This window comes from Abramis brama (genome assembly GCF_963993115.1).
Source record: "Abramis brama genome assembly, chromosome: 9".
Taxonomy (NCBI): domain Eukaryota; kingdom Metazoa; phylum Chordata; class Actinopteri; order Cypriniformes; family Leuciscidae; genus Abramis; species Abramis brama.
In genome coordinates, this window is record NC_139971.1 from 12,158,104 (window position 1) to 12,734,819 (window position 576,716).

Here is a 576,716-nt window from a genome sequence, read left to right on the forward strand (position 1 = left end):
AGGAGAATGTCTGATGCAATACTATATATATATATATAAAAGAAATATATATTACAAAAGAAATATATATTATAAAATAAATACTGTTATCCACAGGGCTTTATAATTCCACTAAATTGAATGAAGGACTGAATTCATTTATTAATTCTCAATCACCACAGGTACGCTAGATGAGACGGCGGATTACATCCAAGACTTGGAAGCCAAGCTGAAGAAAGCCTTACCACCCTCGGACCTCTTCAGCCGGTATTGTGCGTCAGATGACCAGATGATATTTTACACCAAATTTCCATCTGAGCGCGTGTTTAAGATCTTCTGGGAGTCCATTGCACCATCTGCCTCTCAACTGGTCTACTGGAGTAAAGCAAAGAGGATAAGTGAAGGCACCATTGAGAACATCAGTCCCAGTCCTCCTCGCAGCATGCCATTAATTGATGAGTTTCTTATTTACTGTATGCGAGTAGCTGTTGGCATGAAGGAGCAGGTAATTGCTGACATGTTCCAGATAAGTGTAACCACTGTGAGCCGTGTGACCATCACCTGGGCCAATTACCTCTTCTTCATTCTGGGGACGCTTCCTCGTTGGGTGAGTAGGGAGAAGGTGAAGTCTGTCATGCCAGGAAAATTCAAGAAGTACTGTCCCAATGTCTGTGTAATACTGGACTGCACTGAGATTGCTGTGGCGGCACCCTCTTCACTGACCCTGCAATCAGAAACGTTCTCCCACTACAAAAACAGGACAACCTTGAAGGGACTGATCGGAGTCGCCCCCCATGGTTTAGTGACATTCTTCTCGCCGCTGTACACTGGAAGCATCTCTGACAAGGAGATAACAAAGATCAGCGGAATCCTTCCCTTACTTGAGTCAGGTGATGAAGTGATGGCCGACAAAGGATTTATCATTGAAGACCTCCTTTCTGGTGTTGGGGCAAAACTCATCATTCCACCCTTCAAGCATTCAGCACAATTTACAAGAGAGGATACTGAGAAGACACAAGCCATAGCACGTCTCAGAATAGTGGTCAAAAGGGTAATAGGCAGAATTAAGTCCAATCACATCTGGGACTCACCTGTACCTCTCACTCTGATGGGCACTGTCAGCCAGATCTGGCACAACTGTTGTGTTATGGTGAATTTTCAAGGACCTTTGTCTTTTGAAGAAGACTGAGATCTGGAGAGTATATTGCATGTGCTGTTGCATACTTATACTCGTTTTGGGTTTGCTCTCTTTTTGTCATTGTTGTGTATATATATGTAAATAACTGCCTCTTTGTCAATTGTCTCTTCTGTAAGTGGAACAGTATAATTTTGGGCCTTGTGTGCCAGGAGCAATTGATTAATTTGACATTAAAAGCCATTAAATGAATAAATAACCGATTTATTGCAATTCATTTTACAGTACCAGTAAGGCAAGTATGAGCATTAGCAGGGCAATGTGATAATTATTAATTAACTGATTAATAAATTAACTATACAGATTAATTCATGAACATGTAAAATAATGAATGAGTAAATGCAACTGATTAATAAAAAATAGCAAATAAGCAAATATTTTAAAAGACATATAGTGTAAGTGTAGTTGTCTAACTGATTGATTGATGTCTCTAGACATTTACTGAGAGTCCAGGACAGTTCAGTGTGATTTCAAGTACACATCCATGTATGTGTTGTAGTAGAAAAGGTCTAATTTGTCCTTCATTTTGAGTATGAATGAAACATCTCGCCAAATTCTTTCAACATATAAATTTGCCTGAGTGTCCGTGACAAAGTCACACCACTCAAGGCCGGTTACTGCTAATTGTCCCTGAACCTGCCAGTAGTATCGGTGTGACTGCCTCAGCCTGACATAGCCATTTTCCCTCTTAAGGTGCGCAACCTGCGAAGCATCATGTTTTGTGGTGCTCTTCACTTCAACAAGTCCAAACGGCGGTGACTCTGAAGGGTCATAGATCCTACCGTCTGGACTAGCCCCAAGATGTGGTGCTTCTGGGGGAATGACAAAACTAACTGACAGCACATTAACTACCATTAATTTAGCATAATTGGTCAGGACTTCTGATTCCATTTGCAGACCTCGTACCATTGCAGCAGTTTGCTTTCTGGAGCCCCTTATCATTTGGCCAGCAAGGGCCTTTGCTGCAGCCTCTGGATCTGCATTTCCCTCCCACGAAGAGCAGGCATCTCGAAAGCGACTGGCAGTTAACCGTGGTTGACGTAACTGCGCCCACGCAGGACATTTGGACTGCTGCCTGGTTCCCTTCTCAATTTCACTGGCCATTTGTGGTGACACTTGTAATGACTGTAGGTGCAGTTGCTGGTGCAGTGTTGGAACAAAGTCCAGGTTATAGAAGGTATGCTGATCCAGAGGAAGAGCTGCGCCCTCACACGTCACAGCCCGCCAGAATGGGGGTGGCTTAGCGTATAAAGGACGGGCTTGGAGGCTGCTTACCTGGTTTTCATCGACTGAAGCGAGATCAGCTCGTGGCGCGAGCACGGCAGGTTACGCAATACTCGTTCCCTCTTCTAGAGAGAACCGAGGTTACGTTAGTAACCGAGTACGTTCTCTTATGAGAGGTTCTCTCGTATTGCGTAAGTTGCTTACGCTAAGGGAACCCCTTGTCAACGCCGTGCACGCCAAGAATTCACCACATAAAGTCCCAGGGGGTGCGCCCCGGGGAACATATATTAGTGGGAATAGATGGCCAACTAAGTGGGCCAGTACATGTACATAAGCACACAGTGTCATGTGGCAGGGAATACGGAGCGGCACAGCCGGTCCATACTGAGAAGAGAATATCAATCCTTTTAGTGCAGCTCAACTAGGGGAGCTGGGATTAATGTGAGAGTAGCCTGCGCATGAACGAATCTGAACAGCACATACTCATAAGTTAGACTGACAAAAGTCTAGCCTGCAGGGCAGGGACTTCTAGGTTATAAAACCTAACAAATGTAGAGGGGGAGGCCCAGCCTGCCGCCATACAAATGTCATGAATAGAAATCCCGCTGGACCAAGCCCACGAAGAGCACTGCAGGTCTTTAGACGCATATGCTGCCGCGATAGCGTCCACTATCCATCTGGACAGACTCTGTTTCGAGGTGGCGAGGCCCTTGGCGCGCCCACCGAACGAAACGAAGAGCTGCTCTGAGCGCCTGAAGGTGGCGGAGCGCGTGACGTAAACCCTTAACGATCTAACAGGGCAGAGGAGGTTAACATCGACCTCGCTACCGGATTCCGGTAGAGCCGACAATGTAATAACCTGCGCTCTGAATGGAGTGCCAAGCACTTTGGGGACATAGCCGTGTCTCGGCTTGAGGATGACTTTGGAGTCATTAGGTCCAAACTCGAGACATGCGGCGTTAACAGATAACGCATGTAAGTCACCCACACGCTTGACTGATGACAGGGCTATCAGAAAAGCAGTTTTGAGCAAAAGGTATTTCAGATCCACAGTCTGCAAGGGTTCGAAGGCCTCCAGGACTATAGAAAGATCCCAAATAGGAACCAACGGGGGCCGCGGGGGATTCATCCTCCTGGCTCCTCTAAGGATGCGGATGACAAGCTCGTTCCTTCCTATTGACTGGCCGCGCGTCGACTCTGTGAACGCCGCAATGGCCGCAACATATACTTTGAGCGTGGAAGGGGTTCTACCCATATCCAACAGCTCTTGAAGGAAACAAAGCACCCCCGAGACTCCACAGGTTTGTAGGTCTAGGTTTTTGTCGGCACACCAGCTAGTAAACACAGACCATTTAGACGCGTAGAGCTTTCTCGTAGAGGGAGCTCTAGACTGCGTGATCGTGTTCACAACCCCTTCTGGCAGAACAACGGGTATCCGTTGACTATCCATGCATGCAGAGACCAGCGCTCTGGATGAGGATGCCAAATTGAGCCGCCGGCTTGAGAGAGGAGATCCCTTCTCACCGGAATCGGCCATGGGGCTAAGTCCATCAGCCGCATCAGCTCCGGGAACCAAATTTGGTTCTCCCATCGCTGGGCTACTAGGAGCACTGAGTGGCCAGTCTCCCTGATTCTCCTGATTACCTGTGGTAACAGTGAGATCGGGGGAAAAGCATACAGAGGGCAGCTGGGCTATGTCTGGGCCAGCGCATCCTCGTTCTTCGAGAAGAACATTGGGCAATGAGCGTTGTCTTTTGAAGCAAATAGGTCGACGTTCGCTTTGCCGAAACGGCGCCACAGCAGCTGGACTGTTTGGGAATGCAGGGACCATTCCCCTGGGGGGACGTCCCTGGACAGTCTGTCTGGACCATCGTCCAGGTGACCAGGCACATGCGCAGCTCTCAGCGAGAGCAGGGAGTGCTGAGCCCAAATGAGGAGGCGTTCCGCCAGAGCATTTCGATTTCTGGATCTGACACCGCCCTGGCGGTTCACGTAGGCCACCACAGACATATTGTCCGTGCGAACCAGTACATGGTGGCCCCGCAGGAATGCTTCAGGGCATTCTCGACCGCTAACATCTCCAGACAGTTTATGTGAAGTCATTTTTCCCGGTCTGACCATTGGCCAAAGACCGGTCTGCCCTCGAAGAGGGCGCCCCAACCTAGGCTGGAGGCGTCTGTCGAGATAACCTTCCGGTACGAGATAGCACCCATTGTCACTCCCGACTGGTACCATTCGGCCGCTATCCAAGGCTTCAGAGCTGAAACGCTCTGAGTCACCCTGATACGCAGACCACCGGAAGCCCAAGCTCAGTGTGGTACCCGTGCGTTCAGCCAGCGTTGTAGCAACCGCATACGCAGCAAGCCCAGCTGAAGCACAGCTGCAGCTGAGGCCATGCAGCCCAACATTTTCTGAAAAGTTTTCAGGGGAGCAAGGCTGCCCGTCTGGAATGAAGCAGCCAGGTGTCGAACACGGCGCTCATGCTGTGTCGACAAGCGGGCCGTCATAGACACAGAGTCCAGTTCTATCCCCAGAAAAGAGGCTGTCTGACTGGGCAGTAATGAGCTCTTGGTCCAGTTGACCGTGAGACCCAAGTTCTCCAGATGGCTGAGAAGCAACGTTCTGTGAGATATTAATTCCATCTCTGACTGTGCTAGAATCAACCAATTGTCCAAATAGTTCAATATTCGCATGCCCTGACTTCTGAGGGGAGCGAGAGCCGCATCCATGCACTTCGTGAATGTACGGGGTGCTAAAGACAGGCCGAACCGAAGGATGGTGTATTGATATACCTGACCGTCGAAGGCGGATCTCAAGAATGGCCTGTGATGGAATCTGAAAGTAAGCATCTTTCAGATCGAGAGAGATAAACCAGTCCCTCGGGCGAATTTGCGCGAGGATTTGTCTGGTCGTGAGCATTTTGAACGGTCGCCTCATGAGAGCTTTGTTCAAAACGCGTGTGTAGCGTGTTTGTCAGTAAGCGTGAGCGCTTGCGAGCGGGCACTGGACTTACATTTATACCATAGCCGGTGTGTGTCGGCTTTATGTGTTTTGTTCCCTGTGATAACTGTGTAGCAGAGCGGGCAGTGAGTAGGTGTGGGCACTGTACCATGGGCACATTTCCTACATCTAACACTCGAGCGGCACATGCCAGCTTTATGAGAGTGGGCTCTGCGAGAGTGAGTGACACAGGGGGAACCGTGCTTGTGTGTAGGGGTGAACACTGGGAAGCGGGCACATTTTCTACACTCAAAACACCATCGGCGTGAGCCGGATAACCAGAAATTACACTCTTTATGACATATCTCTGGGTCGCCGTAAAAATGTCGTTTGGGTGCAGGCGAGCGGGCTGTACAGCGCGCTCGTTGGCTGCAAAATACACATCTGCAGTCACCTCTTTTAAGGGAACTGACAGAGCGAGAAGCTTCGTGCAGGAGGTTGTTTTTGAGAGCGGCCTGCGGCGGAACTCGAGCGTCGAGGCAGGAAAAGCTTCATGGCCTGTGTGGTTTTCTGCACTTCAGAAAAACGGTCGACAATCCCGCTCACAGCTGGGCCGAAGAGGCCGGAAGGAGAGAGCGAGGCGTTGAGGAAAACAGCTCACTCGGCCTCCCTCATGTCTGTGAGCGTCAACCAAGGTGCCTCTCCGTAACGGTGAGCGAGGCCATGCACCTCCCGACAGCCTGGGCCGCGGATTTAGTGGCACGAAGGGAAAGGTCCGTCGCGCTCCTTAAATCCGTAATGGCAGACTGGTCCGAGCCTTTCTCATCCCACTCACGGAGGAGATCGGCTTGGAGAATTTGGAGAACTGCCATTGAATGCAGGGCGGAAGCAGCCTGTCCAGCGGTGGTGAAAGCGTGGCCGACAAGAGCTGACGTGGCCCGGCAGGCTTTGGACGGGAGGGCAGCCTTTGCACGCAGGGATTAAAGTTCTCCGTCGCTACGACGGATTTCCGTTAATTGCAGCAAGTCTATGACGGATTTCCGTCAATATGGTTCCAGTCTGTCCTTAATGTCTTAAATTCACTTTTCATAATTTGAAGGCCGTAAATAGGCTTTCATTTCTCAAATAGTGTAATAAATGTCTTAACTTTAGTTTGAATAGTCTTAAATTAAGGAAAGACGAGGTGTACCCTGCTGAGTGGGATGTGATCAAAGCCTGGAGTGGAGCAAAAGCACGTTCCTCTCTCCACTCTAAGCACTCTGTAATCACTTCGCTTTGGTCCACTCCGGGTTTTCAATTACCGCTCACGGAAAGTGCATGTCAGGCTACAGCTGAGCGCTGAGGTAGAACTATATTTCAGTTACCATGGACACACTTATAATGCAGGTAGGGCTGGGCGATATATCGATATAAAAAATATATCGATATATTTTTGAAATGCGATATGGAATTAGACCATATCGCATATCGATATAGTTCAAATTTGCGCTGTGATCCTTGCTCCCCCGCTCCTCCTTTTCCACTCTGCGTGCGTGTTGAGAGCATGTTATGTTATGAGAGGCGAATCATGACTACTTCAGAAAACCCAGCACAATAGGAACTACCAGGCAGTGACATAAGTGTACGCTGAAATAACGTTTTTCACCAAAGAAAAACGGACTTTCTTGTCCTGTCAGCCGTTATACTGTTCTCGTAGCGCACACTCAATTGCATGCGCAAATGCGGCGGCGCGCGCTGTATCGCCTCACTGATCAAGCTAGTGCAAAAGAAACTACGAGCATGCATGCCGTTACGTTGTAAATTACCCGAAATAAAAGTAATGCAGGGATGATTTTCATTCTATTCACCAGGAGCAGTTTCCATGTTTCATTAACAGTTATTGTTAATATTGTGTATTCACCATCGTAACTGTCGTTTCCATATTAACCCCAAAATGCCACTATTTTTCTTTGTATTATTTTTTATATTTTTAAATGACTGTAGTGACTCATACCAACATTGTATTAACAAAAACTAGTTTGGGACTGCTATTTAATAGCTTTAGCATAGGCCTAATGTTTATTTATTAGTACTAGTCTTTACTATTAGTCATATTCTTACAATTTATGTTAAGTAAAGGGGAAAAGTACTTGTGTTTGTTAACAAATTTTGTGTAAACATGTGTTATAATTTGCCTATATATAATATTTTCCCCTTTACTTAACGAAAGTTTAAGTAAAGGGGAAGGCTTAGCGAAATGGGGGGAGAATGGCAAGCCTTTTAGTTCGTGGACTAAAAAAATCAAACAGCCAGGTACGTCTTTGCACAGTATGTCACAGGAGACTTCAATATGGCAATAATGGTAAAAAAGTGCTAGGTCGCCATCAATCAGAAGCTAGTCACAAACAGTGGTGGTTCTAGACCACAGTAACTGGGGGGGCCAGGCAGGGGCCACTTGTGTTTTTAGGGGGCACACCTTTAACATTCATCTTAACATATTTTCAGTATTATTTCAAGTCATTTTTCACCATGTCATGCATGACTGCAATCTCTAGAAAAAGCTAATAAATTATATTAGCTAAGCTAATAAAACAATTTCAATTCAAATTAATGTTTCATTATGTTTAATTGTAGTGTGATATAATGATCAATTTTTAGCATCTAAGCACATCTAGGCACTTTTTTACACCTGGGGTGGGCAATATGGCAATAATATCATATCACAATTTTTTTTCAGGAAAATCACGATTTTATCACAATTCTTTTTTCATGTTGGTTTTACTATTTTGCAAGTGACTGAGCATTACAGCCAAACTAATGTCCCTATTTTAAAAACAAAGCCTTATAGGTAACAAAATATAAAATAAAAAAGAATGGCAGACATTTAGGCCAAAGTGGTGAAGATAAAAAATCTTTGTCATTATTTTCTTTGTTATTAAAAATTATTAAAATTTATGAACAGAGATACATATTACACATACACAACTTAATATACAAATGAAATAAACAGTGCTTTATTTTTTCAGCTATAGGTGTATTTAACAGTAGAATTGAAGAAAGTAATTAAATAAACAAATATGAAAATAAAACACAACAGACTTAAAGTTCTCAGTCAAGAGCAGTGAATGATTTCCTCTGTGTGTTTTGTTGTTTTATTAACATTAAAGGGATAGTTCTCCCCCAAAAAAGTCATAATTTACTCTCTTAAGTTGTTTTAAACCCGAATAAGTTTCTTTCTTCTGTTGAAAATAAACGTTATTTGAAAGAATGTGAGTAACCAAACAGTTGATGTACCCCTGTGACTTCCATAGTATATTTTTTTCCTACTATGTATGGAAGTCAATGGGGACCAGCAACTGTTTGGTTTTGAGTGAACTATCTCTTTAAGGACAAGCGGCAGCATGTTTATTATTAGGGCTACTGTCTCTTTAAGAACTGCACGCGACGCGTCTAATATACACGCATATGACAAGCAGATTTTAATTAATTTTCTCTGTTTGCTTTCACTTTAGACATAACCAACTTTGTTTATGTAAACATTGTCTGTATTTGACAGTATTAGCGCAATATAAGACTCAAAATATAACTTAGTCCAGTAACAGGCTTTTAGTGCATGTGCGCGTCGAATGTACGCGCTCAGTAAAGCGCATGTTTGAACAGCGCATCAGCAGCGAATGACATGTTTAACCGGCAAGGCTTTAAAGCACATGCAAATAATGAACTTTTGTGAACTGCAGTGTCCCGTTCCTCTGCGTTAACATTTGATGTGAATATACGTCGTGCTGCAGTGTAGCCTATATATGAAGGCGCCGCAACTGATAAAATGCGCAGTTGTTTGGTGTGATTTTACGATTCCAAATTTAGGGGGGCAGCATTGTGTGGCGGTTCTGGGGGGGGGGGCAGGGGGGCCAGGGGGGGCCAGTGCCCCTGTGTCAACAAGCTTGGCCCCCCCTGGCCCCCCCCAGAACCGCCACACAATGCTGCCTTTCGTGCTCTACAGTAGCCTACACATGCTCCCTGCCTGGTTTTCATAGATTAAAATAGCTTTTAAAATACCCCTACTGGCAATATTAAAGCGGTTTAAAACGTCTCCCCTTAAAACGCTATTGGTCTCGACTATGTAAAAAGTTAAAGGAATATGACTTGGCCTAAAAAAAAATTTCAGTCAGAATAATTTTTTTCACTTTAATCCCTGTGCACGCCATCCCACAGAGGGCGGACAAAGGTGCGCTGCTACCGCCTCTTCCACAGGGGGGATAGACTTGTATCCCTTGTCACTGGCGCCGTCCACTTGGGAGAGCGTCGAGGAGACGGAAGAGTGAAGTCTCGCGGAGAATGGAGCGTTCCACGACTTTGAGAGCTCGTTGTGGAGCTCTGGCAGGAAGGGTGCTGACCTAGAGGCGGGCGCGTGGCGGCTTGTTGGGTGCGGGCTCCTCAGGCAGGGACCACTCGAGGCCGAGGTGGTCGACGGCCTTGGTGAGGAGGCGAATCAGTTCAGCGTCCACACTGGCCCGAGTCCTCCCGGGCTCCTGGAGCGAAGGGGCGGGGTCCATACGGTTAGATCCAGACCATTCCTCACTTCCTGAAGCCAGGAGGGAACAGCTGTCATCGATGGCGTCTCCTTCTGCTTCATCTCCCGAGGCGGCGACAGTGAGGGCGGCGGCCGGCATCTGTGCGTCTGTAAGGGAGAGCGGAGAAGGAGATAACGAGGCTCGAGGGGAAAGTTCCGGCGAGCACTTGAAAGCCATGGCAGGCTCCGATGGTCTCTGGGAGCGACGCTTCTTTCTGCGCGGTCCGGTAGAGGCCGGCGGAGGTGCAGCTTCAGCGTCGAACATGTCAAGTCGAGCCCGCAGGGTCGACACTGTCATGTCGTCGTAGTGGATGCAGCCGCCTGAAGACAGGGCGAGGGCTGCGTGGTCTCGGCCCAGGCAGAGAGCGCAGATCACGTGGTGGTCTCCGTCGCTGAGCGGGGCTCTGCAAGAGCCACAGGAATTACGAGGCATTTTGATAAAAACGCCTGTGCTCTTTTAGGAGAGTGTGTGTCGCAGCGGCGAACACACACAGAGAGTAGTAAAAGGATACGACGGCGGATAGCGTGGCAGGCACAGGTGGCTGAAGGCGGCGAGAATCGTCCGGCTTCCTCAGGCACAGTCCTCTGCTTGCACTGTCGCTTGCTTCGACAGCGGCGGCTTCTCTCAAGATCCAGCGATGCGGAGAGCTTCGCTGAAGAGATGAAAATCAGGTAAGCAGCCTCCGAGCCTGTCCTTTATACGCTAAGCCACCCCCATTCTGGCGGGCTGTGACGCGTGAGGGCGCGACGTCACGCAGGGCTCAGTGGTAGGCTGCTGCAGTTGCCACAGGGCAGCCAATGAGCGCGCTAGTTAGCCCGCTCTAGGTCTGCTAGCTGCTGCAACGCGTTGACAATAAATACAAAATTAAGGATAATTTTTTGGCTTCATATCTCGAGCAAAGATGACTTTACCCGTAGTGTAAGCAACTTACGCAATACGAGAGAACCTCTCGTAAGTGAACGGCGTTTTTAAATGTATCCACTTTGGAGTGCGTTTTCAAAAAAGCTTTGTTTTCATTAATAAAAACGCCGTCTCAGTGTGGACGGAAGGCCAAAACGGAGAGAAAAATATATGTTTTCAAATGAAAACGTATTAGTGTGGACATGGCCTATAAGGTAAGTAGGCATATTCAAGCGCACTATAAGTATACGCACGTCCGAATCTCGCGAGAAATAGTACAGGTAATTCTCGCCTACTCTTTTATGAATACTAAGGATCTGTACATACTTTTTCGCTCGCCTACTGTTTTTCCCCTACTATATAGTAGGGAAGTATGTGGTTTCGAACGCAGCCAATGTTGGAGAAAGGAGCCCAAGAGCAAAGAAGTAGGTCCCAGCTGGGAAAAATCATTAATTATGAGCCCTTCAAACATGGAACCACTCACAGCTGTAGCCAATAATGGCCCAATGGAGGTCACTATAAATCTGGGATCTGTGGTTTAGCTGACACAGTTAACCTTGCAACCTCTGCTTTACCAACTTTGCCCTTCGTTTGTTCTGTCGTCCCCCTTCAAGGAGGCCTAGTGTTCAAGCGGACGGTGGGAACACAGTTGTCACGAGTACCCCAGACCGGGAAGAACCCAAGTTCTAGTTTGGATCCCTCTTGGCCATCCGATATATTTTTGATCAAATAAAATACATTTTCTGTTAACGCTGCCCCCGTCTCTCTTGTGGTTGTGTTTTGTGGCAGCTGAAACCTCTCCTTGCTTTGGGGACGTGTCAAATGTTAAATTCTCAAATACTACTTTTTGTCAAGGTTTATAAAAAAATAAAAAAATAAAAAAAAAAAATAATAATAATAATAATTTTGATTTGAAGTGTACAAGTTTTTGCATTATTATAGCTACAGTCAAACCTGAATGCAGAGAAAGCATTTTGTTACACATAACATTAAAATTTAATAAAAATGTTCAAAAAAATTAAGGAACGCTTTATCACAGCTTAATCCATCTAGATCTGATCTAAATTTCAACCTCTTATTTCAGTCTTCTGACTCATTTTTGCTGTATGGTAATAGCCCTACCAATTAATTTGTGTGTGTGTGTGTGTGTCTGTTTTGCACTCTTGATGTTTTAGTGTAACCCCTTCCTTACGCTCCACTTTTTTTATTGCATTGTGGTTGAATTATTGATTTTATTTTACATATTTGTTCTGTTCCAGTCACACCAGTTCATAGGTGTTTGTGTGCATGTGGGTGTGTCCTTTTTGCACTCTTGATGTTTTCGAGTTTCACCCCTTCATTGCTGTGCTCTGTGTATCGTGGCTTATTTGTAGATTGTACACACAAATGTTCTGTGTTTCCATATTTTTTGCCCATTTCCCATTCATTTCCTATGGCGGTCATTATTGACAGCGAAGACCTTTTCCTAGCCTTTTCAAATTATGCCCTCATTTTTTTTTTGTGTGTGTGTGTGTTCAAATACCAAGTGCAATAAATGTCACCAAGTTTTGTACCTTTCCAATGAAACTACGATTTGTACAATTTCAAAATGTAATTTTTTTTGGTCAAAAGTGACGAAGAGCACCAGAGGGTTCTAAGTCCTGTTTGTGAAACCAGGCTAAAATGTATTAATATTACCATGAACTGCAGACGAACAAGTATAAAATACTGTCTATCAAGAATTATACTGTATAGTCATTATATAGTCATTTTCATGCAGTCTAAGTGGTCTGCTTTACTTGAATCGTTCTCATTATTTTGACTGATATATTATTTTGACTGACATATGTCCAGTGAAATGTCTGAGTCACGGCAGGACATTTAACCTCAATTAGCCACAGAGGACAGTTCACCGTGAATCTGTCCAATCAGCAACCTTCTGACCTTTCAAACACCCACCCTCCTCCTTCTGTCTCTCTCCATCCACTCCATTCACTTACTCAACTGACTTAAATTCACAGTCAGCAAAAAAAATAAAATAATTCTATTTATGTGGAAATGATTAACAGTTATTATTCGTGTTTATGATGTGTATGACACCAACATGTCAATCTTGTCATATGTTAATAAATAATAAATCTTTCATATGTTCAATATTTTGTAAATTAGTATATTTTATACTTCTCATTTGTTTAAAATGTTTCACATTTTACAGAAAATTGTCTAAAATGTTATTTTTATCAATTAAAATGATGTGCCATTTCAGTCAGTATACAATGGACTAAAGGCCTGATATACTCACTGTTCTTTTTCATTCTTCACTCGGGGTAAAATCAGAGGTGTCACGATATACCAGTATTGGCGATTATCGTAATAAAAAAATATATATTTATATATATATAAATTATATATATAAATATATATAAATATATTTATATATATATATATATATATATATATATATATATATATATATATATATATATATATATATATTATCATGTTAATAAGGGGTGTTATAATATACCGGTATTGGTGATAACCATGATGTTTAAATAATTCAGCGCAAGTAACTGGATCTGGTTGACATATCAACGTAAGTGGCAGTATTGCACCTTGCCAACTGACATACAAGCTACTACTGCCGCGTGTCAAAAGCATGTCATCAGATATGACAGACAAGACACTCTACCCACACTCCAAAAAAGTTAGCTCGCCAGTGTGGGAGTTTTTTGGATTATGTGAAAATGGTTCATTAGGCATCCTATTCTGCAGGACTTGTAGATAAACAGTGAGCGCAAAATTGGGAAATACCAATACCACCGACCTGTTCACCCACCTCCGCCTTCATCATCCTGCAGATATCGCCCCTGTACATAGGCTGTAAAAAAAGATGGACAACTACTTCCTTCCATGTCTCTACTTCCTTCCACAGTAGAGAAATGAAGCCAAAATATCCCAAAAATCACTGATGACATCTACAACGATCCACCTGCTTAAGGTCTGTTTAGTAGCTGGGCAGCCTTTCTTAAGGGGCCCAAAGCATACCAAAAGCTGGTCAGATTTTCTCCACTGGTATGTTTTTCTCACATACATCTCAAGAGCCCTGACCGGGCAAAGCAACCTAAGCTTCTCTAATTCCGCCGACTCCTGAGGAGGATGGAAAGCCTGGAGGACAACTGGCCTGGCCACATTAGAGGGCACTTTAGGAACATACCCTGGTCTTGGGTAGATAATTACTTTCAATTGTAATTCGCTCCACCCCCGGAGGGGGCACCCTCAGAGGCCTGACCTGCCCGTCAGGACCTCTTCCCTGAAGCCCGTTTGGTCAGAATAACGGTCCTCAAATCCGTTTTCTGATTAACAGGCTTCGACTGAGAGTATTGCCTCGAGCCCTGATGACATTGAGGCGGGGCTCGGTGGGCAACACTCTCCTTCTGAGTCTGTACGAGGAGCTAGATGTAGATGGCTGAGGCTGTTTTTCTTTGCCTGTAGCCCCATAAGATTTCTGGCGACGGGGAATAAATTTTTGAAAGGCTGCTGCCTGCTTCTTTGCCTCCTGAAATCTCTCGACGACCGAACTGACAGCGTCGCCGAAGAGACCAGGAGGCGAAAGAGGAGCATCAAGAAGAAAAGCTCTATCTGCGTCTTTTATACCAGATAAATTCAACCATAAATGCCTCTCCGTCGCTGCCAGGGCTGCCATAGAGCGGCCGATTGCACGAGCCGTCTCTTTGGTAGCGCAGAGAGATAGATCAGTTGCTCTTCTTATTTTCCCTTTTATCTAATTCGTCCAGCAAATCCGCCTGATAAGCCTGCAAAATAGCCATTGTATGCAGACAGGCACCTGCCTGACCTGATACTGCATAAGCTTTACCCACTAAAGAAGATGTTTGACGGCAGGGTTTAGAGGGTAATAATGGGGCTTTAAATGAGGATGCAGCGGAGGGTGAAAGATAAGCTGCCAAAGTATCCTCTATTTTAGGCATGTCGCCATAACCGTTTTGTTTCCGTCCTAAAATAGATGCATAATGATGTACATTAGGACTAGAAAGCCTAGATGAATATGGCTTATTCCAGGATCTCGACACCTCAGTGTGGAGATCCGGAAAAAACTGTAAACCCCTGCGTGGTGGTTGTGGTGCAGACTGTAAGAATCGTTCGTCTAATTAGCTTTTTGACTTTGATTCATGCTTCTCGTCCGGCCATTCAATATTCAATCTAGCAACGGCACGAGTTAAAACATCTAACAGCTCCTCATACTGTGGAGACTGGGCTGGCGAATCACCCATATCACCACCTTCAACGCTGAGCACATCAACTTCCTCGGAAGAAGATAAACTCAGCGCGAAGCTCTCGTTCGGGGCGGAAGAAGCCGCGGAGCGGGCTTCCGGATCCCGAGCGGGAGAATTAGAACTAGGGGATGAGGGCTGAGAAGGGGCCGCAGCCGTCTCAACCCCCTCCCCTAGATCCATCTGTGATCCCCACGTGTGAAGGCGCCGGGTTGCCTCGGCAACCGCGGGACCCGCACCGCGTGGGGCGCAGAGCTGGCCGCTTTGATCAAATAAAGACAGCCGGGAGCGAAGCGTTCTAAGGGGCAAACGCTCGCAATGCTCACACTCAACCCCCTCGAGGGCTGAGCGAGCATGCTCTGCTCCCAAACAACTGACACACAGATCGTGAGAATCCCCATCCGGAATGTAACGAGGACAGGGAGGAGCACACTTTCTGTAATCACGTTGCTTAGTCGCCATTTCTTTATATATATGGAGGGATTCCCCAAAGGTCGTCATAGTGACGCAGCGGTAGTTCCCTCGAAAGGGAACCGGACTTAATGGAAAAAACTAACACTTGAACATATGTTAGCTTGATAAGAACGGCCTAAAATTTTTTTTATTTTTATTTATTTTATTAAGTGTAATTTTATATTTCAGTTATTGCGCTGCACCCCATTCAATTACATGGCAAGGATGGGGTTTATGACCTATACTGCAGCCAACCACCAGGGGGCGATCAAAATGTTTTGTTTTCACTTTTAAAATGACATCACACCCAATCGTTCTTCGATTTTGCTTGAAGTATATCTGGATCTTAAGATTTTAAAATGTGACAAAATATTGATTGAATTTAAAAGGACATTTTTATCAAAAGACTAAATAAATAAATTGCAAATAAATCAAATAAATAAATAAACAAATAAATCATTGTAAAAAAGAAAAAAAGTGTGCAGTGTGAGATGAAACATCCAAAGTTAATGGTGCTTCGTCATCGCTGCTTTTAATTGAGCCTCCCCACAAGACATCAGCGTCATCTTCATGCATGTACAGTGGTGTCCTCACAGGTTCAGGGAAGGAATGGCTAGGGATGCCACATTCCTTTGAGATAAGCGTATTTCCGAAACCTGGTAACACACTCACTGTGTTACAACAACTAATGCAGACTTTTAGGAAGTCTTTTGGGATGTATGTTTTTGAGTTCAACATTACAGAAGATTATATTTTTGGAAATTTTGATTAAGTCTTCTGTTTAATTGCTCAAAGTCTCAGCTGATGGTTTTCTTGCTTGCTCACAGGCTTCACCTTGAGAGATGATGCCTGACTAAGCAGCTGAAATCAGCATCCAATATATGCAGGTACATATTCATTTACTCATCCAGAACCGTCCTCACTAGAGACCTGGTGAATGATCAGAATTCATTGTCAGAGTTGGGAAATTAATATATTAACACACTCTTTTGCAAAATGAAACTCGCTTACCCATCACTGCAACCATTGAGTAATATTTATAGGGACTGTAGCACCACTTACCCATGCACATGTTCATTGGAGAGGCTAACTGCAATGATAGGCCAATGATACCAACTTTAATTTCCCCCATTTAAAATCTTTTTTTTAATTATTATTAGTATTGTTATTATAATCTCTCACATGTATTACCACTCAGAGTTTGACTAATCCTTGGTTAAGTCATAATGAGACTCATAAAGTGATGCTTGTCGCTTGGAAAAAAAATATGAATTAAACAGCTCATAAACATAAACACTAGAATAACCAATAACCAGAAATAACCACTTAAAATGTAAGTATTGTGCAGGCATTTAAGACATTTGTCCTTATATCTAACCTTTTTGGCATAACGGTTTCTTTAAAATTGAGTCAATAACTCTAGAGTTCTAAATAGAGCCACATTGGACATTTTTTTTAAGAGTGTACTTGTCACAGCCATGTCTTGTTTAGTTTAATTGGCTGTATCCAAAAGCTGAAAATTAATTAATGCGTTACTGCATGCAATACATTTTTTTTTGTTTAACACTTTAAGCCCTGAAGGCATTTTTAGCATACACAAAAGTAAAGACACAAAACTATTGCATGGAGTGAATCGTTTGATGGAAAACCTTTTACATTTTTAGAAAACAGATTTGCATTACATTTGGATATTCTTTTTGACATATTACAGTACATGATACAAAATGTTGTTTTAAAGCCCCACTAGGTAGGAATTCCGTTTTGGTCAAACAACGACCCCTAGAGTCGCTGTGGACTACTTGTATTTAACGTTACTGTCGTAAATACCACTCACGCAGAGCAGTCTCTTCACTCACGCCTGATATACCGGTCCCTGTTCAGTCGGATGGAAGCTGTAACGAGTGGAAATAAGGTGTGTCCCCTTTAAGAGCTGCGCGCGCCCTGTTTAACTGTCGGCAGTCTGTATTGTATGTGCGCCTCGAACACCCCGTAAGCGGGTTGTTTCTGTTTGATGCTCATTCTTGTCCTATTTTTGTCTATCAAGTAATGCTGTGGATGGTAGAACGTGTGACAGACAGTTACATGAGTTCGATTGGGGAATAAACACAACGCGTTACAAATCGTCGGACATCGAACAAGCACAGCTAGCCTCCGAAGATGTCTAAGTTACTAATCCATCAACAAGAACGCCAGGTGCTTTTTAGCTCACTCCAACGAATGAAAGCTTGTCCGAGTGATATATAATATAAGCAATATACTTACAAGTCCAACAGCATGTGAGGACGTGTTGGGGGAAGTGAGGTAGCCTATACCGTAAAGCAGTCGAATTTTGTAGTTCTTTTTGTGCTCGGGTTACTACCCGAACCCCGAAGTTTAAAAGTACGATTAAAAACGATACAGACACCGTCAGGCTATGGCAGACGTGTCATTCAACCTATTGTAAGTCGATGTACCATCACAAGAGTCTTGGAAATATATTATGAAGGTTGAAAAGTTACCTGGTGCTGCTTTAATAAATTATGAATTTTTTTTTTTTGTATTTATCAGCAAATAACTCTGGACTACTTAGGAGTTAATCAAATTGGCTACATGCATTGTACAGTTCAGACTCTAATCTGTCAAATTACTCATATTTTGTTTTGATCAAGGCAGTAGTTTTGAAAATGATGATCAATGATTTTTTCGTCGCTGGTGGTACCTGCTGGCGGAACACTCCAGTTTACAGGGATGACTCAGCACTCCTTAAAGGCACACTATGCAGTTTCCGTTTTTCTCAAACAGCGACAGCTAGAGTCACTGTAGAGTACTTGTATTTAATGTTACTTTTGTAAATACCTCTCACGCAGAGCTGTCTCTGCACTCTTTTCCGACCGCGCTTTCTTCATTTTCTTCGTCGACTCTGCCAAGATTCACGTCTGAAATGCGTGCTAGTGTCTTCCATAGAGGCTGCTTCATATGTTGTTGATGTGACGTTGTGCCGTAAAGCAAGCCGTGATTCTCACGTGATTCTCACGAGATTTGGCGGGGTGCCACTCTCAAACTTGCATTGCTGATTTTGCCAGTGGCATCACCCCCCAAATTAGTAATTTGATTGTTTGTTTTTTCGCAGGGAGTGGGGGATGGGGAGGGGATGGCTCCTGACAGGTCCGAGGTGGTGTCATGCTACTGAGAGGAGGCTGAGGTGGTACAGAGGGACTGAATGGAGACGGTGATAACTGGGTGACACAGATGGGTGGAGACTGGGGAAGAGACTGAATATCAATGCAAAAAACAAAAAATAATAAAACAGAGCGTTCAAAATAGTCTGGAAAGGTGGTGGAAGAGGAGGGCTGGGCAGGGCCAGGGAAAGGCAGAAGACAGACTGGTTTGGGTAATAGTACTGGGGCTAGAAAAATGTCCTCTCCAAACTCAAAATAATCCAGTTTCCTGGCCAACAACTCACTCTGACCCCTCGAAGTCCACCAACACTCCCTCGGCGATGGATGTTTAAATCTAATTTAAAAACACATCACTTTAACCTGGCATACACATAGAACATTATACATTTCTATTATTCAAATCAGCTAAATGATTGTTATGCTGCATAAATTAGGTTGGCTGGAACCGGGAACACTTCCTATGACGTGACTTCCAGATGTACTCGTTACATCATAAAAAGAATGGCATCTATGCTAATATTAGTCTCTCTGTTTATCCCAAGGTTTACTATAGTCAGCCGGATCCGGGCCGGATCCAGATCAGATGGTGGACTGCAGGTGTCAGCAGAGATTGTGTCAAATAGACTCTCCCCTGTGAAGGCCTCATCGACATCCTTGACATCCTTCTGATCCTCAACAAACCTGTCTCAATACCGGCGTGATGACTCTTCAACCAGATGGAACTGGATAAATATTCTGAATGTTTCGATCCAGTCAATCTGACTTCTGACTTGTATCATTAGCATACACTGTTCATTCATTGGCCAGAGGAGAACTGGCTCCCCGACTGAGCCTGGTTTCTCCCAAGGTTTTTTTCTCTATACTGTCAACTGATGGAGTTTTAGTTCCTTGACACTGTCGTCTTTTTTGCCATTGGCTTTTGGCTTGCTTAGTTGGGGAGACTTAATATTCAACAATATTATTGATCTGCCTACATTGACACCATTATATGAGAACTGAGCTGGACGATGACATCACTGTTTTCTCCAGAGAGGCTGTATAGATAAATGAACTGAATTAATTACTTTTTTACAACAGAAATAAACCTGTTGTCTTTTTAAAAAATCTCTGAACTTACTTAAGCTGGAATATTACACTATTTTCTTCTAGATCTGCTGTAAAGCCAAAACAAACTTTGTTGCATTATTTATTTTCCTGTTATCATTGTAAAGCTACTTTGAAACAATCTGTATTGTAAAAAGCGCCATATAAATAAAGGTGACTTGACTTAACGCCAGGTCTAGTACTTGTGTGTATGCCTGGTTGCTCAGCCCCTGTACTAGACTAGATGCTCATGTGTTGTGATTCCCCTTTGGGTGATCCCATATGTGGATTCTTCCATGGTATGGTTTTCCTGTTGGCAAGCCTGTGTCTTTCCCAGGGTAGGTTCCCCTCTACCCATCTCTGTAATGGTACTGATTCCATCCCTGAAAAGGCAGGGTATACCACAGAGATCTTCCATATGTAGCACTGCCCTAAAGGTCAGTCCATTAGTTACCTTGTTACCAGCAGGATGTGGACTCTGTAGCGTCCCTTTCCGTTTGGAATAGGCACGCTTCCGCGGTGTTATCCAACTCGTGGCTATATAGAGTATAAGAAAGGAACAGCAACAATTGACATGCCCCTTGAAATGTCCTGTCATTTTCTGCCCCACCAGGTGTGGAGGACTAAGTGACTTACACGGGGCGCTGGGAAGGCACAGCGGTTGTGGCGTTTTTCTTAGGGATGCCAATTCCTCAGTCTGTTCTGATGTAACATCGAACATGAATGGCTGATAGGAAATTTCTAGGTCTAATTTAACCCCTGTTCCCTAAAGGAGGGAATGGAGATGTTATGTCCCGTCGCCACAAACCCTGTGCCACTGCTGAACGGCCAGGACACCATCTTGGCTCCTGAGCATAAAACTTAATGTGTGAGTGTAGCACGCTGCCATATATACTCATATGTACCAGGAGTGCCTTGCGATGCAAATCTCACTTGCCAATGTCCATTGGTTTGTTTTGTTACCACTTGAAGGTGATTGGGCTCTCAGGTAAATCCCAATTCGTAACATCTCCGTCCCATCCTTCAGTGAGCGGGGGTTACATTAGTAAGCTAGACATTATGTTAGTAACTCAAGACGTTTCATTAGTTATGTGGTATGGGAATATGCACATTTGCGTTGTTATAAATGTCAGGCATAGGACATGCTGCTGCTGTCTGCAAGGGACAATTTGAATGTGTCTATGGTTACAAAGGGTCATTTGGAGTCTCCAAGTGGCCTTTTTTTGGGAAGCGCCTAGACATAACCTTAGATAAACGTGTAAAACACATTAAAAGAATTAGAGAATAGAAATGTACCGCGCACATTAGATTTACATTAGTTAATTGGAAAATAACTCAAATATTTGAGCTGATATTCTATTATATCTATTGTCTGTTACATTGCTAAAGCGTTATACTTGGCATTTCATTTCTGTCCCATGCAATGGTTATGTCAACAACACAATTTGAGAGTGAATCCCACATATATCACTCCTGAACTTCGCAGCCTGCAACCGACTGTCTGTCCTCACTACAGCATGAACACTTATTCAATGAATGACATAGCCGTTAGTGCGTGCAAACTGCAAATGAGCAATGTATGATTATGACAAGTGCACATTCATTACAATTAAGTGCCCTTCTTTCTCAGAAGGGTAGCTACAGTGAGGAACCAGCAAGAGTGTCAGGTTTATCACTGCCAGCTTGAAGACAACAATTTTATTGTTTAATGTTATTTTTTAGTATTATTTTTTTTTCATTCATTTTCATAATTTCAAATGTATTTGTATGTTGTACATGTGTGCTGAGCAGAAATCTGGGATGAGCTATATTTTTCTTAGAGGTATGTGTACTATGTAACGTTCACTGAGCAGAGATTCCACTAATGATGATACTTCAGTTGGTATGTTATTTACAAGGAAAGGAATGTTTCAACTGATGCAAATGTACCACAAATGTATACACCGAAGTATAGTTTCTTTATATGGAAAGTGGATTGTACCATGTGTAAGCATGAGGTATACGTTCCATTTTTAAACATAAGCTACATGTTTTTCTACCTTACAAGGAAGTTGTAAGTCCCAGAGTGGTGTATATAAGCTCAATCTTACTGTACCACCTCAGAGAAACATAAAGACATGATGGGGTGAGAGGAAGGAGAAACTGAGGCATGGGAGGGTGAGGAAGGAGAAACATAGAGAAACCATTACAGCTGGCATTATGGGGTGAGGGAATAGAGAAATGGGGAACACAGAAATCTGGAATGAAGACCTCCTCACCTATAGCCTTATTCTCCTATGCCTGCTTCTCTCTGTCTGATACATGTATAAAATAAATATAAATCTCTTGGCAAAATAGCTGGTGTAGCTTCCGTGATTCAACAATAACAGGGGAAAGCATGTATAAGAAATTATGTTCTGTTCCCAACAACTTCCACTCCAATATATATATATATATATATATATATATATATATATATATATATATCAAAATGTTCCTTCACTTAAAAGAGTTTAATTATCATATAGAGAAAATTACATTCAATCTCAGTAATAAGTAAATAGTACCACAAAGGGCAACCAACAACCATCTTGATGACAGGGACTTCAAATAGCTTGTCACCTTAAACATTTGACCGTTTTGTTTTAACAGAAGATCCACTTCAGATAAATTTTATCACCTTAACCTTTTGCTGTTCTGACTTCACAGAACATCAAAGATGTGGGCACAGATGAAAGATCCTCAATTTACATTTAAGACAGAGTTTCAGCCTCATGTTGAGAGGGAAGGTGAATCTGTTATTCTTAAATTACACTTAAAAACAGAGCTTAATTTACATGTAGAGGGGGAAGACAAACGAAATAGAGGATAAATGTTTGAGCTGAGAGGATGAGATTCATTCTGTATGACTCCGCTGAATCCGAAGTGCTGTCTGTACTTTGTTACTACTTTGCTGTAATAAACTTCATTTTTGAGATCTTCGACGTCCACATCATTTTTTCTTACAGTGCCGAGCCAGACCCAGTCGACGGATTTCCAACAAAAAAAGGGAAAAGGTAAGAAAAAGCTGTTTTCTTTCATTTATGCTGTTTCTGTCATAATTCAGAAGCGGAAGCAGTAATGCAAGTATTCTCTTTTATTAAGGGTCAGAAGACACAGAATAAACACACGGGTGGGCTGGTGGCGCAGGGACTTGATGGTCAGCGTGGTGGTGAAGACAGGTGACGGTGCATCCAGTGAAGTGAACATCCAACACGACGAACACCACGAAAACACCGAACAGGACACGATCAGGAACTGGAACAGGAACTGGAATGGCTGACGACGACAAAACACTGAGGACACCAAAACCAACGATCTGACAGGGAAAGGAGAGTGCGATGAGTCTTTATAGCAGAAACAATTGACAGCAGCTGGTGAGGGGAATGAGATCAGGTGGAGTGCTGATCAGCTGAACGAGCAGCCACGCCCACTCACACACACCCACACACACAGAACAACAAATACACGAGACACGAAGAAACCAGTGAATTCATGAACCGTGACAGTACCCCCTCTCCTAGGAACGCCTCCTGGCGTCCCCAGACTCCCTTACCTGTCGATTGTAATCATCGATAAGAGAGTGATCCAGGATGTCTCTGGCAGGAACCCAACTCCTCTCCTCCGGACCGTAACCCTCCCAGTCCACCAAGTACTGGAATCCACGTCCCCTCCGCCTTGAGTCCAGAATACGATTAACCGAATACGTAGGTTCCCCTTCTACGAGACGCGGCGGAGGAGGAACCGGGACAGGCGGATTAAACTGAGAACGAAACACGGGCTTGATTTTGGAAACATGGAAGACGGAATGAATCCTCCTGTACACTGGAGGGAGTTTGAGGCGGACTGCCACCGGGCTAATAATCTTAGTGACAGTGAATGGGCCAATAAATTTGGGAGCTAGCTTATTAGAGACGGAACGGAGAGGAATGTTCTTAGTAGAAAGCCACACTTTTTGACCAACGACGTATACGGGAGGCCTAGACCGGTGGCGATCGGCTTTAGCCTTGGTGCGCGCTCCCGCTTGGAGTAGAGTCTCACGGGCTCTAGTCCAAGTGCGACGACACCTCTGGACAAAGGCGTGAGCGGAGGGGACCGCGACTTCGGATTCCAGACTAGGAAAAATTGGTGGCTGGTAACCTAGACTACACTTAAACGGTGATAGGCCCGTAGATGATACTGGTAACGAATTGTGGGCGTACTCCACCATGACAGTCGTTGGCTCCATGAGGAAGGATTCTTGGAGACCAAACATCGCAACGTTCTCTCCAAATCCTGGTTGGCTCTCTCAGTTTGGCCATTGCTCTGGGGATGGAACCCTGAGGACAGACTAACCGTCGCACCCAGTAATCTACAAAATTCTTGCCAAAATTTGGACACAAATTGGGGTCCTCTGTCGGAGACCACGTCTGTCGGGAGGCCATGTAGCCGAAAGACGTGGTCAACGACTGTTAACGCTGTCTCCTTGGCTGAGGGTAATTTGGGCAAGGGAATGAAATGGACCGCCTTCCAGAATCGGTCCACCACGGTCAAAACTACCGTGTTACCCTGAGAGGGTGGGAGGGCGGTGATAAAATCTAGAGCGATGTGGGACCAGGGTCTCGAAGGGATCGGCAGCGGTTGAAGGAGCCCATCTGGGGGTCGATTGGAAGTCTTACCAGTGGCACAAACTGAGCAAGCCAAAACAAAACTGTGAACGTCACGAGCCATACGTGGCCACCAAAATCGTTGCTTAACTAAAGACGTGGTACGACTGACTCCTGGATGACAAGCCACATTGGAACAATGACCCCACTGAATGACGTTGGACCGTAATTGCTCTGGCACAAATAAACAGTTCGGTGGACAACCGGGCGGAGGCGTTACCCCTTCTAAGGCCGTTCTGACCTTCGATTCGACCTCCCATGAGAGTGTGGAGACAATTAGGGTCTCCGGAAAAATGCACTCGGGAGTAGACGGGCGATCGGAATGGTCAAAAATACGTGACAAAGAATCGGGCTTGATGTTCTTGGAGCCCGGGCGGTACGAGAGAGTAAAGTCAAAACGTCCGAAAAAAAGTGCCCACCGAGCCTGCCTAGAGTTCAATCTTTTAGCGGTTCTAATGTATTCCAGATTCTTATGATCGGTCCACACGATAAAAGGTACCCCCGACCCTTCTAACCAGTGACGCCACTCTTCCAATGCTAACTTGACTGCCAACAACTCTCTGTTACCAATATCATAATTACGTTCGGCAGGGGACAAACGATGAGACAAAAACGCGCACGGATGCATTCTGTCGTCTGTAGGAGAACGTTGGGATAACACTGCACCTACCCCCACCTCTGACGCGTCGACCTCCACCATGAACTGACGTGATAACTAAGTAACTAAGATGGGGGCTGAAACAAAGCGGCCTTTCAGTTTGGCAAACGCAGCCTCGGCTGCGTCTGACCACCTGAACGTAGTTCTGGGGGAGGTCAAGGCGGTCAGAGGTGAGGCTAGTTGGCTGAAATTGCGAATGAACCGCCGGTAGAAATTGGCGAACCCCAGAAACCTCTGTAGGGCCTTACGGGAATCTGGACTTGGCCAATCCACCACAGCCTTAACCTTCTCAGGATCCATACGCATCCCCTCAGACGACACAATGTACCCTAAGAAAGGAACAGACTGTGCATGAAAAGCGCATTTCTCCGCCTTGACAAAAAGACCATTCTCTAGCAACCTCTGAAGCACTCGTCTGACGTGCTGAACATGTTCCTGGAGAGACGAAGAAAAAATCAATATGTCATCCAGGTAGACATAAATGAACTGATCGACCATGTCTCTCAGCACGTCATTGACGAGTGCCTGGAAGACCGCTGGACTATTGGACAGCCCGAAAGGCATAACCAAATATTCAAAGTGCCCCCTGGGGGTGTTAAAAGCAGTCTTCCATTCATCCCCCTTCCTGATGCGGACCAAATGATAAGCGTTACGTAAGTCCAGTTTTGTGAAGACCGACGCTCCCTGCAACCTCTCGAAGGCTGAAGACATCAACGGCAAAGGATAAGTATTCTTTACCGTGATGTTATTCAACCCTCGGTAATCAATGCAAGGTCGCAGAGAACCGTCCTTCTTCCCCACAAAAAAGAACCCCGCCCCCGCAGGAGAAGAGGAAGGTCGGATGAATTTGGATGCCAGAGAATCAGAAATATATTTCTCCATGGCCTCCCTCTCGGGAATGGATAGAGAGTAAAGCTTGCCCTTAGGCGGAGACGTACCTGGCAGTAGATCTATTGCACAGTCATAGGGACGATGCGGAGGGAGAGAAGCAGCCCGAGACTTACTGAACACTTCCTTCAGGTCCAGATACTCCGTGGGCACGTTTGACAAATCCACTGCCTCCTCCTGAAAAGCAGAAACAATAACAGACGGACAAGCAGACACAAGACAGGACTCATGACAAAAACTGCTCCACTCCAACACTGATCTCTGCTGCCAGTCAATCTTGGGGTTATGCTTGATTAGCCAGGGGTGACCGAGAACAACAGGTGCAAGGGGGGAGTCCAGGATGTAAAATGAGGTAGTCTCTGTGTGATTTCCGGATACTGTAAGTGTAATGGGTCCAGTGGTGAATGCAATGGTGGGAAGGGCTTGACCATTGAGGGCGTGAACAGCAATGGAACGGGTGAGTGGTAACAGGGGAACGTGAATCTTGTGAGCGAATGTGTAGTCCATGAAGTTACCTTCTGCCCCGGAATCCAAAAGTGCAAGACAGTCGTGAGTGTTGGCTGACCATCTAAGTCTTACCGGGAGGAGAGTTGATGTTGATGAGGTCTTCTCAGCGGAGATCCCACCCGACAGTAGCCTCAGATTTACTGCCGGGCTTGCCCTTTTACCGGGCAGTTGTAAGCGAAGTGACCAGCAGTTCCACAGTACAGGCAAAGGCCCTGGGATCTCCGCCTTTCCTTCTCCTCCCGGGAAAGCCGAGCTCGCCCGACCTGCATGGGCTCGTGATCGTAGACGGGGCTGACCGCGTCCCCGCCGCTGGCTTGCGTGGTCTCAACGGTAGTAGAAGCCCGAACCGGTAACTTCATCCGCTCCACACGAGAGAGACGAGAATCCACGCGAAGCGCCAGGTCGATGAGTCCGTTGAGTGTAGCGGGTAAATCCAAGGCGTAGATTTCTCTTAGGACGCGGTCAGCCAGCCCATGCAGGAACATGTCCCACTGCGCTTCCTCGTTCCATTGACACTCAGCCGCCAAGGTCCGGAACTCTATGGCATAATCTGATACGGATCTGCCTCCCTGCTTGAGATCCGCCAGGGTTCGTGCTGCTTCTCTCCCGCGACCGCGCGGTCAAACACCATCTTCATCTCGGCGGCGAGTGTCTGGAACGAGGCACAACACGGATCTTGATTCTCCCACACCGCCGTCCCCCACAGAGCTGCCCTCCCAGTCAGCAGTGTGAGTACGAATGCCACTTTGCTTTGTTCGGTGGCAAATGTTCTGGGCTGCAGAGAAAAATGCATAGTACAGCGTGTGAGAAATGCTCTGCAAAAATTCGGCTCACCACTGTAGGGCTCAGGGACCGGTAGACGGGGTTCTGACTGGGAGACGCTTGGTGGTGGAACTGGGGGAGCGGACGGTGTGGGTGGTGGCGCAGTGGGAGCTCGTAGATGTTGCAGCTGCTGGGTGAGCTCGGACACCTGCGCCACGAGAGCTTGAATGGCCCGACCCGACTCATTAGAAGTCCTCTCCTGAGCCTCTATCCGAGAAATGGTTACCCTGATGAAGTCTTCCAGAGAGGAGGATCCACTTGCTGCTCCCATCGTTTGGTCAGATCGTTCTGTCATAATTCAGAAGCGGAAGCAGTAATGCAAGTATTCTCTTTTATTAAGGGTCAGAAGACACAGAATAAACACACGGGTGGGCTGGTGGCGCAGGGACTTGATGGTCAGCGTGGTGGTGAAGACAGGTGACGGTGCATCCAGTGAAGTGAACATCCAACACGACGAACACCACGAAAACACCGAACAGGACACGATCAGGAACTGGAATGGCTGACGACGACAAAACACTGAGGACACCAAAACCAACGATCTGACAGGGAAAGGAGAGTGCGATGAGTCTTTATAGCAGAAACAATTGACAGCAGCTGGTGAGGGGAATGAGATCAGGTGGAGTGCTGATCAGCTGAACGAGCAGCCACGCCCACTCACACACACCCACACACACAGAACAACAAATACACGAGACACGAAGAAACCAGTGAATTCATGAACCGCGACAGTTTTTGTCAAGGAATTCCTCGTTTTAAAAAAAATCTAGAAAAGAAAAATTAAGGACAGAAGAGATCGAATTTGGTTTATTCAGTATTAGCAGGAGGAGTTTTAAGCCTATTCCGTACAATTTTGTTTAAGATTCTAACGGAACTGAATAAGCCCGAAGCAGTGTGGTGGCAGACTTGTATTGGAATTGTTGTTTCTAAAGTAATTGAAACAAAGTGCTTAAGTCTAAAGTTTCTAAAGTAACTGAAATTTGGTGTTGGTCTCTTAATTGAATAAACCCGAAGTACTGTGGTGGCAGAGTTATTTCAGATTGGTTGTTTCTAAAGTAACTGAAACAAATGTATATGTTTCTAACGTACTTGAAACCGATTGGGAAGTGGTAATGATTCTGAGGAAATTCTAAAGTAATTGAATAGACCCGACGCAGTGTGGTCACAGAATTATTTCACAGCGATTGTGTGTTAAAGTGTAGGCTAGTGAGTCCGACGCGCCGTGACTCTGTGAAGTTTAAAACAAGAACCCGAAGCAGTGTGGTTTTGCCCGACATACTGTGGCAGTGTTTTAAATTGGATAAATATTGTTTAAGCCCGAAATACTGTGGCTAAGTAAATTATTTTAAGAAAATAACATAAAACCCGACGTAGTGTGGTTTTGTCCGACGTACTGTGACTGTTACATTTCTTAACTGTTTTGCGTAATGAAATTTAAGGTCCAATGGATTGTGGCTGTGGTTAAGTTTAGAAGCCTCAGGTAGTGTGGCTATTTTGATCATTTGTGTCCGAAGTACTGGAGCTGTGAATAATTAGACTAACGGATATCTTAAAGGAACTAGATAACGTGTAGTTATTTAAATCAGACTTTGTGAATAACTTTTAGATCACGAGATATTTTAAAGCTTGATAAGACTTTTGAAAATGGAAGAAATGATTGTTAAATACATCGCTAAACACGGTTCTCACTGAATGTTTGATGGAATAGAGAATATTGTTGATAAACCGTACAAGTGGGCTATCTCTAAATTTGAAAATGATCCCAAAATGCCTAAGAACAAAAATGGGAAAATTGCTAATGCGCTTCAAGCACTTTTTGCTTCATACAAAGTAACTAGGAGGAGAATAGATGAGTTAGAGGCTGAAAATGAGCGACTCAGTGTTGGGGTAATTTCTAAAAAAAATTACCTGGCTAGTGAAACGATATGGAAAGAAGAAAAGGCCAAGATGCAGAATGAGATCGCACTTCTTAGAACTAACAATAGTATGCTTAAATCATCTGTGGAAACATTGTCCAAAAATTTGGAGGAGATGAAGGCGGCTTGTCAGTTTATGATAAAGAATGGCACAACTGAGAAAAACCCTAGTAAGACTTTGTTAGGTGTCACATTATGTAACCTAGTTCCAGAAATGCCAGATTTACAGGAAGACAGGACTGAGGGTTTGGAAAAAGTTTCTCAGTCATTCAATAGCCAATACTCTGACTGTAGAGTCAGATTTCCCATGGCACCAGTCCATGCTACTGAGACTATGCGTGCAAGTGAAGGAAGGGAAGAACCAATGACTTCTACCATAGTCCGAGGATTTAATCCAACTGAACTAGAAACTGTGATCAAGAATATTGGTAAATTTGATCCTGCCAAACAAGATCCATTAGATTTTCTGAAAAACTTGGAGGAATATGCTGAAGTTTACAATTTAACAGATGGTGATGCATGCGTTTTGTTAAGAATGTGCCTGCCTGAGACTTTGTCTGGAGCCTTAACTCAGAAAGTAAAGGACAGAAATGCTAATAAGTCAGAGAGGAAAAAGGCACTGCTTGATGTCTTAGGTGTGATGTCAGTTAATTGGGATAAAATATCTGAGATGCACATGCACATGAGGAAAGGGGAGCATCCAGCAGCATTTTCAGAACGATTATTGGAGACATTTAAGACTTTCAGTGGCAATCCTGATATTACTAAGAATGTCAATTTCAAGACGGCCTTGATAAACAAATGTGACCCACTCACCCGGTCTGCTGTGACAATGCTAGTGACACCACTCTCTGAATATAATGACATTATTGCTAAAATGACAGTTTTACAACAAAAATGCTAATGAAAATAGTCAAATGAAAGCTGCCAAATCTAGACATCCAGTTGCTGCCTTTGGCGAGAGAGAATGTTCAACGACATTGTCTAATGGTTTCCATCATAGACAAAGGAGATTTGCAAGAATAAATTCAGAAGGTATTATTCTTTGCTATGCATGTGGAAAAGCTGGTCACATTGCTAGACATTGTCAAGACAATGAGAGACCTCTTCAAAACTGTGTCTGTCATGCATGTGGAAAGGATGGTCACATTGCAAGGCACTGTTTGGAGAAAAGAAAGGAAGATCAGGAAGTTGTTTGTTTTGCTTGTGGAAAGATGGGACACAAGGCAAGACAGTGTCACTTTTCACACAAAAGAAAGATGGACTATCATGGTTTACTTAAGAAAATAGGCAATTTAGAAACTCAGTTGGCACTGTTGGAAGGAAATAAAGAAGTCATTCACACCTTGTCAAACATATCACTACACGAGCAACATGACTGTAGCTCAGTCACAAGCAAATGCTGATGCAAATTAGAATTAGTTTTATGATAGTAACACATTGTAGAAAAAGGTTTACTATCAAAAGGGGGGTGATTCTTTATGATTTATGAAACATGTTTTATTAGCATTGATATGTAGTTGTAATTTATAATAAATGTATTAATGACATTATGTTTAGAAATAAAAATATAAAAAAAACATTACCAAGAGATGTTTTGAGATGAAACTTCTGTGACTTTGATGTTTGAATGTGAAAAGATGCTTGTGGGGGAAAGGGGGGCAACCTCTTCTTTTGATTATAGTTTCAGATATAAGCATCGAGATGTTTGCCTGAAATTTGTAACCTCCTGGAGAAAGGTGATCTGGTCGTTTGAAGGACGAGAAAGAAGTGGAGCCAGGGGGATTTGCTCAAGGAAAAGAAAAGAATACAGATATCCAGACCTGCAAGATCCAGAACTCCAGGCCTAAAATACCTACAAACCCTGAGACCCACCATAGGATGGATGGAACTGATGAAGAGGCACAGACTCAAACAACACCAGTGACTGCTTCTTCTAGAAGGACTTGCGCTCCAAGTGAAAATAAAAAATAAAAAATGGACAATGAGAAGTGAAACAAGAGGAGATTTCAGAGACTACAGACAGTAGTTTTTCCACATAGAGGGAAAACAAGTGGATAAAGGATGTCCGCACTGAGAAATTGGAGACAAAATGATACACAAACACACACACACACACACACACACTATATTGTCTATTGATTGTTGATTATTTGAGTTATCAAAACTAATCAATATGCTAACATCACTGATGTGAACACCACTGAACATTTGACATTGTGAGAGCCCAACAAGGCCTTGAAGAAAGACAAGATTTTTGCAAAACAAATGCATGATGGAGATGGCCTATTCTGGTTTAATTTGGAATGTAACCTTTAAAACGGCTGTATGTGTATGTATCTTTCTTATTATTTGCCAATGCATTATGTTATGCGTTATGTTTAAACATTAGATTATAGATTGATGTATACATTCTATGTTTAAACATTAGATTATAGTTAGATTATAGATAATTCCATGATCAATATTGAATGTTCCAAGTGGATATGATGGTTCTTGGTTACCTCGTATAAAAAATAATAATAATACATTTCATTATCACAAACTATGATAATTTTGCTCAAGTGAAGTAGAGCCATAACTCAGTGTGCAGGAGGCGTAGATCCCGAAGACGGGTAAGATTCTCTGATGGCCATAAGGGAACAACCTAAGCCAGGGCTACGCCGCCACTGGGGCACCTGCCCACCAGGTTTCGGGAGGTGTTATCTACGAAAAGGGAGTGGTTGTGATGCTACTTTGGGCCAAGAGCATCAAAGGGGGGTCTATAAGAAATTATGTTCTGTTCCCAACAACTTCCACTCCAATATATATATATATATATATATATATATATATATATATATATATCAAAATGTTCATTCACTTAAAAGAGTTTAATTATCATATAGAGAAAATTACATTCAATCTCAGTAATAAGTAAATAGTATCACAAAGGGCAACCAACAACCATCTTGATTACAGGGACTTCAAATAGCTTGTCACCTTAAACATTTGACCGTTTTATTTTAACAGAAGATCCACTTCAGATAAATTTTATCACCTTAACCTTTTGCTGTTCTGACTTCACAGAACATCAAAGATGTGGGCACAGAGGAAAGATCCTCAATTTACATTTAAGACAGAGTTTCAGCCTCATGTTGAGAGGGAAGGTGAATCTGTTATTCTTAAATTACACTTAAAAACAGAGCTTCATTTACATGTGGAGGGGGAAGACAAACGAAATAGAGGATAAATGTTTGAGCTGAGAGGATGAGATTCATTCTGTATGACTCCGCTGAATCCGAAGTGCTGTCTGTACTTTGTTTCTACTTTGCTGTAATAAACTTCATTTTTGAGATCTTCGACGTCCACATAATTTTTTCTTACACATGCTTTTCAAATCTACACAGCTATTACAGAATATCTTCTCAATTGTAATACAGGTTGTGAAAAAAAAATATTGATAAAATAATTATAGGCTGTGAAAAGACAGACCTTTAGACCTGTATTCACAATAACATGAGGTTGACAAAATGATGACAGAATTTATTTTTTTGGGTGAACTAACCCTTTAAGATTGTAATCTATCTCATATGTCAGAGTCTTAAGCATTAGTATGCTGTAGGAGAGCACTAGAGAACATTTCTGTGTTGACACACATAGTGTTAACAGCTAGCCAGCCCTGCAGTTGTTTACAAGGACCCACATTAGGCTTTCAACATACAACCAGCATATCTGACCTTTTCTTAAGAGTCAGTCTTCCACGTGGCTGGGTGACCTTTTACAGTGTAGGAGAATGTTTGGGCCACAGTGTTTCTATTCAGTTGTTAATGTCTTCATACTGGAATCTTTAGAGAATTCCAAACTATACTGCAATTTTTTAAACTAAGAAAAACACAAATAAAAGACAAACACTCTACAATTACTTGCAAGCAGAAAATAAAAATATGGACATTTTAACCAGGAGTGGTTCTAGGTGACCATTATTATAATTATAATAATTCGCCAAGCAGCATTTTAAACTTCACTGGGTTCACTGCTGCATTTAAATGCAAGTTGTCACTCCTGAAAACTTACGTATGTACGTTTGGCCTTTGGTCCTCTTAGCAGCATGACAAATAAATAAAGCATTTATTCAAATTGTGAATATATTCACAATTGTGAATATATTCACAATTTTGAATATATTCAGAAAGTTATTGGTCAGTGTAATCTGAAGCTGTCAATAATTTCAGCGCAAGCTCATGGGTTCTGCATTTGCACAAAAACTGACAAACAAGGAAGCTGACAACACAGTGTCAGCTTCCTCACAGTGAATCTCTTATTTGCATCACAGTGAATCTCTTATTTGCATCTACAATTCTTTACCTATATAGGCAAAGACTTTTAGATGCAAATAAGAGATTCACTGCAATGTAGTCAGCTTCCTTGTTTGTCATTAGATTAGGATTGCCATTCCATTAGGACAGCCATTCCATAGAACAAGTAGCTATAAAGGTGACCATTATTATAATTATAACAGTTTGCCAAGCAGCATTTTAAATGGATAGTCTGCCCAAAAATGAAAATTTGCTGTTATTTTACGCAATTTTCTTAATTTGAACAGTAAAGAAGATTTTTAGCTGAAACCATGGTCCTTGGTGATTTGTATAATTCAAATCAATGGCTAAAGTAACTTTGAGAGTAAAAAAAAAAAAAAAAAAACATATTACAGGCAAAACAAAATTAATACCTGTGACTCCTGATGATGCATTGAGGTCTGATGAAGCGAAACAATCGGTCTGTGCAAGAAACTGAAGATTATTTACAAAATTATTACCTATAATCCACAGCCTCGGCAAATGGTCCTGAGTGCGTACACAACAGTCTGCAGTGCAAGTTTCGAGAAAGAGTGAGCACCCAATACAGTGGTGTGACATGCTGTTACAGCAGTTTTCCAAGGGGACTTGCCCTCAGGCCGCTGACCATCATAGCATCAGGGCTTAAGATAATTGCTCTGTTTGGCACCCTGAACAGCTCACTGGCAGGGAACAGCCAAACTTTGCAACCATGGGACTGATTGAAAAATGGGGAAAACTGCTGTAACAACCTCAAGTGTCCCGAAACCCTCTGAAAAGGGTGGAGGATACCACACTCTGGCTGCTGAGTGGAAATAGGCAGAAACCTTAACTCACCAGAGATTGCTTTTCCCCGAAAAACCATAGGAGGCAGGGTTTACAGACAATCTCCTAAAGGTGTACTGAAGTGAGGAACTCAATGTTGGTACACTTCGTCCCCGAATGCAAACCTAAGATACTTCAAGATACAACCCCTGTGCTCTTTTCAATGCCCTAAAAAAATCTTGCTGACAGGAAACAACTTAACTTAAAAAAGAGAGGACTAGTTGAAAGGATATGCCTGGTATTTCCTAGAGGGGAAGATAGCCCTAACAACCTACTTGTGGCCAAATACCCTCTGAAGAGGGGGCAGGTGCCACACTCCTCTAGCGGCGCTTGGCATAATCACGCTGGAGGCTGCTTCTTTCCAATACATGGAACATGGCGGGTTAGCAAGACAGCTCCTTGAGGGCATTGAGGAAGGGTAAGCACCCATTTTATTGTGGTGTGACACACATCTCTCCAGAGGGGGTTTGTCCTGAGGCCATTGAATGTTGTAGCGTCATGGCTTGAGATATGAAAGGTGAATTGCTCTGTCCGGTGCCCTGAAACAGCTCACTTGCAGGGAACAGCCTGAACTTCGTAACCAAATCTCTTTCTTCTTTTTTCTTTTGCCTCATTTTTTGTCTCGCATCCGTAATGGATATTGAATATTTACCATCACAACTAAGGGCCTTGAACTGCCACCCGCGTCTTGATCCAATGACATATGAATACTGTCAGAGTCTAGGGATTCTCCTTCGCCCACGATACATACACTGCTCGTGGCGTGCACTCAAGAGTACCTTTTGCTCTAAGCCTGATGCTCTTCCATGCATCTGGACCAACTACAGACTATCGTCCATACCTAGACAATTGCCTTGCCTTGCCTTGCCTTGAATGTCTTGCATCATCACTTTGCACTTTTGAACTGTCGATCAATCTCGGACAAAGCCCCTTATCTCAATGAAATGATCACTGACAGTAAGCTTGATATTTTTCTTCTCATTTTTCTTCTGAAACGTGGCAAGTTCCTGAGGATTTTCTGCAGTTAAATTTACTATACACCAGATGGATATAAGCAGGGATGCACATAAGTGGTGCGCAGGTGCGCATGCGCTACCCAATTAAACAATGCGTACCAGATGAATTGCCGCAACCCTCATTTGCGTACCTAAGATTTGGGGATAGATAGGTGCGCAATCTGTGGTGTTGGATAGGCCTCAGAACTAGAGATGCGCGGATGGGCTATTTCATCCGCAACCGCATCGCAAAACTCATCATCCGTCCGCCATACATCCGCACCAACGTTTTTGACCAATTTTCAAAACCGCACCCGCCCGCCATCCGCTGATTGTGCAATGCAAGGCGCTGCTGATGACAGCCGCAAGACTAGAAAACTCTCTTACCTCAGAATATCAGCAGTGAACTCCGTCTCCGATCGGCGCACATGGACAAAAATAAATAAATTATTTAAATAAATAAATAGGCTAAATTAAACGAACTTCGGCAAACCTGACCGTACAATATTTTCATTGTAGCCTAATAGAAAACGCATTTTGGCACATCATTTAGGATTTTTCGTTGTTGCGCCATCAGCTAGCCTATGCCTACAAAAGACAGATGAAATTTAATATTAATAATTGATCCATGTCGGTATACACAGCCTAATATTTTACACTTAGGCTATAATTAAAAAATAGCCTAAACAATCAAGATAGCCTATTTACTTTTTTATTTATTAAAAACAGGAAATTGGTTAATGAAACATGGATTAAAATTAAGATACAATTAATACAAAACGAAATTCGCTTTAAAGAAAGGCTTTGTGCTTTCTGTTTGAGGTCTCTGTGAAAGTTTGAAAGTCTTTTAGTGCCGCGGCGCTTTCAGAGTGGTCGCGTCCGTAATGGAGAACTGTCACTCACGTAAGATTGTTTTTTCCTCATAAATTACAAAATACTTTTTTAAAAAAAGACAAACCATCAATTTAAAAAAAATATATATATAAAAAAAGGATGGATTTATAGCGTTTTGGGGGGAAAAATGGATGGATGACCTTCTATTGCCTTTGTTTTTAATTCTCCTTTTTTGAGTTTGTCACGTAAAGTTACCTCCTTCGCCGGCATTGCCATCTCTGATAATAACAAGCAGTTATAGGCCATATTAGCCTACTGCCTGATAAAAATTTGACTATTTTAAAGTGTGCTCGATTTTTTTTTTTTTTTGGATGTAGGTATAGTCAGATAACAATATTTAACAATATATTATGCATCCCTCTAATTTGTTCCTCCCGTGAGGTGTGTCACGGCCGGCTCGCAAGCCGCGACAAAGAAGGAGATGACACGTTGAAATGATATGCAAAAAGGAATAACATTTATTAAAGTAAAAGTAATAAAGTAATAGAATAGACCAACACAGGAACAAAACAACAACTAAGACGACAACAAAATGGCATGAGAGGAGAGCCCCCCGTCACGACTGAAGGGAGCTGCATTTGTTTGCCGGCATCAGCTCTAGCACAGGTGTAAACCATCAGTCATCATGACGTCACTCACTCCAACCTACAAAACAAATAACAAAAGACAACCAAACCCACACAATATGACCCACACTGAGGTCGTAACACCCCCCCCCCCATAGAAAAAAGGGTGGACATTTATGAAACCCGTCACCCGACAACTCCAAAAACTGGAAAGACCCACCACTCTGTAATACTCTCCAATATCCTCAGCAACCACGGGCCCTGTGGAAGCAATTTAAGAAAGACAAGTAGAGCAAAACAAAACATAGTTAGTCAATCAGTTAAAAGGAATAAGGAGCTCTAGACAATGCGTCAGCTACCACATTGTCAGTCCCCCTAATATGCCGGATGTCAAGTGCATACGATTGCAAAAAAAGACACCAACGAGTCAATCGTTGGTTTGGGCAACGCAAAGAATGTAAATAGACAAGCGGATTGTGGTCCGTGTACACAACCAATGGGTCTGACACGGATCCCACATACACCTCAAAGTGTTGCAAAGCCCAAATCAAAGCTAATGTCTCCTTTTCAACCACAGAGTAATTCAACTGATAAGAATTAAACTTTTTTGAGAAGTAGCTAACTGGACGGTGAATTCCTCCCTCATCAGCCTGTAACAACACTGCTCCAGCACCCACATTGCTAGCATCCACACATACTTGAAAAGAACGATCAAAACGAGGCGCTGCCAATACAGGAGTAGAAGTAAGAAGTGATTTAGCGGCCTCAAAAGCAACCTGACAGGCAGCTGTCCAAACAAAAGCTACTTTTGCTTTCAACAGATCAGTAAGGGGGGCTACCACCGCAGAAAAATTCCTGCAAAATCCCCGATAGTACCCTACTAACCCCAAGAACCGCATCAACTCCTTCTTAGTAGTAGGAGAAGGAAATTGATCAATGGCCTCAACCTTGGCCCGAACTGGTCGCACACATCCCTGTCCAACTACCTTACCTAAGTAAGTCACAGTGGCCTTGGCAAACTCGCATTTAGCCAGATTGACGGTCAAGCCAGCCTCTTCAAAATGAGAGAACAGGTCTGCGATATGCTTCAAGTGCTGCTCCCATGAATCACTGAAAACTACTACATCGTCCAGATAGACGGCCACTCCCTCTAACCCAGAAACAACTCTATTCATAAGTCGCTGAAAGGTTGCAGGCGCATTTCTAAGGCCAAAACTCATAACGTTATAAGAGAATAACCCCTCCGATGTAATAAAAGTGGAAATCTCTTGAGCTCTTTTGGTCAACGGAACTTGCCAATAGCCTTTAAGCAGATCGAACTTGCTTACAAATTTTGCCACCCCAACCCGATCAACGCAATCCTCAATACGAGGCAATGGAAATGAGTCTGGTTTTGTTACTCTATTTATTTTACGATAGTCGGTGCAAAACCGATAAGTACCATCGGATTTATTTACAAGCAAGCAGGGAGATGACCAACTGGAAAATGAAGGTCGTGCAATATCATGATCCAGCATATACTGAACTTCAGCGTTAAGATGCAGGAGTTTATTTGGGGACACCCGATAAAAATTCTGGCGAATGGGCTCCGAATCCCCAACATCAATATCATGCTCCAACCAATGTGTACGCGAAGGTACATCACCAAATAAAGAAACATGATGATTAATAATATCAATCAAATCACCACATTTATCATCAGGCAAATGAGCCAACATGTTATACAGATCTTTAAGAGTCTCTGAATTGTTTAGACGTCCCAGTAGTACCGTATCCTCTGGAAAAGAAACTCCCTCATCTATTCCCTCCCCCACAAGAGAAATTCTCTCAACTACTAATGCAGGTTTCACCTCATCCTCCGAGATCTTGTGAGAACGGCAATAATAGGGCTTCAATAAATTAACATGACACAACTGGGTGGACTTTCTTCTCTCTGGAGTGGCAATCAGATAGTTTAAGTCAGTAACTTGTTTTTCTACTACATACGGACCTGTAAACTGAGCTTGAAATGGTGAGCCTTCCACAGGTAACAGAGCCAACACCTGATCGCCAGGCATGAATTTCCGTTCCTCAGTTCGTCGATCGAAAATCGTTTTCATACGCTTTTGCGAAGAATGCAATTGTTCTTTTGCCACTTTACCTGCTTCATATAATCTACGCTTAAAGTCATTCACATAACTTATCAAGTTTTTTGGTGGTGCACTTTCAACCCACTGGTCTCTGAGTACAGCCAGCGGTCCCCGAACTGTGTGCCCAAACACCAAATCATTGGGACTGAACCCAGTACTTTCTTGACATGCCTCACGTGCTGATAGCATCAACCACGGCAATCCTTGTTCCCAATCTCCTTCCATCTCTGTACAATAAGAACGCAGTAAAGACTTCAGCGTCTGATGGAAACGCTCCAAAGCCCCTTGGCTTTGGGCGTGATAAGCACTGGCTTTATTGTGTTTAATGTGCAGCAGTTTCAAAACCTGAGAAAATAAATGAGAAGTGAAATTGGAACCTTGATCACTTTGCACAATCTTTGGAATGCCAAAAATGGAAATGAACTGAGTCAAGGCTTTCACTACTGATTTGGAAGTGATCGTACGAAGAGGATATGCTGCAGGATATCGAGTAGAGGCACACATCACCGTGAGCAAATAAATGCTACCCGACTTTGATCTAGGCAGTGGGCCTACACAATCAATAATCAGGTGCTCAAATGGCGGACTGACAGCAGGAATGGGAAACAATGGAGCAGGCTTGATCTTCTGATTTGGTTTGCCTGTTAGTTGACAAGTATGACATGTCTTGATATACTGTGACACATCCTTCTTCAATTTTGGCCAAAAGAAATTACAGAGAATCCGGTGATAGGTCTTTTTTACCCCTAAATGACCTGCAAGTTTATCATGGGAAATCTGTAATACCAGTGAGTGATACTTTTCTGGAACTACCACCTGCATGATAGGATCCCCAGCAAAATCACTACCATGAGGAATCCACTTTCTCACCAACATTCCATCCTGCAAAAAATAACCATGAGCAACATTTCTAATTTCACCAGAAGACATCACACTCTCAAACAATTGATGGAGAGAAGAATCAAGTCGCTGCTCCTGGAGCAACTCAGAAGGTGAAACAGAAAAGTCATCAGGCAAGGAGAATGGTTTGACTACAGCAGAATCAGGGGTTACCCTTGGCTGAGCAGAGGTCATGGAACGAGTTACCGCACATGCAGTAAACACTTCCGGATAATTCTTGTGACTCTCGTCAGAATCTGGAAGAGGAACAGATAAAACCACAGGAGGTGAAAAAGTATCAGGCCACACCCTACCCCCTGCCAAATTATTCCCCATGATTATATCCACCCCATCCAAGGGCAATGATGGACGCACTCCAATCACCACTTCACCATTCACAAGCTCAGATGACAACATTACTCTATGTAAAGGAACAGACATCACATCCAACCCAATTCCTCTAACAAGAACACTAGTACCAGTGTCACTCAACACTGAAAATGGCAACACATCCTCCAATATAAAAGATTCAGAGGCTCCTGTATCTCTTAATATTGTTACTGGAATCTTTATCTCTGTACCAATCATCGACACATGACCATAGGTGATAAAAGGCGCATAATCACCATTTTCCAAAAGATTACCCAATTTAGGAAATCCTTCACACAATGTACTAACAGGACTTAACACGGGTGCCACAAGAGCAGCTGGTTTAACGCGAGGAGCCTTTCCCCCTTTACTCTTGGCCTTAAGCACAGGGCACTCATTTTTCCAGTGGCCTTTACCATGGCAGTAATTACAGATAAGAGACGAGTTTTTGGACATACGATCTCCCTTATCTTCAAAAAATTCGTCCCTTCTCCGAAACTCAAAACTCTTGTGTGTTAACACATAATCATCAGCTAATTCAGCAGCTTTAGCAGCTGTGTCCGCTTTCTGCTCATTTATATATGTGGCAATACGAGCGGGTACAGAATTCTTAAACTGTTCCAACACGATTAAGTCGGTCAACTCCTCAAACGTGGTTACCTCAGATGCCATACACCAGCGACTAAATGCAGTACTGAGCTCTCTAGCAAACTCAACATGAGCAACATTAACACCTCTAGACAAAGTTCTAAATTTTTGTCTGTACGCTTCTGGTACTAACTCGTATGATTTTAATACGGCTGCTTTTACGATGTCATAATCGTTACAGTCTGAGACTGAAAGAGAAGAATAGACTTCTTGAGCCCTGCCAGTAAACACGCACTGTAAAAGTAGTGTACGTTCCCTACTAGGCCAACCTCTCGCTTCCGCAATCCGTTCAAACAAGGTAAAAAATGTATCCGGATCTCGTTCACTAAATTTAGGCATCAAACGCAAGTTTCCCGCAGTGTCAAACATTTTAGAAGCACCCTGAAAAGCATCATCTGAACCGTCATCGATTCTGCCTTCTCTAATCATATCCAAGCGATATTTTTGCAGCTCTATATCTGTCTGTTTAGTTCTATTTCGCTCACGCTCCATTTCCAACTTTACACGCTCTTGTTCAAGCTGTAAGAGCAATAACCTTTCTTGCTGTTCAAAAGTTAAAAGGCCAACTGGTGGTTTAATTTGACTAGCAGTAGCTGTATCAGACATTTCAATCAATATAGCTTGTTCTATCAATTTTGTTTTAATTGTTTCTCTAATTGTACTCTCTTTTAATCTCTTATCTTCAAGTTCGATTTCATAATGATCCGCAATCTTAAATAACTGATCTTTTGTAAACAACTCAATTAACGCTTCAGAGGGCGAAACAATAAAATCTTCTACGAGATTAGACATACTTCCTCTAAAAAATATACGTTACAATTAATATAGTGTGATTCACAAACCTCACGTGGTAGGAATAAAAAGTTCCCTTTCCCTATCTATAGGAAAAAACAACTAACTAACTCACCCCTAATCTTCGTGTGGTTACTGGCGAGGGGTATTTAAGCACCAACTCCCGCTGGTACAAGAAAAGCAACCAGCACGCTGGCGACTCTCTCATACCACGGCCATGCTCCCGAGACAACTGCTCTACTCACGGTCGCCACACAAAAATAACAAAAATTACATTAACCTACTTGTTCCAAAAGGGACCAAGCAGCTACACCTAACAAGGGAACATCAACAATATTCTCACCACGATATGATTTGCAAAATCACTTACCTCTTAGAAACAGCATAGAACAGCTAACCGATGATACAGCAACATATGTCCTCAAAACAAATAAATTCAACGCGTATTCCCTTCCAAACGATGAATAAACTCCCAACAATAGCGTTTACCCCAAACAACATTCTTCCGGTTTTACGTTCAGTTAATGGACGTGCCAAGTTCATTACAAAATAACCGAACGCAACAAAAACGCTTCCAAATCATGTCGACAAATAGCAGGAATTTTCAAAAGTTAACAAACAAGCGGACGAGCCCCCATTTGTCACGGCCGGCTCGCAAGCCGCGACAAAGAAGGAGATGACACGTTGAAATGATATGCAAAAAGGAATAACATTTATTAAAGTAAAAGTAATAAAGTAATAGAATAGACCAACACAGGAACAAAACAACAACTAAGACGACAACAAAATGGCATGAGAGGAGAGCCCCCCGTCACGACTGAAGGGAGCTGCATTTGTTTGCCGGCATCAGCTCTAGCACAGGTGTAAACCATCAGTCATCATGACGTCACTCCTTTTTTCTATGGGGGGGGGGTGTTACGACCTCAGTGTGGGTCATATTGTGTGGGTTTGGTTGTCTTTTGTTATTTGTTTTGTAGGTTGGAGTGAGTGACGTCATGATGACTGATGGTTTACACCTGTGCTAGAGCTGATGCCGGCAAACAAATGCAGCTCCCTTCAGTCGTGACGGGGGGCTCTCCTCTCATGCCATTTTGTTGTCGTCTTAGTTGTTGTTTTGTTCCTGTGTTGGTCTATTCTATTACTTTATTACTTTTACTTTAATAAATGTTATTCCTTTTTGCATATCATTTCAACGTGTCATCTCCTTCTTTGTCGCGGCTTGCGAGCCGGCCGTGACAGGTGGGTTAAGGAAAAAATGAATTTGAAAATGTGAGGACCAAGCAACAACCCCAGGTTCTCCCCTGAGAACAAGACCAAAAATGTTATGTGCACCCCTGGATATAAGTATCTGTCTAGACCTCGACTACACGGTAAAGGGGGTGGTCTCGCTATGATCCATCGTGATAACCTCCGACTCAAGCAACTTGACTTTCACGACACCAATACATTTGAATACATGGTATTAAAGGCTGACTCTCTTATAATTATCTTGCTCTATCGTCCTCCTAAGGTCCTGTCCAACTTCTTTCTCTGAACTCAGTGAACTGTTGACCCTTCCCTGCTCATTGTAATTTCCCATTTTACTGCTCGGTGATGTTAATATTCATCTTGATGCTGTTTGCTCTAACACTAATCAGTTACTTCCTACTCATATGCATGGTCATACCCTTGATTTGATCCGTACATCGAGGGCTAATATCTCTTCCATCTCTTCTTCTGACACTGGTATCTCTGATCATAAACTTCTTGATTTTAGTTTAAGCTTGCCTATGCATAAAAAATGTTCAACGACTGTTGTATCCTACCGCAATCTCAAAGCTGTTGATACTGCGTTATTTTGTACCTCCATTGCTTCTGATCTAATCTCTCTGATGTCTTTGAGATCTCTTCTCCCTCCCTGATATTATCAAACTATCACTCCATAATTTCTGAAATCTTACAAAGGCATGCTCCTGTTAAGACTAGAATCGTCCCTTCTGCCCATCAGTTTCAGTTCAGTTTCGTATCCTAAAGGCCACAGGTAGACGGCTTGAGCGTCTCTACATGAAAACTGGCCTGACTGTTCACTATTTAGCTTTTATTGAACATTTCAATAATTACAAATCGGCCCTGAACTTGGCTCATTCTAGTTTTGTATTTGTCACAATTAACAAATCAAACAACAGGCTAAAAGCATTATTTAACACAGTAAATAAACTTACCAAACCTCCATCTCAGGTTGCTTTAGCTTCAGATGAACTTTGCTGTTCATTCCTGAATCACTTGCTAGAAAAGACAGATGCCGTCCACCAGTGCTTCTCTAATGATGCTACAAATATTAGATATATTCGGTCAGTCCCTGAATTTCTTTTCTCTGACTACTCCATCTTCTGTCTCTGAGTTTATTTTGAAATCCAACCCTTCATCTTGTCGTCTTGACCCTGTGTTACATTGTCAGTCTGTTTTGATTTCTGTCTTTGTCTGTGTTCTGTCTCAATGACGTGCACAGGGGGGTTGCTCAGGTTGCCCGGGCAACTGCCTATATGCCCTTCTCGACTCACGTTGCCCTTCCGAGGGGGAAAATAAATAAATAAATAAATCGTACAATGGATGCAGAATTTCACGTAGGCCTAGATAAAAAAAATAAAAAAATAAAAAAAATCGCAAAGCCTCATTCACTTCCATTCGGGCACCGAAAGTGAAAGTCAGTAGGGGAAGGGCAAACTCTGTTTACGTGGCTGCAGCGCTGCATGCGACTGGCACCTGAGCTGAGCCTGCATAAGCGGCCCTAGAAGGAGATTGTCATGGTTGTCGGGTGAGACGACTCAACGTTGTCGGAAAAGGTGAGTTTGTGATGTATAACAAACGAACGATCATCATCATCAAGTTTTATGAAATTAATTAAAATCTTCATAAATCCAGGCTGAGTTTGCCACGTTTAGCCTAAATAATCAGACAGATAGCTTGCAGACAAGCTGTCAGGATTCCATCACCATCTCCTTCCACTCATTCCCTCACTCCGCCCACTCAGTCATTCACACGCTCATTGTCACCTGATTACTAATCACCGTCACCTGGACCTCATCATCAGTTCACCCATATATACCTGCTACAAACATTCAGTCATTGTCTGATCTCGTCTACACATGACACAGACTCTCTGCCATACTTACCTGTATACCTACCTTCGATCCTTATCTTCTCAGCCAGTCACCATTCCGTCTTCTAAGGAACTCCTTCATCATCATCTGCAAGAGAAAGAGAGAGAGAGACTTGGTTACACTTCAGTTAAGCTATCATCTGAAATTCAACTTACTGTTTACTCACCTGTTTCGCTGTACCGATCCATTCTGCAAATTAAAGCATTTAACTTACTAAATACTTACTCTGCTTCGTCTATGCCAAACCTGACAGAAGATCAGACCACCATGCAGAATCCTTCGGAATCCACAGCGAATTCACCTGTCAATCCGATCGCCATTCATCAACACACCTCTTCAGCTTCACTTCCTCAAGCGCCCGTTGCTTCGTTCACTGCCTCAGCGTGTCCCATGGCCCGACCAGCGACATTCTCCGGTGAGGTGGAGGACTGCAGTGGGTTTCTACTTCAGGTATCTTTGTATTTTTCCATGCAAGAACATCAATTCATCAATGATTCAGCTTGTGTTGCTTTCATCATTTCACTTCTGTCTGGGCAAGCACTTCAGTGGGCACAGTCTCTTTGGAATTCGGATTCGGAAGTCGTCAACTCCCTCTCCGGTTTCATACAACACTTCAAAGAAGTTTTCGGTCAAACAGCTGCCGATCTATCAGTACATGATCAACTCTACAATATTCGTCAAGGCCAATCTTCTGTGAGTACTTTCTCTTTACGATTCCGCACTTTAGCGGCATCCAGTGGTTGGAATGAGGCAGCATTGATCACAGCTTTTCGTCATGGTTTGAACCCTAACATTCGTCAGTTGATGGTGGTTTACGACGACAGTCTGGGAATTGAGAAATTAATTCAAAAATCCATTCGAGTTTCGCAAAGATTATCAGCCTGTGATTCTCCGACTCCCACTGTATGTCCTCCGCCCACGGTTCCATCAGTCACTCCTCCAGCACCAGAGCCTATAGATCTCGGCTCCGCCCATCTTCCAGCTTCAGAGCGTCAACGACGAATTCTTCATAAACTCTGTCTCTATTGTGCATCTGATAATCATCTTCTCAGCTCTTGCCCTGTTCGACCTCCATGCCCAGCGGTAAGCACAATTCAAGTCTCACCTAAAATTGAAGCTTTAAATCGCACCACTGTGCATGTATTAACTTCTCATATTTGTGTCTCAGCGCAAGCCCTTATTGACTCTGGTTTGGCGGGGAATTTCATCTCCACACAGCTTCTCCAAAAATTTAACATCCGCAAACATCGCAATTCTCAAGACCTCCATGTACAAACCATCCAGGGAAAACCGCTGGGTCGAGGTCGAATTCGTCACTGTTCACCTACTCTGACGCTGCGTGTTGGTTGTCTTCATTCAGAGGAGATTTCTTTTATGGTGCTGGAGGAGTCCACCGCTGAGCTCATCCTGGGACGCCCCTGGTTAGTTCAACATCAGCCGACGCTCCACTGGAAATCTGGTGAAGTATTACGTTGGGGTGAGTCCTGCCATTTGTCCTGTCTGTCATCCATCAAGAAAATCCCTTCTTCATCATCGACGCCTAAGAGAAGAGGTCCAAAGTTCCTGTTTGTTCCACCTTGGTTGAGAGCCCTGAAGTAGAGCATCAAGTAGAGATTCCAGTGGAGTACCAGGCGTACCAGGATGTGTTCAGCAAGAAACTGGCTACTAAACTACCACCTCATCGGCCATGGGACTGCGTAATCGACTTGCTACCTGGAGCCACTCTACCTAAAGGTTGTATCTATCCACTGTCCATCCCGGAGCAGAAGGCCATGGAGGAGTATGTGGAGGAGGCTTTACAACAACAGTTCATCCTCACATCGACCTCCCCTGCCGCTTCAAGTTTCTTCTTTGTTGGGTAAGAAGGACGGAGGCTTGAGGCCCTGCATCGATTATCGTCATCTCAACTCTCAAACCGTCAAATACAGTTATCCCCTTCCTCTGGTCCCAGCTGCCTTGGAGCAGGTGCGTGGGGCTCGCATATTTTCGAAACTGGACTTTCGGAGTGCATACAACTTGATCCGTATACAGCATGGAGATGAGTGGAAGACAGCGTTCGTCACCCCATCTGGCCATTATGAATATCAGGTTATGCCCTTCGGGCTGTCCAACGCTCCAGCGGTCTTCCAAGGGTACATGAACAAAGTGTTCCGTGAGTACCTCAACCGCTTTGTGATTGTCTACATTGACGATATCCTCATCTATTCATCTTCAATTGCTGAACACCATCGTCATGTCATTCAAGTACTAGAGAAACTGAGAGAACACAAGCTTTACCTGAAATTGGAGAAGTGTGAGTTCCATATCACCTCTGTTCAGTTCCTGGGTTACATCATAGATCAGCATGGTATCCAGTTGGACCAGAGGAAGGTGGAAACAATCCAAGACTGGCCATTACCCACATCTGTCAAAGAACTTCTAAGATTCCTCGGTTTTGCAAACTTCTACAGAAGATTCATCAAGAACTACAGTCTCATCAGTGCTCCTCTCACATCTTCATTAAAGAATCGACCCAAGTCTCTGTCCTTGAATCCCACAGCTATCCAAGCCTTCCATCGCCTCAAAGAAGTCTTCACGACAGCACCAATCCTCATCCGTCCCAATCCAGAACTTCCTTTCATCGTTGAGGTCGATGCATCTTCCACTGGGGTTGGAGCGGTGCTGTCACAGCGGCAGGGTGAGCCTCCCAGACTCCATCCATGTGCCTTTTCCAAAAAGCTGTCCCCGGCGGAGCAAAACTACGACATCGGCAACCGGGAACTGCTAGCCATAAAACTGGCTTTAGAAGAATGGAGACATTGGCTGGAGGGAGCAAATCACCAGTTCGAAGTAATTACAGATCATCGCAACTTGGAATATCTTCGTGAGGCAAGAAGATTGAATCCTCGCCAGGCCCGCTGGGCACTCTTCTTCACTCGATTCAACTTTGTTGTTACTTACCGTCCAGGAAGTAAGAATTGCAAGGCAGACGCTCTTTCCAGACTCCATCATTCATCTTCAGAGGACCTCAGTACTGAAACCATCCTCCCTCCAGCCTTAATCCTCAGTCCCATTCTCTGGGACATCGACCAGCAAATCTCTCAGGAAAATTCTCGCCATCCTGCTCTGCCGGGAGGTCCAGAAGGGCGTACTTTCGTACCTCAACATCTTCGTACTCCCCTTCTGGACTCTGCTCACACAGTTCCGGGCTCTGGACATCCAGGTAGCAAGCGTACCCTCTCGCTCCTCAGTCAGCGGTACTGGTGGCCGTCCATCTCCGAAGATGTCTCCAGGTTCGTCCGTGGCTGCTCAGTCTGCGCCATCACCAACACTCCCAGGAAACTACCTGAGGGTAAACTTGTGCCACTACCTATATCCAGACGCCCTTGGTCACACATCGGAGTGGACTTCATGACTGACCTTCCTAGATCCGGTGGATTTACCTGTGTGCTCGTCGTTGTGGATAGACTTTCCAAAGGATGCAAGCTGATACCTTTTACCTGGTTTACCCACGGCTTTAGAAACAGCTGAAGCATTGTTTCATGTATTCAGAAATTTCGGCATTCCAGAAGACATCGTTTCGGACAGGGGACCCCAATTCATCTCCCGGGTATGGCACGCCTTCAAGCTCCTCGGGGTCACTGTCAGCCTCTCTTCAGGATATCATCCGCAGACCAACGGCCAGACTGAGCGGAAGATTCAGGAGATAGGACGTTATCTGCAAACTTATTGCCACCAGTACCAAGACAGCTGGAACCGATACCTCCCCTGGGCGGAATACGCTCAGAATTCCCTCACTCAGCGTACTACCGGGCTCACCCCCTTTCAGTGCTTCCTCAGATATCAGCCACCTCTCTTCCCTTGGTCGGGTGAGCCCTCGGAGGTTCCAGCTGTCGACTTTTGGTTCCATCAAAGCGAGGGGGTATGGGACTCAGCTCATGTGCATCTACAACAGGCAGTGCGGAGGCACAAGGATCAAGCGGATCGTCTACGAGCCGATACACCCCAATACCAACCTGGTCAGAAGGTGTGATTATCGACGAGGGACATTCGCCTCCGCCTGCCTTGCCGTAAGCTGAGTCCTCGATTCATTGGACCTTTCACCATCCAGAGGCAGTTGAACGAAGTCAGGATTCCATCACCATCTCCTTCCACTCATTCCCTCACTCCGCCCACTCAGTCATTCATACGCTCATTGTCGCCTGATTACTAATCACCGTCACCTGGACCTCATCATCAGTTCACCCATATATACCTGCTACAAACATTCAGTCATTGTCTGATCTCATCTACGCATGACACAGACTCTCTGCCATACTTACCTGTATACCTACCTTCGATCCCGATCTTCTCAGCCAGTCACCATTCCGTCTTCTAAGGAACTCCTTCATCATCATCTGCAAGAGAAAGAGAGAGAGAGACTTGGTTACACTTCAGTTAAGCTATCATCTGAAATTCAACTTACTGTTTACTCACCTGTTTCGCTGTACCGATCCATTCTGCAAATTAAAGCATTTAACTTACCATTCTGTCTGCTTCGTCTATGCCAAACCTGACACAAGCAGCCTAGGCTACTATTTTTTTGGTAGGCATTAGGCAAACTAAGCTACATGTCTGCTGATAGTTAGTTTCTCACATTTCGTTTTAGCAAGAAGAATGGATGATGGAAGTAATGCATCGCATTAATTATTTTATTCAAAATGGTTAAATGCCTAAATCCTATCACTATTTTGGGTACTGTTTGAAGCCAAGATGCCCACTGAAAAGAGGCGGGTGCCCTTTTTCAGGTCAGAGCAACTGCCCCTCAAAATTCCTGCGCACGTCCCTGTTCTGTCTATTAGTTCAGTTTAGTCTTCCTCCGCCCCTGCCTGTTTGTTTCTATAGTTAATTTGCCTCTTTAGTTCTGTCTATTTATACCCAGTGCTCTGTCTTGTTCCTTATCAGTTATTTTACATGGCAAGTGTAGGTTGTTCTGGTTTTTGTTCTGTGTTTATTTTGTTTAGTCTGTAACTGTTTATTAAGTGTTACTGCTGCACTTAGATCCTGCTTCTGCCTCTGCTTCAACCGAAACTGTAACACCCTGCTCCTACTCCTCTTCTGAAACTCTGCCATTCAGTTATCTCTGCACCTATCTCTCACTTCATCAATGCATCTCTTACCTCTGCTTCATTCCCTCTGCCACTCAAATCTGCTGCTGTTAACCCTGTTCTCAAGAAACCCAACCTTGATCCCTCAGTTTTATCTAATTATCGTCCTATTTCAAATCTACCCTTCATAGCAAAATTACTGGAAAGTACTGTTGCCTCCCAGCTTCAGTCTTTTCTAGTCGAAAATAAGCTCTTTGATCCCTTTCAATCTGCTAATCTGCTTAACCCTAACATGGACAAAACTAAGATTATTTTTCCTGGACCTCCCTCACTCACTAGCAAAATTCCAACCAATTTCACCTGTGAGATTGCTGTCTCTCACATCAAACCATCTAGTAATGTTACAAATCTTGGTGTAATCTTTGACTCCTCTGTCTCTTTCCAGACTCATATTAATTCTATCACCAAATCAGCATTCTTTCATCTATGTCACATCGCCCAGCTCCGTCCCTTCATCAGTATCAAAGACACTGAAACTGTCATCCATACATTTGTCACATCACATCTTGATTACTGTAATGCCCTTTTCATTGGTCTATCTGCTAGCTCCATTTCCAGATTGCAATAAATTCAAAACTCTGCTGCTAGAATACTTACCTACACTAAGCGTTCTGCCCATATCACCCCATTTTTGTATGATCTTCACTGGCTTCCAGTGGCTTATCGTATTAAATTCAAAATCCTCCTGCTCACTTTTAAATCTCTGCACAGCTTGGCTCCCCCCATCTTTGTAACCTGCTCCACCCCTACACCCCGACTCGCACTCTACGATCCTCTGACTCTAGCCTTCTCGTTGTCCCTCGGTATCGCCTAGCTTCAATAGGGGGCAAATCATTCAGTGTTGTTGCACCCAAACTATGGAACTCTCACCCCCAATCACTCTGTTGTGTTAATACTATTTCTGAATTTAAAACTATGCTCAAAACTCACTTATTTTCTGAATGTTACCATTCTTAAGTTGTATTATTTTGTTGTCTAATTGTTTTCTGCTGTATGCTGCCCCATCTACATAATTCTCCTTTACTGTACTTTTACTCTCATCTACCTACTGTTGTTTGGTTTGTTATCATTGTCCATTGCCACTATTATTGCTTGTTCATTGTAAAGCGTCCTTGAGCCCTGGAAAGGTGCTATATAAATAAAAAGTCTCGGTTGTTACGTATGTAACCCTCATTCCCTGAAAGAGGGAACGGAGACGTGGTCGACGTGTCGACTGATTGGGATCACGCTTAAGGAGCCTGTCATCTTCGAGTATTGTAAAAACAAGCCAATGCACATTGGCGTGATTGAATTGCATCACACGCTCCACCCCGCAGTGCGGGTATAAATACGGAAGTGGATGCACGCACCAGTTTTTTTTTTTTGCTGAGGAGCCGAGCGGAGCCCGGAGTCAGCGGTGGTTCAGCACTAGTGGCGACGGGACTACGTCTCTGTTCCCTCCTTCAGGGAACGAGGGTTACATACATAAACCTAGATGTTCCCTTTCAGTCGCCCACGTTGGACATAGTCATGAAAACGCCACTAGTGCTGCCACCTTCTAGTGCCTAGACAAAAGCCTCCTGATCCTCCCGCATATTGAGGCGGAGATAGGACAGGGCTTAGGCCAGGAAGGTCACTGCTGTTCTGCAAGACCCACTCAGTTAGACTTGAATAACACTGGGAAAGTGTGCCCTTTCGATGGAAGGAGGGACGCTACAGAAGCCACATCCAGTCCGCAGGGAGGTAACATGTGGAGGATACACATATGGACTGGGCAAATTTACCGGGCAGTACATCATATGGAATGTCACTGAGGTGGCTCCAGCCTATAGCAGGGGGGGGACTCAACCGACAGCGATGGCAGAGCAAGCTCTGCCAAGGGAAAGAAAAGGGCTCGCTTCAGGGAGCCGTACTGTGGAATTACAAATATTGGATAGCCGTAGGGATCACAACATATGGACCCAGCCTAGCCAGTGGTGGAAAGAGTACTGAAAAAACATACTCAAGTAAAAGTACCATTACATTCCAAAAAATGTAGTGTGAGTAGAGTAAAAAGTACTTGTCCAAAAAACTATTTGAGTAAGAGTAAAAAAGTAGCTTATTTAAAAGTACTCATGAGTAGTGAGTAGTGAGTACTGAGCTGCGGATTCTACCCCCTTATAATTAACACTGTGCACTACAATTTATAAATTTTAAAAAAAATTGCACATACTGTAATTCACATTATATTTTGTTCTTTGACAGAAAGATTGAAGAATATCTATCATCCATCTTTTTAAAATGCATCAAATCAGTACACTCATCAACATTTAAATCATATTATTTGATATAAAAAAGGATTTAAAATTAGGCGAAAGGCCATTGAGCCTGAGCATGCTATTGTTGCACATAAAATATCAATATTCATGACTGTGCAAAGAATTCAATAACCTTTAGAAACTCATATGATAGTTCAGCATCACACACAATGACGGGTTAAATAGAGAGATTAAAAAATGCTCAATTTCTCTCCAAAACTCTCCATAAAGAGTTTTGATAAATGAGAATCACTAATATTATCAGATTACCTCACCTAATGCACTGAAAAAGGCTAAGATAGTAACACTAATTACACTGTAATTCCATGCTATTAAATATGTTACAATTTAAACGTAAATGCACATTGTTCTAGAAGGGTGGCATCATCCCTTACATTTTACATGGCTACATTTACTCACATTGTAATGCTGATAGTATAATTTGTAAGGAAAATTGTGTATTAAATAGGGAAGTTATATCCGGGAAACTTTTACAAAAGAAACAAACACACACACACACACACACACACAAATGCATGTCTCTTTGTAGTCTCGTCGAAGCTGTTTTATCAGCAGCATCCACACACAAAAAAGCAAAGGTTGAACATGAAAAATGTTTTTGCTCAAGTGCACTTGCCAAATGAAGACGGATTGTATAAATGGGTCAATCAAAAAACGTTGTTTATTAACGAGCTGTAGTCACGCACTGACAAAAATGCAGTTCAAGTTAACGCCATGGTTCATAACTGCATACTGAATCTGGCGCCATGGCGAGCGCGAGACGCGGCAGTGCACAGATCGTGACGCGTGTCTCTCTATGTGATTGTAAATGGGAGCGGGAATTCACCGCATTATGAGCTCGTCACGCAAAAACCCTAACCTCACACCAAATGTTAGGCCCTGTAGATAGCCCAGCCTATATAAATATCATATTAAGCAGAAATGTGAAATGTACCTGAGCATATTAGAGGAAGACGCTGATATCTGGATTGAATTGATGCTTAAAGAATGCACTTCCACAGCTGTCCCGAGTAACAGCAGGAATAGGCGGTTAAAGTTTTCTATGCTTAATTTGATTTGATGACAGTCATGTTGATGGATAAAAATAACAAGCATATAACGAGTAACGACCACAAACGGTGAAAAAAACTACTTAATTACAGTAACGTGAGTATTTGTAATTCGTTACTTCACACCCCTGAGCCTAGCACAAGTTTTACCAGTGCATACGAGTGGTAGGCCTAGCATCGGACGCTCTGCCACATCCAATGCCGGAGGGGTGGGGAGGAGCTCAACAGGGTTCGGCTAAGGGGAACTCAACTGGAGCAAGAATGGCGCACGTATCCAGTCCATAGGAGGGGAATGGCGCAGCAAGCCGACATATCGAGCAGGGCTTACGGTGTAAATTGGCTTCTATGTGGAGAGCACACGGGAAGCAACCGGCTCGACGCGTAGGCTATAGAATCCAGCGAACGTGTTAGGTGTCGCCCAGCCCGCAGCTCTACAAACATCTGTTAGTGAGGCACCCTGTGCCAAAGCCCAGGAAACGGCTACACTCCGAGTAGAGTGAGCTCGCAGTCCCGGGGGACAAGGTGCATCTTGGGACTCATACGCCAAGATGATGGCATCCACTATCCAGTGGGCCAACCTCTGCTTGGAGACAGCCTTTCCCCTCTGCTGGCGTCCGTAACAGACGAAGAGCTGATCTGAGGTCCTGAGGCTTTGCGTTCTGTCCACATATAACCGCAAGGAGCGAACGGGACAGAGAAAAGCCAGGGCTGGGTCTGCCTCCTCCAGGGCCAGCACTTACAGGTTCACCACCTGGTCCCGAAAAGGGAGTGGTAGGAACCTTGGGCACATATCCAGGTCGGGGTCTCAGGAGAGAGTGAGAGTTAGCCGGCCCGAATTCCAGGCACGATTCGTCAACTGAAAATGCATGTAGGTCCCCTTACCCTCTTGATGGAGGCCAAAGCAAGCAGAATAACTGTTTTTAAAGACAGGACTTTTAACTCAGCTGCCTGCAGTGGCTCAAAGGGAGGTCTCTGCAGTGCGGTATTCAGGATTCATAGGATTCAGTCTCCTCGCTCCCCTCAGGGACCTGACGATCAGGTCGTGCTTTCCCATAGATCTCCCATCCACTGCATCGTGATGTGCGGCAATAGAGGCAACATACACTTTGAGGGTGGAGGGAGACAGCCCTCGCTCCAACCTATCTTGCAGGAAAAAAAGCATGGCGTTGACCGAACACCTTCGGGGGTCTTCTCGGTGAGAAGAACACCACTCAACGAACAGGTTCTACTTCAGAGCGTAAGCATGCCTCGTAGAGGATGCTCTCGTAGAAGTGATGGTGTCTACGACTGATTGTGGTAGATCACCTAGAACCTCCGTGTCCCGTCCAGGGACCAGACATGGAGTTTCCAGAGGTCTGGACACGGGTGCCATACGGTGCCCCGTCCCTGAGAGAGAAGGTCCTCCCTCAGAGGAATAGACCAGGGAGGGGCTGTCGAGAGGAGCATAAGTTCGGGGAACCAGGTCCGGTTGGGCCAATAAGGGGCAACTAGCAAGGCCTGCTCCTCTTCCTCCCTGACTTTGCACAGTGTCTGTGGAAGAAGGCTCACTGGGGGAAACGTTTACTTGCGGAGGCCCCGGGGCCAGCTGTGTGCCAGCGCATCCGTGCCGAGGGTCCCCTCGGTCAGGGAGTAAAACAACTGGCAATGGGACGAGTCCGGAGAGGCAAACAGATCTATCTGTGCGGCCCCGAAGTGGTCCCAGATCTGCTGGACAACCTGGGGATGGAGTCTCCACTCTCCCTGGGCCACAGGCTGTCGTGAGAGCTCGTCGGCATGATTGAGCAGGCCGGGAATATAAGTGGCACAAAGCGACCTCTTATGCTTCTGACTCCATAGGAGGAGGTGGCGGGCGAGTTGCGACATCCGACGGGAGCATAGACCACCTTGATGGTTCATGGACGCAACGGTCGCAGTGTTGTCCATAAGAACCAGTACATGCTTGCTGAACAGTGGCGTTTTGAGGCGTCTCAAAGCAAGGTGTACTACAAACAACTCGAGGCAATTGATGTGCCAATGCAGTTGGGGGCCCGTCCAGATCTCCGCTACTGCTACTTCGCACCCAGCCGGTGTTGGAACCACAGCATTCCTTGGACACTTGTTCTAGGGGCACTCCGGCCCGGAGAAACGAAGGGTCTGACCACGGGCTGAGGTTTCGGCGGCAGGCTGGGGTGATTGTCACACGGAGCGTGCCGCTCTGCCACGCCCCCCTCGGGACTTGGCTGTGAAGCCAGTGCTGAAGCGGTCTCATATGGAGCAAGCCGAGCGGTGTTACTGCGGCTGCCATATGCCCCAGGAGCCTCTGAAAAAGTTTCAGTGGGACCACTGTTCTGCTCTTGAGTGTATTCAGGCAGTTCAGCACCAACCGGACACGATCCTCTGTGAGGCGTGCAGTCTGTTGGGCTGAGTCCAGCCTGATACCGAGAAAAGAGATCCTCTGCACGGGGGCGAGTTTGCTCTTTTCCCAGTTGACCCGAAGACTCAAATGGCTGACATGTTGGAGCAACAAATCCCTGTGTTCGCACAACTGTTCCCGAGACTGAGCAAGTATCAGCCAGTCGTCGAGATAGTTGAGGAGACGAACACCACACTCTCTCATGAGAGCAATGGCTCAAGGAGCCTTCATAAAGACGCGGGGCGACAGGGCCAGCCTGAAGGGTAGGACTTTGGACTGATACGCTCAACCCTTGAATGCGAAGCGCAGGAATGGCCTGTGTCATGGCAGGATGGAGACATGAAAGTACACGTCCTTCAGGTCGATCGCTGCAAACCAATCTCGGGGATGGATACACTGGAAAATGCGTTTCTGCTTAAGCATCCTGAACGGAAGCTTGTGAAGTGTCCGATTCAAGACTCGCAGGTCCAAGATTGCCGTAACCCACCACCTTTCTTGGGTACAATGAAGTACGGGCTGTGGAAGCCGGTCTTCATATCGGCTAGAGGAACCGGCTCTATCGCATCCTTTGCTAGTAGGACTGCGATCTCCGCATGCATGACAGGGGCACGTTCGCTAAATTTGTACTGTAATTTCAGTACTGTGATTATGAATTTGTTAAACTACAATGTTTCACTTGAATTGATCTGCTACAGCTCTCAATGAGCCACGGCAGATTACATAATAGAGAGAATAAACTGACACTTTTCAAAGTCTGTGATTATAGCACCACTTAGCGGTAAAAGGCAGCAAATACACATCAACAATTTTTTTGGTAAACAAAACGCGGAAACGGCGGTGGTAAAAGTATTATTCTGGTTGACTATCAACTGTAAGTAGCTTTACTTAAGCCTCATTAGCCCACCCCTAGCGCCGCCCCTGATTTTAACTAAGCCTTATGACAAGGGCAAAGTTTAAAGGGAAAGATGAAGCAAAAAAATACAACAATAAATCAAACTATTTCATAATTTACTCACCATCATGTTGTTCCATTCCAACACACTATGGGTTCTTTCTTCTTTAGTCAGACGGTAATTGTTTCTCATGTGGATGTCTGTAAAAACAAATTTGCATGGCACTTCAGTGATAAAACTCATGCTTTTGGATGGCGATTGAAGGTGGAGGAGCGAGTTTTGTAATCCCAAGAACCCGCAAACACATTGCTCACATGGTCAGTTGCATGATTGTCTGCTGTAAATAAAATGTCATATGCTTGTAATAATACAAATAAATTCGTATTTAATTGAATAATAGGAAAATTATGTTCTATTTATTTCATTATTTAAATCTCATTTTTGAAAATAGGAACCTAGATGCGCGTATATTTGAAATGTCATTTTAAAAATATGGAAATTAGCCGAAAACAAGTTAAAATTGTATTGCTGACACAATAACGCCCCATTTCAAATGTTTATGTGTTTTTTTTCTCTTTCTCCTTTTCGTTCGCTGAGGTGGAGCAGTGACGACATTTTGTTCTTGTAAATACTTTCCAGCATTTCAGTAATAAAAGTGTACATTTTAAAAATGCATGCAAAATACAGTGAAGCGCAACAGTTATCGTAAGGTGCTCGGCAGTGATCAAAAAGTATTTAAACAGTGAATTTTGAAGTTATCTCTTCTTGTAAACACAGAGATGTGGATTCGGACGGCAACTAAATTACCACACGACCTAGGTGTTTGTCAAACAGTAGGTAATTTGGCCGGGGATATTTACTAGGGTGGTGGGAGAAAAACACTGACATTCTGGATTCAGATGGCAATAAAATCATTGACTAACCCCTGTAAATGTTGAAAATACATTACGACCCCATGAGAAACAATTACCGTCCGAATAGGACTTTTGAAACAAAATATTTTGAAAGGTATACATTTTAAATGGTGTCTGATGTTGATTTGGACTTTCAACAAAAGCAGTTTTTTTCTAAAATCCTTTTTTTTCTTCTAAATCTTCGTTTGTGTTCTGTAGTATAACTAAATACATTAACATTTGAAAGGACATGATGGTTTTGAATTATTTCTTAAATCACTACATCATGGATGTGAAGTATTTAAATAATTTTACATAGTAATAGTAAAATATAAACCCTTTTTACTAGCTCACATAATGCATGTTTTTGGCCAGACACACATTTAACAGAGTACATTTTCAAAAAATTTCTGACCTTTTTAACTTAAAGGGATACTTCAGCATTTAGCATTAAGCTTTGTATCAGTAGAAAACCTGTAGTATTTTCGAATTACCATGTTTCCCTCCCTCATATCCCCCTGAGATGAGAGATTTATGTATTTTTTGTCTGGAAAAAATCCTCCGATGATGCAAAACTTGTCATTTTGCGTCATCGGAGGATTTTTTTGGTTAGAGGCTAGAAACTACAGCCAGTAGTAGTTCCGCATGTTCTCAACCCGCCCATAGGGGATGGGATCTCACTCACAGAATGTACAAATAGTGTCAGCCATCTTTTTTTGGAAGGTAAGCTAACAGGCTCTTGCCCTGTGGAGAAAGCTGAGTAGTAGGGGTTACATCCTCTTTTTCCCGGACAGGCCGTCGACCAAAATGTCCGGGATTCGGTTTTTGCTTTCTACAGTCACATTCATTGTTTAAATGCACACCTTTTGTTTCAATCTAACTGAATTCATTCTGATTGGTGAATCTGAATGTAGTGTTTACATGAACGCTAAACAAGTGATCGGTTGATGTGCGTTATAGCATTGCTAAGAAAATTCCTGCTCCTCCGTGAGAGATAGCCTACGAGACCGGTGCGTCTCACAGGTGTTGCTCATCAGTAATCACGCCACCGGCCTCGCACCGTTCTCCTGCGCCCCTCAGCCTCGTCCTGCTCGCCACAGTAAACATAATGAATGGCGAGTGTAGAACGCAAAAGCCGAATCCCAGACATTTTGGGCGACTTGAAATCCCGGGCAGACTCGTCATGGAGACTCACGATAAAACGGCGTCTTTTCAGTTTCGAGTCAACTAGTAGCTGCCCTCTGTAACCGGTAGGTGTGGCTTGGGAGTGGCCTCGTAGGGCAGCGAAGCAAGTGCATTCTGGGAGTTGTTGTCTTTCATCCACATGAGCCAAAAATACATTTTCTGGCTTTTCTCAGTCTAGAAGGCTCCAAATTCAAAAATAATTTCACATTTCTACTATATAAATGACCCAATTTAAATATACATTCATCTTTCCAGAGGTGAAGTATCCCTTCAAGTAAGCCTAAAGTACTTTTTATACTTCTACATTACATTGTGTCAGTTTGGAAGACTCCTTTTAGATTTTTGGCTATATTGTGGGAGTCAACAGTGCATGGCACAGAAAGAGTTGCTGTTGCTGATGCAGAAAGAGTTCATGGTTTTATGCAGAAAGAGTTAATGTCTCCTGGCAGCAATATCAAGTAAATGTATATTTGAGTCGCTGATTTGCATCTTTATCGCTATAGAAACATGCTAGGGTGTTAAAACCACTAAAGTGTGCATACATTTTGCAAGGTCATCTATTTTTTTAATGTAAGCAATCACTGAGTCTGGAACAGAGGGAAAGCAATCACATTATAAAATACATTCGATGATAAATAAGCATCTGTAATACAGTTTTTCAATTTGATGAAATACAATGTTTGTTATGGGCAATGCATGACATACATATGAAAACAGTAATACATTCTCCAGTATAGTCAGCTGACATCTGTCAGTATATAATGCCGAGAGGCAGGGCATGATTGAAATTCAGTTTATGTTGATGTGTTAGTAATTAGAACATAAGTAGCATTTCTTTATCATCAAAATATCTATGCAGTGTAGACATTATTGCCATTTGAATATACACCAAGTTAAGTGGAAAGCTTGTTTGTTTGCTTATTCATTATTATTATTATTATTATTATTATGTGGAAGATGTGTTTTTTTTTCCCCAATGGAAAAGACAAAACAACAAGGTGGTTTTAAAATGCAGAATCATATCCTGCAGCTGACAATGTCCATCTCCCTTGGAATCCTCCTTGAGTCTCCCTCTGTGATTTTTTTCACTGTGATTCTTTTCACTGAAGAATGGTGTTTTTATATACCCAGATTTCATAACAGATTAGCGTGTGTTCGCTCTTTCAAAAGACCTATTCTGACATGCGTAACACAAAAGCCCCTGGCGTATTCCAGCAGGAGGTTTCTAGTATGTCTGCTGCTACAGTAGGAATTTATGTTTAATGTTTAAAGTCAGTGTGTAACACTGATTTTTACTCTTTTTACAAAATCTGAAGTATTGCTGTGTGAAAAAGCATGTTTAATGAGAAAAAAAGTTAAGGGCAGAAGTTGGTTCTATCCTTCAGGTATTGATTGGATCATAAAAAGTTGCATACCAGAATTGAGCCAGGTGGTTCAAACAAAGTGGGATTAAAAAAAAAAGTTTCTGAGGCAGATCAAGTTCTTACACTATAGCCCTATTCATATGGTAATTGATTTTTCATGTGGACGTCTGTTGCACCTCAGTGATAAAACTAATGCATTTGGATAGCAATTTATTCATGGCGGAGGAGCGAGTTTTTGATGCTACAAACCCAGGTACGCGCTATTCACGTGGTCAGTCGCATAATTGTCTGCTGTAAATAAAATGTTTAGAATAATAATAACAAAAAAATCATATTTAATTTAATAATAGGAAAACAAAGTCCTATTTATTGTTTATTTTTTTTAATCTTCTGTGTAAATATAGGAAGCTAGACATGCTATATTTGAAATGGTTTTCTGTCTTGCATTTTATCTCAAAATGATGGATGTTGTTTTAAAAAAATATGGAAATTAGCGGAAATATGTTAATACAGTCTCTTATTTATATGAAGTAAAAAGCTGCTTGATTTACATTTTTAATGTGTATAATTATATATTATAAATATTTAAAATTGTACAATAACAGCCCATTTAAAATGTTTACATGCTTTTTTTTCTCTTTCTCCTTTTTGTTCATAACAGCTCCCACTTGCTGAGGTAGAGGGGTGATACTGTTCTTTTAAATACTTTAACCCTAGTATTTCATTAATAAAAAGTGTACATCTCTAAAATTGTTTAAAATTACAACAAAGCGCAACAGTTATCTTATGGTGCTCCGCAGTTGTCAAAAAGGATTTAAACAGTATATTTGAAGTGATCTCTTCTTGTAAACTCAGAGATGTGGATTCAGACGGCAATTCAATTACCACATGACCTTGGTGTTTGTCAAAAAACAGCTACACATTATTTCACAGTATGTGTACTGACAGTGTACTTACCCAGGGAAGTACTGGTAATATAAGGTAACTACATGGGTTATGGTTAGGTTTAGGGAAAGGTTACCTAGTTATAACCCAGTTATTGTAATTGCCATAGTATGTACACGCGGAACAGGATTGTTAAATAAAGTGCTACCCAAAAAACAGTAGGTAATTCGGCCGGGGATTTGCGGGTGGTGGGAGAAAAACCCTGACATTTTGGATTCGGACTGCAATAAAATCACAGACAAGACCCTGTAATTGTTGATAATACCTTATGCCCCCATGAGAAACAATAAACGTCCGAATAGGGCTTATGACAACAAAACTTAGTTTGGAATCAAGCACAGTGATAACCTGTACACTATCAAACCAAACATGTGCTTTAAAAAACAACTAAAAGACAATGGTTCTTGAGCAAGCTCAGTTTTATCACTGATTCTCAGTTCTGCAAAAAAAAAAAAATAATAATAATAATAATCCAATTCCATTTTGATTTGAACTGCCAAAAGTTTGAAGGGGGAGGTGTCATAAAGTGGATTGACAACCTGATCAGCAAATAAGAATGGCTCAGAGGGAGAGGAGCGTGTTTAGTGATTAGCTGATAGATAGAGTAAGACGGTATCTGTTCCGGAACAGTTCAATAAAGTTCTTAAGCAACAAAGTCATTGTAAGAGAGATTTATTTGACATGGTGTCAGAAGTAGTGGAAATATAGAAATGGCAAAATTCGCTCCACCTTTGATAGACCTTATGACAGCCCAGGTTGAAGGATAAATTGTTTGGGACATTTTGAAACAACCACTGAGTACAAAGATAAAAAGTTAAAGTTCACAATTCATGTCATGGAGGGATACACCGTGAACAATTTGCTGAGCAGAGAACAAGCGGTAGAGATGGGCTTAGTTAAGAGAATCGAGCATTCTGTGAGGACCGAAACTGTTAAAATAAACCTAAAAGAGGACAAAGCCTTACACAGTCCACACAGCTAGAAGAGTGCCTTTACCATTACTCCCGAAAGTCAAGGCAGAACTTCAACGAATGGAGGAGAATGGAGTAATTGAAAAGATAAAGCAACACACAGACTGGTGCGCGCTGATGGTATCAGTGATGAACCCGAACAGGAAAAAAACTACATGAAAATGTAAAAAGAGAACAGCACGTTACCCACGACTGATGAAATTCTTGCCAAACTTGCCGGGTCCAAAATATTTTCTTCACTGGATGCCGCAAGTGGCTTTTGGCAAATTCCCCTGCATAATGAGAGCAGTCTCCTCACTACATTTATAACACTGTTTGCAAGGTATTGTTTTAAGCGCTTGCTGATCGGCATTAGTATTGTGCCAGAAATATTTCAGTGCCAAATGAACGAACTCCTAGGAGGATTAGAGGGAGTAGGTGTCTACATGGACAATCTAATTGTTCACGGAAAACTCCAGAAGAGCACAACAAGCATCTGAGGCACGTTCTGGAGAGGATAGAGTGTGCAGGACTCAAGCTCAACAAAGAAAAATGGACCTTAAGACAGAAGGAGCTTCATTTCCTGGGGCACTTGTTTTCACATACTACGATTCGGTAAAGCCCACAGGGGTGTCAGCAGATGCTAGTAGCTTTGGGCTGGGAGGAGTCCTACTACAGCTGCATGGAGACAGCTGGAAGCCAGTGGCATATTGTTCAAGGAGGTTAAATGAGGCGGAAACCAGGTACGCGCAGATTGAAAAGGAGCGCTTGGCTGGGGTCTGGGCATGCAAGAGTTTTGAGAAGTATCTCATAGGCCTGGACCACTTTGCCTTATTACAGACCACAAACCGCTCGTACCATTGATTAATAAAAAAATATCTGGACACGATACCAATATGCTGCCAAAGACTTTTAATGAGACTAATGCGATTCGCAGTGACCACTGAATACAAACCTGGGAAGAAATTGGTAGTAGCAGATACACTGTTGAGAAGTCAAATAGGCGGTGAGGCACCGAGCAGTACAGCGAATGAGTTACGTAGATGCAGTCATAGCCAGCTTGCCCATGTCACAATCAAAGTTGAGCCTGATCGAAGCAGCGACTGAAAGAGATGAATGTATCAGAGACTTTTATTAAATGAAAGACGCGCTGTTAACCCTCTGGGGTCAGCAAACGTGCCGTCGCATTTTGCTGGATTTTCTTCACATAGTAGCACAATAAACTTAAATTACTCCGTCATTTATGGTCATACAGAAAAAAATAAAAATGAAAAAAGAATCTGTGAGATGTCTACTTTTGTATGTGTCCACTTACAATCAAAACAAAACATTGTGCTTTTGTAAAATAAAGAAAATAGACGGGGTGTGCTTTCTGCCTCTCCGTCTCGGTGAACTTTTTTTTCTTGAGCACGTCTATAAACTGAAACAAAACTCAGCGAATACTTGTCACATGTTTATGAGCCATATATCTTTATAAACATTTAAGTGTGTACTTTTAAATGATTGGATTCAAAATGAAAACAAAGATTCTCTGTTTAAGTAATTTGTATAAAACCAACAAGATGTCCAGTTTCTCAAAACCTTGTCATTATTTTTAATGTGACCACGCCAACGCGAGCAAAAAAGATTGACATGCAAATCTCCACGTTAAGGAACGCGGTAATGAGCGTGCTATACAAATAAATGCGAATTGAATTGAAAATAATGTCTGGGGAATAGGCTAGGCATGCAAATTCCACTATTCAGTTTCATTGGCTGTTTTTGTAAAATTCAGAGGTGATTCTGGCTCCCAAATAAGACCTCTATTGTCAGTATCGACATAATGTCTCCGTTTCCTCCATTATAGAACAAGGGTTACGACAGTAACCGAGACGTTTGTTGGAGTAATGTCAAGTTGATTCTGTAAAATGAAATCGTGTTTTTCACTTAAAATCAGTTGATTCGATTTCATTTTGCTCAATTAAAAATGTACACTGAAAAGAATTTACATAAAAATGTGCTAAATATGTCATCATCATCTCATCTTCTTCCGCTTATCCGGGGCCGGGTCGCGGGGGCAGCAGTCTAAGCAGAGATGCCCAGACTTCCCTCTCCCCAGACACTTCTTCCAGCACTTCCGGGGAGACACCGAGGCGTTCCCAGGCCAGCCGGGAGACATAATCCCTCAAGCGTGTCCTAGGTCTTCCCCGGGGTCTCCTCCCGGTGGGACATGCCCGGAACACCTTCCCGGGAAGGCGTCCAGGAGGCATCCGGAACAGATGCCCGAGCCACCTCAGCTGGCCCCTCTCGATGTGGAGGAGCAGCGGCTCTACTCTGAGCTTCTCCTGATTGACCAAGTTCCTCACCATATCTCTAAGGGATCGCCCAGCCACCCTGCGGAGAAAGCTCATTTCGGCCGCCTGTATCCGGGATCTTGTCCTTTCGGTCATAACCCACAGCTCATGACCATAGGTGAGAGTAGGAACGTAGATTGACCGGTAAATCGAGAGCTTCGCCTTGCAGCTCAGCTCTTTCTTCACCATGACAGACTGGTACATCAACCGCATTACTGCAGAAGCTGCACCGATCCGTCTGTAAATCTCCCGTTCCATCCTTCCCTCACTTGTGAACAAGACCCCAAGATACTTGAACTCCTCTACTTGAGGCAGGAACCCTCCACCAACCTGAAGTGGGCAAGCCATCCTTTTCTGACTGAGAACCATGGCCTCAGATTTGGAGGTGCTGATTTTCATCCCAGCCGCTTCACACTCAGCTGCAAACCGTCCCAGCGCATGCTGAAGGTCCTGGTCTGATGGGGCCAGCACGACAACATCATCCGCAAAAAGCAGAGACGAAATCGTGTGGTCCCCAAACCTGACATCCTCATAAAAATTATGAACAGAACCGGTGACAAAGGGCAGCCCTGCCGGAGTCCAACATGCACCGGGAACAAGTCTGACTTACTGCCGGCAATGCGAACCAAGCTCCTGCTCCGGTCGTGGGGGACACAGTCGAATGCCTTCTCCAAATCCACAAAGCACATGTGGATTGGTTGGGCAAACTCCCATGAACCCTCCAGCATCCTAGAGAGGGTATAGAGCTGGTCCAGTGTTCCACGACCGGGACGAAAACCGTGCTGTTCCTCCTGAATCCGGGGTTCTACTACCGACCGTATTCTCCTAGACCAAACATAATAACATTGTCATACCCATTATGAGATTGTGGGGCTTGTGTAAAGATCTTGCTGAGGGGGCAAGAGACATATCAACAAACTGGAGCTGGCATAATCTCTAGTTGCCTCGGGATGGGCATCCCGACATAAAAACAGTAAAGCAAATGGAAAATAATTAGCATAGCCGCTGTTCGTAACATTAAGCAAATAATCATGAGAATTTGATCTAATATAACTGGAGTACAAGGTTATGAGATACATTATGTGAATGCTTGGCTAAATATATGCGTCTTTAATCTAGATTTAAACTGGGAGAGTGAGTCTGAGCCCCGAACATTATCAGGAAGGCTATTCCAGAGTTTAGGAGCCAAAAATGAAAACACTCTCCCTCCTTTAGTGGACTTAGATATCCTAGGTACTACCAAAACCCCAGAGGCTTGCAACCTTAAAGAGCGTAATGGGTTGTAAGGTGAAAGAAGATTGGTTAAATACACAGGAGCTATACCGTTTAGGACCTTATAGATATAGCAATACTTTATAATTATGGAACTTATTAGGTAACCAGTGAAGAGATTATACAATTGGTGTTATATGATCATATTTTCTTGACCTAGTTAACTCTAGCAGCTGCATTTTAGACTAATTGTAATTTGTTTATTGAGGATGCAGGGCAACCAGATAGTAATGCATTACAGTAATCTAGTCTTGAGGTCATGAATGCATGAACACATTTTCCTGCATCAGAAACAGATAGCATGTGCCAGAGCTTTTCTATGTTTCTGAGGTGGAAGAATGCTGTTTTTGTAAATTTTCGAAAGACTAGTTGCTGTCTAATATAACACCCAGGTCTTTAACTGTAGAGGATAAAGTAACAGTACATCCATACTGTAAAGTAACAGTACATTCTTCTAAATGCAAATTGTATTCTTAGAGATTTTGTGTACAGGTTTTTGGTTCAATAAGTAATACCTTGGTCTTATCTGAATTTAATATAAGAAAATTACAAGTCATCCAATATTTTATATCTTTAACACACTCTGTCAACTTTGATAATTTCGAGATTTCATCTGGTCGTGATGAAATGTATAACTGTCACGGTTCATCGATCCGTGTGTTCATTTTGTGTATCTGTTGGTTGTTATGGGTGTGGGATCTGAGTGTTTAGTCTTGTTTGTTGCTTAGTAACTAGCTGATCATTTAATCAGCCCGCAGCTGCAGCTTGTTAAGTCTGTTGTTAGCTGTCTATATCTAGCAGGAGTGATTATTGCCTGGTGTCAGTTCGTCACTCTTGTTTATGCTCTCTTACCCAGTTCCAGTGCCTGAGTTTCCTTACAGAGTTATTTCCTCGATCTCGTCTGTGTTCCCAGACTTCTGGAGATCGTTTGGAGTTCTCTTCATTCCAGTTCCCATTTGGCATCCACACAGGATTATTCATATCACTCATCCTCTCCGGTGTATTTGTATCCTGGTCGCCCGCCTGCTATACGTGGTGTTTTGAGTATTATCATCTGTTCAATCTGCCTTCAATAAACTGTTTGCTTGCATTTGGATCTATGACTCTCATTCTGACAATAACTGAGTATCATTGGCATAGCAGTGGAAACTAATTCCATGTTTTCTTATAGTATTAGCAATTGGCAGCAGATATATTGAAAATAGCAGAGGGCCTAACACAGATGCTTGCGGCACTCCATAATTTAATGATGTCGTATTCGATTTTTCTCCGTTTAAATAGACTACATGGTAGCGGTCTGATACTGTAGGTATTATCTAAACCACCTTAATGCCTGTCCCTGAAAACCAGTATAATTTTGTAGTTGATCAAAGAGTGTTTTATGATCTATAGTGTCGAACGCAGCACTAAGATCGAGTAAAACTAGTATTGAGATACAGCCCTGGTCAGAATCCAGGGTTGCCAACTCTCACGCATCTCGCGTGACAGTCACGCATTCAGCCTCAATCTCACGCTCTCACGCTCAACAAAGAAATCTCACGCAAAAATAGACATTCTTCTGTGCTGTATTTTTTTTCAGTCATGTGCACTAAATTTCAGAATTACTATAAACAATTCAGGCTCTTAACTACTGGATGGACCACTAGTTATGGCGCAAATTAGTTAAAAAATCTCCCAGAATCTAGAGCGAGCACGCATGCGAGACAGAGACTGTGCTCCAAACCAACCGATAGTGCGCACGGCAGAGAGGGAAAGTCTTAGTCCTTTTTTTTGTATTTTAGAGAGAAATTTATTTTTTGAAATGGGTCTGTAATTTGCTAATTCATTTGGATCTAATTGTGGCTTAAAAGGCTTAATAACTGCCAGCTTGAACGGTTTTGGGACATGACCTAGGGATAAAGACGAGTTAATAATATTGAGAAGAGGCTTTTCTGTTACAGGTAACAACTCATTCAGTAGTTTAGTCGGTATTGGATCTAATAAACATGTTGTTGGTTTAGATGCAATGATAAGTTTATTTAGCTCTTCCTGTCCTTTTAGTTGTAAAGAACTGCAATTGTTCATGAGGGGTGATAATTAAGATTGAATCATAAAACGCTGTCAAAGGTTGGACATTTACAATTGTATTCATGATGTTCAATTTTCTCTGTGAAGAAATTCATAAAGTAATTACTACTAAACTGTAATTACATATTCAGTTCAGCTGATGTTTGTTTATTTGTTAAATAATACTGTACTAAACGAGAACCTTAGATTGTTTTGTATATTTTCTATTAGATTACAGATATGCTCGGCCTGGCTGTTTTAGAGCCTTTTTGTAACAGGAAGTGCTGTCTTTCCATGCGATTCTAAAGACCTGTAAATGAGTTTGTCTCCATTTGTGCTCTATATTACGAGAAACAGCGCAAGTAATGCTGTTGTACCATAGATTACATTTCTCTCTGACCTTTTTTAATCTGATAGGTTTCTAATGTACTAGAAGATGAATAGGTGTATCGTAAGTCCTGGGAAAAAATGTGAAATTTTGTTCATGTAGAGAAACTGAAGTACATTTTGGAAAAATGCCATTACAGATTTTAATCCAGTCTGCTGAACTTCTGACCTGAATGATACCCCCAGGTCCCGATCCCACAACGGCTTCAAAGAATCATAAACTGAAGAATCAGAATACACCAATAGGGCATAAAATTTAGAAATAATCCCTTTGAAAGATTTAGCTGAAATCATGTATTCTTGTATTCATGTATTCATGTATTCTTCCAATTCTGACAAGTTTAAGTGGTGTGTCGGCGCCGGAGTGAAGGAAGCCTGGGATGATCATGTTCTGGGTGCACGGACCCTGTGCAGAGAAACACACGGAGTAGAGGAAGTCAGAGTGATAACATTACTTACCACGGACTTGTGAGCGTCAGCCCACGATGTTTCTAGTGCTGATCGCCGTTACCATAGCTCGGCCTGCTTCTCTAGTAGGTCGTGGATCTGCTTCTCCACGGCCTCCAGCTCCAACGGCACCATGTGCAGCGGTAGACACAGATACATTCGCCATTATAACAGATAAACAGTAATTTCTTTAATGATAAGAGTGTAAACAAGACAAGTGATAGCCGAGACCATGCTAGTGATGCTAGCGGGCTAAAGCTAGTAGCAGATGTTTGGAAAATTGGATAATAGTAACGATATCAAAGCAATCCAATTGTTTTTGATTCTTCTGCTCCATCTCTCAAGATAAAAAAAGATTTTAAAAAAAAGTTTGGACAAAATGAAAATGGTTCAATTTGGAACCTGTAAGTGGGTTGCCATCACATGTTTTGGTCACCATCTGATGGAAATGTACAAAGCTAATGTACAAAGACAAAGGAAATATATTTTGGTCTATTGCTCTTTCATTTTTCACAGACAGAACTTGACTTCTTTACAGTTTGCTTGAAAAAGACCTCAGGCGCTGACTCTTGTTTGTATTTGTAAAAACACTTGTGTCTGAACAAGTCTGTAAAATTCAGCATCCTCCTTTTAATTTAATTTGTATACAGCCCTGAGCAGGAGAAGATGTCATCAATATGTTCAGGGCATTTCCCATCTCATAAATTATATTTATATGTATTTATATTATTCATAAATGTATAAATATGTATTTTGACCTGTGAGCATTGTAATTAGCTACATTTCTTGTTGTGCTACTTGGTGCACTTTCATCTTTTATTTAGGCCTTTTTGTTAAGTTTTGCCCACGTAATCGAAAAGAGAGTCCCAAGGACTTCAGTGGCCACTAGTAGCAAAATCAGGCAAAATTTACATTGGATTTCTTGACAAATTTTCAATGTGTTTCTTAATGCACACATCTATAGCATATGTGCTTACATCATATCCACATCCAGACAATAGACAGTTTTATTTTTAGTAAAAACCACAGGTCGAAAATCCATTCAAATCGGTACACAGTACACAATCAGACATGGACTAAAAGCCATAAAATTCCAATTATGTTATGTTTTTTTTTTATTTTTTTTTTTATCTCAAACAGGTAAAATCAATATGACATTACATTTTATTTTAATATTGAGACAATTGTCTCAAGTTTTCAATCCGCTCAATATTAAGAGCAGTTACTGTACATACGTACAGGGAAAACATGTAAGCCATTTGAACTTTTATGTTACTCCACTAAATGCTCTGTATCTCTACCTTTAATCAGGAAAAGCAAACAGTGAGCTTAGGTTTTCAGGGTTCCGTGGCACCTTGAAAAAAGCTAGAAAATGTGTTTGAGAAAAAGGGGTCTGTTAAAAGCCCTGTAATTGCACCTTTCTGACAGAGAGCGTCATTGATGGGTGGTTCACTGACAAGACTCAAGCCTTTACCAGGCAGCAGAAAAGTCCATTAATCATTATAAAGCAAGAAAGAAGCAAAAACTAGAGGTGTGAAAAGACAAAGAGAATGAAAGCAAGACTAAGTGACACTGTAGGAGAGAGGAAGGAACAAAAGGAGGCAGAGGATAAGAGAGAAGGAAAAAAAACTGTAATGCCAAAAGTCGCCATCCTTCAACTCTCTGATAGAAAGTGGTGCTGCGACTATTACTTCTCGAAAGTTCACCCCTCCACTTTCTCAGAAATGATCGGTAGGTCTATATTTTTGTGTCCATTTTTGCATTGTAGTATGGATTGTAAGGTATTTGATGACAATACCTGACAATACCAATACCTAAATGACAATGCATGTTTAGTCATGTAAAACATTGTAATCATTTCAAACTCAAGTTGTAATTGTTGCCTAACACGTTTCTTGTCTCTGCTTAACTGAATACATGATGTTAACTAGCCACATAACGTCTTGGGTTACGACTGTAACCCTCGTTCCCTGAGAAGGGAATGAGACGCTGCGTCGAGAATCTACACTTTGGGGACCGCCTTCAGCGTGACGCGTCTGAAGCCTGTATGGAACTAGTCCAATCTTGATTGGTGTTGTGTCATGACATCACTCGTGACGGTGATGTGGAAGCTATAAAAGGACGCCGGATCATAACAGCGTCAGCTTCTGATTGGTCGAAGCAAGTCGTTCTCAGGAGTGCGAGAAGTGTGGCCGAGGGACGCAGCGTCTCGTTCCCTTCTCAGGGAACGAGAGTTACGGTCGTAACCCGAGACATTCCCTTTCGAGGGAACTCGCGCTGCGTCGAGAATCAACACTTTGGGGAACGAAATGTCCACTACGCCACACTAAGAGATATACGCCCTGGTGTGAAGCAATCTGGCACACTCAAGATGAGAGAACTTGTGAAACCGGTGTAGAGGGCAGATCCAGACTGTAATGTTTTATGAAGGTGTGTGGGGAGGCCCAGCCTGCGGCATCACAGACCTCTTGAAGGGAAACTCCTGCTAGCAGAGCTTTAGAGGAAGCCACTCCTCTGGTTAACTGGGCTTTTATCAGAAGAGGCGAAGGCAAGCTGCGCGCCTCGTAAGCTGAAGAAACAGTTTCTACTATCCATCTGCTGATAGTTTGCTTTGAAGCAGGGGAACCCTTCTTAGGTAACCCAAAACACACGAGTAGCTGGTCCGACTTCCTCCAGCCCGAGGTTCTTTGAACATAGGCCTCCAGGGCTCGGACCGGGCATAATAAATGTAGCTTAGCTTGCTCATCCGACACATGTGGTGGAGGATGGAATGCCTGAAGAATTATAGACTGTGCCACATTTGTCGGCACCTTAGGCACATAGCCGGGTCTAGGGTGGAGAATGGCCCTTACTCTGCCAGGAGTGAACTCGAGGTAAGAGGGAGCAACGGATAGCGCTTGCAGGTCCCCGACTCTTTTTAGGGACGTAATAGCGAGCAGGAAGGCTAACTTTAAAGATACAAATTTCTCAGACACCTCATCCAAGGGTTCGAATTGTGCCAGGGATAACCCCTCAAGAACCACTGCCAGGTCCCACGTGGAGACCCTGGGCTGGATGCAGGGCTCCAGACTAACTTTTCCACTGGTTGCACTGGTGCTACCAACTTTCTCAGTTGGTCGCACCAGCATATGATTTGGTCGCACCTTTTTTTTTTTTTTTGCTACATGCCATGGGATTAATCAATGCATGCTGATGAATAGTGGTCTTTATCTGCATACCCTAGTTTTGCACTGATGTAAAAAGACTGACAGTGACACAAGACCTCATGTTAGCAAAATTTTTTAATCTTTTAACTCTCAAAAAAACTATTAAAAAAACATGTATGTTCTTTAATGTTTGATTATAATTTTACTGTCTTCACATAGGGATGGGAATTGATAAGATTTTATCAATAATAATGCCACTGACGATTCTGATTATTGATCTGATTCTTTAACGATTCTCTTATCTATTCTTGATAGCACTGTGTGGAAAAATGTAGTCATATGCTTTTCAAAAAAACAAGTGGTTTTATTTATTTTAAAGCTTAAGCTTGAGTAAGCAAACTGTACTTTTTATGTAATTTATGTAATAAATAGAACCTTATTGTAAAGTGTTACTGATTAGTTATACACTGATTCAGACGTCTCCTGAGTTCACTGTTGGAAAGATCAGTTGTTTTAACCATTCATTAAAATTAATCGGTTAAAGGAGTCATTAGTTCGCGAATTGGACATGTCATGCGCGTTGTGTGATTATCCCAGCAGAAGGACATGGACATCCAAGATTTGTGTCAACACAGAAAACATTTCATCACTGGATAGTTTTTTTCGTTTAATTAAAGTGTTGTTTTATGTCAGCTGAATATCCGGAACGCTTTTCAGAGAAGATAAGGCAACTTATTTAGCACAATTCACACCCAGCGGTAATTAAGGAAAAAAAAAATCTCCGAATGCTCTACATGAAACTTTGGTCTTCCGACCTTTTACCATCATGTCAATTTATTTTGATTAATATGTGCGAGGGAGAGAGAGCAAGACAGCGCTTAGTTTGGAGACGGTGAAGTCTTGTTTACACTTTCGCATGGCTCCGAAGAGAGAGAGCGCGCGCGCGCGCGCGACCGGCTCTCTCTCTCTGTCTCTGCTCGTTCTTTCAGTTAAACATGCGCCCTGTCACAAGCGCAGCAGTTCATCTACATTACTCACCGATCAAATAAGACTTTGGCGGGCGCTAAAACAAGTTCAATGCAGGAAAATTCATGAGTGAATTTAACTGAGTAGTACATGACCATGCACTCGCACAAATGCAACCACATAAAATTTTAACTCGCACATTCTCAAAAAATGGTCGCAGTCTGGAACCCTGGGATGACAGGCCTCATCCTCCTAGCTCCACGAAGGAAACGTGCTATAAGTGGGTGTCTCCCTAAGGTGCCCACCCTTAGAGGCATGTGGAAGGCAGCTACAGCCGCCACATAGTGTCACAGTGTCTGGTTTGAGTTCCCTGGGTCACCACTAGATGTCCTCCTTCCCCACGGTGTCTGTCACATTCTGAACTACATTCCCCACGATCCTTGTTCTTCATTGCACTCAGCTGTCCCTTGTCACTAATCATTGCACTCAGCCAATTCCCCATTAGCATTGTCATTTCCCTGTGTATATAACCCTGTCTGTTTTAGTATGTGTCACGGAGTCCTTGTTATTGTCACATCACTTCTGAGGTCTGTTTTTGCTGTTCTTGTTTGTTTATTGTTTTTGGATTGCCTTATTTGGATTTTGACCCTTGCCTGGACTAGTTGTGAGTACGGATTTTCCCTAATAAACATACTGCGATTGGATCCCCTGTTTCCTGATTGTGGTTTCGTGACAGAATGACTCCGTCACACACAAAGATCCAGCGGTATGTTCGCCAACTTCTCTGCCCCAGCCACCGAGCGGGAGAGGAGAGAGCGTTTTGAGGGAACCCGTCTGGTCATTTTTCATGGGACCTGGGGAGGTCGCAGAGGAGTGGTTGGTCAAGAGGGAATCCAACACCACTCTCCACCATGGCCCCCCTTCGACTCTGGGCTGGTGAGGGACGGGTCGGAGCCACCGTCTCACCGTCGTAGACGGAGAGGGGGTAGGAGACGCAAGTCTGCCAGTCCGGAGACTGATCTCACCCCAGAGGTCGTGCCTGTGCAGCCCGCTATCATCCCAGAGGTTGTGCCCGTGCAGCACGCTGTTGTCCCGGAGGCAGTGACCGAGCAGCCCGCTGTCGTCCTGGAGGTAGTGCCCGAGCAGCCCGTTGTCGTCCCGGAGGTCGTCCTGGAGCAGCCCACCATCAGTCCTGCCACGACCAAGAGAGCTGTCTTCCTGTTCCACGCATTGGCAGTTCTGCATGCATGGAGGAAGCATGTCGTCCCGGAGGCCGTGCCAGAGCAGGTCGCTGTCGTCCCGGAGGCAGTGCCTGAGCAGCCCACTGTCATCCCGGAGGTCGTTCTGGAGCAGCCCACCATCAGTCCTGCCACGGCCAGGAGAGCTGTCTTTGGGTTTTACGCATTGGCGGTTCTGCACGCTTGGAGGAAGCACTTGAGTTCCGCCCAGCCAGAGACTGTTCACGTTACGTCTGCCCAGCCAGAGACTGTTCCTGAGCCTGTGTCTTCGGACAAGATGGCCGCCACAGAGACTGTTCACGTCACGTCTGCCGAGCCTGTGTCTTCAGACAAGATGGCCGCCACAGAGATTGTTCACTCACGTCTGCCAAGCCTGTGTCTTCGGACAAGATGGCCGCCGCCGAGCCTGTTCACGTCGCGCCTGCCGAGCCTGGGTCTTCGGACAAGGGGGTCGTCTCGTCCCGAGGGGTCGTCTCCGCCGTGGCCGCCCGAGGGAGGGTCTCCGCCCTGGCCGCCTGAGGGAAAGTCTCCGCCCTGGTCGCCCGAGGGAGAGTCTCCGCCCTGGCCACCCGATGGAGTGTCGTTTCAGCCCTGGCCGCCTGCACGACCTGCTCCACCCTGCTCCGCCCTGCTCCGCCCTGGCCACTCGAGGGAAAGTCTGCTTTGCCCTGGCCGCCCGGTGAGTCGTCTGCTTCACCCTGGTCACCCGATGGACTGTCGTCTCCGCCCTGGCCGCCAGATGAACTGTCACTCCCTGTCCCCATTTCCCTCCATGGACCTGGCCCCCCATCCCTCCCCCTGATCCTCCACCAGTCCACCTCCCGCCTGGACTCTTGTTTTTTCTGTCATGTCTTGGAGCGTCTGGTAGCCGCTCCGTAGAGGGGGGGTTATGTCACAGTGTCTGGTTTGAGTTCCCTGGGTCACCACTAGATGTCCTCCTTCCCCACGGTGTCTGTCACATTCTGAACTACATTCCCCACGATCCTTGTTCTTCATTGCACTCAGCTGTCCCTTGTCACTAATCATTGCACTCAGCCAATTCCCCATTAGCATTGTCATTTCCCTGTGTATATAACCCTGTCTGTTTTAGTATGTGTCACGGAGTCCTTGTTATTGTCACATCACTTCTGAGGTCTGTTTTTGCTGTTCTTGTTTGTTTATTGTTTTTGGATTGCCTTATTTGGATTTTGACCCTTGCCTGGACTAGTTGTGAGTACGGATTTTCCCTAATAAACATACTGCGATTGGATCCCCTGTTTCATGTGTGTGGTTTCGTGACACATAGACCTTAAGCATGGACGGGGAGAGCCCGTCAGAGAAGCGACTCTGGAGTAACTCCAGCACTGAGGCCCCTGGGCAGTTAACTGGGTCCAACTGATGTTCTCTGCACCATAAGTTGAATACATTCAATTTTAATGCATACAGTTTCCCCGTAGAGGGGGCTCTAGAGATTAAGATGGTCTCAACAACCTCAGTTGAGAGACCAGCATTTACGAGTTGGTCCCCCTCAGGGGGCAGACCCACAGCTTCCACATTCTACTGAAATATTGTGCCCTCGGCCTGAGAAAGAAGGTCCCTCCTGATTGGGATTTGCCACGGAGGGCCTGCTAGAAGTCCGAAAACCATACTCGGGCTCGGACCCTCTCTAGAACCCCTGGGAGCAGAGCGATCGGAGGAAATGCACCATGGCATCCAGTCCCAGAGGAGCTGGATGTGTGAGGGAGAACCAGAGCGGACAGTAAGTGTTCTCGTGAGAGGTGAACAGATCCACTTCCGCCTGACCAAACTCCCTCCATATCAACTCCACCGTCTCGGGGTGGAGTCTCCATTCCCCGGGCCTCAGCCCCTGCCTCGACAGGATGTCAGCTCCCACATTCTTGTCTCCGGGAATAAACATTGCTCTGACTGAGAGAAGTTTGCCCTGGGACCACAGGAGAACCTGATGTGCCAATCTGCATTTCTCACTTGAATGACAATCTGCCTTCGGCTTGGAAGACTTCGGCTGAGGGTGTTGCCTCTGGCTCCAGGCCTTTTGTGGGGGAGCACGAGAGGCAACACTCTCCTTCTGCTGCTGCAGGTATGAGGAGCTGGCGGCTGCCTCGTGGGCCTGCCCCCTGGCAGCAGACCCATGAGACCTAGGACGACGGCGGGGGATAAGCTGTTTGAAGGTGGCTGACTGTCGTTTCGCCTCCTGAAACCTCTCGACGACGGTGTTGACTGCGTTGCCAAAGAGGCCAGAAGGCGAAATCGGGGCATCGAGGCAGAAGGCCCTGTCCTTGTCTCCAATGCCCGACAGATTCAGCCACAGATGTCTCTCCATAGCTACCAAAGCTGCCATGGAGCGGCCAATGGCGCGGGCCGTCTCCTTGGTAGCCCGGAGAGACAAGTCGACCGCTCTACGCATTTCCTTTATGTCATCGAGGGCGACCTCCCCACTGTCGTCCATCTCTTTGAGGAGGTCAGCCTGGTATGCCTGCAGAAGCCCTGTTGTGTGCAGGCATGCACCAGCCCGACCTGCTGCCAGATATGCCTTCCCAACCAAGGCTGATGTTGCACGGCAGGGCTTGGAGGGAAGCGCCGGAGCTCTCAGGGACGATGCAGCATCGGGCGAGAGATGGGATGCAAACGTCTCTTCAACCCGTGGCATTGTCCCATAGCCCTTCTCTTTCAAACCCATAATCGAAGCATAGATGTGAACATTGGGGCTCGAAAGTCGTGAAGAGAATGGCTTGTTCCGAATGCACCGAGGTGTCGAGATCGGTGAAAATGGGAGGCTCCGGCGAGAAGGCTGTGACTGGGCTTGCAGGAAGCGCTCATCGAGTTTGCTTTTTCTAGTCGTTTCCTGCTTTTCTGGTGGCCAATCGATGTTTAACTTAGCCACTGCCCTGGTCACAACCTCCAGAAGCTCCTCAAAGGCAGGAGAATGGGGTGGCGAGTACTCACATTCTCCTGCCTCAATGCTCAAAATATCCAACTCCTCGGAGCCAGATAGTTCGAGCATCGGATCCTCTTCACGGGCGGAAGAAGCCGCAGAGCGGGCTTCCGATCCGTGAGCAGGACCAATGGAGCTGGCCGCTGAATGTTGAGAAAGGGCCGAAGCCATCTCAACCTCATCAGCCATGAATTCAAGCGCCACGCTGCCTCGACAGACGCGGGACCTGATCCACAGGGAGCGCGTGCCTGGCCTGATTCATTGAACAGGCTCAGGTGGGAGCAGAGCATTTTCAGGGGCATTTGATCACAGTTAGCACAGACAGCGCCCTCGAGCGCTGGCCGTGCATGCTCCACTCCCAGACAAACAACACAAAGCGAGTGTGTATCACCCAATAAGGGGGCAAGGGGACGCATACTGCCTGTATTGTTTCGCTCTGCTCGCCATAATATAGATATATAGAGGGTGATGACAATACAACACCAAATAAGACACACAGTCACACAGAACGCTTGCTGAAGAACAGAAGCTGACGCTGTCCTTTTATACTGTAGCTTTCGCATCACCGTCACATGCGACGTCACGAGTGACGTCATGACGCAACACCAGTCAAGATTGGACTAGTTCCATATAGGCTTCAGACGCGTCACGCTGTAGGCGTTCCCCAAAGTGTCGATTCTCGACGCAGCGCAAGTTCCCTCGAAAGGGAACTTGTGTTATATTATAGCTGTGTATATCTGCCATATGGACATTTAACACACTTATAACAGAATGCTTCCTAATTGCAACACTGAAACAAGCATTTGTAAAGGTTCTTTGAAACAATGTGTTAAGGTTTATAGGGATCTCCCAGTCACGTGACCCCTAGTCTCGCGTAGCCAGACCTTCAGACTGACGGCTGAAGGTCTGGACTCTATCGCAGCTTTTCTTGGCCAAGGACCGCCCAAGAGGACGTTTGACTGACATGTAACGCAACCAATCACAGTTCGCTTTGTTCCACGTCATGTTTAGGGGCGTGGCAATATAATGTCGACGTCCCTACAATAACAGACCGGTGTGCACCTAATAAATTATTCATTCAAGAACGTTGTGCAAGTTTACTGCAACAATGGAGCCGCGAACTTCATATACTTTTTGAAAATCCAGCGTTTAATTGATCCTGGCAAGCGCTCATTGTCACAGTTGTAAACACAACGGCTTTCTTCTTCCACGAGGGGTTTTGGCATCACAGCATTTGTTTCCAGGCGGGCCGATAAAGAATGCGACACACACGTCTCCCGGACATCCTGTAGAATTCAACCAATCAGTTCGCGACTTCGAAACTCCTGAAGTGTTTCCAGAAAAGTGTGCCATATGCAACAGACGTTCAGCCAACGTTCCGTGGGCGTGACGTCTGAGGCTGAGACTACGTGACCCCTAGCCGCGTGTCAGCCATTTTGACGGAATACTTCAGCGCACCTACTTACATGAGAATGCGGATTATCACATGTTTTATGGCAGCGAATTGATTAAAATAATTAATAATGGTCACTGTATTAATTATCTTGAGCCTGCTGAAATGTTCCTATAAATATATTTTCTTTCCAACTGTGCAATCTGAATAAAAATAGGCTAAATTTATCCACTAAGCTGCAGCTCGTCTTCCCATTAACAGTTTTTTTTTCTCTTTCTGACATTTCATACCAGTTGGGTTTACATTTTTTAATTTAATTGACTATAAAAAAAGATTGCTGGTGTTTATTCCAGTCTTTTAAAATAGTTGAATGAATGAATGCTCGCGAGGTGCCTGTAACGATGTTAAATAAGCTAGGCTTATAATGTACACACAGGGTAGAGGAGAATTACAGTCAACTACTTTGAATAGTATAGCATTTTGGGCATAAACATGTAAACAGTGAAAAGATTGACATTGAAAAATGACACAGAATGATAAATTTAATATTTAATCCAAATAAATAAATGTTCGTGGTTAGCACTGATGTTATTAATTTGTTCTCACACACTTCAGCGTCGCGGTCACTGGTTTAGACGAACACTGCCACTATCTATTATATAGCGCACCGTCAGCTAACTCTTCACGTCATGTCATCACAAAAAGAAATATACAAGAGGAAGATAAAGGAATTAGGAATCATAGATCCATATGAAGCACTACAAGTTCTTTTTACAGGCATTTAATGTGTAGAAAAACTTCCTGACACTGAGTTCGGTGACATTTACAGTTACCTTATTCACTTCTCATCACGTTACACCGGAGCTTCATTAAAAGCATACAAAAGCTTAACAGGCTATCGGTATCACAGCATCGCTCGGGCATGATAGAGATGAATATTTCGCGACGAGCTGTATTATCACCAGCGGTTTAGCATTTTCTATTCCGTCAAGATGGCTGCTCCAAATGGCGTGATGTCACGCGGGACGTCCCTATAAGCAAGCTTGAATTGAAATGACACAGTCATGTGATCAATTTAAGCAAAAATAATCAAGATGATGACCCATGTTGTACCGCCACTTTAATAGTGTTGTTAAAGTTGGCATCAAGTGGGAGTTGTGATAGTCTTTTCTTCCCTATTGTGACGTATATCTGAGTGAAATGGCTTCTCGAACAAGAAAAAATGTAGGGCGGTACCTGGCCAGTACTTGACAATTTAGGATGGCACTTGATTTGGATTGAATCACTGGATTGATGTTGTTTGCTATTGCTGTGATCTCATGTGACTGACAGGTTATCTCGCCTTCACACCAGTAAACACATCATCAGAGAAGAGATGTACTTGCAAGAGGGAGGGTAAGTTATTTTGATTAAAGATTACAAAAGCATATGAAAAAATAAATAAGGGCATGGATAAATTATGATCATATATAAATACTCTTAATATTTCATAGAAAACAACAACTGTTCATTTTGATTTCTTTGTGACTTTAAAGATGATGTTACTTTGTATAATATTCATATTGAATTCTAGCAAAGATGACAAAATATTTATTTGCAATTGCTGTTCTGCAGCAAAATATGAGGTCAGTTGCATTTTAGACCATACATGCAATGGTGATTTTGTGTGCAACCAGGACACACTCGTGCAAAATTACTATGCCATAATAGTGACATGACAGCTTAATTATATGTCTGGTCTCTCTGTATCATTTCAGTGAGCTTTTTTTTGGAGGTTTGACACATGTGAAGTAAGGTGATTTAAGCATTTTTAAATGTTGCAGTGTGGAGGAGCAACATAAAAAAAAAACTAAAAAAACTAGTGTAGATAAAGAGAATTAGTAACACTTTAGTTTAGGGTCCAATTCTCATGATTAACTAGTTGCTTATTAGCATGCATATTACTAGGATATTGGCTGTTTATTAGTACTTATAAAGCTCATATTAATGCCTTATTCTGCACAACCATATTCTACAGTACATCCCTTAATCCTATCCAATACCTAAACTTACCAACTACCTTACTAAAATAATAAAATAATAATATAATAATGATGATGTGCACTTTTAATAATAAATAATTAATAACAAATATGGCAATATTAAAAAACAAACAAGAATTGTCCATTTTGATTTGATGGTTACTAAAATAAAGAAGACCCATCAAAATGTACAATGTTACATAATTTTATAGTTACATTTCTTAAAATGTATAAAGTTTACAAAAGGCAAAATCAGGGTTGATATTAACAAGAAGAGAGGAAAAACATCAATACAGCACTGTCTTGAGAGTCCATGATATAGGAAAGCATTCATTGCGCATGATGAGTGTTCCAAAAAAACAAAAACAACCTGCATTTATAATTAAGGACTACGTATAAATTCGTCGAGGAGAATCACTTGGAAAAAATTGTGACGATCTTTAAAATATCTGAACACAGATGCTCTCTCTCTGCTCGGAGCATGTGGTCTTTGTTTGAAGTTTGTGTGGCTGAATCCATTCAGCTGTCACTGAGAGACAGCAGCAGCACTTGAGTCGGTCCACTCAGAGTGTGCCACTCGGAACAGGCGGGCGATTCTTCATCTCTCTTTCTCTCTTCAGTCCAGGATGGCAAAATAACACGGTGAAGGCGGATAGATCAGCAACTGCGTATATGGGAGACTGTTATTACAGTAAGTTTACTTTCCACTAGAGTTAAACACTCTAGACACACGCTTGTAAATGCGTATTGGTAAAATTAAAGTGAATCGATCGGAGATGTGGAGAGCCGGTGTCCTGCTGCTGCTCACCGGCTGCGTGTGTGCGAGTGTGCCCGAGGAGCCAGCGGACAGAGCGGCTACATCTGACGGCTACTGCAGCTGGATAACGCGGGCTCAGCCGCACGGAGCTGGGGGCAGGAGAGAGGGCTTCAGTGAGTTCAGACTGCGAGTGGAAGGAGACCCGGAGAATTATCATCCCGGCAGCACTTATCGAGGTACATATCACTATTTCAGTTGTTGTTAGTGCCAGAGACGCCTCACAGTGCGCGCGCTGGATATTTGTTTTGTGTCTCAAAAACCAGCTTATATATTTTTTTATAGCTACAGTAGCTGTTGGATAAACAGTAATTACACCACCACATTAGCATTCAGCAAGAATGTTATTAGATTTTAATTGTTTTCAGGATAGTGGTATATTTAATCAGTGTCAGGTCAAGGCACGTTATACCTGGGCACGTTGTCAATTAGTTAATTTTAATTTAATTTATTAACTATTGTCTGTTCTCTTGTAATTAACCATTCTGTTTTTGTGGTTTTATAAATTGTTCATTTTAAGTGCTGCTGAAAGCTCTTATATAACTTTTAAATACAGATGTCATAAAAGATGGCTTGATTTAAAGGTGCAGTAGCCTAAGTGATCTCCCAGAATTGCTGTTGAACACTGTTGATATTTGAAATCAACCCAAACAAATACACCCCCTCTCTTCATTTCTCTGCCTCCAAAATTCACAAACACTTTACAGCCCGCACATAACAGCCTTGCTCCAAGCTGCTGTGTTGCCAAGTCTGCTATTTTCCCACGAAATTGGGCTACATTTAAGTTGTTGCCGCGGGTAATCTTTTTTTCTGCGGGTTTATTTCCACCCCCTTAAGTACGATTTCAGCACTCCAACACCCCCAAAACACCCCAAGATGTACAGATATAGTGGAGAATTTGGCTCCCCGATGGAGAAAATAGCATTCGGCTGTTTATGGGCTAGTTTTGAGTGGCCATTGGGCTACTTTTGATGCACAGACCTGGCAACCCTGCCGAGCTGGGCTTGAATGCGCCAACAAGGACGCTAAACACAGCATTCTCTAGTCTACTGTTACTAGCTGGCCTCTGTTACACACACAATGCAAGAGTGGATGTATTTATAATAGCAGAAGCTAAGAAAAATAGTGCTTCACGAAAAATAAAGTAAAGATGATGAACGAACAACAAGGAAGCACAAACAAATGAACATAGAGTACACAAGAGTAAATACAAGCAAAAGTTGATTGTTAGTCGCCAGCAGCACAGCAGCTCCAGACAAACAATGACACTCAAAACTGTCCTGTAACTACAACTGACATTTCTTGTTTCTGTAAAACTGCAAAACCAATGTTACTTATGTACGGAGCAGAAACAACGCAACCTCTGCGTCCGTTTTCATGACTTTCCGTGTAGGTCTCTCCAGCGCTGGAAAGCTTTTCTAATATTAAAGCGGGTCCTAAAGCTGTTGCCTGATCATAACCCTTCTTTTTCCAGTGATATTCCTCTGAGATTTTCTCTTTTGGATTGTCTATCATCTCTCTTTCAACAGTCTTTCTTTAAATCTCCCTCTTGCTCACTCTCTGTCCTCCACCATCATATGCGCCCTAATGCTGATTGGCTACACATTTGTTGTGGTGCTCGGTCCGACCAACTTTTCAACTGCATTTTTGCACCTTAAATAGGCAGTGTTGTCATATTTCTTTTAAAAAAGGCCTTGTCAGCTAGCACTGCTCTCCCATATGAGACTGTAAATTGTTGTATGCACCTGGTATCAGAATTCTGTCTAATTAGGAAGTCTAGTGTACAAGGGTTTGAGACAAGATAGGAATACTGCAGATAATGTCAGGTTTAAAAGACACTAAACTTGTGTATCTTTTTACCTACACCAAAAAAATGATTTTATTATACATTACACAAACTTTTACTAATAGGTCATTATCAAAGATTATTTAATCATAGATCAGTAGTCCATATACATAGTTTCATGTATAATTTGACTATGCAAATCAAAGTTTTATAATTTGTCTAACCATTTGTACCGCTGCATTGACCAAGGATCTGTTTATATGTATTTCAATATATGTTTGAAAGATTTTGTAGATAAGAAACATTTGAGCATAAAGTATAGAAAGAAGAAAAAGTATTGGAAATACAAGTTGTTGGAGTTGTTGTTTTTTTACTACAAAATAAGTGAAGTTCGTGAGGAGAGAACCCATCTAATCTTTCAATAAACTGCCAGAGTATATACGCAGCACACACCTTGCTCTGGCATCAGCTGTTTCAGCATCCCTTCACACCAGAGCTCAAGTTGAAACAGCTTTCTTGAGCCCCTCAGCTGCGAACAAGTCAACAAACTTTAACCTCAGTAGCTAAAGATTGTATGGGCAAACACACTTGTGAAATGCTAACGATTGTGTATCATGATACCTGATATAATTGTAAGTGTTTTATTGATTTTGATCACCTGTGAAATCAATCAGAAAGGTCATGTTGAATAATTATTGTGATTTATTTCCAGTAACCCTGTATGCAACCAACCCTGCATACTTCAGAGGCTTTACTCTTATCACTCTGAAGGAAGGGCACAATGGTGACCATGAGGAGGATTATGCTGGAAATTTCCAGGTGAGATGCATCACATGTTTCACATACACAGAATTTAATACAATATATGGCCCATGTGGTAATTAAATGTTATGTTTAATTTAATGGGATAGTTTATCCAAAAAGAAAAATTATGTCATTAATTACTCACCCTCATGTCGTTCCTAATCCTACCCCATAAGACTTTTATTCATCTTCTAAACACAAATGAAGACTTTTAAAAAGAAACCTGACAGATTTCTGTCCCTCCATTGAAAGTCCAAGCAACCAAAAGTTTGACGCTTCAAAATGTTTGTAAAGACATTGTAAACATAATCCATATGAATCAAATGTCAAGGAAATACGATTGAGCTTCCGTTTACCTTACCTAATTAGATGAATATATGTGCATTGACCAATGTATGTGAATAAAAGCTTAAATTAAATCTGTTCATAATATAAAGTTATCATATCTCTTCAGAAGACTTTAATTAAACTGTTCAATTCATATGGATTACGTTTACAATGTCTTTGTGAACTTTTTGAAGAGTCAAAGTTGCATGGACTTTCAATGAAGGGACAGAAATCTCTTAGGTTTAATTAAAAATATCTTCTTTTTTGTTTAAGATAAACAAAAGTCTGATGGTTTTGTAATGACATGAGGTTGAGTAAATGAAGACAGAATTTTTATGTTTTGGTGAACTAACCCTTTAAAGGAAAATTGTATTTAGTTTTATTATGTTGGGCCTCTACTTGATGTCCAAAGAACACTAATTAAGGATAAATCCTTATAGATTTCACAGCTGCATTAGACAGGATCTCATGAATATTATGCACCTTATAGTCCTTCTGGGACAATGAATTAGAGAAGATTCCACAAAGATAAAGCCGATGGTTTAGTTTGTATTAAGGCAGCCCTGATTGCCTGGCTGTGGGATCTTCTGTACTCCCTTTGTGTGCTGGAGCCAAGCTCAGATTCAGCCACACCTGGCAAAGCTCTTACATCAACACCATATGCTGCCTCTCCGCACGAGCTCTCATGCTATGCCAGAGAGTGGAAACGGAACAAAAAAGGCCCATTAAATGTCACATAAACCATAAATCTCAGCTCCCTGCAGAAATCCTCTGCTCAAACCTGCTCGTGCACAGAAGAGATTTCTTGTCTTTCTAGTGGGATATACGTAGAACAGTGGTTCTTAAATGGTTTTGTTTCAGGTACCAGATTAGACATTTACAGTTACAGTTACAGTTACAGTTGTGATGAACTCAATACAACACCATACCAAAATTGTTCAGCATTAAAAAGTAATCAAAAATGTCTGTTAAATCAATTGGAATTTATTAAGAACTATGTTGGACGAGCAATATGAACGATTTTGATCGTTTTATGCTTTTGAAAGAGTGTGCTTGACCCAAATCATGTTTATCCTTGTTGAAAGTAAACTCATTTTAATCTGGGCAGTATTTTCTATAACCCTGCATACTTCTGTTAATGTTTTTTTGAGGATGAGGGCATGTCACACAACCTATCCATGTTGACATTTGTCTAAATTTGTTAGATTCTAGATTCTGACATCTAATGTCAGATGAATTTGGGCCAAAATACCATAGAGTTAGATTGAATATGTGGCAGTTGACGTGAACAGTATATTTCTCTCTTTACAAGCTTTTCATGATTATATGTATCACAAGACCGAGGATGAAGACAGACGAAGGCAGATTCAAAATATAAACAAGGTTTAATCCACAAACAGGTGATAGAACGTAACTAGGGCCCGACCGTTATGGATTTTTGGGGGCCGATGCCGATACCGATATTAGGGAGTAAAAAAAAAACGCTATCGATATATCGGCCGATATTATTTATGTGTATATTGTAGTACAGTACCAGTGAAAGGTTTGGACACACTTTCCCATTTGTGTGTCCAAACTTTTGACTGGTACTGTACATAGAATACAGTATACATAAACAGAATATATATACATACATATACACACATTTTTTGCAATGATCACTCAAATGTGGAGATCAAACATTTATAATGATGTGACAAAGATATGTAATGGAGGCAGGGTGAATTATAGAATGAGAATGATACATTTGAGCTGGAACCAAACTATTTTGCATTGCATGTTCTATTCTATTATATTCTAAATAAGGTAGCATAATCTTCACTAATGACTTTTTTTCCTTTTTCCTTTCATTTTCCAGTGGTGGAAGAAGTACTCAGATCTTTAACTAAAGTAAAAGTAATAAATGTGAAAGTACTCATTATGCAAAATGGCCCTATATGAAGTGTTATAATTATATAAATTATTGGAATATTGCTTGATGTTGTAACGTAGCGTTATAGGCAGAATGGGTTAACACCGTGTCTACACCTAACGCGGCCCTTTTTGCTTGCGTTGCAACAGCTACAAACTGTTTACATTGGACGCGACAAAGCGCCCGATACAAAGCAGAACGAGACATCAGTTTACTGTCAGAGATTTGTCGCTCGCGTCGCGCCGCATCCACATAGACGGATTAACCATATGGGCAATTGGGCAAGTGCCCAGGGATGCCACGTCCAGGGGGGCACCATGCAAATATGTTTTTCTCTTTTAAAACAAGCGATTCATTCATAAGCCTAGGCCTATAAATACCCTTTCATCAGAACGTTCTAAATTCCCTGAATGTTTTGTTGAAAGCTTATTATTTTCATGACATTTTTTTTTTTGTGGACGCGTGATTCGCCAGATCACGCCAGATTCACACTACTGCGTGAGCATACGCATTTCATTTCAACACCCATATTACACAGTCCACTGGCACGGAGCAGAGCGAGTGTTTTCAAATAATTCCAATGGAAGTTGAGCTTTAAAGGGACACTTCACCCATTTGCATTAAGCTTTGCATTGTTAGAAACCCAGTCATACTATTGAATGGTCATGCAACATTTTTTCATTTTCCCCCGAGACGAGAGAAATCTGTATTTACCTCTTTACACTTCCTCCTACAATGACGCAAAAATCGTCATTTTGCGTCATTGTAGGAGGAAGTGTAAGAGGGGGGGATTTCTGTTAAGACTACAAGCACTAGATCCACCCTTTCAAACCCGCCCATAGGGGGTTGGACCTAATGCGCTAACAGACCTATCACAGATCAGTGCGAGTGCGTTTGATTTCAACGGCAGAAACCTGCAGAAAACAGGGACGAAGAAAGCTGAGTAGTAGGGGTTACCATACTCTATTTCCCGGACATGTCCGGCCGTCGAGATCGACAAAAATGTCCGGGATTCAGCTTTTGCTTTCTGCGGTCGCCATCCATTGTTTACATGCTCACCTTTTGTTTCAATCTAACTGAATTCACCCCGATTGGTGAAACTGAATGTAATGTTTACATGAATGCTAAACAAGTGATCGGTTGATTTGCGTTTTAACATTGCTAAGAAAATACCCGCACCTCCGTGAGAGATAGCCCATGAGATGAGACCGGTGCATCTCACAGGCGCGCTCATCAGTAATCACAGTAATACAGGGAGCAGGACGAGGCTAGCGCCGCGGGAGAAAGACGCGAGGCCGGTGGCGTGATCGGTTGAAAGACGCGAGGCCGGTGGCGTGATCGGTTGATGTGTGTTTTACCATTGCTAAGAAAATACCTGCTCCTCCGTGCGAGATACGAGAACAGTGCCTCACAGGTGTCGGTCGTCAGTAATCACGCCACTGGCCTCGCGCCGTTCTCCCGCGCCCCTCAGCCTCGTCCTGCTCGCCACAGTAAACATGATGAATGGCGACTGTAGAACGCAAAAGCCGAATCCCGGACATTTTGGGCAAACTCGTCACTCGTAGCCTAGCCTTGCCTTGATGTTTTTGTTTTCAACTGCCCTCTCTTACCGGTAGGCGTGGCTTGGGAGTGGCCTTGTAGGGCAGCGAAGCAAGTGCATTCTGGGAGTTGTTGTCTTTCATCCACATAAGCCAAAAATACATTTTCTGGCTTTTCTCAGTCTAGAAAGCTCCAAATTCAAAAATAATTTCACATTTCTTCTACATAAATGACCCACAGAGCATCAGCCTTGCACTTTCAAGTTGTACTTTGCAAAAAAGTTGCAGAAAGAGGTTTTAAATTTTATTTTCAGTTCAAAACCTCACAATACCATGTAGCTATAGAGATGTTACTGCAAGACCAGTCTAAAACCCTTTCACTCTCAGTACCCAGGGGCACCAATAAGTCTTAATCCGCCACTGCGCATCCAGTGTAGACCTCATCACTGATTATAATGGGTTCTACTGTCTTTTGTCGCATCGCACCGCTCGCGTCCGGTGTCTTGAAAAGCAGTCAAGTGGTGTCTTAACAGTAATTTACTAACTAGTTACCAGTGCGGTGGTGGCGGCGGTGGAGTCTGTTGAAAAGTGTTTTAATGCTACATTGTCACCTGGTGAGACACAATGCTATAAAGTAAATAAACAATGTCCCCGTCTTTTACTCTCACAACGAGCTTATCATACTCATTTGCTACATTAGCTAGCAAGCCACGTTTCACGTTAACCTGTTAAGCTGCAACCCCACTTTTGAAAAATCCCCAGAAATGACATAGTCATAGTCCCAAACTGAAACAGATACAATTCATGAACCCTTTGTACTAAAAGCACAAGTATGATCTCATTTGAAAGCTGACACCTGGCAGTTTATTGTAAATGTAGAATTAATTATTGTCATAATGAAAAAAATTGTTATAAATAGCTTCAAAGTTTTGTAAAGTTATTAGAAATTAATTTTTATGAAACATCCTTATGAAAATAAAATTGAAGTTGACACTGTAGCAATCTAGAAATGCACTACAGCTAAAGCCACATGTCTAAACATTGTATGTTTAAAATCTGAAGATAATAAGTCCAAAACTCTGTATTTAGTTAAATGTTTTTCAAGACCATGTCAAATTACTTTATTTTGATTTGACTCTAAAATGCAACTGATGTTTATTTTCATCTTCTAAGCATCTATCCAGTATATTGTCTCTATTGTTTTGTGGTGCAAACGATCCCCATTCAGTCTCAGTCTCCCCCTGCACACATTCACACCTCTCCAGCCTGGTTATGGCTCTAAATATGCATTTCTTTTGTCTGCATTATAGTTACTAACGACTGGCTATTCACAGGCTATTCATAGGGTTTCAGTCCCTAATTTCTTTTCTCAAAGTTCACCTCACATTTTAAACTGTATCAAATGCATTTCTTGAATAAAGAAACGTTTCAGTAAGCATTCAAAAAATCATAAAAGTATAACTTCTAGGTGGCAGGTGCACCTAGGGCTAGCTAGCATGTTAGCTTAGCACACCATCAATACACGACAATTTATGAGATTAAAACCATGTTTGTGCTCCAAACTTACTTTATAACGCAAGTCGAGTATTTTAAATAATCTTCTGTGATCTAATTTGGCTTCAGATAAAAAAAATCAGACAGAAAATATACTATTGGTATAGTATTCAGGACAGTGATAGTCTATATAGATTAGCATTACATTATAAATATAATCTATTATTATGGAAATACCTGGCATGGCTTGAAAAACACAGGTAACTCAAATATCATTGCAAACATGTTTATTGTCTTCAAAACGTCTGTATCTGCATGTTACAGCGCGATCTCTTGTTAGCTTTGTGTGTATCAGTGACGTCCTGGAATGTCACATGATCATGACTCTTCTTCATGTTCCATATATGGAATATTATTGTGCATATAGCGCCCTCAGGCTATTGGTATGAATTGAAAACACAGTATCAGAGTATCTAAGCGCTCATAATGATTACATCGACGCATTTGGGTATAAATTCAATAAATATTATTCCTGTCTATAGAAATCTGATGTAAACCTATGAGAATATATCAATATTTCTCCAAATCTGCACATTTTTGAGCTAAAGCCCTGAGGGACGTTGTTTTGTGAATCGCTGTCATGACGACAGCACAGAGTTTTTTTATGAATGAAAGCGGCTGACGCGCATAATTCATATCAAAGGTATCGACTCATTTTTTCATTTCATAACTCCTGACACAAATTAAGAAATAACTGTCGCTATAAGTTTCTCAGAATACAATAGTGGTCAAATACTGAAACTTGAGTCTTATATCTTTTTAATGATGTATAGTTTGTCAAGGTATAACATTAAATCTGATAGTAACTTTGAACTATATATAAAAAAACCTCTTCAGTGCGCCCGCGCACTGGCAACGGTTAACAGGTTAAGTACGATTTCGGCACTTCAACACCCCCAAAACACCCCAAGATGTACAGATATAGTGGAGAATTTGGCCTCCCTAATTCCAGGGGATTCCTCTTCTAATTCCTAACTCCCAGCCTCCCTGATGCTGACCAGGGAGGTGCTTTATTTTTACGAGACCCCAGCAGCGATGATAATATCCGACTGAAGGCACAGACCCAGAGCCCAGAGACGATAGCCAAGAGCGGAGTTGAGGGAGGGAGGAGTCAAGGTGGAGTGAAGGCTGACATCAACTGGGGGACAACCGACGAAGGCGGAGCTGATGGATCCCAGGGTGCAACAGGAGGCCTAGGCAGTGCTGCGGAGACGAGTGTCTGAGGTGTAGCCAGTGATGGAGGACCGAGGCGTACCCGAAGGGAAGGAGCCGTATGGGTGGAGGAACGGAGCATAGCGGAAGATCCGCAAGTCTGTGGCGGAGGTGGTGTGACGACTGACCAAGGAGGAGCCGATGAGACGATGGTACCTGATAGGGTCAAAAGGCAGAGGGTGTCTGGTGGAGTCGAAGGATTTCTGAACGAGAGAGAGCCCAAACGCAGAAATGAGCGTAGAAAATGTATTGACAGGACAGAAGACAAGGCACAAGAAGGTAATGGAGTAGTGACAGGCCAAACAGTAGGGCAGGATACACAATAGGATAATTGGCTGGTCGGGGTAGAGACTGCAAAGTGTGGCAGCCAATGATCTCTTTGGTTGTCCATCGAAATCCGATGATGACGTCCACGCCTTTAACAGTGAGATCTTTGATGGCTGAATAGTCCTATCCTGGACCCGCAAGCTCTATTGCAGGTGGGGCATATGTATGTGATGGTGGTGGTGGTGGTCACAGTGGCAGCTATGGCTGCATTTCTCCTGGCTCGCTTTTGCTGTCTTCTGCTTGTCCTCTCCATCTCTAGTGTACGAACCCCATCTCCACATAGCTGTCGCCAGATGGTGCGGTCAGCAGCAACATTCTCCAGATCCTCAGGTCTGATCTTACACTTTCTCAAGGCGTTCTTCATCTGATCTTTATAGCGCTTCTTCGGACCCCCAGCTGAGCGTCGACCATGATGTAACTGACCATATAGTACTCTGCGGGGCAGCCGACATGGGGGCATCCTTATCACATGCCCCAACCACCGCAGTTGGCGCTGGGTAATAATGGCCTCAATACTTCTGCAGTTAGTCTTTTTAAGTATTTGAGTGTGAGGCACATGATAACGCCAGGTAATTCCCAGAATGCGCTGAAGGCAGCTTATGTGGAAGTTCTCAAAGGACCTGATGTGACGGCAGTAGGTTACCCATGCTTCACAGCTATAGAGGAGGGTGGTGACACAGACCGCTTGGTATACGGCGACCTTTGTGGAGGGATGAAGGTTCTTATTATTAAAGGAACACTTCGACACTTCGACTCTTCAGGCTCGGTAATCAAATCAAAACTCTTTCAAAATGCAGCTTTTCCTGAAGTATTGGGAACTTTTAGTAACTCCTTACGCTCCAACTTCTCCCTGATGCTCTGCATGGTCAACTGTCACCTAATGCATTGCACGCGCGTCGCATTACTCGCGTGATCGCATATTGCGTTGCATATTTATAATATTATCAATATAACAATATTTCATACAGTAGCCTGCGCTCTGCACGTATATTATGGGCACAATGAAAGGAGAAAAGCCAGAGTCCGAGTCCGATGAAATAAATGAGCCCGAGTCCGACCAAAGCCCAATCTGTAAAAAAAAATTTTAAAATTAAAAAACTGACCCGACTGCTCCCAAAAAGTGACAAAATAACTCCAACATTTTCCTCATGTTGTGATTTGTATAGTCACAGCGTGTACAAATAACATGGTCACATATTCTCAGAAGGCAAAGCACTTGGCATGCTACTTGGGCGGAGTGATTTGCTCGCAGCGCCTGAGAAGCCCCGTGGTGAGGAGCAGAGTTCGCTCAGAATTGGAGTAAATCACTCCGCAGAAGTAACAGTGCTTCATCTTCTGAGAATATAGTTCCCAGTATGTATATGGTTAAAAGATGGTTGTGTCTCATGTGACCTTGTTATTCGTACACACTGTGACTATACAAATCACAACATGTAAATAGGAAAATGTTGGCGTTATTTTGTCACTTATTGGGAGCAGTATGCTAGCTGTAGCCGTTTACCTCCAGTCTTTGTGCTAAGCTAGGCTAGCGGTTGGTGTGTCAGACAGAGTTACAGCACACACAGAGATGAAAAATGTATGTATGGACTTATCTAACTCTGGGGGATAAGGTGAATAAGCTAAAGTCCCAAAAAGTCGAAGTGTTCCTGTCACATTCTTCACCGTCTGTCTCTGCACTACAGTTACCAGAATCCTCCTTCATCATCACCTGCACCTGCTGTTCATCATTATCATCATCTCCTTCACCTGTGTTCCAGTCATTATCATCATCTGCATCACCTGTCTTGTGTTCATCTGTCTGTGTATTTAAGTTTCGCTTCTCACCCATGTCATTGCCGGTTATTGTTTGAGCACATGCTCACTGTTTCGTGTTTTTCTGTATTAGTAATAAACCTTTGCCATTTTTGTATCTTCGCCTGACCTTCGTCTTTTTCATCAACCCGTGGACGTTACAGTTCCTTTAAAGACTCTACATCGGAGTCTCCCAAAGGCAGCTGATGCCTGTTTGATTCGGCTCTGGATTTCATTGTCGATGCCGCTATCCTCAGAGAGAAAACTCCCCAGATATTTGAAAGATGGCACTACTGACAGCTGTTCATCTCCAACAGTGAAGGCAGGAGATGTGGGTGGGACATTGGTACTCCATTGGCAGACCACTTCTGTCTTGGTGGTGTTGACAGTCAGCCCCATCCTGCTGTACGCCCTCACCGCCAAGAAAGAAACAAATTGTCCAGCAGCTCAGGAAACCAGAGGCTTGACAGTTGGTGATGAGACTTGATGTAGCACCAGGCAAGCTGCCAGGCCAGGAGAGTCAGTGACCAGGGCGGAACAGGACACAGGGCAGGGCATGAACCATCACACAAGATAAGACTCGAGATAAGACAACAAGAGATAACCAGAAACGAAAGCAAAATAAAAACTGGCAAAACTATGACTAGGGAAAATACAAACTAACTATATAACTGGAATTTGAAAAGGAAACAAAAGAAACAAATACTTTCTGAAAAATAAACCTTAACTTGCAAATGAGAGAAAAGCAAAAGAAACAAATTCTACAAATAAATGACCAGATCTAAAAAGAATCTAAATGAAACTGCAACCTTGCTGGAAACTAGAGAGAGAAATAAGAACTAAAAATCCAGAGGGAATCAAAATAAGGTTTGGGAGAATCTGAGCAAAAGCCTGGAACTTGTCTAAAGTAAAAAACACAGGAACAAGGGAAACTCAAATATCAAAAGAATAATTGAACAAGAAAAAACTAAATCTTGCACGCACTGACTGACAAGATCTGCAAGCAACGTGTATGCAAGCAACGTGTATGTAAGCAACGTATGTACACAATGAACGTGCACACAAGGCATAAAACGAACCAGCAACGACATGAGGGAAAGTAGCACAATATAAAGGGAGCAGAGCACATGAGGAACAGGTGAATACAATTCTAGGGGACGTGGTAATGGGAAACAAGGAGCACATTGCTAACACAAACAAAGACAGAGCCATGTGCAGACACACAACACAAACATAGAGACATGAAACAAAGACAACACAGACAAGGCTGCCCTGACAGTTCCCCTAAGGCCATTTTTCTGGTTGCATTTGCATCCCCGGTAGAAACTCTGAAGTGACGTAAGCCGTGCTTGTTGTTGTGACTTTTGTTTTGACAGAGCGGCGGACATTTATTTTGATGGCCTAAGATTCTCAGTCTTAATTAGTTTACAATCTGTTTAACAGTCCTGTCCAATACACTTTTAGACTGAACTGTTATACAAAAAGTAGACAGTATATGAAATAGTATTAGCATTTGCTGTGTGGTTGATGCCTTGTGTCGCTAGCTGAGCAGAAATACATAATCATGTTTCATTTGGTCTCCTCAAAGTTTCGTTTGATTTTCTCCTTAGCATAAAGGTTTAGAGGTCAATCTATCACTGTTTTCCATGTTCGTAGAGTTAGTTTGTGGAGTAAATATAGGCTATAATCTGTGTATAATCCGAATTTTCTGCTTGAACAGAAATCTATTATAAATCTGTAACAAGATCTGCCAAAATCCTTGATGTATGACATAATATAGTGGCATAGACACAATATATAAAGTAGGAGAGAGGCCGCACTATGCATAAATATACTTTTATTTGCACAGACGCGTTTCGGCGTTTCACGCGCCGAAACGCATCTGTGCAAATAAAAGTATATTTATGCATAGTGCGGCCTCTCTCCTACTTTATGCATTCTAATTATCCAGGCCAGCACTCTTAAAGTTTAATAATATATGCATTGAGTGAAGCCTGCTCCTAACCTCACTTACTTATAGACACAATATATACCATACTTGGAAATATGAAGTTGTACTCAGGGCCGCGGGAAGTGGGGGTGCTGGGGGTGCTGCAGCACTGTTTTCACAGAATTGTAAATGCAACGCATATGTTTGTTCATTAAAATTTATTAATTTTTAGCATTTAGTCATTTATTTGTAATAAACACTTTAAGTGGGCTATTTAAAAATTGTTATTTATATGTTAAATTATCTTTTTAAAACATAAGCGCAGAGTGTTATGTAATATTGTGTGTGTGTGTGTGTGTGTGTGTGTCGAAAGAATTTGTCCGCAGCTGCTAAAAACAAAAAAAAAAAAACAGTCAAAAACGTCTCAGGTTACGACTGTAACCTATGTTCCCTGAGAACAGGGAATGAGACACTACGTCAGAATGACGCTATGGGGAACGCCTCAGGTGTGACAGGTGTCTGAAATAAATATCAACTCACGTCAATCATGTTGACCGGCGACAGCCCGTGAATCATCAGCTTGATTGATTAACGCGCGACCTGGATGTATAAAGGGGAGCCTTGCACACATGACAACATCCTATCGTCTGAAGGGACTGTTGCAGGCAGGCCCCGAGGCATGGCAGGAAGACGTAGTGTCTCGTTCCCTGTTCTCAGGGAACATAGGTTACAGTCGTAACCTGAGACGTTCCCTTTCGAAAGGGAACTCTACACTACGTCAGAATGACGCTATGGGGAACGATATACCAACGCCACCATGCTAAGGGGAGTGCATGCCCTCAGGTCACACTGGGCTGTCAGTGATAGCATTCCCTACGGTCATAGCCCAAGCTAAATGATACCACAGAAAACCTCACAGTTTTAAAGGAAGGTCTACCTGGGCCAGCTCAAAGGCCTAGGACCACAATTCAAAAACTAGAAAGGGTCCCTTCTAGGGAATGTGGCTAGGGGACCCGAGGGAACCCCAGCCAGTCACTGTTCAGGGGAATGTGCCACCTGAAATACCACCAGGCAGGCCTGACCTGGTGTCACTACATAAGACACTAAAGTCTGGCCACTTCCTGTCTGTCCGAAGACAGAGCCTCTGGAACTTGCCTTAGGAAGGCATCCAACCCGAGGGACTGCGAAGCAGGCAGTGAACCACTCAGCCCGGATCTCAGAGACGGGACATCCTGGAGAGTATGACTCAGCATAGTGCTTTACAACCCTTGCCAGCGAGGGGAGTTTCTCTACTCTATCCATGGATCTACCCAGTGTTTGAGTTTCAAAACACTGAGGAGGCCTGTGAGGGCCTAAAGGGAGCTTACCTCCAGGAAGGCCTGGTAGGACCTCTAACCTGGCGACCACAACATGGGGGAGCTTGTATTCAACCACAATATGTGGGAGCTTACCTTCAGGAAGGCCGGTGAGGCCTCTGACCTGGTGACCACAGCATGTGGGAGCTCATATTCAACCACAGTATGTGGGAGCTCATATTCAGGAAGGCCTAGTGAGGCCTCTGACCTGCTAACCACAGTATGTGGGAGCTCATATCAGGAAGGCCGGTGAGGCCTGTAACCTGGCGACCACAGCATGTGGGAACTCCTATCAGGAAGGCCGGTGAGGCCTCTAACCTGGCGACCACAGCATGTGGGAGCTCAAATCAGGAAGGCCGATGAGGCCTCTAACCTAGCGACCACAGCATGTGGGAACTCCTATCAGGAAGGCCGGTGAGGCCTATAACCTGGGGACCACAACCTGTGGGAGCTCACTTTCAGAAAGGGAATAAAGCGTACAGCGCACAACCCTTACCATAAATATGGAAATAGAAAGTACATGAAAGAAAGTGCATGTACTTAGCCATTCTGAACCCAAGAAGGCCTGATGAGGCCTCTAACCTGGCGACCACAGCATGTGGGAGCTCATACTCGGGAAGGCCGGTGAGGCCTGTAACACGGTGACCACAGTGTGTGGGAGCTCATCAGAATGTGGAAGTTAGCTAGAGAAAGGCATCTGTCGTAAAAAGTGATGACAGGACGCATCTAGAGTGGGACCCGAGGTGAAAGACCAAGGTCTGAGCCACATAGGAAGGGACCGAAGTGAACAGCGCATGACCCTTACCATAGAAATGGATTTTAGAAAGTACACAGGACGTTAGTCGTGTGACTTACCATAAGCATGGGTTTAAGAAAAATAGATGAAGTAAAGGTGCATGTACTTCATCACTCTATATTCAGGAAGGCCTAGTGAGGCCTATAACCTGACGACCACAGTAAGTGGGAGCTCATTCTCAGGAAGGCCCCTGAGGCCTGTGACCTGACGACCACAGACTGTGGGAGCTCGTATCCAGGAAGGCCGGTGAGGCCTGTAACCTGGCAACCACAGCATGTGGGAACCCATGATCAGGAAGGCCAGATGAGGCCTATAACCTGATGGACACAATGCGGGAAGAGCTCACATTCAGGAAGGCCTGATGAGGCCTGCAACCTGACATGTGGAAGCTCACAACCAGTGCGGCCTAAACCCTAGCGACCACAGAGAGTGGGAGTTCACATTCAGGAAGGCCTGGATGAGGCCTGTAACCTGACATGTGAAAAACTCATAACCAGGAAGGCCTTTAGGAAGCCTGCAACCTGGCGACCACAGTATGTGGGAGCTCATACTCAGGAAGGCCTGTGAGGCCTGTAACCTGGCGACCACAGTATGTGGGAGCTCATACTCAGGAAGGCCTAAGAGGCCTGTAACCTGGCGGCCACAGTATGTGGGAGCTCACATTCAGGAAGGCCAGGTGAGGCCTGTAACCTGACATGTAGAAGCCCATCACCAGGAAGGCTGGTGAGGCCTGTAACCTGGCGACCACAGTATGTGGGAGCTCATACTCAGGAAGGCCTAGTGAGGCCTATGACCTGATAACCACATTATATGGGAGCTCATATTCAAGAAGGCCTGGTGAGGCCTATAACTCGATAACCACAGAATGTGGGAGCTCATATTCAACCACAGTATGTGGGAGCTCATTTTCAGGAAGGCCTGGAGAGGCCTATAACTTGATAACCACAGTATGTGGGAGCTCATATTCAGGAAGGCCTAGTGAGGCCTCTGACCTGCTAACCACAGTATGTGGGAACTCATTTTCAGGAAGGCCTGGAGAGGCCTATAACTTGATAACCACAGTATGTGGGAGCTCATATTCAGGAAGGCCTAGTGAGGCCTCTGACCTGATAACCACATTATATGGGAGCTATATTCAAGAAGGCCTGGAGAGGCCTATAACTTGATAACCACAGTATGTGGGAGCTCATATTCAGGAAGGCCTAGTGAGGCCTCTGACCTGCTAACCACAGTATGTGGGAGCTCATATTCAGGAAGGCCTGGTGAGGCCTCTGACCTGATAACCACAGTATGTGGGAGCTCATATTCAACCACAGTATGTGGGAGCTCATATTCAGGAAGGCCTGGTGAGGCCTATGACCTGATAACCACAGTATGTGGGAGCTCATATTCAAGAAGGCCTGGTGAGGCCTATAACCTGATTACCACAGAATGTGGGAGCTCATATTCAACCACAGTATGTGGGAGCTCATTTTCAGGAAGGCCTAGTGAGGCCTCTGACCTGATAACCACAGAATTTGGGAGCTCATATTCAACCACAGTATGTGGAAGCTCACATTCAGGAAGGCCAGGTGAGGCCTGCAACCTGACATATAGAAGCCCATCACCAGGAAGGCCGGTGAGGCCTGTAACCTGGCGCCACAGTATGTGGGAGCTCTTAACCAGGAAGGCCTGGCGAGGCCTGTAACCTGGCGACCACCGTGTATGGGAGCTCATATTCAGGAAGGCCTGGTGAGGCCTATAACTTGATAACCACAGAATGTGGGAGCTCATATTCAACCATATTATGTGGGAGCTCATTTTCAGGAAGGCCTAGTGAGCCCTATGACCTGATAACCACATTATATGGGAGCTATATTCAAGAAGGCCTGGAGAGGCCTATAACTTGATAACCACAGTATGTGGGAGCTCATATTCAGGAAGGCCTAGTGAGGCCTATGACCTGATAACCACAGTATGTGGGAGCTCATATTCAAGAAGGCCTGGTGAGGCCTATAACTTGATAACCACAGAATGTGGGAGCTCATATTCAACCACAGTATGTGGGAGCTCATTTTCAGGAAGGCCTAGTGAGGCCTATGACCTGATAACCACATTATATGGGAGCTATATTCAAGAAGGCCTGGAGAGGCCTATAACTTGATAACCACAGTATGTGGGAGCTCATATTCAGGAAGGCCTAGTGAGGCCTATGACCTGATAACCATAATATGTGGGAGCTCATTCAACCATAGTATGTGGAAGCTCATATTCAGGAAGGCCTAGTGAGGCCTATAACCTGATAACCACATTACTCCTTGACAGTCAATTCCTGGGAGCTCACCTCAGGGAGGCCCAAGCGCTGTCCGGTTGCAAAATGGGGACTGTCTAGTCAAGGAGGCCTGATAAGACCTACTACCTGACCATCGAAAAAATCTTAGATTTACTTTCTTACCCACAACATTTTGCCCCAGACTCTAAAACAGGAAACGTGGTCTGAAAAGAAACAGAAATATGTTAATTTCACATTTTACAAAAAGACCAGAATTACACCTGCTCTTTTTGTTCACTGCTCATCATTTTAATTCCTTAATTAAAATGCAGCCAAAAACACTGGATAACGCGATCTGGATGATAGGCTGAATTACTAAATATCTAACTTCATAAAAGTCAGATAATATTCCATCATTTTAATTCATAGAATTAAATGCAGCCATAATCACCAGACAATACTGTTTTAACATTTATACGTTCTCGTAGTCTACACACTGCCTCGGCAAGCGCGAGAAACGAGCCGTTAAATATATTTGGCTTTCATCCCTCGAGAAGAAAGTCAACAGGTGCGAGGTTGAAACATCCGACAGCGCACGGATTTTTTTCTTCCTCGCGCGCCGAGATATTTCTTAATGAACACTGCCAGCACCCTCAGGAACTGACTGTGAACGCCTCGTACCCAAACAGTATTGTTTCACAGATCGCCACAGGGCTCAGATGCTGAACCCTCCTCCCTCGAGAAAAGGGTCCGACGAGAGCATCTTTAAATGAAAAACGCTCACAGTATGCACAAGAGGCTCTCTCGAGAGCCTCCCGCGCGCTTCAGCGATATTCTCGAAACAGACAAACAGTCCCTGAAGACGAAAAGATGTTGTCATGTGTGCAAGGCTCCCCTTTATACATCCAGGTCGCGCGTTAATCAATCAAGCTGATGATTCACGGGCTGTCGCCGGTCAACATGATTGACGTGAGTTGATATTTATTTCAGACACCTGTCACGCCTGAGGCGTTCCCCATAGCGTCATTCTGACATAGTGTAGAGTTCCCTTTCGAAAGGGAACCCCACTGTCAGTGTTTGGAACAGGCAAATATGTAAAATGTAGCAGGATACATTTGAATTGTTTACTAATAAAAGAGTTATTTTTTATGTCAGTGTCTGTCGGCTAGACAGATGAAATTGACGAATCGCGATCTTCGCAGCGCCATCAGAGAGAAATGCACATTTCATACGAATTAGATAAGCAGTGCAGTCTGTTTTCTTTCGTTTTGAATGGTTCTGCTTAAAAGTAGACATTTCAAGCTATCTATATGTCTCAGGTCTGTGAGGCAATAGGCTACCTTATAGGCCTACGCTGAGTTTCGGTTCATTTATGAGACGAGCTCCAGGTTCGCCAGCGCCTCCGTGTCCTGATTATCTATTTTCTAATAGCCTATATTTACTTCTTTTTATTAAATCCAGACAATTTGTTGGTGAAACATCGATTAAAATTAAGATACAATTAATACAAAACGAAATTAAATGTAAAGACAGGCTTTGTGCTTTCAGTTTGAGGTGTCTGTGAAAGTTTTAAAACATTATTTTAGTGCCGCTTTAGAGCGCTCACGTCCGTAGCGGAGAACTGTCTGTAACGTTTTTTTGTTTTTTTTTGTGAAATAAATTTCTAAAAAAATGCGACTTAGTCCAGTGTATATGTTTTTTTCTTCCTCGTGGCGCATTTTTTGACTGATATGCGACTCCGGAGCGACTTATAAAATAGGCTACGGTAAGTTATTATTTTTGTGCAAATGTCCCATAAAGTCCCATTCTTTAAGGATTAATTTATGTCCCGTTGACCGGTCCATTGCATTACGAATAAAAGCAGATGTGCAGTCAGGTGGTTTGAGTGCGCGTTTTTTGACGAGTTTTATAGTCTTGATATTGTTTCTTATTCAAAAGTGGTGACTTTCAGATTAAAGCTTGCCAGTTCAAGAAAGTAAACATTTTTTGTACAGTATGCTTTAGGTGGTATGTGGGTGTGCTGAGCCTGAGACTGGAGGTTTGTCCGAATACCTAGCCTTAGGAATGAGCAATACTGATGCTGGTCCTTATGACTACTTTGTCCTGTAGTCATAAAAATAATTTATCATGCCTGAATCTTCTATGTAATTAAATAAAATAGGGTCAGCAATGACAGCTTTTTGGTGTAATTACTCAGGCTAAAACATGCCTACGTAGGCAACACTCCCAAATGGATGTGAGCCATGGAGGGCTGAAGGAAAGGTCTGCGTCTCGAGGAGACCCCCTCACTGCTCCTCTCTCTAGGGGTGTGCAATATATTGTCTACGATTATATCGTGCTTGGTGTTTTAATGATGTGCGATCTGGTATTGAGTATGTCCCTCAGTTTACAAAAACACATCTAGAGAGTGCACGCTATTAAAATGCATTTAGAATGCCCCCAATATTCACAAGGGGCAAAAATATCACTGTCTTTTAATTTATATAATTTAATATAGTTAATCAATATCACATGAAGAGTGCTGTTTTTTTCTCTAAATATCAGCATGATTATAAAAATGATTTTGATTTTATACAGCAGTTAATATTAAGTGACTTACATTTTAGACACAATATTGCCATTTCGCCTTCAAAAATAGATACAAACGTGGTAAACAAACGAATCATTTGAATGAATGATTGAATGACTCACTCATTAAGATATCAATGTTTAAAACATCAAAACATTCTTAATGCATTTGTAACTGCAGTTTAAATGCATTCATGTCCACTCTGAGCTGCATTAAACAGTCTGTGTAAATGCCACTTCATATGCAGCTTCTGTGTTTCCTCTGCATTGCAAAGATGCATTTTGTTGATAATCAAGCCTAGCGTCAGTTCTGGCAGGTCACGTTAGTCAAGCTCGCATCAGTTGACTCTCAGCTGATCCACGTCTACCTATAGAAATACGACGCCTATCACTGTATACATATGAAGAGTTTGGTTCCAAAATGCGATAAACCACATTTAAAAAAATAGGAAATGAGTTCCCTCAAAAATCAGTATTGTATAGGGTCGGTATTGAAAATTTATTTTACGTAAAATGCGATATCCGCCGTGTTATTCTGTCATGTTTTCTCCCTTTCTTTCCAAACCACGACAAACGCCTCTCCCTTCTCTGCAGAATGCGATAAATCCGCTCAACCAATCACAGTGCACCATTCCACGCATTGTATACCGTAACGTTGGCGCTTTGAATACACCCGGCAACCTAGTTTTCCTTATCTACTTTGTACTTTTTGATCAACAAACAAACAAACAAAATAATAATTTTGACGGCATTGATGAACCTGTGGTGGCTTCTGCGGTAGGGAATAAACGTAAACCATCGAAATCTAATCATTTACGTGAGGAGATTAAGAAGATGAGGCACTCGGGAGGAGGAAAAATGCTGGTGTTGTGCCGAATTTCGACCCCCGCCAAATTATTACCCCCCTAGCATTGGTAGGTTTAGGATTAGTTGTGGGGGAGGGGTTAGGATTAGGGGAGGGGTTAGGATTAGGGGTGGGGTTAGGATTAGGTAATCAGTTACTGACTTCAACGAGGGGGGTCGAAGGGGGTCTGCATAATTTTGCAGGTGGTCAAAATTCGGCACAACACCGGCTGTTGCTTGCTCTCACATGACAGCATCAAACTTCTGTCACGCTGACACGTTGACCCCAGGGGATCTTTTGAAAAACTTTCAATTGTTTTACTCAAAGTCAACGAAAACTGAGCAGGACCAAGCCATTTTACAGCTGATCGCCGTCAAAAAAGTTCAGGAGGTATTTCCAAGCGATGGCTGATTGAATGTATTTTTAGTCCAGTGCCTGTATATAAGATTAGTATTGACCGAGTTCTGAGGCTGTCATATGTGGATCAATTTACTTTGTTGTGTATTTTCAACAGTTTCAATATGAAAAATAACTTTTATATTGATTCAATGAATTGCATTTTGAAAAAAAAAAAGAAAAGTGTCATGAATGTATTTCATTTTGGGGAAAAAATAATACATTTTTATAATAAATCTTTGAAAATCAAAATCTGGATTTGAATTTTTTATGTTATTATAACCTAAAGATGCTATGTGAAAGTTTGAAACAGAAAATAGTGGTTTTCATCTTGCCACTTTCTTGGTAAAGAAAACACATTTTTACTCAAATTAATCAAAATGGATTTATCGCCTTTTAGAACAAAACTCTTCATATATAAGCTCCTTCAGTATTATCAGCAGCTATCACGTTTCTCAGGAGCTAATTAAATTGTGAAATTTGGCTGGCAAACCACATTATCTCACAAGGAATTGTGCAATCGGGAATTTAGCGTGAGGAATTCGTTCCCCTCAGATTCATTCAAGTTTGTGAACTTGAACACGAGATTCGCCGCATTGATCATAAGTTGTCTGATTTGGAAGTGAGCTCAGTCAGCATTGCTCCTCGCATCGCTGCATTATTGACACAGGACTCGATGTGATGCACTCTCCATTCGTCTCTGAAAGTCTTCACGAAGCTAAGCTAAGTTCATTTTTAATGCTCATTGCTAAAAGCTATCAGGGTAATGGCAACATGCTTGTAGCTAATGCTATCCGTTGCTTGGGCTTATCTAGTCATTTTCATTAAAATGCTCTTGCTAGGCTTATACAATCATATTGGCTATGTGCGTTACTTATCTGTTGTCATCGGCAACTGCTCGCGTTGCACATGTTGTGCTTTTAGCACTATGCAGCACAGATTCAAGCAGCTTGCGGTGATAGTTAGGAAATAACAATTCATGGTGCAAACGGAATCATTTCTGCTGTGCCAAAAGACATAGTAAACAGTCACTATTCAGATGATTCAGTTCAGCGTTGATTTTGTCGGGTATTGGACACGCTTGGTCTATCTAGTTCTTGGAAACACGGCGTTCTTAAAGCTATAGTGTATTGGAAATATGCTTGCTCTAAAGGCTATCTGTTGTTATTGAAACATGCTTGTGCTTAAGGCTATCTGGTTGCTATTGGAAACATGCTCAGATTCTTTTTTAAAGGGGAGAACCACTGCTCAAAAAGCTGTTAGTTTAGGGTGACCATACGTCCTGTTTAACCAGGACATGTCTGGCCAGGATTTTGAGATCGCTAAAAATGCCCGGGATTCGGCTTTTGCTTTCTACAGTCACCATTCATTATGTTTACATTATTACATTATTTGACACTGACACGTACGTGCCAGCTTTGCAGGTCATGCATTCTGCTTCACACGGATCCCGATCGAGACGAAAACACAGGAATTTTCTTAGCAATGCTAAAACGCACATCAACTGATCACTTGTTTAGCGTTCATGTAAACACTACATTCAGATTCACCAATCGGAATTAATTCAGTCCTATTGAATCAAAAGGTGTGCATGTAAACAAAATGAATGGCGACGAGAAAGCAAAAGCCGAATCCCAGATATTTTGGGCGATCTCGAAATCCCGGCCGGACATGTCCTGGAAAAAGAGGACGTATGGTCACCCTATGTTAGTTGCTATTTGGAAACATGGTTGTTTTAAAGTTATTTAGCCCAGTCGTTATTTGGAACATGGCTGTGTTTTAGGCCTATATCTGGAGTCATTGTCACATGCTGTGCTAAGCTTATCCAGGTATCAGCAAAATGCTTGTCGTTGTTTCAGTACTGTACTGGTTGCTAATAATAATAATAATTTTTAAACATTTATTTGTTACATTTTATATTTTCTGGGCACTCAAAGCGCTTTACATATGGAAGGGGGAATCTCCTCAACCACCACCAATGTGCAGCATCCACCATTTGCAATGCAATGCAAATGTTATCGAATATATGCTCATTAGTTGGGCTTCTAGTATTATTGAGCATACTGTACTAAGTGACATGCTGTGGTAATCAAAGCATTGTTTTAGCCATATCTGGTTGCATAGAATAAAGAATGAGCTTTTTTTTCAATCCAATTATTGCACATTCTGTGTTAAAGTTAGCACATGCTTATGGCTTAAGCTGATCTAGATTATTGGTAACATACTGTGCAAATACACATTAGGTATGTTCACCGCAGAGGTCTGTCATTCAACACTCAATATCGTAGCTTGATGATCCCGTGAATGAGTGTGGAATCATGGGAGTCGTCATCTTCACCTCCACAACAATGGAATTCAGTACAACGTGAGCAGAAATCCTGTTCATGAATGAGGAAGCACACTGTACTTCATTGCTTAGCTGTGCACTGCATATGACTTAGAGCTACAGGGTGTATGCTTCCCCGACTGCACTACACTAGTTTTAATACTAGTCCCATGGTTTTATAACATGCTTGTTGTATCAGATTTTGTTGCCACTAGTCTGAGCTGTTGCTGTAGGGTGTATGCTTCCTCTGCCAAACTACACTAGTATTAGTTACGTGATTTATACAACATGCTTGTTGTATCAGATTTTGCTGCCGCTAGGGGTATAAGCTTCCCCCAATAGATCCCATACACTGTTAAATTGGCTACAGCAACATGCTTGTTGCAATGTGTCCTTGCTCGCTCCAGCTTGGGGTGATGCTTCCCCCATTAGATTGGATTTATACTGCCGTGCAAAGGCAAAAGGCCGTAACTTCGTTTTTGGTTGAAAATGAGTTATTGATATTTTTGGCACATTCAAGACCTCCTTTATCATGTGGATAAGTATCTTGAGCCTTTGTTTAGCTGCGCATTAATAAGAAGCTACTGTGCCGGTGTTCTAACAAATAATGCTACCTATCAGATTGTACGGTGTTCTGCCTTTGTTTTACTGTCCATTGAAATTTAAATTACGGTGTAGCCTGTGTACTTTGTACAGCTGCCATCAGTCCATGTAACTTCTGATGTCCTCAGAGCTTTGACCTGCACAAACGCGGTCAGAACATTTAGTATGGTCTGAACCCTCTCCATCGACACACATGCGATATCGATCACAAAGGATATATGCAGAGTTGACAGAAAAATGTTAATCATGCCGTAGCAAATGAATACAACTAAATAAAAATAAATAAAACTAAATAAATAAAACTAATAAAGAACTAAAGCCCTGCCTCACCCAGTTCGGGTAACGGACCTGGTTGAAACACTCATGTATCTAGCTGGCAGAGTGCCAAAACTTCACCTTCATTTTCAGCACCACCCTGAACATGGTCGAGCCGACGCGGGACTAATGTCACAGGCAGTGTTAATGAATAATGAAGCAACACGGGTATATTGGTGTATACAACATAATGATGCAAAAAGTGTAGGCTACTGGTGCATGCAACATCAGACCAGCTGTTACACGCGGGTTATACACAATCACAGCATCTGGAATAAATCTGCGGCAAGAGCGAAGTGCACAATAATAGTGCAGACAGCTGAAACCACCGCATACTTAAAAGACGTAGAACACAGAAGGTTGTGCTATAAATGCATTAGTCATATAGGTAGTCCAGAATGCACTCCCCACTGAGTCTCAAAAGCACTGCGTCAACTTCGTACTTTTCGTGAACGTACGAGGAGCGCGACACCTTCGAACACGAATCTCGGGAAGTGCCTATCTGAATGTGAAAGTGTATGCATCTTTCAGATCCACCACTATAAACCAGTCCCCGGGTCGAATGTGCACAAGGATCTGTTTTATTGTGATAATTTTAAACGCGCGCTTAGCAAGTCTATGCCACTTGGTTTTGTCATGTCTAATGTATTAATAATGCCATCAGAATGCAACCAAAGCACAGGATAGCAATGAGTAGATGGCTATAAGTAATTGCAAATCATACAAAATAAATGCCATGATCACTAGATTTTATACAGGTGTTACTATAATGATTTTGTTAATGGTGATCAGCAACCAAATATTGATAATGTGGAAGTTACTGCCTTTTGCCTTGGCATGACTTCTCACTTTTTGCTGACAATACAAAGGCAGAGTACAGTGACTTTAAAATAGTTGTCAAAAGTCACATTTGAACTCAAGATTTTTTTATGTAGATAATTTCCATTACTAAACATCCAATTGCCAGATATCCTGTGTCCTACCTATAATTAATTTGGCGGGACAACTAAAAATCTTTAAAGTATTTTTTCTCAGTTCCACACTCTAGCAAGTTAAGGTCTTTTGCCTTTGTAGGGCAGTATAGTGCCACTAACCTATGCATATGCCACTAATATCAGGATGTATTAACCATTCTATCAGCATCAGTCATGTTGGGGGTAGTGTGTAAAAGACATCCAGAATTTCGCTGTCAGTTTGTTTTGGGGGATATTGGCATATGGTTTTGTTTTGGGGGGTTATTGCTGCTCTCCCTGCTCTTATCCATGCTAGGCTGCATGGATGCGCAGGGAGTTCTTTCCCAGAACAGAACCATACCGCCAATCCTAACTGTATGCTAATTTTCAATCATATTTGACGATAATGTTCCTGACAGAAATCAAGCATAGCGTCAGTTCTGGCAGGTCACGTTAGTCAAGCTCGCGTCAGCAGACTCTCAGCTGATCCACGTCGACCTATAGGAATACAACGCCTATCACTGTATACATATATACACTCCTTCAGTATTATCAGCAGCTATCACTCATTTCTCAGGAGCTAATTATCCTCCTCCATCCCCAGCTCCTCCTCTTGTTAGTCAGGATTTGGCATTCTGATTACCCCTGAATCAGACTAAAATTCTCTAATTATGTTATACATTAAAATTAATTATTAATGATATCTGCAATACATTCATGTTCGTTCTGTTATGTTTGCCCTAAGGGGGGTTGTTGTTGCCCTCCCTGCTCTTATCCATGCTAGGCTGCTTGGATGCGCAAGGAGTTCTTGCCCAGAACAGAACCATACCGCCAATCCTAACTGTATGATAATTGTCAATCGACGTATTTGACGATAATGGTCCTGACAGAACTGATTTCATTTGATTGGTAACAGCCCTATTGTGTCTTATTATTCTAATTGAATTCATCAATTAAGTGTAAGTATTTGACAAAAGATGCATACATTTAATTTGGTTAAAAAATTGCTTTATATTAAGTTAAAAATGCAGATAAAAGTTAAAAATCAATTTAAACAGATAGGAAAAGACAATTTCTGTCACTGCTGTGAACTGACCACCACACAGAATGTGAAGAATATCAAAAACTTTAGGAATCAGCTGTCCATGGCAGTCTAAAACTACCAAAGGTACCAACACATAAACACAATCAGTAAAATATTGTCTAATTATAGTTATCGAATAAATCCTTGAAAATACTGAGGGATATTTTTTTTGTCAATATCGCACATCCCCTACCTCTCTCCTTCTTCGTCTCTGTTCTTTTTGCTCGTTTCCCCAGAGAGCCCATCTTCGTGACTCTGCCCTTAATAAGTGAAAGCACTGCCATACTGACACTTCCAGTCAGAGCTGCCACACAGAGACTCACCTTTCACCCCTCTGCTGCGTTTATCACTGTATCTTGGAGAGACTGGTGTTAATGCTGGGGGTCATACGTGCTGTTGAAAAGTTTCATGAGGTGGGATCTGTTTTGAGACAAGAGGCTTAAATGTTAACTGTATTTGGCTTTTGGCTACTTGTAATCTTCTTATTTTTACACCATACTGTGTTGGGTTACTTTACACAGAAAATTAAAAACAAAAATGTACTAAAAAGTGTTATGTTATGTGGAACACTGGTACCATGACAATAAGGTACTATGTTTTTGTTTTTGTTTTTTTGCTTTTTTTTTTTGGTAATATCTTGATAATATTTGTATTACATGGTACATTAATCATGGTACATTAATTTGTTAATCTTTCAATAGAATGGTATATTTCAGTGTACCATGTTAAAACCATCTAATAACACAGTCAATGTTTTTGTAAGGGTATACTGAAGAGAGTTCCTTCAGAAACCCTGAAGATTCATGACCACAAGTACCGACCTCCCCATTAACCTACAGAACCAACCCGGAGGCAAGTCGCATTTATTATTCCGTTTCTTATTATTCTCAAGAGCTGGCAGACACCTTTTCTCTTTTTTGGGCTTTTATTTGCTCTTGAAATTGATTTTGTGCCATAGTTAATTAGTGCCAGCCTTGGGTTTCTTTGAATGGATGGTGTATGGTATGGCTCTGTGAGGGGAGACTGTCGAGGAAGTACAGGAAGCATTCAGTCAGTGATATGCTTCCTGGCTGTATTCAAATTCAAATATGATGAAGGCACTGTGAACATATTACTTCCGAATACCTGAATCCCACTGCAGTGACTGAATGACAAAAGTGAGAAAAATGAATTGTTTTTGCTCTTTGTGGTACTTTGGAGAAATGACACAACAGCAGATTTGGAGAGTTTAAACAGAAACATGCTTCATGGCTCTGTTTCAAAACATAGTGAGCTGACCTGCTGCTTACTGCCTAGGTAGCTGCCTTGTAAATTTGTTTTTCCTCAAATACGTTCAGATCTCTGAACAATTAGTTTATTATTCACAACAGATTTTAATCCTTATTCATTTCAGCAAACTGCACGTTTTGGCACATGTGTGCAAAAGATCAAGTGCAATTGTCTACAATTTGTGAAATAACTAAATACATGTAGCTTACTGATGAGTTTTTTCTCAGTGAAATTATTTTAAGCATTCTTTCATTGTGTTAGACATCCCATGCATAAAATCTGTCAGACATACATTTGTATTCCATAAATATCTATGATATGGAATGTTGGTAATGTCTGCTAAATTGGCAAATGACCTGCCTGTCGCATTTAATCCCAGGAATGAAGAAGGTGGGCAAAGTAGACTAAAATATGAATTGATTTATTAACATAAAGAAAACACAGGCAATTAAATGAAAACTAACTTAACGTGAAACTGACATTGTAATGAATTAGGAAATACAATCTTAGCAATCGACCATTGACTTTTTCCAGGAAATTAGATCTACTTTTGAAATCTGTTTCTAAATACCTCAGTGTTAGTCACAATAGCATTCAGCTAGACAAAACTGACATTCTTGTGTAATATAGTAAGCAGTCAGTAGCTGGCTTCCCTTTCGATACGGTTCACTCACATTTTGTCAGTTTTGCTGACACTTATGGGGAAAACTCCTGTTTTCTCCAAATCCTGAAGCCTGATTGGTTCACATCTGTGCAAGTGCACAGACAAATTGCATTTCAGCCTGCTAAAAGAGGCGGGTCTGCTGCCTATAATGCCATGTAGAAATGCAGATCTCGTCAAGATCCTCTCGCTGCTCCGAAGAAGACTGAAGCCGCTCTTCTTGCCTCTTCTTGCTGTGGAAAGAAGCCTTGCAGCAGAACACCGATGTTTAAACAAGCAAGCTGATTCAGCGATTTCCCTTGCGGCCATTCAGCAACCACTAAAAGAGCAAATTTAAGAACATATTTCCTGCGATGTTGTTGCAAATGTCACACCGTGAATGTGGCTCGTGCAGGGCACCCATTCACTCCTGCCTGGCCGCGCCCACATTGAGGCTGCACTAACTGAGACCAGCTGCTCGCACTGCGAGTACGAGAATGGCGCTTAAGCTCTGCAGCTGAGAACAAAGCTGACAACTCAGCAGCTGAGAATGACACTTCTCCCCTGATAGGGGAGACTAATAGAGCATATTTCTCTCTAAAAGAGCATATTTTTTTCACCGGCGTTTGTTTCAAAATGCTGCACATCTGAGCGCTGCGCTTGCCGGGGCCATGCCAAGCCATGTTCATCAAAGATGGACGCTCTCACTGTTAGAGCGTGAGTTTCGCTGCCCTGCATTTGCGGACCGCTTTGCCAGCTCATGCCGGTCCATATCCCACGTGCCTCACTCTTCCTGCAGCAAGGGGATTCCCCAGTGCTGCTCGCACTGTGAGAGCGGGAACTGTGCTGACAGCACTACAGCTGAGAACAGCGCTGACAGCTCAGTATGATGCTTCTCCCCGTGTCTATCAGGCGAGACTCATAGAGCGTATTTCACTGTACAAGACATGTACATGTTTACGCCAGCGTTTGTTTTAAAACGCAGCGCCTCTGATGGGCAGCAAACTGATGGGGTGGGCCAAGAACCGGCAACAAACGCATCATCTCCAGTGCCCTGAGCAGAAAGGGGGGCTGGAAGACTGGCACACTTTGAGGGTGATCCGGCCTCAGCGGGACTTAACCCTTTCCTCCTTAATCTTAGCGGGATTGAGCTCTAAGTGGCGCTCCAGCACTTCTAGGCTGGCCATAGTGCGGCTGATGGCTTGGGCAGTGGCTTTGGCAGCACATTGGGCCAAATCCATGGCACTGCGCAGCTCTTTGAACATGGCATGGCAGGCCATCACTGGAGTGTAAACCTATATTTTGGGGATAATAGAACAAGGCTGCTTGCTTCAATTCGCTCGCAGACCAGTGGCGTGATTTAAACATCGGTCTCAGATGGCAGTTTTCATGTCCTCAGAGCCGAAGTTCATTCTATGCTATAAAAAGGCACCGTGGAGAAATTTTCCACAGAACACAGCAGGTTAGGCTTCTACAGCCACTACTTCCTCGTCTCCAAGAAGGATGGCGGCCTCATGCCCATCCTCTATCTGAGACATCAGAACTGTGCCCTTATGAGTCTGCACTTTAAGATGTTGACTATCAAACAAATCCATGTGCAAATTCACCTGGGGATTGGTTTATATCAGTGGATCTAAAATATGTCTTCTTTTATATCTACAGTGGGGAGAACAAGTATTTGATACACTGCCGATTTTGCAGGTTTTCCCACTTAAAAAGCATGTAGAAGTCTGTAATTTTTTATCATAGGTACTCTTCAACTGTGAGTGACGGAATCTAAAACAAAAATACAGAAAATCACATTGTATGATGTTTAAGTAATTAATTAGCATTTTATTGCATGACATAAGTATTTGATACATCAGAAAAGCAGAACTTAATATTTGGTACATAAACCTTTTTTTGCAATTATAGAGATCATATGTTTCCTGTAGCTCTTGACCAGGTTTGCACACACTGCAGCAGGGATTTTGGCCCACTCCTCCATACAGACCTTCTCCAGATCCTTCAGGTTTCGGGGCTGTCGCTGGGCAATACGGACTTTCAGCTCCCTCCAAAGATTTTCTATTGGGTTCTGGTCTGGAGACTGGCTAGGCCACTCCAGGACCTTGAGATGCTTCTTACAGAGCCACTCCTTAGTTGCCCTGGCTGTGTGTTTCGGGTCGTTGTCATGCTGGAAGACCCAGCCACGACCCATCTTCAATGCTCTTACTGAGGGAAGGAGGTTGTCCATCCATCCTCCCCTCAATACGGTGCAGTCGTCCTGTCCCCATTGCAGAAAAGCATCCCCAAAGAATGTTTCCACCTCCATGCTTCATGGTTGGGATGGTGTTCTTGGGGGTTGTACTCATCCTTCTTCTTCCTCCAAACACGGCGAGTGGTGTTTAGACCAAAAAGCTCTATTTTTGTCTCATCAGACCACATAACCTTCTCCCATTCCTCCTCTGGATCATCCAGATGGTCATTGGCAAACTTCAGATGGGCCTGGACATGCACTGGCTTGAGCAGGGGGACCTTGTGTGCACTGCAGGATTTTAATCCATGACGCCGTAGTGTGTTACTAATGGTTTTCTTTGAGACTGTGGTCCCAGCTCTCTTCAGGTCATTGACCAGGTCCTGCTGTGTAGTTCTGGGCTGATCCCTCACCTTCCTCATGATCATTGATGTCCCACGAGGTGAGATCTTGCATGGTGCCCCAGACCGAGGGAGATTGACCGTCATCTTGAACTTCTTCCATTTTCTAATAATTGCGCCAACAGTTGTTGCCTTCTCACCAAGCTGCTTGCCTATTGTCCTGTAGCCCATCCCAGCCTTGTGCAGGTCTACAATTTTATCCCTGATGTCCTTACACAGCTTTCTGGTCTTGGCCATTGTGGAGAGGTTGGAGTCTGTTTGATTGAGTGTGTGGACAGGTGTCTTTTATACAGGTAACGAGTTCAAACAGGTGCAGTTAATACAGGTAATGAGTGGAGAACAGGAGGGCTTCTTAAAGAAAAAACTAACAGGTCTGTGAGAGCCGGAATTCTTATTGGTTGGTAGGTGATCAAATACTTATGTCATGCAATAAAATGCAAATTAATTATTTAAAAATCATACAATGTGATTTTCTGGAGTTTTAGATTCTGTCTCTCACAGTTGAAGTGTACCTATGATAAAAATTACAGACCTCTACATGCTTTGTAAGTAGGAAAACCTGCAAAATCGGCAGTGTATCAAATACTTGTTCTCCCCACTGTAGGTAGCCCCCCATCACAGGCCGTTCTTAAGATTCGCATTCGAGAGGGTGGCATTCCAATATACAGTCCTTCCGTTCTGACTTTCTTTAGCTCCCTGTACGTTTACAAAGTGTGTACACACCACTCTCTCCCCCCTCTGAGACAGACGGGAATCCGCATACTCAATTATCTTGACGTTTGGCCGCTTATAGCCCAATCAGAACAAGAGCTTTGTGCCCACAGGTCCCAGCTCCTAAGCCATCTGGGCTTCGGGGTCAACTTTGGCAAGAGCTCGCACCTCCCCAACCAGCACATTTTGTTCCTGGGGGCAGTCTTCGACTCAGCCCAAATGAAGGCTTGGCTCTCACAAGAATGCACCTTGAAAATCAGGAGCATGAAGGCCTTGTTTAAAGTAAGGTGTTTCCACCCCCTCAAGAGGTTTCAGAAGCTGTTGGGCATTATGGCGGCAGCTTCCTCAGTCATTCCGTGGGGCCTGCTCCATATGCGACCACTCTAGCAATGGTTGAAAGGCCTTGTCCCAGCCTAAGAGTGACGCACAGGCCAATACTCTCCCTTGGAAATCACCCCACTTTTACCAGAATAGGGTAACACTGGGGTCAGTTTCCAGGAGCAAAGTGGTCATGACAGACGCCTCCAAGACTGGTGCCCTGTGATACGACAGAGTAGCCTTTGGCACATGGGCGACCCCTATGTCAAGTTGGCACAATCAACTGCCTAGAGATGATGGCAGTGATTCTGGCCTTCAATGAGTTCCAGACAGAACTCAGGGGTCATCGTGTCCTGTTCCACTCTGATAACAGGGTGGTGGTTGCCTTTATAAACCACCAAGGAGGTCTCTGGTCTTGCCCTCTGTACAGACTGGCTAACCTTTCTCTCTTATGGGCACAGAAGAACCTCCGCTCATTTAGGGCAGTTCACTCCTTAAACGAAGAAGCAGACATGCTGTCACAAGGTGGAACTTCCACGGGGGAATGGTGACTCCACCCCCAGGTGATCAATGCGATATGACGTGCATTCGGTCAGGCGGATGTGGATCTCTTCGTGATGAAAGAACTCCCACTGCTGAATATACTTCTCAAAGGAAATGGATGCACTGGGCCTGAAATGGCCTCATCTTTGCCTTTATGTCTGCAAAACGAGCAGGCACCTCATCCATTATGTCCCGTGAGGGCCCTTAGAGTGGATACTGAGCGCTCTAGCCAATTTTGCCAATCAGAGCAGCTGTTTGTCAGCTTCTGAGGCTGCACTAAAAGGCTGCCGGTTTCCAGACTTTCCAGAAGCATATTATCCAAGCATTAATGCCAAGGAAAGCCCCTTAAACTTGGAGTGGCCACTTAAGAGGGAGTGGCCACTTAAGAGGTGTTTCTCCCTTCGAGGTCTTGATAAATTGTGGCATTTCATTGTTGTTTAGAATGAAGTATTCCCATATTATTTTATGTCTTTTATGTTTATTAAAGAACTCAGTCTCGTCTTCTGTCCAAACATGCCGCACAATCTTTAAAGAATGATCTACTTTTACGTATGCCAGGTGACCTGAAAATGCGAGAAAACTGTTTCCATTGCAGTTTTGAGAAATATTCCATTTTCGAATTGCCTGAAAAACCACCTCATGCGAGCGTAAAACCTTTTTTTTGCGATATATGATATATCTCCAGATATATTTGTGAAATTGACGTGCTTTAATTGGGTGTATTTTCAATTCACAATTTCAATTTGCGCAATTTTGACCAGTACGACTCACATGTTAACAAAAATACATTTCATTTTGGTGGCATTGGCAAGTTTACTGACACAAATAGTTTTTTCTCCAGTTTCACACTGGAGAGCTTCTTTACAGTGGAAATTGAAGTTGTAATTCTCACTAAAAGTGGTACTGACTCTGTTTTTTCATGTTTAATGTTTAGCTGCGTGCAAACATATTGCATATCGCTATGATCAGATGCTTTCTTTGCTGCTGTTTTCTCTGCACTGTTATTTTTGTTGTGTTTATTTTGCTATTGTGAAGAAAGGACATATTTACATATTCATCCAAGCGCTGTGCCCAGCAGTGTGGATGGCGTAGGTATACTCAGAAATAGTACCACTGCAAAGATATTTCAAACTTCTTTTTACTCCTAAGTGAAGAACGAAAATGTAGGGGTGTAACAATACATCGATATGGGTCGATGTATCGATCAAACGTCTAACGATACGATGCATCGATGCCACACGTAAAATGTCGATATGGGGTACCTTTATTTTGACACTCTCCACATCCTTACATAACGTCTGTCTAAGCATTTCCGCCAAAGCGCACATTTTCGTTTACTCACCATACTCTCTGCCGGTGTGTCTTTGCAACGTTAATCTCCTCATCTGAAATAGACGCCTGACAATATTTGTTAACACGTTTGTGACAACACGTTTTGTCACAAAAGCCGGTATTGTCCACTGGCAAGGCATCGTAAGTTAATGTTTTACAGCAGAAACCGACAAGCACCCTTGTTGTTTGTGAACACAACCTGATAAGTCCGTTTTAGCGAATCAGCGCACAGTATCCATGTCAGGTGACAAAGCTGCTAGTCACTTCGAAAAGACGTGCTAGCTGAGAGGAGTTCCGTCAAAGCAGACTAAAAGTGATCGAGGATGGATCATTTCAGTGAACTTGATGAACCTGTGAAATCTTCTTCGAGGCGTAAAAGGAAAATAAAAGCTGAAACTTTTTCACGGAACCTTGCTAAAGCAGCACATTACAGTGGTGAGGGAAAAGTATGGAGTTAATATTGTGCCATAATTAAACAAACAAATCCAGCATTTTGCAAACAAACTCGATCTGCTTTAAAAGGAAAACTCAAGTAACTAATATCAAGTAACTGGAGTAACTAATATGTATTGTGTTCTACAAATATAAATAAATGAGCCTAGATAATATTTCACAAATAAATACAAACCATCCTACAAATTGCATGTAACCTTTGAACAAATACCAAATCTAGTGCATACAAATGTATATCTGTCTGTTATGATTGTGAGGCACTTGGCTTTTTATGAGATTTCTCGGCTCGATTTTCTCACAAATGTGTCCAGGCAGATTTTCTCACAAATGGAGTTGAGCAACTCCCTCTTCTAAAACAGTAGATGGCGCTAAACTAGGGGATTAATTTAGCGCAGTCTCCCGGAGAAACACTGATTTGAAACTTGCCTTTGCCTACAGCTGAGGAAAATGACCAGTGAACAGGCGTGTTTCTGTCTTACTTTATCTATAATTAACCTTTTTAAGGTTTCTTTTGCAAAATGTTTATTACATATGAACCAAATGAAACAGGTTAGCACTTAGTAGCAATTCACTCTCTCTAGGATAGGGGAATCTATAAGCTGAAAGCTCTGCCATTATATGTTGCTTTTTTACATTTAAAAACGTTACATTTACTGAACGAGTCTATTTCTCTCGTTCTCCATAAATTAATGAGAACATTTCATTTAATTGAAAGGAGGGTCCCACTTATTTACAAAACAAACAATATACAATTGTTTCTTAACTTGCCTGTGATGTATGCAGTGCCCAAATTATTATTTTGGACAGACAAATGAAACCCTCCTTTTTCAATTAAATGAAATGTTCTCATTAATTTATGGAGAACGAAAGAAATACGATTCATTCAGTGTAGACATAATCACTAATTTAGTCATTTCGCACACGTCCGATGTAGAAAAAACAACAACAAAAAAAAACATATGATGGCAGAGCTTTCAGCTTATAGATTAGATAGTGCTAATGTGGATTTCTGTCTAGATATGCAATAAACATTTTACAAAAGAAAACCTTAAAAATATTAATTATAGATAAATTAAGACAGAAGCACGCCTGTTCACTGGTCATTTTCCTCAGCTGTAGGCAAAGGCAAGTTTCAAATCAGTGCTTCTCCGGGAGACTAGCGCTAAATTAATCCCCTATCTTAGCGCCATGTACTGTTTTAGAAGAGGAAGTTGCTCAACTGCATTTGTGAGAAAATCTGCCTGGACACATTTGTGAGAAAATCTGCCTGGACACATTTGTGAGAAAATCGAGCCGAGAGATCTCATAAAAAGCCAAGTGTCTCATGATCATAACAGACAGATATGCATTTGTATGCACTAGATTTGGTATTTGTTCAAAGGTAACATGCAATTTGTAGGATGGTTTTTATTTATTTGTGAAATATTATCTAGGCTCATTTATTTATATTTGTAAAACACAATACATATTTGTTACTCCACTGCATTTTCGCTCAAATTTACCTTTGTACTTGCACATTGCTTTCTGTTTGTTTGTGAGTCGAGTTTTCCTTTGCAAAGCAGATCGTGTTTGTTTGCAAAATGCTGGATTTGTTTGTTTAATTATGACACAAAATTAACTCCATAGAAAAGCTTCTTGTATTGCGTGTAGTCACAACAATAAAGTTTGTCAGGCTTCTATGTCAGCAGAGGAGATTAACATTACAAAGATTAGCCGTTTTAGTATATATCATAGCAATTACTTGGTTTTGTTTAACTCTGAAACATGAAAATTGGAATCTGCTTTTGCCAAAAACGACTGTTGGAGTTATCTGCTTTTGCTAAAAAAAAAAAAAACGTTTAATTAAAGAAACCTTTTTTTTTTTAGTAATAATTACTTAAAACAACCCAGCTGCAGTTTGATCGATTGTTATCTGTTTTTGCAAATTAACTCTTCTGTTGTAAATGTCCCAAATGGGAGATGGTGTGCAATTTTCAAACAGTTTAATGAACGTTCATGTTATATATTTTGGTTGCATCTGTGAGTTAATAAAATTGTAACTGGTTGTGTAAACTTAGCACATAATATCAAAATATCGATAAATCAATCGATATAGCCCTGAATCGAATCGTAATCGTATAGCAGATTTTTTTGAGGTATTGGCGAATATCGTATCGCTGGCTGAGAGAATCATATTGTATGGTAATGAACTGTCCTATTTACACCCCTACTTCATCGTGAGTATATATATTAGGGCCTTTATTCTGGAGACTCAGGCCTCTTTTGCTCAAGTTTTGTTACAAGTTTTGCAAAAACTCTTTTTTATTGATATGGTTGTCTCTCCAGCCAGCTGAGTGCAAAATCCAGCCACCTCAGGAACAGTCTCTCTGGACCTGGTTGCTGGTTTAGATTCAGTGCCTGGAGTGACAGTCACTTAGAGCAGCACTCTGTCTCTCTCTCACTTGTTCGTCAGCCTTCAAGGTTGATGTGGCCTAATAAGGCCAGAACTTTTTTTTTCTTCTTCTTCTTCTTTTTTTTTTTTTGCTGTGCCTCCAGAAAAACCTTTTGTAACTAGGGTTATTTGAAGTACGGCTTATATAAAATCTGCGAGCATGCGCCTTCTTAGCCATTTTTGAGACTGCTCTAAAAGCACTTTTTGTTGAGTTCTCCTGGGAGGTGAGCTGGCACTGATGCTTACTGACTGAATGCTTTCCTTTGGACTTGATAACATAAATATTCCTATAAATGTATTGCAGGTTCTGCATCTTGTTCTTATTTGGGTGAGTAATCATGCTGTGGTACCTGCTGAAACAATAGGCCAGCTAGGGTTTGAACTGTATGTATTTAACTACGAGGAGTCATAAACATTATTTAAATGGGACAGAACAACTGTGTTATTTCGTATTTGCATTATTTATATAACTATAATGTTATATAATTAAGGGAGGAATTAATTTGAAGTTGAAGATCTTACCTGGCACTACTACTACCCTAGTGAAAAATAAATATACCAAAATGTATTTCACATACATTTATTTTATGCTAAGAATATTACAAATACATTTACACACTTATGTACTTATTATAAATACCCTGCAATTGTACTTTTAGTATACTAAATTAGTATACTTAAAGTATGCTAAATTGGTACTAATTTTGTACTTAAAGGAACACTATGTATCTTTTCAACCTTCATAATATATTTCCAAGACCCTTGTGATGGTACATCGACTTACAATAGGTTGAAAGACACGTCTGCCATAGCCTGACGGGGTCTGTATCTCTTTTACTGGCACTACGTAACTTCGGGGTTCGGGTAGTAACCCAAGCACAAAAAGAACTACAAAATTTGACTGCTTTACGGCATACGTCACTTCCCCCACCACTTCCTCAAATTTGGACGTGAGCGTTTATACTGTCTATGGATGTGAGAGGCCAACCAGCGTTTGTTTTCGGCTTTCGTGCGTATGTTTTTGTCATGGGGGCTGTTTACACCTGGCCACTTCATGCGTTTTCTCAGATCGGATAGCTATCTGATCGTGAAAAGACCAGGTGTAAATGTCCTCCAAAACGCATTCGAGACGGATTTGAATCCGACCGCTCAAACCACTTCAGGAGGAGGTCTGAGACGCATTCCAGACGAAACTGGACAAGTGTGCATCTGGTTGATGAAACCACATATTATGTAAATTGTACTCCTCCCCAAAATGTTAAAAAAATAAATAAAAAAACGTGTGAGAGCGTGTTATAGTCTATATGTTATTGCCAGATATGACGACGCTACTGGAACATGCATTACCGCAGCTGAGCATCGATTCATCAAGCCAACGTGCAAACTATCGCAAATCAAAGTGAAAGTAAGTCGCAGACGCTTAACACACAATCATCATCATTAAAAGTAAAGAAACGAAATGATCTTACCAGGGCTGTTACTGCTCTCTCTTATTGCTGTCTTTGATTTTGAAATTTTAGCTTTTGATCAATAAAATGCAGCTCATATCTATTTCGGTGACGTGCACTCCATTAAATCTGCATATAGCGCGAGAATTGAAGATCGGATTTAAATCCGTTTCGCAAAAACACATTATGTGACCAGTTGTAAATGGAATCGTTTTGATAAATCAGAAATCCGATCTGAGAAAACGCATGAAGTGGCCAGTAAATAAATCTCTTATTTGTAAACTTGTTTGCATTCTATGTTGTATGTTGTTGCGCTTGCTTGTAGTATGTCATTTTTTTTACATGCTGTTCATTCATCCATTGCTGATAATTAGACCAGTCCACATATGTCTAGCTATATTTCCACATATGTCTAGCTAGCTTTCGATTATCAGAGCTGTTAACAGACTTGCTAACAAACACTCGTTTCTCTTACGTGTTTTTTGCGTTATGTTTTATTGCCTAGCTTGCCTCACGAACTAGTTTGCCAGCTGAACTCAGGTGTTGTGAGGTGTATTTATCACGTAGTCCTGAGGGATATCAGACGACGCTGTTGACGTTGATTCTTGCGATTATCATGAGAACAGTTTTCAATATCTCACATAAATATCAAGACATAAATAAGTCTAACGCAGAGGTTGGGGGGTGGAGGGGTATTTACGACAGTGCAAGTATTCCACAGCGACTCTAGGGGTCGCTGTTTGACAAAAACACAATTTCTCCACAGTGTGCCTTTAATGCACTTTAGTTATCCAGACATAGTGCTGAGGTCCAAGTATTTTTGATTGTGCTAAAGTGGACCTATTGCAAGTATACTTTAGGTACACTTGAAATATATTGCATTTAAAGACTGATGTTATACAGAGATCATAGTATGTATATATAGTATAGTATTAATATTAAGCCTAATGTGTTTTAATATCACTATTAGTAAGGAAAGTATTACTTTTCTTACTAATAGTGAGATTAAAACACATATACACATTATATATATATATATATATATATATATATATATATATATATATATATATATATATATATATATATATATATATATATATATATACACACTAAATAAAATATGTACTAAATATATTTTAAATTTATACATTTTGGTATAGGTTTTTTTTATTTTATTTTTTTATTAGGGTACAGTGGCCATTTTGACTTTGCAGTCTCCAGAATCAGACTGTCTTTATTGATGTAATGTTCTTTTTACATCATCTGGGATACCAGCAGTACTTGAATCACCATGTCATGATCACCAGCTGGAGTGCCCAGAATATCCATCAGAGGCACAGACCAGTGCCATTCCGCTGTGGACTACATTTTCCATAACCCATTGCCTGGACTCATTATTGTGTGATCTCTTCCACCTGTGTGGCATTACCCTTGTTAACTCTGTCGTAAGCTGTGTCCCAATTCAGGGGCTGCATCCTCCAAAGGCCGCATTTGAAGGCTGATTGCGTCACAGCGGCGCGACGAAGGCTGTCCCAAGTAGAAGGATTCTTCTAATGCAGCCTACCGTCAGCGTTGCCAAGTCTGAGGTTTTCCCGCTGAATTGGGCTACTTTTAAGTTGTTGCCGTGGGTGAACATTTTTTCCGTTAGTTGATTTCCATCCCCGTAAGTACGATTTTGACGCTCCAACACCCCCAAAACATCCCTCAGACATATAATCCAGTGGAGAATTCGGCCGCCCGTTGGAGAAGAGCCGATGGGATTTTTGGGCTACTTTTGTTGCAAAGACCTGGCAATCCTGCCTACCGTTCTTTTTTCCCCGGGCTGCATTTCTGAATGATAGAATGAGGAACCAGCACCAGCCAAGAGAAACGAGACCGAGATGATGAGCTGATCGATATATTTAGGGAGGACATGATGTTTCAGAGAGACAGAGCAGGGAGAGAATGGACAGATTGTTTTCTCTTCTTGACAGATTGGTAGAGAAATAAACTTTTGGTTATGTGAATTAAACAATCCATACATTATTTTATTTTTTGTAAGTTAGAATTTGTAAATGAAACAAAAAAATATTTCTGTGCATTGTTTATTTTTGTAATACAAGTTATAACTTATTTATCTATAACTATTACTATTAACTATTACTTATTTAAAATTATTCTGTACATTTATTTTTGTCTTGTCAATTAGTTTGTACATTTGATACAAAATTAATTGTTCTATACATTTTTACTTGCATTACTTTTTACAACTATTTACAATATAAGTTACGTTTAAGATAAGAAAAACAAAACAAACATTTAAATTAACAGTATACATAAAACAGATTAAAAAAAAAAAGTAGACTTTTATTGAGCTGAGGAGGAGACCCTGGTGGTGCTGCACACACAATAGAGACCCTGGTAAGGCCTCTGCCGAAGGGACATCATCTGGGATGAGTGCATATTTCCACTTTTTACCAATAGGTTTCTAGGGCTGACTCAGGCGTGGGCTGCCATGTCACTCAGATGCTCTCAGAAAGAGGGAAGAATAAAATAAATCAACTCACATACTCAAAAATCAAACCATAAAGTATTTTAACATTCAAAATCGTCCTATGAGCTAAACTCTGCAGGACCGAACGTTGCCTATCCCTGATATATAAGACATATTTTTAGTGTTTCTATTATACAGTATACTGTTCATATTTTTTAAAACAATATCTAATATCAAAATCTAATATCCATGTGTAAAGAGTCAGTTTTTCATAAAAAGTACAATATTTGCCTCTGAGATGAAGTGGAGTTGAATAACAATCTAAAGTACTTCAAATTTATACTTTAATCAAGAGTAAATGTATGTTGTTACATTCCACCACTGGTTATTTGGAAAATGAAACTAACAAAATGTATTGTCACATTAACAAATTGTTGCTAGCTGTGTCTTGGGAGTTGTTCAATGGGACAGTCTGGTTTTGTCGTCTAGCAACTGGTGACAGCCGTTGTGACGAGCGGCAGTAACATTTGTATATATAACCTAAAAACAAAACAGGGTTGAAAACCTATCTAAAAATGTTCACCATGGTCAATGTATGTACATAATAAAGTCTAAATAGTATAAACTAGCCTATGTAAAATCACATACTGGTAACATATAAGTCAGCATTTGAACCTTTATTGTATTACATATTTTTTTCTTTCATTTTTATCATTAGATGCATTAGATTACTCAAATACTTACAAACCCCTTAATTGAAACCCAATACTTACATTTAAAAGTGTAATCTGGTAATTTGTCTCCGGCGCGCAATGCATTCTGGGGTAGGCAAGGCTCCAAAGGATCCTTCTGATGTATCCTGCATTCACAGGAAAAGAAGGACGCATTTGCAGGCCGCATTTTGAAGGAGCCTTCGAAGGAGCTTCGAATTGGGACAGCCTTCGTTGCGCTGCGGTTACGCAATCGGCTATACTTTCCCCTTTAAATGAGTCTCGGTGCGTCCTTCGAAGCACGCGGCCTTCAAAGGATGCAGCCCCTGAATTGGGACACAGCTTATATATACCTGGTTTATTCAATCATTCTCTGAAAAGTCTTGTCTAGTGTTACACTACAATTCTGAACATTCTGTCTTTGGTTTCCCATATTTGGTTTGAGTCTCGTGCCTGGTTTCTTGGATTTTCCCTGTTTGCCCTGTGTTTTCTGCCCTTTGATTGTTTGGATTGTTTGCCCTGTGGTTCTGATCCTTGCCTGTATTTTGGATTATGATTCTGGATTACCCTCAAATAGAACTGCATTTTGATCCTCTACCCGTGTGCATAACACAAACACATTAACTATTATCTTACCCAGAAACCTGTAGCAAAACTCTAAATCCACAAAGAAGGTGTATGAGGCAGAAAAAACAAGAAATGTTTACTGTTAAGGTCAAAATAAATGAGAAGTGTTGCAAGAAAAAGAATATACCGCCACCAGTACATTTCCTATCTGGATGGTTATAGATTAATAAGAGGATGCCTGAGCTAGCTGAAAAAATATATATATATATATATTTGTCAATTTTTTAGCAAGGCTGTCTGAGGAAAAACACAGACTTTCATTCTGCTGGATTACATAAATAAGTTGTTGATGTGTCAGTGATTGTGCTCAGCTTTTTCTCTAATGATTTACATAACCAAAAGGAATGCTTGTATTTGTTACCTTTTTATCAAAATGTGAAAATTTGTTTTTTCTCTTGAATGGCTTTGATTCTCTGATGGCTTGGGCCGAATATCTTTTAACCACTACACTCTAACTGCTAGTCTGCTACAAGAAAGTAAAAAAAAAAAAAAAAAAGATCCAAACAAATGGTATAATAAAATCAGGCCCTGCCAACTATTTTTTTATTATTCGGTATTCCGTTTCTCTCAGAAATGTCACAATATTGAAGTAATGTCGGTCACAACTTCAGTTTCACAAAAACTTCAATGTTGCTTAAAATTAATGCCATCATGCTCTGTTGCTCTAAAAGCATTTGACCGGTTTGTTTGGCCGGAAAGTTTAGTTTGACAATATATTTCATTGGCTCAGCTGTGACAGCTTGCTCCCCAGCAGTCACCCAAATAGTGGAGGTCAGGGCAGTGGAGGTCAAAGTTCACCCAAACGCTTTTCACAGTTAAAGATACTACAGGATGCTTCTGAGGAGTCATAGAGACGGAAGCACATACGTACACAAATATGTGTTTATTTCCCACGGCTGATTTTAAGATTTTAGACAACCCTTTGGTTCTTTTCGCAATGTGAGTGAATATTTTCAGAGAATACAAGGCATGAACAACTTTATATCTGATCAGCAAATTCCTACGGGCCTAGTTGCACTGGGTTGAAATTGTTGCACTGGGATGAAAAAAGCGGGGAAAAAACCCACCTACCAATACCATAAAAAAAAAACTATTGTAACTGACAGCTGTTGATAGAGTTGGTCTCTAAACAGTCATAATGATTACAAAAAAGGAGCAACAACTGATAGATAAAGCAATTGTTGACAATGTTCACCTTATATTTACTGTTTATTGTACCCAACTAGCACAGATTTTATTTTAAGTTGTATTTCAGTCAATGAAAGGTATCCGTGTTCATTCTTTTTTGGATTTAAAATTGAAAGTAGAAAATGAGAAAACGGCTCATTTATTTGTTTTTCGTTAAAAAAAAAAAAAAAAAAAAAAAAGTTTCATTTTTAATCTTTTAATCATTTATTCGTCGGGCTCCCTCATATCGTCCGCTCCACCTGTTCCACCTGGGTCAGACATCGCCACACCTTCACTGCGGACTTGCGGGCTGTCTGCTGCTCTCCGATAATGGAACAGTTACTCTATTATGTGTGTCTTTAGTTTAGTTTTCATGGACTTTTAGTTTGAATTTCATTAGTTTCCCGTTTACTTTGTTATATAGTTTCCCACTTTAACAGACTTTTAGTTTGAATTTCATTAGTTTCCCGTTTACTTTGTTATAGTTTCCCACCACTATATGATTAATTTAACGTGGGTTGCATGGTGGCTCAGTGGGTAGAACTGTTGCCTCACAGCAAGAAGGTCCCCGGTTCGAGCCCTGACTGAGCCTGGAGGCCTTTCTATGTGGAGTTTGCATGTTTTTTTCGTGTCAGCGTTGGTTTCCTCCGGGTGCTCTGGTTTCTCCCCAAAGACATGCAGGTTAGGTGGATTGGATATGACAAATTGTTTGTATGAGTGTGTGAGTGTGAATGTGAATGTGTCCCAGTGCTGGGTTGTGACAGGAAGGGCATCTGAAGTAAAACCTGTGCCAAATCATGTGGGTGTTTCAATAAACTTGTTTCACTCGCATTTGAATCCGACTCTACTTCTAGACTAAACCTGACAGAACGATCTGACCACAAATGGATTCAGCGAGAGAGGAGACTCTGCAGGAATTTCTATCCCGCAGCAATTCATGCATTGATCGTCAAGAAAAACAGATGGCGGCCACAGGTCATGCGGTACAGGTCTTGATGGCGCAGGTGTCCGAGCTCACCTTCGTCAACTAACTGTTCCCACTGCGCCAGCCCCACCGCCAGTTCTACCAGAAAGACTCGGGAGATAGAATGATGTAACAAAGCATTCATTTATTGACAGCCCAGCAAGCAATTATTTATAAAGTTCTTTGGCGTAGGCCCCGTCCGTAGTGCATAATCCGAGGGTAGCGTATCTGCATTTCCTGCCTGAAGATGAAGGCAGGGGCACAGCCGACCCCCCCGGGAGGTATGGACAGGACCATCCTGGTGGTGATGGGGAGGGTGGAGGTAATTGTTTGCGTCAGTGTCTGCGAACTCAAACATGTGTAAGTACCGATCTTTTATACAGCAAGTATTAGGACATGATTGGATAGATGTGAAGGTAATAAGTGACATAGTAATTGAGTCTTCCTGGCAGAACTTATGCTAAAGCTTTCATTTCCCCCCTACTACCTACTACCGATCGTCAGCCTGAGCCGCGCGTACCCACACCAGAGTGTTACACGGGTGAGCCCAACTATTGCAGAGCATTTTTAACTAAATGTTCTCTGTTCTTTTCTCTCCAGCCACAGACATTTTCCACCAAAGAGTCTAAGGTGGCGTTCGTCATAACGCTGTTATCAGGGCGCGCGGCTCAATGGGGAACGGCGGTGTGGTCTAATCAACACCCTTGCTGCTCCTCATTCCATGCACTCTCTGAGGAAATGAGGCGGGTTGCAAGGTGGCCCGCGTGCTCGCCGACCTCCGTCAGAACAACAGACCCGTCTCTGATTATTCCATCGAATTCCAGACATTGGCGGCAGAGTGCAAATGGAACAAGGAGGCGCAGTGGGACATGTTCCTGCATGGGCATTTCCCGGGAGGAGAGAGAACGGCGGAGAGCGAGAGGACTTTGTTTATACTGTGGAGGAGCTGGACATTTCCTGGTGGATTGTCTAGTAAAAGATCAAGCCCAGCAGTTGCACTGAGGTTACTGTCGGGCGGATTAACCATGGAAAAAGCCTCATCGATTACTCTCCTCCCGGTAAGACTGCAATGGGCAACCAGAGGTTCATCATTGCCAGGCTCTGCTGGATTCAGGAGCTGAAGGTAATTTCATGGACTTCACCCTGGCACAACACCTTCGGATTCCCATAACTCCACTCACTCACCCGATATCCGTCAGTGCACTTAACAGACAAGAACTCCCTGCCATCACTTACACCACCAGTCTGATCACCCTCATCCCGTCTGGAAATCACACTGAAGAACTATAATTTATAGCTCCATCGGCATCCATAGTTCTGGGCCACCCTTGGTTGCTTCGGCACAATCCCTGAATTGACTAGGGCCACAGTTCCACCTCGGCCTGGAGTGATCAATGTTCTGCTTCCAGTCTTGTGTCTGCTTGTTCGTCGGTGTCTTGTTGTTTGTTGCAGGATAAGCCGGTGAATCTGTCAACCGTGCCTGAAGAGTATTTCGACTTGAAGGAAGTGTTCAGTAAGTCCCGGGCTGCTTCTCTTCCTCCACATCGTCCCTATTACTGTGCTATAGATCTACTGCCAGGTACGTCTCCACCTAAGGGCAAGTTATACTCACTTTCTGCTCCAGAAAGGGAGGCCATGGAGAAATACATTTCTGATTCTCTAACAGCTGGGTTCATCCGTCCTTCCTCTTCTCCAGCGGGGGAAGGGTTATTTTTTGTGGGGAAGAAGGATGGTTCTAGATTTTGTTATTGCCCTCCCGTCCTCCCAGGGCAATACGGTCGTTTTGACTGAAGTGGACTGGTCCTAGTAGGCGGCTCATTTCATCCCCTGGCCCAAATTACCGTCTGCCAAGGAGACAGCGGTTGCTGTCGTGGACCACATCTTTCAATTACATGGCCTCCCGATGGATGTGGCCTCTGACAGGGGTCCCCAATTTGTTTCCAAATTCTGGAGATAATTTTGTTGCTTATTGGGGGCGAGTGTCAGTCTATCTTCAGGGTTTCATCCCCAGAGCAACGCCAGGAGGCGCTCCTAGGAGGAGGGGTATTGTCACGGTTCATGGATTCAGTGACTATTCTCTGTCCTGTGTGGGTGGGTGGGTGTGTGTGTGTGATTGCTTGTGGGTGTGTCTGCTGATTGTCTGATCACTTCAGCGCCAGCTGCAGCTCATCTAGCTCAGCTATTTAATGCCTGTGATTTCCATCCTTTGTTGTCAGGTTGTTGGGTTTTTGTGGTCTAGTCCGGTCCTGTTCGTGTCCCTGGTTTTTTGTCTCTGTGTTTCCTGTTTGGAGTGTCTGTTCCTGGATCCCGGCTCGTCCCCGAGGAATTCCACGGTGGATAGTTGCCCATTGCGTCCCTGCGCCGCTCTGTACCGCAGACCAACCTTTCTTCGGACTTGAACTCTGTTTCTCACTACATTGGATATTATTTCAATAAACTTGTTTCACTCGCATTTGAATCCGACTCTACTTCTAGACTAAACCTGACAAGCGGACCCTGCAAATGAGCGGGAATAACGCTAAGAAAGAGAGAGAGATTTAAAGTCCCCGTGTGGTGAAAATCAAGCTTTTAATGTCGATTATACGTCTATGTGATGTTTTTAATATTTAAGATATACCATGTGCAAATTCATAAGTCAACACCATTGCTGAGTATTTTCTCTTTAAAACTGCAGTGAACCAAAGAGTCTCAAAAATGCGTGATTGTCAACGAGTGGATCTCTGAGCTGGTGTGAGAGAGTGGAGGCGGGGCTAATTTGCATATTCATAGAACCGCATATACTAAATGAGGCAAAGGTGTAGAGTTACATTCAAGCTATTTTTATAGGCATTAAGAAAAAAAATCAATTCAGGGAAAACACTTTTAAATATGTCATTTTGGTGATCAAAGATGAGTTTTAAGGGATACAATTATTGACTACAAGGGGAATTTAACCCTTGTGTGGTGTTCATATTTTTGTTACTCAGCCAGTGTTCGTGGGTCTGGTGGACCCGCTGCATTTTTGGGTTTTTGATTCAACACAATCAAAAATGTTATGTTAAAATACTCAACAGATGTTTACTTCATCCCAATTACAAGCAATATAAACAGCATATATGGTCAATATTTTCTCTTTACCTTTGTTAGATCACATTTAAGAATTGCAACCTCGTGTGGGAATGGCAGGAGTAGAAGCACAAAACTCACTCTTGCACTCTTTCACACTTACACACAATCTCTCTCTCACACGCACGCACACACACACTCATGCAGACACATACACACACCCACAACACACACACAGACACACACAAAACACACACCCACACACACACACACACACACATACACACGCACACACACACACACACACACACACACACACACTTGGATATGTGGTGTACGGTCACTCTCCATAGGCATAATGGTTTTTCTAATGTATAATCTGTATAATATATCCCCCTACACTAACCCTACCACTAAACCTACCAATCACAGAAAACTTTTGCCATTTTTTGAATTTCAAAAAACACCATTTAGTATGTTTTAGTATGAGGACACAGATGTCGTCATAAACCATGTTTACGTTGTAATACCCATGTCATTATACACATTTGTGTCCTCATAAACCATATACAAGAACATACACACACTAACAGCAGGCCCTGACAGAAGGAGGACAGAGTAAAGGTACACAGGACCTACAATTTCCACACTTTTATTAGCCCCGGGTCCAGTGGACCCGAACATCCTGTGTGTAATATAAATGTGTAGGGGGGGTGTACAGTGTGTTTTCATTAAAAATGTGTTCTGATATATATTCCTCACAGAAAATGAGCCAAGGCCAATGAGTCTCAGTTTGAAAAAATAATTAATTGTATCATTTTTCTTTTGATAAAAAATGAAAACGGGTCCAACAGACCCGAACACCATACAAGGGTTAAGTACCTCAGTTTGTTTCCTTCTTTGTCCGGTATTGTTTGTGTCTACGTGCTGTTTAGTTTGCCATTACCTTTGCATCTACCTGTGTTTGCTTTACTATATTAAAGACTTTTGCTTCTTAATCCTTCTTCGTCTTTATTGGAACTAAACCGTGACAATTACATTACGTCAGGGTTTTCCAAACTAGGGTTTGGGAAGGAACTGCAGGTTAGTAAATTGATGAAAAGCTAATAATTAATTTTTTTTTTTTTTTTTTTTTAACTAACAGAATTAATTTTAAAAATAAAAATTTAAAAATGAAACACCAACAGAGAAAAAAAGTATTTAATTTGTTTATTCCGCATGGCCTGTGTGCAATTCCACAAAACTGGATTTTTTTAAACATAAATAAGAAATCTTAGAAAATAAATAATTTGTACACATTTGTAATGAGTATGGGTTTGTGCACTCTACAGATAATCGACGAGGAAGACACACAGTTTATGACAAACTGCCCTCCAGCAGTGACAGAAAGTTCCCCTCGCAGGAGGACCAGGATACAGGTGTTCTGGACAGCGCCACCGTCAGGCAGTGGCTGTGTACTGCTAAAGTAAGTGACACAACTATCCTCACCTCATAACCATGGGTTAAATTAGGGGGAACCCTGGGATTCTATGGTTATCATGGTAATAGGACAAATTACTACTCTTAAAACAATTTCCAAATTGTTGGTCACTTGGTACTCTAGATGTAATAATATATGTATAAAGTACTAGTAACACAGATAGAGCTGAAATAGGTTATCTCAGTCTGACATCATTATGAATTATGCACTTGTCAGTAAGGAAGATTATACAGACACTAAATATGTATTGATCTTTAAGAAAACATACGCCAAATAGGGCAAAATGTGTTAACATTTTAAGAAGAACGCTATCCAAACATATTAGCTTTACATCACTTGAAACTGCTACAGCAGCGGGGAAGATGCACTGGCATTCATTTGTGTTATTTATGCTTAGTTTTTGCCTAAAACTTTAAAACCTACCAAGCATTTAATACAATGGGCTTAAACAGCTTGCCCTTTTGACAGCAGATTTAGTTCACAATCAGCTAACACTTGTGACCTAAATATGGTTTACATTAGTAACTTACATTCAGCGTCATCAGTCACATGCACTGAAAGGATCTCCCATTATTGACTCATTTTGAGTCAGACTTCTGAAGTCAAGTCAGGTCACCTTTATTTATATAGTGCTTTTTACAATACAGATTGTATCAAAGCAGCTTCACAGTGATAACATGAAAATAATACAACAAAGTTTGTTTCTAGAAGAAAATTGCATCATCGTCCACCTTAAGTAAGGCAGATAATAATAATGTTGAATATGAAATGTCCCCAACTAAGCAAGCCAAAAGCCAAGGCAACAGTGGCAAGGAACTAAAACTCCATCAGGTGACAGAATGCAGAAAAAAAACCTTGGGAGAACCCAGGCTCAGTCGGGGGCCAGTTCTCCTCTCGCTAACGAGCGAACAGTGGTATGATTATGATCCAGGCAGCATTACAGGTCAGAAGTCAGATTGGATCAGAACATTCAGAATATTTATCCAGTTCCATCTGGTTGAAAGTCGGAGTTATCACGCCGGTATGTAGACGAGTTTGTTGAGGATCAGTGCCAATGGCTGTCGTGTCGATGAGGCCTTAACAGGGCTGATGAGGCTGGCACTTCAGGGATGTGTCATGGATGGGTCCAGGCACAGGTCCACCATCTGATCTGGATACGGCCGGGCTCTGGCTGACTTCAGTAAACGGGGAGGGACTGGTTGACACTTCAGGATTGCGTTGTCATTGTGTCCAGGCGCAGGTCCTTCATCAGATCTGGATACGGCCTGGATCCAGCGGACTGCGGTAAACCTTGGATAAACAGAGAGACTAATATTAGCATAGACACCATCCTTCTTATGATGTAACAATTACATCAGGATTTATGGGGTGTGTTCCCGGTCCCGGCTGACCTAAACTATGTAGCCTAACATTGAATTATAGAAGTCTATAATGTGTTTTGTGTATGCTAGGCCAAAGATATGTGTTTTTTAGTCTAGATTTGAACTGACAGAATGTGTCTACTTCCCGGACAATGTTAGGAAGATTGTTCCAAAGTTTTGGTGCTAAATAGGAAAAGGATATACCGCCAGCAATCGATTTTGATATTCTAGGTATTATCAACTGGCTGGAATTTTGAGATCGCAATAGGACAATAATGCGTTAAGAGCTCGCTCAAGTACTGGGGAGCTAAACCATTTAGTGCTTTGTAAGTGATCAGCAATATTTTAAAATTGATACAATGTTTAATAGGGAGCCAATGGAGTGTTGACAGAACCGGGCTAATATGGTCATACTTCCTGGTTCTGGTAAGAACTCGAGCTGCTGCATTTTGGACCAGCTGTAGTTTGTTTATTAAGCGTGCAGTGCAACCACCCATAATAGCATTACAATAATCTAGCCTTGATGTCATGAATGCATGAACTAATTGTTCTGCATTTGTCATTGAGAGCATATGACGTAATTTAGATTAGATTAGATTTTTAAGATGAAAAAATGCGGTTTTACAGATGCTAGACACGTGACTTTCAAATGAAAGATTGGTATCAAAGAGCACACCCAGGTTCCTAACCGACGACGAGGACTTGACAGAGCAGCCATCAAGTGTTAGACAGTATACTAGATTATTACGTGAGGAAGTTTTTTGTACAATAATTAGAATCTCTGTTGTTTCAGAATTAAGTAGTAGGACGTTGCTAGTCATCCAGTTTTTTATATCAGCTATGCATTCCGTTAATTTTGTGAATTGGTAAGTTTTGTCAGGGTGTGAAGAAATATAGAGCTGCGTATCATCAGCTTAACAGTGAAAACTAATGCCATGCTTCCTAATGATATCTCCCAAGGGTAGCATGTACAGAGTTCACAGCAACGGTCCTAGTACTGAGCCTTGTGGTACACCATACTGAACTTGTGATCAATATGACATCTCTTCATTTACTGCTACAAACTGATAACGGTCAGATAAGTATGATTTAAACTATGCTAATGCAATTCCACTAATGCCAACATAATTTTCGAATCTATTTAAAATAATGTTGTGGTCAATAGTGTCAAATGCAGCACTAAGATCCAGTAACACTAATAGAGAGATACAACCACGATCGGATGATAAGAGCAAATCATTTGTGACTCAAATCTGAGTCAGAGCTGTCTCAGTACTATGGTACGGTCTAAATCCTGATTGAAAATTAAACTGATCAGGAATATTATTAATAAAGCAATCTTTAGTGGCAGAAGTGATCTGTCTAACATATTTGTAACACGGAGGTGGACTCATTTAAAGTCATGTAATCATTTGGTTTTAGCCAGGTTTCTGTCAAACACAGCACATCTAGGTTATAGTCTGTAATCACATCATTAACAATAAGTGATTTTGAAGTTAGGGATCGAATGTTCAGAAACCCAAGCTTTATCATTTGTATTATATCTGTTTTTTATTTGTTGAACATCAATTAAATTTTTACCCTTAGATGGGTTTGGAAGTTTTTTGTATGTCCTAATTCGGGGAACAGACACAGTCTCTATATGATGATATCTAGGTGAAAGATATCTAGCTCTGTGTGATGGGATTTATCTGACCTTGTTGACGTGAGACAGCTAGCAGACGGTCGGTTTAGCCAGTCTGTCTACTTCCTGACCTGAGCCTCAATTCATGTTTGAGCTCTAAGACTATGTGCCATATTACTAGAGAGAAGAGCAACACCATCCCTGGAGGGCTGAATACCATCTCTTTTCAACAGGTCAGGTCTGCCCCAAAAACTTTTCCAATTGTCTATGAATTCTATATTATTTTGCGGACACCACTTAGACAGCCAGCCATTGAGTGAGGACAGTCTACTAAGTATCTCATCACTTCTGCGAACAGGAAGGGGGCCAGAGCAAATTACAGTGCCTGACATCGTACTTGCGAGTTCACACACCTCTTTAACGTTGATTTTAGTGATCTCCGACTGGCGGAGTCGAACATCATTAGTGCCAACGTGAATAATAATCTTAGAGAATTTACGATTAGCATTAGCCAGCACTTTTAAATTTGCTTTGATGTCAGGTGCTCTGGCTCCCAGCAAACATGTGACTATGGTGGCTGGTGTCTCTATTTTCACGTTCTGTGTAATAGAATCGCCAATAACTAGGGCACATTCAACAGGATTCACAGTGGGTGTTTCACTGAGAGGGGAGAACCTGTTTAGTGTTTGTTGTTTTGTCCCGCGACTATAGCGTGCGTCTCACCATCACCAGATTGCCCTGCTGCACGGGATCTACTACAGCCGGAACCGAACAATGTACAGAGTTCACTAAGCTAGTCGCATCCAAAGCAGTATCTAAAGCCCTTTCACTCTTAAATTAACCTCGATTAAAGTTTGGATGCGTGTCTCTAGTTCTGAAATCTTCTCCGCCAGCCTGACTATCTCCCTGCATTTATCACATGTAAATTCTGTGCTGACAGAGAAGGCTATGCTATACATGTTACATGAAGTGCAAGTGACAATAAGAGGAGAATATGACATGACTCACCGTGTTCGTTGACTGGTCCTACTCACCACAGTTGTTTGATGAACTCTTTAAAACTTTAAAAAGGTGTGAGCGCGCAAGAGAAAAAATAAATAAAGAGCGCATGGTTGGCACGCTAACAGGCTAGCGAATTACTAGCGTGTTGTGCTAGCAGTAACGATTTAGATAAACAACAAGGAATGATAGTAAATAATGATTCAAAACAGAAAGATATACGAAGCTTACAGACTAGGGTGACCAACCGTCCTGTTTTCCCAGGACATGTCCTGTTTTCACGTCCTGTCCTGGCTGTCCTGTCTGTTTTTTGTAAAGTGGTTAAAATGTCCTGGTTTTCATTATTTTTCATTGGGCCATTAAGCGTGTACTTTAAATACATGCTTGCCTTTGCACACAAAACATATGAAACCGACTTCGGCTTCGCCCCGTCTTGTTATAATCAGCGCGTTCCTCAATCCGCAGCGGCAAGCAGAGCGCACGTCAGAATACAGAGGCCTGTGTGTGTGTGTGTTCACTGTTCATCTCAGCCTCATTGGTCTGTCACACTGCTCGTCAATGTCAGAATATTTGAAATGACCAATCAAATCAAAGTAGGCGGACTTTAAGTTCACAGACACAGAATTTCAATTTTAGCAGCGTGACTCGACCAGGACTCGACGGTCGACGCTTCAGTTTATATGTAAGTAGCTAACAGTGTTAAAAAAAAAGCCCAAATGTAAATTCACAGATGATTTACAGAGAAAATTACCGTGTTTTCGTTTCGGTCGGGATCCGTGTAAAGCAGAATGCTTGAACTGCAAAGCTGGCACGTAACGTTACGTGTCAGTGTCAAATAAAGGTGCTAGCGATCTAGAAGCCCACATAAAGAAATTATAGGCTACAAGAGAACATCAGGAGGATTGAATTTTTTTTTTTTTTACTGAAATAGTGTAGTAGATTTTTTATTTTAGTGGTAGTTTTTTAACCTATGGCCATGAAAAGAAATAGTGTCATGTAAAAGGTGTTAAGCTAAACTTTTTTTTTAATAGTAGGCCTATTCTATTGTTGTGGTCCAAACATTGAATGGAAAGGATGTATTACTTTATGTATTAAAGTACAATAACATAGTTGCAAGGTTGTGAATGCATTTGTCAAGTTTTTTTTTATGCATTTACCCCAACCACGCCCCCAACCCCTTAACCACGCCTCCCAGACCACGCCCCGTCCTGTTTTCTGAAAACTAAAATATGGTCACCCTATTACAGACGCAAACCAACGCAACAACAGTGGTAACAACGAGGCAGACAGGAGCAATCGATGAATTCATGATATAATTCATATCATGTGAATTCAGTGAATTGTTAACTTGAGCCTCGTTCCGACTGGATCATTTGAATTAGTGAGTTGTTGACTTGAGAACAGATGCAAACAGATTGGTCCAATCCACGAATAAATTGTTCAGTGCGATTTTTGCGAACTTAATGAACAGGTTAAGTGATAAGAATCAGCGCATTCACGAATCTGACTTCGCTATCGCATCGCGTGGGTAAAGATTTCTTCAGTTCAAAATAACGATGAATGACATGCTTTTATAAAATGTAGTGGAGTACAATATTATGTTTTGAAATGTAGTGAAGTAAAAGTTTTCCAAAATAAAAATTATCAGATAAAGTACAGATACCTGAATAATGTACTTAAGTACAGTAACAAAGTAAAAACAACAACAACAAAAAAACATTACTGTCAGTTAAAAATTACTGTCCAGCACTGTTCAGAAGCTGATGTATTATTGGCTGCAATTTGACAAAGTATTTTAAACTGATTAATTACTAATAATAGAAAAAAATATTACAGACTGAGCTTGCGTGCTCGAAAAGTCCATCAAGTTTGTGCATTTTTGGAGCCTTGGTGTGCCGACTTTTTTTTTCTTTTGTTTTTTATTATTTCCTTTGAGCACCCAACTTGAGAGCATTTTTTCCAGTGATGTGCATGCTTTTGTCTCATTTACAGACTGTTTCATGCAGTTTTGCTTGCAGACTGTTTCAAAGTAAAATTTTAGCAACACTGTAAAATCCAATTAGTAAACCTTACTAAAAAAAAAAAAAAAAAAGTACTTTAAAAGCAATCCAGTTGACTTGTTAAAACCATGCTTTTTAATTATTTGTTTACTTTTGTACAAAATCCGGTAACACTTTATAATAAGGTTAATTAGTTAACATTAGTTAATGTATTAACTAACATGAACTAACAATGAGCAATACATTTGTTACTGTATTAATTCATCTTTGTTAATGTTAGTTAATAAAAATCCAGCGGTTCATTGTTTGTTCATGTTAGTTCACAGTGCATTAACTAATGTTAACAAATACAACCTTTGATTTTAATAATGTATTAGTAAATGTTGAAATGAATATTAACTAACATTAATAAATGTTGAAGAAGTATTGTTCATTCTTAGTTCATGTTAACTAAGATGGTTAACTAATGTTAACTAATTAACCTTATTGTAAAGTGTTACCCAAAAACCTTTTACAGTACAACAATATAAATAAATGTATATACAATCTATATAAAATAAATGTATTTTGTGAGACCATACCCTGACTCTAACACATCCTCAACAAACAGCTTTAACAATTCAATAAATAACAATTACTCACTTTAATCAATAACACTTCGGAGACCAAACTTGCTATATAGAACCAACAAGCTGACAAGTGCAAAAAAGTGGCTACATTCATTAAACAATGAAAAAGCAATGTCTCTGACACACATGCACATTAGAAATGAATACACTGGCAGCCTCTTAACTTGCTCATGAACCAATGGTCTGACAATTGTAAACAAGCGCCTTAGTTTCCCTTTTATTATTCTATCAACTAATCTAATTCCACTGTCATAAACAAATGTAATCTAATGCCAAGCATCCTCACTCTTGCACATTTGATTACATCCTAACTCAACAGGAGATTTTTCAGAGATTGCAGTTTTGGTGGGAGTTTGTTCTGTCCTAAACCAAGCATCACTTTCTGAATGAAGTTAAAAGTGTTTTTCATGTCTTTTGGGTAATCCATATTTAAAGCATAAGACAGACCAAAATATTTGCAAATTGCCTGAGGCAGGTTCTGCAGATAATCCATACAATACCTCTCTCAACAATGATGGCAGTAGACACTGGGCAAAGGTAGAGTTTATTTGGAGAGAGAGGTTCTTCTTCATCAATGACAGTCAGCACCCCAACTGATACTTGTGCCCAGGCTTCATCAACATTAAATACCTGAATAAAACCAAACAATAAAAATATTACAACAGGGAAATGTAAAAAGGTTAATAACTTAATGTGTCCCATTAAGTATTTATCATTTATCATTTATTTAAATCCCAACTCTTAAAGGGATAGTTCACCTAAAAAGTTAAATTATTAAATTCAAACAAAACAGAGCTGGGCAACAAACTCAAGCTCCTCTCACATTTCTCTTTAGAAATCGTCGTTTTAGACGTCTAATTCGTGACTGGTGTTTTCTTTTGCTCTATCCTCTGCGCTTCCGCGTTTGTCATTACTTTGTGCGTCACGGTCAATGTTACTCTTTCGCCGTAAATCGATGCGTACGACCGTCTGCCGGAAGCTAGTGATTTTAGTCGATAAAGTTTTAAATATGAATATTTTTCTTACACAAATGTATTGCTTCACTTCAGAAGGCTTTTATTAACCCCTGGAGCCATGTGGAGCACTTTTATGATGGATAGATGCACTTTGATGGACTTCAAAACATAAACGACCATTCACTGCCATTATAAAGCTGGGAAGAGCCAGGACATTTTTTAATATAACTCAGATTGTATTCGTCTGAAAGAAGAAAGTCATATACACCTAGGATGGCTTGAGGGTGAGTAAATCATGAGCTAATTAATATTTTTGGGTGAACAATCCCTTTGAGTATACAAGGTATTGAATTAAAGCTACAGTAAAAATAAGTTTGTTAAAGGGTTACTTCACCCAAAGATTTAAATTCTGTCATTAATTACTCACCCTCAAGTCATTCCATATCTGTGACACTTTTGTTCATCTTCAGAACACAGATGAAGATATTTTTAACCCTCTGGGGTCTAAGGTGTTTTTGGGGTCCTTGAGATGTTCTGACATGCCCTGACATTTGTGCTTTTTTCAGTTGCTTATAAACATATTAATGGCAAAGGTGTAATTACACTCTATTTAGCACAAACAGGGCTACCATAATATGTGAGCAACATGAATGTACATGTTTGTATTTTTGAGAGAATAATGTTTATGCATGGTTATTGAAAAAAACTAAAAACTAAAGTTTCTGAAATAAGGCCACAAAACACATACTAAATATGTGTCAATAAGACTTTTGACTAATGTTGACTAGACTTTTGATGTTGTCGCCTAGAGTTTTTTCTTCAAAATGATGTGAAAATCATCCTGCCTAATCATTCACATAACACAATACATTGATTTAAATTTTGCAAAACACTTTCTGTTTGGAAAGGCAATATGCAAAGTGGGCGCCAACACTCCAACACCCCAACACCATCATGCATATTTAGTGGTTCGCACCTGAGGAGACAATGGGGCCCGCATACTTAATGAGCCATTCATTCAGGTGTGTCACAAGAAAGAATGCAAGAGCAACAGTTGGAAGCATCTAATTTTTTTTTATTTTTCCACAAATTGTGCTTGCAAAATTGGCCTATAATATCCAAGGAAAACATGTCTAGTAATTGTGCAGTTAATTATCATACTGTATTTTCAGTTTTGGGATATTTATCCTCTCCCCAAATTTGTCACTAATAAAACACAATAAAAAAAATATTTAAAGAAAAGGCTTATATTTACCTTTTAATAGTTTGTTTACATCTACCTTGTAAATATATATTTTTTATTAAAAAGGTTACAATTACAACAACAATTCAAGTGTAATCTTTCTTTGTAAAAACTAAAGTATACATTTTATCATTGTCACGGTTCATGAATTCACTGACTCTTTCTCACGCTGTGTTTGTGTATGTGTGTGTGGGTGTGGGCGTGGTCCTCAGCGCCAGCTGATTCTGATCAGCGATCTCTATTTAAGCTCATGGTCTTTCGTCTTGTGTTTGTCAGATCGTTGTGGGATTTATCCCTGTGCAGTGTTGTCTTCGTTGGTGTTCCCGGTTCCCGTTTGGAGTTCGTGTTGAGTTCTGTCTGCCTGTCTTCGTCCAAGGATCCTGTCTCGTCACTTCACTTCATGGGTTCGTGTTGTGTTCCTGTCAGCCTGCATCGTCTAAGGACATCATCTCTTCTCATCACGCCACGGAATTCGGGTTGCCCATCTGCCCCCTGCGCTACCAGGGATTATTGGACTGTGTGTTTGATTGATCTACGTGTTCATTCGATAAATCTGAGTTCTTGCAGTTGCATCTTCTGTCTTCATTGAAACGTTACAGAACGATCTGACCATCATGGATGCAGCGAGAACCCCAGACCTGGCCGAATTCCTGTCCAGAAGCGCTACGAGGATGGACCAGCAGGAGAAAAATTTAGCCCTGACTGCACGCGCTGTGCAAGCCTTGGTAGCACAGGTGTCCGAGCTCACCCAGCGGATTCAAGATCTAGCGACTCCCACTGCGCCACCCACACCGCCAACTCCATCTACAACCCCGTCGACCAACCATCCACATGAGCCGAGATTACCTGCTCCCGAGAGGTACAGCGGTGAGCCACAACTATGTAGAGCATTTCTAACCAAGTGTTCCATGTTTTTTGCTCTGCAACCTCAGACTTTTGCTTCTGAAGAAGCCAAGGTGGCTCTGGTTCTTACTCTACTGTCTGGACGTGCGGCTCAGTGGGGAACGGCGGTGTGGGAGAATCGAGATCCATGCTGTTCCTCGTTCCAGTCACTCGCGGCAGAGATGAAGAGGGTGTTCGATCGAGCGGTGGCTGGAAGAGAAGCTGCACGTCAACTAGCTGATCTTCGCCAGGGAAGCCAATCAGTCACCGACTATTCGATCGAGTTCCGCACCCTCGCCGCGGAGTGTCACTGGAACGAGGAGGCGCAGTGGGATAGGTTCCTGCATGGGCTGGCTGACCGTATCCAACGGGAGATTTATGCCTTGGATCTTCCGAAGGATCTTAATGGACTCATCGAGTTGGCCCTGCGGGTGGATGCCCGACTGCAGCGGGTGGAACAACATTCCCGCAGGACCCTGGTTCCGGAGACCTTCGCAGCCCCTCAAGCCAGTGGCGGTGATACGGTCAGCCCAACCTTCGATCACGAGCCCATGCAGGTGGGTAGAGCTCGGCTCTCCCGGGAGGAGAGAGAACAACGGAGATTGAGCTTGCGTGCTGGCCAACAACTGGCCATTACATCAACACCTGCCCTGTAAAAGATCGAGCTCGGCAGTAAGCAGGAGGCTACTGTCGGGCGGGATCTCCACCAGCAAGACCTCCTCCACTCTCCTCCTGGTGAGACTGCAATGGGCAACCCGCTTCTACAACTGTCACGCACTCCTGGATTCTGGGGCCGAGGGGAATTTTATGGATTTATCGTTGGCACGTAAGCTGCAAATCCCCATCATACCACTCACAAACCCGATTTCTGTCAACGCACTCAACGGACAAGAACTACCAGTCATTACACTCACTACTGATTATCTGACACTCATAACCTCAGGCAACCATACAGAAGAACTCTCATTCCTACTCCTTGACTGTCCTCATACTCCGGTGGTCCTCGGTCATCCCTGGCTCACCCAGCACAACCCCAGGGTTGACTGGGGCCACAATTCTGTGTCTGCTTGGAGCACTAAGTGTTATGCGTCCTGTTTAGTGTCTGCCTGTTCTTCGGTGTCCAGTTCTGTTTTGCAGGAGGAGTCGGTAAATTTGTCTAACGTGCCCGCGGAGTACCTCGACCTGAAGGAAGTGTTCAGTAAGTCTCGGGCTGCTTCTCTTCCTCCATATCGTCCCTATGACTGTGCCATAGATCTTATGCCAGGTACGTCTCCGCCTAAGGGCAAGTTATACTCTCTTTCTGTTCCAGAGAGGGAGGCCATGGAGAAATACATTTCTGATTCTCTAGCTTCCGAATTCATTCGTCCTTCCTCTTCTCCGGCGGGGGCGGGGTTCTTTTTTGTGGGTAAGAAGGACGGATCTCTGCGACCGTGTATTGATTACCGAGGGTTGAACAACATCACGGTAAAGAATACTTATCCTTTGCCGTTGATGTCTTCAGCCTTCGAGCGGTTGCAGGGAGCCTCTGTATTCACAAAATTGGACTTACGCAATGCATATCATTTGGTTCGCATCAGGAAGGGGGATGAATGGAAAACCGCTTTCAATACCCCCAGGGGCCATTTTGAATATTTGGTCATGCCCTTTGGGCTGTCCAACTCCCCAGCGGTTTTCCAGGCACTCGTCAATGACGTGCTGAGAGATATGGTAGACCAGTTCATATATGTTTACCTGGATGACATATTGATTTTTTCTTCTTCTCTCCAGGAACACATTCGGCACGTCAGACGAGTGCTTCAGAGGTTGCTAGAGAATGGGCTTTTTGTCAAGGCGGAGAAATGCGCTTTTCATGCACAGTCTGTTCCTTTCTTAGGTTACATCATCTCATCTGAGGGAATACGCATGGATCCTGACAAGGTTAAGGCTGTGATGGATTGGCCAAGTCCAGATTCCCGTAAGGCCCTACAGAGGTTTCTGGGGTTTGCCAATTTCTATCTGCGTTTTATTCGCAACTTCAGCCAACTAGCCGCACCTCTGACTGCCTTGACCTCCCCCAGAATGACGTTCAGGTGGTCCGATACAGCCGAGGCTGTATTCGCTAACCTCAAGAGCCGCTTCAGTTCAGCTCCCATTCTGATTGCCCCTGATCCATCCCGTCAGTTCGTGGTGGAGGTCGACGCGTCAGAGGTGGGGGTAGGTGCAGTTCTATCCCAGCGTTCTTCCACAGATGACAAGATGCACCCTTGCGCGTTTTTGTCCCATCGTTTATCGCCTGCCGAACGTAACTATGACATTGGTAACAGAGAGTTGTTGGCAGTCAAGTTAGCACTGGAAGAATGGCGTCATTGGTTAGAAGGGTCGGGGGTACCTTTTATCGTTTGGACCAATCATAAGAACCTGGAATATATTAGATCTGCCAAAAGACTCAACTCTAGGCAAGCTCGGTGGGCACTTTTTTTCGGTCGTTTTGATTTTTCACTCTCGTACCGCCCGGGGTCCAAGAACATCCAACCCGATTCTTTATCTCGTATTTTTGATCCATTCGAACACCCGGTTACTCCCGAGTGTATTTTGCCCGAGAAGATAGTTATCTCCACACTCACATGGGAGGTCGAATCGAAGGTCAAGACGGCCTTAGAAGGGGTAACGCCTCTGCCCGGTTGCCCACCGAGTCGTTTGTTTGTATCAGAGGGAGTTCGGTCCGACGTTATTCGATGGGGTCACTGTTCCAGTGTAGCTTGTCATCCAGGGGTAAATCACACCAGTTTTTTGGTCAAGCAACGATTCTGGTGGCCATTAATCGCTCGCGACATTCAGAGTTTTGTTTTGGCTTGCTCGTAAGACACTGGTAAGACTTCCAATCGACCTCCAGATGGGTTACTCCAACCGCTGTCTGTCCCTTCGAGACCCTGGTCCCATATAGCACTAGATTTCATAACCGCCCTCCCACCCTCCCAGGGTAAAACAGTTGTTTTGACCGTTGTGGACCGGTTCTCGAAGGCGGCTCATTTTATCCCCTTGCCCAAATTACCATCTGCCAAGGAGACAGCGGTGGCTGTCATAGATCACGTTTTTCGGTTACATGGCCTCCCGACTGATGTGGTTTCTGACAGGGGGTCCCAATTTGTGTCCAAATTTTGGCAGGAGTTTTGTAGGTTACTGGGCGCGACTGTCAGTCTGTCTTCGGGTTACCATCCCAAAAGCAATGGGCAAACCGAGAGGGCCAACCAAGATCTTGAGAGAGTGTTGCGAGGGTTACGGTCCGGAGGAGAGAAGTTGGGTTCCTGCGAGAGACATTCTGGATCACTCCCTTATTGATGATTACAATCAACAGGTAGGTCCTCCTGGGAGCGCCAGGGGGCGCTCCTAGGGGGAGGGGTAATGTCACGGTTCATGAATTCACTGACTCTTTCTCGCGCTGTGTTTGTGTATGTGTGTGTGGGTGTGGGCGTGGTCGCTGATCAGCCGATTGTCATCAGCGCCAGCTGATTCTGATCAGCGATCTCTATTTAAGCTCATGGTCTTTCGTCTTGTGTTTGTCAGATCGTTGTGGGATTTATCCCTGTGCAGTGTTGTCTTCGTTGGTGTTCCCGGTTCCCGTTTGGAGTTCGTGTTGAGTTCTGTCTGTCTGTCTTCGTCCAAGGATCCTGTCTCGTCACTTCACTTCACGGGTTCGTGTTGTGTTCCTGTCAGCCTGCATCGTCTAAGGACATCATCTCTTCTCATCACGCCACGGAATTCGGGTTGCCCATCTGCCCCCTGCGCTACCAGGGATTATTGGACTGTGTGTTTGATTGATCCTTCTACGTGTTCATTCAATAAATCTGAGTTCTTGCAGTTGCATCTTCTGTCTTCATTGAAACATTACAATCATACATATTTCAAAGTTAAGGATTCATTACTTGAATATAGCCTAGGCTACATTGGAATAAACACTATAACATATTATTTGATTACTTTATTTTTGACAAAACATACTATATTTAACTTATGAGCAAAAATTGGCAAACAAAAGCTTATTTGATGTGGCAGATATTTTACAGTAAAAATGTATAATCTATCCAAAACTAATCAACAAAATGTTGTCTTTCATATGTCTGTAACATAGGTCTTTCGTTTTTATTATAAGAAATATAAATGTTAATTTGCAGTTTAATACGTTGCTTATACAAATACATTTTATTTCAACATATTTCAGTCGATTTTTACTCAGTATAGCAATACAGTTTGCTAAAAGCGAAACATACATTCACACACAGAAACGCGATTCAAATTTAAACCGTCTTTTTGCCAGTTGTGGTAAACAGTGCATCTCTGCCGTTCATTCATTCACACACAGAAACGCGATTCACTTGAGAATGAAAAAAAAACTTACTACAGTATTTCATAGCTCAGGATCCGTTGTCCTCGAAATACCAGCACTTCTGAGGTACATTTTCCATTATTATTATTTCGATAGCATTATTCCTCACAGCGCAGCGAGACGGTGTAAACAAGTACAATGATATGAATAAGCTTGATGTGTTTTCTCGAGCTGATATGGGGGCGTTCACAGGTTTGCGTGGATTGCCTCAGTCATTTGCGTTTGAATAGCGCGCGCTCTCCGTGGGCGGGGTCACATTAAAAATAATTAGCTGAGATGAGAACGACTGACATCTCTCTCTTTTCATACAGATTGCATAAACTGAGAATATTTGTTTTTTTATAAAAATTACTTCATTTAAAAGAAGAGAATTCAAGCTTCATGCCTGTGTGCCTGTGTGACTGTTTGACCGAGTATTCGCTGAGTTATGGTTCATTTTCGGACGTGTTTCAGAATGGACTTAACTGACAGAGAGAAGGCAGAACTCGCTTCGTGTTTATTTTTCTTTATTTGGCAAAAAGCACAACACTTTGTTTTTATTGTGAGTATACACAAAAAAATACACACTTAACAGGATCGATTGATGTATGAAACTCCTATGGAAAATCAAAGTCAACAGAGTATTTATGAGTCTCTTTTACGCTGATAAAAAAAAGCGAGCAGATCCCACCGGCGTGATTGCCGACATCAGGGGGTTAATGAACTCTGAGAGCTGTCTGTCCCTCAATAGGCAGCCTAGGCATCTAGCGCTTTAAAGCCCCATAAAGGTAAGAAAGACAAAGTAATCCATGCAAGTCTAATGGTATAATCTCAGTTTTATGACGCAATGCAAGTACTTTCTTTGTGCCAATAAACAATATTCTACTTCATTTACAAAATTACTGACCTGCAATGCGTGTTCACGAGGACATCACAAAGTATGTGTGTTTTGCTAATGCATGAACAGTTGTTGTTCAGTGAACATTTGATAATATTTTGTAAATAAATACATTTAATTTGGGGTGAACTAACCCTTTAACAGTTTAATAATAAAAAAAATTAATAAAAAAAAAAAAGTCATTACCAATACCATAATGCTGCTTGACAGTGCACATTTTACTTCCCTAAGTGGAGAAGTGACTATTAAGATTACAGTCCACAGTTAAAGTGTTTATCAACACAACACTTTAGACAACAGCTAGATAGATTGTAAGCAAAACCATGATCAACTCAGAATAATAATAAAACATTAAGGCTGCAGTAAACTCACCCCTGTATTAATTTGCTGCATAAGCTCATCCAATTTCTCTCCAACGCTTCTTGAAGACTTGAAGATTGTGACAAAGCGTGGTGTGTAGCCTCTGCAGGTTACTCTGCAGTTTGCAGATCTGTGGTGACTATACTGTTAAACTCCGCAAACACCTACAACACAGGCAAAAAAAAAAAAAAACAGGGACTGAGGCATGGGACAGTGTGGACTTTTGTCAATGCATGGTCAGGCCTACAGGCCAATTCTAGAGCTCTAAACAGAATGCGGTTTCTCATGGTGGAAAAGGGGATATGAATAAGTACTTGTCTCTCTGTAAAAAGAACTGGCCACCGCTCCATCAATGTTTTCAATGGAGTTTCTGCATCCACAATCTCACGTCTTCGCATTGAGAAGGTCTGGTTCATCTTTGATGCAATGAGAGTTCCACTATCACAAGGGTTAAAATCACTTAACATCACTAAGTTTCTCATCTTGTTAAAAGATGGCTCATTATATCAGCAGTGATACAAAGCAGTTGAATTTAAAGGTGCAATGTGCAAGTCTCTGAGTTTTTGCAGAACTATGCCCCCTCTGGCGACAAGCGAAACTGCAACCAGAGGTGTGCACGCTCATGGACCACACGCACAAGCACGCTTGCACGAGCTGTTCATAACCAAAGGAGCATCAGCCGCACAAATCTTTTGTTTACAGTCATAATGTCTTCAGAGGTAATAAAGTTATAAATCTGCAAGTCATTTTAAATATGTGAAAGGAAAGGCATTTGAGTAAATTACACACTTATGTGTGAGGGGAAAACGGGGGTAGTAGAAAACTTCGGTTTTTGTTTCCATCTATCTCCATGTTGAACTGTTTTATGTGTTTACTGTATCCACTTATGATTGTATTATTATGGAAACACGTTCATGAACAATATAAGTTATTACTTTGTTATTACTTTGTAAAAGCTCAAAATAATAATCATACCATACACAGTTGGTCAACAAAGTACACTCAAATGTCTCAAGGTAATATTCATAGATTACTACATCATTTGTTGTCATAGATTTGCCGTATCAGACATTAGAGACTGGGCTATATCTTACCGTTTTATCAAGAAAAAAGCCAACTGAGATTCCAGTTGATTCCGGAGATTCCAACGAACAGTATTTATATCGTTTTTACCTTTTGTACACAGCCACGTCCATGTGATCTGAGGGCGCGGGCGCGGGCGCTTCCTAGTGTGTGCAGACCGGAGATCTCTCCATTTGTTGAAAGCCTTCCCGATGTTGACTCTCGTCATATTCCGACGCCTGTGGCACTAGACAAAAGTTTTCTTTTCTTTGTCTTACGTGGAGTTTGCGTTGGGGTTTGGAATGAACTACAAGCCGGTCTCTTTGAATCTTCTACTTTTGTCGAAAGTTGACTAAAGTTTTGTCGCTCGAGTTGTCTTCGCTGATACGGAGAATGGCGGCGAATACACAAACCTGCCAGACATAGCCAGGTGAGCGTGAACACGCATGACGTCATGCCCAGTCTCAAATTCCGTCCCGAATCCCTCTTATTTATTTTACTGTACAGGATTATAGAGGCAATCGCAGTGATCAGAGAAGGGCTCATTCAGCCCATCAGGCAATTGTTTAAGCATGTATGGGTTAGAAAAACGGGTATTTTTAAAATGAAATGTTGCGCAATGCACCTTTAAGTAAAAAAAAATAAAAAATTACAGTGCTTGCATTACATTCTGAATTTACTAAATTTAGAAATATTAATGTAATGCTGTTGTGTAATCACAAATACTGTCAAAAATCACCACAAACTTTGTCTCTGCAATGATTAAGCTGCAGGTTACCTATAACTGTAAATGTGCCCCATTTCACCAGATTTGTAACCTTAATAATTTATAAACCAATGCCAACAGAGGAGAATGCATCAGGGGAAATGGTAAAATAGAAAACCATAATTCATATTACATTTGGGACAATTAAATAACTTTTCAGGCAATCCAGGAACCATTATAGTACCTGATAGTTTTATGTGCAAAAAACAGGCCAAACCATATTCTTCAGGCACTGAAAATCACAATTATTTGGTACACATTAAGAAGATTAGCAAAAATTAGTGACAGACAGTAAAAAAACTTTCACACAAAAGTTGCATGCTTGATTACTTAACTTATTATTATTCTTCCAAAAATGTAACAAAGCTCCAGATAAAAACAGTCTGTCAACGTCTTCCCAGTTCTACTTGCACAACTATCATTATGTTTTATGGCTGCCAATTGATTAAAACAATGAATAATGATCTCTGTATTAATTATCTTTAGCCTGCTGAAATGTTCCTACAAATATATTTCTTTCCAACTGTGCATTCTGAATAATAAATAGGCTAAATATACTGTATGTATCCACTAAGCTGCAGCAGTCCTATGAAAATGATATATGCATATATGCTCATCTCCTCATTAACAGTTTTTTTTTTTTTTTTATACCTGTTGGGTTTACATTTTTAATGCGCCCTCGCCGTGGGGGCTGGGCCAGCTGAAGCGGTTCGCCAATATCCACATGAGCAGGCTTAAGATGGTCTATAGCCACCCGCTCCGGCCTGCCCCCCATATCCACAACAAAGTTCTTAGACCCTCCCACCAGGACACGGAAGGGCCCATCGTAGGGGGGCCGCAACGGGGTATGATGGCCATCGCGGTGGATGAAGACATACTTGGCTGACGGTAAATCCTTGGGCACGTAGGACTGGGGGAGGCCATGGTGAGACGTTGGAATGGGAACGAAAGCGTCGGCAATGTCCCGAGACACAGCGCGATGGGAGGCAACCGACCACGGGGCCGTGGCATCTGGAAGAAACTCCCCCGGGACGCGCAAAGGCTGGCCGTACACCAGCTCGGCCGATGAGGCTTGAAGATCTTCCTTGGGGGCGGAGCGAAGGCAAAGCATAACCCATGGGAGGCGGTCAGCCCAGTCGCTGCCCGTAAGGCTGGCCCTGAGCGCGGCCTTCATGTCCCGATGAAACCGCTCGCAAAGTCTGTTGCTCTGTGGGTTAGAGGCTGTGGTACGGTGGACCTTCACCCCCAGGACCTCCGCAACCACAGTCCAAAGCTCCGATGTGAACTGCGGACCTCGGTCTGAGGAGAGGTCGGACGGTGTGCCGAAACAGGCCACCCAAGCCATAATGAATGCCCGAGCCACTTCAGCTGATGTAGTGGAGGACAGGGGAACTACTTCTGGCCACCTGGTGGTCCTATCCACCATGGTGAGGAGGTAGGTGTAACCACGGGAGGGGGGAAGTGGGCCCACCAGGTCCACATTCACATGATCAAAACGCCTCTCTGGCACTTTGAAGGGTGCCAAAGGGGCCTTGGTATGACGAGTCACCTTTGCGCACTGGCACGCCACACAGGCAGCAGCCCAGGCCCTGACGTCCCTCCGCAGGCCCGGCCAGACGAACTTGGCCCCCACCAGCTTGGTAGAGGCCTTCATCCCCGGGTGGGAAAGGCCGTGGATGGCGTCAAAAACCTTATGCCTCCAGCCAGCTGGAACCATAGGTGCATTTGGCCAGTGGAGACGTTGCAGAGGAGTGTAGTGTTGGCCGTATCAAACACTGAAGTGGACGGAACCAGTGACCGCCCGGGAGAGGCAGTCGGCGACAAAATTGTCTTTGCTGGCCACGTGCTGAATGTCAGTGGTGTACTCAGAGATGGCAGCGAGCTGACGCTGCTGTCGACCAGACCATGGCTCCGAAGACTTGGCCATGGCGAACGTCAGCGGCTTGTGGTCAATGAAAGCCGTGAACCGCCGGCCCTCCAACAGGAAACGGAAATGACGGGTGGCGAGGAAAAGACCCAGGAGCTCCCTGTCGAAGGCACTGTATTTCCTCTCGTTGTCACGGAGCTCCCTGCTGAAAAAGGCCAGCGGCTGCCAGGCTCCACCCACCCACTGTTCACACACAGCCCCCATGGTGTAATCAGAGGCGTCCGTAGTAAGAGCAACTGGGGCGGTCGGAGATGGGTGCGCCAACAGAGCAGCGTTGGCCAGTGCGGTTTTAGCAGCATCAAAGGCACCAGTCCTCTCTGGGGACCAAACCAACACGTCCGCCGGCCTCCCACCCCGTAAGGCATCGTACAATGGTCGCATGAGTTGGGCCGCATGGGGGAGGAAACGGTTGTAGAAGTTCACCATGCCCAGGAACTCCTGCAGGGACTTCACAGTGCGTGGGCGTAGGAAACTGGCGACGGCGTCCACCTTGGCAGGGAGGGGGACGCCCCCTGTGGGGTGACGTGGTGGCCGAGGAAAGTGATGGACGACCGGCCAAACTCGCACTTGGCCGGGTTGATGATGAGACCATGCTCACTGAGCCGGCCGAACAGCTGCCGGAGATGCTTCAGGTGGTCGTCTGCGGACGCGCTGGCCACGAGAATGTCGTCCAAGTAAACAAATAGGAACGGCATGTCCCACAGCACAGAGTCCATGAGGTGTTGAAATGTCTGCGCTGCACCCTTAAGGCCGAAAGGCATCCGTAGGAATTCGAAAAGGCCAAAGGGTGTGATGACCACTGTCTTGGGTACATTCTGCGGGTGGACAGGCACCTGGTGGTAACCTCGCACCAGGTCCACCTTTGAAAAGATGGTGGCGCCGGCTAGGTGGGCGGAGAAGTCCTGTATGTGTGGCACTGGGTACCGGTCGGGGGTGGTGGCATTGTTTAGGCAACGGAAATCACCGCAGGGACGCCAACCGCCATCAGCCTTGGTCACCATGTGCAGGGGGGAAGCCCACAGGCTGTTGGAGCGGCGCACAATGCTGAGGTGCTCCATGGTGGCGAACTCCTCCCTGGCGATCGCGAGCTTGGCAGAGTCGAGGCGCCGGGCTCGTGCATAGACTGGGTGGCCAACCGTGGTGATGTAGTGCTCCACGTGGGCGTGGTGCTGTCAGGGAACTCAGCAAGCAGGCGTTGAAACAGGTCTCCGGTGGCAAGTGTGTTCGACAGACAAAGCGCTCCCATCCCTCCCAGCGTGCAGGGGTACGAAGCAAAAGAGAGGGCGTCAATCAGGCGGCAGTTTGTAACATCCACCAACAGTCTATAAGCGCAGAGGAAATCCCAGCCGAAACGCCGCCCACCGAAACACACTTCCACATACCTCGTGCCATAGGTACGAATGGGCGTGCCGTTGGCGGCGTCCATCGGGGGGCCCTGCCTGCCAGCCATGGTGTCCACAGGCTTCGCCGGCAGGATGCTGCGCTGAGCCACAGAATCCACCAGCAGCCACCGGCCGGACAAGGAGTCAGTGATGAATAACAGCTTGCAGTCACGGCCAGCGCCCATAGCTGCTAATGAGCGCCGGCCCTGGCTTTTCCCTGGGCTCCAAAACTGCAAGGCTGGCGACACTGCTTGGCCTTGGCCCTAAACCTGGAATGGTAATAACACCACCCGTCCTCACGCTGTCGGCGGGCCGTCCACAGCCAGCGCCCGGTAGTCTTTGGAGGAAGGGAGGGGGGAACTGGCCAGTGCGGTGCGCACGGGTGCTGGAAGCTGCTGCAGGAAAATGTGGGCGAAGAGGAATGCGGGATCCGCCGCGCCCAGCACAGCCAGCATCCTTTCCATTAACTCGGACGGCTTGCTGTCGCCAAGGCCGTTCAGGGACAGCAGGCGATCTGCCTTCTGTAGCTCCGACAGTTCAAAGAGGTTGAACAGGAACGTTTTGAGTGCGTCGTACTTGCCGTCGGCCGGCGGAGCCTCTAACAGCGCCATAGCCCTGGCTGTCGTCGAGGCATCTAATGCCGCTACCATGTGGAAATACTTTGTAACGTCCTGTGTTATTCCTCTCAGCTGGAACTGGGCCTCGATGTGTTGAAACCATGGCCATGGATTGTGCTGCCAAAAGTCCGGTAACTTGATAGTGGCCGCGTAGATAGCGCCGACATTAGCCGCGCCGCTATCAGCGGCAGGCGCCGCGGCAGCAGTAGCATTTTCACCACCGTCGTTGTGTGACATAATTCAGCCGTATCAAACTCGCGTCGGGGTCATCAATGTGGAGTGCAATAAGTGAGGAGACAAGAGACGGAGATGCGTCGAGTCAGCTTTACTCTCCACTTCAATATCACTAAAAACACTGTACAGCGAGTGAGGTCAAAACAGACACACAACATTAACCCGGAACCCGTATATCAAAACAACTCTCCCTTAACCTTACCTGTCACCCCCCATTTGAGAATCGAGTGCAATATGACATACCCATAATAAAATGGTTGTTGCTAATGAGTCCTTCTGACTATACACAAAACCAAGGTATCATTTAAAAGCTGACACTTGACAGTTTACTATGAACTACTCAGAAATACTCTAGCAATTACTAATAGAGAGATAAATAAGCTCAAAAACAATGAACAATCTGAGATCTGGGATCACCAGTGATCCCTGCGAGGCAAGGTACAGTCCCTTGGTGAATGTCTCTTTCAGTCTTACTTGTGGGTCACCACACTAGGCTATTTAATCAATAACGTACACAGTGTAGAAGAGAATGACAGTCAAATACTTTGAATATTATAGCATTTTGGCCATAAACATGTAAATGGTGAAAAGATTGACATTGAAAAATGACACAGAATGATTAAAATATTGAATCCAAATAAATAAATGTTCATGGTTTGTACTGATGTTATTCATCTGTTCTCATACACTTCAGTGTCATGGTCACTAGTTTAGACGAACACTGACACCCTGTGGTGAAATAATGCCGTATTTTTAACACCCGCTGCTTTCTCAGATCGGCTTGGGTTGGATAAAAACTTCATGTTCCAATAAGTTTGTAAAATTCTGCATACAGTAAACATCAGAATATACCTTATCCTGTCAATAAAAATTGCCAAATTATTTAATCTTATTGCGGACACTCATTTTAGGTGGCGTTTGTTTAACTCATTGACCACAGTACATTGAAAGTAAACATAACCGGAAATAAGTGAGACGTACTATTTTCAAACGGAAGTGCGTCACGAAACTCAGTGCAAGTGGTCCATTGGCGCCGAAATATGCACAGATTCTAGGGCTGCGTTCCAGTCCACTTTTAGACACGCACTTGCAAACTTCCCTAAGTACTTCCCCTCGGGGGAATCCCTGCCGCCATTTTGAAGTGCGTTCCACTTCGTGAAGTGGACGAGGAAAGTTTATATGGACAGACCCTTGTTCCCTCGATTTTGACCGAGGGAGCGAGTCTACTTCATATGTACACTTCAGGTACCTATATGTCCCACAATACAGTACGACTGTGACGTCACCACAGATCTCATCTAATCACCAGCACAACAAACAACTCTATGATATATTAATTATATATTTTTTAATTTAAAACAACCCAAACACGCCTATATACATTTGGATGCTGCATTAAACAAAGTCTTAAAGGAAAAACTCCATAGCTGATTCCAAGTGATCAATTAGGATGTTCCAATTCAGCCCATTGCAGTTTCCGCCAGTAGTGGGCACTCGTGCACGTAAGCAATGATGTACATCCGAGTGAACGAGACGGAGGGAAGTTAGCGAGTGAAGGGCATGTCAATTTTGGACTGGAACGCAGCATATAGCGCAAGCTCTTCTTCTTCTTTGTTTTTTTTTTCTGCACATTAGGCACGCTTTAATGCGCTGCTGCCTCTCACTGGTTTAGTAACGTCATTACATCCTTTGCTGCTACTTGCTTGTTTCAAGTAAGCGTCACTCAAACAATTGAGTAACTTGTTATTTGCACCCTGTAATTGACTATAACTCAACAAAACTTTGTAAGAAGTATGTATTTTATATTACTACAGAACTTTATATGGTTCACTGTCTGTAATAGAGGGTCTTGGGACTGAGGTCCAGCTCAAAGTTCCTACTTTGGATATAAACTATGGGGAAAAAACGTGTTTCATTGGTTGGCAAATAAAAAATACAGCACGAGAAAAGATAGGCAGAGTGTAGAGGACAAGAAAAAAGTGCAATATCAAAAAATGTAAGACATGGAAGAATCAAACCAGCATGAGCGATGGAGAGGGTGTGCTTGAGGCAGACAGGATACGGAGAGGTGGGGAGTATGGCAGAAGAGGTGGAGTGTGGGTAATGAGTAGAGATCCATGGTGAGGTTGCTGAACTCGACACTTTGCTGTGAGTGAATTCTACAGGGGATGCTGGGAGCAGAAATGCTCCATGAAATAAAAACTTTCTCTTTCTCCTATTTACTCCAAGTAAAATCAAAAGGGTGAAAAACTAGCTTGACATTGCAAAATTTAAAGAGAGCAAGAAACTTTCTGTGGTGTGTCAAATTGTTTCTTCATGCCCTCCAGACCTCCCCTGCAGCTGAGATCTCATGATTAAAAACTTGATCCAAAGAAAAGACAAATGAACTTGCAAAGCCGCTGGTTAACCCTCTGGGGTCTGAGGCGTTTTTGGGGTCCTTGAGATGTTCTGACATGCCCTGACATTTGTGCTTTTTTCAGTTGCTTATAAACATATTAATGGCAAAGGTGTAATTACACTCTATTTAGCACAAACAGGGCTACCATAATATGTGAGCAACATATATGTTCATGTTTGTATTTTTGAGAGAATAATGTTTATGCATGGTTATTGAAAAAACTAAAAACTAAAGTTTCTGAAATAAGGCCACAAAACACATACTGAATATGTGTCAATAAGACTTTTGACTAATGGATGTTGTCGCCTAGAGTTTTTTTCTTCAAAATGATCTGAAAATCATCCTGCCTAATCATTCACATAAAACAATACATTGATTTAAATTTTGCAAGACACTTTCTGTTTGGAAAGGCAATATGTGAGTGGGCATCAACGATCCAACACCATCATGCATATTGAGTAGTTCACACCTGAGGAGACAATGGGGCCCACATACTTAATGAGCCATTCATTCAGGTGTGTCACTGAGCCACAGGAAAGAATGCAAGAGCAATATATATATATATATATATATATATATATATATATATATATATATATTCTACCAAATTGGTTCACAGTTGGAAGCATCTCAATTTTTATTTTATTTTTCACAAATTGTGCTTGCAAATTGTATAATATCCAAGGAAAACATGTCTAGTAATTGTGCAGTTAATTCTCATGCTGTATTTTCAGTTTTGGAATATGTATCCTCTCCCCAAATTTGTCAATAATAAAACACAATCAAAATTATTTAAAGAAAAGGCTTATATTTACCTTTTAAAATTTGTTTAAATCTACCTTGTAAATATATATTTTTTATTAGGGTTACAATTAGAACTAAAAGGAACTAAACTAAATTACAATTAAAAGGTTACAATTACAACAACAATTCAAGTGTAATCTTTCTTTGTAAAAACTAAAGTATAAATTTTATCATACATATTTCAAAGTTAAGGATTCATTACTTTGAATATAGCCTAGGCTACATTGGAACAAACACTATAACATATTATTTGAAGACTTTTTGACAAAACATGCTATATTTAACATATGAGCAAAAACTGGGAAACAAAAGCTTATTTGAGGTGACAGATATTTTACAGTAAAAATGTATAATCTATCCAAAACTAGTCAACAAAATGTTGTCTTTCATATGTCTGTAACATAGGTCTTTCGTTTTTACTATAAGGAATATAAATGTTAATTTGCAGTTTAATACGTTGCTTATACAAATACATTTTATTTCAACATATTTCAGTCGATTTTTACTCATCTCAATATAGCAATACAGTTTGCTAAAAGCGGATCATTCATTCACAGACAGAAACGCGATTCAAATTTAAACTGTATTTTTGCGAGTTGTGGTAAACAGCGCGCATCTCTGCCGTTCATTCATTCACACAGAAACGCGATTCACTTGAGAATGAAAAAAACTTACTACAGTATTCCATCCGCTGCTCCTCGAAATACCAGCACTTCTGAGGTACATTTTCCATTATTATCATTACGATAGTATTATTCCTCACAGCGCTGCGAGACGGTGTAAACAAGTACAATGATCTGAATAAACTTGATGTGTTTTCTCAAGCTGATATGGGAGCGTTCACAGTTTGCATGGATTGCCTCATTCATTTGCGTTTGAATAGCGCGTGCTCTCCGTGGGCGGGGTCACATTAAAACATAATGAGCTGAGATGAGAACGACTGACATCTCTCTCTTTTCATACAGATTACATAAACAGAGAATATTTGTTTTTTATAAAAATTACTTCATTTAAAAGAAGAGAATTCAAGCTTCATGCCTGTGTGCCTGTATACCTGTTTGACTGAGTATTCGCTGAGTTATGGTTCATTTTCGGACGCGTTTCAGAATTGACTTCACTGACAGAGAGAAAGCAGAACTCGCATCATTTTTATTTTTCTTTATTTGGCAAAAAGCACAACACTTTGCTTTTATTGTGAGTATACACAAAAATAATACACACTTAACATGATCGATTGATGTACGAAACTTGTTTGTAAAATCAAAGTCAACAGAGTATTTTGAGTCTCGTTTCAACTGATAAGAAAAAAAGCGAGCAAATCACACCGCCGTGATTGTCGACCCCAGGGGGTTAAAGAGTCAACATTTTTCTTGTTTATGAATTGATCCTTTCACATGCAAGTTAAACATATTCTAGCTGAGTCCCTGGTGTGAGTTTAATGTTCAGTTTTATTTCATTTTTCTTGTTTTATTCAGAATATTTTATTCAAATATGTCTTTTAACTATATTGTAAAATACTGTATCTTATATTCTGATTCTTATCCGGATTTGTTTATACACCTTTACAATGATCATAATAGTTGTTCCCTTTCGAAAGGGAACTCACTGCGTCGTGGACGCTTTGGGGAACACCTCAGGCGTAACAGGTGTCTGAAATCACTATCAAATCACGGCAATCATGTTGACCGGCGACAGCCCGTGAATCATTAGCGTGAATGATTAAAGAACAGGTTTTTTATTGAAAAAAGAGCGTTATTTTAGAATGCATCACCTTAAATGCCGTGACGCGAAACCCCTTGTGGAAGAAGAACGTCGTCATGTTTACAATGAATGCTCATCAGGATCAACTGAATGCTGGATTTTCAAAAGTATGTGAAGTTCGCGACTCTATTGTTGCAGTAAACTTGCACAACGTTCTTGAATGAATCATTTATTAGATGTACGCCGGTCTGTTATTGTAGGGACGTCGACTTTACATTTTCACACTAAACATGACGCGGAACATAACGAACTGTGATTGGTTGCGTTAAATGTCAGTCAGTCCTTGGCTGATATTATTTATTCTAAAATAGGCTACATGTAAGTGAATTTGTTTTGTTATGTTAGTTGATTTATAATGCACAATGGGCACCATGTTAGTAACGTTACACACCGCAGTTCAGAGAATTGTATCTGTCAGATTTACAACACGTCAATTCATCCGCTTCTCCCGAAATACATGAAAGTAAGTGGCCAGTGAAGTGTGAGAAGAATAGAGTAAATTTTATAGTTACTACACAATGTGCATCTAAACACGTCATCAATTTATAAAGGATTGTTATTGCCGCTTCCATAATAGACATCAGTGTGTATTTTACAAACTATAAATGTATGTAGTTTGCTAGTACTTATGTCTATTTAAATGTCTGAAACCTAAAATAAACCTTATGTGGTTGAAAACACTGAATAGTTGTGATATATGACAGCGCTGAGCGCATCTGTCTCTGTGCCAGCCAATGTGGGAACGCTGATTTGAATTTAGAAGTTGATGATCGTTTATGATCACGCAATCTGAACTTTCTAATCCCACCGGTGTGATCGATTGTACGCAACAAAGGGTTAACTAGCGATCACATGCGGTGATGATGCTTCTTACATTCATTTCGGAGAACCAGAGGGCAAATATTTCAACAGACAGCTGAGGCATTTAAGTGGCACCAAGATCTGTGTTTTGATTCGTTCCGGTTACATACCAGTTACTTAGGTACCTGCTCCATATTGACACGGGTTTCAGTACCCAACCCTATTGCCGACACACATTAGGGGCTTTCGCACCGGAGGAACCTTTTCATAGTTCCTAGAACTATTGGCGAAAGTACCCGGATGTCGGCGCATTCGCACCGCAGGGACTATGAACGATTTTAGTTCTAGGAACTCTTTTGGAGGAACTAATTTAGCTCCTACTGGGGAATAGGGTCTAAACCAGCACAATAGGAACTATCAGTAACGTTAGTGTTCGCGGATTGGCCGCACGCGAAACACCAGTACCCGCCATTTTAAAAAAAAACTATGTAAACACATAGATTATAGCCTATATGTTAACTCCAGAAACTAACTACAAACATGGAAAACAGTGATAGATGGGCCTCTTAACCTTTACGCTGAGGAGAAAATCCAACACAGCTTTGAGGGGACAAAGCTAAACATGATCATGTATTTCTGCTCGGCTAGTGACACTGGACATCAACCGCACGGCATACGCTAATAACTTTTCATATACTGTTTACATTCTATGTATAACAGTTTTATCTAATAACGTATTAGACAGGACTGTTAGACAGATCGTAAACTAATTAACACAGAGAATGCAAGCACTTTTTGTTTGCTCAGGCTCTGGCGTTCTCAGCGCCATCAAAATAAAGGTCAGCCGCGCCGTCAAAATAAAAGTCACAACAACGAGTGCGGCTTACGTCACTTCAAAGGTCCTACTGGTGGTGCGAATGCAACTGGAAAACATTCCTAGGGGAACTCTTATATTAGGCACTGTGTGGAACCACTTTGGGTGCCTCCAGGAACCAAATTTATTTTATTTTTTTTATATTTAATTTCATGTTGTAACTATGGTTACCTTTGACTTCTATTATAATAAACCAAATACAAAATAAGAATTGTTTATTACATATTTTATATTCATTTTTATACATACACTTCCATGCACATGTGAAAAAAAGCTAGCTATAGATTAATATCAATGAATACACAAAAAATGTTTATAATACATAAGCAACATGAATAATCAACCATGTATATACAATAGGCTATACAAGAAAATACATTTCAACAAAATGCATGGAAACACATATGTTTCACAAAATAAATCAATGTAAAAAAAAATACATTTTGACTAATTAAAAATGTCCATCTTCACTTAACTTTAAAACATTTGTGTTTCAGTCCGATGGTAAGTCTGACATCACTGTTTCCAAGTACAAAAGCTCTATCAGATGCCAAAAACAAACAAACAGTGCTAATATACACTCATTGTGCTGTAATATTCCTGAAAATTTTGATCCTAACCTTTATCTCTATACCGAAATCTCTGATGGTTAGTTATTCAGCTATTTTGAATCATAAAATGTTGAAGTCTGGGATGCCGTTAGACTGGAGACTGTAATGTACTCTATGGCTTTTGAAAAGCTTAAATGTGTGACTTGAATCAACAGTTCATAAATGGTTGTTGAGTATTCTCACTAGAAACAAGATAGAGGAAGTAGAAGTAGAGGCTTCGACCCGGAAACAGTATTAAGGTGCAGTAAAATTATCTGTTGTTCTGTGAATGTTAACTGGTGAATTCCAGTCATTTCAATAAGAATCCACACGATCAGCAATTTTGTTTGTGGTCAAAAATGTCACTATGGGACCAAGGTGGTCACTGGAATTCGCTAGATTTGACCAACAGAAAGCTGCTTGAAAGTGACTCCTATGTGAGCTGTGCTTCATACATTACATCGCTACACTGCTGACAATGGTCAATGTACTTTTTTGTCTGTGTAATTTCACGAAATTCACAAATGTGACCGCACCTTTACTCGCTGCAACATAAAATGCAATCAATAATAAAATCTTCACAAGGGACATGTGAGGTACTTAACGAGTTAGAAAAGTGAAAAAGTACTTCGTTTTCCGTTTGTTTTTCCTCTTTTCTGGTGGATGGTCCAGGCACTTCAGTGATTTTCAGGTCTACAGGAGAATTTTTATTCTTGTTCAAACTTGTATTTCAGCTTACCGAGATCCTTGCAAAGTACAAAATTTACTGTTAGTAAGGTTATTAAAGTGATAGTTGTGAAATTTAAATGATTTCCTCAGCCTTGTGACGTTCCAAACCTGTTTGACTTTCTGTCTGTGGAACCCAAAAGCAGATCTCAGGCATAATGCAGCCCCAGTCACCGATCGCTTACCGATCACTGCATGAAACAAGCAGAAAAAAATTGTGTAAATCATTCAGGAAACCATTCTTATGTACACTTGTCTAGTTCAATTCAATGCAACAATTTATGTCCCAGAAAAGATCCAGAAAATGTTCAGATTATTTTAGAAATGTACGGGTTGTTCTGGGGAAACAAAAGAACAAAGCTGATTATTCACAACATAATATTTATTGACCAGTAAATGGCTTTAAAATGGTATTTGAGAGAATGAGGGCACCTGTAGTAAGTAAAGTTAGGCTAAACAAAAACAGACCAAACTATATTAACCTGCTTTTGTTATTCATAACAAACACCAATGACGACAGCAGGAATCTGCTAAATTAGTTAGGCTATATCATCAATTTGAAGACACAGTTGTACAGAATATGTTGAAATGAATGACTAAATCAATCTAAGACAATAAGTCAATAATTTCCATTTGTTCATTGGATCAACGTAGTTAGCATCGCGGCTAAAACCTTTATACCAGATACTGTGCAATAAACGAGTGGTAAACACTGTAAAAACGTAGTAATGTATAATAAATTTAGTTTATACACTCACCTAAAGGATTATTAGGAACACCATACTAATATTGTGTTTGACCCCCTTTCGCCTTCAGAACTGCCTTAATTCTATGTGGCATTGATTCAACAAGGTGCTGAAAGCATTCTTTAGAAATGTTGGCCCATATTGATAGGATAGCATCTTGCAGTTGATGGAGATTTGTGGGATGCACATCCAGGGCATGAAGCTCCCGTTCCACCACATCCCAAAGATGCTCTATTGGGTTGAGATCTGGTGACTGTGGGGGCCATTTTAGTACAGTGAACTGATTGTCATGTTCAAGAAACCAATTTGAAATGATTCAAGCTTTGTGACATGGTGCATTATCCTGCTGGAAGTAGCCATCAGAGGATGGGTACATGGTGGTCATAAAGGGATGGACATGGTCAGAAACAATGCTCAGGTAGGCTGTGGCATTTAAACAATGCCCAATTGGCACTAAGGGGCCTAAAGTGTCCCCCACACCATTACACCACCACCACCAGCCTGCACAGTAGTAACAAGGCATGATGGATCCATGTTCTCATTCTGTTTACGCCAAATTCTGACTCTACCATCTGAATGTCTCAACAGAAATCGAGACTCATCAGACCAGGCAACATTTTTCCAGTCTTCAACTGTCCAATTTTGGTGAGCTCGTGCAAATTGTAGCCTCTTTTTCCTATTTGTAGTGGAGATGAGTGGTACCCGGTGGGGTCTTCTGCTGTTGTAGCCCATCCGCCTCAAGGTTGTGCGTGTTGTGGCTTCACAAATGCTTTGCTGCATACCTCGGTTGTAACGAGTGGTTATTTCAGTCAAAGTTGCTCTTCTATCAGCTTGAATCAGTCGGCCCATTCTCCTCTGTCCTCTAGCATCAACAAGGCATTTTCGCCCACAGGACTGCCGCATACTGGATGTTTTTCCCTTTTCACACCATTCTTTGTAAACCCTAGAAATGGTTGTGCGTGAAAATCCCAGTAACTGAGCAGATTGTGAAATACTCAGACCGGCCCGTCTGGCACCAACAACCATGCCACGCTCAAAATTGCTTAAATCACCTTTCTTTCCCATTCTGACATTCAGTTTGGAGTTCAGGAGATTGTCTTGACCAGGACCACACCCCTAAATGCATTGAAGCAACTGCCATGTGATTGGTTGATTAGATAATTGCATTAATGAGAAATTGAACAGGTGTTCCTAATAATCCTTTAGGTGAGTGTATATATATGTGTGTTTGAATATATAGTGAGTAGACTCTGTATTTATATTTATTTGGCGAGTTTACAAACCTTGTAACGGAGAGCCGAACAAATGGCGGAAGCTTTGATGAGAGGAGCCGTTACTTTGTTGCGCGCGAGCATCACTGAAGCGATGTGACAGAATAAAACTTTTCTCCTCCTGGTTCTTCTTCTTCATATTATTAATATTATTATTATTTAGTGTTGTTGTCACCGTCCCGTATACGGGACGCCTAAGTTTACTTCACTATATTACAATTAAATCCTAATTTAATCATGACAAACTATATATCGTTGGAAAGGTCTAAGACTCCTTAATAGATATTTCAGCATTGTTTTTTGTTACAATTTATGCAGGAACAGTAATAGATTAATTTATGACAAGAGCGCATCTCAAAAAATCGACATCATAACAGGCGTTTCTGGCGTTTGTCACAAAAAGTCGACGCACACACTTTTAATAACTGAAACTTTGGTTTTCATGCTAAAAGTTCATAATAAAACATTTAATCTAGTATTTGTCAATAAAAAAAAATTATAAAATAATATTATCCTCTAAAAAGTATAATATACATATTATCCTCTAAAATATAATATTATCTTTTTTATTGCCTTTTTTATTACATCACATATTTTAGTAGTTATCATAAATTAGGTATCATTTGAAAGCTTACGATCTCATAATTCATCCTGTGAAAACTGTTTTGAAATTGGACATTGTGTTACCATAGAAACGGTACTCTAAATTATTTTATCAGGCTCCTCCCCTTTTGGGCGTCGTCATGTTTCATAATTTATGATCAAAATATTTTCTAATCTTGACAAAACACATATTGTCAGAAAGGTCTGAGTCTCAAGGTTCCATATTTTGTGACAGAAGTGATATCTGGCTGGCTAAATGTTTTGAACTCCGTTTACACTGTATTTAGTGGTTGGATCACCTGAGACAAAAAATATCAGAAGCAAGAGACGTCACCAAAAGTTGTAATTTTCTTTTCTATAAGTTGCAGGTTATGAGGAACAAATTTCACTTGTGATTTCTCTTTTTTATGGGTGCTACTTAAAATAAAAATATGACATCTGTGAAATCAGCTAATGCCCTTATTTAGGTCAGACTGTTGCACAGACAACATAAATAAAAGCAATTTATGTTCAAGCTGCTCTCAAACACTGATTTCTCCCTTATACATGTGTGAAGTAAAAGCAAGGTGAAGCACCGAATGAAATATAGGTGTTTTTGTTTTCAAGTGGAGGCTCATTACAGACCTTACGCAAAAAGCAATTTTGCTAAAAGCCAAGACGAATAATCCAGTTTAACAGCCACAAGGTTAAATAATTACATTATAATTTTATGCCACATTTTTTATTAGTTTCCAGGATCACAGTGTACAAAAACAAATGTAACCTGCATACTGTCTGTTAGTGGCACAAATCTCACTGATGGTGGTTTTCTGGGATTATGCGGGCCATTGAATTTGCATTGCATAGCCTTGAGCACTGGCCTGAGAAGATCTTTCTCACAGACACACACACTGGGAAAGAGGTGATTAGCATCAGCAGTGCAAAAGCAGGAAAGTGAGTCTGCCCTTAATAACATCTCATTGATAGAATTTAAATTGGATGTTAAATAACCATTACCACGGCTGATTGCCTGGCCTGCCCTGAAAGTGAGGAGGCTTTCTGCCAAAGCCGCTCTTCTTCAGATATGTGAAATTGGGGTGAGATTGAATTAGAGCATGGACAATTAGAGTGGTACCATCAGCACCTTAACATAAAAGGCGGTGTGGGTGGGTTTGAGTGTTTTAGAGTCCTTCCGTATCTTTCTCATTCCGACCCATGTTTGTCACCCACCATCCCTCTAAATGAATGTTTCTGATGGTGAGTAGTGATTGAGTCAGTGGTGTATGTTTCATTTGAACATCAAAAGACATGCTCTGTGGAAGGGGTAAAGTTAGAATTGGGATATGTTCCTCAACTCTCTGCTGTCTGACTCAAAAGCAAAGCAATCAAAATAAACAGATAAAGAGATTGAATCGGTAAATAGAAGATCTGTCAGTTTGCTCCACACATCATCAAAGATAATGTGGTTGAGGGAAGAGTTACTCTGGTCATGGCTACCTGTAGTACAACGCAATTAAATTAGATAACTGAAATAATCGAAGAAAACAACTTCTCTGTTTTTACTCATCTCTTTAAATTTGCCACAAAATCTAAAACTTATTTTTTTACACACTCCATTCAACAAAATGACAAAGCAAAAAAAAAAAAGAAAAAGATTTGTGATAACTTTGCAAATGTATTAAAAATAAAGAACTGAGATTTCACATCAACATAACTATTCAGACCCTTGATGTTACCAGCAGCAGCTTCACTGTTGGGATGGTATTGCACAGGTGATGAACGGTGCCTGGTTTCTTCTAGACATGACGCTAGGAATTAAGGTTCATCAGACCAGATAATATTGTTTCTTACAGTCCTTTAGGTGTTTTTTTCTGCAACTTCCGAGCGTGCTTTTATTTTCATCTGGCTACTCTGCCAAAAAGCCCATCTCCACACATCATCTCTTGAGTTCAGCCAGAGTGACCATCGGTTTGGTCTGGCCACAATGTCTAGGAAGAGTTGTGGTAGTTCCAAACGTCTTACATTTAAGAATGAAGGAGGCCATTGTGCTCTTAGGAACACAGCAGATGCAGATGCAGACTGTGGGAGAAACCAAAGCAAACCCACACCAACCCAGGGAGAACATACAAAGTCCACACAGAAAAAGCCCACTGAGCTGCCCTGTGAAATTTCCATTTTTACTTTGTAATACATTTGCAAAGTTATAACACATCTGTTTTTGAAGTTTTTATTTATTTATTTACTATAATGCTTTGTCATTGTAGTGTAGAAAAAAAGAATAATGATTTAAAGCATTCAAACATAAGGATGCAACAAAATGTGAAAAAATGAAGGGGTCTGAATTAGGGCTGTCACAATATCAGCAAAAATCGAATACGATACACAATTGGCCAGAAGCATTCAGAATCACAATATATCGCAATATCTATATAAATCTTGAAAACCAAGATAACAAGAAAAACAACGCTACCAGTCAAAATAATCTTACTTTTTTTTTTTTTTATAATCACACAATTGCATACAAAAGGAACAATTACACTTAATAACCAGTTTGAAATAACTTTCTTCTGTGAACTGATGTGGCTTCTTATCACAGAATGAGGCAGAAATTGTATTATTTTATAGTATTATATACAGTGTTAAAGGCTATATTGATTGACATTGCATTATAAAATACAGTACATTAGCCTTATGAAAATATGTGAGATGGCTCGAAGAACACAGATAAGCAATATACTGTTGCAGTGGTGTGTTAAAGGCAGGGTAGGTAGGAATGGTCTAAAAAACTTCTTTTTCAAATTTGTTTAAACTTTATGTTCATATCAATACATAATTAAAATGTAAGTACTCTGAAAAAGAAAGTATAAAAATCGAGTGTCTGTAGACCTCTCAGGACTGTTTTAAAGACAGTTCATTATTTCCATTCACTCCACCCCCTCCCTTCTGGGCTCCTTCCAAAGCCACGCCCCCAAAACACATGAACGCGCGACTCCAACCGCTGAGCTGAAGACGCATTATTTACCTGAGACAAGCAGAGAGGAAGGAGCACAGTGCATGTAGTGACATCATGTCAGAATCACATGTAATAAAAAAATCTAACGCTAATTGCTTATGAATATAAACAAATAAGATGTATTTTAGTACTCACTATCAAGCTAGCATATTGATATTGGTAAATTTAAAATATATATTTTTTGATTCGCTAACGAGCTAGTTATATAAGCTAAAAACAGGTTGCATTGATACACTTTTTTACATTACCATCAGTTATATTGTGATGAAGATGAATTTCGTGTAAGATTCATAACATATATGGTGTTCTGCATGTAGGGGTGGGAGATATTGACAAAAATGAATATCTCGATATTTTTTTCCAATATCTAGATATAGATATTCAGGCGATATTTTTGCCATCCTTCAAAGAAATGTGAGCAAACTGGCAAAGAAGGTCCAGTTGGTCTTTTGACTTGCTGCATTTGACCTATATTATTCTAGGCTATAGAAAAAACAATAAAGGAGCTAACTAAACAGAATCTGTGGCACCCCCTACTTTTTCCACTTACAAAAAAAAAAAAAAAAAAAAAACTTAACTAGGCACTTCTTGCAACAGTGATTATTAAATCAAACAACAATATTGTTGATGATCAATTCAAAGTAAAAAAAAATTAACATTTTCAAAACGGTATAAATCCATTCATTTTTCCCCCAAAACGCTATAAATCCATCTTTTTTTTTTTTTTTTTCTAAATTTATGGTTTGTCTTTTTAAAAAAGTTTTTGTCTTTTATTTTTCGTGTTTGCATTTATGAGGAAAAAACAATATTACTTGACAGTTCTCCATTATGGACGCGAGCGCTCTGAAAGCTGCACTGAGACTTTCAAACTTTAACAGAGACCTCAAAACAGAAAGCACAAAGCCTTTCTTTAAAACGAATTTCGTTTTGTATTAATTGTATCTTAATTTTAATATATTTTTTTTTCATTAATTCATTAATATTTTCATTCCTGCATTAAATACATAAAGTAAATATAGGCTATCAATCACAACATAAGGTGCTTGAACTGGAGATTATATCATCGTGAACCGAACCGTAGCCTCGCCTCACAGGCCTAAAAAATGTGGAATATATTTACAGAAATCTGGTTCTAAACAAAACCATCCAAAACAAAATAAAACTATGTAGCCTAAATGTGCATTTCTCCGGTGCATGCGTTCACTAGCCTACTGCGAAGATCGCGAGTCAAATATCGTCAACTTCATCTTTGCAGCCGACACAGAAATTAATAAACAATTAAAATGTCTTATTGCAATATTTTACACATTCATAATCATTACTTTTGCTGGTTCTTTGAGGCAGCTTTTTAGGTTTATGGCGTTTTGGAAAAGAGCTCTTCACGTACAAACACCGTTTCACCAAGGCACAGCAGCCCTTCAGCACATAAGAACAAAAAGAGAAAAAGCACGGACTTACTAATTACGAAACTTTGATGTGGTTGAACAGCTGAAACAGTCACAAATTCCTCTGCAACTCAAACATTCGAAGGAAGAGAACAGCATTACAGTTTTCAGCGCGTCCTCCTTTGATTGCTGTGTTGTGACTGGAAAAGTGCATGCAGGAGCACATGCGCAAAATGTAGGTTTGTAAAATGTCCTTTTGTAAAATAAAAATAATTTTAGGGCGAAGCAGAGGAGGTCGTGCAAGAGGCCGTGGCGTGCAACTAGGGTCCGAGGAAGTAGAGGCTGAGGACGGGGTGGTCGCTGGAAAGCTACGCTGATATTGACACGCGTTTTATTTCTTTGTTTATCCAAAGACTTTTTGTTCATTACCTTTTCTTGTACTGTCTTCTTTTTTTTGCCTTGTTTGCCTTCACTAACTGCATGCCGGTAATGTGAATTTTGATTGCTCTTTCTCTTCCATTGTTTTGCTATTCCTAGGTTCAGTGCCTCTTGAATTCCTCAAATCAAACGTGCGCGCGGCCGCGCGCAAGTGGGCAGATCCCGTGGCAAAAGGGTTGTTGCCATGGTTGCGAGAGAGAGTGACAGTCGCCTAAGCCAATCCTTTGATTCGTCCCGAATCGAAATAATGAGCTGTGTTTAATACAGATTAAACGGTCTAGAGTCACTTGATTTTTATACTCTTTTTTTCAGAGTACTTACATTTTAATTATGTATTGATATATATAGAAAGTTTTAACAAATTTGGATCTTTTTTTTTTTTTATAGTCCTACCTACCCTGCCTTTAATTATCTTCATGTTTTATCTGTCAGAATGTACAGTGGCCGAGAGAGCTCAACGCGCTGCAACTGAAGAAAACACATGCAAATAGAAAAACACCTGCAAATTAAGAAAACATCTTCATCAGTTTCACAACACATGTGTGCTCCAAATACTCACAACACAACCAAATACAGAAACGCGCTGCAAAAGTTCACAACACAAATACAGAAACGCGCTGCAAATAGAACAGAACACAACGGAAATGTTTCCGGGGAACCCAATAAGTGACGGACCCAGCTGGGACGTGCTTACGGTGCTTACAGCCATAGATATCATATATAAACGCTTACAGCTGTCTACTTTTATTATTATTTAATTTATTTTAATAACAAAACATACAGAGATGACACGTTTATGACATACAACTTTGTATACAATATACAAAATGTATTTACAATATGTTCAATGTCATAAGAATACCAAAAAGAACAATGAGTTGAAGACTAAAATAAATAAATAAAAAAATAAAAAAAGAACATGAGGGAAAGACATTAATCTATACATCAGTTACATTGTACACATTTTGTCATGTTATGTTAAAATAAGTTTCATAAGAAATGTTAGAATGCAAATATGAGACAGCAAGTTTTAAAGTTGAGACACTCACACACAGATATAACGCATATTTTACAAACTTTGTTGTATAAAATGTATATTTATTTGCAACAGTTATGTTAACAGCAATAATACATAGATACTATATTTCTGGTAAGAACAGCTATTCAGCTGATGGACACGCGCTGCGTTGTCATGGGAACATCCCAGGTGAAAATAATGAGGAAATTACGTTGTCTTTCGTTGCTCCCTTCATCAACATAATGGCACACAAGTGCCCCGCTCCCTCCAAAGTGCCCACATCAAGGGCTCTGTCGTCTGCCCTTTTAAGAGAGTAGGGCATAGGTAAAGCTCAAGAGCAATAAGCAAAGAGTATAGAAGTACCAAGAGGCGAAACTCCGTTGCAGTTTTGACAACAGCCACTAGGTGGCGCTTCGGTAGCGCGGCCGCCATTTTGGACTGAACCAACGGCTTTACCGTTAGCACAACTACTGTACAGCATTAACATTATGTCTGGAAATAATTGGAAACAAAGAAAACAGTGCTCTGCCATCAACTGCAACAACTACTAGTGTACAACCAATCAACTAACGTTACCATTTCATAGATTCCCCAAAGATCCAGAGAGGTAAAGTAGAAAAGGTTTTTATTAACTTTAGTTTAAAGTGAGCTAATGTCAACGATAACAGGTGCTGTAACGTTAATGTAAGCTATCCCATAACCGCAGTAACAGTTTGCTAATGTTATGTATTTGGTTGAAATTGTCAAGACTCGAAATGGGCTTTTTAAATTGCATACTTTCAGAGATATATGAACACCTAACCTGGCAAATGACCGCTTTATTAATTCATTGTTATCACTAAATTAACCCTTTAACTGTCACCTTTTTTTCGCATAAACATGAAAATCACTATCCAAACTTAAATGGTTGTAATTGAAGAATGCTTTGGAATATAGACCTATGGTTGGTCTTGTTTTAATTTGTCAGATTATTGTTGAAGTTAAATAAATTATGAAAGTGAAAAAAAAAAAAAAGGCAGTATAATTTATATATATATATATATATATATATATATTTATATATATTTATATATATATATATATATTTTTTTTTTTACATACATTTTACATTTTTCATTAATTTTTTCATTCCATTTGGTCTTTGTCCATATTAGGGATTTCCTGCAACACCAAGTTTTTACTCCTATGAGTCTCACTTGTGGACTTTCTGCGTGCAGGGCACTCTCTGATGTCAAGTATGAATGAAACACAAATAACATGTGATAGTTTAGCATTGCTCACATCGCCCTATTTTGGGGCAAAATACTACTCTCTAAAGATATTTGAAGTAAACATACGATAATTCATTAGTTTTTATCCGAATGAGCACACTTTTGGACTAAAAGCCCAGAGGGATGTAAATATAATAAAACACAGAAAGGCATCAGCAGTTAACATGTTAATGTAACATGTCCCGTACTTACTCTCTGTACAGTGGTGTGGAGATGGAGGTGGGTGAACAGGTTGGTGGTATTGCCCCCCTTTTGATCGGCATGTCCTGCAGACTGGGGTAATTAATAGGGCTGCTCCCTAATAGTCGACTAAACGTTAGTCGACCAAGATTTTATTAGTCGGTTAGTTGCAGAACTCCACAGGAAATGGCGCAGATTGGGTGGGCCCTTGAGATAAAGTATGTCAGGCAGGAAATCGAAACGTTCACCTATCATCCATCAACCTCAGATATGGCTTATCATTTGAAATATGTAAGTAATAGCAACTTTACATGGTCGTTCGCTCTAACATTAACCTATAAATGTGCTCTATTAGTAGGCGCATAGCTAAGTGTTCGTGCAAAGTTTGGTATAGCATGCTTACTGCATGCCATGGAAGCGCCGGCACAATCACTTGCATTTTTTTAACTTAAAATACTCCGTCATTTTTGGTCATACAGTTAAGAGTGATACATCATTCCAAACTGTAAAGTGTCTTCCTGAACTGCAGCGTGTCACATAAATGAACAGAAACTTAGTGTATAGGCTACTTGCCTCACAGATATAGATATAAATATATCTATAGAACGCTTATGTCTACTTTTAAATTAATCAATTCAAATCGCAAACAAATACACTCTGATTATGTAATCTGTATGAAAGGTGCATTCTCTCTAAAGGCGAGATCACTATGCGGAGATGACGAGTCAGCATCGTCAACTTTATCTTTGCAGCCGACATTGATTCAGAAAACACTAGTTTATTAATGAACAATTAAAATGTCACCTTGCTATTTTTCAAAACTTCCATAATCACTACTTTTGCCAGCGCTTTTTCAGCAAGCTTTATGTTTGCGCTATATATTTTGTGTAAAACCGTGTGTGTGTGTGCATAGATGATGTAACAAAAGTCACAAAATCTCATGCCAGTGAGATGAAGGTTTTTTTTAATGAGGGAAACATCAAATGGGGTCTGAACAGACCCCAAATACAATATGAGGTTTAATGTATAGTCAGTGAGTATAGGAGAGTTCATATGTTTAAATCTCATAATCATTATAGTTGAGCTGTTCATTATAGTTGAGCTGTTCATCTTTCAATGGATAATGACAAGTCCAGTGAGTGAAAACTACCGGTTCATAAATATTCCTTGTCATTTGGATGAGGACCACCTGGACTGGCCCCAGCTCTCAGTACAATAATGCCAGGCCTGTTCCTCAGATGAGAGCTTCAGTGTGTGAGGAGGAAGGGCTTTTTGTTTACTCTGAGATTTTTCCAGGCTGTATAAAGACCTCCATGGCTGCCACAAGTATCTGAGATGGCATCATGTAAACAGGCTTCACCAACTCTTTTGGAACCCAGAGTTTAAGTTATGTTCATGATCACTTATCCGATTTTAATTACAACTACTTGACCAGAGTCTCACTATTTCTCTCTTGTTTACATACTCTGTATTCTTGGACTGTGCTCGCAGGTTCACTTGCATCTTTAAATCAGCTATTCACTCTGCTAAAAAAAGACCATATTTTACCAACATTAAATTGCCATAATCCAAGCTGGTGTAATGATGTCAAATTTTGTGTTTGTTCACGTTTAGAGGTTGTTTTTTTTTTTCTTTTTTTTTTTTTTTTCTGTTCGTCTGTTTCTAGATTAGTATTCACTGTGTTCAGTTCATGTTTCCTGTGTCTGTATAATCAGTCATTAATCAGCTGTCGGTGAACATGTCCCTCAGATTTTAGCCTAGGATCAGAGGAATCTTTTAGGAATTGCATTTTGTCTCAGACGGACAAATCGTGGCCAAAATCGCACAGTGTGCACCCAGCTTGAGATTCTGTTTTGTGAAGTTTGGAGTTTATTTCTAAATAAAGACTGTTGCACTTAGATCCTGTTTCATCTCTGCTGCAACCAACGCTGACAAGTGATGGTTTAGCTTCTGGCCAGCATAGTTATCCTGTTTACTAGCAATGCTCTGGTTGACCAAAATGATAATTCTGGTGAAGATGATTCAGCAAGCTTTTCCGGTTAAATGTCTGGTGGGATGACCAGCACACCAATATCCAAAATCCAACTTGAGACCAGTTATTTGTGGCCCACATTTAGATCCATATAGACATGTTTGTTTGTTTTTTTCTCCTGTTGTACAGTACATCAGCGCATATAGTGCTAAAAGGGAAACTTGTATTGTAAATGTAATTAGAATGTAACTTTTTCTTTTGCATTATTAGTTCCAGCAGAAATGCATAAATATGCTTCACATCTGCTGGCTTGTGATATCCAGGGCACAGCTCCCTTTAGTGATGTACTGCCATTCGAATTGCATGTGCCTCTTTTTATGGATTACAATCACTCCATGGGGGTTCATGATTGCTGCCTTTTCAAAGTGCTGATTTTCTTTTCTTTTCTTTTTCTTTTCTTTTCTTGATTCCCCTTCATTACCGTGTTCTCTCTATCTCTAGGGCTAGTATTGTTCAGAGGAAGATCATCTCATTCCAGGATGAGGGCTCGCTCACAAAGCGGATGTGTGAGAAAGGTGAGTTATTCATTACTCTCAGATAGATGGTTTAGCATATTACAGGCAGTTATTCTATGATATGTTTTTTCACAGTGTATAGTGCTTTTCCTTTTTCTCTCTTCTCCCCCAGTTGTCTCCTCATATAGCTGTTATATAGCATGACCAACATTCTATCTGAGCTTTGGTTATGTCACAGGCCTGATTGTTACAGGGGATTATATTCCAGCATCATTATTCCAACTGTAAACAAACAGTACAATTCTCACAGCCACCAAATGCCTTCAACCAACATGCATCCATTGCAGGATAGAGAGTGTGTGCAGTGTGCAGTTAATAAACTTTTTGCAGCCAGACCGATAGTTGTCAGTATAAAGTCAAAAGCCTCTGATACTGGGATGAAAAATAAAGCAGCTAAAAGTAAAGTAAAGTAAAAAAATAATAAAAAAATTCAAAAGTACATTTCAGTTCAATTTGTTTAGGACAAACCAGCATCCCATACTGGGGACCAGTGTCCAAAAAAACAACAACATAGCAACAGGGACATCTTGCATGTTTCAGTTACTTCACATTCTTGACATTGTATGATGCCTATCTAGTGACACAGCAAAAGTTTGTGTGATTAAGCCTGTTGTGCAGTTTATATATAAATAATTAGATATAATTATAATTTTGTAGATATAATACTTTTATAGATAAAATAAATTATACATAAATTATACATTGTTTACAGTGCTATGCATAAGTTTAGACACCCATGCTAAAGTTGACTAAAAAGAGGAATAAAAAATCATCTTTTGGAAATTGAACTTAATGCCTTAATTAAAAAAAATAGGAAAAATCCAACCTTTAAGGACACCAATTTTCTTTGTGAATGAATAATGTATTGTAAATAAATAAATGCTCTTCCTTAAAATACAGGGTGCATAAGTCTGGACACCCCTATGTTAAATTCCCATAGAGGCAGGCAGATTTAGAGATTGGCATGGTTTTATTTCAGTTAGCCTAATAGCTGGTTTGATTTGCATTGAGAGATGATCTTATGGAAAGTACTCCATGCCAATCTCTAGGTATGGTGAAGGCTATGTGATGATGTGGGGCTATTTTAATTCCAAAGGCCAAGGGAACTTTATCAGGATGCATAGTATCCTGGATCCATGAAGTAACTGGCCTTTAAAAATAAAAATCTGCATGCCTCTATGGGAATTTAACATAGGGGTGTCCAGACTTATGCACCCTGTATTTTAAGGAAGAACATTTATTTATTCACGATACATTATTCATTCACAAAGAAAATTGGTGTCCTTAAAGGTTGACTTTTTTAATTAAGGCATTAAGTTCAATTTCCAAAAGATGATTTTTTATTCCTCTTTTTAGTCAACTTTAGCATGGGTGTCTAAACTTATGCATATCACTGTATTATTTATAATAAATAAATAATAAAATTTTACATGCTGTACATTTGGATATAAATAACAATCCAGCCACTCTCTCTTGTCCTTTAGAACCGCTGTATGGAGAAACCACAGACAAACCCCTGCTGGACTGCTGTGCCTGTGGAACTGCCAAATACAGAGTCACCTTCTACGGGAACTGGTCAGAGAAATTGCACCCAAAAGACTACCCAAGTAAGACACTATGTCCTCAATGACATGTGAGGTGTGCAATTTTTTCAATGTTAAAAAAACCTTTCTCCTATCCCAGTTTAAAGTTTAGAGACAACAAGTAAGCCATTTGAATTGTTATGCAATACTAAGGGACAAATTATACCTTACATCATGCAGGTTTTCCCATGCAGGTTTTCTGTTACTTTTTTTTATAAACAAGTTTTTAGTTTTTTAGTAGTTTTTTTTTTTTCCTGGTGGACGGTACTCACGGTACTTACATTGAAGGAGGGAGGGAATCAAGCCATGTCAAGGGAGCAGAATATCATAGAGCAGTTATTGTGGAGAACACCCAGTGGTATTCGACATGACTCTGGAAAAGTATAGTATAACATTATACATTTTATTTAAATGGGTATTTTCTCAAACCCAAAGTGCTTCACAGAGAATAAAGTACACAAAACAATAAGAAATAAAGCTGCTGGCAGCAATTATCGGGGTTCAAGCATTTTAAGGCCTTTAAGCACAAGCATAAAATGGTATTATAACCACCAAAATCATTGATGGAAAAGACCCTTTACAGCCAATACAGGCAATTTACAGACGACAATATGGTTTTAAAGCTTTTTAACAGTTATAGCCCCACCTATGGGCCGATCCCCATAAAAGTTTGTATACTTGTTTAGAATCATATTGCATGATGGATGTTGCATGTTCTCACCTATTTTTTGTGAAGTTTCGAGTTTTTGTTTAAGAATGACAGGCTTTTGGGTGGACGCAGGGGTTTTATCGAGGTTGAGCCAAAAACCTAGGACTAGTTCGTGAAATTTGTTTTTTGAAATAATCTCCAATATTTAGTAAACGATTCGATTGGCGACTGTGGTCCTAGAGGCAAAGTTAATCAGATTGAGGAGTTCTACCATGCAGTATGAATGTCTTGGGTGTGTGCCAAAAACTCAGTGGCATACAGTCCTTTACACACATGAAAAACACAAAGAAAAGTTGGCCGATTTCTTTCGAATTATTTAGTAAACGATTCGATTGGCGACTGTGGTCCTAGAGGCAAAGTTAATCAGACTGAGGAGTTCTACCATGCGGTATGAATGTCTTGGGTGTGTGCCAAAAACTCAGTGGCATACAGTCCTTTACACACATGAAAAACACAAAGAAAAGTTGGCCGATTTCTTTCGAATTTCTCACAGGCCCTAGGGCTGTGAGTCAAACAGGCCCAGCGAGTTTCGTTCCGATCGGCCTCTGTTAATCTTGTCTGATAGCTGCTCAAACTTCATGGCCGCTGTTTTTCGAGATACGAGAATGTCCTCAAAGCCAGTCTTGGCACCTTGGACATAGACACCACATGCCAACTTTCAAGTCAATCAGAATCAGGGTTGCGTAGTTATAGCCATTTTTATGTTTTTTAAATGTTATAGTGCCACCAAGTGGCCAGTTGCCACATGATTTTTCACACAACCACATAATGAGCTCTTACATGGGTGTGCCGAGTTTGGTGAGAATATATCTTTCCGTTCACGAGTTATTGCCATTTTAGCAAAAGTGGCTCCTCCCACTTTTAATATTTTAACAGCCCTTAGTTGTTAAAGGGCTACGGGTTTCGACCGTGAATCGAAATGTAAACTTTTTTTTTATAATTATTTACAATCAGACTCCAGATAATCTTGTTCCGATCGGGCCAAATACCTAGGACTAGTTCGCAAAAGTAAAAAATAAAAAAAACCCAAATACCCGAAAATTTGGAGACATGCATTTTGTCCTGCTTGAGCTAAGGATTCCAACAATATAACATACTTGACCTACGCCTAACGGTGTAGGAGTTATGAGAGATTTCACACTTTTCACCGCTGTAGCATCCCTGTCATGCCCATCGGTGCAGGTTGACATTGTAGAGTATTGTGACTGTGTGAGTACTACCAGCCCGCAAAGTTTCAAGTCTCTACGACAGGGGTGTCAAACTCATTTTCACTGAGGGCCACTTCAGCATTATGGCTGCCCTCAAAGGGCCGGTTGTAACTGTAAGACTTTTAAAATGTTAATATATTGTCTGTTTATTTGATTATTACTTATTTAAGTTACAAATAGTGTATATGCATTTGCAGGGGTGTTTCTAGGTTTTAAAAACATCAGGGGATGAGCCTGAAACATCAGGGGCTGGGTAAAATAATTTGATACAGAGAATAATGTATTATATATGCAGGGGCAAACTGCCTCAAAAATTCAGCCTTGGCACTGTAGCCACACCAGCACACATTACCACACAGTCATGCATATTCAAATGTGAGGTAGTTAGGGGGGTTCGGGGACATGCTCCCCCGAGAAAATTTGGATTTCTCAGACCTACATATGTGCATTTTAAGGTGTTTAAAGGCCAAAAATTTGGATAACAATAGCTTTAAAAGCATGTCAGTGGGCAGTAGCATAAATTATTTGTCAAGATAACAGATTCTTAAACATGAGAATGAGGATAAATGTTGCAATGAATGATCCACACTTCAAAATGGAAATGCAGAATGTTTCTGCTTATTGTTGACAATACACAATCACATATTCCAAACAGGAATGGCCTTAAATGAGAAATCTTTCAAGGATTATTTTGCATAGATGTTACATTTCAATCAAAAACCAGTGCAATCTTTTTGTGTCCAGAGGCAAATGAGCAATTTATATTACCATTAAAGATTGGTTTCAGCAACTTGTTTCTTTCCTGAGTTAATGTTTTTGGCACTAATCAGTTTAAAGTTCAATTGTTCACTCATAAAGACAGTCACTTGTCGCCACCTACTGGCTTAATGATGCAAGTGGCGCAAACACAGACAAGCGGAGTGATACAAATGGTGAATAATACTGGTACATATTATATTAAATATAATGTAATATATTTAAATAAATATATTATTTTATTAAAATAATATAAAATATCAATATATTATTATTCAATCAGTTCTATGCAGCAGAATCAGATTTAACAGATTTATTTTTTGACCAATTGTCAAAATAAACTATAGTCCTACAAAGCTATTTTTTATCAGAGCATGAGCAGAGCAGGGAGAACGAGAGGATCGTGTGATTCGTGTAATTTTATCAGTGTTGCCCAGCACGGCTATACACACCATGTTACTTACAGCACAGTAAGAAACAATGCCAGAGAAATTTCATGTCGGCACGTTTTTTTTTTGCGGACTTTGCCTTTCCGGTGAGCGTGAGCAGAGCTCGCAACACAAACACACACACACGGAGGTTGCTTGCGGAACATTGAGCAGAACGCGCTGTGAACATGGAGCGGAGAGCACAGCGCGCACACACAGCAGAACGCGCTTATAAGTTATGCATCTTCGGAAGCGGACTCGCACGCAAAGTCATTTAACACGCTGAGCCAGAGTCAAACCATCGCCGAACACGGAGGGGCGCCGGCTTTTTAGTATCTTTCTGCCAAAAAACGAAAATGTTATTTCCGTCCGAAAATTTTCGGCAGCCTAAATTTCGTTGCATCCCTAATTTAAAAAAAAAAATCCATATGCTCTCGCGGGCCATATAAAATAATGTGGCGGGCCGGATTAGGCCCGCGGGCCTTGAGTTTGACACATGTGCTCTACGACTTACGGTTTGGTCTGCCCGATCAGTTTTAGGTGAGAATGCCGATCCTTGGAAATTTTAACAATTACAATTGGGTTACTGCCCTACGCGCTTGAACCCCTTACAAAAATTTACATGAAACAGATATAACAAAAGTACAATAGTACACTCAAGAAGTTTTACAGAAAAGAAAACAGTCCAGTGTTGGGGAATTTCTAATAGCCAAGGGAAGTTTATTACACAACCATAGAGCTTAAACAGAAAAAGCCTGTCCACCCATAGACTTCAATTTAAAAGTAGGCTGCTAGTAAAGGAGTCAGAAGAGAGGAGAGAGCGAGTTGATGTGTAAGGAGAAACTAAATTACAAAGGTATGCCGGAGCTGTACCACGAAGAGCCTTATATGTTAAAATCAGCATTCTAAAAATCAATATGTACCTGTACTGGAAATCAAGGCGGTTAATAAGGAACGAAGCCTCGATGTAATAAAGGCATGTATAAGCCTTTCTGCATCAGGCAGAGAAAGAGAAGATCGTAGTCTGACAATATTTCTGAGACTGAAAAAATCAGATTTCGAGACCATTTTAATATGGATTTTGCATGCAAATCAAAAATATCACCAAGGTCAGAATCAGTAAACAAACTGAGATTATTGCATTTATGCAAAGCTGTCGGCATACCAACAAGTAGAAGTTCGGGTTTAGATTTGTTAAGTTTAAAAGGGTCATATAATGGTACATGCACTTTTACAAGTTGATTGTACTGAAATGTGTGTTGGCAGTGCCTGTACACAATCATCATAAAATGATAAAAATCCATCCAGTGTTTTTTTTTAAATCTCCTTATATGTTTGACCCTCTCGGAAATCAAGCTGTTCGATTTTGTGACGTCACAAAATCGACGCCCCTCCCACGATTGGTGATTGACAGCAGCGTTTTAACACAGACCCGTCCTCGCTCGTGAGCGAGCTGTCTGTCATCATAGTCCGCACGTCATTGTTGATACCCTCACTGGAGCGCTGTCTATGAGCAGAAGGCGTCTGTGATTGTGGTGTTCTGTTCTTCGGTGTAATAACGAACACAGCATCATGCTGATGTTCCTAAATCCGAACCGTTGAAGACGCAGTGGCTGAGTTTTGTTTTTGAAGGGAATATTCCCAAAGCATTGACGCGGGGATTCCCTCACGGGGATTCCCCCACGATCAACGTCCATGCTTTCATGTTTGCAAATCATTTCACACCAGACAGCTTTACAAACGAGAAAAAACGGATTGGTACCAACGTGTTCCTGCAGAACCTCCAGAAGAAGTGAGTGTAATGTTTTATTAACCTTTATATTAATATTTATATTAATCTTTGCAAATTTGCAAACCTTGCTGCACGCTTCAGGATGAATGCGGCTAAGGTTTAAACTCAGGGTACATTACGGCATGTTTTCTATGTACGACGTTCTCAATATAATTCATAATCCCACGTTTATAATGAACAACGCGTTATGGTTATTGTGTTACAAACAGTGTACGCACAGAACAGAGGGGCGGGGTGAGCAAAGCTCATTATCATTTAAAGACACATGCACTTAAACGGCGTGCTGAAAACAGAGCTGTTTTTGACCAGGTAAAATTAGTGTTTTCTTACAATACTAATGAGAATTTTTAATTAAAGTATATTACAAACTTTTAATTTAGACCCTAAAGAATCATATTAGCTTGTACAAAAATGACATTATATGACCCTTTTAAGATAATTGTCATTGCATCCACACCATTATTTCTTCCGGACAGGTAGTAAAAGATGTAAGTGCAAGATTAGGATCAGAGTATGTGCTGACATAGATCTGCGTATCATCAGCATAGCAATGGAACCCCAGACCATACTTTCTAATGATGTCACCAAGAGGCAACATATATATGCAAAACAAAATGGGTCCAAGTGCTGTCCCCTGTGGGACACCCTGTTGGACACCCATACAAGCAAATTTAAAACGATCAGTGAGATAGGATTTAATCCATCCAAACACAACACCAGAGATGCCCAACCAAACACGCAACCTATACAGAAGGATATTATGACATGTAGTGTCAAAAGCAGCACTAATGTCTAGCAGGACTAACATTCTGCAAGCACCCCTGTCAGCAGAAGTAAGAAGGCCATTTGTGACCCAGACTAGAGCAGTCTCCGTGCTGTGTCCAGATCTAAATCCAGACTGGAACGGTTCTAATAGATTGTTTTAATTGTGATTGTGATAGAATGGCATAAGCATGGTAGGCACTTTTATAGAACCTCAGTAGGCAGGGGGTCGAGAGAACGTGGATGAGCTCATAGACATGACCAATTTCAAAACATTATCTAGACTGACAGTGACAAAATTAGAAAAGGAAGTGGAAAGTGAGTTTTTAGAACGAGACGCAGTAGACGGCAAAGAAGAGCCAGATAAATATTATGAGCCGTAGATATTATGAACTTTCTCACTTAAGTATTTGTAGAATTTACACATCTCAACAGAAGGACATATATTTTTATTATGAGGTTTAAGACGTTTGTTGATAAATAAAGTGCAGTGCAGCACGGTTTCAGAAATTCTCTACCTTCCCCTGCTCCACCTTGTATAGATCTGCTTCGGGTAATTCATGTACGCTATATTGTACAGCAGCAGCATGTATTACTTGCTCACAGCAGTGTGTTGTTTATGTACTGGCAGTAGTAAGTCCCGTACTTACTCTGTAGCAGCAGCAATAACCTATAGCAGCAGCAGCAATAAAAACAGCAGCAGTATAGCAGATCTATTCCGCCAAGACCAAACATATCAACATTGCCAAACACTCAGAGAGTTGTCATGACAGAAATGCCAGTAATTTGTCTATTTACAAGTTTAACATGTTTGTGTGTCAAAAGGAAACACTGGACAGGATTTAAAATAGAGTGCCCTGAAATTCAAACACATTGTTTTCTAAAAGTGTATGTTCAAAATCATGCTGTACTACAGAGGGCCACTCACATAGCTTTCTAGTAAATTACCTTATATTTGTCCCAAATTTTTAATATACATTCTGACTTAACCCTTAGAAGATTGCTTATAGGCATTTTTAAGCAATACGTTTGTATTTTTTGCTTCATATAGAAAAATATAAAATATATATTTTTTTTTTTTTCTTCAAACACCAAACTCATTTTCACCAGTTCATCTGTGAAGTGAACTTTTGCATGTTTGTTGATTAGATCCATTTCCTATTTCCAAAGTCCTATTTGGACTTTTGCTTTGCAATTGGCACATCTGGTGTGCACAAACCTTTTAGTTGTCCTAGCCACGGTGTGGCGCGCTTATCATCTGCCGTGCGATAGTCTTAAGACTCTAAACCTTTGGTTACAATCTGGATTTTAATGTTTAATGTATAAAGACTCACATAGTCGTGCTGATCATTAAGCAACTACCCAGAACAACCTAGAAACTGCACAACAATGGCTGGTCCCTCGCAATCACCCTTACATTATGACAGCAAATTGTGCAGTAGCAAGCAGCACTAGTGGTTTAAATCTTTTGGCTCTATCTATTTTATGCTCATAATATGTCTATAGGATTGTTGCTCATTTTGCAACAAACATCAGTTAAGATGTGTAATATGCAATCATTTCCTCATTATTTTCTCTTATCACCTGTCCTCTCTTCTTGTCTTTTGTGGTTGGTGTGGATAACCTTGAGAGTGTCTCTTTGGGAGTAAATTAAGCCTGGGGATTAGAATCGCTCTCCACTTGAGCTTCTGCAGCTCAGATCAATACTCTGATTAGAATGTACTCTGGGAGCTAGATGAACCTCATAAAGAAAGTGTGGTGCCCTAATTTATGGGCTTAGGAAACAGTGAAAGACATACTGGAAAACAGACACACACACTTGTAAAGTAGATAACACATGGGATTTAAGATTGTCACACGTGCGGAAAACATTCCCATGTGCCGGTACAATTACATGTATCCTAAAGCATTTGTGTAAAAGAAAACACACAAGCATGCTGCTGTGGACATCTACTGTAGAATATATGCAGTCGTTATTTCAATTTGATGCATTTGCATGTATTACTTGATAAACAAATCAACTTTAATTAAACATAGACACTTTCATTTAATTATTAAGGCACATCAAGTAGTCATATTCTTGACTTTGTTGCTCAAATGAATTTTTTTTTTTTTTATAACAGGTTGTCCCACCTCAAACTCCCACTATTGGCTGATAAAGAAATTGACATGTTGGGACGCATACATGGGTGGTAATATTGCAATGTTTTCTTTGTAAATAAAGTGCATTTTTTTTATAAGCATTATTTGCATAGGAATGAGGTGTGTTTGCGCTGAAAAGAAGGACAGTGATTAGAATGCAGGTGTTTAGAGAATAAGATGAAGTATAACTTTTTTATTTTTTTATTTTTTTTGGCAAATTGATGGAAAATTCTGATAAATTTTTACATTTTGATTTGTACAAAAATGTATGTTTTTTAGAAAAAAAAAACAAAAAAAACATGAAGGTCCACTCCTAAATCTAACCACAAGTGAAGTGTAAGCAGATCATATGAAAATGTATCAATGAAATAATGCAAACTCATAAATTTGCCAGCAATTTGTAAAACTGTTACTGATTGCCATGAAAGTGTTTTAAACGTCACTGTTTATTTCGTCCCACTGTCTATACATTCTTGCGAAAATCATCTAATCAAAGTGGTTTACTTATAGATGTCATTATATACTAAACTGGAATTATAAGAAAGTATTTTAACATCAAAAACATTACACATATAGGGCCCTATCTTGCACCCAGCGCAATTGACTTCGTACACCAACGCATGTATCATTCCTATTTTGCACCCGACGCACAGCGGACTTTTCCCTCGACAGACGCACGTCGGTAAATTAGGGAATGAACTTGCGCTCCCGGGGGGCGGTTCAGCGCAAAGAGGAGGCGTGTTCCGGCGCAAACGTTCCCTGGTGCTATTTTGCAGTTCCAGAAAACAATTCCGCCACAGACCAGGAAAAACCTAGTCTAAAGTCAGTGGCGTGTGTTCAGTGGCACGTTCAGATGCTATTTTAAGGGCGCATGCTTGGCCATAATGTAGCGTGTGCACAACGCGCATACACTTTGCTCCTCTCATCTACACACAGACGTAGCAGTTGCCATTTTTGCAAACCATACATAATTACAAGGAAAAATATTCCACATGAGGGAAATCATTGTGGTGTCCATGAAGATGTGAAAAAATAGGCATAAATCTAGCTTACACATTTAACAAAATTATTAAACGCCTGTTTAACCTTAGCTTATTTGGGTGGGTTTCTCCCATCCCCATACAATGTAACTTCTCTGTCTTTTACGGCCCTGATGAGAACTTCATTCTCCTCGGCTGTGAACCGCTCCTGGCGTGCGCCTGGCAAATCCGCCGTTATAATAGCAAAAATAGGGCCCATAACCTTGAAGCTTAATTTCAAAACAACTATCATGTCAACCCAGTAGATCAAGGGCATGTCTGCAGGAAAATACATATCCATATTTTTGAAGCAGATAGAGAGGAGAAATGGAGAGATAGTGTGTTTGGCAGGATATATAAAAAATAAGCATTGGAACATAAGAGCACATCAGTAAGATTTTATACAGGCCTGACGGATTGAGCGGATTAGCGGCACAGAGAGGATGTGGTAAGCAGTTCTTCACAGAGCCAGTGTGAACACTCTGTCATTCCTGTGGAATATCTTAAATTGGTGAGTAGAAATTAGATTGAGGGCTTTAAAGGCTCAGACTGGGAGATCTGGAACTTAATACCTAATTTTCCTACAAGGTGACTATATTGTTAGTGCAGGACATTACAAAGTTGAAAGAGAAGTGTGAAATTTCTTAACTCTTTTCAGTGGTTCAGAGAAGGACTGTCTGTCATAACTCCAGCTTAATGTAGCACCATAACCTAATACAACATTGATATTAAGTGCGGTATTTGTTTGTGGTAAGGTGGAACTTGCCATTGAAGGACTTGGCTAAGGGGACAAATTGAGGACATAGACTCAAAAAAGCCCTGGGTAGAGCTATTCTAGTAGTTTTTGACCATCCCCTCTGGGAGAACCACATTTTGTGGGAGGTGGAAACCATTTATATGACATTTTTGGAAGCCATCGTGGAATAGTTGTACACAGCACACAAAGATCCTCTAAAGCTTCACACTGCTCCTGTACAATGGAGGGATGCTTCCTCTCCATCAGAAAAGCAGGATTATTATTTTAATGATTGTAGTGTTATGTAAAATGCAAACATTTTAACTTGTATGTTTACTGTAGCACAGCCTTTTAGTTACAAATATTTAGGTACAGGCGACTTGAGTTTTATTCTGTCTTGGATTTTTCCAGATTCCATTTAACTTCTTCTCCTTATTTACTATCAGTGCTCCAGGGTCTTGAATATACCATATGAATTTATGCATTATTGATTTTCTTATACTGTGGACCAGTGATAAGCTTTGTTCAATAATATGCAAATAAAACAACGAAAATATTGACTTCCAAGCCATTCTTTGTAATGCCTTGTCATGCTTTCATCTGCTACGATAATGTGAAGTGTTTGACTTACTCTATTTTTTTTCAACAAATACTGGTATGTGCAATCATTTGTGCTTAATCTACATACCGTTTAATTCAATGACAATGATGAGGAAGATGATTAGCTAAACAGGTGAATGAACTAAACTAATGAAGATGATGATCTTAATGAAAACAGAACAGAAGAAAACTAACTAAAAGTCCATGAAAACGTGACATATATAGGGTAATTTAATTAAGAACACATTTCCCATTGATTTGGCTGTTGTAGGCCATGTTCTGTGCTAGAGACTATAGTATCACATTTTGACTGACGCTGCCGCTGTGCCAATTGTTGACTTGTTACAATAAGAGTTCTTTGCAAACGGGTAATGTGAACCCAGTCACATGAGAGTCAGGAAGTGCTTTTTACATAAAGTATTAATTTGTAGAAAAATTTTGATCAATATTGCTATGGCTGCTTCTTCCTGAAATTGAATATTTATTTGACGTTATATTTGTCTTTTTTGGCAGTTTTATTGGGAGCGATAGTGGAGATAGGATAGGAAATTATGAGGAGAAGAGGAGGGAACAAAACTGGGAAATTATGCATGCCAGATTCAAAATTCATTGCATTGCACTGGGATGTTTTATTATTGCCAAGTGCTACATTAGGATATGTATAGAAACAGGATATTTTAATCTGACTGTCTTCAAATGCAACCCTTGTGACAAAGAAGTACATTTTAACATAGTTATAAAAAGAGTACTTTTTTTTAAAGAATATGCTTAAATGTGAACTGAATGCAATGTTTTTTGACACATAATTGAATGTTTATTGCAACTAAATGAAATATATTATAGTTTAAATTTAAATTATATACAATTAGTTGAACTTAAGAGTGCTTTTTGACCAACTTAACTGGGACACTTACATACATAAGTACATTTCATAACCACTTTTGTTGTCTTTTAAATATGGTGTGTACTTCTGAATGTGGCATGTGGAATGTGACTGGCATTAAATATAATTTATCAAATACATATAATCATATTATCGAATTACACAAACAGTTAAAATGATTTACATGTGCTTGTAAATATATCAAATAAGTCTACTTATTTAAAGCATTAGAGAAGATTATTAAAACAATAATTTAAAATGTTTAATTTGAATTATTATTTTTTATTTTATTTTTTTTATTTAAAAGTGTACTTTAAGGGATAGTTCACCCAAAAATGAAAATTCTTTCATTAATTACTCACCCTCATGTCGTTCCAAACCCGTAAGACCTTCATTCATCTTCGTAATACAAATTAAGATATTTTTGATGAAATCCGATGGCTCAGGGGGCTCCACTGACAGCTATTTAATTAACACTTTGAAGGCCCAGAAATGTAGTAAAGACATTATTAAAATAGTCAATGTGACTACAGTGGTTCAACATTAATTTTGTGAAGCGACGGGAATACTTTTTGTGCGCCAAAAAAACAAATTAATGATTTTGTTCAACAATTTCTTCTCTTCCGTATCAGTCTCCGACACGCGTTCATGATAGCATATTTTAGGTGTGTTAAGAAACATTAATGAAAGTGTACTCTTTAAGTACACTTAAGTGGCCTTTTATTTCATTAAAGGGTTAATTCATTACTCACCCTCATGTTGTTCCAACCCCATAAGACTTTCGTTCATCTTTAGGACACACATTAAGATATTTTTGATGAAATCTGAGAGCTAGCTCACTCCTTCATAGTCTGCTATGTAATTGCATCTGCTGGCCCAGAAAAGTTAGTAAAGACATAGTTAAAATAGTCCAAGTGACTACAGTGGCTCAATCTTAGGTTTATCAAGCGACGAGAATACTTTTTGTGAGAAAAAACAACAAAAATAACGACTTTATTCAACTATTCATTTTTTTCCGTGTGGGCCTCTGATGTGAGTTCACAAGAGCGCCACGATGCATGCGCGAGAACTGAGATGATGACGCAGATGGGTCTCGATGTAGTGTTTAAAATGGTTCTAAAATGTGCATTTCCTGGATGTCCGAATCGTGAGAAACCAACGAGAGAACGTAAAAGTGCCTTACCAATGCCACAAAATGAATGGCTTACCTTTCACCTACCACACCCTGCATGGAGCCTATGCCAGAGCACACCTCAGACAAGGGCATCAATACCATCACCCCGGAGCCCGAGCCCAACAAAGAGTCTGACCAGGTGCGTGAGCCGGCAACATCATCCGTCCCAGTGCTCGTGGAGTTCGAGGGAATGGAATGGAGCCCCGCCACTGAGGGTGAGCTGTATATGGCCTCTGGGAGATGTTATGAGGATTTGGTAAAGGATAATCTCTGTGGTCTCCTGTCCCCGCTGGTCCTGTCTAGCTCCAAGTCTCCTGTGTCTCTGCTGTTCCCACCCAGCTCCAAGAGTCCTGCGTCTCCGCTGGTTCCTCCTAGCTTTCAGTCTTATGCCTTCCTCTCCCACCTAGCTTCCATCTCCCACCTCCTCTACCAAAGACAGCCAGTCCTTCGGCCCAAAAACCCATTTGTTCGGAAGCTCTAGGAATGGAATCGATCCAGTCCGCACTAGGGGTGGGGGAAAAAATCGATACAGCATAGTATCGCGATATTTTCTGTGGCAATACTGTATCGATACACGGGCGCCAAGTATCGATCTTTTATTATTTAAATTACACATGAGAATTTAACTTTGGTAGTAGAATGCTAAAAAATCAATTGCTCATTCAGTCCACTAGATGGTGCTGTTTGTTTTCTGGTGAGGTCAGCGGGGTGACTGTCGGGTTGACTGTCAGCGTGCAGGAGGACGTAGATAAAATAAACATGGCAGCATCAGAGAAAGAAAGTCTTCTCGACGGCTGGAGACATCGTCACAGCACAAAGGAGCACTCTAATGCCTGGTTTATACTCGACACATCCGCACGAGCGCGAAGGTGCGCGCGGCAAAAATTACGTCATCGCGGTGTGGGCGGTCGCGCGCGTTGGGTGCGCAAGGGCCCATTTCGCCTGCCGGTGTGCACGGCAGATTTTGTAACAATGTGCGCAGCGCCGCATCCGAAGATGAACGACTTCGAGCCGAATCTGGCCGAGCTCGAACTTCTCACCACACCGGCACCCAGTTTGCACGTCTAAATTAGTTGCTTACATAAAAAGTATTTTTAATGAACATAATGGTCCATGTTTAATAAAAATGTTCATGAAACTTAATGAAATGTTTAGTGAAATTAGAAAATATGTAAGAGATTATTAATTTAGTTATATTGTATGCACATTCTCATATCCATATATTTTGTTTTATTGTCACGAGTAATAATCTCAGGGTTTACTGGGTTTTACACGATTCTTTTTGTAGTGTGGTATTGGTGGTGGTGTACTAAAATAAACATTGTCACGTGTGTAGCTTTCTTCTTCTCACCTCTGATTCCTGATGGTTTAGAGGACAATTACTCGAGTCGCCCCCTGTCGTTTCAAATAATAGTACAACGGCGAGCACGTCAAGTATAAACACCTCGTCCGTTTGGGGAGGTGCGCGCGCAGTCTGCGGAGACTCGCGCTGCGGAGCCAGGCGAAAGTAGAAACAAGGCTTAAGCTCAGAGCATGTGGATCAGCTCCTCTTTCTGAGCAAAAATGCTGACATTTCTTCACTGTCCAAATGTTTTTGAACTCTTTTTAGGACCAAGGTTGGCAGCAAACTGTAGCACATTTTGTTTACTTAAAGAGTACATGTTTTATTTATTTATTTAATTTAAATTTAACATTTTATTTTAAAGTTCTTATTAAGTTTTTATTTAAGTTCAACAGTTATTGCTTTACTAATTCCCTAGTGGCTGAAGGGTCTGCACACCTTTTTTTTTGTACAAGTTGCATTGTTAAAAATACCTGTAGTAACACAGCAGTGCATACCTGTTTGTATTACAGTCTAGTCCACCTTAAATGCAAACAGTTCAGTTTGCCAGGTGTATGCAACATTTATCACAGGTTCATGTAAGTGTTTGTTAGTTAGTCTGCTTGACAATCACATTTTGCAATAAAATTGATGTGACATGTACAAACAGATGTTGACAGTTTTCCTTTGCGGACATAATTTGAAGTTGGAAAAAGGTAATAAATTGCAATATATTGCAGAATATCGCAATATGTTTAAAATCGCAATAATATCGTATCGTGACCTAAGTATCGGGATAATATCGTATCGTGGTGCCTCTGGTGATTCCCACCCCTAGTCCGCACCCCACAGAGCCTCGAGTTTAATCACGTCAAACTCACTACTCCAACACAGTCCCAGGCCATCAGCATGGTTTCATCTCTCTTACCCAATTCTCAGTGCCATTTGAGTTCAGTTTAGAATAAAAAGGAGGATGCAAAATAAAATACAGTGTAATCAGTCGGACGTACAGTGGCACAGAACTCATTCAGTAAATGCACAGCTAAACAAATATGTTTTGAGTCTGGATTTGAATGTGTACTGTACTACCTACTGTAGGAGCACATCCGATCTCTTCTGGAAGGTGGTTTCAGCTGTGGCTGGCATAGTAGCTAAAAGCGGACTCACCATGCTTAGAGTGAACCCTTGGTATTTAGGCCATTGAGTGATTTATATACCAGTAATAATACTTTAAAATCAATCCTAAATGTAACTGAGAGCCAATGTAAAGACTTGAGGACTGGTGTGATATGTTCATATTTTCTGGTTCTGCTCAGAATCCTGGCAGCAGTGTTCTGTATGAGCTGCAACTGTCTTATGGTATTTTTGGGAAGGCCAGTGAGGAGTCCATTACAATAATTCACGCTGCTGGTGATGAAAGCATGGACAAGTTTTTCTAAGTCATGTCTGGAAACAAAGCATCTAATTCTTGCAATATTTTTAAGATGATAGTATGCTGATTTAGTTATTGCTTTGACATGACTACTGAAACTAAGGTCTGACTCCTGAATCACACCGCATTTATGCGTTCTTGGTCTCTTGTTCTTGGTCTCATCGGCTCTTTGGCTCCTCCTGGATCTACACCTGCATCGGCTCCATCTCAACCTGTCATCCCCTTGGGTCTGCCTGCCAAGTTTCCAGCATGGCTCCTCCCTCGACTTGTCTCCTCAGCTCCCTCCACCGTTATCACTTCCCTCGTTTCCCCTTCTGTCATCTTGTCCTGAAATGTTACATGATCACTGTGTCAGTTTTATTTTGTCATAATGACTGGTCGACTGTACATTATCCATTACACAAGTCTCTGTAGTTCAATTTAGCACAAACTATGCCAAAGGTTTGGTTCCCAGGGAACACAACAATAAATATACTCATGTGTATCGTCAATGTGCTATGCATAAAACTATCTGTGAAACACATAAATGCATGTTTATATTAAACTAATGATCAGAAACACAAGGTAATTGTTTTTAGTAAGAAATTATTTAAAGGGTTGGTTCACCCAAAAATGAAAAATCTGTCATTAATTACTCACCCGAATGTCGGATTAGTTTTACGATTTCTTTATGAACATTTTAAAGTGTCAAAGTGGTAGTTGTGTAACTGTCAATGGAGGGACAGAAAGCTCTTAGATTTCATCAAAAATATCTTAATTTGTGTTCAGAAGATGAACGAAAGTCTTACGGGTTTGGAACGACAGGAGGGTGAGCAATTAATGACAGAATTTAAATTTTTGGGTGAATTATGCCTTTTATTATGCATTATTCTAAGACATTTGGACTTTTGTACCTTAACAGGGAGAGCCAATCACTGGTCGGCCCTCATTGGAGCTTCCCATTCGAAGAACTATATATTGTGGGAGTATGGAGGTTATGCCAGTGATGGGGTCAAACAGGTCGCTGAACTGGGCTCACCAGTCAAGATGGAGGAGGAGATCCGTCAAAAGGTAAGGGTGCAGAGTTATTGCATACCCAAACTGTTAATTTATTCAGCCACCAAATGCTTAAAAATGAAGCTATAGTCCTTTTAGGTGTATGTTTTTTTTGTTGTTTTTTTTTGTTTTGTTTACGGATTTGCTGACTGTCTGTTAATGAAATGGCAATATCTTCCGTGTTTTAGGATTGTGTAGTATATCTTAAAATAATAATGGGATCTTAACACAATGGAGAGCATCAGTGGTTATATTGTGTTCTAAATTCTGCCTGGGTAGCTTTGTATGTTTTGTAATGTATTTTTTTTTTAGACAAACTCAACTTGCATACCCACAGCTGCAAACACATAATGGTTTAATCATAAATCAGCTGGGTGGGGATTATCCTGCTTGTCCTTGAAGAACTTTGATAAGAGTAAGAATTAAAAGCTGTGTCTATGGAAATACAAGGATAAAATAGAGCTGAAATGGATCAGGCTGATCATTACATTAGTTCTCCACTGGAGCATCATAATTACCTGCTGTTGAGGTTGTTTTGTGAGGAGCATTGAGAAAAGACCTTTGCAATTGACAAGCTTGCTGCCTTTTCTCTAAGTTCATTAGAGCGTGCAGATGCTCTTGGAGATCTGTGAAAGGCTCAGATGTTTGGTTCCCGGTACGGACAATGCATTTCCATTTGCAAGATCAGCTGAGAATTGACATGGAAAAGATGAGAAGATAAGAGGATGAGGGAGATGATACTTAGTTCTATTTCAATAATCATGTCTCTTACATTCCCATTTGTCATCTTTCTTACAGTAGTGCAGGTACAATAGTATAATATAATGGTTTAATAGTGATTTTGAATGTAATAAATCAGTGAAGCTTTTCATTTATTCTACACTGTTAGCAAGTTACAACATCACCAGAGTGATTCTTTTCTTATTTAAAATATGATTGATCTGGCTTTGTTGCATTTAAAAATAAAATAATTTTAATTATAAAATAATAATAATAATAATAATAATATATTTTATTATTTTTATTATATTTTATGGTCACACTTTAGATTAGGGGCCGATTTTCACTATTAACTAACTATTAATTATTACCGTTGCCTCAAACTCCTATTTACGTATTTTTAATAGTTAGTTAGGTAATTGTTAAGTTTAGTTATTGGGTAGGACTAAGGGATGTAGAATGTGGTCATGCAGAATAAGGCATTAACATGTGCTTTATAAGTATTAATAAACAGCCAATATCCTAGTAATATGCTTGCTAATGTGCAAATAGTTAATAGTGTGAATTAGGTCCTAAGCTAAAGTGTTACTGTTTGTTGTTTTTACACTAAATAAGTTTCACCAAAACAAATTACTACTTATCAAAATTATGGTCAACCTCCTGAGTCTTTCCCCATCCAATTGTTGCTTCTGGTTCACTGAGGATTGGAAGGCACCATTCTTTGTTCTAAAAGCTTTATACTAACACATTCAACTGGACTGAAATAAGTACAATTGCGTTGTCTCTTTGGACCAATGAATTTCAGGCATCCAAATGGCATTGGCTGATATGGTTGGAAATGTCACTTTGACAATTAAGACTTCAACTCAGTGCACCAAAGATACTTCAGCTCATCTGAGCAAGTGATAGAAACCCTGAAGGAGGTACTGTATCACTGTGTGGAAGCTCTCCAGTAGATCTGTTATGTGAGCCAAATCGCTATGTGTTGCATTGGCTCTTGAGTATGTTGTAAACAGGATAATTTACAGTTGGTTTGACTGATAATTATTCTCCTTGGGCTTTTACGGTCCAGATAGCAAACAAATCCTACTGGAGGCTAGAGAGCTGGAGAGATCCATGTTGTGATATGGGTATTGGCTGAAACATGTTTGGCCAGTGACTGAAAAGTAAGTTCACTCTGACATTTACACTTTTACACAGGTCAATTCAGATCAAATCAAAGACAATCACAGTTTATAGTAACAGTGGGGTCCAGGCACTATTAAAAATATTGGTTTCACATTATAATACTTATATAACACCTTTTGAAAGTACGATGCATTAAAACAAACAACAAATTTCCGATGTAACAAGGAATCTGCAAGTATTAAAATGCATTTTAACTTTGGTTATAATTATTTATGAAAATATATAATGTATTTATAACATACATTATGAATACCTATATAATGCATTATACACAAAGGCTTTAATTAAAATGTTATCAGAAAGTATTCTTCAATTCAACATGTTAATCAAATTGTTATGCTTAAATTTTGGTGTCAATTAGGTGTATTACTATTTATTTACATAATCTAATTGATTAAATGTACTACAGTTTAATCCTCTGGTGTCTGTGGTGTTTTCTGTGCCCTGGAGGTGTTCTGACATGCCCTGACATTTGTGCTTATTTCTGTTACTTTTTTACTCTGTTGCTCTGTAAACATTTTCATGGCTAAAGTCTGACTACACTGTATTCAGCACAAACTCTGCTACAATAATATGTGAGCAAACATGTATGTAAAAGTTTGTAGTTTTGCGAAAATAACGTTTATGCGTGGTTTGTGAATTAATTTTTGTAATTTTTTTTAAAGGGGTCATATGATGGTTCTAAAAAGAACATTATTTTGTGTATTTGGTTTAATGCAATGTGTTTACGTGGTTTTAGGTTAAAAAGTTCATCGTTCTGAAAAGCGTGGTCTGCTCTGATTGGCCAGCGATCCAGTGCATTGTGATTGGCCCAAAAACCTTAAGCGTGTGATGGAAATGTCACAACCCTTACCATATTTGGAACATCAGCTCTCAAATCAATAATGACAGGTGATAATGTCGGAAATACCTTATCAATTCGAGCCCAAATCTGAACTGGAAAATGCAGATGACCAAGCTGATCGATCAACTTTGCAAGCGCGACTGGACCAGATTGGTATTTCATTGGGGACATAATTACTGATTATAATGACTTTACTGTCTTTTTACATGTCACGCCGTGCTACGGGGGAGAACACTATGTAAACATAAAACCATGTCTGCATTTGTGATCGTAGAAACGACAAGCAAGCGCTACTCTATACTGCTCAAAACTCTTGTTTGAATGGTTAGTGGCAAATTCTTAAAATATGAAAACATACTTACAGGCTGTGTCTGTGAGTCAGAAGCACCAGAATGTACTTGCAAAGATGGATTTGCCCCACTGTTTTCTAATTGTGTCCTCTTTTGGAAGGCCAAACAAAGTAGTTTGGCTTTCGCAACGAAAAACACAGCGTCTCCACATGGCACAACAAACCTGGTGCTCTTTATACAGTTGTGGTCAGAATTAATGGCACCTCTGGTAAATATGATCAAAAATGGCTGTAAAAAATAAATCTGCACCAGTATCATGCGCACAGACAGCGTGCCAGAATCCAGTTCTCTTTCACGCTTGAACGAACAATAACACTCACATTAATCCCAAAATGTCTGTTTTGTCTAGTATCCTCATAAGAGCAGTCTTACATTAGTTATATAAAGTATAACATGAACGTAAAGAGTTGTGGAGAATGAGGCGCATGTGAGATCCGCATCTCTGTCGGCAGCGGCTGGTCTTAAAGTGACAGCAGCCACTAATTCAGTAAAGTATTTATGTCAGTAAAGTTAAACAAAGAACAAAGGGAACAGAGAAAATTACTCCCTGCTCTTGACTAAATAACTTTTGTAGGTTTAATAAGGATTAACTATTTAATTTATAATTTATGCAGTGCAGACTGTTTGATAACTTTATTCAATTTCTGTATATTTCCTAACTGTTAGGCAGGAAGGGCACAGGTAAATATTACATTTATTATGGGTTTATGTGAGGATTGTTTTAAGTTCACTTAAATTAAAAGTTGTTATATTTTTGAAGCCTAATAAATGAAAAAAAAAAAAAAAAAAAATATATATATATATATATATATATATATATATATATATATATATATATATAATAAAAAAAATAGGGGAGGGGGGGTCTATTTCCTTGAGATGTCAGTAGCTGTATTAATATCAGTAATACTGGAAATTATTACATTATAATATTAAAAACGTATAAAAACTTGTTTTTTTTTATTTTTATTTTGATTAATCTAGTTTTTTTTTTTACACTAATTCAAATATTCTATTCTAAACCTGTAGTGAATTTAAAAACAACCAAGCAGCTAATATGCACACTTTAATCTGCACACATGCTTTTTGATCATTACAAATAATAATGCAAAATGATTATATTAGAATAGATGGTTAACCCTTTAGGCGCCAAGGTTTTTTTGAAAAAATGCTGAATTTTGACATCAAAATTTCAAAAGCTTGTGGCTTGAAAGGGCTTAAAGATAGAGATCTACTGTAAATTAGAGTTCTCAACGGGCCTGAAAATTACAACCCGACCCGAACCGGCCCGTGGCTTTTAAAGCCCGGACCCGATGTAACTCGACACATCAACATGAATTATCTGCCCGAACCCGGCCCGCGGCCCGACCCCACGTCGGATTTTTTTTTCCTCATACACGTATTATCATGACCAGCAGACGTGAATTCAAATCAACCTTTAATGTTCACGCCTTTTAACAATACAAACAATACAAACAACTGAAACAATACACTTTAAATATATAAATAGGCTGTAGTAGAGACGGTGAATTCACCTGTGACAAGTTTACTTTTCACCAACTCCATCTTCTTCTCTCGAGGCTAAAAGCGTGCACGCAGCGGCGTCAGGTCTGCCCCCCCCCTCTCCATGATGCACGTTGCACGCAGCAGCCAGACTTTCTTTACGGTGAACAGCAGCGATGATTAATAAATGTTTTTTTTTTTTTTTTTTTTACTGAGCGGAAAAGATTAAGCCCGAGGTCCGACCCGACCCGAGTCATTTGATTATATTTTCGACCCGAACCCGCGGGTCCTGTCGGGTTTGTCGGGCCGACCCGACCCGTTGAGAACTCTACTGTAAATTAGAAAAATGTTGGGGATGACTGAAAGTTTATGTGGGGTGTAAATATATTCATCTAATTTGCATATTATGACGTCATCAGGAGGCGGCCCTCTTGAATTTCATAATATTCAGGAAATAGTAGATATTGAACAGCACGGCCACGTCTACCTCGGCCACTCCCACCTCGAGCCGCTCTGACTGGATCCAAAGAGCTATCGCTACTTCCAGCCCTATTTCTTCTACCCCTGCTGCCTTTACCTCTAGCAACAGCTCTCCTATGTACACTAAGACCACGTCCACCCCTGCCACCCCCATCCCCATTGGGCAAATGGTCAAAATGATCTGTTTGTGCTTTGTGAACACTCGCGCATTGCGCGGCAAAGTTGTACTGGGAGAGGCGCGGGCGGCACCATTGCGCTGCAAAGATGTACCGGGAGAAGCGCGTGCGGCAAAGATGTACCGGGAGAAGCGCGGGCGGCACCATTGCGCGGCAAAGATGTACCGGGAGAAGCGCGGGTGGCACCATTGCACGGCAAAGATGTACCGGGAGAAGCGCGGGTGGCACCATTGCGCGGCAAAGATGTAAGTTACCAGGAGAAGCGCGATCATTAGACGGCCGAACGTAATTTCCTAAAGGCAAATATTCCCCTTCAGAGTCAGAATCGGCGAATAACATTTGCAACACATCCTCACGGTACAAGTTTTTATTAGCCATTTGACGATTTTCTCTCACAAATCTCACAATTTACTCAGACGCTCTGAACTGAACTGCATCCGCATCAATGACACGGTCGCTCACTTTGCTCTGCTGTTTCCTCCAACACTTTGAATAGGAACATGATGTCATTTTGGTCTTGAATCGAAGTATTACATGTCTGCCATCTAGTGGTAGGGAATACAAATAAGACCATTTTGGACCATTATTTTCACTTAGCCATATTTCTAATATGCAGTCAAACGTGACACTCAACAAACCTAGCCAGTTCAGGTAGTTCATGTGTTCTAGCTCAAGCAAACCTGATGCAACTAATGAAGCCCTTGATTAGTTGCATCAGGTATGCTTGAGACAACACCTGTTTTGCAGATTTGTGTTGTTGTGAGGGGGTCGAATAATTATGAGACTACAGAAGTCATTAAAAGTTGCATTTTCAGTTGAATTTAGGGAAACCACTTGAAACATTTGCTGTGTTGATCTATTTCAATTACTTTTGTTTGATTTGTTCATTGCAAACAGCTGAAAGTCTGTAAATTTTGCCAGTAAACCTGATTTGCAATGGGGGTTGAATAATTTTGATTGCAAATGTATGTGAACAATAAGTACTTTTGATAAAGGTTTTTTTTTTTTTTTTTTACGTAAATGAATCAAAATGCACAGGAAATATAGCCCTATGCCTGTATTTAACACTGTTTGTCTAGTCTAGTCTACTCTAGCTAGTCAAGTCATGTTTATTTGAATAGTGATTTTAACATTAGGCCTAAACAATAGGATAAGGCCATATTGAATGGTCACACCTGTTGATGCTGCAGCAAAGTTTCTGCATGTTCTTATTGGTCTAATACTTCAATGTCACAGCTGATGTTGATTGTTCAGTTCACAGTAAATATTACATTTACTATTAATACAATCTACAAGGTTCATGAATGCTCAGTTATAACTTTATTTTCTACAGGAATCACTCTGACAATAGCACCGCTTAAATCGAGGAATCATTATGTGCTGTTACCACCTAGATCGAAATGAAGCAGTTGGTCGAAACCCAGAGTTAGATGAGATGAATGTGGGGGGTGTTTGGCACAGTAAGCCAACAGGTGGGAGCTCCACAATGTGACATCTTTCCTTCTCTCAAGGAGGATAGAAGCACCATCTGTCTGAGATGTCTCATTTATGTTCATATCTATCCAATGACTGTGCTTTCAACTTTCAAGTGGCTTTTAAAAGAATTTGGAATTATGAGTTGCCTCTCATTGAAATGAAACATCACCTATTGCCAGAGGAAAATTTTCTACCATCCATTCTCCAAATCGTTTGTCCTCTGTAGGGTGTGAGGAAGTTGGAGCTTATCCAATTATCTTGGGCCATAGGCAGGAAAACACCTTAGATGGATGGCCAGTCCACCACAGCATGATTAAAGATATTTTACTTTAAATTCTTTAGAATTAAAAATGAGGTCAATAACTAAAAAGATCAACACAAAAAAGTGCATCATTATGGACCACCTGCAATTTAGTTTAACCAGCTTTAAGCACTTTCTGAATTTTAGTTGAGTTAGATGCCTAAATCACAGTGCTTGTAAATTTGCCAGGTTTTGGTAGTCTTCTGAATCCATCACAACCTAGCACTCAGAACCCGCCTGCAACATGGATAATTGCATTGTGCCAGTTGCATTCAGCACAGATTTTTTGGACATGTTTCCACTGTTACCTGACTTGCATAATTGTAAATCGAGTAGTAAAGTGCATGCAAATAAACAACAATATGAGTGTTATCATTTATTAACAATTACAGAGCATTAACAAATTATAACTTTTAATTTAATTTAGAACAATATTTACATAAACCCATTATAAGAAATGTCACATTTAGCTTTGCCTCTTATGTTGTGTGTTTGGTGATGTTTCTGTGTCTGCAATACTCATTTGCTATCAATATTTTTAAGCGAGAATTAATCTTCTCAATACAATAACAGTATATACAGTATGTACAAGTATTTATACTCATTTCTGCACTCACACCTGCGTGTCTTAATCACAAAGTCAAGCATGTTCAGAGTTTGCCATTTACAGTGTCCTACACATAGTTTGCACACGACAAGCCCATCAAACCCTAAAGAGGACGACATGGGAGTGAGCACAGCCTGGTACATGCGGCCCATCCTCAGTTGGCCTCTCTCGCTTGCTTTGTGGAGCTGGTGAGCCGTGCACAGATAGCTTGAGCATATACTAGCCAAAGAATGTGGGGAAAAGATATTAGCCTAGCTACTTCTTTAATATAAAAAAAAAAGGATGCTGTTTATTGCATTATTTTTTAACATGTTAAACAGCAAATATTGTTATTATTATTATTATTATTATTATTATTATTTTCCGAAATATTTTAGTTGCTCCTTTACTGTCTTGTCCTGGCAGAGGTGACTAATCACCTATGATGAATTTGAAGTCTGAAGCAAGAAATGCTTCCTTGTGAATGCTGACATGGACAGAAACAGTCTATTTGCTGTGAAAATTCAGTCAGGGTTTAGTGTGTGTGAAAAAATAAATAAATAAATAATACACAGAGGGACTAGAGTCTTTCTTCCTCAGTATTTGTGTGGAAATTGCCTTGCTCAGCCAAACAGGTGTGGCTGTAGAGATGGCTTGTAAATGACGGCTTTATTTTGAGTAGCTTAGACCATTTCAGAAGCTTAGACAAGTTTTATATCTGTGTTCCCATCTGTTCAACCTTCTGTCTGGTTTGTATTGTTTTCTTCATTTTTGTGTTGATAAAGAGCCATATCCTGTTGATAAATAAGCAGTCTTTCTTCTCAATTTCCTGCACCGCAGATCATCATGATGTGCCTTCCCCTCTAGAGGCCGTTGCTAGTCATCGGTGTGTGCTAAAATGTTTTTTTCATAAATGTTCAGGTCATTGTTGACGCTCTGTGGGGGAGTAATTGGGGAAAAAAAAATATCCATGCTTCGGTGGATCCATCTCATTCAGCTCAGATAACACTAATGTTTTCTCCAAAACCTTTATGCTTCTAGTATTTCTAAAGAGTCTCTGCTTCCACACGGCAATGAGAGTGTGATTGTTTGTGTTCTCACCCGTGTAATTCCCTACCCAAATGCCACATGGCCATATGTTAGTGCTGTATGTTTGAATATCTTGTAAGGCCTCTCATTATGAAGTGTTCTTTTGACAACATTGGGTATATTTTGTACTTGAAACCGAAAAGATGTTCCCTTTTCACTTTTAAAGTCAGTTTGAAACATAATTAGTCATTTTATTCTTGAAATGTGAAATAGAATATTCAATCAATTTTTTTTTCATAAAGATTGTCTCTATATTACAGGGGGAAGAAAAATAGATAGTTGTGATGTCTGCCAAAAAGGGAAGTCGTTTCAGAGGCGAAGCAATTATTTTGATGAAAGGTTGCAAAGAAGAACATATTGTGTTTGGAAAAAAGCCAAAAAAAGTCATGAATCCCTTTCAACAAATATCAGTGAATATAAATCATTATAAAATTAAACGAATATCTAGAGGGACAATCGAAGGCTGTTGAAAAAACTCTGCATAAAGTCTGGTATGTGTACACTAAAAAAAATAATAAGGGTGCAAAAAAATCAAAACATTGAGAAAACTGCCTTTAAATTTCTACATTTATGTTCGCGATTGTGCTGCATTCACTCACAAAAATAAATGTTTTATATATTTACTGTAGGAAATTTACAAAATATCTTCATGGAACATGATCTTTACTTAATATCCTAATGATTTTTGGCATAAAAGAAAGAAAAATTGATAATTTTGACCCATAAAATGTATTGTTGGCTATTGCCACAAATATACCTGTGCTACTTGTGACTGGTTTTGTGATCCAGGGTCACATATTTTCTTTCTTTTTTGGGGGGCTTTACTTTTCTTTCTTTTTTTTGTCAATTCAAAATTGGACAAACACAATACATTTAATAAATATTGGTATTGCCCATCTTTAGATCAGTGGATTACCTCATTGAATATTGTTCAATTTGTTTAAATTTGGTTGCTAACCTATTAGTTATTTTGTAAACAAAGCTTTGTACTTCACTCGTGTCCATGTCAAACTAACAAGAAACTATGCTTCTAACCACTGGTCGAGAGCTATAGTTCCAGTTTCACAAGTTTGCAATGCTGTTCATAAATGTCTGTTGGAAGTATGGTTTCGGGAAATCAATATTTCGCTTTTCTTTTTTTTCTTTTTTTTGTGCATGTCTGTGACATGTCTGAATGTCTGAATGCATGCTACCTGAGCCTGACCCCGGATTTCCACCAACTGCGGAACGGCTACGGATCGGCTCCGTTGCGTGTCGGCTCCGTGGTCCGCCGTCCTTCAATACCCACCAGGTCCGGATTTGTTGCGGAACGGCTGCGGCCATGACTGACAGCTGAAGTCACGAGGACGTATGATCGCGCGATATAAGTGCTGAATTGCTGCGGAGCTCTCCAGCATCCGGCAAAAATAGAAGCTCTGCGTATCTGCTCCGGAGGGCTGCAGATCGCCGGAGTCGGAACGCAGCCGTTCCGCAGTCAGTGAAAATACACACATTGACTTTAATGGAAACCTATTGACTCCGCCGCCATTCCGAAGCGGATCCGCAGCCGTTCCACAGTTGGTGGAAATTAGGGGGAAATTAGGGGGAAATTAGACTAGATAGGCAATACCTAGACAGATTTTGTTTAGGTCATTAAAATATCCCCTTTTCCTGATGTTATCTGAGCTGTAAACTATTGGCTTGAATAAAAATATGGCCTCAGCAGCTGATGTCATTGTATTGCCACACCATTTTCCCCTCACTTCTCACCCAGTTGGTAATTTGTGTATGCAGCTGGCTGCTACCTCAGCTCAGTGTGGTGCTAATGAGAAGACTGCTGTTGTGGTGCTTTTAATGGCTGCCTTGTCTCTGACTCAGGTTCTGCTGGCACAGGCCACCAGAGGATCTCAGATGGATTGTAAAATTCTCCATTTCCTGACCGAACAACTACTGTTCTCTCCCCTCATGGACAAAAATAAGGTGCCACCTGAGATAAAGATGATAGCAGTGCTAGTCAGCTCTACTATTACGGTCTACATGAGACACTGGACATTGTGTGTCTCACTTTTTTTCTTTTCTTTTTTTACATTTAAAGCTGTAATTTTAAATGGGACCTATTATGCAAAATTCATATTTATAAGGTGTTTGAACGCAGATGTGTGTCTACAGTGTGTGTAAACAACAAGCCTATAATTATAAAAATCCACCCAATACTTTTTTTTATTTTTTTATAATCCCCATAAATAATTAACAATCTCTCCAAATGTGTGTTTTCAGATTTCCCCCTACTCTTACATAAGAGTAGGGAAGCTCCTCCCATGACTGGTGACAATATTCCCTATTAGCATCGACACAGCCCTGAGTGAGAAGCACAGGGTCCGCCATTTCTGTTTACTTACTGTAGCAGCTGTGGATATATAATGTCTGTGCCAAAAAACATTCCGTTCTGTTGTTGGATGTACCAACGAACATAAGAGTCTCCATAGACTCCCGTCATCTGAGTCACTGAGGACACCGTGGTTGAAGTTGTTACTCAAGGATGGATCAGTACCAACTGTTCGTGATCCAGCTTATAGTCTCCGGATCGATACTGGTCACGGCAATAATGAAAGGGAGAGTGCGCACATCATTACAGTTTATCAGAGTTGTTTTACGGATATAAAGTTTACCAGTTTATTAAGCACCCCCTGAAAAGGCGTAAGGTCTGTATATATATGTTTACTGTTAGTTGTAACAAAGTGTTTTTGTTTAAATTACTGTGTATGTTGATGATAATGAAAGGGAGAGAGAGAGTTTATGGATAAGACTTTAATGCACACTTTTTGTATATTATTCAGCACTTACAGTGAGTGAAAACAGACTATTCATCTTTTGTTTGATGTACAATAAACTTCATAAAACTCATCAGTACATTTTTGGCCATCATTTGGACAGGGTCAGCTACAACAAGCTTGTACTAATAGTGGATAAAAGCAAGATGACAGCATACGTTATGACCTTTTCTATACCTGTTCTAACTCCATGCAGCATATATTCTCTGGCTCTGTAAACTGAACACTGCTGACAGTTTCTGACAGTTTCAACGTGTGAGATTGTCCTGTTTTGTTGCCATAGAGCTCCTAAAGCTCCGCTGTCTTCTAGAAAGGGGGCCGGGAGCAGCAGCTCATTTGTATTAAAGGGGATACACACCAAAATGGTGCATTTTTGCTCACCCCCAAAAAGTGGCAATTTTAACTTGCTATATAAAATGATCTGTGGGGTATTTTGAGCTAAAACTTCACATACACACTCCAGTGACATCAGAGACTTATTTGTGACCCTGGATCACAAAACCAGTCACAAGTAGCACAGGTATATTTGTGGCAATAGCCAACAATACATTGTATGGGTCAAAATTATCGTTTTTTCTTTTATGCCAGAAATCATTAGGATATTAAGTAAAGATCATGTTCCATGAAGATATTTTGTAAATTTCCTATGGTAAATATATAAAACATTTATTTTTGTGAGTGAATGCAGCACAATCGCGAACATAACTTTAAAGGTGATTTTCTCAATGTTTCAATTTTTTGCACCCTCAGATTCCAGATTTTCAAATAGTTGTATATCGGCCAAATATGGTCCTATCCTTACAAACCATACATCAATGGAAAGATTATTTATTCAGCTTTCGGATTATGTATAAATATCAATTTCAAAAAAATTGACCTATATGACTTGGGTTTTGTGGTCCAGGGTCACATTTTACATATCTTAAAAATGGGAATAATAGGTCCCCTTTAAACATCCCTCTATAGTGATTATACATATGCCAAACATACAAACAAAAGCAAAACCAATCTGAAGCTCTATTTTAATATCGCTAAAGACAAAAGGGATCATTGTTACACATCTTCACCATGGTCTGAAATTAATACAAGCCAACCCAAATGCGGGTGATGTCAGAGGTGTGCTGATTCCGGTGTTTGACTGGAGCCCTATTGGAGGGCACTTTTTTATAGATGTCAATAGAGGAGAGGCTTCAATACGCTGCAATCAGTACACTGACATTTGTGAGGAAAATTGAATTTGAATTAGTGACAGTATATTTGCATAATTGACAGTATGCTAATATTCAATGTGTTTACCATTAAACAATAAGTTTGGAGTGCTATATTTGAATGTTACAACAAAATAAATGCTGTTTTGTAGAAAAAAAAAAAATATATTTTATTTTTATTGGTATCGCTTTGCCTTTTTGCTAGCAAACTCTTTTTTGTTTTGAGATTTATTTTGTGGCTTCAAGTTGCTTCCATTGCATATATTAGTAACTATTTTTTTTTAAATGTTAATTTCAAACATGAAAGTTACATACTGTAGCTTTAAATCTAAGCAGTGATTTTGATGATCTTGTTTATTTCTGATATTTTTGTTTTGGCTAAAAATTCTGAATGGCTGGTAATTTAATATAATATATATATATATATATATATATATATATATATATATATATATATATATATATATATATATATATAAACATATGTTACCGGCAAAGTGTGTAATCCGGCATTCTATAGAATGCCTAGGTAATGTATAGAATTAGGTCATGTATTTTTTGCAAAAAACATCAGGAATTTTATACATTGCCTAGGCATTCTATACAATACCGGGATTTCACACTTTGCCGGTAACATATATATATATATATAGCCAAATTGGCTGATGAGCGAAAAAGTTAATTTCATACCCTAATTATCACATCGTTACCTCAGCCCCTCTTAAAGCATTGGACAGCCATGCTGTTCTGGGATAACTTGAATTGGTTGAGAGACAGTGACATTGCTTATTGTTATCATGACAGCTTATAATTTTAGAACTGCTTAGAATTGTTATCATGACAGGAGAATTTTGAGATTTTTTTTCACTTCTTTTTTTCACTTCTGTGGAAATAACAGTGTTTAATTGTTCATTGTCATGTTTCAACACTTAGAAACTGTGGATTAGTTTATTTATAGCTAATACTGTCTTCACTCTGCCGGCAGAACTTCCCAGCTTTAGCACTTGACATCGGAGCATAAAACACCCATAGTTGTTGATAGAGTTGCGTAGGTGAGAGAGAGAGAAAAAATAATAATTTGCTCTACGGCAAAAGCGCCTTGACTAACAGACATAAAGGACTGGCTTGATGTTTGACACTGTGACAGAATTGACATGGAATAACATTCAGTCAGCACTCCGCTGGAGGTGTTTTCTTCTGCATTTGATGAGGAAGCGTTACATTCTCACTAATCTGTTTTCCTCCCCTGCCTTCACAACTCAGGGTACAATAACCAAATAATCATACTCCAAAGCTTTGGCACAGTCTGCCTTAAACAATAGCAAAAAACTTTAATTGATACAGGGTGTGAAGAGACTGTATGTCTGGATGTTCATTAAGACGACAGCAAAAAAAAAAACAAAAAAAACATGAAACAATCTGAGAGGAGGATTGTTTGTTCCTGCTGAGATAAAGAATGGGGAAGGTGGAAAATTCACACTATACAGGAATTTACAAATGTGAAACCCACGCAGGCACTTCAGCACCATATACAAAACTGCAGCACCAGGTCTGTTTTCTTTTTTAGGGGGGATGGGCAGGGGAGTGTTTGGTGTATATAACAATATTAAACAACCTTGTGGTTTGTTATTTCTTTGTATTTGTAAGAATTTGTTTTGTTTCTTACAAAAAAAATCAATATACATGCATTTAAGGAAGTCTTTTTGTAGGGCATGATTACTTACTATAAATGATAACTTACAACATCTACCTCCTGCTCTCTTGACATCGGCAGATGAAAAACCTATAACTGTCGATCACTACTTTCAATCCTGTCGGTCCTTAAAATTAATTGAACTATCACAATCCATTATGTTGATAGTTAAAGTAATTTTAAGGACTGACATGAATGAAAGTAGTGATCGACATATTGTCATGACAGAGCCTTAAACATCTCTTCTACAGTGTTCATATGCCAAACATCCAAACACAAGCGAGGCACTTTGATAGCTCTACAGACAAAAGCCATCATTCATACACATCACCAGGTTTTGAAATTAACACACGCCAACCCAAATGCGGGTGATATCAGAGGTGTGCCACTTCTTGTCCGGTGTTTGACTGGAGCCCTATTGAAGACAAAGTAGTGGGTTAAAAAAATGCTCTCTCTGAAGGAGGGAACGGAGATGTGAGTCTGACGTACCATACTGATTGGGATCGCTTTGAGAGACCAGTCTACCTCGAGTGTAACAAAACGAGCCAATGCAATGCGGTAATTGCATCAGCTGCTCTGCCTCGCATATAATGAGCATATAATGAGCAGCAGGAGCATTGCATCTTTGTTTTTCTGCTGAGGAGACGAGCGGAGATGGGACAGGTCTTAGGCCAGGGAAGTCCACTGCTGTTCCGCATGACCTGCTCAGACAGACTAGGATAACACTGGGAAAGCGTGCCCTTTCAGTGGAAAGGGAGATGCTGCGGAAGCCATATCCTGCCCGTAGGGAGGTATCATGTGGAAGTTACACATATGGACTGGGTGTTTCCGGGCAGTACAACATATGGAATAATCACTGAGGTGGCTCCAGCCTATAACAGGGGTGAGACAACAACGGTCAGAGACGGTAGAGCAGGCTCTACCAAGGGAAAGACACGGGCTCGCCGCAGGGAGCCGTACCGTGGAAGAATACACATATGGGCGGGGCTTATGGTGTTGACTGGCTTCTATGAGAAGAGAGCACACGGGAAGCTACCAGCTCGACACGAAGGCTATAGAATCTAGCAAACGTGTTTGGTGTCACCCAGCCCGTGGCTCTACAAATATCTGTCAGCGAGGCACCCTCTGCCAGCGCCCAGGAAGAAGCTACACTCCGAGTTGAGTGGGCTCGCAACCCGAGGGGGCATGGTGTGTCCTGGGATTGGTACGCCAAGACGATGGCATTCACTATCCAGTGTGTCAATTTCTGATTGGAAGACAGCCTTTCCCTTCTGCTGGCCTCCATAACAGACGAAGAGCTGGTCTGATTCAGTCTCCTCGTGCCCCTCAGGAACCTGATGATCAGGTCATGCTTCCCCACAGATTTTACATCAACTGCATCGTGATGTGCGGCAATAAGGGAAGGGCTGTCGAGAGGAGTAAGGGGCAACTAGCAATACCTGCTCCTCTTCCTTCCTGACTTTGCACAGAGTCTGTGCGAGAAGGCTCACTGGGGGAAATGCATACTTGCGTAGGCACGGACAGGGACCCGACTCGGAAGACAGGAAGACAGAGACCCGACTCGGAAGGCTCGGAAGCAGCCCGAAGTAGGGTCTGAGTGTGCGGTGCAACACTTACCTGTCTCCACAGGTCGGCAGGGGCACGGTGCGTGAGAACGCGTAGTTGGGTCCTCGAACCGCACCTGGCTGCCAGGTGGTGATACAAGAGGGGGCTGATGGTGGCAAGGCTTTGCAGGGTCGCACACCGCCAGTCTGGCCCTCTTCGGACCCAGAGATAGAAAAGCTGCTCTTACTGAGAATTTGGGTACTGCTGGCTGAAACATCAGTGGTGGAACAGAATTGATTCAACAAAAGATTCTCCGCCCGGCCCTCCTCTGGGGAAGAGCAGCTGACTCTGCTGGTGCCGTCTTCCTGCGAAGGCTCAATGTCACAGTAGAGCTGGCTGTGGCTGAGTTTTTTGGGGGGTTTTTGCTGGGGACTGACACCCTTGGTGACAAACAGACTGAGGGGCAGCCCCCAAGTGACTCAGGTAGCACATCGGGGAAAGCTCTTGGTTACCTCAGCCTGCTTCTGAACTGCGGAGAACCGCTCGGCACAATCTCCAACAGTGTCGCCGAAAAAGGCCACCTTGTGAGATGGGAGCATTGAGAAAGTGAACTTTGGCGATGTCTCGCACCTCTGCAAGGTTTAGCCAGGGAGCGCCTCCAGACCACCAGGGTGGACTTTGTCTGGCCGAGGGCCAGCGCTTTGACTTTAATTATGGTTAGTCACCATGCGCAGCTCAACCCCGACTCAGAACTACCTTCATGCATTATGAGTGTTTTGGCCTTCCACTGTACTTTCAGGGTGGCCGTCACATGCAGGTTAGAGGCGGTCTGCAGTAGCGCTGCCGCCCCATCATTGAGGATAGTGAGAGAGGAAAAACTTTTTCTGCAGATTCAGGCATGTTTGTCTTGCCAAATTGGCTCCAATATGCTTCCATACTGCCAACGTTTTTCACACACATCCGGGAAGGCATGGGGGTGGGGCAAGGCGATTACGTGTCGCACTGTACACCCAGAGTAGCCCGGGAAAGCATGGCTGTCAAGTCCATCCAATTCAGCATGAGCACACACACCAATATAGTGGAAAGCTCAGCATCATCTTCATTTCCAGAGCGTAACAGCCCTCTCTCTGATGCAGCGATCGACATCTGATCCTCCCCTGGAGCCCCGAATGAAATGCTAGGTCCCTCATGAGAAGGACCAGCAATACCATCCAGAAGCTGCCAGGCATGTGAAAGAGGCCTTATGAAAAAGGAAAGACGAACAACGTGCCGACGTGGTCATGCTCTCATGAGAGAACATGAACCACCTACAAACGCAGTCTCAGCATGTTTGCGATGCGGTAGAGGAGTGAGGGGCCACAGGGATTGGTTACCGGGCATGGAAGCCCTCACTGTAATCCTCAGGTCACCCTGTCTATTCGGTGAAGTAGCCCTTTTCTGGTGCACCAGAAGAGGAACTAGATCGGGGTCCAGATGAGGGGTCTCCACCTCGTTTGAGGCAATTGAGTCTAGACCGCGCATCTATAACGCCATACGACATGCTCTCGGTTTGCCATGACAACCCGCGCTGTCAGCCAGCAGCTCGACGGCACACGGCACGCTGAGTGGCTCAAGCCTTTACAAGAAAGATGAGACAAACAACGTACTAACGTGGTCACGCTCTCATGAGAGAACATGAACCACCCACAAACACAGTCTCAGCACGCTTTAAGCCCAGGCATGTGAAACAGTGATCGTGGCCGTCAAATGAGGATAGGAAACGATCGCATCCAGAAACACACGGTTTGAATGACATCTTAAAAAAGACGCAGTGTCAAACCGTGTATGCTCTTTCAGGAAACTGCTCTCTCTGGTGCCGAACTTACAGGGTTATGGTCATGGGTACACTAACAGGACGATAGTGCAAGCCTGATGTGAGCACTCACATTCTCATTGAAGGCGCAACGCTCGAGCTGTGAAAACAGCTGTTTTACTCTCTGTGAGATCAGAACAGATGTCTTTCACTGTAATCCAATACCAGCTTTGAAGAGGCATTCTCCCGAAGAAGCAGACTCGTTTTCTTCTTTTTTGAAGTTAAAACACTCTCAGATAAGATTGCAGAGCAGGAACCGCTCGGTTCCAAAGCAAAAAGCAAAGATGCGATGCACTTTGCTCGTTTTATGCTCGCGCTGTGCATTGGCTCGTTTTGTTACACTCAAAGCATTTCATTTTTTGAATCTGCGTTTTGAACGAATCAGATGAACCAATGATTCAGTGGACCATTCATAAAGATAACCATTTACTAAACTCCTGAATAAATCAGCCGTTTGAACAAATCGACTGAATGAATGAATGACTCAATGATTTAATCGTCAAGACATTTACCGCCACCTATACTGACAATTTTAGTTTCTTATTTAGACTATAATTTCATAAAAAAATTATTTCATATTCCCATATTAATAAAAAAAAAAAAAAAAAAAAAAAAAAAATTAAAGGTATGGTTAACTTTATCTTCTATTGTATATCTATTTATTAACACTAGAAGTGCCAGAATTCCATAACTACTAGAACTGCCACAAGCGTTCATTTTGACCGCTAGATTCAAAACAATATACAGTGAGGAAAATAAGTATGTGAACACCCTGCTATTTTGAAAGTTCTCCCACTTGGAAATCATGGAGGGGTCTGAAATTGTCATTGTAGGTGCATGTCCACTGTGAGAGACATAATCTAAAAAATATGATTTTTTAACTATTTATTTGTATGATACAGCTGCAAATAAGTATTTGAACACCTGTCTATCAGCTAGAATTCTGACCCTCAAAGACCTGTTAGTCTGCCTTTAAAATGTCCACCTCCACTCCATTTATTATCCTAAATTAGATGCACCTGTTTGAGGTCGTTATCTGCATTAAGACACCTGTCCACCCCATACAATCAGTAAGAATCCAACTAATAACATGGCCAAGACCAAAGAGCTGTCCAAAGACACTAGAGACAAAATTGTACACCTCCACAAGGCTGGAAAGGGCTACGGGGAAATTGCCAAGCAGCTTAGTGAAAAAAGGTCCACTGTTGGAGCAATCATTAGAAAATGGAAGAAGCTAAACATGACTGTCAATCTCCCTCGGACTGGGGCTCCATGCAAGATCTCACCTCGTGGGGTCTCAATGATCCTAAGAAAGGTGAGAAATCAGCCCAGAACTACACGGGAGGAGCTGGTCAATGACCTGAAAAGAGCTGGGACCACCGTTTCCAAGGTTACTGTTGGTAATACACTAAGACGTCATGGTTTGAAATCATGCATGGCACGGAAGGTTCCCCTGCTTAAACCAGCACATGTCAAGGCCCGTCTTAAGTTTGCCAGTGACCATTTGGATGATCCAGAGGAGTCATGGGAGAAAGTCATGTGGTCAGATGAGACCAAAATAGAACTTTTTGGTCATAATTCCACTAAACGTGTTTGGAGGAAGAAGAATGATGAGTACCATCCCAAGAACACCATCCCTACTGTGAAGCATGGGGGTGGTAGCATCATGCTTTGGGGGTGTTTTTCTGCACATGGGACAGGGCGACTGCACTGTATTAAGGAGAGGATGACCGGGGCCATGTATTGCGAGATTTTGGGGAACAACCTCCTTCCCTCAGTTAGAGCATTGAAGATGGGTCGAGGCTGGGTCTTCCAACATGACAATGACCCGAAGCACACAGCCAGGATAACCAAGGAGTGGCTCTGTAAGAAGCATATCAAGGTTCTGGCGTGGCCTAGCCAGTCTCCAGACCTAAACCCAATAGAGAATCTTTGAGGGAGCTCAAACTCCGTGTTTCTCAGCGACAGCCCAGAAACCTGACTGATCTAGAGAAGATCTGTGTGGAGGAGTGGGCCAAAATCCCTCCTGCAGTGTGTGCAAACCTGGTGAAAAACTACAGGAAACGTTTGACCTCTGTAATTGCAAACAAAGGCTACTGTACCAAATATTAACATTGATTTTCTCAGGTGTTCAAATACTTATTTGCAGCTGTATCATACAAATAAATAGTTAAAAAATCAATTTTGTGATTTCTGGATTTTTTTTTTTTCGATTATGTCTCTCACAGTGGACATGCACCTACGATGACAATTTCAGACCCCTCCATGATTTCCAAGTGGGAGAACTTGCAAAATAGCAGGGTGTTCAAATACTTATTTTCCTCACTCTATATCTTTAATGATAAATACCCAATTGAGAGATTAATTCATTTATTGTATTAGGATATCTTTTAAAAACAAAACAACACCAAATGGTACATTTAAACAAGTTTAATTATACATTTATAAATAATAAAATAATTAGTAGCCTACCGCAATTATCGCATATTCACAACAGATAGGCTACATTTCCATATCCATTCAACATAACTCAGAACAAGATAATAACAACTGAAAGTATCTTATTTAATTATAAAATATTTTATTTTAATATAATAACAGAGAAAATAGGCTAATAGAAAAAGCTGGAAACGAGCTGATCTAAAACAAAACAAAGAAGAACCAAGAAGGAAGCGTAGGCTACAGAAACATAAAAACACTAGCCTATATTACAAATTGTATGTCAACTATTTACATCAATATAGTGCTTGGCTATTTAAGCTTCACAGTCAAGGCAAGTGACTTCTCTTCTCCTCGCACAATTTCCACACACGGGTTTGCGGCATTTGCAGCAGGTGTCGTGGGTTTTGTTTTTACTACAGCTTTTCCAAACCTGGCACTGCCTCCGCTTTGGTGTCTGCTGCGGTGGTTGCTTCTGCTGCTGACTGGAACCTTGTGCCAACTGCAACACTGCTCCTTTCTCCTCCATGAACTGTGCTCTCAGCTCCTCTGCAAGTTGCTGCATGAACTTCCTCCGAGGTAATTTGCTGCTGGTGCACTCCTTGAAGAGGATGTGGGCATTGATCCCAGCCAGGTCGAGGATGTTATAAAACACAGCGACTGGCAATCTACGTGTACCGCCTTTCACTGAGTATGCCCTTGCCATCTGGTCTAGGACGTCCACGCCATACTTGATGTTATTATAGTACGTCACCGACTCGGGCTTTGCCTTCGGCCCATCGGTGATGCCCACGCTTGTGTGCACGGAGCTCAAAATACACACATTCTTTCGCGGCTTTCCCTGGTAGATGGTGAGCGTTGCGTCAGCACATTTCAGCACCTTTGTGCTGAACAGCTCCGCTTGTTCTTTTGCGGAAGGGGGCAACTCACGTTTCGTTTTCCCCACGGTTCCAACCAGGCTGGTCTTCTTTGCCTGTAAGGCGGTGGCCAGTTTGAGCGACGTGAAGAAGTTATCCGTGGTGATATTTCTTCCCTTCCCAAGGAATGGCTCCGCCAGCCTTAGCAACACACTCTCTCCCACAAGCTGACCTCTGCTCCTCGTCTCCTCCTTTCCCAGATACGGAGCTCCGTTCAGCATATATTTGGTTTGGACATCTGCAGCCAGCCAAAATTTGATGCTGAATTTATCAGGCTTATTCCCCATATAATGAATAAATTTGCACCGGGCCTTGGTGGGGAACAGCTGCTCATCAATTGTGATGTCGGCACCGGGCTTGTAGCAAGCTATGCTGTTCTGAATGAACTTGTTCCAAGTGGCCGACACCAGGGCAAACTTATCATCCTGCAGGCACACACGTCGGGTCTCCTTTTCATCGAACCGCAGGAATCTCATTATCTCCCTGAAGCGATTTCTGGCCATGGTTTCCTTGAAAAATGGAAAGCCCCATTTTTCTGACCACAGGCTGCCTAACTCCATGTTTTTTGCACCCTGTGCGCCACGGATATATAGCAGGGCTATGAAGGCTTTTAGTTCAGCCACTGTGAGTTTCCATGAGCTGTCACCACGATGCCGATGTGCCTCAGCCACAGTACAGTCCCTGATATGCTTCAGCATTCCATCATCAAACACACACAAGAAGGCAGTGAGCGCATCTTCGATGTTGCGCTTGTCGTGCGCTGTTGGGCCAGCAGCTTCAGTCAGGACATTTTGGCTCTGCCTTCTCCCTGGACGTTCAGTTGACTGAAGGACCGTCCACACCGTCCCATCCTTCCCCTTTTCCACAGCCATCTCTGGCTGAGATGGCTCTAAGGGCGGACAGAGCACAGTTGGCTCAAGAGCAGGTAGGACTACAACTGGTCTGTGAGGGCCTATAACAATAATAATAGCATAATAAAATAGCATAATAGGCCTATAAAATGTAGAAGTGCCGGTAGGGCTGTAACGATACACCAAACAGACGATTCGGTTCGAATAAAATAAAATAAAATAAATAAATTATATATATATACAGTGAGGAAAATAAGTATTTGAACACCCTGCTATTTTGCAAGTTCTCCCACTTGGAAATCATGGAGGAGTCTGAAATTGTCATCGTAGGTGCATGTCCACTGTGAGAGACATAATCTAAAAAAAAAAAAATCCAGAAATCACAATATATGATTTTTTAACTATTTATTTGTATGATACAGCTGCAAATAAGTATTTGAACACCTGTCTATCAACTAGAATTCTGACCCTCAAAGACCTGTTAGTCTGCCTTTAAAATGTTCACCTCCACTCCATTTATTATCCTAAATTAGATGCACCTGTTTGAGGTCGTTAGCTGCATAAAGACACCTGTCCACCTCATACAATCAGTAAGAATCCAACTACTAAAATGGCCAAGACCAAAGAGCTGTCCAAAGACACTAGAGACAAAATTGTACACCTCCACAAGGCTGGAAAGGGCTACGGGGAAATTGCCAAGCAGCTTGGTGAAAAAAGGTCCACTGTTGGAGCAATCATTAGAAAATGGAAGAAGCTAAACATGACTGTCAATCTCCCTCGGACTGGGGCTCCATGCAAGATCTCACCTCGTGGGGTCTCAATGATCCTAAGAAAGGTGAGAAATCAGCCCAGAACTACACGGGAGGAGCTGGTCAATGACCTGAAAAGAGCTGGGACCACCGTTTCCAAGGTTACTGTTGGTAATACACTAAGACGTCATGGTTTGAAATCATGCATGGCATGGAAGGTTCCCCTGCTTAAACCAGCACATGTCAAGGCCCGTCTTAAGTTTGCCAATGACCATTTGGATGATCCAGAGGAGTCATGGGAGAAAGTCATGTGGTCAGATGAGACCAAAATAGAACTTTTTGGTCATAATTCCACTAACCGTGTTTGGAGGAAGAAGAATGATGAGTACCATCCCAAGAACACCATCCCTACTGTGAAGCATGGGGGTGGTAGCATCATGCTTTGGGGGTGTTTTTCTGCACATGGGACAGGGCGACTGCACTGTATTAAGGAGAGGATGACCGGGGCCATGTATTGCGAGATTTTGGGGAACAACCTCCTTCCCTCAGTTAGAGCATTGAAGATGGGTCGAGGCTGGGTCTTCCAACATGACAATGACCCGAAGCACACAGCCAGGATAACCAAGGAGTGGCTCTGTAAGAAGCAAATCAAGGTGCTGGCGTGGCCTAGCCAGTCTCCAGACCTAAACCCAATAGAGAATCTTTGGAGGGAGCTCAAACTCCGTGTTTCTCAGCGACAGCCCAGAAACCTGACTGATCTAGAGAAGATCTGTGTGGAGGAGTGGGCCAAAATCCCTCCTGCAGTGTGTGCAAACCTGGTGAAAAACTACAGGAAACGTTTGACCTCTGTAATTGCAAACAAAGGCTACTGTACCAAATATTAACATTGATTTTCTCAGGTGTTCAAATACTTATTTGCAGCTGTATCATACAAATAAATAGTTAAAAAATCATACATTGTGATTTCTGGATTTTTTTTTTAGATTATGTCTCTCACAGTGGACATGCACCTACGATGACAATTTCAGACCCCTCCATGATTTCCAAGTGGGAGAACTTGCAAAATAGCAGGGTGTTCAAATACTTATTTTCCTCACTCTCTCTATATATATATATATATATATATATATATATATACAGTATATATATATATATATATATATATATATATATATATATATATATATATATAAATAGCCAAATATAATGGCTAAAATAAATAAATAAATAGCCAAAGCTATAACACTTCTGTTTACTTTGTAACAAAACAGACTGTTGAAAAACAAACAAGACTAAACTAAATTAACATATATATATATTGTATATATATATATATATATATATATATATATATATATATATATATATATATATATATATATATATATATATATATATATATACTGTATATATATATATATATATATATATATATATATATATATATATATATATATATAGACTGAAAGTACCAAATAAATATATATATTTGGTTGGGATGACACTGAGTATATTTGATTATAGAATATCGAATAGGTTGTGCGATTATTGTCTAAAAAAATCTCCATGTTTTCGGTGCTGATGTGGTGGTGTCGCGTTCATGTAACGTGCAGCAAAAGTAATGATTATGAATATGTAAAATATAGCAATTTTTGCTTTCTGTAGACAATAGATATATTTCTCAGGTTTGTGAGGCAAGTATGCTGAGTTTCGGTTCATTTATGAGACGAACTCCAGTTCATGCGCCGGGACCTCCGTGTCGTGATTATCTAATTGTCTGCTATATTTACTTGTTATTTATTAAATCCAGGTAATTGGTTGATGAAACATTGATTAAAATGAACATACAATTAATACAAAATGAAATTCTCTTTAAAGAAAGGCTTTGTGCTTTCTATTTGAGGTCTCTGTGAAAGTTTAAAGCAGTCTTTAGTGCCGCTTTCAGAGCGCTCATGTCCGTAACATTGTTTTTTCCTCATAAATGTGAACACGAAAAATAAAATAAAATAAATATATTATGTTCTGTGGAGAGCCAACCCTTCTTCATCCAGTGGGTAGTACCGTATATACCCGAATATAAGACGAGGTTTTTTGTCCTAAAAATAGGCTGAAAAATGGGGGGTCGTCTTATATTCGCGATATAGACAAAATCGCGGGGGGAAAGGGAGAAGGAACAACGGAATTAATATGAAATAGTGACTGAAACGCGACCCATTAAGACAAATGATTTCGGCTATACTTGCATGTAAAATTAGAGAAGCAACATAATATCTGTGTTTAACTGAATTAAAACGCTGCTCCCCTCTGCCATGCGAGACGCAGAGCGAGCGAGAGAGAGAGAGAGGTGCGCGCGCGAGATGCAGAGCGAGAGAGAGAGAGGTGCGCGAGAGAAGCAGAGCGAGCGAGAGAGGGAGAGAGAGAGAGAGAGAGAGAGGTGCGCGCGAGAGAGAGAGAGAGAGAGAGAGAGACAGAGACAGAGAGGTGCGTGCGCACGCGCTGGAAGAGAGAGAATGAATTATCACTGCAATTTTCAAATACAATTATTTTCTGTTAAATCCAGATTTTTTTCCACAAAAATCTCCTTTTGTCCCAAAAATAAGTCTGGAAAATGGGGGGGGGTCGTCTTATATTCAGGGTCGTCTTATAGTCGGGTATATACGGTATTACTTTTGGTTTGCGCAGTGTAATGCACAGAATTACTAAAAAATATTTTGCCATCTAAATTTTTCATGGTTCCAGTCATGTTCCTCTTCATTCGCTCATTCATTTTAGACATTTTATAGCCTAGCAATATAGCCTATAGATAACGTAGTCAGATATTATTAGCCTATTTCTGATCAACATGGCCGAAATAGGTAAATATGTTCAATTTTTTGTTTGCCTTATGTGTAATTTATATGAAAAACATTTTAAATGAAAATACACACACTTTTAGGAAAAGTCAGGTACCAGCAGGATTTTATTTATTTTTTCCACAAAGTTATTGCAGATATAAAATTCAAAATGGTCAAAATGACCGCCATGGCACTTCTAGTGTTAAAAAAACAAAACAAAAAAACAAAACAAAAACAAAGTGCATGTACTGCCTAAGATTAAACTGGGAAGGGTCATAGCACTTGCATATTGTTGTCCTATTGTTAGTTTAACTGCTTCTATTGTTCTCATTTGTATATCGCTTTGGATAAAAGTGTCTGCTAAATGAATAAATGTCAATGTAAATGTAACCCAAATTTATTTATTTCTTAAGCTACTTTTTGTGATGTCTAATTGATGCTTTACACAATAATGACTTTAAATAATCTTTTAGTGGTAATTTCTCTGCCAAATTTGATGTGTGATTAATTTGATTAATTTATTGCCACATCATGTAATTAATTAGATTAAATATTTTAATCGCTTGACAGCCCTAATATATACACAACAGTTCATTCTGGTTCTCAATTCTGATTGGCTGGGAGCCGTGTCCAATCATGCGATAGTCTACCAGTATCACCACAGGAACCGTTTCACCTTTTGTATCACTCCGCTTGCAGCAGTTCTCACAAAGTGTGTCATGGCGGACGAGCAAACAACCATACTTTTACAAATACTACTGTTGTTGTGTCACGGAATGTAGTTTTAAGAGTTTTGTAGATGTTAGACCTGAAATTTGTGACTTAAAACATAGCGCATATTTGACAATTTGTTTACAAGTTTTCAAAGATGTGAGCTCCAGGTTGTCAGCGGCTGTTCAACGCTCATATACCCACTAGAACAGCTTTAGCTTGACCTGTCCTTTGGGAATTTGCTGCTGGCTCTTATGTAGATATAATGTTTAAACATGAGATATAATTCATTTTGGGTATATCAAACAGGGCGTCTTTGGTCTTATTAATCTATTACTTGTTCCAGAGCAAATCGATTTGGCTATGGGCAAGGTTAAGTTTCATAACTTTTATATTTTTATATTTTATATTAAAAATACTGAATTTTAACTGAAATACTGTACTATAACTAGTGCTGATTTTTACTTTTTACTGAACTGTTTACTTTTCTATTGCCTATTGTACAAACTATTTATACTTCTATATTGTTTATTTAAATATTATATACATAACCGTATTTGGTATTGAGAAAGGGTCTGTTAGTGGTTGTGATTTCAACTTCAGTGAAAATTAGATACATTATTACACCAGTAGATGACAGCAAAGACTGTCTTTATGAGTGAGTCAGTAGCAAAGACTTTGATATTGAAAGGACGAAACAAGGTTTAAACAATAGTGCTGTAATGGGAAATCCCCTTAATTGTTAAAAGGATAAAGACAAAGATATCGCTTTCCTCAGCGGACATTCAAACTGATATTGTGATTACGAATATAAGATTGACCTGAAGAACGTCAGCTAGTTGAAGGTAATGCACTCGCGTACTCGAACTCATAATACTCTACTACTCATAAAATAAGCTTCAATGAAGCAACTCAACATTCCTTCGTTGCTAGTTCTAAAGTGATGTTTTAGAATTTGTAATGGAGGCTTGGGCTCAACTGTTTAACTGTCAACTTGTTTTTAATCCGTGGCTGAAGGAAGTATTTCTGCACAAAAGAGGGTTTTTAAAGACACTCCATTGTTGTTTATTATTTATTTACAAACTTCTGCCGTTGAACTGTTGTATAAACGCAATATCACACTCGTCAGCACAACTGCGATTGCCTATGGCCGAATCACAGCCGTGCTGATATAGAGCGATTTTGCACGGCTACTCGTGCGATATTGAAAAAAAGTGTGAGTTAATATGCTACCCAATACATTGTATCTATAAATTGAGGACATGAAAATATCTTTTTGCTGATGTGTGTATTGATCTTCTGGTTGAAGACTATGATGATCTTTGTTTCTATTTCCTGCTGTTGCCTGTGTATAATAAATTACAGAAAGCTATTCTGAATATAAATAGGACCATTAAACAGCATTCATGCCTGGGTGGGCAGACAAGCTGTGATTTTTTTTCATTTTTTTTTTTTTTTTTTCCATCTTGTAATCTCTTTGTCGCTCTTGTGAGAGAGACCCCATGATGAGTCTGTCGGAGAATCGACTGCCCAGATCTCTTCTAATGGATGACATGCTGACAATGACCAGTGTTCTACCCCGCCCCACTGTTCCTCAGATGAAGCCGTCACAGAGATCTCTATGAAATACCTCTTTATCTTTATCTCACACCTACTGTACTTCACTCATCATTACGCCAGACATAATGGTATATGACAGAATAAACACATACTTGCGTGCAAGTCTCAATGTCAGCCAAAGTTCACTGACTCTCTGATGCATTTTGCATAAATGGCAGACACTGACTCAAATCAACAGTTCGAATACTATTAGCTGGCTGCTACTAATAACTTAATTTGTCAAAGTTTGTGAAGTTCATGGCACTATATCTTTGAAAGATAGTCAGAGCTTTGCTTCCGACAGTAGTTTACAAGTGAACTAAATATCCATGAGCAGAACCAGACATCCTCTTTTTACTTACAGCTTTGACATAACCACGTAAAGATGAATGGTGTCAAACTGACATTTACTGCAAAATCCATCCTGACTGCTTCACTATTTTAAGCTTACTGTGGTGAAATGGGTTAATTCACCTAACCCGAACCCTAACCCTAACCTTAAGGCAAAGTGACCGTTTTTAACACAGAGAAAGCACCAAATAATTACTATATTTGTCTTCATGTAACAAATATAGGCAAGACAAATACTATTTCAGCAACATTAAAACATTTATTATAACAAAAATGTTCTGTGTACCTCTAAGAACATGTCATTATATGAACAACCATTCAGTAATTAATTGCACTTATCCTTGATTTATTGTTTGGATTAAAGTTTATTATTTGGATATGACCTAAATTAATGACTTGAGCTTCAATGAGCATGCATTTATCAACAGGCAATTCAGTACAATAATGTGTTGTCTGTTTGTTTATGTATTTATTTATTTATTTTATTGTATGACCACAGAAATCTTTGTCGCTCATCACATTTAATGATGTTTTAACAAAGTTCGGGAGGTACTCTGGGTTCGGGCCAAAATTCTGAGCCTGGAGCCCTCCCCCAGACAGCGCACCAAAAATGCATAAACTTTACTCTGTTTAATTTGATGTAAGTGTGAACTCGTGAAATATTATAGACAAAGGAAACACTGGCTCTTTTAGTACAATGTTCTATCCGCATCAGACGTTGAAGAACTGTTGAACTGAATATCATAAATTATTTGTAAAACTGCGGTTCTTGTACCTGGCTTTTTTTGTTTTTGCGTTCGTGAAATTCTTTGAGGATAGTGTAGTCTTGAAAGGACTGCTGCATCCTCCATCCTGGTAATTAGAACCGATTCTCAATTTGGCATGTTTTCACCATTACCGGATTCATATTACTTAATTAATCAAACGCTAAAACAATGCAGGCAGCGTGTACACATGAACAACGCTATTATGACCACAATTCCGTCTTCCCTGTGTGTACTGCTATAGCATAAAGATTTTGTCATCAAAGAACTAAGTCAATTGAGACCCATATTCTGAAAGGATCTCTCAGGACAAGAAGTGGCTTAGCAACAAGATGGATATCCAGGTTTGCACGTTCTCTTCGCGTCCCATCTATCAATTGTGTCTGTGTGAGTGGCCTCTCTGCAATGCCGTACTTCAACCCTGAAAGCATCAGACTGGAGAGATTGCAGTCTTTGAACACCTCTGATAAATGTGACCTCTGGTGTAAAATCGCTCAGGCAAGATACAAACTGTGATGCAGATTCAGATAAAAAAAATAAAAAAAGACTTAAAACTTGTAAGATCAAACATCGAACTTATGCTGTGTAAGTAGTACACAGCATATTATTAAACAAAGATGATAGATGAAATATGTTTAGATCCTGCTAATAGCATTCTCTCTTGCTGCATGGCTGTTACTGATTCCTTTTCACAGACAGTCTTAAACCATCATGACTTTGGATGACCGCCGCTGGGTTCTTTCTTGTTTTCACTTTCTCTCTCATCGTCCATGCATTACATCCCTGTGCGGGTGCCTCTCTCAGGGCCTTGTGCCAATCTCGGGCTGCTGCATTGTCTGAAAAACGCCATCCTGCATAATGCTGTTGATTGTTTAATTTCAGTCAACTGGCAGATTTTTGGGCTCTTGTCAAGTCAACTATAGTGCTGGGCAGAGCTGTTGCCTTTTAGGAAAACAAAGACCGTTTTTAAATAGAACAGCTAAAAAAGATCTGTTTTTTGGCAGGCAAAACTGTTATCATGATTCAACGTCCTGCAATACCAAGTATAGACAAGTAGGTCTTAAAACGCAGTATGAAATTATGATTGTATGTATCTGTCTGTGTGAGCATGAAAAATCTGTGATTTTATATATATATATATATATATATATATATAAGTATATTTAATATTTTATTTAAATATATAGTGACGATTCCAGTCTGGGCTATTGAAAGCTCCAAATTACAGATGAGCTCAAAATGTGATTGCGATAAAAATTAAGTTGTTAAGCTATCACACAGAAGATATAACTGTGACAACAACCAGTCCAACACACTCAACTATGTGACAAAATGATGGCTAATTTATATTAATTGACGAATCAAAAATACAAAACTGGTGTGCACATCCCAAACACCCAGATTATGCTCAGGTGCAGGACAACAAAGTTAACCAGAATACCGTTAACATTGACCGGCTGGGAATGTGATGATATTACCTCTGACTCTCTGGCATGCTGCCATTTTATTTCATGTAACCACTATCAGTCCAAAAATGAAAGGAAATGCACTTTAATAATAAATGTAATACATTATAACATGCAAAATGAGTAACAAATGTAAAGAAAATTTGTTTAGTTGGTGTGATTTTTGTAATGAATCAATCAAATGTCTATAAATAGGGAGCTAAACCCATATGTTTCGGACACATAACCATGGCGTGTCCTTTCACTGATGAGGTGGTGGATGAGGGAACAATAATCATACACAGGGCATTTCAAAGAGAACGTACTTTCAGGGATAGGGCAGACCCGTTGGCTTTTTCTGACAACTACCTGCATGAGCGGTATAGATTCTTGAGGGAAGGGATAGCATATATTTGTAGATTACTGAGCCCACACATCGCAATAAAGTGCTCACAGTCCCACAGACTGGCAATTGAAAGACAAACACTTAACTTGTGTAGCTTTCCCAAATGTTATCGGTGCTCTGGACTGCACCCACGTGCGCATAAAGCGTCCATCTGGTCCGCATGAAGCAGATTTCGTTAATAGGAAATCATTACATAGCATCAATGTACAGGTACAGTCCCACTGAGATTACATTGTAGGCTACTGTAGAACCGATTGTTCTGTACAATAATCTGGGCACTAGTGTTCTGTTCATTACAAATGCAGTAATAATCCTCATTTTATATCTATGTAATTCCAGTGACCTACATTTTTAATTATTTAGATGATCTGTGATGCAGATTGCCTCATCACAAATGTAGAGGCAAAATGGCCTGGCTCAGTGCATGATTCCAGAATCTTTCAGGCCTCTTCTCTTTCCCACCAGCTGGCACAGGTATTTAGTCACTTAACATATGGCAAAAACTACAACTTTAAAATACCTTCACCAATTTCAATGTAAAAAAAACGTTTTGCTGGGAGACAAGGGATATGCATGCCTGCCTTATCTCTTGACTCCCAATCAGGAGCCCCAGACTGAGGCACAGCACAACTACAATACTGCCCATGCACGCACAAGAGCTCGTATGGCATTTGGGCTCATCAAGTCAAGGTTCCAATGCCTGAATTACCTCAGAGTGACTCCACAAAGGGCATGTGAAATTGTAGTTGCATGTGTTGTGCTACATAACATTGCCTGTCTGAGGAGAGAGAGTCAACCAAGGATGGTTGTAGAGAAAGACTGGGGCATTGAGGCCATTTTTGAGGACAATGAAACAGGCAGGGTTACAAGAGACAGTTATCCCAATAATTATTTTGGTTAATACGGTCCAAACCATGGTAAGTTTTCACTTTCTCCTAAACTTTCCCCTTAATTTACCAGACATACAAGTCACAATTAGTTTTTTTTTTTATTCAGGTTGAAGCTGCCTGTTGGGGGTGAAAACATACAATTAAATGTTGTCAAAATACAAAAAGGTCATGTGTCATTGTTTTAAATATGGCAGTTCTACTTTTATTTTTCTCTAGCTGTTGGATTTTCAGCTCCAACTTTCTTATCTTGAGTTTTTGTATTTTGTATGTCAGTATCTATGGCTTCCATTTGTTTCAGGAGATTTGTAAACTCCCTTCATGTTCTTTGGGTTCTGTAGGAACATAAAGTGCTCTTGGCACTTATTTGTAATGTCTTAATACTCACTTGGTCACATGTGGTCCCAGACTAAGAGGGCTTTAGAAGGGTGTCAGCATCCTGCAGCCAATAATAATAATAATTGGGGAAATACACACTATTAGCACCTCACAGATAGGCTTATATATAATGTGCAAATCTGTGCCTATACCTCAGGCCTCCTTGAACATACTCCTCATCCTCCTCAACTGTGGATGGGCCTTCAACCTGAAACCATTAATTAAACTCATTAATAATCACCACTTGACAATAAATCAGTGCTTAAACTCTGTCGTACTCACAGGGTTCAGCATGATGTCTGGTGGATCCAGAATATATATATTCCTTATACTAGGATTCAGATGCTGCTAGTTATCAGGTGTTGGACTTTAATCCCCGCTTTTCTAAGCAGCCTTTATGGAACAACCCTCAGGTCTTCATCAGGCATGTGCTTTTTCTAAAACTATCATCTCTTTATATTGCACATTTCTGTACAAATCACATTGTATGGATTGATCACCACCTCGTAAAATAGTTTTGCTTTCTCGTTAGATCGAGAGAAAGTAGATAGAGAGAAAAAAAATCTCAATAGACATGGTCATAAAGAGACGTGTTGTCACGGTTTAAGTTCTGTTTTGAGTTAGTTTTCATTGTGTTCATGTTATGTTTGCCTGTGACATCCAGTTTGCCCATGCATTTCATTGATTTTATCTCTGCCACCTGTGTCTTGTTAATTATCTTGTTAACTCCCCTGTTATTTGCCCGTGTATTTAAGTGTTTAGTTCAGTCAGTTGTTTGTCATCGTTGCTATATGTTTGGTTGTTCTGTTTGATGCCACAAGTGTTTTGTCTGAGTGAAAAAGTAAATAAAGTTTAAAATAAATATGTATTTTTATTTTTAAATGAACTATCCGTTTGAGCTGCTTCATTTTGTGCAGCAGAATATAGATTGATTTTTATTAATAACAAGGTTGATATGAATTGAAACTGCTGAGTTCATGTGCTTTTTTTTTTTTTTTTTTTGAAGGGCACTGCTAAATATTTCAGGCCAGGCTAGTGTAGCTGGGAGCTGGACTATCTGTCTTTTCCGAAACAAACCTTTTAAGTCTGTCCTTGGAAAATAACCAAAGTCTTGGTTTGCTGTAATAGACTGAATGTTATTTGCTGTAGAACAAAAGTGATATAGCAGTGCTGCTTATGAAGGTATGGTTGTTGAATTTTACATTTTAATTGAATTGAAGACCCTGTCATGGACCTTGCTGTTTTTATCATGTATAACAGAATATCTACACACTGAAACTTTTTACCGTCAGTTTCTAAGGTAAAAGTGATTTTGCATGTGTTTGTTGGACTTTTGTTGGTCTTGGAACAACTTTCCTGTAAAAGAAACAAATAAATATTAACAATACCTAATTAACATTAACAAGACCTACAATTATAATCTTGTCAAAGCTCCAATTCCAGCCCTAAACCTACTGTAAACATATATACAATGTGATCCTGATCCTGGAACATGTTCTGCACCATGCTGGATTTTCATGCTGGTCCAGGTTTATGCTGATTAGTGCATATGCCTGTTAGCATAGCCATTGGATTTCATTCACTAATAATTGCACAGATTATTCGTATTTATATGCACAGGAGAACTTCTCACAGAAAAATTCCACCTAATTCACAACACATGCGTATGGACAAAGATTTGTTCACAACAGTAGGTAATGAATTTGGAGTATTCTAAATGAGTGACTGCTTGCCCGAGGTTAGATATTTGCATAAAACACGCCCAAACCATGTACATGTCAGGACTTTCCACACACCCTTTTCTTCCGACGCTTTCAGCAAACTTGATGCTCTCTGGCAGCAAGATCCTCGATCAATGCAAAGCGTGTTATCCTCCAAACAATTTTAAACATAATAACCACCTTTAATACAGACACAGATTACAGACCACTGATTTACCAGCTGTACATATGTGTATCTGCATCTTCATGCAGAGGAAACTCGCAGCTCGAGCTATAACGCACCTAATTTTTACTCTTTTACTGTATGTATACATACCCAGGCCCAGCCCTGGTCCATTGTTGAAGTTGACCTCACTTTATGTCACAAAAGTAATTTTTCTTTCTTGACATTTGATTAAGGGGAGACACCCCAGGTGAATAGGAAAAAAAAACAAAAAACTAATAGATATCAGCATGAAACTTCCCCAGTTGATTACTGACATTAAGACAAATATCTTTTTGTATTACAAGTTTTTAGAATATTTATGTTTAAATATGCAAATTAGGTATTATCTTATTAAAAATGCACTAATTTACATATATTTCTTTACATATGAAGAGAAATCTGAACATTGGATAAAGCCAGATTCAAAATTCTTATTTCATTTTGTTGACATATTAGAGTCAAAGGTTTTTACAGAGGGAATTTTGGATATCTCTTTTTATCACTCCATTAATCAGAAAAGACTGTCAACAGCCAAAAAAATCCAGTTTCGCCCCGTTTTTAGGTATAACATGTTGTATAAATCAGAATCTGAACAATATATGAACAAAGCCCTCTGTAAAAACCTTAAGAATATAGATAGGAATACAACTGGAAAGTTTGGTTTATGTAAGTGCTGCTGAAGTGGAGATTTCTGGCTCAGAGTATGAGAAAAAACCCATTTTGAGAAAACGGCCTTTAAAGATTTGTATTGTAAAAAATCATACTTTTTTAGTGGAAACAACTATTTACAGACAAAATATCTTATCAAATCATTAACAATCAACAATACAAACCACCTAAAACACATCAAAACTTATATAACATAGCATTTATGGCCTTCAACTGAACAGAACCCCAGTGAAAAACAGTCAAAAACACACTCTGGAAATGTCAGAGCACGTCACGTGATGCATCTGAACGAATCACGTTGTCAGAAATTGACATCAGCCAATGAGATTTCGCTTAGAGTTAAATGCCCCATAGTACTTTCACGATTGGTTGCTGATAAAAAAGAAATGACCATATTTGGATCCGACAGCATTGTACAGGAGAGAGAGAGAGCTTTTCAACGGTATATGTTATGACAGTGTGCAGACAGCGATCGTGGAGCAGCGGGATGATTTAGGACGCCAACTTTTGTTGAATTTAGGAGAGATCTACAGACGCAAATAGACAAAGTGTAGTAAAATAAAGACCTAAATGTGTATTTCAGACTTTTTTTCACCACAAGTCTGAAAGAAGACAAATAGTCCAAAATCTCAAAATTGACCAGTGAAAAAAAACACACAATGTTTTTGCCTGCCGTGTCTCCCCTTAAATGAAGTTCCAAATGTAGGTTCGGGAGAAGCCTACAAATTCAGTCCCATCAATCATCATTATGACTATATAAGCAGCAGACACTGCAGCACACCACTGACAAATTATTCCGGCAGGCCTCCTCCTCCCCGTCTCCTCCTCTAATTCTTTCTTTTCTCCTATGTGCAGGTTTTTTTTAACTTGGAGCTCGAGCCGAGCCTCGGGTTCAAGTCTCCTCCAAGGACAGCAAGCCAAGTTAGTTTGCTATTATCCTTTAAAGGGTCATGAAACCCTAAACCAAATTTTCTGAGATTTTAACAGAGGGTATGTGTGTTGAACATCATTGAAGACAATGTTAGCATCTGTTAGATTTAATAGTAGGGGGAAAATGGTTAAATTTTAGTTTTTTTCCGCTATTTTCATCTTCCGGGTTTAAAATCTTCATCTTCACAGAGCACTATAGTACTTTGATGACTCATCGATGTCTCATAATTATTCATGACTGAGTTTTCTTATCCAATGAGAAGACACTGCCTCTTAATTATTCATGACACCACGTGGAACTTTCCAAAGACAGACATGTCAAACTGTGATTTCGCATAGTAGATGAGAGAGCCAATAATGGGACGTGCGTTTGTTTTCGTGGTGCAAAAGTTCCAGTGCATCTTTCCCCGCGATTCTGCCAGGGCTAGACTCCGGCCATCAACCACGGACACATCTAAACTATGGGTGTGTAGCAACCATTCAACTGGAGAAAGGTGGACTTCGGCCTTGTACACCAATGCAGGTTTCGGTCTTGCGAGTGATGCGGCCCCGAGGACTTTTCCTATCGCTTCAGAGGTGTGTGTGTGTGTCTAAAATGTAACCCTGACCGTTTTACTTGCCTTTTGTTAAATAATCACTCGTTTTTAAAATTTAGATATGTCGATAATACCTCAATTGTATGGAACGTATGCTTAGTTTGTGCAAATGTTTATCTCATTATCCATCTTTATTATGTGTGTTTAGGGGGCGCGTAGATCTAGGCTAGTATGTAGCCTACGGAACGTTTTTTTTTATTATTTTCAAATATATGCATTTATAGTGTGTATATAAACAAATATATATTTTATAATGGCATAATTATACATATGCATGTACATTTATATGTTTTAAATAGAATTATGATTACTGTAGTAGGCTAATATTTGTAGCAGGGCATTCAGTTACTTTTGAAAGGACAAAAATAAGGTGTCAGTGTATTTCATTAGACTTTAACTTTGCCAGCTATAAAAAATCTAGCATTTCCTCACGTTTTACCACTGATTTTTAGTGACAGTCGATATGCATGGGCCACTTTGGGCTTTGACCACACCCACTCCCCACCCTTCTTCTCACTCCCACCACGCCCATTTAAGTTGCATTTTTCAAAAAGATTGTGAGCTAGACTTGAGCTGAAAGAGGGGGGTTTCATGACCCTTTAAGGCTGAATGGGCAGGCAAACTAGTGAAATAGTAATTAGGGGTGTAACAGTACACACATGCTTCTGGCAAATTTCCGTGTCTTATGTCTATACTACGAATAAAGCGCTGTAGCCTAACCACCATTTATCACCACTAATTGAAATAAGCTCCATGTTTTGTTACTTTTGATAAGAAACAAAGTGTAATCTTTCAAATTCTGTCCATTTTATCACGAAATTAAGAGCGCCGTTTTGGCGCTCTTTAAAGGTAGTGTAGGTAGGATTGTTATAAAAAACTTTTTTCCAAATTTGTTTAAACTTTTTATATATATCAATGCATAATTAAAATGTAAGTACTCTAATAAAAAGAGTATAAAAATCGAGTGACTCTAAACCGTTTAATCTGTATTAAACACGGCTCATTATTTCCATTCGGGACGAAACAAAGGATTGGCTTAGGCGACTGTCACTCTCTCGCAACCATGGCAACCACCCTTTTGCCACACAGGATCTGCCCATATGCGCGCACACCCGTTTGATTTGAGGAATTCAAGAGCCACGGAACCTAGGAATAGCAAAACAATGGCAGAGAAAGAGCAATCAAAAATTCACATTACCGGCATATGCAGTTAGCGAAGGCAAACAAGGCAAAAAAGGAAGACAGTACTAGAAAAGGTAATGAACAAAAAGTCTTTGAATAAAACGCGTCAATATCCTCGGACCCTAGTTGCACGGCCTCTTGCACGACCTCCTCTGCTTCGCCCTCGACCCCGGACCTGTCCTCAAGCTGACGATGCGGTACTTGTCTCTGGAGTGTAGTCCTCATCAGAGTCAACAATGCTTTCATCATGGAAACTCTTACATGCAGAACACCATGTATGTTATGAATCTTACACGAAATTCATCTTCATCACAGTGTAAATGATGGTAATGGAAAAACGTGTATCATGCAACCTGTTTTTAGCTTTGCCTTATAGATAACTAGCTCGTTAGCGAATCAAAAAATATATATTTTAAACTTTACCAATATCAATATGCTAGCTTGATAGTGAGTACTAAAATACATCTTATTTGTTTATCTTCATAATGATAAAGTTAGATTTTTTTTATTACATGTGATTCTGACATGATGTCACCACATGCACTGCGCTCCTTCCTCTCCGCTCGTCTCAGGTAAATAATGCGTCTTCAGCTCAGCGGTCGGCGTCACGCGTTCATGTGTTTTGGGGGCGTGGCTTTGGAAGGAGCCCAGAAGGGAGGGGGTGGAGTGAATGGAAATAATGAGCTGTCTTTAAAACAGTCGTGAGAGGTCTACAGACACTCAATTTTTATACTTTCTTTTTCAGAGTACTTACATTTTAATTATGTTTTGATATATAAATAAAGTTTAAACAAATTTGGAAAATAAGTTTTTTATAAAAATCCTACCTACAATACCTTTAATGTGGAGTGACAGATCATAGGTGCCTCAGTTCAAGTGGCAGAGAGGAGCTCAATCATCTCTTCCTCTTAAATACCAGTTACAGAATAAATATGAATGAACATCTGAAGGTATGTTGAAAGATACAGTACAACTAACTGAAACACATCATAAGTCGTGTAATCGCTCAATCATTGTTTCAACGGCGGAAATACATTAATAAAACACCTTGTAAACAAACAATGTCATGCATTACCTCAGGCAAGTCATTCAGTTTCCACAGCTTGTTAGTTCGCTATAAAATTAACTCTTTTGCTAAATATATGCCCTATATGAGCCTATATATTATATTTTACTTAACCAGTTTATGATGTCTTGATTATTTGATGTATGTTTAAAATATCTGTCATGAAAATGACAGCAACTGTGTAAATTATTATAGGCTATTTCAACAACAAATTTAAGTAAATTTTAAGTAAAAATCACATTAGAAGTTAATGCAAAAACCGCCTTGCAGTTTATATGTTTTGCATGTTTTTATTTGAGTGTTGATCATTATATCTAAAAATAAATAGCTACTGAATTTAGGCTAATAGTTTGGGGTTTGTGTTATAGTCATTGGGCTCTATATAGTTTACAGCATTAGCAGAGATAAAAAAACAAAAAAAAACAAAAAAAACTTTTATCCATAAGAAACTTTTAATTATAATTGAATTCATTTAAAGACAGAGACACAATTTGTTCAGAAAACCACTGTTTAATAAAAATAAAAATAAAATTATGTTTAGTTTTCTCCCCCCTGCTGTACCGAATCGAACCAGCTGTGACTTCAAAACCGTGGTACGAACCTCAGTTTTGTGTATCGTTACACCCCTACTATCTATTTTAAAATTTTAAAATTGAGATGTATGCATCATAATAAACATGTTGCAATACAAAATCACAATTCAATAGTTGTTTGCAGTTGTTGTAAATTATTTTAATGGACTTGCAGAGTCATTTTTATTTTATCACTCAGATGGAAAATTAAACATTTACCTGAACTTTACCTACACGTTTATTAAAAAATGTACATTTTAATTTTACTAGTCAGATGGACAATTAAACATTTACTTGAACTTTAAAGTTTACTAAAACTTAACATTTTAATTTTACTGTAAGATAGAACATTAAGAATTGGCACTTCCAAGGTCATGGGTTCAATTCCCAGGGAAAGCAAAAACTGATAAGAATGTAAATGTGTACCTTTAAATGCAATGTAAGTCGCTTTTGATAAAAGCGTCTGCCAAATGCATAAATGTAAATGTAAATGAATTACATCACTGAGTATCTGAAATTAGGTAGGGTTCTTTAGTACGCTAAAGTGCAGATGTAATGTGTAAGCAACGGCTCCACTATAACAAAAATAGCAATGCACAGTGAGACATTTAAGGTTATTTATGTAATTTATTTTACAAATAATTGGAATGAAATGAATCTATCAGTCTACATTTACATTGTGCACATCTATTTTGACATGCCATATTTTTATCACGTGCTAGTATCACTATGTCAATTGCAATTTCGAGAGTGAACCCTGAATTTATTTATTTGATTGTGGTCTGTGGAATGTTGGTCCACTCCTCTTCAATGGCTGTGCGAAGTTGCTGGACATTGGCAGGACCTGGAACATGCTGTCGTATACGCCGATCCAGAGCATCCTAAATATGCTCAATGGGTGACATGTCCGGTGAGTATGCTGGCCATGCAATAACTGGGATGTTTTCAGCTTCCAGGAATTGTGTACAAATGCAACATGGGGCTGTGCATTATCATGCTGCAGCATGAGGTGATGGTCGTGGATGAATGGCACAACAATGGGCCTCAGGATCTCGTCACGGTATCTCTGTGCATTCAAAATGCCATCAATAAAATGCACCTGTGTTCATTGGCCATAACATACGCCTGCCCATACCATAACCCCACCGCCACCATGGGCCACTCGATCCACAACGTTGACCTCAGCAAACTGCTCACCCACACAACGCCATACACGCTGTCTGCCATCTGCCCTGTACAGTGAAAACCGGGATTCATCCGTGAAGAGAACACCTCTCCAAGTCGGTTACAACGACGAACTGCAGTCAGGTCGTCGAGACCCCGATGAGGACGACGAGCATGCAGATGAGCTTCCTTGAGACCGTTTCTGACAGTTTGTGCAGAAATTCTTTGGTTATGCAAACAGATTGTTGCAGCAGCTGTCCGGGTGGCTGGTCTCAGATGAATTTGGAGGTGAAGATGCTGGATGTGGAGGTCCTGGGCTGTATTTACGATACAGTAAAACTGCACATTTTAAAGTGGCCTTTTATTGTGGCCAGCCTAAGGTACACCTGTGCAATAATCATGCTGTCTAATCAGCATCTTGATATGCCACACCTGTGAGGTGGATGGATTATCTCAGCAAAGGAGAAGTGCTGTGATAAGACAAAAGAAAAACAAATTAAATAATTTTATAGCCAACATTTGTTATCTACGGAAGCCCTGAACCGCAAGGTGGAAAAAAATAAAAAAATAAATAACATATCTCGTTATTTCGAGATATTAAGTCATTGTTTCGACATAATATCTCGTTATTTCGACACAAGTCGTTATTTCAACATAATATCTCGTTATTTCGACACAAGTCATTTTGACATGATATCTCGTTATTTCGACATAATATCTCGCTATTTCGACATAAGTCGTTATTTCGACATAAGTCGTTATTTCAACATAATATCTCGTTATTTCGACACAAGTCATTTTGACATGATATCTCGTTATTTCGACATAATATCTCGTTATTTCGACATAAGGGGACATTCTAAAATGCATTAAGCCACATTTAGCGTTCTTATAATGGTTTTCTATGGAAAATGCTTAACATGAAATTAAACGCGTTGCGTTCATATTCTGGACTCATCTGATTTTTTTGTAGTATAATTTATTATGATTTTAGTATCGTAATGATTAATAAATGCACGCACAATTATCCGTGAACTTGATAAATGTTGCAAATATGTTTTAGGCTACTATCCACAAACAAATTGCTTTCAACTTATGTGTGTAAAATTCTGAATTCAACGAATGTGCATCAATTGTACAAATAGAGACATTTTTGTGAATAAAATGTTTTATTTTGTATTAGTGATCATAATTTGCACATTCAACAAAGAAGATGTACAGGTGACACGCATGCATTTATTGACGTCTTTTCTGAGTCGATCTCATTTGAGTGTATTCGGCAATGCTTCACGTGTAATTAAACACATTGAGTTTATATTCTGGGCTCATCAGATTTTTTTGTACATAGTATACTTTATTAGAATGATTTTTACTGTGTTTGGTCTGTTTTATTCTGTATTATTCTGCCCTCTAGTGGCATATCGATATTAATACAAACCTTAAAATACTGTCAATCTTTATGTTAAGGTTTGTATTAATATCGATATGCCACTAGAGGGCAGAATAATACAGGGAATTAAAGAATGCATTGTAGTTATGTTGACCTACTGTTTTCATAACACTGGATATTCTACTAATTCATACTTTTCTAAAACGTTGCATAATGGCAATAAACTTATTTAGCAATTACATATAGTTTTGTGCTAGTTTTGTTGTCAGTTGCTCTTTCAGCCAGCTTTATAGTTAGATTTGGTTTATTTGTTAACTTTACACAACTCATATAATCGCCTAGATAGCCTATTTTGCTTCATGTGCTTGGCCATTATTGGCCAAATCAGAAACTCTGTTTTACTTGACTTGGCTTGCACTGCCTTACCACTACTGCGGCTTTTATTATTATTATTAATAATACTATTAATTGAACTATTATTGTTGTTGCTGCTGCTGTATGGTCCGTGCTAAGAGTAGACTATTATGAAACCTCTTAAATCATAATAGTCTACTCTTAGCACGGACCATACAGCAGCAACAACAACAATAATAGTTCAATTAATATTATTAATAACACATGAAGCAAAATAGGCTATCTAGGTTATTTAATTACATTTTAAGCATTGCCGAATATACACAAATGAGATCGACTCAGAAAAGACGTCAATAAATGCACGCGTCACCTGTACATCATCTTTGTTGCATGCGCAAATTATGATCACTAATACAAAATAAAACATTTTATTCACAAAAATGTCTCTATTTGTACAAATTGCTGCACATTCGTTGAAAGCAATTTGTTTGTGGATAGTAAAACATATCTGCAACATTTATCAAGTTCACGGATAATTGTGCGTGCATTTATTAATCATTATGATACTAAAATCATAATAAAGTATAGGCTACTACAAAAAATCAGGAGTCCAGAATATGAACGCAACACATTTAATTTCACGTTAAGCATTTTCCTCCTATATAAAACCATTATAAGAACGCTAAATGTGGCTTAATGCATATTAGAATGCCCCCTTATTATGTCAAAATAACGAGATATGTCGAAATAACGACTTCTTATGTCGAAATAACGAGATATTATGTCAAAATAATGAGATATGTCGAAATAACGACTTAATATCTCGAAATAACGAGATATGTTTTTTTTCACCTTGCAGTTCAGAGCTTCCATAGTTATCCCTAATCACTCTCTCCTTCTTTAGAGAAAATTTAAATGTGAGATTGGTGGGATTTAGCGGGATCGGTCGGGTTGGGAAGAAAATCACTCTAAGCCGATAACGCGTGAACACAGTGAATATTAAGCGGAATCAAGAGTGTGCGGAATAGAACCTAGCGGGAGCGGGACAAAAAAAAAGTCCCACGCAGACCTCTAACCCAGAGTATGTGATTTTTTTCGTATATGTGGTTTCAGTTGAACTACATTTTTCATAAATTTAGAATAAAATTTAGAAGGAAAGTTATTGATAAATCATGATTTGTTTGTGCAAATGTTCGTATGCAGATGTCACACACAAACCTGTGCGTACGCACGGTTAGTGAATGAGATGTATTGTTTTCTCAAGAAAAGCATGTTGGTGAAGTAAACCTTGGCTAGCACTGTTTGTAGTGTTAAGCTGGTTGATTAAACTTGTCAGTTAAGTTAGTTTAGCAACCTGATGCCATGTTTTTAGCCAGGCAACTCCACACCACAGTTTCATGAAAAAACATGGACCATTAAGTGACCAAACCCCTTCAGAGGGTTTCAAAATGAACAGGTGGCTAGGGGAGCTGGGAAGCAGGGCCTGCTGCTGAGCTACATATGCTAATGTTTCTTTCATTTAGCAGTCCATTACGCCTCAGCATTCAGTGCTCCTGTGTCAAGAGGGAGGGCCCTGATGACTGAACACTGATGTTTGGCAAACTGAGCTACTGTGCCTCCACATCCATGGCCACATCACAGGTGTCTGTTTGGTCATGCTGATGAGATATTTTCTCCATTTTCCTAAGCCTCCAAAGGTATTGGGACTCGACTCCTGCTTAGTTCCAGACAAAAAGTATTCAGCTCTGGGCGGAGCTTAAAAAATAAAATAAATAAATATATCAATTGGTTCCCTCTGAACAGAATCAGTATTTTAACGTTTCTGTTCATGCGTACAGTTCCAAAAACGGTTTGATTAGAAAACATACCGGTTAATAACACTATGGGCCTCATTCACCAACCGTTCTTACGAATAAATGTGTTCTTAAATCCCACTTACGCACTTTTTACAAAGATTCTGACATTCACTAATGTTTTCTTATCTTGGATTTGTTCTTAGCTAAGAAGTTCCAGCAAATAAACACTAACACTGCAATTTACATCAGCAATTAAGCTGATTAAATCAAATAGTATGCCTCGTTTGGCATTTACCTGTTGCAGTAGAATTTCTATTTCAGAATTACTGAAGTTCTTTTTTCGTTTGGTGATCGGTGGACCACCACCGTCTGTGCGTCTTTTGGACATTCTCCAACTTTTCTTGCACACGGCCCTGAAGTGTCATTTCCTTATATGGGAATTTGCGGGCGTTTTCTTATGCTAATTAGGAACAACTGACACACGCTTTCAATTACGAAGATGTGGGATTCATCAATCCTAAGAACACAGGTGTGAACAATTCTGTTGTTTAAGAGCATGTCATGAATCTGATGTAGACTTTTCTTAGGAAGTTTATTAAGTACAAAGTTAAGAAAATTCTGGAGATGAAGATATTGGTGAATGAGGTCCAATATTTGCAACTTTTTTGTACCTATACTTTATACCAGAGCTTGAATAGAACTTTATGCTAAATAGCTTAATACTAGAGCTTGTGACTAATCCCCGTAACTCCAGCGGATCCTCATTTTGTCTGCAAAACCTCATTCAGTAGCCCGTCGCTCTGCTTGTTTGCAGTGCAAGAGTAAATAAAGAACTGGTTCTTTAAATAAGCAGAGCATTTTCATTACTCAAGAAAAAAAAAATGCTTGTAAAGGGTAATGTTTTATGTCTTTGAGAAGCCAAGAATGTCATGTAAATGAGTGCCAGTGCCCTCTAATCATAGCCAATACAGCCTGTGCATAGCACTTAATCTTTTATAACACAAGACTTTGGCCAAATGTATTAAACAACAGGAAAATTGAGCATTCACATAGCTACAATTAACTTTGTAACTTGTAAGTTGATGAAAAAGTATGACCAACTGAGGTGGAGCTGATGGCAGTGGAGAGCCAGGCAGACCTGAATGACTGAAGAGACACAGAAGGTCCTGAAGACCAAGGCGGAGCCACAGAGACGAGTGGCCGATGCGAAGCCAGGCTGCTGCAGGACTGAGGTGGAGCCCTATGTAGCCAAGGGGGTGCAGGGACGAGTCGCAGATGAAGGCCTGTAAGTCCATGGAGACGGCAGAGCAATGACTGACCAAGGCAGAGCCAGAGGGATGAGGGTCCCAGGTGGAGCCGATGGGGCGAGGAGCCAAATTGGAGTCTACTGGTCAACAGGCCGAGGTGGAGTGATGGGCTTGAAGGTTCTAGGCGGAGGTGGGAGTGGGAGGCACGGCAGGAACATCAGTGACATCATTAACTCGGTGCTGGGCAACAAAACAGGCTTGGTGCAGGGCGACGAAACATGCATGGTGCTGTGTGATGAAACAGACATTTTGCAAACATTCTCCATCTCTTCAAACATAATTAGGGTTGCTGAGTTCAGCGCAATGAAGCAATCAAGAACAATAGAAGCAATCGATTCAACAAGAGGGCAACAATATATGAGAATCTATCCAGTCTGGATAGCACAATAATTTGGACAAGTTATTGTGTAGCATGCTCTGATAAGTGTTCGCCTTATCTTTCTAATGTTGTGTAAGGCAAATCTGCAGGACCGGGCCATTCTAGCAATGTGGTCTGTGAAGTTTAATTCATCTTCAGTCATAACTCTGAGGTTCTTGGATGAGTTATGGATGAGGAACCTAGCTGAGTGGAAAAGTTATGATGAAGTGTTGGGTTGGCCGAGATCACAAGCAGTTCTGTCTTTGCAAGGTTGAGTTGAAGGTGGTGGTCCTTCATCCAGTCCAAAATATCTGCCTGGCAGGCCGAGATGTGAGCAGCTACTGTTGGATCATCTGGCTGTAATGAGAGGTGTCATGAGTTGTGTGTCACCAGCATAGCGGTTATAGGAAAAGCCATGTTTCTGAATGACAGATCCTAGTGATGACATGTAGATAGAGAAGAGAAGTGGTCCAAGCACTGAACCCTGAGGCACCCCAGTAGCTAGATGTTGCAGCTTAGGCTCTGTTTACTCCTGGTATTAAGATGCGTTTTGTCCGATCGGATCACAAGTAGATGCGAGAGACACATTCCTGATTTCATCTCTATTTTGACATTTAACCGCATTTAATACTTGTAGCTACCTTAATATTACTATTTTTTAACAGTTATAGTTTATTGTATTGTTATTATTTTTGTTTGAGTTTTTTAAACATTTTATATTTAATATAAATATATTCATATATTCATAATTAATATTTCTGTAATAAATGTTTTAATAGCCCAAGCACACATACAGGCCTATAGAATGGTGCATAAAAAAATAAAAACTGAGGGAGAGTCACGTGACATGCTCCAGTAGAGCCCCGTACATTTGGCCCCTTTTTTGCTGATTTTTCGTTTTATTTTAAGTTTTATTCAATAATTGTACTTTGCCAGATGGCACACATTCGGAAACAGTAGAATTTGTCACCGTCATCTTTTCCGATTAAGAAGAGATCCAAGGCACCGACCACGAGTGATACGTTTGACAAAATGGTTAACACTGTAGCACGCTTTGAGGACATTCTAAAAACTGAGTTGATTTTTTTTACTTGCTAGCCATTATATTAGCATGGGGCCAATATTGGTGCTTCAGTAATGTGTAGGTTTCTGTTGATGCCACGGATCGTATTAAGGTTTAATCTGCCATAGTTCATGGGACTATAAAGATAAAGATAAAAATTATGTTTATATCAAATGGTGATGGGAAGGGTAGGGTGTGGTTTGATGGTAGACTAAAGTTGTATTTTGTTTTATCAAGCAGCATTTCTATTTGATACCTATGACTGAGCTTAATATTCTGAGTTGCAATATTAATGGACTGAAAAAATCCAAAAAGCTTGTGTGTTTGTGAGGGCCGTTTACCCTCACAAATGCACAAGCTTTTGGGATTTTTTCCGAAGAAAGATTGATATAGCTTTATGTCAATAATCCCATTTGAAAGAGGAGGATGTATGCAGGTGCAATAATATTTAAGTAGTGGTATCTCATTAATCTACGGATACTAAAACTAAAGGTGTCTTAATATTGGTGTAGAGGACTTTAAATATCACTATTTTGGATAAAGGTTGTGACTCAGATGGTAGAGTAAAACATAAAAACATCAGTGGAGAATAGGAATATTGTATTTCTTTCAGTTTATGCTTCATGTACTCCTTACCCTACTTTCTTCTCTTTACTCTCAGCTTATCTCTTGAAATTCTCTGACTTTAAAATTGTAATGGGTGCAGATATGAATTCTGCAATATTCCATACTTTAGATAGATCTGGACCAAAGGAATCACACTCTTAAACTCTTTGTTCTGATAAACTTTGGCAATGTGCAACTTCATCCTCATTAGTGGATATTTGGCAATTATTAAACCCTTCTGCTAGGTCATTCACTTTCTTCTCCGCCAATTCATAAAACCTATTCACAAATTGACAATATTTGTATTTCAACTTCTTTATCTTTAGCTGCTGTGGTAGATTTTTCCCTAAACCTAACTAACTGGGTCTCGTCTACAAATCGACGTCCCCTATCGAATCACTATCACTTGGTAGTAAGGTCTCTAGTGTTCTTCTATCTGGGTCTTGTCTACAAATCGACGTCCCTGTCCAATAATAGTCACCTAACTAACTTGTTCCCCTAACTAGTTTTCTTGCTGCGCAGCATAAATGACAGACAAACTTCAGCAAATGTCCTTTAAATGCTTTAATCACAGCCGGGAGAGTTCTCAAGCAATTCTCAGAGAATCTCCCTGAAGAAGAAGCAAGGCCGGAGGATCTCAGACAAATTCCATTGAGAATCCCACCAGAAAACACGGATACAAAAGTTTTTATAGAATCGAGACAACAAATAAGATTATCGTGACTAACATGTCACCTTCAATATGATTGGTTCAATTGGTTCAAAAGCCCCAACCTTTCCCTCTGTCACTGGCACAAGCAAACTCTGTTTTTGTGATTACTTATCACAAGGTTTGAGAACTAGTCATCTGTCTAGTTTCATTTACCCTAATTGTTATTTATACACACACACACACTCAAAGTCACAAGTTTTCCCCAAAGAGTTTGGAAACATTTAAAAGCATATGAATGTTGTTCCTGCAAGAAAAATAAATGTTAGTTGATTAATTAAAGTTGATTAATTAAAAAAATCCATCACACTGCTCAAGATGTGGATATTTGCTCCATATCTCTGTATGATCATGATGGTAATTTGTGCAGATTATCTTTAGTCCCTCTGTCTTCTCGGGCCTCTAGATGATGATTTAACCTAATTTGTTACAGGACGGAAGCTTTTACAGTCAGCTTTTACATGGCTACCAGCCATGTGCATGTTTTATTTTCAGATCAGGTATGGAGGATGTTTAAGCAGTCTTCAAAGAACCCCAATCATCAAATGATACACTGGAAATTACTACATAGGGTTTACTTGACTCCTATGAAACGTTTCTATATGAATCTATCCTCATCTCCTACGTGTAATCTTTGTTCTCAAGGATCTCTAGGAACGTATTTATACTTATTTTGTGACTGTCCCTCTCTCTCACTTTTCTGGACCCAGCTCTCACAGGACTTATCAAATCTGTTGAGCACTGATATATGTTTGACCCCACGCCACTTTTTTTTAATGATTTTTGAGACCTTTATCCATTCAACAAAGATATTTACTGTTAGCCGCTCTCATAGCGGCAAAATAAATATTAGTCAACTGTTGGAATCCTCCTCACACTATGAACAGACGAACATGGACTGTCTTTGCTGGACATTATATCGATGGAACTCTCAACTTTTCGTAATCATGGATCCAGTGTAAAGACTGTGAATTTGTGGCCAGCATGCCTTTGATATTGTCAACTTTTTAAAACTTTTTTTTTTTTTTTTTTTTTTAATAGTGTATACATTCTGTGTTTGTATTTTATTTCTATATTCTCAAAGTCTACCAGGGGTGGGATGATTTTGGGTGGGTTCTAGATTTGTATCATTGATTTTTGCTTTGTATTTTTGTATTTCTTTGCCTATATAAAAAAAGAAAACTCAAACAGTTGTTAAAAAAAGGGGGAAATCAGCTCCATAGCAGATTTTTTTAAACACATTTCAAGGGTTCTGCCAGTAGTGGGCACTCGTGCAATGTAAGCAATGGCGTACATCCGAGTGAACGAGACGGAGGGAAGTTAGCGAGGGAAGGGTACAACAAAAGCCCAAACACATGAACAGGGGAAGCACACGACAGGATCGCATGTGGGTAAAAGGGAATCACATGGCATGAAAAGAAAACATGACTATAACAAATTTCAAAATAAAAGACATGAAAACACTGGAAACAATAGGCACATTCAACTTCAACTGCGGCTGGATGTAACCGATCGGCGAGAGTTGCCGCTTGCAGCTGAAAACGGAGACGTGAAGTTGGACACTTTCTGCTTCCCGTAGTGACGCTCGTGTGGTGTTTGCCTACTTTATAACAGATGAAGAAAACTAAATGCAATATTTGTACAATACACAGACGGTTTCAGAGACATTTTCATCCAATACTTTATGTACTGCTTAATACAGCGTCTGTTTGCACAAGTATACAGTTTTAACATAAACCTATACAATTTAAATATCATTGAAGTGGGATCTGTTTTTTTATGAGTTTTATTTTGATAAACATGAGACGATATAACATAGCGACTACAAGAAAAGAGCTTTTACTGTTATAAAAATACAGATTTGTGAGCATTGGCGGAACTGGAGGTGTCAGAATAAACACTAAACACACATGATTGTTGTCATGCGGTGAATCCGGCCTATCGTGGAATAGCTGTGTCGTCATCAGCGCTTATGCAGCCACTATTGAGAACGATGTCGGCTGAGTCAGCAGTCTGCTCTCGAATCGCTCTCTCTGTACCTTAATGCCATACATCACAGTGACATGCCGTCTGCGCTGTATCAAGTCAGACAGTATTTCTAACCGGCATGCACTGCTTCAAGTCAACCGCCGATCGTTCTGCGCTTCGATGCATGAAGTCGAACAAGCCTAAGAACAAATTTGACAGAATGAATGGGGAAAAGTCACATGAGAGGAAGCAATGCCTCCATCAAAGTATGATTGGTATATTATGCTGTTTACATGATAATCCCACCTCTTGTTTTCGTGTGCATTCCCCATCCACAAAACAGTCTGAATGAATAAATAATGTTGTTAATGGGAAGACTAATTAAAAAGTTAGTAAACAACTCAAAATCAAACTTGAAGTGACTTGAAAATGCAATGTGTAAGGGTTTGTTGTGAGCAATCAGTTTGGTGAAATTAAAGTTTAATTTCCATGTCTATGACCATCATGACACCGATCTTTATTAAGTTGACTATTAAAAAGATCAGCTGAATATCTGTTACAAATAAAATATACTGTACATGAAATGCAAAATGGGTTACTGCATTCTTATAGTTATTATTATTTTTGTATACATTTTATTTTCGTAAAATGAACATAATGTCAAAATAGCATTCTTACAGTTTAAACCATACATTAGTAACTAAATGTATTATTTAGCTTTTTAGGAACATGCTAGTCCAATGCCCATGAACTACCCACAGCCTGCGTGATATATTTGTAGAACTAGGAACATGCGGCTCCTCATCGCATTTAATTTAGTCATCACATTTGATGAGTGTCAAAAAATGCCAAATATCCACACTTGACATTGTGTTCACCAGCATTTTAAGGCATGTTTATTTATAAGGCATGCATAAAGCATTCAGCAACACACCTGCTGTAAGCGATGGGTCTTTTCTAGCAAATTTCATAACCAGAGGAAAGCAATAAAATGCCATGTTTATAATCACAGCTGGCTGGTATAGCACACAGTGACAAGCATCCAAAGGCTCTTTAGCAGAGGCGCAGATACTGTATGCCCAGCCATCAACACACATGCAAACACACACACACACACACACACACTTGTAAGGAAGCTTGCAGAGGATGCATGCATCTCCAAAGATGTAAGTCAGAAATGCTGAAGCATGTACGAACGCAAGCAACAGAAGTGTTGTTGCTTGCATTAAATGACTTTTGATCATGGGCTGTTCGCACACACTACACTGCTCTTTCCAGCTATTTCAGGCACATGTGTAGTTTGGTTTTAACATTGGTGGGTATATTTTGAACTGATCTACAGATATACATATCTGCACAAAATGACTTAAATACTTAAGATTTAACAAAACTATATTTTTTAAATCGGCTAAATGTCAAAATTAGTACAATAATAAATACTTATTGTGTTTGAGAAGGACTCAATAATCACACCGTGTAGCTCCGTTCATGTTGCCTTTTATCAACTGACTTGCCGTCAATCAATACTATAAGCTTTAAAGGCACAGTAACATGTCACTCGCAGTGCATAACATAACATAGTACAACAGGACCCAATGCTGAACGTTTTCAGACATAACATTTTTCCCCCCACCCCCCTGGAAACTGAAACATAACATTTAGCCCACATTCCCCAGTGTCACTATCACCCTGTCACATAGTCCCCATGCCAGACAGGCGTCATTCTCTGAGGGCGTGCTGGCCGTGAAACTGCGTCAGGTGGTGCTGGTGGATTACCCCCCAGCCGGTTAGCTCTTGGCCTAGGCTGCCAACCCAGAGCCGCTGCTGGGGACAGAGGTGATGCAGGTGCTGAGGGAGCTGCGACTCTGTGCAGGCGGTTTGAGTGCTAACGAGTCCCATTCTCCAGTCTGTAAGTTGCCGGCCCCAACTGCTTAGTCACCCACAGGGGCTCTGACCAGTATGACTGCAGCTTATTTTGGCGGTGGAGGTGTTTGATCCTGACCCAAACCCCTGGAGAAAGTGAGGGGGTCTGCACTCTGTGCGTGGCATCAAACCTCTCTTTCATCCGAGCCTGTGAACCTTTTACCTGAGTTCTGGCTTTCTGGATCCCTGGGCTCCCACGTGCAGGAGCTGGCTCAGCTCTCAAGCAGTCCAGTGGTTGCTTTAGTTCGCGCCCAATCATGAGCAATGCAGGTGACTGGTACTCACCCAGAATAATACTTTTACCAGAATAATACTTTTACCAAAGTTGCGGGTGTATATTTGCAGCCTCTTACCACTAAGAGGTGCTACAATCGCAGACTTTGCAAAGTGTCAGTTTATTCTCAGTTTATTCTCTCTATTGCATAATCTGCCGCCGCGCCGTGGCTCATTGAGAGCGATTGAAAGCTGGTGACCAGACATATTTGATCGTTTAGATGTGCACACGAAGCCCAAAATATACGTTGCTTGTCTCGTTGCGGTGTGTTTCAGAGTGCGCGCCGCATTTGGAACAGCGTCTATTGCGTCAATTTTGGTACTTTTAATAGCCTTTTATTATCAAACGTGTCCCGCAGTTTAGCAACAGTATAGACTACATTTTACTTTACTTGAGTCTCATTTTTGGGGAGTACTCATGACTTTACTCAAGTACATTTGAGAGGCAAATATTGTACTCTTTAGTCCACTACATTTCTATCCATAACCGTGAGTACCCGTTACTACTTCAAAAAAAAAAAAAAAAAGGAAAAAAGAAACATCTCGGAAACCCTCAATTTGTTGTTTCCCTCTCAAACGTGATTGGATTGGGCAGGCACCACTGATTGGGACAGCCTATCAGCAATCACCTTCAGCTTTCCGCCAAATTCAACTCCATGGTCAGATTTAGATAAGAGACGAAACAATGGATGAAGACGCTTTTCTTGTCTTTACTAAAATCAAAATTAGGCTAATCAAAGGGAAGAGTGCTCTTACAAATCACGAGGGAGCGATTTGACCGCTGATTTTGGCTAACCTAATAGACTCGCTGTTTTTGCTGATGCTGAATCGTCTTTAGCATACAATACATTCATTACAAATTACAATTCACACTTAACTATACACGCTATTCTACACATTAGCAATAGGCTATTCAAGTGTCGATAATGAAGGAATTAAATAATTTAGGCTATGTAGTAATATTTCTGTCATAAATGTTTATTACTAAATATTTAATTAGGCCTATTTCAATAATTGAATAATTAAAATGCTACTTCAGTTTGGGCCAGCTTTTTCCAACAAGCAAAACTAAATACAATCTTCAAACAATGTTCATTTGTTGTCGTGAACAAAATGTTCAACTCAATATTAAATTCCACATGGGATCTTTGAATCTTTACAACCAGGGTGCGATTTGTGAAAAGGTTTTTTTTTTTTTAATAAATCTCGAACCACAGTGCTTCGTGCTGCTGTTAAACTAAATAACATTTATAGAATAATTATGAACTTAAATGAAACAATATCGCAACATTGACAAATACATTTATTTGATCTGTTTTTACAATTTAATTCAGGGCGATTTAACCTACATTTAATTAGAACGAGATTTTCACCCTTTCCTTGTCCTTTCCTTACTGGGAAGCGCTCACATGATAGCTAAACATTTTTGAGTAGATCCTCTGTACCTCGTTTCATATGGATTACATAATCAGGCTTTAGACATAGACAGGCTTTAGATAGCCGATTAATTTCGTATCGTGACCATAGACTGTAAAAAAATATTGTGACTGAGCTGAGGCAAGTGGCTTTCGGTTCATTTTTGTGACGCGCATTTCACGGAGACAGAGACAACAGACAAACTTTTGTCGTTAGCCTAATATGAATAAAGTTTACAGTTTTGAACGATGTAGGCTACTCTACTCTTATCTGTATGACCGAAAAACTACAGAGTAGCCTATTAAATTATTTTAGCTGTTAAGAGATACATAAATCCAAATGAACACGCCGCTGCGTTTGTCGAACACTAATTCAACATGCCAGAATAAAACCTGGCTTTAGAACAATGCATAGCGCCACTCGTCGTGGTGTGCCAAAACCCTTTATATATTATTATAAACTTCAATATTTCATTCAAAACAATCTCAAAACGCTTTGTGACATTTTGAAAAGCCGTGCATGCATTACTGCCACTGGAACCATAAACGTAACAGAATACTGGCTCTGATTTTATTGTTTGTCGTTTAAACGTGCCTCTTGCATATCTTTATTTTATATATTTTATGTGGTCTATTGAATTAGCATTATATATATATATTTGAACAGAACTGCTTTTGAAATTACGATTGGAATTATTATAGGCTAAAGTAAAGTCATTGTATAGCTAATATTTGTTCCTTAGTGTAAAATGGAAATGCATGGTAATTTTATAAATATAAGCAAAAAACTATGGTGTAACAGAGTTTTAGAACTAGACAAATCTCTCTGCATCAATAATAGGCTATAAATGCATTAATAGGCTAATATAAAAAATTTCAGTAGTCCAAGTTGGTTCGGGATTTGAACCCGTGTCATCTAAATGATCGCAACGCGGCCATGACATTACTACACTGTAAAAAAAATCTTTTGTTGACTTAACTCATTATTTTTTGTTATCTTTTTGCATGGATTTTTTGAGTTTTACTAACTTATTTATAAAAGTGTACCTGACAAATTTGGAAAAGTTTACCTGACAAGTTATAAAGTACAATGAACTGATTTAATTTAGTTAAGTAAACTTCGAATTTAAGTTCAGCCAACTAAAGTTAAGTTTTCTAAACTACACCCAATAAGTTCAGCAAACTAATGGCGCTTTTCCACTACACAGTACCAGCTCGCCTCGGCTCTGTTTGGTTTTCCACTGTGTAAAAGTTGTACCTGTACCTGCTTCCAGGTACTTTTTTTCGTACCACCTCCGGCGAGGTTCTAAGCGAGCTGAGGCGATACTAAAATGTGACGTGAAAACACGGCAGACTGCTGATTGGTCAGAGAGAATCGTCACTATTCACTGCGTCATCATTGCACGCGCCAGACGGAGTATCCTGAATAAAAAACAGCAAAAACAAAAACATCCAAAAACAGCATACACTCGATTTCCTCCATTGTCCTGTGTGTGTGGGTAGCGGGTGTGTCTCGCGCGTCTCGCGTAAAAGATTAAGTCACGGCAGTTTCCTGCGGCGTCGCTATGACGACCAGGTACTATTGTGGAGGTACTATCTGCAATGGAAAACGGAGCGAAAAGCGAGTCGAGTTGAGCTGGGACTGGTAATGGAAAAGCGCCATAAAGTTAAGTTTTCTAAACTACATCCAATAAGTTCAGCCAACTAAAGTGGTGTTTTGAAACCTGCACCAGTACCAAATAATTACTACTAGAACATTAATTTGTAAAATACATTTGATTTAAAGAAAAATATGGAAAATTAACGATCACTGATACAATTTACAATAAGTTAATTAGTTAAGTCACCTTTATTTATATAGCACTTTTTACAATACAGATTGTATCAAAGCAGCTTCACAGTGATAACATGAAAATAATACAACAAAGTTTGTTTCTAGAAGAAAATTGCGTCATCTTTCACCTTAAGTAAGGCAGATCAATAGTATTGTTGAATATTAAATGTCCCCAACTAAGCAAGCCAAAAGCCAAGGCAACAGTGGCAAGGAACCAAAACTCCATCAGGTGACAGAATGGAGAAAAAAACCTTGGGAGAAACCAGGCTCAGTCGCTCAGTTGTCCTCTGGCCAAAGAACAAACAGTGTATGATTATGATTCAGGCAGCATTACAGGTCAGAAGTCAGATTGGATCAGAACATTCAGAATATTTATCCAGTTCCATCTGGTTGGAAGTCGGAGTCACGCTGGTATGTAGACGAGTTTGTTGAGGATCAGTGCTGATGGCTGTCGTGTCGATCAATGGGGCCTTCACTGGGCTGATGAGGCTGGCACTTCAGGGATGTGTTGTGGATGGGTCCAGGTGCAGGTCCACCACCTGATCTGGATACGGCCCGGATCCAGCTGACTTCAGTAAACCTTGGAATAAACGGAAAGACTAACATTAGCATAGATGCCATTCTTCTTATGATGTAATGAGTACATCAGGTGTTATATACAATACAATTTTTTTTGCAATGAACTGCAATGAAATTGCAGAAAACAACCTCATGGAAAGGTGTTTTACACCTGTCTCAAAGCATGTCTTGTGGATTAATCTGTTACATAACATTAAACAAGATCAACTCACAGCATTCAATATGGAAAAATCCTTTGTTCCAAAAGAAACCGTTTAAACATTGTTAAACACATTGGGCCCTATCTTGCACCCAGCGCAACTGACAATTGACACAATTGACAGCGCATGTATCATTCCTATTTTGCACCCGCGCACAGCGGACTTTTCCCTCCACAGACGCACGTTGGTTAACTAAGAAATACACTTGCACTCCCGGGGGCGGTTCAGCGCAAAGAGGAGGCGTGTTCCAGCGCAAACGTTCCCTCATGCTATTTAGCAAATTTAGAAAACAATTCCGCCACTGGCCGAAAAAAACTAGTTTAAAGTCAGTGGCGCGTTGCGCATGTTATTCATAATTTTAAGGGCGCATGCTTGGCCATAATCAATGTAGCGTGTGCACAACGTGCATACACTTCGATTCTCTAATATACACAGAAGCAGCAGTCTTCATTTTTGTAAATCATACATTATTACGATAGAACGATAGATAGAACGATAGATAGATAGATAGATAGATAGATAGATAGACAGTTTATTATAAAAGCATACATCTAGCTTACACATTAACCCAAATTATCATACGCCTGTTTAACCGAAGTTAATTTGGGTGTGTTTCTCCATCCCCAACGTCACATCTCTGTGTTTTACGGCCCTGACGAGAACGTCGGTCTCCTCGGTTGTGAACCGCTCCTGGCGCGAGCCTGGCAAATCCGCCGTTACAATAGGAATCCGCTATAGAACAAGCGCGCCTGCTCTTAAAGGGAATGTGAGATGTCGCTCTGATTGGTTTATTTCACGTTACGCCCAAACCACCTATGAATAATGAAGCTACTTCAGACCAACCCATTTTAGATTAGCGTCGGGCGCAAGAGTCATTTATCCCGCCGGTATAATAGCAACAGCGCCCAAGACCCACCCACAAAGTTACTTGCGTTTTGCACTTGATACTTGCGTTTTAGATTAAAATAGGGCCCATTAAATACCTATGAATTGGCTTAAATGCCATTTTAATATCAACCAAGTTACCAATTATTTATGCTCTCAAGCTTCAACAAATTCATCAATTAAACTATAAACACTCTAAAATGTCACTCCCACAACATACCAACAAATGAAACATCGTGTTCACAACATTCCTTTCAAAAAGAAACTCTGAAAAGCATTAAAGGTGTTGTTCCAACCCCGTAAGACTTTCATTCATCTTCGGAACACAAATTAAGATATTTTTGATGAAATCTGAGAGCTGGCTCACTCCTTCATATACTGCTGGGTAATCGATATCTGCCAGCCCAGAAAAGTTTGTTAAAACATCGTTACAATAGTCCAAGTGACTATAGTGGCTCAACCTTAAAGCTATGGTCTACGATTTCAAAGATTGTTCATTATTAATAACCTCGTTTAGATGCTGGTTATGGTTCTACAGTACAATCCTAACAATATGAAGAGAAAAAATAAAGAAAAAAATCCATTCACTCTATTGGGTGTACAGCAGCAGAGAAGTTGACCAATGTAAGCTGTCCGGCCGGACAGCTTACATTGGTCAACTGCTCTCATCCAATCCCCCGCTCCACTTGAAACTCCACGTGGCGCTCGCGTCTCCACCCCACCCCGCCCCCCTCCTGCGACATGAAATTTTGCGGGCAAGCAGCTGACAGTCTATGGTAGCTAGCAAAGTAGCATCAGCTCAGCAGTGGAGATTTGGGACTGAAAACCGACGCTGACACGGCTGACTTTTTGTTGAGCAGGTAAGCATTTATTTATACTTTTATGGTGTGAGGTGTTACATAAATAGCTTTTTATCAGTCTGACAACATGCTCATGCTGCCGGTCGGCATTGGAATTTTAGCCGTTTAGCATCGCCTATCACGGGTCAAAGTAATTATATTTCTTGAAGTGCTTGAATATATTTCAGTAGGCCTAGCGGGTTTCTGTTCGAGCCGATCGGAATTTGAACAAGATGCGTTGTTTACTACCAGTGATCACAGCTTGACTGAGTGACGTTGTTCAGGTCGTTTCCCGGTGGGAGGGATCAGGTAGCACAGAGGGGAGGGGTGTGTGTGTGGAGGGGCGGGATGAGTTTTTTTAAAACTTCCCAGCCGTCTCAGGCTTTCTCGACCGATTTTCAACATCGTAGACTACAGCTTTAAGTTTATCAAGCGACAAGAATACTTTTGTGCAAAAAAAAAAAAAAAAAAAAAGAAGACTTTTTTCAACTATTCATTTTCTTCTGTGTGGGCCTCTGAATGAGTTCACGAGAGCGCCACAACGCATATGCGAGAACTGAGAAGATGATGCCCGCGATCATTTGATGGGAAAGTATGAAAGGTAAGCCATTCATTTTGCGGCATTGGTAAGGCACTTTTACGTTTTCTTCTTGGTTTCTCACGATTCAGACATCCAGTAAATGCACACTTTAGAACCATTTTAAACACTACATAGAGAGTGAGACCCATCTGCGTCATCTTCTCAGTTCTCGCGCATGCATCATGGCATTCTCGTGAACTCACGTCAGAGGCCCACATGGAAGAAAATGAATAGTTGAAAAAAGTCGTTTTTTATTTTTTATTTTTTTGCACAAAAGTATGCTTGTCGCTTGATAAACATAAGGTTGAGCCACTGTAGTCACTTGGACTATTTTAACAATGTTTGTACTAACTTTTCTGGACCGGCAGAATGAAATTGCCTAGAAGCCTATGGAAGAGTGAGACAGCTTACAGATTTAATCAAAAATATCTTAATTTGTGTTCCAAAGATGAATGAAAGTCTTACCCCGGATTTTCACCAACTGCGGAACGGCTGTGGAACGGCTCCATGCTCTGTCATCCTTCAATACCCACCAGGTCCGGATTTGTTGCGGAATGGCTGCGGCCATAACTGACAGCTGAGGTCACAACAAGGACCCACGAGATCTCGCGAATTCACGTATATGATCGCGCGATATAAGTGCTGAATTGCTGCGGAGCTCTCCGGCATTCGGCATTAATAGAAGCTCTGTGTATCTGCTCCGGAGGGCTGCGGATCGCTGGAGTTGGAACGCAGCTGTTCCGCATTCAGTGAAAATACACACATTGACTTTAATGGAAACCTACTGACTCCGCCGCCGTTCCACAGTTGGTGGAAATTAGGGGTGACGGGCAGGGCCGGCCCGCGGCATAGGCGGAATAGGCAAATGCTAGGGGCGCCACTCATCCATAGGGGCGCCAGAATGAGTGAACGAGTGAATTGTTTTTTTAACATTTGTTTTATTTGTTTTATTTTATTTTTTTATAATACTATTTTAAAACCATTAATTCGAAATACTACCAAATAAAGCAAAAAAAAAAAGTCCGGCACATCAATCTTCCCCCGCCCAGCGAGTGCTTGAAGTGCGTCAGAAACAGAGCGCGCGCGCGATCAGTTGTTGGTAATTTGTTGTGTAGCGTGCGCGACGCCGCATCCAATGTAGACAGCATTGCTTTAGTTTGAGGGCGCTCAACACACTCAGGCTCCCCTGTAGAAACGGGCCTGGCAGCTCGCGCCAGGTCTAGACACGGTGAAAGTTTCCTGATTGTGACGGATGGCCAAATTTACATGACACATTATAAATGAGCATTATAGTCTGCGATAGATACAGTGCCAAAAAGAAGAGAAGAGGATAAAAGGGGTACTTTATACCTCACTTTATAAAGACAGAGGTAAAGTGATGTAGTGAACGAACAGTTTATCTAATTGCATAGGAGTAAGATACTATAATTTCATGGCAGTTATTTTTTACCTTAAACTTAATGTTAGCAGTTGTTCTGAGTTCTCCAGAGGCCCCAGACTGTGTGATTTTGTAACAATCATGTCAGTTTTCACTTTTTTTAATTAATGTTTTACTCTGCAGTTGTGCAGTTTTGGGGGGGATACAGTACAGTCCAAAAGTTTGGAAACATTACTATTTTTAATGTTTTTGAAAGAAGTTTCTTCTGCTCATCAAGCCTGCATTTATTTGATCAAAAATACAGAAAAAAAATGTAATATTGTGATATATTATTACAATTTAAAATAATTGGTTTTCAATGTATTATACTTTAAATTATCATTTATTTCTGTGATGCAAAGCTGCATTTTCAGCATCATTACTCCAGTCTTCAGTGTCACATGTGACATCCAGTCTATCACATGATCCTTTAGAAATCATTCTAATATTCTGATTTATTATGAGTGTTGGAAACAGTTCTGCTGCCTTTTTAACCTTATATGATGAATAAAAGTACTGCAGCAGTCGATATGGAACACTTTTGCACATCCAGTTCTCTCCACTAATGCAAAACAATTTGTTGCAAAAGTGTATAGGAGAAAATAACATACAAGATGCCTTTTATTCAGATAGACATTTAATTGCATTTTACACTATCATGTAAAGTTAATGTTCATAAAGTTAGCAAACTGTAAAAAAGGGACTAAATCTTAAATCTTGTTTTCAAATATGTTTGAGGAAACCTAATAATTCCTTAGGTTTACAGATGATGATTATTATTCTTTTGATAATTTTTACAAACAAAATTCATTTGAACATTCCATTGCCTCAATGCACCACTCAGTGTCATCAATGCCTCAATAGTTCTTCACAGCATGGCATTTTTTAGTTATTTTAGAGAGGCTTTTCTTAAAATGTACATTTTCTACTGAAATAGATGTGGATGTAAATTAAAACATGAAATCATAGGTTAAATTGCTTACACTAATTGAGAGCAGCCTCTAATACAGCACCACTGTGTTTAACCAGCTTTGTCACAATAGCTGTATTACTGTTACCTGAAAGTAATATACTGATTTTGTCTGATGTGCGTAACAGGGCCTTTGAGCTTTATTAACCAGCAGGAGCAATCCATCAATAATTGTACTGCTTCACTGCCACTGCAAGAAGTCATTTCCAAAAACCAGTGAACTGCACTCACCAGAGCCATACTCTGGAATATGGCAGAACAACGATTAGATGAGTGAGCAAGAACTGTCTGCACTTTAATACAGACCAGTGACTGTATATAGTCACGATAAGGAAAGGAAAGGATTTGTGTGACTTACTACTGATAAGATTAAATCTCCCTTTAAATGTGAAATAGGCTTGTTGTCAGTAACCATTTTCACTTGATCTGGAACAAAGATGTCACAGCTTGTACCAAATAATATGAAAACCTTTCAGAACATACAACCCATACAGTAGATGGGGTTGTGCAGAGAAATTTATAGATAGTTTAGTTCCATTGTATCTTTGTCACCTTAAAGTGGGGAAGCATTCGATTTGACCATCACCAAACTGGCCTGCAGGATCCAAATAGAACCTTTCACCAAAGATTTATGAGCTGTTTTATCCCTACTGTACCAGAAGTGTTACTTTATCCATTTGGGTGGGCATGCAATAGAAATGTCAAAGGAGACAATTAATTCCTGACAATGATAGCAGTCTGACAGTTACCAGTATCCTAGTGGAAGTTGTTAGTATGTACTTGTTGCTAACACTGTCTTTGTGTGTGCTGATACAATGAAGAAAATGGTTATGCCATCAGAAAACCAATGTACTGGAGATGACTTCCAACAGAGTGGCAAAGAGGATCTTCTCCCAGTGCCTAAGGCAAGAAGATAAATCCAAAACAATTCTTTTTATCATTATCTGGACTTTGCAAGCTCCCTGGTTTTCACTGCTGGTGATATGGCAACTATGGAATTTTTGGAGATTCTTGGCCATTTTTTCTTCTTTTCTTGTACATTCACACTATAACAGACATAATCACCACTTTTTATTCTGGAATCTTACCTTATTGGAATCATTTGTATCACTTCAAAAAATGTACAATATAATACAATAACAAAATATACAATATAAAATATAATTCATATACATACAGTTTGGAAAAAAGAAAGTAAAAAACCCTCCAAATATTAAAGGAAAGTATTTGCATGCTAATTAGCACTAATGATCTTTTTAGCACAATGATTAACTCCAGGGTGTTCAGCTGTTAAAGGCTGTAAAAGCAGACTGAGCTTACCTGTTCGACGTGACACATTTCATGTCCCTGATAGTCTCTGTAGCCCGATTTAGCCACTTGTTAGCAACCACCTTTTTCAAGACACTTAACAGCTTTCAAATCACGAGTGGGGTAATACTGCTGTATTTTATGTTGCAGAATAACATGTGAAATTATCTTGAGCCTGTGTTAACCACAGACATTATTTCAGCCATTTAACCAAAAAAAAATATATATTAAAAAAAACTATGGAACCGGAAGTACTAAAATGCTAACTTGTTTCCGTGTTTTGGCCAACAAATTTTGGTCACACCTGCACCACTCTATTGGTTATATTCACAAAACTAATGATCTGTGCATTAATGTGCAAACTAGTTTTCAGTACTAGCTGGGGTTATCTACAACTGCACTGGGATATAGGGTTTCTCACTTTAATAAAGCAAAAACTCTTGCAAATAGTTGTAAACATTTTACTATTCCATTTTAATGTGTACAGAAATGTGCTATTACAAAATTAAATACATGACATACAAGTGTAAATGGAATTGACATTAAAGAATATTTTTCCATAAATACGGCTGTACACTTAAACCATATTTCAGACAATAGAAGTAATTATGTTATTACATATAAAGATGTACTACTTACATTAAAGCCGCGTTTCCACCAAAATGACCTGGAACAGTTTGCCCCAGGAACTTTTCCCCCCAGACCTGTTGCTGTCTGCATTTCCATCGCGGTCTAAAGTAGCTTGAAGATTTGGCAAATTAGTCTGGTGACGTAGGAATGTGTGCAACTTTTCAGTTCCCGCCGGATTTCGTCCTCCGCATATAAGCTTAAAGGGGTGGTTGATTGTGATTTCACTTTTCTAACTTTAGTTAGTGTGTAATGTTGCTGTTTGAGCATAAACAACATCTGCAAAGTTACGACGCTCAAAGTTCAAAGCAAAGGGAGACATTTTATTTTAAAGAAATTGCTTTTTTAAGGACTACAACAAACAGCTTGAAAAGACTCCGGCCATTCCATTCCATTCCCTTTCTACTCCATTTCGCTCTTTCCAAGATACTTTCCCACTTGCCACCTGACCACGCCCGCCTCACCTGTTGTCTATAAATTGTTTCTGCACCTCTTTGTTCACTCTTTGCACTTTCTCCTGGCACTTTGATGTATACTGTGTGTGTCTTCATCAGTTAACGTGAGTTAATTTGTTTTCATTTGATTGTCTTTTTTATGATTTACTGTCAACTGTTAACATGTACACTGTTGGTTGATTTCTTTGTTTGCCAGACATGTGCTATGAACCATGTGGGACGATTGTTTGTTTGATTTATGTTTTAACAGCCTGTTTAGTTGTGATTAGTAAACTCATATCTCTTTTGTTTATTTGTATTGTTTAATTTATGTGGATTGACAATTGTCAATTAATTGTTATTAATTGTTATCTCTTTTTATATTTAATTCTGCAGCACACAAACCATGCATCTCAATCAAAGACAACCGTAACAATAAATAAACTACTGCTGGTGTTGCAATAAACCTCGCCTTCTCCTTGCTTCCATCATCACTCCATATCATTTGACGTCTTCTGGCCGAGACTCTGTTTGCTCACCAAACCCTCACTTCACCTGAACCATTCCCATTATAGTACAGTTCCTTCAGCTAGTAGGGACTACACAAGCTTCCTCCCGGGTTAGTGACATCACAAACTCTAAAATTTACATAAGCCCTGCACCCGTAACACGATTTATAGATTATCAAGACAGAATATGCAAATCAATGACTAGAAGATAACTACACATAAGCTACATAAATTCACCTACTAACCATTCAGAAATTTTGTCTACATGTTGCCACTTCTTCTTGAGTCTCTCCATCTTTCTGACTCCGGTTTGAACATAAAAGGCTAAAAGTTTTTGAAATGTTCAGTGCATGTGTGTGTGAGGTAATTGAAGCTGCTAAGGACACAATTTGTTGTAGCTCCGCCCTCTGTGCCAGGAGCAGCAGCTAATTTGCATTTAAAGGGACAGACAAAAACTGCGTTTTTGCTCACCCTCAAAAAGTGACAACTTTAAAGGGGTGGTTGAATATGATTTCACTTTTTTAACTTTAGTTAATGTGTAATATTGCTGTTTGAGCATAAACAAGATCTGCAAAGTTACAACGCTCAAAGTTCAAAGCAAAGGGAGATATTTTCTTTTAAAAAAATTGCTTTTTAAGGACTACAACAAACGGCTGGTAGGGACTACACAACATTACTCCCAGGTTAGTGACACCACTAGTGACATCACACCTCTGTGCTGGGAGCAGCAGCTCATTTGCATTTAAAGGAACAGACACAAAAACGGTGCGTTTTTGCTCACCCTCAAAAAGTGACAACTTTAACATGCTAGATAAAAATATCTGTTGAGTATTTTGAGCTAAAACTTCACATACACACTCTGGGGACAGCAAAGACTTGTTTTACATCTTGTGAAAAGGGCATTTAGACCCTGGTCCCTGTGGTTGAAACACATTGACTACCACCCAAAGTCCCTAGTTCCTGGGCAATGTTCCTGCGGTGGAAATGCGGCTTAAGTGGATCAAATACTCTAAAGTTCAGCTAACTGCATTTAATGTAAATTGAAAAGATATTAAATTTTCATTAAATTGCAATTAACATGCAATTAAGTGTCTGAAATCATTACATTCAGTTCACACTTAACCCTTGAAAAATGGCTGTGTTAAAATACAGTTTAAAAAAGCTTTGGAGCACAGACTTAAGTATGGTCTCATTTTAAACTAGACCTTTGGTAGATTATTGTTGAAGTGATAAAAGTTAGAATGAAAGCCTATAAACAAAGAGTGCATAATTTTATTGTTAAATGGCCCTAAAAATGGCAGTTTCAGTGGGGAAACTGTCCTTGTTTTGTTCATGCAAGTGAGGGTGAAATAGTAAGAATACAATAAAAATACAATTACATAATGCAAAATTATAAAAAACTGTTTTAAACAGATGAAAATGTCCTTATAGGGATAGTTCACCCAAAAATGAAAATTAGTCCATTTACTCACCCTGAAGCCATCCTAGGTGTATTAAGACATTATTCTTTCAGACGAATATAATCGGAGTTATATTAAAACATGTCCTGGCTTTTCCAAGCTTTATAATGGGAGTGAATGGGTATATTTTTTTAAGTCCATCAAAGCGCATCCATCCATGATAAAAGTGCTCCTCGGTTAATAAAGGCCTTCTGAAGTTAAACGATGCGTTCATGTAAGACAAATATCCATATTTAAAACTTTATCGACTAAAATAACTAGCTTCCGGCAGTCGGCTGTACGCATCGATTTACGGCGAAAGAAAGTGTTACTCTTTTGGTGTAAGTCGACTTGCATACGCCCTTCTGTCGGAAGTTAGTTATTTTAGTCGATAATGTTTATTTATTATATTCTTCTCACACAAACGCTTCGCTTTACTTCAGAAGGCCTTTATTAACCCGCCAGAGCCGCGTGGAGCACTTTTATCATGGATGGATGCGCTTTAATGGACTTATAAAATATAAGATGGACTTATAAACATATAAAAATATACCCATTCACTCCCAGTATATAGCTTGGAAGAGCCAGGACATTTTTTTAATATAACGTCTGAAAGAAGAATGTCATATACACCTAGGATGGCTTCAGGGTGAGTAAATCATGGGCTAATTTTAATTTTTGGGTGAACTATTCCATTAAGGACACACAAGCATATTTGTTTGAAACTTTTTTTTTTTTTTTTTAAAGTATGCTAAATTGTACTAAATTTAACTTTTTTCTTTCCTTTTGACTTAAATGAGTGTGCAGTAGTCAGGTGTAATCAAGCTCATATCGAAATAGTGTGTATTTTATAATGTCTTCTTCCATTTTGAAAATCAGAACAATCATGACATTTGTGATTTCTGTAACTCTTAGTGTTGGTACAGTTATTGGTGTTTTTGCCACTGGTGTTAATGTCTTTGGTCTAACTGGTAGAATGATCACTTACCCAGCTGACTCAATGCCTTAAAAATCTCATGAGGACAACACCTCTCCAGTCCTTGTTTTACCCAGCTGCATTAAACGTCAAGTCAGAGCCTGCCAAGCCTACTATGGTAATGCTGCAGGCTTTCTGCAGAGGTCAATGGGAGCATGGTGCCTCCTCAAGGCAGGACACAATAATTGGGCACACTTAACCATTCATGCTCTACCACTGGGCATGCCTGTGGCTGTCCGGAGGTGCTGGATACCATGTGTTCTTATGAGCTGGAATTGTCTTGTCATACCCTTTTGTGCTCTTCTGCATGTGCAGTTATCTAGGGGTAGTGTGATAATTGCAATTAAGGAGTGTTTCACAAAATTGATCTAATAAATAAGGTAATGTTTTACTCTTATGTAACACAAAAAGACAATTAAACCATACGCTGTGTCCTATCCTTACAAAACGACTGACTTGTCAAACACAACTTGGGCTATTATTTGTGCCTCAGCAGCTCAGAGATGGTCATGCAATCTGCCAGAAAAAGCTTGTTAGCCCACTCAGGCTTGCCATGTAATGACAGTTATTAAGGAATGGAGTAATTGTTTTGGATTTGAAATTGTGTTAGAGATGGCAACGCAAACAAGGCATTGGCCAGGATGTCTGATTATCGGAATGAGTGGGAAACATCTTTTCTTACTTCATCCCCTCTCTGCAGCTACATTTTAATAGATTAAAATTCTGGCTTTTTCTGTACACCATTCACAGAAATAATCCTGTTTGGGTTAAACTACTTCCTTAACATGGAATAATGTCTGCCAACGTTTTTGAACATCTCAAATAATGTTTCAATGCACTTGTTTATTTTTATGCAACATAAATTCACTTGACTTCAGTGGAAAGATGATTTGCAACAATTTCAAAAGCTCTAAAGTGTTTGGCTTTGTTTTTCTTCATAGATTTGTTTTCCCCCACCTTTTAGACTTCTAGTTAAATTATCCCTGTTATGCTTCTGAAATAGCAATGCTTTCTTATGGGTCATTGGATTGCTGTCAGGTCCTTATGGCTTAATGTCTAAAAACTTTAGAGCCACTGAATGCCTTTAAAAAGCGTTTTTGTATCATAATTACATAGAAACAACTCATCTTGGAATTCTTGAGAACACCGTTAATCAGGACTCTTCGACTCCATCCATGGTACTGTCAAGTTTAGCTCCAACCCTAATCAAGCACGCCTGAACAAACTAATCAAAGTCTTCAAGATTATTTGCAAATTACAAGCAGGTGTATTTGATTACAGTTTTGAATAAAGTCCGTAGGGCTCTGGTTCTTCAGGATTGGAGCTGAATAGCTCTGCTTTAAAACTTCTAGAAGGATGAAGCACTCTTGGAAACAGATAGCTTAATCTCTGTAGTAAGTATTGGCAAGCTTTACTTGTTCCTACACACTGTTCTAAAAGTAGAAACAGATGTTTTATTTTGCACCAGATCCGCTGGTGAATGCCAGTGGGATGGATGCTTTGCCCGCACCCAAAACCATCTGCTGCTCTAAATAGTATTCATGGACACACACTGGCTTTGTGTCAATTCATGGGGTTCAAATTCATTTATTGGAAATCTACAAATATGGAATTAAAATCCATTGTGTTACTTAGGTTACGTATAACGAGAAAGAGGGTTCTAGAATCTGGGGTTCAGTACGTTTACACAACAGCTTCACGTTTTTATTGTTTACACGGAGACCGTTGAAAACGATGTTTTGTGTAAACGTACCCTTAGGTGGAATGATGCTGAGTATGAGCTAATGTGGCTTAAATGATTTTTTTTTGTTTTTGTTTTGCCTTAAGTGTGGGTGTCAATGAATCTGAAAGTTTGAATCTCACTCCACAGACATTTCTGCTAAATAATATTGTTTTTGTTTTTTTTTGCATGTTTTAGCTTGTTCAGTTTTATCTGAAACAGATAAATGGGAATCTGGAAAAAAATCCTTACGTTGGTTGTTTGAGGGGCTGTTTACACAACGTTTTGATGATGGTGTCGTCTGTACGCGGAAAACTCAAAGGAAAAACGTCTCTGTTTTAAGCATATCTTTGTCTTGTAAACGTACTCTTACATATAACTGCAATTCAGACATTTAAATGTCCAGTGAGTGGTTCTAAAATTGAATTGCATTTGAAAGTAAAATACCACCTACACTAAACCTGAGCTGATAGAACTGATAGTTTTAACAAAAGCAAAAATTAAATGAAAATTGAAAATTTTATTTTAACACAAAACTAAACAGTGCGGGGAAACAGGAACTAAAAAAAAAACAGATTATCAAAATAAGAGTCCAATGAGCCATGACGGCTCTATGGTAAAAGTGTTTTAAGATTAGAACATAGTAATGTGCTTAGAATTGCACACAAATAAGTCTTTATTAATCTGCATGCCCCTGTATTAATAATTTGTGTGAAAAGGAATAAAAGTTATTTGTGCTTTACTTCAATACATAATTTTACTTCAGTACAGTTCATTTAAGATGGAAACTGCAGTGGATTTTATATAGGCTATATAGGTATGTTTAGAAAGTTTAGTAGAGGCCTGTTTTTCCAGTGAGCCTATGTTAAATTATTATTTTTTATTTTTTTTTTTTTTAAAGGAAATTACAGTTACAATGCTTTTATGATTTTCATTTATATTCTGCACATGGCTGATGCTCCTCATGTTCTGTCAAAAGGAATAACCATCTGCCCATCTGCCTGTCAAACCGCACTCATCCCTCTGTCCTCCACTTTAATGCACCCATTCTCTAGACATCATGTACTGTGAGGCAGCCGTAAGCTCCGTCCAGCTGTTTCACACTTCCTTTCAGATTTCGGACAGTCTGTTCGTGCTAATGTAAAGCCAGCATGGAGTTATAAGCAAAGCTAAGCTCCAGACATGATGTTCACAGGCACAGTGACCCGATCAGCAACCACAACGATAGGCTCTGTGAATCTGTACTATTTTGGGGAACTTTTGCTGCTTTTCCCTCCGGCCACTGTATGCTTTCTCCAGCTTATGACAGGATAAGAGAGGTGTCTCCAGAGAAACAGTGAAATATCCAAAAGTCTCTCTAATGATGGAGGACAGCTAGAGGATGGTAATGCAGCTGCTGTCTCATCAAATTCACTGTCAATAGATTCTCCCAGCTGCCATTCTGACATCAATCAGCTCACCATTAAGGACTGAAATTTTGGGACACTTTCACAAAAAGCTTTGCTCCATTCATCACAAAAGCTGACCGATATAAAAGATACCACTGCCACTGCTTTTCTATACTTAAAGGATGATTTTTTTTTTTCTTAAGTCTGAGTTAAAGGAAAATTATGTCATCACTTTTGCTTTCACCCTCATGTTGTTCCAAACTAATGTTGTTTTCTTTGTTTTGTGAAATGCAAAAGGAGGTGTTTAGAAGAATATTCACACTTCTCTTTTCCTTACAATGAATAGCATTGATGTACTCATACCATCACTCATCATATAATATTGTTTGCGGAGGGACACAAAATACATTTTCTCAAAATGCTGTCTCAAATTAGCATAAAATACACCAAAAACACAACATAAAATGGTCATAAAAGTAATCAATTTTATTTGCACACTATAATCCAAATCCTCACAATCCATATGATTGCGTTTTGTGAGAAACAGACTCAAATTCAAGCCTTTATTAATGTTTCATGTTTTGGGTGATTTAATGCGTTTAATAATTTGTGCCTCCATGGAATGATTCGAGATAAAATTTACAGCAATTAATAGATTAAATTCTGCCACTAGAGAGGACTGCGAAACACGTTTTCATTTGCACTACTTTTTGACAATAAATACTACTATTTAACAATAAATAAATTATGGTGATTACACTCATCTATCGTTGTTTTTCTTCATACAGGATTTCTTTTTTAAAGTCCCCCTGTAGTCAATAATTGTATCTCTTAAAACTCATCTTTGATAACAAAAATGGCATATGATAACCAAAATGGCATATTTAAACGTGTGTGTGTGTGTGTGTATATTAGGGCTGTCACTCTTGAGAAAAATCTAATTTGAACGGGTATCAAATATCAAGCAACGTATTCGAATATATTCGAATATCTACGAGCAAATAACAAGGAATCTGCAAATATCATTATGCATTTTTAACTTTGGTTACAATTATTTATGAAAAGATTTAATGCTGTTAAATAGGGTGAACTCAAAATAAAGGAGAGCTGGATCCAAATGCAGTGATTTTAATAGTAAAGTAAACATAATAACAAATCCAACAGAGAGAAGAGAACTAGGGAACAGAATGAGTGCACCAAACATAACATCTATGTAGGACAAGACTCGACAAGGAACACAATAAACACTGGGGTTTAAATACAAGGAGGTAATAGGCAAACAAGACGCACATGGGAACAACCAGAGAACTAATCAACAAGAAAAACTACAAAACATGGCACACATAAAAGTCCACACAAGACCAGTGGTACACAGGCTGGGGTCATGCATTATAATGTACAAGTGTATAAGTATTCATGCATTATGAATACTTTATGCATTATACATACTGTAGGCTTTTAGTAAAGTGTTACCATATGGGTATGTATCTGTACATATTATGTACTGATACCTATGTAATGTGACCAGGCTGGTTTTAGCATATGGTGACAAGTCATATGGACTACTTTTATGATACCTTTATATTGCTTCAATGCCGCCTGGAAAGTCAAAAATAAGAGTTTGGAAGAACATGACAGTGAGTAAACAATGGCATTGTTTTCAGTGAGCTTTAATAAATATGTATAACACAGCAAGCAAAATTATTAATGTAAATGCTGACAGGTGTTCAATGTTTATTTTAATTGCCATCTTCCTCAAAAGCTTCAAGCATGAAGAAGGACACAGTGAAGGCTTGTGGGAGAAAATGCCACACCTGTTGTTTTGTTTTGGCATGTGGTGACATGAGAGAGAGCTGGACCCCGTACAAATTACCCAGGATCCCTGTTGGATTTCATGAATAATAAGATAAAGGCATGAATTAGCAATGAAGCTGGGCTGGATGCTGCTGCTTGGATGCCTTTTCTTTTTTTCTTTTTTTTTTCGGGACAAGAAGATTAAAAGATTTTGGGGTAGGGATTGAACCTTAATTGGGCTACTTCCAAATAAGACTTTAAAAACTATGGAGGAATGTTAATTGATACAAGGTTTTTTTTTTTTTTTTTTTCTTGTTGTGCAGAGGAGCTGTGCCTTAATAAGATGTGTCTGATTTTTCATGTAGAAAACTAAATTAAATATTGTGTGCAATGTTTTGTGGGCACTACAGAAGGCACTAATGAGGGTTGAAGTTAATGTTGAGTATGTTAAAAACAAACTACAAAAACAAATCACTGAGAGGATATGCATTGATAAACTAACTGATTGACTTTTTTTAACACACTGATGTCTCTTTTTTTTTTTATTGTTTATACAATTTAATGAGACATCAGTGTGTTAAAAAAGTCAATCAGTGTGGGCAGACAGTCTTTCGCCCGAACCATATGCAATTTGCAGGGGCTTGCATATGGTTTGGGCGAAAGACTGTCTGCCCACACAACTCCAGGCTAATCTCTGTGCAGAAGTTTAAGGCAGAGCCAATGATATTTACTTAATATGTCATTTGTGTCATTTGTTTAATATTAGAGGTGCTTGCTTTATTAGATTTAAAACGTGCTGTTTTGATGTTGTTCATTTTGATTGTTATTTAAAACATTCCTGAAATACTATCAAGTTTTTTGTATTAATGATTTTATTTATAAAATAAAAAAAGTGTTTATAAAAATGCACAAAGAAAGAGTCATAATTAGTCATAGATGTTTAATTGCTTACAATACAAAATAAATATTCGGTAAGAAATCCTAAAGAAACAGATTGCCCCTGTAGTTCCTTGTTACACTATACTTGTATAACCTTAGTAAATTAATGACTGAATGTACATCTATATTCTTATCATAAATTGAGCTTGTATTAAATTAAGATATGAAATAATTACATTGTTTATAATTTACAAACTGGTTAACCAGTTTGATTATTTTCTGTGAGTTCTACTTCTTTAATGTGCTTCATCATATATATATATATATATATATGAATGTACCTTTCTGCTTAGCTGTACATTCAATTTAAAGTTAATGACAATCTGCTTAATTAAAAAAGATAATTTGTTAACTGGCATTGCTTATAATCCTCCCAATATGATCCTTAGTCCTGTCAGTGCTCCTTTAAAAAAAAATGGCACTGTTAAATTATAGTTAATAAGGACAAATTCAGCACATCAAATGTGAGCCACTTTTCTAATGACAGAGGTTTTAATGAAGGTCAAAGCTACTGTAATTCTCTAAACTGAATGCATAGTCTGATCAGGGTGCATTGGCTTTTTCTCACTCAATGCCACTCAAGCAACTGGAGTTCTTTTCAGACCCAGATTAATTATTTATATTTTTTAACCTATGGCTTTGTTCTAAAAACGAGTGAGCTGTCTACTGCCTAAACTGGCAGAATCCTAACTAGAATCTCATAAGTGCCTGATTTGGGACATTTTACATTGGCAGCAACTCTGTATGTCATACAAATAGCATGATTAAATCTGTAATGGTATCCACTGCATCATCCACTAGACATCATCCATTAGACAGTTGAGTGCATAGTGTATAGTATGTCATTTGTGTTCTAGCACAATCATGCTGCATACTATTTGGAACAGCCTTTGTATGGAATGTACCTATGTAGGAAGCTCACTGTCACCTTATTATTCTGTTGAATAACAGACTTTATATTATTCCATAGCTTGAAGCTGTGGGCAGAAAAACGACCATCTTGACATTTGACTTGCCTATTTCTGGACCAAAACGGGGGGAAAAAAGTATGATCTCATCAGAGTTTTTACAGAGATGTTAGCAGAACTTATTTTTGCCACAAGTTTTGGCTGCTTCATGGTGTCATGAAGCAGCACAATGTGCTGTGCATTTCTGAACAGCTCTGATGTGTTCTCCTAATTAACCAGAGCAATATACAGCGGATACACACACTGTTGTCTGCCTGTGTCTAATGACGTCGCGGAAGATAAGTGGAATTAGAGTCTCAGTTGAGCATGCACATGGTGCATCAATACATACACACTTTTTCTTGTTTCTCGGCAACTCTCGCTCTCCTCTTGTTGTTCCGATTTCACAAAACATACCAGTGCAACATGATGTTATCTTCTTTTTCTCATGCTATGTGTCCTCCTCTTGCACATCCACATCTGCCCATCAACCCACACACATTCACGCTGTCTGCCCAATGGATTTCCATCCCCATGCTAGAGTCTGTAGTGATATCCGCTGCATCTGTTATGCTAGCCCTCTTTGGGACATTGTCATTTATAAATGATGTGAAGAAAATTGCATTTTCAATAAATTAATAATGTTGAACCAAAAAAAAATTCTAATAATAATTTCATTTTTGGCAACAAGGAAGTGAAGGAAAATGCATATAAATTCCTGTATATATATATATGTGACCCTGGACTACAAAACAAGTCACATGGGTAAATTTTTTTAAATTAAGGTTGAAGATTTATGAAAGCTGACTAAATAAGCTTTCCATTGATGTATGGTTTGTTAGGATAGGACAATATTTGTCTGAGATACAGCTATTTGAAAATCTGGAAACTGAGGGTGCAAAAAATCGAAACATTGATAAAATCGTCTTTAAAGTTGTCCATTTATGTTCGCGATTGTGCTGCATTCACTCACAAAAATAAATGTTTTATATATTTATGGTAGGAAATTTGCAAAATATCTTCATGGAACATGATCTTTACTTAATATCCTAATGATTTTTGGCATAAAAGAAAAATCGATAATTTTGACCCATACAATGTATTGTTGGCTATTGCCACAAATATACCTGTGCTACTTGTGACCAGGATCACACACACACACATATACAGTGAGGAAAATAAGTATTTGAACACCCTGCTATTTTGCAAGTTCTCCCACTTGGAAATCATGGAGGGGTCTGAAATTGTCATCGTAGGTGCATGTCCACTGTGAGAGACATAATCGAAAAAAAAAAATCCAGAAATCACAATGTATGATTTTTTAACTATTTATTTGTATGATACAGCTGCAAATAAGTATTTGAACACCTGAGAAAATCAATGTTAATATTTGGTACAGTAGCCTTTGTTTGCAATTACAGAGGTCAAACGTTTCCTGTAGTTTTTCACCAGGTTTGCACACACTGCAGGAGGGATTTTGGCCCACTCCTCCACACAGATCTTCTCTAGATCAGTCAGGTTTCTGGGCTGTCGCTGAGAAACACGGAGTTTGAGCTCCCTCAAAGATTCTCTATTGGGTTTAGGTCTGGAGACTGGCTAGGCCACGCCAGAACCTTGATATGCTTCTTACAGAGCCACTCCTTGGTTATCCTGGCTGTGTGCTTTGGGTCATTGTCATGTTGGAAGACCCAGCCTCGACCCATCTTCAATGCTCTAACTGAGGGAAGGAGGTTGTTCCCCAAAATCTCGCAATACATGGCCCCGGTCATCCTCTCCTTAATACAGTGCAGTCGCCCTGTCCCATGTGCAGAAAAACACCCCCAAAGCATGATGCTACCACCCCCATGCTTCACAGTAGGGATGGTGTTCTTGGGATGGTACTCATCATTCTTCTTCCTCCAAACACGTTTAGTAGAATTATGACCAAAAAGTTCTATTTTTTGGTCTCATCTGACCACATGACTTTCTCCCATGACTCCTCTGGATCATCCAAATGGTCATTGGCAAACTTAAGACGGGCCTTGACATGTGCTGGTTTAAGCAGGGGAAACTTCCGTGCCATGCATGATTTCAAACCATGACGTCTTAGTGTATTACCAACAGTAACCTTGGAAACGGTGGTCCCAGCTCTTTTCAGGTCATTGACCAGCTCCTCCCGTGTAGTTCTGGGCTGATTTCTCACCTTTCTTAGGATCATTGAGACCCCACGAGGTGAGATCTTGCATGGAGCCCCAGTCCGAGGGAGATTGACAGTCATGTTTAGCTTCTTCCATTTTCTAATGATTGCTCCAACAGTGGACCTTTTTTCACCAAGCTGCTTGGCAATTTCCCCGTAGCCCTTTCCAGCCTTGTGGAGGTGTACAATTTTGTCTCTAGTGTCTTTAGACAGCTCTTTGGTCTTGGCCATGTTAGTAGTTGGATTCTTACTGATTGTATGGGGTGGACAGGTGTCTTTATGCAGCTAACGACCTCAAACAGGTGCATCTAATTTAGGATAATAAATGGAGTGGAGGTGGACATTTTAAAGGCAGACTAACAGGTCTTTGAGGGTCAGAATTCTAGCTGATAGACAGGTGTTCAAATACTTATTTGCAGCTGTATCATACAAATAAATAGTTAAAAAATCATATATTGTGATTTCTGGATTTTTTTTTTTTAGATTATGTCTCTCACAGTGGACATGCACCTACGATGACAATTTCAGAACCCTCCATGATTTCCAAGTGGGAGAACTTGCAAAATAGCAGGGTGTTCAAATACTTATTTTCCTCACTGTATATACATATATATATACATATATATATATATATATATATATATATATGTATGTATGTATTACGGTGACGCATTGCTGCCACATACATATTATTTTTTTCCCTCAATTATGTCGTAGTAACGAGATCTTATGTCGTTAAAACGACATTTTCTCGTAATAACGAGATTTTATGTCGTTTTAACGACATCTTTTCTCGTAATAACGAGATCTTATGTCATTAAAACAACATATTTTCTCGTAATAACGAGATGTTATGCCGTTTTAACGACATCTTTTCTAGTAATAACGAGACCTTATGTCGTTAAAACAACATTTTCTTGACCTTATAAGGACATGTGTAGTCATGTGCAAAATATGCCTTTATCCACATAAAATTGATAGCCTATCACGCCTTTATCACACTTCATACGTTCAAAAAGCTTAAGCAAATAGTAGCAGCCCCCAATCAGAGGCGAACACTGAATGGGGGCCCCAGGCAAAATTAATCAATGAGGCCCTTTTTTTAAAATATATTTTATAGGCCTATAAGTATTTTTTATATAATATATTATATATAAGATTTATTTTTGTTAATAGGCTATATATTCATTACCTAGAGATATAATTAAACAAAAAGTAGTCAAAACACATCTAACAGAAGCCTAAGTTGTTTATTTTTTACAACATTGTGTTCTTATTTTGTTTAATTAACGAAATGTCAATCATCGTCTTTATAACAGAAGATACAATACAATACAAATATCTTCAATATACAGCCTACAATCTTCACATGTATAACGGATTGTCACCTTATAAACAGTCCTTTGTGTGGTGGAATAAGCAATGCTATATAGAAATGTATGGTTAGTATCTTAATTTAAACTTTATTTTATTATTTTATTAGTTCATTAACTAATTATGCTAGTTCAACTAATTTAATGTAAAGAGCTGGATACTAATTACTAATTAAATAATGTCAAATATTAAATGTAGGCTATTGATTAGAGTTGCCATAGACTAAAGATTTTTCTAGACTAGTAGTCATTCATTTAAGCAGTTAGGACTAATCGCACGTTTATATTCAATCCTGGGTGCATACGTTGTGCTTTTGTGAAATAAAATAAAACGAACAGGGCGCGCTCAAGCGCATGCATAAAACCTTTTGAATTTCATGTAAATTATGACACAGCTGCACTTTTATTTTATTTATTTTTGAACTTGCTGTTATTTGATGTAGATAGTTAGTTTGTATTTAGATATAACTTGTTACTATACTGATACTACTTGTTAATTCAATAAATTTGAACATTTTATTTCTTTAGCATGTTGAGGCAGGTGGGGCTTGGAAATTCCCCCTTGTCCAAAGTGGGGAATTACCGAAAAAGTTTGAGAACCACTGGCTTAGCCTAATGTGCAATTAAACACAATGTTCGTATTCTGGGCTCATCTGCTAATCTGTAGGCTACACATGCTTTACTAATAAGGTGTGTACAGAATTTGATCTTTTAACATGAATGTCCATTAGGGGCTGCTATTGCTTCAGCTTTTTGAACGTAGAAGTATGATAAAGTTTTATCATAATCACAATTAAACAATTTTATGTGGATAAAGGCATATTTTTTACATGACTACACATGTCCTTATGAGGCCAAGAAAATATGTTGTTTTAACGACATAGCATCTCGTTATTACGACATAAGATCTCGTTATTACGAGAAAAATATGTCGTTTTAATGACATAAGATCTTGTTATTACGAGAAAATATGTCGTTTTAACGACATAAGATCTCGTTATTACGACATAATTGAGTGGAAAAAATAATATGTATGTGGCAGCAATGCGTCACCGTAATATATGTATGTATGTGTGTGTGTGTGTGTGTGTGTGTATGTATGTATATGTGTGTGTGTGTATATATACAGTGCTATGCATAAGTTTAGACACCCATGCTAAAGTTGACTAAAAAGAGGGATACAAAATCATCTTTTGGAAACTGAACTTAATGCCTTAATTTAAAAAAATTGGAAAAATCCAACCTTTAAGGACACCAATTTTCTTTGTGAATGAATAATGTATCGTAAATAAATAAATGTTCTTCCTTAAAATACAGGGTGCATAAGTTTGGACACCCCTATGTTAAATTCCCATAGAGGCAGGCAGATTTTTATTTTTAAAGGCCAGTTACTTCATGGATCCAGGATACTATGCATCCTGATAAAGTTCCCTTGGCCTTTGGAATTAAAATAGCCCCACATCATCACATAGCCTTCACCAAACCTAGAGATTGGCATGGAGTACTTTCCATAAGATCATCTCTCAATGCAAGTCAAAGCAGCTATTAGGCTAACTGAAACAAAACCATGCCAATCTCTAGGTATGGTGAAAAAAAAAAGAGGCCAAATTTGCCCCTTGGCCTCTGTCCATCATGGCCTCCTAATCATCCCCATATACTGATTGGCTTCATCACTGTTTCCTCTCCACCAGTATGCTGGTGTGTGGTGGGCGTTCTGGCGCAATATGGCTGCAGTCGCATCATCCAGGTGGATACTGCACACTAGTGGTGGTTGAGGAGATTCCCCCTTCAATGTAAAGCAATTTGAGTACCTAGAAAAGCGCTATATAAATGTAACAAATTATATATATATATATCAGATGGCTTTTTCATCTGAACTCTTCATTTATAGAATAGTAATACTTATTTAATGGGGCTATTATTAATTATAAGCATGGTCTTCATAGAAAGTGTTACCAAAAATATTTGTAATTCATATGTTGCTTGCACACATTATTTCGTCAGAATTCACAGCTACTTTGGAATGGCAGTGGAGAAAAATGCTTTTTGCCAGCAATATGGTGTATTTATATCATATGCATTATAGCAGGGGCTAATTGACTTTGCTAACCAGCCAAACCTTGATCTCTTGATCTGATAAAATGTATAACAAAGTGATGTTAAAGATCATGGCTGATATTGCTTACAGATCATTTGTCACACTGTAATTTAAAGGTCACGTTGAACGCATTGATTGTGTAAAGAGTATTCCAAGCAGTGCTGTTGTGTACTTTTGTCAAATATAGTAGGTCATCCAGGTATTCCATACTGACAATTTGCAAGTTATGCAGTGCTTATAATATACTGAACACTGTAAAAAAAAAGAAAGGTTTGAGTTTGTAGTATGATAGTATGCATTTTTTAAACCTATATTAAGCTGTTTTTACCAAAAAAAGAAAAAAAAAGAAAAGCTTAACAACACATACTCAGACCAAACCTTATGACCACAGAGGCAAAATTTAAACCACAGTTCATTTTTAGTTTTACTCTGCCTTGAACTAATTTCATGGCTGATCTGCTCAGCTTTCCAACACGACAGGCCAATTCTTCCTAGACAAGAGAACCCTGCTCTGAGTGCCCACAGAGAGGGTTTCAGCTGGCATTGTTCTCATTTAACGGGTCAAGAGCAAATTAAAATATGCAGTAAGCCCTCAACGCATCCACTAATTAAAACTTAATATATGTTTTAATATTCATAAGCGTCCTTGGAAGTGATTCTGTAGGTAAATGCAGGCTTTAAAACTTCTCCACTCCAATGACATTATGCAAAGACACAGACACATGGATATCCTGGGAAGGGCAGGGAATCATTATATTTTGAGGAGAGGGATCATGACTCAGGGTTGGTATGTATCAAAACCCACTGAGTCCAACAAGAAACAGAGGGGCTACTGCTGCATTTAAACCCATGAGATGAAGATAGTTATTTTGACAGCTTCCCCACCTGTGGTTTCATGGATTAAGTTGTTTTAGAAATCTTTTCTTTAGTTCGATCAAGGTCAAGGTTACTGCAGTGATACTAATCACATCAGTATTTTCATGTTTAAAGGGGTCTTGTCATAATTTTTTATATATGATTTAATTCCTGTTTTCAGCAGCTATTAATCCAGTCTAATCAATGTTTAAAACAGCTAAACAGTTGTGCTGCTTATTTATTTATTTTGTGTGTGTGGAAACTGTTAACAACATTTTTTTTTAAAAGTAATATTTTGTAACATTATAGATGTACTTAATGTGCTGTACCTTGTGATCAATTTAGTATGTCCTTGCTAGGTTTTCTTGGCCCTGTGTAGAGTATATTAATATTATATATTATATATTAAAGATCGCCGACGGCACCAGATTATTGTTGTTCAATATTCACTGCACTTTAAAATATCACACTCACACTCTACTTGTTCGGGACAAACTGAGTGTCATTAGAAAGATTAAAGACTCTAGCTTAGATATTTGACCACTGTTTATGATAAAACTGCGTTGCAGTGACATTAATTTCTTAATTTATGACAGGTATGCAAAATAATTTTCTGTATTTTTAAAAAAATATTTTGAGTAGAATATCATTACGCATATGAATTCCCTCATGTCTGCTGCGGTTTATATGTGTTCACATACATGCACTAAACAGCGTCCGTTATGGCTCTTAGAGCAAATGTGCGCATATTTGGAAAAATATTGATTTATTATCACATTTGCAAAATATTTCGGCATACAGAATACCATTTCTATTCATTTCACACAGAATTTTGCGATCTGAAGAGCTGAAAGAGCATTCAGAGCCCTGAGCTCTGTTTGTTCTTTTCCGTGTTTGTGTCAGTTAGGACCTCAGCCACTGTTGCCAGATTGAGTCGACGATTTCCAGCCCAAAAGCTCACCAAAACCCACCCACTCCAAGAAAAACCCACCCAAAACTTTAACTGACAAATAAAATAGTTTTGCCATACCAATCAAGGTTCATAAGCACCATTTTTATCAAAAAAAAAAAAAAAATCCCAGCAAAACAGAACAGGGCAAATACATGAAAGATAATTTGCAAATATGGCTAAAATGTCTGGAAACTGTCAAAACGGCCATCAGGAAATTAACTGATGACGTTAACCCTCGGAAAAACACATGCATCTTTTTTAATGTCTGCAGTAAAAATAAGCAAATTTAAGTGCAAAAAGTGCCCAACATAAGTGATCAGAATAAGCAACTTAATTGACAGGCATTGCACACACTTTAATGCTCACACCACAGCCAGAATGTGTAATTCATTTATACTTCCTGTACGATAATCCGACAATAAAACAATAACAACAACAACAACGTGCTTAGCGATCACTTGAATATACAGCTACAAGTTATCACGCTAAGAACCAGTAAGTCAGAAATGATCACGTCTGCCTGCTGATCGCTGACTGGCTAAAAGTGTGTGCTCATCTGCGACTTCACCACCATTTTGACCTCGTTTACACTGTCAGTGAAATGTGACCCAGTTCCGATTTTTTGCTCATTTGCTCATAGATCCAGTGGCGGCTGCTGGTCTTTCAAAGAGGGGAAGCTCATTTTCGGCCAGATCATAAAAATTGTCCATTTATTTATACGTAAATTCTGCCCTACGTTCCTTTTCAAGAAAATGCTCTGTGACCCTGTCGTACCAACTAGGCGTCTTTTCCAGTGACTTGACCAGTGTCCTCTCAATGGTCAGCAGAGTTAGGTATAATTGTATAAATGTATAAATTGTATAAATAATATAATAAAGTATAATAATACTACTAATAATAATATTTTTTAAATTATTTTAATAATTATTTTTTAATTATTACTAATAATAATATAAAAAATATAATAAGTAATAATATAATAAAGATATAAATGTATAATTGTGTGAAATGTATTATGAAAATTGGCTAGCAATTTCGACAAGCAAATACCAAGAAATAGGTTGCAGCAGTTTGTCTTTCGACTACAGTTGAGAAATCCGCGATGGGACTGAGCTCGAATAGCTTCAGCGTCAGCGACTTTTTATTGTATGAAATCGCTGTCAATCAAAAGGAGATGCAGCCTTTCGAAAGACCCTCCAATCATCATGCAGAAGCCCGGAGTCCAGGCCAGCCCACTCCTCCATTCACCCCCAGAGACGCTGAGCGTCCGTGGGCGGGACATAATTGCAGCATTTATCCAATGACCGTCTAGTTTCGAAGCACTGAAAAAAACTGTTCAAAGCAGCCGCTACAAAGTGACGCTACGGAAATGTATGAGAAGGAAATCGAGTCAGCCGACCTGCTATTATGTAGCTGATTCTGAACGAACTCGTCTTTGAGAACGTGTTCTAACGCATTTTTAGTTAATAAAATGTTAACACAATAGTACATATTTGACCATTATTTTTTTTGACATTATAGGGGAAGCTGAGCTTCCCTTGCAGTCTTAAAGAAATCCCCACTGCACAGATCGGATGTGTTCTATGACAGTGTAAACAGAAAAAAAAACGCATGCATTCGGATATTTTGAGATTGGTTTCAGGCCTCATTCATATGTGGAAATAAATCAGATATAAATCAGATATGTGCCAATGCGACTGTCATGTAAACAGGCAGATCGGATTTTCTGAGGCATTAGGCAACGTCTCCGCGGTTTAATGACGAGAGAAACCCTTCTGCAAAGGGACGGATGGCCCAACGAAACGTTGTGTCGTCGTAGGAGAGGAATGTGGACAAGCGTTGACACAACATATCAAAGGTTGGCTTACTCATTCTAAAATTTCGGACCCACTGCTTCTCGTTAAAGCCCGCCACAATATGCTCCCACCAGACCTGAGATCTCTCTCGCACACAATAACTGAAGCATATGCACAGGCTGCTGCAATGATGGCACTTTTCGTCCTCCTCCACCTCATAATCATGGTGATGTTTGATGAACTTTGCATATGTCGCAGAGCTAGCATCAATCATATTTTACGTTTGTCCATCTGCGCAAGATAATTTAACCCTTTAAGCATGCGCGATGTTTCAGATAGTATGGCAAGTGTAAACACATGAATCGGATATGGGTCACAATTGAAATAACGTGTAAACGGACGGTCAAAAAAAATCGGATATAGGCAACAAATCAGAATTGGGCATCAAGACCTGCAGTGTAAACGAGGCCTTTGTCTGTGCACTTGAACCTTCTGTCATTAAGACTAATACCTTGTATGTGTAAGCATATTTGGCAATAAGGCTCATTCTGAAAATGAAACATTTAGTCCTTGTTCACTTCATTTAGTCATTTTAACACTGAACCCTGAACCCAACACTGGACCCAAGATAAAAAAAAAAAAAATGTAAAAAGTCTTTATATGCTAGGCTAAACGTGCTCATTATATGTGTTTAGAACTTAAAACGTCTGTAAAGGAGTCAGTGCCATGAATTCTTCTGTCGTACACACAAATGAAGATCTGCTGCAAGGTTCCAACGCCAGTACCGAACTGTAATGGTCAACATCGCTCCTATAATAAGAAAAAAGCTGGTATGATTGAGCATTCTGTCCTTTTTAGGGTTGCATCGTGTGACATCATGTGCTGTTTTTGGTTTGTTTAGATGTCTTTGGTCCATGTTAAAAAAATGTATTTGGTCCATGTTGTGTTTATATTTCAGTCGAACTGCAGAGTTTGTTTGGAAGCAGACTGAGACCCACTTTTTCAGGGGTATTGGTCCACTTGTTTGGTGTGCACCAAAAGTGCAAATTCTGTGACTTTGTTCTACTTTCAAAATGCTTTGTTTGTTTGTTGGTTGGAAAATCCAATCGAGCTGGCCCAGAAACATTGAGCAGTGTCATTATTTTGGAGCAGGATGATCTTCTTGTCCAACCAATGGAAGATGGCTAAATCATTTGGGAAACCTGTTGGAACAGTCATTACCTTTTGCAACTCCATGTGCTGCCATTAGTGGCGCAGCAATCACACACTTGTTGCTTGATTATCTCTAAAGCTCACTTGAATTTGTTCCAGTCCAGATGTGACATTATGATGCCTTTGAAGCTGGTCTGAATTCAGGTTCTTTCAGAAGCAAACAAGTTGCCTTCACAGGAAACATCAAGCAATCTATTTTCCACTTGAAAATTTTACTTTTTAAATATATATTTCACATATCCCATCCTTTCCTAATGTATTATTAAATCTGATGGTTGTGTGTAGTAATTTTGCCTTTATTTTTGATTAATTATCATGAAGTATGGTTTGATCATAATTTGCATTTTAATGTACAGGTAATTGAATGTAAGTGCAGAATGAGGAAATGACACATTTGGCATTAATCAACGTATATTTATTTTATGTATGCAGGGCTCCATGTGAATAATTAAGAGTGCCAGCTGTTGTGTTACGGAACGGTATATTTAAAACCCAAACTGATGAAGCTCCTGATGATTTGGTTCAATTATTTTATGATGACATTAATTAATGAGGATCAGGAAACTGTTGTACAAATCATATGTTTCCTTCTGTCAAGTGAACTAACTTTCTTAAGACTTCTTTGCAGAATTAAAAAGGAAAATCCACACAGGCAATGGACCAAGTATAATCAGGGTTAACCATATCTTCCAAGAGTGTACTTAAAGCCTTGATTATTATTCTCCAGCTAGAGTTCTAAAACTTTATTTTTGGCAAGGACTCTGAGCATATGCATAGGAGTGAATAAATAAGGATTAAAAAACAACAACAACTTGAGACAGGCAGTGCACATTCTAAAGTGCATTGACATGCATTTATTCAGTAAGTGGTAAACACAGAGAGAGGGAAAAGGGCTCTGTGATTATGAACTAATGGCTATTTGCACTTAGACAGAGATGAGACAATTTGTTTTTGTCTTTATCTTTACAAACCTCTCACAAGGCTTCTTCAACTGTCACATCAAGTGATTAATAAATGATTATATATATATATATATATATATATATATATATATACACAGTAGGGAGAGAAAGTATTTGATACACTGCAGATTTTGCAGGTTTCCCCACTTACAAAGCATGTAGAAGGCTGTAATTTTTATCATAGGTACTCTTCAACTGTGAGTGACGGAATCTAAAACAAAAATCCAGAAAATCACATTGTATGATTTTTAAGTAATTAATTAGCATTTTATTGCATGACATAAGTATTTGATACATCAGAAAAGCAGAACTTAATATCTGGTACAGAAACCTTTGTTTGCAATTACAGAGATCATACGTTTCCTGTAATTCTTGACCAGGTTTGCACACACTACAGCAGGGATTTTGGCCCACTCCTCCATACAGACCTTCTCCAGATCCTTCAGGTTTCATGGCTGTCGCTGGGCAATACGGACTTTCAGCTCCCTCCAAAGATTTTCTATTGGGTTCAGGTCTGGAGACTGGCTAGGCCACTCCAGGACCTTGAGATGCTTCTTACGGAGCCACTCTTTAGTTGCCCTGGCTGTGTGTTTCGGGTCGTTGTCATGCTGAAAGACCCAGCCACGACCCATCTTCAAGCCACGACCCATCTTCAATGCTCTTACTGAGGGAAGGAGGTTGTTGGCCAAGATCTCGCGATACATGGCCCCATCCATCCTCCCCTCAAAACGGGGCAGTTGTCCTGTCCCCTTTGCAGAAAAGCATCCCCAAAGAATGATGTTTCCACCTCCATGCTTCACGGTTGGGATGGTGTTCTTGGGGTTGTACTCATCCTTCTTCTTCCTCCAAACATGGCGAGTGGAGTTTAGACCAAAAAGCTCTATTTTTGTCTCATCACACCACATGACCTTCTCCCATTCCTCCTCTGGATCATCCAGATGGTCATTGGCAAACTTCAGACGGGCCTGGACATGCGCTGGCTTGAGCTGCAGAAATTTAATCCATGACGGCGTAGTGTGTTACTAAAGGTTTTCTTTGAGACTGTGGTCCCAGCTCTCTTCAGGTCATTGACCAGGTCCTGCCGTGTAGTTCTGGGCTGATCCCTCACCTTCCTCATGATCATTGATGCCCCACGAGGTGAGATTGTGCATGGTGCCCCAGACCGAGGGAGACTGACCGTCATCTTGAACTTCTTCCATTTTCTAATAATTGCGCCAACAGTTGTTGCCTTCTCACCAAGCTGCTTGCCTATTGTCCTGTAGCCCATCCCAGCCTTGTGCAGTATACAATTTTATCCCTGATGTCCTTACACAGCTCTCTGGTCTTGGTCATTGTGGAGAGGTTGGAGTCTGTTTGATTGAGTGTGTGGACAGGTGTCTTTTATATAGGTAACGAGTTCAAACCGGTGCATTTAATACAGGTAATGAGTGGAGAACAGGAGGGCTTCTTAAAGAAAAACTAACAGGTCTGTGAGAGCCGGAATTCTTATTGGTTGGTAGGTGATCAAATACTTGTAATGCAATAAAATGCAAATTAATTATTTAAAAATCATACAATGTGATTTTCTGGATTTTTGTTTTAGATTCCGTCTCTCACAGTTGAAGTGTACCTATGATAACAATTACAGACCTCTACATGCTTTGTAAGTAGGAAAACCTGCAAAATCGGCAGTGTATCAAATACTTGTTCTCCCTACTGTATATATTTTGACCACCTTCCTAATATTCTATATATATAGTTAATGTATTAGGCTAACTAACATGAACCATGAGCAATACATTTGTTACTGTATTTATTAATCTTTGTTAAACTTAGTTGAACAAACAATGAACATCTGTATTTTTATTATGTTACTTCACACAGTGCATTAGGCTAACTAATGTTAACAAATACAACTTTTGATTTAAATAATGTAGGCTACTAGTAAATGGTGAAATTAACATTAATAAAGATTAATAAATGCTGTAGAAGTGCAGTTTATTAATAGTTAATGTTAACTAATGTAGCTAACTAGAGTTTAACTAGAGTGTATTTGTTTTACACACCAGCTGGACAGATCAGTTGTTTTAACCATTCATTAAATGGAATCGGTTCAAAGGAGTCATTAGTTCGTGAATTGAAGATTTGCGCAAGATTTGAGTCAACACAGAAAACATTTCATCACTGGATAGTTTTTTTTTTTTTTTTGGAAAGTGTTTTTTTATATCAGCTGAATGGGTGAATTTTTTTTGCACAATTCACACCCAGAGGCTTTGGCGAGACAAAAATTCGCTTTGGCGGCCGCCCAAAAATTTCCAAAGCAGGAAAAACCCTGACCAACTAGGCCATGCTTCCAGGGATGATCTCCTTTTCATGGAGACAGACGCACGCGGTGTGCATGAAGGGGAGGGGCTGTGCGTGAGAGAGTGAGAGAGAGAGAGAGAGAGAGAGAGAGAGAGAGAGAGAGAGAGAGAGAGAGAGAGAGAGAGAGAGAGAGAGAGAGAGAGAGAGAGAGAGAGAGAGAGAGAGAGAGAGAGAGAGAGAGAGAGAGAGAGAGAGAGAGAGCAGGGAAAGGAAATGCAGCTGAACGAATACGCTGTGTGTTTTAAATAGCGTAAAACATTTTTTTTTTATAACAAAACGCAATATGTGGCGGCCGGTGTTGATTCTGTGGCGCACAGCCACGAATTAGTCTATGTGTGGGAAACACTGACTGTGTATTCTGACACCTTTCTATCAGAACCACCATTAACTTCTTGAGTACAGTACAGAGTTCTACAGTAGCTCGTCTGTTGGATCGGACCACACAAGCTAGCCTTCGCTCCACACGTGCATCAATGAGTCTTGGCCGCACATGACCCTTTCGCTGGTTCACCAAGGTTCCTTCTTTGGACCACTTTTGATAGATACTGACCGCTGCAGACCGGGAACACCCCATAAGAGTTGCAGTTTTGGAGATGCTCTGGCCCAGTCTAGCCATCATAATTTGGCCCTTGTCAAACTCACTCAAATCCTTACGCTTGCCCATTTTTCCTGCTTCTAACACATCAACTTTGAGGACTAAATGTTCACTTGCTGCCTAATATATCCCACCCACTAACAGGTGCGGTGATGAAGAGATAATCAGTGTTATTCACTTCACCTGTCAGTGGTTATTATGTTATGCCTGATCGGTGTGTGTATATATATATATATATATATATATATATATATATATATATATGTATATGTGTGTATATGTATATATATATATATATATATATATATATATATACACTCACCTAAAGGATTATTAGGAACACCTGTTCAATTTCTCATTAATGCAATTATCTAATCAACCAATCACATGGCAGTTGCTTCAATGCATTTAGGGGTGTGGTCCTGGTCAAGACAATCTCCTGAACTCCAAACTGAATGTCAGAATGGGAAAGAAAGGTGATTTAAGCAATTTTGAGTGTGGCATGGTTGTTGGTGCCAGACGGGCCGGTCTGAGTATTTCACAATCTGCTCAGTTACTGGGATTTTCACGCACAACCATTTCTAGGGTTTACAAAGAATGGTGTGAAAAGGGAAAAACATCCAGTATGCAGCAGTCCTGTGGGCGAAAATGCCTTGTTGATGCTAGAGGTCAGAGGAGAATGGGCCGACTGATTCAAGCTGATAGAAGAGCAACTTTGACTGAAATAACCACTCGTTACAACCGAGGTATGCAGCAAAGCATTTGTGAAGCCACAACACGCACAACCTTGAGGCGGATGGGCTACAACAGCAGAAGACCCCACCGGGTACCACTCATCTCCACTACAAATAGGAAAAAGAGGCTACAATTTGCACGAGCTCACCAAAATTGGACAGTTGAAGACTGGAAAAATGTTGCCTGGTCTGATGAGTCTCGATTTCTGTTGAGACATTCAGATGGTAGAGTCAGAATTTGGCGTAAACAGAATGAGAACATGGATCCATCATGCCTTGTTACCACTGTGCAGGCTGGTGGTGGTGGTGTAATTTTGTGGGGGATGTTTTCTTGGCACACTTTAGGCCCCTTAGTGCCAATTGGGCATCGTTTAAATGCCATGGCCTACCTGAGCATTGTTTCTGACCATGTCCATCCCTTTATGACCACCATGTACCCATCCTCTGATGGCTACTTCCAGCAGGATAATGCACCATGTCACAAAGCTCGAATCATTTCAAATTGGTTTCTTGAACATGACAATGAGTTCACTGTACTAAAATGGCCCCCACAGTCACCAGATCTCAACCCAATAGAGCAACTTTGGGATGTGGTGGAACGGGAGCTTCGTGCCCTGGATGTGCATCCCACAAATCTCCATCAACTGCAAGATGCTATCCTATCAATATGAGCATTTCTAAAGAATGCTTTCAGCACCTTGTTGAATCAATGCCACATAGAATTAAGGCAGTTCTGAAGGCGAAAGGGGGTCAAACACAGTATTAGTATGGTGTTCCTAATAATCCTTTAGGTGAGTGTATATATATATGTGTATATGTATATGTTTTTTTTTTGTTTTTTTTTTTTTACCCAGACAGATAGGTATAGATTCTAAACTAATCAAGAAAAATATTATCAGATCAAGATCGGAATTGGCCGATACAGAGAATTTGGGTATCGGAATCGGATCAGTAAATTAAAAGGTTGTATCAGTGTATCTCTAGAAAATGTTTTTTTTTTTTTTTTTCAAGACCAATGGTAAGGAACAAAGGATAATTTAATCTGGGCCCTCGGATGCCTGACCAGGTAAAGAAGTGTACGTTTATTTTGTTGGGGATCTTGGAGTATGTTCTCACAGGCAAAAAAAAAATAGCTTTGATAGAAGCATTTTTATGTGTAGCATACACATACTGTAACTATTGGCTAACAGAGACCATAGTCTAACCCCGCTAAGACATACAGACCCTCAGACCAAATGCATTCTTGAGCTAAAAACACAGGGCACTGTGCAGCAGTACACCAGAGCAGAACAAAACACTTTTCTTGTGAATAACACCTCATTCACAGGACACAGTACTCGATTTTCATTTACCTCTCTCAAAAAAATAAAAAAAAGTAACCTTTTGTTTCAATTAATTGTAGGTAAATATTAATTTCATCAATTGTTATGTTTGTTCTCTGTGTTCCTAAGTATGCTGTTTTGCTGACTGAAAAAAACACTAAAATATTCACTGCAATACTACTGTAGTTCTGATTTAAAACAGATGGCAGAAATATAGGACACACATGATAATGGCTGATATATGCTAAGGGAAATTATTCAAAGTTATTCAAATTGCTCATGGAATGCACAGTGTGTACAGCTGCAGAGCACTGGTAAAACAATTAATCTCTGGATTTACTAAGGTTTGCAAGGTTGATGGCTTAATTTATTTGAAAGATATTCTTAATTGTGTTTGAACAAGCAAACTATCCACAAAGTACTGCCTATTGTCTGTAAATACAAACATTCTTGAAGACCACTGTAAAATAATTAGAATGAATTCCCTCTACTATCTATTACTGTGGTATCATGTATTTTAGCCTGCCCCTAAACTGCTTGCAAAAGTGAAACAAGCTTAGCATGGTTGACAAACAGCCTCTTGTTTAAGGGGCCGATTACACTATACCGTTTTCGAATTGTTTTTTTTAATGCATTTTGGCTTTTCATTTACCTGACAACTGGATTTTGGGCAAGTTTTTGAAAACGATACCATTACCATCTCCATGCAAACAACAAAGACTCGAATTTGAGAAAACATTAACATCATGTACACGCATATTGCGTGTTCAGTCGATCGGCGCATAGTGTTTCTTTACAGAGTGACATTGCTAACTGACCTGGCAGCATAATACAGTGTTTTTAATCATTTTGGCACATCCGTGTGAATGGGGATCATTTTGGCAACGTTGTCTTCTGTACAAAGGAAAAACTTTGAAAAACTTCTGTTTTTATTTTATTTTATTATTTTATTATCATTGTCGTGGGCAGTTCTTGACCAGAGGCCGTATGTATAAAGCCACTCAGAGTAAAATTTTAGTCTAAAGTGTGTCAAAATTCTAAGAATTACATTATTTTACTCTTATTCCTAAACTTAATAATAAGTGTGATTCATAAAGGTTCCTAAGTGTTAAGACTAGGTCTCAGCTCCTAAATTACTTAAGAGTGCTGGAGAGGTATCCTAACCTAGTTAGGAGTAACAAGATGGCAGCAGAGAGGAGGAGAAGGCACATTTTCCTCCTCACCCCGTCAGCGTCGTATGTGGCGGAGCGTCCGATACTAGACCTATCACTTGTATGCTTGTGTAACATGTGTTAGGTGGGGTCCATATGTTGTGATCCCTACGGTGATCCTATGTCTTCTGACCGGTTGCGTTCCCCCCTGTAATTGGCTGGAACCACCTCAGTGACATGCCATATGTTGTACTGCCCTCTAAATTCGCTAAATTCGCAGTCCATATGTGTTCTCCACGTTACCTGCTTCGGGCAGGATATGGCTTCCGCAGCATAGACCTTCCAACGAAATCTACGCTTTCCCAGTGGTCCTGTGGAACAGCAGTGACTTTCCTGGCCTAAGCCCTGTCATTTTCGCAAGTGCGGAAGATCTGGAGGCTTTTGTCTAGGCACTGGAAGGTGGCAGTACTAGTGGCGACTTAGTAAGATCCCAATCAGTCGACACATTAGCTGTGTCCCAATGTGAAGGCTGCATCCTTAGAAGGACGCAGATCTTGAAGGATGCAGCCTATGCGTCCTTCGAAGAATGCACCATGTAGCCTTTGTAGGATTTCCTAATTGCGCAACCAGGTGTTCCCGATCACCGCTCCTGGCACCAAGCAACGGTGCGAGAGGACAGCTGCCATCCTGATAATTAATTTGATATAATTGAGTAAACAGCTATGGAGCCAGAATTTGCTATTGTCATTTTTATGTTTTATATTTTACTGGAGGACATGGTGAGGATGTTTCAGCCCTGGCGCTGCCATGTCATGTTTTTTTCGGTTTAGCCCTGTTTGAATAAAACCCAATTGAATTTAAAAAAGTCCAGTATTTCTCCCGCTCGTCATCGGCAGCTGTCACAGTTGCCAGGTGACAAGAACAATCCTAGGAGCTGAGACCTAGTCTTCACACTTAGGAACCTTTATGAATCAATCTAAAATTACATAATTCTTAGAATTTTGGCACACTTATGACAAAAAATGTACTTTATACATCTGACCCCAGGTAACCCATGCTTTGCTGAGCTATTTGGACTTTGTTTTGCAACTTTGTATTGGATAAAAACAATGAATACATAAAAGTACTTGCCATTTAATACCACTGCAGTCTACAGAAACAATTGAGATATTAAAGAGAACTCATGTGTGATTTTTCTTTCTTATGGGCAAGTTGCCCACAAGTCCTGTACGACACATTATGTTGCTCTTACAGTAAGCTCAACATTGTTGTGTAAATATAGCAATCAATATACTTTCTCTGAAGTATCTTTGCTGAAATGTGTGCATTAGGTTATGAAACAAACAAAGCTTTAAATGCATATAAAAGCTATAGCTCTTTATAGCATGATAAGCTGATTAATGATCTGTGGTATAATGTGTCATTAAGCCAATAAATCCTGCTGATGCTTTTCATTAGCTGTAATAGCAAAGTTGCGGAAAAGAATGGTTTCAACAGATGAATTTATTTAAGTTATTTTAGTGACTGTGAAGTGGTTGCATCATAAATAGAAAAGTGTTGCCCCAGGTCCTGAACTGAATAACATATTTGAGAGCAATACAGTTTGATCAATTACGACTTGTTTTGATCTACTAGTTCTGTTATTTACAACAAGGGGCACATGGGGACTGGTTCCAGCAAGTACTTGGTAATATTTTACTTTGCTCTCTTGAGATTTGTCTTTTTTTTTCAACAGTAAAATACTTTTTACCCATCCCAGCTCAATATTCATGCGTTGATTCCCCCGAAAAGTGTAAACACTGCAGCTATATGGTACTATAAAACGGATTTAAATATAATTTCTAAAATGCTATTGTTTTTAATTAATATCAGATTATTTCTGTAAATAAACGTGACATCTAAGAACGTCTCGGTTACATATGTAGTCCTGGTTCCCTGAAGGAGGGAACGGAGACGTATTCAACGTGTCGACTGATTGGGATCACGCCTAGGGAGCCTGTCATCTTTGAGTATTAATAAAACGAGACAATGCACACATTGGCGTGCGAGCTTTGCATCCACGCTCCGCCCCACAGCGCGGGTATAAGTACGGAAGTGGATGCATGCACCACTTGTTTTTCGCTGAGGAGCCGAGCGGAGCCCAGAGTCAGCGGTGGTCAAGCAATAGTGGCGACGGGACTACGTCTCCGTTCCCTTCTTCAGGGAACGAGGGTCACATAGGTTACCGAGACGTTCCCTTTCAGTCGCTCACGTTCAACGTAGACATAGTCCATCTCCTTACTGGCAAAAGAGATTCTCAGCCCGTGGGCAAGTTTACTCTTTTCCCAGTTGACCCGAAGACCCAACTGGCTGTGGAGCACTCGAAAGGTAAGACTTCAAACCCTCGAACGCAAAAACACAGGCATAGCTACGTTGCGGAAGGATAGAGATCTGATGTACACATCCTTCAGGTCGAACGCTGCAGACCAGTCTCGGGGACGGAGCATTCAAAAATGCGTCTCTGCGTTAGCCACTTGAACGGAAGCTTATAAAGGGTCCGATTCAAGAGTTGCAGGTTCAAGATTGGCCGTAACCCTCCACCTTTCTTAGGTACAATGAAGTACGGGCTATAGAAGCCGGTCTTCATATCAGCTAGAGGGTCCGGCTCAATTGCACCCTGTGCTAGTAGGACTGTGATGTCAGGTGCGCATTCGCTCAACACCGGAGTGTAGTGAACAGTGCTGAACTTGGGCGGACGCCAGCCGAACTGAATGGTACAGCCTAGTCTGATGGTATGGAGGAGCCGGCCGGACCAGTTGGGAAGCACTTTCCAGGCTTCTACGAACCGGGCCAGAGAACCAGGGGTGCCACAGATTTACCCGGTGTGGGGCAGCGAGGTGGAGGACAGGGACCCGTCTCGGAAGGCCCAGGGGTGGCCCGAAGCGGGGTCTGAGTGTGCGATGCAACACCTACCTGTCTCCATGGGTCGGCAGAGAGTGCGTGAGAAGGCGTAATTGGGTACTCGAACTGCACCCAGCTGCCGGCTGGCAACACAAGAGGGGGCTGAGGGGGTGCAAGGCTTTACAGGGTCGTACACCGCCAGTCTGGCCCTCTTTGGACCCAGGAACAGAGGAATTTGCTCTTTCCTTGACAATTCGGGTACCGCTGGACTCCGGGGAGCCAGCGGCGGAACGGTAACCATCTGAAAAGCTCGTCCCCCCATCCTTGGGTGGGCTGTGTCAAGGACGCTTGGTCTTACGCTTGCCACCTGGTTTGGCTGAGGCCTGGTTAGAGGCTGCTGCGGAGGCCCAGCGGGAGCATGCAGGGGGGCGCCCTCGGTGACGAGCAGGCAGAGGATTTGCCACCGGTGGCGGGGAGGCAGGATGTGCCAGATGGCCTCCGTCTGCACCTGGGCGGCAGATAACTGTTGGGCGCAGATCTCCACCGCATCGCCGAACAGCCCATCCTAGGAAATGGGGGAGTCCAGGAACTGAACCTTGTCTGCATCCCTCATATCAACCAGGCTGAGAGATGGGACTCCTGGAACACTAGGGTGGACATCGCCAGACCGATCGCACAAACCGCAACGCTCGTGCCCTGGAGGGCAAGGTCGGTTGCGGTGCGGAGCTCATCTATGAGTGCACGGTCTGGGCTTTGTAAGACGAAGGCTTCACAGATGAAGGCAAGTCTCGATCTCAACAACGCAATAGTCATGTTCTCGCAATGAGAACATGAACTATCCACAAAAGCTGCTTCAGCATGCTGTAATCCCAATCACATGATGCACCTAATGTGACCGTCAGAGGGGGACAGGGAACGACCGCATCCAGAAACGCACGGGTGGAATGACATCTTGAAAAAGATGCAAATGCACCCATGTTGCTCTTTCAGGAAATTAAAAACTCTCACCAGTGCCGGAGTACCCTGGTAATCCAGAGTTCTCGCGAGAGCACAAGTTGAATTTGCTCAGCGAGTTACTCTGGTGTCGAATAATGATGCTCATTAAATAGGCCCCTCGATCTGAGCTGCACCAATCACATCGGGTTATCTGATATAGGTGGGCCAGAGGTGAGCTAAACAGATGACGACAGCGCTGTGACATCTAAGTCATTAGTAAACATTGCAAGATGGCTATGGATGAATACCAGTTGTTTGAAACGACTTTGGCCGCTACAATGAACGAGTTAGACTTGGCTTTTTATTTAAAACAGGAACAGAAGACACCGCTCAAATCGTTCCTTTGCAAGAAGGACGTTTTTGCTGTTTCGCTGACCGGATACAGTAAGAGTATAATCAGAGAATGTCTAATAAGGTTAGCTCCGCTGGTAGCTGGGGTTTATTGTTGTGATTGGTCGTAGTGTTATCCAGTTGCATGCAGCGAGATTTTCAAATGCACGCGTGGTGCCGCCCCTCGAGCTGGGCGATTTTCATTAGTCGACGCCAGACCATTCATCTTTTAGATTTAGGTCTGGATTTCCAGGCTAGTGCCGGAGCACACAGGGGAATGATCGCGGCAACACTGACAGGGATGGAGCAGCCTGTACCAGTGAAGCACTCACTTTCTTCGCCCTCAACCAGCAGTCAGACAAACAAACACAAAAAGGAATGCTGTTAAAACAGCAGTTGAGAGCTCAGAAGGCTCGTGACCACCGCTGCACTCACGCTGTAGAACCAACAGCACTGGGAGAGACTCCCTGAAGAAGCACCGACACACTCGCTCGTTGAATGAATCAACACTCTTCAGAGACACTGTCATGAAGATTGATCGGCTCCGAAGCGAAAGACAAGTGGTGCATGCCGTATTTATACCTGCGCTGCGGGCTGGAGCATGGATGCAAAACTTGCACGCCAATGTGTGCATTGGCTCGTTTTATCTATACTCGAAGATGACAGGCTCCCTAGGTGTGATCCCAATCGGTCGACACGTTCGACGTACTGAAAGGGAACTGCTTCGCTATTTTTATTTACCTTTTTTTAATTATTTTTTTATGCCTGTCATACTCCATTTTGCTTGCAAATGTTCATTGGAACTATGGTTTTGGGAATCACAGAATGTTATTAAAGACAGAAATTGTGAACATTTTTGGCTGACAATGCTTTGAAGAAACACAAGCTCAGACCAGCCCGACACAGCAAAACCTTTTTATCTGACCAGTGGGAGTGTTTGGAAAACCCATTTGAAAACGTCAGTATTTTTGCAATTCTGTTTGGTGAAACTAGTGCAAAGCTTGCACGCCAATGTGTGCAAGTATACACCACTCTTACATCTTTTAAAAGAAAACTGTTATATATTTATGTATTAAATAATTTATTTATTTATTAGTGAATGGAGTAATTATAAGATAATACAGTATAATATGACTTATTTAAAAGAAACACATTTCTGGTTTGTTGTCAATGACAGGTCTGTGATGATGAAAACGCTATTAGTAACATCTGAATGTTCTGATGCAGTGAGATTGATTGAGGTCATTGCTGATTTGATAAAGATTTCCTCATTTCCATATATAAAACCTCGGTTAAATTAGAGAGCTGACAAAGAGAGGAGACCTCAGGGGCTCTCCAGTGGTCCAAATAGAAGGAATTCTGAATTAAACTGACATTATTGGAGGCTTGCTCAAATGCACAGATGGTGTCTGGGGGCCTTCTTGTATGATGAAATGGGTTGTTGATTGAATCTAGAGTGGGGAAAAGAGCCCACTTTCACTTGCGGTGAAAACATCTAAGTATGGAACATTAAAACTGCCTTTCAATGGAGTCTTATGCTTTTATTATAACCTATTATAAGGTTAGCAGCGGGATGCAACATTATCTTTCAGTTGACCCTGCATAACATAAGAAATTCAGCAACCTGAGTATTACAAAGGCTTGCTAATGAACTGCATTCTAGTAGAGTAATATGACCTGCAGAAGAAGAAGAAAAAAAATCCATCTTCAATAAATGCATCACATTTTTGGAACTGTCACAATAAGTAGAATTTTACAGTGTAAAATTAGTTAAGCTCAAGGAATGTTAACCTGTTTAGGCCTTAACCCCCTGGGGTCGGCAATCACACCGGCGTGATCTGCTCGCTTTTTTTCTAATCAGTGCCAAAGAGACTCAAAATACTCTCGATTTTGATCTTACATATAAGTGTAATACATCATTCGATCCTGTTAAGTGTCTATTTTTTTTTGTGTATACTCACAATAAAAACAAAGTGTTGTGCTTTTTGCCAAATAAAGAAAAATAAACATGATGCAAGTTCTGCCCTCTCTCTGTCAGTGAAGTCTATTCTGAAACGCGTCCGAAAATGAACTGTAACTCAGCGAATACTCAGTCCCACAGGCATACAGACACACCGGCATATAGCTTGAATTCTCTTCTTTTGAATGAAATAATTTTTATAAAAAACAATTATTCTGAGTTTATGTAATCTGTATGAAAAGAGAGAGATGTCAGTCGTTCTCATTTCATCTCATTAAGTGTTAATGTGGCCACGCCCACGGAGAGCGTGCACTATTCAAACACAAATGATCTGAGGCGATCCATGCAAACGTATCAACGCCCACATCAGCTGGATAAAACACATCAAGTTTATTTTACGTGCACTTTACGTCGTCTTGCTTCGCTGTGAGGAATAATACTATCGTAAAAATAATCCTGGGAAATATACCTCAGAAATGCGATTTAGTTTCATTTCGAGGAGCATCTGATCCAGCTGAGGATTGTAGTAAGTTCTTTATTCTTAAGTGCTTTGTTCTAATCACGATATGCAATAGTGTCTGTAAACCACAAAAATACTGTTTAAATATGAATCGCGTGTCTGTGTGTGAATGAATGGCACAGATGTTTACTGCAGCTGTAGTAAACAACAGCGTGCATCTGTGCCGTTCATTCACACTTGCACTTACATTAGTAAACGTTATTTTTACATGAACACATCTACTATTTTAGCTTTTACCAAACTATATTGCTATACTGAGATGAGTAAAACAGACGAAATATTAAAGGGCACCTATTATGCAAAATTCACTTTTATATGGTGTTTGAACATAAATGTGTGTTGGCATTGTGTGAGCAAAACCACCCTAGAATGATAAAAATCCACCCAGTAGTTTTTTTACTATCTCAATAAATCACAAGCACTGTCTCAGAACGCCCTGTTCTAAGATTGCTCTCACTGTGACGTAGAATTGCGCTAAGCCCCACCGACGTGGTTTGATTGACAATCTGGTTTTGGCATAGACCCCGCCCTCGGTGATCTGTACACCATCCTCCATTGTTTCAGCGACAGCCGGTAATGTCTCCTAAGAAGTGTAGGTGTTCTGTTGTGGGATGTAAGAATGGACATAGTAGTCTTCACTGACATCAGAGCCACTGAAAACGCAGCGGATGGATTTTATTTATGAAGAAAAGGCGCCACTTAAGCTTCCTAAATACGTTTATGTTTGCGCAAATCATTTTCTGACTGACTGTTTAGTGAACGAGGGTTAAAGTTAATCCTCAAGTGTGGATCGTTGCCTACTGTTCGCGATCCAACGTCACCTCCAGAAGAAGTAAGTGTATTTTATGATTTTTGAGCAAATAGTCATTTCAATCGATGTCAGCCAGTTCAACAACAAATGCGTCTAAAGCTATTTATTGTCGTCGTCATAGGATGTCTCAACAAACAACGTCAGACAGTTTTATGTCACGTATCATTTTTTGCAGCAATTACAAATGTAAATAAATTAAGGTCTGCTCTATCTCCATAGACAGTATAGTCTATCTCCCTGCAGCATATGTTTTCTGGTTCTGTATAGCCATCTTCTCACATTTGCCACATAAGTACCTGTACCACAAGTAATGTCAACATGACGCAACAGCACCCCTGGCATAAATATAATTTCGTTTGTACTTAAGAAAAAAAAAAAAAAAATTTGTTTGTACTTAGCAAACGTTATCACAGTATTTGTGTGTGTGTAGTTTCAAAAAATTGCGCGAACGTTATCACAATTCGTGTGTGTGTGTATGTGTGTTGCACATCCATAATTGCAAAGGGGACGCGATTAAAACTTTGTAAGTACATAAATGTATCAAATAACCATTCCGAGACGTTTAGTCCATTCTCATTCGTGTTTATTCTGTGTCGGACTCTCTTCATCATCTGTGTCCAGCAGGGCGGGGATATGCAGCTCATTTACATTTAAGGTGGTACACACCAAAACAGCTCTTTTTACAACAGGCCCCAAAAATGACATTTTAAAATGGTTATAATAAATTAACTGTGGGGTATTTTGTGCTGAAACTTCACAAATACATTCTGGGGACACCCAAGACCAATATTACATCTTGTAAAAAGGGGCATAATAGGTGCCCTTTAATGTTTAGACAAGATTCTGTTGATTAGTTTTGTATAGATTATAAAGTTTTTACTGTAAAAAAGACTACTGTCACATCAAATAAGCTTTTGTTCGCCAATTTCTGCTCATATATTAAATATATAGTAATGTTTTTTCAAAAATAAAGTAGGTATATTGAATTATCAACTAAGATGTTATTATAGTGTTTGTTCCAATATTCAAACTAATGAATCCTTAAAGGAACACTCAACCGTTTTTTGAAATAGGGCTTATTCACCTTCTTTCCTACATTTAGATAGGTGGGCAAATGCATTTTTGTCTCAGTGCATGCATTGTTTTAGTTTGACAGGGTCAGCACTAGCTTAGCTGAGCTTAAAGAATGGAATCCTTTGTTGCCAGCTAGCATGTCCTGAGTAAAAGTGATTAAAATACCCCCCAAAAAAACACCTAATTACTTCTTGTGGCCTGCGTATTCACAACGAGTACAAATAGCGATGCAGATTAACACTAGGCGATTTCCTAGGCAGATATTGACTTGGGACTATATTAGGGGGAAGCACAGGTGAAGCACTGCTGCTTAGGCGAAGCACTGCTACTTGGGCGCAGAGATATCACGCAACACATGAAATCCCACGACTTCCGTCAACATACCGGCGTGAATAGTCGCTGGCTATTTTTCCTACAGTACATGAATGGCAATGAACATGGCTAATTTTGTGAGAGACGAAGAGGGTGACTTCTCAGACAGTCAAGAGCCAGAGCCAGAACCATACCTGAGTTTTCAGAAGATGAGCTGAGTGCTTTGTAAATAGAATGACAGGAGGAGGAGGTTGCGATCGCTCAATAGCCTGAGGACGTGAGGATGAGAGCCAACACGAACTGGTGGTGTGAATGTGGGGGAATATGCCAATCTATCCCGACTGAAATAGTGTCTGTGCTGTGGAGAGTGGGACAAGTTACTGCCATCGATGACCAGGCTCAGCGCGTCAGATCAAGATGAGCGTGCCCACAGTTGTGTCACAGCTACCGAGGATTTCACGGCGTTGATCCATCCTGCAGTAACTTTTACTCTATTTTGTTCCTGGTGTGATAAAGTGAACTGGAAAAAAAGCCCCACGCCGAATGGACCAAATGGACAACTGTCCACAGAGTAAGTGATTATTTTAAACATGACGCATGTATAGATTGACCCATATTATACCTGTATTCACATTCACATATTATACCACATATTCACATTTCATGTGTTGCGTGATATCTCTGTGCCCAAGTAGCAGTGCTTCGCCTAAGCAGCAGTGCTTCGCCTGTGCTTCCCCCTAATATAGTCCCAAGTCAATATCTGCCTAGGAAATCGCCTAGTGTTAATCTGCATCGCTATTTGTACTCGTTGTGAATATTGGCGGCCATCTTGTCCAAAGACACAGGTGTAGCGGCGACCATCTTGTCCGAAGACACAGGCGTAGCGGCAGTCATCTTGTCCGAAGACACGTTTAACAGCGGCTATCTTTTCTGAAGGCACAGGCTCAGCGGCCATAACAGGAAGAGACTCTGGAACGGCCGCCATAACAGCTGGAACCTCTAGCATTGCAGCCATGTTAGAATCCATCTCTACTATTCCCACAGTGTCAGATGAACCACTTAACTGAAGGGCGTCCAGGAATTCCACCAGCGACCCCCGAGGACCATCACGGATGAGTATGTGCTGGTAGTGGTCATTGAGTCTGTGGCAGTAAAAGTCAATAAGAGTGAAGTCTGTGAAGTAGGCAATATCCAAAAAATCTTTAGTGTGGTCCTCGTGGGAACGGTTGCCTTGCTGGGGCCTAATTAAACGAATTCCTGGATCCATCTTTAGTCAGGTCCTCTGTAACAAAGGGTAAACTCAAGAAACAAAGGGGGAGCTGGATCCAAATGCAAAATTGTTTAATAATCAAAATAAACAAACAAAACCATAACAGGGACCAGGAAACCGAGAACAGAATGAGAAACAAGAGGAACACAAGACAGGAGTCATGACAAATAAAATTATATTTAGTGACAGCTTAATGGCACGGTATCATAATATGATTACCACAAGCAAACATCTCCTTATTTGACACTTATAATCAATCTGGTGTTATCATCTGGTCCCTGATGCAAATGATCAGCCAGTGGTTATCCAAAAGCCTCCGCTGACCCAGAGAGAGCGGCTGACAAGTTATATGTCTTTATTTATTTATTTATTTACATATTTTTAAAGAATCGCAAAAATACCATTTACCTAATGATGTTATGGCAACACTTTACAATAAGATCTCATTAATTAACATACTATAGGATGAGCATTTATAACATAACTACATAACTTATAACTACATACATAACTAACAATGAGCATTTACAATAATACAATCATTACTGTAAAAAATCCAGCTGTTTATTGTTTGTTCATGTTAGTTCAGTGCATTAACTAATGTTAACAAATACAACTTTTTTATTTTAATGTATCAATAAAGTACTTTTTTTTATTTAAATAGATTAATACATGCTGTAAAAGGGGTGTTCATTCTTTGTCCATGTTAACTACAGTAATTAACTAATGTTAACTAATGCAACCTTATTGTAAAGTGTTAGCGATGTTATTAATCACAAAAGATAATGTGTATGCAGTGTAAGCCTAATTAGGAAAGGTGTTTACTATGGCTGCGTTCAGAGGTGGGCACAAATACATCAAAAATGATTTTGTTACAAACTACAAATACTGGCTCATGAAATGTAACAAAATAAAATACAAAATACTGATGTGAAAAATACACACATCACAAAAATGTGAAGACAGAGAATTTGTCACAAAATCAAAATTCCATTTTAATCATAATATATATAATTAATCATATTAATCATAATATGTGTGGGTTTGTTTTACACACAAGACTCTAACTGCCCTGATCGCGTATGCCTTTTCCATAGTAGAATCGCACTGCGTGCGCAATTATTGGAAAACTATAGGATTGATGTAGCCTGACTTCGTCATACTCATATTCTAGGCAGAATGTGAGTCTGATACTGCTCCATAGGGCTTTGATTATGAGGCGTGTCTTAACCGAACCAGGAAAAAAAAAAACTCTGCACTCAATTGGATAGACCTACAACCAATCAGAGCAACGCAGTAAGTGATGTATGTTGAGCGACGCATAGTTGTCAACAGAGCTCAACTGCACACACGCAGGAAGAAGTAGTAAAGTAATGAGTAAAGTAATAATAAAGCACTCCATGAGTGCGACCAAAGGAGAAACCACAATGACCACAGGGTTTTCATTGCGTCCCATCTTCTTAGTGACCATCGGAGTCAGCTGATAAATTAAACTTTTGCCGAATCCCGTAGGAAGGACGGCAAACACATATTTCCGATCGACATATGCCTTGATTGCGGTTCTCTGTTCGTCTTTTAAAATGAATGCGCTGTCGATTTCTTTTATAACAGACGTGATAGCGGAATCTAAACATCTCAATTCTCCTGCTGCAGTCATCTTTGTTGAAAACCTTTGGTGACGTGGGTGATTACGTAACCGCAGATCATCTGTCCATCATCGATTAAAGCCCGCCCTGGCAATTTGATTGGCTCGGCCTTCTGGGAGCCGAGCATAATTACTCCTCAACGGATCAAGTCCAGACCGAACTTCCCGACCAAAAAATGTTGTGGGCGGGGTTCGGGCTGGCACCCAGGCTAGGATTGGTGATTATTTTATACAAAATCCGACGGAATATCAATATTTCTCATATGTAATACGTTTAAAAACGTGTAAAACCTGCAGATGGATGTTATATTGTGAACGCTTGCTTAGTATGGAGATTTCAGTGGAGTTACGAAAGACGCGCTGTTTCATAATAGGTATGAGGTCCTTTTATGAATGAGAACACAGTGCATTGATCTCATAAGGCACAATTATTTTCTCTATAATGCTGTTCAGTGTGCAATATGTGTGTGTGTATAGACTGTATATTTTTCACAAAACACTTTACCTTCCCACATAGCAATTTTTTTCTGGCCCAGCTCCGGGCCACGCTATCACATTTCCCTCGGCCCAAGTACCGCAAAGAATGACGGCCCTGAAGTGGCCCAGAACTGGATTAAAGACAAGGGTCACACATGGGCCATAACTGGCCCGAATCTCAGCCAGTTAGTCACCCTTAACTGGCCCTGAACTGGGCCAAAACAGGTTTTATTACTGGTACCAATTCTCAGCCATAAGTTAACCATATCAACGCCACCCTTTAACCAGAAACCCCAAAACTGAGCCATAACCCAGCCTAATCTTACCCAAACCATGTGAACAAATAAGGCACAAGAAAATTAAATTCTCAAAAATAGTTTATTTAACAATAGGCACAAGCCAATAATAATAAATTATTATTATTTTCTATTTTTTTTAGAACATTCAAAGCTTAACATCTTATTACCACCTCACAGTGCATTTAATTTCAAAATGTTCTGGTCTGTCTTAAACAGTAGTTTACTTATTGTAGTAATGCACAAGCCAAAAAAACGAAAAAAAAAAAAAAAAAAAAAACATTTTTCAATTCTAACTAAATGAATCTAGCACTGAAATTTAAACATATTATAATGTAATTTTACTCTCAACAAACATAAAGCAAATTAAAAAAAATTACTTAAAACAAATTTGCACATGAGAATGTTTGTATGTGTGAGGGAGAGAGTGATGCTATCCTCAGGAAGTGAAGTACAGCTCTGCAGCCCCTCTTTTCTGTGTCGGCCCAGATCCGGCCCACATCTGGACCGTGTGAAATCCACATGAACCAGATTTGGGCCAGATCTGGGCTGAAACCATAGACAGTAAACGGCTGAAACTATGTTGCTGTTTCAGGAGCTGAAGCCATCTTTGTATTGTTGCTTCTTTCTCCTGATCAGTGGCATGTGTCAGACGATTTTTTCCTCACAGCAGCTAAAAGACAAAATACTAAATTAATAAATACATATACAAATATTCATCCACCAACTGTAAATAAATTTAGGTAACAAATTAAAATAAGGTTGCTTCGGTTACATTTTATACAGGAAATGATTGCTTATAATGTGGCACTATTGAATGACCCGCAGGCCGGTCAAAAGCACCCCGGTCGCGTCAGTCTGTACTCGCATTCTCAAGTTCAGGGCAGTGAATCAGCTACCATAGGTAAAAGTTCATAGGCAAAAAATTCAGGTATTTAAAAAAGCTCCAAAAAAGAGATGTTCTTCTATTTTTTAAAGATTGCCATTACATAACCTGCCAAAATAACCTTCGTACCCGCCACGGTCGATTTTTAATCGAGGTTAAGGTTAAATAAAAATACTAAAAAAATAAGAGAGCTGTAAACACATCGCAGGCTTGATCTGTTGCGGCATGAGTGCAAAAGAGAACCCATGTGGTTGCATATCTGCTGTATGTATTGCATTTAATGTTAGGTCGTACACAATATATAGACTGTAAAAAAAATAGGGTCGTGCACAAAATAGCTTCACTTACCTGAACAGCGGTTCGGTTTGTCAGACGTCTTCTTCACCCTTCAGCGGGAGAAATTTCAAACGACGCATCACGTGAACCTCATCCACCAACCAGAAAGCTGCTGTTACCGTGGAGATCGCACAAAATAAACAATAGTTCACTGCACAGTTAACTGTACATATTTATGCAACTGTGTGTGTGTATATATATATATATATATATATATATATATATAGTAAGTTTTTAACATGATTTTGTGGTTCTTAAACTAAAGAGTATGGAAAACTTTAGGCTATTTTGTATGTGAATTAAGTTTTTTTTATTAGAAATTCATAAAAACAAATTAAAATAAATAATTTAAAAACATGTAACTCAGTTGTCATGTTAGGAAAATGTATATTTTGTTAAGGTCAAATGGATTTGGGAAATTTTAAATGATTATTGAATTTTGTGAACACTGCTGAAAACTAAATGCTATATTTATAATTATTTATAATTTTTTTCTGGACATAGCTTTTTTCACTGACTCATAAGTCAATTCATATTATTATTGTTATTAATTATTAAAATCATTTCATCTCTTTCGTAGTTTTGATAACTGCACTATCCATGGACAACACTTTAAACTGTTTTATTTCTCCCGTGAAAAATTGTGGTGGTGGGGGGGACAATCCTTGAATAATAGTAGCGGCCTAAATACTTATAATTGTCCCGTACACAAAGTATGGCCCATAATCGCTACACTGATCTGGGCCACACACCTCCCATGCACAATCGGCCCAAATGTTGTCTGCCGTCATGCAGTGCCATCATTGCCACACATGGCCCACAGTTGGCTGACATTATGCATGCCAGTGCCGGCAACAGGCCAGCAGTGCCATGATGAGGCCACATTTGGGCCAAGTCTGTTTGCTATGTGGGTTAAAGGGATAGTAAGTTCACCCAAAAAGGAAAATTCTGTCATCATTTACTTATCCGTATGTTGTCCCAAACCTGTATGAGTTTCTTTCTTCTGTTGAAGTAAAAAGAAGATATTTTGAAGAATGTTGGTAACCAGACAGTTGACGGAAGCCATTGACTTCCATAGTAGGAAAAAAAATACTATGGAAGTCAATGGCTAGGCTACTGTCAACTGTTTGATTACAGACATTCTTCAAAATATCTTTTTTTGTTTTCAGCAGAAGAAGGAAACTCATACAAACTATCCCTTTAATGCCGTTTTTAAGAGGAGCAGCACCACTTCTTCTCCTGTGTTCAAAACATAGACTGTAAAAAAAAATGGACGTAGTGTCCGTGACGTCATCCGTAGGGGTTCAAAACTCATTCACTTCTTGGAGAGAGCCCGGTCTACAGGGTGTCACGTGATTTTCGTGCATCTAACCTGGACATTGCCATTGCCAACATCAGACCGAAAATATGGCAAAATCATTTACTATGGTGATAAGCATATGGTGATTTTTTCTTAAGTATTTAAGTATTTGAAATACTCTAAATACACTCCCTCAAAATATTTTGTTACAAACTACATTTTATTTTTTCCACACCTGCAAAATACAAATTACAAAATACACTAAAGTAATTAAATACGTATTTAAAATACATTTAATTGAAATACTGCCCATGTCTGGCTGCGTTCACAGTTACTCTTTGGGTTTTACAGACTTAACCTGTTGCAGAGAGTATGTTTGAGCCACGCTTCTCGAAACCTCGCACCCACGTCAGCTCATAAAAAAAACAGAATGCTTTATGAATGCAGCCATATTAAGCACAATACATGGAACTGACAAGCGTATTCTAGTGCAGTGTAAAAATTTGGTGTAATAGTCCAAATACTGCAGTCTCGTCATTTTAAGGTAAGCGAGCCCCAGGATTTAAATGTTCCTGCATATACAGTCGTGCTCAGAATTAATCATACCCCTGGCAAATATGATCAAAAATGGCTGTAAAAAATAAATCTGCATCGTTTATCCTTTTGATCTTTCATTCAAAAAATTGGCAAAAATCTAACCTTTCATTGAAGTAAAATAATTGAAAGTGGGGGTAAATCACATTATGAAATAAATGTTTTTTTCTCCAAAACACGTTGGCCACAATTATTGATACCCCTAGAATTTTTTATGAATAAAATATCTCTGAAGTATATTCTCATTAATATTTACCTTTTTTTTTAGCACACCAGGGTGACTAGGAACATGAAATTGTCCAGCTATGACTTCTTGTTTCACAGGAGTTTATATATGAGGAAACACAAAGGCCAAATTCCCTTAATCATCCATCACAATGAGTAAAACCAAAGAATGTAGTTCTGATGTGCAGCAAAAGATTGTTGAGCATCACAAAATAGAAAGTGGCTGTAAGAAAATAGCTAAAGAATTGAAAATACCCATTTTGACCATCAGGGCAATAATTAAGAAGTTATAATCAACTAAAGATGTTACGAATCTGCCAGGAAGAGGACGTGTGTCTATATTGTCTTAATGGACGGTGAGGAAGAAAGTTTGAGTGGCCAAAGACTCTTCAATAATCACAGATGGAGAATTGCAGAGATTAGTTGAGTCTTGGGGTCAGAAAGCCTATTAAAAAAAAATCAAACAACCCCTACATCCCCACATGTTGTTTGGGAGGTTTTCAAGAAAAATGCTCCTCGCTCATCCAAAAACAAACTCCAGCATATTCAGTTGTCAGACACGATTGGAACTTCAAACGGCACAGGGTTCTGTGGTCAGATGAAACAAAAAAAAGAGCTTTTTGGCAGCAAACACGCTAGATGGGTTTGGTGCACACAAGGATAAAAAGTACCCCATGTGTACAATTTAATATACCATTGGATATTTAATGTTGTGGGCATATTTTTCTGCTGGAGATCCTAGACTTCTTATTCAGATACATGGCATCGTGGATTCTATCAAATATCAACAGATAAAAAATCAAAACCTGACGCCTTCTGCTAGAAATCTTATAATGGGCCGTGGTTGGATCTTCCATCAGGACAACGATCCAAAACAAACATCAAAATCAACACAAAAATGTGTTAGAGAGCACAAAATGAAGCTTCTGCCATGACCATCCCAGTTCCCTGACCTAATGAGTGGAGTGAACTGAAGAGAAGAAGCACCAGCATGGATCTGGGAATCTGAAGGATCTGGAGAGATTCTGTATGGAGGAATGGTCTCTGATCTCTTGTCAGGTGTTCTCCAAACTCATCAGGCATTATAGAAGAAGACTCAGAGCAGTTATCTTGGCAAAAGGATATTGCAAAAAGGTATTTAATAAAAGGGTATCAATAATTGTGGCCAACGTGTTTTGGAGAAAACCATTTATTTCATAATGTGATTTCCCCCCCACTTTCAATTCTTTTACTTAAATGAAAGGTTAGGATTTTGCCAATTTTTTTAATGAAAGATCAAAAGGATAAACAATGCAGATTTATTTTTTACAGCCATTTTTGATCATATTTACCAGGGGTATGATTAATTCTGAGCACGACTGTAAGTTGTACTGCTGTGGTAGGCCTGTGCCGTTTCAGTGTTACAGAGCGTGCAGAGCACCATTTTATGTGGTCTCTGTTTAAAAAAATTCACATACTTAAGATTGATCCAGATACTTTGTAATAACAACCGCGCGAGCCGCCATCATTGGGGAACATAAACAATGTGACAAATCAACGTATTTCACGCAAATTGACTAATTTACCTACTCAATTACGTTGACCCGTCATTCCAGCCCTACATGAAACTATCCACAAAATGACTTTATTATTATTGTCATTTCAAAATGGATATGAATGGAACATATACATTCACACATCAGTCTTTTCGAGTTCACACTTACATATAATTAGATAGAGTAAAGGATATGCGTATTTGGCGTGCTGTCCGAGGGCTCTGAGCTCGGAATTTGGCCCAAACCCAGAGTACTCCCCCCATCCCATAGGACTAGTGAGGAGATGGGGTGGTGGAGGAATGCTGGAAAGCTGTCATACATGTAGCAGTAAAAACTGCTGTATATATATGTGGCGGGGGGACGAGGGCACTAGGGTTTTACTCTAATGAATTATGTTCAAAGCAAATAGGCCAAAATGACAAATAGCAATAATACAAGCAGATCGCCCCTCCTGCCACATATACCTCCTGATGTTAATTGAGTTGACTGGATAAGCTCCTCCCATGACAATTAGATTAATTATCTGAACGTGCTTCTCCCGAAACTTTGTTAATAAAACATTGTTAATCTCTCATGGTACACAATGCAAATGGAAACAGGAAAAAACAAACCCCACTCACAAATAGGTACCAGAGGCTGTCAGATGTACCCCACATCTAAAATAACAATGGCCACATTTTGTTAACATGAACTGAATTAGCATCTCAGTGTCATGTTTTCGGAGATCAGCATGCAGGAAACCAGAGGTGCTGTGACAGTTCTGTCATGACATCCATATTAAATCTGTGATATATTTCAAGAACTCTGGGCTTCTAGCTCTCATGTACATAAACAGGATGATATGTTTCTTTTACCCGATATTGCAAATCATACCGGAACATCCTATTGTAATGATTCCTGTCTTGTGTTTCCCTCGTCTTGTGTGGACTTTAGTTATTTCCTGTTCTGTGTCATGTTTTGTAGTCCTTTGTAGTTTTTCTAGTTTATTAGTATCCCCATGTGTTTTCTCTTAGTCACGCCCCCCTTGTTATCTTGTTTAGCTGGTTAGTCACTGTATTTATACCCTGTGTCTTGGTTCAGTGTTTGTGGGTTCTTGTTATTTGTGATGTTGTTTTAGTCTGGTTGTTCTGTTCCCTAGTTTTGTTCCTTTATCTGAGTCTGTCTTGTTCCTAGTTTAATTAATAAATCTGTTGCTTTTGGATCCTGCTTCCTCCATTGATTCAACCCTGCATCGTCACAGAAGAACCCACCAAACAACGAGGATCCAGCAACAATGATCTCCAGGAATCCTGTAGGACGGATTATGTGTCTCCGTCAGGGAGACCGGATCATTGAGGAATACGTACAGGAGTTTATCAATCTGGCAAATGTTACCCCTATTGACCCTATGTGCCTCATGATCTTTTTTAGAGGGGGACTATCAGAGCCACTTGGGTCAACCATGCCACTGCACTCTCCCCACGGCACTTTAGAACTTTATATTAACTTGGCCCTGCAGCTGAGTGATTCGGGATATGCTGTGGGGATCACGGAAGAGAAACATGGTACTCCCACATTAGCTCTCATTCCAGAGACTGTTCACGTCGCTTCTGCTGATTCAGAGACTGTTCACGTCGCTTCTGCTGATCCAGAGACTGTTCACGTCGCTTCTGCTGATCCAGAGACTGTTCACGTCGCTTCTGCTGATCCAGAGATTGTTCACGTCGCTTCTGCTGATCCAGAGACTGTTCACGTCGCTTCTGCTGATCCAGAGACTGTTCACGTCGCTTCTGCTGATCCAGAGACTGTTCACGTCGCTTCTGCTGATCCAGAGATTGTTCACGTCGCTTCTGCTGATCCAGAGACTGTTCACGTCGCTTCTGCTGATCCAGAGACTGTTCACGTCGCTTCTGCTGATCCAGAGACTGTTCACGTTGCTTCTGCTGATCCAGAGACTGTTCACGTCACTTTTGCTGATCCAGAGACTAAACACGTCACTTTTGCTGATCCAGAGACTGTTCACGTCACTTCCGATGATCCAGAGCTTCACGCCAGTCCAGCCGAGCCTGCACTTCACGCCAGTTCAGAGTCTCCTTCGCCGCTGGTCCTGCCCAGCTCAGAGCCCTATTCGCCGCTGGTCCTGCCCAGCTCAGAGCCCTCTTCGCCGCTGGTCCTGCCCAGCTCAGAGTCCTCTTCGCCGCTGGTCCTGCCCAGCTCAGAGCCCTCTTCGCCGCTGGTCCTGCCCAGTTCAGAGCCCTCTTCGCCGCTGGTCCTGCCCAGCTCAGAGCCCTCTTCGCCGCTGGTCCTGCCCAGCTCAGAGCCCTCTTCGCCGCTGGTCCTGCCCAGCTCAGAGCCCTCTTCGCCGCTGGTCCTGCCCAGTTCAGAGCCCTCTTCGCCGCTGGTCCTGCCCAGCTCAGAGCCCTCTTCGCCGCTGGTCCTGCCCAGCTCAGAGCCCTCTTCGCCGCTGGTCCTGCCCAGTTCAGAGCCCTCTTCGCCGCTGGTCCTGCCCAGCTCAGAGCCCTCTTCGCCGCTGGTCCTGCCCAGCTCAAAGCCCTCTTCATCGCTGGTCCAGGACTCTTTACCGGGGAGCCTCCCTAAGAAAATTTTGGGGGGGGGGCAATACACCTCCGGACCAGCCCGATCCGCCAGGACCGCCAGAGGGGTGGTCTCCTGTTCCGCCCTGGCCGCCTGAAGGGTTGTCTTCGCCGTGGCCGCCTGAAGGGTCGTCTCCGCCGTGGCCGCCAGAAGGGTCGTCTCCGCCGTGGCCGCCAGAAGGGTCGTCTCCGCCGTGGCCGCCAGAAGGGTCGTCTCCGCCGTGGCCGCCAGAAGGGTCGTCTCCGCCGTGGCCGCCAGAAGGGTCGTCTCCGCCGTGGCCGCCCGAAGAGTCGTCTCCGCCCTGGCCGCCCGAAGGGTCGTCTCCGCCCGGGTCGCCTGCACAGCCTGCTCCGCCCTGGTTGCCTGCACAGCCTGCTCCGCCTTGGTCGCCTGCACAGCCTGCTCCACCCTGGTCTCTCGTCCTGTCGCAGTCTCCAGGCCCTCTTCCGTTCCATGGGCCTGGCCCTCCATCCCGCCCCCAGTTCCGCCTCCGATCCACCACCCTCCTGGACTATTGTTTTTTGAGGAGTGTCTGGAATCCACTCCTTAAGTGGGGGGCTATGTAATGATTCCTGTCTTGTGTTTCCCTCGTCTTGTGTGGACTTTAGTTATTTCCTGTTCTGTGTCATGTTTTGTAGTCCTTTGTAGTTTTTCTAGTTTATTAGTATCCCCATGTGTTTTCTCTTAGTCACGCCCCCCTTGTTATCTTGTTTAGCTGGTTAGTCACTGTATTTATACCCTGTGTCTTGGTTCAGTGTTTGTGGGTTCTTGTTATTTGTGATGTTGTTTTAGTCTGGTTGTTCTGTTCCCTAGTTTTGTTCCTTTATCTGAGTCTGTCTTGTTCCTAGTTTAATTAATAAATCTGTTGCTTTTGGATCCTGCTTCCTCCATTGATTCAACCCTGCATCGTCACACCTATAACCTTTGATGGACTCTTCAAAAATTACCGTGTTTTATAGGCTAGTGGTTTAGATAGATTGTGAATTAGATTTGGTAATCCTATTTTACAATCATTAGAGTATGCGGTTCCATGTCTAGTTTTCAATGGTTATAAACAATTGAATTTGAAAGTAAAACCAAAGTCAGTATGATTTAGAATATTTGCTACTTATAACAGGGTAGTCTAGGTAACTGTAAATGTTCTACAAAAACATCTACACAAGTGACTCTGAACTCCCCTTTCATGACAGCTAACCCCACACTACAAGTCTGAAGCTCGGTTCCATAAATAATAGTGAAACTTGCTCCAAGTTGTTTGTCACCATGTTGTTAATAATCAGCCTTTATACTGCTAGAGATGTACAGTATGTGCCTGTGAGATTTTCATTAGCGTTTGGGTGTACAATAGGTGTGTCAATCTGAATGTGTAATGTTGCAACACAACTTCTCGTCCAGGCCCTGGTCATTTTTAGGCTTGACTACTGCAATGCTCTTCTGGCTGGACTTGTGCAACTAAACCTCTGCAAATTATCCAGAACGCTGCAGCTCGTCTTGTCTTCAACGAGCCCAAGAGGGCCCACGTCACTCCTCTGTTCATCTCTCTGCACTGGCTACCTCTCGCTGCTCGCATCAAGTTCAAGGCATTGATGCTTGCTTACAGATCTATCACAGACTCAGCTCCCTCCTACTTTCACTCACTCCTACGTGTCTACATCCCTACCAGAAGCCTACGATCGGTCAAAGAGCGACGTCTCGTGGTTTCATCACAGAGAGCCACAAAATCACTTTCCAGAACATTCTCATTCACAGTTCCATGCTGGTGGAATGCGCTCCCCACCCTCATCCGGAATGCAGAATCCCTGACAACATTCAAAAGACAGCTGAAAACCCATCTCTTCCGTGAGCACTTAACCTCATAAAAAAAAAAAAACCTTCCCCTTCCCTTTAAAACCTCACTTATCAGGCTTATGCTACTCTGAATAATGCCTGAACTTTGTATTTTGAGCACTTCTTGCGTTGTTTTTGCCTCCTCATAATGACTCGCTTAATTTAGTCCTAATTTGTAAGTCGCTTTGGATAAAAGCGTCTGCTAAATGACTAAATGTAAATGTAAATGAATGGGTCACTGAATGGCAGGATGGGATGGACGGCATTATGGGCTTGACTGCGGGTGGGCAAAGTCATCCTCTCTCGCGGATAGTGAAGGGGGATCCACATTCTCTCTAAGTCTCTATTTATTCACAAACTCAAAAATAACAAAGATACTCAGGATTCTCGCATATCAAAAAGCATGAACAGAACAACCAGCTAAATGTGACGAAGGTGAAACAAAGACTAAGAGAAAACAGGCTAAATTATCACTAACACAAAACTATAAAAGCAATGAGAAACAGGTGCAGTGCATTAATAAAACAATGAATAACCATGGCAACAAATACTAACAAAAGTAACAGAACAGGAAACAGTGTAAAACCAACTCAGAATACAATTCAAACAAAACACAAACTCAACTTTGTTTAGTAGATTTAAATCACCCAGCTATGCAAGTTGAGGATCTTTTACCACAACAATTTTCTGTTCAACAAATGATTGTTTAACAGATTACAACCCATTTCAATAGGATTAAAATTTCAATCTGCTCAAGCTAGATTGATTGAAGTGTCTTCAGTTCAAGTGAGCCATCAGTCCGATTATAAATGAATTTTTGGGTTGCATGTGAACATTGCTGATGTTCATCTACTGTAGTTCATCTATTGTAAAAAAAAAAAAAAAAAAATCCCATTAAATTTTTTTTATCTGACTGAACTCTCTGAAGATTTTTTTTGCCGAAAGCATGCAGTCATTCAGTAACACCGTAACATCCTAACCACACCTAGCAACATGATTTTTAAAGTCCCCCTGTAGTCAATTATTGTATCCCTTAAAACTTATATTAACCCAAAATTACATATTTAAAAGTATTTTTTTTCCTGTGAAGATAATTTCTTCATACCTTAAAGGTCCCGTATTATGCCCCTTTTCACAAGATGTAAAATAAGTCTCTGATGTCCCCAGAGTGTGTATGTGAAGTTTCAGCTCAAAATACCCAACAGATCATTTTTTACAGCATGTTTAAATTGTCATTTTTTGGGTCACAGAAAAACGCGCTGTTTTAGTGTGTGCCCTTTAAATGCAAATAAGCTGCTGCTGGACGACCCAGGGGGCGGAGCTTCACGAGCTCGCGCTCTGTCTCTCAGGACAATATCACCTCACGGAATGATGATAATATCAGAAACTCTCAGTAAAGGTGTTCATTTCGAGTCGGACAATAATGCCTACAGAGTCAGAGTGCTGTATAGAGATGAAACAGGTATAGTTTAGTAGTTTAATTACGGTTATTATAACGTATTTGTCATCTGCTTGTATGTATCGATTATATATTAATAGCCTACAAGTCTGCTGTCTGAATGATGATCAAACATATACTGATGAGTTTAATAAAGTTTATTGTACATCACACAAAAGATGAAGCGTCAGTTTTACTTCAGAAAATCACTGTAAGAGCTGAGTAAACACAGTAAGTTATAAGAAGTGCGCAAGTACGTAAACAAATTTCGGTTGAGGGAGCATTCCTGTGGGCGGAGGTTAGTCAAAAAACTGTTCTACTGACGTCATTAAAGAAGGAAGTAGAGGGATGTAGTCCAAACGGGCCGTTCGATGTAGGCGACTTCTGTTAAATAAAATATCTCACTTGGCATTGAACTTTGAGCTTTATAATTTTACAGATATTATTTAAGCTCTAACAGCAACATTACACACTAACTAAAGTTTGAAACATGGGATCACGAAGAACGGGACCTTTAAAATAGCTTGAATGTAACTCTACACCCTTGCTTCATTTAGTATATGTGGACTTTTCATATCAACAGAAAAATATACCGGAATAACCTTGAGACTCCCCTGCTTTGCTGCATAGTTAATGACATGCTAAAGCCTCAAGATCTAATGTTTGCTATAATTGTCAACCATAGTAACCCTTTCACACATAAGTTTAAAATATTGTGGCTGACACCCCAGCGTGAGTTTTTTTTAAGGCGACCGTTATTTTAGAACGTATCACCTTATTATTTCCATGGCGACATATCATGCTTGTCACGTGACACACCACAGCCACAATAGCGCTGTATGACAGATGTATCGCTTTAGTTTTTTAGTTTAGTTTTTTGCCTTTTTTATTCAAAATATGGCGATGGGCGCCGCCATGTTTGTTTGCGCCGCGTTTCTGACAATCGGATCTGTCGGGTTTACAACACGTCAATTCATCCACTTCTCCTGAAATACATGAAAGGAAGTCGCCGGTGGGAGAAGAATAGAGTAAACATTATAAATACCTATACAACGTGTATCTGATATGAATAAAACACCTCATGAGTGTTATTGCCGCTTCCATATACATCAGTGGCATTTTACAAACTATAAATGTATTGTTTTGCTAGTACTTTTGTGTATTTAAATGTCTGAAACCTAAAATAAACATTATGTGGTTAAACAATGAATAGTTGTCATATATGACGAGCGCTGAGCACATCCGTCTCTGGCTCAGCCTCAGCCAAAGCGCAAAAGCACATTTAAATGTATCAGCTGATCACTGAACATTCTAATCACACTGGTTTCATATGTGTAAATTATTTAAATCTGAATAAATTAATATATTATAAGCAATTTATAACTATGTGTGGCTTGTTGTGATTAATTATCATTTATCTGTAAATGTAGCCCCCCTTTCTCATGTAAATTAGATTTCTTGACAATCTTGTTGTAATAACACATTCCTTAAAAGCGTATAACATGCCTTGTTTTGCCGACTTGTTAACATTTAAAAAATATTAAAGCTCAGCATGAGACATGGTTATTTTGACCTCTCAGACAGGAGATTTACAAGTTATCACCCAATGTCCTGCCCTTTCTTATTGTCCTTTTTTTAAAATCTTCTCTGTAACATTGATTGTCTTCATGCCACTTTATTATTGATTTTTCAATACCATATTGCAAGGGCCTGATATGGCACTTTTCCAAGTGCCTCCTGCCAAGGGATGGGGGGAAATTTATGCTCTTGTCTTGTGGTTTGTAAATGATTTAATATGTTTTCAGTAATGCTGGTCAATAAACCTGGATGATCACACAGTTGACGCCAGGAAAGGTTCACCCTTTACCCCTCTTACAACAAATAACCCATGCAAGGAAGATGGCTTTGAGTTTTGTGCTCAGCAATGTAATGGGATTGATGCCATGGGGTACCGAAGCAAAATTTAATTATCCTAATGAATTCTAAAAACTCAGCAACATGTTCTAGAATTTTAAGTCTTAATTTATGGTGCTTTTGAGTGAGTAAATGCATATATGTAGTTATTCTAAAACCTCCCGCAAGGAGCTTCCAATTAGAGCCATGGTTTAGTTTGAGCTCCTCATCAAAGGTTTCATTAAGGATTAAAATGAGCTGATTGTTAAAGCTGTTTCCTAAGAGATACATGTTCACCCCCTCATACAATTAAAATTATATATAGTATATTCATTCACACTTGAGAACAGAGACATGGGTGAAGACATGTTACAGTATGTACTCTGCAGGGCTACTAATGCAGTATGATTCAGTGACTCATTAAAACAATAGATCACCCAAAAATTTAAATTCTGTCATTATTTCCTCACTGTCAGGTATTCGCCAGGCTTCACCTTCACTTCCTCACAAGGAGTACTAATCACAGCCACCTGTCACCAAACATAACACTCATCAGCACCTTCTACAAAAGCCTCCACCACACGCATTCATTCTGACCTCAACTAGAACTCACCCAAGCAATGGATGATAATATTCCCTGAGATACCTACCTCCGTGTTGTTGAAAATGATGGAAATGTGCAAACTTGTAGTGATGGTAATGAATAGTAGACGAACTTTGGGGTCTTTAGGAAAAACTCTGTAGCGCCACCACCAGTTAAAACATTCACATTTGAAACTGTTATAACTTTTTAACCTTTGGTCTAGAAACATTTAATTTAGTACACCTGATTCCTCTCATCATGCATCACATTGAACATCTTACATTAAGACTCCACCCATTACAGTAGTGGCCATTTTGAAAAGTACAGTATTCAGTGTTTTTTGTAACTCCTCCTTCAAATCTTGTCCAATTCTTAAGAAAATTGCCTCAGATTATCTTTTTTTCATTCATTTTTGTTCAAAAGTTATAATTTTGCAAACTTAACAAAGTCGACCCAAAATTGGTTCAGAGGCTGTATCTTGGCCAAACTTTGATCAATCAAGACATACGCTTCATGTATGCTTCATTGGAACCATGATCTGAGTGTCCATGCCAAATTTGGTAACAGCACCACCTACGCTGCCGTGCAAAGGCAAAAGACCGTAACTTTGTTTTTGGTCGAAAATAAGTTATTTATATTTTTGGCACATTCAAGACCTCCTTTATCATGTGGATGAGTATCTTGAATCAATTCCGTTGTTTTTTCGAGAAAATAATGAGTTGTCTTAACAGTAACTTCCAAAAGCCCATGAGAAACCAAGGCAGAACACCGTAACACCAGTTACTGCTCTTTGGCTTTGTTTTGGAACGCTCAAATTGAGTTACGGTACTCTGCCTTTGTTTAGCCGCACATCAATATGAAGTTACTGTGCCAGTGTTCTATCAAATAATGCTACGTACCAGATTGTCCATTAAAATTAAAATTAAAATTACGGTGTAGCCTGTGTACTTTTACAGCTGCCATCAGTCCCTCTAACTTCTGATGTCCTCAGAGCTTTGTCCTGCAAAAAAGCGGTCAGAACATTTAGTATGGTCTGAACCCGCTCCATTGACAAACGTGCAATATCGATCGCGAAGGATTATGCAGAGTTGACAGAAAAATGTTACACATGCCGTAGCAGATGAATACAACAAAGAACTAAAGCCCCTCCTCACCCAGTTCGGGTACCGGACCTGGTTGAAACACTCATGCATCTAGCTGGCAGAGTGCCAAAACTTCGCCGGCGCCTTCAGCACCGCCCTAAACACGGTCGAGCCAACGCTGGACTAATATGCTCCAATATCTATGGAGGTATTTTGTCATGTTTGATGTATTAATAATGCCATCAGAATGCAACCAAAGCACAGGAAAGCAATAAGTAGATGGCTATAAATAATTGTAAATCATACAAAATAAATGCCATGATCACTAGATTTTATACAGGTGTTACTATAATGATTTTGTTAATGGTGATCAGCAACCAAATATTGATAATGTGGAAGTTACTGCCTTTTGCCTTGGCATGAATTCTCACTTTTTGCTGACAATACAAAGGCAGAGTACAGTAACTTTAAAATAATGGTCAAAAGTCAAGTTTGAGCTCAAGATTTTTTTATGTATATACTTTTCATCACTAAAACATCTATTTGCCAGATTTCCAGTGTCCTACATAATTAATTTGGCGGGACAACTAAAAATCTTTAAAGGAACACTCCACCGTTTTTTGAAATAGGGCTTATTCACATTCTTTCATACATTTAGATAGGTGGGTAAATGCATTTTTGTCTCAGTGCATGCATTGTTTTAGTTTGACAGGGTCGGCGCTAGCTTAGCTTAGCACAATGAATGGAATCCTTTGTTGCCAGCTAGCATGTCCTGAGTAAAAGTGATAAAAAAAACACAAAAAAACCCACGTAATTACTTCTTGTGGCCTGCGTATTCACAACGAGTACAAATAGCGATGTAGATTAACACTATGTGATTTCTTAGGCAGATATTGACTTGGGACTATATTATGGGGAAGCACAGGCGAAGCACGGCTACTTAGGCGAAGCACAGCTACTTGGGCGCAGACATATCACGCAACACATGAAATCGGTGTGAATAGTAGCTGCCTGGCTATTTTCCCTACAGTACATGAATGGCGATGAACATGGCTGATTTTGTGTGAGCCAGAACCATACCTATATACAAGAGTTTACAGAAAATGAGTGGAAATAGAACGACAGGCGGAGGTTGCGATCGCTCAACAGCCCGAGGACGTGAGGATGAGAGCCAACACGAACTGGTGGTGTGAATGTGGGGGAATATGCCGACTGAAATAGAGTGTCTGTGCTGTGGCGAGTGGGACAAGTTACTGCCATCGATAACCAGGGTCAACGTGTCAGATCAAGATGAGCGTGCCCGCAGTTGTGTCACAGCTACCGAGGATTTCACGGTGCTGATCCATCCGGCAGTACGCAATTTTTTTTTCCGGTGTGATAAAGTGAACTGGAAAAAACGCCCCACGCCGAATGGACCAAATGGACAGCTGTCCACAGAGTAAGTGATTATTTTAAACATGACACATGTATAGTAAACTGCTTGTAGCCTTCTCCTCATAGTAGTTATACTAAAACTCCTGAGCCTAACTCGGTGAGAGAAATATAGCTAACTTAGCCCTCAGTCATTTAATTGTACAGGTAACGATAACAGCGATTTTTATTTTAGTTTGGTTGTTCATGCTAAACAGGTTGAATTCAACATGAGGTTATACTAGAGGAGGCTAACGTTATTTGAACCTTAGTCTATATACAGCTTCTCAGCATCTATCTTACAACCGAATAGAGACACAGATTAACATATCTCAGTTACACATTCGATGGAATTCTGTGAAACATTACATTCGTGTATGTCCTTTGCTTGTTCTCACAACCTTTTGCTACGCAGATAATTACCATGTTTGCTGTAACTGTAACTTCTCAAAAAACAACAATCCAAAAGCGAAGACACTCGGTGCAGATCATGCGTGTTGTTCTTCTGTGTTTTGACTCCTTGCACACCGGTATGTTGACAGAAGTCGTGGGATTTCATGTGTTGCGTGATATGTCTGCGCCCAAGTAGCTGTGCTTCGCCTAAGTAGCCGTGCTTCGCCTGTGCTTCCCCATAATATAGTCCCAAGTCAATATCTGCCTAAGAAATCGCCTAGTGTTAATCTGCATCGCTATTTGTACTCGTTGTGAATACGCAGACCACAAGAAGTAATTACGTGTTTTTTTTTTGTTTTTTTTTCACTTTTACTCAGGACATGCTAGCTGGCAACAAAGGATTCCATTCATTGTGCTAAGCTAGCGCCGACCCTGTCAAACTAAAACAATGCATGCACTGAGACAAAAATGCATTTACCCACCTATCTAAATGTATGAAAGAATATGAATAAGCCCTATTTCAAAAAACGGTGGAGTGTTCCTTTAAAGTCATTTTTCTCAGTTCCACACTCTAGCGTGTTAAGGTCTTTTGCCTTTGTAGGGCAGTACAGGTTATGAGATCTGTAAAATGGCTATTTTTGCAAACTTTTGAACAGTTTGTCAGAAAATCATGATCATAATGGTGTCTATGGATTCCTTGTGTCGTGTCGAATCCGAGCATACCAATTTTGCCAGGATCGGACAACCATTTTGTATTTTGTCATAAATTTCAATATATTTTAAAGGTGTTTGGTGTTTTAAGCCCCCAACGGCGCCTTCCAGGCAGCGAGGGGATGGGTAGGTTTAAGGCTGAGGGTAGGGTTAGCTGCCTCTAAGGAGCCATTGGTGGCTTAAAACACCATCGAGCTATTTTAAACAATTTTACATATCGGCACACAATTCATTAGATATCATCATCAGCAAGTCCTGAAGGTAACTTAGAAGTTTGCAGCCTCCTAGTGTTCCAGAGATATGTTTTTTTTTTTTTTTTTGCAGAAACTCTTATAACTTTTGAATACATAGTTCAAAATGAGTTTTCCGATTCCGACGATATCTAATTTGTGGCTGTCCTATATATTGAAGCAAATTAAAAAGTTTTTTCGCTACTCCTCCAACAAATGTTGGCCAATTTTGTCCAAAATCGGCTCAGATGATCTTTGGACCGAGCCACACAGAAATGACTGAATCAATTTTTGATATTTGCTACCATTCCTTGGAAATATCTCCCCGAAGTTGACCCTTATATATATATATATATATATATATATATATTATTGTATAATATAATATATTATTGTATATATATATATATATATATATATATATATATATATATATATATATATTTGTTTTTTTTTGTTTTGTTTTTTTTTATGATGGAAAATGTTGTTTTACAGCTATAAGCAGCTCTACAGAAGACAGTAGTGTCATCCTATAGCTTAATTTAGTTCAAGTTTTTGTTTTTATCCAATAGTGTCAGTGCAGTAAAATTTGTTATGCAGTATCATTGAATATTAAGTGTCAAATTGTTTAATTGTTGCTGACATTTAATGGCTGCGTTGTGGTCGTCCTGGGTGCAGGTCCACCATCTATTCTGGATACGGACCGGATCTGGCTGACTAGGTAACCTTGTGATAAAGATGAGACAGACAGGCTAATTTAACCGTAGATGCCATTTCTCGTTCGATATAACAACTAGGGTGGGTGCTAAGGGGAGTGTTCCCAGTTGTGGTTTGTATTAGGCTATTTTGTCCCTGCATTTTAATTCCATTGTTGTAGTTAAATTGTGGCTACCTTTTAGCCTACTTATTTGTTTCTTTGTTTTTCAAAGAATGAATTAATACATTCTCACATTTTAACTAATAGGGGAACGTTTTAATAAAAAGTGATAATTTCTTAATTTACAAAGGAACAATTTAATACAAAGTGATCAAAAATTTCTTAATTCATACTTCATTTAGCCTGCCTGCATCTGCACCACCAAAACTCTTAACACAGTTCAGGTGGTTGTGGTGTTTTGTATAGGGACCCCTGATGTCAGTCTTGACAACGTCAAAGGGACTGACAGATATGGAATATCTCGGTTACTGTTGTAATGTCTGTTCCCTGATGGAAGGAACAAGATATTGTGTCCCTCCTGCCACAACTCTGAGCTGCCTGCTGAAATGGTCCTCCTCAACACAAACCTGAATGAGTCCAGCATACCAGCCTCTTTTTATACCCGTATGTCCGGGGGAGTGACTGGCATGCAAATTACACTCTGCAATTCTCATGGGCCTTTTCTGAACACATCAGAGGTGTTTGGGGCTCCAAAGAGCAACCCCTAGTGTCAGTCACGACACAATATCTTGTTCTTTTCATCAAGGAACGGGGGTTACGTTTTAGGAGACGTTTTCTGAGTAACGAAGGCATATTTTGCAAATCAAGGCACGTTGATAACAAGTGACACAGAAGCGGCAAAGCTTTGTGCTAATCTGGTTGATTTTATGCAACAGACAGGTGTGATTATAGCTGCCAAGAACTTTAGGAACTGCCAAGGACCTTTCAGAACCATCAATGACACTTTATACTGTGTTGAGGCTACAAAGTCTACAAAATTAAATGGAGGAATAAGTCCTTTTTTTATTGTGTCTGTGTTGGAGCAAGTGATTTGCATGGATATGTCCATACCGTGTGATGCTTTCACACTGACAGATGGCTTTTCAGAGTTTGGTGCTTGGTCTCATGCAGCATACAGAGGCAGCTGAGCATTGGGCCTTTCGGTAGAGACAGTTTTGGTTTTCATTTGAATGCCAAGAAAGACAAAAGATTGTGGTCGCAAGTATAGTTTTTTTTTTTTTTTCTTAACCCCTTAAGTGTCCCCCCCCAAATTGTGCCGAAAAACGGTTCATTACTCGAAGCTATTGATACAATGCGCATTAGCGACAAATGTTGGTCAGATTTGTTTTCTCTACCATATCTAACAAATCATCACAGAGCAGAGGATCTACAGTTTGAAAAAGTGTGTGACCAGACATACAAGAGTGGAATTAATCTGGGATCGATACAGTTCTATCTAATCTGATCTAATCTCATCTCATCTAAATGAATTTGTGCCAATGAGACCACAGCTCGTGTCATGTGTAGCCTGGTCATCATATTCACTTATTGATCAATAATTTAAAATATTCAAGTATGTGATCATAATTAATAACTGACATGAATAGTTGAAATAATATGTTGTGTGAGCCGTTTAACCCTTAGGCTATGTTCTGTTCTGGGTCTCTGAGATCCCAGTTATAAAACATGATTAAATGCAATAGAGGTGTGACGTCCATTCAGCTATCCCGACCTTCCGATATGGCATGACGTTCGCAGCTTCAAACATCATCAATCACGTGGTATTGTCATTTCAATACAAGCATCGGTGCAGTGTGTGATACAATAGTGCTTTAAAAACTGTGCCGGAGCATCAGAGCCCCGGTATCAACCATTCCATCACTAGTCTCCAGCGTCTCCTGTTCCTTGTGGTGTTCCATTGGATTCTTACCTGTTTCTCATCGAGGTGTGTGCTCAGTCATCCGTTCATCCATTCATCCATTCACAATCTCCTCTCCATCTACAATACAGAGACTGTCTGTACCTTTATCTTTCTAATTTCACCTTCAAACCACCATCACCATCTGCAAATACTCACCTGTATTACTTATTGTTCATCTGGGTTTAATAAAGAAGCTACTATTGACTTTATTCCTGTTTTGAGTCTCTGTTCCTTAACAATGATAGTGAATGATAGCTTCAGCCTGTCCCTCACTCAAAGCTATTGATTGGCCTCAGAAGATATGGAACATATCACACAAGCTATTTGGACTTAATCACTTAAAGGTATAGCGGAGGATTTTCTTTTTCCGGGTGGATCATCAAGACTATTGGTCCTCCTAATTGTCAATCATTCTGGTGATATGTTTACGTAAGGCCGTCGTACGTGCTCGTCCTTTCTGCGCATGCGCACTTTCAGGTGTATTATGTGTGGTGAGCTGTCTATGGGTGAGCTACGGTTTCAGCCATTCATTGAAGCTCGCCGTTCTCACCGGGTTTTTTTCAAAATGTCTGAGGGTCGTAAGAGAAAAAGTGTCTACGAATTGTATGACAAGAAGAGAAAGGCCTCTGAAGAAAGAAACAAGACCAGAGTGTTTTTGGGAGAATATTTCACACGCTGGCATGCGCTAAAAGCACAGGTTGGGCTTCCCACTGATGCCTCAGTCGCGAAGTTTCTACTTGACAGGTAAAGTTTGGCATGCTATTTGGAGAAATCCATTTAAAATCACTGCTAGTAAATGTTAATGTAAGCTATGATTAGCGATCTTGCAACTTGTAAACAGAGCGTGCACAAGGAGAACTAGCTCTCTCGTGTCGTGCACACGTTTAATAGGCGTTCCCTCTCGGGAGCAGGTAGAGTGTTGCGCATGTGTATTTTTTCAAAAAGTGGAGAGGGCGGTTCTTTTCTAAAATTCGGGAAAATCCTCAGCTATACCTTTAATTAACTTTTATGGTGTCTAACGGCCCATGGTAACTGTCTAACTTTAATGCATGGAAAAGAATAACTTGCATATTTACATATGTTGCTAAACATTGTATTTTGTGTTCCAAGAAGAAATTAAATCATGAGGGTTTGGAACGATGTAAAAGTGAGTAAAAATGACAGATGACCAAACTCTCTTTCATCCCTATAGTGTGGCATGTCAGTTTCACAATATAAACTGAATTTGATCACTCTTCTAGTTAGATATGTGAGAGTGTTGTCAGTTAGACTTACAGTGAGATGTCATACAGTATATACTAAAGGAAAAATCATAGATCAACTTCTTTTGATGAAGAGATCACAAGGGTTCAGATTATTTGGTAATTCCAACAGTGACCAAGAAGATTGACTATACTGTTCTCAACTTAACTGGGGTACAACGACAGAAATTGCTGCTTAACCACTGTAGTATGATGCATTGTTAGAAAAAGTAACTTGCTAAGGACGATTGTTTCCTAAAACTGTTGAAACATGGTTGCACATCCATCACTTGCACTGCACTGATTCAACAATATAGAACTGCCAATGAAGTCACACACAGATGGACACACACAGATGGTGGAAATAACTTCTGCTAATTAATCAATTTGAGATCACAATTTATTTTTAATAAATTATTATTATTATTATTATAGTGAAGTTTCACAAACAACAGAAAGCCATTCTTTTTTTAAATCACATTAACATGCAGTGTGTAATTGGCATACATTTTATTTCTTTATGTGGTTCATTCGTGGACTACTGTACTTTACTATTTTTGTTCCTTGTCATTTTGCTTTATTTGATGTTTGATTCATCACGGGTTCCCTCTTATGTTATACTCCAGGGTTCCCTTATGCATTTATGCACACATACACTCTTCAAAAACGGCACTGATTGTTAACACACTAAGATATATAAATTGAAATGTATATATGTTTAAATGGAATGAAGATAAAATATGCTGCACGTTAATTTGCTTTTTATTGCCAAGAGCATGATCTCAAGAAACTATACTTCTAACCATGGGTTGAGAGCTGAAGTTCCAACCACAAAAGTTTGTGGTGGTGTTTATAGATGGAACAATGGTTTTGGGAAATAGAATCATTGAACTATGTTGCTAAATATGGAACATGCAACTATAGTTGGCTAACAATGCTAATAGGAAACACACCCTTGTTTGATAAAAAAAAAATACACTTTTAGAAACCTACATTTTCACACTTTACATTTTAAGATTCTAGTGATGTTCCTTGAGGAAATACAAACGTAAAATTGTGTTCTGCTTTTGAATGTATACAAATTGGTGTGTAAGAAAGCTGGAGTAATACAGCATGTGAAGCTCAAAGTGTGAAACAAATTGTCATGTTTTTGAATGATAAAGAATGATGCCTTTTAACCCAGCAGTAAAACCTTTCCTTGACAGTCTCCAGTGATGCCCTTCCCATGAACTCCTGATATGGTTTAAGTGGGAGAGAGCCATACACACATACACACATTGCTGGCCTGCGTGCCGTGAGCCATTGATGAAATATTTATACAGCTTTTATGAGACTCTGATGCGATCAATCCATCAGCAGGAAGAATAGGAAGCTTAATACATTACTTTCTGTCAAGACAAACAAAAGGATGACATGAGAGAAAGACAAAAACACTTCAAAAAGTACTGTAATTCTTATTCGTTTTGACAGTAATTTTACCATGACTTGAGGGAGTTATTAAACACTGTTAAATCAGAGCTGTTTTATATTTACTTATTGATTTACTTGTCTGTGTTTTATCACACAGGGTGACGAAGTCTTAACCGTCATAAAGATGAAGGCCCAATGGCCAGCCTGGCAACCCCTCAATGTGTGAGTAACTGTCTTTTGTGTGTGTGTGTGTGTGTGTGTGTGTGTGTGTGTGTGTGTGTGTGTGTGTGTGTGTGTGTGTGTGTGTGTGTGTGTGTGTGTGTGTGTGTGTGTGTGTTATATCTTTCCTCTGTAGAATGTTTCATTTTTAGTTTCACTTTACAAACTAAAGTGTTAAAGGTAAAATATTCCAGTTTAATATGCATATACAAGTATGTCACTTATGGGTTGTCTTGCATAGCGTAAATACTTTGGCTCTTTGGCACTTTCAACACATTGCTTTTTGTTTGAGTTCTTCTGCTTTAACCAGTATTATGATGTGGACAGGACTACCTAATTGTTTGAGTAATGGCAGACCGAAAGTGATTGGGAAACATCTCATTGTAACCTTGGTTCCTTGAATAAGGAACAAGACAGTACTCCCTACAGCAATTTATTGGTACTATAGTCGCAAGTGCCTGAGTGGAGTGTGCTCTAAGGCCTAGAGGCAAAGATAAGTGTTGAGAATCTGTTCTTGATCCTTTGAGAGGTTAGGGGCTTGTGGATGGATCCATGGAAGTGAGTTTCTACTGCAGAGGCAGCAGACTGTGTTTCTACGGATAGTATTAGACTCACAATTGATGCCGGCATGGGTGTTTTCTGCTTGTGTTCTGCTCGTCAACTGAACTACACCTCTGAAGAGTGTGTGTCAGTCAACACAATCCAAGATGGGCATAGGCCCCCACCATTTTTCTGCACCAGAATAGAAAGTATCGGCTATAGAAGCTGGACTTTCTTTGAGACAGAGACACCTCCTCTATGGCTCCAAATGAAATAATTTCCTGCCCCAAACGAGAGCTTCCTGAATGGCAACAATCTTGGGGAGCACTCCATTAAAACTTAGAACTTTAAAAAAGAACAAGAAATTACCATGCTGTATGTCCACAATCTTGGAATTTGAATCTGTTCAAATGAGAAAAGAGTGTTGATTAATTAGAACTGGGTCATATAACTACCACCTCTCATCTGATCACATTGTTGCACAGCTATTGGAAAAGGTGAGAGAGACCAGATGAAGAAAAAAGTGAGACGGTGAGAGATTTCTTCTATTTTTATTATGGAGTAGGTAGTACGAGTGAACTTTAAACACATTTAATATGTTTATAATATTTAGTTAGTCGAATAATAAATACAATTAATACAATAATTGTTTTATGTATAATTTATTATAAATGTATACATTAAAAGCCATTTATTAACCCCATGTTGTTCCAAACCTATATCTCTTCCATTCAACATAAGAGGAAATACCGAATGTTCACATTTTGAAGTTAATGTGTACGAACTCTGTCAATCTCCAAACACAACAAAAAACTATAAAGGTATCATTAAAAAAAAACCTCTTTCTAACCATAGCTTCATGTTATATTCCCCTCTGCTTTAGCTCTCAAATCTCATTTGCATTATTACATTCAAATATGATTCATCAAGATGTGTCAAGGCAGTTCCATCATCAGTAATGATGTGTCACGGAACCAGTGATATTTGATTTTGACATCAAACCCAGAGCATATACTGTATGTTTTAAAATAAATCACATTACTGATGTTTAGATCTAACGATTGCTCAATCAGATCAGATTTCACATTACAAGTTTGCTAGCTACCTTTGAGCTACTGAAGTCTCTTACCTGTTCAGGTGAAAAAAGGCCATCTCTGTGTTAGTCTTCAATCCCTTTAGATCTTGGATTTGTCGCAGGCTCTGTCACGTTCCCTTTTTTACAGCAAGTTCTCCGCAGTTCAAGGTTTCTTGGTTTTAACAACTGGTGATTCCCAAGATGTCAGCGATGATTGCTGTTTAGACCTTTCTAGATTAAAAGCAACCATCTTGATGAGAAATTTAAATTCTCAGCACACACCTTATAGTAGACCGGTCTTTCTGTTTACAGACATGATGTGATCATGCAAAGACTTGAAGTGTAGTGCCTTCACACGAACATGAAGGTTAGCAGGCAGTCTTTAATATATCCACAGGTGGATCTATACCCAGAGAACAGCAATCCAACACAACCATACAACAGACGAGGCATGGAAGCAATACGCAGAAACAAAGGAATTTAAGTACACAGGCAAACAATGATAATTAATCACACACACACCTGAACTGAATGATGAATCAAATCAGCAACCATGACAACAAACACAACTTAGGGAAACAGTGTAAACCAAAAACAGTGACAATTATAAAGGTAAAAAAAAGTGTTTTTTAAAGTGGTTGATGATACCACTTTGTAAATGAAACACTATACGCGCCTATATACTGAACACATAATACACATGCGCATAACGTTACCATTTTCACAAATTGGCTTTTTTTTGTAGTTTGATATGATAAAAGTATCATTTTCAAAAACTTTCATTTTGAAACATGTTTTCAAAAGTTTGCATGGCCCTAAAACACTGTTGTCATGTAAATGGACAGCTGAACTCATAAAAAGTTTATGTTTTTAGTTGAAAACGATGTCGTGTAAACGGCCTCTTTGAAAAAGAAAAGAAAAGCCTTCACTTGCACTTATTGGCACTCATTATGTGCTTGAAGTGCTCTACTTTCTCCTTGTTTAACATTGTAAGTGATCTAAATTGGTCAATGCTCCCAGAATCCCCCAAGCACAAAGAATTTCAAATTTATAATGCTGGTGTTCACCTGATAGAGTACATTTGGGTGCATAAGGACTTGAGCGCAGACAGGAAATTGCTTTTGAAATGACTTAGAGTGCCATGAAACACTCAGTATGAGGCAAGAAGTGCTTGAGAACAGAGCTATAAATGTATTTTCCTCACACTGTACAGTCATTTGACGGCAGTTTATGTCCAAAAACCCTAAATAGGAAACATGTTCTTTCTTTGTTTCTCTTCTTGTCTTCTCATCTTCTCTGCAGATCTGTTCAGTAGCTGTATATTTAGAATAACAGCTAATGCCTACTCTGCTGTTGGAACTTTCCAAAAACCTTGAAAAGCTTGAGTTGAGTTGATTAGCAGTGCACTGACAAGCAGACAGTAAAATAACAGGTTGTCAATGCAAGTCTCTAATTAGCTGCATGATTTGTTTTGTGTTTGTGTGTGTCTGTGTGTTTCTTTTATAGGGTGGAGTTGGATGATTTCATTTTCCTTAAAGGGGTGAATAAAGATATGGCTTTAAAACAGACTTTGTTTTCTTGTTAAGTAATAATGACACAAATCTATGCTGAATTTTGCAGCGCTGTCATAAAGCATATGTGTGCTGACTGTTTGTCAGTTAAAATGATGTATGACAGGCATGCTGTGCTATTTTAAGATCACTGTTTGTAATTTCAAAGGCATATGTGCACATTAAGTATAGTCGCATTAGTTAGGCTGTATAATTCATGGCACAGAGTGTGTTTTCATGTATGTCTATTAGGGATGCACCAATACTGATACCAGTATTTGTTTCAGCCCGATACTGCACAGCGTGTTCAGTGTTTGTGTCCAGATAAAGACACACTGACAACAGAGCAAAAAAAGAGCACAATAGAGATATCAAGAATGTCTATGAAGTAAATGTATCTAATAAACAGAATATTAAACAAATCAAATATGCACGCATAGCTGCTATTTGTGAGTTGATAAGCGAAACATGCAGAGTGGGTTAAGTGCACAGTGACTTGAGCTTGTCGAGTGCATCCCTTTTTTACAGACATTGCTGAAATGTTTTATAGTTCGATCAGATATGTCAATAGCAAAGAAAGTAAAACCAGGGAAAAAATCACTAACGTTAGCTGACAGTTAAGAGAGAGAGAGAGAGTGTATGCACATCTGTTGTATGCTCTTGGTTGCTGATCACTCACATGCATCATTCAAATTAAAACTAAGTCATATATGTAAGTAAAACATGAACTGAATTATGTCAAAATGCCTGTATTGGGAAGTATCCTTGTGAAACATAGTTATGTCTTAAGTGAAAGTAAACAGTTGACTTGTGTGACAGACAGACAGAAAGACAGACAGAAAGACGAATAAAGTTCTCAACGAAGTTTAGCAAACAACAAACTAAACGTGATCATGACCAGACTGTAACGGTCACCAGCTGGAGTGCCCTTGAGAGCCACCAGAGGGCACTCCACACCAGACTCTCACGTTCACTCACAGACTACATCTCCCATCATTCTCTGGCTGGACTCATCAGCACTCATTATCACATTCACCTGTATCTCATCTTCTTGTTTAGTTCACCCCATATAAGCCTGGTTCACCCCTTCGCTCACTGCGAAGTTTTGTATGTTGTTGCACTGCACTTCTGAGCGTTTTCCCTGGTTTTCTTGTCTCTTGTTTTTTTTTTGGATTTCTTGCCTGTCCCGTGGATTACTCTTGTGCCTCTGACCCCTGCCTGTTTTGTTTTGTTTTGTTTTGTTTGGACAAAACAATTTTTTTTCGATTCTGGATGACCCCTTTAATAAAAGCTGCATTTGGATCCTCTACCCTCGTGTCTCAGAGCGGTTTGTAACACCAGACAAAGAGTGAAAACAGGAGTACAAATATAGTGAACTAAACAACGTAATTAATAGAACACAGCTAGAACAAATTAACTAATAATGGCGACCATGGTAACTAAAGAGTGGCGGGAAGTCAAACAAAGTAAGCCATGAACTGAAGAAATACAAACTAAAAGTCCATAAACTGAACATAATGGTGACAAACGGTATGTTGGATACGTCCAGCTCTTAAAGTGACAGTATTTGACTGCTGTCTTTGTCCTTAATGTTCATCTAAAAACAAAAGACAAACAGAAAATCACCCTCTTCTCTTGACTGAATAACTTTTGTAACTTTGGATTAATCTATATTTAATTTATACAGTGAAGGCAATGCAGTGCTATTTTACATTTAATTACTTTATTCAATTTCTGTAACTGAAAATTCTGATGTTTCACTGGTATCTAAAAAAATTGAAACCCTTATAACACAATAGAAACAAAATTAGCTTTGAGCCCTGCTGGAGCAGCTCTAAATATTCACTGTGCTATTAGATGAAAAATAAAATGTGATAGAGCAATAGAGTGAAAAATCAAAGTAACAGAAGCTTATACAATACATTTTAACAGACATGATTAGGCATGAAAATAACAGAAGGAAATATCTATTTGCTAAACGAATTAAGCCAACTAATTTGATTCATGTTCTTTTGGTTTCTCTATCCACTTTTTTTTTTTTTTTTTTCTTATCACAAATGCAATGAATATACAGTACAAGTATCGGTACTATGTATCAGCAAGTACCAAAAATCAAGTGTAGCATCAGTTCTGGCAGTCTCTCAGCTGATCCACATCTACCTATACGAATATGACGCCTATCACTTTATACATATATTAGCTCCTTCACTATTATCAGCAGCTATGGTGTTTCTCAGGAGCTAATTACCCTCCTCCATCCCCAGCTCCTCCTCTCGTCAGTCAGGATTTGGCATTCTGATTCCCCTTGAATCAGAATAAATTCTCGAATTATGTTGTACTTTAAAATCTTGAATGAATGATATCTGCATACATTCATGTTGGTTCTGTTCTGTTTACCCTAAGGAGGGTTATTGCTGCTCTCCCTGCTCTTATCCATGCTAGGCTGCATGGATGCGAAGGGAGTTCTTGCCCAGAACGGAACCATACTGCCAATCCAAACTGTATGCTAATTGTCAATCGTATTTGACGATAGTGGTCCTGACAGAAATGAAAGTATCAGTGTCAAAGTTGTATTGGAAAAAGTGGTATTGGTGCATCCCTAATATCTATAAATAAACAAACATAAATGCACTACCATTCAAAATTTTGGGGTTAGTCCGATTGTTTTAATAAAGAAACTTTAAAGAAATTATCCTGCAAGGCCACATTAAATTGATCAAAAGCGACAGTAAAAACTAGTACACTGTTTTAATATATGGGTTACACTTTATTTTAAGGTGACATACATTGTACTTACTGAAATAAGTACTAAGTAATATTAATTAACTACATGCACTTTCTATAGAGTTATGGTTTGGTTAAGGGCTTGGTTTAGGGTTAGTTATTTGTAATTATGCTAACTTTACTGTTAAAGTGTTACCTATATCAATATATATATATATATATATAAAGGTAGCACTTTAACAGTAAAGTATGCATAATTATAAATAACTAACTATATATATATATATATATATATATATATATATATATATATATATATATATATATCAGTAATAATACTTGAAAAAAAAAAAAAAAAAAATCAATCCTAAATGCAACTGGGAGCCAGTGTAAAGACCTGGGGTCTCATTTATAAAACTATGTGTAGGATCCTTACTAAAACTGTATGTGCGCCCGAAAATGGCGTACACCAAAAAATATTCAGACTTATAAAACCGTTCGTACGCCAGAACCTGTGCAGAATTCACTTTATAAATCCCAGTCAGCGGAAGATTGTGCGCACATGCGTCTCCTCCCCGAAATAACCATATATGGAGCTTACAATGCCTAGTTTTACTATGCATATCCTCATCTGCATATCATTTGCATATGATTATTCATCCACGTGATAACGTTTAACGGTAGAAGACATTAGGAAAATATGAAATATGGATGTGCCGTCACATTACATTGAAGTAAAAAATAATTTAGTAGCCTATCCTTGCCTTGTTTTTGAATAAATAAATCAAATAGTGTAAAATATATTTCAGAGAAAGTTTTTTCTCAATCTTTTCCACTGGCCAAATAGTATTTTTAATTGATTTATATGTTTAATGGAAACAGAGATACCTTGTGCATATTTGCACAAAACTATTTTCTCAGACAATATGCTATTATCATGATAAGCAATTATCTCTGTAGTTAAAACATTAAAACACAGCATGCCAGAGGAAAAGTGTTCAAAAGGATTGCATCCACAACAAATATTTATATTTATTGAATATAAAAATTGTTGTAACTTCTCAGTCATGATTTCATGTAGTTTAAGTGTTTAATTCCATTAATGAGAATGGCATATTTAATCTAAATGTTTATATCAGAAGTAAAACATAGTTCAAATCATTCTTTTATTTATTTAACCTGTTATTGTGAACATGCACTGTATTTATGATTAGGACTCATGATGAAGATTTACGGTTTTACTTCATCTGCCGATAAATATGCGTCAGTTTCACTAAACGGCTCAGCGCGCTCGCTGACGTGGACATTTAAGAAGGGATGGATATTTGCTTCAAGTGATAGGCTTGGTGAGTGAAATTATATTTGTATTATCTTTCTGTATAATTTTCTTTAGATTTTATGTCTAAAAGTGACCAAAAATACATTTAACTCCAACTCACCATCGGTGTCGCCAAACTGCTCCATCTCCAAAACGTTCGTACGCATGGGTCAGAGTTTGCGTGCAAGTGCACAAATTTTCCCGTCAAGTTTGTTTTTATAAATCACAACTTATTCGTCGGAATTGGCATACGCCTCTTTCAGGGCCTGTTTTGTGCGTACGCACCGTTTATAAATGTGACCCTAAAGGACTGGTGTGATATGTTCATATTTTCTGGTTCTGCTCAGAATCCTGGCAGCAGCATTCTGTATGAGCTGCAACTGTCTTATAGTCTTTTTGGGAAGGCCAGTGAGGAGTGCATTACAATAATCCACCCTGCTGGTGATGAAAGCATGCACAAGTTTCTCTAAGTCTTGACTGGAAACAAAGCATCTAATTCTTGCAATATTTTTCAGATGATAGTATGCTGATTTAGTTATTGCTTTGACATGACTACTGAAACTAAGGTCTGACTCTAGAGTCACACCAAGATTCCAGACTTGATTTTTAGTTGTTTGAACCCTAGAAGGAAGGTATGCATTCACCTTGAGAACTTCATCTTTGTTTCCAAACGCAATGACTTCAGTTTTGTCTTTGTTTAACTGAAGAAAGTTTTGGCACATCCAACTGTTTACTTCATCAATGCATTGGCACAGGGAGTCAGTGGGGTTGTAATCGTTAGGTGATAGGGCTAAATAGATCTGTGTGTCATCTGCATAGCTGTGGTAAGCAACTTGGTTCTTTCTCATTACTCTGCATGTCATGGATGTCCACTCAGACTTATGGGGCCCTATCTTGCACCCAGCGCAATTGTACACCGACGCATGTATCATTCCTATTTTGCACCCGCGCACAGCAGACTTTTCCCTCCACAGACGCATGTCGGTTAATTAAGAAATACACTTGCGCTTGCGGGGGCGGTTCAGCACAAAGAGGAGGCGTGTTCCGGCGCAAACGTTTCCTCATGCTATTTTGCACGTTTAGAAAACAATTCCACCACTGACCGAAAAAAAACTAGTTTAAAGTCAGTGGCGCATTGCGCATGTTATTCATATGCTATTTTAAGGGCGCATGCTTGGCCATAATCAATGTAGCGTGTGCACAACACACATACACTTTGATTCTCTCATCTACACAGAAGCAGCAATTTTCATTTTTGCAAATCATACATTATTACGATAGAACGATAGAATAGGAATAGGAATCCGCTATAGAACAAGCACGCCTGCTCTTAAAGGGAATGTGAGATGACGCCCTGATTGGTTTATTTCACGTTACGCCCAAACCACACCTATGAATAATGAAGCTACTTCAGACCAACCCATTTTAGATTTGCGTCGGGCGCAAGAGTCATTTATCCCGCCGGTATAATAGCAACAGCGCCCAAGACCCGCCCCACAAAGTAACTTGCGTTTTGCGCTTTATACTTGCGTTTCAGATCGTTAAAATAGGGACCATGGTCTCCTATACTCACATAATAACCTCTCCCTCCTAAGTATGACCTGAACCATTTTAGGACAATCCCAGAAAGCCTGACCCAGTTTTCCAGCCTGTCAAGAAGTATGTTATGATCGACAGTGTCAAATGCAGCACTGAGGTCGAGTAGTACCAGCACTGATAATTTGCCTGTATCAGTATTTAAGCGAATATCGTTTATTATCTTTATGAGCACTGTCTCTGTGCTGTCATGCGGTCGGAAACCAGATTTAAAATGGTCAGAGCTTAAGAATTTGTTCAGCTGATTGAAGACAACTTTTTCAATGATCTTGCCTATGAAAGGAAGATTTGAGATTGGTCTATAGTTGCTTAATATGGTCTTATCCAGATTGCTCTTTTTCAGGAGGGGCTTGACAACTGCAGTTTTCAGGGAGTTTGGAAAACTCACAGAGAGAAGTGAGGAGTTTACCACTTCTAGGAGATCTGCTTCTTAACAGTTTAGCATACTTTTGAAAAAAGATGTGGGAAGTGCGTCAAGGGCTGCGCTTGATGTTTTAAGGTGCTGTACGGTTTCTTCCAACATCTTGCCATCAATTTCTTTCTCAGGTTGTGGTCTGATCTATCTGACCCCAGCGCAACTCAAGGATGTGCTGATCACCTTTCTGATATTATTGATTTTCTCAGAGAAGAAGGAAGCAAACTCACTGCATTTGCTGTCTGAGAGCAATTCATTGGGAATCTGGCTTGGGGGCTTTGTCAGTCTCTCTACAGTAGCAAAAAGAGTGTGTGTGTGTTGTTTAAGTTGCTGTTCATAATATTCAAGAAGAAAGTCTGTCCAGCTTTGCCTAGTTCCATATTGAAAGCATGGATGTTGTCTTTGTAGATGTTATAATGGACTACAAGTTTTGTCTTCCGCCACATGCGCTCTACTTTTCTGCATTGTCTTTTCATATTTTGCACTGCTGTTGAGTTTCTCCAAGGTGCTTTTTGTCTGCCACTCTTCTTCCTGACTTTCACAGGAGCAATATCATCAATTACACTTTTAACTTTTGAGTTAAAAGAATCAAGAAGAAAATCAACAGAGTCAGCAGATATGCTTGGTGTTAAAGATATAGCTTTCATAAATAGTACACTAGTGTTCTCATTTAAGCATCTCTTCTTGACAGACACAGATCTAGCTTCAATGGCAGGAAAAATCAAAATGTCAAAGAAAATACAGAAATTATCAGACAGTGCTACATCCTTAATAACAATCTATGAAATGTTTAGACCCTTACTGATAAGTAAATCTAGAGTGTCCACGATTGTGTGTGGGTCCATGTACATGCTGAGTCAGATCAAAAGTTTTTAAAACAGTTTTTATTTATTTTGCCATATTGGTTTCTGCATTATCTTTGTAAATGTTAAAATCTCCAGCAATAGCAAAACAGTCAAACTCTGAGGAAATTGTTGATAACAGTTCAGTAAAGTCCTCAGCAAAGGCTGGAGAGTATTTTGGAGGCCTGTAAATAATGATAAGTAAAATGCTTGGAGCACCTTTTATCACAATACACAGATATTTGAAAGACGGGTAATTCCCAAATGATATTTGCTTACATTGATAGACATCTTTAAAAAGAGCAGCTGCACCCCCACCTCTCCTAACAGCTCTGCAGACTCTCATAAAGTAAAGTTAGGGGGGGATGTTTCATTGAGGATTGTTGCACTGCAGCTGTCTTCTAGCCATGTTTCATTTAGAAACATAAAATACAGGTTGTTTGTGGTTATTAAGTCGTTGACTAGAAGTTTAAAAGTGCTAACTTAACAGTCTTACTTTTTTTCCCTACAGCAATCTTAGTTTGACGTGTAATAGGCACCAGATTAGTTGGGTTTGCTGTACGGCTTTTGAAGGCCTTAGACTTTCTATCATGTAATAGAACATCAATAGAGAAAGATATCCTACAGGAAAGCGCTTTCCTGTAGCTCAAACAGTTGAGCGTTGGCGCTTGCAACGCCAAGGTCATGCGTTCAATTCCCAGGGAAAGCAAGAACTAATAAGAATGTAAATGTGTACCTTGAAATGCAATGTAGGTCGCTTTGGATAAAAGCGTCTGCCAAATGTACAAAATGTACAGCGATTTTGTTAGTTGCTGTTTACTTCCCCCCCACCCCTAACAACAGCGACAGGAAAATGGCACTTGGTGACCTGTATTAGGCCATCTGTGAACAACAGACAGCCCATCCTGATGGATTTACCATTCTCGCAGGAGATTTTAATCACGCTGATCTTAAGACTGTTTTTCCCAAACTGTACCAGCATGTTGACTTTCCAACAAGGGGGGATAATATCCTGGACCTGGTCTATACAACTCATAAAGGAGCATATAAGGCCTCCCCACTCCCCCATATTGGTCACTCAGATCACATCACTGTTTTGCTTATGCCAGCATACAAGTCAAGTCAAGTATATTTGTATAGCGCTTTTCACAATACATATTGTATCAAAGCAGCTTCACAGTATTAAATTAAAATAATACAACAAGGTTTGTTTCTAGTGGAATTTATTGATTGATAAAATTAAATTAAATATCCCCAAAAATATCCTCAACTGAGCAAGCCAAAGGCAACAGTGGCAAGGAACCGAAAAACTCCATCAAGTGACCTAATGGTGACCTGAAACTCCATCAGGTGACCTAATGGAAAAAAAAAACCTTGGGAGGACCCAGGCTCAGTCGGGGGCCAGTTCTCCTCTGGCGTTTATGAACTAGAGGCCGGATTGTAGCCGAACTGTAAGATTAAAAATATTATATGAATGCCTGGCTGAAGAGATGCGTCTTTAATCTAGTTTTAAACTGGGAGAGTGAGTCTGAGCAACGAACAGTATCAGGAAGGCTATTCCAGAGTTTTGGAGCTAAATGTGAAAATGCTCTCCCTCCTTTGGTGGATCTGGATATCCTAGGTATGACCAAAAGCCTTGAATTTAGTGATCTTAAAGAGCGCGATGGATTATAGGGCGATAGAAGATCCGTTAAATAGACTGGAGCTAAGCCGTTTAGGGCTTTATAAGTTTAAGTTTAAGTTTAAAGCTTTATTGATCCCCGTGGGGTAATTAATTTAAGCTTACATGGTGCCTCACATAAAACACTTGACATATACATGTATACAATTAAAACACATAGAACAAGAGATAAAAATAAATAAATAAATAAAATTAAATACAATTAAATAAATAAATAAATAAATAAATAAATAAATAAATAAATAAATTTAAAATAAATAAAATAAAATAAAGTCACCTACGTGTGTTACATAACCGTATTGTTTCAGGCACAAAAGTAAATTTATAACGATTTATAGAGCATTTAATTGCTCTTAAACGTCGCCCCAGGGGCATCCACTCAAAGTCCAAGTGCAGCGGGTGAGTACTATCTCCTAATATTTTGTGTGCCATCCTCAGCACCTGCTGTTCATAATAGGAAGTAAGGCTTCTTAAGGGGACACCCATGATTTTAGAGCACGTGCTGACAATACCCTGCAACCGATTTTTGTTTTTTATAGACAATGAAGAAAACCAACAAATAAAAGAAAAGGACAGAATACTTTCAACAAATGAATTATAAAATGACTTAAGAACAACTCTCTGTACATTAAAGGAATTGAGCTTTCTCAGCACAAACAATCTTTGATGTGACTTTTTGATAATTACCTCAGAATTCTGATCAAACTTTAACTTGTTGTCAAAAACCGTGCCCAGGTACTTATATTGTTCTACTTCCTCCACATGTGTGCCATTAATGACTATCGGTTGAAGTGCTAATGTCCTCCTGCTAAAATTAATAATCATCTCTTTAGTTTTTGAGACATTCAGATCTAGTTTCATATTACTGCACCAAGAAATGAAATTGTTCAAAACAGAACCATATTCCTGATCTGAATGTGAAAGCAAGGAGAGCAACACAGTATCATCTGCATATTTTACCAAGTAACTATTATCTTGCAAACTCTGACAGTCATTTGTATATAATATAAACAAAATAGGAGAGAGCACACACCCTTGTGGGGTACCTGTGGAGATATTTACAATATCTGATAACACCTCATTAATCCTAACCCTCTGTTGTCTGTCTGATAAAAAGTTCATGATCCATAAAACTAATCCATGATCAAAGTTAAACTGACTGATAAGTTTTTGCCCCAACGTAACAGGTTGCAAAAGATTAAATGCAGATGAAAAATCTACAAACAAAAGCCGCGCAAAAGCTCCGCTGTTTTCCAGATGACGACTAAGAGTATTTATCAAAAACAGTTTTGCATCGTCTACGCCTCTTCCAGCGCGATATGCAAACTGCAGCGGATCTAAAAGTGATCCAGCAACTGTCATTATATACCTCTTCATCTCTTTTTCAAAAATCTTCATAACTAAGGAGGTCAAGGCGATTGGACGGTAGTCATTCAAGGAATTTATGGGATTAATATCCTGCCATGATTCAAAACTGAAAATAAAGTTCTGAAAGGTTGAAACTAAGTGTTCGAAAACTCAAAATCTTATAAAAAAAGTTTTGCAAGATCGAAAAATAAGTTTTGCAAGCTTGCAAAATGTAAAAAAAATAAAAAAATATCTCTGCAAACATTATGTTGTTTTTGAGATTTCCTTCTTCAGAACTGCAAAAAAAAATGTACGATGTTGCGCAAACAATTTTTCAGAGTTTCAAATTTGTCAGTGTTCTCCCACTGTATTAGTTTGTTTTCCAGGTTTGAAACCTTGTAAATGGTGATCTGAAAACTGGTGTGCGAATGTGTGAAAAAAAGTTTTGAAACTCTGAAAATAGAGTTTTGCAGGCTTGCAAAGTGGTAAAAAAAATAAAAATCTCTGCAAACATAATATTGTGTTTGAGTTTTCCTTCTTCAGAAGTGCAACACTCTTTTTTACGGTGTTGTGCAATCATTTTTTCAGAGTTTCGAATTTGTCACTGTTCTCCCAGTGTATAGTTTGTTTTCCAGATTTGAAACCTTGTAAATGGTGATCTGAAAACTGGTGTGCGAATAGGTGAAAAAAAGTTTTGAAACTCTGAAAACGATACTTGGTTACTCACGTAACCTCGGTTCTCTCTAGAGAGGGAACGAGTATTGCGTAAGCAAGCTTACGCTGCGGGAAAAGCCTTCTTTTCTCGAGATACTGAAACCAAAAAATTATCCTTAATTTCATATATTGTCAACGCAGTGCGGCTGCAGGCAGCTGAGCTAGAGCGGCATACTGCGCGCTCATTGGCTGCCGCGCGGCAACTGCTTAAGCCTACCAGTGAGCCTGGCGTGACGTCACGCCCAATGGGGGCGCGCGCGCCCTCCCGCGTCACAGCCCGCCAGAATGGGCGGCGTCAGAGCGTATATAAGGAAGGCTCGTAGGCTATATTCTCTGTTTTCTGTCGAATGAAGCGACACGAGCTTAGGCTTAGCACGGTCAGGGAACGCAATACTCATTCCCTCTCTAGAGAGAACCGAGGTTACGTGAGTAACCAAGTATCGTTCTCTTACGAGAGGTTCTCTCGTATTGCGTAAGCAAGCTTACGCTGCGGGAACCCTTTGTCCACGCCGTGCGCGCCTAACGATCACATATGACTCTTTATGAAAGCATAGAGGTGATAAAACAGGTGGCCAGCGGTGCGGGCCAACACATGTTCATAAGCACACATAGGGAACACACCAGAACGGCACTGCCGGTCCATGTACACTGATACCCTGAGCGTGCAGCTCGGCAGACGAGCTAATCGGGAATACAGCCTGCGCATATGAGCAGGACATGAATCACGACTAGACTGTCAGAAGTTTAGCCTGCATGGCGGGAACTTCCAGGTTATAAAACCTAACAAATGTGGAGGGGGACGCCCAGCCCGCCGCCATACAAATGTCATGAATGGAAATCCCGCTGGACCATGCCCACGATGAGGCCATGCCTCTGGTGGAATGAGCCCGTATGCCCAACGGACATTGCAGGTCTTTAGACGCATAGGCTGCTGCGATAGCGTCCACTATCCATCTGGATAGCGACTGTTTCGAGGCGGCGCGACCCTTGGTGCGCCCACCGAACGAAACGAAAAGCTGCTCTGAGAGCCTGAACGCTGCACAGTGCGTGACATAACACCTTAACGCCCTGACCGGGCAAAGGCGGTTAACCCCTTCCTCACTGCCGGAAGACGGCAGGGCCGATAGGGTAATGACCTGAGTCCTGAAGGGAGTGCCTAACACTTTGGGGACATAGCCGTGCTTCGGTTTGAGAATGGCTAATGAGTCGTTAGGTCCAAACTCGAGGCACGACGCGCTGATGGACAGCGCATGTAAATCACCCACACGTTTGACTGAAGCCAGAGCTAGCAGAAAAACGGTCTAAGCGTCAAGTATTTCAACTCCACAGAGTCCAAAGGCTCGAAGGGATGCACTTTTAGGGACTCTAGGACCAGAGACAGGTCCCAAATAGGGACCGACGGTGGCCGAGGAGGGTTCATCCTTCTGGCTCCGCGCAGAAAGCGCGTAATGAGTTCATTTCTGCCCAGTGAGCGGCCGCGCGCCGAGTCGGCGAACGCTGCTATGGCCGCGACATAAACCTTGAGTGTGGAGGGGGACCTGCCCGCGTCCAACATCTCTTGGAGAAAGTTTAATACCTGTGGGACTCCACAGGACTGAGCATTAGAACCCATTTTTACGCACCATTTGTTAAACACCGACCATTTAGACGCATAGAGCCGCCTCGTCGAGGGGGCTCTGGACTGCGTGATCGTGTTAATTACCCCTTCTGGCAGATCAACGAATATCCGTTGATTCTCCACGCATGCAGAGACCAGAGCTCTGGATGGGGATGCAGAATGGATCCTCGGGCCTGAGAGAGAAGGTCTCTCCTCACCGGAATCGGCCATGGGGCTGAGTCCACCAGACTCATTAGCTCGGGGAACCACGGCTGGTTTTCCCAGCGAGGGGCTATGAGGAGCACTGCGCAGTTCGCTTCCCTGATCCTCGCTAGCACTTGAGGCAGCATCGAGGTCGGTGGGAACGCATACAGCGGGGCGCTGGGCCAGGTCTGGGCCAGCGCGTCCTCCTGTTTCGAGAAAAACCTCTGGCACTGAGCGTTCTCGCTCGTGGCGAAAAGGTCGATCTCCGCTTCGCCAAAACGACGCCAAAGCGTTTGTACCATCTGGCGGTGTAGAGACCATTCCCCTGGGGGAACGTTGTCCCTGGACAGTCTGTCCGGGCCGTCGTTCAGACGACCGGGTACATGAACAGCCCTTAGGGAGCGCAGCGGCCCCTGAGCCCAGGCTAGGAGGCGCTCTGCGAGAGCCCGCAGGGATCTGGATCTGATTCCGCCCTGGCGGTTCACGTAGGACACCACTGACATGTTGTCTGAGCGAACTAGCACATGGTGTCCCTGTAGAAGCGGTAGAAAGTGCTTCAGCGCTTTCTCGACCGCCAGCATCTCTAGACAGTTTATGTGAAGGCGTTTCTCCGTATTTGACCATGGGCCACAAATCGGACTGCCCTCGTGAGTCGCTCCCCAACCCATGTTGGACGCGTCTGTCGAGACCACTTTGCGGTGTGCGATGGCTCCCATCGTCACTCCCCGCTGATACCATTCGGCCGCCAACCAGGGCTGCAGGGCTGAGACACAGCGCTGAGTCACTCTGATTGGAATACGGCCCGAAATCCATGCTTTGCAGGGCACTTCCGACTTTAGCCAGCATTGACGCGGGCGCATTCGAAGTAAACCCAGCTGCTGGACCGCTGCGGCTGACGCCATGTGGCCCAACAGCCTCTGAAAGGTAGATAGTTCAGGATTCGCATTCCCCTTGACCTCAGGGGTGCGAGAGCCGCATCCATACACTTCGTAAATGTACGGGGTGCCAGGAACAGGCCGAACGGCAGGACGGTATACTGATATACCTGACCGTCGAAGGCGAATCTCAAGAATGGCCTGTGACGGGGTATAATCTGGATCTGAAAGTATGCGTCTTTCAGATCGAGAGAGACGAACCAGTCCCCCGGGCGAATCTGCGCGAGGATTTGACTGGTCGTGAGCATTTTGAACGGTCGTTTCACGAGCGCTTCGTTCAAATATCTCAGATCTAATATAGGTCTGAGTGCTCAGCCCTTCTTGGGTACGAGGAAATAGCAGCTGTATAAGCCCGCCTCGGTAACCGGGGGGAGGACTCGTTCTATCGCCCCTTTGCGCAGCAAATTCGCTATCTCTGTGTGAAGCAGATGGGCTGCATCCGCTTCCACTAGAGTCTCGACCCGAGCGCGAAAGCGCGGAGGGCGGCGAGCGAATTGGAGCGAATAGCCCTTTATCACTGTGTTTAGTACCCACTTCGACACTCCCTGAATAGCTTTCCATGCATTCGCACTCATAGCTAGGGGTCGAATCGCCTCCGGGTCCCGCCCGCCGCACAGCGCGGGACGGGGAGCCTGTGGCGGTGTGTGCGCGAGTCGCGCAGTGGCAGTGAGAGGGGACGGGGGCTCGCCGATGGCGGCAGCCGGCTGAGTGACGCTGCAAGAGAGCGTTGTGTGTGACGGCTCGCGGCGCGGAAGCGGGGCGGGCTCGTGCGTGTTCACATGAGAGTGTGCGCGCTGTGTAGCGGGGCCCAGGGCTCTTTATTAACACACAGCCGGCGGCGGGCTCGTGTTTGTTTATATGAGAGTGTGCGTGCTGTGTAGCGGGCACAGGGTTCTTTATTAACACACGGCCGGTGGCAGAATGCTCTGTTCCCCAAGTGTGTGAGACAGAGCGAGCACTGTGTAGGTGTGAGCACTGAGGCGTGGGCACGTGACCTACAGTTATCACTCGAGCGGCCGTAGCGCGCTTCATGCGAGTGCACTCTGTGGGGTACACAGGGGAAATTGTGCTTGTGTGTAGCGATGAACACTGGGACGTGGGCATGTTTACTACACTCATAACACTGACGGCTTGAGCCGCACCGTCGGCGTGAGCCGAATAACCAGAATTAACACTCTTTTCCAGATTTTCTGGGCCGCTGTATGAACAGCGTTTGTGTGCAGGCGAGCGAGTTGTGTAACTGACTCATTGGCTGCAATACACATCTGCGGTCATCTTCTTAAGTGACTGACAGCGCGAAACGCTTGAAGGCTCAAATGTTTAAACTCTCATAATTCCTCGCGCACCATCAGAGGGAGGATGCGAGGGGCGGGTTCACTTTCTGCGTGTGAGAAGCTGGCCGCGAGCTCGGATCAGCGAACAGCATAAAAAACGTTTGCTGCCAGAGCCGGGATCGAACACGGGTCTCTGGTGTGAAAGCCTGTTATTCTGCCACTGAGCCACAGGGGAAGAGTGCATAGGCAATCGGTTCGCTCGAGCATAAGAGAGAGCCTCGGTGGGACTCGAACACTCTCTTTTCTCCTATCACCGGCGAGTGACGGACGCGGGGACAGTAGCTTTCTTGTAACGTAAAGAAAACTAACCCCGCGACTGTCAGCTTCTGCAATCCCTTGTGAGCGGCGCAGCGTAACGTAAAGAAAGCTAGCCCCGTGACCGTACGCGTCTGCGATCCCTTGTGAGCGGCACGTTTTGCGCGGCTCGAACAGAGGGAGAGAGCGAGCCCCGTAATCATCCGCATCTCTAACACACCTTGTGAGAGGCGCAGTTGCGCGGCTCGACAGAGGGAGAGAGAGAGCAGGGAGTGCGAGGCATTTGAAACAACGCCTCGAGGAAATTTCTCTTTTAGAAATTTTACATACGGGCGCAACCAGTATGTAAAATACATCAGTAAAACACATAATGTAAATAGACATAGTGAGAAAGGATATATCGCCGGATGGCTGAGCTGGCACGGCAGGCTGAAGGTGGCGAGATTTGTCCGGCTTCCTCAGGCTGACCTAGGCTGGCTCGTTAGCTGTTCCTTGCAGGACAACGGCGACGGTTTCTTCTCAGAGATCAGCGATGCGAGTGCTTCGCTGAAAAGACAGAAATCAGAGAATATAGCCTACGAGCCTTCCTTATATACGCTCTGACGCCGCCCATTCTGGCGGGCTGTGACGCGGGAGGGCGCGCGCGCCCCCATTGGGCGTGACGTCACGCCAGGCTCACTGGTAGGCTTAAGCAGTTGCCGCGCGGCAGCCAATGAGCGCGCAGTATGCCGCTCTAGCTCAGCTGCCTGCAGCCGCACTGCGTTGACAATATATGAAATTAAGGATAATTTTTTGGTTTCAGTATCTCGAGAAAAGAAGGCTTTTCCCGCAGCGTAAGCTTGCTTACGCAATATGAGAGAACCTCTCGTAAGAGAACTGAGGTTCGAAAGGGCGCAACTTATTACATTACATTACATTTGCACTCCTATTGCAGACTATTTTTTCAGAGCTGAGTTTACAACACCCACTTTGCGGAGATACGCCCACACAGTTGCGAGCTTGCGACTCACGTGATTTGTGGCAGCGTTGTCACGCAGCTCTGCTCTGAAACTCTGAAACTCAGACTGAGCGATAATGAAGCTTCGCAACTTCGCAACTTAAAAAAAAAGCCTGGAGGGAGGGCCTTCTGCTATTGGCCAATGCTTTGCTGTCGTACAGTCCAATCACAAGTCGTATTTACTGGAAAGGTGGGATTGACCGACTGCTCCGTCAATGACGAAATTCTCACTCTCGAAATTCTCATGCTCACTCGCCTCACACAAGGTCTATGCTCACACAGCGAGCGACTTACTTTCCTCAGCTGGCGACTCACTCTCCTCACACAGCGAGCGACTTACTTTCCTCAGCTGGCGACTCACTCTCCTCACACAGCGAGCGACTCACTTTCCTCAGCTGGCGACTCACTCTCCTCACACAGCGAGCGACTCACTTTCCTCAGCTGGCGACTCACTCTCCTCACACAGCGAGCGACTCACTTTCCTCAGCTGGCGACTCACTCTCCTCACACAGCGAGCGACTTACTTTCCTCAGCTGGCGACTCACTTTCCTCAGCTGGCGACTCACTCTCCTCACACAGCGAGCGACTCACTTTCCTCAGCTGGCGACTCACTCTCCTCACACAGCGAGCGACTTACTTTCCTCAGCTGGCGACTCACTCTCCTCACACAGCGAGCGACTCACTTTCCTCAGCTGGCAAATCATTCTCCTCACACAGCGAGCGACTCAGTCATGTACATTGGCCTAATATTATAATAAAATCTCAAGTACTGTATTGGTGCAATAACTAACTTCAGTAAACTGTTCAATTGTTGTGTTGTAAAAGTTATTTATTCTGAACCAATAATCTTAAATTGATTCTCATTGCATTTTTTTTTAACATTTATAAAGGCAATTTCCCCCTAACTGTCATCTTTCAAGTCAAATTCTATACATTTTAAGTCACTATATTAGCCTACTTTTACCAATCAAATTGACTAGTATCAACAAAAAAAAATTGTTCCCACTGCAGAGAAAACAGAATCTGCATCAGAGGTGGCATTTATAAAAAGTTTAATATGCAAAACAAGCATTAAAAAAAAAAAAAAAATATATTCAACATGAATGCATGGGGCAAAAATATAAAAATATTTAGTGTATATTATGTGTATTTTATGTTTGTTTAAGGACTGCTGCTGGCCAATAAAAAAGCCAATAAAACTTATGAATACAATTGTAGTTAAAAAACAAATAATAATCATAAAACATAATGGGGCATTCATGTTGAATATTCTTTTGAATGGTGTTATCAAATAATAATCTGTTATAATCTGATTGTAATTTATAGGCCTACAGTTAACTAATGTGATCTTTACAAAAACATAATGGTGTATGTAACTTTGAAATGTGTTTTACCTATTTTGATACCAATGTGAATCAGCAAAAATGGAAACGTCACTTTTTCAGAATATTCTATTTTAAGGATAATTTATAAAATAAACTTTTTAAAAAGCCGTGCATCCTGTTAGCGTATCCTGTGTGCTTTTGTCATTGGCGGAGCAGGCGGTCAATCCCACCTTTCCAGTAAATACACCTTGTGATTGGACTGTACGTCAGCAGACAGCAAAGCATTGGCCAATAGCAGAAGGCCCTCCCTCCAGGCTTTTTTTAAGTTGCGAAGTTGCGAAGCTTCATTTTCGCTCAGTCTGAGTTTCAGAGTTTCAGAGCAGAGCTGCGTGACAACGCTGCCACAAATCACGTGAGTCGCAAGCTCGCAACTGTGAGGGCGTAACTCCGCAAAGTGGGTGTTGTAAACTCAGCTCTGAAAAAATAGTCTGCAATAGGAGTGCAAATGTAATGTAATGTAATAAGTTGCGCCCTTTCGAACCTCAGTTCTCTTACGAGAGGTTACCTCAGTTTTCAGAGTTTCAAAACTTTTTTTCACCTATTCGCACACCAGTTTTCAGATCACCATTTACAAGGTTTCAAATCTGGAAAACAAACTATACACTGGGAGAACAGTGACAAATTCGAAACTCTGAAAAAATGATTGCACAACACCGTAAAAAAAGAGTGTTGCACTTCTGAAGAAGGAAAACTCAAACACAATATTATGTTTGCAGAGATTAAATTTTTTTTTACCACTTTGCAAGCCTGCAAAACTCTGTTTTCAGAGTTTCAAAACTTTTTTTCACACATTCGCACACCAGTTTTCAGATCACCATTTACAAGGTTTCAAACCTGGAAAACAAACTAATACAGTGGGAGAACACTGACAAATTTGAAACTCTGAAAAATTGTTTGCGCAACATCGTAAAAAAATGTTGCAGTTCTGAAGAAGGAAATCTCAAAAACAACATAATGTTTGCAGAGATATTTTTTATTTTTTTTACATTTTGCAAGCTTGCAAAACTTATTTTTCGATCTTGCAAAACTTTTTTTTGTAAGATTTTGAGTTTTCGAACACTTAGTTTCAACCTTTCAGAACTTTATTTTCAGTTTTGAATCATGGCAGGATATTAATCCCATAGGAATTTGGTTTAGTTTTTTTAGGTATTGGTACAATGATTGAACTTTTCCACAAATCAGGTACCAACCCTTGATCTAAGGACGACTGAAAAAGTAACTGGAGAACTTCACTGAGCTGGTCAGCGCAGTATCTCAGTGTTCTACTTCATATACCGTCTGGACCTGGGGCCTTGTTAAGCGGTGTGGCCTTCAGCTGTCTTGATATGTTAGATAAATTAATTTTAAAATTATTAGAAATACTCAAGGTCTTTTTAAAAATGGTTATCTCATCAGTGACCGAAGATGTATCCAAACGAGAAAAAAAGTAATTAAACTCTTTAGATAGAATTAAATCATTGTCAGTGTTTCCAATTGGTATATGTTGCTTTGGTACTAATGTACTCACTGCAGCCATACTCTTAATTCCTTTCCAGGCAGCTTTAAGATTACCTTGCATGAACACATCCTCAATCTTATTTTTATAATTATTTTTAGCGATTTTAATTGCTCTTTTAACTTCCCTATTTATCTGTTTTTTCTCCTCATTGGTCCCCACAAGAAATATTCTCTTCTTCTCGTTCAATATACATTTTAACTCCTTCGTGATCCAAGGTTTATTATTAGGATACAGAGTGATCTTTTTCGTAGGTATAACAGAATCAACACAGAAAGTGATATATTTAGAAATGGTAGCCAGACTAGCCACCTGATCGTTCAAATCAGAAGATGTATTCAAAAACATATTCCAATCGGTGCAATCTAAACACCCCTTCAAAACTCATAGAACAAGAGATAAAAATAAATAAATAAAAAAATAAAATAAAATAAAATAAATAAATAAATAAATAAATAATTAATTAAAAATAAATAAAATAAAATAAAGTCACCTACGTGTGTTACATAACCGTATTGCTTCAGGCACAAAAGTAAATTTATAACGATTTATAGAGCATTTAATTGCTCTTAAACGTCGCCCCAGGGGCATCCACTCAAAGTCCAAGTTCAGCGGGTGAGTACTATCTCCTAATATTTTGTGTGCCATCCTCAGCACCTGCTGTTCATAATAGGAAGTAAGGCTTCTTAAGGGGACACCCATGATTTTAGAGCACGTGCTGACAATACCCTGCAACCGATTTTTGTTTTTTATAGACAATGAAGAAAACCAACAAATAAAAGAAAAGGACAGAATACTTTCAACAAATGAATTATAAAATGACTTAAGAACAACTCTCTGTACATTAAAGGAATTGAGCTTTCTCAGCACAAACAATCTTTGATGTGACTTTTTGATAATTACCTCAGAATTCTGATCAAACTTTAACTTGTTGTCAAAAACCGTGCCCAGGTACTTATATTGTTCTACTTCCTCCACATGTGTGCCATTAATGACTATCGGTTGAAGTGCTAATGTCCTCCTGCTAAAATTAATAATCATCTCTTTAGTTTTTGAGACATTCAGATCTAGTTTCATATTACTGCACCTTCGTGATCCAAGGTTTATTATTAGGATACAGAGTGATCTTTTTCGTAGGTATAACAGAATCAACACAGAAAGTGATATATTTAGAAATGGTAGCCAGACTAGCCACCTGATCGTTCAAATCAGAAGATGTATTCAAAAACATATTCCAATCGGTGCAATCTAAACACTCCTTCAAAACTTCAATATTAGAAGGTGTCCATTCTTTCACATGTCGTATTTCTTGCTTCACAATGGGAATGTATACAGAAGTCAGTAAAATAATATTGTGATCGGCTGAACCAAGAGGAGGTAAAGACAGAGACCGATACGCTCCCGGGATGGGACCATAACATCTGTCCAAGACTTTATCACCACGAGTAGCGCAGGTAACATATTGATGGTAGCCTTTTAGATGTTTGTCCATAATACAATTGTTAAGATCCCCTAAAACAAATTTGGGTGCATCTGGGGATAAATTATCAAGTTTTTCTAGGGTATTTTTAACAGTCTCAAAAGCCACATCAAAGTTGGCGCGTGGGTGAGTATATACCACAATAAAAAACAGCTGAGGGAACTCACGAGGGAGATAAAAAGGACATACAGATATTGTAATGAGTTCGATATCTGAATACAAATCTTAAAACGCACCTTTGCTGTTTTACACCAGCTTTCCTTAATATAAACACACACACCTCCTCCTCGACTTTTGCCTGTTGTATGTTTGTCTCTGTCAAGTCGAATAGGTGTTCCAAAACCTTCAATCTTTAAAGTACTATTGTGAACTGAATCATCCAGCCAGGTTTCGGTGAATACCATCATGTGACTGTTTCTGTATTCGTGCATAAAACTCACATTGGCTTGTAGTTCATCAAGTTTATGGCGAAGCGAGCGTACATTGCTTAGGAGTATTCCAGGCAGCAGGATGAATCTTTGAGCTCTCTTTAATCTGCGTCGAACTCCACCTCGCTTCCCGCGTTTCCTCCTAGTTTTCCTTTTCGATTCCTGAGTGTTTGCAGAAGACTGGAGAATTTCTTCGGGAACCTCCCAGGCAGGGTCGACTAAGCCGGCATTAGAATGCAGACCCAGCAGGAACTCCCTGGTCATCACTGGCACGCTCTCCACCAAAACTCTGCCATTCACCAAGACGGTCGCATTTCCCCAATTGATCAGCAGTAACATAAGGAACACCAACTTCCACAGACTTATCTTTTTCTTAGAAAGTGATAAGAACGAGTTAAGAACGATAAAAAAAAGATTTAAAACAGGACAGAAACCAACGTACACAATTGAGGCACACACGCAGCTCAGCCAGTCGCCGCATGAACAGGCGCTTCCGGGCGCTGTCAGTAGCAATGCCTTGTAATTAATACGGAACTTTATAGGTAACCAATGTAGTGATGATAAAATCGGTGTTATATGATCATATTTTCTTGATCTAGTAAGAACTCTAGCGGCTGCATTTTGGACTAACTGGGACTAACTTGTTTATTGAGGATGCAGGACAACCAGCTAATAAAGCATTACAGTAATCTAGTCTCGAGGTCATGAATGTATGAACTAACTTTTCTGCATCAGAAACTGATAGCATATTACGTAGCTTAGCAATGTTTCTAAGGTGGAAAAAGGCTGTTTTTGTAACATATGAAATATGATTTTCAAAAGACAGGTTGCAATCTAGTATAACACCCAGGTCTTTTACTGTAGAGGATAAAGTAACAGGACATCCTACTATGTTAAAGTTGTATTGTGAGAGGTTTTGTGGGCGGTTTTTTGAACCGATAAGTAATACCTCTGTCTTGTCTGGATTTAATAAAAGAAAATTACGCGTCATCCAATCTTTTATATCTTTAACACACTCTGTCAATTTGGATAATTTAGCGTTTTCATCCGGCCGTGATGAAATATATATTTGAGTGTCATCAGCATAACAATGGAAACTAATTCCATGTTTCCTTATAATATTTCCAAGTGGCATCATATATATATTGAAAAAAAATAGAGGGCCCAACACAGACTTGTCCTTGAACACCAGTATATTTTGTAGTCGATCTAAGAGTATTGTGTGATCTATAGTATCGAACGCAGCACTAAGATCAAGTAAAACTAGTATTGAGATACAGCCTTGGTCAGAAGCTAAAAGTAAATCATTTGTGATTTTAACGAGCGCAGTTTCAGTGCTATGGTACGGCCTGAATCCAGACTGAAACTTTTCATAGATGTCATTTTCTTGCAAGAAAGAGCCCAGTTGAGCGGACACCACTTTTTCTAATATTTTAGACATAAATGGAAGATTTGAAATGGGTCTATAATTTGCTAGGTTATTATGATCTAATTGTGGTTTCTTAATGAGTGGTTTTATAACTGCCAATTTAAATGTTCTTGGAACATGACCTAAAGATAAAGATGAGTTAATAATATTGAGAAGAGGCTCTTCCACTACAGATAACACTTCTTTCAGTAGTTTAGTTGGTATAGGATCTAATAAACATGTTGTTGTTTTAGATGAAGTGATACGTTTATTTAACTCTTTTTGTTCTATAGTTGTAAAGCACTGTAATTGTTCTTGCGGGGTGATAATTGAGGCTGAATTATAAGGCGCAATTGAAGATTGAACGTTTACAATTGTGGTTCTGATGCTTTCTATTTTCTCAGTGAAGAAGTTCATGAAATCATTACTACTAAACTGTAACGGGATATTTTGTTCAGGTGACGTCTGTTTATTTGTTAATCTAGCCACGGTGTTAAATAAAAACCTTGGATTATTTTGGTTATTTTCTATTAGTTTGCAGAGGTGCTCAGCCCTGGCCGGTTTTAGGGCCTTTTTATAACGTGACATACTGTCTTTCCACGCGATTCTAAAGACCTCTAAATTAGTTTGTTTCCATTTACGCTCTAAATTACGGGTTTCTCTCTTTAGAACATGCGTAGTATTGTTGTACCATGGTGTTTTAATTTTCTCTGTGACCTTTTTTAATTTAATGGGTGCAACAATATCCAGTGTTCTAGAGAGAATGGTGCTCATAGTGCTAGTTAGTTCTTCTAGTTCATCTGTTTGTTTGGGTTCAGGCAGCAGCTGAGACAGATTAGATAAGCAATTTGAGAAATTATCTATGGTGGATGGAAGGATTGTTCTGCCTGGTCGATAACGCGGCGCCGCATGACATATTACAGCAGTACGTAATATGCAAGTTACCATGTAATGGTCAGTGACATTATCACTTTGTGGAATGATATCTATATCGGTTGGATCGGTTCCATATGATATAATTAAATCGAGTGTATGATTTAGACGATGAGTGGGACCAGTGACGTTTTGCTTGACCCCAAAGGAATTTAATAAATCTGTAAATGCAGCCCCTAACGCATCATTTGAATTATCTACGTGTATGTTAAAATCTCCAACAATTAATGCTTTATCGACGTTGACCAATAGATCTGAGAGAAAATCTGCAAACTCTTTTAGGAAATCAGCGTAAGGCCCTGGCGGTCTATATACATTCGCCAAAGCTAGAGATAATAGGGATTTTTTCCTTACATCTGAGAGTGTAACATTTAGTACAAGTACTTCAAACGAACCATACAGACCAAGAGTGAAAGTCACCAGACCAATTCTGAAGCAGGTACAGGTGTGGCCGGAGGGGGCTTCCTCTGCACTTCAACACTGCTTTGACACAACAGACTGGGAAATGTTTAAGCAGGCAGCCACATATAATGATCACACAGACATTGAGGAGTATACAGATACGGTCACTTCTTACATCAGTAAGTGCATTGATGATGTGACACACACAAAAAACATTATCACTCGGGCTAATAAGAAGCTGTGGTTGACAGGGGATATCCATCGACTGTTGGGGGCTAGAAACAAAGCCTTCAGGGCTGGAGATGAAACTGGCCTGAGAACAGCGAGAGCCGACCTGTCCCGTGGCATCAGGAAAGCAAAACAGAAATATACAAACAAGATAACCCATCATTTCAAAGACAGCAGAGATACACAGAGCCTGTGGCGGGGCATTCAGACCATTACAGACTACAAACCCGCTCCACAGACCAGCGATAATAACATCTCTCTGCTAAATAACCTTAACAGGTTCTTTGCAAGGTTTGAAGCACAAAACAACACACGGCCACAGAAGATCCCACCTTCTCCTGACAACCAGGTTCTGTGTCAGTCTGCCGCCAGCGTGAAGAGAACACTCTCCACTGTTAACACTCGCAAGGCAGCAGGTCCAGATAACATCCCGGGTTGTGTGCTGAAGGATTGTGCAGAGGAGTTGAAGGATGTCTTTAGGGATATCTTTAACACTTCTCTGAGACAGGCTGTTATTCCATCATGATTCAAGACCACCACCATCATACCTGTGCCAAAGAAACCTCTTCCATCTTGCTTTAATGACTATCGCCCTGTGGCACTGACTTCAATCATTATGAAGTGTTTTGAACGGTTAGTCATGTCACACATAAAATCCATCCTCCCACCTACCCTGGACCCTTTCCAGTTTGCATACAGAGCTAAACGCTCCACAGAGGATGCAATCTGCTCCGCTCTACACCCAGCCCTTACTCACCTGGACTCAAAAGATTCATATGTGAGAATGCTGTTCTTAGATTTTAGTTCAGCATTCAATACCATAATTCCACAACAACTCATTCATATTTAGACCAGTTGGGGCTCAACAACTCGCTATGTAACTGGCTGTTGGACTTCCTCAGTGAGAGTCCACAATTAGTACGAGTGGCCAACAACACCTCGAACAGAATCATACTGAGCACAGGGGCCCCTCAAGGCTGTGTGCTCAGTCCACTGCTCTTTACCTTGCTGACTCATGACTGCACACCAACCTACAGCACAAATCACATGGTAAAGTTTGCGGATGACACAACACTGGTGGGACTTATCACCAAGGATGATGAGACCCACTACAGGAAGGAGATTAGTATTTTGACCACGTGGTGCAGAGACAACAACCTGCTGCTGAATGTCAGCAAGACCAAGGAAGTTGTGGTCGATTTCCGGAGAGGCCACACTCAGCACCTACCGCTGACCATCAACGGGGCTGCTGTAGAGAGAGTGAGTAGCACCAAATTCTTGGGGGTGCACATCAGTGAAGACCTCTCTTGGAATACTAACACTGTATCACTGGTGAAGAAGTCCAAGCAGCGCCTCTACTTTCTCCGCAAGCTTAAACGAGCGAGAGCCCCCCCGCCCATCATGTGCACATTCTACCGAGGCACCATTGAGAGTATCATAACCAGTTGTATTGCTGTGTGGGGCGGAAGCTGCACCAACTACAACAGGAACTCACTGCAGCGCATAATAAACACAGCTGAAAGGATCATCGGTGCCTCCCTTCCCTCCCTGCAGGACATGTACAATCTCCGCCTTACCTGCAAAGCAAGCATGATTTTGGGCGATATCAGCCATCCAGCACACAGTTTTTTCAGCCTCCTGCCGTCTGGGAAAAGATATCGGAGCCTCCGTGCTCGTTCCACCAGACTCATGAACAGTTTTATTCACCAGGCTGTTAGGCGGCTGAACTCTCTTTATCTACACTTTATATTATAGGTCATTCTACATTTTGCATCTCATATATAATTTTAAAAACCTGGGTTGCTGCTAATTCTTGTATATAGAAATATTTTACTATCTTTCTAGAATACAGGAAGTCTTTCTCTCTGATGTATTGGTTTTTAAGTATTTTGCTTTTCTTAAAAATTGTGTGTATTGTATTTTATTTATTTTATTTATTTCTATTTATATTTTACCGTGGGTTGAATAGTGAGAAACGCAATTTCGATTTCTTTGTATGTCTGGTATATGTGAAGAAATTGACAATAAAGTTGACCTTGACCTTGATGTAAATGTTAATGTAAGATACAGGCACACTGGGTTCCCGTTTGTTCTGTAAACATTTGAGAAGTTAATGTTATCATAGCGGGGACCTGACATATATCACTGAGAGCTGGTATCAGTTGTTTTTGGTTACTTCGAGCAGATGGGGGAGGGTTTGGGCCTGGCATTGTGGCAGAGGCCGAAGAGCTCTCACAGGAGGAGGGGGAGGGTGAGCCGGGCCCGCAGGCTTTAGTGGTTTTTTGGTTGATATCTGGGGGCTTGCAGCAAAAGAGTGGGATAGTTTGGTTCCAGCATACATCAGTTCTTCCATTTTCTCTGAGAAGCACAGAAGTGGAGATGCTGGAGAGAGGGATAACGTGTCCGGTGACAGGGGCTGTTGCTCTGGTGTTATCGGAGGCTGTAATATGCTGTCCTGGCTTCCCTGGCTGTTTTCCAGGAAGTCATCCTTGGGTGCTGAATCTTGGAGCAGTTCTAATATGTCACAGTCTGTCTGTGGTGAGCTCTGTGGGCAGGGCTCTACTGAGATTGTGTCCGTGAGCAGAGGTTGTTGTGACTGCATGGTGTGTTATCATTGTCCTTGTGTGATTTGTCAACCGCATGTCCATTCAGGTGCTGAAGTGAAGTCCTGTGGTCATTCATACTGTGTCCAGGTGTGTGTGTGCCATTCAGGTTGAGTGGATTGGCACACACTGCAGAAGGAAGATGGAGGGAGAAGTAGATATTGTCCTTTAGCACTCTTGAACCAAATTTGTTTGTGTGGTGGCCATCCTGTTGAAACAGTTGTCTCTGACTCCAGAAAAGATTGAAGTTGTCAATGAAATTCACTCCTTTTATATTGCAGGTTTTTTTGCAGCCATGTATTAAGCCCAAGCAACCATGAAAACCTGTTTGTTTCTCTTGCTGGGAGTGTTTAAGTGTTTCAAAAAGTTAATTGAAATCCTTCTTAAGGAGTTCTGACTGCTCTTTATGAATATCATTCTTCCCACATGAATGATAAGTCGATTTGCAATCTTATGTTTCAACAGAATGTTCTGAAGTTCCCTGTTTACATCAGAAGTTATTGCTTGTGGAAGGCAGCACATAGTTGTATCCCTGCTGCTAATGTTTCTGATTATGGAGTCACCCACTATCATAGTCCTGTGCTCGGCTGGGCTCTGAGCTGAATGCTGCTGTCTGCTCGACCTTGAGCGCCAGTTAGCATCAGAATTAGCTACTGACTGATTCGATCTTTGTTTGATCACATTCATCACGTTTGGGGATTCCTCATCTACATTCACTAATACTTAAAATCTGTTCTCAAGATGTATAGGCGGTGGTAGGAAACCAGTGTTTGCAATCCTTGTCAGAGCCATATCTGGGGTAGAGGATGCTACTGCGGGGGTAGAGGATGCTACTGCGGCAATATGTGATGCTTGTGACAATCTGATGTATCGAGTGCCTTTGGGTCTCGCTCCCTGTTTGTGCCATTGATTTGTATGTCGATCAGTTACGGCTCGTTTCTCTACACTCTGGCCTGTCGAGGAGCACTAGATTCATGGGACTCACCGGCTGTATGCTGAGGGCAACAATGACGTCATTAGATAATTTTAAGCCACTAAACTTCTGGAAAGTTTTCAGTCCAATGATCCAGTAAACAAATGCATTTAAAAAATCAGTCCAAAACAGTGCTGATGTAAAGAAGACGTCTCTGGGTTATGTATATAACCTGGTTACCTGAGAATGGGAACAAGATGCAACGTCATGGTGTTGATGCAGTGTCTGAGTCATGTTTAGTACACGGCAAGCTATTGGCCTCGGACAGGGGTGTCCACGTCAAATGGCCAATAGCTTGTCTATGAAAATACATTACATGTGGCCCGCCACACATAATTGACAAATTATGAGGTTTCACAGTGTCAACACAAGGTGACAGCACAAAAAGGTGACAGTCTTAAAGCACAAAACCATGAGTGAAACAAAATCTGATAACTGATAAGCGCAGCCATTTATGCTGCTTATGAGAAACATTAAAGGAGCATTTCACTGGTGGGAACATTAATCTTTATTGAAAGTGGGTCATATATGTAGTCGAAATGTAACATACATTTCAAATTTGGTGCCTTCTTGACCGAGGAAAGACAGAAAGTAACTTTAGGGCGCATTTGTATGGAAAACAACAACTCCCATAATGCACCACATTGCACCGCAAGCCACTCCCACTAATTTTCACAACACAAACATCCGTGTCCTCGTCTGATTCAGAGATTTCATCCAGGAGAAATTGGCATCGTTGAAATTCTTTGCAGCAGACGGACTCTATCTCTGTGTCCGTAGGCGCAAAGTGAGAGCACAGGCACCACCTGTCCGCCCCAGCTCGAGCCAGTCCGGGCTCCTCGTCCGTGAAAGGCAGGTCTTCTGCCTCGGCTGCAGAAGCCGCAGCAGCCGCCTCCTGTTCCTCCATCAGCCTCAGATAGCCACGGACATCTGATTTGAGCATCAGACTTTCGAAATCCTCTTCTTCCATATCATATTGAGTACCTTCTGCCATTGTCGTAACTTCACATCTGCACCTGTTAGCTTAGCTTAAGCTTCCAAACAAGATGACGGATATTGCTTTTAGTTTCTACAAGTGAAGTCCCACCCACTGATCTGTAATAGGTCTGTAGCGTGAGTGGGTCCCACCCTCTGGAAAAATGAGGAACAAGTGTTTGTAGTCTCAACCCCTGTACAAAGATATGGGACTTCCTGCTTAGAATGACGCAAAATGACGATTTTTACTTCATTATAAGCAGGAACTGCAACACTGAAATCCGTATTTCTCCCGTCTCAGGGGAAAATGAGGGAATAATGCATGACCATTCAAAATTATGACTGGGTTTCTAACGATACAAAGCTTAATGCAAATGAGTGAAGTGTCCCTTTAAACGTGCCAAAAGCTTAACGAAGCAGCGATACTTGTTGAGTTGTTTGAACTGCACCACACGTAAGCTGTCTCCCAATGTGAAGGCTGCATCCTTCGAAGGACACAGACTTCGAAGGATGCAGCCTATGCGTCCTTCGAAGGACGCACCATGTAGCCTTCGTAGGATTTCCTAATTGACCCTTCGCTAAGCCCCGCCCTCCTTAGTTACTGTTGCTACGCCTGTCAAGCTTTTGCGCCTGGCACGTCTATTACAGTATGTATGCACTGGTTTCAGACATTCCTAAGGAGATAATTAGTCATTTTTGGCAAACAGGTGAAAATATGAGAGTGCAATACTGCAGTATGCATTCGAGGGCTATAGCCACGACATAATATACAAACGATTAGAGAATAATTTCATCAAAATTGAAGTTAAAGCATAACGTTAGGTCCCAGCGCAAGCAGCAACCGCCTCATACGCTGACCATTCAAATGGGAAACACACAAATTTGAGGAACAGCTATGTGCATGCCCAGCAGGGTAAGTGAAATTTGAAAATATTCTAATATTTATAAAACAAACAGCTTATCCATATGTATTGTGGAATAAACACAAGACATTAGCCTGACCACTTTGCAATGATAACATTCTCCCGCTTATATTTTTAGCGCGCCAGGCTAACGTTACTGCTCACACGTCGGACTAACTTACTGTTATGAACTGATTAAGTTTGCATACCAACCTTTTCCTTGGAGATCTCCGGCAAGCCCCGTGATGTTCCCTCCTTTTACTAACTACCTTTTACTTTTACTAGAACTAACGGGAGAGTCGCGATCGGATTGGGGTAACGGTTTGGCCGTCGATTAACAAAATGTTGAAATATATTTTTAAGTAACGTTAAGTTAAGTTATGTCAGTGATCCTCCGTCTTGCCTTTAATCACACTGCTTGATCCACGAGCTGGACAATAACTTTATTCTAGAGCTGCTATAAAGCCAAAACACTTTACTTTTAATTTCCTATTATCAAAGCTGCTTTGGAACAATCTACATTGTTAAAAACGCTATATAAATGAAGATGACGCCCGGCATTTCTCCCCTTGGGTTTTAGGTTTCGGGAAGGGAACAAAATCCACAACCCCGTCCAAACTTTTAGGATACCGGGTATCAGATTTGCACAATCCATACGCACATCGCGGCATGTTTCCCTCTCGCTCGAAAGCTTGCCAGACCTCCCGCGCCTAGTTACGGTTGCTAAGCCACGATTGGCCTGTGGCGGTTTTCGGGCGTGGCTTAGCGAAGGGTCAATTGTGCAACCAGGTGTTCCCGATCACCGCTCCTGGCGCCAAGCAATGGTGCAAGAGGACAGCTGCCATCCTGATAATTAATTTGATATAATTGAGTAAACAGCTATGGAGCCAGAATTGGCTATTGTCATTTTTATGTTTTATATTTTACTGGAGGACATGGTGAGGATGTTTCAGCCCCGGCGCTGCAGGGTCATGTATTTTCGGTTTAGCCCTGTTTGAATATAAAACCCAATTGAATATAAAAAAGTCCAGTATTGTTGCCAGGCGACAAGAACAATCCTCCGTAGGCTAGACCGGTCCGAGCACTTCAGGTGCGCCCTTTGATATGGGACGCAGCTGTAGTTAGCAACAATTTGTTAATATTGTGACAATAGACCTACATTGTTTTACTTTAATTTTCGGAACTGCATACTTCGTTAAGTATTCACGTATAAATGTGAAGTAACCTACTTGAAGTACTATTTTTCCCTCACATCACAATATTATTTTACATTAAACTACACAAAAGTTTAAATGTAACAACCTTGAAAATATACAGAAGTAAAATGCAACATACGCAGTAATGCAGTAGTAGCCTAATATAAATGCAAAACCATCATAAAAACCCTGACAAGGAGTTTTTTCCCCCTGCAGAATACATACCTTTAGTTTTACTCTTGATACTTTAAGTGCATTAGAGTATGCAAGATAATTTTGCTTAACTAAGGTTTTAGTAGTTTTTCCCCAATGCAGTATTAGTAGTTATTAAAAGTACTTTTTTCAGAAAGCTGTCGATTGAATCAGCCCTGCAAACCTATTGGTAGACAACTTAGGGGCCGATCACACCTGACGCGTTTTTTGCAGTGAGAGGCACCTATTTTCAATTGGTTTCCTATGGCAGCGAGCGTTTTGTGTGCTGTTTATGCGCCTGCTGCGCCTCGCGTTTTTGAAGTTGAAAAAAAAAGCAACTCCGAGCGGAAAAAGCGCCCGACGTCATCGCGTTTTTTTCCACTGTCCAATCGGTGAATGGAGAGGCGGGCCTTACGTTTTAGTGATGAAAGCTACAGTTGATTGAACGCCGGAGAGTGTGATGATGGAGGATAAACTTGTGGTGCTCTCACGGGTTACCAGGAGCTTAACGACTTCACGAACCGTAACTACCACAATGTTAACAGAAAGTAAATAAAGTTAATAAAAGGCTGATTTGACGTTTACTTGACTGACAGGACAGCTGTTTCAGTGGTTGCCTAGCAATATTGTAGGGCCCGTTATATATTGGTCCAATCTGCTGGTCCGCCAATACACGGGGAAGGTTATCACGTGCTCTGTCCTCACTCATGCAAAGTATTGGCTGGTTAAATTTACAATACATTTAGTTATGTATTCTCTCGTTAATTCATCTGACTCCATAAATGAAAGGTTTTAATAATATCTATGCCTCACTAAAAGTGAGCGAATGTTTGACTATTCCTTTTAACCATTAAAGGAACAATGTCAAGATCAGTTAGAATAATCTCATGTAACAATTTAATATTTCAGATATCAGAGATCAATTCCACAATCAATTCAAATATCTAGTACATGGTTATACATTGGTTACACCAAATAATCTTACCCAGTTTGCACCTGAGATAGAGAGAGAGAGAGAGAGAGAGAGAGAGAAAGAGACCACCTATTCCATTCGTGACCAGCAAAGAAGAGAGCAGAGAGCCAGAGCACACCTTCCTTTATCCTCCTGACCAGGTGACATGGGGGGTGGGGGAGGCCACCCTCAAAATGGCTTCTTATTCAACAAAAGGGGGGTGACATTATCTGGACCAGTTTTCTCTAAACTTCTATAAACCTTATTACCTTTTATTTCATCTATCTGGATATGAGATATCTGTACCACTCACTTTGAGACATTTTAAATGACACCAAAAACATAACAAGAGTCAATGATAAACATTCACATTAAACCATGTTCTTGTGTGAGTTCTTTGTTGTTTCTGAGGGGAAGTCAGGCCGTATGGGGAGGTCGAATATTAATTAGCCAATAGTGCCCTTTAGTCTCAGAGCAGGCCCCAAGCAGTATTTTCAGTCTTACAGTTTCCCTCCTTGATCCCGTGGGTCACATTCTGATGAACACTTACGGGGTCACAGTAAGACGTTTGTTTTAATCCTTGAAGATGTAGCACAAAAATTGTCTTTGCAATGTTGGCATCTGTAGACGCTCAGTGGGCTGTGTTCACCTGCAGAACACCTGTTCTCTTCAGGTGTATAGCTTGAGTCCAGCACATGGATGAATGCGTTCAGATTCTCTTCCTGTAATCCTGTGACATGAGCAAAGTTCATAGAGTCAATCTGGACCTTTTGTGACTTGTTCAGTAGACGTGTCATTCCTTCATGGAGAAACTTCCGCTTCCCTAGCACCTTCTCCGTGATGATGATCTGACCCTTCTTGACCAATCCGGTCACCTCCAGCGGTACGGTGGTCTGGGCAGACCTCAGTGGATGAAGGGGTTCTCCGTCGATCCACACTGCTTTGTGTGAGACACCTGAAAAGCATCTTAACTGTTCGCTTCACGATTGAGCACATATGAACTTACAGTCGTAAAGAAATGCATAGGAACGCATAACGCAATAAAGCAAAGTCATGTCATGTTCAATGTAAAATACCATGTTCGTGTCAGCAAATGTGAGTGGTACATTTGGTCTCATTAATTACCTGATTTTTAATTACCACGCCAATAGTACTCCTATAGAGGGTCGAGGAAGGACAAAGGAAGATCTTACAAGCTCTTACCCTGTTTCTAGAAACATTTAAATAAATGGCATTCTAACAAAACAACCAGTGCTGGGTTAAAACAACATTTCATTTTGGTGTAACCAAACATAGAGATTCAATTGAATTGATGCCCAAATATATTGTTGCAAGTAAATTGGACAATATACAAATATGCAGAAAACAAAATAAGTTTCAGAAATTAAATCAAAATAAGTTTCAGAAATGTTTGTCTGAATTATTCAAAGGAAATCAAAATAAGTTTCAGGGATTAAAATCAAAATAAGTTTAAATGCAGAAATCAAAATAAGTTTCAGAACTGGTTTTCTGAATTATTCAAAGAAAAAAAGCAGAAATCAAAATAAGTTTCAGAAATTCAGCAAGAGGTCGGTGTAAACCAAATAATCAAAGAAATGGTATAGGATCAATGGTTTTGTGTGTTTGTTCGAGAGTGGTTTTTTTTTTTTTTTTTTTTTTTTGAATGTCAGAGTGTGTTTTTGTCTGTGAGAGAGAGTGTGTGTGTGTGTGTGACAGAGAGTGTGTTTGAGAGTGTGTGTGTATTGATCTGGCTAAGTCACAGTCGATGACAGAGTTGAATTGTAAATTTTGTAATTGATTGAAGCGGTCACACTTCAGATTTATCCATTTTAATTACGTTTCTGTTATTAGTAGGTATGTTGAGAAATCAGGGGCCCTCTGATTTTTTAACTCCCACCAACAATCATGGAGTTTGAAATTTAATGGCAGGTCTGCCTTAGAATTTGTCTTGATTTGTGACTGTAGCCATTCAGTTGTCCATGTGTGTTGCATTAGTTGGCAGTTTGTTGTGAATAGCGTATGCTATTCTCTGTGTCTCTGTTAGACCATGATCATGAGATCACCTCCACCCTGTGTGTGTGAAGCTATCTGGATCTGTTAGTGTGAAGATGACACATCTTCGTCTGATGTGCAGTGTTCAGCCTGGATAGACTATCTACCCCAGGTGATGATGCTGTGAGGGTATAGTGATGGAGGTGTGTGTTCAGTGTTCACTTCTAGGAGATGGGTGTAATCTAATCTATAACAATTGTTTTGCAAATTTAGTTCCAGTTCTAAACTGGGAGGCCATATTTACGTAGTGATGTACTATTGTGAGATGTGAATGGCCTCTTGAAGTGTCTTTTCACCCATCTCCCAAGGTTATGTTCTAACAATTCCGCTGTCCTGGCCTTGATCCAGGTGGGGTCTGGCCCATCCTGGCGTCCGTCCTTCGAGGAATTTGCAGAAGTAAACCTGAGACATAAAACAGAGGAGAGCGAACCACAGACAGATAATTCCAATATTTCAAAAACATTAAATTCAGACGTGTGGAATTCTTTTACTTGTTCCATTATCATGTCAGTTGCAATTTTAATTCCAGATGTCACATGAAACCGAGTTTCATTGACCACATCTGAATTGTTGCTGTTGTCTCAGTGTGTTGTGACACCTGAAGCTGCTTTTTCAGTTCAGCCTTCAGTCCGCTGCATGTGCAATGCGTTCACACATTTTAATTTGTGCAGATATTTTTTGACCTGCAAAAAAACTGTGGTACTTCTGTCTGCTGTTTAGCATTTCACACCCTCCTCGTAAATTTACTTATCTTATCAGATTCAATTCAGTTGGTGCACCCCAGTCAAGGATTATTTAGCGTGCTATTACCTGTGCCACACTCCTAGCCGTGTTTTCTAACGGTGAAAAATAAAGGCATACCCCGCCCCTTTTTGGCACTGGGTAGCACACAAATGAAATTCTGTTTCAGAAATTCAATTTTAATGACGAAAGTCACACTTCTCCAATTATTGTCCTGCTCGGCAAGTGTAATATAATGTTTATTATAATTCAAGTTATAATATAATTATATTCTTTAACAATACAAGTCAAATTATATTGTTTTCAGTCTCTGAAGAGTCTCTGGAACAACTTAACGCATGGTCAAATCTCTACTTGTTCTCATGTCAATACATTTGAATATTAAAAGGCTTTTTGGCTCAGGGCTGATAAGATGTACATTCGCTGTTTTTCTTTTTTCCTTTGCTAGGTTTCAAATACCTTTTCTTCTCATTTAGTCTTTTTAAATGGCCATTATAACGTTTGATTCTTCTATTTACTCTTACTTTATATTTTTCCGTTTATAGATAAGGAAACTATATCGCTTTGCAGTCCTTCCCAAGGATGCACGATACAAGTGGTCAGTCCCGAAGATCAGAAGCTGAGGCAGTTGGCTAAATATCTAGGGTTTTGCCGTACACGCGCAACAATCGAAGATATGTTCAATAGCCCCCTTGGATGCCCTTCAGGAACTTAATTCAATAGTTTTCCAAAACTATTAAATTAGAACAGAAGTCATCGGAAGCGTCCAAGCTAGGTTAATCAACCAGCGTAAAGCTGATCCTAGTCGGACTAACCCATCCTCTCATCCAAGTCGCCCGCACACTTCCTGATATCAGTTTTTAGCCGTCGCTAATCTCTGACGCAACCTTGTGGTAATATACGAATCCGGTAATCTATTTTTGGAAAAACAAATCTCAGAGTGATTCAGAATACATTCAAACATAACAATATTTAGTTCTCTGAAGCCTTAAATATGAAAAGGTTTTTGTTTCAGGATTAATGAGATGCGTTCGCTGTTTCTGATTTTCAAATTCATTGTGAATCACATTATAGCCACCAAATTTAGCATAGACACACGTGTTTAATTCAGTTTACACAGGACACATGGCCTAGAATACAACATCTACAACCTTTTACCTAAGTGTTCCAAATACACCCACAGCAAAGCAATAGAATACAACATCTATATCACCTTTGCCTAAGTGTTTCAACTACACTTACAGTAAAGTAATCCTGTGTTTAAAGAATAAACTTTAAATTAGCCTGTGCATGTTGTAGCACAAACAACCAAATTGTGTTCTATGTGCATGATGTGTTAAGCACAATTTCAAATTTGAAAATTCACAGAATTATTGCATACTTTTTAATCCCATCGTGTTAAAGTTTTAGCATTAGCCTTGAATGCAGCAAGGCTTTAGCATTTAGCGTAGCCTTGAGCGTTTTGACAACAACATGGACAATAGCATTTAGCATTAGCCTTGAGCGCAGCATGGCTTTAGCATTTAGCATTATCCTTGATATTTGAGTTTTAGCCTGTAAATCATATCATCCTGTTTTCCGAAAATTTCCTTTCATAGACAATGCATTGATCTGCCTTTTTATTTATAAAATCACGTGTTTTCCGATTGTTTACAAACATTGATTTTTCTTTCTCTGTTTCTTGTTAGTTTGCTCATTCTCTTCACGTGTTGCTGGTTTGTTAACAAGCCCAGATACAACAATGGCCGGAAAACATGCGGCTGATTTTAAAACTTTTTAGGCTTAACTTTTTCAGCTCTTCATCGAGTTATTAATTATTTGGAAGATGTTATTCTCACTTTAGGTTTCGCTTCCTGTTGCTTTGGCAAAACAAGGAGATCTTTAAAATCTAATCATTCTTCATCTGGCTGCCGCATCAAACATTTCTTCAACACTTCTAAAAAGGCAAAGAAAATTGACTTACCACAACCGCGGAAGAAAGAGAAGATGTTCAAACCTCTTGTTGATTTTAAAATCCCAATACTTGCTGGAAAGGACGTTTCTCGTGAAACTGTTTTGATCTGTTTTGAGATCACGTCGCGAGGTCACCATTTTGTAAGGCCCGTTATATATTGGTCCAATCTGCCGGTCCGCCAATACACGGGGAAGGTTATCACGTGCTCTGTCCTCACTCATGCAAAGTATTGGTTGGTTAAATTTGCAATACATTTAGTTATGTATTCTCTTGTTAATTCATCTGACTCCATAAATGAAAGGTTTTAATAATATCTATGCCTCACTAAAAGTGAGCGAATGTTTGACTATTCCTTTTAACCATTAAAGGAACAATGTCAAGATCAGTTAGAATAATCTCATGTAACAATTTAATATTTCAGATACAGTGAGGAAAATAAGTATTTGAACACCCTGCTATTTTGCAAGTTCTCCCACTTGGAAATCATGGAGGGGTCTGAAATTGTCATCGTAGGTGCATGTCCACTGTGAGAGACATTATCTAAAAAAAAAAATCCAGAAATCACAATATATGATTTTTTAACTATTTATTCGTATGATACAGCTGCAAATAAGTATTTGAACACCTGTCTATCAGCTAGAATTCTGACCCTCAAAGACCTGTTAGTCTGCCTTTAAAATGTCCACCTCCACTCCATTTATTATCCTAAATTAGATGCACCTGTTTGAGGTCGTTAGCTGCATAAAGACACCTGTCCACCCCATACAATCAGTAAGAATCCAACTACTAACATGGCCAAGACCAAAGAGCTGTCCAAAGACACTACAGACAAAATTGTACACCTCCACAAGGCTGGAAAGGGCTACGGGGAAATTGCCAAGCAGCTTGGTGAAAAAAGGTCCACTGTTGGAGCAATCATTAGAAAATGGAAGAAGCTAAACATGACTGTCAATCTCCCTCGGACTGGGGCTCCATGCAAGATCTCACCTCGTGGGGTCTCAATGATCCTAAGAAAGGTGAGAAATCAGCCCAGTACTACACGGGAGGAGCTGGTCAATGACCTGAAAAGAGCAGGGACCACCGTTTTCAAGGTTACTGTTGGTAATACACTAAGACGTTATGGTTTGAAATCATGCATGGCACGGAAGGTTCCCCTGCTTAAACCAGCACATGTCAAGGCCCGTCTTAAGTTTGCCAATGACCATTTGGATGATCCAGAGGAGTCATGGGAGAAAGTCATGTGGTCAGATGAGACCAAAATAGAACTTTTTGGTCATAATTCCACTAAACGTGTTTGGAGGAAGAAGAATGATGAGTACCATCCCAAGAACACCATCCCTACTGTGAAGCATGGGGGTGGTAGCATCATGCTTTGGGGGTGTTTTTCTGCACATGGGACAGGGCGACTGCACTGTATTAAGGAGAGGATGACCGGGGCCATGTATTGCGAGATTTTGGGGAACAACCTCCTTCCCTCAGTTAGAGCATTGAAGATGGGTCGAGGCTGGGTCTTCCAACATGACAATGACCCGAAGCACACAGCCAGGATAACCAAGGAGTGGCTCTGTAAGAAGCATATCAAGGTTCTGGCGTGGCCTAGCCAGTCTCCAGACCTAAACCCAATAGAGAATCTTTGGAGGGAGCTCAAACTCTGTGTTTCTCAGCGACAGCCCAGAAACCTGACTGATCTAGAGAAGATCTGTGTGGAGGAGTGGGCCAAAATCCCTCCTGCAGTGTGTGCAAACCTGGTGAAAAACTACAGGAAACGTCTGACCTCTGTAATTGCAAACAAAGGCTACTGTACCAAATATTAACATTGATTTTCTCAGGTGTTCAAATACTTATTTGCAGCTGTATCATACAAATAAATAGTTAAAAAATCATACATTGTGATTTCTGGATTTTTTTTTTTAGATTATGTCTCTCACAGTGGACATGCACCTACGATGACAATTTCAGACCCCTCCATGATTTCCAAGTGGGAGAACTTGGAAAATAGCAGGGTGTTCAAATACTTATTTTCCTTACTGTATCAGAGATCAATTCCACAATCAATTCAAATATCTAGTACATGGTTATACATTGGTTACACCAAATAATATTACCCAGTTTGCACCTGAGATAGAGAGAGAAAAAGGTAAAGAGAGAGAGAGAGAAAGAGAGAGAGAGAGAGAAATAGACCACCTATTCCATTCGTGACCAGCAAAGAAGAGAGCAGAGAGCCAGAGCACACCTTCCTTTATCCTCCTGACCAGGTGACATGGGGGATGGGGGAGGCCACCCTCAAAATGGCTTCTTATTCAACAAAAGGGGGGTGACATTATCTGGACCAGTTTTCTCTAAACTTCTATAAACCTTATTACCTTTTATTTAATCTATCTGGATATGAGATATCTGTACCACTCACTTTGAGACATTTTAAATGACACCAAAAACATAACAAGAGTCAATGATAAACATTCACATTAAACCATGTTCTTGTGTGAGTTCTTTGTTGTTTCTGAGGGGAAGTCAGGCCGTATGGGGAGGTCGAATATTAATTAGCCAATAGGGCCCTTTAGTCTCAGAGCAGGCCCCAACCAGTATTTTCAGTCTTACAACATAAAAAGCGCAGCGCACTGCTCGTTCTGTGTGCTGTGCACCTCGCGTTTTCGAACCTGAAAAACGCGTTAGGTGTGATCGGCCCCTTAGTGGATAGTGGAAATATGCACTTAAACACTCTGGAGACCATCCCAGATGATGTCCCACCAGCAGGAGGCATTACCAGGGGCAGCCCATCCCGGTCCAGCAGCACCACCAGGGTCTCCCTGCTCAGCTCAGTAAAAGTCTACATCATTTTTTTCTTATTTAATGTACTGTAAATTGAAATGTTTATGTTGATTTTGATATGTTTAAAGGACAAGTTCGGTATTTTACACTTAAAGCCCTGTTTTCAGATCGTTTCTGATGAAATAGAATGGTTAAGATTGAAATTTGGACACATGCTGCTGGCACGAGAATTTTCGGTTTCTGTGGTAGCACCCCCCCACCTCCACAATGGTTGCATAGGTGCACTGGAACAATCCTTCCTAAAACGCATTAAACTTTCGTTTACAAAGACGTGAAACTCACCGAGTGGTCAGGGGTGTTCACTGATATGCTCACACAAAAATCGCTGCAAAAGATGCTTTCCAACAGGTTTTATCGTAGTTTTTGTCCAACTCCATTGACTTGTATTGGATGTGCTGTGAGGTACGGTATTACTCCGCCGCCGGAAATGGAAATGGGGTTGTTTGTGGGCTGGAGTGTCTATTATTCAAGCTCTCAACGGAAGAATGTACGGGTGTGAGGCGTTTGGAAAAATAGGTCCACAGTTTTACAACGAATGGTAAAACACCTGTTGGAAAGCATCTTTTGCAGCGATTTTTGTGTGAGCATATCAGTGAACACCCCTGACCACTCGGTGAGTTTCACGTCTTTGTAAACAAAAGTTTAATGCGTTTTAGGAAGGATTGTTCGCGTGCACCTATGTAGCCATTGTGGAGGTGGGGGGGTGCTACCACAGAAACCGAAAATTCTCGGGCCAGCAGCATGTGTCCAAATTTCAATCTTAACCGTTCTATTTCATCAGAAACGATCTGAAAACAGGGTTTTAAGTGTAAAATACCGAACTTGTCCTTTAACGTATGTTGTAAATAGTTGGAAAAAGTACTTTAATGTAGCCTATAGAACAAATGATTTCCATTTACCAATTTTATTTGAAAAAAAAAAAGGTATAGAAGAATTTGTTTCATGTAGAAATTATGACTGTCATTACAAAAATAAACAATGTCCAGAACAATTCATTCTCTTTTATTTACACATTTAAAGTTGCATAAAAATAATGTACAGAATTTTTCTTTCCTTTTAAAAAATAAAAGTGAAAAAAAGTTAAACAAGATTATGTAGAAAAAATATATATTTTTCAATCATTCTCTCAAGAAGAGAAAACAGCCTGTCCATCCTCTCCCTACTCTCCTGTGCTCTCCTCGCCTCTGCCTCCCTCTGTAGTTGCATGTCTTCTCTGATCAAGTTCAAAAACTCGTCCTCTGTCTCGCCGCCTTCGTGCTGGTGCTGGTGCTCCTGGTGCTGGTGCTGGTGGTGCTGGTGCCCCTGGCTCTTCCTCACCATGGGCACCCACTGCTGAACTCGGCCCTGGTGTGTCCTCAGGGATTGAGGCAATGGGGACAGGGGGGTTGGTGCAATGCCTCTGTCCCAACACCTCATCCATGAGGACAAACCAGGGCCAAGTTTCAGTAGTGGGTTTCCCACTCACACCCTCACCTGTCCCAGGACACTTGCAATCCTAAGGGCAGAGCAAATGAACCATGGCTTGTTAACAACAACAGCACAATACATTTCAGCAAAGATGTGTGTATTCATTTTCTTACTTTCTTTCTTACATATATTTATATATATTTGTTCTAAGCTGTCCCATATTTTTTTAATTTTTTTTTGCCTGTATGGCAGTTACCTTCCCCAGACCCATTTTCGCCTGAATTGCTCTAACAAAGCAGAAAGGGGTACTTAACACAGGAGTGCAATCTTAAGTGCATTGTTAACACTACAAAATATGACACATCAAGACATGCATACAAAATACTTCAGAAATCATATTTCTGGATACTCAAATTTGGTTAAAAACTTTGTAGACATAGCTTGCTTGACAGCACTACAAAAACACATAAAAGTGAAACCCCATTGCCTTATCTATTCTACTGCTTTTCTTATTGTTGTGGGCTTTATAGGGTGAGTGATATTTCTTATAATACAAGTGAGATAGACTAGTGCAAATATTGCAAATAGGTCATTAAACTAATATTACCACAAGTTTTGCCTCAAACTACCTGACAAATGAAATGAAAACATAATACTTACATTTAAATGTGAATTTGCTGTCCACCACCGAACTCTAGTCTCAGCCGCCTTTAAAAAATAAATAAATAAATGCTGTTGTCACCGGCGCGCAATGACTTATGGGGTAGAATAGGGTAGGATAGGCCGCTAAGGATCCTTTTATGTATCCTTCCTTTCACGGGGAAACGAAGGGTGCATTTGGCGTCGCTTTTGAATCAGGGTAGCCTTCGTAGCGGCACGATGACGCAACCGTCCTCCGAATACGGCCTTCGAAGCATGCAGAATTGCATTGGGACAGCCTTCATTGCACCGCGGTGACGCAATCGGCCTTCAAATGCGACCTTCCAAGGATGCAGTCTTTGAATTGGGACGTCCTTCGTCGCGCAGCTGTGACGCAATCGGCCTTCAAATACGGCCAATCGGCCTTCAAATACGGCCTTCGGAGGATGCAGCCTTCACATTGGGACACAGCTACAGACCATATTTAGCACAATTTAGGCAGCACAAGCTCAGAACAGATGTGTTTACTCGCTGAGCAGTCTCGATCACACAACCACTAAACAGTGCAGTGAAATCCAGTTTGAAGAGGAATTAATTTGACACTTTAATTTAGTAAGGGAGGCAACTACCTTGGTGTCCTGAATCAGATCGCTGGCACTGGCAGGAAGCAAGCGAGATGATAGAATGTTTTTTTTACGAGCAGAGATGGAAGTCAAAAGAACATCAAAAGAAGTTCAATAGATGACGAAATATCAGGAGTCAGTGAGCACCCTGGTGAAACAAAATAATGCTAAGTATACTTGCAGCCAGACTAATTATCAGTATACTTCAAGTGTGTTAATGATTAGTTCACTTGTAGTGTGCTATTTTGAAACAACTAATTTTGTACTAAGTATATTTTAGTAGTAATTAAATTGTAGTAAAACATAACTTTAAGTGTAGTAGAAAGGAGTCACTTGCGCTTCAGCCTGGTTGGTGCTCACGGAACAGGACACAAAAATCAAAAAAGGGAAACCCAAGGTCTAGCTAGGACCAAGGAGCAGGACCGGAGCACACAACATTTTAAATATTTTTTATTGGTACAAAACGACTAACGTTTCGACGCCCATGCGTCTTCTTCAGAGTCAAACAGTCAATGGCAACAATGTACAGATTTTAAAGAATCAAAATTCAAGACATTGGCCACTGGCCTAAGTGGGTGTGGTACATCAATTAACCAATCCTATACAAACACTCAGGTGTAAACAACAATAAAAAATAACAATAACAAATATATAAATATATATATATATATATATATATATATATATATATATATATATATATATATATATATATATATATATATATAAATAATATATAAATAAATAAATATTTACATATACATATATATATATATGTTATATATACATATTACATATACATACATATATATATAATATATATATATATATATATATATATATATATATATATATATATATATATATAAAAAAATATATATATAAAAAAACAGAAAAAAAATAAAATAAAAAAATAAAATAAATAAATAGATATAAACATAACTTTAAGTGTATTTAGTGTACTTTTGTGTACTAAATTGGAACAACTTTAAGTTTACTGTGACAGCATGAGAGGTTCAGGATCTTTAGTTTGTGCAAGTTCCCAGTAAACACCACTTCAACACTCTCTTCAGTATGTAGGTGTGTTTAATAATTAAACAAAAAGGTTTACAACTTAAATCTCTTCAGCTCAAAAGTAACTTAATCTTCTTTGTTTCACAGAGGTACGTGTCCTTTCCCCAGCCACATGTACAAATCAACAGTTTCTCACACCCACTATTGCTGGTCTCATTAGCTGTAGCTGTACTGTCAGGCAGCCTGGGTTTTGTAGTCCTTAACATACGGCCATCTTGCTCCAGCCATCTGGCAATGTATCTGCCCTCTAGAACACGCCCTCTCATGATGCCACAATACTTAGTATGCTTTAAGTATATGCCTGTGTAGGGACTAATTACATGCTTGATTAGTGATATTAAAGTGTACTTTTTTGTGTTACAAGTACATTATTCATTATGAGTGTCTTCAAAACATACAAGCAATATACCCAGGTGAAAAAGAAATATATTTAAATTGTACTATACTAAGTGTGTATTAAATGTATTATTCTGAAACAACTTCAAGTATATTAAGTGTATTTCAAGATATGTTTAAGATCAATTTTAAGCTATTTGCACTATTTTAATACATTAAATTGTGCTAAAATGGAACCACTTCAAGTACATTTAGTGCATTTAAGTGTATTTATTTACAGTTCATTTAAAATATACTTTCATATGTCTTAAACTACAGTTATAATATATTGAAGCTTAATTTGAATGTACTTCAATAACATTTAAATAGCATTTCAGCTCATTAAAATGTATTAGCATTACACTAATAGTTTATTATAAAGCTGTTTTATTCAGTATTCAAAATGGTATATTAAAAGTGCAAAAATAATTAAATGTTAAGACATAGACTTTGAAATCAAGAAAACTTTAATATAGTATCTTGTTGTGTACATTGCAAAATAAATACATAAGAGTACATTCAAAAAGTACAGCAGCATATATAATCTCTTGAACAAAATACATTATAACAAAATCAGTGAAATGCTATGGCATATCTATATTTATATATAAAAAAAATGTTTTAGAACATTTCAGTTATGCCTATATTACTGAAAAGTACACTATGAATATTACATCACTAAATAAATAAGCATCACAATGCAATTTTCTGAAAAAATAAAAATAAAAGTTACGGAAAAACAATGTGCAAAGTGAATAATGCATTATTTACAAACTTAGGCCTACAAATGGCTGAACCAAAGAAACAGAAGAGTTTGAATGTCACATCTTCATCTTTAAGTGGACGATCACTTCGAGTATGACTCATTTTCTGCAACTGAAGGCTTGTGGTTCAGACACTGTAGTATTTGAAGACTGCTTTATCACAGTATCTGTGAAAGGGAAGAAGAGTTTATATAAAATTAACCAATGATTAACATTTTTGTATCCATGTTTGAATATATGTATAATAATTTGCATAGAAATGCATTAGAATTCCGTTGACTTCTCAGTTTACCTTTCAAAGCGTTGACTATATCCTCATCAAGCTGGACATGAGTGTCCATTTTTATCCTCTTGTCTGTCATGACTATACAGCACTCTATGAGTTACATTGAACATGCGATTAGAAGAAGCTCAACACAACTTACAGTGCGCAAAGTCCAATCAAAAAGTCACTGATATAGTTATTTGCAGCAATAAAGCAACCTGTGAGTATTAGAGGCTATGTTGTATATTGATAATTGTGGTTTATTTAAACCTAGGGTATTTCCCATGAACGTGTCTATTGTGATCATGCTAACATGCACTCTCTTCACCTCTGTTGCAAAGATTTAAGGAAATTAAAGGTTGTGCAAAATATTGTATGCCAGGACAACCAGGACAAGTGACTTGCAGCTTTACTAAAAAAAAATATAAAAAAATAAACAGATTTTTACATGAATGACTCAAAGGCAGCACAAATTAGACACCTGCAATGGACACGTTGCTAACATTTTCCTAACTGTCAATCACCTTTCAATAGGCCTGATTCAAAAATCGCTGAGTATGCTGAGTATAATGTACTTGGTGGGTAACATAATCAAAACTCTTCACAGACTCAGCAGTTTCAAATGTATGCTCTCTTATAAGCATACCTTTTAACAATGTAATCTTTGTACTTATTTGTAATTAGAAATATATATTAGAAAGTAATCAAAAGGGCAATATGGTTGTCAAGCTTAAACAAATATAAACACCAATCAACACACATACCAAAATTGGCTGGTCAGCTCAAGACAAAGTAACTTTATGTTCATATCATGTTTTTTCAAACTTTTCAAAGATCATTTACATCATAACAATGACGCCAAATTATTCAGAAAATCAGAAATAAATACACAGCTTCATTTTGCAAATAAAAATAATGTTAATGTTATGTTGTACATGTTATAATGATAATGTTTTATAATTGTTTTAAGATAGAAAATTTCTCCACATAGATTTTAAACAGATTTTTCAAAGACTTTAGACTTTGACTATATGCACAGTGCTGAAGTTGCTAGAAATCAGTGTCAGCATCATGTTACAGCGGTTAACGTCAGTATTCCATGTGTAAGTCATATTAGCAAATGCATAGCAGACCTATCCACCTAGGGAAAAAAACAAAAAACAAACAGTGAGCTATTTATTTGCAAACAGCAACTAAAACTTACCAGTGACTTCTGAGGGCAGTATCTTCAACTCTTCGAGTCTGCTTTGACTTGAAAAGCTTGGCTCTGATTGGTGAAATTGAATGTAGCTGAACTGAAAAAGACTGTTGCTGTATGCTGTTATATTTTATCAAAAATTCAACTGGCACTGACAAGTAACGTTAATGTAATACAAATCTTACCTAGAATCACAATATAATAAGGTTCCAAGTGTCACACGCCATGCAAACTTGAAGAAGCTGGGTAAAATTTAAAACAACTATTAAACAGTTTTCTATTAAACAGTCCCCCCACTCCCCCCACCCCACAGAAAATTTAAATTCTGTCATGATCACTCACCCTTAAGTAGTTCTAAACCATTTAAGACTTTCGTTCATCTTCGAAAGAAAAACTGACATATTTTAAAGAAACCTGAGAGATTTACATCCCTCCGATAAACGATTCACCAAATCTGTTCACGTTCCAAAAAGTTAATCGCAAAAAACATCACCTAATCCATATGGATCGCGTGGTTTCCTCCTAGTCTAAAGAGACACAGTCACTCTATATATTTCTTACAGTTTCAATTTAGACTTCTAAATCTAATCACATTCAAGTAACATAGGCATGCACGCACAGCGTATCTGATAAACCTCTGAGTGAGGTTCAAGCTCATTATCATACGAACCAATCACAACCGTTCAACGGCTCTAGAACCAATCAGGACTAGTCACGTGTGTTATGCTACAAACCTTTTTAAACATCTTTGGAAAATGTATCTATGATGCATTTCAAATAATATGATGTTGAAATCCTTGTGGGAATTTCAGTAGTACAAACGTATCATGTAATGGACAACAGCCTTTTAAGTAGCATTTTACAAGTAGCCTACAAACAAGTAAAAGTGAACAACATTATTTTAAGTATGCTTATTGCAATGCTTAATAATAGTTGACAAATGTTTTTAATACATTATAAGTTACATTGTAAATGTAAAAAATGTTTTTCAAAATATTAAAATGATAAATACATAAATATTTAAAATATATTGCAGTATAGGCCTAAGTGTTTATAAAGTACAGAATTTTAAACACACTAAAATCTTAATCATTTTGCTATGTTCTTACACAAAGTACTCATAAAATGTACTTTAAGTAGGAGCAACATAAGTATGTTTTCTTTAAATACACTAAAACTTCACTAAAAGTATGCTTGTGTTTAGCATTTCTTAAAAGTATAATTAAGCATATATTTATTACCAATGTACTTCTAGTGCACTTGTTAGAAATATATTAAAAGTATGCTTGTGTTTAGCATATTTCTTAAAAGTGTAACTAAGCATATATTTATTACCAATGTACTTCTAGTATACTTTTTTAGAAATATATTAAAATGCAATTCAATGTCTTTTTAATGTACTTCAAATAAGCATGTTGGGAATACAAATGTATTATAAACATACTACTTGAATTTCAAGTATATTTTTTAATACATTTAATACCACATCTTTTTCACCTGGGCATGTATAGAAAGTTTAAGATCGAGGAATCTTTGCAGAGTAATATGTTCAATAGGTCAAATATGGACCATTTTGTGGCTGATGAAACATCAGAAAGAGTCAATGAGCATAAAAAATAAACAAAAAAAAGTTTCAAGTTTAAATACTCTTCGGCCAGAAAGTTCAGCAGGTCAAATATGGAAAATTATCCGACTGATGTAACATCTGAAGGAGTCAATGAGTTTGTATAGAAAGTTATAGTTCAAGGACTCTTCTGCTAGAAATATGTTCAATAGGTCAAATTTGGACTATTGTCTGCCTGATGTAAAATCAGAATACTGTGAGAATGTATAGAAAGGTAAAGTTCCAGGGCTCTTTGGCCAGAAATATGTTCAATAAGTCAAATATTGACAACTTCCTGGCTGATGTAACATCTGAAGGAGCTTATACGTATTTAAATAAAGTTACAGTTTAGGGTCTATTTGGCCAGAAAAATGTTCAGTTGGTCAAATATGGTCTACTGTCTGGCTGATGTAACATCAGAAGGAGTCATAGCATATGTATAGAAAGTACAAGATCAAAGACACTTTGGCTAGATGTATAATAGGTCAAAAATGGACTACTTTATGGCTGATGTAACATAAGGAGGAGTCAATGAGTGTGCATAGAAAGTTCAAGAATGAGGACTCTTTGGCCAGAAATATGTTCAGTAGGTCAAATTTAGACTATTTTATGGTTGATGTAACACGGATTGATTCTTGGAAGGGAATGAGGTGGCTAGATGTAGCCACCCCCTCTAGGGGCTCTGGCTCTTTTCTCTGCTTTTCTGGCATCTTTTTCTCTGCAGTCTTGGCTGCGAAGACTGTCCTGAGGTCAGGTCTGCCACCTGCAGGCTGAGACAGTGTGAGCCGCCCAAACCCCCAATCCCTAAGTGGGGAACACGAGCAGCAACACTGGCCTTCTGTTCCTCCCTCCTGGAGCTGGGTGCAGGACGGGAGGTAGAAGGACCAGCCTGCTGGACCTGGCAAGGGATAAACTGTCAGAATGCCTCGTCGACGACTGTACTGACGATGTCACCAGACTGGACAGTCGGCGATACCGCGGCGTCCAGCAGAAAAAGTTATTTCTTTATTCTTTATCCCCGAAAGGTTGAGCCACAGATGCCTCTCTGTAGCCACTAAAGAACGGCTGATAGCACTGGCCGTCTGCTTAGAGGCGTTGAGAGACAAATATGTGGTCCTGCAGAGCTCTTTAACTGCATTGGGGCTAAGGCCCTCGCCGGTGTCGAGTTCTCTGAGCAGGACAGCCTGGTAAACCTGTAACACTGCCATGGTGTGCAGGGACCCACCAGATTAACTTGCTGCCCCATAAGCCTTGCACACTAAAGATGATGTAACTCTGCATTGCTTTGAGGGCAAGGCTGGGCTCTTTAACGATGAAGCTGATGTGGGAGAGAGATAGTAAGCGTCTCTTCTACCTGAGGCATCGACTTATACCCATGTCCAGTGAACCCAACAATAATCGAATAATCCGTCATCACTGGGTTATGAACACGGGAGGAATAAGGGGCTTTCCACGACTTTGAGATCTCAGTGTGAAGATCGGGAAAGAAGGGGAGGTTATGTTTGGATGGCTGGGCCTGACTGTTAGTAAGGAAGCGCTCATCCAGTTTACTACAAGGCACTTCCATCTTCTGATCGGGCGACTCAATGTTTAAAGTAGCCACTGCACGAGTGACGACCTCTAGCAGTTCCTTGTAGGTTTTAGAGGAAGATGATAACTGCCTGCTGGTTGCACTTGACTAATCTCCCTCTAAACCTCAAAACTAGACCCCCCTGAGAGCAGGTCTACATCCAGAAGGGAAGAGATTGCAGAGCGAGCTTCCAACTCCTGGGCGGGACTCTTGGAGTCTGTAGATAAAGCGAGAGAAAGGGCAGCGCCCATCTCACGCTACTCTAACAGCTCCATTTGCGAGCATCATGATCTAAGTCAACATGCTGCCTTGGCAGACTTGGCGGGACCCAATCTACTGGTCTATAAAATTCCCTTCATCATTAAAGAGGACGAGGCAGGAGCAGAACTTCCTCACCGTAAAGCGCTTACAGCGAGGGCAATCAGCTCCCTCAAGCATGGTCCGCTCCGAGACAGAGAACACATTACCGTTGTCCCCAGGAATAGAGCGGGGGCTCTACAAACAGACAAACAGTTTTCACACACTGTGACAGACAAATCAGCTTCTGAAGACAAGAAGCTAGTGACGCTCTTGCGCAGGTGTTATTTATAGAATTGATTATGCACGTCGCTGCGGCACCTGAATTTATCCTAGGCCAATTTATTTCCATTGCGTCAACCCCATAACGCAGCGTCGTTGTTCCCTCAAAAGGGTACCAGGCTTATTACGTCAGAGATGACTGAGAGAACAGTGACTCGCAGCCAGTTTTCAGTGAATTATTCATTCCAGAGTGTGTTTAGCTTTAAAACACAAGCTCTGTCATATCCTGTGATTGTTTCGGAAGAGCGCAATCCCTCATGCATCACACCGTGTGAAATACAGACTAAACGGTGCGTCAAAACATCTATGCAAACTACGTTTCTCGGCTGGATAAAGCAAACCGGCTTCTTGCTAGTAAAGTTTTGATGGATGCGAATTGTGATATCGAGATGATTGCAGTGACGTACAGGAGTCATGCAATAAGCATGCGTGAGTCCGTTATACTTACGCACAAACAAACCATGTATGTGCGCTCTCGACGCACTGATCGCACATTGCATATATATATATTTCTATCATGACAACTCTCTGAAAATTTTTAGCATGGTAGCTTTAGTAATGGATATGAAAATGTTGATGTATTTGGTCTTGGAGGAAAAGATCTGCAACGCTGCTGCTGCTGAATTGCTGTTGTTGTAGATTATTGCTGCTGCTGCAGAGCAAGTACAGGAACTTGCTACTACCAATACATATGCTGATACGCTGCTGTGATTTTGTAAGACATACTGCTGTGGCACAAATAGCATATATAGATAAATGGCCCATAGCAGATCGATACAGGTGGAGCTGGGGAAGGAGTGTTTCGGAGGAACTCTGAAAGTGTGCGTGCAAACTGCTATAGTGCATGCTAACCAGTCATTTAAATGTTGTGAGCAGCAAGCTCATTGGCTGCAGATGCAACATGAACCAATGAGCTTGTGCCAAGTAGTTAATGCTGTGAATATCATCAGGTTGCTTTAACACTAGAACTCCCAAGGCGGTCATTTTGACCATTTTTAAATTTTACAGTGTAATAACTTTGTTAAAATAAAATAAATGTGGCTGTAGGACTCTGACTTTTCCTAAATATGTGTATATTTTATTCTGACACTGTTCTTTTATTAAAATCACAAAACACACAACAGTTCTGACTATTTCTACCTAGAATGACCATAACGGTCATTTTGACCGCACGCATTATAAATATCATAAGTCCGCTACATTGCAAGTTTCGCGGAGGGATTTCATCACACGACTGGCGAGCGAACTTCGCTCCGACCACATGGAATCAAAAGCCATACAACTGGAGGAACTGCAAACAAAATAAAACCAAGGAGACATGTGCCAAATGTCACAAAGTGTGTGGGAGCTGCACACGAAAGGCAGTTTACCTGTGTGGAATGTGCGTAAGCGTCAATGATGCGGGGTGTTTGCGCCGTTCAAATGGGCAGTTAACCTGATTTTGTTCGTTAAAATTTTTTGTTTACTGAAACGAATCATTCTAAAGCAGTTCGTTTTCTTGTTTAGCTAATGTTCATTTTTTTTCTTAGCCTGTTTGTATACATTTTTACATTCATTTGAATTAAAATTTTGTGTCCTGTTTATTATTACCTATCATTGTAGATCCATTTATTTTTAGATTTTGTATTGATTATTGAACTTATTTACAAACAGGGCTGGACGTTTCCTAACTTTTGTGCATGTCTATTCACGTGGTGAGTGCGGTGAAAAAAAATATTATTTTGACGCAAAACGTTCCTAAAATAGAGACAGCACCTGTCGGGGGAATCTTTCTTTTGTGCTTGTTTTAAGGGCTATGACGACAGGAATTAAAAGCTTCATTGGAAAAGAGAAGGTTAACATGTACAATAGATATGACATGACGAAAATGACGTTCAGTACGGCCATATGAACGTCAAAGTATGAACGGTCAGAATGACCGCTATGGTCGTTCTAGTAGTTATGGAATTCCGGTAGTTCTAGTGTTAAGGACCCATCAGCATGCACCATCTAGAGTTTCATGACAGAACTAGGCATATATTTCAAATAGATGCTGTTCTTTTGAGCTTTCTATTTATTAAAGAGTCCTGAAAAAAAGTATCACGGTTTCTACCAAAATGTGCACAGCCATTTTCAACTGAGATAATAATCAGAAATGTTTCTTTTCCATCAAATCAGTATAGAATGATTCATGAAGGATCATGTGACAAAGAAGACTTATTAATGGCTGCTGAAAATTCAGCTTTTGCATCACAGTAATAAATTCTATTTTAAAATATATTAAAACAGAAAATAGCTATTTAAAATAGTCTGCCACAATAATTGAATGTCTTTGAATGATCATCATTTGAGGAATTTTCTCAGCAAAAATTGATTTATGCAATTAATTTATCAACATATCATATAAATAATTAGAAAATCGATTAAAAGTTGTAATTGATTTACAGCCCTAGTTTAAATACATTCATACATTTTATTTGAGATGGTTAAATGAGACTTGGAGACTAGTTCATCCCCTGAGGACACAATAAATTCCCAGCAACCCCCACACTCTGTGAGTATGTACAAATGTTTGACACTGTGATCCTTTCAACGGTGAACATCTACCTGGTGGTCCATCCCACTGCATGAGCTTGCTACACTTCTCTCTTTTAACAGAAAATCTTGGAGAGATGAACTTCATCTCTGACAGCCATATTGAGCCAATGCAAAGGAAAGATATACATGTATGTCTGGAAATGGAGAGAAATTGGGGTTACAGATGCAGACAGAAATGTATCCAATGTGATCACTGTAGTTATCTTCATGTGTAAGTGTGATATGTATGTGTTTTTCTGTATGGGAAAAGTGGTTTAGAAACTTTTTTGGTTATGAAAATAGAGATCTTTGTGTAAATTATTTTGCTCTGTATTTTTTTGTGGAGAAAGGGAGTTAGACTCAGTTTGGATTGAAGGATGGATTGAACAAAAACATCACCTTGTGTAAGAAGATTTATTTATTTATTTATTTATTTAAATTTGTTAAACTTGCTGTACCCATGGAGAGAATATAATCAAAAACAAAATGGATTACTTGGAATTGTGTAATAATCATACTTTAATCAAACATTTAAAAAATCTGTATTTTATGTCCATTTATATATTTATTTATTTTGTAAGTAGTCATGCAATAACCAGGGTTTTAAAATTAACTTTCTTACTCACCGGCCAATTTGGCTACTACATTTTTTAAGTTATCCGGCCATTCAGAACTTCTACTAGCCAAAAAAAAAGAAGAAAAAAAGAGAAATATACCAGATTAACTATGCCACAGCTTATATATGTATATATATATATATATATATATATATATATGTATATATATATATGTATATGTATATATATATGTATATATATATATATATGTATATATATATATGTATATATATATATATATATATATATGTATATATATATATATATATATATATATATGTATATATGTATATATATATATATATATATAATTATTTTTTTTATTTCATTTTTTGGGGGGGGATTCCATACATTCATTTCTTATTCAAACACAATCCTGTCATCCAGCCATTTACTCCCTTCTGCTTTCATCCTCATCACCAAAAATGTATGGTCTTTGACAGCCTCTACCTTCAAGTTGTTGGTTCCAGTAACAAAATTTTTGTTTTGTGTTTTTCCAAACATTGTTTGTTGAGTCAAAGACGAGCCACTCGCGCCCAGCTTGCCACTTGGTATTAAAACTTCTCATTTTCTTTTCTTGGTTTCCTTTGTTGTTTGGCGGGTCTTTACTTTTTTTCACTGGGGTTAGTTACCCCAGGCAAGCATCGCCACATTATAATATTTTTTAATCTTCGCTATTGATTCAATGCAAATGAACAAGCGCACCGTTATTTGTTGCGTAGTGGCGTGTATGTTCAAGGAAGCCAGATATTCGCAGATTCTGCAATAAGCAATTACTCACGCTAAACTTTGCCTGTGCAGATTTGGCTTACACGAACTTCCCCAACAAAGTGAAGTAACCCGCCAAATTGGCTAGTGATTTGACAGCATTTCCCGCCACAGTTGATTTTTACCCGCATTTGGCAGGTTTACGGGTGTTCATTTCAAACCCTGGTAATAACCAAATATAATCTACAGTCAATATAAACTTTCTGCGTAGTATTGGGGGTTCTGGGGTTTATAAGTGATAATGTACTGTTGTCAGCAAGAAAACAAAAACAAAAAACTTTTGTTTCTAACTATACTTTCTATCACTCTTCCTGCCTATAGTTTCATATAGTACTTTATCCCTTACATGAAATATTGTTCATTATATCAATATTTATATATGTATAAATACTTTCCAATTTAAATGTTTATGTATTCGCTTGCTTTACAGTAATTGCAATGATATTATGTTACATTAAAAAAGTGTGCGTGTGTGTAGAGGGGTGCTTTATTGTCATTAAAATAATATCCTAATACAAAAGAATATTGATGATAATGAAAAAAAAAATGTATTCAAACAAATGGTAACACTTTTATTTAGGGTCCAATTCTCACTATTACCTATAGGTACTTATAAACATACATATTACTAGGATACTGGCTGTTTATTGTTGGTAATTATAAAGCACATATTTATGCCTTATTCTGCATGACCATATTCTACATCCCTTAATCCTACCCAGTACCTACACTTAAAGGATTAGTTCACCCAAAAATGAAAATTATGTCATTAATGACTCACCCTCATGTCGTTCCAAGCCCGTAAGACCTCCGTTCATCTTCGGAACACAGTTTAAGATATTTTAGATTTAGTCCGAGAGCTTTCTGTCCCTCCATTGAAAATGTATGGACGGTATAATGTCCATGTCCAGAAAGCTAATACAGACATCATCAAAGTAGTCCAAGTGACTACAGTGGCTCAATCTTAAGTTTATAAAGCGACGAGAATACTTTTTGTGCGCAAAAAACAACAAAAATAACGACTTTATTCCACTATTCATTTCCTTTTCTCTGGGCCTCGAGTTAGTTCACGTACTATAACTGCGTAGCGCTTCTGGGTTGTACGTAAGACGCATCACACACATGACCAGCGTCGGCCAATAGTGAGCCTACGTGTGACGTACAATACAGATGCGCTACGCAGTTATACTATACTACGTGAAAAAACTCGAGGCCCAGAGAGAAGGAAATGAATAGTGGAATAAAGTCGTTATTTTTGTTTGTTTGTTTTTTGCGCACAAAAAGTATTCTCGTCGCTTTATAAACTTAAGATTGAGCCACTGTAGTCACTTGGACTACTTTGATGATGTCTGTATTAGCTTTCTGGACATGGACAGTATACCGTCCATACATTTTCAATAGAGGGACAGAAATCTCTCGGACTAAATCTAAAATATCTTAAACTGTGTTCCGAAGATTAACGGAGGTCTTATAGGCTTGGAACTACATGAGGGTGAGTCATTAATGACATAATTTTCATTTTTGGGTGAACTAACCCTTTAACAACTACCTTACTAACTATTATTAAGTGGTAATTAGAAGTTCATTGATGCAAAAGTCGTAGTTATTAGTTAGCTAATAGTGAGAATTGCACCCTAAACTAATGTGTAACCAAACAAACATTTTTGTTATTTTTTTATATTTTGTATATGTTTTTCTCTTTTACCACCCTCTCATGTATGAATGAGATGCATGCCATCTAAATGTGAAGTCATCTGATTTTTCTCTTTACCTCAGTCGAGCGGCTCCCTCAGCCGAGTTCTCAGTTGACCGCACACGTCACCTGATGTCCTTTTTGACGATGCTGGGCCCTAGTCCTGACTGGAACGTTGGTCTGTCATCAGAAGACCTTTGCACCAGAGAATGTGGCTGGGTCCAGAAGGTGGTTCAGGACCTCATCCCATGGGATGCAGGAACAGACAGCGGAGTCACTTATGAGGTGAACACTCATGGAAAGATCAAATTTCCCTATTTCAGGTTTGAATGAATAATAATAATTATTATTTTTTAATAATTCTTAAAACATCTTTTCAGTGTGGCCTCATACCTTTGTTCTACATGGTTTAGATATAAAGTCAATGAAATACTACAGTGAAGTCTTTGGATAATAAAGATTGTGACTTATATACACATGCTCAAAGTAAACTGCACCAAACGAGTTCTCTTTGTATTAATAACACAGCAAAATAAAAACATGAAAACATGAAAAATTATGACTTAATTAAAAAAAAGCAATTTGCCAGCTGAAGTGGTCCACTTGAGACCATACAGTCATGACCATAGCTTGACTCTGCCATCTACTGGTGTGCATCAGTCTGTCTGAACAAAACATCTGCTTGAATTGACATCATTCCCATGGATAATGATCAAATGTTTGTTTTTGTTTAATTTACATATTGAGAGGTTACTATTTTTACTTGTGGAGTGGTTGGAAGGTTAAAGGAATATTCCTGATTAAATATAAAATAATCTCTATGAACAGGATATTTAACATGCTCCCATTCACCTTACAAAATTCTTTTCTTTTCTTTTCTCTTTTCTTTTCTTTTCTTTTCTTTTCTTTTCTTTTCTTTTCTTTTCTTTTGAACCAACTTGTCTCAGATGCTGTTGATAAAGCTCATGTTGTATTAAACCAGGAACATTCCTTTAAATGAATCCGCTCTTAACACAACCTTGGATTCCTCACTTGAATTTTTCCCCTATCATTGGGGAGTGGGTCTGTGTATATAATTTGTATTGCTCCCCTGGTTGAGCCTGTTATATTCAACCTCTCTCAGCGACCTTGCTGCTGTTGACTGTGGAGATAATCTCTCTTTTCGAAGCCTAAACGCTTGGTGGTCTCTTTGTTGTGTGAGTTGATTTTAAACTGTAAAAATATGGAATAACCATATATAATGACAATCCCTTTGGATGTTTAATTATTTTAGTTTTATCTTGATTTGTATTGCATATATAATGCCTGCTACAGACTGCGATTTCGGCAATCCTATAAGATCATTAAAAACTAAAATTCTGTCATTTACAATCCTGGCAATCTTATAAGATCATTAAAAATCACACTGTACGACATGATTCTAATAAACTTGGGTATTACATGTATGTAGACTGTATGATGATGACACACTATTGAATCGTAGGCTAGGATGCAAGTTAGTATAGAAGAATAAAACATCATCAGCATGCGCTATTGGTAAACAAATAGAGCAAGTGAAAGAGGAGATTATGGACGCGGTCAGGGCTAGGTAAAACAGGCCTTGGCATGTCAATTTTGTAAGTTTTGCCGTCATATCTTGTTCAGCAATATGCCATTTCATGTTTAATTTTTATTGGCCCGTCAGTAGACGTAGGTCATAGCAGCAAACACAATGTGAGATGATCATGCAAAATTTTTGACACTGTCATAAAATTAATTGCAGGCTACATTTGTTCGCAAGACCTTGACAACGGCCATCTTTGAACCTCTCTCACTGTATGACCACTGTTTAGTAGCCACGACCACAGAAATTGCCACAATTGGTCATCTTTTTTTCTGGGACAGGCCAAAATCGTACAATTTGTAGCAGGCATTAAAGAAACAATACACATAAAATAAGTCCTTGTTCTTTTTGGTCGTTCAGAAATGATGGCAGTAGGATCCAATTACAGTAAGAAAGTCTTTACTGACAAACATAACCAAAGTAAATCCAAAGAATGAACAAAAGCCGAAACAGTAGAGAGGAGTGCCCTCTTGAGGAGATCAAGGGTACTTCAACTGGTGGATGTTACAGTCCACAATAGAGTGTGGATCGGGCCGCATTTTTCTGTCCGAGCCCGGCAGAAACTGCTCCGTACTGCTCCGACAGAACAGTAACCGAACCCAACTGAAATTGAAAATTGAAATTAAATTAACATAGGCCTACCAAAAATGGCCCAAGCTAACAGAATAAAATCCAAAAAATTCACACAAGAGGTTCTGTGAACCTAGGTCTCTTAATGAAATTCAAATCAACACAAGTGTCCCCAGCGAAGTAACATTAACGTAACACAAATGCATCTTCTTCTGCTCTATGGTCCTGCCAGCAGCGCTGAAGTTGCGCTCACTGCTTCTGGCTGGAATGGCAAGGATGGGCAAGGACACTAAGGGCAAGGACACTAAGCTTTGGGTAGTTGAGTTGCTGATCTCTCTACCAGCCCAAAACATCTCTGTCGTCCTGCATTGCATGATTTTGAGTCAAGTACATCTCGACTTCATCCGTGGCATTTGCCACAGGTACATTTTCCCACTCCTCAAAGTCAACTGCAGCTTTCTTGGACCCAGGTCCTTCAGTGGCGGCCTCCTCGGTGCGGAGGTCACTGAGCTGTCTCCGAACCTCCAGGTGAGGGTTGTCTCTCTCTGAAGAGGACAACATTCGGAGCTGGCTATATTTAGGCCAAAGGAAAGTTGCAATTTTTTGGAGTTCTTGGATCTCCACTTTATGCAAAATCTAACTGAGATGCCAGTTGCGGATGATGGCTTAATAGGGGCTGTCAGTCGTCTTTCTGTTGCAGTGTTGGGTACTGGTCCCCTTCAGGTTCACACTGGGCATCATAAAATGGTTGCAGGAACTCGACAAGAAAGTCAAGGACATCTGGAGATATGGCATCGATCCACCAGCCCTCTGCACGGTCACCTAGTTTTTCGCGTAGTTCTTGATAAACCGAGCGGACAGAATTTAAGGTCAGATATACCATGCTAAACCTTGTGTCTGCCATTTGGATGACGGTTTTTGACAGCAAAGCTGCCATGCCGTCTTTTTGACATATTTGACCAGTGCCTTGGTAGCTTGCAGAGTCTCTGCAACAGTCGGAGCATCTTGGGCCAGTTGTGTGGGGTCCAAGGTGTGTCGCATCACCATATTATAAAGGTGATCTTGGCAGTCAAGTCTTCGATATGGTCTGAGGGTACTGATGATGTTTGAGCCTTGGTCTGTCACCCACACCACTTTATTCAGCAGACTCATATCCAGGCCATACTCCGTTAGAAGTCTGATGATTTCTCTCCAAATATTCTCCCATGTTTTAGCCTCTTCCAGTGGGAATGCAACTGTTGTCAATACGTTGCTTATCATTTTAAATGTTCGTGTCACGAAATGGCAAGTGATGGTTATGTAGCTTAATTTGTGTTAGTCCTCCGTCCAGATATCCGTTGTCATTCCGATCGAATTCACCTCTGTCAGAATGTAATTTAGCTGCTCAACCAGCTTTATGCGTTTCTCTGTTGCCAGCTCACGACACCATTTTGACACAGTGGTGGGGTCAGGCAGTACGTTCTGCGCTGCCACTGAACCATATGTAGCACAGACGTTAATAAACTGCTGGGCCAACTCAATGAAACCCCCTCCTTCAATGGAACAAAATGGCCTTATGTCTTTAAGCAGTACTCAACGCATTTTTCAGTCAGTTTTTGTTTGGCCTGCTGAGGGATTTTTCTTGAGGTACCAGCAAAGGCCAGGTGCTCAAAGGCTCAGCTGCAGTAGCCCAGGTGACTTACAAACTTTATCCACATGATGCTGCTGGGCGGAATTCTTGGCAAGAGGTGCTGTCATATTTCATGAGAACTCCGCAACCCCTACATTGAACATAACCAACAGGTTCATCACTATCGGCTTTGACAACTATGTAGGAATACTTCCACACAGTAGACTTTCCTTCATTTTCGGTGGTTTTAAAATCTCCTGAGGCCAACTTCTTTTTAACGTCTTCCATAGTTGCGCTGCCACATGTTTCCGCACACAGGAAGAGGGATGTTAGGGTAATATTTTACATTTATTTTAATCACAAAAACTAACCTTTGCATCAAGTGAAACAGGCCCATTGGCTACCTACATAATAAGCTGTTTTAAATTTAAAATGTTTAATGCCTTATCGCGCTGATGTGACCGAGGCCGACCCGTACCCGAACATCATTTCTAAATATCTGTCCGAACCCAGCCAGGTATCCATCCTCTAGTCCATAATGACTTACTTATGTTTTATTATTTTGTGGTAGGCTACATTAAAAATAAATTGAAAAATGTTCGCAAAAAAATATTTAGAATTTGATCGATTAAATGACTGAAAATGACCATCCCTTTAATTCTTAACACTGATATTGTTTTTTTCATATGATTTTCATGTGGCATAAATGACTTGAACATTTGACATTTTGGTAAACTGGTTTATTTATTTAATGTTTATTTAGTCTCCCAACAAGCCTGCAGCACCTCAGGAGAAAATTCGTCCCCTCACAAGTTTAGACCATCCACAGAGCCCTTTCTACGACCCAGAGGGTGGCGCAATCACTCCTGTGGCCAGAGTTGTTGTGGAGAGAATTGCCCGCAAGGTCTGTGTCTTTACTTGTCTTAGAAAAATTACGTTTTCAAAAGAAAAAGTTCTTAGCTGTTGCATTTTTAGCTTTTATTACTGTGCAAAATATCTCTGCATTCTTCATGTCATAAAAGTCTATAAACTGAGAGCTAAAATAACTCTACAACAACAACAGACTATACATATTGGTGAAGCCAGCATGTCACAACAGTGCCATGGAAGTAATGAAAGTCATACAAATTTATTTGGAGAGAGTTAGATTACTGTATGGGAATTAGGACAAACACAGGGAAAAGTATAACCTGTGTCATATTTTTTGTGGTTTTCAATCAGATAGCAATAGTGAATCAATTCCCATCACTGTGTAGAATAATATGATTGAATGAGGGACATCATTTAGAATCTATTTGAAAGTTTGAGTTGTTTTCTGATGTCTGCAGGGTGAGCAGTGCAACATTGTGCCTGATAATGTGGATGACATTGTGGCTGACATTGCCCAGGAGGAAAAAGAAGAAGGTTTGCATATCTTTATCTTTTCATCAAAGGCGACCTTGAGAGAGAGAGAGAGAGAGAGAGAGAGAGAGAGAGAGAGAGAGAGAGAGAGAGAGAGAGAGACTTTTAACTATTCAATTTCCTAAAATCCTCCAGTCTAATCACGTGGAAAAATCTTGAGTGGTTACTGTAGGCTTTTTTTGCAGCACAGAAAACAGCATCTTATATATATATATATATATATATATATATATATATATATATATATATATATATATATATATATATATATATATACAGTGAGGAAAATAAGTATTTGAACACCCTGCTATTTTGCAAGTTCTCCCACTTGGAAATCATGGAGGGGTCTGAAATTGTCATCGTAGGTGCATGTCCACTGTGAGAGACATAATCTAAAAAAAAAAAATCAGAAATCACAATATATGATTTTTTAACTATTTATTTGTATGATACAGCTGCAAATAAGTATTTGAACACCTGTCTATCAGCTAGAATTCTGACCCTCAAAGACCTGTTAGTCTGCCTTTAAAATGTCCACTCCATTTATTATCCTAAATTAGATGCACCTGTTTGAGGTCGTTAGCTGCATAAAGATACCTGTCCACCCCATACAATCAGTAAGAATCCAACTACTAACATGGCCAAGACCAAAGAGCTGTCCAAAGACACTAGAGACAAAATTGTACACCTCCACAAGGCTGGAAAGGGCTACGGGGAAATTGCCTAGCAGCTTGGTGAAAAAATGACCACTGTTGGAGCAATCATTAGAAAATGGAAGAAGCTAAACATGAATGTCAATCTCCCTCGGACTGGGGCTCCATGCAAGATCTCACCTCGTGGGGTCTCAATGATCCTAAGAAAGGTGAGAAATCAGCCCAGAACTACACGAGAGGAGCTGGTCAATGACCTGAAAAGAGCTGGGACCACCGTTTCCAAGGTTACTGTTGGTAATACACTAAGACGTCATGGTTTGAAATCATGCATGGCACGGAAGGTTCCCCTGCTTAAACCAGCACATGTCAAGGCCCGTCTTAAGTTTGCCAATGACCATTTGGATGATCCAGAGGAGTCATGGGAGAAAGTCATGTGGTCAGATGAGACCAAAATAGAACTTTTTGGTCATAATTCCACTAAACGTGTTTGGAGGAAGAAGAATGATGAGTACCATCCCGAGAACACCATCCCTACTGTGAAGCATGGGGGTGGTAGCATCATGCTTTGGGGGTGTTTTTCTGCACATGGGACAGGGCGACTGCACTGTATTAAGGAGAGGATGACCGGGGCCATGTATTGCAAGGTTTTGGGGAACAACCTCCTTCCCTCAGTTAGAGCATTGAAGATGGGTCGAGGCTGGGTCTTCCAACATGACAATGACCCGAAGCACACAGCCAGGATAACCAAGGAGTGGCTCTGTAAGAAGCATATCAAGGTTCTGGCGTGGCCTAGCCAGTCTCCAGACCTAAATCCAATAGAGAATCTTTGGAGGGAGCTCAAACTCTGTGTTTCTCAGCGACAGCCCAGAAACCTGACTGATCTAGAGAAGATCTGTGTGGAGGAGTGGGCCAAAATCCCTCCTGCAGAGTGTGCAAACCTGGTGAAAAACTACAGGAAACGTTTGACCTCTGTAATTGCAAACAAAGGCTACTGTACCAAATATTAACATTGATTTTCTCAGGTGTTCAAATACTTATTTGCAGCTGTATCATACAAATAAATCGTTAAAAAATCATACATCGTGATTTCTGGATTTTTTTTTTTAGATTATGTCTCTCACAGTGGACATATGATGACAATTTCAGACCCCTCCATGATTTCTAAGTGGGAGAACTTGCAAAATAGCAGGGTGTTTAAATATTTATTTTCCTCACTGTATATATATATATATATATATATATATATATATATTTATTTATTTATCTATCTATTGTAGCCTGACATCACTTCAACAAGTTTGCATAATTTTGTAAAACATTTAATTCATATAACTCTTTTGCTGACTGTTTAGAGCTATGGATTTTCTTGTTTCTTCTTTTTCAGCCACCCTCAGTTCTAGCACAGATAATTTATCCAGTAGCTGTCAGGATGTAGTTCTATATCACTTTGGAAGATAGTTTAATTTTAAAACCACAAGAATACTTTTTTCCTTTTCTCCAATTCGACATAAAATGTTAGACCTAAAAGCTGGGAACATACATCATTCTCTAATATGTCGATCTTACATAAAATTATTATCTTTAATAACGTCTCTTACATATGTAAATTGGTTCCCTGAGTAGGTGACATTTATGGGAACACTCTCCAAGTGTGACTTTGCAGTTGAGGGGGCTCTTGCATTCAAAATGGTCTCTGTAATTTCTGACAAAGCACTAGAACTAATCAGAGAGTTCCACCAGAAGAAAACCCACTGTCTTCCTGCACTCTCATAAGAACCACTGGAAGCAGACCTATCTGCGAGAAAGCATACAAGCAGGGAATCAGACTCACCTCTGCCCTGCTGAATCTTAGCCATATTTAACCAATCTGAGATATGCACTTTCCTTAGAGACATAAACTTTTTTCTGCACCTAAAAAAGAATGCACCAAACTAACCTCCACCTGATCACCATATGATAGTCCTGGATGTCTGGAAGGAAATTGCTCAAAACAAGAAAAAAACATAATTTTCAGGTAATTTATGTGGCACGCAAAAATATCACCCTCCCAGACTCCTTAGGCTGGGGGATCTTCATAAGCTGCTTTGCCCAAAGGACTGCCATTATTTCCAATGTAACTGATAGCATTTGCTCCTAACACTTATTGTGTGGTGAGGAAACCAACAAGGACAAAGTCCTCAATTGTTAATCCACCGCTAAAATGGTTTCATATGAAGCATGTCCACTGGTGAAGCTGCTGCCATGAGACCCATAAGCCTGTGAACAGACCTAAAGAAATGTCTTGCCCTGTTCTGAATCAATTCAGACAAAGGCGAAATGACATGCTGTAGACAATCACTCTTGCATCATGCATGAGCTCAGTTCCACCCCTAGGAATACGGTCTGTTGCCTCAGCAACAAAACAGTCTTCTGAAGGTTTATTCTCAGATCTAGCTTCTGTAGGTGATCAAGAACAGGTGAGTTACTGAAGCTGAACAAAACTCTGAAGATAGCATGGACAGAAATATATTTTTCCTAAATGATAGAATCCTGAGGAGTGATAGCACATTCTTTTGAGGTACCGTTGACACACATGGAGGGTTTTCTCATAGCATCAGCTACTGATGCAGAGTCAAGTAAATGAAAGCCAACATCTTTTTTGTGGCAATCAACAAAAGCATATGTTGAAGCGGGCCTCATCTTGACTTCATCTTACGTCAGCGGTTATCTCAGAGGTAATAAGGTCTTGGGAGAATGTAATGTTAATGTCACAGTTGTGTTTTGTTTAGTTTGTTTTCATTGGACTTGTCTGCCTGTCATCACGTCACGTGTCATCTTCACTGTCATTATCAGTTCATCTGTATCACCTGTGTTCAGTTCCCTTTGAGAACGGTCACTTCGTATTGCATAGCTATACGCAGTAGGGGAAACTCCTTTTCCCTATATTTACTGAAGCCTAAAATGTAAAACGCATTTTGCAGTTGCACAGCTAGCACAGTGAGTGTCTGGCTCACTCATTGGCTGTGCTGCGGCAACTGTACATCCAATGGCGCGGGCGTTGCCGCCCCTCGAAGAGGCCGTGGCCACTCATCTCTGCCCGAAAACCGCTGCTAGCTGGCGAACTAGAGCGGTTCATCCAACTAAGCCATGCCGAAACACTTCAACCCTCGCCGGACGCGCTTATTCTGCCTCTGGTCAGGCTGCTTCGGCCCTGCACACGATGGCCGTGCTGCAGGTTTACCAGGCCAAACTCCTCCAATCGATGGACGAGGCTGGCCCAGACCCTGAGGCCTTCCGAGACCTTTGCGTGCTAACAAGGCTACAGCGCAGGCTATCAGGAGGAATATGGCTAGTTTGGTCGTGCTCGAGCGCCACCTTTGGCTAAACCTCAGATTAAGGATGCGGACAGAACGATGTTCCTCGATGCCCCCTGTCCAGCTCCGGCCTCTTCGGCCCGGCAGTGAAGGGATTTTCAAAGAGGTATGCCGAAGCGCAGAAGTCATCCCAAGCTATGCGACACTTCCTGCCGAAACGCGCCAGCTCCGCTTCGAGCAGGCCCAAGACTGCCCTGCCTTCTCCTCAGCCAGCCAAGCCAGTGAAGCAGGTCTCTCAGCCCCGTCCTGTGGCTGATACACGGCAGGGCCCACGACCCAGCGTCATGCTAGATGCTAGGCCCCCAAAGACCTCCTAGCATCGAGGGTGAAAAGAGAGTACTCATGTCTCGTGCTAGCCGGACCACCCTCAAAGAAACCCATGACACTTCTCACAGCTCCCTGTTTAGCTCAGGCGGCTGGAGATTTTATTATTGTAAACAGGCCCGCTGCATTGCACGCGCCTCTACATACAAACCCACATAAAGCACAAAAAGAGTATGTTTCACAAACACAACACACAGGCTCACGGTCCCCCTTCACTAGGCAGCCCCCTCCCAGTTGTTACACTGACTTTCCCCCAGGCAAAAGCCTGTACAGTCAGTCCAACACTCAGAATGTGCACAAATCACAATGTAAGGGTATCAGGTCCCCCTGTGTTAGGTGGCCCATCCCAAACTATGTGTCAAACCCTAGCCACACAGGCGTTTGCCTGGCAAGCCATCCCCGATGTGTCGAGTTGGGTTATAAACACAATAAAGCGAGGCTACTCGCTCCAATTCACTCGCAGACCCCCAAAGTTTCAGGCGGTTTTCGAGACTTCGGTGAGAAGCAGCGTGGGTCACATGCTTCGTGCCAAAATACAGAATCTGTTAGCAAAAGGGGCAATAGAATTAGTCCCCCCCGTGCTAAAACACTTGGGGTTTTACAGGCGCTATTTTCTAGTCCCGAAAAAAGACGCCGGTCTCAGACCCATACTGGATTTGAGACATTTGAACAAGGCTCTCATGAGACGGCCTTTCAAAATGTTGACTACCAAACATATCCTCGCGCAAGTTCACCCAGGGGATTGTTTTTTTTACGTTGGATCTGAAAGATGCATACTTTCACATTCACATAACCCCTTGTCACAGGCCATTCTTGAGATTCGCCTTCGTGGGGCAGGCTTATCAATACACCGTTCTGCCATTCGGTCTATCCCTAGCACCCCGTACATTTACGAAGTGCATGGACACAGCGCTCTCTCCTCTGAGGCATCAGGGAGTGCGCGTGCTAAATTATTTCGACAACTGGCTGGTCCTGGCACAGACGAGAACCGAACTGCTGTCACACAGGGATTTGGTTCTTGGCCATTTGAAATGTCTGGGTCTCAAAATCAATGTAACCAAGAGCAAACTGAACCCCAGCCAGAGTGCGGTCTTTCTGGGAACAGTTATCGACTCTATAACGATGACAGCGCGGCTTACACGATAGTGCGTGCTCTCTGTACGAAGGCTTGCAGCCTCATTCAAGGCAGGCGAGCGCACACCTCTAAAGAAGTTTCAGAAAGTTCTCGGTCTCATGGCAGCGGCATCGTCAGTACTCCGTATGGGATTACTGCGCATGCGCCCGCTGCAGCACTGGCTCAAACGCCGTGTGCCAACCCATGCATGGCAGTCAGGCAGCCTGCGCATCATGGTGAATCATGGTTGTTTACGGACCCTGATTCCCTGGCGGCCTCAGGACTGGTACCACGAGGGTGTGACCATGGGGGTAGTTTCCAGGAGGAAAGTGTTTTTTACAGACGCATCCAACCTAGGTTGGGGAGCACTGCACGAGGGCAAGCCTGTCTCTGGCCTCTGGTCGAGCATGGAGCAGAGCTTACATATCAACTGTCTGGAAATGAAAGCAGTTTGTTTGGCCCTCAAAGCGTTTCTGTCAAACCTCAAAGGTCACCACGTCTTAGTCCGAACGGACAACACGTCAGTGGTGGCCTACATAAATCGCCAGGGTGGCATCAGGTCGGGCAACCTGTATGCCATGGCGAGAGACCTCCTCTTGTGGGTACAGACCAATCTTAGCTCTCTGAGGGCAGCACATATCCCTGGCATTCAGAATCTGGGTGCGGATATGCTCTCACGGGGCAACACTCCCCTAGGCGAGTGGTCCCTGAACTCACAGACAGTCAGTCTGATATGGAGTGTGTTCAGCGAGGCCAAAGTCGACCTTTTCGCCTTGAGAACCAACACCCACTGCGCAGTGTTCTTCTCGAAGAACAGGGACGCGCTGGCCCATCTCTGGCCCAGCCGTCCCCTTTACGCGTTTCCTCCTGTTTCAATGATCCCCCAGGTCATCAAACGGGTCAGGGAGAGTGGATGCCCAGTCCTCCCCCCTCTGGGAATCCAGGCCGTGGTTTCCAGAGCTGGTTCAGTTGACGGACAGAGTCCCCTGGCCTGTTTCGCTGAGGAAAGACCTCCTCACACAGGCCAACGGGACGATATGGCATCCGCGACCCGACTTATGGGCCCTCCATGTCTGGCCCCTCAACGGGTACCCAGGGACCTTCCTGAGAAGGTCTTGAACACTATCACTGAGGCTAGGGCCCCGTCTACCAGGCGCCTTTATGTTCTGAAGTGGTCATTGTTCTCCAGCTGGTGCTCGGAAAAACTCTTTGAACCAGGGTCATGTGAGGTATCTGTGATACTCTCCTTCCTACAATAGTTGTTGGACACGGGCCGTTCCCCATCCACGCTCAAAGTGTATGTGGCAGCCATTGCAGCTCATCATGCTCCGGTGGCTGGCCAATCATTAGGAAGAAATGACCTGGTGGTACGGTTTCTAAAAAGAGCTAGGAGGATGAACCCCTCCAGACCTCCGTCTGTGCCTTCTTGGGACCTCTCCACGGTCCTTGGGGCCCTGAAGAGACCACCATTTGAACCGCTCCAGTCGGTTGATCTTAAACCTCTCTCGCTAAAGACTGCTCTCCTGCTGGCACTGGCATCTATCAAGCGAGTGGGGGATCTGCAGGCCCTCTCCGTGAGCCCTTCCTGTTTGGAGTTTGGATTGGATGACTCCAGGGTCATCCTCAAACCCAGACATGGCTATGTACCCAAAGTGCTCTCAACGCCGTTTAGATCACAGGTTATCACATTATTAGCTCTTCCCCCTTCTGCTGAGGATGGGGAGGCTAATCTACTCTGCCCTGTCAGAGCACTGAGAATCTATCTGGAGTGTTCTGCATCTTTTAGACAATCAGAACAGCTCTTTGTCTGCTTTGATGGCCGATCTAAGGATTATCCAGTCACGAAGCAAAGACTGTCTAGATGTATAGTGGATGCCATATCTATGGCATATACCTCAGTGGGTCAGGTTTGCCCTATAGGTATTAGAGCTCTTTCGACGAGAGGCATGGCTTCATCTTGGGCTTGGTCCTCTGGGTTTCCCATTCAGGATATTTGTGAGGCGGCAGGCTGGTCCTCGCCTTCCACATTTATGTAGTTCTATAACATGGAGGTACCTTCCCTGCAGGCGAAGGTACTTTCGGTATGATTAAGGCCCGACGGTGTCTGGTCTTGTCTACAAATTATGTCACTGTGCACAAACACATATCCATTTTATTATAAAACCCACCTTTTGGCCGGTTATATTTCCCCATACTAATAGACCCGACAGTGTCCGGTCTTATTGGTACATTATGTTGGTTAAGTTACTGACATATATATATATATATATATATATATATATATATATAGATATATATATATAGATAGATAGATAGATTACGGAAGAGGATTAGGGCCAGGCAATAATAAAAAAATAAAACCATCTCGAGATTAAAGTCATTATAATGCGAGATTAAACTCGTTAAATTTCGAGAAAAAAAGTCGAAATACAATCTTGAGAATAAACTCATTAAATATTGAGAATAAAGTCGTTGTGTTTCGAGAAAAAACTCGTTAAATTTCGAGAAAAAAGTCGAAATACAATCTTGAGAATAAACTCATTACATTTCGAGAATAAAGTCGTTGTGTTTCGAGAAAAAAACTCGTTAAATTTCGAGAAAAAAACTCGAAATATAATCTTGAGAATAAAATCATTAAATTTCGAGAATTAAGTCATTGTGTTTCGAGAAAAAAACTCGTTAAATTTCGAGAAAAAAGTCAAAGTAATTGTGAGAATAAACTCGTTAAATTTCGAGAATAAAGTTGTTGTGTTTCGAGAAAAAAAGTCGAAATGAAATGTAGAGAATAACGCATTTGATCAGTGTTCATTACATAACCTACTGGCAGAGTTAGATCACTTAGTCAATCTATATTTTTGACTTTCTTTCAGTAACAAAGAATAGAACATTAGGTCTAGGTCGGCTAGGTGTTTTTAGAAGAAAAAATCAGTCCAATTTGCGCGATGTACTCGCTTTTGTCCAACATGAAATTCATTGAGGTTTCGTGGTTTCCCAGGATACCATAAGACGCATTATTAAACTTGTTGATCCTCAAGGTTTGGAATTACGACGAAGGAGACGCTTGAGAAGACGCCACTTGCGCTGGCCCAAATGCACTCTCTGGCATATGGACAGCTATGATAAATTAAAACCGTACAGCATTGCCATTAATGGCTGTATAGATGGTTACAGTCGTTACATTCTGTGGATGGAGGCGTACACATCCAACAACGATTAATAATGCGTCTTATGGTATCCTGGGAAACCACGAAACCTCAATGAGGTTGATATCAGTATAGGCTATGCAATGAACACTGATCGAATGCGTTATTCTCTACATTTCATTTCGACTTTTTTTCTCGAAACACAATGACTTTATTCTCAAAATTTAATGAGTTTATTCTCAAGATTGTATTTCGAGTTTTTTTTCTCGAAATTTAACGAGTTTTTTCTCGAAACACAACGACTTTATTCTTGATATTTAATGAGTTTATTCTCAAGATTGTATTTCGACTTTTTTCTCGAAATTTAACGAGTTTTTTCTCGCAACACAACGACTTTATTCTCGATATTTAATGAGTTTATTCTCAAGATTGTATTTCGACTTTTTTTCTCGAAATTTAACGAGTTTAATTTCGCATTATAATGACTTTAATCTCGAGATGGTTTTATTTTTTTATTATTGCCTGGCCCTAATCCTCTTCCGTAATAGATAGATAGATAGATAGATAGATAGATAGATAGATAGATAGATAGATAGATAGATAGATAGATAGATAGATAGATAGATAGATAGATAGATAGATATTACTAGACCCAACAGTTCAGTATATATACTTGGGTTCTGTCTTGTTTCTGTGAGCTCAGGGGTCCTGAGCTGCAGTAGACAACCAGTTACTTATAGTGCAGCGTTTTGCATGGCGTCCCCACTGAGTATAGCTACGCAATACGAAGTGACCATTCTCGAAAGGGAACTACTCGGTTACTATCATAACCTCGGTTCCCTGAGAGTAGGGAACGAGTATTGCGCAGCTGGCCGCACTATGGTAACCTGGCAAGTTGTCGCTTCAGTCGTTTAAACCTGCTAAAATGGTGTTTTCGGGGACTAATATAGGCTAAGGCCACGCCCCCTTGGCGGGCTCTGATGTGTAATGGCGTGATGCTAGCTCATTGACGCACACGTCAGAGGCGCCCGCGCCATTGGATGTGCAGTTGCCACAGCACAGCCAATGAATGAGCTAGACACTCACTGTGCTAGCTGTGAAGCTGCAAAATGCGTTTTACATTTTAGGCTTCAGTAAATATAGGGAAAAGGAGTTTCCCCCACTGCGTATAGCTACGCAATACTCGTTCCCTACTCTCAGGGAACCGAGGTTACGATAGTAACCGATTAGTTAATCATTGTCATCTGTGTTTGCATTTAAGTTCAGTCAATCTTTGTCCGATCTAGTTTGTGTATAGTGTGTTGCTGCCAGTCCTGCTATCCTTTATATTATTACCATTAAACCTTCATGTTGGAAATTTTCTGACTTTTTTTTGCAACTACACGTGACAGGTAAAGAGTTAATATTTAAGTCTCTAATTTTTTTATTGTAGACTTTAGCATCTTGGCAAATCCCGGTCAGCACATTTCTCCTCTGAAACTCCAGAGGAGACACACATGTGAGATTGTTGTGGTCTTTTTATCTGTAAAAACATGAATAAATTCAAGCAACAATTTTTTTTTATTTTTTTATCTCCATTTAATCTCACTGAAGTTTAGTAAAAGCAAAAGAAATATTTTTTGAAGATCCCATTAGTGATTATTTTGTCTCATGGGCACTCTCTTAGCTAACAAACTAAAATGTACTTATTATTAAACTTTTCATCCTCTCACTACTTTAATGTTTTCTGTTTTGTCAGATGACACTCCAGAGACATGTATTTACTCCAACTGGTCTCCATGGTCTGCGTGCAGCTCCTCGACGTGTGAGAAAGGGAAGAGGATGAGGCAGAGAATGCTGAAAGCACAGCTGGATCTCAGCGTGCCCTGTCCACATACACAAGACTTTGAGCCGTGCATGGGGCCTGGCTGCAGTGATGAGGGTCAGAATCAAACACACACGAAATCAGGGTTTCATTACCCAGATGGAAATGTACATGGAAGATATTGTCATTCATATTCAAAGCTCTGTTTAAAACCATAGTGAGGAACCTTGCTGTCTACTGTTTATATAGGCAGCTGCCTTTTAAGGGGCCATCCATAAAGGACATGTTATCATTTTAAAAACAGCAGGGCAGGGTGCAATACAATGAATGCAGGGGTCTCTAGGTCTTTTTTTCAAGGTTCAAATTAAGGGGCTGTTTACACAACACCATTTTCAACTAAAAACGTAACTTTTTATGTGTTTTGGCTGTTCATTTACACAATCATCGTTTTGGGGGTCTGAAAAAGTAAACTTTTGAAAACGGTTTCAAAGTGCGCGTTTTTGAAAATTATATCATTATCGTCTCTGTTGTAAGGGAACTAGGATCAATATAACTCAAAGTTATTTGTTTGTCCACCGATAAGTTGAGACTATGGTATTTTATCAATTCTGGACAGAATATTATCCTGTGTCCTACGGTAATAAAATCATAAAATTATGATCACTGATTATGAGCAAGGTAACAAAATCTACAGTGTAAGGCAGTAACTTATAAGCACACACAGCACAAGACACTGTATGTAAAATCAACCAAGACTTTATTTAACTATTCTAATACACACAAACTAATCTAACGTAAACACACAAAAATTCATTCATTCAAACAGTGACAAAGAAAATGTGATGTTATTAACGGAGTATGATTGGGGTCCCAAATGTCTAGCATTAGACACTATTTCTTGACCGCAACCTGAGATAATCAATATACTTGCAAATTCAACCTTAGTTTGTTTGCTTAATAAGATTTGCACCAGTTCAGCAAGAATTACAATACAATACAATACAATTTTATTTGTATAGCAAGTTTAAAAACAACTGGTGTTGACCAAAGTGCTTTACAAGGCCAAGAAGACAAACAATCAGATAGAAAACTTTTTTATTTTTTTATTTAAAAAAATAAATAAAGATAAAGATATATTAAAAGCTATTGAAAAAAAATATGTTTTCAAATTTGATTTGAATACAATACAATTTTATTTGTATAGCAAGTTTAAAAACAACTGGTGTTGACCAAAGTGCTTTACAAGGCCAAGAAGACAAACAATCAGATAGAAAACTTTTTTATTTTTTTATTTAAAAAAATAAATAAAGATAAAGATATATTAAAAGCTATTGAAAAAAAATATGTTTTCAAATTTGATTAAAAAATTTACAAGGTTTGGCCGGATCTGATGTAAGTTGGTAAGCTATTCCATAGCTTAAGGCCGATGACTGAAAAAGCACGATCACTCCTATTTTTAAGTCTAGTTCTAGGGACAGATAATAAATTAGAGTCCCCCGATCTTAGTGATCTTGACTGTACGGGCAGATGTAATAGTTCAGATAGGTACTGTGGAGCCTGGTTCTGCAAAGGCTTAAAAACAAATAACAAAACTTTAAAGTCAATTCTATATTTAACCGGTAGCCAATGAAGTGAGATCAAAACTGGTGTAATGTGTTCACATTTACGCTTCCCTTTGAGAAGTTGTGCAGCTGCATTTTGAACTAATTGTAAACGTGTGATGCATATCTGAGGGGCACCAGTATATAAAGAGCTACAATAGTCTAATCGGGAAGTTACAAAAGCATGCATGGCAATCTCAGAGTTCTTTACAGACAAGAAGGGCTTAACCTTGGCTAAAAGACGAAGATGGTAAAAACAGGACTTAACCACAGAACCAAACCCCCAGATTCCAAAATCATGTGTACTGCGATCATTTGAACCAAACAAGATAATTTCGGTCTTGCTCTCATTAAGACACAAGAAATTACTAGCGAGCCACAGTTTTAGTTCATCCAAACAGTCCAATATTGGCTTTAAAGCAAGCTTATCCACACGCTTCAAAGGCAAGTAAATTTGTGTGTCATTGGCATACAGATGAAAAGATACCCCATATCTAGATAAAATAGAACCCAAAGGGAGCATATAAAGATTAAACAGTTCCGGGCCAAGAATAGAGCCCTGAAGAACGCCAGACCCCAATTTAATTTCAGACGAAGACTGTTGCCCGATGCAGACTGAGTAACTCCTATTAGTTAAATATGAATGGAACCATTGTAGCACCGTACCCCAAAAACCCATACACGCTTCAAGACGAGAAATGAGAATGTTGTGATCGACCAGGTCAAATGCAGAGCTAAGATCTATCAAGACCAAAGCCACAGATTGCCCGGTATCGGTAGTAAGCATTATATCATTCATGACTCTTAAGAGAGCCGATTCTGTGCTATGGCGATTTTTTAAACCAGACTGAAATTTCTCATGGATATTGTTATCATTCAAAAAAGACTGGAATTGACTTAAAACCACTTTTTCTAAAATTTTCGAGATAAAGGGTAAATTTGAAATTGGGCGGAAGTTACTCAGAATCCAAATTAGTAGAATCCAAATTAGTTTTTTTTAAGACGAGGCAAAACCGAAGCATGTTTGAGACAGTTGGGAACGGTCCCGGTGTGAAGACATTTGTTGATGATAGACAACAAATCAGGACCGATAGCTTGAAATACCTGCTTAAGAAAAGTAGTGGGAATCACATCCTGAGAGCAACTAGTGGGTTTTAAAGTTGCAACAATCTCATTTAGGGAGTCCAAAGAGATTGACTCAAAGACAGACCAGATAGAAGAGCAGACGGGGACATCAAGTGGCATATAAGCTGACAAGGGCATTTGAGATTTAATCAGTGAGATCTTCTCATTAAAATAAATCGCAAAATTCTCACAAAGAGAGTCAGTTTTCTCTGGGAACTGATTAGTTTCTCTGGGAGATTGTGTACTTCCGTTTGCATGTTCCTGTGAGTGTGTGCGTTCCCTTCTGTGACGAAGTTGCTGGAGGTAATCTCTTCGGCGCTGATTGTCTGGCAGTTGGTCGATGATGCATTCCGAGGGTCAGCACTCGATGGTGAATGGTTGGTTGGCTTTGCCGGGTGGCGCTTCGTATGCCGGTTTCCTGGGTTCCTTTTCGGGTTGCTATGCAATGGAGTTTCCTCTGAGTCTGGATGAGCTGCTGGAGCCAAGACTCTGAGAGGGTTTTCATTGACGAGGTTCAACGAAGGCTCATATGGGAGAATTGATGAGTTTTGAGTGAGCTCTTGGTGGTTTGAAGAGCATGTAAACATGCAAGCTAGATGATGGAAAAGTCTGCACAATTCAAAGCAAGAGCAAAAGTCACTGCAAAAGTAAGGCAAAAACAATGCTTGTCATTGGGTTATAAGTGCGTCCATCCGACCCGTCCTTCCGAGTGTGTCAGCCAGTCAGATATTTCGGCACCATGAATGCGTTTTATGAACTTACTAATGGCTCGATGGGGAATATCTCTGAACTGTGGAATGCGGTGTTGTGTTCATTAAATGTCTTGTTCATGGATAATCCTAAACTGTGTAAACTACAAAAATGCAAATTTGTGAAAACGGTGACATCAACGCCATTCGTATTACATGTTCAGTCTATAAGCACATTGTGTTTATTTACAAGTGACATGGCCAACTACTGGCCTGGCATGCATAATACAGACTTGTAGTCATTTTCGCGAATCCGTGTGGATAGGGATAATTTTGACAATGTTGTCGTCTGAATGTGAACAATGCAAAGGAACAACTTTTTCAGTTTTAGATTCGTTTTTTTGTTTGTTTTTTGTTTTTTTATGTTGGTCTATGTACATCAGATTGGTGTCCTTGCATCGTGTATTGCTGTTTATTCAGCATCTCTCACCATGAGCCATAGACTAATAATAATATTTTTTTAAAAAGGTTTGAGTTTGACAGAATTGACAGTCTTGAATCTTCACTGATACTGTAACTTATGTTTTGATGAAACAGCTAAGAAAAATAGTCCATTAGAACATTAGTATTACATCTCTCATTTGGCATTTACATTGAGATAAATGCTAAAAATTGGTTGGCTGCTGGCGACTATGTTTGTTGATTTGTATGAGTGATATTTGAAGAACATGTTACCATTTGAACCAAACTTCAACTTCATTGATCACACGCTTATGCAGTTATAGAAAGTCTGTAGTTAGTCTTGTTATAGTATTTTTTTTTCTTCAGTTTCAGCGAGTCATTAGTCAGTATCAGGCATCACAGCTGAATCTGATACAACCCATCCTATAAAATCCCCACATACGATGAGCTATTAGAGCTTATGATTGCGAAATCGCCCATGCCCGAACAGATGAGAGATATATGCTGGGTCATAATTATCCAGCTCCGGTGAGCCTTCCCTTTCTTCTGGACCTGCACACTGAGATGGCAGGTTCATGGAAGCACCCTTTCTCTGCTTGCATAGTCCCTTTGAATTGCAGTTACACAAATATCGAGGGGATGTGTGAGCAGGGTTGTGGATGAATGCCTTGGATTGAAGAGAATTTGGCAAGCTATCTCTCCCCAGGGACATCCTTGTCACTGAAGGCTCCCATTTTGCCATCCAACCCTTGCGAAAAAGAAGTTTATTCAAATGTGCTATTAGTATACTTCTTTTAAACTAAAAATAAGAAAGTATACTTTCAGTCTACTTTTTATGTACTTCTCAGAAATATACTTCAAATTCCACTTAAAGGGATACTTCACCTCTGGAAAGATGAACGTGTATTTAAAATGGGTCATTTATGTAGAATAAATGTGAAATTATTTTTGAATTTGGAGCTTTCTAGACTGAGAAAAGCCATAAAATGTATTTTTGACTTATGTGGATGAAAGACAACAACTCCCAGATTGCACTTGCTTCGCTGCCCTAGGAGGCCACTCCCAAGCCACGCCTACCGGTAAGAGAGCGCAGCTGTTAAACAACAAGGCTTAGCTACTAGTGAGTCTCCGTGACGACTCGAGTCTGCCCGGGATTTTGAGATCGCCCAAAATGTCCGGGATTCGGCTTTTGCGTTCTACAGTCGCCATTCATTATGTTTACTGTGGCGAGCAGGACGAGACTGAGGGCCATGGGAGAACGGCGCGAGGCCGGTGGCGTGATTACTGATGAGCGGCACCTGTGAGACGCACCGGTCTCGTATCTCTCACGGAGGAGCGGGAATTTTCTTAACAATGTTAAAACGCACATCAACCGATCACTTGCTTAGCGTTCATGTAAACACTACATTCAGATTCACCAATCAGAATGAATTCAGTTAGATTGAAACAAAAGGTGTGCATGTAAACAATGAATGGCGACTGCAGAAAGCAAAAGCCGAATCCCGGACATTTTGGGTGATCTCGACGGCCGGACATGTCCGGGAAAAAGAGGATGGTAACCCCTACTACTCAGCTTTCTCCTACTACTCGGCTTTCTCCACAGAACAAGAGCCTGCTAGCTTAGCTTCCAAAAAAAGATGGCAGACACTAAGTGTACATTCTGTGACTGAGATCCCACCTTCTATGGGCGGGTTGAAAACATGCGGGACAGCCCCTACTACTGGCTGTAGTCTTTAGCCTCTGGCCGATGATTTTTGCGTCATCTGAGGATTTTTTCCAGACAAAAAATACATAAATTTCTCCTCTCAGGGGGATATGAGGGTAGAAAGCACGGTAAATCGAAAGTACTACAGGTTTTCTACTAATACGGATATTGTCTGGGCCTGACGCCTTATTTACTTTGGTCCTCTTGAGGGTGCTGACCACTTCTCCAGTGTCGATAGTGATGTCACAGTCATCAGGTTTGAGTGAAGAAATTAACCTTTTGAGATCAGAGCTGTTATCTTTCTCGAATCTGGTGAAAAAGATGTTCAGGTCATTAGGTAGTGAGGTCAGGCTGCAGCCTGCAACCTGGATGGGCTTGCGACTGCCATGCAGTGCGGAGGTTGCCCTGGGCAAATGTTCTCTCCACCTTGTTTTTGTATCTCAGTTTGGCCTTTTTTATGGCATGCCTGACCTCTCTGTTGACATCTTTCTTGTCTAGCTCAGAGTCGGTGAAGAAGACCCTCTTTTTTTTTCTTTTTTTTTTCAAAATCTCCTTTAGGTCCTTATTCACCCAGGGTTTGTTGTTAGGGAATATTGTGACCCTCTTAGTAGGTATAATACTGTCCACACAGAAAGAGATACAAGATGATACTGTATCCACTTGCTCATTTAAGTCACTAGAAGAGGATGTCAGTATGGACCAGTCGGTGGTCTCAAAGCATCCTTGCAGCTCCTTGATGCTGTCGGCAGTCCACTGCTTAATGTCCCTCCTTATTTTCTCTGACCGCTTCACAACTGGTAGGTATGCTGGGACTAGTAAAATGCCAAGGTGGTCAGCAGAACGGGGGCAGGGGGGCGGCTTTATATGCTTCTGACACTGATCCGTAGCATTTATCCAGTATCTTTCCTGAACGGGTGGGACAGTTGATATATTGATAAAAACCTTTAAGAGATCTGTCCATTGAGCAGTGATCAAAATCACCTAGAATGAATTTAGGGGCGAATATAGGGGGATATAAGTTCAAGTTTATCTAGCGTTTTTCTAATACAGTCAATGGCTAAGGACTCTTTAGCTCTGGGATGAATGTAGACTAGAATTTTAAAAAGTTGTGGAAATTCCCTTGGTAGATAGAAGGGACGCAGGGAAACAGACAGCAATTTAATGTCAGCATTGCACAGTTCTTCCCTAACAACAGTTGTCGTGCACCAGCTCTTGTTGACATATAAGCAAACACCGCCTCCCAGCTGTTTACCTGTGAGCATGGGATCTCGATCAAGATTTATGGGGGATCCAAAGCCATCAATATGCAGTTTGTCATTCGCATCGTTTGCATTAAGCCATGTCTCAGTAAATGCCAGAATAGATGCGGTCCAACATTCATACATGTAACTGACGTTGGCTTGCAGTTCATCAGTTTTGTTGCGCACAGCGCACATTGGCTAGTATAATAGAGGGGAGTGCGCAATATTATTTTTTTCCCTTTTGAGTCTGGCTCTAATTCTACCCTTCTTGCCTCACTTTGTTGACACACCTTTCTCGTGTGTGTGGTGTCTTTATCGTTCTGATGTTCACGCTGGATCTCATCTGGAAGCTGTCACGGGAAGCACACGCAAAGATCCAAGTGCATTTATTAGGGTAATTCGTAATCGTAAATCCAGTCCAGGCAAGGGTCAAATTCCATACAAGGCAATCCCAAAACAATAAACAAACAAGAGACAAGCGTAATAGACTTCCAAAAGCAGGGTGACATACAACAATGACTCCATGACAAGGATTGAAACAGCAAGGGTATAAATACACAGAAACTAACAAGGTGACGGGAAACAGCTGTGTGCAATGAACAATGAATAGACAGAACAGGATGATGGGAAATGTAGTGCATGAGAGAATGACACCGTGGGGGAAGGGGACCTCTAGTGGTTAACCGGGGTACACAAAACCAGACACTGTGACATTACCCCCCCTCTACGGAGTGGCTACCAGACGCTCCATAAACACAAAAAAAACAAAACAAAACAAAAGTTTTGTCCTCAGGCACAGGAACAGACACAGGCTCGGCGGCGGCCATCTTGTCCGGAGACCCTGGCTCGGCAGACGTGACGTGAACAGTCTCTGGATCGGCAGACGTGACGTGAACAGTCTCTGGATCGGCAGACGTGACTTGAACAGTCTCTGGATCGGCAGACGTGACGTGAACAGTCTCTGGATCGGCAGACGTGTGCTTCCTCCATGCCTGCAGAACCGCCAATTTTTAAAAAAGGAAGACAGCTCTCTTGGTCGTGGCAGGACTGATGGTGGACAGCTCCGGGGCGAACTCCGGGATGACAGCGGGCTGCTCGGGTACCTCCGGGATGACAGCGGGCTGCTCCGGGACGACCTCAGGGACGACAGCGGACTGCTCCGGGACGGCTTCCGGGACGACAGCGGCCTGCTCGGGGATGGCTTCCGGGACGACAGCGGGCTGCTCGGGAACGGCCTCCGGAACGACAGTGGGCTGCTTGGGAACGGCCTCCGGAACGACAGCGGGCTGCTCGGGGACGGCCTCCGGGTCTTGAGGGACGGTGGACGCCTGCTTCCTCCTCCTCCTCCTTTTACGATGGCAAGATGGTGGTATAGAACCCACCGCCTCTGGAGGCGCTATCATCTCCGGCAATGGCATGGCGGCCATCTTGTCATGAGACACCGGCGCAGGGTCAGCCATCCCGTCAGGAGACACAGGCATGACTGGTGTATCCCACTGGCTCCGATGATGAAGGTAGCTGGTAAACCCCCAAAAGTCCAGGATTTCCAGCCCCTTTATCTCCCACCCAGGAAATGGGTCATCCAGACAGACATTGAAGAGTTCCTTCAATGCTGCGTCATTGTAGCCCAACACTCTAGAGAGGGTCCAAAAAATCTGAGCCAGACAATCCACCGTCTTACCCTGCTGGCGTAGGTCCATTAGATTTTGGACCCATCCCCTCCTCTCCTTCTCCATCTTAGGGGGAAGGATACGAAACCCCATAATGCTGGATCTATAATTTGATGGAGTCCTTCTGTCATGGGAAGCACACGCAAACAGGTAAGATCCAAGTGCATTTATTAGGGTAATTCGTAATCGTAAATCCAGTCCAGGCAAGGGTCAAATTCCATACAAGGCAATCCGAAAACAATAAACAAACAAGAGACAAGCGTAACAGACTTCCAAAAGCAGGGTGACATACAACAAGGACTCCATGACAAGAACTGAAACAGCAAGGGTATAAATACACAGAAACTAACAAGGTGACGGGAAACAGCTGTGTGCAATGAACAATGAATAGACAGAACAGGATGATGGGAAATGTAGTGCATGAGAGAATGACACCGTGGGGGAAGAGGACCTCTAGTGGTTAACCGGGGTACACAAAACCAGACACTGTTACAGAAGCCTCACAGAGAACGCAACTTCATGGGAATAATAATATTGCATTTGCAAGAGAATGTGCCTCCAGTATGTAATCCGCTGTCCATTCGGCGTGCACAATGCGTATGTGAAACAGGCGAAGAAATCCAGGTAGTGTAACAGGAACGCCACTAACCGCAGGAGAATTGCAATATCCATTCCTCTATTGTTGGCGTTGCGAGCTAGCCGGTGTTGGTCAGCTCAGTCAGCTGTTGCAAGTAGCCTCCTCAGTGAACAGAGTCTAGCAGGGCAAGGAGTAGACCGCAAAGTAAATCCTTCTAAGGAAGAACTTTATAGTATCTTAGAATCTCAAATTGTCCACACTTCACGGGTGATAAACTGTACACAACAATCCCACTCACGAGAAAAAAAAGACATAAAGTATAAAGTAAAGTATAAACGGACACGCTACTCTCTGTGCCGTCAGGTCGCCACACGAGCAGCACCCCACATCCTGTTTTGGACTGTTTTCCGCCCATAAAATATTCTTGTCCATTTCCTGCAATTATCAGTAGATAGCAAAAACATTGACTATTGATGCATTCATGTCATGTCGAGTTGAATGCACATGAACGCCATAACAAAGTCGTAATTACTAGTTGGAAGCAATGGTGGAAGCAATTTGTTTTCAATCATGATACATTTATTTCTGAATGGCGACAGTACAATGTAGTTTGTACGCATTATGTGTTCTGTTAATGAAAAAAAGAGATAAAGTTTGTCAGAAAACACTACTCATTTAGCGAGTTTATTAGCTCGAGTGACCAAACTACATTTCCCATCATTCTCTGTGGCAGCATAATAATAATATTAATAATACTAATAATAACAAAACATAAATGACACACACAATGCGAATTCTTTGAGTTTGTCGGACTTGTAAAACAAACTTCCCAGGTGGACTTGAATGCACCTATGCTTCTAACCCTATGATATTGCCTGAACAAAAGTGGCCTAACTGCACAATGTTTCCCTGAGGCAACAACACAAAACAAACACAGTTTTACGTCAATTGCCAATTGGTGGCACTGTGTCCCATGTGGCTTTGCTTCCTGAAAGGACTGCTCCACCCCCAAACAAAAGGTCACACCCACTTCAGCCCCTCATTTAATTGAACAGACAAGTATGTCAGGTGATGATATAAATAATAAAAATAAAAAAAATGAAAGGGGTGGTGTGAGGTCCAGACAGGTAGTTTGTTGACTGAGGGCAACATCATGCCATAGAGGGTTAGGTTGCTCCGGGTCAGGGCCTGTTGAGCCCTTCAATACCTAGGCCCTGTGAGTTGTGCTTGTGTAGGAAGGCTCTTTTATCACACGGACCGGCATTGGTCAGCATGGCTTAGTGGGTATTAATGCCCCCGTAGCACCAGCAAATGATGCAGCGTTGAGTTCTACCAGAAAGACTTGGGAGAAGATATTGTAACAATCATCCATTTATTAATGACCCAGCAAGCAATATATGCGATAAAGTATTTGGCGTAGTCCCCATCCGTAACTCGCAATCCGAGGGTACGGATTCAGCATTTCCTGTCTGAAGATGAAGGCAGGGGCACAGCCGACCTCCAAAAATTGGTGGAAGAATAATTCCACTGGAACGGAGCCCACTCCCAAAAACGAAAAAGAAAATATACCTGCCGGCCGTCTATCGTGTCGTACCTAAAATATAGAAAGGAAAAATAAAAAGAGTTAGCAAGCAGCATGATAGACATTGAACGCATCAATTCTCGTAGGTTGATAGCTTATAATTGAGTTCCATATCGTCGAGGGAATGGTAAATCTATAAAATAATGTGAGGTATACATTAATGCAAGATACTTTCCTGCTGCTGTAATTACGCAATACATTTATGTGTTTGCTAACACTTGAACAAGCTTTAATTTATTTAGAACACGCATAGACGAGGCCGTGCTGAGCCACATATGACTAGGCCACGCTGAGCCACACATAGACAATGCCACGCTGAGCCACACATAGACAAGGCCACGCTGAACCACACATAGACTAGGCCACGCTGAGCCCATAGACAAGGCCACGCTGAGCCGCACGTAGACGAGGCTCGCTGAGCCACACGTAACGAGGCTACTGTAGCATCTGGACCAATCGGACACACAAAAATTATTCATTTATTTAATGAATAATCCAGCAAACTCACTGTGAAACCTTCACCAAAAACTAACATCCCAAATGAGGCTAACACACTGGCAGGACGGTGTCTTGTTACAGGGAACACAGACAGTTTTTACGATCGAAAGGTATGTGGCCGCATGTGCAAGAGAGAGACAATGGGAAGAAACAATCTTCCATGCAGACTTCGCTGCATTAATCAGAGACGAACTGAGCTAGAAATGAATGTGCATCCCAGAAACCGTGTGAATGAGTGTGATGTTTTGTGTCCTATTATGTATACCCCATGGTATGTATTTTATTATACAACCAACGGTCAATGTAACTTTACCTGTTTCATGTCTCCTATCTAATTAATCCTCATCTGATGACTCATGCTTTGATGTACATCACCTTCTCTTAGAATGCAGTGTGGATTTGTTATATCTATCTGAGTATTAATTAACAGAAAAGAGGTAAGGCAGATTTGAGATAGCGTCATAAATCTTCACCACAGAGGAAACTCCCGCCAGACAGTCCACCCTTCTTATTGGTACAGCAAACCCAGAGAGGGGTGGCCATTCTCAGGCTTTATTAGAGACGGACCACAGTGACAGCCCTCTCTTCTCAGCGCTTCTCATCCGACAACAACGCAGTTTCTGCTGTTACTGGGGTAACAGTGGGTAATCAGTGACGATGAAAGATACACTTTTCTTAGAATAAATGAATAATCAAAGAGTTCATTGGAACTGATTAATTGATTGTAATATTAATTAGCTTACCTCAAAGTTAATCTAATTAACTGACCCAAATATTAATAATTAATCATAATTGGTAATTATGGATTATTATTAATATTTCCCCTTTGAGCTAATATTGTTACACTACGCTGAGCCACACATAGACAAGGCCACGCTAAGCCACACATAGATGAGGCCACGCTGAGCCACACATAGACAAGGCACAGAACAACTGCAACTAATCCATAGCACGAGTTTATGCAAACTGAACTATCGACAGATAGATAGAGCATGGCACCACCACCAGTAGTTGCATAGGGATTTACCTGATTTGTTACTGCAGAGCTTGCTGAGCTTCATGGATGATCTTTAGATCAGGTCTTATATAAGACTCGAATGCAGAGGAAGACCATCTTCCCAGGATCTTGATAGCTGCTGTAGGAACGCCACGTTCGGCTGCTGTAGTAGCTGCTCCAATCCTGAATGAGTGTCCGGTATACAGGGAAGGGGATAGACTACAGTTTTTTAAGACAGAAACTAGATGAGATCTGAACCAGGTTTTGGTAAGAGGTGCTCCGTTAGAAAGTGAGAATAGGGGTGAGTGATCTGAGGATCTGGGGCGGATTTTAAGGAAACTAATCATAGATGAGAAGGGGCAAAAATTAAAATAGAAATTGTTATTGAGACACCAGAACCTAGAGAGTCATTTTTAGAGTGCTTGAGTTGAAGCGTTCAGCATCTGCGAACTCAGACAAGTGTAAGTACGGGTCCTTTATACTTCTAGTATTAGAACATGATTGGATAAAAGAGAAGGTAATAAGTGACGCAAACAATTGAGTCTTCCCGACAGAACTTATGCTAAAGCTTTCATTTCCCTTCAAAAGGGAACATATTTGGGTTATGTATGTAACTACCTGGATCACGTTGCCATGATTCGGGCATGTCTGCGCGTCTTCCTTCATACAATTTGAATCTAATGACATGTTTGCAGGCACCCTATTTATATGCTCGGGCACTCCGCATGATATCATCAATTGTATTGGCGTGAAGTTAATACAAGCTACTTTATTTTATTAAAAAGCTATATTTAAAATAACAACAAAAAAAAATTACCATTATTTCCCAGTGTATATCTGTTCGCGGTCAGATTTTGCTCTGCAAAAATCCATGATAGCTGTTATCTTGCCCATGCTGGCAAATAATCTTGGTCATCCGACATTAATTATATAAATAATTTTAATCACGGCCATTCAAAACTAGAGAGTCTACTATATGCATAGTAAAGCAATCAACGACAATCATTTTGGGCGGAACTAATATAAACACAGATATCGGATACCAGTTGTGTCTAAAGTGAATGTAAACAGTTGGGCCAAAAGATTGGATATGTGCAATAAGACTTGCAGTGTGAACACAGTCCTTGAGACACCCTTCCTTGACCAGGAACATTTTAAAAATCCCCTAAAACAATGATAACTAGACATTTTTATCAATTGACAAAATCTTTCCATCATTTCTGGGTGAGGGTGCTTTTCTGTACGGGCAATGCTCTGGATTTCCACTAGAGATATTGAAAGGTCAATGTGACTTCTTCATAGATTGTACTAAAAGAGTGGAAATCGATTAAAAAAGCATAGCTCATTTGTACTAGTAAAACAAAATGTTGAGGCACAGGATGAAAATATTTGTGCATGCTGGGAGCTGTTTTTTATAAAACTTGAGAAACTTTAAGCATTAAACAAACAAGCGAATGAATACATGAATAAATTAATATACATTGAACAAAATTATAAACACAACACTTTTGTTTTTGCCCCCATTTTTCATGATCTGAACTCAAAGATCTAAGACTTTTTCTATGTACACAAAAGGCCTATTTCTCTCAAATATAAGCTCTGGTGGACATTCCTGCAGTCAGCATGCCAATTGCACCCTCCCTCAAAACGTGTGACATCTGTGGCATTGTGCTGTGATAAAACTGCACATTTTAGAGTGGCCTTTCATTGTGGCCAGCCTAAGGCACACCTGTGCAATAATCATGCTGTCTAATCAGCATCTTGATGTGCCACACCTGTGAGGTGGAAGGATCTCAGCAAAGGAGAAGTGCTCACTAACACAGATTTGTGAACAATATTTGAGAAAAATAGGCCTTTTGTGTACATAGAAAAAGTCTTAGAACTTTGAGTTCAGCTCATGACAAATGGGGGCAAAAACAAAAGTGTTGCGTTTATAATTCTGTTCAGTATATGATGGATGGATGGATGGATGGATGGATGGATGGAGTCAATTTAGATGACTCTTTACTAACACTTAAAAAGAAAACAGCCCTGCCATCTAATGCAACCCACAGAGGTGGGTGGGTTTTTCCTTAGAGTTTAATGAGGTGTTAACATCCATTATCAATTGATTATCATGCGATGGAGATGATATATAGGTGACCTCCAGGGTACCCTGTTTACTCATGGTTTTATTAATGATTCAATTAGCCATGTTTTATCAAGCAGAACAAATGTCAGTAATTTGAAAGAAGAGGGAAGTCCAGGCTTTGCACCAGACTTTCTGTCTTGCCCATCTAATTATAGCTGATTAAGTAATATTAGCAATTATCGAAGTTCTTGATTAAGCTTCAGAGTAGAGTGAGCATTGTTAATTAATTTATATTAGACCATTTAATATAGTTTAGAAAGTCTAAATTGGTTTAAGAAAAAAGTTAAAAAGTCCTCATGTCCTGCTGAAAATATTGAAGGTGGTATCTGTATTTTAGAACATAGTAACTAGACCATGAATAAATCAGCTACCATCAAAAAAGCTTCTTTTTTTTTTTGCCCACCTTTTGCCCACCATAAGTTAGTATGATGTGATTGTTCTAGTAGGGCTCTTGAGCAAGATGTTCTACCAGCTTTGCCAGGCCCCAGTTTTGCTAGAAACCAGCTACCATGTTCCAAAACAGCTAACACTTCAAGCTAAATTTAACTGGATATTCTAATTGAATGTGAAAAGATTGTTGAATAAGGACATGGATAACAAAGTGAACCTTAACTTTTACAGATTCTTCCACATGTATGATGTCAGAATGGATCACATGGTCAGCATGCAGTGTGTCATGTGGCGCAGGTGTGCGCTCTAGGGAGCGTTATGTAAAACAGTTCCCTGATGATGGCTTTCCTTGCACCCTTCCCACTGAAGAGACAGAGCCATGCACTGTCAATGAGGACTGCTGTGAGTATTATTTATCTGTTGACACACAAGCCAGATTCATTTAAATATGTTACACATTACAGATGTTTAGTTTAGCTATAATTCTCAAAGGTCCTGACAAATCCTGTAAATATCTAACAACTTCATAAAACAATGCACTACAACCAATCTAATGAAGTCTAATATACTGTGTCTGAAAGGAGTTTTCTTATCTGTTTTCTGTTAACATCTGGTTGTTGCATTCAACCATGGAATAATGATCCAAAAGTTGTCGTCTTTGCTTTATGTGTGCAGCCATTTTTAAACCATCCTGAGTTATAAGGGACATGTGACTGAGCATAAAGGCCATTCCTTTATGAGAACTCCCTGCTTCTGACAGAGGGGAACATTTATTTTTATTTTTTTATAAATAAAAAAAAAAAAAAAAAAAATTCTGGTAAAACACCTACAATAATAACCTTAATTAAACCCTAGATTTACCTGTATGGCGATTTAGCATTTTGGGGCCTAACTTTCTGAAACTAACAAGCCAACCCCTTACAGTTTATTTTAATAATAGGCCAAAAGTTGTTTTGAGCAGAAAAAGGGTTGATAAAAGCTCTTCTCCTACTGACACATTCTCCACTCCAATGGTATGTATTGTATATGTTTCTACTGGCGTAGTTCCAAGCAGTTGCCTGGTTACTGAATGGGGTGAATGGGATATATGCAGTGCCACCTGTGGGCTTGGCATGAAAAGACGGGAACGGATGGTGAAAATGCCCCCATCTGACGGCTCCATTTGTGGGGCTGAGGTGGTAGAAGCAGAGAAGTGTATGATGCCAGAATGCCGTAAGTGCAAATACACACATGCATGCCCACATGAATATATGCACACCCATGTCAACCCAGTTTAGCATATTCACACACATTCACAGGAACATTAACAGATTTCCATGCATGAATGGGCATGTTTATGTGGACATGAATTAATATATTCATATACAGTATGCGGCCAGGGCCGGCGCTAGACATTTGGGTGCCCTAAGCACAAATGCTTGGCGGTACCCCCCACCCCCACCCACCAAAGGAATAACAACCATTCAGAATTTCTTAGGTTCTCTTTACTTCCAAAATAACTGCTAAATAAAATAAATGCAAATAAATAATTTTACATTAACAATGGCACCAAACATGAAAAGAAATAAATAATATAAAGGTTAAAATATAAATACCAAAAACCACCACAATTACTAAAAACACAGATTTGGAACTGAACAATGTAAACACAGAAAGTTAAAAGTGCAAAGGTCTGATGAGGCACAATATAATAATTCTGTACATAATTTGACAACTCTGTGAATATGAAAATATACAAACACTGAGATTGTGGGGTTTTTTTTCTTCTTATTGTAGTTTCAAAGTTTTTAAAATAAAAGACTCAACATGCAGGGCTAAAAGCCCCGGATCTTTTGCACTACTAGCGACGCCCCTGGACATGCCCCCACCACTATTTTCTAAGGTCGATATTGTCCCCACCACTTTTGAAACATCTCGCGGCACGAATGTACCAATACAAACAAACAAAACATCTCCAGTTAACCAGCAGAGCATTCATTTCATTCGTTTTTTAAATAAGAGGCGATCTAGCGCTGAAATGTGTTGTTTTTTTAAATCAACTGATCAAAGTGCTCGTTGCCGCTGCGATCAGTGGCGCGGATACCATGTTTGTTTCTGGCTCGCGCACAGCGTTCACTCGGACGCGCACTTAAATCCGTTGTGGAGAGACTCTCTATTCGTTCCGGTGAAATTAGAAAACAAAAAGCACAAAAAAAGTGTCCCTGCCTGATATACAACCACTGAAAAACATAATCGCTTTTTTGATAAAAAAAAAAAAAAAAAAAAACTATATGAGTGCGGATTAGAACTCAGAACCTCTGACACGCTTGGCAAAAATTCTACCCCTGGACCACTTAAATACACGCTTAATTTCGTTGGATCAACATATAATAGGCCTCATTGAATGACCACTTAAACCCAATCAATGTACTAGCCTATTTAAATCGATTGCTGGACATCGTAGTGTTATATCTGTTTTATGATTAAGCATTGTGTTCCCCCCCTCCCCCCCGCACCCGCAGTGTCCCACCCACTTTTTAAAACAAAGTTACGCCACTGCAACACGCAAGGGCAACAAAACTAACATTTTTATTTAAAACATTGTCTTACATGCAAGCGACGCGCGAGCATCATCCCGCTGTCTCTTCTTTTTCTTTTTTCCGCCCCCGACTCTTGGTGCTTTTCGATGCCATGTCTGAGGTCGGTGTCTGCCAAATTTGACATTGATTGAGGCATAATCGAACAGACCACTGGGAGGTGGGGAAGGGGGGCACCAGAGGGAGACCGGCACAGGAGATTCACCTTTTTCTCGACTAATTTGGTCTTGGCCTATATTACTTTTGTATTGCTTTTGTATATTAACATGCTTTAGACATATTTTATTTGTTAAATACTAGTAGCCTATTGTGATGATTTTTCACGACCCAGATTTTTTGGTGCCCCCCCAAGCACTTGGTGCCCTACGCGCAGTGCGTGATGTGTGTGTGCGGAGCGCCGGCCCTGTATGCGGCCAAATTAACATGTCCACAATTGCATACTGTATACACACACATGCATACCTACATATTCACACAAAATGCAAGTAGTGAAAACATGTACCCCCACTTTTAAAATATACAAATACATAACTCACAAAAATTACACTTCTTTACCCATAATATATTAATACACATAGCATACATGAATGTGAATATTAATTTAACATACATAAACTCTTATGGTACAATATTCACACACATATTCACATGTATGCCAACATAAGCATATTCACATAGAATCTACATTAACATATTCTCACAAATGCATGCCCACATTATCATATTTATACAGAATAAACACCCTCATGCCTACAGTCCTCAGTGTTATGATGCTGTATGTTTTTTGTGTGTATAGATACTATCCCGTGTTTACTGTCCCCGTGGTCGGACTGGAGTGACTGCAGTGTGACCTGTGGTAAAGGCTCACGGACACGTCAGCGCATCCTCAAATCACCTGCAGAGTTGGGAGAATGCAGTGAGGAGCTAGAACAGATGGAGAAATGCATGCTGCCAGAGTGTCGTGAGTTATACTATTTCTCTATCAAACACACACACACACACGCAAAACAGAAACAATGTGTTAATAAGCTTATTGCAGGATAAATGCTTGGGATGTATCTAATTTTTAAAACTAAAGAAAGACAAAGGAGAGTTGAGAATGAACATAACAGAGATTCCAATCCAATCTGCTTAAAGACATCAATATCAAGGACATATGACATATTGTCTAGTAATTGCAACTCTGCCTTGTCAGGACTGAAGGGTGTCTGGGAGAAGGACATTGGTTAAGCCATTGAAGAGAATGACTTGGATGTTGTATGTGATAATGTGTACACTAAATGTACCTTCCTTGGGATCCATGAGCTTAATTTATTGCTCTGTCTAATAAGTTCTGCTAGGGGTTCAATGACTAGAGCAAAGAGTAAAGGTGAAAGGAAGCAGCACTTCCTTGTGCCTTTCCCTATGGGGAACGGAGTTGAAGTGAGACCATTGGCAACCACGGTGGCTTTAGGATTAGAGTAAAGCAACTTAATTTGAAAAAAATATCCGCTAGGATATGGCCCTTTCACACCTACCTTGTTTGGTCCGGATTTTCTGACTTTTCAGTTTGATCCGAATCAAAATTACAGGTGTGAAACCTCCCCCGGACCATGGTCCAGACCAAACAGACGAAATTTGGTCTGGCGAAAATAGGTAGTCTCGGTCCGGATCAAACTGTCATGTAAAGTTCTTTAGTGCGCTTGCATAATTGCAATGTGAAACCAAACCTAACCGAATGAATACAATGTATCAAAACATGACCTTTGGTTCGGACCTTGGTGCAGACTTTCAGGTGTAAAAACACCTAGAAAGTCCTACTCAACTCTGTCAAAAGCTTTTTCAGCATTAAGCGAGAGAAAAAGTGGAGGGTGCCTTTCATTTTGAACAAAATTAATAACATTTAAGAGTCTTTTGACTTTTAAGAGTCTTAAGTGTCCTGGCTGGTTGTTCCAAACTTCTTCCATTCAAGAATTATGGAGGACGCTGTACTCTTGGGAATCTTCATTTCAGCAGATATTGACCTCAGAAAATTACCTCATAGCTTGTTTTTTGCTCTGATATGCATTTTTTAGCTTTTATACTTTATACAGACAGGCGTGTGGTGCCTTTCCAAATCATGTCTAACCAACTGAATTTGCCACAGGTGGACTTAAATTTCAAGTGTCATGCAAAGGGTCCAAATACGTATGTCAATATGTGACCCGTGCTAGAAAAATGAGTCAGAATGCGCATGGGCTAATTACGAGCTATAAGCAAAACAAGTGAAAAACATTTTGGACGATTTTGAGGTTTTCATTAACATGTTAAATCATTAAGCCCTCGTCTAGCAATCCCAATGCTCCAAATAGTAATTAAACATCTAGAATGGTCTTTATGTGTATTTTTTTTTTTTTTTTGAGAGAGAGAGAGGTGTACCTTCCTGTTACATGTCAGATTGTTTTTGGACTTCCTTCTGTGTTCATTGTATTCAGTTTTCTGCCTCTCCATGATCACCATCCTCATTAGTTAATTTAGTTCAGCTGTCTTGTTAATTATCTCATTAGTTTTACACCTGTATACCCAGTGTTTCTCCCTCTGTCTTTGTCGGTTCTCGTTAATGTTTGGTACCCTGGGATCGGGCCGAACTCCGAGCTCGGAGCCCCCGGACAGCACGCCAAATACGCATTAAACTTTACCCCTCAAATTGTATAGTGTGAAATCGTGAATAATCCATGAAAAACTTTCCCAGGGAAAGCAAGAACTGATAAGAATGTAAAACGTATACCTTGAAATGCAATGTAAGTCGCTTTGGATAAAAGCGTCTGCCAAATGCATAAATGTAAATGTATGCTACAACACACGCCTATTAGCCTACAGAGAAATTTAATGTCAGAGCGGGATTTGAGCGTACGCCATCTTACTGGTGAGCATGTGGGGGGAGAGGTACGATTTTCGAACAATCATCGAATATTATTTTGCTTGATATGCCAATCCTTAATATATGGTGTTTTAAATGCCTGTTTGAGGTCTCTGTGAAAGTTTTAAAGCAGTCTTTTAGTGCCGCTTTCAGAGCGGCCACGTCCGTAACATTGTTTTTTCCTCATAAATGCGAATACGAAAAATAAAATAAAATGAATATTTTATGTTCTGTGGAGAGCCAACCCTTCTTCATCCGGTGGGTAGTATTACTTTTGGTTTGCGCAGTGTAATTCACAGAATTACTAAAAAATATTTTGCCACCTAAAAGTTAAAGATTTTTTGTGTTGCATATGTATGTATATGTATTTTCCTCATATTAAATATAAAACGCATGTGTAGACTGATATTTTTCTTAGGTCTGGACTCCTTTATTAAGGGAGTATATATAAACAGACGTTTCAATATATTGGTATTAAAAGCATTTTCTGAGAATTTATATTTCAAGTTTTGACTGCAAATGTCACATCCATAACGCTGGAATTGCCCAATAGTAATGATGTGGTAGCATTAGATCTGGGGCCTCATTTATAACCGTTGCGTACGCACAAAACAGGCCCTGAAAGAGGCGTACGCCACTTCCGACGCATAAGTTGTGATTTATAAAAACAGACTTGACGGGAAAATTTGCGCACCTGCACGCAAACTCTGACCCATGCGTACGAACGTTTTGGAGATGGAGCAGTTTGGCGACACCGATGGTGAGCTGGAGTTAAATGTCTTTTTGGTCACTTTTAGACAGAAAATCTAAAGAAAATTAAACATATACAGAAAGATAATACAAATATAATTTCACTCACCAAGCTGTTACATGAAACAAATATCCATCCCTTCTTAAATGTCCGCGCCAGCGAGCGCGCTGGGCCGTTTAGTGAAACTGACGCAAATAACAGTTTAAATAAATAAAATAATGATTTAAACTATGTTTTGCTTCTGATATAAACATTTAGATTAAATATGCCATTCAAATGAATGGAGTTAAACACTTAAACATGAAATTATTACTGAGACGTTACAACATTTTTATATTCAATCAATAGAAATATTTGTTGTGGATGCGATGTTTTTTGAACACTTTTCCAGAGGCGTGCTGTGTTTTAATGTTTTAACCACAGAGATAATTGCTTAAATCATGATAATACCAGATTGTCTGAGAAAATAGTTTCGTGCAAATAATGCCCAGGGCCTATCTGTTTCCATTAAAAATATAAATCAATTAAAAATACAATTCGGCCAGTGGAAAAGATTGAGAAAAACTTTATCTGAAATGTATTTTACACTATTTGATTTATGTATTCAAAAACAAGGCAAGGATAGGCAACTACTTGATTTTTATTAATGTAGCCTAATGAGGATCTGCATAGTAAAACTAGGCGTTGTAAGCTCCATATATGGTTATTTCGGGGTGGAGACGCATGTGCGCACAATCTTCCGCTGACTGGGATTTATAAAGTGAATTCTGCGCAGGTTCTGGCGTACGAACGGTTTTATAAGTCTGAATATTTTTTTGCGTACGCCATTTTTGGCTTTCGGGCGCACGTACACTTTTAGTAAGGATCCTACGCACAGTTTTATAAATGAGGCCCCTGGACGGGAAGGATAACTCTGGCAGTTGGAAGGGGTGTGTCGCGATTCTGCCTTCTCACACCGCGACACAGGTTCGTGGATCGCGATTTTGGTTTCATATCGTTACTGCCCTAGGCATTACTAATAATATTTTGGTAATATTATACCCGTTGCTATTTGTAAATTTATAAAAGTTAACAATGTTGTTGTAGATAATATACAACCTGACGAAAAATATTGATTTAATTTTAACCATGCATGTTATATTTAGTTTATTAATCACTCAAACCCCTTTCTGTTCCTTGTTACTTGATGAACTCTTCTGTGTCTTTGTCTAACCTTACAACAAGATTATTATTTTTTTATTATTATTACACTTATGTGATTTTTAAGTGATAAAGCACTGTCTGTGTCACACGTTTATAGTTATTTTTATTCATGTATGTAGTTCTGAAGTATCAAGAATCCTCCTCCAAAGCAAATATTACGGCAGTATTAGCCATTAGAGTTTGCATGGATATACAATACACAAATTCACCCAAAATAGCAGACCATTGAAGTATCTGTGGGATACTCATTTCAACATGCTATGATTTGGAACGCAAAATCATAATCTCAATACTAATCTCTGATACTAATTAGGACAGATAATGTGTAAATTGGGATGCAGGATATATCTTCAGGAACAGGGCTGAAGATTTGTGAGTTACACAGTCAACAATTTTTTTATTGCACTGTTGTATAAATGCAATTTTTATTTCTCGCTGCAATTTTGTAGTCCAAGCTAAAGGATGCAGAAGTTACGAGAGGGTAAGTTAAAATGTTTGGTTGTTGGATGTAGTAACCCACACGCTTCATTACACCGTTTAATGTAGATGAACTGCCGCGCTTGTTACAGGACGCATGTTTAACTGAAAGAACGAGCAGAGAGAGAGACCCGGTTGCGCGCGCGCTCACTCTCTCTCTTCAGAGCCAGGCGAAAGTGTAAACAAGACTTCACCGTCTCCAAACTAGACGCTGTCTTGCTCTCTCTCCCTCGCACATATTAATCAAAATAAATCGGTAAAAGGTCGGAAGACCAAAGTTTAATGTGTAAATACAGTACACACCATTGCGATACATCCATATGAAGACGTTGTTCTACAGGTTCGTCGTCTTCATTTTCATCTCGCTCCTGCTCCGACTCTGGCTCGAACATGTAAGGCTGGCTGGACAAGTCTTCCGTTGTTGACATTTTGTTAATAACGTGTGAATAAAAAGTTTCTGTGCCGCTAGATAATCGTATCTCTGCTATCAAACTACAAAAATGGCCGAACGGGGTGGAGTTGAACCGAATGTGGGCGGGGTATGAAGTGTCTCAATTGTATTTAAAGAGACCGCACCAAAACGAGTTGCTCTCAGACGCACATCAGAAAAGGGGTAGAAAAGGTGCCTGTGGAGCTATAATAATGAGGAATTCAGACCCAAGCATTGCAGTTCCGCTTTATATAGACTACAAATGTATGATTTATATGTAAAAAGGAACAATTTAAAAGCATGATATGTCTCCTTTAAAAAGCAAACATAAGTTCACAGCACAACGAAATTAAACCACAACACAACGAAATGAATCCACAACACAACAGAAATGAGCCACAACACAACGGAAAATGTACAACACAGCGAAATAAAGCCGCAACACAACGGAAATGCTCCCGACCACTAGAGGGCTCTCGGAGCGCGGTAAAGTTAGTTTTCCTTGAACATTGTTCTATAGAGTCGTCAGTCTTAATATATCAATACCACGCGTTCGAGCAAGGGTCCTCGTGGAACCTCCTCACCCGAATTTGAGCTCTCTGGGTCTTCGTGTTGCCGAGATACGAGCGATTTTCTTCTGAGACCGTGACATCACTGGCGGCCCGCTGGCGGCCGCCATTTTGAAGCGCGCCCGGTGGTTTCCGCACTTTTCGGCTAATATTTCCATAAAAACATCTCCAAAAATTCAGAAATTCTGGTGCCTCCTTTGGAGGGTGTGGTTGTCAGGTAGGGGGACCCATGAGCTTCAGTGCCCAGGGGCCCCTGGGGGTACTAATACAGCCTTGCTAGGAACCTACCACAAGCTTTGGGACATGGAAAAACATGAATTACAGTAGGCCTAATGTTTTTATAAAAAACAAATTGTGTACTGTGCATACAGGGAGCTATTGGCACAATTTCACCTGTCTGTAAGTCAGTCTGGTTAATAGGAACTACAACCTTTGAAAAATGATTAAAAAAAAAAAAATCCTTTTATTATATTACATAAATGTCCTAAAAAATAATTGTTTACTGTAAATACATGAAAGGGGTTATTGGAAAAAAAAATCAGCTGTAGTAAGTCAGTCTACTACCAATATAATCAAGCTTTGGATTTGGAACATGTCTGTTTTTGTACAGTAATTTTAATTAATACAAATTATAAGTTTTAACAACTTGAAGGAATTGGCGGACGTTCCATTAGGGATCATGCACTGTGGTAGCGCATCAAAGCATTCTAGTGTATAAATATGCAGTTATAATGCACGTAGGTGATTTTGAATTAATAAATGTCGATAAACAATGGTTGTATTCATACTGTTAAAACTAATCGTGGTGTTGATATATTTTTTAGACTGCTGACTCTATAGAACAGTGGCATGGAAAACTAACTTTATCGCCCTCCGAGAGCCCTCTAGTGGTTGGGAGCATTTCCGTTGTGTTGCAGCTTTATTTCGTTGTGTTGTACATTTTCCGTTGTGTTGTGGCTTATTTCTGTTGTGTTGTACATTTTCCGTTGTGTTGTGGCTCATTTCCGTTGTGTTGTGCACCACTGGGCCACCGTAGTTTATGCATCAGTAAATCAAGCCAGTGACTAAAATGATCAACTTCACGTCGTTTCCCTTAGTAGGATGAAAATAATCTTATTTAAACTGTGGTTAAAATATATACAGAAAGCAGTCAAAGAACAATCCCTTTCCAATCGCCCAAGCTGTCAATCACACAGCACGAGTTTATCTGGATACTTGCCAAAACTCGTTATGAAATCGCTGTTCGCTGTTACACTGCACAACGAAGCTCTTACTATATTTACATCATGTTTGCATTGGTGAAATCATTAGTGAGAGTGCAGAAACTGTGTTGCAATGATAAGATCTTCATTCACGTGATCAACAGACTGTCATCTGCTCAATGCTCATCACTACAACCTTTTATGTGATGGGAATATATCTAAATACTTTAAAAACTTCTCACGATTTGTTAATCTCGATAGCTGTAATAGTAAAAAGGTATAATAGCTGTAATAGTAAAAGTTTTCAAGAGAGTTCCACATGTAATACTAGCTATTTCATATGCAAGCATGTCAGCCAATCACAGCAGTGAGCGTTTACACTGAAGTATCACACAGACATGCCCCTTCAAACAGAGCGTTCAAATCAGAGGCTAAAATCAGGCTAGGAAAAATGCCTTTTATTTCTAAATGATGACAATTTTTGATCTGAAAATCATACTAACATTATAAGGGCACCCCAGGAAACATTATAAAATAATAAAATAATCCATGCCATGGGACCTTTAAGAATTTGCTACTGACTATTCAAACGCGAGTTTTGAGCGGTATAGAGTAGCGCTTGCTTGTCGTTTCTACGATCACAAATGCAGACATAGTTTTATGTTTATAGTGTAAAAAAGACAGTATAAGTCATTATAATCAGAAACTCCCCAATGAAATAAAACCTTACCAATCTGATACGATCTGGTCCAGTCGCGCTGGCAAAGTTGATCAATTAGCTTGGCCATCTGCATTTTCCGGATCAGATTCGGGCTTGAATTGATAAGGTAGTACCGACATTATCACCTGTCATTATTACTTTGGGAGCTGATGTTTCAAATATGGCAATGGGCGTGGCATTTCCGTCATGCTTGTTTTTGGGCCAATCACGATGCACTGGATCGCTGGCCAATCAGAGCACACCGCGCTTTTCAGAACAATGAGCTTTGTAAAAATTAACGTGTTTCAGAAAAGCGGGGTATAGAGGAGACACAATAATGTACAGCATGTGTAAAATAATTATTAACCTAAAACCGTGTAAACACATTGCATTAAACCAAATACACAAAATAATGTTCTTTTTAGAACCATCATATGACCCCTTTAAGGTTACACGATTCATAGGACATAACAGTACACTTTACACAAATGTTTTTAATAAATACATGTGTGTGTAAACCAATAGTGACTAATAAACAAAAGGTACAAAAAATAAATAAACCCAAAATGATAAACAGCCTTTGAAATAATTACATTTTTAATAAGATGTTCTCCTTGCGCTTAAATATTGTCTCTTTTAATGTCTTTTTCTCTCTAGCGATGGACTGTATGATGTCAGAGTGGTCTGAGTGGTCAGAGTGCAGTAAGTCCTGCGGGAAAGGTCACTTGATCCGCACACGCATGATCACTCTGGAGTCTCAGTTTGGAGGAGATCCATGCCCTGAGACCATGCAGAGAAAAACATGCAAGATCAAGAAGTGTAATCAAGGACGCTTAAACAGTGACGAGAGGAAGAGACGCAAAGAAGACCGTAAGAAGAGGAGGAACAAACAGGGAAGGGAAGAGAGCACAGATGAGCTTGCAGGTGAATATGCACGTCATCTCTGTTAAAGGGATACTCCACTGAAAACTGAAAATTCTCTCATAACTTATTCTCTCTCATGCTGTCCCAGATGTATATTACTTTCTTTCTTCTATGAAACACAAATCTGACGCTTTAAAAACAAGCCAAAACGGACACTGCTGTAATTCATGTGACCCCATCAGATTAGATTAAAAATATATACAGGCATATAGTGTGACACATGGATTGCACTAAATCTACAGTGTAATTTACAAAAATTACAATTATGAGGACAATTACTTAACTACTACAATTACTTTGAAGTAATACAATTACTTCACTGTAATCAATACACTCTAAACAATATACTTAAAATAAATATAAGTGATGGAATCAAAAGTGGCAGGTGATTTTGCATTGATAGCAGGTGTGTGGTAAAAATACCTGAGGTATTAAAATGAAGATAACAATTATTGGGATCTTTTTCGATGCTGTGGGTCTTGTTCACACAATGTGTTTTTCATAAATGTCTGAAATGGTAGGGAGAAATGTTCTAGTAAGCCTCTCTGCAGCTCTTACAATGTGTTGCAGGGCCTTGTGGTCTGAAGCATTGCAACTGCCAAAACTAGACAGTGATGCATGTTAATAGTTAATATGCTATCAATGGTTCCTTTGTAAAACATGCTATCAATGGTTCCTTTGTAAAACATGCTAAGGATGGATGGGAGATGGTTTGCCCATGTCTGTCAGTGCAGAAAGTGGAGATGTTGCTGTGCTTTCTTGGTCAGTGAGGTGGCACTGAAGGACGGAGGTTGATCCTCTATGATGTGTAGACCCAAAAACGTAGTGATAGTTTTAGAAATGATAGGTTTGTATGAGAAAAATACTAAACTTTTAAACTATAAACCATCACTTCTGACCAACTGTGAGGATGCTGTGAAGTGTGATATAAGCAAATTGTGAAACTCTCACAAGAAGTGATGCAGAAGCACAGAGGACCATCACTTTTTCTCTCACATGCCTATCATTTTGCTTCAGGAGACAGTGATTCATCATCTGGGGGTGTATGCATTAACATTTGTTGTGTGATTTTTGAAGCCTGAACTTTGAAGGAAGCCTGGACACTTGCATTATATGGAGCACAGCATTGCTGCTGACATTCTCCATAAGTAATTATGAATCATCACATCACCACTAGAGATACTGAAGATCTCCTTAGACAGGATCACAATATGAATATAACTTGCAGATGTCAATGAGTATCATAACAATACCACTTCAGACGCTGACACTACACTCTCTGTTAGTAAATTAGCATTAAGACATAGGCACTTCAGATGCAGACATTCTCCATTAGTAATTCTGTAGGCTATCATTACATTGACACTGTGGATACTGGGGCTCTTTATGCTCTTTTTTTTGCCCATCAGAGTCATAACAGTGTCATTAAATTTGTAATTGAGACTACAGATGCAGTTACTTACTCTCTTGTTGGCAAATCAGCATCACAACATCACCACTGCAGATTCTAACGTTCTCTGTTAGACATTATGTTTAATAACATCACAACTACAGATGTAAAAGCTCTCCTTTACTAATTCAAAACATCATAACATCACCACTACAGACAATGTCACAGAACAGAATTTCAGATGACTTGACTGATCTTATTGCCACTAACAGCATTTGAATCTGGTCTGAATTTCTTCCAAAAGGATGCAAAATGAAGCCGTGGTCTGGATGGACTGACTGTACCAAGCTGTGTGGTGGGGGAATCCAGGAGCGGCTAATGACGGCCAGGAAGAGGTTCAAAAATGCACAACTAAATAGCTGTAAAGACCGAAAGGAGATACGGGCCTGCAATGTCCACCCCTGCTAGAGCTGTACTGAATGGGCTTGTGGGATTGGACCCAATCTAGGTTGTGAACAGACTGTGACAATGTCTTGCAGTAATTTAATGCACTCTGTTCGGGGTTGGAAAGCTGCAACAGGTAGTCTGTTATTTTTGTTTTCTAGAATTTATAGTGACCCGGGCCTTGTCTAGCCTGTAAACAGATGCGAAACCAAGAAGGAGGGTGCTCAGAGTTGCAATGTACTGTACAATTCAGATGTATTAATATGCATTCATATTTAAGAGTAGCAGCCCTTTGAGAAGCTTTGAAGTTCTTTTAAAGATTTTTTTTTCACTAGCAGGACCATGGAATTAATGTGTTCTGACATGAAATTTAAAATAAATTTCTTCTTTTATACTCTGTGATACACACACACACTCATGTGATGTGAAATATATAAAACACAATTTTTTTATTTTTTATTTATTTTTTATTTTTTTGGCTATTACAAACAGACCAGAAGAAAAATAGACAAGTACACGTGTTCCCATTCAACCTGTAATCAAAGTGATCAGAAGAGCTACATTTAGATGCAAGCAAAAAATTAATTCAAGAGATTTGAAATTCAATGTTAAAATGGCCATAAATATTCAGGGGGGGTTATTTTTTCAGCCTGGTCTCAATTAAACAAAGGTATTAGTTGTTTTTGGTACATTTGGATAGATACTGAAACTTACAATATGGAATTATTGACGACATCTAAATAATGTAAATATTATTATGTATTTGCAGCTATAGAAATCTTTTATGTCATGAATATATGTATAGTTACATCTTTATCATTTTATAGATTTTAGATCCCTTGACCCTACCACCAGACCTAAACATAATCACTTTTATAGAGTATAAAAATAATATATAAAACATAACAGGCAGAGAAATGTATAACGACAAGTTTAGTTTCAATATACCATTAAATACATATTTAATGTTAATCGCTAATCTCACTGCTACCTCTAAACCAAACCTAGGTAAAAGAGCCAGCTGTGTTAAATGCATTTGAAAACGTAGTCTTGTTGATCATAAATACACAATCAAACTATTAATTCCAAAATTGGAATATTTATAAGTAAGGATTTGTAGTGTGTCTATAAAGTTGTTCATACATCTATAATTTACATTTTAGATGTTGTCAATGTTGTACTTTTTATTGTCTATTCAAATGCAAGTTAATGGTAGAAACACACTTTTTCATAAAATACATAAGAGATGAGATTTTACTTGCATCTAAAGACTTCTATTCTGTTAGTTTTGACATCTTAAAAGACTATTATTTATTTTTTGATTTTTACTCCACTTAGCTCCTCATACAGTGACCCAAAAATAATTTCGATACTTAGTCTCACTTAAAATGTATGATTTTTGTATTGCACTGGAAGATAAATTATCAAACCAAATGGCATCCTCAAAATGTTGTTAGACCTTTTCTTAGAGCTTACTTTGAATTGATTTTTTTATTTATTTTTTATCTTGCTGGTATCACACAAGTGTCATAGCAAAGTACACCAGTGTAGTACCTCATTTTAAATTATTCCACTATACAAATAATAATAATAATAATAATAATAATAATAATAAACTAACCACTAACATTTGACAACCAGAAAGTATGCAAATACAAAATAATGTCTTTATTTTGAACATTACATCTATTGTTTAATCGTTTAAATTGCAAGGGACATGTTGAAAAGTGTGCTTGTACAATGTTTAAAATAAATAGTTCATGGTTTTATATATTTTATTTAATGCAATAACATTCATACAGTTTAGGTATGTTTTCAGTGTCTTAATATTTTGGGGAAACATTGCAACACTAAAAAATATTAACATTCATATATTTTTGAGTTGTTGGAAGCAGATCTTTGTTTTTCACAGCCAAATCCCTTCCAGCATAAACATTTGTGCACTATGAAAGAAAGGAAGGCCACTCAAAAATTAAGACGTAATTCACTTAAAGCCTATATGATATACAGTACAGGTAACATCTGCAGTCAGTCATTGGGCAAAAAAAACAAAAAAAAACCTCAAGACCCAGTCAATTTCACGTATAGTAGCCCTTTTGTAAATCAAGCCCTAGATCGGGCAATATGTTTGATTTTAACATGTTCTCTGCCCAGACGTATTGCCACGTATGCAAACCAGCTGTACTTACTTTTGCAAGATTACTGTAAAATTGTTGTGGGCTATAAGCCAATTCAAATAAGTAATGGAACTGTTGTCTCCAGTGATTAATTTTTGGTGTGTAATTTTCCTGAACTAAAGCACATATAACCAGCCATTCCAGGATTTTCTATGTCTCATGTTTGAAATGAATGCTGTCTAGGACCCACTGATCTGTTATTATTTTGTTCCCCAATGTAAGATGTAGATACCATTTAACTGAAATGGATTTTGATTTGCTTTGGTTTTATCAGCCCCTCTGATAACTTTTTTTTTTCTTTTTTTTTCTTTTTTATATATATAAGAAATTGTTCTTACCAAAGTCTTGCGTAGATGTTTTGTAGTTGTCTCTCTTCCTTGTTGGTCATCTGACATGATTCATACTTTTTGAATATTTGCCCTTTACAATAAAAGGAAATGTTACAAAGTGCCTAATTCATTTCCTGATTATTTGTGCTAAAGGTTTTGTTATATAATCCCACTAATCATATAATCCCAAAAACAGTACAAATGCATCTAAATAACACATTTGTTGTGCCATGAGGCTTGGTCTTGGGCCCTTTGTTGTTCTCTCTGTAAGTGATCTTTCAATACTGTCAATACTGTTGTCAACAGGTACCAGGAAGCTAAGCGACAGTCGATAGTTTTCGATAGTCGAGGGCAGGGACGTACTGGGACTGAAATTCAGCCTGAGACTTTAAGATGGAGAGGCCTTTTACGCGAGTGCCCTTGGTGCACGAGCAGAAGAATTTTTTGCAGTTATTTTAATTATAATAGTGTTTTTATGGTATAAAGAGAATCAGATTACGCTGAAGACCTTCAAGAAACTTTAGGATAACACCTGCCTCCTCAGGTTGTATAAGCAAGTCACCACTGCACTGAACACAACCAGGTCAGCAAAACCTAATCTCGAACACATAAGTCACAGTATACTGCAAACTACCAGCATGTCATGTGTACAGTCAGTCGGAGTGATAAAATAGTTACAAATACTCACACATACCCACTCAGATACTCAAAAACTACAATGCAGTCCCATAAAATAGAGATTGTGTGTGTGTGTGTGTACTCACTTTCAACTCTCCCTGGCTCAGCTTCCCCTGTGCTGGACCCTGCCTCTGCTGGACCCTGCCTCATATGCATGAGAAGAACATCAGTAATAAATATGACTAAGAATAATACATTTTCTAATTCAATCTGTGCTTCAGTCAGGTTATTATCTAGTATGTGGAACTATTGGCATTTTATCCTATATGTAATATTGTGCTGTATTTTTCTATTTTTGTGTGTGTGTCCTTAATAAAGCTTTGATTGAAATGCCTAATATGATTGCCTACCCAGCCCTGCACACTGCTCCTCTACCTGTCTGTTTCCTGGTTCCTGCTCCTCCTCTCTTCTCCTCCTGCTGCTCCTCCTCCTCCTCCTCTCTCCTCCTGCTGCTGCTCCTCTTCCTCTCTTCTCCTCCTCCTCTCTTCTCCTCCTGCTGCTGCTCCTCCTCTTCCTCTCCCTTCTCCTGCTTCTCCTCTTTCTCCTGCTCTTTAATTATGTAGCACATGTGTGTGCGTGTGCAATAACAGAAAATAAAAACAATTAGCTTATCAAAGCAAATATTTGGAGACAGAAACAACCAACCTCCAAGGTATACAGGCCTAAAACTCCTAAAAACCTAAAACTGTCCTACCTCACATCACCAGCAATATTTGGAGGAGTTTAGTCGACTCTGCAACTCTGTCTATGACTCCATCGTTGTCTAAAGTCATTAGGATCTCTTTCTCTGTGCACATTAGCATGAATGCCTCAAGACGCTCTTGTGTCAGAGTGCTCCTCAGTCTGTTCTTTACAAACTTGAGTGTAGAAAAGGTCCTCTCACAGGCCACTTGACTGAAAGAGAGTGTAAGCAAGAACTTGTAGGCCAGTCCAATGACATGATAGGCATCAGTGAGGAGGTTGTATTTGGAGAGGATATGATAAACACAAATTGCACAGTCTTTACAGGAGGTGCAGCTGGTGTTATTCAGTTCCATGTCTTCTCCATCCTCTGTCTCTTCTGCAGTCCGGACAGTGTATGACTCCAAATGTGGCAACTTAAGTCTCTCCCACTGGTTGGACAGACTACAGAGCTTGGCATTGAGCCTTCCAGAAGTTGCTCTTTCATCAAACCTAAGGAGGCATTTACTGAGGTGTTTGAGTGATTCAGATGGAAGCCCCCTATCTCTTAGTGTACCAAAATTCCTTGGGTCGAGGCATGCAAAATCATCATAATGAGTGTAGCATATGGACAAGAATCATGATTCCTTCATTCTTTCTTTCTGCACACAATGAACACATTTTTGCTAAGGTTCCTAATGCTCTCAACCTGTGGCTCATCCACGCTAAATCACCAGCTTAGCGCCAGAAAGTCTGGGGTAGATTGCCTTTTTGACATCTTTTATGGGCCCGTGGAGTGTCCCCAGAACAACAGACATTCCTCACGAGTCACGTTGGCCAGCTTCAAAGAGAGCAGAATCACTCCTCTGACCCAGGGAGAGAGATTACGAACTCTCCGCACATTCACGCACACACATACACAAACCTTTAACATTAAACTTAGAATATAAGCCTGTCAAAATGTATACGATGTACTCCTGTGTGTTTCCCAGTTCATATTAGCTTAGTTTATGATTTTCTAGTTGTAGGAGTGAACTTAGTGCTCATATTCATGCATACGAATGTAACTTTGTATTTCCACCTTCTTTACATACCGTTCTTGGTATCTCGTTAACCGTCTCGGTCTGACTGAGCTAAACATATATAGGAGATTACAGTAAAATTTATTATTCTGTGTGTACCATCTTTCTGGAGTAGAAATGACGAATTCTGACATCGTCATAAACTATGCAGATGAACCGTCCCGACAGGACAAAGAAACTATTCCCGCTCGAAAATCTCTGAAGGTGATTTGTCATTCATGCAAAAGGAGGCGTGAACGAGGATTTCCTTACGAGGACGGAACATTTAGTTTCACTTCACTTCAGTTATTCACCTCAGCCATCCTCTTCGGTTTTCTTCACTTCGTTTTTCTTTTTAGCTTTAGTTTTAGTCTTTTGTCTTTGTTTTTCATTTTTTCCTTTGTTCATTTCCACCTACGAGTGAAATGAACTTAGCCTGAATTATTTCTTTGGTAACTTCACTTTCAATGGACCTTTAAAATCCCCGCGACTCTGCTCGCCACGGAAGAAACGAGAGAGCACGCCCAGCTCCGAAGGACCGACACACGCGCGCCTTCTCTCCTCAGCAACACAAAAAGAACCATATGCAAGTATTAGCTTTATCAAGCTTTTAATGCGTTATGATTGTTTGCCCTTGCTTAGGGTGATTTGATTTCTTGTTGTCTCTCAAAGGTTACTTTGTCTGTGATTTTGCCATACTGTGATCATTCTGTGATCTCTCTCTATTCCTCTCACTCTCTCACTCTCATTCTCTTTCATTGTTTACTGCCATTATTCTGTTGTGTATATACATATATATATATACAGTGAGGAAAATAAGTATTTGAACACCCTGCTATTTTGCAAGTTCTCCCACTTGGAAATCATGGAGGGGTCTGAAATTGTCATCGTAGGTGCATGTCCACTGGGAGAGACATAATCTAAAAAAAAAATCCAGAAATCACAATATATGATTTTTTAACTATTTATTTGTATGATACAGCTGCAAATAAGTATTTGAACACCTGTCTATCAGCTAGAATTCTGACCTTCAAAGACCTGTTAGTCTGCCTTTAAAATGTCCACCTCCACTCCATTTATTATCCTAAATTAGATGCACCTGTTTGAGGTCGTTAGCTGCATAAAGACACCTGTCCACCCCATACAATCAGTAAGAATCCAACTACTAACATGGCCAAGACCAAAGAGCTGTCCAAAGACACTAGAGACAAAATTGTACACCTCCACAAGGCTGGAAAGGGCTACGGGGAAATTGCCAAGCAGCTTGGTGAAAAAAGGTCCACTGTTGGAGCAATCATTAGAAAATGGAAGAAGCTAAACATGACTGTCAATCTCCCTCGGACTGGGGCTCCATGCAAGATCTCACCTCGTGGGGTCTCAATGACCCTAAGAAAGGTGAGAAATCAGCCCAGAACTACACGGGAGGAGCTGGTCAATGACCTGAAAAGAGCTGGGACCACCGTTTCCAAGGTTACTGTTGGTAATACACTAAGACGTCATGGTTTTAAATCATGCATGGCACGGAAGGTTCCCCTGCTTAAACCAGCACATGTCAAGGCCCGTCTTAAGTTTGCCAATGACCATTTGGATGATCCAGAGGAGTCATGGGAGAAAGTCATGTGGTCAGATGAGACCAAAATAGAACTTTTTGGTCATAATTCCACTAAACGTGTTTGGAGGAAGAAGAATGATGAGTACCATCCCAAGAACACCATCCCTACTGTGAAGCATGGGGGTGGTAGCATCATGCTTTGGGGGTGTTTTTCTGCACATGGGACAGGGCGACTGCACTGTATTAAGGAGAGGATGACCGGGGCCATGTATTGCGAGATTTTGGGGAACAACCTCCTTCCCTCAGTTAGAGCACTGAAGATGGGTCGAGGCTGGGTCTTCCAACATGACAATGACCCGAAGCACACAGCCAGGATAACCAAGGAGTGGCTCTGTAAGAAGCATATCAAGGTTCTGGCATGGCCTAGCCAGTCTCCAGACCTAAACCCAATAGAGAATCTTTGGAGGGAGCTCAAACTCCATGTTTCTCAGCGACAGCCCAGAAACCTGACTGATCTAGAGAAGATCTGTGTGGAGGAGTGGGCCAAAATCCCTCCTGCAGTGTGTGCAAACCTGGTGAAAAACTACAGGAAACGTTTGACCTATGTAATTGCAAACAAAGGCTACTGTACCAAATATTAACATTGATTTTCTCAGGTGTTCAAATATTATTTGTAGCTGTATCATACAAATAAATAGTTAAAAAATCATACATTGTGATTTCTGGATTATTTTTCCGATTATGTCTCTCACAGTGGACATGCACCTACGATGACAATTTCAGACCCCTCCATGATTTCTAAGTGGGAGAACTTGCAAAATAGCAGGGTGTTCAAATACTTATTTTCCTCACTGTATATACAGCGGGGAAATAAGTATTGAACACGTCATCATTTTTCTCAGTAAATATATTTCCAAAGGTGCTATTGACATGACATTTTCACCAGATGTTGGTAACAACTCAAGTAAGCCATACATACAAAGAAACAAACAAAAAATTAAAGCTGCAAGCAGCGATGAAAGGGCCCTCGCACCCGTGCCATCGTCACTCGGTGGCTTTAGGAAGACAGAGCATGGTTGGGCAATGTGCATTTAAGGAGGTATAGTAATTGCTAGCATGTTTAGTATGTTTCTAGCATGCTTAGTACACAATAGTTATGTGTTTAGTTCTGCATTACTGTGTTAACCATGTCAGTTTTTGTTGCCAGTAGGTGGGGCTATGTCTATATCTGAATATCGCTATGTAGATGTGTTCAGTGCAGGACTTTTATCAAACATGTGAAGTTTGGGGCAGATTGGACATTGTATGCTTGAGTTACAACAACTTCCTTTAGCATTTCTAGCATGTTTTAGAACTTAGCTATGTGTTGCTAGCATGGTTCTTGCATGTTACATATTAAGTTTGGGGCAGATTGGACATTCCATGCCTGTGTTACAGCAAATTCCTATTTAATTGCAGCAATAGCATGCTTTAGCACTTAGCTAAGTGTTTGCTAGCATGTTTTAACATGTTTCTAGTATGTTGTTAGCATGTTTAGCACTTGCTGGCACTTTTTTATATGTTATCAGGAGTCCACAACAGTGTTTAACATGTCACTTCCTGTTGCCAGCAGGTGGCGCTATGACTGTAACTGAATATGTGCATGGTCATGTGTTCAGGACAAAACGCTTATCAAAAGTGTGAAGTTTGGCGCAGATTGGACATTGCCTTCTTGAGTAACAACAACATCCTGTTTCATTGAATTAGCATGCTTTAGCACTTAGCTAAGTATTGCTAGCATGTTTTAACAAGTTTCTAGCATGTTTAGAAGTCAATGGCATTTTTAACATGTTTTGCTAGAACAGCATCAACGTGTTAAACATGACACTTCCTGTTACCAGTAGGTGGCACTATTACTATAACTGAATATTCTCATGTAGATGTGTTCAGGCCATGACTCTTATCAAACGTGTGAAGTTTGGGGCAGATTGGACATTCCGTGCCTGAGTTACAGCAAATTCCTATTTAATTGCAGTAATAGCATGCTTTAGCACTTAGCTAAGTGTTTGCTAGCATGTTTTAGCATGTTTCTAGTATGTTGTTAGCATGTTTAGCACTTGCTGGCACTTTTTTATATGTTATCAGGAGTTCACAACAGGGTTAAACATGCCACTTCCTGTTGCCAGCAGGTGGCGCTATGACTGTAACTGAATATGTGCATGGTCATGAGTTCAGGACAAAACGCTTATCAAAAGTGTGAAGTTTGGCGCAGATTGGACATTGCCTTCTTGAGTAACAACAACATCCTGTTTCATTGAATTAGCATGCTTTAGCACTTAGCTAAGTATTGCTAGCATGTTTTAACATGTTTCTAGCATGTTTAGAAGTCAATGGCATTTTTAACATGTTGCTAGAACGGCATCAACGTGTTAAACATGACACTTCCTGTTACCAGTAGGTGGCGCTATTACTATAACTGAATATTCTCATGTAGATGTGTTCAGGCCATGACTCTTATCAAACGTGTGAAGTTTGGGGCAGATTGGACATTCCGTGCCTGAGTTACAGCAAATTCCTATTTAATTGCAGTAATAGCATGCTTTAGCACTTAGTTAAGTGTTTGCTAGCATGTTTTAGCTTCTAGTATGTTGTTAGCATGTTTAGCACTTGCTGGCACTTTTTTATATGTTATCAGGAGTCCACAACAGTGTTTAACATGTCACTTCCTGTTGCCAGCAGGTGGCGCTATAAATGTAACTGAATATGAGCATGGTCATGTGTTCAGGACAGAACGCTTATCAAAAGTGTGAAGTTTGACGCAGATTGGACATTGCCTTCTTGAGTAACAACAACATCCTGTTTCATTGAATTAGCATGCTTTAGCACTTAGCTAAGTATTGCTAGCATGTTTTAACATGTTTCTAGCATGTTTAGAACTCAATGGCATTTGTAACATGTTGCTAGAACAGCATCAACGTGTTAAACATGTCACTTCCTGTTGCCAGTAGGTGGCGCTATTACTATAACTGAATTTGAGCATGGACATGTGTTCAGGCCATGATTCTTATCAAACGTGTGAAGTTTGGGGCAGATTGGACATTCCATGCCTGAGTTACAGCAAATTCCTATTCAATTGCAGTAATAGCCAGGGCCTGAAGTTAACTTTTTTGACCACCAGCCACTGTGGCAGGTGGATTTAAAAATCCACCCGCCACAGTGACTTTTTTACCAGCCAGTTTTTTTTTTTGGCCTCATAAAAGGTGAAAAAAAAAGGAATTGCACAAACATTTGTTCTTTAACTTGTAAGAATACACATTTAAAGCTGCCGTCGGCAACTTTTTTTTTATCATATTCAGTGAAATCGACACTATAATCCGACAGAACAACATAAATAAATTGGTTTTAGAAAAAAACCCGAGCTTCTAACTCCACCTGGAGCGTGTTATTTGTTTTGCAAAAATCCACCGCTCCGTCTCATCGGGTCCAATCAGCGCAGGGGGGTGTGAGATCTGACTGTCAATCACAGTTCGTGCACACGCCACAGATCCCCTCTCCCTCACGCAGACGCGCACATTACAATATCACATGCACACGACACGCCTGAAGTTCGCCTGAAGATTGTAGGAAGCGTGATGGCGGAGAGAAAATCTACTAACAAGCTTCCAATTCCTCTGTTATTGCTATCTATGGATAGATTAGCCAGGGCAGCCTACCTCCGAGTCCATGGTGTTGATCGATGCTGAAGAGACGCGCGCGTTCACAGAAAATCAGGTACACATGCACTGACGATGGGCGGGTGCTCGTTGGTAGTGGGGGAGGGGCATGAGAGTTGTAAACATTCAAAATTTTGGCTAAGTCCACTCAATCTGCCAGACTTGCCGACTGCAGCTTTAAGTGCTGTCAAGTTATTAACGAGATCCTTACAAGTAATAATGACTCTTAGAATACAGATATAGACCTAGTGCAGCTCGTATGTAAACAAATCACACGCGGCTGTGTTGATGGCTGGCCAGCTGTTAGTTACAGCGTTCAGGAACCGTTAAGCAGAACTAAATTAATATTGTTATTACTGGTAAAGTTACCGGGTAGGCATTTTCTCACCGGTTCCCAACTCCCAACATCTGTGCAACTGTCATTGTAATGTAGCTTATGTCAGCGTTGCATTATCTCATCTCATCTCACCAACAGTTTAATACTTAACTCACATATTATTCAAACGTAGTCAGAGAAGGGCCTCATCGTTCTCTCCGATCACATATACGTTCCGAAACACTCAAACTGCGCTGCTTTCACAGATGCTTTCTGTACTCCAGTAATGTGCTGCCACATTTTTAGCTAAAATCCAACGAAATGGCTGACTTCGTTTAAATGTCAAAGAACAACAGTTGCAAAAAAACAAACAAACAAAAAAACGCAAAGACCCGGCCCCTTTAGTTACTGTTGCTATGTCCGTCAAGCTACACCGCGCTCACGCCAAACCATGATCTCATGCAATGAAAAACACATCGCGCAGCAGAGACACTGACAACACGCTGACAGACAAGACAGTCCAGGTTACTTTTGATATTAAACAAAGTCTCAACGTTAAAATTTAGTCATTTTTAAAGAAATTTAGACAATACCGTTTTTTGGCTCTGTAATGTGTCTTGACAGATCGCTGTGGTGCCTCAGTTAAAGCTGCTCGTGAACCGATCATCTCTTCCTTCTAGTTAATTTATAGCATCAAATAAACATGAACGAACATAAGAAGGAATGTAGTTTTAACTGCGGAAAGATGTCAGTAGGCCTACTCAGTACACTCCGTTTTTCAAGTTCAAATCATCCAACGTTGAACTCTCCTGACTGCTTTGTCGGACAAAAAAAAGCGGATTCGGCGGATTATGATTGGCCAGATCGCCGTCAATCAAACTCCCCGCGAAGGGTCGATTCTCATTGGCTACCTGCCAATGTGGCAGGTAGATTGACAGTGTTACCCGCCAATTGCAGAATTCACCCGCATTTGGCGTGTGGTCGGGTGTTAATTTCAGGCCCTGGTAATAGCATGCTTTAACACTTAGCTAAGTGTTTGCTAGCATGTTTTAACATGTTTATAGTATGTTGTTAGCATGTTTAACACTTGCTGGCACTTTTTTATATGTTATTAGGAGTCCACAACAGTGTTAAACATGTCACTTCCTGTTGCCAGCAGGTGGCGCTATGACTGTAACTGAATATGAGCATGTTCATGTGTTCAGGACAGAATGCTTATCAAACGTGTGAAGTTTGGGGCAGATTGGACATTCCATGCCTGAGTTACAGCAACTTCCTGTTTCATGGCGAAACATCGAAATTTGTCAGGCCGCCGAGGACCCGCCCTTCGACGAAAACTCAAGATCTTCGCAATTTAACGTCGCAAGATTACACTCACCAAATTTGAAGATGATCAGATTAAAACTGTAGGAGGAGTTCGTTAAAGTACGAGGCCTGAAAATGGCAAAAACTGCACAAAAATCTGAGAGGAAGTTCAAAATGGCTGACTTCCTGTTGGGTTTAGGGCTACGCTCCAAGAGACTTTTTTGTAGGTATTAGGTCATTACATATATGTATCGAATTTCGTACACGTACGTGGAACACAGCGGGAGGCGCACTCCATTGAACTTTTATAGGTGGCGCTATCGAGCCATTTTGCCCCGCCCAATTCTGAAACCTATATCAGATGTAAATTTTCGCCAGTTCTGACACGTGTGCAAAGTTTCGTGAGTTTTCGAGCATGTTTAGGCCCTCAAAAATGCGATTAAATGCGGAGAATAATAATAATAATAATAATAATAATAATAATAATAAACGGAGCAATTCCAAGAGGGTCCTCACACCATAGGTGCTCAGGCCCTAATAAGTTCAGAAATTAAGTTATGTGTAATAATGTGAAATGACACAGGGAAAAAGTATTGAACACATGAAGAAAGGGAGGCGCAAAAAGGCATGGAAAGCCAAGACAACTGCTGAAAACTTACAGTAATTAAAAAGCAATTCAGCCCCCTGTCAGTGGAAATTAATAACAGCTGGTTCAGTCCCAAATGATGGCCTACAAAAAGGTCTCATCGCCAAGGTGTCACACAAGACACATCTCATGATGGGTAAAAGCAAAGAGCTGTCTCAAGACCTTCGCAACCTAATTGTTGCAAAACATAATGATGGCATTGGTTATAGGCACCATTCTAAGCTTCTGAATGGTCCAGTGAGCACTTTTGGGGCCATAATACGGAAGTGGAAAGACAATAATTTCACCATAAATTTGCCTCGACCAGTGCTCCTCGCAAGATTTCTGATAGAGGAGTGAAAAGAATAATCAGAAGAGTTGTCCAACTAAGTCCACTGGAGCAAGCGTATGTAGAACCCAAATGCAGTTTAATGAAAATCAGAATCAGACATAGAAACAAAAGAACATGGCAAAGCATGGCGAAAACAATCTCAGAAACATGAACTTACTTAATGGTTACATCAGCAATACAAGACCCCAACACATGGCAAACATAAGGGCTTAAATACACACAAGACTAATGACTAGACAAGGGACACCTGTGAACAATGATCAAACAATCAGACAATAAACTCATGACAAGACACATGGCAGGATCACATGACTACAAGGGATCACATGACAGACAAGGAAGCAAACATGACAAGAACAAAACCAGACCAAAACCGTGACAATATATATACATATATATATATATATATATATATATAAACACCAGGTTTGTTGTGCCTTGTAGACATAAGCTATGTACTGTGCTGCATAAAATAATAATAACAATAGCCTATAAATCGTTAAAAAGGAACACTTCAGTAACACTATTGCACTAGAGAAAAATATATTGATTATCATATGTTACTTCAATCTCATTTCATAATGTCATAACATAAATAAACATTTGGAGTAAAAAAATTAAGCCTATTGTTTGGAGCGTTTTGCTTTTCAAACGCAAATGCGTGCAGACAACATTTACTGAAGCGATCAAGCCGCTCCAAACTATTAAACTAATTATTGTTACCATATTATACATCTACGTTTGAGCAGATATCCACAAACACAGTATTTAACAGTAAACACGGTAATACATTCTAAACATTATAATATTCACCATATTATACACTCATACTACCCTACTTTTATCATGCTGTGTTTTATTATAGAATATAAAAACATCCTCGTGTCGTACATGTATATACATTTAGCATTGAAAGGTTGCCTACCAGTCTAGTTCACATTTCAACATGTTTCTATATATAGATACATATACATGTACGACATTAGGCTTAATGTTTTTACTCCAATCTCATTTCATAACATACATTTTAATCTGGCACCACCAGTTTAACATGTCTTACTTTAAAAATCTTCTCATCTTTAAATCGCGTTCTTCTAATTCTTCTGAGGAAAATCCAAGGTAAACAGCACAGCACAGCACAGCACAAACACAGTCTTCCAAACTCGATGAAAAGCAGAGAGGAGTAAGTTACTGAAGTCTCTGATTCTTTGTTTTGAGGTGATGTGGCGTTTACAGGTCTGCATTCCTCCGCATGGATCATTTGCATGTCAATCGCTCGTGCGCGCGTGGGCGTGGTCACATTAGAGTTAATTAGGACGCGTTTGAGAAACTGTACATGCCGCTGCTTTCATACGGATTACTTAAACAGAGAATATTTGTTTTTTATATAATTTACATACTTTAAAAATAGAGACTCCAAGCGTTGTATAGACATGCATTTCAAGTCTGTGTGACAAACATTCGCTGAGTTACAGATCATTTTCTGTCGCGTTTCAGAATGAGTTTCACATTGAGAGAGACGGAATCCTGGGAGACGGAATCCTCACGTTGTCCTGAGACCCTGGCCTGGCTATGTGTACAAAAAGTTCCCACTACTCCTTTCAGGGATCAAGTGTGAAAGTTGCAAACGATCCCTCCTAATGAGGGAGACCCAGCCCTATCTCTGATTTGTCCAGTTGCGTGCATTGTGCATATATCTGGACCGCACAAAGAGCTTTAGACGATCTGAGCAACCCTTTGTCTGCTTTGGAGGACAGCATAAGGGGAAGGCTGTCTCCAAACAGAGAATGGCCCTCTGGATTGGGGATGCCATTCATCTGGCTTACCAAGCCCAAGGCGTACCTTGCCCCCTGGACGTGAGAGCTCACTCTACTAGGGGCGTCCCAGCCTCTTCGGCTTTAACGAATGGTGCTTTGCTGGCTACACCCAAAACCTTCTCAAGATTCTATAATCTCATCTGAGAGCCAGTTTCGACTTTTGTAAAATAAAGAAAACAAACAGAATGCACTTTCTCTCTGAACTGCAGCGCGTCACATACAGTGCTGGTCAGAATTATTTGCCCCCTTGGTAAATATGATCAAAGATGGCTATAAAAAAATAAAAATAATCTGCATTGTCTTTTCAAAAATCTAACCTTTTTATTGAAGTAAAATAATTGAAAGTGGGAGAAAATCACATTATGAAATAAATGTTTTTCTCCAAAACACATTGGGAACAATTATTTGCCCCCTTTTATTAAATATTTTTTTGCAACCTCCTTTTTCCAAGATAACAGCTCTGGGTCTTCTCCATAGAACGTTTGAAAAGTAACACTACTGGAACTTCAAACCGGACAGGTTCTATGGTCAGATGAAACAAAAAAAATTGCTTTTTTTGGCAGCAAACACTTAAGATGGGTTTGGTGCACACAGGGATAAAAAAGTATCTTTAATGCTGTGGGCCTACTTTACTGCCAGAGGTCCTGGACATCTTGTTCAGATACATGGCATCATGGATTCGATCAAATACCAACAGATAAAAAATCAAAACCTGACAACCTGTGCTAGAAATCTTATCATGGGCCATGTTTGGATCTTCCAACAGGACAGTGATCCAAAAACAAACATCAAAATCGAAACAAAAATGGGTCACTGAGCACAAAAATAAAATAAAAAACAGATATAATACAGATGAGCAAATGCTAAAGCTTGGGTTGCTGAATATTCGATCGCTTACTCCAAAAGCACTCATTGTTAATGATATGAGTTCAGATAATAACCTAGATGTGCTGTGTTTGACAGAAACCTGGCTAAAACCAAACGATTACATTACTTTAAATGAGTCAACCCCGCAAGATTACTGTTATAAACATGAACCTCGTCTAAAAAGCAAAGGGGGAGGTGTTGCTGTAATTTATAGTAATATTTTCAAAACCACTAAGAAATCTAGTTTTAAACTCTTTTGAAGTGTTGGTGCTTAATGTAAAAATATATAGTGCAAACGATAAATCACGTTTGAGATTTGTGCTGGCTACTGTATACAGGGCACCATAAAGATTTTATCAAAGAATTTGCGGACTTTCTATCAGAATTAATATTGACTGCAGATAAAGTACTAATTGTTGGTGATTTTAATATACACATAGATAATGAAAAAGATGCATTGGGATTGGCATTTAAAGACATTGTAAACTCAATTGGAGTTAGACAACACGTGTCAGGACCTACTCATTCTCGTAATCATACTCTAGATCTAATATTATCGGGATAATATATGGAATAAATGTTGATGCCATTGAAATTCTGCAGCAGAGCGATGACATCTCAGATCATTATCTAGTCTCATGTAAATTACATTTAGCCAAGGCTGCAAAGCCGACTCCGTGTTATAAATATGTTAGACCTATCACTTCTGCCACTAAAGATTGCTTTATCAATAATCTTACAGTTTCATCATCTCAGCATCCCGGATAGCTTAGAAGAACTTGATATTGCAACAGAAACTTTTAACTCTCTCTTTTCCAGCACTTTAGACACAGTTGCTCCGTTGCACTTAAAGAAGATTAAAGAAAATAGTCCAACGCCGTGGTACAACAAGCACACTCAGGCACTTAAGAGAGCAGCCAGAAAAATGGAGCGCAACTGGAAGAAAACAAAATTAGAGGTATTTCGGATTTCATGGAAGGAGAGCTCGATTACTTACAGAGAGGCTTTAAAAGCTGCTAGATCTGCTTATTTTTCAACCCTATTAGAAGAAAATAAACATAATCCTAGGTATTTATTTGAAACAGTGGCTAAACTAACTAAAAAGAAAGCTTCAAGCCCAGAATGACTTTATGAACTTCTTCACTTATAAGACTGATAATATCAGGGACAAAATTATAACTATGCAACCGTCTACTACAGTATCGCATCAGGCAGTCTCCCTGAGGAAAAATTTGATTCATTTATTGTTATAGGAAAGGAAGAATTTTGCTCTTATCATCCGATCATGGTTGTATCTCTCTATTAGTGTTACTTGATCTTAGTGCTGCATTTGACACCATTGACCACAACATTCTTTTAAATAGACTCAAACATTATGTTGGCATTAGTGGAATTGCATTAGCATGGTTTAAATCATACTTATCTGACTGTTATCAGTTTGTAGCAGTAAATGAAGAGATGTCTTATCGATCACAAGTTCAGTATGGTGTACCACAAGGCTCAGTACTAGGACCGTTGCTGTTCACTCTGTACATGCGACCCTTAGGAGATATCATTAGCTTAGGAGATATCATTAGGAACATTAGCTTCCACTGTTATGCTGACGATACTCAGCTGTATATTTCTTCAAAACCTAACGAAACTTACCAATTCACAAAATGAACGGAATGCATAGCTGATATAACTGACGTGTTCACGGCTGAACACGTCTTCTCCGCACTCATTTATAAACAAACATTTTTTTTTTTCGCCTATCGTGCGTCTACTCCACACCTGTACCACTAAAAAGACGGATTATATCCAAGACTTAAGCCATAAATTAGTATTAATATTGATAGCATCACTGGTAGCGTCGTTGCTAACTTAACTTACTGTCCATCTGTTAAAATGGCGAATATATCAGATGTAAGTAGTCTACCTTTTGGTGCAGGTGAGGACACATTTGAGCTACACGCGTTGCAGTCTGAGCTGGAAGCTGTTGAGAAACAGATCCACGACCTTTTAGTGAGAAAAGCCGAGCTGATAGACCGGCGGTTAGCTCTTGAAACATCACGCGCCGATGCACACAAATCAGTGATCAACGTTACTAACCCGCTGACTCCGACCTCGTCTACTCCGTGCGTTACTCAGCATCGGTCACGAGCGTCGAGGCCGCGATCAGCTATGGTCTCGTTTACGCCGGCTCCAACATGCCACCACGAAGCCTGGATATTTCCGCAGCGGAAGACGCGAGTCAGGTCTAGGCCAAGAAAACTCTCTCCGACCCTCCCGGTTTTCGAGATATCCACACAAAACCGCTTCTCCCCTCTTCGCGAAACAGAACGCGATGCTGTGATCATCGGTGATTCCATCGTTCGACACGTACAAGCTACGTTAAATAAAAGTAAGGTGCATAGTCACTGCTTTCCTGGTGCTCGTGTTTCTGAAATCGCTGCTCACATTCCCGAGATTCTGAACGAGCGCGTCGGAACTGTGGTCCTGCACGCGGGAGGGGCCGACATCAGGCTGCGACAGACAGAGGTTCTGAAGAAAGACTTCAGGAATCTGATCGATACGGTACGCAGCACATCGCCTGATATAACGATCATTGTGTCAGGACCGCTTCCCACGTACCGACTAGGTCATGAAAAGTTTGGTAGATTATTCGCGCTAAATGAATGGTTAATATCATGGTGCAATGAGCAGAAACTGCTCTTTGTAAATAATTGGAATCTGTTTTGGGAGCGTCCTAGGCTTTACCGTGCTGATGGCTTACACCCAAGCAGATTCGGATCGGATCTTCTGTCAGATAACATCTCCAAAATGTTAAATACCTTTTGACTAGTAACCAAAAGTTCAAATCATAGTCTCTGCTGCACCAAATTAACTGATATAAATAGTGTAGAACATTGCATAGAAACTGTGTCTATTCCTCGTTTAGTGAGATCAAATAATAAATCTACTGCAGGATCTAGAAAAAATCTAATTGTTATTAAACCAGAAAATGTTGCTATTAGTAACCAAAAACAATTTCTAAAGCTAGGTCTTCTAAACATTAGATCACTCACACCTAAGGCAGTTATTGTAAATGAAATAGTCACGGATAATAGCTTCGATGTACTTTGCCTTACTGAAACTTGGCTTAAACCTAATGATTATTTCGGTCTAAATGAGTCTACTCCATCAGGATACTCCTATAAGCACGAACCCCGTCTGATTGGTCGTGGCGGCGGTGTTGCAGCGGTCTATAGAGATATTCTCAATGTTACTCAGAAAACGGGTTATAAGTTTATTTCGTTTGAAATACTTGTACTAAATGTTACGCTCTTAGATGTTAGAAAAAAATCCATATTATCTCTAGCCTTGGCTACCGTATATAGACCGCCTGGGCCTTACGCTGATTTCCTAAAAGAGTTTGCAGATTTTCTCTCAGATCTATTGGTCAATGTAGATAAAGCATTAATTGTTGGAGATTTTAACATACACGTAGATAATCCAAATGATGCGTTAGGGGCTGCGTTTATAGATTTATTAAATTCCTTTGGGGTCAAACAAAACGTCACCGGACCAACTCATCGTCTTAATCACACACTCGATTTAATTATATCATATGGAACCGATCCAACCGATATAGATATCATTCCACAAAGTGATGATGTCACTGACCATTACTTGGTAACTTGCATATTACGTACTGCTGTAATATGTCATGCGGCGCCGCGTTTTCGACCAGGCAGAACAATCCTTCCATCCACCATAGATAATTTCTCGAGTTGCTTGTCTGATCTGTCTCAGCTGCTGCCTGAACCCAAACAAACAGATGAACTAGAAGAACTAACTAGCACTATGAGCACCATTCTCTCTAGAACATTGGATGTTGTTGCACCCGTTAGATTAAAAAAGGTCACAGAGAAAATTAAAGCACCATGGTACAATAATACTACGCATGTTCTAAAGAGAGAAACCGTAATTTAGAGCGTAAATGGAAACAAACTAATTTAGAGGTCTTTAGAATCGCGTGGAAAGACAGTATGTCACGTTATAAAAAGGCCCTAAAAGCGGCCAGGGCTGAGCATCTCCGCAAACTAATAGAAAACAACCAAAACAATCCTAGGTTTTTATTTAACACCGTGGCTAGACTAACAAATAAACAGACGTCACCCGAACAAAATATCCCGTTACAGTTTAGTAGTAATGATTTCATGAACTTCTTCACTGAGAAAATAGAAAACATCAGAACCACAATTGTAAACGTTCAATCCTCAATCGCACCTTATAATTCAGCCTCAATTTTCCCCCCGCAAGAACAATTACAGTGCTTTACAACTATAGAACAAAAAGAGTTAAATAAACTTATCACTTCATCTAAAACAACAACATGTTTATTAGATCCTATACCAACTAAACTACTGAAGGAAGTGTTACCTGTAGTGGAAGAGCCTCTCCTCAATATTATTAACTCGTCTTTATCTTTAGGTCATGTTCCAAGAACATTTAAACTGGCAGTGATAAAACCTCTCATTAAGAAACCACAATTAGACCCGCATAATCTAGCAAATTATAGACCCATTTCAAATCTACCTTTTATGTCTAAATTACTAGAAAAAGTTGTGTCCACTCAACTGGGCTCTTTCTTGCAAGAAAATGATATCTATGAAAAGTTTCAGTCAGGATTCAGGCCGCATCATAGCACTGAAACTGCGCTCGTTAAAATCACAAATGATTTACTCTTAGCTTCTGACCAAGGCTGCATCTCAATACTAGTTTTACTTGATCTAAGTGCTGCGTTCGATACTATAGATCATACAATACTCTTAGATCGACTACAAAATTATACTGGTGTTCAGGGACAAGCATTAAGCTGGTTTAGATCATACTTATCAGACCGCTACCATTTTGTCTATTTAAATGGAGAAAAATCGATTATAATTCCAGTAAACTATGGAGTGCCGCAGGGATCTGTGTTGGGCCCTCTGTTACCCCCAATTTCCACCAGATGCGTAACGGCTGCGGAACAGCTCCGCTGCGTGACAGCTCCGTGTTCCGTCGTCCGTCAATACCCACCAGGTCCGGATTTGTTGCGGAACGGCTGCGGTCATGACTGACAGCTGACGTCACGAGGACCCACGAGATCTCGCTAATTCACGTATGATCGCGCGATATATAGTTTCTATAAACAGAACGTTATGAGGAATGGTATATTATGACGTTTTCAAGGTGTAGTGTAGGGAAATATGATCCGCCATGATCACGGTGTATTTTATTTAGAAAATTAACCGGATCTTTTATTTTGTTTTGGTTTGTTCTGTTTTTTTGATCGACTTCCTGTCCTGCGCACTCTGCCCTGTAGTGCTGCGGAGCTCTCCGGCATCCGGCAAAAATAGAAGCTCTGTGTATCTGCTCCGGAGGGCTGCGGATCGCCGGAGTCGGAACGCAGCTGTACCGCATTCAGTGGAAATACACTCATTGACTTTAATGGAAACCTATTGACTCCGCCGCCGTGCCGGAGCCGTTCCGCAGCCGTTACGCATCTGGTGGAAATTGGGGGTTATTCTCAATATATATGCTGCCACTTGGAAATATTATAAGGAAACATGGAATTAGTTTCCATTGTTATGCTGATGACACTCAAATATATATTTCATCACGGCCGGATGAAAACGCTAAATTATCCAAATTGACAGAGTGTGTTAAAGATATAAAAGATTGGATGACGCGTAATTTTCTTTTATTAAATCCAGACAAGACAGAGGTAATACTTATCGGTTCAAAAAACCGCCCACAGAACCTCTCACAATACAACTTTGACATCGTAGGATGTCCTGTTACTTTATCCTCTACAGTAAAAGACCTGGGTGTTATACTCGATTGTAACCTGTCTTTTGAAAATCATATTTCGTATGTTACAAAAACAGCCTTTTTCCACCTTAGAAACATTGCTAAGCTACGTAATATGCTATCAGTTTCTGATGCAGAAAAGTTAGTTCATGCATTCATGACCTCGAGACTAGATTACTGTAATGCTTTATTAGCCGGTTGTCCTGCATCCTCAATAAACAAGCTACAGTTAGTCCAAAATGCAGCCGCTAGAGTTCTTACTAGATCAAGAAAATATGATCATATAACACCGATTTTATCATCACTACATTGGCTACCTATAAAGTTCCGTATTAATTATAAGGTATTGCTACTGACTTATAAAGCCCTAAACGGCTTAGCTCCAGTCTATTTAACGGATCTTCTATCACCCTATAATCCATCGCGCTCTTTAAGATCAATAAATTCAAGGCTTTTGGTCATACCTAGGATATCCAGATCAACCAAAGGAGGGAGAGCATTTTCACATTTGGCTCCAAAACTCTGGAATAGCCTTCCTGATACTGTTCGTTGCTCGGACTCACTCTCCCAGTTTAAAACTAGATTAAAGACGCATCTTTTCAGCCAGGCATTCATATAATATTGTTAATCTCACAGTTTCAAACTACAATCCGGCCTCTAGTTCATAAATGCCAGAGGAGAACTGGCCCCCGACTGAGCCTGGGTTCTCCCAAGGTTTTTTTTTTCTCCATTAGGTCACCTGATGGAGTTTTAGGACACCATTAGGCCGCTTGATGGAGTTTTTTCGGTTCCTTGCCACTGTTGCCTTTGGCTTGCTCAGTTGGGGATATTTTGGGGATATTTAATTTTATTCTATCAATCAATAAATTCCACTAGAAACAAACTTTGTTGTATTATTTTATTTTAATACTGTGAAGCTGCTTTGATACAATCTGTATTGTGAAAAGCGCTATACAAATACTTGATTTGATTTGATATAAAAAAATTGGATGACTAGTAATTTCCTACTTCTAAATTCTGAAAAAACAGAGATTCTAATTATTGGACAAAAAACTTCCTCACGTAATAATCTAGTATACTGTCTAACACTTGATGGCTGCTCTGTTAAGTCTTCGTCGTCGGTTAGGAACCTGTGTGTGCTCTTTGATACCAATCTTTAATTTGAAAGTCACGTGTCTAGTATCTGTAAAACCACATTTTTCCATCTTAAAAATATATCTAAATTACGCCATATGCTCTCATTGACAAATGCGGAACAATTAGTTCATGCGTTCATGACATCAAGGCTAGATTATTGTAATACTGGGTGGTTGTCCTGCACGCTTAATAAACAAACTACAGCTAGTTCAAAACGCAGCAGCTCGAGTTCTTACCAGAACCAGGAAGTATGACCATATTAGCCCGGTTCTGTCAACACTGCATTGGCTCCCTATTAAACATCGCATACATTTTTAAATATTGCTGATTACTTACAAAGCACTAAATGGTTTAGCTCCGCAGTACTTGAGCGAGCTCTTAACGCATTATAGTTCTTCACATCTATTGCGATCTCAAAATTCCAGCCAGTTGATAATACCTAGAATATCAAAATCGACTGCTGGCGGTAGATCCTTCTCCTATATAGCACCAAAACTTTGGAACAGTCTTCCTAACATTGTCCGGGATGCAGACACACTCTGTCAGTTCAAAGCTAGATTAAAGACACATCTCTTTGACCTAGCATTCACATAATACATTATAGACTTCTATAATTCAATGTTAGGCTGCATAGATTAGGTCATCAGGAACCGGGAACACTTCCCATAAATCCTGATGTACTCGTTACATCATAAGAAGAATGGCATCTACGCTAATTTTAGTGTCTTTGTTTATCCCGAGGTTTTCCCGCAGCCTGTCGGATCCAGGCCGTATCCAGATCTGACGAAGGACCTTCGCCTGGACCCGATGACAACGCAGTGCTGAAGTGCCAACTAGTCTCTCCCTATGGAGGATCCCTTTACCACTCCAGATAAAGCGTTGTCGGGAAAATTTGTTTCGCGTGCCTACCCCGAAGTGACAAAATAAAATTCTGTATCAAAATTTATAAGGAAAGACCAGTACTTTGTTTAGGCTTGGTTTGTAGGGAATTACAAACCTGCGCACATATATTCAAATGCACATAACTATAGAACCAATTAGGGATGGGACGGTATGAAAATTTCATATCACAATTATTGTGACCAAAATTATCGTGATTATCAATATTATCACGGTTTTGTTAAAACGATATGAAAGTGTTCAAAAAGAACTGATGCTCACACTAAAAATAGTTTAATATTTGAAAATCAACAAACAACAAATAAAACAAGCAGCTCTATGCACTTTTTTAAGCAAGATTATATTCTGTGGCATTTCCTTATAATGACCGTCATCAATAGCAACGCATTATAACACAGCGCACATCCATGTATCGCAACGGACGCGCTCGTTTCATTCAAATACAACTTGCCGTATTGCATCTCCGTTTTTGGACGATTGTTTTGTACGCTGTACAAAATGGATTTATAAACAGGTAAGATTTAAAACATTAATCTCAATTCAATATGTCCCCGTAATTATGTGGTAAAAAAAAAAAAAAAAAATCGGTGTAATAAGTGTACAATGATATACATTATTATCCCTTCAAGGAACACTCCACCGTTTTTTGAAATAGGGCTTATTCACATTCTTTCATACATTTAGATAGGTGGGTAAATGCATTTTTGTCTCAGTGCATGCATTGTTTTAGTTTGACAGGGTCGGCGCTAGCTTAGCTTAGCACAATGAATGGAATCCTTTGTTGCCAGCTAGCATGGCCTGAGTAAAAGTGATAAAAAAACAAAAAAAACACGTAATTACTTCTTGTGGTCTGCGTATTCACAATGAGTACAAATAGCGATGCAGATTAAGACTAGGCGATTTCCTAGGCAGATATTGACTTGGGAGTATATTAGGGGGAAGCACAGGCGAAGCACAGCTACTTAGGCGAAGCACTGCTACTTGGGCGCAGAGATATCACGCAACACATGAAATCCCATGACTTCCGTCAACATACCGGTGTGCATTGCAACGAGTCAAACCACAGAAGAAGAAGAAGAACAACACGCGTGACCTGCACCGAGTGTCTTCGCTTTTGGATTGTTTTTTTTTGAGAAGTTACAGCAAACATGGTAATTACCTGCGTAGCAAAAGGTTGTGAGAACAAGCAAAGGACATACACGAATGTAATGTTTCACAGAATTCCATCGAATGTGGAACTGATAAATAAATGGCTAGCAGCTCTGGATATCTGTACTTCAACGCCTCTCTACAAAATTAAACAGTATCATGTTTGCGAAGAGCATTTTGCACCGGAGGACTAAGTTACTTTGAAAAAAATGGAATATGGGCCCAGAAAGATGGTACTACGTCTGAAACATACGGCTGTCCCATCCCACCTATTTTCAAAGCACAGGCAGAACAAAGTGCACATGTAAGTTGTCTTTTATTACTCTTCCTTATGTTAATCTGTGTCTTTATTCGGTTGTAAGATAGATGCTGAGAAGCTGTATATAGACTACGGTTCAAATAACGTTAGCCTCCTCTAGTATAACCTCATGTTGAATTCAACCTGTTTAGCATGAACAACCAAACAAAAATAAAAACCGCTGTTATCGTTACCAGTAAAATTAAATGACTGAGGGCTAAGTTAGCTACTTCTCTCACCGAGTTAGCCTGGTTCTTTTGACTTAGTTTTAGTATAACTACTATGAGGAGAAGTATGTGTCATGTTTAAAATAATCACTTACTCTGTGGACAGCTGTCCATTTGGTCTATTCGGCGTGGGGCGTTTTTTCCAGTTCACTTTATCACACCGGAAAAAAAAAATCGAGTACTGCCGGATGGATCAGCGCCGTGAAATCATCGGTAGCTGTGACACAACTGCGGGCACGCTCATCTTGATCTGACGCGTTGAGCCTGGTCATCGATGGCAATAACTTGTCCCACTCGCCACAGCACAGACACTATTTCAGTCGGCATAGATTGGCATATTCCCCCACATTCACACCATCAGTTCGTGTTGGCTCTCATCCTCACGTCCTCAGGCTGTTGAGCGATCGCAACCTCCTCCTGTCGTTCTATTTCCACTCATTTTCTGTAAACTCTTGTATATAGGTATGGTTCTGGCTCACACAAAATCAGCCATGTTCATCTCCATTCATGTACTGTTGGGAAAATAGCCAGGCAGCTACTATTCACACCGGTTTGTTGACGGAAGTCGTGGGATTTCATGTGTTGCGTGATATCTCTGCGCCCAAGTAGCAGTGCTTCACCTAAGTAGCCGTGCTTCGCCTGTGCTTCCCCCTAATATAGTCCCAAGTCAATATCTGCCTAGGAAATCGCCTAGTGTTAATCTGCATCGCTATTTGTACTCGTTGTAAATACGCAGGCCACAAGAAGTAATTATGTGTTTTTTGTTTTTTTTTATCACTTTTACTCAGGCCATGCTAGCTGGCAACAAAGGATTCCATTCATTGTGCTAAACTAAGCTAGCGCCGACCCTGTCAAACTAAAACAATGCATGCACTGAGACAAAAATGCATTTACCCACCTATCTAAATGTATGAAAGAATGTGAATAAGCCCTATTTCAAAAAACGGTGGAGTGTTCCTTTAAATGTCACTCTTAATAGTCTTGTTTGAACTTGATCGTTTGTCTTTGGCTCAAAGCCACTTGCTGCGAACTTTTCTTCGCGGAAGCTTCACGTTTATTTCAAGTGAGTGAGCTAAAATATTTAAACTCAAAACAACATTTTGTGCCCAATTATTTCCCAGACGTTGTTTTGGTTTTGAGGTCAAAGTTAACATGCCTTGCGTTCGCTATAAACAGTGGGTGATGGTCACACAAGACGACTAGGCAGATTTGAAGTGTTTCCACCCATTGTAGTGACCATCCTCGATTAAGTTTCACTCAGGACATTTGTAAAAGCCAAAATATGACCACACCTCAGATTTGGTCCTCTTAAAAGGCAGAAAAATCTCCAGAGCACGGTCACTGCCTTCCGCCATTCCTTCTTGAATAAAAAAAAACAAAAAAACATTGTGCGCTGCACCTGCGTCAGACTGTTGCTGGCTGGACAGGATTTACAGTGAGTTATTAAAATCGTGATGATCAAACACGGTTTTAGTGATAATTCAATTTTAAACGATAATACTAACCGTCAGTACATTTTATCGTGGTTTATAGTGAAACTGGTAATTGTCCCATCCCTAGAACCAATTCTTAATGCGCATGTGAACGCCATCAGTGTTTATCACAGGTTCGCGTTTAAAGTCTGTGTAGAGAGAATGGTGTCGTCTTAGCGGCCCCTAATTTAATAACAAATGATCGTTGCGACGGAAGCGAATCAATCAAAACTAACTTTAGCTGGAAAATAACTTTAATAAAGAACCGCTATAAAGCCAAAACAATCTCTGTTACCTTAAATTATACTCTTATCTCTGTAAAGCTGCTTTGAAACAATCTACATTGTTAAAAGCGCTATATAAATGAAGATGACTTGACTTGACTTGACTTGACTTGACAAAACCAAGCATCTGCAATGGCCATCCCAGTCCCCAGAGCAGATGGGAGTTTTACTTACTCAAACATGTTCTGAGGGCAGAAAGGAAAATGATTGGTTTACAGCTTCAACCAATGAAACTGAAGCAAGGGCGGTGTTTAGACGTTTGAATTTGATGTGCGCTGCAGTCTGCGGAGGGATTCTTGAGGAATAGTCGGAATAAAAGACAGATGTTCGTGGGAGAACGCATTTATTGCAAGGTAAGTGAATTTACTACTATATTTTGTTACAATTCAACATCCTCTAAGATAATAAGCGAACATTTAAAAATAAAATGCACAGAACTAATATCATCGTCTAAATATCGTATTGTATGCATTTTGATTTGACTGTTTCATCAGTCGACCAAAACAAAGCTGCTTATGGGGTAACTGGTGTAAAACATGCTTTTCCAATGCTACCTCGCTGTCTGTTAAATTGCTATGTGAGAACAGAACAAATTTTCCGCGATATTTCAACGCCGGTCAAAATGATACATCTCCCGCCTTAGCGCTTCTCTCAGGGCAGGAGCTCGATTCAAATCGCTGTTATTTTTAGTGTATTACGCGCTGCTCTCAGGGCAGGAGTACTCAATAGATTCAAATTGCTGTTATTTTTAGTGTATTATGCGCTGCTCTCAGGGCAGGAGTACTAAATAGATTAAAATTGCTGTTATTTTTAGTGTATTACGCGCTGCTCTCAGGGCAGGAGTATAGATTCAAATCGCTGTTATTTTTACGCGCTGCTCTCAGGGCAGGAGTACTCAATAGATTCAAATCGCTGTTATTTTTAGTGTATTACGCGCTGCTCTCAGGGCAGGAGTACTCAATAGATTCAAATCGCTGTTATTTTTAGTGTATTACGTGCTGCTCTCAGGGCAGGAGTACTCAATAGATTCAAATTGCTGTTATTTTTAGTGTATTACGCGCTGCTCTCAGGGCAGGAGTACTCAATAGATTCAAATTGCTGTTATTTTTAGTGTATTACGCGCTGCTCTCAGGGCAGGAGTGCTCAATAGATTCAAATCGCTGTTATTTTAGTGTATTACGCGCTGCTCTCAGGGCAGGAGTACTCAATAGATTGAAATCGCTGTTATTTTTAGTGTATTACGCGCTGCTCTCAGGGCAGGAGTACTCAATAGATTCAAATCACTGTTATTTTTAGTGTATTTCGTGCTGCTCTCAGGGCAGGAGTACTCAATAGATTCAAATCACTTTTATTTTTAGTGTATTTCGCGCTGCTCTCAGGGCAGGAGTACTCAATAGATTCAAATCGCTGTACTCAATAGATTCAAATCGCTTTTATTTTAGTGTATTACGCGCTGCTCTCAGGGCAGGAGTATTCAATAGATTGAAATCACTGTTATTTTTAGTGTATTACGCGCTGCTCTCAGGGCAGGAGTACTCAATAGATTAAAATCGCTGTTATTTTAGTGTATTACGCGCTGCTCTCAGGGCAGGAGTACTCAATAGATTCAAATCGCTGTTATTTTTTGTGTATTATGCGCTGCTCTCAGGGCAGGAGTACTCAATAGATTCAAATCGCTGTTATTTTTAGTGTATTATCCGCTGCTCTCAGGGCAGGAGTACTCAGATTCAAATCGCTGTTATTTTAGTGTATTACGCGCTGCTCTCAGGGCAGGAGTACTCAATAGATTCAAATCGCTGTTATTTTTAGTGTATTACGCGCTGCTCTCAGGGCAGGAGTACTCAATAGATTCAAATCACTTTTATTTTTGTGTATTACGCGCTGCTCTCAGGGCAGGAGTACTCAATAGATTCAAATTGCAGTTATTTTAGTGTATTACGCACTGCTCTCAGGGCAGGAGTACTTAGATTCAAATCACTTTTATTTTTAGTGTATTATCCACTGCTCTCTCAGGGCAGGAGTACTCAATAGATTCAAATCGCTGTTATTTTTAGTGTATTACGTGCTGCTCTCAGGGCAGGAGTACTCAATAGATTCAAATCGCTGTTATTTTAGTGTATTACGCGCTGCTCTCATTGCAGGAGTACTCAATAGATTGAAATCGCTGTTATTTTTAGTGTATTACGCGCTGCTCTCAGGGCAGGAGTACTCAATAGATTCAAATCACTGTTATTTTTAGTGTATTTCGTGCTGCTCTCAGGGCAGGAGTACTCAATAGATTCAAATCACTTTTATTTTTAGTGTATTTCGCGCTGCTCTCAGGACAAGAGTACTCAATAGATTCAAATCGCTGTACTCAATAGATTCAAATCACTTTTATTTTTAGTGTATTATCCACTGCTCTCAGGGCAGGAGTACTCAATAGATTCAAATCGCTGTTATTTTTAGTGTATTATCCGCTGCTCTCAGGGCAAGAGTACTCAATAGATTCAAATCGCTTTTATTTTAGTGTATTACGCGCCGGCGCTGCTCTCAGGGCAGGAGTACTCAATAGATTCAGATCGCTTTTATTTTAGTGTATTAAGCGCTGCTCTCAGGACAGGAGTACTCAATAGATTCAAATTGCTGTTATTTTAGTGTATTACGCGCTGCTCTCAGAGCAGGAGTACTCAATAGATTCAAATCGCTTTTATTTTTTGTGTATTACACGCTGCTCTCAGGGCAGGAGTACTCAATAGATTCAAATTGCTGTTATTTTTAGTGTATTACGCGCTGCTCTCAGGGCAGGAGTACTCAATAGATTCAAATCGCTTTTATTTTAGTGTATTACGCACTGCTCTCAGGGCAGGAGTACTCAATAGATTCAAATCGCTGTTATTTTTTGTGTATTATGTGCTGCTCTCAGGGCAGGAGTACTCAATAGATTCAAATCTCTTTTATTTTAGTGTATTACGCACTGCTCTCAGGGCAGGAGTACTCAATAGATTTAAATCGCTGTTATTTTTAGTGTATTATCCGCTGCTCTCAGGACAGGAGTACTCAATAGATTCAAATCGCTGTTATTTTTAGTGTATTATCCGCTGCTCTCAGGGCAGGAGTACTCAATAGATTCAAATCACTTTTATTTTAGTGTATTACGTGCCGGCGCTGCTCTCAGGGCAGGAGTACTCAATAGATTAAAATTGCTGTTATTTTAGTGTATTACGCGCTGCTCTCAGAGCAGGAGTACTCAATAGATTAAAATTGCTGTTATTTTTAGTGTATTACGCGCTGCTCTTTTAGGGCAGGAGTACTCAATAGATTCAAATAGCTGTTATTTTTAGTGTATTACGCGCTGCTCTCAGGGCAGGAGTACTCAATAGATTCAAATCGCTTTTATTTTTAGTGTATTACACGCTGCTCTCAGGGCAGGAGTACTCCGATTCAAATTGACTTCAACATGCACTAACTGTGATAAGCATGTGACAATATAACTGTGTCCTTAGTGCTGTTTTGAGGGCATTATAAATGTATTTTAGCTTAAAGATCTTAAGATTCTTTAGCTTAAGATTTTTACAAGTAATTTTATTTGTTTACATTGGTACCACGTTACAATAAGCTTTCATTAATGTCCCTCGCACCAAGTTTACTCCACAAAAGAAATAGTCCAGGAAATATTTTAAAATGAGGATGTTCATTGTGCAATATCCAAAACTGAAGCTTTCAGGTGAAATACATTTTACGTTTTGTATCAGCTTACATTGAAACCAACATCTTTATGTAATTCATTTGCAGGAAGACCTACACTTCTGGAGAATTTAAGGAGGAACTGACAGACATTTGACCAGGCGACCCGTAGCGTTGGGCCTGGTTTAACAGGAAGCCCATTCAAGTTCAATGACAACCGTCTAAAAGAAAAATAATAAAGCAATTAAAAATCTTTTAGAATAATGATATGAGCTAGTTAAAAGTACAACAGTTTAATGATAGGCTACATCTTTGCTCTGCATTTTTTTGTGATATGTTTCTGTTTTATACATTTAATTCACTGGAAATGTTTTGTAATACTATAAAAAAGGAAAGTCATAATTATGCTTGAATTGATTATTTTGTTGCAAAATTGGACCAAAAGACAGTTCAATAAAAATATAATTAGTAAACTAGTTATTTACAATCAATTTTTGTTCAGTCATTAAATGAAATCAAAATTCCATACTTTTGTAAGGATGGATTTCCTACAGGGGTTCAGGCTGCTAGACTGCCGAATGACTAAAGAAACTGTAGATTTCTTGTCTATTACCACCCACTGCTACTTATATCAACAACGGAAATAAGCGCTGTTACAAGTTGTAACAACAGCTAAATATGTGGCAGATTGCTGCTATAGAGTGACGATATTGTTTTGCAATAGGTAGCACTTTAAAGTCAATACCTAATCAAAACTAGTTAGCACATTATACTGTATGTAATTGAAAGGGTCTAATGACACTATATATGGTTACACTTAAAGTTACAAAATAGATGTGATGATAAAAACTTATCCCATCCCAAAATACCATTAATTGTACCCCCCATATATGTAAAGTGTTACCTGAAAGATATAAAGAGAGGGAGAGGGTGTAGAAAGAGAGCCAGAGAATAAAAGGGAAGAACATGTTTGAGTAAGTAAAACTCCCATCTGCGTCCCCAGACCTGAACCCTATAGAAAATGAGTGGGCTGAACTGAAGAGAAGAAGCGCCAACATGGATCTGGGAATCTGAAGGATCTGGAGAGATTCTGTATGGAGGAATGGTCTCTGATCTCTTGTCAGGTGTTCTCCAAACTCATCAAGCATTATTGGAGAAAACTCAGAGCTGTTATCTTGGCAAAAGGAGGTTACAAAAAGTATTGAATAAAAGGGGGCAAATAATTGTTCCCAGCGTGTTTTGGATAAAAACATTTATTTCATAATGTGATTTTCCCCCCACTTTCAATTATTTTACTTCAATGAAGGTTAGATTTCTGCTATTTTTTTTTTTTTTTTATAAAATATCAACAAATACATTTATAAATAATAAAATATTAACAATGCAGATTTATTTTTTACAGCCATCATTGATCAAATTTACCAAGGGGGCAAATAATTCTGACCAGCACTGTAAATTAACTGAAACTTAGTTTACTAGGCGTATACTTGCCTCACAGACATGAGAAAAATATATAGAAAGGTTGAAATCTCTACATTTATACAAACCAATTTGAATCGGAAACTCTCTGATTATGTAATCCATATGAAAGGTGCATTTCTTTAAAAGCGCGTCAACTATAGGCTACTGTGGAGATGACGAGTCAGCATTGTCAACTTCATATTTGCAGTCGACACCGACTCAGAAAACACTGGTTTATTATAATTAAAATGTCTCCTTGCTATTTTTTTCCGATATTCATAAGCATTACTTTTGCCAGTGCTTTGCGGCAAGCTGTATGTGTGCGCGAGGCATATATTCTGCTCCCGATATATATTTATGTAATTAAGTTGATATAATTGTGCGATCAGTCGTCTTATGGCTTAAATGAAAGAATAATAGTTGATTAGAAAAATCTTTAGTTGGGGGCAGGACTGGTATTCTCCACATACTAACCTCCCCTTTGGTTAGGATGTGGTCTCCGCAGTGTTCCTTTCTTGGTAGACAACCATTGTAAACAACCAGGTGTGCTCAGCTGTAAATAAGTAAATAAATAAAAACATGAAATCTATGGCTGAAGTGACCTATTCTATTGTGCTGTGAGCACAAGTCCCCTGAGATAGGGAGACTCTGGGTCACTTACCCTGGCCGTTGGGAAGGTTGTGAGGTGGCATACTACACTTGTAACTTGGCACGCACCAGCCTGCCTGCCCCGCTGAATCTCGTAAGTTGTGGCATTTAGTATAGCAGAACCTGATTTTACCAAGTCCAACATGTTCCTAGATCAACAACTTTGTTGATCCTGGAACAACATTCCAATCAACCTACCTATTTGAGGGACAAGTTTACAGTTTATGTCAAGTTTAGGCTTACAACCAGGGGTTTTAGGCTGTTTGGAGCTCCCAAGAGCTCCCTCTAGTGTTAGTCTTGAGATATCATCAAAGTGACTGACAGATAGGGAACATGATTATCTGCATGCTAAAACCAATGTGATTATATTTATAACTGAGAGAGTGTGCACTTAAAAAAAAAAAAAAATTGTTCAATGAATTTAATTAAATTTAGGTTCATTGAAGTTTTTCCTTATTTCCTTTATTCCTGGAAAGTTTTGTATCTATAATGAATTCCTCTTCCATGTTTTATTGCATGTTTACTAGACATGTAGGTGCAACGTTACTTATAGTCAACAGAATGTGTTAAAGGGACCATCAAAATAAAGTGAAACCCAATAAATTCCTCTTCAGCTGTTTCTCTTGTGTTTGGCCACTAGAGGGAGGCATCAAGACATGGAATGTTCACTGTTTTGACCAGCAACATTTTGGGTAGGTAAAGATCTGCTTATCTGTGCTAACCACATCATTTCAGCATCATTACTCCAGTCTTCGGTGTCACATGATCCTTCAGAAATCATTATAATATGCTGATTTGCTGCTCAATAAACATTTCTGATTATTATCAATGTTGAAAACAGTTGTGTACAGTTTTATTCAGGATTCTTTGATGAATAGAAAGTTCAAAAGTACAGCATTTATTTGAAATAGAATATTTTGTAACATTATACATGTATTTACTGTCACTTTTGATTAATTTAATGCATTCATGCTGAATAAACAATTTATTTCCGCAAAAAATAATAGTACAGATTCCAAACATTTGAAAGGTGATAAAATATTTCTATTTCAGAAAAATTCATTTTTTTTTTTTTTTTTTTTACTTTCTATTAATCTAAGAATCCTAAAAAAAAAAAAAAACCTGTTTCAACATTGATAATACTAATAAATAAGTCTTGAGCAGCAAATCACATCTTAGAATGATTACTGGAGTGATGATGCTGAAAATTCAGTTTTGATCACAGGAACAAATTGCATTTTATAATATAATCAAATAGAAAACTGTTTTAAAATTGCAATAATCTCTATAGTCATCTCGGCCAGTTCTTAAGGAATTTGCCGCTGGCTCTTATAGATAGTGTTTAAACATGAGATATAACTAATTTGGGGTATATCAAACGGGCAAACTTGGGTCTTATTCAGGGCTGGACTGGGACAAAAAATCGGCCCTGGCATTTTGGCCCAGACTGGCCCACTACATATGATCATAAACACCATCTTTGCACGCCCTTGAATATGTTTTTGTTCAACTCCTATTCATTAAAACCACCACTAATGCCAAGTGAGTAGGAACGAGTGAGAGTTAACAGATGAAATAAGTACAAAATTGTCATTTATTAATACAATTGAACTATACTCCACAGTGATGCATCCAAAAAACAAGCTATAAGCTGCATTGGCATAGCAATACCAGTGTTTCCCACAGGATCTTTGGTAAAACTGTGGTGGGTTGACCTCTGTCCCTCTAGGGGGGTTCGGGGACATGCCCCCCCTAAGAAAATTGTGTGCATTTTAATGTTAAATTCATCAATCTGGTGCAGTTTGAGAGTTCAAAATTAAAAACTCCATCCCATATTAAGTGTGCAAATTAAACAAAGAAAAAATCAAACCGTGTCTGTCTACATTACAGTACTACATAATAATAGTTATAATATTAATATCATGACAGTAACCTAATAGCCATATATTGTAAAACAAATGCACTGAAAAAATAAAGGAAACTTTCATAATTAGTTTTGTACTAATTTCTATACTTGAAAGAGATAAGCACACAATCTTTTATTTTGGCGGAAACTGCATTAAGCTTTTATTTTGGCATGGATACAAACGCGTCTCATTAAACTTCTAGTAAATTGCTGTAATCATCAACTATGCAGATGTGGAAATAATGCGTAACTGGGTAATGGGTTCCTACACTCATAGCTTAAGTGTTTTGAAAGTAGTTCTGCTTACCGCGGACTCTACACTTTCTCATCTCTCTCCTGATCCTCCTCGCTATCCTCATCAGCCACTGGAGCTGATGAAGGTCCTTCTGCTGCAGAAAACATATATATTTTGACACATTTTACAGCATCTGCTTGAAGGGCCTGTATCTATTTTTCACGCTATTTCTCTGCACATTCTCAGACTATTTTGACAGATACACACTGACACTGCACGCTCGCTCAAAGCCCAAAGGGGGAGGTGTTTAAAGATGTGATTGGGCCAGCCCAGTGTCAATCAAGAAAACAACTAATGGGCCGCTGATCTACGTGTTTCATGGGCCGGTCTGTCAGTGAAAAAAAAACTAACGCTTACTTTTTTTGACCAATGCATTACACCGGCACTAACCCAGCACCGTCAGTTAAACAAAACAAAACGAATGGGCCGCCAATGTACGAGTTTTATGGGCCGTAAAAAAAAAAAAAAAGTATGAGATGTATCGCCCAAAAAGCACGTCGGCCCAGATTACCAGTCCAGGCCTGGTCTTATTAATATATTAGGCTACTTGTTCCAGAGCAAATCGATTTGGGTTAATTTAAGTTTCATAACTGTACATTTAGGCTATATTGTTGTTAATTCAAATTGTTAATTTAAATATTATTGTTCAATAAATATTATTTTATATGAATAATATGCTGTATTTGGTATTGAATATGGTGACCGGGAGGGGACATGTTCGGCACTTAGTTTTGTCGTGGCGACAACATATAAACTTGTGGGAACGTGATAATATGTTGTTGCCATGAGATATTAATTCGTGTGAAGGTCATATTAAGTCGTGGGAACGTGATAAATCATGGCCACAAGATCATTTTGTTGAAGCAACGACATCATTATGTCGAGGCCACGCGATCATATGTTGAGGGAACGACATATTTTTCTTGTGGCCACGACTTCATATTTTGAGAAAAGGACATCTATTTCTCGTGGCCACGAGTTATGTTGAGGGAACCACACCGGTCAATACTGTAACCATACAGCAGTCGGAGATGAAGATGACTGATGAAATAACATTTTATTTTGAATTAGGAATGTCATATAAAGATATAGTGCGGTCTCTGGCATTAAGGGGTACGTTATGTGAAAGACATCTGAAGCGCATTCTTAAGTTGAATGGGCTTTTTCGTCTGAAATTTGCAGACTTGAATGAAATACTCGGGTCACGAATAAAGCTCAGTTTTAGGCAATAAACAAAAACAAATTATGAGAAACTTAAATTAACAAATAACAAAGTAAATTATGACCGGGGTAAAAGCAGGAGCCCGTATCGCGTGTGAAGATTCGGTTCCCACATGTTATAAAACTGGTAGCCACGAGGAATGGATGTCGTTCCCTCAACATATTAAGTCGTGGCCATGAGAAACGGATGTCGTTCGCTCAACATACGATCTTGTGCCCACGAGATATAATGACGTTCCCATGACTTACAGTTTTTTTCAATCGCTAACAAGCGCTTACCCATACTTCAGATACTTTTTCTAAACTCTTAACACAGACTCAAACCTACAAAACACAATTGGCCAAATGGATAATTTTCTTCTCAAAAACACATTTTGTTAAATATATACTAACTCTTCATTTCAAAATAGAACACGTTTATCTGCACACACTAACTTTACCAAAACACTGGAAATCTGACTCAAAATGAAATTATTCTGTCAAAGAATAACACTTGTTTTCACTTCACAAGGTACATGCAGTCAATCAAAGTACACCAGGTTTCAAAATACTGGCTATTGTTGACATTACTAAAACTGCATAGACTTTTATGTTTCAGTTTTACAGGTATTTGCATGCAAAACATGCAATCCACCGTTTTACACTAAATTTCTAGGTTGGGAACTGTATGTCCACATGTACAGTACTGTTCACATTTAAAAAAAACCCCACAAAATTACTGTATCTAATCTCTGCAATTTTCAGGGTTAGGCCACATGTTTTCTTCAAGATCACATCTGATATCATCCAAGGCGATGCACCTGGGATAAAACTGCTTGGTATGTCGGATCCACCCTTGGAGCCAGCATCCATGGCTTCAAGAAGGGACATCTGGTCATGTGGCTGATGGTCATAAACCTTCCACCTCCACATTACATTTCGTCCACGTCGAAGCCTTTTTGCCAGATTGAATCCGGCCTCATCTATGTATATTAATTCATGAGGGGATTAATAGCAACAGCGCCTCAAGTGTCAAGCGCAGATCTCGTTAAGTATGAATGTGAGCAGTACACAGAATGTGATTGCTATTATAATGGCGGATTTGCCAGGAGCGCTTCACAGCCGAGGAGACCGACGTTCTCATCAGGGCCGTAAAACACAGAGAATTGGGGATGGAGAAACCCACCCAAATTAGCTTTGGTTAAACAGGCGTATGATAATTTGATTTGATAATGATAATAAATGTGTAAGCTAGATGTATGCTTTTAGAATTATCTATCTATCTATCTATCTATCTATCTATCTATCTATCTATCTATCTATCTATCTGTCTATCTATCTATCTATCGTAATAATGTATGATTTGCAAAAATGAAAACTGCTGCTTCTGTGTAGATGAGAGAATCAAAGTGTTGTGCAAAAATGCGCGTTGTGCACACGCTACATTGATTATGGCCAAGCATGCACCCTTAAAATAGCATATGAATAACATGCGCAACGCGCCACTGACTTTAAACTGTTTTTTTTTCGGCCAGTGGCAGAATTGTTTTCTAAACCTGTAAAATAGCATGAGGGAACGTTTGCGCCGGAACACGCCTCCTCTTTGTGCTGAACCGCCCCTGGGAGCGCAAGTGTATTTCTTAGTTAACCGACGTGCGTCTGTGGAGGGAAAAGTCCGCTGTGCGCGGGTGCAAAATAGGAATGATACATGCGTCGGTGTACAAAGTCAATTGCGCTGGTTGCAAGATAGGGCCTAATCAGTGATAAAAGGAAAGATTCTCAAAGCCTTAAAGCAGGCAAAGTTATTTATTAAGTTACATGTTTAAATATACAGACAGTAACTCAGTTGTAACAAATAATGCACTGTCGTGCAGAAGAGGCCGTAAAAGCCTTTCTTGTAGTATGAGGTTACGCACGGATGTGCGGGAGTGGCGGGGTTAAAGCCTTACTCCTAGATTAACAGTTACCTTTCCTTCTTATACCATGAGTAAAGCATTGTTAAACATGAGTGGAATATGATCACCAAACCGACCGACAGGAAACCAAAAGATGAGGCAAATGGGTAGTGATCCAGAGGGAGAGGGGGAGAAGAACATTAACATATTCTCCTCAATGCATGTTTAACCAATAGTACCTAGATTGTACATTAGGATACTTTAATATCTTTATTAAGTTCACCACCATTCATTTCAGTTTATAAGCTGTCAGATAAGACCAAACATGGCATAGAATCAATATTAGAACACACTAGTAAATACAGTATGGATTTGAAAGCATATGTCCTGTGAAGCAAATGGTACAGACGTGTCATTGAGGTGCAAACAACTCTGTCTCTCCCGACAGAACCGTCCTGTGCCTGGAGTGTGCCAACAGTCCTCAATCAGCATATTGATGAAATCCCTTGCTCTAGATAGGCATTAGCATACTGTGATGATGAAGGCCATTGTGCCACATTTAATTCACATTTTTTAAGTACTAGGACAGTAAAGAGTTCTGCCCATATTTGCTCAGCCCTACAATGTGTAGAATATTACATTAAAACAAACATGTGGGCTTATCTAGAACATATGTGGGCTCAAATTTTATTTATATATATATATATTCCTTAAATAAACCTAATATGGAATGTAAAAAAGCTATTTATTTTGTCAGTCAATGATAAAACATAAGTGTTTCAAATTAGAGATTACTATTTAATATTAAAAGGGTCATGAAATGGAAAATCAAAATATTATTTACACCTATAAGAGGTTACTATTCAGTAAAAACATTCTGCAGATTTTATACCATCAAAGCTAACTTCTCAGTTTAAAATATGAGTTTGTGTTTTCCACCCTTTTGAAGTGCTAGGATAGAATAGTAACTGAAATAGCCCCATTTGAGATGTCACAATTTTCGTCTGTGTGCCCCTTAAAGGGTTAGTCCCAAAAATGAAAGTTCTGTCAGTAATTACCCACCCTCATGTTGTTCCAACCCCGTAAGACTTTCGTTCATCTTTGGAGGACAAATTAAGATATTTTTGATGAAATCTGAGAGCTGGCTCACTCCTCCATGAGGCTTCTATGGGATTGATATCTGCCATCCCAGAAAAGTTAGTAAAGACATTGTTAAAATAGTCCAAGTGACTACAGTGGCTCAACCTTAAGTTTATCAAGCGACGAGAATACTTTTTGTGCGCAAAAACAAACAAAAATAACAACTTTATTCAACTATTCATTTTCTTCTGTGTGGGCCTCTTGAGCAAGTTCACATAGTGTAACAGCGCAGTGTTTTTGGGTTCATAATCATCATGATTATGATAATTAATTAAAATAATATGATTGTAAATACCAGTTTGCTATCAAGCAGCATAACACTTACTGTTTTTGTACAGCTAAAATAACTGGAAGTGGACAACTTGACACATTAAAGTTACTAAAGGCAGAGCTGTTCTTACATTAAAAATAATGTGGATACTACTGTGGGGAAGTTAATCGATTTAAAAGCACTGAAATTAAATGTAAAAATGTTAAAACAGAGCTATGGGGGGGGGGGGGTTCTACTGATACTGACAAGCCCTATAGCATGTTCTGCTCAAAAAGGCTTGAATGCTCAATTGTGTGTGAGGCATAATGAAAAAAATATGAAAATAACCTTTGCCTTTTATAATTGATTTTTTGGAAAACTTTTTTTTTTTTTTTTGGAGTAAATGATAAAATGTTCCCTTTGTGTGAACAATTTCTTGAGGGCAGGTATATAAGTAGGATTAACCCAAACTTAGATACTTGTATGAATTGTATCAACTTTTTTGTTTATGTATTGCATAATACTCCAAAATGTGTTTGTTTGCAGATTGATGTCAGCGTCCTACTGCTAATGACTGATGACCAGATGAGAAGCTATTTTCCTTCATATGGAGACAGACTGGCAGTTTTGGGATTTTGTAGGAGGCAAGAAACTGAGCCAACTTGCAGGAAGTCAAAGCTGTTTGAGCGCTTAAAATCAAAACTGAGCAAAAGACAAAAAACGAACAATTCACAAACTGAAAACCAAACAACTAGAACAAACATTTCTCAGCGTGAGCGTACTGCAAGAAAAGTTGAGATTGGGTGGATGCACTATGATGGACAGGGCTTTGTTCAAATGAGAGCTAAAAAAGGAGGGGGAACAAGGAAGTTGAGTGTGCCAAAAGACTGGAAAAGGAAAGAACTGATAGAGGAGGCAATTCGTTTGTTTTTCCCAAATGAAAAAAAAATTCTCATGGCAGTGTTTCTGAGTTTGAATTGGATCTAACAAATTATCAGGAAGTGTCACTAGATGAAGAAACTACAGCGGGGGAAATGTATAATACATCCAAACTCACAATGATGAGGTTCTACCTCACAACAAAAAAGATCATTAGGGAAGAGGAAACAGAAAGTGGAGTGGACATATCAGATTCAGACACAATAGATGACTTGCACAGAAATAACCAGGATCAAAGTCTTCCCACTTCTTCCAGGAGAGTGAATGACTTCTTTCAAGCTTCAGACACAGATGTAATTTTTGTGGAAAGTACAGCCAACAATGACGTGTCTCCCTTACATTCATCCACAGAGGATCAGAATGATGCAGAGGATCTGAATGTCCCTTTTCAAAGTTCATCAATGGCCTCACCAGATTATTTGGATGCAAGCGATGTAGTGAGATTTTTTTTTTAAGCGGAGACATCACTGGAATAGATGGACAAACCTTAGATGACACTTTGCCTCTGAGCCCAGAACCAGTAGTTCCTCACAAAAGAATTCTTGTTGTTCATCGTGGACAGATATTTTCTGAACTTATTGCACATTTCTGTGATGAAACCCTTGCACATACACAGAGTGATGTAGAAGTGAAGTTGCTCCTCCCAAATGGACAGTTTGAGATGGGCCATGACGTCGGTGGAGTGTTCAGGGATTGCCTATCAGAATTTTGGCAGGAATTTTATGATCAATGCACATTGGGGAGCAATTTTAAAGTACCTTTTCTTCGGCATGATTTTGGGAAAGAAAAGTGGGAAAGTGTTGCCCGAATAATTATATTTGGCTGGAGGAAAGAGAAGTATCTCCCAATAAAACTTGCACCTGTCGTCTTGGAGCAAGCAATACAAGGATCTGTCAAAAGTGATCTGATTGACAACTTTTTGAAGTATGTCTCAGAAAAATGAGTGTGCTGTGTTAGAAAGCTGCAGAACAGACTTCTGTAGTGCAGACCAGGAGGAATTGATCGAGATCTTAGACAACTACAGTTGTCGGAGAATTCCAACAGAAGAAAACTTCATGCAAATTTTGAAAGAACTGGCACACAAGACTCTCATTCAAGAGCCTGCTTATGTTCTTGAACAGTGGATGAGCATACTTGGACCTCTGAGCAAGGACCTTCAGGAAGTTGAACGTGTATTGTGCACTACAACCAACAGTGAGGAAAATTGTGTGATCTCTCAAATTCCCTGAAGAAATGAATGCACACCAAAAGGAAATTTCAAAGCATTTGACAGCTTACTTGCGGGAGTGTGATGCAAAACGACAGTCTCTGTTTCTGAGATTCTGTACAGGATCAGATTTGTTTATAGACAAAACTATAACAGTTTATTTCACAGACCTTAAAGGGTTTGAGAGAAGACCAGTGTCACACACTTGTAGCTGTTTCCTGAGGCTTTCAGTACACTATGACAACTACCCAGATTTCCGATCTGAAATGAACAAAATTCTTGAAAGCAATGTCTGGGTAATGGACATAATTTAGTTGCACTGGCACATGAACTGGCAGAAACTATTTATGGCCAGCTAATATAAATGTTATTCTTCATACACTGACATTTGTTTTACACATGTATGCATAGAGTAAAACATTCACTTTAATTTGAATGTTATTTAATACAGGTTACACTTAGTTATTACAGGTTATGTTGAACAAGCCTTTTTTTCTGAAGATTTATTTTGTTAACTTTCAATAGTGAAAAAAATTTCATTATTTAGTTGCAGACTACTTTTGCTTTAAATTGTACAAGTTGTTCATGTCAACTCTTCAGTCAGATAGATGGCTTTGAACTGTTAAAATTAGTGAATGGTTCATTCTTCATACATTTACAGTACAGGTGAAACTTGAAAAATTAGAATATTGTGCAAAAGTTAATTTATTTCAGTAATTCAACTTAAAAGGTGAAACTAATATATAGACTCATTACATGCAAGGTGAGATATTTCAGGCCTTTATTTGTTATAATTTTGATGATTATGGCTTACAGCTATGAAAACCTTTTCACTATATTCTCATTTTGAATTTGGGGTTTTCATAAGCTGTAAGTTATGATCATCGAAATCATAACAAATAAAGGCTTGAAATATGTCACTTTGCATGTAATGAGTCTATATATTAGTTTCACCTTTTAAGTTGAATTACTGAAATAAATGAACTTTTGCATGATATTCTAATTTTTCGAGATTCACCTGTACTTTACATTTATTTTACTCATATACATAAAGTAAAACATTCACTTTAATTTGTTTACTTATAGTAGTTGTTGCTGGTTATGTTGAAATTCAAACAAATGTATTTATTATGTTTTTAGATCATTTATTTTATATTTTGTTTATGAATTTCAATAGTGATAGATATCACATTGTTTAGATGCAACCTACTGTTTACATAAAATTGTACATGCTGCCTCTTCAGTCAGATACTGTAGATGGCTTTGAACAGTTGTGTGTTCTTAATTTAACTTTGTGCTTGTATACAAATGGGTGTCGCATTATTGTGAACCTTTAGTTCATGCTATGGGTTAAACATTTGAACAGTTTTATGAAATTGTTTTATAGAAATCGTTTTACTGTGGTTTGTATAATTCTTACTTATACCACATGTTATGTTTGGTTAACCACTATGCATAAAATACCAACACAACCTGCATACATGGTGCCAATGTTATTTTGTGCATTAAAGATGGAGTGAGTTCCACAAGCCAATAAATAATGCACATCAAAGTTTGAAAGTCTGACTGTCTTTTTTAAAGAATATTCCAATTCTGAACTTTAAAAATATTTCAGTTGTAGCTCTCTATAGAGGCACACAAAACCTGACAGCCAATGTACCATGTACAATTACAACCATTTAGGTCCATCATGAGTGTTAAATGATTTATAGGAGTACATACAGCACTACCATTCTGAGAACAAAGTTTAAGGTTTTGTTTGGAGCAACGTACCACAAGGTTACATAGTTAATAATCGAAATACCATAAGAAATTTAATTCCAATTAAAATTTATTTCAGGGATAATACATTACAAATAACATCAATTTACCTGTACACCCATTTTTGTTCATATTTTCAATCACCTGCCATTTTAAAGTCTTCAAAGTCAAGGTTAAACAGAGGAGAAATCCATCCATTTTGAACAGTTTCAAGCCATAAATACAATCCTTTTGAGGTCTTGGTACATCTTAAAAGGCTTGCTGTGCTTCATTTGCATTCAAGTTATGCCTTAAAGTATTGACAGTATAATGTATTGCAAACATGTGCAAAATCATATAAAGAATGTACATTACTGTAGCTGGTAAAAAAAACGTAAAAAATCATTTACACCTAATCATGTTACATTACATCTAGATGCCTCTTATTCTGATGGTTGTGCTTTTGCCATGTTATAACTCTGAAAATAAGCAGAAAAAAAGATCTCAATTTGACAGCATGCTGGCAGCACTAGTCAAGCCATCAATACTCTCTGTTGCCTAATGAATGGTTGTGACCTGTAATAAAGTGGAGGAAAAAAAATAATTACATTAAATATTTAAGGGACAACTTTAAATATCACTCTTGAGTGTCAGTGTAACAACATAATTTAAGACAAATTGCAAAAGGAATAAGAGAAAGATTATTAAATCGTCTCGGTTACTAACATAACCTTGGTTACGGGAAACTCCTTTTCTCGAGAATATTGAAGCAAAAATTATCCTTATAATTTTCCTTTAATGTAAAATGCAGTGCTGCACCAAGCAGTGTTGCCAACTATTTTCACAGGAAATTAGCTAACACCTTCCCTAAAAGTCGCTAAATGTCGCTAGATGACGTCATACGTCAATTAGCATATTCATGACGTGATCGCTTTGTACTTGCGTTCTGCCTGCCTAATGTGTTTTCCCTCTAAATGAATGCTCACATACTGTATTTAATATAATATAATATAATATAATATAATATAATATAATATAATATAATAAACATATAGCCGAATGTCAAATAAAGCTGTTCTCATTTCCTATCTTTTTTTTTTTTTTTGTCTGACAAGAACGCGTAGCTATGATATAGTGAATGACTACATTTTTTTATAGGCCTATGTGGAAAATTATTGAGAGAGTTCGGGAACCGGATGAACTAAAGCTCTGTGATAGTGAGTATTACAAGTATTAAGCACAAGAAAAGAAAGGAAATTAAAATGGTTAAACTAAAGAGGTAAGTCCGTGGAAAAACACTACTCATTCACGTCTGTCTGTCAGCAGCCGTGCGCTCAACAGATGAACGTGCTGCTGCTCCTCTCAGCCATTCAGTGAACAAGGTAGAGTGGCGGCGGGGAGAAAGCAAGACCTCACGCTCACAGGACAGTATTGGCAACATTTGAAGGTTACGGAGGTTTGTCCAAAAAATCGGTAGATTAGTCGCTAGTCGCTTTTTTGAAAAAAATTCGCTAAAGGGGTCTGAAAAGTCGCAAAAAATAGCAACAAAGTCGCTAAGTTGGCAACACTGGCAGCAAGCAGACCTAAGTGAGACGGCTCACACGCTTATTGGCTGCTCTGCGGCAACTACTGCAACCTATGGAGAGGCGGTAGAGACGTAAGAGCCAATGTTGGCGCTCATTCTGCATCACAGCCCGCCAGGAGGGGAGTGGCTTATAGCTATAAAAGATCCGCTTAACATAGGTTCCCTGGTTTTCATCGACTAAAGCGATCCCAGATCGGAGCATACAGCTTGCATGGAAGCTTACGCAATACTCGTTCCCTCATCTCAGGGAACCGAGGTTACGTTAGTAACCGAGACGTTCCCTTTCGAGAGTACTCTCGTATTGCGGAAGCTGGCTTACGCTACGGGAACCCAATGTAAAGTGCCGTGCATGCTCAATTATCTTCCACCAATATCCCAGGGTACGTGCCCAGGGCTTATAGGAAGAGAAGTAATAATAATAATAATAATACCCCAGGCTAACACGTTAGTGAATACAGGAATATGTAGGGAAGGACCAGTAGGGCCAACTCATGAATGTGCAATATATATGAAAGAAAGTATATATGCTTAACAAAGTAAAAAACAGCTGAGCCAGACGAAGTTGGGCACAGTAGCTGTAAAGAGGTGTCTTACATCGATAACACTCTAGCTTGTAAAGCGGGAACTTCCGGGTTATAGAACCTGATAAAAGTAGACGGAGAGGCCCAGCCTGCTGCCGCACAAATGTCCTGAAGTGAAATCCCACTGGACCAAGCCCAAGACGAGGCCATGCCTCTAGTAGAGGGCGCTCTGATGCCCAGAGGGCAGCGGAGACCCTTGGACTCATAAACCAGCGAGATAGCATCAACTATCCATCGTGAGAGACTTTGCTCTATAGTGGCCAGACCTTTAGTGGGACCACCAAAGGATATAAAGAGCTGTTCTGATGGTCTGAAAACGGCAGAAGGTTCCACTTAGACTTTCAGGGCCATGACGGGGCAAAGGAAAACGTACTCGGTTACTAACGTAACCTCGGTTCTCTCTAGAAGAGGGAACGAGTACTGCGTTCGTAGAACGCTGCGGGAAAAGTCTCTTTTCACGAAATACTGAAGCAAAATTATCCTTAATTTTCATATTTGTAAAACGCATTGCGGCAGTGCACAGCCATGGCGAGACGGCTCGCTCACTCATTGGCTGTTCTGCGGCAACTGCATGAGCCTATCGAGCGAGGGCTGATGCAACATCAGACCAATGAGAGTGCTTCGCGCGCTCCTCGTCACATCCCGCCGAAACGGGTGTGGCCATCCCCTATAAAAGGAGCTCGAGTAGGCTGATTCAACTGGTTTTCATCGCCGAAGCGAACCAGAGCGAACCGCGCGCACGGCAGGGAACGCAGTACTCGTTCCCTCTTCTAGAGAGAACCGAGGTTACGTTAGTAACCGAGTACGTTCTCTTACGAGAGTTCTCTCGTACTGCGTTCGTAGAACGCTGCGGGAACCACTTGTAAGACGCCGTGCGTGCTGGGATGAGAAAACACCGACCACTGGAAGCTAGTCCAGGTATACAGTGCATAATCACCCGGTAGACTTCGGAGAGTCTGGAGGGGGGGGGGGGGGGACAACCACCCTCAGATAGCTGCGTCCTAAGACGCGATATAACATCACATAGGCAGGGGGAGGCCTGGCTAATGTGGGAAATGTGGGTCTTACGTAATTTCGCCCAAATGGATGCGCCCTTAAGCGCGATACAGCGTCACATAGGCAGGGAGAGCCTGGCTGATGTGGGAAATGTGGGACTTACACACTTTCGCCCAAATAGGTGCGTTCTAGACGCGATATAACATCACATAGGCAGGAGGGAGCCTGGCTAATGTGGGAAAAACATGGGTCTTACACAATTCTGCCCAGAAAACTTCGGCGGCGCTGTGCGTCTACGATATCAGTGCCGTGTTTAGACAGCTGACTCGAATACACCGAAAATACTTGGCTTGCAAGTGCGGTGAAGTCTTCGGTGGCGCTGTGCGCCTGCGAAATCAGTGTCCTGGTTAGACAGCTGATTCGGCTAAACCGAAAACAACCTGGCCTGCAGGGCGGGAACTTCTAGGTTGTAGAACCTTATGAATGTAGACGGCGAGGCCCAGCCCGCCGCCGTACATATTTCCTGTAAGGAAATCCCGCTAGACCAGGCCCACGATGAGGCAACGCCTCTCGTGGAATGCGCTCTAATGCCCAAGGGGCACTGAAGGCCCTTGGTGGTATAAGCCATTGTTATGGCGTCAACCACCCACCTGGACAGGCTCTGTTTCGAAACAGCCGTTCCCTTGGAACGTCCACTGAACGAGACAAAGAGCTGCTCCGTCTGTCTGAAGGCAGCGGAGCGGGACACATAAGCTCTTAAAGCCCTAACGGGGCAAAGACAGCTCGAGTCCCCTTCCTCGTTTGATCCCGGCAGGGCAGACAGGGAAATAACCTGAGCCCTAAACGGAGTGTTGAGGGATTTCGGCACGTAGCCGTGCCTAGGTTTGAGTATGACTTTGGAGTCACTGGGCCCAAACTCCAAGCACGTTGGACTCACAGAGAGCGCGTGCAGATCGCCTATGCGCTTCACCGAAGCGAGGGCCATCAAAAACACCGTTTTGAAAGACAGATGTTTGAGGCTGACAGATTGGATAGGCTCAAAGGGGGGACCTTTCATGGCTGCCAAGACCGTAGAAAGGTCCCACACCGGGACTGAGGGAGGTCTGGGGGGATTCAGCCTCCTAGCTCCCCTGAGGAAGCGGATGACTAAATCGTTCCTTCCCAGTGACTGGCCTGGCGTTGCTGTCGAGCACGCTGCGATAGCCGCCACATAGACTTTGAGCGTGGAAGGGGATCTGCCCTTGTCCAACAGCTCTTGTAGGAAGGAGAGAACCTCCGTCACCTCACAATCGAGGGGTGACAGGCCCCGAGCTGTACACCAGCTGGAGAAAACCGACCACTTCGAGGCATAAAGCCGCCTGGTGGAAGGCGCTCTAGCCTGAGTGATGGTGTTCAGCACTCCATCCGTGAGACTAACGGGCAACCGTTGAGCGTCCACGCATGAAGGGACCACAGCTCTGGGTGTGGGTGCCAAATCGAGCCCCTGGCCTGCGAGAGGAGATCTCTCCTCAATGGCACTGGCCATGGAGCGGAGTCTGCTAACTGCATCAGGACTGGAAACCAGGCTTGGTTGTCCCAGAACGGTGCTATAAGCAGTACTGGGCATTTCACTTCCCTGACTCGCTCCAGCACCTGAGGTAGGAGGGAGACTGGGGGAAACGCGTATAGCGGGCAGTGCGGCCACTTGTGGGACAGTGCGCTGTCGTTCTTCGAAAAGAACACGGGGCAATGAGCGTTTTCTGGGGACGCGAATAGGTCCACCTCCGCCCTGCCGAATCTCTGCCACAACAGCCGGACTGTTTGTGGGTGTAGAGACCATTCGCCCGTGGGAACGTTGTTCCTGGACAGCCTGTCTGGACCCAGGTTGAGTGTCCCGGGCACATGCACCGCTCTCAGCGAGCGCAGGTTGCGCTGAGCCCATATTAGGAGGCGCTCGGCCAGCCTGAAAAGGGAACTGGATCCGAGACCGCCCTGGCGATTTATGTAGGACACCACGGCCGTGTTGTCCGAGCGGACTACGACGTGTTGGTCCTTGATGTGGGGACAAAAGCGCGTCAGCGCGTTGTGAACTGCTAGCATTTCCAGGCAGTTGATATGCTGGAGCTTTTCTCGTTCTGACCAAAGGCCAAAGAACGGCCTGCCCTCGAGCAGCGCTCCCCATCCCGAGGTGGATGCGTCCGTAGACACCACTTTCACTCTCGAGGAAGTCCCCAGGCTTACACCTGAACGGTACCAATCGCCCGCCGCCCATGGTCTCAGGGCTGCTGCGCAGTCTTGATCGACTTTGAGGCGCAATCGGCTGAGTGCCCACGCTCCGCGTGGCACTCGCGCTTTCAACCAGAACTGCAGAGGGCGCATGCGAAGCAGGCCCAGCTGGAGAACTGATGATGCTGAGGCCATGAGGCCCAGCATCCTCTGAAACCGTTTGAGCGGGATAATCGCACCGCAGCGGAAGGACCTCGCTGCGTGCTGTATGCGCAGCGCGCGCTGTTGCGACAGCTGCGCCGTCATAGAACGAGAGTCCAGAACGATGCCCAGAAACGATATAGTTTGGCTGGGGTTCAGGGAGCTCTTCGTCCAATTGATCATGATACCAAGATTCTCGAGGTGATCGAGTAACATGGTTCTGTGCTCCACGAGCTGAGATCGTGATTGAGCTATGATCAGCCAGTCGTCCAAATAGTTCAGCACTCGCATGCCCCTGAGTCTGAGGGGAGCGAGCGCTGCGTCCATGCACTTCGTAAATGTACGGGGTGCCAGGGACAAGCCGAATGGCAGGACTGTATACTGGTATGCCCGACCCTCGAAGGCGAATCTCAAGAATCGCCTGTGGCGTGACGCTATCTGTATTTGAAAATACGCGTCCTTTAGATCTATCGACATAAACCAGTCTTCTCGGCGAATGTGCGCGAGGATTTTGCTGGTCGTGAGCATTTTGAAACTGCGTTTCACTAAAGCTCTGTTTAGTCGTCTTAGATCTAGTATGGGTCTGATACCACCGTCCTTTTTGGGGACTAGGAAGTATCTGCTGTATAGCCCCCCTTCGCTTTGAGCTTGGGATACATGTTGTATCGCCCCTTTGCTCAACAGTTTTGATATTTCGGCGCGAAGTAGGTGTGCTACTTCTGAATTCACCGTAGTTTCGACGCGCGCTGTGAAGCGTGGAGGGCGTCGACAAAACTGTAGCGAGAAGCCTCTCTTTATAATGTCTAGCACCCAGTCCGAAACCCCTGGAAGCGCGGCCCATGCGTCTGCATGGCCGGCTAGGGGTTGGATGCGAAGCGCGCTCTGTTCGCTGTGCGACGGCGGCGCTTCGGGGTGCGCTAGCATAGGCGTTACGCCTGAGACATTTGAGGCGGGGAGCGCGCGTAATACAGCGGGCAAAACGCTCATCCTCGACCGCGCTACAGTGTTTATCTGAGCGGGGGAGGTCTGAGAAGGTCTCATGCAGCCTACAAGTGAACGTGGGCGGGGACCGGGCACGTTTACTGCTTTGGCCGCGCTGTCTGCTTGAACAGAGCGGGCGCGCACAGGTCCCGTTTTTACAGGGAGCCTGTGGCTTGCCAGACATAGTGTTTGTGGGCACTGGGAAGTGGGCACTTTGACTATGTTTGGGGCGCGATCGAACTGCGTCGATCTTATGAGTACGGGCCCTGTGTGCAGGGCTGTGCTTGTGTGTAGAGATGGGCACAGAGAAGTGGGCATCAACACTACATTTATAGCACCATCGGCCATGGCCGGGACACCAGAAAATACACTCTTTTCGGGATTTATCTGGGTAGCCGTAAAAACGGCTTTTGTGTGCAGGCAAGCGGGCAGCTGTGCGGGCTTGTGCTCTGCTGAGAACGCTGAAGCAGTCGCAATTCCTGGGACTGAGACAGCGGTGCGCTTTGGTGAGGGCCCGGTCGCAACGGGGCTTACACACCTGCGCTTTCCTAGGCGTGCTAGGATTTCTTTGGGGCTTCCGGCTTCAACACAACCCTTGGTCGCGGCCCGCGGTGAGTGGGGCGGCGGCTAGTAGAGCGAGAGCGAGGGCGTGAGCTGCGCTGCTGTCGCTGTGAGGGGGCGGCCGAAGGCGGGGGCTGAGGCTGTGAGCTCCGAGGGGCCTGTTTCTCACGGCCCGCTGCAGAACTGGGGCGCTTCGGCAGGAAGTGCTTGAACGCCTGTGACGCTTTTTGGGCTTCGGAAAATCTCTCCACGAGCTCGGAGAGAGAAGATCCAAAAAGGCCAGCGGAGGATAGCGGGGCGTCGAGGAACGCGTTGCGCTCTGCATCAGCCATCTCCGTGAGCGTCAGCCACAAATGCCTCTCGGCTACGGTAGCGGAAGCCATACAGCGTCCCATGGCTTGTGCTGCAGCCTTGGTAGCGCGGAGGGAAAGATCCGACGCGCTTCTCAGGTCCGCGATGCAGATAGCTTCAGGTCCTATCTCGTCCAGTTTGCGGAGGAGATCGCCTTGGAAAACCTGAAGCGTGGCCATGGTGTGGAGAGCCGATGCCGCCTGCCCAGCGGCGGAGAAGATCCGCGCGAGCATCGACGACGTCATGCGGCAGGCTTTTGACGGCAGCGCAGGCTTAGTCCGCCGTCCAGCAGAGGGCGGGCAAAGGTGGGCTGCTATCGCCTGTTCCACCGGCGGCAGAGTGAGGTAGCCTCGGTCCTGAGCATTATCCAGGGAGGAAAATGCTGGGGATACAGACGAACGTGTTCGTGCAGAAAAGGGAGCGTTCCAGGCCTTCGCCACTTCTTCATGAAGCTCAGGAAGAAACGGAGCGGGCTTAGACACAGGAGAAGTGCGCTCACCAGGGAGGAAGCTACCATCAAGCCGGGTGCGCGAGGGGAGTTCCGGTGCAGACCACTCGAGGCCGAGGCTCGCCGCGGCCAACGCGAGTACTCGCATGAGCTCCCTCTCGATGCTAGCTCTAGCCGACGGCTTTCGGGCAGGAGGCGTGAGATCCGCAGAGCTCGCCCAGTCTTCACTGCCTGAAGCTAGCAGAGAGCAGGAATCCTTTTCGACCGACTCGACTTCAGAAACAACTTCCTCAGATGAAGCGGCGGCAGACTGCGGGCGCTGAGCATCAGGAAGTGCTTCGGGGGAAGCCGGTGAAGCTGGCGGGCGAGCCGGCGAGCTTTGTCGGGAAGAGGTGGGTTCCGGGGCCCGCTGCGAGCGGCGCTTCTTACGGCGCGGCACCGCGGCGGGGGGCGCAGGCTCGGAGAACTGTGCCAGGCGAGTCCGCAGAGTCACCATCGGCAAAAGCTCGCAGTGAGGGCAGCCGCCGTCAGCGAGCGCGAGCGCTGCGTGATCTTCGCCCAGACAGGAGACGCAAATAACATGGCGGTCTCCCTCGGTGAGCGGGGCTCGGCACGAGCCACAGGATGGCATCTTGAAAAAGACGCGGCTCTTTTAGGGGTGAGTGTTCGGGGAACACTGCACACACACACACAGAACAGAGCAGATAAAGGATATGAAGCGCCGGAAAGCGCAGCAGGTACGGCAGTAGAAGGCGGCGAAGGCCAGCGGCTTCAAGGGCTCGTCCCGCTGAAAAGCTTGCCTCGACGACGCTTGCTTCTCCGTGATCCAGCGATGCGTGAGCTTCGCTGAAGAGATGAAAAATCAGTTGAATCAGCCTACTCGAGCTCCTTTTATAGGGGATGGCCACACCCGTTTCGGCGGGATGTGACGAGGAGCGCGCGAAGCACTCTCATTGGTCTGATGTTGCATCAGCCCTCGCTCGATAGGCTCATGCAGTTGCCGCAGAACAGCCAATGAGTGAGCGAGCCGTCTCGCCATGGCTGTGCACTGCCGCAATGCGTTTTACAAATATGAAAATTAAGGATAATTTTGCTTCAGTATTTCGTGAAAAGAGACTTTTCCCGCAGCGTTCTACGAACGCAGTACGAGAGAACTCTCGTAAGAGAACCGCGTCTCTCTCATCATTAGATGTGGGGAGAGCTGATAACGAAATAACTTGTGTTCTGTAGGGTGTGGCGAGCAACTTAGGAACATACCCGTGTCTTGTCTTGAGGATTGGGCCCAAACTCAAGACAGGCAGCGCTTACTGAGAGCGTGTGGGTGACCATTTGACTGAGGCCAGGGCCAGCAGAAAAGCAGTTTTAAGTGAGAGGTATTTTAGATCCACTGACCGCAGTGGTTCAAATGGATCACCTTTCATGGCCTCTAGGACCGTGGAAAGGTCCTAAATGGGAACAGATGGGGGTCGAGGGGGGGTTTAACCTCCTAGCCCCTCTGAGGAAACGCACGACTAGGTTGTCTTTTCCCAGCGACTGACCGGACTGACCAGATCTACCCGCGTCCAAAAGCTCTTGGAGAAAAGAGAGCACCCCTGTTACTCCGCAACAGTGGGGGTCCAGGTTCCTAGCTGAACACAAGCTGGAGAACACTGACCATTTCAAAGCGTACAGCCACCTGGTAGAGGGGGCTCTAGCCTCTGTAATAGTGTTTAACACTCCCTCCGGGAGGTTACTGGGTACCCGTTGAGGAGCCATACATGGAGGGCCCACATGTCGGGACAAGGTTGCCAGAGCATCCCTTTGGCCTGTGAGAGGAGGTCCCTTCTCACTGGCGTCCCTGCTCTTCGTGAAATATATTGGGCAATGACTCATTGATGAGCATTGTCTTCTGAGGCGAAGAGGTCGACCTCTGCCCTGCTAAAGATGCTCCATATCGACTGAACCACCCGAGGGTGAAGGGACCAGTCCCCGGGGGGAACGTTACCCCTGGATATCCTGTCTGGACCCAGGTTCAGGCTGCCAGGCACATGCACTGCTCTCAGCGAGCGCAGGTTGTGCTGAGCCCACACGAGAAGGCGCTTGGCCATGGTGTACAAGCTCCGAGATCTGAGACCGCCCTGGCGGTTTATGTAGGACACCACTGACATGTTGTGCGATCGGACTAAGACGTGGTGGCCCTTTATGTACGGGAGGAAAATTTCCAGGCACAGCTCGACCACCACTCTCTTCTCTAGATAGTTTATGTGCAGGCGCTTCTCCGAGCCTGACCAAAGGCCAGAGGCTGGCTTGCCCTTGTGAAGGGCACCCCAACCGAGGTTGGAAGCATCTGTCGAGACAACTTTTAGCTTTAAGACAGTCCCCATACTAACTGCTGCTTTCCAAGGATCCAGGGCTTCGATACAACTGCGGGTTACCTTGATACGAAAGTGACCCGAAATCCATGCACGAGACGGAACTTGAGTCTTCAACCAGTACTGGAGGGGGCGCATATGCAGCAGACCCAGCTGAAGTACTGGAGAAGCTGAGTCTATGTCTGTTCCCAGAAAATAAATATTCTGGCTGGGGAACAGTGAGCTCTTGGTCATGTTGATTCCGAGACTCAGACATTCTAAATGACTGAGTAGCCAGGTTTTGTGAGTCACCAGTTCTGCCTCCAACTGAGCTAAAATCAACCAATCGTCGAGATACTTCACTATTCGCATACCTCGTTGTCTTAGGGGGGCTAGCGCTTCGCAAACGTGCAAGGTGCTAGAGACAGGCCGAACGGAAGGACAGTGTACTGATAAGCTTGACCCTCGAAGGCGAATCTCAAGAATGGCCTGTGATGGTGCTAGTATGCGTTTTTCAGATCCACTGAGATAAACCAATCCCCTGGGTGAATTTGCACGAGGATTTGTTTGGTTGTCAGCATTTTGAACGCTTTTTGGAAACTAGAAAATAGCAACTGTAAAACCCTGCCTCGCTCTGTGTTGGAGGAACGGTTTCTATAGCCCCTTTTCATTTCGCTATTTTGGCGTGCAGTAAATGTGATACTTCACTTTTCACCGTAGTTTCGACCACGGCATGAGATCGCGTGCAGATTGCTCCGGGGCTCTCTTCGAACGGCGCTTTTTACGCGTGGCCCGAGAGAAAGCAGCGGGGGAGTGGGATATTCGCTGAAGGAAGCTAGTCAAGCCCACAGGGTCGACAAGGCCATGACCTCGCATTCTGGGCAGCCGAATCACAGGCAGGAAACAGAGGATGTAAAGATCCCCACCGGCAATGGGGGCTCTGCACGAGCCGCAGTTGTCGTGGGGCATTTGGAACAACGCCTGCTAAAAATTTGCTCTTTTACAGGAAGTGTGTGTGACGCGACGACGAGCACACACACGAGCAGAAAGGATATAACACGCTGGATGGCGCAGCGGGTAGGAGACAGCAAGCTGAAGGCGGCATAGGGGAAACCGGATGCCAGCGTGCAGTCAGTAGCTCATCCCGCTAGGGCTGGGTACTGAGTTCGATACTTTTTAGGTACTGAACGAATTGCCTTGATACTATCGAGTATCGAAAAATGACTTGGTGTTCGGTACCAGATTTCGATACCTAAGAGGTTAACATCAGTGCTCAAACAAATACATATGAAATGCACAATGACACACCTAAAAGTCGCTCATGCTCATACACGCAAACTCTACACACACAAGACGCGTGGAACTCTCCACGCACATACTCATTTGAGATGCACGCGAGCACACACAAACTCCACGCACATACTCATATGAGACGCGAGCACACACACACAAACTCTCCGCGCACATACTCATATGAGACGCGAGCACACACACACACACAATACCCTAAAGATGTGGAAAAGTCGATCAAAAGTGTGCCTACATTTCTCCAGGCTCGATGCCAACAGCGGGCGATGCAGTATTTGCGGTAAAATAATTGCTGCAAAGACCGGTACCACGACAGATATGATAAAGACCTTGACAGTGCACAGAGTAAACAAGCAGAAAGTTGCTCCGTCTTCGATTGGTAAATGAAGAGATACCTTGTTGATCACTCTGACAGTGTTTATATTGCAATAATGACCTACTGAATGTACACTGCCGTTCAAAAATGTGTTGGTTAGTCAGAATTTTTTTCAGTAAGGATGCATTGAAGTGATCAAAAATGACCTTAAAACATGTGTAATGTTACAAAAGATTTCTGTTTCAAATAAATGCTGTTCTTTTGAAATTTTTATTCCTCAAAGAATCATGAAATTGAAATTGAAAACATGAAATGTATCATAGTTTCCAAAATATTAAGCAGCAAACTGTTTTCATATTTCTGTAGGATCATGTGACACTGAAGTAATGATTTAGAAAATTCAGCTTTGACATCACAGGAATAAATTACATTTTGAAATATATTCAAATAAGATTTTAAATTGTAATACTATTTCACAATGTTACAAGTTTTACTGTAATTTTGATAAAACAAATTCAGCTTTGGTGAGCATTAGCTCTTTATAAAAACAAAAATGTGTTCCTTTGTGCACTGGCACAGTCAAACTGAAAAGATAAAACCAAAGTTTTTCTGAGGTAATGTGTTATGTAATATTGTTAAAATGGATTTCATAAAATTGGTATCGAAAAAAGTATCGTTCAGGAACCGGTATCAAAATCAAGGTATCGGTATCGAAATTTTTTGAACGATACCCAGCCCTACATCCCGCTGAGTGCTGTTTCGACGGCGCAAAGCTTCTTCTGGAGTTCAACGAAGAGTACCTTACGCTGAAGGAGATGAAAATCAGGGAACCTATGGTAAGCGGATCTTTTATAGCTATAAGCCACTCCCCTTTTGGCGGGCTGTGACGCAGAATGAGCGCCAAGCGCCCTCATTGGCTATTACATCTCAGCCCCCTCTCCATAGGTTGCAGTATATGCGCAATATGCGCACGAGCCGTATATGCGCAATATGCGCACGCTTTATTAGGTCTGCTTGCTGCAGCACTGCGTTTTACATTAAAGGAAAATTATAAGGATAATTTTTGCTTCAATATCCTCGAGAAAAGGAGTTTCTCGTAGTATAAGCCAGCTTACGCAATACGAGAGTACTCTCAAAAGGGAACTTTAAATTTATGGGCAGATGGTAGATTTAAAAATTGGGATTTCCTACAAGGCAAAGACAATGATGATGAAGACTTGCTTTAATTAGCACAGCCAGCCAGTCTGAGGCAAATCCTTTTCCTAGCAGAACTCTGCAAATGTTGTTTTTCTTACCTCAGAGTGAACTACAAACAGGTGGGCATGTGCCGCTCCGATGTTCCCTCCAGTGGTCCAAGGTCGCTGGGGTAGGAAGAGTAACTTGGTGAAAGGCTGCAATTCAACACCTACAGACAGATGTAAATTTCAAATTTTTTAAAATGTGCAAAGTTTTATACCAATTTAAATATTTTGGTCATCTGAAATACGAAAACAATTGAAACAAACCTCTACATAGCTTATAGTGATGTTTATTCATTTAGTATGGTGAATCTAGTCCTCAATGTCCAGTCCTTGAAGGATCAATTCACGAAGCTGGAGGTAAAGGTCTGTAATTTCATAAACATCATCGGACATGACAAGGTTATGCTCAGTCATGAGTTCTACACACAGTTGAAAGACATCCTCATCACAAGGGTAGTCTTTAAATAAACACTCCTCTTGGCAAATATTCAGTTTTGCTTGTTCAATTGGGTGCAAGAAATTCTGCACTCCATATAAGCTGGGAACAGCAAACATTATCGAAGGTCGACCACTGGGAGCCCGTGGGTTGTGAGTTGGCCGTATCCTGTGGCAATTCCAGGCACTGACCGTTTCATCAAGCTCTTCCTTCATAAAAGAAAGGAAATATTATATATACTGTATATTCAGATGCAAAAGCCTCTAAGTGCCATCTGAAATTTTCTTCTAGAATGATCATTTTTATCAAGCTTGTATATTTAAGTTTAGTAATTTCACTTAAATTACAATTAATAGGTTTTCATTGCCAATTAAGTGAAATTACTGAACTTAAATATACGAGCTTGATAAAAATGATCATTCTAGAAGTAAATTTCAGGTTCCACTTAGAGGCTTTTGCATCTGAACTCTTCATATATATATATATTAAAACAATGTCTTGTGAAATGAATTAACAAAATTGCACATTATACGTCAGTAAATAATATTAAGTTATAATCCAAATTCAATACTCTCTATAACCACTCTGATAGTGAAAAAAATAGTTACCTGTATAAAATGTTGGAAGCAAAACTGGATGAGAGATTTATCAATGAAAGTGTCAACACAGTGTCCATCTTCTTTTAGTTGTTCAAAATGATCCATCCAAAACTGTATGCACTGGCTTCTCAAAGTGGACCACCATCGTTCGATTCTCTGGTTCCCAGTGCTTGGACCAATAGTGACACATTCAGCACTTGCAGTGTCTCTGAAGAATTTTTGCATCTCTGCTATGAGTATTTTCAGTACCATGGTCAATGCGAATTCTTTGTGGAAATCCGTTATTCTCAGCAACAGCAAGTACAAAATAACCTGCAATTACTCGAGGGTCATTGTTTGTTTTGTATGCTTCAAGCCAGATCATTTTTCTGGAAAACCCATCAATGCATCCGTTTATACATATGCCGTAAGGTTTTAATTTATCATACCCGTCAATATGCCAAACATAATTTGGCCCGCGACTGTACGCGTCGGCGTAGACGACCATGAGCACGTAGATCAACTCCTTGTCCATCTAACAGTCGCATCAACTGACGGACAGTTTCTCTGTCTGTAATAATTCCGGACATCCAACATTTCTGGTGCATCCACTGATAGCCATGTTGTCTCCCGATGTCTGAAGCTGCTGGTGTATAAAATGTGCCACTTCAGCTTCGTCAGTTTTATTGCGTCTACGCCACAACTGATTCCTGCATAACGTTCTCTCAAGAGTCCGGAGACTAAAGCTTTATGTTGTGTGATTCCTCCAGTAAAACCAAGATCTCTCTATTTGTGAAACCGAGCCGAAAATAATCCTCTATAATCTTTTCCATTCTACAACCTCCCGTTAACATGACAATCTGGTGATGGAAGCAATAACAGGAAATGCTACCAAAGTCAGAATTGCGAGTTTGTTTCTCAGAATTCGGACTTTATATCTCGCAATTCTGACTTTTTTTCTCAGAATTCTGACTTTATATCTCACAATTCTGACTTTATATCTCGCAATTGCGACTTTATTTCTCAGAATTGCGACTTTATATCTCGCAATTGCGACTTTTTTTCTCAGAATTCTGACTTTATATCTCACAATTCTGACTTTATATCTCGCAATTGCGACTTTATTTCTCAGAATTGCGACTTTATATCTCGCAATTGCGACTTTATATCTCAGAATTCTGACTTTATATCTCACAATTCTGACTTTATATCTCGCAATTGCAACTTTATTTCTCAGAATTGCGACTTTATATCTCAGAATTGCGACTTTATATCTCGCAATTGCGACTTTATATCTCAGAATTTTGACTTTATATCTCACAATTCTGACTTTATATCTCGCAATTACGACTTTATATCTCAGAATTCTGACTTTATATCTCGCAATTGCGACTTTATTTCTCAGAATTGCGACTTTATATCTCAGAATTCTGACTTTATATCTCACAATTCTGACTTTATATCTCAGAATTGTGACTTTATTTCTCATAATTCTGACTTCATATCTCGCAATTCTGAGAAAAAAAGTCAGAATTGTGAGATAAAAAGTCGCAATTATTATTATTATTTTTTTTTTTTTCTGTGGCGGAAACAAGCTTCCATAACTAACACCCCACAACATCAGTAACTCGACAGCCCTACCTAGAATGGTTTTCCAAAGCGTTTGTAATGTCTGCACAAAGGAGACGGGTGGCTGCTCGAAGATCTCTTCTTTGGAGAAAACTGTTGATTTTATACTCGAAAAATGTAAGTATCACTCCTTAAAAATGTATATTACCCCAGAACAAATTGTATTGCTAGCCCACCCCAAAACTTACACACAATAATAATGATAAATGCTGGCCAATACTTAATTATATTATCTTTGTTTTACTGAAAATTATATCATTTAATAAAACAAGCAAAATGTAATTTGTATTGTCATATGACAGAGCTATGCATGAATACACATAGATGAATGCAGTGAAAACATTTAAATTTTCAGTCAAGCAATGAATTAATGCATTCATTAAATAATTTTATTTACTGACAACTGTCATGATTCTGCCTTCATGTCCTAGATCTTTCTTGTTTTGAGGCAGGATCATGACAGACCCATGTTTTGTGTACAAGCACATGGCCATTTGTTTGGGCCATGTGCTTGTGTTGTCTCGTTCTCTGCCCCGCCCCCTTGTTATCCTCGTTTTGTCTTGATTGCTTTACCCATCATCACCTGTGTTCCTGATTAGTTTGCTCCCTATTTCATCCCCTCATGTTTTCTGTCCTGTGTCGGTACATTATCTAACTTAGCCTGTTATTCCTTGTGAGACGTTGCTTGTTTAAGACTGTGAGTACTTTGTCAGTGACCTGTTAAATCAGTTTTCTGTCATGATTCTGCCTTCATGTCCTAGATCTTTCTTGTTTTGAGGCAGGATCATGACAGACCCATGTTTTGTGTACAAGCACATGGCCATTTGTTTGGGCCATGTGCTTGTGTTGTCTCGTTCTCTGCCCCGCCCCCTTGTTATCCTCGTTTTGTCTTGATTGCTTTACCCATCATCACCTGTGTTCCTGATTAGTTTGCTCCCTATTTCATCCCCTCATGTTTTCTGTCCTGTGTCGGTACATTATCTAACTTAGCCTGTTATTCCTTGTGAGACGTTGCTTGTTTAAGACTGTGAGTACTTTGTCAGTGACCTGTTAAATCAGTTTTGTGAGTTCGTTTCCCGTCATCGTCTAGTCAGAGTTTAGTCATTGTTTGTTATCTTGTCTTAGTCAGAGTTACCTGTCCTCAGTTCTGTTTTGCCCCCTCGTGGGTTTTGTTTTCTGTTTTTGTGTTTAAATAAACCTTGAGTGTCTGCACCTCGTCTGCTTTTGGGTTCATCTCCTCCACATCCCATGACAGACAACAATAAGAAACATGAATAAATTAGTAAAAGAACAAATAAAAGTAACCATCAATAAACAAATGCATACAAGTCAACAACACATGAAACTTTATTCAAACTACAATCATGTACAGGCGGTGAACCCCACATCATACTGCCATCTCAACACAGCTGTTCTCATTTTGTGGCTTTATTCTGATCACCAGAGGTGACCCGTGCCTTTGTGCCGGAGGTTGTTGCGTGCTGCGCTGTGCTTCACAATCGGAGGCAATAAGAGCAGGTGGAGTGATGGAGGGTCTCGTAAGGGCAGGTGGAGAGATGGAGGGACTCATCCATGGCACCATCTCCAGGATTCAGCTCTGGGCTCCTCATCCTCAGTGCTCACACCAGTCTGCAGAGATTTCAGATCCAAAAAAAAAAACACAAACATAATACAAAAGCAGTCATTTTAACAGCACAATGTCATTTTATTGTCTTAGAAGTAACAAAATGATCTTACTTTATATTTTAGTAAGATCCCTAAAATACCCTTTTTTCCCCCACAAATGCCGCCATCATTCATCTTCCCTTGCAGGCTCTGCTCCACCACAAAAGATCTGCAGCAAATGCACAGAAATCAAGAATCAGAAATGTGTCGTAATAGCTCTGTTTGAAATTATGGTAACGCTGAGTTAACACATCAGCAACAACATCAGCATGTAAATGTAGTGTTGAGCTCATAAATCACAGAGGTAACGTGAATGTTGTCTGGATGTTACAGGGACAGATGAACAGCTGTGTGTTTATACGGTGGAGAGTGGCTGAAGAAGGCTTTGAGTGAGTATACTACAGAAATGAATAACAACATATTGTTGTGAGTTAAAAGTGAGTTAACACATCAGCAACAACATCAGCATGTAAATGTAGTGTTGAGCTCATAAATCACAGAGGTAACGTGAATGTTGTCTGGATGTTACAGGGACAGATGAACAGTTGTGTGTTTATACGGTGGAGAGTGGCTGAAGAAGGCTTTGAGTGAGTATACTACAGAAATTAATAACAACATATTGTTGTAGTTTATTTTAATTATTGTAATTTGGTAACACTTTAGATTACAGCCCGGAAAGTACTGCGTAATTAAAATGAAAGTACAGTGTAACTTTCGGTAATTACAGTTTACCTATAAAGCACTGACGTGTAAGTATAGGGGAACAATATGTAAAGTCTTGGGAATAAAGGTGTAACAACCAGGAAAATACTGCGTAATTAAAACGAAATTACAGTGTAACTTTCGGTAATTACAGCGTACCTATAAAGTGCGTACGTGTAAGTATAGGGGAATAATATGTAAAGTTTTGGGAATAAAGGGGTAACAACCAGGAAAATAACAAATTATTTAGGCAAATTATTTAGACTAAGTATTTTAGAATGTTACTTTTGGGAGCAATTTAGCGAGTACATACACTGCACCTTTTTGTAATAATAGTGTATAAAAATACATAAAGGCTTTTTTTAAATTACGGGGTACATATCAGTGCATTTATAAAGTAGGCTAATTTGTTATTATTGCAAAGGTGCACTGATTAAGTTTCAAGGCAAGTAAAACTATTGCAACTTTTTTTTTTTTAAATGCTGGGAAAATATACTCTTGTTCCATGTAGTTACAGGGTAAGTATGACGTTGCGGGCTGTAAATTAAAGTGGTGCTTCTTACCCTCTTGTTTCATGTAGTTACAGGGTAAGTACAATAAAAACACATGTACACACACACACAATCTGATATCACTCGGAAAACTTTATTTGAAAAACAACTTATTTCAAAACGGATTTAACGTTACAGCACTTTGTTTCTCTTGCTTGGTTTCCTCCTCATCTTGTTCCTCTTATTTTTCTTTCTTTCCACTGATGAATCTTAAGAAGGAATCCCATGACATGTCTCTTGCTATTCTGTATTATGTGTTAGAAAATACAGTAGGCCTACAGAAATGTCCTCACCATTTACTCATCTTTTACCCTCATGTCATCCGAGATGTATACGAATTTCCTTCTTCAGATTAACACAAACAAAAGTTTTTAGAAAAATAATCTCTGTGAATGCATAATGCAAGCTCATGTGTTCCTAAAAGTTGACAACAGCACATACAACAACTACAGTAATCCATACGACCCCAATGGATGAATCAATGTCTTCTGAAGTGAAACGATAAGCGTTTGTAAGAAAAATACCAAATATTTCAAAATTTTAAACTGTAGACTATCGCTTCCGACCAACTGTCACCTGCGCGTTCATGAGAGGGTTGAGTAAAGCGTGACGTAAGCGCACCGAAAAACCGAATGTCGAATTATTATTTTTTTTTTATGTTTTTATTATTGCTCACAACAAAATACAAACAATAACAGATAATAATAATGAAAAACAAACCATGCAGAAGAACAGAGACACCAGTTCTCGCGCGAGTTTCACATCAAACTCCCGCGAGAATGCAATGAACGCTTGCAATGAACGCTTTTCACCAAACGCGAAGCCGTTCAAGCCGACCCTATGAAGCCGACTCTCATGCACTCGCTGGTGACAGTTGGTCGGTAGCGAAAAGATGAGTAAATTATGAGAACATTTCTGGGTGTACTGTATTTTCTTTTAATACATAATACAGAATAGAAAAAGACTCCTTCTTAAGATTAGGCTAATCAGTGGAATGACAGAAAAAGAAGAGGAGGACCAAGAGGAGGAGGAAGCCATGCAAGAGAAACAAAAAAGGACAAAACATGCTACTTTCTGTCAGGACTTTAGTATTTGAAATGAAAAGTTGATTTAAAAAAATAAAATAAAGAATAAGAAGTGTGTAAATCTGTTTTGAAATAAGTTGTTTTTCAAATAAAGGTTTTCCAAGTGATGTCAGATTGTGTGTGTACATGTGTTTTTATTGTACTTACCCTGTAACTACATGAAAAAAGAGGGTAAGAAGCACCACTTTAATTTACAGCCCGCAATGTCATACTTACCCTGTAACTACTGTCACAGTGTCTGGTTTGTGTTCCCTTGGTCTCCACTAGAGGTCCTCTTCCCCCACGGTGTCATTCACATTATGAACTGCATTTCCCACAATCCTTGTCTGCACTCATCATTGATCATTGTACACAGCTGTTTCCCATTCCCTTGTTAGTTCTTTGTGTATTTATACCCTGCCTGTTTTATCACTCGTTCTGGTATCCTTGTTTTATGTCACCCGCTTCTCTGTGTTCTTCATGCCTGTTTATTGTGTTTTGGACTGCTTATATGGATTACGACCTTTTGCCTGTTATTGGATTATGATATGGATTACCCTAAATAAAACTGCGTTTGGTATATCACCTTTTCCTTCGTGTGCGTGTCGTGACAACTACATGGAACAAAAGGGTAAGAAACACCACTTTAATTTACAGCCCGCAGTGTCATACTTACCCTGTAACTACATGGAATACTTACAGTCTAAATAATTTGCCTAAATAATTTGTTATTTTCCTGGTTGTTACCCCTTTATTCCCAAAACTTTACATATTATTCCCCTATACTTACACGTACGTACTTTATAGGTACACTGTAATTACCGAAAGTTACACTGTAATTTCGTTTTAATTACGCAGTATTTTCCTGGTTGTTACACCTTTATTCCCAAGACTTTACATATTGTTCCCCTATACTTACACGTAAGTACTTTATAGGTAAACTGTAATTACCGAAAGTTACACTGTACTTTCATTTTAATTACGCAGTACTTTCCGGGCTGTAATCTAAAGTGTTACCGAAATTACAATAATTAAAATAAACTACAACAATATGTTGTTATTCATTTCTGTAGTATACTCACTCAAAGCCTTCTTCAGCCACTCTCCACCGTATAAACACACAACTGTTCATCTGTCCCTGTAACATCCAGACAACATTCACGTTACCTCTGTGATTTATGAACTCAACACTACATTTACATGCTGATGTTGTTGCTGATGTGTTAACTCACTTTTTATCCAACATAAATGTTCCTCAATTTATCAACAATACAAATAGACAAATAAAATATATAACTTATGTTTAGTTAGCCTACTTTATAGATTTGTTTATTTACTTTACTTACAGCACATTTGTCTAATGTAAACAGTGTTGACAACAGTGAATTCTCTTACATAATAGCACACATTCATCACTCAGATGTCTATTTCATGTTGTGATGTGCTCATCTGCAATATTTATAGAAGATTTTCCTGTCAGATGTAAATAGACATTTAAAATGAGCGTCTTTAAAGGACAAATCCAGTGAAAAATGAACCTAGGGGTAATTAACACATGGTTACCGAGTCGATCGTTCCCTGCGATGCGTTTTCATGAAAATCGAATGTATAGAGTTTTATCTTTAAAAACAGATTAGCTCATAATACTAGTATATGGGGCACAGAGTAAGTAAAAGTAAATCGCTAGTTAATACCACTAACAAGGCTCAAAATAGCCTCACACTAACACGGTAGCATAATGAGGGTCCCTACATGCAAACCGAAGCATTGAGAACTTTGTAAGTGTACAGACAGTTTAATAAGAAGATACTTTATAAAGACAGTACATTACGCGTTTACAGACAGGCGTCATCTTGGAAAACAGTCTCGACTAATCGAGTCAAGCCGTGCTAAGTGAGCTGGTCGATAGGAATTACGCATAGTTAAATCTAACGTAGCACGGCGTTCGTGACTCGACTAGTCGAGACTGTTTTCCAAGATGACGCCTGTCTGTAAACGCGTAATGTACTGTCTTTATAAAGTATCTTCTTATTAAACTGTCTGTACACTTACAAAGTTCTCAGTTTGCATGTAGGGACCCTCATTATGCTACCGTGTTAGTGTGAGGCTATTTTGAGCCTTGTTAGTGGTATTAACTAGCAATTTACTTTTACTTACTCTGTGCCCCATATACTAGTGTTATGAGCTAATCTGTTTTTAAAGATAAAACTCTATACATTCGATTTTCATGAAAACGCATCGGTAACACTTTACGGTAAGGGTACATGAATTATCATGAATTCATGTATAAATTCATGCATGAAATATGCATTCATTCATGCATTAATATCTCATGAATCATCAGGAACTAACATGAGTTCAACGTTTTTCATTCATGACTTCATGGATGAACAACACCTTAATTAAAACATTAACTAAGATGAGTACATCATCATGAATTATGATTTATTACGCATGATCATGATGTTTTCTTTGTTCACACAAAAAATTGGTCTTTACCATCCATTGTGGATAAAGCTATGGTTATGGTACATCAATCATCATGAATTCATGCATAAAAAAGTATTAATTCATGCATGCAAGACTGCTCTTCGAATTATTAAAGGAATGTACAAAAATCCACATTATCTAATGCATGCATACAGGCTAGAACAGTATATCAATTAATGTGAGAACTTTTTTTCTGAATTATAATCTGAGTTTCCAAGCATGTTCATGTCTTCTCATAGCCTGCAGGTAAATGGACAGAGCCCAAAATTGGCCAATCACAGCACATATTATACGAATTCTGTTGGCGTTCAAATACTAGTCATCATTAACTAAGCATTATTTATCAATGACTTCATCATGTGTGTGGCCCCTCAACTAAAGTGGTGACTTGGTGCTTTGAAACACTGATGAACAATGTGTTTTCATTATGATCTGAGTTATCCAGCATGTTCATGTCTTCTCATAGCCTGCAGGTAAATGGACAGAGTCCAAAATTGGCCAATCACAGCACATAACATACGAATTCTGTTGCCATTCAAATACAGTAGTCATCATTAACTAAGCATTATTTATCAATGACTTCATCATGTGTGTGGCCCCTCAACTAAAGTGGTGACTTGGTGCTTTGAAACACTGATGAACAATGTGGCATAACTGTGAAATTACATGAATATGAACATTAAAGTTCAAGCCTTTGCAAACAATGTACTGTGGACACAAATGGACTTTGATCTTAACTTTACTGCTTTATTCTTAAACGGTATAAACCAGTTAAAAACCATAAAGCTGTTTAAAAAAAAATGTTTCACAAACAGCTTGATCTCTTTTTGGGTAAAGAGTCACCTTTAAGCTACTGATGTGACTCCTCCATATCATGAAATTGTAAAACCGCTTTATGGTTTTGTAAAGAGTTTTCAGATATACAGGCACTTAAAATAAAGTTCATGGTGTATGTACTGAATTCCTTCTCAGCTCTTTCCAGCTGTTGATTTAACTGGTTTATACCGTTTGGTTTCAGAATAAAGCAGTAAATTTACATAACATTATTACGATTTTACAGCTAAAAAAATGTACGTTAAACTATTTACGAATATTTCATATTATAAAGATATCTGTATAATTTGCCTTTTACCATTTTATAGATTATAAATGTAAGATCCCTTAAACCTACTCCCACACCTAACGTTAAACATACCCATTTTATAGACAATATTAAAAGGATAAAACGTAATGGACAGATATGTGTAGGGAAATGGCAGTTTTATTAACAATGTAGCATTAAAAGATAGTTTGAGCAACTAATCCTACCCCTACCCCTAAACCTAACCATTTCTTAAAACTACGTAACTACAATTATAAATTAAAACAACAGACAGACAATCACAATCATTTATTTATTGAGAAAATGTCAAAACCGGTACCAAAAGTCGTTCACATGACGATGTGTCGCAGTCAGTGTTGCCAACTATTTTCAAAGGAAAGTAGCTAACGCCTCCCCTAAAAGTCGCTAAATGTCGCTAGATAATGTCATACATCAATTAGCATATTCATGACGTCATCGCGGCGTACTTGCGTTCTGCCTGCCTAATGTTTTTTCTCATTAAAATCATGCCTACATACTGTATTTTAATATAACATAACATAACATAATATAATATAGGCTATATAGCCGAATGTCCAATAAAGCTGTTCTCATTTACTATATTTTTTTGTCAGACAATAGAACGAGTAGCTATTGAATGACTATTTTTTATATGTGTAAAATTATCTGAACTGAGAGAGTTCGGGAACTGGGTGAACTAAAGCACTGTGATAGTGAGTATTACAAGTAATAAGCACAAGAAAAGAAAGGAAAATAAAATGGTCAAACTAAATTCTTTAAATATAAATCAAAAGATAAGTGATAAGTCCGTCCGTGGAAACAACACTGCTCATTCACGTCTGTCAGCTGCCGTGCTGCTGCCCTCAGCCATTCACAGAACAGGGTAGACGCAGAGAGAGGTGTGTGACGGCAAGGAGAAAGCAAATCTCGCGCTCGCAGGACTCATGCTGGCAACATTTGGAGGTTACTGAGGTTTGTTCAAAAAGTAGCTAGATTAGTCGCTAGTCGCTTTTTTGAAAAATTGTCGCTAAAGGGGTCTGAAAAGTCGCTAAAAATAGCGACAAAGGCGCTAAGTTGGCAACACTGGTCGCAGTCCTCTCTGGTAGTAACGTTATATAATAGTTTTGTATGAGGTAACGTTACAGAGCAGAATTTAAGTTATTAATCCATGAAAATGTTTATCCGGTTCGGTTTGCTGTTCACTCCATGGTTCGCTCTGTGAAGGTGCGCGCACTTCTCCATTTCAAATGTAGTACACAACTTAAAAACGGCATGTCGCAATCTGTGACGAAGCATGCGAGAGCCAATGAGCGTTTGATATCACTGCCGTAAAACATGTCGTAAATATTCAAACATGTTGAATATGCATAAGTTAAATAGGAATACGCCCAAATTTGTACGTCGTTGTTTGTATAAGTTGTTTATAAGTAAATAAATTACGTTTCTGTGCTGTCCACTGTCAGTATTATACGTTTCTGTGTGTATAAAACGTAAATAAATGTACATATGGTAGAACTACACTTTACGTAAAAATACACACGTATTCTCATGAGATCACGTTGCAAGTTAAGATCAAAGTCCATTTGTGTCCACAGTACATTGTTTGCAAAGGCTTGAACTTTCATGTTCATATTCATGTCATTTCACAGTTATGCCACATTGTTCATCAGTGTTTCAAAGCACCAAGTCACCACTTTAGTTGAGGGGCCACACACATGATGAAGTCATTGATAAATAATGCTTAGTTAATGATGACTAGTATTTGAACGCCAACAGAATTCGTATAATATGTAGGATTGAGTGCGAAACAAACACAAATGAATCTTCCAGGTGAATTGTTCAAGCATAATTTCTCACAGAACTGAACATTCCAGACACCAAATCACCAACCCCAGAGCCATAAAAGAAGGCTCCAGCCAGCCAGTCTCCGTTGACCAACGAAAACCCCCAGCTAAGAACTTTATGGCCATGCAAGCTTCAAAGAAGATGAGCCCAACTAAAGAAAGAACTGGTCAATGTAAGATAGCTTGGAAAAGAATGATTGGCTCAGAGATAGCACAATTCAGCCCGATCAAGATAACAGCAGAAGCTGCTCGAGCCCACAACATTCCAGACTCCCCCCTCCGTAAGGACCTCTGATAGACCTCAGGGTGTAAAATCGTTTCAAACCACAGAGCTGAGATTTTACCTATAACATAAATAAAATCATTCAAGAACAATTTTCAATGGACTTATAGATCAAGCATCATGCAACGACATGATTCTATATTGTTCCTACAATAGATGGGTGTATCTGATATGCTTAGATGCCATACAATTCATGTAATTGTTATAATTGTTAGATTTTTGAATGAAAATGTGTTGTGTTTCATATCGATATGATCGTATGTTCTTAATTCAAAGGATGGCTTGATTGAAATCTGTGGAAAATGTTTCGGATTCTTATAATAGTAATAATGTCTTAGCTGTGGCCTCTGTACTCTTTGCTAGAGCTTAGAGAGTAAGGAGAGCACAGATAAGCTTGATTTATGATAAGAAGTGAAGAAAACGCCACCTCCTAAACAAAGACAGTGTCTAATTGGTTAGAACTGATCCAGGAGGCTGGGCGGACATTTGAGTTTAAAATCTTAACACCAGAACAAAGTTTAGAGTTTCAGTGCAGAACCAAAAATGCAGCGGGAGATGAAGATCTAAGACAGACAAGTAACCATGTAAAACGCGCAGACGAAATAACCCAAATCAAGATCTGAAGAACATGGGTTAAACAGCTTCATTCAAGCCATCATCTACTCTTCTCAATTTCCTTTCTTTTCTTAGTTTCCTTTCTTTTCCGTTGTGAGTCTCGGTTCTAAGTTAAGTTTTGCGACAAGATTTCGAGCCACGTTTCTTCTGCAAAGCCAGCTTCAAACAAAGACTTTCATTCCGCCAGCACGCCACGTGACTGACCACGTGACCCAGACATCAGGCACGGAGACCAGCCAACGAACGGACCGGGAAAACCCTTTACACGCAACAAAAGGGGAATCCCCAAAAGCAAAGACAAGCAAGTACTGCCTCCAGACTCTTAAACTGAACTGGTGTATTTGATACTGATTTAATAACCTAGGAAACGATAAAAGGGTTAAACTAATGATTGATGGTTCATTCAGGTTGTGTTTTATAAGTGCATAGAAACTTGGGATTACATCATCTCACTCTTAAACTCACTCTTAAAACTTAATCTTTCCTTACTCTCTTTCTTTCTGCAACGCGTATGAATGTGTGTGTCTGTGTTAGATATTAGTTGTATGTGTTAGAATAATCAATAAAGTCTTGTTTGTATTTTAAAGAGAAATATTACTTGTGTTATTGTGCTTACAAATTTAATGTCTTAAACTTCTGATCTAAGTTACCTTGCTAACTATATAGTGTTTCAATATAGTTCGGATATTTATATCCGTTGCAGAGTTGATAATTGCAGCCAGTTCAAATGAACCGCGAACGAGTCATTTGCTCGGTTGTAATAAGTGACTCTTTTTGAATTCCCTATAAATTAATTAATAATTCCTTTGAGCTAAATTGTAATCACTACAAATTACAAATATCTTACAAATATGTGCTGTGATTGGCCAATTTTGGGCTCTGTCCATTTACCTGCAGGCTATGAAGAAGACATGAACATGCTTGGAAACTCAGATCATAATTCAGAAAAAAAGTTCTCACATTAATTGATATACTGTTCTAGCCTGTATGCATGCATTAGATAATGTGGATTTTTGTACATTCCTTTAATAATTTGAAGAGCAGTCTTGCATGCATGAATTAATACTTTTTTATGCATGAATTCATGATGATTCATGTACCATAACCATAGCTTTATCCACAATGGGTGGTAAAGACCAATTTTTTGTGTGAACAAAGAAAACATCATGATCATGCGTAATAAATCATAATTCATGATGATGTACTCATCTTAGTTAATGTTTTAATTAAGGTGTTGTTCATCCATGAAGTCATGAATGAAAAACGTTGAACTCCTGTTAGTTCCTGATGATTCATGAGATATTAATGTATGAATGAATGCATATTTCATGCATGAATTTATACATGAATTCATGATAATTCATGTACCCTTACCGTAAAGTGTTACCAACGCATCGCAGGGAACGATCGACTCGGTAACCATGTGTTAATTACCCCTAGGTTCATTTTTCACTGGATTTGTCCTTTAAGATGTATATGGTTTATGTAAATCCACTTTGGAGACGTAAGTGTGCTTACTGGAGCTCCACTGATAGCTATACATAATAAAACATGTTTTTACAGCAAAATCACAACTATACTATACTGTCTAACTCCTTTACACCTTCAACAATTCAATAGTTTACTCTACATTAGTTCAACACATGCGATTTTAACACAAGGAACCGTGTTTACTCACATTTGAAAGCACCTGCGTAGCCGATCTCCGCGATGTTCGATTATGACGTATCCTCATGCGTGGCCTCCTGGGATAGAAAAGTCTCCATTGGTTGAGCACTCGAAAATCTGGCCGGAAGTAGTAGATCATCCGGGAACTTCTCGCCTACTCTTTTGTGTATACTGATGTTTCGAACATACTACTCCTTTCATGTACTGTTTTCTCCTACTATATAGTAGGTAAGTAGGCATATTCGAACGCACTATGGGTGCTTCTCATTTCTTATTTGTGCATCCTCGTTTCCTTTCCTCGCTTCCTTTCCTCGCGTCTCAGCTCCGCCCCCTGTAGGATGCGAGGGAAGGCTGCAAGGAAAAGACGCGAGGATGGAGGATTCGAATGTAACTTTTTTTTATACATTGGAATACTTGATCACTCGAGCGTCACTTCATCGCGTCATCAGCAGCGCTCAAAGGATCTGCCCTTATGTTGTTGAAGTTTGTTTATTTAAGAAATTCATAATAAATAATAATAAAGCAAGATACCCTGTTGAAATATGTGAGATGTGTGGTTTATATAAACTGCAAAGGTAAAGTATAAATTAAAATGATTGTGACCGATGTGAAGGGGGAGGAGAATTTAGACGTGCGTCACGTTTAAGTCGATAAAACTCTTCCGCATAGGATACACCTGTGTATCCTCGCTCATGACTCCTCAGGAAGCCTCCTAACTCCTCGATCCTTGACTCCTCGCGGTGCAATTAGAGAATTGAGATGTCCTTCAAGATGGCTGAGCTCGATCGGTTTCCGGGTCATAGGATGGAGGACGGAGGAGCGAGGAGACGAGGAGGGATATTGAGAAGCACCCTATAAGTATACGCACATCCGAATCTCGCGAGAATTAACACTTACTAGTACGTCACCCAGGTAATTCTCGTCTACTCTTTTATGAATACTAAGGATTCATACATACTTTTTCGCTCGCCTACTGCTTTTCCCCTACTATATAGTAGGGAAGTATGCGGTTTCGAACGCAGCAGTAGTGTCATATCACCCAGCCCTAACATGCAGTAATATTTTAAACACATTTGACCAGCTGGTTGATAAAAATCAACAAACGATCAAGACTGATTGGCTGACGGTATTTTCCCAGTTGTCTGTGCTCTTTTATTCTTTCAAGTTAAGTGAAAGCATATCTGAATAATGCACTATTTTAACTTTAATCAACAAGTAGAATTGATCATGACATCCTCACCTTATTCCAGAAAAATCGCTGATCCAATGCTGAGTTGTACTGCAGCTCACATGCATGTTGGGGTTGGGGGGAGGGGCTAGTTGATGCACGAAATCAGTATCCTGATAAAGAGGCTGACTGGCAAAAAGTATGTTATGTATTTTGAAAATACAAAAATACTCATCTTAAATGTATTTAAATACAAATTACATTATATTTTTTCTAAAGGCTTTAAAATACAAAATAGTATGATCCTTCAGAAATCAGGATTTTCAGGATTCCCTTCATATGTTAAGCGCTTTGAGTGTCAAGAAAAGCACTATATAAATGTAACAAATTATTAATTATTATTATTCTTTGAGAAATAGAAAGTTCAAAATAACAGAATTGATCTGAAATAGAAAGCCATTTAATTGAAGCTAGCATTATTGCAAGGCATCAAATTAAACTAGATAAATGCGTACTTTAGGTTATATCAAATAATTGTATATACAATACCATGATTGTTAGGCAAAAAAATAATCTTGATTAAAATAAAAATCTTTCCTGAAAAGCACTTTTTTTGGTCTTAAAATCCACATTGTTGCTCAGAGTGACATGCCACTTCTCATGTGAGCTCAAAAAGGTCATGGGAGTGTATGATATTGATGACATTACAAAAATAACTGAAGACAGAATTTTTTTGATGATGTGTACATATAAATTCCTGTGTCTAAATCTCGAAATGCGTTTCACTCTGTTACCACTCTGGGGAAGCAAAACACTGAAAAGTACCATAAAGTAGATTATGGTGAATATGGTGGGGGAGGGCAAGAATGGAAATAGAAAACCCATCGAGTGCAGTTCAGAACTGCAGTCTTTATTACTAACCTGATTACCATGAGCCTGCAATAGTTTGATGCACCTTTTGAATGTGGTTGCCATGGGAATGATGGTCTTAGCTCTCACAAGCTGCAGTCTCTTTGACAAATTCTGTTGCCTGAGCTCATGCTGTGCTCTACTGTACCAAAGCAAATACAAACAGGCAAACAAACACATGTACTGTCTCATTTTGTTAACATATGGACACATAATTACACAGCAATATCAGTGCTTAGGTTCTCCTAAGATACAAATTAAAATAATGTAAGAGAGATAATTATGTGTGTATGTGTGTTGGAAGTATGACTTAATTATTCAGTGTGCACATTAAACATTATAAATTGCTGTCGCTATGGTAACACTGTTATGCCTTAGCAGGGGCTCTGTTAGAATTTTTTCAGTGATGTCTGCTGACATTTGTGTTAAACAACTATAGAAAAAGCTTTGGACTACAAGATGGACACATGTTTTGAAAATTGCCTAATACTTTTCTCTTTCTTACTCATTCAGTTTTGTGTTTCTTTTGGGCACAGAGAAAATTGCATTTAAAATACAGTAAAATACAGATGTTTACATCAACCTAAAACATCAACCTTTATTTATTTTTTATTTTTTTGTTGTTGAATTCTATTACTGTATTTTAAATGCAAATTTTATAGAATACAGAGAGGACCTGTAACTTTTCCAGAAAGTATTGATGATGACCACAGTGCATCAGAAAATGTCTCGAGACCTTGCATTTTTTTCCTTATTCTCCGCTCTGTGTGAACGAGCCCTTAATCGTCTGTTTGGCAACTAACGATAATATTCTCTTAATATTCAACGAACAATGTGCCACGCCGCCACACGTCAAAATAATGCTTCTTTCAATAGGAGCTGAAATGGAAGTAGCGTGGCCCCGCCACTGATGCCAAGGTCTCTAGAAAGAGGTCTGGTAAGTTTATATTTACATTCCACACAGTCAGATGATCATCTTTTGCAGCTAGACTGCAGCCGAAAGCAATATAAGTTTTGCTCGCAAAAGCTTAACCTCAACTATCTTGTAGTCTATTTCCTAGTCAGGTCAGAAACTCAGGACGTGGTGTCTCTCTTAGTGGCTCCTTCCCCATCAAGTTGGAAATGCAGAACAGGGGTTCGGCCACTGGTGTCAGAAGTAGCCATGGTGTTGCCTGGCCTAGTGTGGAACTCATTTGCATAGTATAAAGTACAGTGTTAAAAAAAAGTGTCTTTAAAATTTTAACCATGTATTATTTCTTTACCAAAGTTATTTTAAAATTATTAAAGGCATTGTATGAAACAGATAGAGACCAAACACGATAAGAAACGGTTAGTTTCTTAAACGAAAGGCATCGTCCATGCATTCATTTATCTGTTAACTAGGGCCCTATGATTTCCGTGATGCGGAAAACACGGACGGAATCACGGAATTTACACATGAAAACGGAATTCTCTTATACGCACGGAATTTGCATATATTTTGTTGACATATTAAAGCTGCAGTCGGCAAGTCTGGCAGATTGGGTCGACTTAGCCAAAATTTTGAATGTTTACAACTCTCATGACCCTCCCCCACTACCAGCGAGCACCCTCCCATCGAGGTCGTGCTCGTCATTGCGTGTGTACCTGATTTTCTGTGAACGCATCCGTCTCTTCAGCATCGATCAACACCATGGACTTGGAGGTAGGCTGCCCTGGCTAATCTATCCATAGATAGCAATAACCGAGGAATTGGAAGCTTGTTAGTAGATTTTCTCTCCGCCATCACGCTTCGTACAATCTTCAGGCGAACTTCAGGCGTGTCGCGTGCATGTGATATTGTAACGTGCGCGAGTGAGGGGGGATCTGTGGCGTGTGCAGGACCTGTGATTGACAGTCAGATCTCACACCCCCCTGCGCTGATTGGACCTGATGATCCGGGAGCGGTGGATTTTTGCAAAACAAATAACACGCTCCAGGTGGAGTTAGAAGCTCGGGTTTTTTTCTAAAACCACCTTATTTATGTTGTTCTGTCGGATTATAGTGTCGATTTCACTGAATATGATTAAAAAAAAATTGCCGACGGCAGCTTTAAATAAACGATTTTTTTTACTTCCTTCTCATTTTTTCAGTTTAAAACAACAAACGTAGAAAGGTCTCTACCTAAACCCAGAGCCATATAGAGAGACATCTGTCAATACAGTTAATATACAGGGATGCAAACAGCGCGCTTTTCAGTATGAGTGCAAGCATGAACCACTAGTGTTTCTTGCTGCGTATATTTACTGTCTATGGCAGGGGTCTCCGTGGCCTGATTGGAGGTAACTAGCTCGTCAAGGGGCCGTTCACATGTCATGTCTTTTGCGCGCTCAAGTTCGTTATTTCAAATGTAGGCGTGCGGCTCATAATTGAAGCTCATTTTTTCCAGGCGCAGCGAGATGAAAACACCTCAACTTTTCAGAATGCCGCAAGCGCACCGCAGTTCATGTGACAAGAACCAACATATCAACTTCACCCTTTCCGTAACAACATTGAAAGCTCAGTCAACATAAAGGATGGGGGTACACCACAAACACTACGGGTGTTTTTCTCTTCTCCGTAAATAAATCTTGTAGCAGACTAACAGCAAGCGTTTTTCGGTGGTGGAAATCTATTAGCTACTAAAACTTCTTTGTCGTTGTGGAGAGCGCAGTGCATGGTTGCATAGCAACGACAGACGCCACGGGACAATCGGACCGAATTTTACTATTAATAATAAAAGATAAGCTAATATGCATTGCATTTGTAAATGTCAGTATCATTGTAAATGTTTATCTTTTTTGACTCATTCTTTTTATAAAAATGATTTAAAGGCTTAAATATGCGAGGTTTATCTTTTTATAAAACATTCTTTGTGAAAAATTATTTTAAAGCTAATTTAATCTTTAATTTAATACTCATCAATCCTACCTTGTAACTGTTATTTTTGGCCAGAGATTTGTTGAAGGTTTGGCTGAATTTTGAATGTGCTTTGCTGAATTTATTAACAGTTTAAATAAAAAAGCTGAATTGTGAGTTTGTGTAAGTAAATTTTTAAAGGTCAATACTATGGAGGCAGATTAGTCTCAAATATAAATCACTCAAAAAACATGATTCACAAATGCGTAGACAATTTCACATGCATGAAACCTAATTCACGTACACACAAAAAAAACACAAAAAAATATATATTCACAAAAAGCAATTCACATGCGCAAAATAAAATTATATACTCATAAAATACATTTCACAAATGCAAAACACAATTCGTAGATATACAACTGTGCACAAAAACCTTTGAATGTTTAAAATGTACGAGTGTATCCTTGCATTTGAATGTGCAAATCGTCATTCACGTACGAATCGCCTTAGATATGTGTGTGTGTGTGTTTTTGAGACTTTCCTGGCAGCATAACACTCGTAACACAGAGCAGTCGTACTCTTTAGCCAATCAGATTTAAGCTTATCAATCGACCAATCAGTATCACGTGAGGGCGGGCCTACCTGCATGTTACGTCATCAGCTTTCGACCAGTTCATGGCTGAGCAGAGGTAGGTGCAGTTAATCGTTCATTTCTGTGTTTAGAAGTTAGAGATCAGTTGAAGCAATAGTTTATTAACTGCTGTTTAGTCCACATGTGAATATAAACATTTATTTTTAGTATTGATGGATTTTCATGTCCTGTCCACCACACATTCAACTGATGATAATGTATGTAATGACGTGCATATATAGGAGACATGTTTTGATCTGCATATATTATGTAGTTTTATTGTTTCAGATTTCCAAGACAGATGATGTATGAAGTTGCAGACAACCAGTACTGTGATCTTACCATTTCTACTGTAATTCTTTGAAAACAGTCATGTTGCAAGCCATCCATTTTGACAGTTGTTTCAACAAGTGGTTGAAAGTGATGCATTGTTACTGTATTAATTTGTCTCTTGCGGACTATATGTACAAGCTTTAGGAATAAAGCCTTGCTATGCATGCATTATTAAATGTTCTTGTAAGAATTAAAAGATTCAGACATAGTTCAATTTGATGTACACGTTTTATTAATTTGAAAGTTTCCGAATCCTTTGGGAATAAAATATATAAAATGACTTGATCATGATTAATGTTCCTGTTACATATGAAGATCATGAACTGACAGTCTAAACTGTGAAGCACAATATTCAGTACAGAGAAATATACGTCTCTTCAGGAGTTGTGAGATCCAGTCAGAGTGTACTTTGCTTTTAAAGTATATAAATATAAGTGCAATACATCAAGTGAAAAGTTAAAAAATGAATTGTGTTCAGTCCGGTCATCAGTAGACCTCTCTGTTAGGACATATAAGATTTTGTCCTGATATTTAAAGTACTAAAACCCTATAGTACAAGAGGTGCAGACAGAGGATGTGGGAAATTAAGTGATGGTATTTGAATAGAGTTTACTGAGTAATCTTAGTCGCATAATCTTAATTGCCTTTCTATGATAAGTACCTTTGTCTTATCAGCATAAAATCAGATTTGCCTATTTTACTAGGTTACTAGGTAAAATTAATGCTTCACAATATTGTCCTGTGAGACCTTAAGATGACAATAAAAAACCTTATTTAAAAACCTTGACATTACAATACAGCATAAGGAAATGCATGTTGAATATATTGGTAACACTCTACAATAAGGTACAATAACTAAGTTAACATTAGTTCATGTATTAAATAACCATGAGCAATACATTTGTTGCTGTGTTTGTTAATCTTTGTTAACGTTAGTTAAAGATACAGCTGTTCATTGTTAGTTTACAGTGCATTTACTAATGTTAACAAGATTTTAATGAAGTATTAGTAAATGTTAACATTAACAAAAAATAATAAAGGCTGTTCACGTGCAGTTCATTATTAGTTCATGTCAACTAATGAAACGTTTTAATAAAGTGTTACCAATTAAGACATAAATACAAAAAAAAAAAAGTATAAAAGAGAATAAAGAAACAACATGAATTAAGATGTTCGTGACTGCTATCCAGATGTCACACCAAAGGTGAGTAATCCTGAAAAATGCAGGGAAACAAGTGTTAATAATAATTTAACATCATACACAAATGGCAAAAAACACTGGCTGCTCATTAAAATAGGTCTATTCACTATTTAAAGAACAATCTCGATGGCTATTGACCACAGATGATTGTTTTGCAATCATTAGCGTGATTGTAGCTGTGAGAGCTGTCTGTACCTTCAGCTAAAATACAACAAAACAAGCATCATTCTTCTTCATTTTTGACACGATATGGGACATCTGATTACAACAGCACTTTCTTACATCAGTTAATAGTTCATAAACTATTGCTTCAACTGATCTCAAACTTCTTTAACTTCAGTTAACACAGAAATGAACGATTAACTGCACCTACCTCTGCTCAGCCATGAACTGGTCGAAAGCTGATGATGTAACATGTAGGTAGGCCCGCCCTCACGTGATACTGATTGGTCGATTGATAAGCTTAAATCTGATTGGCTAAAGAGTACGACTGCTCTGTGTTACGAGTGTTATGCTGCCAGGAAAGTCTCAAAAAACACACACACATTCAAGGCGATTCGTACGTGAATGACGATTTGCACATTCAAATGCAAGGATACACTCGTACATTTTAAACATTCAAAGGTTTTTGTACACAGTTGTATATCTACGAATTGTGGTTTGCATTTGTGAAATGTATTTTATGATTATATAATTTTATTTTGCGCATGTGAATTGCTTTTTGTGAATATATTTTTTTTTTCACGCACGTGGATTTTTTTTGTGTGTACGTGAATTAGGTTTCATGCATGTGAAATTGTCTACGCATTTGTGAATCATGTTTTTTGCGTGAATTATATTTGAGACAAATCTGCTTCCATACAATACTGCTTAGAAGTGAAAAGAAAACAAGAAAAATCCGAAAAATCCGAAAGGGCTAAAAATAAGGAAAAAAAACAGAATTTGAAAAAATAAAATAAAACGGAATTTGAGAAAAAATAAAACGGATTTCATAGGGCCCTAGTTAACCATCTGGGGTCGACAAACGCGCCCGCGCGTTTTGCTGGATTTTTTTCACATAGCAGCAACATAAACTTAAATTACTCCGTCATTTATGGTCATACAGAAAAAAGAAATATGAAAAAGAATCTGTGATATTTCTACTTTTGTATGTGTCCACTTACAATCAAATCAAAACATTGTGCTTTTGTAAAATAAAGAAAATAAACAGGGTGTGCTTTCTGCCTCTCCGTCGCGGTGAACTTTTTTTTCTTGAGCACGTCTATAAACTGAAACAAAACTCAGTGAATACTTGTCACACATTTATGAGCCATATACCTTTATAAACATTTACGTGTGTACTTTTAAATGATCGGATTCAAACTGAAAACAAATATTCTCTGTTTAAGTAATTTGTATAAAACCAACAAGATGTCCAGTATCTCAAACGCTTGCTCATTATTTTTTTATTTGACCACGCCCACGCGCGCAAAAGAGATTCACATGCAAATCTCCACATGGAACGCGAACGCGCTCATTACCTCAACAACAAAGCACGAAAAAACTTCACAAGTCTCTGCTTTTCGTCGAGTTTGGAAGATGCGCCTGAGCTTACATTGGATTTACCTCAGAAGAAGAAGAACGCGATTTGAAGACAAGAAAGATGTAAGGTAAGAAATTCTTAATTATTAGTTAGTTATTGTTGCATAAACTTCACATTGCAGTTGAACTGTTGCTAGATATATGGTGAATATTATAATATTTAAACCCGTGTTTACTGTTACTGTGTTTGTGGATATCTGCTCAAACGTAGATATGTATAATATGGTAACCATAATGTTTCATATTGGAGCGCGATCGCGTTTGAAAAGCAAAACGCACCAAACGGCTTCATGTTTTTACTATTATCTCATTTCATATCATCATAACGAATGGAAACTTTTGAAGTAACATATGATAATCAATATATTTTTCTCTAGCTTAGTTGTTACTGAAATCTTTTGGAAGATTTATAGGCTGCTGTAGGTTATTGTTATTATTATTTTATGCAGCACTGCGCATAGCCTATATGCCTACAAGGCACAACAAACCTGATGTTCATTATATTATATATTGTTGGAAACATTTGTGTGTGTGTTTGTGTGTGTGTATTCTGTGAATTTTAAAAAGCAATTTTAACCAGAAAAATCTAAAATTTATTCCCAAAATCGTGCAGGCCTTTCTCTTGATATCAGTATGTTCACTTTTTTTTTTTTTAGGGCCCAGATGCCACTCAGTCCTGCTGACTTCAACATTCACATGAGTCTCTGTACATGAACATGGTAAAGTGAAAATCAAACACCTTGGAAATGAAAGGTATGTACAATGTTTTTAGGAATGGCACAAAGGTCTCTGTCTTTGGATCAGTGTGTTCAATAAGTGCTTTTTTGTCATTTGTTGTGTATCTTTGGATTATGTTGTGTTGTAAATAAATCCAAACAATCAAAAAGCCATTCTTTTTTAAATCTCCTCATTCTTTGTGCAAGGTTGCTCAGAATGACAAGGCCTGATAGCTCCTAATAGGGCCATTAGGGGAGGGTCTTTGTCTTTCTCAGGTGTGAAAAGCTTACATATTAATGATATGATCACGCCTACTCGAATAAAGCTTTCTCACACAAAACACGTTGTACAAATTTTAAATCAATATATTGTCTTATCTGAATGAGCAGTCAGGGTGATTTTCACATAGTTTTGGAGCAAATATTCTAGGCTACGTGATACAATTTTCAAAAGTCTTGTGAAGAAATAATCAGTATGGTTTTCATGGCCTTATTTCAATGAGATTTTTTTTTTGTATTTTCACAAACCACGCATAAATGTCATTATCTCAAAACTACAAACTTTTACATACATGCTGCTGATATATTATTGTAGCAGAGTTTGTGCTGAATACAGTGTAATCAGACTTTAGCCATGAAAATGTCACAAGTAACAGAAATAAGCACAAATGTCAGAGCATGTCAGAACACCTCCAGGGCCCAGAAAACAGCTCAGACTAGAGGTCTTCACGGGTCCAAAAATTCGTGCCCGAACCCGAAAGAGACCCGTAATGTGCTACACCGAACCGACCCGGACCCGTCTATTATTTCAAAAGCTGGACCCGAAACCGCCGGGAAGTCATAGACCCGACTGGACCCGATTGTCACATATTCCACCTTCAACTGCTATTACAAGTCAATAAACTTGTTGCGAAAAATAACTTTTTGTCTTACCTTTAGTTTGTCAGATTCAGACTCGATGCAGAGCAGAGAGCACGGAGATGATAGCAAATAAATAACGTCAGCGGCCATGCCATGGCACTGAACGAGCAATCATTATTATAGTTCAAAAGGGCAAACAGTCAAAGTTATAAACAAGACGGTTAATTTATTGTAAAATCTAAAGCGCGGTTTGGCGTTCCCTCACTGAAGCTCTGGTAACTGGTTGCCATAGAAACATGACACGCGCTTGAGACTGCACATGCGCGCTAGCTGGATCAATCTAAAATATGCTTTTTAACGCAATTTATTTTGAGCGTCAAAGTAAATATTCATGTGACAGTTCACCTCAGATTATGTTGCCGATTTGAAATATATTAAATATGAGTGTGTCAAGACTCAAGTCTGCAAGCATTTTTGAGATTTGAACTTTTATTTACTTATATGTCACGTAATAGGAACAGAAACTCAAAATGACACTTAGCTACATAGTAGTAGCCTAGTACATATGTCAATAATTACTGCCAAGAATAAAACATATAAATAAAATAAACTAATATATAAAAAAATGATCTGACTCCCCACTGCACACAAAACTATGCATGGCAACAAACCATTTAATGATGGCTATATGACTTAATTAAACAAACATAAAACATCTTGAAGTGTGCACTGTGCAACTGTGCATTCTGTGCAATCAACGTGCATTTAATTATTTGCTTGCGAGTATATATTTATATTCAACATAAATGTTCTTGAAGCCTTGCCCTAAAAAAAAATTAAATTAAATATTCAATGCTAATATGCAATGCAACAAAAAATAACATCAGCTCTCTAAGCTGTGCTTGTCTTATCTTTAATAAAGTGGTGCATAGACAGAGGTCTAGTAGGGCTGCTTTAATTTTTATGTTTGGCCTACATGTTGCTATTCAGAAACAGCAAAGCATTTACACTAGCAGTGCTGAGGCAGGTCCGACGATTCTCCAACGTGCGACCAGAGATGCTGAAGGCTGACTCACAACTCACACTAGATGCAGGTGTCACGGGTGACAAATGAAGAGGCGGAACTTTTGTTCGAAAGGGCGGAACCTTTGTGCACGGTCATGATTTCCGGGGGGAGCGCTTTCGGTGTGGGACCTGAGAGCGCTCCGGTTCCTGTAACTCCGGGCAAAAGCATTAACTGGTGATTGATTCCAGGTGTGAGAAGAACGCAAATCAGCGGTGATTGGAAATCACAGTGGGAGGAAGAGATACAAAAGGGCTTCATCTTCTGAAGAGTTGGTTGGTCTTTCTTTTCGTGTCGTCTTCGAGGTTAGTGTTGGCTGGAAGTTGTTCGTTTTGGATCGTCTTCTGTGTGTGTTTTCCAGTGTGTGCTCCAGCCGTTTGCGTCTCTGCCAACGTGGGTTCGTCAGTCGGGTGCTCCAACTAGTGTGTTTGTTCTGGATTGGAAGAAGAATTGGATACTTGAAGAGTGGAGATCGAATTATCAGCGGGAATTCATCATTAAGGAGAGATAAGTGTTATACATTGCTTGGATTGTGATGTGATGGATGTTTTGGAAGATACAATGGAACTTTATGACTTATAACTTATCTTTTGGAGAGGATTGGACACCTTATGCTTTATTGTGGATGTTAAGGAGATTGTATTGAAGAATTGAGGATTGGAAGTCCCTGCCAACGCCCTAAGCTGTGAGTTATGAAGATTTGCAGTGCTATACATTGATGTAATCACGTGTGCTGTTCTGTGTGGATTGCAGTGAATCACGAGTGGGATTGCATAGTGAAGGCATGAGGAGATCCAGCCCATTTATGAAAACAATAGCTTTTCTGTCTCGGAATCCGATGAACGAGATCAACCAGTGGTGAACTCCTTTCCATTACTTCTTTAACTAGATAAGTCAGTGGATGGTTTTCTTTTCACTGCTTCCGGTATTATTATGTCTCCAGCAGTGTCCGCTTCAGCGTTGTTGAAGCAACGATATCCATTTCTGTCTGTCTGAGCCCCGTGAAGAGAACCAGTTCAGCTTCGCTGAAGAAGCCACCATTCTCTGTCCGCCTGAGCCCCGTGAAGAGAACCAGTTCAGCTTCGCTGAAGAAGCCACCATTCTCTGTCCGCCTGAGCCCCATGAAGAGAACCAGTTCAGCTTCGCTGAAGAAGCCACCATTCTCTGTCCGCCTGAGCCCCGTGAAGAGAGTCCCATCCCCAGCTAGGGGGCACTCCATCCAGTCGGGTTCCAGGGGCCTCTACTACCCCCACCATCAGTCCTCCATCCACCACCGGTCAAAAGAAGAGAGCGACATCTGACTACGCTCACCAGCCGCCGGAAATCGGGACAATACATCGGCATTAGTATGCTCTCTGCCAGGCGGACACTTTCTCTGGATCGGGGGAAACTCCTGCAGCACTGACTTTATGCCCCAGAAACATCACCTCTCGCCTAAACAGCTGGCATTTGTCTGGACGTAACTTCAACCCATATTTTTCCATAGCCTGGAACACTCTCTCTAGATGGAGCAGGTGCGAGGCGAAATCTGGAGAGAGAAGACAATCACATCGTCCAGATAGACAAGAGTGGTATCGACTAACTGTCCCCCCAGGCACCGCTGCATCAGCCGCTGGAAGGTCGCGGGGGCGTTGCACAGCCCGAAAGGCATCCTGTCCCACTCAAAGAGCCCAAAGGGAGTAGTAAAGGCGGTCTTCTCTCGATCCCTCTCCTCCACCTGTACCTGCCAGTATCCACTGGCCAAATCCAACGTCGAGTACCAGGCAGCCTGCGTCAAACTGGTAAGAGAGTCCTCGATCCTCGGCAGTGGAAACGCATCCTTCTTGGTCACACTATTCAACTTCCTCAGCACAGAATCTCCAAGCACCGGTCTTTTTCCGTACTAGAACAATTGGAGCCGCCCAAGGGCTACTACTCTCCCGGATGATCCCTCCAACCAACATCTCCTTCAACAAAGTACGAACCTCAGAATAAAGAGTGGGGGGTACTGGTCGATATCTCTCTCTGCTGGGTGCTGCATCACCCGTGGGGATCTGATGCTTCACAACCCCCGTACAACCATAATCCTCGTCATGAGTAGAGAATACATGCTGCCATTTCTTCAGGAAGTCCCGGAGCTGGAGTTGATGCCCCTCTTCCAAGCCCTCTCCTTTCAGGGAGTCCCCCATCAAATGGTCCGGCACCCTGTTCCCCCGGGGATCCATTCCCTGTCCCACCTGCCGAACAGCCACCTCCACGACCGCAGAGCTCACTTGACTAAAACAGACATCTTTACCCTCCCTCACTTGCTGGGGGTGCACTGCAGTGACTCGGGCCAGACGTTGATGGCAATAAAGCGTAACCGGATAAGGATTGACATTCCGCACTCGTACGGAGACTCTACCTCGATGGACTACAGTCAGCCCTCGGGCCACCTCAATGGACTGATTTGTGAGCCCGTGTCCACCTGACATTCAATCTCCACCCCGTTAACCTGGATCTCCACAGTGGGGCAATGCCCAACCCAGTCATCTCTGGGAGTAGGCATACAAAAGGGGTCACTCAAAGGGGTCCTGACCACTTGACCCACAGTGGCCGGTGAAACTAAAAACCCCCTTGAGAACTACGTCGGGAACCACACAGTCGACTAATGTGCCCCGATTCTCCACAACTGTTACAAATAGGCCGCCCTTGATCATCCCACTGGAACTTTAGGCGAACTGGTGGTCCAGGATGACGTCTGGGCTCTCGACTCCCATCCGAGTAAGACCGCTCACGTGTTGTTGGCATGCTGCTACGTTGACCCCAACGTAATTCCTCCAAGAGTGTTTTAGACAATTCAACCAACTGTCCCTTAACATCCTCCAGAAGTTCTGTCCGCAGCTCCTGTTTCCAGTCGACTGGTGTAGGGGAGGTCAAAGCACATGCACTACTAACAGCTGTACAAACTGGTGGGTCAGCCGTCTCACCTTGATCCATTTCTAAGGCCAAGGCCTCCTGTTTGAGATCTTCAAAAGACAATGCGGGGTCCCGGCGGAGCTGGAGCCGTATGCTCCGACGAACGGGTCCTTCCCGGAGCCCCAAGACAAACTGATCCCGCAGTAAGGAGTCTCCGTCCCCCAGACCATGATCCGGTCGTCCCTTCAACCGAGCAAACTGTTCTCTCAACCTCAGCGAATAAGACCGCAGAGTTTGCCTCGGCCCCTGACGAAAGTTAAAGAATTGGGCCCGGAGGGCGGCTACTGGAGTAGCGTCGCCATACAATTCTGCCAGGAAATCAAAAAGGGCTTTGGCAGTAGCTCGTGCAGCACTGGGCACAGCCAGGACTTCCCTCCTGGCTTCCCCCTCTAGGGAGCCTAAAACAAACTGTGTCTTCTGTGTGTCACTCAACCCTTGGAGACTTGCCAGGTACTCCATTTGTGTTTTCCAGTCCGGGAGACTCAACTCAGATCCCGGTCCTCCATAACGTTGTGCCCAGGGGGCGTGTTGGAGATTTTCCTTTGCCTCATGTAAAAGTCTGTATTTCTGTGTCTCAGTCAGAACCCAGGTTAAATCAGGATACATCAGGTCAAATTAGGTCAAGTGGTCTGTGAGGATGAAAGAGTACCTAACAAGCTCAGAGAGAAGATGTGTATGAGTAGCTGATAAGATGGTACTAAAAACGTCAATTAAAAATGATGGATGGTATGACAACACTGCAGGTGCATTGAATCATGTGACCAAAGATATTCTAGAAAATGGGTATGACCAAAGATTTTTCCACCAATAGAATAATGTCTCCGGGAAAGATGATGCTAACGGTAGCGAGATCTTGATAGTTGATTGGCTACCTAGTGATAAGAAAAGGTATAAGACCCGAGGTTCTGACCATTGCAGATCAGATGAACAGCTGCATCTCACTTTGTTGCTTGTCAATAAAGTTACTTCTTCTGACACCTGGAATTTCGACTCTTGAGAGATTTCTTCGAGACCCGATTTGAGGACTTAGAATTTGCTACAACAGGCGCCCATAAACACCGGCATAACTTGAGGTCTTACGGCTCTCACCTCTTCGTCTGCCATGACGAATCCGTGACCGCTACAACTCACAGTGGTAACCCTGCCGACTACGCCACTTTACTGTCACAGGTCGGGGTGGGCAACTACAAGGAGATGACCCGGCCCTCTTGAATTTGGGACACCACTGTGAGGAGCCGATACCACGGGCACACAGGCAGACAAAGGACCAACAAAATGAATAAGATTTAAAAAGGTTTTATTTAATTGAAAAATACTAATTAAAAATAAAGAGAGCTTCGACTTCTTGCAGTTAGCCCACACTGCACTGGCTTATTCCTCTTCACCGGGGCTCAGACAGACAGAGAATGATGGCTTCTTCAACGAAGCTAAACTGGTTCTCTTCACGGGGCTCAGACAGACAGAAATGGATATCGTTGCTTCAACAACGCTGAAGCGGACACTGCTGGAGACATAATAATACCGGAAGCAGTGAAAAGAAAACCATCCACTGACTTATCTAGTTAAAGAAGTAATGGAAAGGAGTTCACCACTGGTTGATCTCGTTCATCGGATTCCGAGACAGAAAAGCTATTATTTTCATAAATGGGCTGGATCTCCTCATGCCTTCGCTATGCACTCCCACTCGTGATTCACTGCAATCCACACAGAACAGCACACGTGATTACATCAATGTATAGCACTGCAAATCTTCATAACTCACAGCTTATGGCGTTGGCAGGGACTTCCAATCCTCAATTCTTCAATACAATCTCCTTAACATCCACAATAAAGCATAAGGTGTCCAATCCTCTCCAAAAGATAAGTTATAAGTCATAAAGTTCCATTGTATCTTCTAAAACATCCATCACATCACAATCCAAGCAATGTATAACACTTATCTCTCCTTAATGATGAATTCCCGCTGATAATTCGATCTCCACTCTCCAAGTATCCAATTCTTCTTCCAATCCAGAACAAACACACTAGTTGGAGCACCCGACTGACGAAACCACGTTGGCAGAGACGCAAACGGCTGGAGCACACACTGGAAAACACACACAGAAGACGATCCAAAACGAACAACTTCCAGCCAACACTAACCTCGAAGACGACACGAAAAGAAAGACCAACCAACTGTTCAGAAGATGAAGCCCTTTTGTATATCTTCCTCCCACTGTGATTTCCAATCACCGCTGATTTGCGTTCTTCTCACACCTGGAATTCATCGCCAGTTAATGCTTTTGCCCGGAGTTACAGGAACCGGAGCGCTCTCGGGTCCCACACCGAAAGCGCTCCCCCCGGAAATCATGACCGTGCACAAAGGTTCGAACAAAGGTTCCGCCTCTTCATTTGTCACCCGTGACACAGGCACACAGAGTATTTTTCTTGCCAGTTGTGCCATTGATGGAAACATATTTTGGTTGTGTTTCCAAAAACTAAGAATGTCTCTATCATTTTCCATTGTGGGCTTGTGCTTTAAATATTGTTCTAGTTCATCAACCCCGGTATCCAGTTCTGCATCCTCGACGTCAGCCCACTGGCTAAAGTGTTGCACTGGTCCTGGTCCTGGTGCTGGCCCAGCCATCTGTATCCTCCTCTTGCATCTGCTGGGCATTCACCTCAGTCGTAGCTCTTTTAGGGAAGCTGGCCAACTCTCCACGTGCACTTTCATATATTTCCTCCCTCTCTTTTGCGGTGAACATCCGAAGCTGCTTGAATTTTGGCCAGAGCAGCACGGCAAGCTTTTCATGGTGTCTCAGAACTATCCGTTCAGCCAAAAGTCCCATGCACCTATTAAATAGAATAGAATTAGTTGAATAATACATAAAAAAACACACAAAAAAATATAACAAACAGTGAAAAAATTAAATGCATAATAATAATAATAATTCTTTTTTTTATTTTAGCACATGTACATATACAGGCAATCTGTTAGAAAATTAGAAGAGTAATTATTAGACACTTACCTGTGTTTCAGTATCCTGAGCGGCACTGGATCAGCTTGGGACTGTGATATTTGGCAGTGTGTCATCAGCGTGGTTTTCCAGAGGGCCACTAAGTTAATTGTACAATATTTTGAGCCACTGAGCTCTTCAGTTGCCTGCTTAAAAGGCTGCAGGAATTGAATAATGTCTTTGGATATGTGACTCATGCGATGCATCTCTCCTCGTTCAAGCAGAATGGACTGAATATCTTCAAATGCATTAAGCACAGATTTGACCATCTCCAGTTTGGTATTCCATCTTGTTTCACATTCTTGTTTCAAAGACTGCTTAAGTCGTAGTTGTAATCCAGAGTGTTTAAAAAATGTTGTCAGGGTCTTGCATTGCTCAATGCAACTTCTTACTTCTTGCAGTTCTTCCTCATCTCCATCATGCTCTTCATCACCTTCCTTAGACTTCTTAAATGTGTGCTTCAGCACTGTATTCAGTACGTGTGCTATACAGCTTTTGTGCACCCATCGGGAGAGCGCTGCCTGCACATTTGCACCTTGGTCACTGACAAACACAAGTTTGTCAATCTCATCTGGGACCAGACCAAATTCACCTAGTTGCTTGAGCAGTTCTGTCTTCAGGTTTAAAGCTGTTTTCTTTGCCCCGGATGGAAATGCACATATATGTACATATGATGTGTATGTACATGTATGTACATATGATCCTGGTATTAAACTCCCAGGCATCATCTATATAATGCAGTGTGATGCAGGTGTAACTGACCTTCCTATGGTCATCTGTCCACATATCTGTGGATGCTCCGCATGCCAGTCCCTCAGCTATGGCTTTCCTAACTGTTGGCAGGAGCTCTGCTCTGAGACTTTAGTATTTTTTCTGTGTGAAACGAGATACCGTCACACCAGAAGGAAGTAAGTCCTTCACATTACACCGGCCATGTGTTGCTCCCGTGTCTAATATTGTCTGCGCCAAGTCGGTGAACGCGGGAGTTTCAAACATGCTAAAGGCCCTTAAATCCTTTGCGCAGACTTTAGTGCATTTTTCCAAAATCGTATCCTTTGCTTTTTTTGGAACTACACCCAATCTAAGAAAAGGCGCCACTGAAGATTGGGTCAAAACAGTTTTACCACACGACCTGGTGTGCTTTAAAAGATGCGATGTGCCAGTTTTTGTTGAATCAAACTTCAACAGTGCGTCACACGTTTTACACTTAACTGCACTTACTTTTTTCTGATGTTCGTCTACAATATGCATGAAGGATGCCCAGACAGAAGAGGTGCCCGTAGGTTTTACCTCTTTATACTAGTTTTTTAGCTTTTTTCGCACATCGCTCATGAAGGCATCCATTATTACCGTGCGTGCACTTGCATTAACTCTGAGTCTGTGTGCTCTGCTTCTAACGGCAGGGAGAGAGAGAGAGAGAGAGAGAGAGAGAGAGAGAGAGATCGCCTTGTACTCACACAGGTACAGCTCACACTTTTCTTTTCCTAATTTTACAAGTTGCAAGTTACAAAAAAACACAAGCAGTGTCTAATCACGGCCGGGTTTTCTCCGAGTCTGATCTGACTCTGATCGCACTGGTATTACACACAATGTTAAACAGACCCGGGACCCGAAGTAATAGATTCGGACCCGACCCGGACCCGGCTGATAATTTAAAATATAGACCCGAACCCGTACGGGTCCCGGGTCGACGGGTCTCGGGTTCACTGTGAAGACCTCTAGCTCAGACCCCAGAGGGTTAATATATCTGTCACGTGAACTGTTGTTAACAGTCAATAACCAACATAAACTGTGCTTTGCATAAAGATACAGAACAACCACTGGCTCTGCTCCCTTTTACTTAAACTCATTACTTCAGACTTATGTGCCATCCAGAAACTTGCGCTCTGCAAGCGAACAACGTCTTGTGGTGCTATCTCAAAGAGGCACAAAATCTCTTTCTCTGACCTTTTCCATGACTGTTCCCTGCTGGTGGAATGATCTGCCTAACTCAACCAGAGCTGCTGAGTCTGTAGCCACTTTCAAGAAACGGCTGAAGACGCTTCTTTTTTGACAGCACTTGATCCAGTAATACTAACACTTTCTCTTCTAATCTATTCTATTCTATTAAAAAAAATAAAAATAAAAATTAACATGTACAGCGTTAGACTAAACTGAGAAGGGTCATAGCACTTGCAAATTGTTGTCCTACTGTTAGTTTAACTGCTTCTATTGTTCTCATTTGTAAGTCGCTTTGGATAAAAGCGTCTGCTAAATGAATAAATGAATAAATGTAAAATGTAAATGCACAGCAAAAATCAGAGTGCACACCTGCAGTGTAAACCTAGAACCTTTGCAGAGCTCATTATTTAACACTTGGAAAGTACAAATGTACTCTAAAGCTGGTACTTTTTTATTTACAGTGTTTCAATAGTTTCCAACACCTGCAGTGTAAACCTAGAACCATCAGTGAGTGAAAAATACTCAAAGTCAGTGCTTTTTATGTCCGTTTATTTAACAATGTTCATAGATGTTCAAAAACCACAAACTCATACAAACACATGTAAAGCAACCACATACTGATAATCTCTATCAAAACCATAAGTAGTTTGGTCTCATTACAGCTTTGAGAATTCTCTGGTTGCTCTGGAATTAAATTAACTACGGGTTCATCAGATACATCAACTATGACGGGTTTGTTCTCAACTATGACGGGTTCGTTCTCAAATTGATCTAGACTTTTAGCGTTAAGTTTGTTATGGAGATGTTTTCTAAAGCCTGAAAAAGTCCAAAATCTCTGGTGGCATCCAGTCTGGTCACACATCAATTGACTGACCCAGACTTGCAAACAAAGCATCTGAACATCATAACTCTTTAGTTGAGGAGCTTAGCTCTAAGGTCCTTGACTCTGGGAGTTTCGTGAGAATGATCTACATCAATGTTGTAGATGGTGGTCTGCACAAATGTGTACATGCCATTTAAGGCTTGGTCATAGGAGATGCCGAAAACATAAAGTTCATCAAAGGCTGACAGGGAAGACTTGCCCTTGCAGGGAAGGAGATCACCATCCAATGCAATGTAGAACTCGTGGATGTGCTTTCTTGTCGTCCCAACTGCCAGGATGTAGGGCTGCCTCCTCTGGTTTGGACCAGAGTGCTCCTGAAGGCTGCGACATGACTGTAAGATAACAATAAACTGAAATGAATCTACACTGAACATCTCATTTTGATGGATAAGTCACACTCTAATAGAAACCTTTGATGGCACAGTTAGCTTTCCCATGCAGGATATATTCAGCATGTGATAAGGCAACCAAGGTTTTTGTACCACGGTCACACAAAGAGAGAGAATTAAACAGAGAGGTCATCAATGTTGGTTACCTTATCACATGTCCCAGCAAACTCCAATACGTTGGCAAGACAGACAACTAAAAATAAGAATGAACGAGCACAAGACTGCAGTCAAAAGAGGTGAACCCCACTCTCTATTCGCTATGCACTTCAAGGAGGCAAAACATAAATTATCAGACTTAAAATTCTGTGAAGGTGACATTGAAAAGAAACAGATCAATAATCTGGGGGGGTTACACAATTGCCTTTTGACAATGGCTATTGCCATTGGAGATCAGGACACACTGACCTTATGAAATTTGACTACATGGTCCACAGCTTCCCGGGTACTGATCTTTACAGCTCCCTTCTTTCCAATGGAGGTGGTGGCAGTAGGTAGACCAGCAGTAGCAGTGAGGCCATGTCACTATCCCAACCTGAGAAGGCAGAAGCACCTGCTTTAAGCATGATATACACCTGACCAAAACTTTTGATACTACATCAATATTAAAATTCAAAACTCTTTTCAATAACAATACTAGTTCTGCAACTAACTTTTTTTTTTGATAATCGATTAACCTGTCAATTATTAATCAATTGGTTGGATTAAAAGGCCATTTTTTTATTTTCTGTAGTTTATCGGGGAAATTTTATTCTGCACAATGCTCTCCTTCAAACATTGTGCAAATTGAAGCCTATGAAAACGATAGTAAATTGTTTTTAATCTTCCAGGCAATGCAGCCCTCATTGCTGTCTATGTCAAAAAAGTGTTCCTAAAGACAGTATCAACAAAGATGGAAATGTATAAAAAAAATAGTTTTAGCATGAATCAATAGAGATCTTTAGAAAAGAAGTATGAGACTTCTAAAATGCACCAGAACATTATTAATTTGTTTATTAAGATTAACCTTACTTTTAAATATGTACTCACATAGCCTTTTTTTGGAGTAGGGATCTTTTAGAGAGGGGAACAGTGTTACTATCCAGGATGTCGCTGAAGACCTCTTCGTCAACCTCTGTTCCACTGTCATCCAGCACATACATGTTTGTCTCAGGGGGTATGCTGAACTTCTCTTTAGCTTTGAATACAGAAAAAACATATGTTGTTGTGTTTAAAAATGCAACAAATTGGGAGAACAATAATGTTTTTTAGCACTATTTCTATCTTAATGGGCAAAGCTACAGTAGACTAGCATGGTGCTAAGAATAAAATTTCATATAAACATACATCTAAACCAGTGGTTGCGTAAGACTTTCACATTGTCCTTTATTTTGATGGATATGGTCGTAAAAATTGCACCATAATCTATTTCATATTTTAATTATAAGACATTTAATAGCTTTCGTTTTAATTCACATTTTCATTTTTAATCATGAACTTACATGATATAGGAGCATATAGGCTAGATTATGCAGTTTTTAATATATGAAGAGTCACTTTTCATAGTCAGGGTTTGTACAGATTTTGAAGAGTTTAATTTAAGCACTTCAAACATTTTTAAGGTCCCTAAATCCATTTTTCAAGCAGCAACAAAAATAAGAATATAAATAGTATAAACAGCGCCCCTTTAGAAAACAAGCTAAAATATTAGAATATTTAATATAAATACAACTTATGTATATTAAATCACTCTTTGGATACTTTTTAAAAATGTGGTTATATTTTTGTATAATATACAATATAAATAAATATTTGTACAATAAATATTATTTGTTGTCAACTGTAGGTTAGGTTCAGTTTTTTGTAGATGGTTGGAATAATAATAATGATAATAATGAGTATACAATGCATGAATATCTTCCTTAAATTCCTTAAAATATTATTTTAATAAATAAACATTGTTTTTAAAAGGACACGTGAAAAAGAGTGTTTAAGTGTTATCAATAGACTATTTAACTGAATCTAAACATATTCAGACAACACTGATTTGTTTTATTTATTCTTGTCAGTGGCAGCTCTGTTAGTCTGTATACACAGTAAGACATGATGCACACAGATCTACAGTTGTCATATCAGAGTTTTTTGTATCGTCCGTTGCTATGGTTATCACAGAACTATTATTTACAGAACTCACTCTGGTAAAAGCGGTGGTCACTTCCCGAAAGTTTAGTCCTCTAAGTATGGCAAGCCGTTTTAACATTTAATCATTTCAACCGACTAGTATCTATTTTCATGCTACTAGTACTTATTTTTTAGATACTAGTATCTATTCCATTAATTACTAGTACTTATTCATTATGTAGCGCCTCCTTCAGGTCACCAGGACACCACGGCCTAATGGGCACCAAGGTAAGTCATATAAGAGGGTACGTGGACCAGTACTCTAGATTCATAGGGAGCAGCAGTGAGAGATTAAATGAACAGACAGACAACAAAGGTAAGTTAGAATAATGTTGCAAGATTTATATTAAAGGGAAAAAAATAATGAATGAGATGAATTAAATTGTCTCTCTTTCAGCAAAGACAGAAATGGCAGAAAAGAAAAATGGTCAGTTGACTAACAATGAAACCACAGATCGTCAATAAATGCAAGAAAAATAAAACAATTGAATAAAATGGTTTATAGGTTTTCTCTTTTTCCTTGTTAGAATTATTAGTTATTTATCCCCTTTTTAATATCTTTCTTTTTCTTATAGGAGTTAGCCTATTTATTTCATTTTAATCTCTTTTTGAAAGCTAATTTATTGCAAACTTTCTCTATTTTAACTCTTATTTCAATATTTTCTTTTTACATATTTTTCTTTTAGTTTTATAGTTCCTTATTTGAACTAATTTTAGGTTTTAAGTTTCTTAATCAAAATCCACAATGGATTCGTTTCCTTTTTTTCCCAGTTCAACTCAGAAATAAAAATAAAAATAAAAATAACAATTATGTCTCAATTATTTCACACAATAAACCCTTCTCTTTAAAGTAAAAAACAAGCAATGAACAATCAATAAAGACCAATTCAACTGTCAATATATAAACAGTTCAAATATCCATAAATTCAGTAGTGTTTATTTCCCCAAATACCAGTCTCTGAATTCAAAAGAGAAAAAATATCGTCCATACCCCAGTGAACATTAGATGCAACAGTTCAGGCGTACCGTTGGTTGTGGTGAAAGGGGAAAAATAGAATACTGTCGATTGAGAAGAGAAAAGATAAGATTTCGACGTCAGTTCACTCTATCGTCCTGCACAGTCCTTTTCCTTCGTCCGGGGAAAACTAAGCAGAGGATCCGATGAAATCATTCGATGGTTTCGTTTTAATCAGGATTCGCTGGGAGGCTCGCCATCTTGTTCCACACAGTGATGAGTATGAGGCGCCACGTAGGATTTAAATCAAACTTCGCTCATCAATACATACATAACACACGTGCATATACACCTATAAATTACTCGCATATACATGTATACTATTGGATGTTCAAAATACACGTGCACACTAATATGAAATCCATACCAATACATATTATGTTAGTCATGAATGCATATACACTTGTGAATAACTTGCATATACATATAAACTTGACGCACGCATACACCTATAAACACTCGTACATACATATAAACTCTATGCGCGCATACACATCCATAAAACACTCGCGCATACATACAAAATAAAACGTGGATGCATGCTTTAGTTGTGTATGTATATGCGAGTGATTTCATATGTGGATGTGCGTGAACTTTTCAGTGCAACCGGAAGGCATTTCAGTGTAAAAGGAAGTCATTTCAGTGTAAAAGGAAGTAATTTCAGTGTAAAAGGAAGTCATTTGTGCATACATGGAAGTAACCATTTACCGCATTTGCAATCATGGAGAGGGATCGTGCTACAACTGAAGCAATTAGCATTTTGCGAAATGTGCTTGCTTCGCCCACTATTATAAGATCAATTGCTAATTCGGTTGAATCGAATGTGTCGCCTTCTGCTCAACTGCAGTCAGAAACAGAATCTGAATTGCGCACTTTGTTTCGGCCATCGGCGCCTGCTGTACAAAGCATCAATAACAGGCCAACATCATCTGCCGGCGAAGTTCACGGACCACAACATCACACTCGCCAGCAGGCACGTGCACACATAGACATCAAAGGGGGCTTGAGCACCTGCCCTTTTTATTCCTGGAGAGAAAGTGCCCTTTTTTCTGGGGTGCTTTTTTTATTTTTTATTTTTAAATAATATATATTTCTGTTTGCGCACAGCTTCCCTGTCAAACAAATATATTTATTGAAGAATAGTATATATAAATATCAGGTCAGGAGTTCTGAAGCGCTCCCTCTCCCCCGATTGTTAAACCGATTGTGTTGCTTCCGCTAAAGAAAATAGTACGCTCCGTCTCTACGGTTAGAATCCTGTGAGTCCATAGCAACGCTCTGTTTTTCATGGCAACGGTCTGTTATACTCCGCACAGCGGTCTGTTATCAAGAAATAACAGACCGCATTCTACATTGGAATTCAACCAAGCCATGTAATAAAATAAGTTAGTAATAAAATAAGCATATATCACCACCAGGTGATATGCTTTAGTTATTTTGTTTATCCTATTTACCTGCATTGCCCTGTCAATTAGATGCAAATGTGCGCATTTTAACTAGTTGAATGACGCCTAATTTGCATACAGAACGTCCCCAGTTAATGACTTACATCAAGAGTCTTTCCCCCTAACTTTTTATTTATGAGTAATTTAACTTTTTTTATTTCCTCTAAACCTTTATAAAATAGTATTCCATACAACCACAAATACATACATGACATTGGCTTTTATTGAATTTTTACTCAATTATTTTGGTAAGTTTAATTTTAAAGTGTTATGTATTCTGATAACACCAAAATAATTAAAACGATGTAGTGCCTTGTGCAAAAATAAACAAATTATTAGTAAAACACGCCCCTCTGCTTGATGCAGTTATTTAGGTTATTCTAAATATATACTTGAAACTAGTAGCATAGAAAATGTTTTCAAAACATGCACATTGTGGAATGGTTTCCTTTGCTGCTCTATAAACCTAGTGAATACTAAGGAGACCATGGTTTCTGTGTGAACTGATTATTTTGTAGACATCTTTTGAAAATGAAACAATTGTGTGAGTTTGAGGAAGATAAAATTAATTTACTTTTTTAATAATTTTTTTTAAAAAGGAAGTCAGAGTTGCGTTAATATATATACTTTTTTGTTAAAAAACCCCCCAAAAAAACGTAATTATGAGAAGTGCCCTTTATTTCACTTGAGCCCTTGCCCCTCAAAATGTCTGTGCACGTCCCTGCTCGCCAGCAGTATGGGAATTGGCAGTCTCGATCTAGAAAAAGGTAAGAAAAAATAAATCCGCTCTGGCACGTCGGGTGGGGTGGGGTTGGGTGGGGTTGAGGGGGTCATAGCTTCCAGACGCTATGCAAATTACAAGCGTTATACTTTATTCTCAAATTATTAATGTTAACAACATTGCGTGACTATGAGTATAGTGTGTATTATCGTGTAGATTTCAATTTCTGTACAGTCTATGCTACCTTCGAACTGGTTTTCTTTCATATACAAATCTTGTGTAATCCCAGGCTATCTGTAATCAGAAGCACATTTAAAACAGCAATATAATTTCATTCACATAACACATAATCCTTTCTGGATTACAATCCGCCATCAAAATGATAAATTTAATTATTCTAGCTGCTGTAAGAAAAGACTATATCTGCCACCTGCAGGATCCTCACATGCCATAGCCTACTAGCCGGAAAACTTATTTATGTTTACAGACGTGACGTAATGACGCATTGCCATGCTGGAATCTACCGCGAAAACCTACCCTTACCACTCAAATTAGAAAACATTATTGCAAGATATTGAATCGGTCTAAAGTAAGGCAATAGTTTTGAACACTGGCTGGTTATGTACTTTTCCAAATATTGATTTCAGATCATTTTTAACCCAAAAAAGTTATGGACTGCAGCTTTAACTAATGGTGTCAAGTAATTTGTGATAAATGCTGTTGAAGTTTGCTTTTATTAAGATGTGGTTGTTTTTACAGGCCCAGGACACAATACCATCGGACTTTTAATAAGGATGTTATACTGTTGACCTCTCCTGACGATAATGCTGTTGTAAAGCAAAAGAAAAAACAGCACTTGCATGAGATTGGACACGTATTAAATGCGTTTGAATTTGACAAAGCATGGTACAACGGTTTTAAGGAAAATCAAAGAAGGCTTCAAAGAAAAAGTGGCACTTGATGTAAGGTAAGATGTTTGGTTTTTTTGTTATTGTAAATGTTTTACTGTGAGATGTATGATTTGATGGTGTATTAGTACCACTGGATTTCATTGTGTGCAGTTTGGAAATACTTATGGGATGTGGCAACAAGCTCATTACACCTAAGTGAAGTGAAGGTCAGGAACTGGATGGCAGCTTGATTTTAAAGGTGTTCAAGTTGAAGGCCTTATACGTAAAACCCTCAAGACCACTACTTTTGGTAAGACTGGTGGTGTATTTTTTTTTATTTATGAATTTTAATTATTATTATTTTTCTTAACCATATGGGCTTCCTTATAGGGTTTTGGTTTATTTTAGGCCATATACAGTTGTGCTCATAAGTTTACATATCCCTTGCAGAATGTGCAAAATGTTAATAATTGAAACAAAAAAAGAGGGATCATGAAAATTGCATGGTTTTTTATTTTATTTAGTACTCTCACTGTTCACTAACAGATGTTTACATATACTCCACAAAACAAAATTATATCTGAATTTATAAAAATTACCCTATTCAAAAGTTTACATTCTCCTGTGTATCATTTCCTGGATGATCCACGACTGTTTTTATATTTTGCGATAGCTGTTCATGAGTCCCTTGTTGGTCCTGAGCAGTTCAACTGCATGCTGTTCTTCAGAAAAATCCTCCAACTCGTTCACATTCTTTGGTTTTCCAGCATCTTCTGCATATTTGAACCCTTTCTAACAGTGGCTGTATGATTCTGAGATCCATATTTTAACACTGAGGACAATTGAGTGACTCATGCATAACTATTGCAAAAGGTGAAAACATTTACTGATGCGCAAAAAGGCAACAAAATGCATTAAGAGATGGGGGGTGTAAACTTTTTTTAAATTGGACGATCAGGGTAAATTGTACTTGTATGTTTCCTAGAAGACAAAATAAATATTTATGTAGCTTCAGAAGTATGATTGTTAAATAAAATGAGAAGAATTTACAAATCATCATCCTGTTCAAAAATGGAGGATTTTTCTGAAGAATAACAGGCAGTTGAACTGCACAGGACCAACAAGGGACTTATGAACAACTATCACAAAATATAAAAACAGTCGTGGATCATCCAGGAAATGACACATAGGAGAATGTAAACGTTTGAATGGGGTCATTTTTATAAATTCAGTTATTATGTTGTCTTGTGGAGTATATGTAAATATATGTTATGTGAAATAGTTTATTTAGGCCAGTACTAAATAAAAAATAACATGCAATTTTCACAATCACTCTTATTTTATTTGAATTATTAACATTTTGCACATTCTGCCAGGGGTATGTAAACTTATGAGCACAAATGTAGTGTATAAATGTATGTTATGCAATGTTAACTTGTTTTATACTTCATAATTTACTTTTAGCTTTCTGTTTTTGAATTCAATTTCATTTGCAGTCACTGTTGAAAACTCTCGTGAAGTGGCAACAATACTACAAACTATGCAAGATACATTGTTTAACTAGAGATCTCATCTGTGCTGTATTATTTTCCAAGGCTGAAACAGACAGCTCTGATGACAGCTGCTTTGAGGTTGACATGCCTGGCGAAAGGGTCTACCAGTCATCAGGTTCTGCTTCTGGAGAGAATATGACCATTGATTTGAATGACCAGTCTTCCACACAAAACTCAGTGAGTGCCTTCTTTGACATGGTTAAATTATTTTCTAGCACTTTTAGTCTTTGTCTAATGTACATTCCTTCATTTCCTCTTAGTTTTCGGTTCACAGCATTACTTTTCAGTCCTCCGCCAGTTCCATCGGTGCACAGTCTTCCGACAGAGTTCAGTCCCCCACAAAGCTCAATTCTCCACCAGTTCCATCGGTGCGCAGTCTTCCGACAGAGTTCAGTCCCCCACAAGAGCTCAATTCTCCACCAGTTCCATCGGTGCGCAGTCATCCACCAGAGTTCAGTCCCCCACAAGAGCTCAATTCTCCACCAGTTCCATCGGTGCGCAGTCATCCACCAGAGTTCAGTCCCCCACAAGAGCTCAATTCTCCACCAGTTCCATCGGTGCGCAGTCATCCACCAGAGTTCAGTCCCCCACAAGAGCTCAATTCTCCACCAGTTCCATCGGTGCGCAGTCTTCCGACAGAGTTCAGTCCCCCACAAGAGCTCAATTCTCCACCAGTTCCATCGGTGCGCAGTCATCCACCAGAGTTCAGTCCCCCACAAGAGCTCAATTCTCCACCAGTTCCATCGGTGCGCAGTCTTCCGACAGAGTTCAGTCCCCCACAAGAGCTCAATTCTCCACCAGTTCCATCGGTGCGCAGTCATCCACCAGAGTTCAGTCCCCCACAAGAGCTCAATTCTCCACCAGTTCCATCGGTGCGCAGTCATCCACCAGAGTTCAGTCCCCTACAAGAGCTCAATTCTCCACCAGTTCCATCGGTGCGCAGTCTTCCGACAGAGTTCAGTCCCCCACAAGAGCTCAATTCTCCACCAGTTCCATCGGTGCGCAGTCATCCACCAGAGTTCAGTCCCCCACAAGAGCTCAATTCTCCACCAGTTCCATCGGTGCGCAGTCTTCCGACAGAGTTCAGTCCCCCACAAGAGCTCAATTCTCCACCAGTTCCATCGGTGCGCAGTCATCCACCAGAGTTCAGTCCCCCACAAGAGCTCAATTCTCCACCAGTTCCATCGGTGCGCAGTCATCCACCAGAGTTCAGTCCCCCACAAGAGCTCAATTCTCCACCAGTTCCATCGGTGCGCAGTCTTCCGACAGAGTTCAGTCCCCCACAAGAGCTCAATTCTCCACCAGTTCCATCGGTGCGCAGTCATCCACCAGAGTTCAGTCCCCCACAAGAGCTCAACTCTCCACCAGTTCCATCGGTGCGCAGTCCAATGACCAGTCCTTCAGATCTGCCTCCTGGGAGGGTGATTATGATACCTACCTTTCCCTTATTCGGGCAGCGTCTGAAGATGAGGAAGAGGATGAAGATCTTTGCTGTGCCATAATGGCAAGCATTGAGGACCAGACGTGAGTATTATTCAGTTATTCAGTCTAATTCTAATTTAAAATAAAAAAAATAATTTTCAAAATTTTGGACATGTAACAAACCATTACACTACAAAGTACACCATTTCCTTTAGGTGTATTTTCCTTTATTATTGATATTTCAGTTCAGTTGTGAAAGTATTCTCATTTATTTGAATTTTTTTGATACTGCTAACCATAAATGCTGGTTACACCTTGTTTACTGATTCATTCCGGTTGTTGCATTGCTACTAAACAGAGGATTCAGTCATTGTAACTTCACTTAACAATGTGTTGTTCTCTTCCAACACTACAAAATGTATATAATTGTAGAATTTTATATATATACAAAAAAAAAACTTTTTAACTACAAATAGAGTTTTACCAGTCTATAGAAAAACATGACAACTCACTGAGGACCTGCAGAGTTTGCAACTATTTTCAATCAGTATGATTCAGTAGTGATTGGAATACACATTCCCTACTATGCAGCACTTTTGTGTATACATGATGTTTATATTATTTGATATATTTTTTAATTATACTGAAATTGAAATAATAAAACCTGTACTTCTTCATTATCCCGCCTGCAGTGGAAACCCCCATCAAGGAAATATTGGAAGAACCTGCAACAAAAATAAACTCCAATCAAACCTGCAAGTTTAATATTAACCGTGCATCTGTGCTGGATGGTGCTTTACGGGGATTTACCAGACTCTCATACGATCCAAATAACAGAATGGTGATCAGGTTTTCTGATGATAAAGGAAAGTATGAAGAGGCTATTGATCTGGGTGGTCCAAGGCGAGAATTTTTACGGTTACTCCTTGTGGCACTAATGCAGTCATCAATGTTTGAGGGAAAAGAGAACAGTCTCAACTTGGCTCTTGATTCCCAAGGTAAACATTATATTTGTGCTGTTTGTTGTACAGATTTGAGAACTTTTATTCTACATTGCATAATTGTGATTTTAAGGATGTTTTAAGGCTGTTGTATTGACATGTTCTCTAATTTCATGTCAGCCATCAGGGAGGACAGGTATTTCATAGCAGGGAGAGCAGTAGCAGTCAGCCTTGTACATGGAGGACCTGCACCGGGTTGTTTCTCTAAGACCCTATTTGACAATTTAGTTCAGGGGCCAGACATGTGCATACCTGTCTTGGACGATGTAGCTGACTGTGAGCTTTATAATAAAATCAAAAAGGTTTGCTTACAACTGCAGTATAAACGTTTCATTTACTTATGCACCATCATGCTTTCTCAGATTTACTCAAAAATGTGTTCCATTATAAAAGCCATAGCTTAGTATAACAATATTGTTTATAGGAAACTTTCTCTGAAATATTTATAACTTAAATTTGAAATTCACATTCCATTTGTTCACATACAGATTTCTGAAGCCACAACTCTTGAAGAGCTACAACACTCAACTGAGCCCATTATGGACTACCTTGCCAACGCAGGTTGTCTTAGACCATTAAGAAGCATTGCCGACAGGGACAGGCTGGTTGAAGACTTACTGATGTTTCAGGTGGTGAATCGTGTTCGTGGACCATTTGAAAGGTTTGTTAGGACTTCAGAAATATACACAGTCCATTGGATGAATATTTTGAATCAAACAAATGTATTTAAAATAAAATTAAATACAATTATAAAATGCAATACAATTATTTAATTTATTTCATAAAATGTATTAATGCTATGTTGTTATTTCAAATCTCTCTTTTAATTGTGAATCATACTAAATTCTCTTAATATAGGTTCAAGGATGGACTAAAAACTCTTGGCGTCCTTGCAAAAGTCCAACAACACCCAGAAGCTTTTAGATCTGTGTTTTGTCACCAGCCAAATCAGCTGACAGCAGACATAATGGATGACCTATTTGAAATACAGTGGTCAGAGAATGGGAGCAACAAACGGGCAAATGAGAACCGAGTAGTTGCTTTCTGGAGGGATTACCTGCAGGATGTGGAAGGTAACCTTTGAAATAAGCACATTTCACTTTTGATAAGTTACAGACAATAATTAGTGGAACTGGAACATTTCTTGGCTTGCTGATAACATCTCATTCAAATATATTTGAAGTGCACACTGTAAACAATAATTTGTCAACTTTAAATTTTAAGTCAGCAGAGTAACAAATTATTTTAAGTTTACTTAAAAATGAAACTAAAAATAAATAAAAATAAAGCCAGGGGGGTAACAAATTAATTTAAGTTGGAACAACATTTTTTTTTACAGCATCATAATTTAAATAAATTCATTGATTTGAAGCAGTAAATTATAATTTGTTCTGCAATATAAAGACAAATGTCAATATGAAGCTTTTTAGTGTCATGTGATTTTAAACGCATATATTGTTGTATGTGACGCTATTGCTGCTAGTGGTCTGCTAACTTCATTGATACAATATCTATATGTATATGCAGCTGTGCTCATAAATATCTCTTCTAAATGTGATATTTAAAAAAGACAGATCGTATGAATCACATTTTGTTTTATTTACCACTGACCTGTGTATTTCACTGAACACAAAAATAATACTTGAATTTACCAAAATAACCCAGTTCAAAGGTGTACAGACTCTTCATTCTAAATTTTGTGTTGTATGTTTTTGAGCTTTGTGATATACGGAGCCCCTGGGATATGCAAAAAAATAAAAATAATAGGACTTTCGCGTGCGCACGAGAAACTTTCGCGTGCGCACGAGAAACTTTAGCGTGCGCAGGCCATAGTTTCTTGTGCGCACGCCAGTTTGTCGTGCACACGCGAAACTTTCGGTTTGCGTTATAGCGTCATTAATACAAATGTGGAAATATGGATGATGTATGTCATTTATGTATGTATTACATTGCCAACATGGGGGAAACAAAATATTAACATAAAAAAATACAAAATATTAAAGGGATAGTTAACAAGAAAGTGAAAATATTCACACTTGTTCCAAACCAGAGGACCTACTTCTGAGGAACACAAAAGATGTTACGCAGAATATTAGGCATTGGCAGCCTCAGTATCCATTTACAACCATTGTATGAAAAATATGAAAGCAAATGCTGACAAAGAAAGCTGATGACTGTTCAATGAACATTCTGCAAAACATTTTTGTGTTCATAGAAGAAAGTATGAAAAAGTCAATGTTTTAAATTTATATAAAATATAAAAATATAAATTTTAGATAAAGGTTTGAATTTTTTTATTCAAACTGCAATTAGTAGTGTAATTGAATCAGTGTATCAATTTCGTTCCGTATAGTTTTTTTATTTAATATTTAAAGTAGAAAATTAGAAAAGAGTTCCTTTTTCGTTTTATAAACAATATTTCTAAAACGTTTTTCGTTCTGAGGTAGAAAATTGAATAAACAGCTTGAATATTCAAGATATGGTTGAACAATAACAATATGGTTGCAAAGCAGCTTTTGCATAGATAATAGGAAATTACTGTAACAGATTGTTTAGGCTTTACAACAGCTCTTGGATAAAGTTCTACACGTCCGCATCATGTTGTTTTCTTTCTTTTTCAAAGGCATGACATTTTGTAGTCATTTTGAATGTACACAAATAAAAATATACATTTTACTGTTTCGAATGACAGACTATGAAACGATAAAGCATTAAGTTATTTCCCCAACTGAGGAACAAATCCAAGTGATGGCGCCGGCGAATCGCGCTATTAACTACATCGGTTCACTTCTGGCATTAACTTGACATCACAGCCGGTTCATTATTAAATTATTATTAATTCCTGTTCAGTATTAAACTTTGGACCGAACGAAAGATGCGCGAACCCAACTTTGCGGTATAGTTTCAGTTTCGATTCAAATAAATTCGTTTAGGCTTGGCGTTTAAAATAGGCTAAACGTTGTTTGTAATAAAGGGCACAATGGGCTATTTTTATAGGCTACTATGTATTTTTTTAAATTTATTATTATAAGTGGTTACTTTTTCATTTCTTGTTGTTTTCTGATACCATTCATTTAAGGATTTGGCTAGTAAGGGGAAGTAAAATACGCATAGCCTATATATGTTATTAATAGTGTTTATAATGTTAATGTTGTATTTTATTTACAGGTCTTTTACACTATTTCTGAATAGACTTAGCCTAATAATATAATGCGTGTTTCCCTCTCAACATGACTGAGTGCGCCACGCACAAGCGCGCATCCTTGAGATATCAATTAGGCTAATACGTTTTAATAAAAAAGGCCTACATCATAAAACTCAGAAGAGTATGTATTTTAATATCTCTGATGTTCTCTGTTCTCTTGTTGTTAGATAGTCAGTCTGAATGACAGTTCATGCATGAACGTTAGGACTATACAGTCAGTTATGACCTTTTTGTATTTGTGTTTAAAATATTTAATTTACAACGAATTATATTGATTTATATCTTAATTTATTATTATTATTATTATTATTATCATTATTATTATTACTATTATTTTAAACTTACTGGACGAGGGCGACCATGGTAGGCCAACAGTCGTCATTTACCCTGCATTTACAGTATATCTATACTGAAGAAAGCCCTGTCTAGGATCTTCGGTACGGGTTGTGTCGAACCATTCGTTAGTCTGGTTGTTTGATGATAAAAAGATGAAATGTAGTTGCAATAAACGCGTTAAGAATCCGTACAACTGCAGCAGAGGATGACTATTTTATTCTGCAGTGCGGAACTGAGGAAGAGCTGATGACGGAACAGTTTGATCAAGATAAATAGCAATCTTGTGAACTTAACTTCTTAAAAAAAATCAGTAGCAGAAGATTATTACTTGTTTATTTTTTTTATCAATACACATACAAATACAAAGTTTATTAAAAGTCTATTCAAAGTTAATAAAATTATTTGAATTGTGACTAAAATATGTATCTAAGTCATGTCTTTGATAGCACCTTGCTTGGAATTTTTGCTAAAATAGACACTTCAAAAACAACAACATAAATGATATATACATCATCCATATAATATATTATAATATATAATATAATATCGCACGCGAAAGTCCGTATTATTATTATTTTTGCACAGGTCCCCTCAGGGGCTCCGTAGTGATAGCTGTTCATGAGTGTCTTGTTTTATTAGCCATTAAACTGTCCACAGCACATTAAAAAAAAAATCCTTAAATTTCTCTGCTTTTCAAACATTATCTGCATTTGTGAGCATGTTCTAGCAGTGACTTATGTATGATGTAGGGATTTATCTTTTCACACTATGGATAGTTGAGAGATCAGTTACTGAAGTTTCAAATTAAGTGTTGCAAATAAACATCTATTATGTGAAATAGCTTGGTCAGGGCAGTACTAATAAATAGAAACTAAAATAAAAACATTTTGATCCTCCTTTTTTATATATTAACATTTTGCAGATTTTATAAGGGGTATCTGTGTCTTTCCCCCCCCCCCACCCAAATACACTGTATAGTTGTTGACATCTTTTTTTTCTATTCACTCAGAGGAGGGGTCACAAAGGCTTGGAGCAATCTTAGCATTTGCTACAGGATCCGATCAGGTCCCACCAGTTGGATTTCATCCTCAGCCCTCTATTGCCTTTCACCATGACACAAAAACTCCACAAAGATTTCCAGTTGCAAATACATGCATCAACTGCCTTCGCCTGCCATTATATAGCACATATGGCGCTTTTAAAAGCAACATGGAATTTGCCATTAATAATACCCAAGGATTTGGCAAGGAGTAAGAGACACTTTTAAATGCTAAGATGTTTTGATACTGTGCCAAAGTGTTCTTATGGAGGCATTTGTTTTAGTCTGACAAAACTTTATTAAATAATTTTCAGCAATGTTAGAATCAATCTTAGCAGTACTTGTTTAAACCTTAGCTATAGAATTTAACAGTTTTCAGCCGTTGCAGTTTTTGCTAGCATTTCCTTAATGCAACATTTGTCAACACTTGTTAAGGAGTTCTAATTCAGACCAATCACAATAAAGCACTTTTTCTGTGTTTGAGCCTGTTGTCTTTCCAATAATTGTACAAGTGCCAAAAATAGATTAATTCCATGATTTCCATCGTTTTGTAATGGGTTAAATGCTTCCAGAATATTTTCCATGGTAGTGTCATTTGGCCGGTAAATGTTTTCAGAAACTATTATATTATTCCTGCTCTGTAGTTCAGGTGGTGGTCTGTTTTCATTGATGTCAAAATGTTCATCACTCTCTAACACACCAGATATAGCTGTGTTGTTGATTCCAATGTGAGTAACAATACCCCTGTGCCATAACTGCAGAGGGGTTTGTCCTCTTTCAGTTGAGAGTCCATGGTTATTCCACATGTCCCTAAATTCCCTAACTGCCCTCTGGATCCGAGGTAAGAAAATAAAATGCAAGCAATATATGTGAAGCTCACACAGAGAGTCTAGTATACCTTGGTCCTCCATGAAAGTAAACAAGTCCGAATAATAATATGAAACAACTCTGTTCAGTTCTGCCCATAAACGTTCGATCCGCTGATTATGCACACTGCGGCCCGTAATGACACTTCCTCTATTTAGTCCCCTTCTATTTAACATGTAGCGTGCAACCTCAATGTTTTCCATGCCATGGTCACATCTAACCCTTGATGGCAATCCAAAGTTTTGAACCCCTTCTCAGAACAAAGACAGAACACTTAATGCTCTATTATTGTTCAGACAGTCGAGATAAATAATGGTGCGGCTATATCTGTCAAAATCTTTTAAGTGTTTAATTGTAATGTTCTAATTGTTTTATAATGTCACGTGGAATAGCCCCTTAGGGAAATTAACCATCGTTTAGTAAGTATTGCTTACATGATTTTTGCAGGATGATATATTACAACATAAATACCATATTTAATTAATTAACATTAGTTCATTTTAAAGTATATTTTAAAGAAGTTGTCAAATAACTTGTACATACCAGAGTTGGTTAGGAGTTTGCACAGAATAAATTCTTCTTCTAACTGCACGTCGGCGCCTGAGTGACCTTCCAATGGGATCTATCTCGTGTAAACTTTGTCTCACCCTCCAGCGCTGGATGCGGATGGAGCGAGACCGGAGACTGCCCAGAATGTAGGTCTCGCCTGCATTTGGGGTTCTTTGCAAAATCTGTCTGACAATTGTGTTAAACTCATAGTTAGACAGTTCTGAAAACCCCAACGGTCTGATTCCAAGACGCTGCCTGTGCTGGAACAAAGTGCGGCGGTCTATCCCGAATAAGGATGCGATTCCCTGCCAGTTAAATCCAAGCCGCAGACAATGGCACAGTTGCTCATACGAAATGTCATAGCACGGACGACCTCTGTGGCCTGTGTTACATGTAGGTGGTGGGGCTGCTCTTAGTCCAGCTCCAGCAGGTCTTCCAATATCAAGCGGATGTGTGATTTGGCGCAGTATGCGGTACAGCGTCTCGAGAATAACTATGCATTCTCTGGTTTCGGCATTTTGATCATAACGAACCACAGACAAAAGACTGTTAATTGTTCTGGCATGGTTATCTAAATCTCGATAAAGTATCTCTCTCGGCTCTTGCTGTATACGCGTTAGGCACTGTAATACGCTATTAAAGAAATCGAGTATATCGTCTTCATTGCACCTTGCATAAGCAAATAAAACACTAACAAACGTAACAGCTATTAAGGTCACTCTGAAATTCATGTCGATCTTTATGAGGAAGACATCCCTTAAAGACTTCCTTTTACACTGAAAAGCCTTCCGTTTGCACTGAAATGCCTTCCGTTTGCACTGAAAAGTTCACGCACATCCACATATGAAATCACTCGCATATACATACACAACTAAAGCATGCATCCACGTTTTATTTTGTATGTATGCGCGAGTGTTTTATGGATGTGTATGCGCGCATCGAGTTTATATGTATGTGCGAGTGTTTATAGGTGTGTATGCATGGAAGTTTATATATATGTGCGAGTGTTTATAGGTGTGTATGCATGGAAGTTTATGTATGTGCGAGTGTTTATAGGTGTATATGCATGGAAGTTTATATGTATGTGCGAGTGTTTATAGGTGTGTATGCATGGAAGTTTATATGTATGTGCGAGTGTTTATAGCTGTGTATGCATGGAAGTTTATATATATGTGCGAGTGTTTATAGGTGTGTATGCATGGAAGTTTATATGTATGTGCGAGTGTTTATAGGTGTATATGCATGGAAGTTTATATGTATGTGCGAGTGTTTATAGGTGTGTAGCCTTACTAGCCTATGCATGGAAGTTTATATGTATGTGCGAGTGTTTATAGGTGTGTATGCATGGAAGTTTATATGTATGTGCGAGTGTTTATAGGTGTATATGCATGGAAGTTTATATGTATATGCAAGTTATTCACAAGTGTATGCATTCATGACTCACATAATATGTATTGGTGGATTTCATATTAGTGTGCACGTGTATTTCATATATATATTTTGAACATCCAATAGTATACATGTATATGCGAGTAATGTATAGGTGCATATGCACGTGTGTTATGTATGTATTGATGAGCGAAGTTTGATTTAAATCCTACGTGGCGCCTCATAGATGAGCTCAGTCCGTGTCATCGCCGTGTCCACAATAAAAAATAACTCAAAATCACTCGTATAGTTCAGTTCAAATAAAATAAATATATCTCTAGACGTTTTGTCTAGTTTTACGTCAAAATCACTGTTAATTTCTCTCAGAATTATCTCTGCCGATTCCTCTGTGCTTACATCTCTCCGCGTGCTCTGACGTCATCCCCTCATTCGCGTTACTCTCTCCTGATAGGTCGTCAGTGAACTACACATCATTTTCTCTTAAAGGCAACATAACATTCAAAATACAGCATACATTTTTCATATTCACAACATGAGAAAAATAAGAACAAAAAGAAAACACTTTTTGATCATTAATGGAAAAAGGTTTTAACTTTACAATTCTGAACTCAGTTATTAATTTACTTTTCTTTTAATTCAATTTACTTTTGGTTATTTCTTTTAGTAACCACTCTGGCTTACTATTTATTTTTTTCCTTTCTTAATTTTTATTTGTAATCACTCTGGGTTACAATTAGCTACTAGTGCTTTTTCTTTAGGTACTAGTGCCTATTCTTTAGATACCACCCTGCTGGAAAAACCAGCATAGACCAGCATAATTTCCATGCTGGTCTATGCTGGTTTATGCTGGTCTATGCTGGTTTGGTGCTGGTTTAGCTGGTGGACCAGCAAGACAATGCTGGTCTAGCAGCATGGTTTTGCTGGTCTACCAGCATGGTCTTGCTGGTGATGCTGGTCTACCAGGATGGTCTTGCTGGTGATGCTGGTCTACCAGCATGGTCTTGCTGGTGATGCTGGACTACCAGCAAGGTCTCATTAATGATGCTGGTCTACCAGCATGGTCTTGCTGGTGATGCTGGTCTACCAGCAAGGTCTCATTAATGGTGCTGGTCTACCAGCATGGTCTTGCTGGTGATGCTGGTCTACCAGCAAGGTCTCATTAATGGTGCTGGTCTACCAGCATGGTCTTGCTGGTGATGCTGGTCTACCAGCAAGGTCTCATTAATGGTGCTGGTCTACCAGCATGGTCTTGCTGGTGATGCTGGTCTACCAGCAAGGTCTCATTAATGGTGCTGGTCTACCAGCATGGTCTTGTGTGATTTACTTTAGCTCATTATTTTGTACACATTTATGCAGCCAGTACTTACACGGTCCATTTAATAAGTTACTTGTTTAAATTACTAAAAAAGAAGACAGTTAAATAGAAATTAGGCTAGCAATGTCAAGAAGTTATTTAAGGGCAGTACATAAATACTTGGCCAACACATAACACTATTTTTCTCATACAAATTAATTACAATAAATAAACTAAAGATTCTTGAACATTAACATCTGTTTGAAATAAGTTTATTACTGCAACAGAATATTTACATGTTACATTCACATTTATAGGAATTACTTGATACCATTACTACCAAGACAATATATACAGTGCATTCAGTATTCACATTAATAAATTATAATGCTTAAAGGAGAACTCCGGGAAATTTTTAAGTTTAAAAAACAGTCAGTTAACAAGCAATGTACACCAATATAAGAGATTACATTAACATGTTCCTACAAGCATCCGGTGTCAATGTATTGTGGAGGATGTTTAATCAAAAATTAAACACTGGGGGGTGTTTGACAGTAATGATAAGCCCTGTCTGTTTTTTCTTTTCTGTTTTTTTTCAGGTCAAGGTCAAGGTCAAGGTCACTTTATTTATATAGCATGTTTACAACAGCCACTTGGCTGACCAAAGTGCTTTACAGTGCTTTGGTTGAACAACCAGATTAAAAATAAAAATAAAAATAAATAAATATATAAATAGTACCTACATAGCAACACATAAAACACAATAGAACAATCATTAAAACAGGAGTAGCAAGGCAGTATCAGACTCAAAGATAATATAGTCGAACAGAAATGTCGAAGCAGTATCAGACTCAAATATAATATAGTCGAACAGAAATGTCGAAGCAGTATCAGACTCAAATATAATATAGTCGAACAGAAATGTCGAAGCAGTATCAGACTCAAATATAATATAGTCGAACAGAAATGTCGAAGCAGTATCAGACTCAAATATAATATAGTCGAACAGAAATGTCGAAGCAGTATCAGACTCAAATATAATATAGTCGAACAGAAATGTCGAAGCAGTATCAGACTCAAAGATAATATAGTCGAACAGAAATGTCGAAGCAGTATCAGACTCAAATATAATATAGTCGAACAGAAATGTCGAAGCAGTATCAGACATGTCGAAGCAGTATCAGACTCAAATATAATATAGTCGAACAGAAATGTCGAAGCAGTATCAGACTCAAATATAATATAGTCGAACAGAAATGTCGAAGCAGTATCAGACATGTCGAAGCAGTATCAGACTCAAAGATAATATAGTCAAACAGAGGTGTCAATAAAGTATCAGACTCAAATAAAGAATGCAAAAAAGGAGTGGCAAAACAGTATCAGACAGATATGAAATAGTAAGTCACCCAGAGAAGGGAGATCAATAAGCTAGAGAAAAAGAGGCTTGAGTGTGAACGTCCTCCTAGATATTTCTTCGGACTTTAGATATTATTTCTCCCACCCCCTCCTGTTATCACATGACCCAAGTTCACATTTAGGCCGTCTAATGACACCTTAACCAGTTCCATTCATGGAAAGGTCTTCGCACTCAAGGCCAGAAATCATATTAAACAGAAAGGGCTTATATCAACACCAACAACTCACAGAATGACCATCTAAGATTAAGACTAGTCTCTCTCATATGCATTTGGAAAGTCACAAATGTACGTCTGATCACCCGTTTTCAAAACCATGCATTTCTGCTCTAACCGGTCTACTGAAATCAGACACACTGGCGAAAAAAGGCTTCCACTTACAAGTCGGATATGTGACACAAACCCATAACCTTGTGATAAAGGAAAGGAGGCATTTGTATAGAGCTTTTTGAAAAGGACAGCAATTTCTGTACCCCCTTCTGAAGGAAAGGATACAATATTCTGGATTTCTCCATAAACACCATCACTCATCTTTGCAAAAAAGTCTCTGCGTCTCTTACTGAGGCTATAGCTTTTGCTGGTATAAACTAGTCCTTTATGCACCATTCTCCTGTGCACTACCATTTCGTCTGGTGGATGTTTCTGTGCAGAAATGAAGGCTCTTTTTTCATCATCAGTAGTCTCTGTCACTCTGCCACTATCCAGAACAGTTGTGTCTTGACATTTTGTGAAACTCTTTACTCTTCGGTCATTTGTCATTTCCAAACAGAACTCCTTAACTTGCTCACTAACTGCATACCTTGTGGTAAAGAGTGGTATTGCTCTGTGCAACAGGAATTTGTTCACAATCTGCAGAGCTACACACTTTGTTCCATGCACCAGTTTCAACAGACCACCATTTGCATTTTCAAACACAAATGCTGAGTGTGCCCAGAGTGGCCCCCACAATTTCACTGATTTTGCAAGGTGAGTTAGCAGGTGTACATTAAATGTCATAGATGCCTCGCCATACAGCAACTGAAACCTTGCCACAAACTCAAAAAGCATGTTATCTGCTTTGTTGATTTCTTGGAAGGTAATGTTCTCATTCAGAAGTAGAAATACTGCTGATACCAGAAGGCCTAGGTGCTTCACATAACGTGGTTGAAGTACACCATTCAGGACTGGCAAGCTGTAAAACAGGAGCCATGCTCGCCACTCTGAGGCTTTCCAGTACTTGCATTCTGCAAGGGGTCTGGGTAGTCGTGTTATCAGGTGTGGTGGCTTTATGTCCTTGATCCTGTTTTCTAGCACCCTCATAGTGTTGGGACTCCCAGTGTAATAGGGTTGATCACTGTTGTTCAAAAGAAGCTCTGTGAGCTGTCTAATGACACCCAGTAAGACAGCATGCATATAGTCTGGAACAAAGCCCCACACTATATCAAAATAGGGCATGTTTATGAGTGGTGATGGACCTTTCACTCCTCTGACACTTCTGTTTTGTGCTACTGCTTGCTCCATATCTACCAGCATTTTCTTCGCTTCTCTGTCAGGATATTCTGTGTCAGTCACAGTGTACTTCACCTGTTTCTCTACTAGAGTACCAGGATGTAAACAGAAGCCACAACCAAAGTACCCATTAAACTGTGTGGTGTTTTGCATGGCTGGTCTTGCCTTTGAGTCTACACAACAACATAACCCAACAATTTTGCTGTACACACATGTTCCATTTTTTCTCCAAGACACACCTCTGGATGCCAGTGTTTTGGCCTGATCAACAAAGGGTCTGAGAAAAATAGACATAACTGGCTCTTGAGTACCAAACCAAAGACCTGCAAGCACTACATTCTGAAATCTCATTTTGGGAGGGAGCTCGTTTAAATGCAGGTGTATGGGCCATATAGAAAATCTGGAAGACTTGTACACAGGCGAGCCATCAGAATTGAAATTATACGACAAATTGTCTGGATCTGACAGAATTCCACCAGGTCTTGACAAGTTTCGATACATTTCACCATCGTATATGTCCGAGATAACATGCTCATTATGTGGCCTTTGGTGTCTGTAGCTCATGCTGTTTTGAATCTGAGGATTTTCAAGCAGCGTCTGGATTTGAGGTGCAATTGGTATGTTGATAAAAAAGCTTGCACTGTTCAAGGAACTGATTTCAATTGAAGCACTACAGATTGCACACTGTGCAATGTTTTTGTCTTGTATGTCTTCTTTTGTGCCAATGTATACTTTACAGGTTTTGCAGTAGAAGTGGAACTCCACAATGTCGGAGTTGTTTTTAAAGACCTTATTGAACAAATATTTTGATCTGGGTAACACCTCTTTGCCAAACAGAGTATTTATGAGCTGTAATAAGTCATGAAGTTGTGTCCCTGTTATATTATGTCTTGCTGCATGACTCATCACCATGAGCAGTGCCTCAGCCTTTGTCGTTGTACCTGCTGACATTAGTACTGAATCCATGTCTGTATCAAAACCTATCTGTCTGAATGGATCATCTTCTGGAATATCTGGAATTTCCGAATCAACTTCAGAAACACTGCCTTCAGATGATGAATCACAACTAAACTGCTGGGCCATGTCACTTGGTTGCAGCTCAGATGTAAGCAGAAAGCGACCAGATGAAGACATCTACAAAAAATGTAAAAAAAAAAAACATTCCTGAGTGCATGTGTCTACATACAATGACAGTAAACTAAGAAATGTATGACTGACCAGTAGGGCTGTGCGATATGACGGTATATGGCGTTTGACGTAGAGCCCAACCGATTAAAGGAGAACTCCGGTCAATTTTAACATTGAGCTCATTTTTTTGTCAATTTGGAGCGCTGTCAATACAGAGAACAATGACAAAAATCGGTGTTGCCTACACTGTGTTATCCTCTTTTTAAAATTTGCACCCTGTTGACTTCAATGGGGCAGGTTTTAAACCTGCTTTTAGCCTCTTAACATCCTTGATGTGTCATTACAAGTGCACAGCCAATGTGAGTGATTCCTTCAGAGTGAATCTGACTGCAGTAGATGTGAAAGATATGAATAAAAATGATGTTATTTAAGTCAGCGCACATACCTGTATTTACATCCTGTTTTCGGTTGAAGTCCAAAGTAGTCGATTGTCGAGTTCACGCGCATAGGTTTAGTTACCTATGATCACGCGCAAATTTTAAAAAGAGGATAACACGGTGTAGGCAACACCGATTTTTGTCGTTGTTCTCTGTATTGACAGCACTCCAAATTGACAAAAAAATGAGCTCAATGTTAAAATTGACCGGAGTTCTCCTGTAATTGGCGGTCCGATATTATTGGCCAATCTGAACTAATTTAATTTAAATCGGTATTGGGGTTTATAACAGCCAATTAATGACAATGGTTCTCCCTAATTCGTCGCTTCTAAATACTCTTTAACATCGCTTACATTTGCTAAATTAGATTACCCACAAATCTAGCTAATGCCATGTTTGTCACTGGAAGAGTGATGACCTTACTAAGCAGTTAAACTATAGCGTTAACTTATTCTTTATTCCATAAACCTTTATGATGCAAATAAATATCATGAGTTACAGAAATTCCAACGGTAACTCATGATATTTTATTAATTGAGGAAGGTAGGTAAAGGTAAACTGTGGCGAGGGGGGCGTGGTTCAGCACGGTCTATAATGGGAGAGAGAGAAAGGAGACAAGCGGTATGTAAGTAGGTCAAGTGCAAATGACAAACACCTGTGTCTTTTTGCAGTAATTGGCGTGGAGAGACGGGATATAAGCCGCTGTCGACTCAGAGACGAGAGAGAGAGGAGGACTAGGACTCGTACGTCGGAGGTGGAGAGAGTGATAGGAGAAAGTGAAAAAGTGTTGTTAAAGGACAATTCCAGTGAAAAATTAACCTAGGGGTAATTAACACATGGTTACCGAGTCGATCGTTCCCTGAGATGCGTTTTCATGATAATCGAATATAAAGTGTTTTATCTTTAAAAACAGATTAGCTCTTAACAATAGTATATGGGGCACAGATTAAGTAAAAGTAAATCGCTAGTTGTTATCACTAACAAGGCTTATCTGTTTTTAAAGATAAAACACTTTATATTCGATTATCATGAAAACGCATCTCAGGGAACGATCGACTCGGTAACCATGTGTTAATTACCCCTAGGTTCATTTTTCACTGGATTTGTCCTTTAATGCTGTAGCGAGGCTACGGTGCAAGTGCTGTGTGCGCGCCTTTTGTTTATTATTGTTTTGAGTAATAAAAGCATGAGTCTCAGTCACGCCGACCCCAACTTCATCACATAAACTTCTGTAAGATGCTATGTTTCTGAATTCTCTTTTCTCATGCTCTCCATACTTGTGCATGTTATATGTGGCACAGTAATATTGTGTCATTGAAAAACGTTCAATTATCTGTGCTCCTAAATTTTGGACTGTGCTCCTAGATTTTTTTAATTAGGAGCCCTGTTATCGAGATATGTATCGTTATCGGGGTATGAAATAGGATATGACATTTTGGTCATATTGTACAGCCCTACTGACTGCTGTCACAGAACGGGTTGTGCCCTGACCTCAAGATTTGCGCAGCTTGAACCTGGTCTAACTTCACTTTCATTTTCTCCGCGGTTGGCAGCAAGAGGCAGTACCTGAAAGCACAAAGAAACATTTGAAAAAATAATTCAACAAAACATGCACCAAACAGCAAATGGGTGTTTTAAAATGAAGGCTCATAAAAGCAGGATACAGTCTAGGAGACACTACATGTCTTTTTTCCACCATAACAATCCAGTTTAAGAACCGCTTTTTATTCCTGCTGCTATAAGGACTCGGAATTGACCCTTCGCCTAAATACGGTTGCTAAGCCACGATTGGCCTGTTGCGGTTTTCGGGCGTGACCCACTCATTTTTACCGTCTCTAATTCAGCGCTTATACCATGGTCTGGGTGAATACTCGATTCTGACTGGCTGCAGGGTGTCCATTAAAAAGTGATAGAGGACACCTAGTAAATAAACTGTCAGGTGTAACCAGGGAAACCAAGTTATTGTTTGTAAAAACTTTAGATTTCGATTGTAAAACTAATTAAAATATAAACTAATGTTTTAAAAATGTGTTATTTGGCAAGTAACCATGGTATAAGCGGACTTCGGCGGAAGTACGCTGCGCGTCGTACGGTTCACGCCTCGCCGTCGTCCATTAATACCTGACAATGGACACCTCGTCAGGCATTAACCCTTACATAATCTCTGTTCACTTTTCATTTTTTTAAGGTAATGTTGTTAAATCGGATTTTTTTTTCTTTCGTAAAATTGGTATCGGAAAAAGTACCGTTCAGGAACCGGTATCGAAGTCAAGGTATCAGTATCGAATTTCTTTAAACGATACCCAGCCCTACTTTTAGACAACAATTTTAACAACAACAACAACAACAACATGCAACAAGCCTGTAAGGTGTGGTTGGTAGAAGAGCTCACCATGTTGGCCGTGTCATCTGGATCCAGCTGAAGATGAAGATCGCCAGATGGAGACATTGTCTGCACAGGATCAAGAAGAACAGTACTAAATGTAGTAAAGCCCAATTATGTCTTTCACTAATTTAAAAAGTAGATCCATCTCTCACCCAGACTCAGGGGCGCAACTACCCAGTGTCAGAAGGGTATGCAGCAACAATTTTGAAATAAATCAAGACATACGTCGTATGACGTCGCAAGACATAAATAAATAAATAAAATAAATAAATAAGTGTGCCATGTAATGAGTGAGTAGGAACAAGTGAGAGTTAATAGATGAAATAAGTAAAAAATTGTCATTTATTAATACAATTGAAGGGGGTGTTTCATTATGACACAGGCCCTTATGGGCGACCTTGCTCTCACCTCAACATCTGCAGTGCTCAGGTGTGGATTGATTCTGTCCCCTTGATCTATGTGGTCACCGGTGAAATCCAAAACCTGAACAACCAGGAGTAACTTTTAGACAACAATTTCAAAAAACAATATGCCACAAGCCTGCAGGTGTGGTTGGTAGAAGAGCTCACCATGTTGGCCGTGTCATCTGGATCCAGCTGAATATCGCCAGAAGGAGACATGGTCTGCACAGGATCATGAAGAGATGGCACAAGCACAGAGTAAAAAAAACTGTACTCAATGTAGTAAAGCCTAATGGGAAATTTTTAATTTAAAAAAAAAAATTACTCTCTCACCTCAACATCTGCATCTCCTGAACCATCTGCCACCTTTAAAAGAACATCTTCAGGTAAGACTGAAGTCATACATTCTTTGAATACAATATAATTATATAATATTGATACCTAGGATTACAACATATTTCTCATGAACTGACTTACATCCAAATGTCCTCTTTTCAGTCTTGCACAGGGAAATGTAACTCTGCTCTTAGGCTCTAAGTACAATTTGTAGAGGCGTTTTGACATTCTAAAATTAAAAAAGGACATAATAATTATCAGACATATTCATGAATAGGATGTTGAATTTACAAAGTAATTACGTTACTAAAATAAGGGTATTAATAAATCATATTTATCAGGTAACATTGTTGGAAATGTTTTCTAATCCTTTGTCTGTCTGTATTAATTGAGCTTTTTAGTTTACCAGCAATTTGCCAACTAGATGACTAGGATTATTGCACTAAAAAGTGTGACACACTTAGTTGCCAGATTATTTTGTACAACTGATGCAGCCTCAATTCAACAGTTCTGTAATAAATCCTACTCCATGAAGATTATAAGACTGCTTTATACTGCTATTGTTGAAACTGCTTTAGAGAGTTGTTGATTCAACATTATAATCATTGTGGAACTGTGCTGTTATACAGACGTGTTTAATAAACCCTTTAACTTTATCATTCTATAGTGGGAGCTAATAGGCCGGGAGCCAGGTCCACTCCTCAGGATGTTTTTTGCTACCTTTTTTTCACTATTATTTCCTATTATCTTATACCTTGGGCCATCACAAGTTGATAATGACCACCCCCAACTCGGCCCCGTTTGGTCTCAGGGGCCAAAAAACACCCTTTTTGGGAAAAGCTTTTGGCGGAATGATGTAATTGTGAATATAAAGGTATTGCAGCTACATAAATGGCCATATAACCCTAAAATTTTGCAGGGTGTATCCTGACACATAGAGGAAACTAGCAGAAAAAGATTCTGGGCATTGCTGCCTTTTTTCTGTCAAATATCACCCTCAACATACCCCAAAAGACTAAAAAATGGCTGTCCGCCTGACAAATTGTCATCAAAAGTGATCATTTTCAAGCATTTTATTATATATATCACTGCCTCAAATGTACATGAAAAACTTCCCAAGTTTATAAGCTTTAATTTAAGTCCAAGATGACCTTTCTATCTAGAGGATTATAGCTGGTATAACCAAAGTTCTCCACTGTACCTCAAATCGGAGAAAACAGAACTTTCAAGCATTACCATTCCATATTGGATTAAGCATATTTTTTACATATGAACAATGTCTTAAACAAAAGTTGAGACTTGACTTATGAGCTATACTATATGAAATGAATTGCATGAAAAGTGAGCAATGTTATGCCCCTAGGTCAGGGCTATTCAATTAGCTTCATTCGAGGGCCGGATTATTAATTCGAAATGTTGAGGAGGGCCGGTGGGTTTAGCTTATTTATTGAAACATTATTTATTACTTATTGAAACATAACAGTATCAATAAATAAGGTAAAGTAAACCTAAAAAAATATTGTATTTACTTGGAAATGTGGTACCCAACAGTATGCAGATTTATGAGTATTTAATAAATAACTTATTTACAGATATGTACAAAAATATGAATTATACAAGATCATAGCTATTGGTAAGAATTATTTTATTTATAATTATTATAGGCTTAAATGAAAATATTCTAACAGTGAGACTTGATAACCACAGGTAAAACCTAGATGGTTACTCACTCACTACCACTGTATAAGAAAATGCCTAAACACAGGTAAAAACTATACACAAAATGAATTGTATATTCCTCTACCAACCTAATTAATCTACTGCAATATAGGCCTAAATGACTATAAGTTAGTATTCAGTATAAATATTCCACATTTCTGGCCAAACCATAGTAAATTACTACACTACAATTCATGGTAAATGTAAAGGTGGTGATTAGGGGATTTAAAGTCTTCTAACTTCGTTCATGGCACAATGTTTCTGCTGTTTACCTCATCAGGTGTGTTGGGAATGTTGAGGCTGTTTCATCTGATTTAAAACTAGTTAAATCATCGAGTGATTTATGGTTTGTAACAGAGGTGTGTCGAATTGAACCACTTCTCACTGGATGTCGCAATGCTGTTTAATAATAGTGTCCAGGGGCCTCATTTACAAAACTTTGCGTAGGATTTGTGTCAGAAGTGGCGTACGGATGAAACATAGGACGTGCGTACGCACAGAAATATTCAGATTTATAAAACCGTGCGCACGCACATCCTACGCAGTTTTCCCTTAATAAATCACAATCAATCTCATTTCACCCGTTTTTGTGCGTACACCGTGAAGGACCGCACATTTTCCCGTCAAGTTTGCTTTTTATAAATACCAATTACTGCGTAGAGAGCGGCGTACGCGTTCTTTTGTGCGTACGCAACGTTTATAAATGAGGCCCCAGAACCGGGAGTAAACGCAACTCCTTTAAGCTTGCGTTCTGTTATCCACTGGGCGGTGCTGCGTAGTTCAAAGTAAACTAAACTGCGAGTTGAACTGAAACTAAACTGAAAACAGCGCTATTTGTTCTATATTTGTTGTTACTGACCGAGAAACAGCTTCAGATGATTCAGTGACAGAGCGGTCCGAACGAATCTGAATCGTTTCAGACCATAATGCAAGCGCATTTAGCCAATTCATGGAAAGGAAATAATTGAACCAAAGATTGAACAAAAGATTCACACCATTCACAAATGATTGGTATCGCTGGTTCAGTCGACAGAAATACGGGACACACATAATAACTGCTGAAATATTCGGACTGAAAACATTTCTCAGGTTAGTCGGAGCGTTCATGGTATACACAGTGCGTATAGACGTACAGCTGCACGCGCCACTATGGCCACTCGCATATCTAACCAAATGTAGCCACACCACCAGGAAAAGAGGCGGAGGGAGGTTGCAGTGCCTTTGGAACAGATTGAGATGATTGGCGGGCCGTATGTGGCCCACAGGCTGCCAATAGAATAGCCCTGCCCTAGGTGGACTGGGGTCAGGGTGCAACAAAGGGTACATTCACACAAAATCAATTAGCCAAATGAGAGATTTATTAAAGTCCACAAAGTCCTCACAACACAAGGAATAAAGATGACCCTAGTGTGCTGTCTGTTATCAAAAAGCCAACCTTCAATAGAGTAAACGTTAGTAACCTTCTGTACAGGTAAACATTGTTTACAGCCAAATGGCGAAACGTCTCGGTTACATATGGTAACCCTCGTTCCCTGAGGGAGGGAACAGAGACGTACGTCGTGACCGACTGATAGTAATCTCGCTAGAGAGGCCAATCTACTTCGAGTAAAACTAAAACGAGCCAATACACATTGGCATACAGTCATTTGCATCAACTGTTAAGCCTCGCAGCGCAGGTATATAATGAGCAGAAGGTGCAAGGTGAGCTCCTTTTTTGCTGAGGAGCCAAGCCTGGTAAGCTGGCCGCCCCCGTGGGCAGCAGCAGATGTGATGATGGGATGTACGTCTCCGTTCCCTCCCTCAGGGAACGAGGGTTACCATATGTAACCAAGATGTTCCCTTATCGGTCGGTCACTCTCGACGTATGTCTTGACCGACTGATAGGAATCCCTCCCAAAGCGCCACAGCTGCTGCACCCCATCTAGCGCCCGGTGCAAGCCTGTACCCCTTCTTGCCTGGACGGACGATAGGAAAGGGCTTACACAGAGCGTATCCATCACTGTTGTTCCATGTTAACCCATACAGTGAGATTATTGGATAACACTGAGAAAGAGTGCCCATTCTATGGAAGGGGAACGCTGCGGAAGCCACTTTCTTCAAGGGAGTTATGTGGAAAAATACATATGGACTAGCCCGAAGGTTGTACTGCATATGAATATTGGGTAACTTAGCCCAAGGAAAAGACACGGGGCTTCGATTAGGAGCAGCCGTGGAAGTATACACATATGGAACCCAGCCTAACACCTGATCTTTGAAGGGAGTGGTAGGAACCTTGGGCACATAGCCAGGCCGAGGTCTCAGTACAACATGGTTGTCACCCGCCCCGAACTCTAGGCACGATTCGTCGACCGAAAATGCTTGCAGGCCCCCTACCCTCTTGATAGAGGCCAGTGCAATCAGCAGCAAAATCTTCAAAGAGAGAAGCTTTAAGTCTGCTGACTTCAAAGGCTCAAAGGGAGCATCCTGAAGACCTTGAAACACCAGGGAAAGGTCCCAAGAGGGTATGGAGGGGGGACGAGGAGGGTTTAACCTTCTCGCCCCCCTAAGGAACCTGACGACCAGTTCGTGCTTTCCATAGATGGCACATAGATGGCAACTGTTTTGCCATCTATGTGGTCGTGATAAGCTGAAATAGCAGCAGCATGTACTTTGAGGGTGGATAGAGACAGCCTTCGCTCCAACCCTTGCTGCAAGAAGGAAAGCACGGACCCTATTGAACATCTTCGGGGGTCCTCTCGGCGAGAAGAAAACCACTTGACGAACAGGTTCCACTTCAAGGCACACGTCTCAGGGACAGCGCCCGTGCAGAAGTGATGGTGTTAAGTACCTCTGGGGGTAAGTCACCTAGAACCAGAGATGGAGTTTCCAGAGGTCTGGACGTGGGTGCCATATGGTGCCCTGTCTCTGAGTCAGAAGATCCTTCCTCAGAGGAATGGGAGGGACTGTCACGAGGAGCATGATTTCTGGGAACCAGGTCCGGGTGGGCCAATAGGGGGCCACCAGAAGGACCTGCTCCTCGTCCTCCCTGACTTTGCACAGGGTCCTACCTTTGAAGTTGTTCAAGCATTTCAGCACCGACTGAGCGTGTTTGCTCTGTGAGGCGTGCTGTCTGTGCGACCGAATCCAACTCCATACCGAGAAAAGAGATCCTCTGCATGGGGGCGAGTTTGCTCTTCTCCCAGTTGGCCGGAAGACGCAACTGGCTGAGGTGCCTGAGCACGAGGTCCCTGTGTTCGCATAACTGATCTCGAGAGTGTGCTAATATGTGTCAGTCGTCGAAATAGTTCAGGATGTGCACGCCCTGTTCTCTCATGGGAACAAGGGTCCCCTCCGTGACTTTTGTGAAGACACAGGGAGACAGGGACAGCCCGAAGGGAAAATGCGTTTCTGCATGAGCATTTTGAACCCACCACATTTCTTGGTTACAATAAAGTAGGGACTGTAGTGCACTGACCTCATATCGGCTGGAGGGACTGACTCTATCGCGTCCTAGTAGGACTGCGATCTCTGCTCGCAAGACATGGGCATCGGCTGCTCTCACTGTAGTGGAGTGGATGGACCGATCCATCTTCATGTCGCCCGTCCTAGGGCTGCTTGCTCTTGGCTTTACCGACCTGCTTGGCAGGGGCCTGGACGGGTGGGGGGGGCCTGCCTGCGACTGGCTCCTTGGCTCCGCTTAGGTGGAGGCTGCTGCTGCGGCGCGGGAGCGAGGGCAGACACAGAAGGCCGCCCCGGCGACGAGCAGACTGAGGGGCTGCGGGCAATGGGATGGAGGCAGCAGCTGACCGCCGCGGCAGGATGTGCTTGATGGTCTCAGTCTGCTTTTCAGCCAGTTTCTGCTGGGCAAAGTTCTCGACCACATCGCCTTTGAGTGCTCTAAAGCGCACCTTACCAGCTGTGAGAACAGCTTTTTGTTTGCTCAAGTCAAAACAAAAGCAAAAAGAAAAGAAAGAGAGAGAAATAAGACCGCTCGCGCTGCTGTGCTGTCACCCGCACCAGTGTGGAGAGGTCCGAAGAAGAAGAAGCTCGCTCAGTTTCACAATCTCCTTGAAGGTATGTAGAACACATCGAAGTGCTTGGCTCCAAAAACTGATGAAATCCATACAAATATAGATGAAGATGAGGAAAATGATGATTGAGAGTTTATATTCTACACTAATACAGCACACTAACATGACCAGTCGTCGAAGTACAGCATGGATAAGCAGCAAAAAGATCTAAGAACCAAAAAAATGTTTTCTATTTTATGTTTGAGCTGTATTTTAGTTTCGCCATTTGGCTGTAAAGAATGTTTACCTGTACAGAAGGTTACTAACGTTTACTCTATTGAAGGTTGGTTTTTTGATAACAGACTACACACTAGAGTCATCTTTATTCCTTGTGTTGCGAGGACTTTGTGGACTTATGGAACCCATAAGGAATGGTAATGCTTGAAAGTTCTGTTTTCTCCGATTTGAGGTACAGTGGAGAACTTTGGTTATACCAGCTATAATCCTCTAGATAGAAAGGTCATCTTGGACTTAAATTAAAGCTTATAAACTTGGGAAGTTTTTCATGTACATTTGAGGCAGTGATATATATAATAAAATGCTTGAAAATGATCACTTTTGATGACAATTTGTCAGGCGGACAGCCATTTTTTAGTCTTTTGGGGTATTTTGAGGGTGATATTTGACAGAAAAAAGGCAGCAATGCCCAGAATCTTTTTCTGCTAGTTTCCCCTATGTGTCAGGATACACCCTGCAAAATTTTAGGGTTATATGGCCATTTATGTAGCTGCAGTACCTTTATATTCACAATTACATCATTCCGCCAAAAGCTTTTCCCAAAAAGGGTGTTTTTTGGCCCCTGAGACCAAACGGGGCCGAGTTGGGGGTGGTTATTATCAACTTGTGATGGCCCAAGGTATAAGATAATAGGAAATAATAGTGAAAAAAAGGTAGCAAAAACATCCTGAGGAGTGGACCTGGCTCCCGGCCTATAAGACACACTATACAGTATATGACTGCAGTCTGTAACCAAGGCAACAGTGCATCTCGCGCTTCCCGCCGTTAGAGTTAAATTCGCTCGTGAGGTAACCGTTACTTGTCATTTTACAGACAACTTCACTCAACAAATCTACTTAAATCTACCTAACTATACAACAGAATAGAAAATATGTTCGCCTATGTGAAATATATAGAGGACGGGTGTAAAGAAATCGTCCCCATATCCTACATTAAGGACTTTGACCTTAACGTTAGTGACCTCACTAAAACTTACTGGGTGCGCTGGCAAGAGAAGTTTTTCAAGGGACAAATATTGTTCCTAAAGGGTGAGTCGTAATAACGTTATCTCCAATAGTTCATCAATAACATAAATGTCCAACTTGGAAATACTTTAACTTTAATAACTTACTAACTATAGTAACTTACGTCTATTAACTGGGATACGAGTTTTGGCTAACGCGCTAGCAAAGCTAGTAAGCGCTTAGGACAGAGGACGCAATGCTACCGGTGTTAGTATTGCATGACAGAGTATAACGTTATAGCAGGTGCTTTCAAGTACTTACATTCAGTGTTATTAACATTCCAGAGTCCAGAGAAGAGATCGAGGAGGAACTGGCCAAGGGTAAGCGGGTCCGTGTGAGACTCCTGAAGGAGACCACGCCTCCACGGTCGCGCTCCGAGGCAGAGGAAGCCAAAGCAGTAAATGTAAAGTTGATATTGCTGTTATAGTTCCGATGTTAGCTAACTTAATAGTTGTGTAAAATTGGTAAATTAATGTGCTGCTGCTGATCTGCTATCGTTTTTCCTGTTAACTGTAATTATAGCTATTGCCAACTGTAATTACAGCTAGTGCCATCGTGTGGCACTTGAATGTAACTACAGAATACAAGTTATAGTGAAAATATAACTATGGGATGGGGGGTGGGGGGGGGGGTGGGAGTGTTTGGATGTGTGGGAGTCTTGCAATACACTGTGATGCTTTTTCCTAATTATGCTTTTATCCATGTTTATAGACAAATCAGAAAAAAGCTGCAGAAGAGGCCAAACAAAATAATCTCTTAACCTTGCTAAAAGAGAGAAAAATTAGAAGAAAACAGTCTCCACTCTGCCCAACTCCAAGCAAGATAATGAGAGCTCAAACCCTGTCTGACTCATTGTCAGAAGAGGATGATGATGATGATGGTGGGGTTGTACCAGAAAAACTTTTTGAGGAGGCAAAAAAGAAGCAACATCTCTACCTAAAAAAAATAAACAATATGTCTCTGCAACTGCAGGAAACTACAAACAAGTAAGTGATTTTTGAATAGCCTTAATGTGTTCTGACAAGAGAATTGATCTTTAGCCCAATGTTTGATTTAACCTGCTTGTCAGAGCACCATAGCAGAACTAGGTGGATATACTATAAGTAGCTAGATAACACCTAATATATTAAAATATATATATATTTTTTCTTTCTTATAATGTCAGCTAATCATGACATACACTATGTCCGTCTATTATAGGTTAGAGGAGCAGGAGAAACTCAGAGCAGAAATTGAGGCAGAGAATAAAGAACTACGTTCTCTAAACATGCAATTGCAGCAACAATTGCTGAAGGCACTGAAATCCTCATCAACAGCAAAGTGCAGTGGTAAGGAGGACACCCCCCACCCCCCATTTAAACCAGCTAATAATAAGATACAAATCAAAGAAATAGCATTGGGATTGGGGAAGACTATAAGTTATTGGAGTACTTCAGCTGTGATCTTTGAGGGTTTATAAAGTATATTCTTTGTTGTCATGTTTTCCATCTTCTGTCATATTTGTGATATGTTTGTTTTCTTTCTAACTGTCAAAGACCCTGGAGCCCCAAGCCCAAAGGAGACCTTACAAAGTAAGGATATACATAACAAATATATTACTCACAGTCACAGATATCTGAAATCTATCATGGTCCATTTTTACCAAACTATAGGCCCTGATGCAAGAGGGTAAATATGTATATTGAGTACATTGACATTATTTTGTATATAGTTGCAGAGTCTGGCTGTTTGAATGAGGTGGAACCCTCTGTATCTTCAAAAGGAGATGAGGTACAGCATTGCCCTCGCCCTTACGAAAATGAAATATACTTCAAGTTAAGTTTATAAAGTATACTTAAGTAATGTTTAAGTATATTTTTGAGAAGTATATAAAATGTAGACTGAAAGTATACTTTCTTATTTTTAGTTTAAAAGAAGTATACTAATGGAACACTTGAATAAACTTATTTTTCGTAAGGGTCGTCATCTGTGTGCATGGATTAATATAAGAACCCCCAACTACAGTACACTTAAAGTTTTAATACATTTTGTATGCATTTGTACAATCTAGTACCTTGATTATTTTTGTTTTAAATTTTGTCAGATTCACTTGGGGGGAGATGTTCGAGTGCGCAGAGAGGCCTGGTCAAGGATTCAAAACAGCACGCGGGATTCCTTATTTGTGAAGGAGTTGGCAGTGGCAATCTGGGGCACTAAGACTCTGGCGGAAAGAAGTCTCACAGGGAAGGAATGCCCCACAACCAAAACCAGCAGACAGCCTTTAACCCCCCAGAAACTTCAGACATTAAAAGGTAGCAGTAGCCAGAAGGTCTTTGTGGGATGCCAAGTACTGGGTTATGGAGTAATACATTTTTATTTGTTCTGGTGCGACACAAGCATCACTATTTATCTGTTCATTTCTTTTCAGTCTGCTTCAAGGAGTGGCTTGACAGAAAGAAAGTGGAGGAGACAGAGTTGCAGGCCAGATGGATAAAGGCCGGACGGTTCATCACAGAAAAAATAATGGACATTAACAGACTAAAAAAAAAACTTTAAATGTGAGTATGGGGTTCCATTTGTGCCAAAAATGAGTCAACTGCTTTGTGCTTTGTACTACACATTTGTCCTTGTCAACAGTAACCTGCTAACAGTTGCCTACTTTTTCAGATAAATTAGTATAAGTTGATGTGTATGCTCTCTGTTTATGTCGTTTTGTTCTGTCATCCTTACTGTATTGATCCTACTTTTTCAGGTAAATTACTAAATGTTGATGTGCATGTTCTTTGTTTATGTTGATTTGTTCTGTCGTCCTCAGTGTCATCTTAACTGTCGTCTTGTTCTGTCATCTTAACTGTTGTCTCTTTCTGTCGTCTTGTTCTGTCGTCTTAACTGTTGTCTCGTTCTGTCGTCTTGTTCTGTCGTCTTGTTCTGTCGTCTCTTTCTGTCGTCTCGTTCTGTCGTGTCTTTCTGTTGTCTTGTTCTGTCGTCTTTACTGTTGTCTCGTTCTGTCGTCTTGTTCTGTCGTCTCGTTCTGTCGTCTCTTTCTGTCGTCTTGTTCTGTCGTCTTAACTGTTGTCTCGTTCTGTCGTCTTGTTCTGTCGTCTTAACTGTCGTCTTGTTCTGTCGTCTTGTTCTGTCGTCTTGTTCTGTCGTCTTGTTCTGTCGTCTCGTTCTGTCGTCTCTGTGTCGTCTCTTTCTGCCATCTCTTTCTGTCTTCTTGTTCTGTCGTCTCTTTCTGTCGTCTCTTTCTGCCATCTCTTTCTGTCTTCTTGTTCTGTCGTCTCTTTCTGTCGTCTCTTTCTGCCATCTCTTTCTGTCGTCTCGTTCTGTCGTCTCTGTGTCGTCTCTTTCTGCCATCTCTTTCTGTCTTCTTGTTCTGTCGTCTCTTTCTGTCGTCTCTTTCTGCCATCTCTTTCTGTCTTCTTGTTCTGTCGTCTCTTTCTGTCGTCTCTTTCTGCCATCTCTTTCTGTCGTCTCGTTCTGTCGTCTCTGTGTCGTCTCTTTCTGCCATCTCTTTCTGTCTTCTTGTTCTGTCGTCTCTGTGTAGTCTCTTTCTGCCATCTCTTTCTGTCGTCTTGTTCTGTCGTCTTAACTGTTGTCTCGTTCTGTCGTCTTGTTCTGTCGTCTCGTTCTGTCGTCTCTTTCTGTCGTCTTGTTCTGGCGTCTCTTTCTGTCGTCTTGTTCTGTCGTCTTAACTGTTGTCTCGTTCTGTCGTCTTGTTCTGTCGTCTCGTTCTGTCGTCTCTGTGTCGTCTCTTTCTGCCATCTCTTTCTGTCTTCTTGTTCTGTCGTCTCTTTCTGTCGTCTCTTTCTGCCATCTCTTTCTGTCGTCTCGTTCTGTCGTCTCTGTGTCGTCTCTTTCTGCCATCTCTTTCTGTCGTCTTGTTCTGTCGTCTCTTTCTGTCGTCTCTTTCTGTCGTCTCTTTCTGTCATCTCTTTCTGTCTTCTTGTTCTGTCGTCTCTGTGTCGTCTCTTTCTGCCATCTCTTTCTGTCGTCTCGTTCTGTCGTCTCGTTCTGTCGTCTCTTTCTGCCATCTTCTGTCGTCTCGTTCTGTCGTCTCTTTCTGTCGTCTTGTTCTGTCGTCTCGTTCTGTCGTCTTGTTCTGTCGTCTTGCAGAAAGAGACGACAGAACAAGACGACAGAACAAGACGACAGAACGAGACAACAGTTAAGACGACAGAACAAGACAACAGAAAGAGACAACAGTTAAGATGACAGAACAAGACGACAGTTAAGATGACACTGAGGACAACAGAACAAAACGACATAAACAAAGAACATGCACATCAACATTTAGTAATTTACCTGAAAAAGTAGGATCAATACAGTAAGGATGACAGAACAAAACGACATAAACAGAGAGCATACACATCAACTTATACTAATTTATCTGAAAAAGTAGGCAACTGTTAGCAGGTTACTGTTGACAAGGACAAATGTGTAGTACAAAGCACAAAGCAGTTGACTCATTTTTGGAACCCCATAGTGAGCACTTAATTAAGATCAATTGTTGTTAATGTGTTTTATTGTAATTTGCTTGTTGAGCCAGAAGAGTGTTGATTTTTGTTAAATAATTGTTATTATTGTATTAACGTATTAATGTTTACTTGTTATTATTAAATGAACTTGTTACATTAATGTATTAGTATTAATGTAAGCTTGTATTTTCATGATTTTCATCATACCAAAATTAAATGTAGCTGTCCTGCATTCCACCCTGGTGAACAGGCTACCATCCTTAACATCTATTACTGTTTACCAGCATAGTTTCCAATGTGTGTAACCAGCATCCAATGTTGGTGCTGGTGTGACCAGCATGGGATGTATTTAATTAATGCATACAGCAAGCATACCAGCACACCAGCATCCCATGCTGGTCACACCAGCACACCAGCATCCCAGGCTGGTCACACCAGCATACCAGCATCCCATGCTGGTCACACCAGCACACCAGCATCCCAGGCTGGTCACACCAGCATACCAGCATCCCATGCTGGTCACCAGCATACCAGCATCCCATGCTGGTCACCAGCATACCAGCACCAAAACACAACATATGCTGGTCTAGCTGGTATGACCAGCTATGCTGGTCTATGCTGGTTTTTCCAGCAGGGCAGTGCTTATTCTTTAGGTACTAGTACGTTTTTAAAGATACTAGTACTTATTCAATAGATACTAGTACTTATTCATTAGATACTAGTTCTTATCTAGTAACAAATTTTAATTTTTTGCCATTGACTTCTATGGGGATCTGTCATTCAAATATAAATTTTTCAGTTCTGACTAGTGTGTATTCCAATTGTGACTAGTACGTATTTATTAGATACTAGTAGTTATTCATTAGGTACTAGTACTTATTTTTTAGATACTAGTACCTATTACTAGATACTAGTATTTACCGTAAAACTTCAAATAATAGCCGAGTCCCAAATAGACGCCTGTCTCTTTTACACGCCTGGTGTGGCTACAGGTTTGGATAAATAAAGGCCGGTCTCAAATAGAGGCCTGGTCTGTTTTTTAGTTTCGGGTTGTATTTAATCTTCTAAAACCCGTCAGATCGTCTGTTTAAGCCAGTTCTATGGAGCAGATTGCGCACGCAAGAGAGCCCTGGCAGACTTTTTTACAGTCTATGATCTGGACGGGAGCTGTTAGCGCAAGCAAGGCAGGCAGAGAGAGTTAGCGCCGTGTCGCGTCTATGACAACTCGAGGTATCGCACACCGGACGCGCACCTTGTCAGTTAATGGCCAGCAATATTGTTGTGTTTAAGGACATTATGGAATTAAGATCATGCCTGTACTATGTTATGATTGAACTGTACAATTAAATACAATCGTTGCTTAGTCTGCAGTCTGAATTCACTTTACCTCAGAGCGTCCGTTAACTGAATGAATTGAGAATATCATCTGAAAATCCGATAACATAAGCAATTTTCATTCAACCAGCTGATTTCTGTAAATGAATGTAAAACTAAATGAATATTGCAGCACAGGGTGAAGTCTCAACACTAAATTAAAGGCCTGTCTCATATAGACGCCTGTCTCAAATACAAGCCGGTGCAGTTCGGCGATTTGGGAAAATAAAAGCCTGGGCTATTATTTGAAGTTTTACGGTATTCAATAAATACTAGTACTAAGTCATTAGATACTAGTACCTATTAAATAGATATTAGTACTTATTCATTAGCTACTAGTACTTATTCAATAGATACTAGTACTTATTCATTAGATACTAATACTTATTCATTAGCTACTAGTACTTATTCAATAGATACTAGTACTTATTCATTAGATACTAGAACCTATTAATTAGATACTAGTACTTATTCAATAGATACTAGTACTTATTCATTAGATACTAGTACTTATTCATTAGATACTAGTACCTATTAATTAGATACTAGTAATTATTAATTAGCTACTAGTACTTATTCATTAGATACTAGTACTTATTCATTAGATACTAGTACCTATTAATTAGATACTAGTACTTATTAATTAGCTACTAGTACTTATTCAATAGATACTAGTACCTATTTATTAGATACTAGTATTTATTCCAAATGTTACTAGTAAGATTTTTTATTTTACTAGTAAGATTTTTAATTGAACTCTCCAGTTGCCGTTCTGACTAGTCAAAACATAATACTAGTAAAAAAGCAGTTGTGACTAGTAACATAAGAATAGTTACTAGTAATAATTACAAAAGATACTAGTATCTAATGAATAAGTACTAGCAGCTAATTAATAAGTACTAGTATCTAATTAATAGGTACTAGTATCTAATGAATAAGTACTAGTATCTAATGAATAAGTACTAGTAATATTTTAAAAGATACTAGTCAAAATCGGAATACTTACTAGTCATAAATAAATAGATGATATCAAAACAGACTAGTATCTATTAATTTGCAGATATCTTCTTTCAAGCAGATCATTACATAAACATGAGTATACTCTCAACCATCCAATCAGAGTTCATATGGTAACGCAGGCTTTTTCTTAAGTTACTGACTTTGTTGGTTTATCTAGCTAATTGGTTAGCATGAAGGGGAGAAAAGATGCGTTTAATATGAGATTTATTTACAGTAGCCTAGGCCATACTAAAGACTTAACTGCCAATAATAAAATCCAAACATCAGTGAAAAACCGGTTCATATTCACCAGCCAAACAACCACAATACCCAGAGATTGTGATTTTGGAGGGCATTCATAATTCACGATAAAAAAAAAAACGCAATACATCTCTGCTTCTGATATGCGATTCATGTCAAAATAAGAGTAGCCTATATGCACTATATTACATATGCCTATTCATTATTTTATTTTTTTACTCTAATAGCATTAAAAAGGTAGGTTATTTTTATATAAAAATTGAATAAAAAAAATCAACTTGTTGCTAAACTTTAATACTATTGTAGCCTATATTCTGCAGCTGCAGGTTCCATTACAACATCAGTTGAGAAAGGTGTTTTTTTCTTTGACAAAAATGATCATGGCCTACCATAGACAACACATACACATAGATTATTCATAACACATACACAATAATGAATCGATATTGAATCGAGATCAAAATCGAATTGCAAGCTTATCCTACAAATTTTTGTGCGGGCATAGGCTAGGGGTCTCCAACACATCGCTATCTCCAAGGGCCATTCACATATCGCGTCTTTTGCGCGCAAAAGTTCGTTATTTCAAATAATTGAAGGACGCGCTCATTTTTTCCAGGCAGTGAGTCAACATGAAGGATGGGGTACACCCAAACACTACGGGTGTTTTTTCTTCTCCGTAAATAAATCAGCAAGCGTTTTTCGGTGGTGGAAATCCATTAATTAGCTATTAAAACGTATTTTTCATTGTGGAGAGCGCAGTGCATGGTTGCATAGCAACGATTACGCCACGGGAAAATCGGACCGAATGTTACTATTAATAATAAAAGATAAGATAATGTGCATTGTAAAAATGATTTAATGGCTGAAATATGCAAGGTTTATCTTTTTATAAAAACGTTTTTGTCAAAACTTTATTTGAACTTGTAGCCTACATTTTAGTAGATAACATGTTGCAAGACACTCCTTTAAAATCTGGCCATCATTTTTAATGTTATTATTTTAATGTTTATGTAAATAAAAAATGCATATTGATGCTAAGTTTATTATTTGCTGGTTTTCGACATAAAACTTGGTGAATTAATTTTATTGTGTAGTATTAGTAGCCTACTTTTTGAACAGGATTCTGTGATAACCGTGATCATTTTGGTCATGAAATCATGAATAGGCTAATATCTTTATTATCTATAATCATGAAATGAAATTTTCATGCCATTTCATCTCTAGTTATCATGCACTATAAAATCAACTGTAATTATGTGTTTTTACAGTATAATATGCAAAGTACAATTTTCTATAATTTATTTTTCATCTCTGATTCTGTTCTTTTCTCTGACATTTAAAGGTGCATATATAGGCCTACAAAAACTATTTTAGGTCTAAAACAGTTTGGATAGTTGTTAATATGAGAGTTATGAGACATTATTTAAGAGATTTAAGTATTGTATTACATGAGTAGCTCTCGTCCACTTTCATTTTTAAAAAGTAGCTCTCAAAAGAAAAAAGGTTGGAAGCATACTGACCGTTAAGCGAGATTTAGCTGTCTCTCTGACCAACGCTCAGCTGATTCTATGTAGGCCTACAAATTGCAAATTAATTAATTGCTTCTCATGAAAGCACTTGAATATTATGGTAACACTTTACAATAAAGGTGCACTAATATGCATTAATTCATGCTTAAAGGGATAGTTCACCCAAAAATGAAAATTCTGTCAGTTCCAACCCCGTAAGACCTTCGTTCATCTTCGGAACACAAATTAAGATATTTTTGATTAAATCTGAGAGCTGATCACTCCTCCATAGGCTTCTAAGGGATTGAAACTTGCCGGCCCAGAAAAGTTATTAAAGACATCGTTAATATAGTCCAATTGACTACAGTGGCTCAATCTTAAGTTTATCAAGCGACGAGAATATCTTTTTGTGCGCAAAAACAAACAAAAATAACGACTTTATTCCACTATTCATTTCCTTCTCTCTGGGCCTCGAGTTAGTTCACGTAGTATAACTGCGCAGCGCGTCTGTGTTGTACATCACACGTAGGCTCACTATTGGCCGACGCTGGTCATGTGTGTGATGCGTGTGACGTACAACACAGAAGCGCCGCGCTGTTACACTACGTGAACTAACTCGAGGCCCAGAGAGAAGGAAATGAATATTAACGATGTCTTTAATAACATGAGGGTGAGTAATTACTGACAGAATTTTTGGGTGAACTATCCCTTTAATTAATGCACAGATAATCATGTGTTAATGTATGACTCATGAAGAACTAAACCATTAATTAATTACTTCATACAGTAACTGATAAAGATTCTTAATGATTAATAGATTAAGTAATATATTAATTTTTATTAATTAAATGTGTCATAATGTGTTAATTCCTTGATAACATATTATATTAACAAATAGTGTAAATTAATGCGTTAATTGCCATGCACAATGGATTGAAGAATGTGGCATAAGTGTACTGTCGGGGTTTTGTCGTGTAGTGTCATGCTGCATCCAGTGTATATCACTGACTAATGGACGTTCTATTGTCTTTGTCCAGTCTAGACACAGTGTTTTCTCGGCCACATGTTCTCAGTGCCTCACGACCTCGAGCTTAACCTGACATATTCCTGTGCCATGAACAAATTTCTGGATGCGGCAGTTCATCGGACTCAGTGAAATCTTTGTAGTACATGACTTCAATCCATTGTGCATGGCAATTAACGCATTAATTAATACAGATTCTATATGGTTAATATATTAAGTAATATAATTGTTATTAATTAAATGTGTCAATGTATTAATTAATTAATAACATATTAATAACATATTTTATTAACTAAAAGTGTCAATTTATGCGTTAATTTCCACAATTGGTCAAAGCAATGTACTTCAACTTCCAGTTGTCTGCTTTAATCATTAACTAATGATCTGCAAATGTATCATTATGTTATGACTTTATGAGGTACATGACTATTAACTAATTGTTAAGTACACATGCAATGAATGTAATGTCAAAGAATGTGTTACACTGTGTTTAAACTGGACGAGACCAACTGGACATGACAGACCATTGCAAGTCCATTTGTCCTTATTCGTAACAGAAGTACAGCTACATTGACACTTTTAGTTAATAAAATATGTTATTAATTAATTAATACATTGACACATTTAATTAATAACAATTATATTACTTAATATATTAACCATATAGAATCTGTATTAATTGTTGATGCAGTAATCATTAATTAATGGTTTAGTACTTCATGAGTCATACACTGACTAACACATGATTATCTGTGCATTAGTTAAACATGAATTAATGCATATTAGTGCACCCGTATTGTAAAGGGTTTCCATTTAGGAAATTATAGCGTTAATCTGTTTTTAGGATTTGTGCATTGATTAAAAATAATCTGAGGTGGGCTCTGTGTTTAAAGTTTTGATGAAGGGCTGTAGAATGCTCCAAACAATAACAAAAAAATCCTAACAATCACAAAAATAACAACAGAAATTTGCAATTGCGTTTCCTTCTTCTGGAGCATAAATGTTTTCACTAATGGTTGTGAGTCCCTTAGTTGTCATCAGTATGAAAATATGGATCTCAAAAATCATACAGTCACTGCTGGAAAGAGTGAAATCATGCAGAAGATGCTGGAAAGCCAACAATCCTGGAGGATTTTTCTGAAGAACTGTGAGCAGAACAGGTGTACATGGCAAACATGGGACTTTAATGCATTATCAAGGTAATGACACGTAGTACTGAGAATCAGATAAAACGTTTGAACTGCCTCATTTGTGTAAATGCAGATTTATATCTTGTGGACTAGGCTATATGTAAACATCTGTTAATAAATATTTGTTGCAGTGCTAAATAAAGATGTAGCCTAATTTATGATTAATCTTATTTATGAGAAAAAGACAAATTATTGATATTTAGCAGATTCTGCAAGCTGTACATAACTTATGACTTCATGAGGCTAACAAGTAGGCCTACAATGCGGATATTGATAAAATACTAAGAGCTAGGCAGAATTATTCCATATTTTACTACAAAAGTTGAATATTTTTAAAAGTTTTAAAATTATTTATTTTCATGATTTTACATGGCCTGTAAATACCAATTTTTAAATTCTCTGAACATTTTCACATTTTCCATGATAATGTAGCAATGGTGTGAGCGTTTTAAGACTATAGAGCGCAATTATGAATTAAGGCGCTGTCCCCCGACTGGAGAGGAACGTAAGTAACACATGTTAAGAAATTTACTTAAAGAAAAGAGAGAATTAAATTTTTTAAAATTCAGGTCTCGTCCTTCTTCTTTTTTTGCTGAGTTTATGGAGTTTCAATCATTTTAGGTTTATCATGATGCCTGGCTTAGAGCACACGTTTCCACCACTTTTGAAGAAAAAATTGTGGCAATAGACATATAAAAACATATTTTCACTCAGATATTGCTATTGCACAATTAATAATAAAGAAACACTAGCAAAACATCTAGTGCTAATTATTATTAGTGTTTATATATGCAGGATTTTCACAGACAATCACTGTCATTAATAAATAAATAAAAGTTACACGGACATACCCCGCCCCTAAAATGAGGACGTCAAGTGCCACTTACGAGTCATTTTTTGAAAGTGCATCGGTATCTGATCTGATATGGACACGCAACAGCAAAACAGCGATAATTTCATACAAAACAACGAACAACCTACAGTAGCCATATTTGATAGAGTGTTTAATGCACTGCAACGTGCCAGACGCAAATTAATGGCTTCAAATACAGCTGATGCTAACATTTTAACTGCAACCAGAACACTCTTCAGGAGGCGAATAAATCGAGTCCAAGGTAGGTAACTTAGCCTACATTTTGTGGGTAGGGATGAATTTTATTTGAATAGTGACTACATCGAAAAAGGCTATAAACCTAAAGTTAGAAGGAGAAAAAAGGAGTAAGTTAGGCCTAAATGGTACAAGAATTGTAAGTTAACGTTACAAGCTGATGAATCATTATGAGTAGCGTAGCTGTGTAAGCTGTGGACTATGATTAACAACACATTTGGGAGATGGAAAATATTTTAAGAGAAATATGCGAGTAGTTTGAGAGTAGAAAGATCGACTCATTTTGGCGGGCTTTGTTAGCACTTAGCAGCGACAAAATGTCTGCTCAAGATCACCCCCTATTGTCCGAATTCAGTCACTGGTTTAATTTACTCCTTTAAGTGGACTATTATTAGTGCACTAAAGTAGGGAATAATGATTGAGAGTATAATGTTAGGTGGTGATTTCGGATACAGCTGAGCCTATACATATACAAAGACTATATTAATATGAACGCTGTTCAAACGTCCCGGACGCCTTCTGAGTAAAAGAGCCAATCAGCACATGTCGTCGCGTCACTGCAGGTGTCGTTTAGCTCTGGTGAAACCAATACTTTAGCTGTGTCCCAATGTGAAGGCTGCATCCTCCGAAGGCCGTATTTGAAGGCCGATTGGCCGTATTTGAAGGACGATTGCGTCACAGTGGCGCGACGAAGGACGTCCCAATTCAAAGGCTGCATCCTTGGAAGGTCGCATATGAAGGCCGATTGCATCACGTGGCTCGATGAAGGCTGTCCCATTGTGAAGGCTGCATCCTCCGAAGGCCGTATTTGAAGGATGGTTGCGTCATCGCGCCGCGACGAAGGCTACCTTGATTCAAAAGCGACGCCAAATGCGCCCTTCGTTTCCCCGTGAAAGGAAGGATACATAAATGGACACTTAGCGGCCTATCCTACCCTATTCTACCCTATTTTAAGTCATTGCGCGCCGTTGACGACAGCATTTATTTATTTATTTTTAAAGGCGGCCGAGACTAGAGATCGGTGGTGGACAGCAAATTCACATTTAAATATAAGTATTATGTTTTCATTTACTCAAATAGCTAGCGAAACCAGAGTTAAAGTTTATTATAAACTTCATCTTAACTCCTTCGTCACCATTGTATGGCTTCATTTGTCAGGTAGTTTTAGGCAAAACTTGTGGTAATAACGTTATTAGTTTAACGGCCTATTTGTAATATTTGCACTAGTCTATCTCACTTGTGTATTATAAGAAATATCACTCACCCTATAAAGCCTAAAACAATAAGAAAAGCAGTAGATAATGCAATGGGATTTCACTTTTATGTGTTTGTGTAGTGCTGTCATGCAAGCTATGTGTTTTTAACCAAATTTGAGTATACAGAAATATTAAGTATATTTTGCATGTCTTGATGTGTCATATTTTGCAGTGTTAACAATGCACTTAAGATTGCACCCCTGTGTTAAGTACCCTTTTCTGCCTTTTTAGAACAATTCAGGGAAAAATGGGTCTGGGGAACGTAACTCCCATACAGGCACAAAATAATATATATATATATTATATATTATTTTGTGCCTGTATGGGAGTTACATTCCCCAGACCCATTTTTATATATTTTATATATTTTATATATATATATTAGGGCTGGGGGAATTAACGCGTTAATCTTTGCGATTAATTTGAAATGTTTAACGCGTTAAAAAAAAATAACGCAATTAACGCAGCACTTTTTTTTTTTGCCTCGTTTTAATGATTTCCTGTTGTGGCTGCTATTGAAAAGACCGAAATATGCCGTCCCGCCTCTCCGTGTTCGGCGATTAGGTTTCATTCTCGCGCAGCTTTCATGAGCGGGTCTTTTCCGCTCCGTGTGTGCGCCGCGCTCTGTGTTCCGTGTGTGTGTGTGTGTGTGTGTCGGCGCGCTCTGTCATTAACGGCCCAGCGGCGCGCTCTCCTTTACGTGTATGTGTGTGTGTGTCGGCGACTCTGTCGTTAACGGCCCAGCGGCGCGCTCTCCGTTCCGTGTATGTGTGTGTGTGTGTCGGCGGCTCTGTCGTTAACGGCCCAAACGCTTCAATCATGTAGCCTACCGAGCACTGGAAAAGTAAAGTCCACTCAAATAACGTGAAATTTCTCAGTAGACTTCTGTTTGCTGAGCTGGTATAGCCATGCTGGGCAACAATGGTAAAATTACCTGCTCTGATCACATGCTCTGGTAATCATAGCTTTGTAGGACTATATTTTATTTTGATAATTAGTTAAAAAAATAAATCAAAATAATAATAATAATAATCTGTTAAATTGATGTTGATTGATTATTGAAAAAGAATAATATATTGATATATTGATGTTTAATATTTTAATATAGGGCTATTTTCTGTTCCTTTTTTTCCCTGTGCTGTTTAATTAGGTGATTCTAAGTTAAAAGGAATAGTTTACTTTAAAATGAAAATTCTGTCATCATATACTCACCCTCATGTTGTTTCAAACCTGTATGAATTTCTTTCTTCTGCTGAACACAAAGGAAGATATTTAGAAGAATGTCAGTAGCCAGACAGTTTCTGGGTCCCATTGTCTTCCATAGTAGGATAAATATATACTATGGAAGTCAATGGTACCAGAAACTGTCTGGCTACTGACATTCTTCTAAATATCTTCTGTTCAGCAGAAGAAAGACATTCATACAGGTTTGAAACAACATGAGGGTGAGTATATGATGACAGAATTTTCATTTTAAAGTGAACTATTCCTTTAAATATTGATGATTACAAGCTTGGGGGAAACACAATTAATTGCAATTAATTACAGAAATTGTGCAATTAATTAGTTAATTTTTTTTAATCGATTCCCAGCCCTAATATATATATATATATAAGAAAATTAATACACACATCTTTGCTGAAATGTATTGTGCTGTTGTTTTTAACAAGCCATGGTTAAAGGACAATTCCGGTGAAAAATGAACCTAGGGGTAATTAACACATGGTTACTGAGTCGATCGTTCGTGACTCGATTAGTCGAGACTGTTTTCCAAGATGCCTGCTGCCTGTTAACGCGTAATGTACTGTCTTTATAAAGTCTCTTCTTATTAAACTGTATGTACACTTACAAAGTTCTCAATGCTTCGGTTTGCATGTAGGGACCCTCATTATGCTACCGTGTTAGTGTGAGGCTATTTTGAGCCTTGTTAGTGGTATTAACTAGCGATTTACTTTTACTTACTCTGTGCCCCATATACTAGCGTTATAAGCTAATCTGTTTTTAGAGATAAAACTCTTTACATTCGATTTTCATGGAAACGCATCCCAGGGAACAATCGACTCGGTGTGTTAATTACCCTAGGTTCATTTTTCACTGGAATTGTCCTTTAATTTGCTCTGCCTTAGGATTGCACGTGTCCTGGGACAGGAGAGGGTGTGAGTGGGAAACCCACTGCTGAAACTTGGCCCTGGTTTGTCCTCATGATGAGGTGTTGGGACAGAGGCATTGTACCAACCCCCCTGTCGTCATTGCCTCAATCCCTGAGGACAGACCAGGGCCGAGTTCAGCAGTGTGTGACCAAGAAGAGGAGGAGCCAGGGGCAGCAGCACCAGCACCAGCACCACGAAGAAGGCGAGACAGAGAGGACGAGTTTTTGGACTTGATTAGAGAAGACATGGGACTGCAGAGGCGAGGAGAGCACTGGAGAGTAGGGAGAGGATGGACAGGCTGTTTTCTCTTCTTGAAAGAATTATTGAGAAATATATATATATATATTCTTGTTTAACTTTTTTTCACCTATATTTTTTAAAAGGAAAAAAAATCTGTACATTTATTTATTTGTATGCAACTTTAAATGTGTAAATAAAAGAGAATTCATTGCTCTGGACATTGTTTATTTTTGTAATGACAGTCATAATTTCTACATGAAACAAATTATTCTATACCTTTTTTTCCCCCAACTATTTACAACATACGTTAAACATATCAAAATCAACATTTATATTTACAGTACATAAAATAAGAAAAATGATGTAGACTTTTATTCAGCTGAGTGGGAGACCCTGGTGTGCTGCTGGACCGGGATGGGCTCCACAATAGAGACCCTGGTAAGGCCTCCTGCTGGTGGGACATCATCTGGGATGCTCTCCAGAGTGTTTGACTGCATATTTTCACTATCCACTAAGTTGTCTACCAACAGGTTTGCAGGGCTGACTCATGGAATAAATATTGAGATACTTTATTACACTAAAGTACTTTTAATAACCACTAATACCGCATTGGCGAAAAACTACTAGTCATATATTTTAAACCTTAGTTAAGCAAATTTTTTTTAATTTTTTTTTATTATCTTGCATACTCTAATGTACTTAAGGTATCAAGAGTAAAAGTAAAGGAATTCTGCAGGAAAAAAATCCTTGTCAGGGTTTTTATGATGTTTTGCATTTCTATTTCTGCATGTTGCATTTTACTTCTGAATATTTTCAAGGTTGATACATTTAAACTATATACTTTTGTGTAGTTTAATGTAAAACAATGCATCATATTGTAAAATAACAATTTTGTAGTGTTGTTGTCCCGTGTGGGAAAATTACTTCGAGTAGGCTATTAAGTTCCTTACATACCACCACTGGTTATTTTGAAAATTAAAGTAACAAAATGTAGGCCTATTGTCACAATATTAACAAATTGTTGCTAACTACAGCTCCGTCCCATTTCAAAGGGCACATCTGAAGCGCTCGGACCGGTCTAGCCTACGGAGGATTGTTCTTGTCGCCTAGCAACAGTGACTGACAGCTGCCGATGACGAGCGGGAGTAACATTCGCACTGGACTTTTTATATTCAACTGGGTTTTATATTCAAATGGGGTTAAAAACCTGTGTAAATGAAGTCCTTCGAAGGATGCAGCCTTCACATTGGGACACAGCTATAGGCTGCGTTCCAGTCCACTTTTAGACACGCACCTGCAATCTTCCCTAAGCACTTCCTCTCGGGTAATCCCTGCCGGCATTTTTAAGTGCGTTCCACTTCGTGAAATCGACGAGGAAGTTTATATGGACAGACCCTCGTTCCCTCGATATTGACAGAGGGAGCGAGTCTACTTTATGTACACTTTAGGCAGCTCCATATACCACAATGCAACACGATTGTGACGTCTAATCACCACCACCAAAAACAACTCTATGATATATTAATTATATTTTTTAAATGAAAACAACCCAAACACACCTATATACATTTGGATGCTGCATTAAACAAATTCTTAAAGGGAAAAAAATTGTAAATAATAAATCAACTCCATAGCTGATTCCAAGTGATCAAGGGCTTAGGACGTTCCAGTTCAGCCCATTGCAGTTTCCGCTAGTAGTGGACGCTCGTGCAACGTAAGCAATGACGTACATCCGAGTGAACGAGACGGAGGGAAGTTAGCGAGTGAAGGGCATGACAATTTTGTACTGGAATGCAGCCCCATACTATAAAGCAGGGAAACATGAAGGTCTGAACTTCAATAAAAAAAAAACATTGCCTAGTGCACCTACTAGCCTACATCCTGTGATTAAAGGGATGGTTCGGAGTAAAATCAACCTTTGCACCATGACATCGAACCAAACTGGGGGGGTGTTTGGTTCGATGTCATGGTGCAAAGGACCCTAGGTTGATTTTACTCTGAACCATCCCTTTAAAATTCACTGTGAGATTTCATCATGATGATGTCTCTGCAGACAAGCAACATGCCACTAAATCCAGCAATCACAGATGGACCTGAAACAACAAATGGTTTAGAGGTAATGTAAAAGTTATTTCAGTTTCTTCTTTTTACAGAATTAAATTATGAAAAAAAAAAAAAGACTTAAACTGATAAAATATTAAACTTTTTTTTTTATAACAGTTTTTATTGTCAGACCTCTTTATTGTTAGTCTTGTACAGAAACACTGAATGACCAATCATCTCATTGGCAGTCATTCAATTAAATAATTCATCAGTTCATTGTTAATATTTTCATTAAAGGGGTGATGAACTGAGAAATCAAATTTTCCTTTAGCTTTTGACAAATAAGAGGTCATCATACTATAAGTATATCCTGTAAATTTCAAAACTGAAAACTTCCTTGTTAGTCCAGTAAAAGCTTTTATTGACACCAGGCACAGAGAACGTCTCAGGTTACAAATGTAACCTTTGTTCCCTGAGAACAGGGAACGAGACAATACGTCATCGACGTTATGGGGAATCGCCTCAGCGTGACCAATGACTGAAGTACCTGTGGAATCCCGCCAATCGCATTGGCCCGCGTCAGCCATGACGTGATGCTCTGGCGTGCCCAGGAAGTATAAATAGAGCGCCCAGAGAACATGTCATCCTCTTCGTCTGAAGGGACTGAACAGGCCGAACCGAAAGCATGGCAGGGAGACGTATTGTCTCGTTCCCTGTTCTCAGGGAACAAAGGTTACATTTGTAACCTGAGACGTTCCCTTTCGAAGGGAACATCGACAATACGTCATCGACGTTATGGGGAACGCTGTACCCACGCCGCCATGCTAAGGGGATGCCTGACCACTATAATAACTCCAGGTAACAGCCCCTACAGCTTACACGTCAGGCTAACTGTAGCACTAGGGCCAACACTGAGCTTTAGCTCAAGGTCTGGATACCAATAAGTATATGGAAGCCTCAGCAATACAACCCTCATATGGAGAGGAAGCCTACAACATATACTGACAAAAGCTAGCTAGCTATTTGCATGAAGGCCTCTGCAGGATGACTCTGAAAGCAGAGGAAGCCTGAAACATGCAGTATGTATATGGAGGCCTCAGCAGTACGACTCTCATATGGAGAGGAAGCCTAGCACATATATCAGCAATACAATAAGTATATGGAGGCCTCAACAATACGACCCTCATATGGAGAGGAAGCCTACTACATATACTAACACAAAACTAGCTTGCTATTTGCATGAAGGCCTCTGCAGGATGACTCTGAAAGTAGAGGAAGCCTGAAACATGCAATATGTATATGGAGGCCTCAGCAGTACGACTCTCATATGGAGAGGAAGCCTACAACATATACTGACAAAAGCTAGCTAGCTATTTGCATGAAGGCCTCTGCAGGATGACTCTGAAAGCAGAGGAAGCCTGAAACATGCAGTATGTATATGGAGGCCTCAGCAGTACGACTCTCATATGGAGAGGAAGCCTAGCACATATATCAGCAATACAATAAGTATATGGAGGCCTCAACAATACGACCCTCATATGGAGAGGAAGCCTACTACATATACTAACACAAAACTAGCTTGCTATTTGCATGAAGGCCTCTGCAGGATGACTCTGAAAGCAGAGGAAGCCTGAAACATGCAATATGTATATGGAGGCCTCAACAGTACGACTCTCATATAGAGAGGAAGCCTAGCACATATATCGGCAATAACTAGCCCGCCTAGGCTCAATAAGTATATGGAGGCCTCAGCAATACGACCCTCATATGGAGAGAAAGCCTACTACATATACTGATAAAAAACTAGCTTGCTATTTGCATGAAGGCCTCAGCAGGATGACTCTAAAAGTAGAGGAAGCCTGAAACATGCAATATGTATATGGAGGCCTCAACAGTACGACTCTCATATAGAGAGGAAGCCTAGCACATATATCAGCAATAACTAGCCCGCCAGGCTCAATAAGTATATGGAGGCCTCAGCAGTACGACTCTCATATAGAGAGGAAGCCTAGCACATATATCAGAAATACAATAAGTATATGGAGGCCTCAGCAATACGACCCTCATATGGAGAGGAAGCCTACTACATATACTGACAAAAAACTAGCTTGCTATTTGCATGAAGGCCTCAGCAGGATGACTCTAAAAGTAGAGGAAGCTTGAAACATGCAATATGTATATGGAGGCCTCAGCAGTACGACTCTCATAGGGAGAGGAAGCCTAACACACATACTAACAATAACTAGCCCGCCTAGGCTCAATAAGTATATGGAGGCCTCAACAATACGACCCTCATATGGAGAGGAAGCCTACTACATATACTGTTAAAAGCTAGCTTATTATAAGCTATGAGGACTTGCAATGTCTAAATTAATATAACCAGGAACGCCTGGTGAGGCCTGTAACCTGGCAACCACAGCATGTGCCCATGATCAGGAAGGCCAGATGAGGCCTGTAACCTGATAGTCACAATACGTGGGAGCTCACATTCAGGAAGGCCTGATGAGGCCTGCAACCTGACATGTGAAAGCTCATAACCAAGAAGGCAGAGGAGACCTGAAGCCTGGTAACCACTGTAATGTGGGAGCTTAATACTCAATAAGGCCGCTGAGGCCTGTCACCTGGTGAACATCAGTATGTGGGAGCTCATAGGAAGGCCTAGTGAGGCCTATGACCTGATAACCACAGTATGTGGGAGCTCATATTCAACCACAGTATGTAGGAGCTCACACTCAACCACAGTATGTGAGAGCTCATACTCAGGAAGGCCTAGTGAGGCCTATAATAATAATAATAAGCTTTATTTTATAAAGCGCCTTTAAAAGTGGCTTCTCAAAGCGCTGAACATAAAGTCACAATCCACCAAAAAGCGGAAATTAATAATAACATAAACAGCAAAAATTAATAATAAAAGCTACAATACACCAACCGCAAAGGCATCAGCAATCAAATGCAAGCTTAAAAAAATAAGTTTTGAGAAGAACTTTAAAAATACCCAAAGTCTGTGCTTCCCTGAGTTCACGCGGTAAAGAGTTCCAAAGGTTTGGAGCATAAACAGAAAAGGCCCTGTCACCCATAGATTTTAGGTACGATTGTGGAACAGTTAATAAGTGACACTGTGAAGAGCGTAGTCTACGTGTTGGAGTGTAACTGTTTAGTAAACCAGACAAGTATTGCGGTGCAAAGCCATGTAAAGCCTTATATGTTAACATCATGACCTTAAAGTCAACGCGGAACTTAACCGGTAACCAGTGTAAAGACTTCAAGACTGGGGTAATATGTTCGAATTTTCCGGTTCCCATCAGAATCCGGCCTGCTGAATTCTGGACATATTGCAATTTGTTAATTGTAGATTTGGAAACTCCAGCTAGAACTGCATTGCAATAATCCAGTCTCGTGACCACAAATGAATTAATCAGTTTCTCGGCAACAGATAGATTTAGGATGGGACGCAGTCTGGCTATATTTCTAAGGTGGAAAAAAGATGCCTTCACAGTGTTCTGTACAAAATAATCAAAAGTGAGGCTGGTGTCAAAAATTACACCAAGGTTCCTCATCTTACTCTGGGTCTCTAAGACAGAGCCATCGACAGACATAGATAGTGGAGCTGCTTTGCGAATTTGATGACAGGAACCTATAAGCATGACCTCAGTTTTCCCACTGTTCAGGCAAGGAAAGTTATTATTCATCCATGCCTTAATCTCAGAAATACAGCCAGAAAGATAAAGAGCATCAATGTTTTCGCCAGGTTTAGAATGGATGTATATTTGAGTGTCGTCAGCATATAAGTGGTAATTAAGACCGAGAGATTGCAACAGATGTCCAAGCGGAGACAGATAAATATTAAAAAGTAGTGGGCCCAGAACTGATCCCTGAGGAACACCTATGAACACCGGACGAGTGTCAGACCTAAAGCCACCCATCGAGACAAAATGGGTACGGTCGGTAAAATAGGATTTAAACCAGTCCAAAACTGTACCAGATACACCAAAGGCAGTTTTTAAACGGGAAAGTAAAAGACTGTGATCCACAGTATCGAAGGCAGCTTTAAGGTCAAGAAGAATGAGAAGTGAGGTAGAACCAGAATCCGAGGCCATTAACAAGTCATTGGTAACTTTGACCAACGCTGTTTCAGTGCTGTGAAATTTACGAAAACCTGACTGAAGGGGTTCAAAGAGGTTATTGGTTGTAAGATGATTACAAAGTTGAGTGGCAACAACACGCTCAAGTATTTTTGCCAAACAGGGAAGATTAGAAATGGGACGAAAGTTGTTAAAATCATCCCTAGGAACATTTTCTTTCTTTGGTACTGGCGTAACAGCAGCAGTCTTTAACACTGCTGGAACGATCCCAGTTTCCAATGATTCATTTATAATTCTAAGGATAATTTGGCACCACACAGGGAAGCAAGATTTTAATAAATCCGTAGGAATTGGGTCCAGCAAGCAAGTAGTTGATTTCATGCTGGATACCTCCCTTGAAAGAACCTCAGAATCCAGTAATGTAAAGTCAGTGAAAGGAACACCAGTGAACCCAGGTGCACAAAAGGGTGGAGTGACACAGTCAAAGTTAGCATGAATGTCTTTGCGGACATTGTCAATTTTTGAATTAAAAAAACTTAAAAAAGAGTCACAGAGCTGTTGGGAAGCAGGCGTGGCAGACTGATTAACTTGAAGCAGTCTTTTTATGGTTTGGAACAAGTGTCTGGGGTTATTTTGATTATTTTCAATAGTCTGAGAGAAAAAAGAGGATCTTTCAATCTCCAAAAGAACTCGATATTCCTGCAGAAGATCTTTCCACTCTTGATAGTAGACACTCTGCCCAGTAAGACGCCATTTGCGTTCCTTTTTCCGGCAAGCAGCCTTTTTAGAACGTAGATTGTCATTGTACCAAGGGGCAGATCGGACATATGTGACTTTTCATGACAATAGAGGAGCATAAGTGTCAAGATTAGTAGCAAGAGTGGAATTTAGATGCAAAACTCTCTCCTCCAGTGATGAGGGATGAAGGTCACTTAAGATGGAAACCACCGAATTGGAGAAAGCTGCCTGGTCGATAGACTTCCACTTCCGGTAGGTTACTGTTCGGGTGGTGAGCTCATTTGTATGATACAGTTCAAGGTTAAAAAAGACAGCTGAGTGGTCAGACAAACCAATGTCAATAGATGAAAACTGAGATACAAACGAGCCATTAGCTATCACAAGATCTAGAGTATGACCCTTGTTGTGAGTTGGGTCCGTTACAAACTGTGTGAGGCTGAAACAGTCAATTAGTGACAGAAATTCCTTGGCCGCCCCTGAGTCACTCTGGTCAACATGTATATTGAAATCGCCCACAATTAGAATTCTGTCAAACTTCATAGTCAACATCGACAGGAGGTCTGCGAACTCTAATAAGAAAGCTGCGTGTGTCTTGGCCTTAGGTGGTTTATAGATTGTAGCGATGATGGTGGAGACAGGAGCAGAGATACTCAAGACCAGACATTCAAATGATGAAAACTGGGGGATAGTCACAGAGCTTATGCGGAACTTCACGTTATATAGCACAATAATGCCTCCACCTCTGCCAGTTATCCTCGGGAGATCTAGTACTCCAAAGCCCACTGGAGTGATCTGATTAAACAGGAGCCCATCATTTTCTTTATGCCAAGTTTCAGTTAAAAACAACAGGTCTAGCTTTTTATCTGTAAGAAAATCCGCTAAAAGCAATGCTTTGTTGTTCACAGACCGCGCATTGAATAAAGCTGCATAAGCCTTGCTTTGTAATGGAGATAGCAAAGGTTTATTTTCCACGCGGGGAACTGAAATTAAATTACTGTGAACAACAGCACTAGTATGAAACAGTTTTTTAGTCTTACGTCGACATGTAGGGACATAGACATTCTGAGAGGATGAGACAGCAAGGCTGCGGCTCAAACCTCGATGGATATATGGCTTAGGACGTAACAGTCCAACATCTCGACAGAGATTGTAAGAGTTTTTATTTAGGCAATAACAGTTCTGATTTAACTTCAAAAGTGTGCGTGTAGTGTACCTTAACACCATGATCGGTAAGTGCCACTCGCAAACCCCAGTTGCACACTGCAGGACGCCGTATAATCCACACAGTAACGTTAGATGAATTGAGATGAAGATCCAAAATAACACAATGCAGGTTGTTCCAAATGGATCTCCGTAGTACAACTGCAAGCACCACGTCGTACAGACCACATAAATAGCCGAATTGAGGCAAAGATCCGGAGTTACACAGTGCAGGTTACTCCCATTGAATCTCTTTAGCGCACAGCAAACACAAAGTCAACCTCCGTAGCACACTGCGAGAACAAAGTCACACAATCCTCACAGATAGGCGGAACGGGGGAATAATCCAAATCCATGACCTGATAACCACAGTATGTGGGAGCTCATATCCAACCACAGTATGCGGGAGCTCATACTCAACCACCGTATGTGGGAGCTCATACTCAGGAAGGCCTAGTGAGGCCTCGGACCTGATAAGCCACAGTATATGGGAGCTCATATTCAGGAAGGCCATTTGAAGCCTATTACCTGAACACCACATATGTTTTTTGTTTTTTTTTCTTAATTTTAATTCCTCAGAATTAAATGCATCAAAAACACTGGATAAGTGAAACACGGTCTGGATGGTAGGCTGAATTAAAATATCTAAATTCCTAAAGTCAGATAATATTCCATCATTTTAATTCCATAGAATTAAATGCAGCCCTAATCACCAGACAATACTGTTTTAATATTTATCTATACGTTCTCGTAATCTACACACTGCCTCGGCAAACGCGAGATTCGAGCCGTTTAAAATTTGGCTTTCATCCCTCGAGAAGAAAGTCAACAGGTGCGAGGTTGAAACATCCGACAGCGCACGGATGCACGCGCGCCGAGATATTTCTCAATGAACACTGCCAGCACCCTCAGAGGCTGACTGTGAATGCCTCGCACCCAAACAGTATTATTTCACAGACACCAAACACAAAGGTCGTGTGAATCACCAGGTGCGAGAAACCTCTCGCACGGGTAAACGCACTTCCTATATGTTTTCTTAGCCTTCTCCATAATAACCAACTTACAGCACTCAGTAAATCAGTCCCTGAAGACGAAAAGAGGATGACATGTTCTCTGGGCGCTCTATTTATACTTCCTGGGCATGCCAGAGCATCACGTCATGGCTGACGCGGGCCAATGCGATTGGCGGGATTCCACAGGTACTTCAGTCATTGGTCACGCTGAGGCGATTCCCCATAACGTCGATGACGTATTGTCGAGGTTCCCTTCGAAAGGGAACAACAGGTTTTTCAAAGTGGGAATCTATGACATCAAAGAGCCGGCTCTGCAGAAGAAGATCAAAGCCTACTTCAACACTGCCTGTTTAGCCCCGCCCACTGATTCGTGCATTACATGAAACTCATTATAATATGCAAAACTGTTATCCAATCATAGAAGTGGGCATTTACTTCCAAGTCTTCAGTGCGGCACACCCATACAAACCGAGCGTTTCAGGAGCTAGGCTCAAAACCAGGGTAGAAAATAGCCTATGTTAAAACCAAGCAAACGTCATAAGTTGACCTCAGACAACAATATAAAAAAAATTAAAAAGCCAGTTTATGACACCTTTAAAACGTGGTTGATACCTTTTAGATCTAATTATTAAAGTTCTGTAATAAAAATGCTTGATTGACTGATGTTTCTGAAAAGTTGGTGTAGCATATTAGCTCAAAAGGGAAATATATAACTATAAATATTTGACAACTAATATATAAATATATATATATATATATATATATATATATATATTCCATATTGCATCCAAATGTTTCATTGGTTATGCTTTAAATTCACTGAGATTTTCATGATGATGTCTCTACAGACAAGCAACATGCCACTAAATCCATCAATCACAGATGGACCTGAAACAACAAATGGTTTAGAGGTAATGTAAAAGTTATTTCAGTTGCTTCTTTTTACAGAATGAAGTTATGAAAAAATAAAGACTTAAACTGTGATAAAATATTTAACTTTTTTGTAACAGTTAGTTTATATTGTCAGACCTCTTTTTTTTCTTTTTTTTTTAGTCTTGTACAGAAACACTGAATGACCAATCATCTCATTGGCAGTCATTAAATTAAATAATTCATCAGTTCATTGTTAATATTTTCATTAAAACGTGGTTGATACCTTTTAGTTCTAATTATTAAAGTTCTGTAATAAAAATGCTTGATTGACTTATGTTTCTGAAAAGTTGGTGTAGCAAATTAGCTCAAAAGGGAAATATATAACTATAAATATTTAAATTGGCTTAAAGGAAATACACACACACACACACACATATATATATATAATATAATATAATATAATATAATTTATTGCTAAAGTTTTTTTTTTTCTTTCTTGCATTTGGTTGTTCATTTAAGCCATTAGTCGACTAATTGCATGTTTATATTCATTGAATTACTTTTAATAAATATTGGCAAACTTTTGGATTTACTGCCAGACATACTGTAATTACCACAAGGACCCACTGTTAACCATCTGTTCCTATACGGACTGTGTGACTTTGCTACAAGGTCTATTTTTTTCTGTGTCTAACCGACTAATAAAATGTTGTTCGACTAAGCTGTTTCTAGTTGACTAACACATAGTCAACTATTAGGGGGCAGCCCTAGTTGCTCAGATGAATCTGAAAATAATAACATGACCACCAACCATTTATTGCTATGGAAATTTTACTGTCCATTTACAAAAGCAATCCTCTTAACCACAGTTTTAAAGTATTGTAACAATGCACAAATTCAAATACAAGGCAATTTAAGTTAATTGACATTACTACAGAAAATATTATGACTGAACTATACTGTATAAATATATCTTCACAGGAGTGGCGAGCTATAAGAAGACAACAAGACCTAGAGTATGAGCAATCATTGAGAGCTGATCAGGAAAAGGTATGTCTTTTAATATTTGTAACTATTTGCATGTGTAAAGTATTTTTTATGGATCCTGATAGTTTTCCCTATTGGCAGGATCAGAGGAGACAAGAAATGTCACAATATGAAGAAAGGCGCTTAAAGGTGCTTTCAGCTTACCTATACTCAGGAAGGCGCTCCTTTTAAAAATCGCATGCACATTCCAACAGTTTTTTCCAAATAACTTTTATGTCTCTCAGATAATAGAGGAAAGACTTATGAGGAGAACTGAAGAACCAGCTGAAGGCATACCACTGAAATGTACTTTCCCGGATGGCACAATAAAAATTAGACGGTTCCAAGTATCCGATGAAATGCAGGTAAAGCTGTTAAATAATCAAGATAATGTTATGTTGAGTCTATCAAATCTTTTTACAGTGTTGTTGGCAGGGCAGCTACAGCGAATTTTGATGCTCTCGTCAGCGGTGGTGTGAACGGACAGTTAGCCTGCTCTCATGGATCCAATATGGTGCTACATGTGTTTTATTTTTTTTTCCTGTTTCCTTCAGACATAACCGACAGTGTTTATGTGAATTTTCGCCAAGACGGGCATTTCAACATACTTTTGTTTTTTCAGGTCCTGTTTGACTTGTGGGAACACACTCCTCAGCCACTGAGTATTTTTATATTAAGGAAGCTACTTCAGCAGTATCAATAATCAACACAATTTCTGGAACTCTTCTGGATCATTACCTGATTTCCCCATTGAACATCCATGTTCGATGGATGGACATGGAGGATGTACAGGTAAGTAAATTCCTATTGGCAATAACCCTAACCTTAGGTCTTAAAGTGACCGCAGTCTTTAAACCTGCTTCTGTCTATTGTTCGTTATCTGTGTCATTAATGATAATCAAACAACAAACGGGAACTTTTTATTAAGGATTAATTTATATTTAATTTAAACAGTTAAGACTGCACAACTATTTTTAATTTGATTATTCAATTTCTGTGGTATTTCTTATCTGAATACTACTTTTAGACCTACCTGAAAAATATACTGCAATGTTTCATCTTTATTCTATTGAATTAAACAGTGCAGTATATTTTGTATTTATTTAAGCTTCTGCTTGTAATTTGTTTATTCATTCTTGTTTCATTACTGATTATTGCAACAAAATGGAGGACGCAGGACGTTTCTCAGTGATTCGCTGTGAGATGTTGTGACTGTGCGTGTCCGGTTTTCATTCTTTTTTGCCTTCAGCTGATCACATGACTGATAACAATTTTTAGGAATTTTACTTTAATTAGGGATATCGTTGCAAAGTAACAAAACATTTAAAATGTAGATTTACGTTGTTCAGACTTATAAACTGCCTTTTTTCCAGGTAAAAAGTGAAGCCTAAAAAGTTTTCAGTGTATGCTACACATACTGTGTTTTCAAGGGAATTCACGTCGTCATCCTTCATAAATGCTAATGGAATATTTTATTTTATTTTATTTCAGGCCATTTGTGTGCAGCAAAATCCAGTTTTAACAACTTCAGATGAACTTGAGGCTAGTGAGGTCATCCAGGTTGACCTTGAAGTAATGGATTCTGGTTCTCAAGAATTAATAATCTCCAACCACAGTGAGGTCTTCCAAAGTGACTTGGAAATAATGGATCCTGGACCAGAAATATACACCAACTACATTGACATAATGCCAGACAATGACATAGATGAGCCAGATGACCAAGAACTTCAAGATGGGTCTGAAATCATGTAAGTGGCTTCCATTGTGAAGTTGTTGCTTTGTTTAATTTTACTTATACATGGAGTCTGCGGGGTCTTAAAAAGTATTAAAATGTCGAAACATTACGAAAATAAAGTAGTAATTACATGATTATTTCGAGAGGGGGATACCACAGTATTACGAGAAACAACGTGATTCACTGAATAGAGACAATCATCTTTTGTTACAGAATTATGTTTCAAACTAAGATCTTGCCCTGACTACCATACACAAAGGACAGTGAAAATTACACTTACTCCGCAAAAGAAAAAAACCTTTATGGAGTCCAGCCTTTAATTCTGTAATTCAAAACACGATTTAATCTTTTTCTTTGTTACGGTTCAGGGCCGTATACGAGTCAAGTCAAGTCATCTTCATTTATATAGCGCTTTTAACAATGTAGATTGTTTCAAAGCGGCTTTACAGAGATAAACAGATCATTTAAGGTAACAGAGATTGTTTTGGCTTTATAGCGGTTCTTTAATAAAGATATTTTCCAGCTAAATTAGTTTTGATTGATTCACTTCCATTGCAATGATCATTAGTTATTAAATTAGAGGCCGTTAAGACGACATCGTTCTCTCTACACAGACTTTAAACGCGAACCTGTGATAAACGCTGATGGTGCTCACGTGCGCATCAAGAAATACTTCTATAGTTATGCGCATTTGAATATATGTGCGAAGGTTTGTAATTCCCTACAAACCAAGCCTTAACAAACTACTTGTCTGGCCTTAAAAAATTTATACAGAATTTTGTAGATTAGCAGTAATCTATGCAGCCTAACATTGAATTATAGAAGTCTATAATGTGTTATGTGTATGCTAGGTCAAAGAGATGTGTTTTTAGTCTAGCTTTGAACTGACAGAGTGTGTCTGCTTCCCGGACAATGTTAGGAAGACTGTTCTAGAGTTTTGGTGCTAAATAGGAGAAGGATCTACCGCCAGCAGTCGATTTAGATACAGTGAGGAAAATAAGTATTTGAACACCCTGCTATTTTGCAAGTTCTCCCACTTGGAAATCATGGAGGGGTCTGAAATTGTCATCGTAGGTGCATGTCCACTGTGAGAGACATAATCTAAAAAAAAAAATCCAGAAATCACAATGTATGATTTTTTAACTATTTATTTGTATGATACAGCTGCAAATAAGTATTTGAACACCTGAGAAAATCAATGTTAATATTTGGTACAGTAGCCTTTGTTTGCAATTACAGAGGTCAAACGTTTCCTGTAGTTTTTCACCAGGTTTGCACACACTGCAGGAGGGATTTTGGCCCACTCCTCCACACAGATCTTCTCTAGATCAGTCAGGTTTCTGGGCTGTCGCTGAGAAACACGGAGTTTGAGCTCCCTCCAAAGATTCTATATTGGGTTTAGGTCTGGAGACTGGCTAGGCCACGCCAGAACCTTGATATGCTTCTTACAGAGCCACAGAGTTATCCTGGCTGTGTGCTTCGGGTCATTGTCATGTTGGAAGACCCAGCCTCAACCCATCTTCAATGCTCTAACTGAGGGAAGGAGGTTGTTCCCCAAAATCTCGCAATACATGGCCCCGGTCATCCTCTCCTTGCAGTGCAGTCGCCCTGTCCCATGTGCAGAAAAACACCCCCAAAGCATGATGCTACCACCCCCATGCTTCACAGTAGGGATGGTGTTCTTGGGATGGTACTCATCATTCTTCTTCCTCCAAACACGTTTAGTGGAATTATGACCAAAAAGTTCTATTTTGGTCTCATCTGACCACATGACTTTCTCCCATGACTCCTCTAGATCATCCAAATGGTCATTGGCAAACTTAAGACGGGCCTTGACATGTGCTGGTTTAAGCAGGGGAACCTTCCGTGCCATGCATGATTTCAAACCATGACGTCTTAGTGTATTACCAACAGTAACCTTGGAAACGGTGGTCCCAGCTCTTTTCAGGTCATTGACCAGCTCCTCCCGTGTAGTTCTGGGCTGATTTCTCACCTTTCTTAGGATCATTGAGACCCCACGAGGTGAGATCTTGCATGGAGCCCCAGTCCGAGGGAGATTGACAGTCATGTTTAGCTTCTTCCATTTTCTAATGATTGCTCCAACAGTGGACCTTTTTTCACCAAGCTGCTTGGCAATTTCCCCGTAGCCCTTTCCAGCCTTGTGGAGGTGTACAATTTTGTCTCTAGTGTCTTTGGACAGCTCTTTGGTCTTGGCCATGTTAGTAGTTGGATTCTTACTGATTGTATGGGGTGGACAGGTGTCTTTATGCAGCTAACAACCTCAAACAGGTGCATCTAATTTAGGATAATAAATGGAGTGGAGGTGGACAATACAAGGCAGACTAACAGGTCTTTGAGGGTCAGAATTCTAGCTGATATACAGGTGTTCAAATACTTATTTGCAGCTGTATCATACAAATAAATAGTTAAAAATCATATATTGTGATTTCTGGATTTTTTTTTTTTAGATTATGTCTCTCACAGTGGACATGCACCTACGATGACAATTTCAGACCCCTCCATGATTTCCAAGTGGGAGAACTTGCAAAATAGCAGGGTGTTCAAATACTTATTTTCCTCACTGTATTTCTAGGTATTATCAACTGGCCGGAATTTTGAGATCGCAATAGACGTGAAGGACTATAATGCGTTAAGAGCTCGCTCAAGCACTGGGGAGCTAAACCATTTAGTGCTTTGTAAGTAATCAGCAATATTTTAAAATTTATGCGATGTTTAATCGGCAGCCAATGCAGTGTTGACAGAACCGGGCTAATATGGTCATACTTCCTGGTTCTGGTAAGAACTCGAGCTGCTGCATTTTGAACTAGCTGTAGTTTGTTTAAGCGTGCAGGGAAACCACCCAGTAGAGCATTACAATAATCTAGCCTTGAGGTCATGAACGCATACGACCCCAGTGTGTGTGTGTGCGTGTGCATGTGTGTAATACATTTTTTGTTTTGTTTTTGTTTTTTACTATAAATCATTGCTTCCAGTCTACTGTCATATGAGTGACCATGAGAGGGAAATTGTGACATAATGTAATTGGGTTGTGAAACTTGTGTCAGAAGTAATGCAGAAGCACTGATGACTGCCGCATCTCGCACAAGCTGCACAACGCACTTGCATCATACATCACAACTTCCCAATGCACTTGTATGACAGTGGACTGGAAGCAATTGTTTTAAAGTTACAAAAATATTTGTTTAGCTTCAGAAGGCATTGATTCATCCACTGGGTTTCTATGGATTACCGTCACATGTTGTTTTTCAAGCTTCAAATGAGTGGCAACAATTAATTTGTATTACATGCATTTTAATCTATAAAAATTTTCATTTATGTTTATCTGAAGAAAGAAAGCCATATACATTGCGCATTGCATGAGGGTGAGTAAATCATGACCATTTTTGGGTGAACTATCCCTTAAATTGCTTACTGTGTTGTGATAACATTGTCAGGTACATGGGAGACCTGGACTGTTCTACAGAGGAGATGCTTCTGGAGCTTGGGCAAGAAATAAACTACAATCAAAGCTGCAGATTCAACATTAATCGAAAAAAATTACTAGATGGTGCATTTAGAGCATTCATACGAAAATCCTACGATCCTTTTAAAAGAATTTCTGTTCGATTCTCTGATGAATGTGGAAATTTTGAGGAGGCTGTGGATTTGGGAGGTCCTAGGAGAGAGTTCCTCACCTTGCTTATGGAAGCAATTGAAAAATCTGCACTGCTTGCAGGCCCAGATGGAAGAAAAAACCTTGCTCTTGACTCAGTTGGTGCACTATTTAATTTAACGTTTTTCAATCACACATTTGTTTTTACAACCTTGTAATAATTGTCACTTTTCCACTCCAGCTTTCAGAGAAGACAGATACTACCTTGCTGGTAAAGCAATTGCTGTCAGCATGGTTCACGGGGGACCTTCTCCTGGATTCTTTTCATCAACTTTGTTCGAATGCATCTGTAACGGGAACGTGTCATCAACCATAAATGATGTGAATGACTTGGATTTGCAAGCTAAAATCCAAAAGGTATTTTTTGTATAAGTAACTTTTTAGGGGTGGGAATCTCTAGGCACCTCACGGTTCGATTTGATTTTCGATTCAGAGGGCTGCGATGCTAAAACTATTATCGATGCGTTTTTTTTTTTGTGTGTGTGACTACTTGGTACTTTTAAATCAAAGTAGTTATAATGACCCATAAAGAATTTACTTCCAATATCTTTTATTAATAAAACAAATGGAAGTGATTTGGCAAGTCAACTGTAAGGTTACATTTGCCAGCACATGTCCCAACATTGGGACATTTTGTGCAAAATCACAAACAGCTTTCATACAAAAAAATATAGAATTATGTACCAGTAGCTCTCATACAAAAATAATGCTTGTGGACATATTTTGAATAATTAGTAACATAAAAAAGTTGCTCTTATACACAAATAAATAATAAAGAGTCTAAGACTTATGACTTGAAATTGTTGCTGTATGCCACAATAAAAAACAGCTTATACAAAACATCTGCATACATTAACATCTGCAGAGAGCACAGTCAAAATGTAACTTGTTGTGACTGTCATTCACACAGTGTCATTTCTTAATGGCCACATATTTGGACAGTAGGGCAGATTTAATTTACTTTTATTATATAATTTACTTTACAGATTTACTTTACATTTAGTATGACATTCCAAACTATTTAATTTTTTCTGGCAATTTTGTTCTTTACTTTTTATGTGTGCTTTTCTTCTTGTCCTCTCACATCATTGCAGTCTCTAAAACCTGAAATATTGATTAGTTTTTTTCTTATGACGAGTGATCAGTGAGATTAGAGTTATTATTGCAGAAACAGGTAGATTACAACTTGAATTGATACTCTTGAATAGAGGTCTCTTCACATAATTTCCATAAATTAATCTGTATTTATTATAAATGTAATTATGTATCAAACTGTAGAGAATTGTATAGTTTACCAGTCATCATAAATAACAAAACATTATCCCATGAAAATGTGACAATTGTTGTTTGAAAATGACAAATAATATTTTTTTATGCACAAACTATTTTTTTTGTTCTTGAAGATTCCAGGAGGGCCTGACAACTCTTGGCCTGTTGGAGGCTGTTGTTAAACGCAAAGAAGCCTTCAGACCTCTTTTCTGCAGCCCACAACAGCCACTTACTGCAGACACCCTTGAAGACTTGTTTAACATTCGCTACTCTGTTGCTGGAAGTAACAGGCGGGCAGAAGAAAACACTGCAGTAGCCTTCTGGAGGGACTACCTTCTAGATGCAGAAGGCAAGTAATGTTACTGACTGGTATGTTAAAGGACAAGTTCGGTATTTTACACTTAAAGCCCTGTTTACAGATCTTTCTGATGAAATAGAACGGTTAAGATTAAAATTTGGACACATGCTGCTGTCCCGAGAATTTTAGGTTTCTTTCGCTTCACAAAAATCACTGCAAAAGATGCTTTCCAACAGGTTTTATCGTAGTTTTTGTCAAACACACACACAAAAAAAAACTTGGACAAAAACTACGATTAAACCTGTTGGAAAGCATATTTTGCAGCAATTTTTGTGTGAGCATATCAGTGAACACCCCTGACCACTCGGTGAGTTTCACGTCTTTGTAAACAAAAGTTTAATGCGTTTTAGGAAGGATTGTTCCAGTGCACCTATGCAGTCATTGTGGAGGTGGGGGGGGGGAGAAGCGAAGAAACCTAAAATTCTCGGGACAGCAGCATGTGTCCAAATTTTAATCTTAACCGTTCTATTTCATCAGAAACGATCTGTAAACAGGGCTTTAAGTGTAAAATACCGAACTTGTCCTTTAATGGCTTCTTGTGCAATGGGAATAGTTAGTAACAACATAAAACGGCATGTACCATTTACATCATAAAAAATAATTTTCTTATTTATTTTGGCTTGGTAGCCTTAGTAACAAGGGGTGTATTCCTTAAAGCAAGGTATACTTACCATCACAGATACCCTGAACTCTGTTAATTAACCCAGTCCTTGCTTTCTCAGGGTTGGCTGGTTCCAAAAACGCAACCGGGGTAAGTTCAGTCAATGTTCACAGTGAAAACACAAACATGTTCTTAACTGAGTGACAAATCCATGAGTCACCGTGGGAATGGACGCAAACAGCGACACACTCTTTCTTTGAGTCCCTTTCCATGGTGACTCATGGATTCGGCACTCTGTTGAGAATGTCTTTGTGTTTTTACTGTGAACATATTCTGGGTTGACTGAAATAGCTCCCAACCGCGTTTTTGGAATCAGCATACCCGAGTTAAAGGGATAGTTCACCCAAAAACTTGCACCTCAAGCCACCCTAGGTGTATATGACTTTCTTCTTTCAGACGAATACAACGCGTCATATTAAAACACATCCTGGCTAATCCAGCAATATAATGGCAGCCCAAAATTTAAAGCTCAAAAAAATTATAAATGATTATCTTATTACTCAGCCTTGTCACATTTTTCTTTTTCAGAGAGCAACTGTAACTGCTCGCTAGAAAAAATCCTTATGTTCGCAACTGGATGCAATGTTCTGCCTGCAATTGGATTAAAGCCTCAGCCATCCATTGAGTTCCTACATACTCCCGATTCTACACCTTGGTCTGCTTCACTAAGAGAGAAGTTTCCAACTTCAAACACGTGCATCAACTGCTTGCGTCTCCCTTTACACAAGGACTATGCCAATGTTAAGTCTAACATGGACTTTGCTATTTGCAACACGCAAGGGTTTGGTCAAGAGTAAGATCTACTTTGTTCATAAGTTTGTTTAAAGGGATAGTTCACCCAAAAATGAAAATTCTATCATGTACTCACCCTCAAGTTGTTCCAAACCTGTATGAGTTTCTTTCTTCAGTTGAATACAAAAGAAGATCTTTTGTAAAATGTCAGTAACCAAACAGTTGATGGACCCCATTGACTTCCATAGTAGGGAAAAAAATACTATGGAAGTCAATGGGGTCCATCAACTGTTTGGTTACTGACATTTTACAAAAGATCTTCTTTTGTATTCAACAGAAGAAAGAAACTCATACAGGTTTGGAACAACTTGAGGGTGAGTACATGATAGAATTTTCATTTTTGGGTGAACTATCCCTTTAAATATATATATATATTTTTTGTAGTAAAAAACAGTTTAGCAAAAACTGGTTCCCTTTCGTTGTCACTCCGAGTTACGTCGGATGACGACGAATGGGGTTTCGCTTAGAAAGCCTTTCATCTTCGAGTATATAAAACGAGCCAATGGCAATGAAATGCCATGGGTCTGCGGAATTTGCATAGCGTATCTCCGCCCCACGCAGGGGGTATATAAGGAAGTGCGCGAGCAACATGCAGATATGTTTTCGCTTCGGAGCCAAGAGTTTTCTTCACTCCTACAAGCCATTCTGTATCATCTTCACTCTTCGAGACGAGCGGCTCTTCAGTGT

General features: G+C 40.3%; 4 protein-coding genes and 3 long non-coding RNA genes across 9 annotated transcripts; 4 read left to right on the forward strand and 3 right to left on the reverse strand.

The window, feature by feature from the left end:
• Nucleotides 1-22,871: 22,871 nt before the first annotated feature.
• LOC311089488 (uncharacterized protein) lies at nt 22,872-26,955 on the reverse strand (the record flags this gene model as incomplete). The annotated part of the gene is made up of 4 exons (XM_084124211.1): nt 22,872-23,090; nt 23,328-24,010; nt 26,080-26,140; nt 26,767-26,955. 4 exons carry the CDS (start codon nt 26,953-26,955, stop codon nt 22,872-22,874), a joined length of 1,152 nt encoding a protein of 383 aa, XP_083980337.1.
• Nucleotides 26,956-80,530: 53,575 nt separating this feature from the next.
• Nucleotides 80,531-418,882, forward strand: spon1a (spondin 1a). Its single transcript, XM_084124751.1, has 16 exons — nt 80,531-81,029; nt 83,349-83,455; nt 129,622-129,755; nt 171,384-171,457; nt 172,942-173,064; nt 188,904-189,052; nt 314,425-314,489; nt 372,553-372,754; nt 377,015-377,155; nt 377,580-377,655; nt 387,978-388,160; nt 402,943-403,113; nt 403,756-403,923; nt 406,084-406,248; nt 414,155-414,421; nt 416,116-418,882. Exons 1-16 carry the CDS (start codon nt 80,777-80,779, stop codon nt 416,277-416,279), a joined length of 2,442 nt encoding a protein of 813 aa, XP_083980877.1. The 5' UTR covers nt 80,531-80,776; the 3' UTR covers nt 416,280-418,882.
• Nucleotides 418,883-476,492: 57,610 nt separating this feature from the next.
• On the reverse strand, nt 476,493-488,354 carry LOC311090035. The gene is made up of 3 exons (XR_014607822.1): nt 488,289-488,354; nt 487,059-487,125; nt 476,493-476,898 (listed from the first exon to the last, which is right to left on the reverse strand). It is a non-coding gene; the product is annotated as an uncharacterized lncRNA (long non-coding RNA).
• An 18,945-nt stretch (nt 488,355-507,299) lies between these two features.
• On the reverse strand, nt 507,300-508,953 carry LOC311089926. Its single transcript, XR_014607796.1, has 3 exons — nt 508,543-508,953; nt 507,922-508,048; nt 507,300-507,459 (listed from the first exon to the last, which is right to left on the reverse strand). It is a non-coding gene; the product is annotated as an uncharacterized lncRNA (long non-coding RNA).
• A 31,815-nt stretch (nt 508,954-540,768) lies between these two features.
• On the forward strand, nt 540,769-542,417 carry LOC311089489 (uncharacterized protein; the record flags this gene model as incomplete). Its single annotated transcript, XM_084124212.1, has 5 exons — nt 540,769-541,023; nt 541,284-541,402; nt 541,711-541,985; nt 542,200-542,362; nt 542,394-542,417. Exons 1-5 carry the CDS (start codon nt 540,867-540,869, stop codon nt 542,415-542,417), a joined length of 738 nt encoding a protein of 245 aa, XP_083980338.1. The 5' UTR covers nt 540,769-540,866.
• A 16-nt stretch (nt 542,418-542,433) lies between these two features.
• Nucleotides 542,434-543,284, forward strand: LOC311090128. The gene is made up of 3 exons (XR_014607842.1): nt 542,434-542,570; nt 542,711-542,769; nt 543,083-543,284. It is a non-coding gene; the product is annotated as an uncharacterized lncRNA (long non-coding RNA).
• A 23,854-nt stretch (nt 543,285-567,138) lies between these two features.
• Nucleotides 567,139-573,321, forward strand: LOC311089914 (uncharacterized protein). Of its 3 annotated transcripts, XM_084124953.1 has the most exons (6): nt 567,144-567,187; nt 567,497-567,565; nt 567,644-567,691; nt 567,787-567,906; nt 569,033-569,289; nt 573,131-573,321. In XM_084124953.1, exons 3-6 carry the CDS (start codon nt 567,662-567,664, stop codon nt 573,162-573,164), a joined length of 441 nt encoding a protein of 146 aa, XP_083981079.1. In that variant the 5' UTR covers nt 567,144-567,187; nt 567,497-567,565; nt 567,644-567,661; the 3' UTR covers nt 573,165-573,321. The 3 variants fall into 3 exon arrangements, 2 of the variants coding, with proteins under 2 accessions (XP_083981079.1, XP_083981078.1); XM_084124952.1 differs by having other exon boundaries at nt 567,150-567,565; XR_014607788.1 differs by lacking the exons at nt 567,644-567,691; nt 567,787-567,906 and having other exon boundaries at nt 567,139-567,187.
• Nucleotides 573,322-576,716: the final 3,395 nt, after the last annotated feature.

Excerpts from the sequence above, each read along its gene's own strand:
- LOC311089914 (XM_084124952.1), top strand. The coding sequence starts at position 567,461 with ATGACTGAACTATACTGTATAAATATATCTTCACAGGAGTGGCGAGCT. Across the intron at positions 567,907-569,032 it reads AAGTATCCGATGAAATGCAG|GCCATTTGTGTGCAGCAAAA; the intron begins GTAAAGCTGTTA and ends ATTTTATTTCAG. Across the intron at positions 569,290-573,130 it reads CAAGATGGGTCTGAAATCAT|CTTTCAGAGAAGACAGATAC; the intron begins GTAAGTGGCTTC and ends TTTCCACTCCAG.
- spon1a (XM_084124751.1), top strand. The coding sequence starts at position 80,777 with ATGCGTATTGGTAAAATTAAAGTGAATCGATCGGAGATGTGGAGAGCC. Across the intron at positions 83,456-129,621 it reads ATTATGCTGGAAATTTCCAG|ATAATCGACGAGGAAGACAC; the intron begins GTGAGATGCATC and ends TGCACTCTACAG. Across the intron at positions 414,422-416,115 it reads GAGCACAGATGAGCTTGCAG|GATGCAAAATGAAGCCGTGG; the intron begins GTGAATATGCAC and ends TTCTTCCAAAAG.